This window comes from Myiozetetes cayanensis, unplaced genomic scaffold, assembly GCF_022539395.1.
Source record: "Myiozetetes cayanensis isolate MyiCay16 unplaced genomic scaffold, myiCay2020 scf23, whole genome shotgun sequence".
NCBI classification, from domain to species: Eukaryota; Metazoa; Chordata; class Aves; order Passeriformes; family Tyrannidae; genus Myiozetetes; species Myiozetetes cayanensis.
Window position 1 is genome coordinate 730,541 of NW_026087445.1, and position 479,527 is coordinate 1,210,067.

General features: G+C 52.4%; 15 protein-coding genes and 2 non-coding genes across 28 annotated transcripts; 12 read left to right on the top strand and 5 right to left on the bottom strand.

Moving 5' to 3' along the window:
- The first annotated feature begins 40,522 nt into the window (after positions 1 to 40,522).
- On the top strand, positions 40,523 to 40,595 carry TRNAT-AGU (transfer RNA threonine (anticodon AGU)). Its single transcript has one exon. It is a non-coding gene; the product is annotated as a tRNA-Thr (tRNA).
- Positions 40,596 to 121,068: 80,473 nt separating this feature from the next.
- Positions 121,069 to 181,737, bottom strand: RGS3 (regulator of G protein signaling 3). 4 transcript variants are annotated; one of them, XM_050320037.1, is made up of 16 exons: positions 181,639 to 181,737; positions 178,548 to 178,629; positions 177,750 to 177,855; positions 177,177 to 177,516; positions 176,428 to 176,467; positions 171,683 to 171,870; positions 170,034 to 170,117; positions 162,924 to 163,035; positions 157,203 to 157,243; positions 146,112 to 146,234; positions 130,682 to 131,332; positions 127,708 to 127,781; positions 124,226 to 124,327; positions 123,183 to 123,244; positions 122,379 to 122,545; positions 121,069 to 122,289 (listed from the first exon to the last, which is right to left on the bottom strand). In XM_050320037.1, the coding sequence occupies exons 1-16, from the start codon at positions 181,690 to 181,692 to the stop codon at positions 122,104 to 122,106; spliced, it is 2,412 nt and encodes an 803-aa protein (XP_050175994.1). In that variant the 5' UTR covers positions 181,693 to 181,737; the 3' UTR covers positions 121,069 to 122,103. The 4 variants fall into 4 exon arrangements, with proteins under 4 accessions (XP_050175994.1, XP_050175995.1, XP_050175997.1 ...); XM_050320038.1 differs by lacking the exons at positions 171,683 to 171,870; positions 176,428 to 176,467; positions 177,177 to 177,516; ... (1 more) ...; positions 178,548 to 178,629; positions 181,639 to 181,737 and adding an exon at positions 170,281 to 170,292; XM_050320040.1 differs by lacking the exons at positions 127,708 to 127,781; positions 130,682 to 131,332; positions 146,112 to 146,234; ... (7 more) ...; positions 178,548 to 178,629; positions 181,639 to 181,737 and adding an exon at positions 126,472 to 126,728.
- Positions 181,738 to 209,782: 28,045 nt separating this feature from the next.
- Positions 209,783 to 213,777, top strand: POLE3 (DNA polymerase epsilon 3, accessory subunit). The gene is made up of 5 exons (XM_050320167.1): positions 209,783 to 209,802; positions 209,895 to 209,970; positions 210,640 to 210,725; positions 211,387 to 211,505; positions 211,987 to 213,777. Exons 2-5 carry the CDS (start codon positions 209,905 to 209,907, stop codon positions 212,145 to 212,147), a joined length of 432 nt encoding a protein of 143 aa, XP_050176124.1. The 5' UTR covers positions 209,783 to 209,802; positions 209,895 to 209,904; the 3' UTR covers positions 212,148 to 213,777.
- Positions 213,778 to 215,049: 1,272 nt separating this feature from the next.
- Positions 215,050 to 223,466, top strand: ALAD (aminolevulinate dehydratase). The gene is made up of 12 exons (XM_050320107.1): positions 215,050 to 215,133; positions 218,462 to 218,606; positions 218,764 to 218,814; positions 219,469 to 219,565; positions 219,908 to 220,043; positions 220,467 to 220,550; positions 221,385 to 221,473; positions 221,659 to 221,714; positions 222,357 to 222,444; positions 222,942 to 223,028; positions 223,139 to 223,268; positions 223,347 to 223,466. The coding sequence occupies exons 1-12, from the start codon at positions 215,091 to 215,093 to the stop codon at positions 223,421 to 223,423; spliced, it is 1,083 nt and encodes a 360-aa protein (XP_050176064.1). The 5' UTR covers positions 215,050 to 215,090; the 3' UTR covers positions 223,424 to 223,466.
- Positions 223,467 to 224,004: 538 nt separating this feature from the next.
- Positions 224,005 to 224,893, top strand: HDHD3 (haloacid dehalogenase like hydrolase domain containing 3). The gene has a single exon (XM_050320110.1). It carries the CDS (start codon positions 224,010 to 224,012, stop codon positions 224,724 to 224,726), a length of 717 nt encoding a protein of 238 aa, XP_050176067.1. The 5' UTR covers positions 224,005 to 224,009; the 3' UTR covers positions 224,727 to 224,893.
- Positions 224,894 to 226,053: 1,160 nt separating this feature from the next.
- Positions 226,054 to 235,516, bottom strand: BSPRY (B-box and SPRY domain containing). Its single transcript, XM_050320109.1, has 6 exons — positions 235,433 to 235,516; positions 234,488 to 234,586; positions 233,336 to 233,566; positions 231,914 to 231,939; positions 230,758 to 230,882; positions 226,054 to 226,790 (listed from the first exon to the last, which is right to left on the bottom strand). The coding sequence occupies exons 1-6, from the start codon at positions 235,463 to 235,465 to the stop codon at positions 226,264 to 226,266; spliced, it is 1,041 nt and encodes a 346-aa protein (XP_050176066.1). The 5' UTR covers positions 235,466 to 235,516; the 3' UTR covers positions 226,054 to 226,263.
- A 2,358-nt stretch (positions 235,517 to 237,874) lies between these two features.
- WDR31 (WD repeat domain 31) lies at positions 237,875 to 243,279 on the top strand. The gene is made up of 8 exons (XM_050320292.1): positions 237,875 to 237,948; positions 238,684 to 238,813; positions 239,218 to 239,292; positions 240,186 to 240,330; positions 240,414 to 240,514; positions 241,402 to 241,469; positions 241,908 to 242,034; positions 243,028 to 243,279. Exons 1-8 carry the CDS (start codon positions 237,902 to 237,904, stop codon positions 243,277 to 243,279), a joined length of 945 nt encoding a protein of 314 aa, XP_050176249.1. The 5' UTR covers positions 237,875 to 237,901.
- Positions 243,280 to 245,738: 2,459 nt separating this feature from the next.
- On the bottom strand, positions 245,739 to 255,082 carry PRPF4 (pre-mRNA processing factor 4). Its single transcript, XM_050319797.1, has 14 exons — positions 254,922 to 255,082; positions 254,125 to 254,302; positions 253,173 to 253,359; positions 252,567 to 252,654; positions 251,781 to 251,860; positions 251,425 to 251,518; positions 250,480 to 250,574; positions 250,133 to 250,191; positions 249,384 to 249,507; positions 248,201 to 248,290; positions 247,532 to 247,654; positions 247,108 to 247,215; positions 246,901 to 247,019; positions 245,739 to 246,766 (listed from the first exon to the last, which is right to left on the bottom strand). Exons 1-14 carry the CDS (start codon positions 254,970 to 254,972, stop codon positions 246,573 to 246,575), a joined length of 1,590 nt encoding a protein of 529 aa, XP_050175754.1. The 5' UTR covers positions 254,973 to 255,082; the 3' UTR covers positions 245,739 to 246,572.
- A 520-nt stretch (positions 255,083 to 255,602) lies between these two features.
- Positions 255,603 to 256,165, top strand: CDC26 (cell division cycle 26). The gene is made up of 2 exons (XM_050319831.1): positions 255,603 to 255,765; positions 255,835 to 256,165. The coding sequence occupies exons 1-2, from the start codon at positions 255,685 to 255,687 to the stop codon at positions 256,009 to 256,011; spliced, it is 258 nt and encodes an 85-aa protein (XP_050175788.1). The 5' UTR covers positions 255,603 to 255,684; the 3' UTR covers positions 256,012 to 256,165.
- Positions 256,166 to 257,207: 1,042 nt separating this feature from the next.
- Positions 257,208 to 282,658, bottom strand: SLC31A1 (solute carrier family 31 member 1). Of its 6 annotated transcripts, none has more exons than XM_050319822.1 (5): positions 282,612 to 282,658; positions 264,484 to 264,642; positions 262,231 to 262,303; positions 261,687 to 261,855; positions 257,208 to 261,106 (listed from the first exon to the last, which is right to left on the bottom strand). In XM_050319822.1, exons 2-5 carry the CDS (start codon positions 264,601 to 264,603, stop codon positions 260,905 to 260,907), a joined length of 564 nt encoding a protein of 187 aa, XP_050175779.1. In that variant the 5' UTR covers positions 264,604 to 264,642; positions 282,612 to 282,658; the 3' UTR covers positions 257,208 to 260,904. The 6 variants fall into 6 exon arrangements, with proteins under 6 accessions (XP_050175779.1, XP_050175775.1, XP_050175776.1 ...); XM_050319818.1 differs by lacking the exon at positions 282,612 to 282,658 and adding an exon at positions 281,934 to 282,209; XM_050319819.1 differs by lacking the exon at positions 282,612 to 282,658 and adding an exon at positions 277,258 to 277,619.
- A 398-nt stretch (positions 282,659 to 283,056) lies between these two features.
- On the top strand, positions 283,057 to 308,609 carry FKBP15 (FKBP prolyl isomerase family member 15). Of its 3 annotated transcripts, none has more exons than XM_050319771.1 (30): positions 283,057 to 283,191; positions 284,492 to 284,601; positions 284,901 to 284,979; positions 285,549 to 285,618; positions 286,599 to 286,673; positions 287,781 to 287,879; positions 288,296 to 288,445; positions 289,171 to 289,239; positions 290,343 to 290,486; positions 290,927 to 291,072; positions 292,080 to 292,128; positions 292,845 to 292,964; positions 293,198 to 293,297; positions 294,019 to 294,122; positions 294,780 to 294,873; positions 295,546 to 295,655; positions 296,009 to 296,119; positions 296,654 to 296,748; positions 297,348 to 297,450; positions 299,223 to 299,255; positions 300,765 to 300,936; positions 301,935 to 302,071; positions 302,319 to 302,474; positions 302,910 to 303,062; positions 303,383 to 303,475; positions 303,909 to 304,019; positions 304,826 to 304,933; positions 305,137 to 305,861; positions 306,260 to 306,350; positions 307,014 to 308,609. In XM_050319771.1, the coding sequence occupies exons 1-30, from the start codon at positions 283,139 to 283,141 to the stop codon at positions 307,086 to 307,088; spliced, it is 3,735 nt and encodes a 1,244-aa protein (XP_050175728.1). In that variant the 5' UTR covers positions 283,057 to 283,138; the 3' UTR covers positions 307,089 to 308,609. The 3 variants fall into 3 exon arrangements, with proteins under 3 accessions (XP_050175728.1, XP_050175729.1, XP_050175730.1); XM_050319772.1 differs by having other exon boundaries at positions 284,904 to 284,979; XM_050319773.1 differs by lacking the exon at positions 299,223 to 299,255.
- A 6,364-nt stretch (positions 308,610 to 314,973) lies between these two features.
- RPL12 (ribosomal protein L12) lies at positions 314,974 to 318,098 on the top strand. Its single transcript, XM_050319825.1, has 7 exons — positions 314,974 to 315,100; positions 315,189 to 315,262; positions 315,826 to 315,924; positions 316,652 to 316,733; positions 317,285 to 317,371; positions 317,808 to 317,920; positions 318,004 to 318,098. The coding sequence occupies exons 1-7, from the start codon at positions 315,064 to 315,066 to the stop codon at positions 318,007 to 318,009; spliced, it is 498 nt and encodes a 165-aa protein (XP_050175782.1). The 5' UTR covers positions 314,974 to 315,063; the 3' UTR covers positions 318,010 to 318,098.
- LOC126642582 (small nucleolar RNA SNORA65) lies at positions 316,366 to 316,493 on the top strand. The gene has a single exon (XR_007629480.1). It is a non-coding gene; the product is annotated as a small nucleolar RNA SNORA65 (small nucleolar RNA).
- Positions 318,099 to 322,949: 4,851 nt separating the features above from the next.
- ZMYND19 (zinc finger MYND-type containing 19) lies at positions 322,950 to 333,690 on the top strand. The gene is made up of 6 exons (XM_050319817.1): positions 322,950 to 323,062; positions 323,446 to 323,505; positions 324,657 to 324,763; positions 329,270 to 329,410; positions 330,357 to 330,537; positions 332,177 to 333,690. Exons 1-6 carry the CDS (start codon positions 323,012 to 323,014, stop codon positions 332,318 to 332,320), a joined length of 684 nt encoding a protein of 227 aa, XP_050175774.1. The 5' UTR covers positions 322,950 to 323,011; the 3' UTR covers positions 332,321 to 333,690.
- Positions 333,691 to 337,938: 4,248 nt separating this feature from the next.
- Positions 337,939 to 346,565, top strand: DPH7 (diphthamide biosynthesis 7). 2 transcript variants are annotated; one of them, XM_050319803.1, is made up of 9 exons: positions 337,939 to 338,093; positions 338,448 to 338,587; positions 339,042 to 339,129; positions 339,844 to 339,938; positions 341,467 to 341,633; positions 342,434 to 342,506; positions 343,227 to 343,292; positions 343,448 to 343,620; positions 344,710 to 346,565. In XM_050319803.1, exons 1-9 carry the CDS (start codon positions 337,956 to 337,958, stop codon positions 345,276 to 345,278), a joined length of 1,509 nt encoding a protein of 502 aa, XP_050175760.1. In that variant the 5' UTR covers positions 337,939 to 337,955; the 3' UTR covers positions 345,279 to 346,565. The 2 variants fall into 2 exon arrangements, with proteins under 2 accessions (XP_050175760.1, XP_050175761.1); XM_050319804.1 differs by having other exon boundaries at positions 344,283 to 344,723.
- Positions 346,566 to 346,657: 92 nt separating this feature from the next.
- MRPL41 (mitochondrial ribosomal protein L41) lies at positions 346,658 to 348,127 on the bottom strand. The gene has a single exon (XM_050319828.1). It carries the CDS (start codon positions 347,867 to 347,869, stop codon positions 347,462 to 347,464), a length of 408 nt encoding a protein of 135 aa, XP_050175785.1. The 5' UTR covers positions 347,870 to 348,127; the 3' UTR covers positions 346,658 to 347,461.
- A 243-nt stretch (positions 348,128 to 348,370) lies between these two features.
- PNPLA7 (patatin like phospholipase domain containing 7) lies at positions 348,371 to 475,908 on the top strand. Its single transcript, XM_050319757.1, has 36 exons — positions 348,371 to 348,477; positions 349,426 to 349,460; positions 351,901 to 351,966; positions 352,638 to 352,725; positions 353,316 to 353,398; positions 355,919 to 356,007; positions 356,354 to 356,494; positions 357,798 to 357,957; positions 358,983 to 359,063; positions 364,069 to 364,197; positions 365,781 to 365,861; positions 367,003 to 367,147; positions 367,982 to 368,074; positions 372,593 to 372,693; positions 373,688 to 373,834; positions 378,044 to 378,121; positions 378,982 to 379,187; positions 384,938 to 385,069; positions 386,480 to 386,603; positions 400,089 to 400,202; positions 411,836 to 411,896; positions 414,426 to 414,575; positions 423,334 to 423,397; positions 424,297 to 424,465; positions 425,524 to 425,706; positions 426,680 to 426,798; positions 443,468 to 443,624; positions 451,013 to 451,129; positions 455,606 to 455,675; positions 457,662 to 457,778; positions 460,390 to 460,538; positions 461,988 to 462,140; positions 464,597 to 464,704; positions 469,436 to 469,520; positions 474,021 to 474,124; positions 475,118 to 475,908. The coding sequence occupies exons 1-36, from the start codon at positions 348,426 to 348,428 to the stop codon at positions 475,196 to 475,198; spliced, it is 4,032 nt and encodes a 1,343-aa protein (XP_050175714.1). The 5' UTR covers positions 348,371 to 348,425; the 3' UTR covers positions 475,199 to 475,908.
- The last annotated feature ends 3,619 nt before the right edge of the window (positions 475,909 to 479,527 follow it).

Consider the following 479,527-nt stretch of genomic DNA (forward strand, 5'->3'; position numbering starts at 1 on the left):
ATGTGACACCAGAGTACTTGGAAATCCTGGGAAGTTTCCAGGCAGGAAAAACTAGTTCATTTTCTTTGACATTCCAGCCTGGATTTGAACTGACAGCACTTCACAGGAGAGCAAAGCATTCAACCATCCTTCCAGCCACAGCTGCTGCAGCCGGGTCTGCAGCTCGCTCTTTATTTTGCACAGTTCAGTTCTCTGGGGGATGCTGACAAATGTTCCCATGTGCTAAAGGGGCACTTTGAGGAGTGCAGAGACCAGGGTGATGGATCTGCTCCGTGTGACTCTGTGATAAGAAGGGTTTAGGAAGAGCTCACAGGGTTGAATCGTGGTGCCCCACGAAGTGATCAAACCTTCTGCTGTTACCACTGACCTGGAACCACAGCTCAGGGTGATGGAGGTTCAGAGTAATGGGATGGGGCTGCAGGATGTTTATTGTTTGTTCTCTGTCATTGTCCCTGAGGGTTGATAGAATGTTTGGGGTTTTTTCCTAATGTTATTGTTTCAGTAAAAAGAAGAGGTTTGCTCTGACTGAATTTCAAAGTAACAGATTTCCCAGGGCACCTGACAAAGCCTAAGGAGGGTTTGGATGATCCTCTGGAGCACAGGGGGTGACTCTTGGGGATGGGCCTGTGCAGGGCCAGGAGCTGAACTCGATGATCCTTGTGGGTCCCTTCCAAACCAGCATATTCTGGGATTCTGTGTGAACCTTCCCTGGGCTGTGTCTGGCAGTGCAACCTCAGCTCACAGTTTGGGTCTGGATTGGGCCTGAGCAGTGACCACATTCCTGGTGGATTAGCCAGACCCTGTGACATGGCATTAACCTGCCTCTCTGCCAGCCTGGGACAGGCAGCAACAGGTCAGGAATCCTGCTGAGGAAAAGTTCCTTGCAAACAACCTGAGGGAAATCTGAACTCTCCCTGTGTTCTGTGAACTCTCCACGTGTTCTGTGACAACTCAGTGCTTCGTGTGGATTAAACATTTTGGTGTAAAGGTGGATGATTTGCCATCTCTGGGACAGTGTTGGAATGAACTAACCTTCTCCTGCCATGTAGAAGATTGTTATTGCTCATCTGGGATGGGTCTGGGAGCAACCTGATGGCACAGAAGCTTCTTTGTGCCAGGAGTCAGGATACGAAGGGAAAGGCATGGGATGAAGAGAGAGGAGAGCAAGGAGAGCAGGTAATACAATCACAGAACTGGTGAGGGTGGAAGGATCTCTCTGGACCAGCTCATCCAGGCACCAGAGGTAATTCCAACTCCCTTTTATCTTGCTTGGCATTATTGCTGCAATTCTGATCAGGGTGATCATCTAGACAAGGGATTTTATAGATAGAAATAGCAAAATCTGTGCTGATGATTCCTCATTGCAGCAGCCCTAAAGAGGAATCTTGTGAACCTTGGGCTAAGGGCTGAACAAAAGCAGACCACCAAGGTGGCAGCAAGGAAAAGGCAAGGATTGATAATTCACAACAGAAATGGATTGGACCAGGGTCCACCCAAAATAACCCCCCTGAAGTTCACAGCCCCTCAAGTGCAATGCACAGGTACAATCTTTATGCTACTGGCACATATCCATGGCAGAAACACTGCATTTGAGCAAGTTCTGGCTCTTCCTTGTTATTGGCTTTAATCTCTGTACATTTTCTGTGCATTTTAAACAAACACCAGGGAATTTGGTCCCAGGAGCAGTAAATGCCTTACTGCTCCTTCCCCTTGATCAGAGGGCAGCTGGGGAAGGGAAGGTTGAAACCAGGTTGGATTCAGCTTTTTGGATTTGTTAATTTGGAAGTGGCAGTTTCAGGCTCTCCCCACAGCAGGGCAGGACTGAAGGAGGAGGCTGGCTCGAATGAAGAGGAGAGGCACAGAGCTGCTCAGGGGGCAGGGCAGCAATTTCCCTTTCCTCACTCGCTAAGCCTTGGAGACAGACAGTCCTCACAGCTGTGTTGTTTTATGGCAGGCATTCTCCCCACCCCACGGGCAGCAGGGAGTCATCCTCAGTGTCCCCAGAGGATGAAATGCCACTCACTAATTGTGTCTTTTTCTTGGCACCACGTCCGTGGTTCTGCTTGCAGGCTGCACCGAACCTGCAGGAGCTCTCTCTTCCCAGCTGGCCAAAATTTCCAGTTCATTTGATGTTTCAATATTTTGTTCATGTTCTGGATTGGAACCGTTCCAGGTTGCTCAGGTTTCTCCTGTGAACTGGCAACATCACGTATTTTTTTTGTTTGTAACACCAGCAGAACAATCCTGAGACAGAACCAAACGGGGTTTGCCTGACAGGGAACGCCCTGTCACACAGGACAGCTGGATCAGAGGACACTGATTGCTTGTTCCAGGTGAATGAAGCTCCCAAAGCACCATCTCCAAGGTAACACACCTTGTCTGTGCCCCAGCACAGCTTAAACTCTGTTATCAGTGGGTTTGTTGCATCCTGAGCTGACCCTGCCATGAAAGGCACCATTTATGGGTTTTGGTCAAGTTGATGCAATTTTACAGACTCTCAGATGAGTTTCAGCCTCCCTCATGATAAGCTGAACATCTGTTGCTCATGTCAAAGGCACAGAGCAAGGTTAAAATTGAAGATGATGTCCACAAGAAAGTGCAAAGCTCTTTAGTCTCATCTGCTGGAGCCTCTGGCTGCACGAATGATCTGACACTGGGAGATGCCCTCATACCTCCTGCTTGCCCTGACGTGCTGCTGCCTACAGGAGAACAGTTTAAATCCCTATTTAGACAGGAACAGACTCAATTCAATTGGCCAGGGCTGGAAAATCTGCAGGTTTGTTGAAGGTTTGGGGGTTTATTCATCTGCAGAGTGAACATCTTCAGTCTTCAGTCCAACATGGCACTTCGCTGCAGTTTTGCTGGGGCTGTTGTGGCAAACCCATCCTCAGAAGCAGGTGGGACATCCTGACTGTGCCAGGGAAGAAAGGAGTCAGGAATTAAACATCCAGAGCATCTCCTGCCAGTACTGTCTGGTGTCTCTTGTGCAGCCTCTCCCTTGCACCCAGTGGACAACAGAGCATCTTCTCCAGCTGGGAGGTCTCACTGTCTTGTGCTGTCACTGATGGCAAACCCGAGTTCTGGGCTGCTGCCAAATCTGAGCAGAGGACTTTGCAGCAGATCATTTACACGATATTCTAGGAGTGCAGTGCTCCATCCCACTCTCTCATATCTATGGGAGGCTGATGATGCAGAGCTGCCAAATTGATTCTGTAATTTATTTCACTGTTTGTGGAGTCCCATATTGAGGAAAGAATCTACACTGTGATACTGCTGCATTCATTAAAGAATTTCATTGCAATTAGTGTTTTCCCTCTCTCTCCAAGAGCAAATCCCTCCAAAGTTCTTTTCCCCCCACAATTTCTTGTTTCTCTTCCTGAGTTTATCAGCTTATTCCAGTATGGACAAGCCTTATCCTGAATGTTCTGTGTTTTGACCTTCACTATAAAAAAGCTTGGAAAATATAAATTTTCCCTACAAAAAGCCACAGAACTGGAACAATTCAGCCACACAGCAAAATAAAAGCTGTCGGGTTAGACTGGCATGATTTGTGTTTTAGCAGTTTATTCCTCTCTGACGTTGGGGGTTCAGTTCTGGCCTCCTTCTCCTCTGTCTCCAGCAATCAGTGCTGCAGACAAGCACCCCAGGCAGGGTGGGGCTGTGGTGATAACGTGCTGGAGAGTGTTTCTACCATTGCATGAGGCTGATTCAAGATACATCTTTGCATTCCCTGCAAAGGACCCTTCAGCAAGCTGGACATCTAAAAAGGCAGAGGGGCTAATTGCATCCACCCTGCCTGGAGACAACCACACCCCCTCATTTTCCAGCAGATTGCCCAGCAGTGCTACTTTAAAAACACTTATTACTGTGGTAGTCATTTACTGTCAATGGGATATTTAAAAATGGGAATGGCTGTATGCAATAAATATTTGTTGTGTGCTTGGAAAGGAGGCAGTTGATGCATTTTTGCCCCATAAAGTCAATGAAGTATTTACAAGAACATCAGTAACCAAGGAGAAAACATTGTGCTGCATCTGCTGTGCAAGAACATTTTAAGCTCAGCAGTCTTGGGTAACTTGTACCAAAAGCCCTCAGAGAGCTGAGATCTCTGTCTTACAGATGTGCAGTTTTGATTCCTCTGGGAGTTCAAGGCAAAAAATCACGAACTCACAGAATCCCAGGCTGGTTTGGGTTGGGAGGGACCTTAAAGCTCATCTTGTTCCACCCCCTGCCACGAGCAGGGACACCTTCCACTAGCCCAGGGTGCTCAGGGGTAGTTGGGACTGGACCTTGTGTGCTGAGGGGACAGGGATGAGACCTGAGGAAACTGCAAACCAGCATCAGCCCTGGAAAGTAAAGGAAAAGGCACAGTCAGCTCCAGGTGCTGATGGAGCAGTAGGGCCAATGGCCATCCCCAGGGTTTTATGGAAAACCAGAGCATTTCAAACAGCCTTGATTTCCATCTTCTCTCTCCTCTCAGATGTGATTCCAGCTGGCATGATGGAAGCAGTGTGCTCCAGGAGGAGCCTGAGGAGCACTGTGGCCTGTGGAGACAAAGCCCAGCAATTTGGACTAAGCAGACGAAGAATTGGTGGGTGAAGGTCATCTTGGAAACTTATGAGCATTTCCTCAAGTTCCCAAGCAGATTTCACAGCTCAGTTTCTACTTTGGTTCCACTGCTCTCTCTACAGGTGAGATTACATCTGTCCAGCTGCTCAGATCGTCCTCACTGCACCCAGTGCTGCTCAACACCTGGAGAGGAGCACCCAGGAACATCATCCCATGGTAAAAGGATCCCTGATGCCAAGCAGTGGCAGAAGGTAACAGTGATATCATGACCATGGCAGCCTGGAGAGGGCAGGAGGGGAAGGTTCATGGCCAGTGCTTGAAGGTGGTGACAGCCAAAGATCCTAAAATCAGGTTTCTGTACTAAACATTTACAGTCTTTGATATCTCAAAACATCTTTGGGTTTTCTTTTCCAACACCATCAGTTCCTCTAATAAAAGATGAGCTGCAGTAGGTGCTAATGAGGAACAACATCTGAGACAGAAGTGTCCCTGTTCATGGGGGGATACCCTGTGCTAAAAGAGCAAGGGGTTGCTGACCCAGGAGACAAAGACAGAGCTGGAGTCAGTAGCTGGAACACAAAACCAGACTTAACTGAGAGATAACACTCAGTTTTCTCACTGGAAGGCACAGGAGCTGCTGGAGCAAGCCCCAGGGCAAGTGGTGGTTCCCTCTTCTCCTGATGTCCACAAGCCAGGGCTGCTCCTTGGAAAATCACCTTTGGCCAGTGACCAGCTGCTGGTGTCCCTGCTGCTGTACTTGTTCCAAACATCCTGAAGCAGAGCATGGCACCTTCCTTCCACTCCTGGCAGTGGGAACCTGCAAATGGAGCCACAGCCAACAAGTTCTGTCCCAGTTCTGACCCCACACCCCAATATTACAACAAAAGAGGTTCTACAATTCTTCTAGACCATCTAGTCCAACACAAAACCATCCTAATATGTTATCCTCATGGTGCTGTATTGTTTTTTCCCACAAATCATTCCAAAACACCCATGAGAAAAGATTGACTGTTCTACTTTTCTAAACCAGAGAAATCCAGGTTTTTTAACCTGCCTTCAGATTTCTGCTTTCCAATTTCTTATCAATTTTACTGTTCTTTCCCGGATTCTCTCTAAGATGCTGACACTCCTGCTCCAACATCTCATGATCTCAACTATACTCTGAAAGCCACCAGGTGAGTTATGAAAGAAATGGTGGTGAGAGCCAAACCTGCCTCTTATCTGGTGAAATCTGTTGGAAATACCGCCCATCTGAGAGGAAGCCAATTACAGATGGTCTTGAAAAAGGTCTTCCCAACCAGAAGTTCACTCACTTTTCTTGTTGAGAGCTTTTTATTTGGTTGAAGAAAAAGGATTAATGTCACAGGCATGGAGATTGAGGGATATTGCAAGCAGAAAAGGAGGATCTGTCCAGGGAAGTTTGGCTGCTTTTAAGCCTTGAGTTTAGTCCCTGTCAGGACAGTGGGGGGATTTGGGATGGGAATGAATCAGTGAGTGGTCATGTGGTGGGTGGGTGTGTGCTCACACTCGTGTCCTTGTGCAAAGGAGTGGGTTGGGAATACATTTCACTGTTCTGTGTCTCAGTGACCCATCAGTGCTGTCTGGGAATGTGCATCCAGGGCATAATCATGAGCCAAATACATGCCCCTCACCCCTCCTGTGCAGTGGAGGGGATTCTCCAGACAGACCTGGAGAATCATGGAATCATAAAATATCCAAGGCTGGAAGGGACCCACAAGGACCATCCAGTCCAACCTCTGGCCCTGCACAGACACCCCAACAATCCCACCCTGGCCCTGAGAGGATCATCCCAACCCTCCTGGAGCTCTGGCAGCCTTGGGGCTGTGCCCACTGCCCTGGGGAGCCTGTTCAGTGCCAACCACCCTCTGGGGGAAGAACCTTTCCCTGAGATGCACCCTGAGCCTGCCCTGACACAGCTCCAGCCATTCCCTGGGGGCTGTCCCTGCCCCCAGGAGCAGAGATTGGAGCTGTCCCTTGTGAGGAAGCTGCAGACCCTGGTGAGGTCTGACCTCAGTCTCCTCCTCTCCAGCTGAACACACCAAGTGGCTGCAGCTGCTCCCTGTATGGCCCCTTCAGACCCTTCACTATCCTCGTGCCCCTCCTTTGAATGCTCTCTGATAGCTTTATATCCTCCTTAATTTGTGGCACCCAAAACTGCCCCCAGCACTCGGGGTGAGGCCACCCCAGCCCAGAGCAGAGCGGGACAACCCCCTCCTTTGAGCAGCCAGCACCTACTGCAGCTCATCTTTGTCCAAGGAACAGATAACACTGAAGAAGAAAACCCAAAGACCAAACAAAAACTTGAGACATCAAAGCCAGAAGATCTGTGTTGTGTGTGGGGTGTCTGAGCAGGGCCTGTGCAGGAGGAACCACTCAGGGTGATGCAGAGGAGAGAACTGATGCTGGCAGTAAGAGAAGCCCCTTGTGCCCCTGCTCTGGAGCAGAGCTGTGGCACCAGCCCTGGGCACAGCAGGGAGGCACAGGAGAAAGCCTCAGGCTCCCCTGAAATGCAGAAGTGTTGTGTGATCACCATGTCTGGACACTGGGACAGCCCTTACCCGGCTGATCTAACAGGGGCACCAGTGTGGGGCTGTTTGGGGACAATTTGGCTTATAATTAACACTGTCCACGTTGGTGATGGCCCAAAACATCTCCCCCTGCATGGCAGCAGGGCTGTGCTGAGCTGGTGGTGTCCATCAGCCCTGCAGGGAGGATCCTCCAGGAGCTTTCTGGTGCATTTTGTGTAGGGGAGGGAGGAGACCATCAGTGCTCTCAGTGTGACAAGAGCCAAGGATTTCTAACGCTCAGTATTTTCATTGCCAGTGGCAGGAATCACCCTCTGGCTGTGTGTGGCCTGGAGTTGGGGTGCAAACACAACCCACCCACCCCCTGCTCCTGCTGGAGCTGCTGAGCACCTGAGTTATCCACACTTCTTCAGAAACAGGCTCAGCATCCCCTCTGAAACCAGCACCTCCCAACTCCCTCTTTGCTCTCCAAACTGATGTGCTGCCCTCTCAAAAGGAACTCCTGGACATGGGACAACCAGAGATGTGGGCACAACAGCCCCTGCCAGCTCAGGGGGTGGTGCCTGCTCTTCCCCTTCCTGCTTCCACCACACAAAATGTCCCTGCTCATTGTGGCTCTGAGATTTTTCTGGCCATCAAGAAGCTCTTGGATGAATCCAGAGGCAGCTGTGTCAGACTGGATGAAGGCAACACCTCTGAAGGGGTTAAACGAAATCTTTATTAATAGAAATTAAATGAAATTAAATCTCAAGGAACTCGGTTGCTCCCTGGGTCTGGTGCTCTGTATTCCTCCTCGCAGTCGAGCAAATAAGAACAATTCAGCTCCTTGAATGCATGGAAATGTGCCAGCAAATGGCATAAGAATATCAGAGTGCATTAAAATCAAAATAAGTAAACATCAGAATGAGTTAAAATCCAAGTGAGTTATTGCTAATGGCTTTCAACCTTCAGTTTAGTTTTTCTTTAAAAATAACTGTAAATGCAGAAGCTTTACAGGAAACTAAGTGAATATGAAACTAATCCCCTGAGATTGGCTTCAAATTTCAGCTCAATCAATCTCTTTTCTCTTTTTGTGCGAAATAAAGGAAAAGGAGTAAGAAACAGTGGATATTCTATGTATGATTTTTTTCCCCCATGAAGATAAAAATCCTAAGGGTGGATGCAACTTGAGAGAATTTTGTTTAATACCAAAGCATCCAGTAAACAGACTGAGGCATTTCAAAAACTGGGTGGGTTTAATTTTTGTTTCATTTGAGCAGTAAAATATTTTGAGCTTTAATGGGATTTTTTCCTTTGAATGACTCAGGACTTGTGATACAAAATCCTCCTTACCCAGTCCTACACCCACCCTGTGTGAGAGCCACTGGTGTGGTGGAGATGGACTGAGAACAACAGGAAGAGGGCTCTGGATGAATTTCCAGGGAAATTTGCTGGTTTTGACCCCAAACAGCACTGACCAACACAACTGACTGGCCCCAGGAATCTTTCAGCTTAAAATACTGATGATTTTGGGATCCTGATTGGCTAAAGAGATTTATACTCTTAGATAGCAGCTCTTAATAGGTATTTCTGAGCAAATATCTACAACTTGAATGCACGAGCAGGTGCAAAGTAGTTTACAAATGTAGGTACTTCTGAAATGTTTTTCTTGATGCCTGTTGGGTATGGAATGATTTAAAGCCACACCATCCGACCACTCCAGAGCACACTTTTTAAACCATGACAAAATATGGGACTGAACCAGACTGAAAGTCACTACAAACTGATGGGGGTGAGCCCTTCCCAGACACTCCTGGTTTGGAAATGACTCTGCTGAGCCACACACAGCTCTGCCCCTGGAATTCATCCTCCTGGGCACACCCTCCAAACACAGGGGATGCTGGAAAACAGTGATGGGACAAGGAGTGATGGGGTCGGAGTGAAAGGGGGGAGATTTAGGTTAGATATTAGGAAGAAATTCCTCCCTGGGAGGGTGGGCAGGCCCTGGCACAGGTTGCCCAGAGCAGCTGTGGCTGCCCCATCCCTGGAAGTGTCCAAGGCCAGGTTGGACAGGGCTTGGAGCAACCTGGGCTGGTGGAAGGTGTCCCTGCCCATGGCAGGGGGTGGGACTGGATGATCTTTATGGTCCTTCCAACCCAAATCAGTCTGGGGTTCTGTGATTCTGAATAAAATGATGATGATCCTTGTGAAAAAAAAAAAAAAAAAAGACTTTGCAAACAAGTGAGTTTTTATTTCAGTTCCAAGTGGAAGGATTTTATATTTTCATTGCAGTCCCCCTAAAGAAGTCTCTCTAAAATACATCTTCTGTACCCTAAACCAAGGAAGGTCTCCAAATGCAAAACTACCAAACTGTTTCCCCCTAAAGGAGTTAGTTTGGTTTGATTGATGAGAATTTCTTCCCTTCACTGAAAATTCCCATGCAACTCATTTTGTAACTGAATCCACATGACAATGGAAAGTCAGAAATGCTCTGATTTTTCCATCTATTTTCACCCATCCTTCTTTTGACAGGAATTCAATGCTACCCTGGAGCATCCTGAAACCAGATCCTTGGATTAATTATGAGTTGATTTTTAATCCAGATCCAAATATCACCCTAAATTTCAAGAGAGAGTTCTAAGTCTGAGTTTTCTTGTTGTTCCTCCACAACCCACTTCAGGCCAGGAATTGCTGGTTTTGTTGAAACAGAAGCTCAAGTTTATTTTAAAAGTAATTATAGGACACATAACCTCAAAACTGTCTAGAAAAATATCCCTGCTCACAGCCAGTCCAATTTCTCCAAGGGTTTTAGACTTCAGAATAAATCTAAGAATCACCATCAAAAGCAGCTCAGATATTTTTAAGATCTCGGCTTATCAAAACTGCACTTTTCTTTGAATTCTCCAGCTCTGGCTTTATATTTGGCTTGTCATGTTGGGTAACATCAGCTGCAGCAGTTTATTATTGGATGTAACACAATTTGACTGATGCAATGTGATGTGATAGGTCACAGTCTGATGTTTCATCTCAGTTATTAAAAATGGTCTGTGGAGCTGCAGCGCAGGAAAGCCCGGGCTGGAAACGAGGGATGATGGCTGGAATTAGCCTGTTCTGGGTTTATTTTTAAACCCCACAGCATAATACAGATTCCAGGCAGGTTCTGCCTCCCGTTGAACGCTGCAAGCCCAGCAGAAGGACATGACACGTTCCAGCCCACGCAGCGGCTGCAGACGGTAAATCAGGGTAAGAACACGTCCAGAACTCCCAGGGCTTCCAGCTCCCCTCTGGACACAGAGCTGAGTTACAGCTCCTGGTACCAACATCCACAAAGACTCGCTCCCTGTGTTATCCCATTGCTCCCCAAACCCTCACCTGGGGACATGGTGGGCATGCAGGTCCACAATTCCCTCCCCTCCTTCAGGAAAGGGGTACAAGGTCCACAAGCCCCTCTCCTCCATCCCTCTGGAGAAGGGTACAAGGTCCACAAGCCCCTCTCCTCCATCCCTCTGGAGAAGGGTACAAGGTCCACAAGCCCCTCTCCTCCCCTCCTTCGGGGCAGGGCTGTGTGTCAGCCCTGCTTGGGCAGGGAGGGGGTGATGAGTTGTTGTCTCCTCTCAGCAGAGCTGATCTCAGCCCCCAGCTCATCACACACAACTCCTGGCCAGGACAATGTCCTTGGTGCTGGGAGCTTTTGGCACTTGCCAGCAAAACAAAAACCACAGGGGAAAAAAAATGCTAAAAGAGGGTTTCATGCCAGAAAGTATCCCTTTATCCCACTGCACCTCCCCACCCTCCGTTTTCTTCTTCAACCTGTAATTTCCAGCTTTAAGCTGGTGCCTGTGGAAGCTGGGATTTGCCAAAGCTGGGATTTGCCAAAGATGAGATTTGCCAAAGCATTCAGAAGGTGGCCCTTTGTGCCTGGGCTTCCAGGACCGAGTCACAGGGAACCCAGGATTCCTACAGTTCCTACATAATCAAGAGGAATGGTGCTTTCCTGCTCAGACAGAGAAACTCCAGCTTTCCTTTCTCATGCAGGTGATGTTCCCTTCCCAATCCTGCACCTCTGGCTTTGTTTGAATATTTTCTCATTGAATATTTTCTTATTGAATATTTTCTCACTGCAGCACTGTAGATATGCTTTTGGTTTTTGCTCTCTGACTGACTCTGCTGGTTTAATTGGGGTTTGGTTACCATTGGTTGGCACACCCTGGCTCTTCCCTGAGCTTGGAAATATATCAAAATATATATTTTATATAGGTATATTCACCCAAATCTGGTTCTTGCCAGCACTGTACCACTGACCTTAATAGAGCCCAAGTCTTAAAAACTTAAGTTCAACTCCTCCTGTCTGATTTCTATTAATATAAATATTTAATATTTATATTAATATAAATCAGATGAGTGGAAAGTTCTAAACAAGAAGGGGGCAATTTGGGAGATGGAAAACTTCTTCAAGAATGGGAGATTTCAGGAGGGGTCCCCAGGTTGGTGTCACAACAAGGCCACTGGCACCAGCGCTCACGAGTGCCCCCAAGCTCAACAGCAAATGCCACGTTTGCCTGGAGGGAAAAATCCATCATTTTGTGTGCAATTTCTCAGGTTTTGGTCAACTTTTCTGATTTCTAAGTGAGGAAATATCTCAAAGAATTTCCTGCACACAGTCATTAGGAGAAAATCACAGCTTGGCTTTGAGAGTGTGTCCGAACGGACCCAACAATTTTCTCTAAATGCCTTCTGAGTGATTCTTTTTTTTTTTTTTAACAAGTGGGGGGAAAAAGTCACTCCAAAGGCCATCCTCAGCCCATTGCCCAGACTGTCTGCGTGCCATCCCCGTGGCTGTGCTCAGTTCTGCTCCCAGCTGGGCTTTCAAAGGCACCTAATGCGGCACTGCCAGCCCTGGCTTTTCAAAAGCGTTTAGAAAGCTCATTGCCTTCAATTCCTGGGGAATTTGGATGTTTAAACCTCTTTGAGGATCAGCCTTAGGCACCTCTGAATAGCACAACTCCATCTGAAAACAGGTATTACAGAAAGAGAAGAGCTCTCGTGTGAAGACAGACTTCAAAGGTGGGGAGTATTAAGTTTTGCAGGAGAGAAAAAGAAGGGGGACTAGGGAAGGGAATGGGAAATAATGAATGGTGTAAGGGGAAAAAGTAATTTTCTGATTCGCTATTTTCGTATTTGGAACGGCAAAGAATATTCTATGAAGTTGAATGACATGAAATTTGAAAATACTGGAAGAAAATGCAGTAAATGATCACTCAGAGGGACTCAGCATCACAATTCAGCCTCAAGGCCAGGATTTCTGCAGTGCAAGAAGTAGAAAAAGCATTTTTTCGTTGGTTTTTTTTTTCCTTTATTTGTCTTTTTCTCCAAGGAAGAAGTGAAGTCCCAAGAAATTATCTGATAGGAGGAAGTGGGGGGAAATTCTTCATTTTGCTTGGGAAATATTTAAAATTTTCTTTTGAAGAGTGGTGAACGCTGTCCCCCAGAGACCCCCACAGAACATCCACTTTATTACTGCCAAAACTGAGCCTTGGGTGAAGGAACCTCCCTCCCTCCCTCATCCCTGCACACCCCAAAGTGCCTCAGGGAAATCCCAGTGAAGCTCTGAGGGGTGACCTGAAGGTGTTTCCAGGAGCTCTGTGCATATTCTGTGCCCAAAAGTGACCCTGTCCTTGCTGGAATGTTCCAGGGTTGGCAGAGCTGGAAGCAAATGCAGTCAGAGAGCAAGAGGGAGTTCTCCATCAGGGTATTTCTAACTCCCATCGTTGTCATTCGTTGTATTTAAAAGTAAAATAAAATAAAGAAATTGAGTAAAAGTTCCCTTTCGTGCCTGAGAACGCAGAGGAGCAGTTTCCCCTTCCAGGCAGGGATGCTGGAAGGTGACCCACCCTTTGGAAAGAAGCAGGAGCTCAGCAACTTTCCCAAAAGAGGTGTTTTATCCTGACCCCTGCCCAGCAGCCACTTTAATTCCACCCCAGCCAGCACCCACCTCACCACCCACACCAGAACCACCCACCCCCCTGGGCACAGCCCTGCAAACATCTGTCCAAATCTGCTCCTTGGGAGCTCAGGGAGCAGCATCTCACTGCCCACAGCCCCTGCACCCTCATCCACCTCAAATGCTCAGCTTTTTGGGCCCCAGCCTAGCTCTGCTCTGAAGGTTTGTGCACGTTTTCTTCCCACACCTGAGCTCTGCAGTGGGGGGACATTCAGGAATTTCTCCTGAACTTCGCTCCTTGAGCTTCTTCCTGGTGTTAACCGAGTGTCTGCCTCACCAAGGGCATCCATCAGCTGTGGAAATATCCCTGGTGATGTCCACAGACTCTGGATTCATCTCCCCTAGCATTAACAGGGAAGGTGTCCATGGCCAGCCCAGGTCCATAGAGAGGTAACAGCTCCCTGGAGAAGGGTCCCCCCATCTCCAGACGAGGTTGTTCCCATCTGAGGAGGGTCCTGGGGCCATCAGGCACAGCGTCACTGATGGAGGGAGGGGATTGTCCTGCTCTGCTCTGGACTGGGGTGGCCTCACCTCGAGTGCTGGGGGCAGTTTGGGCTCCACAGAATAAGAAAGATCTGAAGCTGTTGGAGAGTGTCCAAGGGAGGGGCACAGGGATGGGGAGGGGTCTGGAGGGCACTTGGTGTGTTCATCTGAAGAGAGGAGACTGAGGTCAGACCTCATCAGGGTCTGCAGCTCCTCAGGAGGAGCTCCAATCTCTGCTCCTGCGAGCAGGGACAGCCCCCAGGGAATGGCTGGAGCTGTGTCAGGGCAGGCTCAGGGTGGATCTCAGGGAAAGGTTCTTCCACCAGAGGGTGGTTGGCACTGAACAGGCTCCCCAGGGCAGTGGGCACAGCCCCAAGGCTGCCAGAGCTCCAGGAGGGTTTGGACAACGCTCTGAGGGACAGGGTGGGATTGTTGGGGTGTCTGTGCAGGGTCAGGGGTTGATCCTTGTGGGTCCCTTCCAGCTCAGGATATTCCATGATTCCATGATCCTACAAAGTCTCTGCTCACTGCAGAGGCAGCCAGTGCTGAGCTCTGAAGAAAGAGGGGATGTGTCCAACCCTGACACTGCACGTGCCTCGCTGGGGGTTTTTGAGCCCCGTGTGCTTTGTGGGCTGAACGGATTTCTGGAAACAACAGCAAAAGAAATAATCCTGTGGCTCAGGTGAGACCCAAACTCATGGAGCTCCACCAAGGTGCCTCCAGCTCCACTGAGAGCCCCAGAGCAGCAACCTGACCCAGGAATTCCCAGGTATTCCCATGATCTCAGAATGGGGTTCACATGGCTTGTCCCAGTGCACTGGACCTTGGAAATCACTGGCTTTACATTTGGTAACCAGGAAATGGTGTCATTTAGACACCTCCTAAAAACGTGTAAAAGAAATGCCAGCGTCCCAAATTCAGCTGCTACAGAATGTTAGTACGTTTGCTACACACATTTTTCACAAGTAATAATGAGTGACAAAAATAACTGACCTACTTATAACTCCACAAATACCTGTACCTCACATTTGGAGGCAGAGAAATCAGCGTGGAGACATTTAGAACAAGTCTATTCTTGAACACCCTTTTTTAACTCTCTTTAAATTATTCCAATTTGGACAGTTTCTAATGTAATTTTTTTTTTTTTGTACACCTTGCAACTCCCTGGAGCTGTTTCTGTAGTTCCAGGCACGTCTGCACCGAGTACAAAACCCTGACGATCATTAATATTAAAAGGTTTGGCTCCCCCAGTAGAGCAGAGTCCATTCTCACCATCACACCCTGCTCAGTGGAGCCTGTGCATCTGTGTCAGCCTCAAACCGAGCCCACCCCGTCCTGTTAAAAGCTGATTTTGCCCCCCAGGTTTCTCCCAGTGATGGCAAAGTGGCCTTTGAATCCCTCCAGTGCTGAGCTGCTGCTCCATCTTGAGGACTTTGTTGGTGGCCTTCTCCATCCCATTGGGATCATCCCAGCAGATGATGGAATTGGGTGCAGGATCTCCTGTGTGACACCAAGGATCAGGTCCTGTCCTTTTAGAGCCCCACCAGGACAGGAACCAGCTCCAGTTTGGTCAGTGCAGGACACATCAAGCAGAGCAAAGCCCAAACCTGTGACACCCACCAAGCTGTGCAACACCCCGAGAACTCCTCCTCTATTACCCCTCCTGCTGCACCCTCCATCACAGCACCCTTTTACACATTTCTTCTTGGGTTTTTTTCTATCAGAAATTGGTTTAATTTTCCAACAGAAAAGCAAATATTTGTTTTTATTGGGGTTTTTGTGTTTTCTTTAGGGCAGTTTTTCCTCCTTGCTTGTGTCCTCCGTGGGTCCAGTGACAAAGAGTCCCTATTGCTGAAGATTTTTTAGGCCTTTGAACAGAATTATCCCAGACCTGCAGATTGCTCCAGACAGAGCTGAAATGCTTTAACTTTGTTATTGTTTTCTCACACAGATCAGTCCCAGCTCCCACATTAATTATCTTTGCCAGGTCCTCCCATTCTCCATCCTGCTTAAAATTCCTACCCAGCTGCAAAGCAACTGGAATAAAATACATCTGGACAGGGGGTGGATATAAAACTGATCTGCCTCAGCAAAACCTGATTTTGCTGCTCCCAAACCTGCCTGGTGGCACCAAGCAGTCAATCAACCAGCCAGGGATGCTGGCAAACCAATCCCACCCCATTCCATATGGCATGATTTGACCCACTTGGAAATAGTTCTTCCCTTAGGACAGATCTGAGCAAATCAAAGCACCTGGGGATGTTTCTATGACCAGTGTGTGGGGACTGACTTGTTGATCTTTTCCATCCCTGTCCTTGGGAATCAGCTCTTCCTGGGGCAGGTTTGGGGACACAACAGCAGAGTCCACCAGGCCTGAACACTTTAACCACAATCTCAGTAGGAATGGGCAAACCCAGCCCTCTGAACACTGATACCACTAAAACCATAAAGAGCAATATTGAGGCTTCCAGTGCTGTTCAAGGATGGTTGGAAGAGCAAAAGGTACCACCAAGACAATTCCTGAAGGAAAATAAAGGAAATTTTATTGAATGAAGGAAAATTTTCCTGAAGGAAAGTACAGGTGTTCTTTTCCTGTTTTGGTGGAATTAAACATAATAGGGAAGGGTCATTTACAGCAGTTTGGCTTGGTTCTTATGAAAAATCAGATGAGCTGTGATTTCCCAGCTGAAATTTGGGGTTTCATTCTTCTGACAAAAGCAGGAGTTACCCCTGTACACATTTTCTTCCTCAAAATCCTTCTGACAAACCTTCTGTTCTCTGACAACCTCTGCTTGAACCGACAGGATGTTGATGTTCGGGCCACAATCAGATTTTAAAGGAATATGGAGCATGCCTAGCACTGAAAGCAGACCCTTCAAAACTCACATTGTGTGTTTCAAAAATTTAAGAGCAAGATTTTTTTAATGCAATTGTGGCCGACTCTGCTCTCGAGCCCCTCCTTTCACAAGGGCTCAGCACTTGCAGCTCCAGGTGAAATAAATGTCAGGTCCTGTGTTCAAACGACATTATTGATGTGTGAACTGAATCCCAAACCATTGTTTAAACGCTGAGAGGCATTTCAGCATTTCAGATGAAAAGTCTTTTCAGATGTTGCATTTTTAAATCACAACCTGGCAGTTGCCAAATAAAAGTTTTATTGGAGGCTGGGCCATTAATATTCCTTCCCACATCAGCTTCACTTTTGCTTTTGAGGCTGGAAATGGGTTTCTCAGCTCTGGTGAACCTTCTCCAGGAAAAGCTTCCCCCCAGGAGCTCACAGAGGCTTCTTTTGGGTGCTGATGGAAGAGTCCGTTCAGACAGAGGTTTTGGGGAGCACTAAAATAATTTTAAAGACTCATTTATTAATTTCTGTTACTAATCTTACAGGAATAGATAAAGGAATTGGGCAGAAGTGAGAGGCAACTGCTTATAAACAATTAACAAGTTAATTCAGTGCCACAGGACACAGGGTGGAGTCATTGGGGTGTCCTGGGCAGGGCCAGGAGTTGGACTCGATGATCCCTGTGGGTCCCTCCCAACTCGGGGAGTTCTGTGATTCTGTGACCCAGAGCTCAGGCTTTTGTGTTTTGGCTGAACAAAACATGGGTATTTTGCTTTACAAGGGGCCTTTTAGGACAGATATTTTCAGAAAGTTTTAAAAAAACCCTCCATTATTTACAACTATTTGATCTCCATTATCTGAAAACATTCAAGCCTCATCCTTCCTCAGAGTGTCTCTGGCCTGGGATGGGAAGGAGCCTGGCACAGGGTGGGTTAGGAGCACCCTCCAGGGCTGTTTTTTGGTGGGATCCAGGGGCAGTTTGGATCACAGATCCCACTTCTCTCTTCCTGGCTCCTCAATCCCACCTTCACACGTGAAATCGCTCCAGCAAACACCAGCACAAAGAATCCAAGATGTCACCACCATCAAGCACTTCAAGCCCGGCGCTCTCTTCACAGCTCAAAGCAGGGAGACTTGCAAACATCTCATACAAGCAGGAAAAAATGAATAATATATGAAAGAAAAAGCAAAAACCGGGAAACAGTCAGAAGTCTGAGGCGTTAATTGCTGAACATTCCCCATAACAAAGTGACAGACAGGGAAAGGCTGGGATGGATGTGGCAGGGAGCACCTGACAGCAGCACCATTCCCTCCCTGAGCCCTGCCCAGGGTGACAGTCACAGTGACAGTGGCACTGTCCTGTGCCAGAGGGCACAAAATACCTCAATTGGGGGGGAGAAAATGCCACCACAGAAAATTCGCTCCCTGCAGCAGTTTTGAAACTTGAGGCTTGTTCTTCCCACAGTCAGGTCCTCCCTGGCCCTCCCCACTGCATCCCCCTTCTCTCTCCCTCCTCTTTCTCAAATGTTGCTGGGTGAGGGTCCTCCTCTGTCCCAAACTGAGAATAAACCAGACCTTTGCCATCACAGAAAGAAAATACACCAAAATTCTGAGGAGAAATCACACAGAAACTCCTGAGCTGGAAGGGACCCACAAGGACCATCCAGTCCGACTCCTGGCTCTGCACAGGACACCTCAACAATCCCACCTTGTGCCTGAAAGGATCATCCAAACCCTCCTGGAGCTCTGGCAGCCTTGGGGCTGTGCCCACTGCCCTGGGGAGCCTGTTCAGTGCCAACCACCCTCTGGGGGAAGAACCTTTCGCTGAGATCCACCCTGAGCCTGCCCTGACACAGCTCCATGGAGTCACAGAATGGTTCAGGGTCAGAGGGATCACTGGAGGTCAGCCAGTCCCACCTCCCTGCTCAGCTGGGTCCCCAGAACCACTCAGGATTGTGTCCAGATGGCTTTGGAACATCTGCAGTGATGGAGAACCCACACCCTCTCTGGGCACCTGTTCTTTGCTGTCACCTGCAGAGTAAAGAAGTTCTTCCTCATGTCCAGGTGGAGCTTTCTGGGCATCAGTTCCTGCCCATTCCTCTTGAGCCATTGCTGGGCCTGGTCCATCCTCTGCCCCCTCCCTGCAGGCACTGTGGGATTGATAAGATCAGACACTGATGAGATCAATGTACACAAAACCATTGATAAGACCATTGTGTATAATGATATATATAATGTATAAAGTCCATTATATATGATGGATAAGCCCATTTGCTCCCACAAGCCCCCACAGCCCTGTAGCCACCCCACAAGCCCTCCCCCCTCCACAGCCCAAGGGGCAGCTTTGCTGAGGTGTCTTAAGGGATGCAAGTAGCAAAAATCCTGGTATTTGGGAGCCCTTGTGATGCTCAAGACCAGACACTTGATAGAGAGTGGAATTTGCAGAGCAATTTCTGGAGATTTGGCACCTTTCCTGCTTAAAATCCATCTCCCTTCCGTGTCACGTCACCCCGAGCTCCTTCCCCGCCGCCCCTCAGCAGCAGAGCTTCCCCTCCCTGTCACTCCCTCCCGAGCTCCCCACACCCTCAGCAGCACGTTTGCCAGTTGACAGCCTTTATTTTATATTTCATTTGCCATTTGTCAGCCCTGTAACACGGATTCAAGTTCCTGTTTGATGTTTTCATGTTCTCTACAAACGCTTTCACGTCGCGGTGCTCTCACAGCACAGCCACCCCCCTCTAGTGGTCCAAAGGCAGGCAGAGCTCTGCAAAGAATTCCAGCATTTTTCAGGTGTTGAGGGTCCATCCGGTTTCCCACGGTGTGCAGGGGTGATGGGTGTGCCCGTGAAGGTGCCTGTGAAGGTGCCCACAGCTCCACGCTTTGGGTACCACCCCAGCACATCCTGCTGCTGAGACCTTTGTGGGGAGACTCTCCCACCCTGTGCCTCAAATACCCCTTGGAAAATATGGAATTAGCCAGAAGATGTCCCGAGATAAAACTGGATCGTGCCTGTTGTGCAGCTCTGAGACCACAAGGCTCGGTAAACGTGGAATAACAAACTAATCCTGCTTTGCACTCCGGCTGCAGGAATCACTCGCCTGGAAAGTTCAAGAGTGATTTGAAATGCTGTTAAGGTGGAAAAACTGAAATGAGGAGTCTATTAAAATTTCACTTTACCTTCCTCTGGTATCGCTGCCAATAAAATGTCATATCTGGGACAACACCAGCAGGGAGCAGGGGGAATTCCTGCCCTGCCTCTGCCCCTGTGCTCTGGGTGCTCCCAGAGATCATGTCCAGCACAAGACAGTGGAGGGAAGTGGTTCAGGCACAGGCACGGCTGGTTTAGCCTGTACTGGAAAATCCCTGCTCGTTGCAGAGTCTGAAATGATGTCGTTTTTTCAAAGATGTCCATGAATGAATTTTCTTCCCAGATAAGCTCATCTGTAGCTGTCTATCCCATCACAGAGCTGGTCAGGGAGGGAGGAACTTGGGGAGTCTGGACATGCTTTTAGAAGTTTTCTAGTAAGAACCCTTCGTGTGCCCAAAGGGGCTCCAGGAGAGCTGGAGAGGGACTGGGGACAAGTGCCTGGAGGGACAGGACACAGGGAATGGCTTCCCACTGCCAGAGGGCAGGGTTAGATGGGATATTGGGAAGGAATTGTTCCCTGTGAGGGTGGGCAGGCCCTGGCACAGGTTGGCCAGAGAAGCTGTGGCTGTCCCTGGATCCCTGGAAGTGTCCCAGGCCAGGCTGGATGGGGCTTGGAGCAACCTGGGCTGGCAGAAGGTGTCCCTGCTCATGGCAGTGGGGTGGGACTGGATGATCTTCAAGGTCTTTTCCAACCCAAACCAGTCTGGAATTTGATGAATGTTGGATAGTAATTGTAGATCTTCTTGTGGATCTCGTTAAACCTCCCTCCCTGCACAGCCAGAGTCAACATAAAATCCATGGAAGACTCTCAGTGAAGACACTTGCAGAGCTCAGTCTGAGAGCTGAAAGGTCTGGTGGCAAGAACACAGCAGGAAGCACCATCCTATCGGCTCCAGAGGGGAGGATCAATGGTCCTATTAATAGAAGGAGCCAGGTAATCCTGGATGGAAGTGACCACTTCCTTCATCAATTAGTCATGGATGCAGTAAGAGGTGGATGCTATTTTAGACACTGTTTTGGAAGGGGTGAAGGCTCTACAGAGGAGCTGGTTCTAGAAAATAACCTTGGGTTGTGTGATGGGGAGTTGATTGAGTTTGAATTAAAAGGAAGAGGAAAAAATCAAACAACTAAGCCCAAGTGGGGCTTTGGTTTCCAAAAGAGCAAGTTAGGAGAAACTGAAGCAAATGATTTAGTGAAGTCAGTTGGACACAGAGGCTCAGGGAGGTAAATGGGGAGATGTGGGATTTTTTTAAACCAGGGGGACAAAAACGTGGAATTTGCAACTCAGTGGAGGGGGAAGGAAATTGTAGGTAGGGAAAAATCCCATGGGACTCCAGAAATCCCAGCTTCAGGAAGGATGAGAGCAGGGAGTGGTAAGGTCTGAGGATGGAGTCTAAAACAAATTTCAAAGAAAAGATGAGAGAAGGGAAGGCAGAGAAGGGAGGGAAGGGGACCTGTGTTTATCCAAGACAGATCCAGACCCACTAAGCCAGTGCCCTTTTCCAGTTAGACCCCAGCTGCTCTGGGCAGAGGAAATGCAGATCTTGACTGCTTGGATTTCAGCAGAGTAGCTGGTACTGGGCCTCCTGGGAAATTACTATTTAAGCTGGAAAAGAGGGGGATTAGTGCAAGAATTGTAAGGGGCTGAAGACTCAGCTCAAAAAAACACACACACTGTGCTGAGAGGGCTCTGTCAGGCGTGGGGAGGGGACAGGGCCCTGTCAGGACTCAACCTTGGAGCAAATCAAACTGATCAGCTCAGTGACCTTGGCCAAGGAGGATGGAACTGCTGCTGGCTGCCACAGAACTGGAAGGTGAGGGTGATTCAGTGGAGAATCTGAAACATTTGGTGACTTTGGGGACTGGAGCAACAGAAGTGGAACGAAATTCCCGGGTAAGGCTTTAGGTCATGCATTTATGGGGCAAAATTTGGCTTCAAGCTGGGTAGAGAAATCCTGAAGTGCAGCCATGGTGGTGCCACTGTTGTGATGTGACTGAAAACTGTGAAAGGTTTGAGGCAGTGGCAGACAAAGTGTTTCCACACAGGTTTCACCTGTTAATACAAACTGTTGATCAGACCTCATCTGAAACACTGAGCACAGCTGAGGGTTTGGAAGGTGAGCAGGAACTGCAGGAAGGACTACAAAGACTCAGGAAGAGTCTCTTCTCCAGGAGAGAATGAAAAGCCCTGGGAAAGGGGTGATTGACCTTTACAAATGAAACAGCAGAGTTAACTTTAGGGGAGGAAGGGATGTCTGAAGAGCAATGAAAGCACAGAACAGAGCTCCACTGGCAGCTGTGAGCACGAGGGAGTCAGAGAGAGGGTCCTGGACAGCAGGGGTCAAGTCACCCAAGTCACCCCATTGTTTTCAAACACCTTGAAACACCAGTTAAAGGTGGTGGCTGGAGACAGTGTAAGTGGGACAAAGAGAGCTGCACCTTCTTATTCTAAACCACACTGTGAAAAGTATCTGCACCTTCTCCAAAGAGGAAAATCAAAGCTTTTTTGTAACTCAGATGTCTGACTTTGACATCCAGTTTTACCTGCTTTTGATGAATATCAAGAACTTTTGTCTCTTTGAGAAGGCATCAATCCAATCTGTGCACTGGGACTTGGACAACTGGTGCCTGTCCCGTGTCCACCCGACCCAGCACCACCAGGGTACCCAAAATGACAGTTTGGGAAGGAATTTCTCCAGTGCCCTTGCTGAGAAGGAATGAATCTGAACCCAGACTTGCTGCTGCTGGTGGATTCACCCCATTGCAACTCCTCAGTGTGTAGAAAGTGGCCACACAATTCCGAGTCAGCACGACCACAAAGAAGTCTGTGTGCTTGGTGGCAGCTTCCCTAAAAGATGTCTTTAATAAGAAGGGAGGTTTCTCCATCCTCCACAGGATGCCCCAGACCTCCTCCTGCAGGTCACCTCCTTTTCTCCCTAATTTCTCAAAAGCAGCCCCTGGGTTTGGTGTTGGCCCAGTGAAGTTCATGCAGCTCTACCACACTGACACCCCCTGCCCGTGAACACACACCTGATCAGCCACTCCCCTCCCTTCCCCAATGACATCAGCTGCCCTCTGTGTAAGGAACTTGCTATTTCTGTGCCCAGAGCTGTGTCTCTCTGGAGAACCAGCCATTATCTGCTATCACATATCCTGCATATGCTCCTTGCTCTAATTAAGCAATAATTAATGGCTCCAAAGTGCTAGGTGGAATTCCAGGTTCTCTGCACTATACAGTAACTGTCAGCTCTGATTTCTGCTTTTCAATTTCAATTGAAAAAGTTCCTGTTCCCTTTTAGTGTCCTTGTGTCTGCAGTCACTGTGCTCAGCAGAAACACGAAATAATATTAAAAAGAAATTAATAGATAGCTCTCCTTGATTTATATTTTGGCTTTTTCCCCTGTTATGAGCCCCACACCTAAACTTGACTAAGAAAATTATTTTTAGATACATTTCAGGTGACATCCCCATGCAAAGCCCTCTGCAAACACCTTCTCTCAGTCCACTGGGTCCCCTGCTCAGTCCCTGCAGCAGAATTAAGGTGGTGTCTGTGTTGCATGGAAAATATTATTTTTAATCTCCACATTGCACTTTCTGAATGGCTCCTAAAAAACAGGAGGCTTCCTACTGAGGCAATTTAGCTCAGCATTTCTGGTGCCTGTAGAGTGTGGGCTAAATTTGGTTGCAATCCTAACACTTGGTTTTTGGCAGGGACAACGTGTGAAGCCTTTAAATGAACATTCTCTCCTTGGCTGATTTTTTACATCTGTTTGGACCAGGCAGGGGGAAGGGGAGGCCCAACCACCTGACAACACCTTTAATGCTGCCCTGACACGGCTTCCACAGCAAAGCCAAGCTCTGCACTCCCCTGGGGCGTGGGAAACACTTGCCCTTTGTGTGCTGGCTGCATCCACCTCCAGGTGACTCCAGACAGGGCTGTTTCTGTACATTTTTATCCAAGTGAATCAGAAAATCTCCATCCTCGTGGGTTGGTGGGAACCCTGCAGGGGTCTGGTAAGTCCAGGTATTCCTGCAGAGCTGGTGGGCCCAAAATGTTATTTTAGAAAACTGTTTTAAGCACAGAAAACTTGCCTTTGTGGGACTCTGTTTTTACCACTTCGTGTTATCACTGTTTCTACCTCTGATTTATTGACTGGGGTAGGAAAAATGCTGTTCCCTGAATTGGAACTGTGCTGATGCCAACCCTGAGCTGATGGTGGCTCAGTCAGTCACTCAGGATGGAGTTACTGAGTCCCATTTGAGCTGGATATTGTGGATAAATCAGCACAGGCAGCCGAGGGGAGGAAACACCGAAGGGAACAGGCTGGTCAGTGGTTGTCAGTGAAAAAAACAGTTCAGTTTTCTTGTGATTTTCTTTTGGGAAACTGTGAGAGTTCACCACATTTGCCAAAACATCCCAGCGATGTCGTGGCTTTCGTGGAAATGGTGGTGAATTCCTGAAGTTCCCCAAAATTTTGGCTTTAAAGATAATTCTGACATAAAAGTTCCTTATTTGCTGTTTTCTACCTTTCATTCCCTCAAGCAGGGTGAGGGTCTTTTTGGAAAATGCACAACAGAAAACTGGAAATAAACCCTAACTGGAGCTGGAATTTGACTGTTTGTTTGCAAAGAAGTCACTGGTGTTGTTGATCACAGGGTGTAAATCACCTCAGTTCTGCCTTCTCGGGGTGTCTCTGGTCACCTGCACAGGCTCCTGCTGTGGGAAAGGCAGCTGAACTTGTGGAGAGCTGTGAGTCCATCCAGGCACAGAGATGTGGAACCACAGCTCTCCTGAGCTGGAAGGGACCTGCAAGGATGATCCAGCCCAGCTCCTGGCCCTGCACAGGACACCCCAACAATCCCACCCTGTGTCCGAGAGTGTTGTCTGAGTCAAATGGTCTGAATGACCAACAGAGCTGCTCTCATGGTCAGCTGTGAGAGTCTCCTGAAGCCAAATGTAGATGGTGCTAATCCTGCCCTTAACATCTTCACTGCCCAGTGCTGGTACTTTCTGCTTCCCACAGGAAAGGCTTGGGAGCAACGTGGGCACAAGCCCTGCTGGCTGGACCTGAGGCAGCACGAGCAGGAGGGGAAGGGGGGTGCCCATCACACCCTGAGCTGCTCCTGCACAGCTGCACTGCCTTCCATGGCTGTGGGAGCCTCTTCAGGGAGGGTCAGGCTGGGTCTCAGGGAAAGGTTCTTCCCCCAGAGGGTGGTTGGCACTGAACAGGCTCCCCAGGGCAGTGGGCACAGCCCCAAGGCTGCCAGAGCTCCAGGAGGGTTTGGACAACGCTCTGAGGGACAGGATGGGATTGTTGGGGTGTCTGTGCAGGGCCAGGAGCTGGGCTGGATGGTCCTTCCAGCTCGGGATATCCTGTGCTGGTCTCCTGTTCTGTAGGAAAACCCAAGCTGCAGGATCCAGCCCCTCCAGACCACGGGACCACCCCAGGGTGGGCAGGGCAGGGGGGGTGGTTGGGCTGTCCAACCTGCTGTGAGGGGCAACTCCAGCATGGCCAGAGCCCCCCGTGAGCTCAGTGATGGGAGCTGGGCTCAGACTCCAGAGGGGTCTGGGGGTGCAGTCCATGCACAGAATGTGCCTGCAGAGCCAACTGGCTCCTCTTCCCGAGGTTTCCAGTGCAGATCAGCCCAGAGCTGACACTCACTGTGGGTAAGGAGTTGTCTCTGCCTCATTTTGGTGTCTCCCCAGGGGCTGAGAGCTCTTGGCTGGGAGAAGGGTCGTGCACATCAACGCTTCCCTACTCCAAGCTCCATTCCCAAATGGAATGACACTGCTTCACACACAGTGGGAGCTCCTGCAGGACGTGCCAGGCACAGCCTGGTGCCTCCTCCTGCCCAATTCACAGCACTTGGTGCACTGAGAGCCTAAAAGGGGAGCAGCCAGCACCAGTTGTGCTGAGCACACAGCTCTGTTGGGTCTTTTGTCTCAGGGTTGCTCTTCTGTAGAGCGTCAGATCAAATTCTCATGGACAATTAGAATGGGGAGAATATTAACAAAGGAGAAAATTATGCATTGAACATTTTGCTTGTAAAATTCACTGAATAAATTATTCAGATTTAATGTGGAAGAATAATGGAGGAAATAATTGAATAATGAAATATCATAAAATTAATGGACTATTCTATTAATAATTTTACATCTCGGTCTAATACAATGGAATGGGGAAGAAGAAGAAAAGGAAAAAAATAATTTGGCATGTTTTGATGGAAGGAGAGCAATGGCTCTGTTTGTGACACCTCAGGTAGCACTGCCAGCACTCATGAATTTATCATGACTCCTGTGCTGCCCAGCCGAGCACTCAGAGCCCACAAGTGACTCTCCAACTTCCACCTCTGTGGTGACACCAAAAAACCCACAAATATCACCTGAATTTGGCCTGAACATCGCCCCTATCCCTACATGTCACCTTGTGAATTTTAGGGCAACTTCGTGGTCTTTCAAAGTCAACTTGCCATGAGATTTGGGATCACAAAACTCTGGAGAAGGTACCAGAGCAGCTGCTGCCCTTGGGAAGGGCAGGGACTAAAATTCCTGCAGGGTTTGGTGAACCAATGGGCAATTTGGATTATTTCCAGACATCCAAAGCTCGGGGAGATAATTCCACCTCAGGAAGACTCGTCTCAGCAAACCAAGGGTGTGAGGCTGATCACAAACTGCTCACCCCTTCCACGGCTCCTGGGCATCCACAGCCTTTTATTTTGCCCAGGAGGGTGGGGCAGGGGCTTTGTTTCCCATCCTTCACCCCAGGGCTCCCAGGGCTGGGGTGGCCCTGGCCCTGCAGGCAGTGGGAGGGCTCTGAGCCCTGCCCAGCCCCACACCCAGACACTCAGCTCATTACTTACCATAACTGATGAACCCACGGAGGGTCAGTATGTTCTTCAGCAATTAACCGAGCTCCAGAGACTGTAATTTGTCTTGTTCATGTTACAGCACCAAATGAATTTCCCTGTGTTTAATAATCATTCTAAAAAGCAGATCACAGAGCCGGGAGGGAGGGAGAGATGGTATCAATCATTTGTTTTCTAACTCTTTCAAGGAATTTCCTACTGTGTTTAATTTCTTGCTGGTAAGTCCTACATGAGCCTCGGGAAGGCGGGCACTGCTATTATTATTCATTTTTTAATCATCAGAGGAAACTATTTAGCTGCTCTAGAAAATTAACATGCTCCCAAATTCAGGAGGAGCCAGCAACTGGGAAAATGCAATTTTCATGGCCGCTGTCACATTAGTCTAAATGGTGTAATTTAGGGCAGCTTCATTTGGAGGTTTTTGAAGGGAATTCATCTAAAGCCCTTGGATCCCTGCAAACAGAATCACTTCTGGGCCATTTTGGGACTGGGCCATCATTCCACTTTGCAAATGAGGCAGAGAGAGAGGAATTGGCTTGTCCAGGCTGCTGAGGGATGCACCAGCATCCCTCATCCCAGGCTGGCACCCGAGGCAAAGGCTGCCAGGGGATGAGCACAACCCGTGCTGGTGCAGCACCTCACCTCTGCCCTGCTCCAGCTGCATAAGCAGGGAAATTAGAAATATCCACAAACAGCTCACAAACCAGAAAGCAGATTAGAATCTGCCCTGATTTAGAAGGTAAAAAAAAAAAAGGAAAAAGAAGACAAAAAAAAGAAAGAAAATTAGCATTTGCCCTGAAAACCGACTGAGCTTGAAGGAATTGTCAAGAATCAGTTTAGACAAATCATCCATATTCTGTGGGAAAAGGCTGCTTTTCCCTCCTTCCAGCTGAACTCATCTGCTGGCACAGCTCCAGGGTCAGCCTCTGTGGGGGCAGGGGAAAATAGCAGGTCCTGTGGAGGAAAAGCACCTCCCTGCCCTGGCCATGGGATTGAAAGGCTTCCCTTTCCAATAATTGAGCAATGCCCACTTCCAGCACCAACCCTTGGCATTGGCATGGCAAAGAAAACCAAGAAACCCCAAAACTAAAAGAGGGGAGATTTAAAGTTTTTTACAGTGAGGGTGGGGAGGCCCTGGCACAGCTTACCCAGAGAAGCTGAGGCTGCCCCATCCCTGGAAACATTCCAGTTCAGCCTGGACAGAGTCTCTGAGCACCCTGATCCAGTTAAAGATCATCACTACATGAGCCTCAAACATCCTTTCCAGCCCAAACTGTTCTACAGTTTTATGAAAAACTCCTGATGATGCCCTTTGGTGCCCACCCTCCCCCCTCCCTGGAGGACACAGCCCTGTGTGATGTTAACAGCCCCTGGGGAGGGTTTATACCATCCTGCAAGTATCAGTACCAGCAGAAAATAAAAATGCTCTGGAATGACTCAAACTGTTGTTCCTGAGGGCCTCTGCCCTCAGGTGGCTCCAGAGCTGGCAGAAATCCTGTCCCAGCCACATGGGATGGGGCCCTGCTGTCCTGGAGGTGCTGAACACCTGCTGCCCACGGGGAGCAGGGAATTCATTCTTTGTGTTGCTTTGCTCGTGTGTGTGGCTTTTGCTTTCCTTGTTAAACTGTCTTCACCTCAACCCACAAGTTTTCCAGCTTTTACCCTTCCCATTCCCCCCCGGTCCTGCTGGTTTGTTTGGTGTTTGGTTGCCAGCTGGGGTGACACCACCCCAGAGATACAGCCCAGGACCTCACCCCAGGACAGATCCTGAATTGCTGTCACTCTGACACCAGGGCTTGCAGGGGAGGTGGTGGGTGGAGATGACCCTGCAGCGATGACAGGGGAGCACCAGCCATCCTTTGCCTTTAGGGAAGCCTTCCCACAGGAGCTGGGCTCTTCCCAGGGGAAGTTTCTCCTTCAGGACATGATCTGGGTTCCTCCTGTGACATCCCATGGACGTGGCATGTCTTGGCATCGTGTAACTTCTCAGTGACACTGGATGGGAGACATTTCTCACCTGGTTGTCTTCCCAGACATCAACTGTGCAAATCCTGGAACAAATAAAGGAAGGACTTTTCCATAACAATGCTGAAATCCCACACCTACTGGAAAAGTATCACCATCACCTGAATTTTTAAAAAGCACTTGACAACTTTTAAAACAGCTCCTCCCTGTCCTTCTCCCCTCCTGCCGTTCCCGTGGCAAAGGCACGCCCGGCTCGGGCACTGCAGATGCCCGTGGGAAGGGCACTTTCCCTGGGGTGGGTTTGGGGGTCCTTGCTCAGGGGTGCACCGAGAGGTGCAGGGTGAGCCAGAGCCAGCTCTGGGTCCGCACTAGAGGGCACTCCTGCCATGCGAAAGCTGTGCCGGTGCTCCAGGAGGATGTTGGTTGTTTCCGAGGCTGCAGCTGCAGCAGAGCCCACGGGACATCCCCGTTCCACGCGGAGGGAGAGGGTGGCAGCGGAGAAACCCCCGAGCATCTCCCTGCCAAAATCTCCCTCTGGGTGTGCACGGGGGTGGGCAGTGCAGGTCCCACTGTCCTCGGAGGGACTGATCCCTGTGTTCAGGTGGGGCTTCAAACACGGGAGATGTTTTGTGATTTCTTGGGCTGATCAAGCTCCCAGGTCTGTCGGAGGGGTGTGGAGGGGCCAAGCAGGAGGGTTCAAAGCTGTGCCAGGCCTGTTCAGACAGAACTGAGTGGACACCCAGGTAACTTGACCCCTTGGGAAGAGTTAAGGTGACTGCTCTGAGTAAGAACCACAGAATCACAGAATGTGCTGAGGCCAAAGGGACACACAAGGGGCATCGAGGCCAACTCTGAAGTGAACGGCCCATACAGGGCACTGAACTTGTGACCTTGGCACTCACAGCACCAAATTTTAACCAACTGAACTCAAATGATCCTTCATCAGCCTTCTGGAGACCTTGGAAAGGGCCAGCAGGCACATGGGCTGACCATGATCCAGCTGATAAAGTCTACTTGGATTTCTAAAGGCTTTTCACAGAATCCTTATCAAAAGTTTGAAGGAAATTGAGAAAACAGAGGACAAAGGTCCTGGCATGGACTAGTTGCTGCTAGCAGGTGGAGGAGAAGAGGCAGAGGTGAATGGTCAGCTGTCCTGGTGGGGAGATGTCCAGCAGAGCCCACGGGCTCAGTGCTGGTATCTGGGCTGCTCCACACACTCCTGGACTGGAGAAAGCCCTGAGAGCTGAATCGCCAACATCTGCTGGGGATGAAAAGTTACTCGAGGCTGTAACAAGAAGAGCAAAATGCGACTGGTTTAGGAGGATGTTACAAAACTGTGTGAACAGGCGATGAAAGGGGACGTCGGTAAGTGCTCAGTGGCACGGCTGGTGACAAGCCCGGGGGGCTCCAGGCTCACCACCAGCACTTGGGAATGAGGCAATTCCATGAAAGTGTGTGAATGCCTCTCCCACCGGAGCCGAAATTCCCACGCTGTCTCCAGCAGGAGCCGGCACCACACGAAGCCTGTGGGCAGGAACGCCAGAGTGGCCCCCAGGGCGGGCGGCTCTTGCCACACACGCCGTGCCTGACCTCGCATTTGCTGCCAAAACCCCGCCGGGATCGGCTTCCTCGGGGCTATTTTTGTTTGCCTGTCAGGGTTTAGCTCAGAGGATGTGAAATACGTGTGGCAAATCCACTGCCCATATCACATCTCCTGCGTGAGCCTCAGACAACAACTTCCCTGTCTGCAGCCGGTTTATTTACGGAGGAGAACGATCCGTCTGGGCAGCTGCTGGATCCGCTGCTGCTGCCTGAAAACCCAGCTCTAATCACCTCTGCCCTGCCCTTTCTGTAGGGATAGAATAATAAATCCTTGTGCTGGCTCAATAAAAGAAGAAAAGAGGATCACGTTTTAGTTTCCCAAGTTTCTTCACTGCAGGGGATTTTAAGGCTGTGCTTGATCTGTTATTCCCCCACCTCTAAATCCCAGACGGTGCCCAGGCATCCTCTGGTGGGGCTGCAAACCCTCTTTGGAGCTTCTGCAGAAGTTCCTTTCAATAAACCCACCTGCAGACCTCACTGGCCATGGCTGATTTCTGCCCTTGGATGTTTGGAAACACTGGTCTCAGGAGGAGCTTTGCCCGCTCATCTGCACAGACACAGGTTGTGCTGGGCTGGCAAAACAGGCTGATAAGAGATTTAATATGAAAACCTGCTCAGAGAGCAGAGAAATAAGATTGTGTCAGCTGATGTTCCCAAGAGCTGGAGCCCATGGCTGTAAACAAACACTGCTTCTCCCTGGTATGACAGTTCTGCTATTCTGATCATTATTTTTCCACATTGAAAGCTCAGCCCCTTACGGAGATGTCAGGGTGTGGCCTCACCTCGAGTACTGGGGGCACTTTTGGGTGCCACAATTTGACAAGGATCTAAAGCTATTAGAGAGAGTCCTAAGGAGGGACATGAAGATGATGAAGGGCTTGAGGGGAAGTCATAAATGAGGAGCAGCTGAGGTCACTTGGCTCATTCAGCCTGGAAAAGAGGAGGCTGAGGTCAGACCTCATCAGGGTCTGTGGGTTCCTCCTGAGGGGCAGCTCCAACTTCTGCTCTGGGTGAGCAGTGACAGGACCCAGGGAATGGCTGGAGCTGTGCCAGGGCAGGCTCAGGGTGGATCTCAGGAAAGGTTCTTCCCCCAGAGGGTGGTTGGCACTGAACAGGCTCCCCAGGGCAGTGGGCACAGCCCCAAGGCTGCCAGAGCTCCAGGAGGGTTTGGACAACGCTCTGAGGGACAGGGTGGGATTGTTGGGGTGTCTGTGCAGGGTCAGGAGCTGGAATGATGATCCCTGTGGGTCCCTCCAGCTCAGCATATTCTGTGATTCCCTACTGAACCTCAGCTGTTCCATGCCCAGCATCTCCAAGCAAGGCCTGGCTAAACAGTGACCATGGGATCCCTGCAGTGCCATCACTTCCCCCTGCACGTGACGGGCAAACACCTCTGAGTCCGTTGTAATTGATTTAAACACCATCTGTTTCCGGGCTCCTGTGAAGAGTTATCCATTCCAGCTTAGTCCCAGGAGTGTTTGTTTTGTAGAAAGCCTGCTGTGAGCCTGGCCATTCATTCTGAAGTTCCCCTGAGCATTTGCTGAGAGCTGCACCCACAAAAAGAGACCCCAGAACCCCAGGCTGGACCCCTTGTTTTTAACCTGTGCTGGGAAACCCTCCTCACACCTGAAGCACTGCAAGGGCACGTCCCAGAGAGCAGTGTCTGCTCCTTGCCTTTTCACATGGAAAGTGAACTGGTTTTTTCCCCATAATTGAAGCCTGATGACGTTTAGCAAGACCCATTTAATTTACTGTCCTGCTTTGCTCATTAAATCCCCCGAACTGCTTTATTTACTAACATACTTCTTCTAAATTACTTTATTACTTAACTAAGTTTATTTATTTACAGCGGATGGCAGAAAAGAAAGAGCTGCTGAGAGTCACCCAAACCACAGCCTGAGTGGCAATGAAAAAGCCCTGGGTTTTGGGTGCTGCCAGCACTGTTGCATAAGTTGCTGTGTCTCTCAGAAGGACATTTCCTCAAACCTGGGGGCAGATTTTCAGAGGCCTTAATTGTCCCCAGATGTTTCTTGTCCAGAAGAGCACAAGCCAGACCCTGTGAAGCACAGACTTGAGTGGTGTGAACAGCACAGGGTGAGTGATGGAAGCTCCGGGGTGATTGTGGCAGTGTTATCTCCTAATTGAGGGATTAACAATGGATGCCCTTGGAAACCACGGAACTCTGAGCAACCAGCTAAACAAATGGAGACAAACCAAACCCTACCAATCAATCCCTACCAGCCAGTCAGATGTTTGAAGGCTTTTATCTTAAGGGTTGTGTTTTTTTAGGTTTTGTTTCTTTAATAGGATGCTCAAATCACGGAAGACTCTGAGCTGGAAGGGACCCACAAGGACCACCCAGTCCAACTCCTGGCCCTTCACAGAGACCCCAACCATCCCACCCTGTCCCTCAGAGCGTTGTCCAAACCCTCCTGGAGCTCTGGCAGCCTTGGGGCCATGGACCTGGGGAGCTTGTTCAATGCTCAGCAAAAAATGCTTGTTCAGCAAAAAATGGTGCTTTGTCTGGTGATCTCATGATGCAATTTGGGTCAAACAACCTCCTGTTGTCACATCCCACCTATTTTGTCCCTAAATTGTGCATTCCTGCTGCCCACCACGAGCTGGGGCTGAGCCCCTGCACTCCAGGCTGCACCATCAGCATTCCAATCAGACTTTTGCAGCAGACAATTTTTTAAATCACCTCCTGAAGTGGCATTAATCCTGCAGACTCACTCTGTGGAGCTGTTACAGCTGCAGCAGTTACAGCCTGGAGTGAGGCCCCTGGAAATGAAAGAGTTTGAGATCCTTATCTGCAGGCAGCTGGATGTGCATGGCATCACTCCCAACACCTCCAGTGCAGATCTCAGGGCATGTTGCACCAGCTCTGTCCCTTTACCCCGGGTGTTGCAGAGCAGCAACAGGAAGGTCACCAGTGCAAGTGGGAGACACTGGCACTGCCTTTGGCTTCACCTCTGTGGATTTTACAAGGGGGGGGACTTTTCCAGTCACAGGACCAAGAGCTTTCTGTGGTACCCAAGGACTGCTGAGCTCTTCACCCCCTTCTGGCTCTCATTTCTTCCTGGTTTAAATGTGCAGACCTTGCCAGATGCATCCAGAGGAGGTTCCACCGCTAAGCCTGCCTTCCTGCATTAGTTATTTGCATTTGTTGCATTCCTGGTGTTTACATCTTTTTTTTTCTCCAGAGCTATGAGGAGTATTTGAACTGTCAGTGGTGCTGTGCATTCCCAGCCCTTCCATCTGAGCCTGGCAGCCTGAGTTTGTGGGGAAGAGTTAAGTGAGGAGCAGGCAGTGCTGGTGCCAGGGACCAGCATGGGAGTTTCAGCACAGTCTGCTGTGTGTGATTTACACTGCTGGGTCTGATCTGTGACACAGCAAAACAACCGTGGCAATATTTGCTTATTTGCTCACTGAAATGCTGTGTTTTACAGTGCTGAGGTGGCACAGCTCAGAGAACTCCTGCTGGAGCAGTTACATCACAGTGGAAGTGTAAATCCCTATTTTTGTGCACTTCCACCTAGCAATTACTGCATTACCTGTCATATAATGCATCCTTTACCCCAAGGACAGGAAATCACTTTTATTTCTTGTTCTTATTTCTTTCTTCTTCTCATTTCCACATATCATGATTAACATGTACATCAGGATTGAGACTTCCTCAGTAAACTGCAGGTTTTTCTCCTGCAGCTCAGGAGTGCTGAGGGGCTTGACTTGGCTCAGAAATGGTTAAGCTCCTGCAGCTCAGCAGCTCATCTGTAATTAAGGGCCCTGGCTATAAAACATCCTGCTCTGGGAGGGCTCTTGTGCTGACAGGTGCTAAGGGCTCCATCAGCTGGGTTTGACAGCAGGGAATAGGGGCAGTGACTCTGCCATTCCCTCCTGGAACAGGGGGCCACCAGCCCCTCTCCAGAGTGGTGGCCCTGGGCTCGTGGCAGGGCTTGTGATGTCCATGGCAGAGCTTGGTGGCCTGTGCAGTGCAGATTTGCAGCTGGTGCACAAACCCCTTCCTGGACCATGGGATACTGAGAAATACCCATTTCTCTCTGTTTCACAAGTGTTCTTGAAAATTCTTGGAAAGGCAGCCCCACTTGTGCCCGCAGGTCTCCCCAGGCCTGCCCAGCCACACGTTGTTTTCCAAACAAGCTGGATTTGGCTCTTTGCTAATCTGAGGCAGGTCAAGGGTAAAACTCTGACCAACTTTGTGTTCTGAGGGGGACTCCAGGGAGAAATTACAGCAGCTTAAAGAGTGACAGCCACATTCCAGAAATAACTCCTGTTCCCTCAGCGCAGGGAACAAAACGGGCACCCTCAGAGCAACTTGTTTGTCCCAAACATTAGACCTTTTCCTTTTTTATCCAGGGCTGGAGGAAACTCTTACTGGCTTCCAAGAAAGCTTTACAAGGGTACTTTAAGGGAAGCCAGGCACTGTAAGGTAGTGGTTGCCACTGGGCTGCTCACAAGCACCAGCAGGTAAGGAGAGCCCAGGGGAAGTCGATCCAAACTTCAAGGTTCATTTGAAGGCCAGAAAGAACCCTGTGCCATGGAATCCTGGAGTAACTTTCTCAGTTTTCTCTTCTTTAGCTTCATCTTCCCATTGCTAGAATGGTATCAAAAAATATCCTTCAAGTTTGGCTACAAGAGCAACAGTGAAATAAGTTTTCCCTTCTTGCAGCAGATCAGATGTGCTGCTGAGATTTGTAGGCTTTCTTACAGCTCCTAGGATGCAGCTTGTGGGCTGTTGTTGGAATCATTACCAGGGTCTATTCATGTTGTTTACAGAGCCCATCACATTGTCAAGCCTTTGAGTGAGTGCTGAGGTGGTCCCTCATCACCACCAGCCCACGACTTGGATTTAAAGCTGAGCCCAGGGCACTGTCACTGTTGGCTTTGCTGGAAACATAACAATTCCTCTTGCTGGAGATAAACAGCCCTGTAAACAATGCCACCAAAGCTCCCTGTTGCTTCAGGAGGGATGTTTCCAGCTCTGGAAAATAAACATCTTGGTTTGCTGCTTTATTGCAAGAGATGCTGCCCATTGCTGAGCTTTGGCCTTTCCACAGCAGTGGGAGGTCACTGTCCTGGGACTCCCTTTATATGACTTTTGTTCAGAAAATGTTTTTGAGGATTGCTAAGATTAGCCATGATTCATGAAAATAAGGCCTAATTTGCTGTCCACAAACATTTCCACTTGGCAGCAGTTCCCCTGATCTCTGGGTAAAGGCAAAGAGCACAGTGCAAAACTCCTATTTCCCATGAAAATCAGGACTGTAGCTGTCAAGTTCTGCTTGAAAAATACTCCAGATCTCACAGGTGAAACTGGGACAACCCCAGGGCATCCTCAGGCAGTTTGGCTTGGAAAAAGCAGCCCTGCAGACAGGAGGCACCTGATGGGAGAAACGATGCATGGGAGTTTTGTTCTGGTACCCAGGAACCTGCAGTGAGCACTGGGGGTCTGTCCCTAGGTAGGTGTTGCCAAAGAGGGCAGAGGATATTTAAGTTTGCTGCAGCTAAACAGGTAAAGTTTAACTGAAGTTTAGCTAAACAGGTGAAGTCAGTCTTGGTAATTAAAGTTCAGCATGAGGGTGAGTGCAGTGCTCCACCAGCAAACATGGTGGGATTGACCAGTCTTGGGAACTGGAGAAGCCAACTACTATTGGATAAATATCTCAGTCAAATAGGGCTTGCTGGGATAAAGGCAGTAAGAAATAGGTATTTTACCCCCAGATTGTGCAACTGCACGAAGTTTCCATAACCCACCTTGCCCTTAGAGTCATCACCATCTCCAACTAAATTCCCTTTATCCCAGTTTATTCACTAAACTAAGCCCACCTGGTCAAGAGCTTTGTATCTTCTTGATAATCAAGTGTTTCTTAGAGTAGGAGCCAAACCATAGCACCTGGCTATAAACACAGCCTAGATCCAAATGGAGCATGAAAAACTAATCAGAAGATGTATTTTCATTAGCCTGAACAAGAAAATCCAGCCCTAATGCCTTCATTAACAGTCATTTCATCATGACCCTGGGCAAACTTGCTTCAGGACTTGGCACTGTATGGAAGAACTTAAGGGCAAGACGTTTCTGGTCCTTCAGATTCCACCAGCAGAAAGTTCCTTTATTATCCAGCCTGTTGGTAGCAGAGGTGGGGGCACTGTGCGGACCTAGAAAATAAATTAGCATTTAATAATTTAGCAGTTATCATTCCTTCTGGTCTTCCTCACTTTTCAGAGTGGCCTCTCCCACCAGAGGCCCTCAGGAGAGCCCTCCCAGCACCCCAGGAGACAGTTTTGCTTTGGTTCACGAGGTCTGTGTGGCTCAGGAAGGAGCTGGTGGGGGCTTCACCCCTGATCCTGCACGGCCACGATGCTGCTGGTGGAAGATTATCCCAAGTTTCCAACATGGGGAAAGCCTGGGATGCACTGACAGTACTGGGCCACATTCCACTGCATCCATGAAGGAAGATCTGCCTCCAGGTTATGGGAAGAAAGGTGTTTGCAGGAGTGTTGGGGGTGAGAATGGAACAACTGGACAGCCCCAGGCTGGGGGGCAGTGCCACCAGGGCACAGCATGAGCTCTTCTGGTGCCCACTGGGGTCAGAGGCAAAAGCACTGGGGTGGCAGTGGCAGCAGCAAAAGTCAGTAGTAAAAACTCCTGTCCAGGCCAGTGAGAGCATTGCAAGGGTCTGACATTGAGGTGAGAACATCAAAGTGTCCTGAGAGGACACACTGACAGAGAGAAATGCAGTTTGCAGAGGAGTTTCACTAAAGCAAAGCAAGGCCACAGCTTTTCCAGCCCCACCGAGCCTTTCCCATTCACCACCCTGTCACTTCCCATTACCAGAAGCATTTATTGCTCACCAAAGGGCTTCCAGCAGCAGTGCACATTGAAAGCATATTGGTTTTCAAGCCAGGGTCTGCAAACAGCCTGGATCAAACTGTTGCCCCTGTTTCCTCCTGCCAGCCCGTGCCTCTCATGGCCCAGCCATGTGTTCCCAGCCCAGCTGCTCTTGTAAACCCCACTCTGAGCACATGTTCCTGCATGGGATGTTCATTATTATTTTCAGATTTCTTTGACTGGTGTGTGTCCTCACTGCATGGCCCCAAAGGGCTCCTTTCAGCAGGATTTGTACAGAGTGGCTTGATTGGCTTCAAGCTTCTTTGTGAGTTTCCCCAGTGCCAAGCTCAGGCACTGAACCCATGCCAGGTAATTCATCATTTCTCCTTGAAAGCTACAGACAGAATCCTGCTCTTGGCTTATCAGATAAAGGCCTGAGAACTGCCTTTCAGCCCACCTAATGAGGGTTTGTGTTTTTCCACGCTCGGGAGGATGGATGGTCTTAATTTCCGCTTTCTCTCAAAGAGAGCAATTTTCTTCCACAAAAAAGACCAGGAATAATAGACACAATGTGGCTTATTCTGAGTCAGCCTTTAACCATTTGTACTTATATTTTCTCTTTGTGCATCTTCCTACTAAGGCCCTGAAACTCAGAGCTCTTTCAGCTGCTGTTGTGTGTTTTTGTCCTGCCATGAGACATTTCTGTGCCTGAGGGTTCAGTGCACAGCCATCGTCCTCTCCCAGACTTTCTGCAGGCTGGCAGAGCCTCCATAAATACTTGCCTCAAATTTGAGGTGGTCAAGGCTGGGCTTTACTATTCCAGCTCTACAGGAATTGCCTATTTGATGGGAAGAAGCCAAGGCACAAGGGACTGTGCAGGGACAGAGCTCCTGCTGTGCCTGGAAATCACCCCAGTGACAGCCCAGTGCACCAAGGTGGAGGCTCTACAGGAGGTCCCAATCAGCCTGGCACTGCCCATATTTAACAATTCTACACGAATATTCTTGGGCATGACAGGGTTTCTCATTGCCCAAGATTTGGCCAAATGGTAAACAGAAAGTTCTGTTTGATTTCTCTGCTTCTTGCTCTCTCCACATTCACCCCACATTTGTCACTGTTTCATCCCCAGCTGGGAACTCAGCCCATCAGGGTCAGCTGCTTTCCTTGAGCTGCCACGCTGAGGGCTCACCAAGGGAGGATAAAACAGAAGAGGAGGAACAAGAACCAGCTGATCCATCTGCTGGATGCTCCTTCTGCTGCCTCTGCAATGAGAATGGACTTCCCCCAGAGGGTGCTTGGCACTGAACAGGCTCCCCAGGGCAGTGGGCACAGCCCCAAGGCTGCCAGAGCTGCAGGAGGGTTTGGATGATCCTCTGGGGCACAGGGGGTGACCCTTGGGGATGGGCCTGTGCAGGGCTGAGGGTTGGACTGGATGGTCCTTGTGGGTCCCTTCCAGCTCAGCACATTCTGGGATTCTGTGAAAGAGCTCCAGTCAGGAAAAATGGATGCTGGAACTACACCTTCACACCTGACTGTACCAGGTCCCATGATTTCAACACCAAGCAGGGAATCCAGCAATACCTCATCCCATTTTCCCTGACTGGGAAAATGCTGCCTTACAGCAGAACAGTTTCCAGTTTTCCAGTTTTCCTACCTGCTGGGGCAGATACCCAGCTGTGGGTGGGCAGTGTGGTGGCTGCAGCAGCCCCTGCAGATGCACCAGGCTCAGCTCCATTGGTGACAAGCCTTTGGTTTTGCAGGAGAAGGTCTCCATGCTGCAGGACTGTGACAGGGCACAGAAGTGTCCCAGTGGGATGCTGAGCATGGAGACAGGGGAAGAAACTGTGGAATACAGCCATGAAAGCACTGGTTTATCCCCTCCCCACCACGCAGGCAGCAGCTGGAAGGTTGTGTCAGTGTGGGATGTGAACGTGGTGAACCACACCATGGTGTTCACTGCTGACACCTCTGCTGCTGCTGAAAGCCAGCCCTGATCCACACAAAGGCAGGGGCTGGAGCAGGAGGGAAGAAGCAGCAGCCTGCAGGTGCCATCAGGCTGAGTCTGTGCCTGGGGCTGCCCCGTGGGGAACAAGCCCAGCCTGCAGGGAGGGCCTGGAATCACGTCCAGGGGGAGGTTGGAAGGCACGTGGGAAGCTCAGCTGGACACCCCCTGCTCGAGCAGGGCCACACAGGAACAGGTGCCCAGGACTGTGTGGTGGGCAAAGGACCAAGTCCATCATTGTATCCCCTCTCCAAACCAGACAGACCCCACAGGCCTCAGGAGGTGCCACGGACACCTTCCAGTGTCCCACAGTGACCCAAAGCAATGGATCACATCCATCACAGTAGTCCCTCTCCACAACACAGTGATCCCACAACTTTAGGGCCCAGCAGGAAAAGCTGGGCTGAGCACCAGGAAAAGGGGGAGAAAGCAGAACCCTCCCAATGAAATAAAAATCCACCCAGTGTGTATGAAGCAGTCGCAGTGAGGACTCCCAGTGCCTGGGTAAGTCTGACTGACACAGCCTTTCCAAACATCACACGAAGTCCAGGGGCTGGGAACAGGCACAGATATACAAATCCACTCTCTGCAGTAATTACTGATGGCACCCGAGGCAGTCAGGTCCTTAAAGTTTAATGGGTGTGTCAAGAAGGGAGGAAACAGCAAAACTGCTGGGAGTGTTTCTTATGACACCTCTTTCTAAGAACCTTTGGTGAAGAAAGAAGGTGCAGGGAAGATTACCCTGAAAATTCAGACACCAAAGAGTAGCTTTGAAGTATGACAGTTCTCAGATCAGCCAAGGTGCCCAAAGCAGAGCAGGAACTCCTGAGAAAACACTGATGTGTGAAAGAGCTGAGAGGAAAAACCAAATACACAGCTGATTCCCAATGGGAAGAAATGGAATAGACTAATTTGGGTTGAAAGGGATCTTAAAGCTCATCTCATTCCACCCCCTGCCATGGGCAGGGACACCTTCCACCAGCCCAGGTTGCTCCAAGCCCTGTCCAGCCTGGCCTTGGACACTTCCAGGGATGGGGCAGCCACAGCTTCTCTGGGCAACCTGTGCCAGGGCCTGCCCACCCTCACAGCCAACAATTCCTTCCCAATATCCCATCTAACCCTGCCCTTGGCAGCAGGAAACCATTTCCCCTTGTCCTGTTCCTCCAGTAGCTTGTCCCAAGTCCCTCTCCAGCACTCCTGGAGCCCCTTTAGGCCCTGGAAGGTCACATTTAGGTCACCCTGGAGCCTTCTCTTCTCCAGGCTGAATAATTCCATTTGTCTTAGCCTTTCCTTGTGTGAGAGAGGCTCCAGCCCTCGGAGCATCTTTGTGGCCCGTATTTCTTTCCTTCTTTGATAAATTAGTGCAACAACTATGAAGAGGCCAGAGATCAGTGCTTCTTGTTTGTAAACTTCCCAAGCTGCTTGGCTGGAGAGAAGGCAGCCATCCCTCTGGGTGTCCTCACAGCAAAGGAGAGAAAATCCAGCTTTGGGCTGTCCTGGTGCGTTGGTGGTTTTGTGACTCCACTCCTTCTGTTGGTGCAGCTTGGAACGAGAACGGAAAACCCCTGGAGCAGCACATTCCACCAGTGCAGGTTCCATTTCACTGCAGAATTAAGAGACAATTATGATATGAAATGTTTGTAAGGGCTAAAGCACCCAAATTTCAGAGGCTCCATAGCTCAGGGGTTAGAGCACTGGTCTAGTAAACCAGGGGTCGTGAGTTCAAATCTCACTGGAGCCTTGTGGGTCCTGAGCCTCCTGCAAAGATCCTGCTGCTTTATCTTTGTGTTTATATCCAAAATGTTGGTGGGACCTCGTTTTTTTGGAGCATCCACCCAGCCTATGTGAAATATAAACACCCTGTAGCAAATAACAGGCAATGAGGAGCAGAGAAATCAGCAACGGTCAGAGCTGCACCCTGGAAATATCTTTAATGCAGAGCAATCGGAGATAGGAAACACCCAAAAATGGGATTTAGAGCCTTGGGAAGCCTGCAGGCTTTGTGAAGTTCATTGATGAACAAATCTGAAGTGGCTGCCAGGTATTTCCAGTCAGAGCTGGCTCATCTCTTCATACATCAGCAGCATGATCAGATTATGTCTCCAGAGCTCAGTGATGGCAGAGCTGGCTGAAAACATCATAAATATGCTTTGTGGAGGAACAGGAACCTTGTTCAACAGTAACAGTAACAACAGGGCTCTGCTGGGTGGGGGGGGATTGGAAAGTTATAATTTTTAAGATTAAAGAAATACCTAGGAATTAACATATTTTGCATCTTGAGTTCCATGAATTGCAGTCCACATTTATGAGATTTTCTGTTCTGCCTTTGCACATGTCCCTTTTTCCTGCTCATTTTCCAATAGACTTCCTATATTGAATCCACCAAAGCGATCCAAACCAGTGATGTAAAAGGTCATTTCTGATTTAGAAAAGTCCTTTCCCATCTGAAGGGAAAAAGGCTCAAAAGCCTGAAACATTTTGTCTAGTGGAGGTGGGCACTGGTGCCAGGAGGGACTTGGTGCTTTGTTCACCTTCATTCACCTACAGCTCTGCTGTCCCAAAACAGTGAGTTTTTTGGGGTTGATGTGTTTTCTCCACATGAGGAATGACCTGCAGGAATTTCTTAGCTTCCCTCTGTGTGTGCCACAGTAAGGCTAAAGAAAGAGGAGCCAGCAGGGTTCCCAGTAATCTGCAGCCCAATAAACCAGCACAAGTTACTGTTTCTGTAACCCAAGATACTGGAAAATGGACAGACGTGTTTTACCAAAAGTGAATTTGTCTCTAGACTGTTGTGGCTCTGCCTCTCCTTACCCTGTCCCTCCTTCCAGCTTATCTTTTATTTTGCTTTCACAGGAAACTGCTGAGTAAGACCCAAAAAGATTTTTGTGGTTCCATTCCCTTTTGCAATCAGGCTCCTGATTTTGGCTCAGCTGAGCCTGGGAGGGATGGATGATCCTTTGGAACATGAATGTCTCTCATCTCCTTGCAAAAGCAACAAATGCCCAGGGTATGTTTTGCTGAATTCTTCACCTGTCCCTCCTATTGATGTAAAAGCTCCTCTCCCTGTCACCCTCCTGCAGTGCAGAGCACCAAGCACTCTGATGCTGCTCCTCAAACATGGTGCAAAGATGATTTTCCCAGTGGGCCTTGGCCCTAAATCCCTTTGTATCCATCCCCCATCACCTTTTTCTCTGCTGAAAACTGGGCTTTTCAAAAATAGAGCTTGGCAAGAGGGGCAAAGAGGGCAAAGTGGTTTATATCCATTTTCTGAAGCCTTGGTAAGTGGGGGAGGAGGGAGGAAAGGCAGCTCTTCATCTTCATTGCTGCCCAGGGCAGTGGGCACAGCCCCAGAGCTGCCAGAGCTCCAGGAGGGTTTGGAGAACGCTCTGAGGGACAGGATGGGATTGTTGGGGTGTCTGTGCAGGGCCAGGAGCTGGACTGGATGGTCCTGGTGAGTCCCTTCTGTTGATTTGTGAGATGGAAATGCTCCACCTGCTTTCAGAGATCCAGGGAAGGTTGTGTAGCTGTACCAAGGCTGGTCTCCTCATGGATTTGCTCAGGGAGAACTCCTGCTCTTTAAAGTTGTGACCTGCCCCAACCCAGAACCAGACACCCTTTATTGCTTTGTTTAGGAGATTTAAAGGTGTCATCCTCTTTATCCATGAAAACTTGTTCTTCATATTTTCCTGAAAACTTCAGAAACCATTTCTGTTTTTAAAGACCATCCTGGACTCTGTGCATTTCTCTGACATCCTTTTCATTCCTGGGTCTCCTTCCAAGGCTTGCATCAAACTGGGCAGAGAAATCATTTGTTTCATTATAAACAACAGTGAACTTTGTGGCCCAGCAGGCTGGGCCATCGAGGTGCCCATGGCCATGCCCTGAACCCAAGGACCACGTGCTCAGAGCTGCATTTCTGCCTCCAGTTCACTTCTAGTGAAGGCCTCAACTAACCCAGTTCTTAAGTCATGTGGGAAACTACAAAGAATTAATTTAATCCAGGGAGGGAAAGTTTGAGCAGGAGCCAGTGAAAATGTTCCCATGTTTAAAGAAGTTTTAGACTTTTAGCAATACAATCTACACTGATGTTAAAATCTGACATGCACAAGGATCAGATGGCAGCCTTGAGCCTCAGCCCAGAGGAGAAATAGCTGATAAAATTGGGAGGACTGCAGAATTCAGAGTGGGGAAAAATCCCCTGAAGTTATTTATTTTCCACTTGTCCCATAATGAACATGCTCAATCCATTATTCCAAACAAGATATTGTGGTTGGAACAATATTTTTTTCAAAAAAACAGATCTGAAGGGTTTTGTTTGCACCCTGGAGAAGGGGTGACTGCAGCTGTCACAGGCAGCTCCAGTTTGCACCATCACCCTCCCACTGCACTTTCCTCTTGCACCAAGAGCTGCCCCTCGTTCAACCCCCACTCCCTCACAGACCTGAACTCCACACCCACAGCCAGAGAAATCCCTAAAATCCATGGACTGTGCCCAGGGATTTGGGCACTTGCTCAGCCACACTGGCTGTTTAGCTGGGAGGAAACCCCCTGCTGCTGTGCCAGTCCTTCTGCTGACACCTCTGGGAAAGCCAAACTGGCCTTTTGGGGACAATCAAACCAAAAAAAAAAGGGAAAAAATGATTCACACCGAACAACCAGTGAAAAATAAAAATAAAAACAAAAGAGAGACTGAGAAATGCTCACAGGTTCATCCCCACTATGCACTGGTCGTGGGCCAAGGGATCTCTTTCAAAGGCAAAGACAAGATTCCCTCCTCACGGGAGGACAATCTCCAGTTAAAGCTCTGCCAGGCCCAGGGAGCTCCACAGTATCCCCAGGGAGATCTGTGCACAGCCTGTGTATCATCCACCCACGTCCATGATGATTCCTCACCACCTCGGTGCAGAGTTTTTCCCAGGGAGATTGTCATCTCCCTGCATTTCAAGCACTGGAACAGGTTCCCCAGGGAAGTGGTGGAGTCACCATTCCTGGAAGTGTTCAAAGAACAGGGCACTTCGTGACATGGCACTTTGTGACGTGGTGTTGTGGCTTTGGGGTGTTTGATTAAAGGCTGATTTTGGAGAAACAGTCCTGATGTTTCTGTGGCTCTGGGAGATCACAGCAATCACCACCTGCTTCTCCTGAACCACAAGGCCTGAAAAGAGCTTTTCTATAACATCCAGTAATGCAGCAGCTTCAGTGAGACCTCCTGGCTGCCCAGAAAGGCTGAAAGCAAAGACACTGCACCAAAAGCTGACAGAACACGGTCTTGGTGCTCCCCAGGTGGGCCAGCACTGCAGGATGATGTGGCATCATCCCAGAGCCCCTGAAAATCTTGATGACCCATCACTGACTGCCCATTTCTGTGGAATATGTGAGCCTCTTGCAAGCAGAGAGCCCGGGCAGCAGGCAAAGCTCACCCCCAAGCTGGAGTCGGGCCGAGAGGCTCAGAATCCAAAGCTCCTGGCCAATCATCACCATATCCCAAATACCTGCCTGAATGTTTGGGAGGGATCACACCCTGATTCCAGGAGAAAAGCCCAACCCAGCAGTTCACATGGACAGCTGACAGCACTGGCAACACGGCTCGAAGCCACAGACTGATGGGGCAGGTTCTCAAGGCTCTTCTTTAGCATCCAGTGGGATCCACAACCACCCTGTTTGTGGAAACACTGAGTTCCCAGTGTCTTCCTGGCTGTGCTGCTGACCCTGAAAACTTCCAAATCTCTTGAGCAGGCTGGGAAAACTTGCCTTCCTAATGGCAGGAGCCTCAGGGCTTAACACTGGCACTATAACCCCCCAGCACTCAGTGAGGTACCACTGACCCACTCAGGGCAGTTGGAATACGAGGTTGCCTTCCCAGCAAACATCCTCGTTCCTGGGGGCCATTCCTCCCGGAAAGACCTGGAAAAAACCACGGGATTGTTGTAGGTACTGAAACCAAGCTGTAGAAAGCCAACCACACCCACTTTCAGCAGGGCACCCTGCCATGCAGATGGGATCTGAAGGGCAGCTCCAGGATGGGGGTGGGAGGCTGGGGGGACACAGCAGAGGAATGGAGGGTCTGCCTCGAGTGGGGAGATGGAGAGGGTTTATTGTGTTTAGTCTCACCACAGGAAAGCTAAAAGTAGACATGATTAACTCCTGTAAATACCACAGGAGTAAACAAACAGAGCGAGAAAGAACCGTTTAAACTCAATTATGTGACGAGCAGGAAGGAATGTGTGAGGCTGGAATTTAAAAATTAAAAAAGGTTAAAAAAAATATAAAAATGAGAGGAGTAATTTTTTTCAAGCAGCACAAGCAACAGGAGGAGCAAACCCCATGAGAGGTGACCAACCAGCAGGTTATGGAAGAGCTGGAGAGCACAGCTGGAGTCCAAGAGCCCAAAGCTCCTGTCCTACGTTCTGTTCATTGGTGATATCCTGGAGTCACAGAACCCCAGACTGGTTTGGGTTGGAAGGGACCTCAAAGCTCATCTCATTCCACCCCCTGCCATGGGCAGGGACACCTTCCACTACCCCAGGTTGCTCCAAGCCCCCTCCAACCTGGCCTTGGACAGCCCAGGTGTGACCCTGTCCAGGCTCAGAGCACCCTGTGCTGTGAATCCCTGTGTGTATCTGGGTGTATTTTTAACAGTCCTTAAAGTAACTTGTTCCTACAAATGCTCCTGAAAATGACTTCAGGCCTGTTTTCTCCTGGAAGAGAAAAGCTGGAGAGCTTGTGACGCACCTGTTGGTTGCCTCACCTCCCCCTGCCTGCTCATTCCCTGTGCAGGGAGCCTACTTAGAGAGCTCCCTTGTTCTAATAATGGTCACCTATTTATAGCCTTTTATAATTTGTTTCATGACAAAGAGATTCTGCAAGATGGTCCTTGATTCTTGCGAGTTTGTAATGATTTTTTTCCCTTCCTGCGTTATTGAAAGTAGCTTTTGTGCTCAGAAAAATGCCCTGTAATAAAGGCTATGTCATGTGCTCAGGGTAAATGATAGGGACTTTAATAGGCTTCTGATGAAAGCTTAAAATTTCTCTTTGTTTGCCTTCAGTTCTTTTCAATCTTCTGGGTCAGATGAGCCTGGCTTAGCCTGAGACTTCCAAGAGCAGCCAAGAGGGAAATGCTCTCAGTGCTGTTCAGCCTTGCTCAGGCCCTCGGCCACGAGGCTCTGGTGGTGGCACGTTGCAAACAGCAGAAGGGCAAAGTCTGGAGGTGGCACTGACTGGGCTTAATCTGCTCCATCCATAACTGTCCCTCACCAGATATGACAATTTAATTATTTCTGCTGGGCCAGCTATTAAATATTGTTGGCACTGAAACAACTGGCCTGATGAAATGCTCTTTCCCCCCACAGATCTCTGCACCATCACAGCCACCACTCCACTCCTCTTGCCACTGTGGACTGCAGTGCACAACGGCATCATTTTCACTCCAGAAGACCCTCTCCAAGTTTTCTCCATTTTCTGCAATATTTTTAACCTAAAGAAGAGTTTTTCTGTCCAAGCATCTCCAGATGAGGTGCTGGTGACCTGTCCTACATGCAGTGCTGCTGGGGGAAGGTCAAAGCAGAGGAAGAAGTCTTTCCCTCCGCTGTCTGCGTGTCAAGGCTCAGAGTTAACACAGCCCCCTGTCTTTGTAGGGCAAACAGGACAGGGAGAGGGGGGCCCTGAAGCCACAGCCTGACCCTGCATTCTGCCAAAGCCAGCAGGGCCTCACTGAGACATGGGCTGTGGTATTCCTTTAGTCAAGGCTCAGGTTCACACCAATGGGTTCTTCTCTCCTCACCTGGTCCCAGCTGGGCCTGGAGTTTCTTCACAGTTGAGGCTTTCACCAACTCTGATGGGCTGCAGCTTTGTTAACCAGTAGAATCACAGATCTCTCCGAGCTGGAAGAGACCCACAAGAACCATCCAGTCCAACTCCTGGCCCTGCACAGACACCCCAACAATCCCACCCTGTCCCTCAGAGCGTTGTCCAAACCCTCCTGCAGCTCTGGCAGCCTTGGGGCTGTGCCCACTGCCCTGGGGAGCCTGTTCAGTGCCAACCACCCTCTGGGGGAAGAACCTTTCCTGAGATCCACCCTGAGCCTGCCCTGACACAGCTCCAGCCATTCCCTGGGGGCTGTCCCTTGTGAGGAAGCTGCAGACCCCGGTGAGGTCTGTCCTCAGTCTTCTCTTCTCCAGCTGAACAAACCCAGTAACCTCAGCCACTCCTCAAGACCCTTCACCATCTTCGAGCTCCTCCTGGAACGCTCCCTAATGGCTTTAAATCTTACACTGTGGTGCCCCAAACTGCCCCCAGGACTCATGCTGCCTCTACCTGGGCAGTCCATGGCCCTGCACCACCTCTGCCTTTCCCCTTTCCTCATTCCCCAGCCTTCACCTTTCGCCCCTTTGCTTGCACCCCCCATTTCTGACACTCCCAGATGCTGACCCTGCATCTCCACAAGCCCTTCCAGCTGCCAGCTGGGACCTCCCCGGGCATCCCAGCAGCATGGAAAGTGCCATGCCAGCCCGTGAAAGGTGCCCAGGTCATACTGGGGGTGGGATGTGCCTGGGACCACCAGGAGGCATCAGTCCTCCACCAGTCCTCCACCAAGGGCGGGCAGGTGGTGGGAAAGCCCTGCCTGGCTGCTCAGCCCCACAATCCTCATCCCGGTTTGGCTCCAGGAGGGACAGAGCCTCAACACCAGCACCCAGCTCGGAGCCTGGGAAGTCTGGCAGGGTGATCTGGCCTGGCCTGTGATAGATCAGCCCTCGGGCTCCCTCTTACCATGAGAGGGCAGCAGCCGGACCTGCTGCAGGAGTTCCTGCCTGTGGAGCTTCCAGCAAAGACGCACCAGGCTCCCTGGAAAACACTCGGCAAACCTACAGGGGATTCTTTTGCTTCCAGTCCAAGAGTCAGGCAGACGATGGGTCCAAACTAAACCCTCCCCACAGCTTTCCCTCACAGTTGGGCTGTTTGCTCCTGCCTGAGCCCAGTTGCACAGAAGGATCTGGAATTGCCAGGAAGTTCTCCCAGTTCCGCTCAGGACGGAGGTGAATTGGGCTTTGTTTTGTTTTCTCAGCTGTCACAACCAAAGTGTTTCAGGAATTCGTGGGGACTGGGGAGGGATCACGAGTCTGAGGCCCCAGGGGGGCCTTTGGATTTCCCCCTCAACCCCAGCTGTGACTGCCCAGTTCATCACCAGTAACAAACCTCAGGAAGGCTGGGGAGCCTGGAGTTGCCTTCCTTTCTCGGCTGAGCCTGAACTTTCCTTTCCCAGAAGGCAGAGCTGCTGAAGGTGTGTGTCTGCTGTTATTTTACCTCATGTCTCTCCTTCCCCCTCCCCAGCAGTGGGGGCAGCAGGATCCAGTTTGCAGGGACACAGCACAGGCTGCGGTGCAGGGAAGGCTCTCACAGCCCCGAGCACAAACAAGCCCCTCTCTGGATTTGGAAAGCAAAGAGCCATTTCAGCAGACACTGCACATCACATGGATGCCCATCTGAGGGCTTCCAGGGGGTGGCACATTCCCTTTTCGGAGAAAAACACGTTCTAGGAGTGACTCTCTTTGTGTTTGTAGAGGTAATTTTCCTGGAAACCATTCAGGAACTTCCTGACTCAAACACAATTGGCTGTGGCCCTGCAGCTGCATCGATGCTGCTGGAAAGCAGCACGATTATATTGCTACTGACACCAGCTCATGTCCTTCTCAAGGCTGAGAGCAGAAGTCCAGCCTATACCAACAGCTTGTGAATGTGAGGCATTGAGGAATCAAAGGATCGGTCTCAAGGAGTTCATTTTCTGCCATGAAATTCATCGACTGAGCATAAACAAAAGAGGGTGAATATCCCCAAAGAGCACAGAATGAACCCTTTCAGTTGGTTTCATTGGCAATGCACTTTTTTTTTTCCACAATAACTGGTTGTCTCAGTTGATTTTGGAAGGAGCAGTCAGAACTGAAACAAAGCTGTTGGGCTTCTCTGAGTGGGAACTGAAATGTTAGATTCTCTGCTGACTTGTGCTGGCCCCATAGTCAAATGTGATATTCCCCTTGGCTTTGCAAAGTGTTAATGAAGTCCAGAGACGACCTCAGCTCTTGTTTTATATTTCATGGAGCATTAATGGCAAATCCAGCCCCTGGCCCAGCACAGCAGATGTCTCAGACGGCCCAAAAGCGACCTTGGCTCCTTTTCAAGCCCTTTCAGAGCCTCAGGGCAGAGCCTCAGCTGGGTCCCACAGCACAACCTGAGACTCTGCAGCCATTGCCCTCAGCTGGAGATCTGCTCTGAGTGCAGACATTGTATATTTGGTACCCCAAGGTAAATTTTATCCTCATTACAGCCCTGAGTCCAGTCCTGGACCTAGTGCAGGGCCTGGATGTTGCCCAGAATCTCTTCTGCAGTGGAATCATTCCTGATCCAAGTCACACCTTCTTCTGTGCCCCACAGGCCCATCTGTTTAGATTTAGATTTGACTCATTTAGATTTGCTGTTGTACCTCCAAGCCTGTAGTCGAGTGGGAAGATATTCCCATGGGAATCAGGCACATTCCTCCTGTCTTGCTGGACACTCTCTTTTGCCTTTTCACAGGCTTTGGGACAAGGTTGTGCCTTTTCTCAAGGTGAGGAGAGTGAGGATTGAAATTATACATTCTGAGAGCAACCCCTGGTTTATGTCCTTTCCTTCTGAGCCAACTAATTTAAGCTCCACTCTGTACTACAGCTTCTATTTTCTCCTGCACCATCACCCTCCTCTGAGGCTCCCAACCATTTATTTTCATCAGAGTTTCAGAAATAGAGAATTAATCAAACACTGAGGTGGTGACTCATACTGGAAATTGCTGCTTTTACACATTCCCCACCTGGAGTACAAACAAGATCTCCTTGAGAATTCACGGGGGAAGGTGTTGGTGGCAAATGCAAAGAGCATGATAATTTACTGTGTTAAACTTCAGGCACAAATATTCATCTAACTGTTGGGAAATCAAAGTCAGGGGCACAGTTTTGGGTGCCCAAAACTATATCATTTTTTGGGGGGGAGAGACCTAAACTATATGTTTAGGTCAAGAAACAGGTTATTCCTCCCCTGGAAAGGTGTGGGTCACATCAGAAACAGAGGGGGGTTTGGCAGGAGAGACCCTGAGCAGTGAGTGAGCCAGGCAGGACCCAAGGACAGATGCTGGCAGTGGGTTTAGAGGTGAATCTGCACCAAACAGCAAGTCCAGCCTTGGGGTTGACTCAGCTTGAGCATCAAATGGAGAGGGGAAAAGATTTATGAGCAATACATAAAAAAGCAGCTGTCAAAGAACTCTGCAGTGCCTGTAGGGTTTTTCTCTTCATTTTCTTGGTATGTGACTCCTCAGCACGGTGTCCTGACAGAACCAGTTCAGCTGGAAAGGTTTTGCTTTCTCTGCACACCACAGAGAGCTCAGGTATTTGGGATTTCACTCACTCACCTTCAGTTCACCTCTCGCACCACGTTCCCAGATCACAGCTGATGCTGAGCTAAAAGTGTCCAGGGCTTGCAGGGTGGACAGAGTGGGCTGTGCACCTGCCACTTCCCCACAGGCTCCCAGTACAATATCAGAATACTGGGAGCATCCCAGGGGGAAGCAAACACTGCAGGACTGTGTTCCACAACACAGGGTGAGCCCAGCATAGCTCAGCTAAGTGGGGCAAGAAAACCAAAGGCAAAAATGTCGCAGTGATCAAATCCACAGCTGCCCTGGTGGTGAACATCTGTGAGTGGCAGGAGCTCTGGGGGAGCTGCAGGTACTTTAGACAGCCACTCAAACACGGAACACACAGCACAAGTGACCCCACTGAGGTCAGCACTCAGAGAATAATCCATTCAGCCTTTCCCATCCTTGAATCCTGGAAGGGCAGCAATGGGGTGCCCCAAGAAGCTCCGTTGTCTTCAGAGAAAGACTCCAGGTACCTAATGTGTAGGTGGCTGTGAGAGAGGCATCCACGTGGAAATCCTGCCTGAGGCTGCACAGGGGGCAGTGGAAACCCAGTGGGAGCCTGGTGGGAAGAGGGAAAAGCAGCCCCAGATCTTTCCAAGATGATGATGGGCATTGCTGGCCCTGCCCCTGAGCACAGGGGAGTGAAACAATGAGAAATCCTGCAAGTTCATGGCCTCCCAGAGCAGCTCACAGGAACCTCAGCAGAGAAGTGTGAGGGGAGTGAAGAAGGGCTGCAGCAGAACCAGGAGCAGGATGCAGGAGCCCAGGGGCAGTGGGAGAGCCAGCCTGGGCTGTTGGTGAGCCAGTTGTGGAAGTCCCATTTCCTGGAATTACAGCCTGACAAGCCCTGGGGGAGCTTGTCCAGGGAGCTTCAGCTGTTCAGGTTGCTGCAGCACCTGCCCCTTTCCCCACACTGTGCTGGGCAGTCGGATGGAGGGTGTCCCAGGCCAAGAATTCCATGGCCAACAAGAAAATGCCGTTGGGCTCCCAACCCTTTCCCAAACTGCTGTGCAGCTGCAAAGGCAGAATGTGTTGAAAAGAATTCACCAGGTGTATCCTGCAGGCCTAGAGAAGGGCCAGAGCCAGGAATGGGTGGCAAGACCCGGTCACATGGAATGATGAAGCACCACTGAGGAAGCTCAGCAGGACCACGACTCAGGTGTCAGCTGAGGAGGCTTGGCCAGGAAAGGTCTGTGGAAGATTGTTGTGGAAGTTGGCTTGGAGCCCACCAGAGATCCTTCCCAAACATGGTCATTGAGTGGTGCTGTGAGTCACTGGAGCAGAGGCACCAGCAGGGAGGACCTGCCCAGTGCTGTGTTTGCAGGACAGGAACTGTGTTGCACCAGCATCCAAATGTCATGGACATACCCCAGGATTTGAGTGAACAAACAGCACTGAGCTATTACCAAATCAGCCTGAAACCACCCACATATTCCGTTTCATCTTCTCTTTCATTTAGAAACCTGTCCCTAAATACATGTTTCCTCTGGCCCAGAGTGGTGGGAGTCACTTCCACAATCCAACCTCCTCTGAACTCAGGAGCTTCTAGAGATGCTCGTGGGATCCAGCAGCATCTTCAGAAGCTCCTGCTCTTGGAGTTTGGCTGAAACTACTCCTGTCCTCTCCGTCTCTGCTTTTGTGGTCCCTATCCCCCCTGCAGCCCAGTGAGCAGCTGCCCTGGGGAGCTGCAGAAGGCACAGCTTTCCATCAGCATCGCTCCGAGCGATGGGAGCAGCGGGCGCCCAGCTCCGATTGCAGCAGCAGATCCTTCCCCACCGGGGCTGTCAGCACCACCAGCACATTGTGCAGCAGGTGCTGGGGTGGCCTGAACGTGCCTAACAATGAAATGTGCCCAACAGCTGCAGCCAGGTCACAGGGAGGACACCTCGAGGCTCTGGGAGATCCCAAAACACAGATCGGTGACAAACAAGATTAGTGTCAGTTGACATCTCAGCTGGTGTTTTGGGTGCCCATAAAACCTGCTTTGTTCCCTGCACTTGGGGCCCAGCCCTGCCCCTCACTGCAGTGCTGGGCTCCCTGATCCATCCATCCCAGTACATGGATCAGCCTCTCCAGGCAAGAGGGGAGGTGGAGCAATGTTTGTCCATCCACCTCCAGCTCAGCCTCCCTTGTAAGACCTCATGCCCTGGCCATGCCCGGGCACAACCAGCTGCTCCAGGCTGTGCTTCCACCTCCCTGGAAAGCCTCAGTGGGATTATCCCTGTTGGTATCACTGGGAGGGAACTTCTCCTGTGACTTCACTGCCTTTGGGTTTGCAGGAGAACATCTCCATGCTGCAGGACTGGGACAGGACACAAAGGGTGAGAAGTGTCCCTCAGTGGGAGCTGAGGATGGAGCCAGGAGGAGGAAGAAGCTGTGGATACAACTATGAAAATCTTGGCCCTGAATAGCCCCTTCCCCCCCATCCAGGCAGCAGCTGGAAGGTCATGTCCAACCTGGCCTTGGACACTTCCAGGGATCCAGAGGCAGCCACAGCTTCTCTGGGCAACCTGTGCCAGGGCCTCCCCACCCTCACAGAGAGGAATTCCTTCCCAATATCCCATCTAACCCTGCCCTCTGGCAGTGGGAAACCATTCCCCTTGTCCTGTTCCTCCATCCCTTGTCCCCAGTCCCTCTCCAGCTCTCCTGGAGCCACTTTAGGTCCCAGAAGGTGCTTTATGGTCTCCTCAGAGCCTTTCCTTCTCCAGGTTGAACACCCCCGAGTCTCTCAGCCTTTCCTGATAGCAGAGCTGCTCCATCCCTCCAATCTCTTCCTGTCCTTCTCTGGACTTGCTCCAACAGGTCCATGTCCTTCCTGTGCTGGGGGTCCCAGAGCTGGACACTCCAGGTCCTGCAGGGAAAGGGGAGAGCTTTGAGCAATTCCAGGAGAGAGAAGGAAGCACAAGAAGAGCAAAAGGACTTGGACCAGCTTTTCCTAGTTAGACCCATTTGTCACAGAAGCACCAGAAGTGCTCGAAGCTGGAAAGCTTCAACATGCAAAAGCTGTTGCCAAGGCTTATGTTTTCAGGAAATGTTTGAACTTTGGCTCCAGAAGTCACAAAATTACATAAGATTCCTCATTTTTGCTAAATGAAAATATTTTCATAAAAGAGAAAGAACCTTTCACAGAAAACACAATATAAACAGGAACCTGAAAACACAGAAATGGGAAGGCAGAGAAAAGCCCAAGATCTGTTCTCTGAAGAGATGACACTCTATTAAAGCCAGATTTGTGTTCTGGGTAGATGGATTATGGTTTTCAATCATGTCATGGTTGGCACAGTGGATCCTGTCACCCCTGGTAGCTGCATACTTCAATTTTAAAGTTCAGTCTTCCTAACAAAGAGATTTTTCCTCAGTTTCTTCTCTTTTTCTTCCCAGCAGATATTTGTATCTTTAAAAAACCCCAGTTTGAGAAGTGTCCCTCCATCCCACAGCTGTGCAGGCGTTGGGATCTCTGAATATGCTGATTCTCCCTCCTCTGAACAGGCTCCCCAGGGCAGTGGGCACAGCCCCAAGGCTGCCAGAGTTCCAGGAGGGTTTGGATGATCCTCTGGGGCACAGGGGGTGACCCTTGGGGATGGGTCTGTTCAGGGCTGAGGGTCGGACTCGATGGTCCTTGTGGGTCCTTTCCAAAACTCAGCCTGTTCTGGGATTCTGGGATTTCCTTTGTAGCATCTCTTTTCTCCCCTGGGCAGCCCAGCCTGTCCTCACCTGCAGCAGTGTGTGAACATTGTCCCTCCCCAGCTCTGCCTGCACAAATCTCTGGGAGAGGAGGCTGGACAGCAGGGAATGACAGAGTCTGCTCAGGGTGACAGAAGAGCCCCAGCCCCTCACCCCATCCTGCCTTGGCTGCCACAAACTCCAACCCTGCTTGAGGGATGTGGCAAACATCCCTGGAAGTGTCCAAAGCCAGGATGGACAGGGCTTGGAGCCACCTGGGATGGTGGAAGGTGTCCCTGCCCATGGCAGGGGGTGGAATGGTCTTTAAGGTCCCTTCCAACCCAAACCAGTCTGTGATATTTTGATTCTATGATCACTGCACTAAATACAACCCCACAGTGCCTGGGGGGGACTATTCTATATCCTCCCTTCTTCTGAGGAATGAGAGCAAGCCAAAGAAATTATACCTGCAGCTAAAAAAATTATTTCAACTAATTGTAGAATGTCATCTTTTTTTCCTCTCACAGAAATCAGGTCACCAGCAAATGACAGTTCCATTTTTTTCTCTTTGCTGTCTTTCACATCTCAAGCTGCTCCCATTGTCGGGGAGAGCAGCAGGACCCACCAACCACTAACCCAGCCCAGCTCCTGGGCCTTCACTGCAAACATCCACATCCCCAGGCTGTGGGGGCTGGCAGGAGAGGGGGAAAGGGGTGTTTTGTCTGTCAAACCATGGCATGGTGCACATTAATGCAGGGAAAAGGCCACAAGTACAGCCCCAGTGAGGTGTTGAGGTTGGTGATCTCTGTGGTATTTGTAGCTCGTGCTCAGATTGCAGTTCAGTAAACTGAGAGCCAGGGAGGCTCTGAAGGATGGATGTAATTTATCTCCTTCAAATCTGACAGAAAATCAGCATTAAAAATGGCATTTCACTGCTCCTGCCTGGCCCCCAGCTCTGCCACCCCACTGAGAGCCCCCCTCACCCGTGGGTGAGCCAGGGGAGGGAGGGACACGTGTCAGGGACCCTTCCTGGCCAAGGCAGGAGCTCTGCTGGTGGATTTGGGCAGGTCCCTGTGCAGAGCTCAGCCAAGACCCACCATTTACCACAACAGGGGCTCTGAACCCTCAAGCAGCCACAGCTGCAGGAGCAGAAAAAGCTCCAGATCCAGATTCCTTTTGCCTACCAAGGATATTTCTGCCTCCAGCTCCAGCACTGGCCTCCTCCACGTGCCTCCAGGAGAGCTCCCATCCACCTCCCTTCCCTGGCACGAGGTGGGCACAGTTCAGACCTCAAAGCCAAAGCCTCAAACGCCTCCACATCTTTTCCTTGTCCGTGAGCAAACATCCAACTGGAAAAAAAACCTTTCTCCTTTGTTATTTTCCATTGATTTAGTGAACTGTAGATCAGGATGAGGGTTTACAGTTGATCTGGGTTAGGAAAAAGATGAGTTTAGTACTGAGTTTGAATTAGAAATGGGTTATTTTAAAGGTTAAAATGCACAATTAGGTTTTTCTTTGTGTCTGCAGGTTTAGATAAGTTTTAGGGTTTAGGGGGATGATTAAACTCAAAGACTTGGGTTTTAAGTTTCAAGAGATAATTGCCTTTGGGTTGGAATTGAATTTGAAATAATTTGAAGGATTAGGGTGGTATTAAGGTTAGATATGATTAACCACTGCATTATAGTAGATTACTGTTAAATACAATCTCAGGCTGATTTAGGAGTTCAGTTTGAATCTAATTATAATTAGAACTATTATTTGGCATAAACACTGTGATTGCTGATCAGGGGAGATATGAGAATTTGCATCAGGGTCTTATAGTCTGCAGCCACATTTCCAGTTGGTGCCCCTGTTTTGGTTCTTCCCATGAGGGTGGGAGATCTCAGCTCCTCTGACAGCTCTTGCCATTTGGTTTGTGGCACAGGATCATCCAAATCCACCTGTTCATGCAGAGGGATCTGCTCCTTCACCTGTTTGGCAGGAGTATCCTGAGCTGGATGCTCCTTGCCCAGGGGATACCAATCCCAGGGGTAGGACACAACCAGACAGGAGAAGGACCAGATGATCTCCTTGGTTTCCAGCCCAACTCCACACCAAGGGTATGGACTACTTTCTGTCTCTCATGGGCAACACTCCTCAGAGGGTCCCCAGTCAGGGGACATTCTCCTACCACATTTAAGGGATTTCTTGTGGAAATCAAGTGAGATCCCCAAGACAAATAAAATCACAGAATCACAGAACATGTTGAGTTTTGGAAGGGACCCACAAGGATCATTGAGTCCAGCTCCTGGCCCTGCACAGGCCCATCCCCAAGGGTCACCCCCTGTGCCCCAGAGGATCATCCAAACCCTCCTGCAGCTCTGGCAGCCTTGGGGCTGTGCCCACTGCCCTGGGGAGCCTGTTCAGTGCCAACCACCCTCTGGGGGAAGAACCTTTCCCTGAGATCCACTCTGAGCCTGCCCTGACACAGCTCCAGCCATTCCCTGGGGGCTGTCCCTGGTGCCCCCAGAGCAGAGCTCAGTCCTGCCCCTCCTCTGCCCCTGCCCAGGCAGTTGGAACTGCACTGAGCTCTCCCCTCAGTCTCCTCTGCTCCAGCTGAACACACCAAGTGCCCTCAGTGTCCTCACACGGCTCCAAATCAAGGCCCTTCCCCATCCTCGTTGCCTCCTTTGGACACTCTCCAATGGCTTCAGATCTTCCTCAAATTGTGTCCCCCCAGCCTGCCCCAACATTGCAGGGGAAGCCGCTCAGGGCAGAGCAGAGCGGGACAAGTCCCTCCCTGGACCGGCCGGCGATGCTGGGCCTGGTGCCCCCCAGGACAGGGTGGGCCCTCCTGGCTGCCAGGGCACTGCTGACTCAGGGCCAACTGGCCACACACCACCACTCCCAGGGACCTCTCTGGCTCTGCTTTCCAGCCTCTCCTTCCCCACTCTGTTTGTCCATTGGGGGTTGCCCCATCCCTGGGGCAGAATCCAGCACTTCCCCGTGTTGAACTTCTGAGGGTTGGTGATTGCCCAGGCCTGTCATTTGTCTGGGTCTCTCTGCAGGGCCTCCCTGATTTCCAGGGACTCAACAGCTCCTCCCAGTTTTGGGTCATCTGCAGACTTGCTGAGTGTCCTTTCCAACTTTATACACATCTAAATTCACGGCTTAAACCCAGCAGTTTCTGGTCATTCCTGCAGAGAAACCCCAGAAATCCCTGGTGCCACCAGGTCAGGAGCAGTTTGGAGCTGTGCTGGATGGGAGGCTGCAAATGCAGGTGCTGCTTTGGTTGCAGTCCATGTTTTTATTTCATGAGGCACATGGAGGATAAACTAAGAGTGGTTTTGTTTAGAACACAGTGACACTTTCCCAGGTTTCCAGCCATTCAAAGCAACTCAGGGGAAACATCTGATCATTTAAATCTATTTTCCATTCTGAGCCTGAGCCTTTATGAATAAAACCAACGACTGTTGTTTAGAAATAACTCCCTTCCACATATAACTATAACTTTTCTGGGCAAAAAAAAAACCCTCTTGATGTTTAGTCAGTGCTGTTTTATTCAGTTGCAGTAAAAGCAGGGAAGAGAAGACTCAGTAGGCTGTTTATTACCATGGATGTTATTTTTTGTACTTTACAGGATGCATTTTCTGTCAGAATTTGTAAAATATTAATCAAACAAACAGAAAACAGTACCGAAACTACAACTTGAAATGAAGATGATTTCACAGCAACACTAAATCCATAATGGCACATTCCCCATCTTTTTTCTGTCAACTATGCCACCTAAATGCTTCATTTACAGCAGGTTTGCTTTTGTTTTGGTATCTCTTGACATTTTATTGTCTCGGTTTCATTGAAATGAGAACAAAGGAGAGAAACTCTCTGTGAATAACAATGTTAAGAAGCAATTAGCCAGTAGAAATCAAAATACACGATCATGCCATTAAAGTGTGTGACAATTCACGTGCAGGAGAGGGAAGAGCTGCACTTCAGGAGACGGTTAAACCAGTGTGTTCCATACACTGCCTGGCACACTGCTGGCACAGACTGGTCCTTTGGCACAGGGAAATGGGAGGTGGGAAGTTGGTTCTCTTGCACATCATTGCCCTGTATGTCCCCACCCAGGCTGTTTGTCCCAGGGCTGAGTCCATCTGTCCACCCTTGTGGGGTTGGTTTCCACCAGAAATCAGAGCCAGGGCTCTCACACCCCCATAGCAAAGGTCTCCATCCCTACAGGAGACACCTGAGTCTAATGGAGACCCTCCTGTGGGCAAGTGGAATCCTCTCTCCTGTTCTGGACACAGCAGGGGTGAGGTACCTGTGGACACCAGATCCTGCCTCCTCAGCAGGGGAGTTCCTGGTGTGTCTTGGGAGCTGCAACCCCAGGAGGAGCCTCAGTGACAGAAGAGTTCCCACAGCCCTGGAGGTGTTTGAGCAGAGATTGGATGTGGCATCAGTGCCATGGGCTGGGTGACAAGGTGGGGCTGGGTCACAGGTTGGACTCGATGATCTCAGAGGTCTTTTCCAGCCTCACTGATTTTGTGATTCCATGGCCAAGATTTCAATGTTCCCTCTTCAGATATTTTTTCTCTTTTCCATATAAATGTGACATTGTCACAGCAAATCACAGACAACATTCTGAGTTCTGGTGAAGAACTCCCAAAGCTTTGCTGAGTGCTGAAGGCACCCCTGCCTTCAGGTCTTGCCTGTTTGGGGTATCTGTTGTGCTTCTGGGTCTGCAAGGATTTCCTGTCTTCAATATATAAAGCAGCACTTCCTCATTAAGGTTTTCAAGGTCCTCTTTCATTCTTCCTCCAATATCTGCAAAAAGAGCCCCAGCAACCACTGGATCTTACATTTTTCAGGGAGAAGTAGATCTGTATTGACATTACAGGCTATATTTGAGCTGCAGTAAAAACTGTAGCTGGTTTGACAAATGCTTTTTATAGATTAAAAATGCTTGTGGACTAAAGATGTAATTATGTGGTCTTCAGGAAATTTTGGTAAATCATTGTACCAAAGCAATGGCTACATGTTTCCTTCCTGCTTCAGACCAATTTTACTCAGCTGGAGCTCCTGCCCTGGCTCCTGCTCATTTCTGGGTTTTAGTCTTGCACAGAACAGTTGCACTTCATCCAGCCCCTGCACTTCCTATTTCAGGATCAGCTCTAAAGAGCTGCAAAAGCAGCCAAATTTCACTTATTTTGGGTGGTTGAATGGAGACCTTAAGTCCTCATGATGGGATTTTCAGGACCCTCAGTGTGGAAAATCCAATTTCTTTGTGGGCCCTACCCCAGCACTGCTTTCCAGTGAACTTCCTGAAGGGAGGGCACGGGATAAAGGAGGCAGGATGGTGGGAGATGCTTTAAAATCACCTGAAGGGTTTGTTCTTTCTCTTGCTGGACCAGCATGGATCTCAAGTGGCTTGTATCAAAACCTGCTTGAAGCCTTTTTAACATTAGGAAGTGTCCAATATAAGGAAGATACAAATAAAATTCACATATAGATGTGTTTTCCTTTATCAGTTTAGACTTGAGGGTCCATCCCAAAGAGCCCTGTGCTTCAGGGGGGACCAAACACACAGATGTGACCTCAGCAAAACCACTTTTACAGCCCATCAGGCAACTGCCAGTGCAGCGTCACCACCGCTCTTCTGCTCAGCATTTCATTCCCAGTTCCTGTTCTGTGTGAAGAAATAAATATATATATTTATAGAGGCAGAAAAGGAGTGAAATGGCATAAAACCACAGCCTGAGAGGCAGCAGGGGCAGGATGGGGAGGAACATCTGGGATGGGATGGGATGGGATGGGATGGGATGGGATGGGATGGGATGGGATGGGATGGGATGGGATGGGATGGGATGGGATCAGATGGACCAAAAACTCCTGGAGAGAAAGGGAGTCAAGTCCCAGAAAGGGAGAAAAGTCCCAGAAACTGTGGGAAAGGAGGGAAGAGGGTTGGGTAGAGGCAAACCAAGCAGAAACGAGGGATGGACAGACCTGAGCCTGCCCTAAACCCCCCAGGGAGCTGCAGTTTGGGCAGGAGCTTCACTCTGGCAGATCTGGCCTGAGTGATCTAATGGGTGTTTTCCAGCTGAGCCTTTGAGGCTCCACAGAACCACTGGAGTCACTTTACGTAATCCCTGGGAACCAGAGACATTCCAGAAATAGTTTTCCAAAAGAAAAATACTGAGTTAATGCAACTCTTCCTTAAAGCAGTGATGAAGCCGGGGGAGAATTTTCACAGCAGCGCCAGGGGGAGCACAGTTAATGTCAGACTGGGTTGGTGCCACACCAAGTTTTTTTCTGGGTCTATTTATACTCTTTAACTCAAAGTGGAATCCGTTCCTGAGGGGGGCAAGGCAAGAACATGTTTATTTTATGCAAAAAGGAATCTTTTTTTTTTTTTTTTTTTACATTGCAAAAACAGTTCACTGGAACAGGATGGGATCATTCCTGCCACTTTTTCTTGGTAGCCTTTAACATTTGATCCAGTCCCTTCAGTGGTGAGAGATGTGCAGGACAGTGGGTCTGAGGGAGAGGGAGAGGTGACTTGTACCCTGTGATCCTGATATTCCCATCAGTTCCTGCCGGAGAGTTCAGATCCAGAGTGAAAAGCCATCGTTTTTCCATCACAGATGAACCCACACTGAGAACTACAGGATCCCCACAACTGCTTTCTTGATCTAAGGCCCTCTGGCTTTGAGAACTTGCTTGCACACCACTAGTCAGCAGCTTTTTGGGGAGGAAACCTGCTTTGCACACAGCCAGTCCAAGATTTTGACATCAGTGTGAGAATTTGTGGAGGAGCAGGTCATGCCTTGTCCCAGCACAGGACGTGGAGTGGTGTCTGTAAAGTCACCAGAGCCTGCACAGAGAAAGGAAGGGTGAGGAAGAGGGGGTGTGGTGGGACAGATGGGCTGGGAGGATGTCCCAATCTCCAGGACAGGATGTCCTGGGGACACCCAGACCAGGCCAGCAGCACTCTGTGTTTGCTGCAGGGTCTCTGTGAGAGGGCAGGGATATGAACTTGTGGGCTGGGGTCTCTTCCAGGTGTCTTCTCCAGTCTCCTCATGTAGCACCTTCCCACTGCAGCTCCTGGGACACGTCCCCAGGTCCCAGGCGAGGTGTGCTACCCCCAGGCTGGAGGGGGAGACCAACCAAGGGGGCTGCACTGGCCAACTCACAGACCAGGGAACCAAATCCTCCCTCCCACGTCTGAATGGAGACTCCATCCAAAGAGATGAGGAGGGACTGGACATCAGGAGAAATTTCTTCACAAAAAGGGTCGTTAAGCATTGGAATGAGCTGCTCAGGGAGGTGGTGGAGTCACCAACCCTGGAAGTATTCAAGGAGCAAGTGTTTGGGGCACTCAGTGCCACAGTCTAGTTGACAAGGTGGTGGTTGCTCCAATGTTGGGCTTGATGATCCCAGAGGTCTTTTACAACCAAAATCACTCTTTGGCCTGGTTGACCCTTTTCTGCCTTTTACACTGGACAGAAACTGCTCCTCTGCCTCTATGGCCCAACAAGAGCATGTGGAGAGTTAAGTGTGGGAGGAAAATAAATAACATCCTGGAGATGAGGGAATGGGCTGTTTGGCTCAGTTCCAACTGGCCAGGACTTCTTATCCCAGGAGAGGTGTCCCCAAACTCTGTGCCCTCCATTCTCCCTCACTCTCCTCTAACAGACTTTCTTCTCAGTCAGTCTCAGAGGGCTCCTGGAAATTTTTAGAGGAGACTTTTCCCCAGGCTTCTCTTGAAGGGGAAACAGGCCAATTCTGAAATAAAGGTGACCTGGGTGGGAAATCAGCGTGGGCTCCTGGTAGAAGACAAGGGCTGGCATTTGTCCAGCGTTGGTCTCTGAGCTGCTCTGCCAGGATCGAAAATGCACTGGCCAGGTGTGAGGAGTCATGGATAAAATATTGTAAGAGCAGGAAAATACAGAGTGGCCTTTGCTGCAGTAACCTCACAGTGTCTCAAGGTCAGTGCTGCCCATCACAGGTCCTGCTGCTCATCTCCCAGGTGGGGCACCTGGCCCAGGAAGGCAAGTCAAGGAAGGAAAACTAAGGGTTTCACCTTCCAGGCACATAAAATCACAGAATCACAGAATGGTTTGGGTTGGAATGGACCTTAAAGCTCATCCAGTCCCACCCCCTGCCATGGGCAGGGACACCTTCCACCAGCCCAGGCTGCTCCAAGCCCTGTCTAACCTGGCCTTGGACACTTCCAGGGATGGGGCAGCCACAGCTTCTCTGGGCAACCTGTGCCAGGGCCTGCCCACCCTCACAGGGAAGAATTATTTCTCAATATCAAATCTAAACTTACTTTCTGTACCTGCCAGGCTCAGCTCTGTCCTGAAGTCCTGAGCAGGACAGAGATGTTTCCTATCACTTCTGGAGGACCAGTAGCAGCATGGATGCAGGTAGGAAGTCTACCAGGGTGGGAGAAGCCTGATAATAAAGTGGGTAGAAGGAAAGTGGGAACAGCATGTGACCCTCAGGGTCAGGACCAGGTGAAGAAGGTGAAGATTTTTGGTTTCAGTTTCTGATCGGGATGTTCCTGAATTGCTTGGGCCAGAAAGAGGATGAACCAAGAAAGGATCATTCTGATCTTGAATTTTTTTTTTCTTTTTCTTGTTCCCTAAGCCTGGGCCATGGGTAATTCTGAGGCAGGGAACCAGCCTAGAAAAGGAAGTGTCTGCTGTTGCTTTGACTCAAAGCTGTCATGGGACTTTCCACCATGGGAAAGGGTCAGCACTGCTCTGGGAGCAGGGGACAGGAAGGAGCACTGCAAAGGGTCTCCCTTGCAGGTGGTACCTGGAAACTCCCTGCTTGTGTTCTGATGTCCCAGAGCTGCTACAGCAGCTGGGGCTGCCTGGCCTCCCAGCCAGCCCCAGGGAGCTTAGGAGGCCCAGGCTTTGCTGTCAGTGGTGGTGCAGGCACAGTGGCAGCTCAGAAATGTGTCACACTGGTGACCTTTGGGGCTCCAGTGTCCATCATCCCATCCTGCTCCCCCAGACACCACAGGGACCGGGGGCAGCTTCCCAGCAGCACAGAACGGATCCCCAGTGACCTCAGAGTGCTGGGTGGAGCTCAGGCCTCCTGTGTGCTCTGCCAGGGCCTGGGAGAGCTCCTCTGCCAATGAAGCACCATGAGCTGTGGACAGCCCAGCTGGAAGGAGTCAGTTTTACACCCTGCTGGAAGTTCCCACTGCTGGGATGCCGAGATCACTTCCAGCTGCCAGGAACAGCCTCGGGCAGGGCAGCTCCCCCTGGGTCAGCGTTTGTGCTGGGCTGCAGGAACCAAACACCACCCTGAGCACCCCAAGAGCTCTGCACCTCTGCCAGGGGCACCACCACATAGGAAGATCTGAAGCCATTGGAGAGTGTCCAAAGGAGGCAACGAGGATGGGGAAGGGCCTTGATTTGGAGCCGTGTGAGGACACTGAGGGCACTTGGTGTGTTCAGCTGGAGCAGAGGAGACTGAGGGGAGAGCTCACTGCAGTTCCAACTGCCTGGGCAGGGGCAGAGGAGGGGCAGGACTGAGCTCTGCTCTGGGGGGACCAGGGACAGCCCCCAGGGAATGGCTGGAGCTGTGTCAGGGCAGGCTCAGGGTGGATCTCAGGGAAAGGTTCTTCCCCCAGAGGGTGGTTGGCACTGAACAGGCTCCCCAGGGCAGTGGGCACAGCCCCAAGGCTGCCAGAGCTGCAGGAGGGTTTGGATGATCCTCTGGGGCACAGGGGGTGACCCTTGGGGATGGGCCTGTGCAGGGCCAGGAGTTGGACTGGATGGTCCTTGTGGGTCCCTTCCAACTCAGCACATTCTGGGATTCTGGGAGATGCCAAGATCACTCCCTGATGCCAGGAGCAGCCTTGGGCAGGGCAACTCCCTCTGGGTCAGTGTTAGTGTTGCTTTCCTAAGGGATTCAGGAACCAAACAACACCACACTGAGCACCCCAAGAGCTCTGCACCTCTGCCAGGGGCATCCACCCAAAGTCATTCAACATCTTGAGCTTTGCTTTGTGGCTGAGCCCTCAAATGGCAAAAAAATCACCAAGGAGGAAAATAAAATACGGATTAAAATTCCCTCTGTGACTCAGCCTTCCACCACCTTTGATAAACAGGGCTCTGGACTCACAAGAACAGAGGGGGAATCTGGCTCTGACCTCACCGAGGGGTGTGAGGTCCTAGTTAATTCCCAATACCTGAATGTAGAGCTCCAAGCATTTTCTTACTCCCTGACCTAAAAATACCAAAAAATTGAACTATCAAGGCAGTGTTTTCAATATTCTTACCTCAAAACATTTTGCCAATGGTTTGCCATTTTCATACTCCCAAAAATGGAGTGAGGGCCCTAGACATGAGTGCTGAACACGGGGGCATGTCAGGCCCTCGGTCCTGGTAATAAATGACCAAGCTCAGCACTGGACAGGATGCCTTGCCATGCATTAAAAACATTTATTCCTCTGCAAAGCTGGGTGTGCATTTCATGCCTGGCTGCAGCGGTGATAACGTGGCTCCATCTCTGCCCATCAGCACAGCTGGAGCCTGTGGGGTGTAAATACCTGTGGGGTGTAAATACCTGCTCAAAGGAACATCTGCGACAGCCACAGCAAAACATCGCTCTGGTAAACAGCAGCAGGAGGGGAAGCTCGTGGGATTGGGGGGATTGGGGGCAAAATACTGGGAGCCAAAAAGAATTAAGGGATTTAAAGGGAAGGGGAAGGGTCAAGAGGGGTTAAGGTTGGGCACTTTCAAGCGGGGGAGACGCCACCTCTGAAGGGTCAGGTAGAATAAGGGCAGATAGAATGTTTTAACTGCAGTTGGAAGCTGTGACCCAGCTGCCATGGCTGAAACGTGGTGGGATGGATGCCAGGACTGGAGTGGAGTTATTGATGGCTGTTCAGGGGGGCCAGGCAAGACAGGAGTGTTGGAGGGGTTGCCATGGACATCAAGAGATAGACAGACTGAGAGGAATAGCCAGAGCTTATGGCAACAAAGGGAACCTGGTAGTCGGTGTCTACTACAGGTCATCCGACCACGAGGAGCCCACTGACAAAGCCTTCTTGCTCCAGCTCAGGGGACATCACCTTGACAGGCTTTTGTTCTGCTGGGGGACCCCAACCACCCTGGCACCTGCTGGAAAAGTAGCACAGGGAGCACTGTGTGCTACTGGGGCAACCCAGGAGACTCCTGGAGGGCTTGGAGGATAAATTCCTAAGCCAGGGAACAGACAGCCCTATCTGAGGGGATACTGGGTCAGGACAACCCCCAGGATCAATCCAGGCTGGGGATGAGCAGATGGAGCAGCCCTGGGGGAAGGATTTGGAGGGGCTGGTGGGGGAGAAGCTGGACATGGCTCAGCCCACAAACCCCCCATGACCTGGGCTGATCCCCCAGCGTGGGCTGCAGGGCAGGGGGGGATCCTGCCCCTCTTCCCCCTCAGGTGAGACCCCCCTCCAGAGCTGCCCCAGCCCTGGGGACGGCACAGAATCAGAGAATGTGCTGAGTTAGAAGGGACTCACAAGAATCATCCAAGTCCAGCTCCTGGCCCTGCACAGGCACCCCAACAATCCCACCCTGTCCCTCAGAGCGTTGCCCAAACCCTCCTGGAGCTCTGGCAGCCTTGGGGCTGTGCCCACTGCCCTGGGGAGCCTGTTCAGTGCCAACCACCCTCTGGGGGAAGAACCTTTCCCTGAGATCCACCCTGAGCCTGCCCTGACACAGCTCCAGCCATTCCCTGGGGGCTGTCCCTGCTCATGAGATAAAGAGGAAGGACCTGGAGCTGCTGGAGTGAGTTCGGAGGAAGCCCCGGAGCTGCTCCAAGGGCTGGAGCCCCTCTGCTCTGGAGCCAGGCTGGGAGAGCTGGGGGGGTTCACCTGGAGAAGAGAAGCTCCAGAGAGACCTGAGAGCCCCTTGCAGGGCCTAAAGGGGCTCCAGGAAGGATAAGGACAGTTTTTAGCAGGGCCTGTTCTGACAGAACAAGAGGTGATGGTTTGAAACTGAAATAGGGTTGATTCAGACTGGGTATAAATTTTTTATGAGGATGGTGAAACACAGGCACAGGTTGCCCAGAGAGGCTGTGGCTACCCCATCCCTGGAAACATTGCAGACCAGGTTGGACAAGGCTCTGAGCAAACCGGTCCAGCTGAAGATGTCCCTGCTCAGTGCAGGGGCTTGGACTCGATGGGCTTTAAAAGTCCCTTCCAGCCCAAATCAATCTCTGATTCTGTGATTCACTGAGATGTCGACATCTCCTTTCCAACAAGGAATGAGTTTCTATTTGTTCTCCTTCATAAGTTTATTTGCAAAGAAATTATCTCATATATTGATCAAATTCCTGACTCTGACACTGGAGGTTTAGTAATCTCCAGTTTTCTGTATCTGTAATTTCATCAGTTAAGAAGTTTGTTTAATATATAGGTCAGCACCTTGCTCAAGCCCACAGCCACAGAAAGCACCTTCTTTGGAAATGTCTGGAAAAACAGTCTGGAGAATCCCTGGCCTGGATGGCAGCCCCACTGCCCCGGGGCCAGGCAGTGTCACCAGCGGAATCTTGGGATCAGCACTTCGCATTTCACTTGCTGTAAACACTTGGATTTAGGGAAACTCAGAGTAAATACTGGCTTTAACTTTCCACTGGTCAATATTTACTTATTGTGTCAATAAAACCTGATGTTCATTTTAGCAGAAGCCGGGACTCGTTGGAACAACACGGATTGTCCTCCCAAACAGGCAGGAGGCAGAGCAGGAACAGCTGTGCTGCCTCAACACCTGGGCTGGCAAAGCAGAGATGGTCATTTGTAGGGATGACTCTCCAAAAAACACCCTGACCTTGAGCTTTGGGCACAGGTGAGCGAAACTCCAGGACCTTGTCACTGCTGGAAAACAAACTGTGCTGTGGGGAAGGCTCCTCTGGCAGCTGCTGCAGACCCAGGGTGGTTCACAAATTCACAGCCTATTCTGAGCTGGAAGGGACCCACAAGGATCATCTGCAGCTTAGAAAGGTAAAGGTGGCCTTTGGTGCCCTTGTGAGGGGAACCCCCCTTCCCAGGATCGCTTGATGGACACACTCTTGGTGTCTCCTTGTGCTGCCCAGGGCTGTGATCTGGTGCCACTGTCAGCCCCCAGTGCCCCCCTGATGTCCAGGTGCTACCACAGAACAGATGGCTTGGAGGAGCTGCTGGAGCTTCCCAGCCCTACATCCTGCTCAGAGCAGAGTCCCTCTCTCGGGCTCCAGGAAAGGTCAGCGTGGGTTTGTCCTGCCCCAGCCTGAGGATCCACCCCCTGTGCCGTGGGTTTGTCCTGCCCCAGCCTGAGGATCCACCCCCTGTGCCGTGTGGGTGGCACTGATGGACACACTCGGTACCCCCATGTGGAGCCAACCCGGGCAGGGACCTGTTCCCACTCCTGCCACCCATCCTGCTGCCCCTGGCTCAGCTCCTGAGCAGCTCACCCAGCACCAGAGGCAGGTCAGGGGGATGGGAGAGGCCCAGGGCAGCCCCAGTACAGACCAGTTTACAGGTCTGCACCAGTTTATCCTCAGTTTTGGGTTGTATTAACATGCTTAAAAAGGACAGTAACAGAGAGAAGTCTGCAAAAGGTGCATTGATGCCCAGATTTGTGCCAACACATTTAGAGGAATAGTGCCCTAAATCTGGAGGGCTGAGCTCACAAATCCCTTCAAAACCACAGAGAGGCTGCAGAGGGACAGCACACAAATCCAAAGACATTTCCAGAATGTGTCTTAATCCGTGTTTGTGGCAGGTGCAGCAACAACTGGGCTCCCAGTGGGGGTGAGACAGTGGTTTCAGGGGCCAGCACATGAGTCCCTGTGCAGACACAAACACCCTTTCTGACCCCATGCCCAGCACTGCCTCTCCAGTCACTGTGAAATGCCCGAATTCAGGATCAAATTTGTCCCTAAGATGCCTCCTTGGGCAAGAACATTGCTCACATAACCCAAGGGTAGTTGATTTTCCAGTAGATGGAAGAACTTGACTCAAAACCTCCTTTATGAAGCCAGCAGCCTGTGCTGAAGCCTTGTAAACCAACCCAGTCCTTGCTATGTCTACTACTAATAATTTTTCTTAAGGAGGCTTGTCACAGGCTCCAGCAGGGGCTGCAGCCTCCAACTGTGTTATTGGGATATTTAATCCGTTCCTGGAAGGAGCAGAGCCCAGAAAGCAGCACACAGAGACGGGAGGCTGGACTTGTGCCAGTGCCAGAGGACTGAGAGCTCCACTAACCACTTGATTTGCTCCCTCGGGAGCAGGGGTGGCTCTGGGAGAAGCATCCACTGCTGCTCCAAGGAAAAGGAGCTCTGCACTCCAGGCCTTGAGCAGCAACAAGCAGGGTTGCAGCTAAATCTGGGGGAACACCAGCTCCAACTGCATGGGAAATCCTGGGAAGATGAAACACACTGTGCTGGGTGAGGCAGCTGGATACTCCTGAGGGAAGGGCCAAAGTGGGATGAATTGCTTCCCTCCCAGCATGAAGCTGGAGCTGTTTCTGATCCCTGGTTTCTGGCTGGAGACTCCTCAGGCTCTGCACTTCACTTTGGGTCCAGGGACCTGCTTGGCTCAAGGCTGCAAGCCCTGGTCACCCATTAACCCACCACACCACTCGTCTGATCCCAACTTTTGTGCCTTTATCTGATTCTTTGCTCTCTTCCCCTCATCTCCCTGGTACCACAGCGCTTTCGAACATCACTTCAAAATGGTTACAAATGTGCTGGGCCATTTCTAGGACGTTCAGTCCCTCCCTCCAGAGGATCCTGAGGGGTGTTTGGTGTCCTCCTGTTCTTTGGGGTCTCCAGCTTGGCTGCAGCCAGAGGGTCTTCCCCAGGAAGAGCCCTGTGCATGTTGCCCTGGAGGGGATGTTGAGGTTGGACACGTGTGATGATTCTTCTGACACATGGGATAGTTGTGAAGGGTTTCTCATGTCCCCCAGGGGTTATTCCCAGCCTCCAGCTCTCCCCAGGCTTGCAAGGGTGGGCACAAACACCCCCTTTGTGCTCCCAGGGTTCCGAGCTTGGCTCTGGGCTCCTGTCCCTGCTCAAGCCCCTCTGCCCTGCAGTGAGGAGCACAGGGGGGGACTGGGACCCTCCTGTCCTGCACAAGAGGCTTCCCAGGGTGTGCAGTGACTGCAACCCTGTAAATCATCAGGGTGGGGGGCCCTGGCAGGGAAGGTTTGCTCTGACCCTTTGGGGAAGCACTTGCTCAGTCCTGTTGATCGTTTCTGCTGCATCCAGCCATCTCCAGGAGCTGCTTCCCTCCCATCAACACCACAGCTCATCCTGATCCCCCCACGTAGCTTAGAAACCATCCCTGTGCTGTTGCTTGAAAACAAAGGACAAAATCGGTCCCATTAAAGTTAAATGCAGCTGGGACTGCAATAAAAGTGCTCCCACAGTGAGGGGGGTGGGGAAAGTGAGGGGGGGAAAGTCCCAAAGAAAGCTGAAGACTCACAGCTGGGAAACACATGGGCAGCTGAGGGGACTGAGCCAGAGAGATCAAAGCAAGGCCCTGGACATGCTGATGGTGCTGGGGGGTGACAGAGGCTGAAATGCAGGTGCTGAATATCAAGGAGCCACATCCCAGCCCAGACACAGGGGTGGCTGTGATGAGGGCTGCACTGGCTGCCTCCAGATGTGCCCCTGGAGTTACTCAGCTGCCCAAAATGCTGGCTCTCACCAGTTTGGCTGGGCTGTTCTGGCCAGAAGCTCGTGTGGTGGAGGTGGCAGCACCACTGCTGGTGTAATACCCACGTGAGAAAGCAGAACCTGGGCTGTAGAGCACGAAGCTGAATTGTAAATTGAAGCTCAGGCAACATCAGTGATAATCTTCTTCTGCTCTGAAGAGTATGGGCAGCACGAGCTGGAGAGGGAGGGACACAAATGTTGATGGGGGGGTTTATTTCTTTTGGAAGTGAATTCCTGTGATCTCCAGCTGAGCATGCCAGACCTGTGAGTCATGGTGACTCCTTGGAGTGAGCAGCAAAGGCACTGAGTGTCCTGCTCTCTTTGCACTCTGTTCAGCACCCATGAGACAGGGCAAGAGCAGAGCAGACCCCGTTCTCTGCGATGCACCCGTCCCTGGGGTGGCAGCTCTCCCTTACAAAGACGAGCTGATCCCTGGATTCATTTCTCTTTTTCACGTGTTGGGCCATTTCATTCACACAATAAGGAAACCTACACCAGGTGTGGCTGATGAAAAGCACAATGAGCTGCCATTTACAGCTCTGAAAGGCCCAGAACGTGCTCCCGTGCCGTGGCCATCGGTCACCTGTGGGTCAGCCTGGTGGTGCTGCCTCCTCCAGCCCATCCACTCCAGGCCTTTATCCCAGGGCCACAGCACAGCACCTGGGCTGTCCCTGCATCCCACAGGATGAAGTGGGATGAGGCAGCCAGAGGAGCCACAGCAGAGTCACAGCAGGTGCAAGGTGGTGACACATGTCCAGGGGGCTCCTCTGCTGTCTGTGGGCAGAGGATGGGGCAGATCTGAGGGCACTTGGTGTGTTCAGCTGGAGCAGAGGAGACTGAGGGGAGACCTCCGTGCAGTTCCAACTGCCTGGGCAGGGGCAGAGGAGGGGCAGGACTGAGCTCTGCTCTGGGGGGACCAGGGACAGCCCCCAGGGAATGGCTGGAGCTGTGTCAGGGCAGGCTCAGGGTGGATCTCAGGGAAAGGTTCTTCCCCCAGAGGGTGGTTGGCACTGAACAGGCTCCCCAGGGCAGTGGGCACAGCCCCAAGGCTGCCAGAGCTCCAGGAGGGTTTGGATGATCCTCTGGGGCACAGGGGGTGACCCTTGGGGATGGGCCTGTGCAGGGCCAGGGGTTGGACTCGATGATCCTTGTGGGTCCCTTCCAGCTCAGCATGTTCTGGGATCCTGTGAGACCTTGTGCTGCTGGCAGAGCTGTTTTAATGGGAGCAGTGGCATTGACTGGACTGCCCTCTGCAGACCTGCTGAGTCTTGGACCCCTGCACAGGTCCAGCACGTTCAGGGAGCTTGGAAGGGATCCAGCACCGAGTCAGCCTGTCCAGAGATGTCATCTCCTAATCAGCCACATCGACTCTGAGATGTTTGGGCACATTCCCAAAGGCTGAACCTGCTAATTGTGCCTGGCTTGTAGGAAGCTTTGGGCTTTTTCTAGGGTTTTGGACATCTGTCTGATTGTGATGGCTCAGAGAATGGTTCCCATTTGAAGCTGTGGGATTGCAGGAAGCTGCAGGAAGCAGATGGATTTAACTGACAAATTGAAGCTCACTGAGTTTTCGTTTAATTAACTTTTAATTGGCAAATTTGGGACTCACACATTTTTAGTGTAATTAGCTGCCTAAATTAGCCTTTAACAGAGGTTTAAATTTAGAAGCAGGCTTTTTATACCCCGTGTCTGGGTCTGTACTGTATCCATGCTGTGATTCCTTTTAAGCCAATTGCTTTAACTCCATCACGTGAAAGGATAAGGAGATTTGAAAGCTGCTCCAAGAACCTGAAGCAGGAAAAATCAGGGCCACAATCCCACAAGGATTAGCCCTGGTCTCCCTCTCTGCACGTGCTTTCTGGTCACTTTGCACCAGCAGCTATGTAGGATGAAAGGAAGCTCAGAAAATAAAGGATGATGTGAACAGTCCCTGCCCCACGGAGCAGACTGGGGCAGGCTGACAAGATTCCAGGCTGCACAAGGGGCACACGGCCTGTGGAAGTCACTGCTGCAGGTTTGCAGAGCTGACAGGTCCTTCCCCCTCGAGAAAGGACAGTGAAGCAGGAGCTGGTACAGGGGAGGTGCCTCCGAGTGCAGCTTTTTCTTGGTATTGTGGTGAAAGCCAAAGGTATCGAGAGATTCTGATGAGGGGGAAAGTTCAGCTGGTTCATCCTCAGAGGTTTGTCTGGGGAAGGGTAGCAGGACTTCCTAATTCCTCCACCTCTCTGAGCTCATTTCTCAGTGTTTCACAGCGCTGACAACACACCTTGGCCCCTTCTGACCAAAACTCAAGGGAAGGTTTCTCCCCATCTGCCCTTTGAAACCTGTGGAGAGGAACAATCTCCACAGAGAGGGGAAGGGAGGGGAGGGGATCACTCACACTGTGTTTGGTGGAGAGGGGTAAGAAGAGAGGGTAAGGAAGGAGAGGGGTAAGGAGAGAGCTTCAGGCCACCTGGAAAGGTTGCCCTTGGATGTGTTCTCCAAGGAGCTGTGGGCTACTGAGCCCCTGGGGAAAAAATACCTCCATAAATTGGGATGGATTGGGGTCAAAGGATGAGCCACACGAAAGAAAGAGTTCCCAGCAGTGGGGTAAACAAAGGGCTTTAAAGAAGTCCGAGCCAAAGAGAGAATCCTTCAATTTTCTGCAGTTGAAAGCAGCAGAAAACTCAGCACAAGGTATCCAAAGCTGATGACACAGCCGTGATTTGCTCCTCTTTCCAAGGCTGCATCTACTTATTATCTTAGGGATAAATTCCCAAGCAGGGTAGGCAGATCCATATTGGTCTTAATCCGCCAGATTAAGGGCAGCAGAGAGCACAGAGCAGCACAGCAAGAGCGAGGGCTGGAAAATGCAAATCTGCTTATTCCTCAGCACGAATAAACTCCCCATTTTTCTTCTCTTTGCTAAGTTCTTTGCAGACAGAACAAAACTCTGCTGTGCAGAAATGACCTTATCCCAAACAGGACAAGAAAGGCATTGTCAGGTCTCTCCTCTTTCCTGGTAAAAGGGGTTGAAAAGTATTTTAAGAACAGCAGAAAGAATGGAAATGTGGGTGAGTGGAAATCCGAGCGGACTGGGAAACAATAGCATGGATTAGGTCATTCCCAGCGAGGAGAGGGGGAAAATGTCAGGGATTCGAGTGGTCTGGACCCTGATTTCCTCCTGTTTTGAGCAGATGAGGACCAAGCTCTCAGTGCCCACGTAGTCCTGGGGTAAATGAGCTGGAGGGGAAGTGAGAGCACCCCAACACTGCCCCTGTGCTCACAGGGGGGCTTTTTGGCTGGCTGGTTCCTCCTGGAGCACATCCATGGCAGGTGGCACGAGCCAGCAGAGCCCTGATGGCCTGGAGATGCAGCCAGGCCTCTTCCCACTTGGTGGGAATCTTTGGGGGCCTTAACACATCCCCCCCTTCCATTAATGATTCACCTTTAATTATTACACATCCAATTACTGCACATTTGCCTGCAATTCTCTGGTAATCCACCCCCAGCTCTCACTCCAAGATTGAGGTCCATGGCTGACAGACAGGGAGCAACTGGCCGGAAAACTCCCACACAAAGCCTTTGCCAGGGAAAAAAAACCCTGGATTTACACAAAATTCAAAACCCCCAATTCTGGGAAGAGCTCTGATTTCTGCAGAAACGCCGAAAAATTTGGGAGGGGAAGATATTTCTCCACTGTCATTTTCCTCAGAAATTTCTACAGGTGTTTCTGGAATCTTCCAAACAGCTTTTTTTGGGGGGTTATGGGTCAGAATTTCTCCATCTGAGTGGCCCTGGGGGTGCCAAAATTGCAAAGCAGAGAGATGAGCTTCATCCCACGGGGACAGGGGATCCCTGAGTGCTGCACCCTTTTCCCCATGCATGGAAATTGAGGTTTATTCTCTCCCTGGCTCATTCCCAGGCAGATTTTGGTCAAGACCAACCAGCCCAAGGTGCCTCCACCCTGCTTATTTTGGGGCAGCACAAGCTCTCCTGCTCGTGCTTCATCCTCTTGCTGGAGCCTTTGCTGTCTGGTTATTCTCAACCCGATATTCGAGAGTTCAGCTGCGCTTTGGAGCTGCAGGAAGGCAAATTTAGGACTCAGCAGAGCCAGATGGGCAGCTTTTAGTGTGAATGGAAAACCTTTGCCATGCAGGAGATGAGAAACAACCCCCCCTGCCAGCCCTGCAGGGCAGCGATTTATGGGGCAGAGGGGAGGAGCAGGGCTGGCACACCGGGGAAATCCCCCCTGTCCAGAAGGCAGGAGCAGCTCCAGCTGTTTGCAGGGAACCTCTGCACCTGGGCAGCCTCATAAACCTGTCACAAACCTGTCACAAACCCAGCAGCCGCCACCTGCCCCCTCAGCAGGGCGGCTCTTGGCACATCCTACCCTGGAGAAGGGGGGCAATGTGCCCAGGAGGTGTTAAAACAAGGCCACGTTTCACACACGGATCACACCCCGAGCCTTTCAGTGAGTCAGCAGCAAAGCCCCAGGGGATGTTTCCTGAGACCTCGAAAAGGGAATAAACTGGCAGGTTAAAATGCTCTGTTTATCGCAGCGAGGAGGAGACTCCCCTGCTCCCCACGGCCTTCCAGATAAATTAGAGGCCCATCTGTTGTGCTTGGTTCCAAGAAATTAATTACTTCCAAGGGTGACGGGTTTTTACAAGAAAGTAATTACCGAGCTAATAATAAAGGCAAAGGTTTGGGCCTCCAATGAGAACAAATTGCTGTGACTCTGGGCCTGCAGCTGAGTGTCCTGAGACTCCCTGGGGGCTCCAGGAGAGGGATGCAGATCATAAATAACTGTGACACTGTGACAGTGCTAAAAAGCTCCCAGCAAAGGGCTCCCAGTGTGTGTTGGCACCAAGAGACACCCCCTGTGCCTTGGGCTGATCCCTCAGCCTGGGCAGGGCAGGGGGGGATTCTGACCTGAGAGCCCCTTCCAGGGCCTAAAGGGGCTCCAGGAGAGCTGGAGAGGGACTGGGGACAAGGGATGGAGGGACAGGACAAGGGGAATGGCTTCCCACTGCCAGAGGGCAGGGAGAGATGGGATATTGGGAAGGAATTGTTTCCTGTGAGGGTGGGCAGGCCCTGGCACAGGTTACCCAGAGAAGCTGTGGCTGCCCCATCCCTGGAAGTGTCCAAGGCCAGGCTGGACAGGGCTTGGAGCATCCTGGGCTAGTGGAAGGTGTCCCTGCCCATGGCAGGGGTGGAAGGAGTCAATCATTAGGGTTGCTTCCATCCCAACCATCCTGTGATCCTATGACTCCATGAAAAATTGCTGCTGCAGATCCAGGAAGAATGTGCTGATCTAGCAATAAAACAAAAGGAAACCAAACTGACTTCAAGGGGAAGAAGGACAGGCTTAAAAGCTCTTGTGCAGCACATATTTACAGCAATATAGGGACCCCGGGGACAGGGAAAAGGACCTCCCACTCTGCTTTCCAGGAAAGTATGCTGGGAAGTATAACCTTCCTTAGAGGGAACAAGATTTATCAGGAAATTTCCCAGGAAACCGTGCAAGTGAACCCTCCATCCCACAATGCATCCCCTTCCCGCTGATGTGTCCACGTGGCTTTGCCTGGTGCTGCTGCAGCTGCTTTGTAGCAGCAGGGCAAGAACCAGGAGAGAGTTCTGAAGTGTCTAGATAATATTCCTGCCACTTCTAAAAATAGCCAGTGCTATGGAGACAACTCCAGCTCCACACAATGGATTCTGTGCTGGCTGCAGCGTTCCTGCTCGGCTGCGTCACTGGGAGGGACACAGGGCCATTCATCTGCAGGCCAAGGACTTTTTTCCCACATAGCTGATGGCCAAGAAAGTGATGAATCAGGGCTTTGGGCTGATTTATCTCTTGCAGTCTCTCCTCAACTGGGTTTTCTATTTCTAGCACCCACTGTCATTCAGGAAAATGTTGTAGGTATCGACAGCAGCCGTGACTCACCCTCTGGCTCTCCCAGCCCTCAGGAACAGCTTTCACTATGATTTTGGCAAACTGGCTTGAAATAAAGGGCTGGCTGGGACCAGCACCATGGTTGTGGAGAAGGAAAATGCCTGATATCTTATGAGTCAGCCCAAAACGCTGTGGCCTGGCTTGTGTTGTCATTATTAACACGTCTGTTTAGTTGGAGTCATTTTAATAAATTGATGATGATAGTTTTGACTGTTAATAGTCCCATTACCTGTCCATGCTCCCCATCCTCCAGGGAGTGTCTTCCCTTTATTTGGCAAGGCTGAGTGAGGCACAGACCTCCAGAAGCAAAATGTCCTTTGAGGAGGAGCCAGTGTTTCACATCACACATGTTCTTTCTTTCCCGAGGTGTTATCCCTGTCTCTGGCCCATCTGTGTTAGGGAGGCTGATGGTGGGGTTTGGGAGAGTCACCAAACAGGCCAGAGAAACCCAGAACAGCAGATGGAAGGAATCCCTCCAGATCCACAATGGGGGGAAACCACAGGGTCAGAAAGTAGAGTTGGGTGTTTGCTCCAGTTCACCCTCTGCCAGAACATCCTCAGGGCCTGCAAAGGTGCTCCTGAATTCAGGGCTGTAGATCAACCCCTGCCCATGTCCCCAGGGACAAGTCCCTCAGCTCTGCTCATGTCACCAGTTGTCTTTATTAGGAGGTGCCTTATAAAGGACATCTCAAAGGTTGGTACCCAGAAATCCACTCCCAAGTCAGGCTCTTTCACCCACAAATCCATCCACTCAAGCATATGGGATCAGAAATGATCCCTGAAGGTGTTCTGCTGCTGTGTGATGACCTGCTGCTCCTGACCTTGTGGACTAAAAACAACCCATTTTCCCTTGGCCTTCATCACACGCCCAAATTTAGACTGGAGAGAGAAGATTGGCTGCAGAAGATGGTCCCACATCCCAGGACAGGTTTCTTGCTGTCTCTGGGAAGATTCAAGCACTGAGGAAAACAGACATAAATATCTCCTTGTGCAGCTGATCTTCAACAAAGTGCTTGAGCCAGGAAACTCCTCATGGACAGATCCTGGGGAAAAAAAGCCAAATTCATCCTGGATCAGCTCCCAGTTTACAGAGCCAGAAAACTGCAGCAAGGCAGAGATCATCCCCTTCTGTGCTGGACACCTTCAGGGATCCTTTCTGATCCCACCTTCTCTGTGGCCACGCTCAGGCAGCCTTGCCCAGAGCCTGCCTGGATCCACCACTGGGGCTGACCAGGGGCTGGGGCTCCAAACCACACCCTGGGAGCTGCTGAATGGAGAATGAGGTCCAGCTCTGGGCCAGAGGGGCCAGGCACAGGGGCAGGCTCTGACAAGGGATGGTCCCAAGATACCTGTGCCTGGTCCTCCCCCTCCAGTCCCACCTGCACCCTGCAGGAGCACTGGGGCACGTGCCAAAGTGTGGGCTCACAGGGCGTGAGGGACGTGGGGGCTGGAACACCTCTGGGAGCAGGGGCTGAGCCCCCTCCTGCCCTGCAGAGAAGACATTTCCCCTGCTTCTCCTCCTTCTTCTTCCTCCTCCTCTTCCTCCTCTTCCTCTTCTTCCTCCTCTTCCTCTTCTTCCTCCTCATCTTCTTCCTCATCATCTTCTTCCTCATCATCATCTTCTTCCTCCTCTTCCTCCTCTTCTTCCTCCTCTTCTTCTTCTTCCTCCTCTTCTTCCCCCTCTTCCTCTTCTTCCCCCTCTTCTTCCTCCTCATCCTCTTCCTCTTCTTCCTCCTCATCCTCTTCCTCTTCTTCCTCCTCATCTTCTTCTTCCTCCTCTTCCTCCTCACCTTCTTCCTCCTCATCTTCTTCTTCCTCCTCTTCCTCTTCTTCCTCCTCTTCTTCTTCTTCCTCTTCTTCTTCCTCTTCTTCTTCTTCCTCCTCTTCTTCCTCCTCTTCCTCCCATTCTTCTTCCTCTTCTTCCTCTTCTTCCTCCTCTTCTTCTTCTTCCTCCTCTTCTTCTTCCTCTTCCTCCTCTTCATCCTCTTCCTCTTCTTCCTCTTCATCCTCTTCCTCTTCTTCCTCCTCCTCATCTTCTTCCTCCTCTTCCTCCTCTTCTTCTTCTTCCTCCTCTTCTTCTTCCTCTTCTTCTTCCTCTTCTTCTTCTTCCTCCTCTTCTTCCCATTCTTCTTCCTCTTCTTCTTCTTCCTCCTCTTCTTCTTCCTCTTCTTCTTCCTTCTTCTTCCTCTTCTTCTTCTTCCTCCTCTTCCTCTTCTTCCTCTTCTTCCTCCTCTTCTTCTTCTTCCTCCTCTTCTTCCCCCTCTTCCTCTTCTTCCTTCTCTTCTTCCTCCTCATCCTCTTCCTCTTCTTCCTCCTCATCCTCTTCCTCTTCTTCCTCCTCATCTTCTTCCTCCTCTTCTTCCTCTTCTTCCTCCTCTTCCTCTTCTTCCTCCTCTTCCTCCTCACCTTCTTCCTCCTCTTCCTCTTCCTCTTCTTCCTCTTCTTCTTCCTCTTCTTCTTCTTCCTCCTCTTCTTCCTCCTCTTCCTCCTTCTTCCTCCTCTTCTTCTTCTTCCTCCTCTTCTTCTTCTTCCTCCTCTTCTTCCTCCTCTTCCTCCCATTCTTCTTCCTCTTCTTCCTCCTCTCCCTCCTCATCTTCCTCCTCCTCATCTTCTTCCTCCTCTTCCTCCTCTTCTTCCTCTTCTTCTTCTTCTTCCTCTTCTTCTTCCTCTTCTTCTTCTTCCTCCTCTTCTTCCTCCTCTTCCTCCTCTTCTTCTTCCTCTTCTTCCTCCTCATCTTCTTCTTCCTCCTCTTCCTCTTCTTCCTCCTCTTCCTCCTCACCTTCTTCCTCCTCTTCCTCTTCTTCCTCTTCTTCCTCCTCATCTTCCTCCTCCTCATTTTCTTCCTCCTCTTCCTCCCATTCTTCTTCCTCTTCTTCCTCCTCTTCCTCCCATTCTTCTTCCTCTTCTTCTTCTTCCTCCTCTTCTTCTTCCTCTTCTTCCTCCTCTTCTTCCTCCTCTTCCTCCCATTCTTCTTCCTCTTCTTCCTCTTCTTCCTCCTCTTCTTCTTCTTCCTCCTCTTCTTCCTCCTCTTCCTCCCATTCTTCTTCCTCTTCTTCCTCCTCTTCTTCTTCTTCCTCCTCTTCTTCCTCTTCTTCCTCCTCTTCCTCTTCTTCCTCCTCTTCTTCTTCTTCCTCCTCTTCCTCCCACTCTTCTTCCTCTTCTTCCTCCTCTTCTTCTTCTTCCTCCTCTTCTTCTTCTTCCTCCTCTTCTTCTTCCTCTTCTTCTTCCTCCTCTTCTTCTTCTTCCTCCTCTTCCTCTTCCTCTTCCTCCTCTTCTTCCTCCTCTTCCTCTTCTTCCTCCTCCTCTTCCTCCTCTTCTTCCTCCTCTCCCTCCTCCTCTCCTCCTCCCTCCCCCTGTCCCTGCCCAGGCTGTGTCACCTCCTGCCTTTGCTGCTCTGCAGACTCAGGGCAGCCCTTCAGCGCCTCCATCGTGGGGAACATCCCTGCCCAAGGGGACGAGGCCCTGGCTGAGGCTCTGGCAGTGCAGGCACGACACCCCCAGCCCAAAGCAGCTGGAAATGACCCAGGGCTGTCAATTGAGGTGTGCAGGAAACCTTTCCTGCAGCTCTGGCGATCCTCGTGCTCTCCTTTCCTGCAGTTTGCAGCCAGGGATGTCACCCTGAGCATGGAAAACAGCCAGAGGGGTGAACCTTGGGAATGCTGGCCCAAATCTCTCAAATCTTCCCACCTGGAGGCTCAGGTGGATGAAATTCCTCAGCAGGAATGCAACAACAGCCACAGCAGAGCTCAGTGCGAGGCTGTTCAGACAGGCAGGGGCGTTTCATTTCACATCCAGCTGATCTCACTCACTCTCAAATACCCACAGACCCACCAGCACCAGGACACAGGTGTCCCCTTGGGCTGCCCAGGAGCCCCCAGAGTGAGGACAAGAGACACCAAGAAGGCCTTGGGACATCTCTTCTGGCAGCCACATGACGATTTTGGGTGCCCCTCCTACCCCTTAGGAGTGGCTTGTGAGAATTGGGTCTCCATCCTGTCCCCCCTCAGTGGCAGGAGGTGACATTGCTGATTTATTCACAGCCCTTTCCATCCCTGTCTGGCTGTGCTGTTGCTCCAATGCTGAGAATAAATTGGCTGAGCAAGAGGGAAGGAGAAGCTGGGGGTGGTTATCAACCCATCATGTTCAAGCACTCAGGTAATGTCCAACCTCTTGGCATTCCCAGCTCTCCTCTGGTGCCCTCAGCACACCCTCCCTCGCAGGGAACGAACCAACAGGCAGAGAAATCCAGGAGAACCAGCCATGGAGAGGGCTGGGAGGCAGAGCCAAGGGCCAGGAAGGATCAGGGAGCTCCTGCCAGCCCAGAAAAAGCCTCCAGGAGAGGATCTGAAGAACCAGCTGGCACTGAGAAGAGTCATGGGCATGGGAGAGCCTGTGGAGCAGAAGGGATTCAGAGGCAGGGAACAGGCAGCCTGATGGCTTTCAGAGCAGCCACGAGTGTTGGTGTGGTTGGGAAAGCAGCTTTGGAAGCAGGAATTCCCTGCTCTCCCACGGCCCTCTCCAGCCCCAGGGTTGCCTTGGGGGCCACGTGCCAAGAGCAGGGGTCATGCCCTGAGCAAGGGGGATGGATGGACTGGGCCCAGCAGGGCCTGGCACTGGGGAAGAGGCCGAGGCTCAGAGCTGGCACCTGACCCACTGACCCTGCCCACTTCCCTTGGGCTCACTGCTCATGCCAGGGGGCACTGGCCAGCTGGAAAACAGCCTCCTCCTGCCCTGACCCAGGGCCACGGGGCAGCCCACAGGAGTCCCTGTGGCTTAGGAAGTCGTTCCAGTGGTGTTGGGTGGCTGTGGATGCCCCAGGAGGGGAATCCCACCAGCCTCCCCTGCTGCAGGGTCAAGCTTTGCCCTCGATGCTGATGAAAGGATAGAGGCTGTCCTGGGAACTGGGTGCGTGTCAGAGGCAGTGGCTGCAGCCCTGTGTGTGGAGAACAGCAGCAGGAAAGTGGGAGGTCTTTCTGTGGGGGCAGCCAGAGGGTGGGTTTGGAGGGCACAGCTGGGATTTCTCCATGGAAATGCCTCTTCCTGTTTCTTTCAGGTTTGCCCTGGGAGATGTAATTTTGTGCCCTCGGCCAATAACTAATGAGACAGCACAAAACCAGCAGAACAAAACAAACAACAATTCAAAGCAGGGAAGCACTGCTGGCTTGGGTGATTATTTGTTCATCTGGTGGAAGCAAAGGAGCGAGGTCCCAGCAGCAGACAATCTGCCTGGGCTGAAAACAAACAACATTCTCCCACTCAAAGCAGATTGAGTTGTGGTATCACCTCCAGAGACCGCCCTGGCAGAAGAGCTGCTGTGCAAACCTGTGCAGCACTGCTGGGATCCTGGGGGAGCTGCTGTCCCAGGGGCATCAAGGCTTCATCCCCCCAGGGCTTTGTGCCCACCCTGACCCATGGCAGGTGCCCAGGGGCCGTCCAGCACTGCAGGTCTGACCTCCCACAGCTCCTCCAGCCTCTGCCCCACTGCTGTTCTGGAGACCTGCTCACAGAGGGCATGGAGTGGGCTCAGGGGTCGCTCCCTACCCTTTGGCCATTCCTGCCTGTGCAGTTGGATGGTGCCTTCCCAGGTCTCTTAAGCCAGCCAGGAATGTTGCTGGCACAGGAAGGGGCTGCCAGTGTGGCCATGTGTGTAAAGCCCACGGGAGGATCTGGAACTGTTTCTGCTGCATCGCTGCAGGAAAGGGCACATTAAGGTAAAAACCAGTAGTGAACCAGGATTTGGGATCAACATACAATGCAAATGGACTTTTCAGGAGTAAAGAGTGTGAGGGAGCACAGCTCAGACCTGCAGAGACCCTTCTGAGAGGGTCACCCAGAACAAAGGTGATCCACGTGCAGTGAGGCCGTTTCTTCCTTTGAGATCTGGGAAGAAGCAGAATGACAGATGTCCTTGGAGATGCTCTGCCTGGAGCTTGCTGTCCTCCCCCAATGGGATTAAGCCAGCAGAAAATCACCCACAAGTGTCCACCATGGTGCCTTTAAGGCCAATGCCCAGCCCATGAGCTCTTAAACCCTTGTCCAGTCCTGCTCTTACAGGGGAAATGTTCCCCTGACACAGGGAAATGGAAGAAGACAAAGAACTCCTGCCAGTTTTCATCGGGGCAGGAAAAAAAGAGGACCCAGCAGCCACCCTGCTGTCACACAGCATCCCCTCCAGCACTCAGCTGCTCACAACAGGTCACCAGGTGGGAGCAGGAGGGATGGAGCAGCTCCCCACAAGGATGGGACGTGGCTGGTGTTGCTCCCGTGGTGCTGTGGGGAAGGGATGGCTGGAGGAGGACGTTTAGGGGCAGTGTTCTGGTGGAAGGACTTGTAAGAAACTGGGACACACCTTAATAGACTTTTCAAGGAGATTTTGGGAACAGCTTGACTTTCAACTTCCTTTTTAAAAATAAGAAGTGGCCTACATAGGACTGAGCAAAAAATGATGCAAGTATCCCATGGTAATGTATAGAGCAGCAGGGAAGTCCAGAATAGCATCAGAGAGGGATTTGTGCCCTCAGCAGAGAGTCAGTGGAGACCATCTACAGAGGAGAAACTGCAGCTCCTGTGGAAAGTCAGAGTTGGGACACTGGGAAAGGAAAGACTTTTGCCATCTTGGGGACCATGTGGGGATCAAAGCTTGGTTTTCCTTGGGCTGGGACCATTCAAGAAGGTAAATATGGGCAGAGCAGGTGAGTTGGTCACTGCAGAGCCCATCCAGTGATGGGGACTTGCTGCTGAGGTTGCTGAACATTCTCACAGGGACCTTGGGGCTGCTCAAGTCGGGGGGTGACCAAAAGATGCTGAAAAAAATTTCAGAGCCAGTGCTTCACCAAAAGTCAAAATATCCTGTCCAGTGTATTTGTTATTCCCATTACTTTCATCATGGTATATGGAACATGGTTTGTGCTTGTCTAGTAGGAATTTGTCTCAAGGACTCAGCACCCTTGGATGGCCTCCCTGCCTCTCATTTGGGAAATCATGAACCCCTGCAGAAGTGCCCTGGTTTGTGTAAGTGTGGTCCTGAAGCCCACTGACAGGGACAGAACTGGGTGCCACACTTCCAGAGTCATGGATTTGGGTGCTATTCCTTTTAGTCTGGCCCAGCTCCACCTTGGTCAGCACCTCTGGGTGTCCACCAGCTGGATGGGCACAGAGTCCCTGGCAGGGGGCTGAAAATCAGGTTCAAGAGGCTGAATACACATGGCTTGGAAAGCCCAAGGAGGATTTTTTGATCACCCCTTCCCAGGGGAGGGAAGGGAGGATGAGGATGACGAGAAAGCCAAAGGAGGAGCACGAGCATCTCCACTGACAAGCTCAGGGGTTCAGCCACTCCTCAGGCCTGGCCTGGGTCAGAGCTCAGTCCTGACTGGTGCTGGCTGGGGGCTCAGGGTGGCTGTGCTGGGAACTGGGGAACTCAACCAGGATGGAGGTGCCAGCCCACGAGGATGGGCTGTGCCCAGGGACACCCAGGAAGGGACACAGTCACCCACACACACCTCTGCTGGTATTTGGAGATGCCCTGGGGACTCCCTCCTGTGGGGCTGTGCTGGATCCTCCTGCCCTGTGCAGATGCCTCAGGTTCCCTGCAGCACCAGTCACCTGGTTTAGGCCCTGGATGCCCCAGGTCAGAGCCCCTCAGCCAGCTCAGAAAGCAGCAGTGCCCAGCTCTGCAGGGACACTGGAGGGCCAAGGGTCACACCTGGCTCACAGCTGAGAGGGGCTGAAATTCTGGCTCCACTGGAAGCTGAACAGCATTCCCAGTGGATTTCATGGGGCTCTGTGACTCCCCCCAGCTCACAGATGGTGCTCCCAGAGCTTTGGCTGCAGCACCTTTGCCCACTGGCATCAATCCCAGGGGGATCCCCAGAGCCCAGGTCAGAGCTGCTCCCAGCAGAGGTACCAGGCACCATTCCCAAACCAGCTCCTGGGAGACCTGGGCCGTGTCCAAAAGGTGTTGCAGTCCTGGCTATGCCAGGTCCAGCTGTCAGAGCTGGGAGAGCCAGCACAGATCAACTCCCAAAACCTCCTGCAGCCCCTTGGACCTCCTCACCCCCAGGGAACCAACCAAAGGGGCATTTTTTTAACCCAGCTGCTGTATTTGTGATGCTCTCAGCTTTGGGAGGGTCCTGGCTCAAGGACAGGCAAGGAATACACTCCAGGAGACAGACTTGGTTCAACAGAACCCCCTCCTGCCTCGTGCCTCTCGTAAAATCCACCTGGAAAAATAATGCTGGAGCTGTGCTGACAGATGACTAACTCTTCCTGCTGCAGCACTTTGCCCCTTCCCTTTCCACGTGTGTGCCTTGGAAACCAAACACAGAGAGGCCCTTGAGGTGGCCAAAGAAAACAGCTCTCTCTGGGCAAAGGGCTCTGCCTAAAATATAGAAATAAATATATAAACCCACCTATGGACAAATTATCAAGAGGCACAAATACAACCCCTGCCGTGGGCCAGACCTTTCCAGTTGTCTCTTTCCAGCTCTTTTTGTGCTGTCAGATGTTATTGGTGCTGCCAGGTTGATTTACAGCAGCTCTTTGTGCACTGTGGTCCCCACTGCAGGCTGGGGTGGGGTTGGCTCCGATGGGGGACCACGGGATGGTGGTGACCCTTCTTCCTCTGGGTGCAAACCCAGCAGAGGGAGTCCCAAAACTCCTCTTAGGAAAAGAAAAATAATAATTATGATACAAGACTTTTTTTTTTTTTTTTTAAATCACCATGTAGGTGTGATTTCTTTGCTCAACAAATGTTTAAGGAGACTTTCTGAGGCCACGGGGAGGAGCAGCCGCTGCCTGCAAAACGCATCGGAGCCTTCTGGCTCTCCCATTAAGGAACGGGGCGGATATTTTGGGAAACGTTTCGCCTGGAGAGGCAGGAAGGGAGGAGTCAGGATGGAAACGCGGGGCTGGAATCTCCGCTGACACAAAGCAGCATCGGAGGCAGTGGGGTGGAGCCCCAAAAAATCCCTCAGCAGAAGAGTCACCCCTGGGAGGCCAGAGGTCTGCGAGGGGCACCAGGAATGTGGGTCTGGATGAGGTCCTGTGGGATGGGACCGAGCAGGAAGGATGACTCTGGAATGAGACTCCTGTGACCTTCCCGAGCTGGAATGTGAGAGATTTACTGAGCAAACGCTTTTCCAGCAGTGCCTGGAAGGCCCAGAGCAGCTTCTACACAGTTCTGGGGGAATCTGTGAGAGCACAGCAGGAGTTCCAAGGGTCCTCGGAGATGGGGGATAGAAGAAAACTCTTCAGAATGACTTTTTTTCTCAGAAAACCTCTGGGTTTTTTAACTCTGAGCTTACCATGGAAAGGATGTGCTCTTGAAACCAAGCACCCCCAAACTGAAAATGCTTTTGTTGAAAAGATTATCTCAAGAGCAAAGCCTGTCACAGCACAGTGGGGACACGGAGTGTGACCCCCCCATCTCCCTGTCCTCTCCAGCTCCATGTGTGCCCCCACAGGGCTCTGAGCCAGGGAAAAGCCCCAAGGACAGGAATTCTGAATGAAACGTAAGGGTTTTGGTACAGGAAAAAATCAGTCTCTAAATGTTTTGTCAACAACTTCTGTTTCTTAGGGAGTGTCAGAGGCTCAGGGTTTGAAACACCCCAGAGAAGAACTTCAGCTACTCAGGGCCCAAACAGCTACTGTTGAATCACAGAATCACACACAGCTTTGGGCTGGAAGAGACTTTAAAGATCATCTTGTTCCACCCCCTGCCATGGGCAGGGACACCTTCCACCATCCCCAGGTTGTTCCAAGCCCCATCCAACCTGGCCTTGGACACTTCCAGGGATCCAGGGGCAGCCACAGCTGCTCTGGGCAACCTGTGCCAGGGCCTGCCCACCCTCACAGGGAGGAATTCCTTCCCAGCATCCCATCTAACCCTGCCCTCTGGCAATTTGAAGCCATTCCCTGTTTCCTGTCCTGTCCATCCCTTGTCCTAAGTCCCTCTCCAGCTCTCCTGGAGCTCCTTTAGGCACAGAAGGGGCTCTGAGGTTTCTCTGGAGGTTTCTCTCCTCCAGGTGAACCCCCCCAGCTCTCCCAGCCCGATTCCAGAGCAGAGGAAAATACCTGGGCTCCAGGACAAGCCCAGCCTGGCCAACAGAACAGCAACTGAAGCTGCCACAGCCCTGACCCTTTTACCCAGCCCGTGCTTTGGGCAGAGCAGGGGGAGAGCAGGACACCACCAAAGGCTGCCCCAAACACGGGCTGGGAACCTGCACCTGGCCAGGTGATGATCTCAGACATACAACATGATCTGGGCCGTGACTGGCTACAAGAGCCATTTTCAATTTACAAATTAAGGTCTTGAAAATGGCCTTGCATTTTCCCTGGTGGTGGACAAAGGACTGCACGAGGTGGAGCACAGGCAGTGGGAACAGACAAAAGGCTCTTCCCAGGATGAGCAGTGGCAATTTCTCAAATGCTCCTAGCTCCACTGTCAAGTGTAAAAGGGATTTATAGAAACAATTCTAGTGCAATTTTTAAGAAGAAAAGCTCTTCAAACTCCCCTTTGTTGCTAAGAAATGGTAAAACATTAAAATAAGCAACTGACCACTGCAGAAGACACAGATGTGCATCACAGTGCTGTTCATCACCCCTCCTGGAGGAGCTCAACTGGGCAGCCAATTAAATACAGTTGTTTTCCATGGCAAAAATGATCCTTTGTGGCAGGACAAAAGCTCCATGCATCACCAATTATATACAAACTACTCTTGGGTTAGCTCTTAAAGGCAACCCACCTACATCCTAAGGACCTCGCTGCCACCGTCCAAGCTCGCTTGGCCCTGGCAGATGAACCTTAGGATTAAAGGGTGGGCTCAGTTCCGCGCACACTGTGTCTCACCTAAAAAATCCAATGCGCAGGCTGGAAGGTGTAAAGACCTTCCCCGGATCTTCGCTCGCGAAGACTGGCCATTATTATTTTATTATTATTTATTATTACTCTTGGGAGTAGACTTGGCTAAAATGTTCCTGCTTTTCTTTGAGGTGGCTTATATCTCAAACCATCAGGGCTTTCAAAGCATTTAATCTGGGTCATTACAGCTGAACTAAGAGGGAAATAATCTGTTGTCTAATTATTTTCGAGGAAGAAACAGCACTAGGAATATTTGAAAATGGGGAAAATGCTTCGACCGTATGGTTTGGATTCTGGTGATGATTCATCATTTGCCACCCAAATTTTAATTTTCAAACCCAGAAATTAAAGGAGAGGGGGGAAAAAAAGGTGGAACATTTGCTTCTAAGTTCTCAACTCACATATGCAAACCAGCAAAATGTGGTGTAAATTCACTGTGTGACCTTCAGTGTCGAGCAACAGAAGTTTCTGAATTCCTTCCCCTAGCAAAGGGCTTAAGAATTGCAGAGGATTTGGGACTTTTTTCACGTTAAACACAAAGCCATGCTGAGGCAGCCCATTGTAAAAGGGCCCTCTCTCCCTGAGGGAGTTATCCCGGGGTGTTCAGCAGGAACAGCTCAGCTGAAGGCTTTATGTGCTCTAATACAATACAGATGGCAGGGGAGAGGGAAAGTGCTTGGTGTGCAAGGGCTGAAGGTTTGCAGTGCTCCTTTTAAAATGCAGAATAATACTTTAAAAATGAGACTGCATCAATCTTTCCAGGCCAGAATTTATCACATGCATCCACCGAAGCATAAATTGCAGCCAAGGACTGACAACAAATTTCTTGGCCGTAAATGCCGACCTTCTCTGAAAGAAAAGAAACAACAGTGCAGAGCAGGATCAGCACAAAAGGGGTTCACTTGCCTGGGTGTGTTGAATTTCAGACACCTGACTTCACAGTGATTTCAGCAAATGACATTCACTTAACCTGATTCAATCATTTGCTCTGAAATACTTGCTGACTGCTCATCATAAACATCATAAAAGCACTGAAATTTTAGAGAGGGCTTGCTGTGGATTTCTGTGTATCACAGTGAGCAGGCACATGTTTTAGGGGTCTTGGATTATTAAATAGTCTGATTATGCACTGTGAGTCTCTGTCACCCCAAAGCTCATGGATCTGCTGTGGCTGTCATGGATGTCTCCATGAGTGCCATGGATAAGCAGGTCTGGACAGGCTGCAACAACCTGATAAAAACCAGTACTGCTGAAGGACAGGTCTCAAATCAACATCATTTGTCCATATAAAGTGATTTATGAATTGATAAAGAAAAACAAATACAAGATGAATGGAAGCCACATTGTCTTTCTGCTATGAATTTTTCCAAAAAGGCATCAGGAAAAGGTTCTTCCCCCAGAGGGTGGTTGGCACTGAACAGGCTCCCCAGGGCAGTGGGCACAGCACCAAGGCTGCCAGAGCTCCAGGAGTGTTTGGACAACAGGGTGGGACTGTTGGGGTGTCTGTGCAGGGCCAGGGGTTGGACTGATGGTCCTGGTGGTCTGTTATTCCCTAATGTACATGAGGACTCTAAAGATGCCCAAAGGACCCTTCCAGGCACCTCCTCCCCGAGGTGCCCACTGCAGTTGTTCATTAAACAAACCCAGCACCTCAGACTCCTTTTTCAACCCCAGATGATTTCGCAGAGGGAGCAGCAACCCAAGTGGGGCAGGGGGGACCTCAGTGCCCTGACCAGAAACAGCCGAGGCATGTGGGGGGCATGAGCTGGAGACCCCCTGGGCTGCCCTGCAGAAAATGGACCTGAATTTGAGATTGCCAATATGCTCCACCCCAAGTTACACGAACTGTCCCCTCTGCACTCCCCGGGGTCAAAGCTCTGGCAGTGCCACTGAGGAGCCTCAGACAGGGAGCCGAGCCTGCAGCTGCCTCCGCTCTGCGTGGTGGCCCCGAGCAGGTCCGTGGGGAGCTGCGAGGTGAGAGCCCCACCCGAGCCGTTCCCGCTGGGTGGGGGTGTCCCCCTGCCTGGCTCTTGTTTCAGGACCGAGTGGCACAAATCAGACACAAAGGCTGCTGCAGAGCTGCAGTGCAGAGGGCCCTTTCCTCCTGTTTGCTGGGTAATTTAATAACAGCCTGGGCTGGAAGGGAGCCAGGCACGGTGGAGCGAGGCAGTCTCCCTTCTTCGGTTTATTAATGTGTTTCTTGATCCCACTGAGTTCTTCCCAAGGAAAAAAAGCTTCCCTCCCGTGGGCCAGCGTGGGGCAAACATATTGGACCTGCAGGTTTCCTTTGGCTGTGCTCAGCCTGGTGCCTGGGCTCCTTGGCCCTGTGCCACCAAGCACCAGCTGGCCCCGAGCCCACCAGCAGGACGTGCAGCTCTGGCCCCTCTGCCTTTAGGGAGGGAATCAAGAACTACCTAAATAAAGGAAATGTTAATGGGTTAGAAGGGCTTTAATGGGTTATTTTGCTTTGCTTTCTATTTTGGTGGTGGGTTTTTTTGTTTCCTTTTGGTGGAGAAAAGAAGGACACAGCATCCTGGAGCCATCAGCTCCTGTGTGCTCAGACCTCACCTCATTAGAGCTGGGGAACAGAAATAATAACTTCAGTGCCTTGTAGGGAGGATGTGTGGAATCAGTTAAAAATCACAGGGAAATAAACTTTATTTTAATCCTTTGCCCAAGTTCCTTCAGTTAGGTAAACACCAGGTACCCTGTACTCAAAATTATATTCCTGCAGTGTCAGGCCAAACAGTGATGTCCATGACATCAATCCCTGGGCAGCAGTTGTCCAGGAATCTCTGGTCCACATCATGCAGCAGATGTAACCTTTGTACAAGGGACAGTGTTTGGTGCTCGTATCCTCCAGCTATTTCTGGAAGTGAATGCAATAATCTTCCACTCGGATATGACTGTTTCCAGCATAAACAAATCCAGGCCAGCTTTGGACCATAGATCTACTGTCTGGAAATATCATCATGGAGGATGTTTACTTGACTTTTTCCAAATTTTTTTTGTCCTTTGCTTTGTTTTCAGTCTAACTCCATTTTTTTCTGCACACTCTTCCCAACCGAAATGTCTTTCCCCTCCTGTTTCAGCGTCTCTTTCTTCAGAAATTGGGGAGCAGCCATCCTGCTTCACTGGAACCCGTTTCCATCTGGGACATGACATTCTTCCAAGTTGCCATAAAGTCAAAGTGTGTGTTCTATATACAGCAAGCAGCCTGGAGAGCGTGTGTTGCCTTTGGCACAGGCAGCCACACGTTACAGTCACTGCCACAGGACCCACGGATGGCCCTCCTGGAAACCCTTCCTGAAACCTCTTTGCACACGAGCAGCAGAGCCTGGTTGACCTTTCATGGCTTTGGTGACATTTCTCCTCCATGCAGCTGGACTCTGTGGACTGGATTTCACACTGTCCTGGCAGCCTCCCAGTGCTGACGTGGGATCGGTGGGAGCGTCAGCACGTTGGCCTTTGGACATCACTGACAGCCCTGAGAATGGGCAGGGACAGACCCACCAGTCTGACTGCAAACATCTCCCATGGGGACCTCTCCACTTGACCATCTGACCTCCTGTTACAGACGGTGGGGAGGACACCAGCACTGTGCTGTAAATTGATTGCAGGAGTGGGTGGCACTGGGTGAGATAATGCCCTCTGTGCCTGAGTGTTGATGGCTCTTAAAAAACCCAGAAGTGCTTACAGCTCTGAAGGAGCTCTTGCTCAAGACTGGATGTTGCTGGATCTGGTTGAGTCCATTTTGAGGGAGAGAGTTTATAATTACAGGAGAAGAGGAGTGTATTGTCCAGATGGACTGGTTTATTCCTGGCTGGATGGGTCCTGTGGAGATCTGTGGGACATTGGACTCCTTTCCTGGCCACGCTGCTGGAGCAGCCTGGGGAACCACCACATCTGTGTGGAACCATCAGCAGCCCCCAGGCCCGTGAAGAAGGTCAGTGCAGGGCCCATGCACCAGCTGGGCATCACATCCAGGCGGTGCATGACCTTCTGTCACCCTGTTACCAGTAGCTTTTCACTGAAAAGCCACTGGGATGAAACCTTCCAGGCAGGAATGGATCAGGTAAACCCACAGACACTGCTGGAAGGAGCGATGGTGGAGGTGGGTCCCAGCTGCCACTTCCCAACACCCAGCCCTCAAAACCAAGGCAGACTGTGAAGATGATATGAAACAGCACTAGGGGAGGTTTATGTTGGAGATTGGGGGAAAATTCTTCATAAAAAGGGTTGTCTACCCTGGCACAGCAGCCCGGGGCAGTGGTGGGGTCACCAGCCATGGAGGGGGTTAAAAACCATGTGAATGTGGCGCTTGGTGACATGAATTAGTGGTGGCCTTGGCACAGTTGATTATCTTAGAGGGCTTTTCCAGCCTAAATGATTCTAAGGGTGCCATCAGCCACCGAGACAAATCCTCAGCTTAGCAAGGCTCCAGTGCTGACTCCTGTTCCACAGACACCTGAGCCACCACCCCTCTTCCCCTAAAAAGCAACCTTCCAAGAAGCCTCCTCCAGACCTGTGTGTGTTCAGCTCTGCTCTCACCCAGGATAACCCTGCAGGGCTGAAGCAGCACAGGAGGGAACGCGTTGCTTCGGCGTTGCCCTCCCAGCCCGGCGTCACGGCAGCGGATCTGGGTATTTTTGTCCTGCTTCCTCTGAGATATTTTTAGCCACTCAAGTGACTTGTGGCAGTTCCCCGAGGCCAGAGTGATTCATCTGGTTTGGAGAGGGGTTGTGCTGGATTGCTCCTTGGGAAAGGGAGCGTCATCCCCCTGAAATCTGCTTTCAAAGGCGTGAGGACTGTGAAAAATGGAGCAGTATTTCCACAGTGAGGTTTTTGGCTGTGGCTAAACTGGAGCTGTTGAATTTTCTGATTATTATATCATGGCAGGGGAGGGATCAATTTTTTCTGATGTTGCTGAAAGCCAGTGATTAATATCCCAGGCAATGTGCAGTACAAGGCTGAACCATGGAAACTCCCCCTCTCCTCAGTCAGCAGCAGCTTTTAACCCTGCCCTGGGCACCATCTGACATTTTTGTCTTGCCTGCCCTCCCTGCAGCCCCTTCTCCATCAGTGCACATCAGTCCTCCTCCTCCTCCAGACCCCCCACCCGTGTATCTCGGGCATGTCAGTACCAAGGAAGGACTTACTGAGACTTTTTCAAGCTCTGCTTTGCAGACAAGTGGGCTTTTGTAGCATTTGTGAAGTTAAGCAGCCCCAGGGAGGTGGGGAACAGGACAGCTTTCCTGATCCTCCAGATCTGGTTGCCCCTTCCCACAGGCACCCCTGAAGATCTTCTTCAAGAATTGCTTCCCTCTTGACTGACAAAAAGCAGAGTAAGGAACTTCAAATTAATCCACAGGGAGAGGAGATGAGGTGGATTGAGAAAATAAAGGTTCTTCTTCAAGTCTTTCTCTCTCCTTTACTTAGGAAAGGGCCACATTCCAGGTGGCCTCCCACTGAGCCCCTGTGAAATGAGCTGAATGTGGGTTTGGAAGAGTGCTTTGATGTTTTTCTGCTGTGTGGTGGAAAGTCAGGAGAGAAGGTTGCTGCCCAGCATGTCCTGGGAAGGGCAGTAGTTGTCCAGCCTGTCCAGCAGCTCATTTTCAGAGAGCAACCTATGGACAGTGAGGAATGGGAAGATCAAGGAGAGCAGAAGCAGCACAAACAGCAACCAGAGAACCATCACCAGTCTGAGCAGAGCAGAGTCAGGAGTGCTGCTGACAACTGCTGTGTGAGCACCGCAGGAAGAGGGAAGGAATTAGGGGCCTCCTGGCAGGAAAGACCTACAGAAGGTAGAAAAGATCCTGAGACAGAGAGGGCAAGGGAAGACAAGCCTTGATCAAAGCTGTCTGGCTGCCAGGAGGCTCTGAAAGGCCTGTCTCTGGGATGCTCCTCGGGGCTGAGGCACAAGCCAGACTTCCAGCCTCAGTTCTCACTTCCCCTGGTCATGTGGGTCCTGCTGGACTCCAGACATCCCTCAGCAGCAGAGCCTGTGGCCAGATAATGCCTGGCTGCTCTGTGTGTGCGTTGTTCGAGGTTGTAAGGGCAGTTTTGATCCTCCATGAGGTATTTTTGCCGTGGACAGGAGCCAGTGAGATCATGTGCTCAGAATCAATTACCACCTTCTGCCGTCAGCGGCCTGGGCACAGCACACAGGCTCCAGGAGTTATTTACAGCAAACCAGCCAAGCCCTTTGGCAAAGCAGCTGGTGGATGCCAATGCCAAAGGCAAGTGCTGAGTCTGGGATCTTTCTCCCCATGACCAGAACTGCCACAAAAAGAGTTTCTTCAAGCCTTGCCTTGCCTGGGGCTCAACCCTGCAGAGAAGAGAAGAGAAGAGGCAGGTCTACAGTGTCAACAGATGCTTGGTGTTCTCCATGGTGAGCACAGAATCATAGAACCATGGAATATCCTGGGTTGGAAGGGACCTACAAGGATCATTGAAGTCCTGGAGTTGTTAGAGCACAGGACACCCCAGCAATCCCACCCTATCCCTGAGACTGTTGTCCAAATGCTCCTTGAGCTCTGGGTGCTGTGCCCACTGCCCTGGGGAGCCTGTTCAGTGCCAACCACCCTCTGGGGGAAGAAGCTTTTCCTGAGATGCACCCTGAGCCTGCCCTGACACAGCTCCAGCCATTCCCTGGGGGCTGTCCCTGCTCACAAAGAGCAGAGATTGGAGCTGCCCCCTGTAAGGAAGCTGCAGACCCTGGTGAGGTCTGACCTCAGTCTCCTCCAGGATGAACAATCCAGGTGACCTCAGCTGCTCCTTGTATGGATGCCCCCCCTTGTAGACGTGGTTGTCCCCCAGGAGCACCAGGAAGCTGCTCCCCAGCTTTACTGCAGAGGCTGTTCCTCATGGATCACAACCTCATAGAAAACTTCATTTTTCAAGTGCAGCTAAGCCAGCCTGGGCTGAGGAGCCTGCCCACCACTGGTGAAACAGCAGGACTAGAGAGTGAACCAACCCCCTCCTGAAACTCTCCTCCAGGTTCAGGTGGAGCCACAAAGTGAGAAAGGGAGCGTGTGGGAAAGTGAGGCTCGGGATAAAACCTCACCATGGAACAGTCAGGTTGCTCTGGGAGAAAGTTTCCCACTGGAGAGCGTGGTCACACTGGAACCAAAACTTTCCTTGGGAGCAGGTCAGAATGAAGTGACTGATTGCTGGTTTCTCATTTGTGGCACAGCAGCTTCGTGCTGAGTTTGTAGGCTGTGCATTTCAGGGGTTTAAATGAATGGTTTAACAATAATAGCATCCCAAGTGCACAGTAATGCAGCATTTTAAATGTGATGCTCTGGGGGTAGGTTAAATAGACTTATGATTGCACTGATGTTTATGTTTGGATGCTAACAGAACAAAATAACCTGGTGTTACTGAATGGAAATCTGTCATCGAATCTGTTCTGGGGTAAATGCCAACATTTTGGATTCTCCTTTGGATTTAGAATTTCACTCAGCCATAGAATAGAATAGCCCAGTTGGAAGGGACCTACAACCATCACCATCAAACTACTTGAGCACCTCAGGCCTGACCCAAATTTGAAGCCTGTTGTTCAGGGCATTGTCCAAACCCCTCTGGAGCACTGACAGGCCTGGAAGGTCACCTCTCTGGGGACCCCCTTCCAGCCTTTGATCACCTTCTCACTAAAGAAATATTCCCTCTTGTCAAGTCTGAACCTCCTTTGATGCAGCTTTTCTGCACACAGACAAACCCAGTGTCCTCTGCTGCTCCTCCCAGGACACCTTCAGCCCTTGGTGGCCCTGCCCTGCACGTGTCCAAGGGCATCAGCATCCTTTGGACGTGGTGGAGCCCAGCACTGCCCACAGTGCTCATGGGGAGGCTGCATCAGCACCAAACCCAGAGGGATAATCAATCACTTCTTTCCAGTTAAAACCATTGCAGGTTACATCACATCTTGGCCTGAGAAACAGAGGCTGGGAACACAAGTGTCAGCCCCAGCCTGGAGCAGGGCAGCACCTCTGAACTTTGTGACGTTTGGAACGCAACGAGAAACCCAAACCACGGCCCAAACTGCTGGAATATATTGCAGAAAGAATGAAGAGTAAGAGTCAGTAAATCAGAGAGTCACAGAATATCCTGGGTTGGGAGGGACTCCCAAGGAGTCCAACTCCTGGTCCTGCACAGGACACCCCAACAATCCCAGCCTGTCCCTGAGACTGTTGTTCAAACACTGGGCTGGCAGGGTGTGATTGAAAATAATATCAACAACAGCAATAATAACAACAGTGAAAACAACAACAGCTATTATTATTATTATTATTATTATTATTTGATCTTGGTGTTATCATTATTATTATACCTTTTTTTTTTTTTTGGCTCCTGTTTTTTATCAACAGTTACAATTTCTGGTCAGGTTCAACTTCTTCCCTCTTTTCCCAACTCCCAGACCTCAGAGCAACCCCTGTGCCTCTGCTTTAGTGACTTAATTTAGAATTTTAACAATTTGCCATCTGTCTTTCCTTCCCAGGTACCTCTTTCTCCTTCATCTTGGCCTCCAGCTGATCTCAGCAGAGGAAGAGGCTGAAACTAAAGCTGTGGAAAAAAGACAGAAATCACACCCAGGAAGTCCAGGTGAGAGACCTGCTGGGGAGCAAAGCAGCGTAAAAACCTGGATTTATGGATTGGAAGGAAGTGCCACCAGCAGCCTGGGACATCACTGTAATAAATACTACACCAAGTACTGATTAAACTCCCAGGCAGGGCCTGACCTGAGCTCCTGGATCAAGCTGTGAGTTTAGAAAGCACCAAGCAGGACTCCTTTCAGCTCCCAGCCCAGCACTCCACATGAGGGATGGGCCTCTTTTCATCTACAGCTTGCTGCCCAGATTTTTGAGGAAATAACCCCCCAGAGAGCAGGGGTTGAATTTGGAGTCCTGGTGTGTCCCTGCTGCTCTGATGCACCTTCCTTGGTGCTCTAATGTCATAACTTGCTTGGGTGTTTATTATGTGAGCTTTATCAGCAGCTTTAGACTTGTTCTGGGCCTGTCACTGGGGAGGAAATAAGACAAAAGTGCCCATTTTGGTACAGAAATCAGAGTCAGGGGCTCTGTGTGAGGGAAATCATAGAATCATGGGATGGTTTGGGTTGGAAAGGACCTTAAAGATCATCCAGTCCCACCCCCTGCCATGGGCAGGGACACCTTCCAGTAGCACAGGCTGCTCCAAGCCCCACCCAGCCTGGCCTTGTTCATGGTTTGTAATGATATAAAGTTTGAGAAAAACAAAGTGCTGCTGTTGAAGTACACAAACATTTAGTATCTGTGCATCAAACCCACCATAGAATTATACTTATTCATTTTCAAAAGAAATAGAAAAGGTTCCCACATCAAAAGCAGTAACAAGTTGGAGCCATGGTAGGAAATACACTGTGGATGCCTCGTTAGCACCATGAATAACTGTGTAATTACACAAAAATTACAAGCAGTTTCACTGAGAGAGACTGAGTACTCACATCAAGAGGAAATGGTTTTGATTTCATAATTCCTCTTCTAGATGTTTTCCAGATTTCATGGCATTATGGTTTTCATTTTGGTTTAATTGGCAGAGCAGCAGTAAATGAAAGGAGACAAAAGGGGCTTTTGTTGTGTATTAAAAGTTGTATTCTGGGAAACTCAGCTCTGAGCAATGTCCAGAGACATTTAGGGCTGAGCAAACCTGGATCCAAAATACCCTGACAGGGAGGGCAGGTTTCTGTCCCACAAACACAGGCTGGGAGAGCTGGGGGAGTTCACCTGGAGAAGGGAAGGCTCCAAGGAGACCTGAGAGCCCCTTGCAGGGCCTAAAGTGAGCTCCAGGAGAGCTGGAGAGGGACTGGGGACAAGGGATGGAGGGACAGGACAAAGGGAATGGCTTCCCACTGCCAGAGGGCAGGGTTAGATGGGATATTGGGAAGGAATTGTTGGCTGTGAGGGTGGGGAGGCCCTGGCACAGGTTGCCCAGAGAAGCTGTGGCAGCCCCTGGATCCCTGCAAGTGTCCAAGGCCAGGTTGGACAGGGCTGGGAGCAACCTGGGCGAATGGAACATATCCCTGCCCACGGCAGGGGATGGAACTGGGTGGTCTTTAAGGTCCCTCCAACCCCAAATAGTCAGGGATTCTATTCCATGGTTCCATGCCATGGCAGTCTGAGGCCTGGCACTGCAGTGCCAGCTGACAGAGGACAGGACAAGGGGGTGAGAAGTGCCATCCCTGAGCTGTGCCAGATGCTCTGGGACAAGAGACACGTGGGGTTTATCTGCAGAGCATTTCCCAAACCTCGTGCCCAGCACGGGGACTCACTTAAACCCCTTCCTGTGAGCTCAGCCCTCACAGGCACTGCCTTTGTTACCCTGCTGAGGCACCACTGGAGTGCTTTTATCTTTATGCTTTTATAATCCTGCCTTATTGCATCCAGAGCCCGAGTGCAGAGCTCTGTTTGTCATTACAGTGCTCACATTTGGTGCCTCACGATCTACAACATTCACAGCCTTTTCTGGGGATAACAGGGTTGAAGTTTTATGGATATTTCAGTACCTGGGGGAATCCTTGGCACTCCTGCCTTGCCTTGCTTCATGCCTCTATTTTTATGGGGAGGAGGCAGCCCCAGTGTGAGGACAAACCCTTGCATGGCAGCCAGAGCTGGATCTCTCCTCAGAGGGGAAGTTGTTTGCTTCGTGATGGCACAGAAAGACTTGTCCTCACGACACATGGGGTCCACAAAGGAAGTGTGAATGAATGGGCAGAAGCATATCCCTGCTGGAATTGCCTCCCTGCTCCCAAAATAAAGGTGCCAAGTGTTGGAAGTATTGGAAATCCTTAAGGGATGGAATGACTCACTGTCATTCCCAGGTGGGAAGTTACCATTAACATAAGCCACGTTGATGGTGCAAGCAAATATCAATTTTCAAGAGTCAGATAGGAGCAACACATCATACTGTTCACAAATGGCATAAAGAGAGATAGAAAGGAAAGGAAATCAGGCTTGGGACTGCAAAGATGAGCCGAAGGCTTCTCTCATTCTCTGCTATCCACTGGCAAAGCCCCCTGTGAGTCTCAGCTCTCAAGCTCTCAGTCCCTGGGCAGAACCCAGGGTTGAGAACACTCCTTTGCCTTTACAGAACTTCCCCTCTCTGAGAGGAGTCTGAAGGAAGACCCAGGAGCCACCTGCCCATTTCCCCAAGGGGTTCCCTCTATTAACTAGCAGATGTTCCAGCACTGCTCCCACCTCCACTCTCTGGCCACCAGCTGCCCCTGTGCTTCACTGGACACATCTATGAGCTGATTGGAAATGTCCCTCCCCTCCTGAGTGACCACATTCCTGCTGCTCCACCTCAGACCCCTCCCCACTTTGCTCCCCCTTCACCTTTCACAGAAATCTCATTCACTCAGCAGTGACACTTTGGACACTCTTGCAAATGTGACTGATCCAGGTGGCTTCTACGACGCTGCCCTGAGACGAGCTGTGACAGCCATCACCCCCTGGAGACACTGGGGGCAGAGCCCCTGGCCCCTAACCCACCCTTGGGGGCTGGTGGGACACCAGCTGACGTGTCACTGCAGAGCAGTGATGCTTGTCTCCCTATCCCACACTCGAGTGCCCTGGAGCTCCCAGGGACACGTTAACCCCCTGGGAGTCTGTGGGACCAGAAATGCAGTGTAACAAGTTCCAAACTCCTTTCCAACCCAAAGGGAGCATCCACCACCACCCCCCTCTGCAGTAAATTCCCCAGGCTGAGGAATGTACCGTGGTGAGTGATGAAATATTTCCTCTCCTTTGTTTGAAGCTTTTTGCAAATTCATTCCAGGAAATCCCTTCCTCTCCTGTCTGAGGCAGGAGGACCCCGAGGGACCAAGCAGCAGTGCTGGAACTCTAGAGACTGACCCACCTGGATTACAACCTCTCCAGCTTTCCCTGTGTCAAACCAGGGACTCCTCAGCTGGAGAACATCTAGACCAGCAACCTGAGGTGAGAGTCAGGTGCTGTTTCAGACACATAAATGTAGCTAAAGCACCCATGGCCCATCCCAGGGCTCCTGCAGATCTGATCAGCAGGTGGAAGTCAGGTAGGAGCACCCAGGTCACTCTGCAGGCACTGCATGCCAGTGTTTCTGTGCCTGAGCCCTGTGCTAAGCCCTGTCTTTAGGGCCACAAGCCTGGGCAACCTGGCCTAGAAATCCTCAAGCCTGGGAGCTGCAGGAGGGGCAGGTGATGGTCATTTGGATCCCAGACAAGACCTTGTCCTGTAGGGGTGTTCCACCCTCACATGGGAAGCCGTGCCCAAGCTCTCAGGTGCAGGATGATTGATCTCCAGAGCCTGTATCCTCACCCAGCATGGGATGAGCTCTTTCCTCTCTGCAGGGGTGGCCTCTTGCCAGGCCCTCAGCGGGAGGAGCTGTCACTCTGCTCCCCCAAGGACAGAGCAAGGCTATTTTTTCCCTTTTTTCCCTATCTCAGACTTATTTCCCACCTGGTATTTTGCATTTCTCTGCTCAGCTTCCTCCTCAGCCGGGGAGGAAGGTCAGCCAGCACGGAGAGAGCTGAGGGAGAGGGAGCAGAGACATCCCAGGGTGAGGCAGGCTGGTACAAGGGCACAGACATCCCCAGCTGAAGGCAGAGCACAGGAAGTGCAGGTGGTTCTTGTCCTCATGGCCATGGGTCACCTCACACGGGCCAGGAGGTTGCTCTGCACAGGATGACCATCAGGACTGACCCAGGAGCCTCCAGGCAAGGCCCCAGTGAAAATCAGAGCCCCAGAGAGGGGGACTAAGTCAGGCTTCCCCCAGCTCCACCCGGCACCCTGAGGGGGCACTGGAGCCAGAACCAGGAGAAAAGCAGCACTGGGGAGTGGCACAGGAGCACCTGAGTCACCAGCCAGCTCTCTGATGGGAAACATCTGCTCTTCCAGGAGTGAGTGGCCACAGGACCTTGGGGCTGCAATCCCATCCCCCAAGGGCTCAGCCCCCTCACTCCATCAGCCACTTTCCTGAAAGCCATTGCCCTTTCAGGAGGAAAACAAGGAAACCCTCCCTTCCCTCCTGAGCCAGCCTGGCAGCTTTGAGGCCACCAGGATTATTTCTGTGAATTGGACTGGGAGGGTCGGATTTGGGTCGAGCTGGAACTTGAACAGTGGTGTGCTGGGACCTGCTGAGCCAGGACAGCACAAGGACAGCATCTCTTTGTCTGCCGGAGCATTGCTGGAATCAAAGGATGTTTACCCAGCTTGTGGGGGATCACTTGATTGGAAGTTGCATCCCCAGAGCTCCAGTCATGCTTGTCTGGCTGCCAGCCCTCCCCACCTCCTCCAGAGCCCTGACCACATCTAAGGCTCTCAGAATAGCACAGGACTAAGCAGATGCCAGCAGATAACAATTCAGGCCCTGCTTGAATCCTGGTTGCTCACTCTTGTTCCTCCAGCCACTGTGGGAGAGCCCAGCTTTCACTGGGGCTGACACACAGGCATCACGTGGAAGGAGGTCACCACTGCAGGAACTGTCCCCAAACAGCTCATGGCAGCAGCAGCTTCACCAGCACGTGGAAAATGCTTGGAGAAGTTGGACAACACAGCTGGAGACTTTCCTGAAAGTTGGTCTTGCCTGAGCCTCACCAGAGAGTCTGGGGTCTGCCTGTTCCTCCAGAAGGGTGTCAAGCCTTCTGTCAAGTCAGACAACTTGACCATGACTCCCTGCAGCCCAAAAAAATCCCACTGTCCCATTTTGGGCATGTAAATACATAAAAAAAAATGGTTTAATCAACCTGTCTGGCTGCCTTGCTCATTCCAAGGTGCACCCTTTCCCAGGAAACACCCAGGAAGGCAGCTCTGGACACCAGCACTCTCTGAGATTCACGAGGAGGAGGCTGGTTCTGCAGATATTTGTGTGTCCTTCCAACTGCAGCAATCGGCTGCCAGAGCAGTCAAAGTGAGCTGGAAAGCTCCACATAGCAGGGTAAATTGAGCTGCATGTCAGGCACTTGAGGCATCTACAAGACTATGGTTTGCACTTTAACAGCCTCTTTCATCTGCAGAGCTCAGAGCTCTTGAAGATGTTTATAAATAAGCCACATCTCTCCAGAGGAGACTTTATTCCTCTTTTAACACAGGCCAACTGCACAGGAAAGAGCTGAGCAACTCAGCAGAGATCTGAGTCTGATGCTGGGAGCAGAGATCCCATCTCCTGCTGCTCTGGCTCCTCCAGCAAAGAGCCAGTTCCCTGCAACATCTTGATGCCAGACCCAGCACTGACAAAAAGGGCATCTCCAGAGGACTTTTAACAGGAGCCTGGTCCCAGAGCTGCTGTTCCTCACCACTAAACACATTTATCAGATGTCCTCAATTTGTGTTCCTGCATGAACCATTCCCAGTGAGCCACCCTCCCTGGTGAAGCACTGAACACAAACCCACAGCATATCCTAAAATCTCCAGATAGGCAGGGCAAGCCAGCACAGGGATTTTGTCTGCCCTGAACGTGGCTGCTCTTGCTTCCCAAAACTCAGTCTGCTTCAACAGAAGGGCCAGAAAATCACTTTTAGCTGTCCCAGTGTTTAAGGGCATGAGAAGTGTGGGAGCAGAACAGCCCCCCAGGGAAGGCAGTGGGGTAGATGGTCCTGGCCCCCATCAGTCTTTTCCTGGATGTTGTCCCTGTGCCACCCACAGCTGGAGGTCCTGGTGTGTGGCCAGTTGGCCCTGAGTCAGCAGTGCCCTGGCAGCCAGGAGGGCCCACCCTGTCCTGGGGGGCACCAGGCCCAGCATCGCCGGCCGGGCCAGGGAGGGGCTTGTCCTGCTCTGCTCTGCCCTGGGCGGCCTCCCCTGCAATGTTGGGGCAGGCTGGGGGGACACAATTTGAGGAAGATCTGAAGCCATTGGAGAGTGTCCAAAGGAGGCAAAGAGGATGGGGAAGGGCCTTGATTTGAAGGCGTGTGAGGACACTGAGGGCACTTGGTGTGTTCAGCTGGAGCAGAGGAGACTGAGGGGAGAGCTCCTTGCAGTTCCAACTGCCTGGGCAGGGGCAGAGGAGGGGCAGGACTGAGCTCTGCTCTGGGGGACCAGGGACAGCCCCCAGGGAATGGCTGGAGCTGTGTCAGGGCAGGCTCAGGGTGGATCTCAGGGAAAGGTTCTTCCCCCAGAGGGTGGTTGGCACTGAACAGGCTCCCCAGGGCAGTGGGCACAGCCCCAAGGCTGCCAGAGCTCCAGGAGGGTTTGGATGATCCTCTGGGGCACAGGGGGTGACCCTTGGGGATTGGCCTGTGCAGGGCTGAGGGTTGGACTCGATAATCCTTGTGGGTCCCTCCCAGCTCAGCATATTCTGGGATTCTCTTAGTGCAGAGCCCGAATCTCCCCAGATCTCACCCCAGGGCACTCCTGCAGGGCTCACACCAGGCAGGTCCTGCTGCCCTGAGGGAAGTTTGCAGCTGCCATCACAAGGTGGTGCAGAAGGGCTCAGGGAAGCAGAGGGTCTGTCCTCTCAGTCCATGGGAACTGGGCTGGAATCACAGAGCAGGTCCCAGGTCACAGGGAGTTGCAGAGCCAGGGGGTCACCCCTCTGTCACAGTGTCACCATGGCTGGCACTGTACCCTCAGCTCCTACACTTGGCCCCAGATACAAGTCCCTGGCACGCTGTGTGACACTAGATGGCACTTCCAGTGCCCTGTGCCAGCTCCCTGACACCCTGCTCCCTGCTGCACTGCAGGCAGGAACAGGAGAGCTCAGGGGACTGCAAATTGCAGGTCTCCAGAACAGACACAGAATGATTGAACTGTTTATGTGGAGAAACCCTCTAAAACCATTGAGTCCAGTGCTCTCCCAGCACTGCCAACACCACCACTAAGCCATGTCCCCAAGTGCCACATCCACACATCTGCTGAACGCTTCCAGGGATGGTGACTCCACTACTGCCATCCAGAGCCTATTTTAATGCCTGACAACCCTTTCCATTAAGACTTTTTCCCCAATATCCAGTCTAAACCTCCCTGGCACAAGCTGAGGCTGTTACCTCTCCTCCTGTCCCTTGATCCCCCCTTGGCTCTCCCCTCCTGTCAAGGAGTTGCAAAGAGTGAGAAGGTCCCCCCTGAGCCTCCTTTTCTCCAGGCTGAGCCCCCTCATCTCCTTCAGCTGCTCCTCACAAGACTGGCGTGGTGGGACACTTGGTTCAGAGGGGAAACAAGAAAGCCCTGCCAGGTCCCCCCAGCCAGGTCCAGGGTGCCTCCTGCTCCTGCAGCACTGGTGGGACAGCAGAGGGGCTCAGAAGTCTCCAAAAAACCACTGTGCCCTCAGCATCAGGCCTGGGAATTGGGCCCTTCCTGCATTTTGGGTCCTTTGGCCTCCCACCACAGATTGCTCCAAGCCATCCCAAGGGACAAGTGTCCAGACAGGGGTGAAGGGAGCGAGGTTTGGCCAAGCCAGGGCAGAGCTGCAGAGGTCTGGTGGACCCCGTGAACTGGTCAGCCATTCCCAGTCTGTGGGGTATACTGTACTGGGAGAACTGGTTCTGTGACTACAGGCAGGGGCCAGCGTGGAATGGCTGAGACCCTCCAGTGCAGGGAGACCCCTGCAGACCCTCAGGCCATCAGCAGCAGTGCCAGGGTGGGGAAGAGACCCAGAGGGGTCTCGTAGAGCAGCCCCCCAGGCCTGCTGTGGGATGGGTGGGCTCCCATCCATGCCTGTCCCAGCTGGATCGGGAAGGCAGCACCGGTGGAGAGGAACAGACCTCGGGACAGAGAGGAAACTCAGCCTCCTGTCCCAGCAGCCTTTCCTGCCCTTCCCAGAATAGCCCTGTTGTTCTGCAGCCCCTGGTCTCCCATCAGCTCCCTCTCTGCAGCCTCCTCAGTGTGGGGGATCAATGGGCCGATTGTTCCCCCTTCGCCCCGAATGAAGGGGGATTTTGTTTATTACAAAGTCATGCTGTTAATAAGGAGCTTCTCACAGCCAAAAATAACTAAGGCCACGATTGTTTCCTCCCTGCTTCCTTATCTGCTCTGGAGGACTCACAAGGAGAGCTGCAGCCGGAGCAGATGCAGCTCCCTGCTAAAAATACCCCTTGGAGCCGGAGCAGGGACACGTCACAGGAGCAGCAAAGGGCATGAGCGAAGCACTCAGACATGCAGGGCCACAGACCACACCGGGAGAGGGGCTCCAGATGTTTGCTGAGGGTGCCAGGACGCCGGTGGGGTGGCTGTGGAGAAAAGCTCCCCTTGCCCCCTTGGCTCTGGGGGGCTGGACAGCACATTCAGCAGCCCTGAGTGGGGGATTCCAAAGGTTTTCCTTGAGAACACCCCCGTGGGCAGAGAGCAGGTATTGACAGGCACCACAGGGAGCCTCCAAAAGGGGCTGGGACCAGCACAGGGTGTTTTGTGGTCTCTGGGGTGGGGGGGTCTCCTCTTTCAGGCTCTGTGCAGATGGAGAGGACACCCCAAGGAATCCAAGCCCTGTGGCTGCATCAGCCACTCCAGTTTGGTCGTCTCTCCCAGAGCCCTCAGACAAAAAGTTTGTGTCTTCCAAATAACCCCGATGCTTTTTGTGCTGCTGGGATGCAGGGTGGGAACTTGGAGGCCTAAAGGCCACGCAGGACACCCACAGTCACCCTTGATGTGCCCACCTCCTCCACCCATCACAGCACCCCAACCTCGGGGACCTCTCTGCTCCCCAGAGACTCCCAGCATGGCGTCCAGCACTTCCTGCAAATAATGCACACAACTGAGGCCTCTCATCACCCTGTGAACCACTGCCCCCTTCTCCCAGCTGTTCCTTTACTTTATTTCATTGTCTATAATTTAAGGCCTCTGAGCTGCTCCAAACTGCAGCACTGGAGGGCAGAGGTTGCCCAGGACACGGTGCTGGTGATGCTCTGCCCAGGTCCATCCCCTAGAAAGGCAAGACTTGAAATCTGTGACCCCAAGTGTGACCTGTGGTCTGCTGGGGAGTCTCCATTGGGGTCTCCTGGCAGGGAAAGGGTCTCACTGGGGTGAAGGATCCTTGGGCCCCACAGCAGCTCCCATGGCAGCAGCACATCAGAGCCACCCTCGGCCCCTCTGGGCATCCCTGACTGCAGACACAGCTCCTTGGTCCTGCCCCTCTTTCCCCAGCTGGGATTTTCCTGCAGGAGCCGTGATGGGTCGGGGTGGGGGACCCTCCATTCCAGCACACGGCACCTCTGGAAACACTTTGGGGTTGCTTTTCCAAGAGCCTGATTTTTGCTTTCTGGCCCAAACACTCCACTCATTTTTTTCTGCAGCAACGAAGATAAACGTCAATAAATCTTCTGCAGTCATTTCCCAGGGCCAAGAGTGACCTCAGCCCTGAAGCATTTCAGTGTCCTGCAGTCTGTGCTACACCCTGAGCCCCCGATCCAGCAAACCTACCCAGCTCTGCAGCCTCAGACACACAAGTACCTCCTTCAAGGAGGTGCACAGCCCCTCTGAACTCAATGACACCTCTGTGCTCAAGTGTTTGGCTGGATCAGCTCCTAAACAAGCAGCCTGTGTGCAGCACAAACCCCTGCCAGTGCCAAGACCCCCTCGCAGCCCCCACAGTGCCACTCCTGGGGACTCAGGTGTTGTGCTGCATCCTGCTCCTCACAGCTCCCACCAGCCAGCACAGAGCAGTCACCCCAGTCTCTGGAGCCCTTGGGGACCTCCTGTTGTGCAGGTCAAGGCACAGCTGGTCTCCTTTTGCCTCTTTAACAACGACTTTGAAGACAGGGGGTGGGGGCGTTGGTGACTCCCTGTCCTCTTCTGACTAAGTTGCCACCAAGTGGCCAGTCCTCTGGAGATGCAAAGACCTTTTGCAGCTGGATGGGCAGGTACAAATGGGTGGAAGCCACACTTCCCAGGGGGCTGGACAGTTATCAGCAGGGGGATTTTTCCAGCAGCTTTCCATGATACCACAGCACAGTGGGCCATGCATGACCCCACATCATACTACTGTCCCTGCCAGCTCTGGCTTCTCCCCTCTGCATCTTGCAGCAGGAAGGGTTTTCCCTGACATCCAGCCCAGGCAACTCCTGCCACTCAACATGTGAATTGTCCTGCCCTGGGGCCATTGCCCTGCCCTGCCCAAAATCCAACAGAGAGCACTGAGCAGGCAGCAGAGTCAGCACAAGGGCACCTCTGAGGCTGCTGCTTTAAGGAACAAGTAATCAAGTCATTTTGCTGGACTGAGGCAAATCACACCAGCACTGATGGGAGGCTGGAGCTGGATCTGGAGTCGTGGCTCTGCAGCAGATGGCAGGCAGCCAGCAACCCCCCCATTGCTCACCCTGCTCGGGGGAGCAGGCTTGTCCCCCTTCTGGACAGGCAAACATCAGATTTGTTCACAAGGTTTGGTGGGAAGAGGCTGTTCTTCTGCAGTTTCCAGGTTCTCATCAAGCCCAAAGCCAGTAAATATTGCTCTGCTCCAGGCACACAGGAGCCAATCTTTGCTGGCCAGGGTGGGTGACCCCAACCCTGGAGCTACTGGAGCAGCAGCCCCTTCCCCTGGCAGAGGGACAGTGTGTGTGCTTCACTCAGCAGTTTTACATCCTGAATGCCCTTCCTTCCCTCTGCTTTCCCTGGGTGAGCAGGACCTGCAGAGTGCTTAAACTGCAAGGAGGGAGCCCGTTCCCTGCTGTGATCTGCAGGGTCTGCAGTGCCACAGCCTTTTTTCCCGTCCTAATTTCAGCGCGTTCACAGCAGAAGTGTGGGGTGGTTCTTGCTGAACAACTTGACCTTGCGTAGTACCCACGAAAACAGACTGTTTCAAACCATCCTGGGAAGGCTCTGGCAGAGTTCTTATCAGAAAATGAGGTTAGAAATTCCTCAGCACCCAGAGCTGGTGCCAGGCCGTGGCTCTTATCTTCCACAGTTTCTGCAGAAGGGAACATCCAGTGTGTTCAGGAGAAACACAGAATTAATTGTCCTGGAGCTGGGATGGAGCCCAAAGAAATTGAGGGTAATTTTCTTTTCCATGTTCTGAGTTTCTGATGTTCAAAGTGTTTCATTTTTCCTTTGCAGTTGTTCTGCTCCAGTTCAAATGCAGGTTCACAACATACCCAAGGACCTCTCTGAAATGGAGCTACTGGAAAATTTGCACCTTGTGAAGGAAGGGGAAGGAAACCTGAAAAATCCTCATCTGAAAGTGATGTGAACATGTTCATTCCTTCCCAGGGCCCTCAGAGGATCTATTCTGTTCCACAGAATCATGGAATCATACACTGGTTTGGGCTGGGAGGGACCTTAAAGACAATCTCATCCCACCCCCTACCATGGGCAGAGACACCTTCCACTAGCCCAGGTTGCTCCAAGCCCCATCCAACCTGGCCTTGGACACTTCCAGAAGCAGCCAGAGCTTCTCTGGGCAACCTGTGCCAGGGCCTCCCCACCCTCACAGCCAACAATTCCTTCCCAATATCCCATCTAACCCTGCCCTCTGGCAGTGAGAAGCCATTCCCCCTTGTTCTGCCCCTCCATCCCTTGTCCCCAGTCCCTCTCCAGCTCTCCTGGAGCCCCTTTAGGCCCTGCAAGGGGCTCTCAGGTCTCCCTGGATCCTTCTCTTCTCCAGGTGAACTCCCCCAGCTCTCCCAGCCTGGCTCCAGAGCAGAGGGGCTCCAACCCTGGGAGCATCTCTGGGTCCTCCTCTGGACTCTCTCCAGCAGCTCCACATCCCGCTGATGTTGGGGCTTCCAGAACTGGGGACAGGTGGAGTCTCACCTGAGTGCAGCAAGGAGCACCCCCCTGCACCCCTCACAGCAAATCCCATTTTCAGCAGATGCAGCTGAAGACGACTTTGCCACCAGGACCGCTGCTCCTCCAAAGCCAGCACGAAGGGTGACCCCATCCCAGAGACCCAACCTGCCCAAGCCACCTATTTCTCTGGAGCAGCCCCAGCGAGGTGGGATGGGGCAGGATGGGCAGCTCAGCCCTCCTGCTCCTGCCCACAGCCCTGACACACCCAGACTGTGCCACAGCCGGGCACCCACGAGGTGCAGGAGCAGGGCCAGCCCAGCTCCCACAGTCTGAGCCTCAGCAGCTGCTGGCATGTGCTTTGAGTCATTTCCATACTGGTGGATCTGAAGCAGCAGAGGAATGGGGATGTTCCTCCCTGCAGACACGGGGCCAGGCTTTATTTGGTGCCTGCATGTGCACAGTGGCATGTGCTGCTTGCAAACTCCTTTGGAAAACTGCTGGGAGTCAGGCAACTACAGGGAATTTTCCCACAAGGTCTCAGCCACAAACAGGACTGTTTCCAGCCCTCTCCCCTGCATGTGCTGGGTGAACATCAGAGGCTGCCCTGCAGCCCTGGCCTGGCCTCCTGCCCAAGTGTGACTCTCATTCCATGCCCAGCTGGAGCCTCACTGCAAAGCCCAAGGTTATTTCTTTTGGGAAGTGCTGCAAAGGAGCCTGAGGATCCCAAGAAAGGGTTGAAAAGGGAACCCAAAACCTGGTGAGGGTCAGATGGCATGTCACCCGTGGGCAGCAGCAGCAGCTCTGCTGGGGGCAGTGTCTCAGCTTGGCCATGCAGTGTCACGGAATCACCGAGGATGGAAAAGACCTCTGAGGCCATCGAGTCCCACCTGCCACCAATCAACCTTGTCAGCTGGACCATGGAAATAAGTGCCATGTCCACTTGTTTCTTGAACACCTCGAATACCTCCAGGGATGGGGACTCCACCAGTGCCCAGGGCAGACCCTTCCAATGTTTAATCACCTTTTCTGTGAAGAAATTCCTCCTGATGTCCAACCTGACCCTCCCCTGGCACAGCTTGAGGATGTTTCCTCTTGTCCTGTTCCTTGTTCCTTGGGAGCAGAGCCTGACCCCCCCTGGCTCCCCCCTCCTGCCAGGGAGTTGCAGAGCCAGAAGGTCCCCCCCTGAGCCTCCTTTTCTCCAGGCTGAGCCCCCCCAGCTCCCTCAGCTGCTCCTCATAGGATGTACCCTCCAGTCCCTTTGGTCTCTGCAACCAGCACTGTCCCACTGCTCTGTGTCTGGCTTAGTTACCTGGAGTTCAATCTTTTACTGTAAATTCATTTTCCAGAGCCTGGTCCAAGCCTTGAGGCCATCAGGGAACCCCATCCAAGGGCCATTTGTTGGCTCCCCACCGGGTCCCACCCCCCTGCAGGGTCCCTGAGAGCAGAGCCCCGTGCTCTGCAGGTACAGCCTGCCTGGGAACAGCTGTTGGACAGATGTGCTGCAGACAGGCAGAGGCTCCTCAGTTGCTTTGGTAACATCCAAACACAAACCTCACCTCCAAAGGCCTTGAGACCTGCCATCAGCAGGATACAGGGATACAATGTGATGAAGTCTCCTCCCTGCAGAAACCCCCTGGAAGCACCAGCCTGGCTCAGGCTCCCAGCAAACAAAAAGCCAAGAAACGGAGCAGGCTGAGGGAACAGCCCCAGGACATGTCCAGGGGCTGCAGTAGAGGTGTGAGAGAGGACAGAGGCAGCAGCACCACCAGCAGCAAGAGGAGGGTGGAAGAGAGCAGGTGGTCAGAGCAGGTTGTCACCAGAGACGGGCTCAGGTCTCACTGGGGCCACTGGGTCTCAGTGGGAATTGCTCTGGAGCCACATCTGCACAGCCAACAGCACTGCCACGTCCTGCTGCTGCCCCGCTGTTGGGAGAGGCATCTTTGGGATCACACCACCTGTGCACCCCAGAGCAGCTGCATCTTCTGCAGACTCCTCAGAGCAGTCCAGAGCAGGTCCAAGATGAGGGCCCTGCAGTCCCCAGTGCTGCCTCCCACCACCCTGCTGGCTCAGAGGGCACAGTCACCCCTGCCTGGAGTGGCCCTTGGTCCCTTTCAGCAGCTCCTGCAGCACAGGACCATGGAGGAGGGCATGTAGGACATCCCCCTGCCTGGAGCTGGGCCAGCACTTCCCATGGAGCTGCACACAAGCTGCTGGAAGTGCCTGGAGAAGGGACCAGAGCTGACCCCTCCCTGCTCCAGCCATGAGGCTGCCTCAGACCCTCCATGATTTCAGCTGCCAAAGCCTCATCCCTTTTCTTCCAGCTGAAGGGCTGTTCTGGGCATGGTCCACAAAGCCTCCTGAATCCCTGGAGGATCTGGTCTCCCAAATCCTGGTCAGAAGAGGAGGGAGGACATGCTGACACCAGCAAACCCTGGCTCAGGATGGACCCACCAGGATGCTGTGTCCTCATGCAGCCTGTCAGCCACTCCAGGAACTGGGAATCACTCCAGACCTCTGACCTTGGTGTCAGCCCCAGGACCACCTTCCTGCCAGGATCTCCCCAGTTTACAGCCTGTTGTTTTCAGGAGAAACAGCACCCAGTCAGTGCTTTCCATTGAAGGGGGGTCAGGATTTGGCCTCCAACAGGAGCCTTGGGAGCAACCTGGGAGCCCTGGCCAGAGCCTTGCAGGGACCACGGTGTTGGTCTGGCCGTGGGTTTGCTGAAGGTCGAGCTCAAGGGGCTCTTCTGTGTCCTGTCCCAGCCCTGGTCATGTGGCAGAGCCAGGGCAACAGAGCCTCCTGGAGCTGAATCACCAAATCCTTGTGAACATGGGCATGCCCTGCCACTGGTGACCCATCCCACAGTGTCTCCAGACAGGGCCTGGTGGGGCTGCCCCTCCCTGCCCCTCCCATCCTGGGTGATAGCAGATACACCTCGTGCTCATGCTGACCTGGCCTTTGGGCCACCTTTGGAGGAACCTGCTGCAGGACACGGTCCAAGGACAGGGAGGGTTGGGGCATGTCGAGTGGTGTCACCCTCCATCGTGTCTGGGAGGAGCCTCACCGGCTGGGACAGGAGTGTGGGAGCATCCCAGCAGGTTCAGCCCTTTGCCCTCCCACATTCCTGTCTGGTGCCCCATCCCTGGTGTTTTCTCCACCCCCACAGCAGCCCCACGTGGAGTAGAAGTGATCCTGGACAGAAATGAGAGTGTGTGAAATGAAGGCTGGAGACAAACTGGGAGGCAGGAGAGGCACAGGCACAGAAAGGACTGAGACAGAAACTGGGGAGAGCTCTAAGAAACACTCTGCAAGTGTCTGGATCCAGTCCCAAACCAGAGACTGCTCCCAGGAGGACCACGACTGCTTCAGAAGGGCCAGGGGGAAGGGGAGCCCTGTCCTTGTGCCAGCTGGGCTTGCATGGGTGACAGAGCCACCCAGTGCCCTCCTCCCTGTGCTCACCTTCAGAAGGGAGCAGCTCTGCTGAGAACAGTCATCCCTGCTCTCCCCAGAGCTGGATTTTCTACCCTTTCTGTTGAGAAATGCCACTCCAAGAAGTGACATGATCAGAAGCTGCTCCTGCAGGTCCACAATGAGCCCTTGAGCTCACCCCAGGAGCAGCTCCAGCCCTTGGCCATGCACCCTGTTCTCCCCCAGACCTTGGATGGAGGAGGAGACGTGGGTGACCTGCACAAAACCTGCTTGTGGAGAACATGTCTGAAGCCTCAGCACTGGCCATGATGAGACCTCTGGGTTTGGGTGACACAGCCTTGAGAACTTCCAAACTCATCACACCAGTGCACCAGGAAAGAGCCACCCCTCCAGGGCAAGGTGTGAAGAGCCTGGTGTGCCCATGGAGCAGGATGGTGACACACATCTCAACACCCCCCCAGGGGCTGTCTCTGGCTTTCACCTCCCTCAGGAATCAACACCCACGGTGCCAGCACATCACATCACATACCTTGGTGGCCTGAGGCAAAGCCACGTCCCTCCATGCCACCTCCCAGCTCTTTTGGGAGTTCTCCCTGCATTCAGAGCAGGTATTTCCTGATTTCCTGATCCTCAGGATGGGCCCCAGCCACCTGGGGGAGCAGAAAGTGGTGGAAAAGGTGACCTTTAAACCCTCAAAATAAAATGGAGCCAATCCCTGCAGAAGACTCAGAGATTTGGTGCTCCGAGGAGATGCGATGGGATGGGATGGGATGGGATGGGATGGGATGGGATGGGATGGGATGGGATGGGATAAAGAGGGGCTGTGGGAGCTGGAAGGAGCCATGTGGTGAAGGCACCATCTCCCTGGGAATGATGTCAGCCTGGCCCAACCCCAGCTCCAGCTCCCAGCACTGTGACAGAGGCCAGCTCTGGTTGCAAAAGCCCTGGCAGGGCTCAGTCCTTCCCTGGGAAATCAGAGCCATGCCCTGGAGCCCTGAGGCTCCAATACAGGGCATCCTCCCCAGGGACTCGGCCACAGGATGGTCTCCATCTGCTTTTTAGGAGGATTTCTGTAGTTTCCTGAGAAAAGAGCCTAAAATACCCCCCTGTAAGCATAGCTGTGCCTGTGGAAGAGGAGGAAGCAGAGCCACCCCCCAAGGACAGGGTCAGGACATGAGCCCTGCTCAGGGTTTGGGGGTCCCACACGGACAGGTCAGGGGCTGGGCTGGGAGCAGAGCTCCTGCCACTGTGGGACAAGGCCACAGTGCCACCTCCTTTGCCCACCAGGGTGGCCCATGTCCCCTCCCCGGGGGTGGGTGGATGTCCCCTGAGCTTCCAGGTCCCCTCTTAGGGGAGACAGCAGGAAAAGGTTCAGGAAAAGGGATTTTTAAACAACAACAAACAGCTATTTGAGGCATTTCAACCAGATGAACAAGTGCTGGGGCTGTTCGTTTGCCTGGCCTGGGATGTGCAGACCTTCAGCACTCCCAGAAAATTAATCTGGGAATCTCTGGCTGAACCCAGGGCTGTATTCCCTGTGCTGAATGTGGTAGGATGGAATGGAGCCCAGGAAATACCCCACCCCTGGGACGTGTAAGGAGGCTCAGGCACTGCTGACCCCGCAGCTGAAGAGGTAAATGTTGCTGGGATACACCAACAAACCTGCCCAGCCAGCCCTGCCATCCTGTGCTGGCCTGGATTTATGCCACCCTGGGAAGAGACACATCTCAGGGTGGCCCCTCACACAGGCAGTGGGGATTTGAAGCCCACAGGAACCGCCAGGGCGAGGATTTGTCACCCTGCTCAGGGGTCTGTGGCACCTCAGGGGGGCTGGAGGGGGACACAGGGACGGCTGATTCTCCAGGGCTTTATTTCCATGAACAACTGCAGTTATTTTAGGAGCTCAGCACAATGGGGAGGGCGTTTGCAGGGGCCAGTCTGATCCAGGAAAAGAAAAGTAGTCATGTTTTTCTTTAAGAAAAATACAACAACACTGGAGCTTGATTGGAAAAAGACCGGTTTTTGTTTTGCTGGTAGGTTTTTTTTTCCCCTTAGTTGGCGTTGCTCTGACACTCTGGAGCATTTTAAGGTTTTTCCAGAAAATGCAGAGCCTCAGCCCTGCCAGGAGCAGTTAATGGGTTGCCAGGACTAAAAGTGGCAAAAGCACCAAAGGTTTCCAAAAGCCACAGCTGGAAATAACCGAGTGCAGCACCACAGGAAGGCACAGGGCAGCCAGTGGGGCTCCACAATCCCTGCTCCCACCCGGGGCTTTCCAGCACTGTCTCCTTGCCTGACATTTCCTGATGGCTCTGTGCAGCCATGGAATGGTGGGGAACAGCAAGATGTTCTTGGAGCAGAGCAAAAGGGGTGTCTGACAGCAGAGGGCTTAAATTTGGGATGCTTGGGGGGAAGTGATGGGGTGGAATCACAGAATCACAGAATGGTTGGAGTTGGGAGGGTCCTTATCTCATCTCACCCCCTGCCATGGGCAGGGACACCTTCCACCAGCCCAGGATGCTCCAAGCCCCGTCCAGCCTGGCCTTGGACACTTCCAGGGCTGGGGCAGCCACAGCTGCTCTGGGCAGCCTGTGCCAGGGCCTCCCCACTCTCACAGGGGAGAACAATTTCTCCCCAGTATCCCACCTAACCCCACTCCCTGCCAGTTTGAAGCCATTCCACCTTTTCCTACATGGACATTGTCCTCAGACCAGGACCCAAGCACTTGTTTTTCCTGAGTCCCACCTGTAATTTGGCCATGATGCTTTGAAGACAAACTTGTGCAGGTTCAAAACTTGCCCAGCAGTGTCCCCAGCCAGCCCAGATGTGTGTGCAGATGCCAAGCCCTGTGGGGAGGCCCTGGCAGCTGTGCCAGCAGGAGAAGTCCCCACATCTCACACAGCAAGGTCCGGATTCACCAGCTCTTACTTTTATCATAAGCAGATTGGAGCAGAGCTGCAGGAGAAGGTGGGCAGGAGCAACAGAGTGCAGGGCAGGGTGAGGGGGACCAGGGAGGAAGAAGGGAAGGAGGGATGCCAGGCACTGTATGGCAGCCAGCCCTGTCCCCTCCCCTGGGTGCCACTGCTCCTGCAGCATCTCTGCCAGGGAGGTTTGGTTTGGAGCCTCCAGTCACTGCACGGGCTGAGCCCAGGTGGGAGGAGACCCTTGCAGAGACCCTCAACCAGAGGAATACAGCACAGAGCAGAGAGGGTGTCAAGCCCAGGCAGTACGACCCACATTCAATGATTTTAAAGGTCCCACTTGAGTCCAGCTCTGAAGTGAATGGCCCATACAGGGACCAAACCCACAACCTTGGTGTTGTTGGCCCCAGGCTCTGACCACCTGAGCTCATCTCAGGGTCGTGGAGCACGTGGGGGAGACACAACCTGCCCAATTCTGTCTTTACCCAGCAAGCAGGAGCTTCAGCCATTCCCAGAAACGGGGATGATGGACAGAGCAAGAGGATGGACCCAGAGAACAGCCCGAGCAAGTGGGGTCTTTAAAACTAGAACCTGGGAAGCCTCTCCAGTGCCTGACCCCTCTGCAGATCCCAGGCTGGCTGGCAGGCAGCACAGTTGCCTCCACAAACGTGTTCAGCCACAAGCTCAAGAAGAAAAGTATCTTCCCAGCTTCCTCAGGAGGCTTTGCCTCTCCAGAACCAGGAGAACTCGACGTTCTTGTCTTGATCTGTGAGGACAGAGTGGCACAACGAGGGTCTCCTCTCCCTGCAGAGGTGTTTTTGGGGAAGAGAGGACATGAGTCCCCTGGGGGTCTGTCCCTGCAGGTCACAGGGGGCTCTGGCTGAGCAGCTCAGCCCCTGAGCTGAGTTCAGTGGCTCAGAGCACAGTGCTAACAACACCAAGGCTGTGGGTTCAAGCCCTTTAGGGGCCAGTCACTCAAGGGCTGGGCTCAGTGATCCTTGTGGGTCCCGTCCAACTTGGAATCTTCTGTGAAATCTGTGAAAGGTGGAGCCCTGAATGGTCCAGAGGATGGAGTGGGCCTGAGTGAGGAGCCAGCAAGGGCTGCCACATTTCCCAGCACACTTTCATCCCTCTAAAACACCCCCCTGCAGATGGACCAGTGCCCTTGAAGCCCTTTTGTACCAGCAGGTCCAGGCTGAGACCACTCTGGATCTTCACACAGTGGCCCTGAAGCTGCTCCCTGAGGTTCCTCATTGTGCAGGAGAGGAAGGACAGGGAGGGATTGTCCCCTGTGAGATTGGGCTGGGGCTGGAGGTCCCAAAACTGCCCACAGGGACACGGAACATTGTCCTGCCTGCTGAGAACAGCCTGGCTGGACCCTCAGCCGGGGGAAGAGCAGGCAGAGAGGTGGTGGGAACTCCAGGGAAATAACTGCCCTGACACTTGGACACCTGGCAGCAGATGAGTGCAGGCACAGCCGCTGAGGACTCAGTCCCTGGGCTGTAATGAAGCTGCAGTAATGAGTGTGTCCATAATTATCATCTAATTAACGTTGTGCCAGTGCTTCAGGAACTACGATTTTATGGCTCAGCCATAAAAGTTGACACTATTTAAAACACGATTTGCAAGGGCTCCCATCCCACTTCCTTCCTCTCTATTTATTATAGAGAAGGGAAGACTGGCTGTATCAACTTATCAGACTTCCTACTTCTAACAACACTTTGGCTCCCTGAATGATCATCCAGTTAATTAACTCAATTGTTTGCATACAAATGACATAAAAATCGCATACAAATTAAATAAAAAACATTAGGCAAGACCTGCAAGAGCCGTTCAGTGTCCCCATCCCAGATCTGAGCCCTGCACAGTTAGCAGTGCTGCTCAGGTGTTGGGTGTTGTAGGACCAAAAAGAAAAAAATTTTCAAAAATTAATTCTGGAAAACACAGTAATCTGGAGATAAAATTGTTTAGTTTATCATTTAGGGAGATAAGCTTGTGTGACCTGGGGTCAGGGCAGCTGGAGACAGCAGAGATGCCACCCTGAGCTGCATGTTGCCATCCCACAGCCCAGCCCAGTTCAGTTTTTGGCTCTTAGCTCCCACCTTTTACCCAGAATCAAACAGGCTCTGGATGGTCAAAGGGCAAAGGGAAGGAGCTCTCCCCTCAGTCCAGCACTGACACGATGGGCACGTCCTCAAGCCATGGAACTGAATTTGTTCCTTGTAGGAAAACACAGGATTCATCTTCACATGAGGACTTTGGCCTCCTGCACCTCTGTCCCCCATCTCCTGTGGGCTCAGTGCCTGAGTCCTGGGGGACCTTCTCCATGTCCACCTGCAAAGCACGGGACAGGCTCCTCAGGGTGCCAGGGTGCACCCCTGGGGTGTCTGCCCCAACCCTCCCTCACACCAGCAACATTGTCAGCACTGGGGCAGCTCAGCTGTGACTTTGGTCAAGTCTTGACCACTTCCAACTCACTTCTTCTGTGGGGCCTGTTTTTCTACTTACCATAAAAACATCCTTCCTGCTGTCCAAGCTGAAGGTCTGTAAGTTGTCACACACTGTGGCTTGTGTCCCTCAGTTTGCCACTTGGTGCTACCAAGCAAGGTTTGGCTCCATCACCTTTCCAGCTGCCCTTCCCAAAGCTGCAGGATGCTGTTTAGACCCCATCCCTCTCCATCCCTCCGCACAGGTTCTGTGTCCAAGGTCCATGAGACCCTCACCAACCACTGCAGGACCCCCTCTGACCTCTCTTGAGCTGGCTGGAGGGAACAGGGCACAAAATCACGCACAAACATCCCGTGTCAAGCACAGGAGGCACCTCAAAGAGCAGAGCACTGTTTGTTCTGAGGATCAGCTTTCGCCACGTGAGCCCCGAGCTGCTGATTTGCCCTGGGCCAGGAGGTTTGCCTGGTGCCCTGTGACCCGTCACTGCTGTCCCCAGTCCCAGGAGGTTTCTCCCGCTTGTCTTTGTCTAGAAACACTGTGATCACACTGGAGAGAACAGGGTTGCTCCACAGATGAGCTGACGCACGGACCGGGTGGAACTTTCCATGAGAAACACGTGTGTCCTGAAATAATTGCCCCATTAGTTCAGGAAGGGACAAGAAATTACTTGCAAATGGCTGCTGTGCAAACACCCCGTGTGCAGCCCCCACCTGCTCCTTGCTTGGCTCTTCTTCCTCTTCCCCACCTTCCCCTTCCTTACTCTCTGACAAGGGATGAAGGCAAGGAAAACGGGGGGTCTGGATCTTTCCAAGGTGAGAATCCATCCCTACACATCTCGGGAGTATCCGGGGGGGTGGGGGTTGCTGCCAGTGGGTCACTCTGCGGAGTCAGCTCCCCCTCATCCCCTCCCTGTGTCCCAGCCCTGCAGGGCTGCTCAGCAACAAAGGACGGGATTTTTCAGTGTCTTTTGTCCAGCTCCCCCCGGCCCCGGGGCTGGCCCGCAGTCGGCATTATTGCTCCTTCCTTCCCCGGCTCCGGGGAACGTGTGAGCTGGAGGAGCTGAGTAAAAATGACCTAATGTGGAGAGGAATCAGAAAATGAGCAATAACAATGCTTCCCGAGTGAGTGAGCAGCACCCAGGGGACTCCTGCGCTTCCTGTCCTGGCCCCGGCCCAGCCGAGCTGGTTTTATGTCCTTGACAGGCGGCCTCTGAGTCTGACTGGGTTTATTTTTACTTCAGGAGCGTTTTAGTTTCTCTGTCTTTGCTGGTTGTTCAGGAGTGACATTGCTGATGGCAGTGCAGAGGTTGGTGGCACTTGTCCTCACAGCCTCAATCCAAGGATGTACCAGGAGAGAATCACCTTCTGGAGTTCCCCTGGGCAGGATGACAACCCTTGGCACTGCCGAGCTGGGTATCCCCCTCACCTGCCCCATCCAGCTCTTCTGAGGGTCACCAGGGTCACCATCTGGAAGGACAGGAGTCCTCAAACCCATCTCTGCACCCTCAGGTCCTTATCAAACCCGGGGGAAGCCAAAGTCCCCAAACAAACCCGACCAACGCCGACCTCCATCCCCGCCGGGCAGACGACTGGGTGTTCCTGTGGCCGGTCTCCAGGCAGCTCCTGAGCATCTCAGCCACCCAAATGAGAGCTCAGAGTGCTCCTGATAAGCCTTGGTGGCTCTGAGAGGGGTGAAGGAACTCTCGGGTCAGCTGTTTCCCCGAGCAGGGGAATTCTTGTGTCGGCAGTTTCAGTATCTGCCTGCCGAGCTATGTTTAGTCTATGGCTATAAAGTAGCCTTGTTGCTATTCTGAGAATATTTGTCTAGTCAGGGGTCCAGGGAATTATTTTGCTCAGCAGACAGTTATGTTTATTTGGGTAAGTTCATACTCCAGGATGGGTGCCTTGGAAAAGCCCAGGAAAGACTCTGCACTGCTGAGGTGTCTCAGGGCACAGTGCACACCTGTCAAAAAGGTAAAATTCCATTTCTGCAGACATAAAAAGTTTGCCTTTTTATTTCTTTATGGTCATGGCTTCCAGCCAGCTCTGCAATGAAGCCATGCAGATTCTGCAAACGCTCACCTGCCCAGCCAGGCCTCACAGCACAACCCCAGCATGGGATGCCCATGCTCTTCATTGCCTTCTCCCAATAAATCTTCCCCCAAGAGGTTCTCAACAGCTTGAGCTGGATTTTCATGTAGCTGCTATTTTCAGAACTTCATTTGCTCTTGCAAGTCACAGGTGACCCCTGCACCCCCCTCTGGCTGCTGCATTAGGAAGCTGATGAAATACTGAGCTGAGGGACACCTGAAGGGTCAAAACCATCTCCTGGGAAAGGTAAGAATTTTACCAGCCTCCCCAAGGGCTTTTGGTTCATCCCAACCTCCTCATCCCTGAGGGTGTGAGGAAACCGGGATGTTAAAACCTCAGGATGTTTTTCCCAGGAGTCTTAACCTTTTTCACATACAGGATCAGGTCATTTTTTTGAACCTATCAAGGCATTCAGCCCTTTCTGGTGATTAGTCCCATTTTCCCACGCAAATCCTCTCCCTGGGGTGCTTTGCCTTGAACTGGGTGAGCTTTGTCCCAGGAATGACCCGTGCTGGGGTGGACTCTGCCCTGTTTGCACACAACAAACACAGCGAGTTGTGACTACTTGCAACTCAGCAACCGCTCATTTTTAGCCCCAAGATAAATCCTTTTTATCTGCTGAGATAAGAGCCCCCTATTTTGGAAGGCACTGGTTTCCACATTGGGAAATTGCCTTTGGCCACACTGGGAAATGGCAGCAATGGCCCAGAGGCAGCTGCCTGCACACCCCTGAGCCTTGGGATGAGCCCAGGGTGGGCTGTCACCCTGCCACTGTCACCTTGGTGCCACCCACCACCTTCATGGCTTGGGTGGCTTTGGCTGCAGGTAATGACCACTTCTCCATCCCCAGGGTCATCCCCAACCAGGTGACCCCCCCATGATTTCAGCATTGCTGCCCTGGGAATATCCCTCCAGCTGTCAGCAGTTCTGCTTGGGTGGAGGTTGTGCCTCGAGTTAGGAGTTAGGAATACCAGGAATTAGGAATACCAGGAATTAGGAATACCTGATTCCCATTTCCATTGCTCAGGCTTGTGGCACTGGCATTGACAAGTCAATATTTTCTTCTCTCTGCATGATTGGATTTTGGCCTGGACATCTTGTTTTGTGCTAAATAAGGACATTTCTGTCCTCCTTCTGTTTGTGTTGTAAACTCAAGTGTCCCTGTAGCAGCTTCCTGTCCCCTAATCCCCTGCACTAATTGCACCAGTTGCTGCTCAGGCAGTGGGGCTGCATCTCCATCCCAGCCAGTGCCCCTCAGAACAAACTCCCTCCATGAACTCTCTTCCCCCATCCAGTTCCCATCCAGTTGCTCCACATTCCCCACACCCTTCGCTCTGAGGCCCAAAGTCTTGGAGCAGCTGGCACAGCTCCTCTGCTGCAGCACAGAGGGGACAAAGCTGTGCTTCGGTGTCACCACGAGGTCCATGATGAGACCTGTCCTGCTGCACAGGGCACTGGCCATCCCAGGAAAACGTGGGACGAGCACGTGGCATTTGCAGCTCTCAGCCCAGCCCTGCCTTTCCCCTGGAATCGCGTGGCTCCCCGCACGTGGGGATGGGGATGGTGTTTGCCCAGTGATTCATCACCCCGGCAGGTCGGCAATAAATTCTCTTACACCAATAACCCACCTCCTGCCACTCACCCAGGGCTATTTCCATCTGCTCCAGGGAGTCACCCCATGTCCCCAGGGCTCCTCCTCTCACACACACCGGTGCCTCTGTCCCCTGCAGGGATCAAAGTCGAGCGCCAGATTCCTGCCCCAAATGTCCCAGGGCAGCTCCAGCCCTGCCTGCCTGGGCTGGGATAATTCCCATGGGCAAGGCAGGTTGTAGGCTCGAAACACAGCGTGGTTTTGGGGTTGGGATGCTCCTGGGAATCACCAGCACCACAGGACTCAGCACTCAGGGCAGAGGGAAGGCAGTGGCAGGTACTGAGCTGCCCAGTCCCCCCAGAGCCCCCTGAGCCCAGTCCCCCTGTGGCTGCCCCTGGGAGCCTGGGGACATGGAGTGGGGGACCAACAAAGGAACTCTGCAAGTTTCCTAACACTGATGGCTTGGGATGGAGTGAAGGGAGATCAGGGGAACATGGGAGATTGAGAAAGAAAATCTGTGATGACTCCACATCTGAAGGGAAACCCTCGGAGCTGGGATGGAGAGGAGATGAAGGCTCTCAGCAATGCCAGGAGAAAGAGGAGGGTCTGGCTTGCAGGAGGCAGCTGGGAGGGTGCACCCACCCTCTGGGTCTCAGCAGCTCCAGGCTCAGTGATTGGGTCACACTGGACTCGAGCCTGGGGTGCCAAAAGCAACTCCAGGAGAGCCACCCAGGCATCCCACCAACCCTGCTGCCTCCAGCCAAAGCCTCAGCACTGCCTCAGATCCCCCACCTGACCATCAGCTGCTGACTGTTTAAAGGGGGGAAACACAGACAGTTCCCCAGAAGAGATGGTACCTGCTGGGCAGAGCTGATACCCAGGTGGCATTGCTGGGGCAGCCCGGGCATCTCCAGCAGCACCTCTGGGCAGCCACCCCACAGCTCAGCACAGCCCTGTGGCACCAGAAGCACATTCCTGAGTGATCACAAGCAGGTGAGTGGTACAGGACATTGGTGTTCTACCAAACACACCAGGGACAGCCTTTAAAAACCATTTGCATCCCACACCAGAGCTGCTGGGCTGCTGCCCTTGCTGGGGAGGAGCAGCCCTGCCAAGCCATGCACAGACCTGGAAAAGCACTGCTGGGCTTTTTGTTGCTGCTTTTGGTGTGTCCCCAGGGGGACCCAGAGCTACAGGAGGTCACTTGTGCGTCTGGGCATTCCCGTGGTCAGAGGTTCCTGCCCTGCCGTGTTCAAATAGCGACCACAGCCCTTGGGAACAGTCTCATTTTGGGCAAAACTCTGTTCCTACACCCAGGCCTGGCCTCAGGAGCATCTGGCAGCTGGTCCATCATAAAAAAAACAGCTCAGAAATTCATGGAACCATTCTTTTTAAAGAATTCCCTTCTTTAGCCATGCAGTAATAGGAGTTTAGGCTCCTGGTTGAAGCGAGGGCTCCACCAGTGCTGACAAACATGCCACAAAGAAAAAGCAGCTACAAGAAATTATATTCTCCTTTTATTTACCTATGACCATGACAATGTATTTTTAATTTTTTTTTTCTAGCTGCAGAGATGCTTTTGCACTGTAAACTGGGAGGCAGGCAGTCCACCCCGCTCTGCCAGGGCCAGCAGGAACCCCCCCTGCTTCCCAAAACACAGTATTGTTATCCAGAGTCAGGAGAGGCGTCTGCTTTTCTCCATCACCAAACCCTCCATCGTCAGGGCATGATATATACACCAGGCTCCCCCAGCGGCCTGCTGCCAGGGAATGGTCTGTCAGGTAAAACCTGCTACTTACAAAATGTACACACCCAAAAAAAAAAAAAAAAAAAAAAAAAGAAAAAAAAAAAGGCATCCACTCCGCCGGAGAACTCGGCCGCGACACACACGAATATTGCACTTGTCATCCGGGAACGGGAAGGGACAGGGGGGTTTCCTGTCACACAGGAACGTCCAGCTAGAGGAGGTCAATAAATAAACCGGGGTGGGGGCGGGAGGGGGTGGTTTGCACACCCCCAGCGCTCTCGCTGCTCGAGGAGGCGCCGGGGCAGCCGGGGGGCACCGCGGCACGGGGAAGCACAGCAGCACCCTGGGGCTGGGCCGGGTCACCAGGCTTTGATCCGGGGGATGGGGTGGTCGTGGCGGTGCTGTCGTCCCCTTGCTGGAGCCCTGCTCAAAACTCCTCCTCGGCAGTTCGGGGTCCCTCGCCGCCCTCCAGGACCGCTCCCAGCCGGGGCACTGCTTCCCAGTAGCCTTGGGGGAGCTCCCCTCCATGCCAAAATCCACGCCGGAGTCACCCCGAAGGCGTCGTACCCACGATGGAGCAGTACCAGACTGCTTGGTGTGTCGGTCCCCCTGGCCCCAGGCTCGGTGCCTTCAGCTGCCCCACGTCCGTCGCTGCAGGAATTATGGCTTGGGGGCACGAGCGGCAGCAGGAAATCACGCTCCCACCGGCTCCCAGGAAGGCCTCCACTGCCCAATTCCATGTAAACACACAGCTCCCAGCCTGCCCCGAGACAGTCCTTGGGTCTACAGCGGGGAGCTGGCTTTCTTCTGGTTAATTATGTCCAGGTACAAGTCAGAGCGCAGGAAGCGGGGGTACGAGTCCTTCTCCATGAGCCCGTAAATCCTCTTCTGCGCCAGGTCGAAGCAGCTGCGGGTGATGTTCTGCAGGTTCTCCTTGGTGTGCTCCCGGGTGTAGGAGTCCAGGTTGACCTGTGGGCAGAGAGACCAGGGCTGATGAGCAGCTCCCAGGCAGGGAGAGCAGCCCTGGAGCAGCCCTGTGCGCGGGAGCCAGCACTCACCTCCTTGCAGGACTGGATGGCGATGTACTCGGCAAAGATCTTCTTGGCCTTGGAGACCATCTTGGACTGGGATTTGATCTTCTTGAACTCCTCACAGGCCAGCCAGAACTCCAGGTTCTCCTCGCTGAACTCGGTGCGCAGGAAGGCCCTGAAGGCAGCGAGCCCGTCTGTGGGGACAGGGACACGTCTCTACTCACGGCTCACAGGCAGGGAATGGCCCCACAAGACCCTCAGCCCAGCAACCCTGCAATGCTGCAGCCCAAACCACCTCCCCACGCTGTGCCCTAAAAACCCCCTTGTGCAAACAGGCAGCGATGGCTTTGCCAGGCCAGCACAGCAACACAACCCATCCGTGCACTGAATCCACATCCCCAGCATGCACGGAGAGCCAAGAGGGAGGCTGGGCTGGAGTGGGGACAGCAATGGGGACAGGACCCCCTGGCCATCCCTATGGGCTGGGAGCAGCACATGACCATGATTTGGGGTGCCCCAGCTGTGACACGTGAGAAGGGGATGTCTAAAGCAGCTCCTGTTCCACAGTCCCACTGCACAGACATGGATCACTTCCTCCCCAAATTGAGGGGCTGCAGCCCTGACCTGTTCCCCTTGGCCCCTGTCACCAATTCCCTCCCCGGGCCAGGCAGGAGCAGAAGGGGTGCAGACAAGGGACAGCCTGATTTCTCTTCATGGTCTCTCCCCAAACACCGGAAAGGATTAACAGAGGAAATCCCAGCTTTATCCATGCACGTGTCTGGATATTCCTCTGGCAGTAAACACAAGTGGAAGAGGTGGACATACACTTACATTTGTGCAGCAGCAGCTTCTCCAGGGAGTCTCCCCACTTGAGTGCTTCCTCAGGAGTGGGCCTGCAGGAGAGGGACGGCGCGTTGGCAAAGCAAAGCAGCGAGAGCCACTCTCACTGCCTGCTAAACCTTTCCAGTGGCTAAAACCAGGCTGTGTGCCCAGCAGGGCTGCTCCTAGCTCCCAAATCAGCCTCCTGCTCAACGTTTCCAGTGCACAAAGCCATGCTGTGTGCCCCAGTGGGGCTGGCCCCAGCTCCCACATCGGCACTGGCACCGCCAGGGCTCTGCACCGGGCAGCACCACAGCAGCTCTGCCAGACAGAAACCCCTGCCTTTAGACTGGCAGGAAGAAAATCAGACACAAGGAGGTCTGTGCAGGCAGCTGTGCCACTTGGGGTGTCTGAGCAAGAGCTGGAAAAGTTGCGGGTGATGCCCAGGAGCTGCAGGAAAGTGGGATTTCAGCTGCCTGTTCAAGCAGCCGGAGAAGCTGCCAGGAGCAAGAGTAGGGAGGGCTCGTCTCCAGCTGCTGGAGCATCTCCAGAGCAAAGTGGTTTTTCAAACCATCCTCCAGCTGGTTAAAGTTCCATGTACAGGCACTGGGAGATTGCTGCCACCAGGTACATTTCCAACACAAGCTGCTGCTGTACCACTGCCCGGGCAGCACCTCCCACCCACCTGGGGGCATTTTCAGCCAAAAAGTACTTTTAATGCTCCTCCAGATACAAAAACTGTTTGTCCACAGCTTCCCCAAATGGGGTGAACCCAGCCTGCCAGGAGGTGAGGAGCTCCTAACTGCAGCTTGTCCCCAAGCCCCTATGGCCCCAATCCCCATGGCCCCTGATCCCCACAAAGCCCCATCCCCATGGCTCCCAGTCCCCATGGCAGCTGATCCCTGATCCCCATGGTCTCCGATTCCCACAACTCCTGATCCCCACGGCCCCTGATCCCTGATGCCCATGGTCTCTGATCCCCACAGCCCCTGATCCCCTATACCTATGTTCTCCAAGCCCCACGACCCCCGACTCCCCCCTCTCGCAGCACCTACTTGAGGGATTTGAGCACTTTGTCCAGCTTGCCGGAGGGGTTGGCTCCGGGGGACTCGTTCCTCCGCCGAAAAATCCCCAGCCGGTTCTTCATGTCCTTGGCTCTAGAGAGAAGAGCAACTCTTAGCAGGCGGCCGAGGGGTCGGGGGGAAGGTGGGACACCCAGCACCCCAGCGGGGACCCTCCGGCAGCCTCTGCCCGCTCTCCCGGCGCCCTCCACCTACTCCTTCATGGTGTGCCGGCGCTGCAGGCTGCCGTTGTGGGGTCTCTGCACCGCCAGCAGCATCTCGGCGTGGAACTCGAGCGGCTGGGGCTTGGAGAGGTCTCGGAAGAAGGGCATGTCTGGAGGGGCAGCCCCCGCGCGGAGCCGCGATCGCCAGCGCGGAAAGGGGAGGGCTCTGCCCCGCGGCTTTAAATGCGGCGTGGGGCGGGGGGGAGCGGGGGCCGTGCCGGCCCCGCCGCTGCTCCGGGCGGCTCTGCCGTTGCTGGGGAAACTTGAGGAAAGGTGGAAAAAAAAATCAGCGCCGAGGAGGGCGGATAGTGGGGCCTTTTCAAGAGACGGCGGGGGAAAAATAATCGCGGCGAGGATTTACGAGGGCTATTTATAGAGCGCAGGAATCCCGGGAAGGCAGCGGGGCCGGCGATGGGGCGGAGCGGGATGAGGAGCAGAGCGGGGACAGCAGCGCTGCCCTGTGTCTCCCCTGCGTGGACAGGGCTGGGCACCCACTGGTGCTCACGTCTCCGGTGCCGGCCCGGGACGGGGCGGTTGGGACTGGCAGCGAATGGCACCGAGGGGCGTTGGGGCAAAGACACCCCACGCTGGCCCTGCTCAGGTCCCCGCTCCGCTGTCCCCGGACGGACGGACTGATGTGCACCCGGGCACGGGGCTCGGGGTGCCCCCGGGAAACTGCACAAAGCAGGGCAAAGATTTTTGGCAAGTGCCATGGGAAAATGAGACCCCCTCAACCCAGCCCGGCCCTGCGAGGGCTGCCCGGGCCAAGGCAGGGGACGGGAGGTGCAGGAGGTGGCGGGGAGGACGCGCGGACCGTGCTGTCCCCTCGTGGTACAGCCCGCGCACGACACCCCGGCACAGGGGCAGGGACACCCAGGGTGGCCTGGGATGCTCATCCTGCACCACCAAGGCCACCAGGGTGGATGGGGCCCCGGGGTGGCATGGCCAGGCCACCCCTGCCACCTCCCACGGGTTGCACAGCAGTGGGTGTGCAAGGATGTTCAAGAGGAGCCACCTCTGCCTGGCCAGGCCATCCCAGGGTGAGGGACGTGAGAGGCACAGGAGGGATTCAACACAAGGGTGCAACCCAGACACCAAGTGATACTCTCCAGACCCACAGCTCTCTCCGGTCCTGGGAGGGTAAAATACAGTGATCCACAGGGAAAAAAAAGAGCTGCAGCAACCACAGAGATCGGTCCCTCAAGTGCTGAGCACCCTGAGCCACGGAAGGATTGTAGAGGGCAATAACTCCCCCAAACCCCGGTGCCATCCACGCCCTCGGGAGGGACACGTGCAGTTTTGCTGCCTGCACACCACCAGGGCTGTGGTTCCAGCAGGACACACACCCCACTGCTGCCAGCTGCCAGGCACCAGCTCAGCACTAACGTGGGAAAAGCGGATCCAAACACAGAGCCTCACGCTCCAAACACCATCTGCCTCCCATTACCGCGCTGCCAGCACTGCCGGCAGCCCAGGACCAGCCACCACACCGGGACAAGCCGTCCCACACACCCTCCAGCAACAATTTTAGCAGTGTTCCCAGTTTAGCAGGGCAGCAGCTCGGCGCCCGGCAGGGCTGGCAGAGCACTGAACAGCCCTTGTGTGTGTGGCACACGTGGGTCACCTCCACCCGCAGAGCCCTGGGCACAGCGCCAGCTGGCCACACACCGGGCTTTGGGGCTCGCAGGTGATCGTGGCTCGTGGGTGGATTTTCCAGCGAGCACCTCCTAAGGAAGTTCCCTGACTTACACGTGCTGCTCCTCTTGCAAATAAAGAGCAAGTGGCACCAACCCAGGCTGGGACACACACAGCCCACGGCTGCATCCTGACTGCAGGATAAATGCCCCAGTAAAAATAATTCCATAAAAAGTTGCTGGTTTCACCCTGGAGTTGCCTCCATAAAGTGACCTGCCCCTGCACCCGAACACGACCACAAGGTCATGCATCACCCTGCCCTGCTGCAAACCATGCCCCGCACAGCACACCACCCTTCCTCGCGGGATGCTGCAGTCCTACCTTTCCAGGTATTTCTCGGAAAAGTCCACCATGGCGTGGTACATGGGGCCGGCAGCGCTGCCGGGGCCGGGAGGGGAGGGGAGTGCCGAGCCCCGGCAGTGGCACCATAAATACCCCCTCGGGCGGCTGGCACAGCCAATAGCCGGCTGTGCGATGGCAAGAGGCTCCCCAGAGCATCCACTGCCGGCTCAAGGTGAGGAGAAAACCCTCCGTGCAACCGCCCCTGACCCCGCTAAGCCGGGGGGGCTGAGCCTCCCCCCGCCAGCCCCATTCCCCCGGCGCTGCAGGGACACGCGGACAGGGGGACGGCCCTGCCGCAGGGATTCGGTTTAATTTCCAGTACTGGGGGGGGGAATAATAAAAGGGGCTAAAAATAGGCGGCTGCGGCGAGGGACACGCGGGACAACAGTGCCGCTCGCTGGCGGGAGGCACAGCCGGCCCGGGCGTCGAGCTGCGTGCACGGCCCCTGTGCTCGACCCCCTCGCACCCCCTGAGCCACTCACACCACGTGCAGCTCCTCCACCTGCCCGCAAACGCGTGTCCCAGGGCACAGGACCCACCGAGGGGCCCCTGTGGCCGTGACACCCCGATCTGGAGCCCAAAACCAGAGGCGGCGCGTTCCCAAACATCCTCACTCAGCCTCCCCCCTCGGCTGCAGCTGTGCTCACGGGAAGCAAAGGCCACGGCTGCCTCGTCCTTGCCCAGAGCCACTTTCTGGCAGCCCAAAGCCTTACCAGGAGAGGTGGAGGGGCTGCCAGCGTGCCTCAGTGGTCCCCGTGCTCGCCGCTCCCACCACGCTGGCCGCGATGTGCCGCAAGGTTTGCAGCCTGACCCACAGTGGGAAACCCCCCCACTCCACCTCCCCATTCCTCCTCCCGGCACGGGGCCAGCGGGAAGGAGGCCCCCAGCTCAGATTTCACCATTTGCATGTCCTCTCCCTGAACCCGGGATGCTGTTTTCCCCCAGGCCACCAGCAAGAGCCGGTGTCTTCCCCCGTCAGAGCCCTGCGAATGGGGGGTGCTCCCACATGGACTGTGCAATGTTCCAAACACCCCACCAACCATCCTCCCTGAAAACCACTCCCTGTCTGAAGTGAGCTCCTTTTTGTCCAGAAAAGTTTGGGGGAACAAGACAGGGGGACCCTAAAGGCTGCAGGGACCAGCAAGGCTCAGAAGAGGTGTCTGACCCCACAAACAGCCCTGGTATACCCTGACACCACCCCAGTGTGACACTTACAGGCTCCTGCTCCGTTTCTTGCGGGAGGTCTCGTCCCCTTCATCACAGCTGCACTCGGGGTCGGCTCCACTCAGCTGGGGGGGAACAGAGAAACTGTGTCATCACACCAGCACTACCCACAGTGTCACTCTGTGTCACCAGCCAGCAGGGCCAGCATCCCCCGTGGTCCCCGCAGCCACACGTTCCAGACCCATGGCATCCACAGGGCTCCTTTCCATGGCAATGCAACAGGACCAGCTCCTCTCTGCTCTGGCATGGGAACCTGCCTGCCCCCACCCCTCCTGTGCCACCTTCAGTCCACGGTGTTCCTGGAGCACCCGAGGAGATGCCACGGCTGGTGGCCCAGGTACCCTCCAGGTTCAAGATGCTGACAGTGGTACCTCCTGTGGGGAGGACACCCACATCCCCACTCCTGATGCTCCTATTCCTGCTATCTTGAGTGGGCACAGGGATCCCTCCACAGCCCACAGAGCTCCCCCCAGAACCAAGCTGAGCATCCAAAACCAATCAAGAGCTCCCCCGAAGTCCCCAAGCAGGAAGAAATCAGAACAGTTCAGCCATAATTGAATCATATCATTGCTGTTTTTGAGGTCGAGGAGCAGCCAGAGGGCTCCACTCCCTGACCACCACTCTAGGGCAGCCTGGGCAAACCAAGGGGACCTGGGATGTGCCACAAGCTCAGGGCAGCACCAGCGCAGTCACAGAGCCTGGAGCTGGGGGTTGAGCCCTGGGATCATCACAGCTCGGGGGCTTTAGCAATCGTTCCATTACAGAACGAGACTGGAAGATGCTCACAGCCGGCCCTGTATCCAGCCCCACCCCACACCCAGCTCATCCCCGCGCTCCCGGGGGCTGCCAGGCGCTTTCCAGGATCATCTCCCGGCGGCCGGGCCGTGGGAACCCTCTGCAGAGCCCCGCAGCGCCGGGCCCGGGGCTTCTGACACTTCCTTCCATTCTGCGCCCGGGTTTCCGGAGTTTATCGGCCCCGAACAATGCGGCCCTCGCCGAGCACCTTCCCCGGGCACATCGGCCAGGGCTGGCCGGGGCCACTCGCAGCCGGGGCCGCTTCCTGCCATTGTCCGCACAGCCTCGGGGACAAAAGGCAGCGGCGGAGCTCGCCCGGGGAGTCCCAGCGCTCCCGGCCACAATGCCCTCCCAAAACAACCCCCTCCCAGCCCGGCCGCGGGGAGCAGCGGAGCGGGGAGGCACAGCGGGCACCGCGGCATTAAAAGGGGACACCAAACGAGCCCCCCTGAAACGCTCCCAGGCGGGAAAACAACCACGAGCCCTGATGGATGCGGTGGCCCTGGCACAAAGTGCTTGGCAGCTGAGCGGGGATCCATACGGGAATCGTACACCAGTGTCCTGCTTCGCGAACCTCGGAGGTTTCATCAGGCTATTCAAAGGCACAGCCCAACAAAAGTCGCTTCAAAGTGTAGGCAGGAGGGTGGCAGTGGCCCAAAATCCCATGCATGTGGTGGCCCAGGACCATGCCCAGCTCCCCTGACCACTGTGGACCCTCTGCAAGCAGCCAGAGCAGGTGATGGGAGCAGGTAGCCCATGGGATCAGACGGAGGGATCAGGCAGTGGGAGCAGGCAGGGGTGCCCCAGGAGGGCACATGGGCAGTGGCTTAAGGCTCCAGGCAGCCCGAGCTGCTGCAGGGCTGGAAGCAGGAGCTCCAGGAGGTGCAGCCACCACACTGCCCTCACCACCAGCGTGGGCTCCCTGCTCCAAAAATCCCAGTCTCATCTGCACCAGAGCAGTTCAGTCCTGGAGGAGCTCCGTTTATCCACCCGGATCAGCCCAAGAAGTGCAGCTGGAGCCCCCGGGGCAGGAGTGGGGTCCATTTTCATTGTCCCCCGGCAGTGTCACACAGCCCACCCGGCCCCGGGAGCGCTGGAGCAGCGGCAGAGCTGCAGGCCCGGGGCTGCACACACAGGGGCACTGTGAGCCCTCCTTCCAGGGACTGTCACAGCAGCACCAACGGGACACGGTCAGCACTGACACTGCCACCACCTCCCTCTGCGTCTGCGACAGGCAGTGAGGGTGTCCCTGACACAAAGGTGGCCTTTCTTGATCGGGGGGGAGAAGGGGATGGGTTTGAACCCCCCAGCCCACAGTTGTTGGCATCAGCCTCCAAGAGGGCTTGGGCTACCTTCAAGCACAGCAGCACCATATGAGTGCTCTGTCAGCCTGGGAAGGGCTCTCACCAGCTGGAAGGGGACTCTGAGCACAAAAAGTGCTCCAGGAAACAGCATCAGAGGTGGCTTCTCATGCAGCAAGAGCTTTGCAGGAAGAGGGTTAAGAACACCCTGAGTTTAACCCCATCATGGGGTGTGACATGGTCCTGAGTTGGGCAATGAGATCCTGAGCTGGGCACCAGCCCCACACCCTGCTCTGCCCTGCTGAGCCCACACCAGCTCTGCTCTAGGGGGCACAGGGAGCATCCCAGACCAGTCTAGAGCTCCCTCAGCACAGCCTCAGCTGCTCCTCCTGCATGGTGGGGTCAGACATCACTGTGACCACAACTATTTTCTGAGATGGGCTCCTCAAAGCCATGCAAGGGGCTGGTGGGGCAGAGACCCACACTGCTCCTGCCATCCCCTGCACACTGAGGAACACTTTTGTCACCAGAGGCTCTCTGGAGCCCAGCTTTTCCCTGTCCTCACTGCTGCTGTGAGCAGCTCTTTGCAAGCACAGGCACCCAAGTGCACCTCTGCCTCCACCAGTCTCAGTGGGAGTGGCTTCCCAGGACAAGGGACCCTGGACACACCAGTGGGAGATGCCACCCACAGCCCCAGGACACTGGCTCTGGGTGACATCCCCGGGGTGAAATCCCCCATCTCCCAGAGCCCTGAGAGTGGCAGGGCCCTTCCTGACCCCTCAGGGTGGCCACAGAGTGATGGGCCACATGCCAGGATACCTCCATCCCAGGAGTGTGTCCCCCACAGCCACATGGAGCAGCTCACATACCTTCCTTTGGCCCGAAAACAGCAGCGTGAGTTGGTGGATGGAGCCGCCGTTCTTGACGAGCTCTTTCTTGAGGGTCCTGGGGGAGGGCAGTGCCCAGCGGGCCGTGGAGCCCTGGCTGTCGGAGCAGTTGAGGGTGGTGTCGGAGGTGAAGCAGTGCCCCTTGGCCTCCTGCAGCAGGCTGCCCTCGCTGTGGGTGCGGCGCCGCAGGGAGCCCTGCACGCTCAGCGTGTACCCGGCCTGGCCGCCCGACGTTTCGATCATGCTGCTGCGCTTCACCTCGCTCCTCTCCAGGTACTGCTCGTCACTGTCCTCCTCCTCCTCCTCCTCATCCTCCTCGTCCTCATCGTCCTCCTCGTCGTCCTCGTCCTCCCCGTCCATGGTGCTGCCCAGCACGCCGGCCGCGCTCTGGCTGAAGGTGCTGTCGAGGCGCAGCTCCGGGATGACGAAGGCTGGCAGGGAGCTGGGCTGCTCCTCTCCCTTTGCAGTGGCCACTGGCTGCTTTTCCACCAGGAGAGGACCCTGGGTGGCTCCCAGGACATCCCAGGGCTTGGCCAGAGCCGGTGCCTCAGCAGCCGGAGGAGCATCACCCACTGTTGCCTTCCCGTCCTCCGAGTGCATCTGCCCTGGCTTCTCCGTGTCTGTCTCCAGCATCTGCCCAGAGGAGAAGACAGGAAAGGGTGAAGGCAGCAGCACCCCAAATCTCTCTGGCCACCTGCCTGGGCAGCCTTTCTGCTCCTGACACCCCAGCTCTGAGGCTGGCACCAGTTTGTACAACCCCAACAGTGCTCCGGCAGGGTGGGATGGCAATGCTCCCATGTCCCCAGGTTACTCTGGCCTCAGCTGCTCCTGATCCCTGGAGCACTGAGTTCCCCCACCTGGCAGGAGTGGGATGGGGCCACCCAGCTCCCCCCTGCAGCAGCCAGCAGCACTGGTGGGTTTGGAGCCCAACAGTGCAGCCAAGCTCAGCTCCAGCCACATCATCCTCACCCTGACGGCTCCTCGTCTCCTGGGAGCTGCTGGAAGGGCTCAGCCCTGCAGGGATCTTCCCCAAGGGTGGCAGAGAAATCCAGGAGCTCTGTCCAGAAGCTCCAGCCCCTCCTGCACCATGTCATTAAATGCTGAAGGGAAGGGCTGGACTCTGCCCACCTCTGGATTGCCCAAGCTCAGCCCAGCCACGGCTGTGGGGGCTCCCCTGCAAAAACCACAGCCACTCCTGTCAGCTTGAAAACCTTAAGGATGTTTTTTCCAGCTTTTCTCTGCTGCTGTGAAAGGCCTGAGTGAGCCCTGCCCTTTCAAAGGGAAAAACCAGGAGTAGCTGAAGGGAAAAACCTCCAAGAATTTTTTTTTTGTGAGCATGGGGAGCCTGCAATGAGCCCTCCCCTGCCAGAGCGGGGTCCTGGGGGACTTTTCCATCTAAGCTGAAGGGGCAAAAACAGCTCAGCAAGGAAAAAAAAGACCAAAGGAGAGAGAAATCCTGCCTTTGGGAAGCAATTCTCATCCACACAGATCCTGTAGGGATGGGGCAGGGGCTGTTCCACAGGAACACGCCCAAGTAACAATTCACCCAGAAAAGAAGTCCCTGTATCCCCAGCTGGGATCCAAGCCTTTTCACCAGCCTGATGGCAACCAGAAAACTGGAGTTAGCAAAGCCTCACCCTCTGCATAAATTGACTTCAGCTTCAAAAAGAGCAGCAGCCCCAGGAATCAACCCATCCAGCCTCACCTCCCATTGGGAAGAGGAGGCAGAGGTTGTGTCCCTGTTGAAGGTCCCACCTTGTGACAGCAGAGCCCTGAGAGCCATCCCCTGGGGCAGAACGGGGTGTGGGGATGATAACCCATCTCTGGCTGTCCCCAGGCAGCTGTGTGCAGGTGCTGGGCTGCTGTTGGGCTGTGCCACCCCCAGGGAACACCCTGGAGGTGTGTGAGCCCCACTCTGCACACAGGGGACAGCACAGAGACCACGGGCACCCGGCAGCACCCACAGGCACCTGCATGGGCTCAGGGGTCATAGAGCCAGCCAGGTTCCCAGAAAGGTGCTGGAGTTCAGTGCCACAGCACACAGAGGAGCTCCCACATGTCCACCTGTGCCTTGTCCCTTTTTGTCACACCCACAGTGTCCCCACAGTGACACCTGTAGCACAGACAGCTGTCCCCCTCCAGCCTGACTCCTCCCAGGCAGAGATTCAGCATCACCTGAACTCCCCCAGTGAGTCTGAAGACAAACTCAGAGACCATCATGTCCTTGGCCCATATATGACACCCACCCATCCATGAAAAGCTGGGTTTGGTGGGAGGCACAGAGCAGATGCTGCACTGACCTTGGGGCTGGTTCACTGCCCCCACAGTAATTCCCTGTGAAAAGGGAATGTTTCCAGACTTGTCAGGCAAGGATGCTATTTGCACCAGCATGTGCTACAATGATGCTGTTTATGTTTTATTTGTTTGCAATCACTGTCATCATTATTTCATGAAATAATTAGAGGAAAAACCCACACAGCCCTCAAGACCCTCCCCACAAAATTCTCCCCCTCCAACAGCTGCCTATCTGTCCAGTCCTTCTGCTTTGTATTGCTGGGTGCCCACATCAGATAAGGGCCTAGAAGGAAATGAACAGCTCCTTTGAAATGAGAGACATTTGGGGATTAAATTAAATCCCTGCACTAATTCAATCAGAGACTCTGCTGCTCTTCTCTGCCATGGAGGGGATGAGCAGGAGCCTCACCACCGAGAGAGGGCTGGTTCCATCTCTGAGAGGGCTGTGAAATCCTGTCTGCACTGGGAGGGCCATGGCTGAGCTCTGCTCAGCATCACCCAGTGTGGGGCAGAGACAGGGGAGGAAGCACCAGTGATGCCATCCCAGCCAGCCAACCAACCTGGGCCAGGCTGGAGGCACCAGGGACTTCATCAGCACAAAGCCAAGGGCCACCTTGCTGCCCAAAGCTGATTTGGGACACTGAGGACAGGACTGTGACCAGGTTTCATAGGAGCACTGACTGGTTTGGGTTGGAAGGAAAATTTAAGGTCATCCAGTTCCACCCCCTGGATGGGCAGGGACACCTCCCACTAGCCCAGGTTACTCCAATTCCTGTCCAACCTGGCCTTGGACACTTCCAGGGATGGGGCAGCCACAGCTGCTCTGGGCAACCTGTGCCAGGGCCTCCCCACCCTCACAAGGAACAATTCCTTCCCAATATCCCATCTAACCCTGCACTCTGGCATTGGGAAGCCATTCCCCCTTGTCCTGTCCCTCCAGGCTCTTGTCCCCAGTCCCTCTCCAGCTCTCCTGGAGCCCCTTTAGGTCCTGGAAGGGGCTCCAAGGTCTCCCCAGAGCCTTTGAGCAGCTTTTCCAGCACTGGAAGGGGTTGGTTCTCACCATCGTTGTGGCTGAGGGGCTGCTGGAGGAGGCAGCAGGAGGAGGCTGTGCTGGTGCTGTCTGAGCAGGGAGGTGCTGTCCTTCCACCTCACCATCCAAAACACCTCATGCTGTCCCTGCAGCGGCAGCAGGAGCTCAGGAGCCAGCAGCCAGCATCTGGGTTTCTCCATTCTCAGTGCCTTGGGCTCGCTGCTCTCAACACCTGGGCGCCCCTGCCCTCAGTGTGCAGCTTTCCCTGCTCTCAGGGATCTGGGTCTCCCTGCACCCAACATGTTGGTCTTCCCGTTGGCAGCCTCTGGGTTTCCCTCTCTGGAGCTGGGCAGGCCCAGGGGCTTTACATCCTCCCTGGAGGGTCTCACACTTCACTGTTTCAGTTTCTGAGTGGCCAAGGCAGAATGTCCCGGGAAGGGGAAGAGAAAGCAGAAGAAAGAGCTGCCTGCAGGCCCCAGGATAGCTCTCTGGGGTGATCTTAGGGAAAGAGGACGATAAGTCTGAGACCAGAGCAACAGCAATAGAGTCCCTAATACTGATCCCCCCACTGAACAAGCCTCGACCCACCCCTTGAAAAGCCAACAGTGCCCTGCCTGCTCCAGCATCCTGAAATCCTGCACCTATAACCCACTTCCTGGGCTCCCTTTGCCTTCAAGAGTCACTCACTAACACAAAAATTCAAGTTTTTTCAAGTTTTTTTCACGTTTTCTTGAAACCAAGCCAGGTGAGAAGTACTGCAAACCCTCTGCTCCTTGGTCTGCAATTCAAGCAGGGGTTTTTTGAGCTGCTCACAACTAGGAGGTTTTAGTTCTCCAGCAGAGCAAATTTCAACCACCAGATGTGGGTTTATCAGCATAGCCTCAACTTCTCCAGCATTTTTTTAAATACTGTGGCCTTCCTGGTGGTCCCACAGCTGGGATTTCCAGCTGGGAAAACACCAGCCATGGAGACAGCCCAGCTGCCAGCTCTCACACTGCCACAAGGACCATGACATGTGGCATTCCCTTAAATCCCCAGCTTGGGGGAGGTCAGGGATTTTTTTTTTTTTTTTTTTTTGAGGCTCTCAGCTTCTAATTTCAAAGCCTGTGCTCTTCACAGTCACAGAGCCACGGTGGCTCAAGCAATGCCTGGACAGAGGGGTGTTGAATTCAGCCTTTCCTGGCTCCTGATGGGAATGTGCAGGTTTTCTCTTTCTCTTGTGGTAATGCAGAGGATGAGGAGGTGAAACACATCTCAGAGAGCTGCCCTGCACCCAGGTACCTCCTCAGCCAAAACCAGGGATTGGGAAAAGCAGAGAAGTCCCTGCAGGTGATGTTGGACATGGATGTGAGCAGGAGAGCAAAGGACATGGGGCTCCAACTGCACTCTCACCCTGTGGAGGGTGAATGGATCTCCCAGGATATCCTGGAAGAGCTGATCTCATGGGCTGTCCCCAGACCATGGCAGCCTCATCCCCTGTGTGTCCCATGCAAGAACCTCTCCAGCCCCTCTTCAACGCTCTTCAATCTACCCTTGCTCAAAGCTGCCTCACCTGCCCCCAAAAGCATTAAACTCCATGGGAACGAGACCAACTCCCTCTCCAGGGGTATTTTGGGAGAAATGCAGAAGCTTTGCTGCTGGCAGTGGGTTCCCTGTGCTGGAGGGAGCATCCCTCCCTCCCCATGGCAGATGAATTGCAGGGAAACAGCACCTACATCCCCCAGGGAAACATCAACCTTTCCAAAGTAGGAAGGAAAATATCACAATTACAATATTACAATTCCAGGTCTTAGCATGGGACAAACTGTGCCCGGATCCATCAGATCAGAAACTTCTAACTGTGAAACGCTCCCCAGCCGGTGATGGTGAGCACCTCAGGATTTGAAAAGTGACCACTGAGAACCAGGGAAGGTCATGGCTACAGGAAACAGCATCTAATACACGGCACGGGGCTGAGGGGCAGAAAACAAAGCCAGAAACACAAAGCGGAACTACCAAAACTTGAGAAAATCTTCAGGGGAGTAATTTTGAAAGTGCTCCCGAGGAGCATCCCGAGCAGCTCTGCTCCTCGCCCTCCTGAGCCACGGTGGCTCTGTGGGGCCAGGGAGAGTCCAGGGCTCACTGCACAGCCCCTGCCTCATTACTGCATCGATGAATAATTGATAAGAACAATTAGTGTAACAGCAAAAGCAGCGCGGGTGGAGAAACCCAAACAGCAGGACCTGACAGTGCCTGGGGCAGGGCAGCCGGGGGGATGTGCGGCTCCGAAGGGACACCACCCCACGAACCCTGGGCTTGAGCTGCCTCAGAGCCCTCCCCGCGGGGGGAATGATCCCGTGCCAGCAGCCCTGCACTAACCCCATTCCACCCGTCCATGCCCAGCGGGTCGCCGTGCACGGGGTCTGCCCGGGGCATCGCCCACCCCCGGCGCTGCTCTGAGCCCCTCCCGGAGCCGCTCCCTCCCCGAAACAGTGGGAAGCAGGAGCCGACGCTTAAGCGAGGGCAGCAGCCCGGCCCGGATGAGGGGAGGGAGCCCCGTCTGCAGCTGAACCTTGCACTCCGCGTTTCAGTGTGAGCCCCCGCTGAGGGTCTCAGCCAACAGCCCGGGCCGGCCCTCCCCACGCCCTGCACCGCAGCCGAGTCACCAGAGCCCTGAGACAGCACCGGCTGCCGGCCCCGAACCACAGCTGGCCCAGCGGTCCCAGCTCCAAACTCCAACCTGTCCCCTGCCCGTGCCCTCCATCCCCGGCGAGGCTCCGAGCACACGGCTCCGATCTCAGGGGGAAGGGCTGGATTTGCTGGTTGGTCCCCAGTGCCAGTGCACACAGGGTATCCAGAGGGCTGTAAAAGTCCCAGAGCAGAAAGCCCACCTTGCCGGCACATTGCAGTCCTGGATCCCACAGCAAGAGCCAGGCGATGCCAACGGCACAGCCCAAATTTGAACAGGAACCTCAAAAAGTCCCTGTCGCTACAAAGGCACTTTCGCTACCCCAAGATGCTCGTTCCCCACCCTTCAAGCCCAGCCTGGCAGCAAATGAACAGCCACAGGTTCCCCGGGAGAGAGCAGGGACCAGCCCAGCCCAGGGGGAACAGCGCAAGGAGCGGAGCAGATGCCTTGGATCTACAAGGACATCAGCGCTGCCGACGCCGCTTCCTCGACCCGTGCGCAGATCCTGCCCGGCAAAGGATCCAGCCCTCGGGCTGCAGCCTCTGAAAGCAAAACCTACCAAATGCAGGCTCTCATGGCATCCCAGCAGCGCGGGCCAAGCGAGCAGCAGCTCCCCGCGGCAGCCCCGGCCCCGCCATGTGCCCGCAGCGCCGGCTCGGTGGATGCTGGCGCAGCGCTGGCTCTGCCCCCGCCGTTATTGATGTCCGTGTCAAGCAGCAGCTGAAGCCGCCCCAGCCTCTCCCAGACGCGACTCCCTCGTGCCCCTCGTGCTATTTACGGCTCTGCCAGCACTCCCTGGAGGTAACTATTACCTGCTGATAGCAGTGGACGGTTGCTCTGCCTCGGGGAAGAGCCATACATCAGCCTGAGAGCTGTCACAGCTCCTCTGTTCCTGCCCTGTGCCCCCGAGCGACACCGAGCACGGCCCGGGCCCGGTGCTTCTGCTAAATGAAACTCTGCTGCAAGTTTGCAGGTGGTTTTGTTTCTTTTTTTTTTTTTCCAAACTGATTTCTGTAGCAAAGGGACAGCTCTGAAGCAGGAGATGCTCTGCAGCCAGGGCTCTTTGCCCCCTGCACCACAAGCCCTGTGAGCAGCTCGGCCCTGACGGGCAGGGACAGGGATGATAAATGGGCAGGATGGTGTATGGTCTCCATCCAGGGGACAGCCCACGCCTGACCATCTGCCCCTCCTCTTCTCCCACAAGGGTCAGTGCCCCCATACACACCAGGCTGGGGACCCAACTGCCTTCCCTGGGCATTTCTCCTCCTGGGATTACACTTTATTGACCAAGGCAGGCAAGTTGTCCAGATGGCTACAGGGAGAGAGCACAGCGAGTGTGTGTGCACAGTCAGGTGTGTGCACAGCCACTCTCACAGAGGAGCTGGTGGTTATCAGCACCACAGCCACCGTTCAGTGATGGGTCGTCACTGCCACAGACTGTGCTCGGCCCTCCTCCAGCAGGGACTTCAGGCACACACATATCCCCCTGCTCCCAGCCAGCTGCAGCCTCCTGAATGCTCCTGGGATGGAGCAGAGGAAATGTGCCTCCTTTTCCTCACAGCTACAGTGGCACGGGAAATGTAGAAGCTCCTTCACCTGCAGTCACTGGACACAGAGCTGAGCTCAGCTATACGATGTCACCATGGACAGCAGAGACATGACGTGGCCACCCCAGGGCTGTGCTCAGCATCTATCCTGCCTGCACTGGTGAAGGGAGCTGGGCCTGCTGGGGTTTGTGCCTGATCCCTCCCTGAGGCCACCTGGCTGGCTGCAGGTCTGTGGGACACGGGATGTCACCCAGCTGTCCCTGAGACTCAGAGCACCCCCAGCCTGGGGATTCCTGATCCCTCTCAGTCAGGAGTGAAGCAGCCACCACCCAAACCTGCCCAGAGCCACCACACCCTGTCCATCATGGTGACACAGCTCCCAAGCTGGGCACCAGTTCCCTCCTGCAGCCTCATCGACCCGGGCACCCTGCGGCGCAGGGCAAGCGCGGTGGGACTGGAGCTGGTGAGATGATGTCTGGGCCATAAATATCCCTGGCAGTAAAAAAGCAGAGGGGTGGGGAAGGGGAAGGAAGCAGCAGATCCTGCCTCAGCATCCTTTCCCTGCCGTGGTGTCTCGGTGCTGCTCAGCAGAGGAACCTCCACAGTACAGTCAGCAGGGGCAGAGCATTGTCCCCTGGGCAGGGTGAGGGAGGTGACAGATGGAGCATGAGATGATGCATCCAGCCACTGCAGAGCCATTGGGAAGGACTCATTCCAACACCCCAACACCACTTACACAGGACCACGAGGTTGGGGGTGGAAGCTGTTCCTGCTGCCAGCAGAGAACGCTGGAAGGAAACATCCACCAAAGGAGGGAACCTGGCAGAGCAGCTCTGCTGCAACTGGCTCCAACAGGGCCTTGGCCGGAGCCAAATGGCACCAAAACCAGTACTGGGGGCTCCAAAGCCACACAGAGCCCTCCTGCAATGGTGCTGGCAAGCCTTGCCCTGCTGCTCCATAAGGAAGGTGCTCATTGCAGGACAGGACACCAAGACTCCCAGAGGGCCCAGAGGATGCCCTGGGGGCAGGAGGAATCTGTGCCTTCCAGTCCCACACCACTCTGGCCATCACCACCCAAAGCCCCCTGGCATTTTGAATAGATCCTTTGACTTTGCAAAGATATCAGGGTTTGAGTAACTTTTGCAAGGAGTAACTTGCACTTTGCACCCCAGTCTGCCCAAGCACCCGCTCACAGCCCCCACCGGGCTGGGAGGGAAGAGCAGGGGCAGCTCCCCGAAAGGCGAGTTGTTGGGCAGGGGAGAGGAGTGCTCAGCCAGCAGCACTGCGCCAAAGCACTTCCAGTACCTTCATTAAATCACAGCAGCACTGGCTCAAAGCACTTAGTCTGTGCTTTGACCACCCCGTGCAAATGATCTCACGCGGCTCAGCCCCATCGGCTGCCGGCGCCGCTCCTGCCGGCGCTCCCGCTCTCCCCAGCCCTTCTGGGGATTCACAGACCCAGACCTTCCAGGGTTTCAAAACGCCTCTGGCCACGACGGGAGTGTTGGCTGCTGCTCGTGTCCCCGCTGACCCCCCGAGCCCTCCCGCTCAGGCAGGGTGCGGGATCGCTGGAGCCACTGGCTGCAGCTGGGAGAACATCTCCCGGAGAAACAGGAGCCGGTGTTTGCCGCCGGGGAGGGGTCCGCTCTCCTAATGGCTTCGGAGCCCAGCTAAGCAAACGAACAAACGAAGCGGGAGCTGTGGCTCTCGGGTGGCCCATCTGCTCCCCACCCCCCTCAGCCCCGGCACACACTCGGCTGCCTCAGGGACCGTGAGCCAGCGGCTCTGGGGCCCAGGGAGTGGCTCCCCCGGGCTGGGAGCCCCCAGCACCTCCGTGCCACCAGGGCCAGCACCCAGAGCTGGCAGGGCAGGACAGGGAGAGCAAAGGAGCCAGGGTTTGATGACGGGGAGATGGTCAGCAAGGCAGTACCACACCCCAGCATCCCAGCCCAGCATCCCATCCAGCCCCACAGGAGTGGCCAGGCACATCCCAGCCCCCTGGGGCTTGGGGCCGTGTCCTTGTGCTGAGGGCTGGAAGCAACTGATGTGCAACTGTTCAGCCTGGAGAAGAGAAGAGAAGGCTCTGGGGAGACCTCAGAGCCCCTTCCAGTACATAGAGGGGCTCCAAGAGAGCTGGAGTGACAGGACAAGGGGGAATGGCTTTAAGCTGAAGGAAGGCAGATTTAGATCAGATGCTAGGAAGGAATTCTTGGCTGTGAGGGTGGGGAGGCCCTGGCACAGGTTGCCCAGAGCAGCTGGTGGCTGCCCCATCCCTGGAAGTGTCCAAGGCCAGGTTGGACAGGGCTTGGAGCAAGCTCGGATAAGTGGAAGGTGTCTCTGCCCAGGAAGGGAGGATCTTTAAGATCCATTCTGACCCAAATCAGTTTGGGATTCTATGCAAGGAGGGAATGACGATGTGGAAGATCAGCCCCGGGACCCCTCAGTCCTGGGGGTCACCTGCACTGTGGGGCATGAAGAGGCTACTGCAGAGGGAGGGTCCTTACATTCACAAAGGACAGATGGGCTTTGAAGCCTCACAGGGAGCTGTAACACCACCCCATCCCTCCCAGCCTTCTATGCCCCGGTAGCATGTGGGGTTTGTTCACATGAAAGAGGGCTACAGATAGAACAGCAAGAATATGGCTCAGGCTGGATGGATTGATCTGGGGTACCTCAACCTGCATCTGCTTCTGCCATGTTTGCAGCTGCTTCACACCCACTGCTACCTCTTCAACTCCTGTCCCTGCTGAATTAAAGTCAGCACATTGTCCTTGCCTGGGCCTGCCAGGTGAGATCCATGTGCCAACAGTGCATCGACGTTGCCCCCACAGATTGTGCAGGGATCTCTGGCAGGGACAGTTTCCTCCAGGTATTTCAGTGGACAGAGCTGAGCTGGAGTCTGACTCACAGAGGAAGAGCATCTCTGGTCCCACAGCCTCCCAAATTCATGGCATTACTGGAGCAGCCTTTGGCTGTCCTTGGTGCTGAGTTTTTCCAGCCCAGAGCAAGAGCTGGGCTGTGTTTTGGTTTATTGTTGTGACCTGGCTTTAAGTCTTACCAGTTCATGCTTTAACTCTTATTGGGGCAGAATCAACCTCCAGGTTTTCTCCCCCATTTGAGCACCCTGACAGCACAAACGAGGTGCTGGGACAGGACAGAGGGCTGGTTGGCCCTCCAGGTGCTGCTGTGACATGCCCAGCCCTGCCCAGCCTCTGGTGTTGGCACCATGGAAGGAAAGCAGGCTCTGGTGAAGATCCAGGTTTCCTGCACCTTTGGCCATCTGCAGCAGGTGAACAAGACCCCCTGGAGCAGAGCTGGCACAGACAGGGCAGCAGGTTCCCAGCCCCAAATGGAAAGACTTCGAGCCAAAAATAAACTAGGAGGGTACAAAATCCTCCCCTCCTTCCCTGTCAAACAGCCAGTCAATCACACACTGACTACACTGAGCTGAGTGGAGCACTCAGAGAGGACATTCACCCCACCTGTCCCCAGCCTTGTCACCAGCACCTTATCACACGTGCTTGTCATGGCCACCCCGATGCCAGTAGCCCCTGCTGTGCCAGCTCAAGTGTGTGCACGGCCACCATGCAAAGGAAGGTCTGGGAGATGCCCCAGTGTGTGGAAAATGGGTGTTACTGGGGCAGGGAGGTGCCAGGGAACAGGGACTGCAGAGGGACACGGGTGCAGAGTGGGCTGGGGCACATTGGGGTGCTCAGGGTGAGGAAGAGGAGGCAGGGCATGGGACAGGAGAGGGGTCACCCCCACGGGACAGTCCCCACGGTGCAGGTGCCCGGGGGGCACGGCCGCCCCTCCCTCCCCTCCCGCCGGCCCTGCTTTCAATCACCCCTCGATTACACACTGTTTGCTTTTGCTGACAGCTCATTTACTCGCACTTGTCAAGCACGTTGTAAATAGTGAGAGAAACAGCCCTGCCCTTCCTGAGCAGAGGAACGGCCAGGAAGGGGCCGGCCGGTCCCCCCCGGCCGCGCATCCCACCGGCGGCTCATTCCCAGCACCGGAGCCAGCGCTGCCAGGAAGGGCCGGGGCGCAGGGTCGGTCCACGCCTGCTCACACCGTCAGCAGCCACGGGAGAGGGACGGCAGCCGGGCTCTGGAAAGTGCTGAGCATCCACCACCTCCCTCGGGAAACAAGGGGGAAGCACCCGTCCTGGACTCCCAAAGTCCACACCACCGAGTGTCCGTAATTATTTAGCTTAAGGATAATCTGCATCTCTCAGACACAGCCAGCCATCATCTCCGAGGTAATCTCAGGTCACGGAGTCAGAAGGAAGAGTAATCAGCCGTTCTGAGTGTGGAAGACACAAAGAAACAAGCAGTGAGAATCAGATGGTGGCAGCAGCTCCGTTGCATGCAGGGGGTTGTGCCGCTAAACCTTTCCCTGGTAGCCAAACCAGCTGGAGCAGCTCCAGCCCCTGCCCTGCAGTTTGCCCTCTCCTCAGTCACGTTAATGCAATCTGGGCTAGCACCAGGCCCGGTGCAGCGGTGGAGGGTGAACCAGACAGTCATTACCCGGCCCGCGGAGGCCGCCTCCCTAACTCAGTTAATGCATAAAGCTGCTCTGCCATAATCACATTGCCGTGGCTGTGGTTCCTCACAGCCCCAGCCCAGCTCCAGGCTCCACACATGCCCGTTTGGGAACGCTGCTTGCCAAGCTGTGTCACTCTGGGGATGTGTTTTCCAGCTGCTTGCTCAGCACAGGCACAGGGAGCAGCATCCTGGGGCAGACGTGGACCTGAGGGGGAGAGGGGGGAAGGCTCTGCCAGTGGATAAAATATCCACAGAACAGCTTCTGGGACCTGCTGTCGCTGACAGGATGGGGCTGCAGCTCAGGGAAATTCACTCAAGTCTTACAGTGGTATCAGAGAAGCCACTGGAACCCCACTTCCACCACATGCCCTGGACACCAGGGATAGAGAGCCAGACCACGCTGACAGCCTCAGTTATCCCCAGAGCTCCTCTGCACTGACTCTGGCAGGAAAAGCTCACTGGGAGCACATCTGCACCATCACAGCTGTATCCCTCATGTCTTTCTTCTCCATCTCCAGAGGTGGATGCTATGTGCACCATGTGCTCGTGCCTCCCAGAAACCGGCAGCTCTGCTCCAAAACCAGCTGCTCTGAAAGCAGCAGTGCCAGCACAGACCCCATGCAGGGATCATCCTCCAGGCTTGACACCATCCTCCCAGGAGACGCTGCCAGAGGCCCTGACAGCTCTGCAGAGCCATGTCCCTGAGCCACAGGGACCTTCCTGTGCTGCCCTACCCAGGCAGGGCTCAGGGGGGAATCGAAAAACGAGAGGTACCATCCCAAAGCCCAGAACTGATGTGATTTCTGAGCAGGTTGAAGCGAGAGCTGTTCCCAGCTCACACACTGGTGTAGCAGCCACAGGGGCTCCTGAGGAGCTGCTGTCTGCTCAGACAATGTCCCTTTCTCTGGTTCCAGTGCACAGCTGGCACATGGCACATCTCTGCCTGGCACAGGGGCTGTGCCAGCCCTTCGCTCACATGGCACAGCAGAGCCCTCATCCCCTCGGCCGCAGTGAGATGAGCTGCCCCTTGCTGAGCTGGAGCAGTTTGGAAGGCTTTGAAAATCAGATTCCTATCAAGGCTGATGTTTCCAGCTTAATTTGTCTGTTCACAGAGCACAGACACTGAGTTTTTCCCCAAATAGCCCCAGTATCAAATGACTTGTAAGGAGACTAATGGATCGGGTCTCCCTTTGCAAAAAGCAACAGATTATCCTAATTCCTGCCTCCCGCTGCACTGGCACTCCCTGAGCAGTTTGCCCCGACAAACCAGCTGTGGTGCAGCCTGGTCACAGCCCCAGCTGCAGCTCACCCATGTCAGGCTCCTGCCCTGATTGCCCACCCTGCTCTGACAACCTTTACTGTCCCCTCAGGAGCTGCAGCCCCATGCAGGGCTGTCCTGCCTTCCCCACACTGCTCCTTCCTGCATTTCACATCAGGTTGGCTTTACAATTGCATCCTGGGCACTTTACAGCTTGCTGGGATGGGATTTGGTGCTATGAACTCAGTGAAGTGCCTGGTGGTTGCTCTCACGCTCCTTTTCTCCCTCCTGGCCATGGATGCCCCCAGTGGGATTTCCATCAGCTTTGGTAAGTTAAGATAAAACCCCTTTGTCACAACATTGAAGGGCCCACACTGGCTCTCCATGGCACCCAAGGAACACCCTCTTGGCTACTGAGGCACAGAAAAGCCTGGAGAAGGTTTGTGATGTCTTCTAGAGTATTTTTTCACCTGTCCAGGCTCCCACGACTCAGGGAGCAGACACTCCAGGGCTTTGCTGTGAGACACAACCCCACACCCTGCCACGAACAGAGTCTGGGATGGGGAGGGCAAACAGCACCGTCACCCCAAAGCCCAAACAGTCCCAGAACACCTGTCATGATGGAGAGCCAGCAGGATGCCCCTTTTAGGGTCTCTTTAAGATGCTCAGGTTGGGACATGTCCCTGCACATCATCCCCAGCCCGTGGCTGGATCACACACAGCAGAGCACAGAGCCAGGCCAAGGCCCCCAGAGCAGCCCCATCACACGGTCCCCCCCATGCCAAGCCAGCAGGGCCCCCGTGCCTGGGCACAGTGCTGTGCCAACAGGATGCACCACAGCAAAAGAGGAGCCGTGGCAGGCGGTGAATCAGCCCCGGGGCCGTCAGCGGTGCGGGAGTTTGGTTGGTAACGCTGCTGTTCTCAGGCTCCGGGAGCTGTTGCTATTTTAGTCCTCCTGAAACGTGCAAGAAAAGGAATCCAGAGGCTCTGTCTCCTGCGGAGATGTTTGTGCTGACCCAGTTTGGAGGCTGCAGAGCAGAAGCCACGTCACCCTGCCCCCGGCTCCTGCTGTGCCCGCGGGTACCGAGCGAGTCACCTCCCGAGTCACCTCCCGAGTCACCTCCCGAGTCACCTCCCGAGTCACCTCCTCGGAGCCACCCAGCCCACTCTGCACCCACACCAGGATGTGGGGCAGGGGCTGCTCCTCCACCACACACCAGCCAAGGCAGGGATCCGGGGGTTTTACCCCCATCTGCCTCACCCAGAGCTCTTCAAACACTCAGCACAGGGTGTTTCTCTTCTGCCAGAGCAACGGGTCACTCACCAACCATCCAAACCCGACCCCCAGGGGATGAGAGTAATCAGCAGAGGTTGCCACTGTCCCAGAGAGCAGCCTCAGCCCCAAAGCCAGGCAGACAGGGGTGTTAAGGACACCCACACAGGGCAGGCGTGCCTGACAGTGCTTCAAACCCCTCCAACACACATTTCTCTGTCAGAGCTGCTGAGCCAGCGCTCTCGGGCTGGGCTGGAGCTCTTCAGTGCGGGAGAAGTGCTGGGGCTGCCTCACTAGGTACGAAAAACAGCACCCACCAAACGACCTCTGTGCTTTGGGGTCACCTGTGGGGTCCAGATCAAACGCCTGAGCCCATCCGAGGACACAGAGGGGCAAATCCCTGCACTGCCACTCCCATGACCTCGGCCTTTAATCAGGGCCCAGAGATCACAGTTTGAGCCTCTCCCTCTGCTCCCAGTGGTGCCCCAGAGCCGAGCTGAGGGGGAAGGCTGGACACTGGGCTGCAGGAGCTCAGCTGTCCAAACACAGATGCAGGGAGGTGTCAGCCCAGCCCAGCCCCAGCCAGAGGATGCAAATGCAGTAACTGCTCCCCCGAGCAGGGCAGGAAGCTGCAGTCACGGCAGTGCCTGATCACAAACTCACTCCTCACCTGGCAGACAAACAGGCTGCAGCAGTGCCCACCTGGCTGGAGCACCAGCAGAGCAAAGCCCCCGCGCAGGCCGAGCCCCCGACGCTCCGCGCAGGGTTCTCCGGCTCCCGCCTGGCTCCCTTACCTTGTTCTCCGTAGGAGCCGATGCCGGATGTTGCTGCTTGGTGATGTTCTCAGCCAGACACCAGCAGATCCTCTTCTTCTGCTCCTGGGAGTAAGCCTCCAAACTTAATAAGCACTCCGACTTCTGACGTAAAGGAAACACAGGCAGGGAGAAGGTCATTAGCCGTGTGTCGCAGGCCCGGCTGTGTTTGCAAACTCCTCGCTCCCCACACGCCACAGCAGAAGAGAGCAAGTCTAACAGGAGAGCTCCCACCGTGTCCTGAGCTCAGGACAGAGAGAGCAAAGCAGAGGGAAATCAGCTCCCAGTGGCATCTCCTCCAGAGAGAGGGAGAAGGGCTGAGTGGTGCGGGGGAGCTGAGCCTGCCTTCAGAGCAGGAGTGCAGAGGTACAGCACGGGCAGAGCCCCAGCAGCTCTGCTCCCTGGGCCACCTGAGTGGAAACGGGTCTATTAAGCTAATTTAGAGGGTGGAAATTGCTCTTTGCCGTATGCAAACATAAACGAGGCACCGGAGCATGAACTGATGAGAACAAGAGCCTGCGGGCTGGGTGGGGCAGGGAGGAAAGACCGAGCTCAGGGAAGCTCCAGAGCAGCCTCCCCATCCTGCTCCTCACTTAGTGCACACTCTGGGGTGGATTTGGGGATGAAGTTCTAGTCACACACTCTCTGTGAGCAAGGAAGGAATGAAGAGAAACGATGGGAAGTCATCCCAGCTGAGCCCACCTTCTCTTGTGCCACCGCCCCTTCCCTGCATGTGTCCTTTTTTGATATGGACTTGTTCCTCTTGGACAGGTTTTCTTTGGGCCAAATCTCACTCATTTAAGGAACTTTCTGACCAAGTTCTCTCAGCAACCATCTCCCAACCCTCAAACTGCCTATCTCTCACGCTAAAGATTAAGCATTAGTAACATCTGCTGCCTGTTGGGATTTTGCAGGTTTTGCTTTAGAAAGGGTCCAGAAATGCCCAAGGCTGGATCATCTCCTTCTGTGACCAGATGGGAAAAGAAAAAAAAAAAAAATACAAAAGCAGGACTTCAGGACAGACTGCAAAGAAAGAAAAAAGTGTCTTTCACTAAGAGGCATGAAAAAGGCCTTTCCTTTCCCCCTAGAATTTCCTTCCAGAAGGGCAGGTCCCCAATAGCCTGTTTTTTCCCAGAAAGGTCAGAGAGAACCTGCAGCTTTGTGACTCCAGAGACACAACACAGCCAAAAGGGGAAATGCTCTTTAGTCACACCATTTAAAGCACTGTTTGCATTGGATGTGAATTCATTCACGTTTAATCCAAAATCCCTTCTGAAGTGGTAAATAAACCAAGCTCCCACGCCACCTCCAGGGAAAGGGATCTCTGGTTTGGTCCTTTGCCCCTCCAAGGAGACTTCCATGAGAGACAAGGTTGGAGCTTTCTTAGGTCTGGACCTCACCACATCAATTCCTACAGCAGAAACAGGCCTAAACACTGAAAATGCATGAAAATTCCTGAGCACATGCAGAATGAAGAGAGGTTTGGGATTCAGGGACACAGGGTGGTGGGGCTCCCCCTCACCCCCCAGATCCCGGGGGGGAATGATGCTCTGAGCATCCTTGGAGAGTCATGGGGCTCTTTGCCATCCCAGATGTCCCAGTCTCTCCCACTCCCATGCCAGCAGTTCCCCAGGCTGCACCACTGTGCCACCCACTCATCCCTAGGAAGGTTCTCAGTTGTTCCCACTTTCAGAGGGTGGGTACTGGGATGGAAATCCAGGCTGGCATCTCATGGCACTTGGGGCCAGAAGTGAAAGGAGGCAAGAGCTGAGCAGAGCCTCAAATCCATCAGTGCAGCTGCAAGGAGAGCAGTGCCCACATTGATGCTGCAACCACCACACATTCCCAGCCCTCCAGAGCTCCTGTGATTCCCCTGGAGCGAGGCTGAGAGCAATTCCAAGGACATCTCATATCCCCTTGCTGGTGACAGACGGCAGCTCACCTCCCCCTGCCCTGCAGCCCCTCTCTGATTCAATTACAGTCCATCTCTTTGATTGAATTTACATCCAGCCATGCTCAGCTCCTGCTGGCTGTTGAGAGCAAAGTGCCCCTTTCCCTCCCTTCCTCCACCTCAGCCATTTGCAGACTCCCTGCCCCAGCCACCTGGGAAAACTCCAGCCAGGAGAGGAGATTGCCCCCTGTGCCAAAAGTCAGAGAAAGGCAACTACCCCAATGTGTGTCCTGGGAATGGTGTGCAAGGCTGAGGGGGGACATGACCAGCCAAAATTACATTTCTCCAAGCTGGATATATTTTGCCATCATTTTTGTGTAGTGAGATCCCAGCCCTTGATTCCCTCACAGTGACATTGAACTCTCCAACACGCATTTCCAGAGGGAAGAGCTCTGCTTCTCCCTCTTCCACAGAATCCTACAATGTTAAGGAGTTGAAAGGAACCTTTAAGATCATCTAGTCCCAACACTCCCTGCCAGGGACCTCTCCCACTAGGCCAGGTTGTTCAAGGCCTTGTCCAACACTGCCAGGGTTGGGGCATCCACAGACTCCCTGGGCAACCTGTGCCAGGGCCTCACCACCCTCACAGTAAAAAATGTCCCCCTAACATCTGACCTAAATTTGCCCCCTTTCAACCTGTACTCCTTGTCCCATCACTACAGCTGTGGTTTTGCAGTACATCCACCAGCCTGCTCCCCCCAGAAAATGTGCTGGGGACAGTGGCAACCCAGCCCCCAGGGGCTGAGCACCCCCAGCTGCCTCCAAAGCCCAGGTTCCTGCTAGCAAAGTCGTCTGGGATGCAGCCAGATGAAGGCCTGGGATATGGGATGAAGCTTCTGTCCACACTGGGAGCTGGGGCAGGGAGGGGGGTGAGCAGGGGCTGTGCCAGGCCCTGCACATGCTGGGAACTGGCCTCCCCACCATTGTTTTCATTCAGGGAGGCTGCCCCGGCCCTGCCAATATTTACAAAGAGAAAACAGGGTTTAATCTCACGGTGCTGGGAAAGGAGGATGCAGATGGCGTGAAGGGGAGTTTGCCACCAGATACAGCAGCGACTGAAGTGGCTGCCAGTGGCTCTGTGCCCGCCTGCCCTCCCCCAGGGCTGGGAAAAACATGTTATTGCAGGTGCTGTGTGAGCCCACACTCTGCTCTGGGGCACCCACAGCGCTCTGCTGTGGGAGAGCAGGGGGAAAACAGAGCGTGGACTGCAGGGAAAGGCCCACACTGGGCAACACCAGCCCCAAACAGGCCCTGTTACAGGCAGGGAGCAGCTGCAGGAAGAGGTTCCTTTTGCTCCCTGGGAACAGCTCACACTCTGCAGATGCCCCCCCAGCCCCTGGTTACCCCAGCAGGCACCACCCAAGGAGGGTCTGTTGGCTCAGCAGCCCATAGAGCAGCTGAGGAGCCCCCAGAGAACAGCACCACATCCCCAAACTCTGCACACTGAGACCCCACACTGCAAACATGGCTCTCCTGGGGCTCTGCATGACACTGCAAAGCTAAAAGGTCATAATGACAATGACACAGACTCAGCCTGACACCTCCAGTGCCCTGAGCTGGTGCCCAGCAGAGCCCAGGGCTGTTCTCTCACCGCTGTCTCCCTGGCTGTGCCAGCAGACACGTTCCTGGGGTGGCCATGGTCATGGAATCACACACTGGTTGGGGCTGGAAGGGACCTTAAAGCTCATCCAGTTCCACCTCCTGCCATGGGCTGGGACACCTTCCATGGAACCACCGTCCAACCTGGCCTTGGACACTTCCAGGGATGGGGCAGCCACAGCTTCTCTGGGCAAGCTCTGTCCTGGGGTAGATGTTCCCCTCAGAGATGAGGGGATGCACTTCTGCTCCTTGCCCCGGGCTCCTGTGCCCCTCAGGTTTAGGGCAGGGTGTTTTGGGGACAGGGCTCCCAGCCCAGCCCTGCCAGGCCCTGGCCTCGAACATTCCGAGTGCTGGTCCGGGGCCAATCCCAGCAGAGATCCCAGAGGGGAAGTACCTCGGAAATGGGCTCCAGACTACAATGGCTTTAAATCACAGAGCAAACCTTCCACCAGCCCTGGGAATATCCTGTGCACAAAACAGGGCAACTGCTGCCTGGTTACTTCGTGCCCCACGAGCAAGGTCTGATGAGAAAGTTCAGTTTTCTTCCGTGCCAGGGAGGTGGGAGGGACCACGGCTCTTCCTGTGGTCTTTGGACTGCTTGGCACACTGGTGGTGCCCAAAGAACAAACACTGGCAGCCACAGCAGGGTACCCACTGAAATCTGGGATGACCAGAAGGTGACAGGATGGCAGGAGTGCTGCAGCAGATGATGTGCAGGGAGCTGCAGGGCAGGGCACAGCAATCCCTGCATGGCTCATCCCTGTGGGGCTTGTTTTGGGGAGCACTGTGTGATGGCACAGCCTGGAGGGTGCCCAGAGAAGCTGTGGCTGCCCCATCCCTGAATGTCCAAGGCCAGGTTGGATGGGGCTTGGAGCAACCTGGGCTGGTGGAAGGTGTCCCTGCCCATGGCAGGAGTGGGACTGGATGAGCTTTAAGGTCCCTCCAACCCCAACCAGCCTGTGATCTGTGCTAAACCTCCAGGAGGAAAAGCCCTCCTGAAGAGCCTTTTCCACTCACTTTGGAGCAGCCAGTGAGGACACAGGGCTTGGTCTGTTTTCACAGGCCAGCAGGCTGTGGTTAAGTGGCTCATCAGATAACAGCCTTCCCAGGAATTCCCCAACCCTGAGACAAGCCAGGCACTGAGTTAGTGCTGAAAACACCACTCTGGCAAACAGAGAGCAGGTGTAGCACCTTCCTGCTCTGCAAACACCCTTCCCCCTCAGGGAAGCTGAGCAGCCCCAGTGGCATCAACACCAAGCTTATCCACCCTCTGCCAACACAGCCCCAGAGCTTTCCACTCCTCTATCCCAGCACAGCCCCCTGGACAGCGAGCTCCAGCCTGTGCAGACAGTCCCAGCACCCTCTGAAATCACCCCATGGTGCCTGGGCCTTTTAAAATCTCTGCAGGACTGCAACTGCACCATAATCAACTCCTCTTTCTGCCAGCATCTGGGAAATGTGACCCCAGAAATAAAGCTGGGGGGAAAAAAGAACACATTTTTTGGTTATCTCAAAACTCAGCTTCAGGCTGAGCTGTGTAAAGATGCACAAACCCAGGGTAATCTGCACGTGGGTTCATGTCACTACATCCTTCAGAAGGACTTTTCCAAATGTTGGCAGACTTGGTCTAAGGTTGTCCCTCTGCACCTGCAGTTTGGACTTGTCAGCATCCCACAGAGAAATCCAGGGGCTGGGAGGTGCTCCCCTTTGGAGGGAGGACAAGGGAAACCCCCATTCAGGAAAGGGTTAAGCTGCTGCTGTGTGAGATGCCAGAGGGATTCAGGGTGAGTGTCCAGCTCTCACGTGAGCTGCATGACTCAAGGCTTGGGGAACCTCTCCAGCATCCCAGAAATGAGCCACGGAGGAAGCAAAGGAAATGGCAGAGAGCAGGAAAGGATTTTTCATCTGCTAACATCTCCTGGTCAGCACCAGCAGAGTGGCTCGAGGAGAGGGAGTCCCTCTTCCCACTGGCCAGGACTGGGAACAGGAAAAGCAAGGCAGAGGAATACACTTCATGTTCCCTCACTGTGCTTCATATTCATGTCAGGAAACTGGTCATCTGGATTGTCCCCACTTGAAGTCCTGTGAGTGATCCCAACCCTTCCAGCCTTGTCTGCAGTGCCCACTCCCTCCAGCCCAGGGAATCCTTCACTCTGCTGCACTGGAAGCCCATCAGACAAATTACAGGCACAAATCTGACAAACACCATCTCTTTTCCTATCACAAATCAGAGTAAATCGAGGTACAATTCCACCAGAGCACACAGCCCATTTCCCACACAAAGGGTCATCTCCTCTCCCTTCTCCCTTTTCCCTTCCTACAGTTCCTTACCAAACAGCTTCACCTCAGCTGTTCACTCAGTCATGTAGGTTTGATGTCAGCCCCTGCCCAGCCCTTTTGCCATTTACCCTCTCACTGAACCATCTGCCTAAGTGCCCTCTAGATCTGCCAAGACACTGCCCAAAAAAGCTCCTGGTGACATGTCCATAACAGCCAACTTCAAAATCACCCAGGCGTGTAATCCCTGCCACGTCCCAGCCTGTCCCTGAGCCTTGACATCCTCTGTGCCATCAGGAAATCACTTTTCCAGCATTCAGATCTGCTGGATGGAGACAGGAACCTGGGTTCTCCCTGCTCTTTCCCTTTGGGACAATGCCACGTCCCAAAGGGCATTAAATCACAGATTCCCAGATTATGCTGAGTTGGAAGAGACCCACAAGAATCATCAAGTCCAGCCGTGCACAGGCCCATCCCCAAGTGCCCCAGGGGATCATCCAAACCCTCCTGGAGCTCTGGCAGCCTTGGGGCTGTGCCCACTGCCCTGGGGAGCCTGTTCAGTGCCAACCACCCTCTGGGGGAAGAACCTTTCCCTGAGATCCACCCTGAGCCTGCCCTGACAAAACTGAGCATTCCCTTGCCAGCAGCAGGACACAGGCCAAGGGTGGGAACAGGAACAGTGTCCACAGGGGACCTGTGCACCTGTGGGTGCAGGGATGTGCCCACACAGAGCCAGGGCACAGAGGATTAGGCTGCCCAGAGAAGCTGTGGCTGCCCCAGCCCTGGAAGTGTCCAAGGCCAGGTTGGACAGGGCTTGGAGCAACCTGGGCTAGTGGAAGGTGTCCCTGCCCATGGCAGGGGGTGGCACTGGATGAGCTTTAAGGTCCCTCCCAACCCAAACCAGTCTGGGATTCTGTGACCTGGGCAAAGGGGGACAGTGGCATTTCTCTGACAGAGGCTCTCCCTGGGCAGTAAAGGTGGGCATCTCCAGGGCAAAACAAGCTCCAGCACAGATTCACAGCATCAATTTGCTCATCACAGCAGCACAAGGAGTTGCTACTGGAAAGATTTTCTTTCTTCCCAGTGTCTGCAGATGAAAACTTCCAGAGAAAAAAGATCAAATCTGCAAGTGCTTTTCAAAGGAAAAACTTGCTGAGCTGTTTGATTTGAAGTCAATTTGGTCTGAATATGTTGGGTTTGAATCAAACACATCTAACAATGCAATAAACCACTGATGTGCAGTTTCCTCTCAGCAGGGTATTTCCGGAGCAGGGAAGGGTGTGAATACAGCCCTGGACCACGTTCAGGGCTCCACACTGGTCCCTCTGAGGCTGCTCCTTCCCACCAGGCAGCAAATGTTCTTCTGACAGGTTTTACACATGTCACCCCAGGAGGGGGGTGTGCCCTGCAGGGAATGGCACTGGGGAGGTCGGGGAAAAATGGGGCCAAACCCCCACACTCCAGGTCCTCTGGGGTGAGGAATGTGGGTCCACACTGGATCACAGAATCCCAGACTGGTTTGGCTGTGAGGGACCTTGAAGCTCATCTCATTCCATCCCCTGCCAAGGAACACCTCCCACTATCTCAGGTTGCTCCAAGCCCCGTCCAGCCTGGCCTTGGACACTTCCAAGGCTGGGGCAGCCACAGCTTCTCTGGGCAACCTCCTCCAGTGGCACTCAATTCCAGAGCTCAAATCAGTGCAAAGCTCTTGCAGACAGGCTTTGCTCAACAGAAACACACACACTGTGCTATTTGGGTTTAAAATCCTGAAAGGGATGATGCCCTAGGCCAGGTCTGAACACAGTGGCAGGAATTTTGCACACATCAGTTGGCAAATAGAAAAGTTAGAGAAGATGTAATGGCCATAAACTAAAACACAAGGAGTTCCACCTCAACATGAGGAAGAACTTCTTTCCATGGAGGGTGGCAGAGCATTGGAACAGCTGCCTGATCCTGAGATCAAAATGTACCACCTTCACTTCCAAAATCTTGTGTATGTGCTGGGACTACCAGAGCTGCCACACGACCACCAGAAGGAACAAATTCACCAAACGGGCCAGCTCAGAGGAGAACCTTCCTCTACTTCTGCATTCTTTCCAACACCAACCTGTATTTGGCCCAGAACCAGGGCCACTTGCACTCAGGATCTCCAAACACTGCAATCCACACCTTGAAGAGCCTGTAAAACAAACACCCCTTGTGCTGGAACCCACACCAGGCTCAGTGTTAGCTCTGTGCCTGCAAATAACCACACTGTGCAGGGTTTAAACTCTGTGCAGTGATTTATTGCACACAGTCAGACAGGATGACTACCAGAGGCTTTTCTGTGACACTCCCCCAAGGTTGAAATCTTCTCTCTTGTTTAAAATAAATTAAGCAACTCCCAGACATGGGGACGTGCTTTCATTTTGGATCACGTCACAGGCAAATGCAAATGTGTGACCTCATGGGTCAGAACATTACTCAGGAACCCTCAAGATGAGCAGCAGCAGGAGGCTGCAGCTCCAGGCTTCAGCAGACAGCTCTCCCCTCAGCAAAGGCAGTGTCAGCCCAGCCCCCGGGCTCCCTCTGAGCTCACAGCAGCACTAAACACATTAGTGCTCATTGCAGATGATTTGTGGGCAAGAAACAGCAGCACAGGAGCTTCCAGCATCCCCCAGCCCTGTCACAGCAGCACAAGGGATGTGTCTGCCCAGGAGTTCAGATCACACTGAGCACCGATGCCCCAGAGCCCCCACCCCCAGCCAGGGGGAGTAGCTGCAAGGGCTGAGCCAGCAGAAGGCTCCTGGCAGGTCCAGAGCTGCTGGTAAGGCCAGGCAAGGAGCATGTGCTGCAGGGAGCAGGGCAGGAGCAGGCCAGGAGGGGGACAGAGCCCTCAGGGAGACACGGGACCAAACAGCCACATCAGCACGTGCACCCTAACCCTTCCCTTGGGCATCCTTATCCCTCCTTATCCTTTCTTATCCATCCTTCCCCTTCCTAGCTGCCACAAGCACCCCCAGGGTGGGCAGCAGGACTCAGCTGCAGGGCACTGCTGCCCCACAGCTCTGGGACCCTGAAGGTGCCAGAGTGTGCCAGTGCCACCCCCCATCCTGCCAGGGGTGCCCTCCTGACCCCCCTGCACCCCAACTCCCAGCAGCCTGAGGATGTCCCCAAAGCAGAGCCAGCCCCTCTCCATGGGAATCCACCCCTGCAGGCCATGCCTCAAACCCAGCCCACTGCAAAAATAACCTTCACACCCCAAACCCACACTCCCACCAGCCCAGCCAGGCACCCAAAATCCCCCTCAATGCTCCTGTGAGCAGCCATCCTGCAGGAATGTCTTTGAGGGGACCATCCCACAGGCATCCCTCAACAGCATCCCATCGTTTCAGAAGAGCCTGTCTCTGTTCACCCAGGGTCTAACCCCACCAAGGGCAGTCCCCTGAGCCACACAACCCCTGTGCTGCAGAACTGAGAGGTTGCTGCTCTCCTGCTCCAGCCACCACCTACAGCTGGACTTTCACTGTCCCCTTCACCCTGAAGCCAGATGTGCTGATCTCCCTGGCTCAGTGCAGCCTCAAGGCAACCCCGTGGGGGCTGGCAGGGAAGGGATGGCACAGGGAACATCCTGCTTGGCAAGGTGTCATCCCTGAGCCAGGGGCTGTCCCAGTGTCACCTGAGAGCCTGGGCTGGCACAGCACAGGGGGGAACACCCACGAGGCACAGCTGCTGGTCACTGTGGGTCAGGGAGATCCCACTCCACCTGTGACCTGCTCCAAAACACCCTGGGAAACAGGAGGAACAAGAGGGGATTTGCAGAATCCCATCAGTATGGTCAGTCCAGACCTACTGTCCTCTGAGGAGGAGCATGCAGGTAGGAAAGCAAATATTTCCCATTTTCTACCCAACTCCTGCACTCCAACCACAATGGATGTCAGGAATCTCCATCACCACAGCTCTTACAGCCAATTAGGCCCCTCAGAAGAAAGCCCAGCACTTCATTACACCCTGACAAAGACAGCTCCTTCACCTCTCAAGAGCTCATGAAACACAGCCAGCTCTCTTGCAGCCCCTTCTCCTGAGGGGCCCAGAGCTCCTAAATGAAATCTCAGGCTCTGGATGCATTTTTCCTGAGAAAATGCCCGAGTGCCTCATCCCCAACCTGAGTCACAGCCCAGGATTAGCTGGGAGGGAGCCCAGGCCAGGCTGACGTCACACCGGGACACACACCGAGCAAAACCCCAGGAGCAGCTCAGCCCCTGCCCCAGGGAGGGACGGGGGAGACGAGGAAGGAACAAGAGGAAACGTAAGAGGGAACTCGTCAGCCGGCCGTGCCCTGGCCCCGCTCCAGCCACTCAAGGTGAGCAACTTCCACTCGCAGCATTTGCACCCAACTTCCACAATAGCTCATTATTCTGTGCTGCTGCTGAGCAATGTTTGCCTTTCTCCTGTGTGCCCTGGGGAACCTTTCCCAGATCCAACGTTTCCCCTCTGAAAATGCAAGGCCTTGAAAGCAGGAACACGGCAAAGTCACTTGAAAAGGAAAAAAACCCACAGTGTTTGATGATTAGGGAGGTCCAGTCAGTGTGAACCAATTTTGCAGTTTTTCCCTGGCTGCCTCACGGCACAAACAGGGCTGTGCCAGTGTCTGAGTGACCCCAAACCTGGTTCACAGAATCACAGAATATTCTGAGTTGGAAGAGACCCACAAGGATCATCAAGTCCAACTCTTAAGTGAGTGGCCCTGTGGGCACCAAACCCACAACCCTGGTGTTCTTAGAACCATGCCCTGACCAGCTGAGCTTTCCTCAGGTCAGAGCATTTAGCCACACGTGGGTTTAGAGCTATAATTCTGTCTTTTAGACTGAGCTTCCTTATTGTATTTGAGGCCTTCAAACCTGGGTGCTTGAAGACAAGAAAAGCAAGATGCCTTCAAAAATAAAGACAAGGAAAACTTGCCCCTAGGTGAAAGAACCCCAAAACAAAAGTGAGATGCCCCAAGGAAGATCCACAGGGGGAAGGGGAAAAGAAGCCTGTCCCAGTGCTGCCCAGCCTCCTCATTCACACACTCCTTTTAGCAGCTTCTTACTCATATATCCCGGCCACAGCCATTACATTTCTTTCCCAGAACTCTGGCAAATCAATTAAAAAGGAAGTTAAAATCAGCCTGTTCGGTGCTCCTTGCCCCAGCAGAAGGGAGCAGAGCTGGCCTTACATGTTCAGCTCCCAACTACAAAGTTCAGGTGGAAAACAGCACCACTCACCTCTGCAAGGTAAAGGAGGCAGAACTTCCGATCTTCTGAACCTGGAACGAAGGAAAAGCAGGATCAGAATGAAGCTGCAGCTGCATTTCTGCCAGTGGAGCCACTGGCTGAGGAACTGGCTGAGGGACAGCACTGAATGGATGTTTGTTGTTGTGCCCCTGCAGTACCAGGCTGTGAGCTGGGTGATGTCTGTGGCATCTGCCGGGGCGGGCCCGGCCGTGGAATCCTGCATGGGCTCACTGCGCTGTCATGGATTCTCCTTTGGGATCATCCCTCTGGAAAAGGGGTTGTTTCCTTCAGAGGCCAAGTGCTGGCTCTCCTGCCCAACCTGCCCTGGCACATGCAGCCTGTGGCACCTTCCCCGGGGTGTGGAGGTCCTGCAGTGCCACCCTGGGCGCCAAGGATGGGTTTTTCTCACCTCACCTCTGTGGGCACTTTGCTCCCAGAGAAGCTCCTCTCCCCACATCCTTGCTCATTCCCAGCTTCTTGCCCCACACCCTTGGGTGGCCCTGGTTGTCCTCCTGTCTGTCCCAGCCTCCATCGTACCAGTGGCTGGGGACAGTGACTCTCCAAGGACGTGGAGCCGAATCCCAGGGCAATGGGAAGTGGCTGACATGGGCAGAGGGAAGAGCTCATCCTGCTCCACTGGGCTGAGGGCAAAGCCCCCAAGCTCCCACAGAGTGGGAGACCTGGCCAAGGAACCTGCCCTTCCACAGTTTTGGGAAAGGAGACGGTGCTGCAGACAATGCAATGACCAACACTGATCCACACCTTGCCAAATCATGGAGCAGCCCAGTGCAGCTCCTCACTTGCTGCCAGCTGTCCCAGGGGATGGGTTATACTGCAGCTGCTCCACCAGGCTGGTTCCTGCAGATCTGACCTTCCCTGTACCCAACAAAAAGGCATCCCTGAAGATCTGCCCCGGCCTCTGTGTGTGCCCAGCCCTGAGGGGAGCAGCTCCTGGCACACCTCAGTCTCATAGGAGGACACAAAGCTGCAGCAGGACAGGCTCACCTGAGCTCCAAACCAGGACAGCCCATCTCCAGGAGCTGGTTTGCTCCTTCACACCACTCTGCCCTGCACCAGCTCTGCCCTTGGCAGCACCACAGGCCTGCAGCTTTCCTAATGCCCTTAACGAGCTCATTACCTGTGCCATGAGATCAGAGCTGCAGCCTGGGCACGGCTGCAGATCCCACTGAAAGCAGTGTCAGCACAAGCTCTGCTTCATTTCAGCAGCCTGAGCTGTGCTCAGTGGGAAGAGGCTCTGCACAGTGCTGGAAACACCCTGTCCCCCAGAGGAAAGCAATTCTGCTGCTGCAGCAGGCAAATGGCAAGATAAGAGCTGTAACCCACTGAGGGACTCAGATGCCTCTTGAGTCACCCCATGGGCAATGAGAAACCCATGAAGAAGTGGTCTGGAGCCCTTTGCTGGGTGTCTCTTCCACCTGCCCTTTGGAGGGCTGCAGGTTTGTCTCCACTGCCAGCTTCACTTCTAAAGCACAGTGCAGGAGATGGGCTGGAAAATCACCAAGGAGACACCAGGACACTGTGTCACAGCAGCTGCTGCAGCCCAGCACCATGAGGAACCCCTGTGTGTTCCCAAAACTTTCCCTGTGCTCCCCTGGCCAAGCTGAGGGTCAGGGAAGCAGCCTGGCCCCAGGGCTGCCCCTCCAAATCTCCACTTCCAGAAGGAGAGCCGTGCTGGACCCTTGAAGAGCACGTGGTGAACGGGCCTGGCTGGGAGCCCATGGCTCACCTCTGCACCACAGAACACCATTCACTGTTCCCCTCTTCCATAAATCCCAGCAGGACCATCAGGGAACATTTTCCTTGCTGAGCCCAAGTCTCTGATGGGAGCCATGGGAGGATTTGGAGGCAGGATTCAACCAGGTGCTGGCACACCACGAGTCCACCGTCCCCTGCTGCTGCTCCTCCTTCCCCAGGGGTCAGCAGTACAACACCCAGCTCCTCAGCCAGGCTCTGCTCCTCCCTGCACCACGACCAAAGCTCTCCAGGGTGCCTTGCAAGGCAGATTACAGAAGACCAGCACATCCCAGCCATGTTCCCTCAGGAGCTTGAGCTGTATCTTCCTGGGTGATGTGAGGAACAAGTCATCCTCAGTGAAGAAAGGTGACAGTGGGGTGTAACAGCCCAGGGAACAACCCTGGGCTCCTGTTGATTCCTTCTGGTTCTGACAAGGTCCAGACCCATCAGAATTAAGTTCCCTTCCAAATTCCACTCCACTGAGCTACGAATCTTGGCACAACCTCCACAGCCAGCAGCTCCTGTTCCCTGTCCCTCCAAGATTTGCTGCTGCCCATGGCCAAGCAGCCCAGTGCCTACAGGACACACACAGCAGGGAGCCACTCTAGGCCAAGGAATGCCCTAATACCCATTTTCTCCCAGTAACTGCCTTTAGGCAGCACAAAGGGAGGTCAGAGACTGCCCAGCCCAGCAGCTGGGCTGGAGCCAGGGCCGAGCCCTGGCAAGGCACGAGGGGAGACTGGAGGGTGATGGCAGAGCCAGGAAGGGCAGACCGGGGGCAGATTCCACCAAAACCAGGTTTGCCAGGATTCCTTCCACAGGAGGGAATTCTTTCCACATTTTCAAACCTCCAGGAGGGTCAGGCTGGAGCACCAGAGCCTGATGTGCCCTGGAGCCATGGGATGAACACCGAGACCATGAAAGACATGGAGAGAGGCACAACCTCACACCACAGAGGCAGCAGATGCTCCCCACATCTTTGTGACAGCAGCACAGCACACACTGTCAGCCAAATTCAGGGGAAAACTAAAAGGAAGAAAGCAGGATTTAAAAAACTCACTTGAGGATATTTCCTTCTCTTCCTGCTGTGCTGTGCTGGGGACTGGCTTGGCTTCCAGAGCAACGTGAACTGTCCCTGTGCCAGGGCGTGCTCAGCACCCAGGGGAGAGTGTGAGCTCTGTGGGGACACGTCCCCCTCTCAGCTAAGCCTCATCCTGCACACCCACGCTGACTTACACAGCTCCAGCACCGCCCTGGCTCTGCCACTTCCCTGTGCAGCCCGTGGAAAACACCCAGGATTCAGGTGGTGTGTGTCTGGTGCCAGGTCCAAAGGAAGGGAGCAGAGGGAAGGTGGTGGTGCTGCTCCTTTGCCCAGGGTGAGGGCAGACACCCTGACCCCCAGATCCTCACATCTGCTCAGGGCAGGGTGCTGGGAGGGCACAGAGGGCACACATACAGCTGGCTGCCAAGAGGGGACCGGCTTGTCCCCCACTGTGACACAGGTCCCTGGGGAAGTGTGGCAGGGTGCAAGCCATGGGTGCTTTCCAGCCCCCCTGGGCCAGCCAGGAGAAGCTGTGGCAGGACAGAAGGCCCATAAACCACCCTCTTGGCCTGTCTTGGAGCTGCAAGACACAGCAGGTTGGGATGCCAAGGACAGCGAAGCAGCACATGAGAAGTCCTCGTCTGCAGGATCCTGGGTGGAGATGGGGGTGCTCAGCCAGCTGCAAACAGGAACACGCCTCTCTGTCCCAAAGCCCAGCACGCCCACCCAGGGGGAGCAGGATCCCAGCGTGGAAATTCCCACAGTGTCTAGTGAGGAAGCCAGGCCTGTCTCCCTGGGAACCTTGGCTGCAGCAGGGCTCATCAGCAGCTTCTAAGGCAGGAAGACAGCGCATTGTGAAGCAGATCAGGCTGATTTGCTCTCGCCCAGCGCAGGGACAGGAAACAGCACAATGGTCCTGAGTGTACCGGAGATGTCCCGATTGTTGTGCTCAGCAATAGCCTGTTCCTATTCCTGCATCGTTCCCTCCGTCAGCAGGGCAGGGAAAAGCCCTGCCAGAAGGGACACACATCTTCTTGCTCTTTGAAGCAGCCCTGCCCAAAGCACCAGGGCTTGAGCTGCCTGAACAGCAGCTGTGCTGGGTTCCTGGTGCATGGGGGGCCATTCGGTGTTGTAGGGACCTCCATCCCCTTTGGAGGGGCTTGAGAGGCTGTTCCAGACGTGATCCAGCCAAGTTATTGTCACAGCAAGGAAACCAGTGCCACAAAACTGCTCCCAAAATCCAGTGTGCCTGAGCTGAGCTGCAAACAGAGCGTGGTGTGCAGAGCCAGGAGCAGCACCAGGGAAAGCTGATTTCTCCAAGCAGGTGGACAAGAGCAGAGTTATTCCCCAGCCTGTGGGAGCAGCCAGGCCCAGCACACACAGGGAGCAGGCACTGACCACAAGCACTTCAACAAGGAACAGTTTCTTTTGTCCCTTTCTTAGCAATCAGCAGGGCTGAGAGCACACTCAGCAAACCCCAGGGGAGCCTCGATGGCTTTTCTCAATGGCTCCCACCGTGGTGCCCCATCTCCCTCACTGTGTTCCTGCTCCCACCAAGTAGGTCAGGGAATTCATCTGGAAGCAGAAGCATTGTTGGAAATGGGAAATAACAAGCGAGAGGCAGCCTGTGGTGTCCAGCACTGAGGCTCAGAACAACGTGGGGCACGTGGAGAGACGCAGCTCAGCCACAGAGCTCGTGGCTCAGATGGGAAAAGGCTTGGGAAGTGGCAAAATTCATCCACAAAATGATCCCTTTGGAGAAGCAACCCAGATCTGGATGAATCCTTTCTGGTCAGGGCCACAGGACTGCACAAAGACATTGGCTCATCAGTTCCAGAGTAATTCAGGTTGGAAGGGGCCTCTGGTGGGCTCTGGAGTCCAACCCCCTGCTCAAAGCCCCCAGACCAGGGCACTCAGGGCTGTGTCCAGTTGAATCCTGAACATCTCCAGGGATGGAGATCCCACAACCTCTTCTGGGCAGCTCAGCATCTGACCAACCTCATCACAGGAAACTTTTCCTTAAATCAAATCCCAATTTCCCACATGGGGTCCCAGTCCAGGACCACCCACTGCCAGGGCTGGAGGAGGAGCTGGGGCACCAGGGAACTGTACACAAAACAAGCCCATACCCAAAAAGCAACCACACCAGAAAAGGAACAAGGTGAGAATGGGCCCAGGGCCAAGAAGTGTCTCCACTGCAGCAAATAGGATGTGGTAGAGCAATTCACTCTTCCTCTTTTGACCCCGAGTAGCTAAAGGGCATCTCTTGTACACTTCAACTTGAAATAACCCATTTTGAGGCACTCCCTGCCCTAGAAGCCCTCTCCAAGGTCTTGGTAGGGCTAGGAGAGGTGGAGAGAGCCAGGGCAAGGTCCCCAGCCCCGGCCTGAGGGCAGGGTTTGCTCTTTCCACCCCAGTGGGGTTGCAGAGGGATGGATGCAGAGGGGAAACTGTGGGTGGCTGAAGCGAGAAGTAGCAAAGTAAAGGTCAGCAGGGCTTGGCCAGTCACCCTTGGAGCCAATCTCTGAACTCCCTCGAGGCACCACAGGGGAAACCTCAAATCTTCACTTCCCTTTCCCAGCCTCGGCCGGTCCCCGCTGCAGACAGTGTGACACCAGCAAGGGGAACAGCCCCCCAGCCCCAAATCCTGAGACATGCACCCAGAAAGCCCTGGAAAGGGGGGCTCCCTGAGTGCCCCTGAGGTGTCCCAGGAGATGGAGCTCCCAGGGATGCAGGGATGGGAAGGGTGATGCTGGCCCTGCACCCCTGGAAGGGTGGTCTGGGAGCACCAGTTGGATGGCACACACTGGGAGCAGCGGGACAGAGGGGTGCTCTCCTGCTGCTGGCCAGAAACCTTTACAGCTGGCAGCCAGAACATTTCCCAGCTGCCTCCAATCGCTGCTGCAGGCACTCACCCTCCTGGAGCTTGACACTCTGCAGGTACAGGGGGTTCCTCAGCACGTTGCAGCGCCCGGGCTCGTCCTCCTTGGTGAAGAGCAGCAGGTCCGAGTACACAAACAGGGTCACCTGGAAGCACAAGAGCAGCAGGGAAGCAGCTGTAAGGAATCCATCTCTGGGCACTGAGACAGTGTCCTGGAAGTGTCCTCCACCCTAGGGAGACGCTCCAGCCACAGCAGGCAGCCCAGGCACCCCTTCCCAAGGGGCTGATTTCTGCTAATTTCTCCCAGCCAGCTCCAGATGAGGCTCCTCTCCACTTACTGGGGCTTGTGGAGTCCTGTGACAGGAGGGATAAACCTGCCAGACAGTTTAACTCCACACAAACACACCCTCTGTGCTGCCTTGTGTCACTTCCCATTTGCATAAGTTATAAATCAGAGCAGGAGGAGGGAATTGTTGCTGACTGATCCCAGCACGTTGGAGAAGCTGCAGCCTAAAAGCAGATCTGGTCACCCTGAGCACACTCACGAGGGAGCTCCTCGCTGTTCTCTGTGAGAAAATACAGTTTGGCTTTTCCAACAGCAGGAGCCACGAGAGCAGCTGCAGGGAACAAACCTGACACCTCTGAACCACGTGTGGGTGGACAGGAAACACTGACCCAAGTGTCTGCCCAGTGCTGTGCCCCAGCAGTGTCTCAGGAGCTGGGAGCTCCTCCAGAGCAGTGGGAAAGGTGAATTTAGTTCTGCTCTGGCTCTTGCCTTTGGTCCCCAGTTCAATCAGTACAGATTAATGTGATCTTTAAAATCAGAACAAGCTTCTGCACTGTACTGGAGACCCTTGAGCCAGGAGCCTCCCAGGGGTGAGCAGCTGGGTGCATTCACTGGGCCACAGCCAAGGTGACAGCCTGTCCTGCCTTCCAGCAGGAGCTGGGGGCACAGAAACCTCCCAAGATCAGGGAATCACAGAGTATCCTGAGCTGGAAGAGACCCACAAGGACCATCCTGGCCAACCCCTGGCCCTGCACAGACACCCCAACAATCCCACCCTGTCCCTCAGAGCGTTGTCCAAACCCTCCTGGAGCTCTGGCAGCCTTGGGGCTGTGCCCACTGCCCTGGGGAGCCTGTTCAGTGCCAAGCACCCTCTGGGGGAAGAACCTTTCCCTGAGATCCACCCTGAGCCTGCCCTGACCTGTCCCTGTCCCCAGCAATGCCAGGCAGTGGTGCAGTCTGGCAGTGGGCACAGTGCCTGGCATACTGGGTGCCAGACCTGCAGGCTGCCCAACCACACTCAGCACTCACCCAGCACAGGACACCTTGGGGTGTGCTCCCCAAAACCTCCCTCAGCACAGGAAAGCTGCTTTGCAACACCCACCTCCAGCAGGGACGGCTCTGTGGCCTTTCAGCCCCCCTTTTGCAAAAGCAAACAACAGCCAGGGGGTGTCCCAGGGGCCGTGGGGAGGGGACCCTGCCCCAGACAGGGCCTGCTCACTGCTCACAGGGACAGCTTGTCCCCGTGCCCAGCAGCTGATGGACACACGTCCTGAGGGGGGCAGGCTGGGTGACACTCATCAATCACATGGTGCTGAGTCTCATGGCAGGGCAGCAGCTCCTGGCTCCAAATCCAAAACCAAGCCCTTGCCACAAGATTTCTCCTTGCAGCACAAATTCGTTTTTGTGGGATTCTCAATAAGCACAAAGCTACTGGTGGAGCTTTAACTGACAATGGAACCAGGGAGGGGCTCTTCTTCCTTGTGTTATTTGGAAAATCCCTCTCTCTGCTCTCTGATCTCTGCTGGCCCAGTGCCCACAGCCACCCTCTCCATTCCTTCTGGCCTCGTTATTCATACAAGGAATAACCAAGCACAAACTGCACCAGAAGCTTCATCCCATGCCCACCTTGTGCCAAAAGGTGACTTTTCTGGGACGTGGTCTGGCGCCACCACTGCTTCCTCAACCCCAAAAAGAGATGTGCAGGGATTTTGAGAACAGCAACCCAAAGTGGAGGAGATAAAAGCATGACCAGCAAGTGGTCACACTGGAAATGGAGGAAAAACTTTAGATCTACTACCTGTGGAAGTTTATAGGGTAGGAAAAAAGATTAGGATCAGCAGGAAAAAGGAAATCACTTCAAAACCAAGCAGGTTTCAATAGAGAATCTTGGAAACAGAATTACATGAAAAGGATTTACAGGTAACACTGGGGTTTTATGGGTAGATGGGATGGACTGAATTCAGGGTGTAGAAGATAAAAGCACACCCAGTGTGGGTTATGTGAGAGGATCTCTGAGATGCTGCTTCCAGGAAGACACTTGGCCTTAGAGCAGCTCCACACAAAAGGGGTGGTGGAGGTCACCTGAGCGCTGAGCACAGGGAAACTCAACTCATGGGTGGCCATGGGGCAGCAGGGACAAGGGGGGAGTCACGTGGAGCTCTGCCCTGGGTTGCCACCACTCTGCTGACAAGCTGTGACCTGTCTCTAACAACCCTGGGCAAACAGACCCGGTATCTACCCCGAAAAATCACAGGGCTCGTAAAAGCGAAGAGCAAACAAACAAGAAACATGTCTGAGTTCACCCAGGCAAGACACAGAACCCACCAGAGCTGCTCCTTGGAGAGGCAGAATAGCTTTGTGTATTTCCCAAAACTAATTTCCTGCCCCAAAAACCAGAAATCCAACAGCTGAGAGGATGGAAGGACTCTCTGAGGATCAATGGACACCCCTGTGCTCTTGCTGGAGTGACCAAGGCCACATGGGGATTGTCACACACCTTCAGGGGGATGTCAACAGATTTCACAGGGAGGAAAAAAATATCCACAAAGGCTGACCCTGCTGTCTCCACACTGTTCATCTGGGTGTGCTCTGCCCCACAGCAAACAGCAAAGCCTCTGCTGCTGAGAGATCCGACCAACTGCAGCACAGAACGGGCAAAGCCCTGTGACAGCATAAAGGGACACCTTTAAAGTGTTTCCTGAAGGAATCCAAGAGCAGCTGAAAGCCAGGAGGGAAGGCAGGAGCAGTGGGCTAGTGTGGCTCCCAAGGGGAGAACAGGAGACAACGCTGGGGATGGGCATGACCTGTCCCTTTGCTCCTGGATTTTTCCTTCTGGATGTATCCATATTAAATGCACCTTCTCCAAGACTTATAGAATCACAGGGTATCCTGAGTTGGAAGAGACACACAAAGATCACTGAGCCCAACTCCTGGCCCTGCACAGACACCCCAACAGTCCCACTCTGTCCCTGAGAGGATCATCCAAACCTTCTGGAGCTCTGGCAGCCTTGGTGCTGTGCCCACTGCCCTGGGGAGCCTGTTCAGTGCCAACTACCCTCTGGGGGAAGAACTTCTCAACAGCCTCTTAGCCCACACTGCATTTATTTACCCTCTTTTGTTGCCTCACACATTATTTTTTTCTCCCAAGATTATCACCGTGGAACTCACACCCTCAGGAAGGAGCTGAAATGCTCAGTCAGGCTTTGAGGAAGACAAACCACCACACTTGCCAAGAGGAGCTCCATGGTGAAGGCTTTAGCTGTCAACATTGACCCTCACCCTGCCTTTTCTGGAGCAAATATTCCTCTGTCATGGACATCAGGGGTGAGCAGGCTCTGAAAACCTTAATGGGTCACACACCAGCCCTGAGACACTGAGCAAGCAGTGGCTGTGCAGGTGGGGAAATGGTGTGAAAATGAGGAAGAGGGGGATATTAAATGGTAGTGAAGAAGGGACAGAGCAAGTGGGACCAGTGTGGTGGAGGGAGCAGGTAAAGGCAGGTTTGTGGTATTCTCACCCAAATTAAAGTGTCTAAAAAAGGCTGAAAATGAGCTTGAAACACCTGTGCCAGGGAGTAGGGTTTGGCCACACTCAGTCACCCACCAAACCAGGGAGCTGGAGATCCTGGCCCAGCACAGGAGAGCTGGAAACTTGCAGTGCAGCACTTGGGAAGAGAGAGAGAGAGAGAGGTAGGAAAGCCTCCTGCTCTGCAGAGAAGAGCATCACCCTGGGCATGCTGGTCCTTGTCCTCCAGGCTCTGCAGAGCTGGGAGCTCCAGAGCAGAAGGGAGGCCCATCCTGACCTGCAGACCCTGTCAGGAGGGCAGAGAGGAGAGCTGAGGAGGGTATGAGCATGACCCACACTGTGCCAGTGCTTCAGGGCTTTGGAAAGGTTCCTCCAGGTCCATTAGAGGTGGATCACCGAGGCCAAAGCCCACGCTGGACACCTCGTGTGCCACCGTCGGCACCGCGCTGGTTCCTCTGGCACTCCACGGGCTGGAGGGATTTCAGGAGACCATAAAAGCGGGAATTGCAACAAAGTCTAGACAGGATGTGATTAAGGCCTGAATAAGGATTGCCCCAGAGGTAAGGTCAGGGAAAGGACAGATCCTGGCAAGCCTCCAGAGAGATAGGTTGAGTCCTTCAGGAGATGGGAGAGCGCTCGCTCGGTGACAAGGATGCAGTGCCTGGTGTGGAAGCTGCCACAGGGAGAAGAGTCTGGCTTTTGGGGAAAAGAAGAAAGAAGCAGGACCTCCATCTCTGCACCCAGACCGTCCTCTCTTGAGCCACTCAGCCAAAGCAGATTAACAACAAACAGAGAGCAGTCCTGCAAACCACGGGAGCAGCGCTCCAGCTTGAGAGAGCCTGGGTGGGAAGAGCAGTGGGAAAATGGAAAACTACGTGGGGCAAAGAAGACAAGGACTGATTGGAAACAAGACAGCCTGTCCAGGCAGCAGAGAAGGCTGGAGGGGGAAAGAATTCGAGTTCAGCAAAGAGAGAAGTCAGAGCCCTTTTGCACCAGGGGAAGCTCCATTGAGTCCAGGCCATTGGAGGTCTTGCTGGCTCCAGAAGTTCAGGTTCTGCTCTGCTGCAGGAGGGGAGTCTGGATATCCAGAGGGACCTGCACTGATTCCTCAAACCTCCACCAAGCCTGCCATGGCCCTGCCACACACTCAGACACCAGAGAGCCCTTCCCAAGGGACATGGCTGATGTCCCAGGAGCTGCTCCGCTGGCAGCTCCCAGCCAGGGCTCGGCACCATGGGCTGTTTCCATCCACCACGGCTGTTTTTCCACTCTGCTTACTCACCCCCTCCTGCCCTGCCCCTCTGCCAGGCTCACCCAGACACCACAGCCCTGAGGCACCATCCTTCCCAAATGCTGTCTCACATTCCTGGCCAGCACCCTGCCCTTTCCTGGCACCAGCTCCAGTGGGAAATCCTCTTCCAGCCTCCCGCTCATCCCGAGGGCATCGTAAGCAAACAGAGCCCTTTCCCTGAGACCTTTTCCTTCTGATCCTGCCCACAGCCAGGTCTCTGAGGTGGAGACAGAGCAGCACCTCTCCTCCAAATACTCTTATCCTGGGGTTTTCCATCACCCACGTGCTCCACCCCAGCTGCAAGCAGCGTTAATTATCCATAATTATCCCAACTTTTGGCTGCTACTGAGACGTCTGACCGGAAAGGAAGCACCTCTAAACTACCCAGGAGAAGCTCCCTGACTTCAGCTGCCCACTGTATTCCCAAGCCATCCAGCACAGCTGTGCCACACAACCAGGTGTCTGCCTGGTTTGCATTCCTGCCTGTGCCCAGAAGGCCCTGAGCAGCACAGGGCAGCAGGACAGAAGGTGTTCACAAGTTACTGCCAAGTTTTCTAATCAATCTTGTAATTTTTCTCGTGCTTTGATGTACTTTCATGTACTTCTTGAGAGGGAAAACAAAGTGATTCAGCTCAAAGCAAGGGATGAATTACACATTGAAAGCCATAGAGAGAGAGAGGAGTCACTGAACACAGTCCTGGGCTGGTTTGAACTGGCCAGTGATGGGAGGTGGCTCTGGGGTTCTGCTGTTGGCCACCCACAAGGTGTTACCCAGAAACTAAGATTAGTGAAGTAAAACTTCCTTTACAGACCTGTGCAGATGACACATTGTTCACTGCAACAAAATTCAACCCAAAATCACTCTGAACAGTGGGGAAATTCTCTGAAATGACCCCAAAAGAAACTAGTGAGCAATGCATGGGTGGGCTCTGCCAGCTGCTGCCTCCTCTCTCCCAGATTCCAGGGATTTGCAGGCTTTACAGCTGGATGCAAGTGAAGCCAGACACAAATGTGATCAGCACATCCAAACTGACAGTTTGGGTGGTGAAAGTGGTCCCACCACAGGTGCAGCTCCACTGACTCCCCAGATTTCTATCAGCCCTGCAGTAACAGGGCAGGAAAGCTGGAGTAAGAAGAGAGGAATTTGGACAGGACATGTGACCTGTTTTAGGAACTAAATTTCAGAAAGCCCCTGCAGCAAGTTCTCTGTCTGGTTCTAGTGCTGGGTTGTGGATTCTCCTTCCCTAGAGATGTTCCAAAGCCATCTGGATCCAATCCTGAGTGACTGTTCCAGGGGATCCTGTCTGAGCAGGAAGGTGGGACTGGATGACCTCCAGTGGTCCCTTCCAGCCTGAACAATTCTGTCCTTTGATTCTCTAAGCTGGTACAAAATATCCCTCAGCTCCCTCCTCCTGAGTCTGCTGGGCTGGCACTGACATGTATTTGTCACATGCAGTTTCCTCTCTGGGAGCCCAGAGGAAGACAAGAACAAAAGTTGATTTCTAGTACATACAGAGTTTTGATATTTATTTAGTTTATCCCACAATAAACCAGCTACAAGTTTTTTCAAGTATCATATTAATATAATTGCTGCACAATTAGATATTTCCCTTCTCAGTGTAATGAGATGTCCCTTCCAGTCCCTTCTCAAAGTCATTTCCAGTGCCCAAAGGGGCTCCAGGAGAGCTGAGGAGGGATTTTGGACAAGGGATGGAGGGCAGGACAAGGGGGAATGGCTTCCCACTGCCAGAGGGCAGGAATAGATGGGATATTGGGAAGGAATTCTCCCCTGTGAGGGTGGGCAGGCCCTGGCACAGGTTGCCCAGAGAAGCTGTGGCTGCCCCATCCCTGGAAGTATCCAAGGCCAGGTTGGACAGGTCTTGGAGCAACCTGGGCTGGTGGAAGGTGTCCCTGCCCATGGGTAAGACTGGATGAGCTTTAAGATCCCTTCCAACCCAAACCACTGTGATTCTGTGATTAATCTCCTACATCAGACTGCAGGAGAGCAGGTTTAGGAAGCTCAGACAGCACAAAAACCTTACCTGTGTAGTCCTGTTCCTGCTCTCGTGAAGAAGCAGCTCCTCCGACAGAAGCAGAGTCCGGGCTGGGTTGCAAAGATCGAGGGGCTGTGTTTGAGAGTTGAAAAAAAAGAAAAGAAAATGAAAGGAACAGTCAGACCTTCCACTGACAGCGTGGTTTGCCAGAATAACTTTCCACCCACCAACCCCACTTTGTCTTCACTTCAAGCTGTAACTCATTCAGGGAGAAGCCACCCCACACTGAGCTCACAGGGACACGCAGTCTGCAGTCCAGCTACACGGGAAAACAAAGCCTTCCACTCACACCCACGTCAGCCCCAGCTGCAAAATGACAACCAGCCCTTGCCTCTGTGCAGGGACTGCTCTGCAAGGCACGGGGTGCTTACAGGGGTTTTTCAGCAGGAAACACAACCACAGTGGTGGCACAGCAGGTTCTCACGTCCCTCAGACACGAGCAGTTGTGATCTTAGGGATTGTTCTTGCAGTGAATTAAAGCAACTTTAAGAATTCCTGTCCCATCTCACTCCACGCTCAGCTCCCCATCCACCACCTTCTCTGTGGAATGGTAGAGAAAGGGACCAGGTTCAGGTGTCCTGGGGACACAACAAACCTGGCCCAACCAGCCCAGGACCACCCTCAGGAGCAGCACAGCCAGTGGGAACAGGAGGGGACCTGCACAGGGCCTGAAGTGTGAGACAGTGCCAAGCAAAATGGAAGTGGCTCCTGAAGTGGCAGAAACACCCCAGTCTGCATCCAAGACAAGTTTTGGGAGCAAGGAGCAGGCAGAAGTGCCAGCTGTGTTCCTACCAAAGGCAAACCACGCCCAGCCCAGGCTGGTGCACACGCTGGTGCCAAGGTGCCGCTGGGAGGATGGAGGTGGGCACACCCCTGCCCCAGCACCAGCCCCACACTGCCCCAGGCAGCCCCCTGGCTCAGGCTGCAGTGACAGGAAACACAGCCCATGGTTTCAGCCCAGAGCAAGTCAGCAGTGTGAGCTGAGGGGACAGTGCCACTGCTGCTCCCAGGGCAGGATGGAGCCCTGGCAGCTCAGAGATCTGGGATCCATCAGCAGCATATTAAAACATAGGGATTAGATGAGTTTTCTTGGGGTTCTGGCCATACAAAGGACAAATTGGAGGGAATACAGAGGGAGTTACAGCTGCTATCTCCAAATTCAGGGCTGTTTTCTTAAAACAGCCCATGGAACAGGGAAGCAGAAAATTCCCCGTCAAACCACTACTGCTCTGGATCCTTGTCCGTGATTTTAGTGCTGGTCACCAGCTAAACTAAAACCCCTTCATTTGCACACTGACAGCACAAAGGACCCTTGGGAAGGAACCACATTGATCTGCAATCACAGAGGTGGTTGCTGAAGCTCAGAAGCTGGGGTGCCTTCTGACTGGAGCAAGCACTGAGGACTAGATTTGAAAGCTGAAAGGGAAAAGAAATTCAACAGAGAATCACTTGGGCAGGACACAATTCCCTTTGAGACAGCCCCCAGCACTGAGCTGAGCACAGGCAGCTCCACAGCAGGGCTGAGCACGACAGGGATCCCTGCACTCAGGGAAGAGACTGCTGGAAAGAGATCCCACCTGCCCTGCTGGGCACGGATCCCCTCAGGTCTGCAACACCTCACTTCCAGCTGCACTCACCTGCACAAAGATGGGGAACACCAGCACTTTGGGGGCCAGGGTGACGTAGGTGCCGTAGGAGTGTGGGATGTGGGGCCTCACTATGGTGCAGTTCTGGTAGTTCCCGTGGCTCTTCATGGACTGCACAGTCTTCATCAGCCTGGATTTCCTCCCAGACCCCGTGTGGGATTTCCCTTTAGGAGCATTCCCTGGGTGGACAGAGGAGGCAGAGAGAAGCTCAGAATGAGGAGGGAGCTCCTGCATCGCTCTGCCCACTGCCAGCTCAGGGTCTGCTCTCAAACACAAGTTTGAACAGATATTTTTGAATCACAGGAGCACCAAAGAGCTTCCCACCACTGGGGAATATCTGCCTGCACCACTGAACTATGACCCTCCTTTTTAGGGAGAGGAAAACTATCCATGGTGGGGAAAAAAAGAAGAAAAACTCTGGAAATTTAAATATTAGAACATTTTTATCCACACAAGCCTTGACTGCTCTGGATTCTGGGCATGGGAGTTGGCAAAGTGCAGGAATGTCATGACATAGGGCACTGGCTGGTGGGTTCATCACAAGGTACTGAGATTGGAGGTGTCAGGGAAAGGATTATAAACACATTCATGCCCATGGGATCAGTCCATGCCTTTCCAAACTGCTCCCAGGGATGTGGTGGCTATTCAGACATGGGGTGTATTTATAAAGGATGACCTCACTGTGCATGAGGCTGTCACACCATCCCCTGTTCTGCAGCATCACATTTTGGTGCTGGAAACAGTCCAAGCAGCCTGACTGGTGTTTCACTCTGTCCCTCTTCCCTGCCCAGAGCTGTTCTCCTCCCTGAAAGCAGGGATTACACAGATTTCCTCTGCAGTCCCACCTCAGCTGGTCCAGCAGAGCTGTGACCTTTCCCAGCAAGGCAACATCAGCTTCCACAGCTGCCAGTCTGCATCACTAGAGGCCAGGAGACACAAGGTGGAATGGCAAACCAGGCCCAGAATCTTTAAAGGAATTGATAATGCTGTGATTAAATTATCCACAAATGTTTTTGTTCCCTGCTTGCTGCTGCAGGGCTGAGTCCCTCCATCCCCCACTGCAATTGCTGCTCTGTGGGATTCCCAAGCCCTTTCTCCAGTCCAGAGGAGTGGAATGCTTTGGAATACATCCAGCAGGCTCCCATCAACTTTTTTGTGAGACCCCACCTGCAGAGCTGCCTCCAGCTCTGGGGATCCCAACACAGGAAGGATGTGAAGCTGCTGGAACAAATCCTGAGGAGGCCACAAAGGTGCTCCCAGGGCTGGAGCCCCTCTGCTCTGGAGCCAGGCTGGGACAGCTGGGGGGTCCACTGGAGAAGAGAAGGACCCAGGGAGACCTGAGAGCCCCTTGCAGGGCCTAAAGGGGCTCCAGGAGAGCTGGAGAGGGACTGGGGACAAGGGATGGAGGGACAGGACACAGGGAATGGCTTCTCACTGCCAGAAGGCAGGTTTAGATGGGATAGTGGGAAGGAGTTCTCCCCTGTGAGGGTGGGCAGGCCCTGGCACAGGTTGCCCAGAGAAGCTGTGGCTGCCACTGGATCCCTGGAAGTGTCCAAGGCCAGGCTGGACAGGGCTTGGAGCATCCTGGGCTAGTGGAAGGTGTCCCTGCCCATGGCAGGGGGTGGGACTGGATGATCTTCAGGGTCTTTTCCAACCCAAACCAGCCTGGGATTCTATGATGATTTTGTCAGGACAGCTCTGGGACATGGGGAGCTCTGGAGCTGCTTTGCCTGGACTGAACCTCCCCTTTTCCCAGCACCAGCAGGATGAGGTGACAGTGGCAGTCCTGGGAGCTGGCCCTGAGCACCCAGAGGCTTTTTGGGGTGATCTGCTGTGCCAAGGACATCTTTGTGTGTCCTCCTCCCCAAATCCATCCCACTGAGCCAGGATGAGGCCAAAACACGGGATCAGAAGCAGTAAGGAGCTGCCAAGCTGCTGCCAGTGGCATTGCTCTGCTCTCAGGTGTCCTGTGGAATATTTCCCATTATTGGCTTTAATCCCTCAGGCCCAGGGGCATCAGCTTTCTCTGGTGACCCCAAATACAGTTTTGGCCATCCCTGATGTCCCTGGGCCCACAGTGCACACCTCTACTGCCACACAAGGACCTCCATCACCACAGCAGCAGGACTTACCCTGCTGTGGAGAGAAAACAGGACAGGTCTGTGTTCTCCCAGAGCCCTTAACCCCAGACCATGTCCTGCTGGGCACCAGAAACCTGTGCTCTGTCCTAAAACTCACAGACAACACCTCCAACAGGAACTGGGTATCTCTCTAACCAAAAATTCATGTCTTCATCAAGAGAAGCCCCACTGACAAATCAAAATCAAAATATTTCCTCCCTTCCTCCCTCCTGAAGCTAATGAACTGAGCCAGCTCAGGTCCTGCAGGCAGCCCCCTCCACTTGGATTTAACACATCCAGGTGAGAAGCTGGAGCTCCTCCCCCACAGGGGGGGACATCCACAGGGATGTCTCAGGAACAGGTATGAGCAGCTCCTGCAGCTCCCTCTCCCAGCAGAGACCCCCCAACATCCATCCATCCATCCATCCATCCATCCATCCATCCATCCATCCATCCATCCATCCATCCCTCCCTCCATCCATCCATCCATCCATCCATCCATCCATCCATCCATCCATCCATCCATCCATCCCTCCATCCATCCATCCCTCCATCCATCCATCCATCCATCCCTCCATCCATCCATCCATCCATCCATCCCTCCATCCATCCATCCATCCATCCATCCCTCCATCCATCCATCCCTCCATCCCATCCCTCCATCCCTCCATCCCTCCCATCCATCCATCCCTCCATCCCTCCATCCATCCCATCCATCCATCCATCCATCCATCCATCCCTCCATCCATCCATCCATCCATCCATCCATCCCTCCATCCATCCCTCCATCCATCCATCCATCCATCCATCCATCCATCCATCCCTCCATCCATCCCTCCATCCATCCCTCCCTCCCTCCCTGCAGCCAGCCAGGAGCTCCTGCTCCCACCACAGCAGGTTCCTGCCCTTTTCTGGGATACCCAGAACCTTCCCAAGCAGAAATGAGCCAAAACATTCCTGAACATGGCTCAGGGTTGATAAGGTCTCGTCCAAAGCAAATAAATGAGCCTGCCCACCATTACATATTCCATTAAGTATTAGGAAATAGTGCATTTTCTCTCAGATAAAGGCAGCAGAGCCAGCCAGCACTGGAGGGAGGGGGGCAAGCCAGCCTGGCTGTTTACTGCTGGCTTTAGCAGCTGCCTTTGCAGGGGTGGCCCTGGTGACCTAAAAGGTTGTTTCCACCTCTAAGTGCATTAATCCTGACATTTTCCCTTTTCCCTTTTTCGTGGTTGCACTGCCAGATAAAATCAAAGCACGAGTGACAGCTCAACACAGGGCAGATACAATCTGTCTGGGCTGTTCAGGACCTGCTTTTCCTCTTGTCCCTAAATCACCTCACTTTATCAGAGGAATTCATCACCTGAACAAGCCCTGGTTTTGCACCCAGCCTGCCCCAAGTGTCACCTCCTGCCACTGGAGCTGCCACATTTCAGCCCTGCCCAGGTTAACTAATCCCTTCCTCCCTCTGAAGACATAACATTAAATAGCTAAAAACAATACATAAAAAGTCCAAAAATTCTCATGGGAAGAAGCCCAAGTCTTTCAGATTACACCCCCCTGTAAGAACAAGGCCCCACAGTCCAGCTCATCTTTTCACAGGATCCACAAACAGCAGGAAGGAGCTGCCATTATCCATGGAACAAAACATGCCCTGCAGCTGAGTGTGGAAAACTCTCCTGGCTGCGGAGCTGCAGGGCTGGGAGCACCCAGGGCACACCCACACTGCTCCCTGCTGCCCCTCAGCACCCCCACACTCTGCTTTCTACACACACCCCCTCCAGGGCAGCACAAACTCTTCCAGCTGTGCCCCTGCTGAGGGACAGACGCTCCTGCCAGATCCCAACGGGCAGCTCAGCTCTTGCATGGACATGCAGCTCATCCCAACAGGCCAGGGTGCAAGCACAGCCTCCCAAAACCCCCAAATCAGGGAGGTGACAACAGGTATTTCCACAGGGACCTGGATTCCTGCAGTGCCCAGCCCTGCCACACTCCCAGCCCACTCTTCCCACACCTGGAGCTCCAGGAAGACCCAGCATACCTGTTACAGGTATGTTTTATGCTATGAATTTATGGGTTTTTTGAGGGTTTTTTGAGGAGAGCTGGTCCAGAGATTGCCAGAGACCATACCCAGGGCATGAGCATTCCCCAAATCTGGCCAAACAACCTGCTCTCCTGCTTGTGCCAGTCTGAGTCAGAGCCACCCTCACTCCCTCAGGACTGAAGGGAACCTCATAGCAGGGATTAACACCCCCCCCCTCCCCAAAAAGGCACCATGAACGAGAAGGGAAACACGTCATGGATGGCCCACAGACACATGTGGGGAACCACAGTTGTTTGCACTTTCAAACTTCATGCTTTCATCCTGCCCCTGTTGGAAAGTCCCCACCACCAGCCCTCTCTGAGCTCCCACACACCTTCTCACCACGAGGTTCTCCCCTCTGGGCTCAGGGAGGGAAGATGACCCCACCCAAAAGCCCCAGGCTGTCCTAAAATGTGTCCTAAAAACGTGAGGGACCCCATTGCAGGGCTAAGGGCAAGGATCTGACAGTGCCAGAAAGACCTGTTCATCCACTGGGTGCTCTGAGCAGCATTCCCAGCACATGGACAACTTACCCCCAGTGCTGTTGTCCTCTTGATAGACAGGCCTCAGCAGCTGTAAGACACAACCCAGACAGGACACAGTCACCTGCAGCAGGACTGAAGGAGAATTACAACAACCAGCTGCAAATTTTAACATGCCAAACCCAGCCAAGCCAAAGCCCTTCAGAGAGGGCAAAATCATTTTTGACCCATTGCCAGCAGAAAATGAGATTTTCACTGTGGTCTGTGCAGCAGAAACACTCCCATATCCTTCCCATACCCCAGGAGTGAGCCCTGAGAGGAGATAGCAGCCTACATGGAATCATGGAATATGCTGAGCTGGAAGGGACCCACAAGGATCATCGAGTCCAACCCTCAGCCCTGCACAGGCCCATCCCCAAGGGTCACCCCCTGTGCCCCAGAGGATCATCCAAACCCTCCTGGAGCTCTGGCAGCCTTGGGGCTGTGCCCACTGCCCTGGGGAGCCTGTTCAGTGCCAACCACCCTCTGGGGGAAGAACCTTTCGCTGAGATCCACCCTGAGCCTGCCCTGACACAGCTCCAGCCATTCCCTGGGGACTGTCCCTGCTCAGAGATCGGAGCTGCCCCTCTCTGGTTCTGCCTTCCCAGTGGGAAATGTTTCAGGAAAACAGTGAAAGCTCCACCAAGGGACACAGGAGTGGCTTGTAAAGCTGTCCCTTGCCCTTGCAAACACTCAGAGATGACACTGGCAGGACCAAAGCGGGGCCCAGAGCGCCCCCAGCCCCCCCACTGCAGCCCTACCTGGCTGCCCGGGTTCAGGGGCGTCAGGATGATGTAGTTCTGGTCGGCGGCCGAGGGCACCCGGGACAGGGCTGGCAGGGTGTTCTGGCCCCTCTTGCCCAGCTCAGTGTACCTGTCCCAGCCGTTGAGCAGCAGCCCCTCGCTGCTGTCGTACAGGACGTGGCAGCTGCGGCGCTGCTCGGCCGGGCCGGGCCCCGCGCTGTTCTTCTCCCGCTTGTGCGGGGGGCACTGCAGGTCGTAGGCGGACTTGCAGGAGGACCTGCGGATCATCCCCTCGTGGCCTGCCTTCACCTGCGGGACCAGCCTCCACACCAGCAGGATGATCTCGCTGGGACAGTTCCTGCAAGAGATGGGGCAGAGGGGAGCGAGGCGCCCGCGTCACTCAGCCAGTCCTTCCTCCCTGTGCCTCCAACCCTGGCCTGCACTCCCCAGCCCCTGCGTCCTTTCCTCTGCTCCAGGGGATCCTTTCCCAGTGTCCTGCACCCCTCAGAGCCTTCCCCTTCCCGTAACCACTCAAAGCTCCTGCGCTGAGCTCTCCCAGAGCCCTGCGCTGGTGTTTGGGTGAACACTCACCGGATTTCGTGCGCCAGCTCCACACACTTCCAGTGCTCCACAGGCTGCTCGTTCAGCTGCAGCACCGTGTCCAGCTGCTGCAGACCTGCCTTCTCTGCTGGGCCACCTGGGAGAGACACACAAAGGCCAGTCACCTGCTGGACAGCGAGCTGAGTTGGAGGGGGAGAAGCCCTGGGGCTTGGAGACATCTCACAGCTGGTACCACTCGCTCCTCCAAAGCCAATCTGTTGCTCCAACACCCACACCTGGAAATGAAGTGGGGCCAGGTAACCTGGAGCTTCACCTTCCAGCATCACACACACACAGAGCACCAGGATAGAGCCACAAATGCTCTCCCAGAGCTATTGCAGGAACTTCCCCTGTTTCCTGGGGTGCAGTGGGGAGCACCACGGTACAGTGGAGACACCAAGTCCATCCCACAGATCCACAGCAAGAGGATCTACTCCAGCAGCTCAGGGCTCCCATAGTCCTGCTCCTTCTGTGTCCTACCTGACCTGATCCCAACCCAGACGCTTTCTACAGGTCTCCAAACCAGCTGGACAGTTTTGAGGGTGGAGAGGAAAGGGAACAAAATCTCTGCAAATTACTGCAAAACCCTGTCAGAATAATGACAGTGTTAGCCCAGTGGCCTCTGAGCTCTTTAGAGGCACCAGGGAATTCATCAAGTGAAGTTTCTGGGAGGGAACCAGAGTCCTGCAAGGCATAGGAGCTTCAGAATCACCACATGCTCCAGGAAGCAAAGAAGGAGTGGAGTCATTCAGTCAAACCAAGAGGGACAAACATGGTCCGATCTCTTACCAGAGTCCACGGCCTGCACACGGACTGGGGAGTCACAGCAGATGGTGAAACCAAAGCCATCACTCCCTCGAGGGATCGTGATCTGCAGGGAGACAGCAGAGCCTGGTCAGTGGGAGAGCAACCCCCCCATCACCCTCACCCACTCTGCCCCAGAGCCTCTGGGGACACAGGAACACAGCACTGCCACAGAGTGAGGAAGATCTGAAGCCATTGGAGAGTGTCCAAAGGAGGCAACGAGGATGGGGAAGGGCCTTGATTTGAAGCCGTGTGAGGACACTGAGGGCACTTGGTGTGTTCAGCTGGAGCAGAGGAGACTGAGGGGAGAGCTCCGTGCAGTTCCAACTGCCTGGGCAGGGGCAGAGGAGGGGCAGGACTGAGCTCTGCTCTGGGGGGACCAGGGACAGCCCCCAGGGAATGGCTGGAGCTGTGTCAGGGCAGGCTCAGGGTGGATCTCAGCAAAAGGTTCTTCCCCCAGAGGGTGGTTGGCACTGAACAGGCTCCCCAGGGCAGTGGGCACAGCCCCAAGGCTGCCAGAGCTGCAGGAGGGTTTGAATGATCCTCTGGAGCACAGGGGGTGACCCTTGGGGATGGGCCTGTGCAGGGCTGAGGGTTGGACTCGATGATCCTTGTGGGTCCCTCTCAACTCAGCATATTCTGGGATTCTGTGATTTTGAGAAGGAACAGTCACAGGGAAGGGCTGTCACTACCTGACCCTCACAAACAATGGGTCTCTCCCTGCTGCAGCCAAAGGGAGGCAGAAAAGGTGCTAAAAAGCAACACCAAATCCAGCCGAGGATCTCTGGAATGCCACAAAAGGAGTGTTTGTTAAGCACACACACAAGTCTCTGCTCCCAACTCTTGCAAGTGTAAGGAAAGGTCTTACAAGCCATTAGGAAGGAAAACCTGGCAACATGGCTCTGATTTCTAACACAACTCCTGTAAGCAAGTTACTTGAACATTTCATTTCCTGTTGGATAACACAGAACGAGCAGCTCTCCTCTGCTCCGGAGGACACTGTGAGGCTCAGCAAGCTCCTGTCCTCCAGGCATCTGTGCTGGCCCAGGCTGTGTGCATCACCCTCTCCCTGGGCTGAGTGTGTTTTCCCTTGCTGAGTTTGGAGAGGCTGGATGCTGTGTTGATTTAGGCTCATTTCTCCCCCTGATTCAAGGAGCATCGAGCTTATTAATGAAATGATACTTATTTTTTGACGTTGGCTTCCAGCAGCAGCTCAGCATGACAGATCCTGTAAATACCTGATTAGCCCCCAAGACATTAGTCAAGATGCTTGTTTTACTGACAGAGAAAAGAAAATTAAAAATCCAACCTCTGACCTGTATTATTTTGAGAACAAACAGTCAGAGAGAAGAGGAATTCAGCAGAAGCTGCCAAGGAGGAGATCTGGTCCCTTGCTCCTTTACAAATGCAGAGAGCTTTCATTTCCCTGCACCTTGTCCCTGCTTGGCATAAAATCAGGTTTCAAAAGAGAAACTGCCTTTCCCTGGCAAGATTAAAACGTAGGTGCAGTCCCACCACGCTGAGTCCTTTGCTCTCTGCAGTTTGTTGGATCCTCAGAGAGGTGGCTCTGCACCTTCAAACCAAGCTCAGTCCAACAAGGACTGATCCCTCTGAGTCCCTTCCAGCTCAGGATATTCTGCATTCTGTGATTCCACCTCCAGTGCCAAGCACAGGGGATCTGAGCTCCTGCAGCACCTCAGGAGCCAGCCCAGCATCTCTCCCACCACGGAGACTCCATGGGCACTTCCCAGCCCAGGGCTTCGAGGTCTCCCACTCCTTCTCCCTGAGCTGGCTGGCTCTTGTCCCCCACCAGCAGAGACCCCTTCCCTGTGCCACTAAAGAGCAGCTTCTCCCTGCTGGTTCCTTCTCCTCAGTTCCCACCTCCATGGCCATCACAGGCAGATGATTTTTTGCCCATTTTTCTGCTGTGCACAGAACTAAAGAACTCTGGCACGAGATGGGAGGTGGGTAGGTGGGCAGGTGGGGAGAGACTCCAGCACCACAGAGGCTCGTTGTACCCAAATTTTGTCAAAAAATGCAGAAGAAATTATCAAAATAGAGCCTTGAGAGGGTCTAAGACACAAAGCAGACTCAGTTGCCATTAATACCAGCATGGAACGGTCACTACAGCCCCGGCAAGAATTGGGCAGTTTGGGTTAAACTGCTGCTTTTGAAATCCCCAGCATTCACTGTTTGGGTTAAACTGCTGCTTTTGAAATCCCCAGCATTCACTGCTTCCCACAGCAGCTTTAGCTTAACCTGAAAGGTGAGCACAGGAGTGCAGGGAGAAGCTGAACCTGAGCCGGGAATCCCGACCCAGAGCACAGAGGAGAAACCTGTTTGAAAGTGCAGGAGATTGGGAAATGCACGTGGAAAACCAACAGCTGGCATTGCACACCAGGCAAGAGAGGACTGCAACCCAGCTTCCACAGAGCACAGCAAGCTGCTCCTCAGAAAGCAAGTTGCTGTTGGCTCCCAAATACACTAAGACAATTCAAAAAGAGACAGTAGCAGCCTGCTGTGCCTGCCTTGCCCCTGATGAGGGGGAAATTAAGACAACACCTCGCAACTCAATTCTGTTACTGTCCCCATGCATAGTGAATGCATTTTTATATTTAAATAAAATGTATTCATATCCGAGTTAGGTATTTTAATATTATTTTATATATAAATAAAATATATTCGTATTAGATTATGTATTTTGATACATACGTGCATATAGACATATATATGTGTATGTATTTATGTATATGTATATATATGTATATGTATATATATATAAATATCCCTTTATCCCCATCTCTCCACTGCAGCAACAGGCAGAGATCAGCCACAGCCACCCATCTGAAGATGCTTTCCTTATATTCCCAATGTCATAATTTGGGAATTATACCAATATGCAATTATATCTACATATATATTTATATTAAACATTCGTACTAAATATAATCACATATTTAAATATATAAATTCTAACGGTAGCGAGAAGCAGCACACCCAGAGCCCAGCACTGGCAGGAGAAGCCCCCGACACTCCTGCAAGGCTCCCAGCCCCACACTGCCCCAGGGGCACAGACCTGCCTGTATCTGCGCTCCGAGCACACCTTGCACAGTCCATTGACGCGGTTCATGGCTGGACACCCCGAGCCCGCCGCTAGCCCATGAAAATCCACTGGCCCCGCAGCAGCCACGATCCCGAGCTGCTCGTGTCGCACGAGTGCGGAGCGAGCCCCAGTCACGCTGGCATGACCGCCCATGGGAACCCAGCTCCGCAGAAGAATGGCAGGAAGCCACCTTTCACCTCCCCGGCCCCTGCCTGGGCCGTGTGCCGCGCCACGATAAGCCAGAGGCTTCCTGAAAGCCCTCGCTGACAAGGAAGGGAGAGAGTTTTATATTAAAATTCCTGTCAACTCTTTAGTATTCCCTAGCCCCCGCTCTGTTGATGTGGCTTTTGTTCCCGTGGCATTCTCCGGCCGCACGGAGCACTTTGTTATTGCAGCGCTCTCACAAACACTCGGAGGATGTGTGAGCGGCGTTTCACAGGCACCGGCTGTGGGAGCTTCACTCCATTAAAGAGGCAACTCACACTCATCAAAAAATAAGAGGTTTGGGTTTGTTTTCGGTGTTTTTTTTTTTTTTAAAAAGAAAGAGCAGAGTTTGTTTTTGAAAGCGCAGCCCCAGAGGATACACACATGTCCCAGTGGCTTTGTGCTCCTACAGTCACAGAGGGGGAGCAGAGAGGTCAACTGAACTGCACTCCTGGTGTAATTTGGGAATTAAAGAGCGAGAGAAACTCTCAGCAGAGCCAGCAGCAGGGCACACAGCAGGGCTCACAGCCCTTAACTCTGCATGACAGAGTTAGGCACAACTCCTTGGAGATGGGGTTCCAATTCCTTGAAGATGAGGTTCTGGTGGAGAATAAAAACACCTTCCACGCTCCTACCCGGGGATGGAAAATGGAGAAAAGGCTCGAGGGAACCCAAACCCTGGGTTCCTTCACACTGCAGATGGGGTGGCAGGGACAGGGGAGTGTGGATGGAGCTCAGAAGCCCCAGCATTCCCAGGGGACTCCTAGCATGGAGCCATCGGAGGCACTGCCCGGGCTGCTCCAGGAGCATTGTCCCAGCACTGCCTGGCTGGAGCTGGAGCTGGAGCTGGAAGGAGGATCAGCCTTCCTTCCCAGCCACCACCTTTCAAGTCCGTGGCGACTGCCGGAGAGGAAGGGAGGAGAGGGGCGCTGGCTTTGTTTGTCCTGCTCGGTCCTGCGCCCTCAAACAAATAACTGCAAATGCAGCTGAGGGAAGCTCAGAGCGGAATCCGGCCCAGATAAATCACGGGGCCGCCCGAGCCCCATTTCCGAGGCAAACCATGTGTTTGTGTTCCAGTTTCCCATCCTTGCCTTTCCTATAAATCACCGAGGCTCCACCACGGGCCTTTCCCTTCCCAGAGCACACGGCCCTGGAAGGAGGAGCAGAGGAGCAGACGCGCCCAGAGACACGGAGCCGGCCAGGGATGATGCCGTGGGCAGGCAGCCTGCCAGCCCTGTCCCACTGCTCCCAGGGGGCTCTCTGTGTGGGAATATACTGGAAAAACTGGTCCCTGGAGCAACAGGCAGTGTGGGGGTTGTTAACTCCATCACCCTCGTCCACAACTGGTGCTGGATCAGAATAACAAGTTCCCTGTAACAGCCACGGTGTGACAGGGAGCTGACAGAGCTCACCCGGGCATACCCTCACTAACACACTGTCCCTTGGCTCCTTTGGAACCCCTCCATGCAGGTACCTGACCCCATGTCTTCACAGTCCTGTCATACCCACCTTCAGCTGCTTCAGGGTCACAGCATCCTGGCTCTCCTCAGCTGCACTCTGACTTCCCAGGACCGGCTCTGAAACAAAAAATCAAAGATTAAAAAAACCGGGAAAGACCTTATCAGTGTGGTGGCACATATCTCCTGACAATCCCTGTCCTTCCACACTGCATCTACACACCACATGGGCACATCCCCTCCAGGCAGCAGCTCCAGGGTGGTTGCCCACCTGGGACAGGCACTGCTGTCCCACCCTGCCCTGGAGCACAGCAAGACCGAGGCAGGAGAAGAACCTCCCCATCATCCTGCACAGAGAGCCCAGGAGCAAAAGAGAGCCCAGCCACAGCACTCAGCCCCAGAGCTGAGTCAGGAGTCAGCCTGGGGAAAGGCCAAGCAAGAGGGAAAGGCATGGCTGGAGTGCTGGGATCCCCACAGAGCCCCAGGTGAGCAGGAGGGAGGTTGAAGTGCAAAGCAGAGCCTGCTGAGCCAGCCAAGGTCTCAGCCACACCAGTTTTTGGGATCCCAGTGCCCGGTGAGCACCACAGGGTGAGCAGTGCCCGTGGGGGCACAGGGTGCAGGGGGGCTGGGGATGCTCCACACCAGCACAGGGTCAGGCACAAGGCTCTGACTCCTCTTCCAAGCCTTGCCAACACTCCCTGGGACATTCCCGTGGGGAGACACACCTGTGCTCTGCTTCAGCCGCCTCATGGCCACCTTCAGGTGCTTGGTCCTGCCCAGGTCCTCCCCGAGGAGGAAGTACCAGCCACTGATCTCCTGGGGGAGGGAAGAAGCTGTGGAGGCAGGGGCAGATTTCACCCCCATTTCACTCAGCCCACACCCCCAGAGGGTCCCAGTGCAGGAGCTGCCCCAGGAGCACTCACAGCACACAGAGGTTCTGTTCTCACACACACACGCACACAGCCCAGAGTCCTTCTCCTAGGACACAGCAACAGCTAAAATCCCAACCTCCCTGCAAGGAGGGATCAAGCATCGCTGAAGCAACAAGCTTCCAGCTTTTTTAGAGGGGGACAAAGTGCAGAAAAGCAGCTGGTGTCCAGTAAAACTGTCCCTCTGGTGCCTGCAGCAGCCAGCAGTGTCACAGGGAGGACACAGCTCCAGCCATGTCCCCACAGGAGGGTGCCCACACCAGCCCTCAGCTGTGCCAGGTGCTCTGCAGGGGGATCCCTTTGCCCCTGGCCCACCCCTGTGGCCAAGAGGACAGGGCTGACCCCGGTGATCCCTCACCCCTCTTCCAGGGAGCTGCCACTGCCTCCCACTGCTCCAGGGGGACCAACCCCAGGAGTCAGACAGGGTTACAAGAAGGTCCCAGGGGAAGGGGCCCAGTTTAAAATGAGCATTTTAAATCCACAACAAGGAAACTGAGCAAAGGGGGGGTGAGGGGGGATATCCAGCAGCATCATGCAGCACCCAGGGGACAGGGCCAGCCCATCTCAGCCCTGCTGAGGTCCCAGGAGCACCACGTGCCCCCAGCAGCCTCCTCCCACCCTGTGAGAGCTGTGTGTGGGTGCTCTCACAGGGACACTCCACCTGCTCTGTGTGCAGGGACACTGCACTCCCTGCCCAAATCTGAGAGGGAAGGGACATCTCGGGGTGGGGGGACAATTATGATCAGAGCAGAAACCCATGCTGGGGGGAGCTGGAGATCAGAGCTGTTCTGCCTCATTATCTTCACTGCCATAAGAAAGCTGCACCTCACTTGCCCACATTTCAAAAGGGGGCCATGCTCGAGTTGCCTCTCAGCCTCTCCTCAGGTCACTGCCACCAGCAGCTCCTTTGTAGCTCCTTCATAGCTCCTGCTATGAAGAGAATTTCCACACCCCAGGTGTGGAAATCTAAAAAACCAAAAGCATTTGGACAATGCTCTGAGGGACAGGGTGGGATTCTTGGGCTGTCCTGATCAGGGCCAGGAGTTGGATTTGGATGGTCCTTGAGGGTCCCTTCCAGCTCAGGATGTTCTGTGATTTTGTGAGCTCAGGGGATGTATTAACACTTCCACGAAACCCCTCCAGCTTGCTGAGATATTCTGCTGTCCAGAGGAATGACCAGGGCTGTCCAGGCACAGAATCCCTGCCGGGATGAAACATTCCCACGTTTTGTGGGTCGCTGGGAGCCGTTTCCCTGCAGGCTGCCCTGGGAAGGCAAATCTGCCGTGACAGCTGTACTCCCAAACACAGCCAGGCTGGGGCAGCAGCACTGTGACCAAACCCGCAGGGACAGGGATTCCTCCAGGAACAGCCAAAACCTCCGAGTCTGCCCTCTGCCCACTGCTGGTGAGCACAGGGAACCGGCAAATTCCTCCTTGGAGGAATCCCAGAATGTGCTGAGCTGGAAGGGACCCACAAGGATCATCCAGCCCAACCCTCAGCCCTGCACAGGATCATTCCCAAGAGTCGCCCCCTGTGCCCCAGAGGATCATCCAAACCCTCCTGGAGCTCTGGCAGCCTTGGGGCTGTGCCCACTGCCCTGGGGAGCCTGTTCAGTGCCAACCACCCTCTGGGGGAATGAACCACATGTCAGATGTGACCCAGGCCAGGCTGACAAATGCTGGTCCCAGATGCCCCAGGCAGCCCTGCTGGATGCTGGGCAGGCAGCACGTGTTGGGGTCACCTCTCTGCACCCCCAGTTCTGCTCTGTGTCCCTGCAGAAGGGAGTGGCAGTCCCCTGTCCCAGGATCCCTCCCCCCATCCCTGCTTCCACCAACAATCATTCAACAATTGCATTCAAGCAATCACACCAACACCAGTCCCACAGAGGCCATCCATGCTGGGAATGGGACCAGGAAACTCCCTGAGCACCTTCTCCCATGGATGGAAGAACCCTGCTTCTGCTCCAGGGATGCACTGGATCCACCCACTGACCCCAGAGAGCCAGGCCCCAGCCCCACAGATGACATTCCAGCAGGGAGGTACCTTGTCCAGGGACAGGAGGGACTTCACACCAAAGCTCATGCAGCCAATCAGTTCACTCTGCCTGTGGGAGAGCCAGGGACCATCAGCACACACTTGTTGAAGCACCAGATCCCCCCTTGCATCCCTTCTCACAAACAGCCCTGCCCATGCCAGGAGCCTGGCAGTGCCCAGGACGTGCCCCCAGCTCCATCCTTTGGGCAAGCCTGGTGTGCCCACATCAATCAGCTGCAGCAGGGCGAGGAGAGCCACAGCACCCTGGTCACCTCCAGCCTGCCTGGTGCTGGCAGGAGCTGGGCTGAGGGGGCAGGTGGCACAGCCTGCGAGGTGCCAGCCCCCCTGTGCTGGGCTTTCCTCTCCCTGCATTGCCCCAGAGGGAGGGAAGGTCCCAGCCAGGGCCAAGCTCCAGCTCCCCTTGGCTTTGGCCAGCAGTGCAGGCACGAGTGGCTGCGGGGGTTTGAAATGCTGGCCCAGCCAGTGGCTACCAAGCAGCAGCAATGGCAACAGAGTGACAAGGGCAGGGTTTGCTCTCTGCCAGCTCAGCAGCACCAGCTGCCCATGAGCCTGACCCTGGCCAGGGTGTCCCTGGCTCACCCCCTTCGTGCAGGGCACCCTGAGAGCAGGGCCAGCCCTCCAGGCCCAGGGCACTGGAGGAGCTCAGGTTGGGTGGCAGAGCAGATGGCAGGTTCTCTGCCACAGCAGCCCCATCTGAGAGAGATCACACAGCAGCTGGCAGCCCCTTACCTGGAATTTCTCTCTCTGTTCCAGACTGTGACCAGGAGACGCTTCTGCTCATCCTCCTCCTGCACTGGGCTGTAACAGGCAGAGGGGACAGTCCCTGAGCACAGACCTTCCCCAGGAGCACCCAGCAAGGGCTGCCTTTACAGCCAGACACCCCTCAGCCTCCTCAGGGACAGTTCTGCTCCTCCAGTCTCTGCACAGGACTGCAGCACCACCCCAAACAGCAACCTCCTCCAACAGCCACTGCTGCACTAATTCACTCACCCCTGACAGACAGTGCAAAGGGATGTGATCCCTCTGGGCAGGCACTGGAGACACCACTCAAGTGGTTTAAGGGGAAAAATAATCTTGCAGGAAGACACATCCAACACCAACAGGTAAATGGAAGGGACAAGCCACAGTTCGTGCTCTGAAACACCCACCCTGTGCCAAATTAAACACTGCATGTGGGTCAGAGGTCTGGCACAGCCAGCAGTGGCCAGCTCTACCAAAACACTGTCATGCAGCTCCTTTCCCATGCAGAGACATGCTGGAGTTTAAGGAAATCTTTTACCTTCCTCTCTCATACTGGTGCCCCCACTACTGCAGGTGCAAGGTCTAGCAAATGGAGCCCAACTCCTGCCCAGCAAGACAGTCCGGCCATGCTGTGTGCTGACAGCTCTGCGAGCCTCCACACAGCTCTGCCCACAAGTTCAAGGCATTTCAGCTACAAAACCCAGCAGAATAATGTCTGTCACTCCTCATCTCAGCAGCAGAGCCGCCCATGCGTGAGGAGTGGAGCACAATGCGAAAGCAAACACGGGGTCTTGGCACGGAGAGGGAGCCCCGGGACAGCAGCCCCGTGGGTCCCCAGGGCTCAGAGTGAGCACAGTGCTGCGGCACGGGGAGAGCTCCCCCTGCCCTGCCATACTCACAAAACAAAGTGCTCCTGGAAGACGGGATTTTTGCTGTCTGGCACCGTCTTCGTCTTTTGCCTGCACTTCCAGTCAGCATCTGGCACGATGGACATCTTCAGGAGGAAAACAGGCAGCGTGTTAGCACCCCAAAAGCCAGCACTGGCATCAGCTGCCAGCTCTGCTGCTGCCGTGGCAGGAGATTGGCACGGCCACTTCCACGGATGGCTGAGCCTCAGAGATCCAGCCGAGCCGGTGCTAACGGGTGGTTTGGATCCCTTCACCCTTATGCCTGTCAAGTAATTGTGTTACACAACTGCTCAGGGCAGGGGAGGGAAGGGAAAGAGCAGAAAAATCAAGGATTGCTGCACACAAGGGTTGCTGGCTGGTCTCTGACTTGCGCCCCCTCTCAGGGTTGATGTTTCCTCCACTGAGCACTTTGGGTGGGAGCCTGCCAAGGTGACCTCTGAGAGAGCCCAGAGCCACACTGTGCTGGCCAAACGTTTATCCCCACCAGTCCCTGGGGACCCACTGGGATGTTCTTGCAGTGAATGGCTGACACAGCCATCAGCAGGGTCCTGTCCTCCACTTCTCTACTCCAGACAGACAAAACCCATGAACCACCCAGAGCTGGGCAAGAGCCCAGCCACCCCCTGCAAGCTGGGGGTGCTCATCCAGAGCAGGACAGAGGGGGAAAGGGAAGGGACAAACAGCCCAGAGCATGCACAAAGCTCCCAGAGCAGAGCCCCAGGAGGACCCACCTTCACGTAGGAGTCACACGCACGGCACTCGCTTCCCATCAGACCTTTGGCTTCCATGACTGGAGAGGAAATGAAATGGTCACATCCCAGAGCAGCAGGGAAGGCATCTTCACACTGCACAGCCCTCTGCTCCACAGGGTGCTCCCTCCTTGGGGGGCCAAACCTTCCTCCCACCCAGCAGCCCCCCCAGCTCCCCTCCCTCGCTGGGCACCCCCAGGCAGGGGAAGAGGTTATTGCATTTTTGCTTTTGCTTTTAACACACCCCTGCTATAAATACAAGCACCTGAGGGCGAGGGCAGCAGCAGATGCAGTTCAGCATCAGGATGGCAAATTGCATTCCCTCTGCCTGACTTCCCCCAGCTCTGGGCTCCCACCCTGGAGCCAAATGTGTCATCAAGTTAAATATCAGCAGCCTCATCCTGACACAGCCCCGGCTGCACAGGGACCCCTCGGCTGCCTGGGGGCAGCAGATGGGCAGCAGGGTCTGAATGGCACAGGATGAGCTGTCGGAATGAGGCCAAGCTCCCTCCTAATGAGCCCAAGCAGTGACTTTGCCTCTGTCACAGGTTGGGCTCCTAACAAACACAGCCAGCCCGACAGAAACCCCAGTGCACCAGGGGAAAGGGGTTCTGCAAGACCCTCTGGGGCTTCAGGAAGTAGTTTTGCAGGGTTCCTCCAGGACAGGTTGCACCAAGGGCTTCCTCCTCCAGCCAGACCTGCTGTTAAAGATGCTGGGGTGCAGAATCAAGAGGATGGGTCACCCCACACCCCCCAGCCTCCTCCTGCCTGCACTGAGTATCCTGAGCATCCACCCCATGCAGCCCGAGATCCTGAGGCTCCTTTGCCCCTTTGCTGGACCATTTCCCTCTTCCCAGACCCTCTTTTGGAGTCAGCATCAGAACAGGACAGTGACTCTCACCCAGCTCGTGCTAGGACTGCTTTACCCCAAATCCCTGGTGGATTTGGAGTGGGATTTGGGGTAAAGCCTGTGCCAGACCCTTAGACCCACAAACAGCTTGGAGGGAGTGGGGAAAACCAAAAAATAACCAAAAATAAATAATCCCAACACATTTTCATGCAGTTGCTCCTTTACAAACGTGCCTGCACAGCCAGAAAGGGCAGCAGGCACAGGGGCTAAACCAGGCCAGGCCCTGCAGCCTCACCAAGCTCAGACCATCCCTGTCCCCTTTTTATCCCATCCAGGAAGGAAAGAAGCTGAAATGTAAGGTGGGATATTGCTCAAGAGAATTCCTTTTCCATCCCTTCCTTCCCTTCCACGAAGGTCTCTGGGATGGGGGGGGACTTTCCCCCCCATCCAAAGCATGGCCATCCCCAAGGGCACTGGGATCTCCAGGGAGCCCAAAGCCAGCCAGCAATGGGCCTGTTCTGTTCTCAGGGAGGGAATTTTTACTCTGAACATTTCAAACTCTTGGCTTTTTTTCCTTCATTCTTTAACCACGACCTTGAAGACCTCATTTTCCAAATGATATTTGCCTTTTTTATCTTCCTATGGAGTTAGAGAAAAACAATTGATACACGTGGGTGCAAAACACAGCGTTCACCCCGAAATGAAGGTCTCCAGAAATTTCGGTTCAGCCTCTGCATCAAACAGCTCCCAGTTGTGCCACTGCACACAGAGCTGTCCCCAGCAGCTGCCAGGGAGCTCCAAAGAGCTTGAAGAAAGGCCATGGAAGTGCTGTCCTCATCACCAGCCCACCCTGGCTCTGGGATGCTCCCAGGGGGGTACTCACCGTGCAGCACCAGCGTCCGGCCCCGCACCTCGACGGACAACTTCAGCTGGCCTGGGGGACAGAGCAGAGGGTGAAGGAGGCAGAGCTCACCCACCCCACTGCCCCAGGGCTCACACAGGGCCAAACACATCCTGCTTCCAGGGAGCCAAGGGGAAACATCCCACTTCATGGAGGTTTGGGTTGGATCTCAGAAAGGTTCTTCCCCCAGAGGGTGGTTGGCACTAAACAGTCTCCCCAGGGCAGTGGGCACAGCCCCAAGGCTGCCAGAGCTCCAGGAGGGTTTGGACAATAGGGTGGGATTGTTGGGGTGTCTGGGCAGGACCAGGAGTTGGAGTGGATGATCCCTGTGGGTCCCTTCCAGCTCAGGGTATTCTGTAATTCTGTGATCTATGGCTCCAGATGCAAAACCATTCCAAGGAATATTTTCTCAGGAATGTTTCTCAGGAATATTTGCACAGTAAGCTCTGATGGCAGGAGGCACAAGCCCATGGCAGGGGAAATGGCAGCACCAAGGTGGCACAGTGGCTGTGGGATGAGTTGGCCCTGGTTTAACAAAGGGATGCAGCTCAAATCCCGCCCCCAGCTCAGATCCAGCTCCCCCTTTGCCTCTCCCTGAGCTTCTGTGCAGGCAGGGGCTGTCACCCCTCCAGAAGGTGACAGTGGGTCAAGATGTAGATGGCCTGGACAAAGGACAAAGATAGTGGAGGCCACAAAAATTATGAGGGGCCTGGAGCATCTCTCTTATGCATATAAGTATCTCATTAATACATGAGTATCTCAAAGGGGGGATCAGGAGGGTGGTGCCAGGCTCTGTTCAGTGGTGCCCAGTGACAGGACAAGGAGTAATGGCCATAAACTAAAACACAAGTTACACCTAAATATGAGGAAGAACTTCTTACCACAGATGGTGGCAGAGCACTGGAACAGCTGCCCAGGGAGGGTGTGGAGTCTCCCTCTCTGGAGAAATCCCAAACTCACCTGGATGTGTTCCTGTGTCACTGCTGGGAGTGACCCTGCCTTGGCAGGGGGGTTGGACTGGATGATCCCCAGAGGTCTCTTCCAACCCAAACTACTCTGTGATTCTGTGAACTGGTGCCTCTGGAGGCAGGAATACGCTGGCACAGGGTCAGCCTGGGCCATGGCACTGACTGGGATTCATCCATCTGCTGTTGCAAGACCTTGCTCTGTGCACATCCCCTCCCTGCCCTGTGTCCTATCCCCAGGGGATGTTGGGGGGAATGGGAAAGCCTTGAACACCCCTTCACTGACTGTCACATCCAGCAGCAGCTCGTTATCCCTGGACTATGGAGAGGAGAAGATGCAGGGACAAGGACCACTGGCAGCACAGGCACAGCCCCAGGAATCACAGCACGGCCAGAGCTCCCACACTGCAGCCTCCTCATGTCCTGGGCATCCCAGACAGCAGGGGCTGCTGAGCAGACAGGCAGTCTCCTAAAACCAGGGGTCAATACTTGCTCTAATCTGGGATTAAACAAGAATGGTTTCAGTCATGTGTTTTGTCACTGAATAACTGTCAGGTGGCCAGCAGGGCCAGAGCTGCCAACCCCCAGGGAAGGGCGATGCCCCAGCACCCTGCAGGCCCTCTGTGCACACCCACAGGGCTGGGACTGAGCACAGCCTGACTCCCAGGGATGCAGCACCTCCTGGAAGTGCCTGGCCCCTGAACAACTGCACTGAGAGCTTTTGATGGAGGAGGTGATGCTAAGGGACAGCCTAGAGGAGCCCCGTGAATAAACGTGGCTTTGGAGCAGGTCTGGATGGAGCTCCCCCTTGCTCCCAGTGCCCTGGCTCCCCCACAGCCATCCCCAAAGCCAGGGAGCTGGATGTGCCTGCCTGGGCTCTCTGGATCCTTCTGCCCAGATGGGCTGGCACAGCAGGCAGAGCTCACCACAGCACTGGGCACACCCTCGTGGGTGCTGCAGAGCCCATGGCATGAGACAGCAGCCCAGCAGCCACCAGTGCTACCCAGCAGTGCCTTTTAAACTGCCTGAGGGGAGAGAGAAAGGGAGGCCTTGGAGAAGAGAGAGGGTGTGGGAGGGATGGAGCCAGAGAAGTTCCACAGGGAGCAGACCTGAGTAACCCAGCTCAGCCCGAGCATCCTCCCAGGGAACTGCTCTTGGTGTGGACTCTGCAGGCAGATCCCACCTCTGCTCCTGAGCTTGTCCACCTGGGACAGGGTCAGCTGAAATCCAGAAGGCCAGGCAGGCCTCTGAACCCAAAATCCCCTCTGCAGGGTGCCAGGGCAAGATGGGAGGATTATTTCTAATGAAAGAGAGAAGGAAGGAGCAGCCCAAACACGTCTTTGCAGTATCACACCTGCAAACAGAGTGTCCACACCCACAGGGGGACACACACACTGCTCACAGACCCACAGAGGGACACACACACTGCTCACACACCCACAGGGACACACACACTGCTCACACACCCACAGAGGGACACACACTGCTCACAGACCCACAGAGGGACACACACACTGCTCACACACCCACAGGGGGACACACACTGCTCACACACCCACAGGGGGACACACACACTGCTCACAGACCCACAGGGACACACACACACTGCTCACACACCCCACAGAGGGACACACCCACTGCTCACACACCCACAGGGGACACACACACACTGCTCACAGATCCACAGGGGGACACACACTGCTCACACACCACAGGGACACACACACTGCTCACAGACCCACAGGGACACACACACTGCTCACACACCACAGGGACACACACACTGCTCACACACCCACAGAGGGACACAAACACTGCTCACACACCACAGGGACACACACACTGCTCACACACCCACAGGGGGACACACACACTGCTCACACATTCACAGAGGGACACACACACTGCTCACACACCCACAGGGGGACACAAACACTGCTCACACACCCACAGGGGGACACACACACTGCTCACACACCCACAGGGGGACACACACACTGCTCACACACCCACAGAGGGACACAAACACTGCTCACACACCCACAGAGGGACACAAACACTGCTCACACACCCACAGAGGGACACAAACACTGCTCACACACCACAGGGACACACACACTGCTCACACACCACACAGAGGGACACAAACACTGCTCACACACCACACAGAGGGACACACACACTGCTCACACACCCATAGGGACACACACACTGCTCACACACCACAGGGACACACACACTGCTCACACACCCACAGGGACACACACACTGCTCACACACCCACAGGGGGACACACACTGCTCACACACCCACAGGGGGACACACACACTGCTCACACACCACAGGGACACACACACTGCTCACACACCCACAGGGACACACACACTGCTCACACACCCACAGGGACACACACACTGCTCACACACCCACAGGGACACACACACACTGCTCACACACCACAGGGACACACACACTGCTCACACACCCACAGGGGGACACACACACTGCTCACACACCCACAGGGACACACACACACTGCTCACACACACGAGGGACACACACACTGCTCACACACCACAGGGGACACACACACTGCTCACACACCACAGGGACACACACACTGCTCACACACCCACAGGGGGACACACACACTGCTCACACACCCACAGGGGGACACACACACTGCTCACACACCCACAGGGACACACACACTGCTCACACACCCACAGGGACACACACACTGCTCACACACCCACAGGGGGACACACACACTGCTCACACACCCACAGGGGACACACACTGCTCACACACCCACAGAGGGACACACACACTGCTCACACACCCACAGGGGGACACACACACTGCTCACAGCCCCCTCTGATGCAGAGCTGAGAACAAAATCCAGCTCTTCCACAGCTCCAAATCCAATGTGCAGTTCCCACTGCCTTTGGGAATGCCTGTGCCAGGTCACTGAGCTCCCACCTCTTATCTGGAGCTGCAGTTGGTGATTTCCAGCACTGCCTGGGCCTGTCTGCCAGCAACTGATTGCCAGCATGGAAAAGCCAGCGGGTCCCAGCCCCTGGGCAGGAGGTCAGTGCCAGGAGAGCCCAGGTGTGAGCCCCTGCTGAGCCAGGGCACAGGTCCCAGCATGGCACTGCTGCTCTGCCAGCCTGCTCACACTCATACCCTCGCTCTCCCAGGCACTGGCAACTCTGCATCAGCCCAAAAATGCCCCTGGAGAATCCAGAGACTGAAAGCATCAGTAGCACAACACGTCATTTAGAGCAAAATATCCCAGAACAGTCCAAAGCTCCACTTAGTCCAAAGCAAAGTATCCCATTTTTATTTCTGTTCCAGTTTACAAAACACTACAACCAAAACAAGTGTCTAAACATAATTTACAGGCATCTAAACATCTTTCAAGTTAAAACCCAACATCTCATCTTGCCAAAGATGTACCCAAAGGGCTCAGGCTTTCTGGGGGGAGAGGGGGGATATCTGATGGGATTGTTTAACCTGAAACAATCCAGAAGACTCATTTTTCACCAAAAAAAAAAAAAAAAAAAAAAAAGAAAAAAAAAGATGCCAAACCTCTCAGCAGCTCACGTGTGTCTGTGTGTGCAGGAACACGTGGAAATCAGTGTCTGTGTGCAATTCTACATGTGCAGGGGGAGAAAGGGAGACAAGAGCCAGGTGGGGTGAGCCAGGACAGCTCCACTGCTGGTTTACAGCAGTGAGAATGCTGTGCCCCAGTTTCCTGCTGCCACCCCAGCCTTTGGGCACGAGGCTGGAACCCCTCTGCTATCTCCAGATCTCTGGGGCTGTGGGAACCCTCTCCCAGCCCCACTGTGGGCACGGAACAGCCTTTGCAACACGAGAGCAAAGTGCCCCCGTGCAGCCAAGTGTGACGAGGGCTCAGCCAGGAATGAATGGCCCTGGGAGGAGAAGGGAAGCTTTTGTGCTGGGTGATTCAGGGGGGGAGGAAGGTCTTCCACCCTGGCCTGGGGATGGCTGGGGCTGCCCAGCTCCTGGGGGAGTGTGTGGGGCCAAGCTTTGCACAGCGAGGGGTGGGGTCACACCAGACCCTGGCCCTGGCACACCGTGTGTGTCACTGCTGCTTCTGCCCCAGGGACAGTGCCCAGGGCTGTGGCACGGGCTGCACCAGCACCAAAGAGAGGAGGGGGGGAGAAAAGGGGCAGTTCTGCCTTCTTCAGGCAAAACTGGCCCTATTAGAAGGGTTTGGGAGTGTTGGTGGGAAAGGTCTCTCCTGTGTGTGAGGAACTGAGGACATTGCCCTCTTAATGCCTTTGCTCCCCAGTGTCTCCAAAGCACATGGAGGGACAAATCCCACACCCCAGCAGGCCCCAGCCAGCCTGTCAGACACCAAAGGGCTCCAGCCTGCCCTGGCCAGGGAAACACTCACTGGAATGGCTTTGCAGCAATTCCAGTGCTTGCACAGGGCTGGGATCAGGGGGGAGCTGCTGTCGGAGGAGCCGACCCAGCCTGAGCTGGTGGAAGGGATTTGCTGTCCCAAGGTCTGTGCTTGGACAGACCTGTTGGACTTTCTCAGTTGTGCAGAGCAGTAACATCCCTCCAGAGCTGGGTGGGCAGGAACACGACCCCTGCCACAGCAAGTTTTGGGCTGCATTCCCACCTCGATCCAAGAGGGTCAGAGAAACCTTTTCCCCGGGGTTCTTCTCTTTTGATACATCCCTAACTTGAACTGAGGGAAACAGCTTCAGCAGAGAGGCCCTGACACAGCTTGTCCAGGTCCCTCATGTTCAATGAAGGTCAATATGGATTAAAATAGTGCAGAGAAGAGCAGAGGGAGAACCCACAGGCAGCTCCTGGGTGAACATCCCATCACAGAGAGCAGGGCTCAGCTGGTCTGCAGCACAGAGAGCACCCAGGCCCTGTCCATCTGCACCCCACAGGGCCAGGAGAGGTAATTCTAGCTGAGGAACAAAGCTGGCACAAGGAAAAGAGGGAAAAAAGTGGGTATGAACAAGCACAAGATGGTAATCAAACAGGTTCCCACCCATGAGAGAAGTTTGCCAGGCTGAGGGAGGAGACACATGAATGTTCTTTGGGAGCAGACCCAGCAGGCAGGAAAACCTGTTCCTTACTGATGGTCTCTGACAAAGGGAAAATTTGGGTTGCTGCTCCTGAAATGCTTTTCTGCTTTATTGTAGGAAAAATGCAGGGTTGGCCCTGGCTGGGACAGCCAAGGCCCATTGTTGGGAATTCCCACCAGAGGACAGCAGTGCCAGGTCCTGCCTGGGCAGGGGCACAAGGCAGAGCACCCTGAGATCACCACCCACAACCTCAGGCTCTGGTACCAGCCCTCTGGAAGACCCTCTCCTGGTCACCACATGAGGAAAGCAGAGCTGGCCCTGTCCTGCCATGGCTCTGCTGCTCAGAGCACACCCTGCTCCTGTCACCAGTGCTGCTCAGCCCACGAGGGGAACTGCGGCTGCAGAGATGATGCTTGGCCTGGACTTGGTTACACAGCCAAGAGGCACCAGAGAACCCACATCATTTGGCATAAGTCCTATAAGGATTTCAGCTTCCAGGCAGTCCTCAGAAGTTTGACACTTTCAAGACAAAACAGGGAAGGGGCATCAGCCCTGGGAAGGGACAGCAGCCCTGGGAAGGGGCAGCAGCCCTGGGAAGGAGCAGCAGCTCTGGGAAGGGACAGCAGCCCTGGGAAGGAGACAGCAGCTCTGGGAAGGGACAGCAGCCCTGGGAAGGGGCAGCAGCCCTGGGAAGGGACAGCAGCCCTCAGAAGGAGCTCACTCCATGGCTGCCTGCTCTGCTCACCAGAACAAGAAGCAGCTTTGAAATAAAACTCTTGCTTAAAAAGCAGCACCCAGAAAGGGTCACTCTGAGTGAGGCCCAGCCATCCCACCCCACAAATGGCCAAAACTCCAAATTCACCTGACGGGCTCAGACCCAAACCCTCACCAGGCCAGCAGAGCTCAGCCACCTCTGCCCACGGGGCTTCTTCAAGAGCATCCTGCAACCCTGAGACAGCCACGGAAAGACCCTCAGGGAGCAAAGAAGGAAAGTGGGGCTCTGCCCATCCAGGGGGCAGAACGACCTGGGCATTGGGCACCCACAGGATGCCCGGTGGCCGCACGGTGGCCGAGGGCGCTCCCCGGTTTGCCAGCTCGGTGGAGCCGCGTGTTATTCCAGCTCAGCGAGGCAGAAGCGACCAAGCTGCTGCTCAGTGCCGAAAACACCTTCGGGGAGCGGCTCCCCAGCCCCTTCCCACCGGGAAAGGGGGCCGGGGCTTTGGCCACAGCTCCGGGCTTTGGCCGTGCCCTGTCCCAGCTCCCTGTGCTGCACCAGCCGCGGCCACAGCCCCGTCCCCCGGGCTCCCAAATCCAGGCGCTCCGCACTCACCGAACGTGCTGAGGAGGAAGGAGCTTCCCCGGGGATCATCCCTGCGGGAGCAGAGCGAGACCCTGCGGACACTGCCGGGCTCCATGGCTGGATGATCAGCCGGCAATCGCAGCCGTCCCTGGCCGGCCGGGCGGTGATAGCAGCGGGGCAGGGCCGGGTTTCCATGGGACGCGCGTGCAGCCGTTGGAATGGCACCGCTCCCATTGGCCCCGCCGATTTGAACCGGGAGCGCACCTGCGGGAACACGCGGGGCCGGTCCCCGCCGCCCGGGATGCGGCCGGACCCGAGAGCCTGCGGGTGCCGCGGGGATGAGCTCCTGGGAACAGGGCAAAACCTGCAGCACCTTCCCTCCCGCCAGGCTGTGAGCGATCCCCGGGACTGTTCGTGCCACCGGCTTTGCCAGCGCGCTCAGCTGCTCAGGGAACGATCCCGCTGGAGCAACGCGGGACGGGAGCGTTTGGGGAAATTGGGGGAAATCGAGGAAATTACTGCAGGCAGAGGAAGGGTGCAGGAGAACTGGGGGTGAGCCGGGAAAGGGAAGGCTGGCAGAGCGTGGGTAACCTGCCTGGCTCTCATATCACAGAATACACCGAGTTGGAAGGACCCACAAGGATCATCGAGTCCAACTCCTGGCCCTGCACAAGCCCATCCCCCCGAATCACACCCTGTGCCTGAGAGTATGACCCAAACAAGGGAAGAGCCATGCAGCCCCCCCCAGGTCACTCTGCAAGACCCCAGAGCAGCTCCTTCCATCACCCAGGAGCTGGCAATGCACCCACCAGCTCTGGGGGCTGCACCACAGCTCACAGGAGGCACCCAGAGCTGAGCATCAGCCCTGGAGAGTGTTGAGGAATGATGGAGATGGTTTCTTGGGGGGAAAAAAAAACAACTCCCCAAAGGCTGGGCTGTCCCAGAACTTTCTGAGATGAAAAAGGATGAGATTTCCCACAGAGCCCGGGATGGTGGACACACCCCCCTCACACTCCACACCCTCCTGGCCAGGGCTGAGCCCCGCCTGGCCCGCAGCCCCTCTCACAGCACAGCACAGCACTTACCTTTGCCTTTCACTCTCGCATGGCTGATCCTCCTCCTGCCCCCTGATGGTGCCCTCGGGGCCCGCAGGGAGGGTTGTCCAGCCCCACACGGCCCCTTCCTCAGGGCTGGCAGATCCTCCAGCTCCTGCAGTGGGGGCCTCTGCCCTGTCCCTGCCAGAGAAAAGAGGAGCTGAGAGCAGGACACGGCAGGACAGGGAGCTGGGACACGGGGGACATCACAGGCTCTGCAGGACCCTGGGGTTTACCTGCCACAAGGGAATGCCTGCACCTTGCCCCAGCCTCCCCCAGAGCACGCCACACTGCCAGGGCTCCTGCACCCACCCTCCCCTGGCCAGCTCTGCACACAGATCCATGTTCAGAGCGAGTCACCCCTGGCACACGTCCCAGCTGCAGCCTTGGCCACGGCCCCTCACATCCCACACACCCAGAGCAGCCCAAAGGCTCCACTCAGCACTGGTTTATGAGATTGGAAACAGATGCACAGTCCCAAAAGGGCTTCAGTAATCTGTGAGCAGCTCTCAGGACACTCGAGACACTGCCCTGCCACCCCTGGGTGTTCAGGACAGTCTTAGAATGACAGAAGGGGCTGGGGTGGAAGAGACCTAAATAATCATCTTAGTTCCATCCCACTTCCACTATCCCAGGTTGCTCCAAGCCCTGTCCAACCTGGCCTTGGACACTTGCAGGGATGGGGCAGCCACAGCTTCTCTGGGCAACCTGTGCCAGGGCCTGCCCACCCTCACAGCCAACAATTCCTTCCCAATATCCCATCTAACCCTGCCCTCTGGCAGTGGGAAGCCATTCCCTGTGTCCTGTCCCTCCATCCCTTGTCCCCAGATCCTCCCCAGCTCTCCTGGAGCCTCTTTAGGCCCTGGAAGGGGCTCTCAGGTCTCCCTGGATCCTTCTCTTCTCCAGGTGAACCGCCCCAGCTCTCCCAGCCTGGCTCCAGAGCAGAGGGGCTCCAGCTCTGGGACCATCTCTGTGGCCTCCTCTGGACTCTCTCCAGCTTCAGATCCTTCTGTTGGTGGCCCCAAAGCTGGGCACAGTCTTGCAAAACTCTGGCCAAGACCCAGCTCCCAGCCCACAGCCTGAGGCTCAGAGCAGCAGGGAGGCTCCACACAAGGAAGAACTGGATGGTTTCCTCATGTCCAGCTCCCTGTGAAGGCACACCAGCCCCAGCCTGTCCCTCCTCACCCACAGCCAGCAAACCACCAGCCAGAAACCTGCCACAGGATCTGATGCTGACAGAGACAAAAGGGCACAGATCCAGAACTGGGAGCCTTGATGGAGAGATCTCCCAGCAAACAGCAGAGAACAGAGGAACCAGCACTGCCCAGTAACTCTGCAGGGTCAGAAACATCTGCCCAGGTTTGCTCCAGAGAGATGGGCAGGTCAGGATTAGTGCAGCACAAGAGTCTTGCATTGCCCTTACACAGACCCAGCTCTGGGGTGACAGATTAACTCCCCTGAAGGGCAGAGCAGTGTCCCCCACCCCAGGATGGACCCACACCACACCCAAAGAAGCTGTGAAACCAAAAGAGCCTGACCTGGGATTTTGGTGCCAGCCTGAGCACTCCAGAGCCAGGATGTGCCCCTCAGCCCTGTGCCATGGCAGGGTGTTCCAGGATGGACAGATGGACAGCACCCCCCACACCCTGCCCAGTGCCCCCAGGTACCCCCAAAACATCCCCAGCTCGACCTTCACAGCCCCCAGCCAGAGGGGCCTGGCACAGAGGCAGCAGCTTGGAAAGGCTGTTTGCTCCCTAGAAAAGCTGCCCTCTCCCCCAAAGTCTGGCTGATTCTGGCAGGGCACTGCATGTTCAGCTGGATTTACACTGGCAAAACTGCCTGAAACTGCAGGAAAAGCAACAGGAGGGACAGAGGGAGCAAGGGAGGGAGGGAGGGAAGGAGGAATGTCCACTGGACAGCCCAATCCATCACTGCCACAGACACCTATTGTGGCACTGCCATAAATCCCAGCCCCTCTGGGCACCAGGGGAGACAAAGAACGACCCAGCAGCCTCCAACGGGCTCCAGACAAAGAGCACAGCCCTGTTTGGGCTGCCTGCCCTGGCAGGGCTCGACCCTAGCCTTGACACCCTGCAGAGGCCTTGGGAAGGCACCCAGCCAAGCAGGCAGCCAAAACCACTCACTGTTTGGTGCCTCTGGAGATGTCTGGAGCCAGGGAAGGCCAGGCAGGGCTTTCTGCTGCCAGGTCCCACACAAAGCTCCTTCCCCACGGTGGCAAGGGGCCAGGTGCCCCCTTCTCCCTCCTTCCCACGCCACAGCAGCCAGGCACCAGCCGGGCTGTGAGCTGGACAATGTGCAGGGGGGCAGAAAATCCCAGAGCTGAGTCCACTCAGGCTGTGAGAGTCACCCCTGTGCTCCAGGGAGCACCCAGATCCACCCCCAGGGATGCTGTTCCCAAGGGAAGAGGCACCAGGGTGAGGGCTGTGGGCACAGCTGAGCTGCCCTCCTGCTGCTCAGCCCTCTGGCAGCAATGCCCAGAGCTCCCCAGCACTCCCTCCAGCCACAGGGATGCAGAGCTGGGGCAGGGAGTGGACCCCTGACAAAGATGTGATTTATTCTTTAATTGCTGCCTGTTTGCTCAGCACTGCAGTGGCCTTTGCTGCCCTAATCAAAATGCAGAGGATGCACCAGCAGTGCAGGACCTGTCAACGAGCAGAAACATCTGTGAGACAGCAGAGCCACAGCACCAGCAGCTCCCCCAGCCTCTGCTCTCCCAGCAGCTGCAGCTCATCTGTCTTTTCTCACCCCACTGCTGGACTGGAGTCCAGGGGAAGCTGGGTCCCTGTTTCCCAGCCAGGCTGACGGTGCCAGAGCTGTGGGAGGGGAGCAGAAGATGCAGCCTGGTGACACTGCTCCAAACCCTGCAAGCTGGAGCCACCACCTCAACTCTTCTGTCTGCCTGATGGCCCCTCCAGCTCCCAGTGCTGCCCTGCAGGCTCTGGAATCCTTCAGGACCAGTAATCCATGGGAATGCCAGTGCTGTTGGCTCCTGCCTCTCCCAACAGGGACTCGAAGCAGCAAGCTCAGGGTCAGGTCTGGTGGAATGTGGCGGGCACAGGAGGGCAAAGGCTGCTCCAGTATCTCTGCCCATACAAGTATTTGGCTTCCCACATCTGGCACAGCTGCTTTGTAGCTCCCTGAGGTGGGGGTTAATGCAGCCAACCAAACCCAGAAGCACAAGGAGGGGAACACAGAGCCCCCAGAGAAGGAACAGGTCCTTTGCCAGCAGCCAGGAGCACATCCCTGCACCACACTCAGGCTGTCCAGCCAGGAGATGACCTGCCCAAGCACACAGCCCATGCCACAGCATTCCACAGCTCCCTGTCCCAAGGAGATATCTGCACCCTGGCCTTTAGAAACACCTCCCCATGGCCTGCTCTGTGCTCTCCCTGTGGGCACGGGCACAGCCAGGGGGCAGGTCTGGCTCTGCCCAGCAGCAAAGCCTTCAGCTCCAGCACAGCTCTGCAACATCAGAGCTCCTCCAAACTGAGCTGAAACTGGAGCTGCCACATCTGCTGACAGGTAAGAGAGCCCTGAACACAGAGCTGGGTGGGGATGAACCCCCTCATCCCACCCTGGACTGCCTGGGGTCAGAGTCTGTGCTGCTGTCACCTCCTGGACAGTAGGGTTGAAGAGAGGCTCTGCCACTGTCCCCAACATCCATCTGTCCCTTGCCACTGTCATGCCTGAGCTCCACAGACACAGGTAAATTGATGTCAGAGCACTGACCTGGACGAGCAGGAGCCAGCAGACAGGTGGGGTGGCCCTGCCCAGGGACACAGAGGTCACTCCTCAGGCCCTTCAAAACGTTCCTCCCCTCGGGATGATCAAAACCTCCCCTTCATCTGAAGAGCTGAATCCATTTGCTGACATTCCCAGTGGTCCCCACCAAAAGTAAAGCTTTTCCCCAGTAAATTTACTCGACCCTAAAAAAACCCACCCCAGTCTGGGGTTGCCTGTGCAGGGACCAGCACAGCTCAGCCCACAGGACAGGCACCTGGAGCAGCCCTGCTGAGGGAACAGCAAACCATCCCCTCTGCAATCCCAGCTCTCCTGAACCTCTGGAATGTGAGCAGAGCGTGTACCTGCCCAGCCTGGCCACGTCCTGCTCTCCTGTCCCACCCAGCACCTCGACAGCAGCAGGACCGTGGTTTGTGTCGATCCCCTCTGGCCCTGCCAAACCCGCAGCCCTCCCCAGCACACACGGAGTGCTCAGAGGTGTCACACGCCCTCCCGTCTCCAAGGAGCTCCCCAGGCTCACACAAAGCCTCTCCTCTCCGTGTCTTTATTGTAAAAGGCTTTTAAGAGACAGGCAGGACAGTAACCAATGCACTGTCCCCCTCACTAGAGCAGGCAGACTCACGGCTGGGGGGAAGGAGTCCTCGGGGACAGGGCTTTCAAAATAATAATAATAATAATGTATAAATTATAGCAAAGAGTCTCTGTGGGACTCCCAGGCCATGGGAGTCTCCCCCCACAATCATCTCCCAGAGGGTTTGAGGCTCGCTGGCTGCAGAAATCACTCCTAACACTCAAACCCAGCAGATTCAACCCGCTCCACCCTGCAGCACGAGGAACAGGGAGAGAGCCAGGATAAACGTTATCCCACATGGATCCAGGCACCTCCAACCCCCCTCAGCGGGAATGGGGGAGATACAGACCCTCATCTCCTCCTCCAGGTGCCAGGATCTGGCTCCCTGGTGATAACCAGGCACCTGCAGAGTCATCCCCCACCCTCCCCTCCCCCGGGAGACCGAGCAGTGCTGCAAACTGAGCAGAGAATCCACCTGAGCACTCACGTGTGAGCCCTGGCTCTCCCAGCTGCTCCATGGCTCCAGCAGGGGCAGGATCCTCTCCAAGCACCAGCCTCCTGTGCCCAGGCTCTGATTTAGCTGCCACGAGCCTTTGACTGTGGCACCACCGTAAAGGAGGGGGGAAAAAATAAACCAAAACCGGTGTATAAACGTCCCAAGGGAGTAGAGATCCAACGTGGGAAGTCACAAATTAAATTGTAAGCTGGGAAGAGATGGTGGCCCCGTCCTGCCCTGGCTCCCAACAGCAAAGAATCAACTCCTCCTAACTTCCCTCCTCGCATTCCAACCCCTGGGACTGACCTTAACCTGCAGTTTTGTTCAAGTCTCCAGCAAACTGCCCATTCAGCTGGTTGGCCTGGGAGTTAATGACTTTCTTTTAAAATTTAACACAGTTCTCCATCACAAATTTCAGTCTGCCAGCACTGGGATCTGCCTTTGGCTGGATATTCAAATCCAAGCACGTGCCTGGGCAGTTATTCCAGGCAAAAGGGTAACGAACACACACAGAAAACCCACGAGGTTGAAGCTGCCTTAGAAACCAAAGAAACTAAATCAGACTGGGAAAAATTATCTGGCTTTCCAAATGGTAAGAGGATTGGAAGAAAGAGGGTTTGGGCTATTTCTGGGCAATCCTGAGGGCAGATTTCTGGGATTAGCACAGTCTGCCATATAGGGCAGGCACACAAACCACAGCACTCTCCCAGCAGTGGCATTGCTGCAGCCCCCTCTTCCCCAGGGTCCAGCTGAGGTGCTCCTGTCTCTGACAGCACCTCAAGCTCAGCTGAACCATTCCCTGGAAAACACCAGTGAGGAACCCAACAAAACTGCAGACTGGCTGATAACCAAATCCTTTTTCCAATCTGGGACCCAAGGAAGGTTTCTCCTCCTGACAGGGTATCTTTAGAAACACCACACCTTCTCTGCTCTCATCCCACGGTCTGAGCGTCCTGTTGGATCTGCCAGATCTGCCAGACAGCCCTGGTGGCCCCAGCAGCACCCTCAGCGTGGTCTTTGCTGTTGCAGCTCTGTTGGCATCTGCTGTCCAGGCAGATGCACTCGGGACTCCACATTCCTGGAAAACTGCCCCTCTCCCAGCCCGGAGAGAACGTTGCACTGGGGGTTAAATGAGTCCTGACCCAACACTAACAAACACCTCATGGGCTGCTCCTGCCCTCTGCCCTCTGCCCAAAGCCACCCATCCCCTTCCACAGTGTCCCCACAGCCAGCACAGGATCCCAACAGGGCCCCCAGGACAGCACAGCTGCTTTGGTGACACATCAGAGCCTGAGCCATGTCCAGAGTCTCACAAGAACTTTGCATCTCCAAAGGACTTGACACTTTGCAGCCGTAGTTTTGGGTAACAAACCTCTTTGGGTGATCCCTTTTTCCAAATCTCTCTGCCCCTTCCCCACAAAATTAACGGTCTGAACGTGCAAAGGGGCCACCCCACAGTGATTCTTGGGCTCTGCACTGGTGAGGCAGCGCTGTCAGAACTCAGGATGGCCCTGGCCTGAAGCACAGTGAGTGTTCCCAGGGCAGGCAGAGGCTCTGGGACAAACCCTGTGAGAGCAGGGGCTGGGACAGCTCCCCAGGAATCTGGGCTGCTCCCCAGGAATGCAGAGCACAGACCAGCCTGAGTGCACAAGGAATTGTTCCTGTGCCCATCCTTTGGCAGGCCAAGCTTGCTGAACTCTGAAAACAGTTCACCTTGTCCCTCACCCTTTCCATTCTAAGGCTAAACTGTGGCTGAAACCAGAGCAGCTACAACAATGGTGTGGTTTGTGTTAGAGCTACTCCCCAAACTCCATGTCTCTCCCCGAGAGCAGCAGAGAAGGTGGGAGAGCCAGAAGCTCTTTTATTTCCATGCAGATTTTCACCTGTCTTGAACACCCAGGGGTTAATTTGGAAGAGGGATCCCTTAGCAGCCCAGTGATGCTTCCTGGGCACTCCAGAAACACCCTGTACAGAACAGCTCCTGCAGGGCCTGGCAATCCATGGGTTATCCATCCAGGGACTGGGGACTCCCCATCCCTGGAAGTGTCCAAGGCCAGGTTGGACAGGTCTTGGAGCAACCTGGGCTAGTGGAAGGTGTCCCTGTCCATGGCAGGGGGTGGGAATGGATGAGTTTTAAGGTCCCTTCCAACCCAAACCATTCTGTGATCCTGTGATTCTCTGATTCAGCACAGGCTAATTCACCTTCAGAAGGCTGAGACACTGAGCCCAGAGCATTAATGTGGCACCATAAACCCATAAACTACTTTTTATTTCTTTTTTTGTCCTCCTTTTCTCCTTTGGCCTTGTCTAGCCTGCAGGCTAACAGTAGGCTGGGCACCCACCTCACTTGGGATCAGTCCCCAAACACCCCAAAATCCCCCCAGCTCAAGGCTTTGCCCTTGGTTTTGCATTTCCTTAAGGCAGTGGGACTTTTTCGGGCCATTTAACACATGCCTGCCTTACACCTTTTTAAAGAGCTGATTAAAAGCACAGCTAATTACAGCAGTACATAAATTCATGGCACCACTCTTCTCCCTGTGCTCTGAAGCCCTGATGACACTGGTGAAGAGCAGCCCTGTGAGACATTCCAGGTCTCTTAGAGGGTGTCTGATCCGAGCATCCAGTCCTGCTGCAGCATTTTGACAAATGCTGATTATTAATCCATTGCTGATTTATTTTAATGCAATAAAAATAATACAATAATCAAGCCGGGTCTTTAGTGACACTTCCCATAAAAGAGATCGGTTTCAACACAGCAAAAGGTCTCTTGGGAACGATGCTTTGGCCTTAGAATGCTCAAATGGATCAAGGTAATTAAGTTAAAACAGCTTAAGAAGTTATTGACTGTCACCTGAGCTGAACTCTGCGCTCAGTGTGGAGCTGCAGCAAAGAGCTGAGCTGCTGCATCAGGTAACTGAGACCATTTACCTGGATCCTGCTTCCCAGGGCTCCACCCAGGCTCTGGCACTCCCAGTCAGCCCCTTTAGCTCACTGATTTCACAGAAAATTAACCATTCCTGGCACTGGCACAGCAGAGATTCAGCCAGGGCTTATGATGGGGGAGAGAGAGAGAGATCAAATGCCAAAATCACAGAATCCCAGATGGGTTTGGGTTGGAAAGGACCTTAAGAATCATCTCATTCCACTCCCTGCCACGGGCAGGGACACCTTCCACTTACCCCAGTTTGCTCCAAGCCCTGTCCAGCCTGGCCTGGGACACTTCCAGGGATCCAGGGGCAGCCACAGCTGCTCTGGGCACCCTGTGCCAGGGTCTCATCCACCCTCACAGGGAGGAATTCCTTCCTGACTAAATCTACTCTCCCTCAGTTTAAAGCCATTCCCCTTGTCCTGGGGCACAACAGAAAGGGGTAAATGTCCCTTTTTCTTGGCAGAGATCTCCTTTGCCTTCTGGTGAAACCTCCCTCTGAGGCTGCACCAAGTTATGAAATCAAATATACCAAGGTTCTCCTACACTTTTATGCTCAGGTTGAGCTAATTGAGTTGAAAGCTGCATCTGAAAAGGGAGCTGCCTCCTTTTTCTCCCCATAGCTCCATGATCCTGACTCCCCCCTTTAGCCCAGGCAGGGGAGCAGGCACACAGAGTCTCTCAGGTTTAGAAGGGACCCACAAGGATCATCAAGTCCAACCTCCTGCTCCTTGCAGGACTACAAAAGAAAAAAAATTATATGACTAATTGCATCCTCCAGATGTTTCTGGAGCTCTGGCAGGCTTGGTGCCACGAGCACTTCCCCTGGGAAGCTGTTCCAGTGACCCACCACTTTCCCAGTGAGGGATCTTTCCAAGAATATTTAAGAGTATAAGAATATTCAGGAACATTTAAGAAAATAAAAGCAGACCCACTGGGTGAGGCAAAGCTCAGTGTCCTGTTTCCTGTCAGAAAGTGATGCCTGGGGGAGAACACAAGAATAGAGGAGGCAAAAGGGACATTTTCCCCAAATAGCTGCCCAGCCCCAAACCATTTTCAATGGAAGGACTTTCCACTACAGTTGGATCAAATTTTCTGTACATTTTGCAGCCACAGAAGGAGTTGGATCCCATTTGGGTGGTGCCACACCATTAGCCCAGCCTTACTGGGGCCCCTTTAAGCCACTTCTGTGGATTAACTTGAATTCTGGATCAATTAGCAGAGCCCAGCCTGATCACTGCACATATTGCTTCACCCTGATTCCATTACCCACAATCAGGAAGGCTCTCCCATCCCTCCAAGCTGAAAACACTCACTTTTCCCAACGTTATTAAAGAGCAGGAGGTTCATCTGTCCAGGTGAGAGAATGCCTGACCCCGCTGCAGAGTTCAGGCCTGGACAGCAGAACTGAAGCACAGAGCAAACAGGAACAAGATCCATGGCCCCCCAAACCCGAATGAGCACCGGGGAAGGTGACCCAGAGGTTACCCTGCAGCTTCCCTGTGCACAGCACTTCCCAAAGGCAGTAACAAAGTTAAGAGTTAATGCAATAGTCGGCCCACGCAGCTGGAAATAGCTCCTGACCTGGAACATGGGATTTGTCAAGTGCCTTTCTCGGGTCGCACACGGGAGAGTCCACTCCATCAGCAGAATCTCAGGCTGGAATTTTTTTTGACAGTTAGAACTGCTGAATTAATATATATGGTTAAAAAAAAGCAGGCCAGGAAGGTATTTTGAGAGTGAAAAGTGCTGTATTTGGAGGCCTTTGTCAGAGATGATGTAACCTTGGAGGGCCTGAGGAAGAGAAGTGTGTGAGTGACACCTGCATGGGACACCTACATCCACTGGGAACTGGGCTCTGCCTGGCTTGTCTTTAGGGAAAGGAAAACCAGAATGATTCCAGACATTAGCTCTAAGTTAGAGGACTGATGCACTTTAAAATTTATAAATTATAATGACCAAAAAAAGCTTATTTCCTATTCAAAATGATGATGTCAAGTGTATCAAAATAGTATGTTTTCCATTAAAAAAAACCCAAACCATGCACAATCTCCCAGACAAATTTAAACTGGCAAATGCAATCCCCTGTACCACCATCCCATACCAGTCTGGGATGTGTCCCTGTGTCCCTGCCTTCAGCCTTGTGGACACTGGGTCTCTTGCTGCTGGTTACACCACTGAGAGCCAACAGGGCATGCCCTGAGCTCTGCCCTGTCCCTCTGACTCACCCTCAGCCATATCTGGCTCTGCACAGCACGGGGGGTGGATCTGTTCAGCATTAAGGAGGGGGAAGAGGTGTGAAGTGACTCACAGGGTTAGGAACTCACTGAATGCCTTTCAGGCTCAGGAGCTCCCAGATCCTTGTCCCATCGGCTTTCCCTCCCCAGGTTCTCCCTCTCTGTCCTTGCTCCTACTCCCAGCCCCAACAGTGCCCACAAACTCCCAGTCACTGCAGTGTAGCACCACCTACAGCTGCCCCTACATCTACAGCTGTCCCCAACCTTACACCTGTCCCTACACCTGCAGCTGCCCCATCACAGGCACTACACTTGCCCCTATGGCTATACCTGCCCTTATCCTTGCCCTTATCCCTAGCTATCCCTATCCCCTGTCCCTACAGCTACACCTGTCCCTATATCTAGAGCCATACCTGCCCCTCCCCTTATCCCCTATTCCTTCCTTCCCCTTATCCCCTATCTCTATTCCCTTTCCCTTCCCCTGCCCCTAAGCCTGTCCCTATCCCTGCCCCTATCCCCATCCCTTACTCTTTCCCTTTCCCTTGCCCCTATCCCTGCCCCTACCTCTCTCCCTGCCGCTCCTGGCCTATTCCCTGCCCCTATCCCTGCTCCTATCCCTATCCCTGCCATCCCCATCCCTGCTTCCACCCCCATCCCCATCCCTGCTATCCCCATCTCTATCCCTGCCATCTCCATCCCTGCTTCCATCGCCATCCGTATCCCTATCCCCGTCCCTGTCCTCATCCTTGTCCTCATCCTTATCCCTTATCCCCTATCCTTATCCCTGCCCCTATCCGTTATCCCCCATCCCTTCCCTATCCCTGCCGTCCCCGTCTCCCGCCATTCCCGGTTCCCGGGGCGGGGCGGGTGTCGCGGTGCGCGCCGGGAGCGGGCGGGGCGGCGGAGCGCGGGCTGCGGTGCGGCCGGGCCGGGATCCGGGACCCCCCAACCCCGCCGGGACCCCCCAACCCCGCCGGGACCCGCCCCTGACCCCCCGGTTTCCTTGCAGGAGGCGCAGGATGGCGGAGCGGCCGGAGGACCTGAACCTGCCCAACGCCGTCATCACCCGCATCATCAAGGAGGCGGTGGGTGCCGGGCCCGCGGCGGGAGGAGCGGGGCACGGGGGGCTGCGGCCCTTGGAGACCCTCGGACACCGCAGTGAGCCCGGTCCCTGTCCCCGTTCAGTGTCCCGAGCCCCTCCCAGCTGTGCTGGCACTGTCCCCTCTGGGATGCCGGGGGGACACCCGGGCTCGGTCCGGGCTGCGCTGTCCCAAGGGATGCTCCAAGGCCGAGCTCAGCGGCAAGGCAGGTCCTGCAGCGGGACTGTCAGAACCCCCCGAAAGCTCACAGCAAACCCCCGTGTCCGTGTAAAAAATCTACAATAATTCCCGGTGGTTAATATAATTAATTGGGTGTGGAGCTGTGAGACGTTGCTGGGTGGATGTGGGTCTGGCAGGGGGTTGGGGTGTGACAGGAGATGGAAGTCACTGGATGAGTTACCCCGGGAATAGCGGCCAGACCCCCCAGCCCAGGAGTCCCTCGGCTTCTGCTCGGGGCACTGAGGGGACACAGTCACTGCAGGTGGCTTTCAGCTGCATCAGAGCTGTGACAGCACCCCAGAGCTCCCTCAGCGCTGGGAACCTCCGAGTTCCCTGTTCCAGGCCTTCTGAATGCCTTAACAGAACTGACACATGAATTAGGCGAGTTTAAGTCATCTTTAGCAGCTGCTGATAAAAGCTGAATTTGTTTTCCAGCTTCCTGATGGAGTCAACATTTCCAAAGAAGCCCGGAGCGCGATATCCCGAGCAGCAAGTGTGTTTGTGCTGTATGCAACGTCCTGGTAAGGACTGGGTGCAGCTGGCTGATAATTCACCTCTCTGCTGGCCTGGAGGCTCTTTCCCTGTGTTTGTTTCTGTATTGTCTATCAATCAGTCCTGCCAGGCTGCAGCAGGTGGGTTTGAACTGCCTGTAACAACCCATGGGAAGGCAGCTGGGCTGGGGACACAGAGATGTCCCAAAAAGAGGGGTCCCAAACTGCCATTAACCTTAGAACAAGGCTGCACATTCTTCCTGGCAAAGGCAGGAGCACTTGGCTCACTTTTTAGTATCACTATGTTAGGGCAAGTGAGAGCCAACCTGGAGCTGCCTCAGAGGGCACAGTCAGGTTTTTGGGGTGTCCAGGCAGTCACTTCTCTGGTGTCAAAGACTCACAGGGCTGTGGGGAACTGGCACAGCCAGCATTCAGGCTTTCTCCTTCCCTCTGCTTGTAGAAAAGGTCTGTGCAAGCAGAAAACTAATGTGGGAAAGCACAGACAGCCAGTGTAAACAGGAAAGTGTCTCAAACCTCCATTAGAAGGAGATAAAAAAACCTCTAAATGTTTAGGAGATGGCTTTTATGTTTTTTTTAAGTTGTTTGTGACTTTTAATAGACAAGGCTGAGTTGATGACAGTTCCCAACTGCCTCTCTTTTACTTCTTGGTTTTGCCTTGTTTTTTTCCCAGTGCAAATAACTTTGCCATGAAGGGGAAGAGGAAAACGCTGAATGCTGGTGATGTGCTCTCTGCCATGGAGGAGATGGAGTTCCAGAGGTTCATGGTCCCTCTGAAGGAATCCCTGGAAGGTACAGGCCTTTGTTTGTGTCAAGGGAGTCTGATTAGCACCGAGTCGTGTTTTCCTCGAACGCTGGACAAGCAACACTTACTTGCCTGTCTTGTCTCTCTTCTCTTTGCCCAGCATCCTACACTGCAGTTTGCCTGGGGAGTAACTAATGTGCACCTTAACGGGACTGGGATAACATTATTGCACAACTGATGAGGATTGAGCAAGTCTCATCTGCCCTCACTCCCCTATTATGTTTATCTAAGGAAAGCCGTAGGTGCTGCCCGTAAATGTGAACTCCTGCGTCCTTTTCAGCATTTTTCTGCTGAAATTTAACCTGCTTTCCTATGGAGCTGCTCAGCACAGCTCAGCTCGTAGGGTGAGTTGCTGCTCTGGGCTCGCTGCCCCCCTGGTGAGCCGGGAGAGCAGGGGGTGTTGGAGCTCAGCCGCTGCCCTGCCCGTGCCAGGGAAGCGCTGATCCCTCACTGCTCCCTCTCCTTCAGTTTACAGGAGGGAGCAGAAGGGGAAGAAGGAAGCCAGGAAGGACAAAGACAAGAAGGCAGACTCAGAGGAGCAGGATAAAAGCCGAGAGGAAGACAATGATGACGATGATGAAAGGATGGAGGAGGAAGAGCAGAACGACGAGGAGGAGGTGGACAACTGAGCTGGCCGAGAGGGGCCGGGCTGTGTGCAGAGGGATATAAACACTGTAAATCAACCTTGCTGTGTCCTGTTTCCATTAGAGCTTTGTGCTGGCCCTCTGCAGCCTGTCCCTTTGGGGCTTTAATTTGGACATAAAGGACTTGTGCTGAAGCTTTTCCCTTGGCAGGGCAGCTCCTCCTGTGCCTGGGGGGCTTGGCCCCCTCCCTCCTCTGGGCAGACCTTTGGTGCTGGGTTGGCTCTGAAATAGAGGATAAAAGAGCTGGCAAGGTGCTCAGTGCAGAAGCTGAGAGAGAGAGGACATGAGAACTCCTGAACCTCAGGGGCTGAATCCAGCAGACCATTAACCCTCTGGGGTGTAGAACCCAGGTGATGATGTCAGGAGGCTTGGAAGCTGGACATTTTAGCTTTGATCCAAGGGATTCATTTTTTTTTTGCCTGTGTTTCCTCACATCCTGGCTGTGCCTTCTCTCCCTGCTGTGCTGACAGTGCCTCTGTCCTTCAGCCTGAGCAGCACTACAGGCTGGCCATCCAGGGGCCATGAGTCCACTCACTGATCACCCAAACCACCCTCAATCCAAACGCTTCACAGCCCTGGAAATGTAAAGTGAACACTGAAAGTGTCTTTAGAGCCCTGAGAGATTAAATTAATTTAAAATCTGAAGCAAAATGAAGGGTTAAAATGAGCTCCAGGGGTACAAACAGGTGGCTTTGAGCAGTGCTGGGTGTGTGGCCCTGGGGGTCTGGTGGTGTCACCTGTCCCTCCTCTGAGGAGCTGCAGCTCCTGCAGCAAGTTTAAATGTGGCAGAACAGAGTGGTGGATTGTGGTGCCTTGGTTTTGTTTTTGTTTTTTAATTTTCCCAATTGGAATGGACTAATTCCATCCAAGACCCCTCTGTAGCCTTTGCTGGTCATTCCAGGGACATGGATACCTCCTGGAGCAGTGGGCAGGATGTGCCCACCCAGGAGGCTCAACCTCAGGCCTCTGCTTTCAAAAAAAAAGGCTCCTGCAGGAAAAGAAGGTTGAAATAAGCTGTTTGTATCCCCTTGTGCCAGTGCAGGTTTGTGCTTTTCCACTTGGACTGTTAGTTTTGATGCCTTGCCTTTCTCTCTCTGAGGAAGTACCTAGAGAGGAAGCTCCTTTGGGGGGAAAACGCTTTATTTGACTTTTGGGAGACTAATACATCTAATATTTGAACTTCACAGATGGGGTGAAGGAAACCTGAGGAAAGTTTTTTAGGTGCATTTAAGTAGAACCCACGAGTTTTGCTGACGTGCAGTTTTAAAATAGCACTTGTGGGGACTCATAGATCCTTTCCACCAAAAAAAAAAAAAAAACCCTGCTGCAGAGCCACCCACAAGAGCCAACCCTGCCTTCCTGCTTTTCTGGCACGCTGGATTTTCACACACACACACACACACAAGGCCAGCTCCTGAAAAAAAGAACTGAATCAACACAGATTTTCTGCTGTCCTGCAGTCAGCACATGGAAAGCCTGAACGTCTTCCCAACATCTCTGATAAACACCTGCCTTCCAGCTCTTTTTCTTCCTTTATTTTCTCTTCAGTACATATCTGGTGTGCATATTCTGGAAGGGAATGATGCCTAAATAAAAGCCAGATTTTGGGTTTGTTTTTTTGTAGAAGCAGAGTCTCGTGTTTCGGGCGGTTATAAAATGAGCAGGTTGGGGTTGCGTAAGTGGGAACGGAGGGAGCGGCCAAGGCAGGAGCAAACACCCTGGAAATGGTTCCTGGAGCAGCTGATGGCAGGAGGAGGAGGAGGGGAGGATGAAGGCTGTGGGAAGAGCAAAGGGAATTAAGACTGGCAAGAAGGGGGAGATTTCCAGGTCTCAGAGAAGCGAAGTCAGGGTGCTGGTGTTTGTATTGCTGGGGGAACTTGAACTCAGCCCTGCCCCAGGGAGAGGCTCCAGGCTGGGGGCACAGACAGATCCAGGGGCTGGATCCAGGGTTTCTGCCCTGCAGCAGGCCAGGGAATGCTGCTGTGGCACAGGGGCTGCAGGATCTCCCCAAATAAACCCGCTCCCAGCATCTCCCCTGCACTGGAGGCCGAGGCAGTGGCACTGCAGCTGAGCCTGCAGTGGGGCTGTGGCTTCCCTGGGCCTGGCAGGCCCCCAGCCCCCACAAAGCCCTGCTCCAGGCTTCTGCAGCCCCCCAAAACCCTGCTCCCTGCTACCACCCAGCCATGCTCCTCGCTCACACAGCACCCCAAACCCTGCTTTCTGATCCTCAGCACCCCAGTACCCTGCTCTGGCCCTGCCAGAGCCCCCAAAACTGGCTCCAAGTCCTCCCACAGCATCCTAAAACTGGACTGCATGTCACCCCAGCACCCCAAAGCTCTGCTCTAGCCTCCCTCAGAACCCCAAAACCAGGCTCTACTTCCTCCCTGCAGCACTCCAAAACTGGACAGCACGACCCACCACCCCAAAGTCCTGCTCCACACCCCTGCAGCACCCCAAAGCTGTGCTCCAGCCTCCCCCAGCACCCCAAAAACCTGGGCCCAGGTGCTCCCACAACACCCCAAAACTGCACTACATGGTCCTCCAGCACCCCAAAGCCCTGCTCCACGCCTCCCCCAAACCCCAACAGAGGTTCCACGTCCCTCCACAGCACCCCGAAACTGGACTGCACGACCCTCCACCACCCCAAAACCCGGCTCCACGCCGCTGCAGCACCCCAAACGTGACTCCAGGTCCCCCCACAACACCCTAAAACAGGATCACACGGTCACCCAGCCCTTTCTGGGTGCCTTCCCCAGCTGCCTTCTGCCCCCCCTATCCCCGCCCCAGCCCCCTACGCCCCCCAAAAACCCCTCCTCCTCCTCCTCCCTCCCGCCCTTTTCCCGCGCTGCGCCGCGCGAGACTTCCCGCCACCACGCCCCCGAGTGGGCGGGGCTACCCTAATGAGGGGCGTGGCTATGCAAATCGGCAATGCTGGGGAACGCAGCCGCGGCCAGAGCGGACAGGGCGGGCGGTGAGTGCGGGACCGGGAATGGGATCGGGATCGGGGACTGGCACCGGCACCGGAGCTGGGGCTGCCCCCAGGCCGGGATGGCCTCAAGGACGGGGCCCGGCCGGGCAAGGAGGCAGCGCTTGGGTCAGGCAGGAAAGGCAGCCGCAGGTAACGCGGCAAGGACAGCCCTGGGGTTGCCAGGTTTTGCTCGGTTTTTGCCCGGTTTTGCTCGGTTTTTGCCCACATTTGCTCGCTTTTTGCCCGGTAGCCGTGGCAACGGCGGGGCAAGCACGGAGCAGCGTGTGATGCTCCGAGCTGGCAGCGGTGCTGAGCTCCCCTCCGTGCTGGGATGTGATTACAGACCCCTGAGCGCCCCCCTGCCCATCCTGCAGCAGGAAACCTGCTGGAAGGGCTTGACCTTCTTTAGTGACTCTTAATTAACCTGTTTCGTCTTGGCCTTTGCTACTGACTCTTAATTAACGCTGCAACAGCTTGACCTTTGTTAGTGGCTGTTCATTAACCCCCAGCTCCGTTGGGTCGCTTTCCTAGAACACCCCAGTCTGTCCCTTCTCCCGCCGGCGGTTTTGGGAGTTTGCGTATCCCTGGGATTTATCTAAATAGTTGTGTGGCAAAGGATGAGGCCACGTGCGCTTCTGTGTCCTAAAAACATCTTCCTCGGGCCTCTTGTTGGCACTGAACAAACCCCCCCGCTTCGGGGGGGCGTCGGGGGCTGGAGCAGCGCCGGGTCCGGCTTTAATGGGAGCAGGGTCAGGCCTGGCTTCAGCCCGTCCCCGAGGTTTGGTTGGTCGGTGGCGGGGCCAGGTTGTCCCCGGGCAGCTCGTTCTCTTCCTTCTGGTGCAGCCCGGGCTGGGCAAAGGGGTGGGTGCGGGTGCTGCGGGTTGGGGCTGCTCCCGGTGTGCTGGGGCAAAGGTGAACGCAGGGCTGTCCTTAACCTCCTGCTGGAGCTGCAGGGCTGTCCTTAACGCCCTCCCGGAGCTGCTCTAGTGTGCACGGAGCAAATGGCTTTAGACAGACAGATTCGGGGCTCGAAGGCGGGAGAAAGGCAGGTGTGCTGTGCCGGGAGCCCTGCGGGATGTGGGGGAACAGCCCCAGGCCGGGGTGAGCGTGTGGAGCAGTGTCCCTTGAGTGCCCACTCCTGCCCGTGCCCGTGGGGCAGGCTGGTCCCAGCAGTGCCACCCCAGTGCCCTGCCCCGGCAGCAGCTTCTCCTGCTCGTGGGGCTGCTGAGCAGGACCCAGCTCAGGCTCAGCCCCACCAGGGCCCACCCGTCCCTGCTCTTATCTCCTCCCTGCCATCCCACCACGTGCCCATCCCCTCCTTGCCCGGAGAGGGCAGTTTCTGGAGCTGTGGCCTCTATCTGTCCCATACAGTCAGGTGCCTCTGGTCCCACCCGGCCCCCCTCCCCTTTGCTCCCCCCGGGATTAACTGTTCGGAGCATTTTTCGGATTCTCGAGGTGGGGTTTGTTCACTGAGCCCTTTGTTTGCCGTGGCTCCCCGGAGCCAGGCACCGTGGGGAGCTGCCAGCTCCGCTTCACCCGAGGGCTGTCCCCTTCCCTGGAGCGAGGACTGGCAGGGCAGCTTTCCAAGGGCTAAAAATGACCTGCCAAGGGATGCCATGGCGCTGCCAGCGTGCCTGTCAGCTGCCCTGCGTCCCCCACAAGCACCACCTGGGTTTTTTATCCAGTGGTTTCATCCGTGTAACCAAGAGGGGCCTTTCCCCATCCCCAGAAGTGATTCCTCAGGGTATGAGAGGCTCAATTCCAGCCCTGGGCAATGCAGTGCCCCCTGTTCCAAGTGCCCTGGGCACTGGGAGGGGCTGACACAGACTGAGTTTGGCTCAGTAGTAGAATATCTGAAGGGTATTGAGTGTGTAAAATAGGTGAACACCTCACATTAAAGGTTTTCCCCAAGAAAAAAATGAGCCATCTCCTGCACAGCTCCGTTGCTGCCTGGTGTTGTGGGTGCCCTGGACTCTGTCCCAGGATGCTCTGAGCTGTGCCTGAGCTGTGCCTGTTCTCCAGAGAGCCAAGTACAGGCAGGGGGTCAGTGAGGTTCATTGCCTGGGGAATCCCTCCTGGAATGGGACTGGAGACCATGGAGCTGCTCCCCTGAAATGAGTCCCATCCTCCTGCCACTCTGTCTCCCTAAGGAAGACCTGCCCTGCCCAGGGGCAGTCACAGGACTCCACTTGCTCTTTCAGAGCCCATCTCAGCTCTCCCCCTGCCCAACCTCCCAAAAATCCCACGCTCTCCAGTAGGGCCTCTGCTTTGTCTCCCAGGGCACCCCAGCCCCTCAGCACAGGGGGTTTGGGGGATGTGGCCCTGTGTGTGAGTCCTCCAAGCTGCTCTGCACAAACAGCCTGTTGTTGGGACTGTGCTTTCCAGGGCTGTGCAGCTGCTCCCTCTATGCTGCAGCCAAAGAAATGCCTCGTCCCAGGAGAGCCGCCTTCCCACGGCCCCTTCCATCACACCCACCAGCAAACATATGTGAGAATTTAATGCTCATGGGCACGTAAATCTTAGTGGTCTGATCACAGAATTATTACTGATCTGTTGGAGAAGAAGAAAATATTGCTGCAGAAGAACCTTCAGCGACAACAGAGCTAACGATTGATTTATGTGTGTTCAGTACCTGCTCTTTGTTACCTCGGAAATCAGTTTTGCCCAAGTCCCCAGTTTTCTTTACCCAGCAGTAAGTGGCCACTGGAGTTGTGTGACTGGGGGGTTTAGAGCCCTGGTGTCCTCAGGATGATCCTGCCCCTCTCTCATGCAGTGCCCCTACTCTTCTGTAACTGCCCTCACACTGTGGCCATAAATATGTTGTGCCTCATGGAATGGTTTGGGTTGGAAGGGACATGAAAGATCACTGAGTTCCAGCACAGAGCAGCTCTGTACTCCTCTGCATACAAAGCTTTATCACAGAGTTACTCAGCACTGAGGAAGAGTAAATTGAGTGAACAATGACCCTCTGGGTGCTCAGGCAGAGGAGCCTCTGGAGGGTGAAGGTGGTCCTGCTGTGGGAGGACCCAGTGGCTGCAACTGGGGGGGATCCTTCACAGAACTGAGGGGGTTCCTTCACAAAACTGGGGAGTTTCCTACACAGAACTGGGGGGTTTTGCAGGGAGGAGTCTCTGTCAGCCCTGTTTATGGGAAGGGCTGTTCAGTGAGTGCTGAGGGGGGTCCTGCAGCACCCACCAGGCACAGGGCAGTGCCCATGGGAGGTGGGATGGAGCTGGAGGGGCTGCAGGGGACCGAGACAGGGACAGTCCTGGATCTCAGCCCCCTCCTCAGCAGTTTACCAGGACCCTGCCGGGTTCTTTTGGTGTTGCAGAGCCTCCCTGCCCAGCCTCCAGCAGAGCCACCATGCAGGCAGACTCTGTCCTCCACAGCGGGTACTTCCACCCCGTGCTGCGCTCCTGGCAGTGCTCGGCCGCCACCTTCGACGCCTCCAACCTCATCTACCCCATCTTTGTGACGTGAGTGAGTCCTGGCTCTCGGGGTCAGGTGCAGGGTGACTGGCTGGGTCCATCCCAGGAGCTCCTCAGTAGGTTCAGAGTCCCTGTACTCAAGCCTGGGAGAGGGGCTTCCTTCTCACACCGAGTCCTCACATCTCTGTCCCCTCCACCCCCGCAGTGACAGCCCTGATGCCGTGGAGCCCATCCCCAGCCTCCCTGGACAAGCCAGGTACGAATCCAGCCCCACTGAGCCGCGTGCTGGTCGCTGCTGGGATTTATGGCGTGAGATGAGCATGAGCCAGGGGCGATGCTTGCAACCCTCTGCTCCCTGCCCTGGGGGTTCCTTGGCATCAGGCAGGGCAGGGACATTCCAAGGGAGGGGAGGGAATCACGCTGGGAAGGCTGGAGAAGCAGCAGTACTGGGAGGGCAGCACCAGGGGCTCAGGCTGTCCCAGAGCACTCACACGTTGTGTGGGTTGGAAGCAAATGGGGTTTCCAGCAGCAGCCACAAAACCTGTGCAAGGATATGGGCTGTGCTCCTGCTCTGGATCCTGCTGGACTGGCAGCTCCTGTCTCCATCTGCTGCCACATTAGCAGGGCTCTGCTCAGAGAGGCCCAGGGGGGTGGGCTGGATCTGCAACAGGGAGGCCGAGATAAGGAATCCAAGGGCAGGGCACGCTTCTCCTTTCAGAGCAGTGTCCATGCTGGGCCCCAGATAAGGGCCCAGATTGTTCCTCCCAGTGTTCAGGCAACACCTCCCCTGTACCTGCAGCTGCTGCCTGGTGATGCTGGATTGCTCCCAGGCCAGCATCCCAGGCACAGGCAGCTCTTCCCAGGAGCAGGTGTGGGTGCCTGGCAGCTCCCTTCCCTTTGCCCTGCTCAGGTATGGAGTGAACAAGCTCAGCGAGATGCTGCAGCCCCTCGTCCAAGACGGCCTCAAGTGTGTGCTCATCTTCGGGGTGCCCAGCAAGGTCCACAAGGTCAGTGCCTGGTGGTGAGGGGGGCTTAGGGCAGCCACAGAGCTGTGGGAGAGCAGTGTGGGGCTGATCACAGGGTCTCTGGCTGAACTTACAGCCCACTCAGCAGAGCACATGGGGATGGGAGACTGCAGTGACACCCAAAAAAGCCCCCAGAGCTCTGCAGGTGGCCCCAGGACCTGCACTCACTGCCCAGAAGTGCTTCTCCATCACCGTTTTCCCTCAGTGGTGGTTACACCATCCTGCCTTAGAGGGTCCCACAGCCCAGGAGATGTTTCCTGGGCAGAGCTGCTGCCACAGAGGGAAGTGTGGGCTGTGTGTGCTGAGGTGTTTGTGTCCCTACAGGATGAGAGAGGCTCTGCTGCCGATGCCGAGGGCACTCCTGCCATCATGGCCATCAGGAGGATCCGCTACACCTTCCCAGAGCTGCTCATTGCCTGTGATGTTTGCTTGTGCCCTTACACCTCGCACGGGCACTGCGGTGAGCACGGCCCGTGGGCCTGGCCTGCACTCCTGGTGTTTTCCTGGCTCTGGGAGTCTCCAGGATTTGCCATTTTCTGCTGAGGGGCCCTGTGTGCTGGTGGGGCCTGGCCAGCTCCTGCCCCTAGACCTGGCTTCCCATTCCTGGTGTAGAAAGCTGGGAGGCCTCTCCTGGGTTTTGACAGTAGGGTGGGAGGCACGGGTGGTTCAGGCCCTCACTGTGGCCATCTGAGTCTGTGTGAGCCCCATCTCTGTCTTCCCTTCCCTGGAGCACTCACAGCCTGGAGGACTCCTTACCCAGCTCCCTGAACACATTCCTCACTGCCACTCTGGGCATCTCCACAGCTTGTCCCCAGGGCCACACTCCCCTGGGGACTGAGCACCTGCTGGCCCTGCCCTGGGGTAAGCCCGGGTTTGTCTCCAGGTATCCTGCGGGAGGACGGCACCATCCAGAACGAGCTCAGCTGCCAGCGGCTGGCAGAGGTGGCGCTGGCCTACGCCAAAGCAGGTGGGAGCCCCGGGCAGTGACACCCCAGCTGCACTCTGCTTGCCCCTCTCTCACTTCACACACACAGTCAGTGAGGTTGGAAAAGAGCTCTGAGACCATCGAGTGCAACCCCAACCCCACCTTGTCACCCAGCCCATGGCACTGATGCCACATCCAGGCTCTGCTCAAACCCCTCCAGGCACGGGGACTCCACCCCCTCCCTGGGCAGCCCATTCCAATGGCTGAGCCCTCTCTCTGCAAAGAACTTCTTCCCAATGGCCAACCCAAACCTCCCCTGGGGCAGCTCAAGGCTGGGCCCTCTTGTCCTGCTGCTGGTTCCTGGGAGCAGAGCCCGACCCCCCCCGGCTCCCCCTCCTGTCAGGGGGTTGCAGAGAGTGAGAAGGTCCCCCCTGAGCCTCCTCCTGTCCAGGCTGAGGCCCCCCCAGCTCCCTCAGCTGCTCCTCCCAGCACTTGTGCTCCAGACCCTTCCCCAGCCTCGTTGCCCTTCTCTGGACCTGCTGCAGCCCCTCCATGTCCTTCCTGAGCTGAGGGGCCAGAACTGGGCACAGCACTCGAGGTGTGGCCTCCCCAGTGCCCAGCACAGGGGCAGAATCACTGCCCTGCTCCTGCTCTGAGCAGACCCAAAAGCATCCTGGGCCTGGCTCTAACTGGGACTGCTCCCCTGCCCTCCCTGCGCTGGTCCCGGCAGTGCTGCCAGCACTGGAACCTTTTGGCAGAGCCAAAACTTCTGGTGTTTCCCTGCACCCCTGTCCCTCCCTGCACCCCTGTCCTTCCCTGCACCCCTGTCCCTCCCTGCACCCCTGTCCCTCCCTGCACCCCTGTCCTTCCCTGCAGGCTGCCACATCGTGGCCCCCTCGGACATGATGGACGGGCGCATTGGGGCCATAAAGCAGGCGCTGATCTCCAACGACCTGGGCAACAAGGTGAGCTGGGCACCTGAGTGTGCCCGGGGCAGGAGCCACTGCCAGGGGAGCTGCAGCACTGCAGGAGTGTCCATGGGAACAGCAGGTGCCAGGCCTCTGGGAGGGGAGGATAAAACAGCCGTGGGAGGGAATCTCTGGATGTGGCTCCGAGCTCCAGGCCCTCACGGCCCCGCTCTGCTCCACAGGTCTCGGTGATGAGCTACAGTGCCAAGTTTGCTTCCTGCTTCTATGGACCCTTCAGGTGGGTCTGTCCCTCTGCCAGGTGTGCCCAGCCCGTGCCAGGCTGGCTGGGAGTTTGTTCCCAGATAGTTGTTTGGGAAGGGAGCTTGGCCAGAGCCTGGGCTGCAGGTGGGGCCACACTGGTCACTCAGCAGCACCTTCCTCCTACTCCTCTGTGCAAAAAGGAGACAATTGTACTTTGTCCAAGTGATCTTCCATCCTTTACCTCTTCACCTGCTCCTCTACAGTGCTGCTGGCAAGGCAGGCAGAGAGGGAGCTGCCTGACACGTCCAGGAACAGGGAGGGAGCCACAGGAGTCAGTGTTATCGCAAAGGGTGGCTACAGGGACAAGCTTCAGCTTAGTCAGCTGTTGGACCTTGTCCCAAGAACAGCCTGACCCTGGCAGGGTGTCCCTGAGGAACCTGCCTTGGAAAAGAGTCTGACACGATTTTACCCAGACTCTGGGCACGGGGAAGGCCGTGGGTGTTGAAACAGCTCTCAGGGCCAGCCTGGGCCTGCAGGACCTCCCAGAGCCATCCTGGGGTGCTGAGGTGGCTCAGAGTGCCCCATTTTCCTGACTCATCTGGCCTCCCGTTCCTAAAGCTGTACGAGGTGGGAGGCACAGGGGTCCTCACCCCCTGCCCCCTGCCCTGCTCCTCTCCAGGGACGCCGCGCTCTCCAAACCCGCCTTCGGTGACCGGAGGTGTTACCAACTGCCCCCCGGCGCCCGGGGCCTGGCCGAGCGCGCCGTGGTGAGTGCGGGGGGCACGGGGGCTGGACACCCCCACTGGGGCACATGTGGGGTTGTGGCTGTGGGGCCGGACACCCTCAGTGGGGCACATGTGGGGTTGTGGCTGTGGGGCCGGACACCCTCAGTGGGACCCAGGTGATCATCCCAGGGCTTGGGGAGAGCGAGAGAGTCAAAAGGGGGTGGGAGGCAAACCAGCCTAAAGGGTCTTCCCTTTCCATGAGATAACAAAACATGAGGTCCATCAGCCTGCCAGAGCTGGTGCCAGTGTGTGCTCGAGGACTGGGCAGTGGGAGCTGCAGAGCTGGTGCCCCTGTGCTGGGGCATCAGGTCCAGGGACACGCAGCCACCCGCACTGCCCAGGCACTGTGTGTGTGAGGGGAGTGCCAGCCCACAGTTGGGCTCCTGTGGCCAGGAGGGGCTCAGCAACCATCCTGGAAGCCAACCCGGGCCTCGCTGCAAACTCTTTCCTTGTCCCCCGTGTGCCGTGTTCCCGTGCAGGACCGGGACGTGCGGGAGGGAGCGGACATGCTGATGGTGAAGCCGGGGATGCCCTACCTGGACCTCGTGCGGGATGTCAAGGCCCGGGTGAGCTCCTGCCTGGCAGGGAGGGCACGGGGGGGCTGTGGCTGTGTGTCTGATGTGCGGGGCTGTGCGGGGCCGGCACGGCACACGCGGGGCTGACCGTGTTCCCGCAGCACCCCACGCACCCGCTGGCCGTGTACCACGTCTCGGGGGAGTTCGCTATGCTGTGGCACGGGGCGCAGGCGGGAGCCTTCGCGCTGGAGGCGGCGGTGCGGGAGGCGATGACGGCCTTCAGGCGGGCAGGTGAGGCTGCGACCCCCGTGCCCCCCGCGCGTTCCCCGCGTGTGCCCGGGCCGGCTGCAGCCTCTCGTCTCTCCGCAGGGGCCGACATCATCATCACCTACTTCGCGCCGCAGCTGCTGCGCTGGCTGCGGGAGGAGGCGGCGGGACGGGCCTGAGCGCGGGGCTGGGGCGGAGAGGGGAGAGCGCCGGGATGGGCGGGAGCGCCGGGATGGGCGGGAATTCCGGGATGGGCGGGATTTCCGGGGGGCGGTGCAGGTGGGCTCCGGCACCGCGAGTACTCCCGGCCCTCGGAGCCCGGTGAGCCCCGGGCCCGCCCCGCACCCCCCGGGGGACACCAGGACCCCGCACCCGCCTTCCACGGGGACACCTCGTTCACCGACCCCGGGCCCAGCCCCGCGTGTGCCCCTCACACCCACCCGCATACCCCCGCTGCGGTGCCTGCTGTGCCCCGTCCCCCCAGCCCCGGTGCCCCCGCCCGCCCCGGCTGCAGCGCCCGCGGGGTTAGTGTCGCTGCCCGGCCTGGAGGACTTTGCCCCTGGCGCTCGCAGCAGGGCTTTGCCTCCCTGCCGTGTCCGTGCGGACCCCAGCGGGGCCCTGAGCCCCCCTCGAGGGACACTGACCCCGGGACTGAGGCGGACGGAGGGCAGGGGTGCCCGCACCCCTCCGATGTGACCGGCACTGACTCGCCCTCAGAGCGCCTGGCTCTCACCTGTGTCCCTGGCTGCCCTTGTCCCCGAGGCCATGCTCCGGCTGCGCCTGCTGACCTGGGATGTGAAGGACACTCTGCTGCGGCTGCGGCGGCCCGTGGGGCAGAGCTACGCGGCCGAGGCGCGGGCGCAGGGGCTGCGGGTGCAGCCCGAGGCTCTGGGACGGGCGTTCCGGGAGGCCTACGGGGCCCAGAGCCGCCGCTTCCCCAACTACGGCCGGGGGCAGGGGCTCAGCTCCCGGCAGTGGTGGGTGGACGTGGTCAAGCAGGCCTTCGTGCTCTCGGGGGTGCAGGACGGCGCAGCCCTGACGGCGCTGGCCGAGAAGCTGTACCGTGACTACTGCAGCTCCCACAACTGGGAGGTGCTGCCGGGGGCCGAGGAGACCCTGAACCGGTGCCGCCAGCGCGGCTTCCGCATGGGCGTCGTGTCCAACTTCGACAACCGGCTGGAAAACATCCTCTCTCAGTGCAGCCTGCGGCACCACTTCGAGTTCGTGCTCACCTCCGAGGCCGCGGGGGTCGCCAAGCCCGACGCGAGGATCTTCGAGGAGGCCCTGCGGCTCGGGGGCGTCCCCCCGGAGCAGGCGGCCCACGTCGGGGATGATTACACGCGGGATTACCGGGCAGCCCGCGCCGTGGGCATGCACAGCTTCCTGCTCCGCACGGCCGGCCAGGGCCCGGAGCCCGAGGTGCCCCCCGAGCACGTCCTGCCCACCCTCAGCCACCTCCTGGCCCGGATCGAGAAGGGATAGCTGCGGTTTGGAGGAGCCCAGCGCTGCTGTCGGGTGCTGAACCGGTCCTGGTGGGGTTTCCCTGTTGCCAGGGGGACAGGGAACAGCAGCGAGCGGATCGAGCACAGGGAGCAGCGCTGCCTTCGGAGCAGGAGGGATGTTCCTGCAATAAAACATATCTGACAGCCGGTGGTGCTGCTGCTTTGTTTCACGGCTCTAAAAACCTCCAGAAGGGGGGGTGTCAGTAGTGCTGTCTTCCCCTAACGGGGCTGGGAGTGGGTCACGCTCCAGAGGCTCGTTCTGGCGGGTGAGAGGGAGGGAGACACTGAGGTTTATCCCTTCTCAGTCACCCTGGGGAGAGGGTCGAGAATCCCCCAGTGCAAGTGCTGGTTCAGTCCCAGGGAAGGTCTTCCCATCCTAGGGAAGATCTCCTCAAAGGGAGCACTTGGGACACCCCTGCACAGGCCCTGCATGCCTCAGTGTACCCCAGCTTTGCATCCCCTTCTTCCCAACAGCAGTGGCCAGGAGGTGGCTCCTGGTCTCTGTAGACTGAACAGTCTCAAGTTGGGCAACTTCACTTAACAAATTGCCAATTAACAAACTTCACTGATCTGGGTAGTGAGAAATAAAGATGACCATTTTAAACTCCTTTCCTGCCCGTGCTCCCTGGCTCAACTCCAGGCCAACACCTGTCCTTCCTCCCTGCCCTCCATCAGCTCCCTGTGTCTGCACCACGTTACACTCAACCCCCACTCCCTTTGGTGACACTCAGGTTTGGTTTCTTTCTGCTGCTCTTTGCTTGCTCCCCTGCTTGGACAGGAGCCACAGCCTCCAGCATGGGACAACTCCCTGCACTGCCCAGCTCTGCAGAGGGACAGCTCCCCCAAAAAGTGTGTGTCCAGCTGTGTCCCAGTCAGACAATCACAAAATAATTTAGGTTGGAAAGACCTTTAGGACCAAGTCCAACCATTCCTCCAGCACTGCCCAGGCCACCACTTACTCATGTCCCCAAGTGCCACATCCACACGTCTTTTAAGCCCCTCCAAGGCTGGTGACTCCACCACTGCCCTGGGCAGCTGTGCCAATGCCTGACCACGCTTTCAGTGAAGAAATTTTCCCTTAATACCCAGCCTGAACCTTCTGAGAGTATTTTGATGCTGTTTCCTCTTGTCCTGTCACTTGTTACCTGGGAGAAGAGACCAACCCCCACCTGGCTCCACCCTCCTGTCAGGGACTTGTAGAGCTGTTCTTTCCCTTTCCTTTCGTGTGCCTTCTCCCTGCCATTTCTCCATACACACCACTTACTGTTTGGCCCATTTTTCACAGCAGAAATTAAACAATCCACCCAAGAGCAGTTGGCCCAGCCAGGCATTCCCTGACCCCTCATCCCAGCACAGCAGACACAGGAGGAGAGGAGAGCTGCTGTAAAACACGTGAAGAACAGCTGTAGTGTGAAGGCAGGTGTTGTCTGAACACTGGACACAGCCCACAGCCCTGCCAGGGCTCCTTTCCCTCCAGGGCACAGTGCAGAGCTCTCCCAGTCACGCTCAGGCCCTGCTCACTGGAGCAGTGAGATGCTCTGGTGTGCCACAGCAAACACGGGGTAGACGGGCTCAGTGAAGGTCTCCCTGTGGGAGAAGAGGATGGTGCAGGAGTCGGGGTCGTAGAAAAGCACCTCTCCCGCCCCAAAGTCAACCAGCACCCCGATCTGGGCCGGGGCCTTGATGAGCTCCACGGGCTGGGGCTGCCCCGCATGCAGGAACCGGAATTCCCGGTCGTAGCGCGAGAACACCCAGGAGACGGCGTTGAATCCCAGGCGGCCCTCGTTGGCAGAGCCCTTCCTGGGCACGGAGCTGTAGCAAACCCCCAGCTTGTAGGCACAGCTCTGCTCCACGCCCACCTTCCAGGCACACAGCCCCGAGTGGAACGCTGCAGTGGCCAAGGCGTTGGGCCAGTGGTCAAACCGCTCAGGGCAGTCCAAGTCCGCCTTGGCTTTCTTGGGGCTGAAGGTCAGCGTTCTCTTGTCTTCCGACAGGCTGAGGTGGGGGCTGAGCGTTCTCTCATCGATGTGAATCTCCTGTGAGCCTGCAAGAGAAGCCACACTGTGAGCACAGAGTTGGTAGCCCTCACCTGAAACACACACATGAAGCAGTTATGGCCATCAGAAACACAACCACAACCACTCTCTGCTCACACATCACTGCTGGGGACACGTCTGCTCCCAGGGGTGCCAGCACAGCCCTTCCCGCAGCTTCTTCTCTCAGCCAGGGCCAGAACGAGGCAGAGACTCATCTAAGCCCAGACTCCCCACACATCTCTCCACCCTTGCACCTGAAGCCCTGCAGAGTCAAAGATGCTGCTCATCTTACTCTGCCTCTGGCCCGACTTCCCACAAAACAGAACTCAGCAGGTTCAGCTCACCCTGCTTTTGGGAGAGATCCAAACCTCTGTTCCTGTCCCTTCCCATCCCCGTGGTGGGTGAGCAGGGCCTGGCTGCTCCTCCCCCAGCCAGGGTGAGCCAAGAGCCTGGCAAGGACAGGGCTGTGAGCAGAAAACCTGCAAAGCCAGTAAAACAGGAACGGGGAGGGATGGAGAGGGCTGGGCAGGGAAATCTCTTTCCTGCTACAAAGCCCCAGTTGCTAATCAACCCACCCTGAGGTGCTGGGAGCAGTGGGGGGAGGTGGCACCAGGCTCAGAGATGAGCAAGGCCCTGGCTCAGTCTGGTTCTGCTGAGAAGTCTGGGGCTGCTCAGCTGCACAAACCCAGCCCAGGGTGAGCCAGGCTGGCTGGAGGATCCTGCACCACTTCAGGACCACAGAATCATGGGATCATTAATGCTGGAAAAGACCTCTAAGATCATGGTGCCCTGCCCTGGCTGCACAGCCCTCCCTGAGACCCCTCAGTGGTCTCTGCAGACCCTGAGTGAGCACTGAGTAACTGCACGAGTGGGTCCCTCCATCCCTAAATTTGTGAAGCAGAGATAAGGCTGATGTCCAGCTGACTCACCTGCTCCCAGTTCCTGCCAGGGGGTGCCCCTGCTTGCCCTGCCTTCCCCCACCCTCACTTCATTCATTTTAGGTCTTAAACTGCCAGGGAAGCAAGGCTGGAGCAGGTGAGTCAGTCACTGTCCCAGCCCTGCCACCAGCTCTACCCTGGAATGCCCAACCATGCCCTGCTCAGCACCCAGCACCGGGCAGGATGAGGCCCTAAGAAACCAAAGCTGCCCCCTGAGCAGGGTCATCCCAGGCCCAGCCTGCTCCAGGGCCCAGGTCAGCATCCCTGTGACAGGGAGCAGACCCAGCAGCAGCTCGGGCTGCACCTGCCCAGGTGCTCCCTGACAGATGCACCGAGGCTGAATTATCCCTTTGCAGGGAAATGCCACACACATTTCCATGTTGGGAGGGAGTTATTGCAGGCAATAAGAGTGAGCCCAAGGAGGAGCTGAAGCCACATCCCCTGCAGCTGGAGCTGCCAGCCTCATCCCCTTGATTTATTTCCCTGAGCAGCAGCCAAACCCCAGCTGTGCCCTCTGTCACTCGGTGGCTGTGGCAGCCCACGCTGTCCCTGTGCAGGGTGGCTTTCCAGGAAGCCAAAAGCTGCTCTGACTTCATAGAAAAGGGAGCAGTACCAGAATTTGTCTTCCTCTGACAGAAGGAGGGCACTAAACCTCGTACTGTGCACACACACCTAACCTAGGGCTGCGTTCCAGTGCTCCAGGGATCATCCACGCAGGGAAACACCACCCCAGAGACACCCACAGTGGTGGAATTCCAGGGGGGCATCTGAGGGAGGGGGAGCACTGGCAAGGTGACAGCAGAGCAATTCAGATCAGCACATTTTCCCACACACACAAGTGTTTTGCAATGATTAAATCTGCCCTCCAGATTCTCCCATATATTCTGATTAATGAACTCATCTCACCCCCAAACCTGTTTTCTCTGTGTGCTGTGCCCATCAGGGTGGCCTTGGGAAATGAGGGATGGCAGCTTAAGATGGTTAACAGCTCTGGTAAGCACATACATGTTGGCTGCAGCACATTTGACTGCTTTTAAAAATCCAAGTTCCCATGAACCCAGATTCCTCCCAAAACTGTGCCAGGAGATTTACATCATCTCTTGGTATAAGGAAAAAGCTGCCAACTTCACATGTAAGTGATACAGAAGCCTGGATGCCAAGTGAAGACATCAAAGGAATCGTGTTTATTTCTGAGAGGGAAATGGAGGCTCTTTTTCCTGCTGCTTTCCAAGTTTTTGAGAGGTTTGAAGCAAGCTGTCAAGGCTGGGAATTTTGTGTTTTCAAGCAAACAAACAAGACAGCCAACTGCTCAACTACCTTTGGGAGAAGGGAGCACGAAGTGACACATAACATTACTGTGTCTCAACAAGCTCAGGCCACTGCAGTTAATATTAAATCTCTAAGCTTTGGTCCTGGGTGGACTGAGGAGATCCACAAGGATACAGCAGGAATCCTCAGCATGCAATAATGACACATTAAATGTAACCACACACTCCAAAAACACCCCAAAGAGAATGAAATTGCTGTGTAATAAGTGCACCAACACACCCACTGCAACCACTGGATGCCTTAGAGCCATTACATTTCACAAGGATGGGAGAGGAAGCCTTAAAAAAACCCATGTCACAACAAAGAGAATTAGGGAAAGGTTTCTTCCTTGACTTTTATGGCTCAGAACATCAGCCAAGAACCTGCTCAACTGATTCTTCCTGGAAGAATTTCTTCATGGAAAGAGTGGTCAGGCACTGGAAGGGGCTGCCCAGGGAGGTGTCTAAGGAAGGACTGGATGTGACACTCAGTGCTCTGGGCTGGGGGACAAGGTGGGGATTGACCAAAGGCTGGACTCGATGATCTTGGAGGGCTTTTCCAGCCTCAGTGATTCTGTGTGACTGGGACACTGTCAGTGCCCAACTGGAATAGAATCCCAGACTGGATTGGGCTGGAAGGGACCTTAAAGATCACTCAGTCCCAACCCCCTGCCATGGGCAGGGACACCTTCCATGACTGCCAGCATTCAAAGACTGAAAACAGGGAAATTAATCACAAAGGGGGAAGGACATCAGAGTTTGCAGCAGAAGAAACAGGTGATGTGGTGCTGGGTAGCATAGATTCTCAAGCAGAAGTCAAAACTACAGGAGCAAAGAAAAGGCCAAAGCAGAGACCTTGGAGAGGGGCCTGGAAACAGGGAAAAACTGGAAACAGCTCACCAGCAAAGTTAATACAAAACCTTTGAGAAAATCACCCTAGGGATTGTTCACAAGGCAACCTGTAAAGGACGTTGCCACCTCTGAGATGCTTTTTGAAATGCTCCAGTGATGGCCTGAAAGTCAGGGTAAAAGCAAACATTTCACAACCAGCCCCCCAAGCACAGCACAGCCAGGACAAAACTGGCTCTCCCTGCTCAACACAGCCAACACCAACCTGCTAAACCCGTACCCAGAGCCTGTCACTGGCCTGGCAAACGCCTCCAGTGCAGCCCCAGCTGTACAGAAAGAGCTGAGCCAGAGCACAAACTCTTCTAAAAACCACCAGCTCATGCACAGCCACAATCTCAGCCTGTGAGGAGAAAGCTGCTGCATCTCCTCACTGCTCACTCCACTGCTCAGAGCATCTCACAGACACCCCACAGGTGAACTCACCCTCTTTTAAAATGCCCAGCAACCCAGTGCTGAACGTGGTGAAGAGGGATTTCTGTGACAGAGATTCCCCAGCAGAATCAGCTTCACTGCAGTCACCAAGCCACCCAGGAAACGGCAAAAGAAGCCACGTGAGCTTAAGCCACAGAGCTGATAAAACACAGAGTCTTTTCAAACTCCAGCTCTGCTCTGAGCCACAACCTGCTTGGAGCCCCCATTGCACCCCCAAAACCTCCCCCAGCTGCTGCTGCTGCTCCCCTGGCTGGGGGGTTCCAGGAAACCCCCAGAGGCTGGGAGAGCAGAGGGGCAGGACAGGGCACCAGGAGGTTTTTACACAACATGAGGGTGTTTCTTGGGGCATAACATGAATGAGGAATCCCCAGAGCACGTGAAACACTGACCTGTGAGGCAGCAGAGCACAGCAGAGGCCCACAGTCGGTGCAGGAGTGGACTCTGAACACACGTCTGATTAAAGTTTAACTTCAGGGACTCCTGTGGCTCCAAGATTCCCTCAGCCACCTCTGTCCTAGCAAAGCAAAACAAGAGCAATTTCAAAATACAAAGCTTTGTTGTGCTGGGAGGTGTTTATAAAGATCCCTTAGGAGGTATGGCCGAGGTTAAAGAGGAGCTCTGGCTGCAGAGTGACCACAGCGGGGGTTTCTGAGCCAGCTCTCGCCCTGAGCGATACTTTAAGTGATACTTTCGGTTGGCTTTGCTTACAGTCCCTTGTGAAAGGACTGCAGTGTTGTAAAACACATCCCAGCAGCCTGAATCCACAGCTCCTCACTCAGCAGACACAGGGTAAATAAATGTGTCTGAGAGCGGCCATCAAGGTACAAAGGGAGCCCAGTGAACAGCGGGAAGACTCAGATTTCCCTCTTTGTAACAGTTGGAGCCCAGGGGGTGTGGCAGGAGCCAGGTTTCACCCAGCACTGCAAGGCACGGAGGGTTTGCTGGTTCCTGTGGCCTGCAGCACCCACACAGCTCGTGGTTGTGAGGAAAGGCTGTGGCACATTCTGTACTCTCTGCAGGCACAAATACCCCACCAGCCCTCTGGGCAGCACGGGGCCAGCACCCCCAAAGGAGCCACGGAGACAAAGGGATGTGAAAACACAGCCCCCGAGGTGCCTCTTCAGGGAGGGGCAGCCCAGTGTCACCCATGGGGCTGCTGGGGACACTGTTGGGACACTGCCAGCCACCCCAGCACGGAGCACACCAGCTTCCCACCAGGACCACCCCACCTCCTGCCAACAGCCGGGACAGGCCTGTTCCAACCCCCAGTGAGCCCTGGGGATGTTCTAAGGAGCTGGAGAGTTCTCCTGTAAACAAGGGCCGCTGTTCTGGCACTGCACATGGAGCATCTGCAGGGGCCAGGCTGCTCCGGAGCAGAGACAAGAGTGGCATCTCTGCGCTGTGTCCTTGTCCCCAGCAGAAGCAGCACGAGGGAGGACAGAGGTGTCCAGGGTGCCTGAGCCACGGCACTGCACAGGAGCTGCAGGCAGGCAGGTGAGCCTGCAGCAGGGGCAGGGAAAGGAGCAGGAGCAGCCACGCACTGACCTCTCGAAGATCTCTCGTTCTGCGCGCTGGGGACAAGGAAAGAAAGAGTCACCAGAGCTGAAATGCCCACGGGTGAAATCCCAAACACAGGCTGAGGCACAGCAGTGTTCTGCTTCCTGAGCCAGAGAAACCACCCCTCACCCCAACACCAACCCTGGGGAGCGTCCAACATCCATTTTCCTGAGCTGCAGCACTTCCCACTCCCCAGCTCAGAAAATGAGTGGGAATGGCCGAGGGCAATACATCCTCTACATCCAGTTGGGGCACTGCCTGCTGCCCTCCCTCTGCTCCCACTCCACTAGGGAATGTTGCAGGAACAGCCTGTGCTTCCAGCAAACAACTCCAGGGCTTTTAGCAAGGGGGTGGTGACAGAGGAACTAAGCCAAGGGTCAGGTAACCTCATAGTTGGTCCCACTTATTTCTGTTCCTGCTTGTCACGGGGCATTCTCCAGATACAGTAAAGTGGTAGGAGAATATCTGATCCCTGCTCAAATCCGAGCTGCAGGCAAGCTGCAGGCCTGTGGCATGGCACCAGCGGATTCCTGATAGACACAAGTACCAACACCAGCAATCTAAGGTCCTAATTCCCCTTACACCATGTGGAAAAGGGTCTGGCTGTTCTCTGGCACAGGCAGCTGATGGGTCCTGCTCTCCAGCCTCTGCTCTCCATGGTGCAGCCACAGCCCAGCTGAGCTGCTGGGGCAGGACAGACACTGCTTTTCCTACCAAAGGAACATCTGCCCTCTCCCTATGGGATCGGGTCTGTTTTCCAAGCAGAGTTGCTGCCCTCTTTCTCACTGACTCCCATGTGGGAAGCAGAGGCTGAGCATGGTGGTGGGAGGCCATCCTGCTCCCTTCCAAAATGAGAGGAATGGCTTGGGTAAACCCAGACAATTCAACAACCAGAGAAGGAACTGAGGGAGGGGAAGCACAGGCTGCTTCTGCACAGCAAATATCCCAAATACAGCTGTGCCAGACGACAGGGGGGACTTTCCAGAAGAGATGCAGGTGCTCCCAAATCAGTTTTGATTCAAACTACACACAATAGTAGACAACTGGTGGCACAATGAACTGCTGTAAGAGCAGCTCTCAGCCCACAGCTGTCCTGGCTGTCTGGCCTAAGGGCAGCTGCAAGCCAAGAGCTTGGACACCTGAGCCTGGGTGGTTCTGGACCTCACTGCAAGCCAGAGCAGGATCAGGCAGAGCAGATGCTCTGGGAACCACTGAGAAACCATAGGGGTTTATCAGGTCCAGGCCAAGGAGGTTCCCTGAGCTAGACCTGCAGATGCAGGTCCTGTCCAGCCCTGCCTCCTCGCTGTCAGCACAGCAGTTGCTGAACACCACATTTAAGTCCCATGGTAAGAGGTCCAGGTGACCTCTGGGCTGACCGACCTCCCCCCCAGAGCATGGAGCAGTACTGACCAGCAGGCCCTGGTCATCCAGGTTGGTGATCATGTCCACCAGGTAGGTCCGGAGGGCTCCCAGCTTGTGCAGAGCCTCTGTCCAGTGCACCTGCTGGGTCAGGATGCTCTGGTGTGCCCTCTCCTCCTCGGCATGCACCTTCTCCAGCAGCCGCTGCTCCTCGTTCTCGCAGGCCTTGCCCACGAAGAGCAGCCTCTGGATCACCAGCTCCCGCGCCGCGCTGGCCGCGCTCTGCCGGAGCGGGGACAGGAGCAACATCAGCCTGCCTGCAGCCCCAGCTGCTCCTGCCAGCTCTCTGTGGGCTCAGCCATCAACACTACTCTGCTAACTGAGCCCAGGCCACAGCAAATGTCGTGATGCAAGTGGGACAATCAGTCCCAAACCCACCTACAGCCTCCTGGCCTAACTGTGACAACCTGTGAGGGACCAGAGTTCTGTCCCTGGAGCTGGGACTGCTCAGCCTGGAAAAGAAAGGGCTCTGGGAAAACCTTAGAGCCCCTTCCAGTGCCTAAAGAGGCTCCAAGAGAGCAGGAGAGGGGTTTTGGACAAGGGTCTGGAGGGACAGGACAAGGGGGCCCACTGCCAGAGGGCAGGGATAGATGGGATACTGGGAAGGAGTTCTCCCCTGTGAGGATGGGCAGGCCCTGGCACAGGTTGCCCAGGGAAGCTGTGGCTGCCCCTGGATAACTGGAAGTGTCCAAGGCCAGGTTGGACAGGGCTTGGAGCAACCTGGGCTAGTGGAAGGTGTCCCTGTCCATGGCAGGGGGTGGGAACAAGATGGTCTTTAAAGCCTTTCCAACCCAAACCACTCAGTGATTTTATGATTCTATAACTGTCCTTTGCCCTCATCCTCAGTGACAGCAAGGAACAAATAAAACCAGGAATTGCTAAGACACTGGTCCTAGTGGAATGTTTAAATGCTGTACACTGACACCAAGAAATGTACTGTCCTTGTACATTTTTTAGGCAGGTGAGGCAGCAATCACAGGCACACCCTAGAACTCCACTTCCACAGCTGTGGGGTGGGACAATCCCCGCACACTGATGAGCCCCATCTCCAATGGGAACGGTGAGCACACAGGGCCAGCTGTGCCAGGAGAGGGGCAGGGACCCACCAGGACAGCCTGGTCCTTGGCAGGGGCAGGGACTCACCAGGACAGCCTGGTCCTTGGCAGGCAGCACCTCGTCCACGTGCCGGGCGATGGCCGCGCTCTGCAGCTGGATCTGCTCACACCGGTCCACGAGCTTGTCCTGGGACACGGAACAGCAGGTGATGGACACGGGCCTGGACAGGGCCACAGCACCCCGAGCCCCCCATCAGCCTGACCCCACAAGGCCCCACAGCTGTCAGGGTCCTTCTGCACCACCCCACAGTGAGCCCCTTCCCCACAGGGGACCCCCTACACAGCCCCACAGAGAGCCTTCCCCTCCCATGGCCTCACATCCCATCAGGGTCCCCCACACCTGCCCAAGGACCCCCAGGCATCCCCATACTCTGTCTGGGACCCAACACTCCACCAGGGACCCCAGGCACCCACACCCCGCCAAGGACCCCCAGGGTCCCACATCCCCTCCACATCCCACATCCTACCAGTCCCGTCTGGGACCCCCACACTCCATCAGGGGTCCCCGCAGCCCCACACCCCGCCAGGGCCCCAAAATCCCCCCTAGGACTCCCACGGCTCACCAAGGATCCCCAGGGTCTCACTCCCTCCAGGGACACTCACACTCCCCCACGGACCCACACCCCGTCCAGGACCCCCACACCCCCCAGAGATCCCCAGGATCCCACAAACTCCCCAGGACCCCACACCCCTGCAGGGACCCCTGCGGCCCCACTCCCCCCAGGGGACGCCTCCACTCCCTCACGGACCCACGGCCGGGACCCCCAGAACCTCCCAGGGACTCCCACTTTCCCCTCAGGAACCCTCACGCCCCGCCGGAACTCCCCAGTCCCACACGCGGCCCCTCTCCCCGCCCCGCCCGGCCCGGGGCTCCCCTCAGCGCCGGCGAGCCCCGGGCCGGGATCGGGGCCGGGATCGGGGTCAGGGTCAGGGTCGGGGTCGGGGTTAGGTCGGGCCGGGTCCCCCCACTCACCCGCAGCCGCTCCGGCCCGCCCCGCCGGGCCATGCTGTGCCCGCACCTGCCGCGGGGGCGGCGGCCCCGCCCGGCCGGCTCGGCTCGGCCCCGCCCCGGGCGGGACTCGGCGGGACCGGCCCCGGGAGGGACACGGCGGGACCGGCCCCGGGAGGGACAGCGGGACCGGCCCCGGGAGGGACAGCGGGACGGGGCTGCTCCGGACACGGTGAGTGCGCCGAGGGGCCCCGGGCTGGGCCGGGGGGCTGCCCCAGCCACAGGGACACGGATTGTTCCCGAACCCTTCCCAGGAGCTGTGCCCGCCTTGCCCCTGTCAGGCTGCCCCATATCGCATCTGTGGGGCCGCCCCAGCGCAGGGACCCGGGATGCCCCCATGGACCCCTACAGGGCCACTCCCATCACAGGGAGCCAGGATGACCCCACTGACTGCCCAGGGGGTCACCCCCATCCATAGGGAGCTGGAATGCCCCACTGACCATCCCACAGGTCACCCCATCACCAGGAACCCGGGATACCCCTCTTAACACCCCACAGGGCCACCCCCATCCCTAGGGACCTGTGATGACCCCACAGGGCCACCTCCATCACAGGGACCGGGGATGGCCCCATTGACACCCCACAAGGCCACCCCCATCCATAGGGACTCAGGATACCTCCAGTGATTCCCCACAGGGCCACCCCTATCCATAGGGACCCAGGATGTCCCCACTGACCCCCACAGGGCCACTCCATCCCTAGGGACCCAGGAGGCCCCCAGTGATCCCCCGTGGGGACACTCCCAGCACAGGGACCTGCAGCGCTGCCACAGGGTCACCCCCAGCTCTAGGGGCCAGGATGTCATCCCATCCTCCACAAAGATGGTCAAACACCCTCCTCGAAGGGTGATAAGGATGTGGGAAGCTCTGCTGGGGTCCCCCTGCCCACTGCTGTGGCTGTTGTCATTCCCTATCCCATGGTAAGGATTTCCTGGCAGAGCTTGGACAGGTGGAGGCAGTAGTATGGGTTATTTTTTGAAAGCAATTTAGTAAAAAATGCATTTGATTTCTGTCAAGTGATATATTTAAGGCAGAAGGGAAAATAAGGAGATCCTCTAGCGTGAAAATCAGTCTGCTGGAGGTGACACTTTGTGTCCACTTGCTGCTGGATCCCTGTGTTATTAGAGCTTTGTGATGGAGCAGGTGGATGATAAACATGTTAGGATGCAGATAACAAAACCTTGGATGAAAATCCTGCCTGATGTTCACTCAGCATTCAGAAGATGCTCTTTCTTGCAGTGGGGAAGAGGCAGGAGAGCACAGTGAGACACAGGACAGAGTTCCTCCTTCCCTGCAGCCTCGTGGAGCCACCAGCAGCTTCTCTGCATCCTCCCTTGGAGCTCTTGTGCAGGTAGGGACTGCACTAACCACTGGAGTGGGGAAACTAACTAGGAAACAGGAACATCATAGTTAAAAATCAGAATTTCTGTCTTGGCTTTTCCCAGAATCTTGTTTTGCAGGAGAAACAACATCCAGACTTCTCCCATGTCAAAGAAAAATCGTGTTCCTAATGTGCTGAAACAATCAGGGTCTGATTGAAAGGAGTAAATTGCCAAATTGTCAGGGCCCCTCAGCCGTGAGATTGATCATTCCTCACATCTTTGGGACATGCAAACTCATGGACAGAGCAGGTGGCGATTAACTGGGTATTACTAATTGCTAATCACAAGGGCTGTCAGGGTAAAATTAGAAAGGGGATTGTTTTGTAGAAACCCAGCCCCTCTTGCTCAGTGCTTCCAGGATTTGGTTCTCCAGTTTCTGTGGGCAGGGCCTTCCAGCAGGTTTTTTTCATTGCTGGAAAAGGTGTGGGGTGTTTTTTCCTGGATTTTATTAGTGAAGTACTACAGCCCCAGAAGATGGGAATGCCAACATACACATAGTGCTGGGCAAATCCAATTAGTGTGCCTTGAGCTAAGCAGCAGCCAGTTATTGTCTGTGACAATTCACTGTCACTGAGACTGGTTTGTGCTCAGTCTGTGACCTGTGAGGACATGAGGGAGAGATGCTGAGCCCTGCTCTGCCAGAGGCTCCTCACCTGGATCTGTGGGAGTCCAGACCAGGTAATGGAGTAAGAGGAAAGTGTAAAGCACTAGAACAATGACAGGCAGCAGCTCCATCTCTGGTGTGGCCTCACCAAGCCTGGGTGTTTTTAAGCTCAGCATGAGGTTCCAAAACCTCCCCCTGCTGCTGACTCTGCTCTAAGCCAAAGGTTTGGCTCAGGACCTCCTGATGTCCCCTCCTCTGAGGCTTTGCTGTCATTCTAAGTGAGGTTGGGATGTAAATAATGTGTTACCAGCACCTTACCCTGTGTGTGTAACAGGCAGAACCCCCCCTGGATCCCTGATGATGCTGTGTCCCCTCTCCCACAGGTGCCTGTGGTGCCTGAGGTGCTGATGTGACACCCCATGGTGGGGACCCTGCCCGTTGGAGGGCTATGGGGAAGCTGCAGAGTAAACTCAGCTCCCACACCATCACATACAGGTAAAGCAGCGCTGGGTGATCCTGTCTTGTCAATGAACCAGGTGTGAGAGTGAGCAGAGAACACAAGTGGCCGGAGAACAGAGCAAGCACGTGGTTTCAGTTTCATTACTGAGTGTATGAATCGGGTTTTCACTTTTAACCCTCACTCCAAAAGTCTGCTCAGCTTCCTCGGGGGGCTGAAATCCCAAGTGTCACTCACAGGAGTGGCCATGCCCTGTGATGGCTGAGGCAGAACTCTGAAGGGGAACAGCTCCAGGAGTGGCTCTTTGGCCCAAATATCCAAACTGCTTCGCTGGCTCTTCAGAGACTGTCATTGCTTTTGTTGGCAAGATGAGATAATTCAGTGTCTGGCAGCAAGGGGAGGGATCTCAGCCTGGAGAGCAGCTGAGAGCATGGAGTGACACTGGGAGACTCACCCCGTGTGGCCAGGGAGGTGTCACAGCAAAGAGTCTGACCCATGTGAGTGACAGTGGGGGCTGATGGGATCAAAATCTCCCTTATTCTTTGCACTAGCACAGAGTGAGCAAACATACAAGTATTTGGCAGCTCGAGGGGTGGGGTAGGTCTGCTCCATCTCACCTGCTTTGCTCACAGCCTCTCTCAGGCTGTCCAAGGCAGGTGCTGCCACATCAGATGATGTCAGCAGTGCCATCTCCCAGACCTGGTGTCACGGGAATGGCACCCTGGCCTTGTGTCCCCCGCCCTGCAGCTGCCCCCTGTCTGTCCGTGCCGCAGGGCCGAGGGCTCCGTGGGACAGGCGGGATCCGTCGGCGCCTCTCGGCAGCACAGCCCCGCTCACACCGACGCCGTCTCCTCTGTGGCTGCCCTCAAACCAGACCTGTGTGTGTCAGGGGGCAGGGATAAGGTGAGGTACTCCTTGCCATGGTCCATGGACAGGAAAATAAATCAACAGGTTCAGAAATAAGGTTTAAATGTGAGCTTTGAACATTTCCCTGAAGTGTTCAGCTCTTCTGTGAACATTCTGTGAGAGTGTCAGTCCCTGGATTTAGAAAGAAAAGATGAGCTCGGAGTGAGGGCACACACTGAAGCACATGGAATCGAATTTTGTAACCTTTCCTGAGCTCAGATCACGTCAAGTGGTCTCACCCAGGTTTGGAATCACCAGCCCTTATGTTACCTGGCTCTAAAGGCAGCTGGACCCGCTGCAGGAGCTCAAAACCAGAGGAACCTGCTCCCTCCCCTGTGGGCTGTGCACAGTGTGAGAGCCTGCCTGCCCTGTGCCCTGCTGACCTGTCCTGCTCCCTGCAGAGTGTGGCTGTGTGCAGCTGGAGATCCGGGGCCGCCCTGCGCCGCTTCGTCGGGCACGAGCGCGAGGTCACCAAGGTGAGAGCGCCGGGGTCTCCTGCCAGCATTCCTGGGGAGTCAGGAATCATGGAGCACTGGTTTGGGCATCACACAGGGCTCCCTTTGCTCCACTAGAAAGAGGGACCAGAGTGTCCCCGGTATCTAACTGGGGCCAGTCAGACTTGATGACCTTAAAGGTCTTTTCCAACCTCGACAATTCAGGGTTCCCTGATCAGAACACATTAAGCCTTTCCCAGGGTCCCAAATGATACTTTGCTGTCCAGGGAAGCATCAATAAGAGGTGAATCCAGACTAAACAGGGCTGCAGGAGGTCTGGACATAGGCTTGTCTTCCCCTCCAGGAGACTGTGTAGCAAAGGCTCAGGATGAATTTGAGGTCAAGTTTTTGATTTGGAGACACCATTCACTTTTCTTTGGGTCTCATTCTGCTGGACTGGTTGTTATTCCACAGCCAGCCAATCCTGGGAACAGCAGGGCTTTAATTTCCCTTCTGGGATTGCGATGACAAAGCCCAGCACTCCCCTTGGAGAGCAGATATGCAGGGGTGTGTACCTGTGTGTGGGGTGTGGCCAGTGCACCCTGACCAGGGACAGCCCTGGGGGGTCCCCTGGGTTGTGGTACTGGAGGGACATTCACCTCAGTGCTCAGGGCAGCCAAGCACTGGGCTCATTTGGGTTTGTAAGGAAGCTTTTCCTATAAACTGAATGGTTTCTAAGACCGAGATCTGAGAGCCCCCACCCTCCATCCCACCCCCTGGCTCTGGAGGACGAGGGACAGAGTTTGGAGGTCAGGTTCTCCCCAGGCACATTCCTGCATGTTTTGGGCTGTGACAGGACAGCAGTGCTGTGTTGTCCCTGAGCAGAGCTGGGCTGGCTGGGAGGATAACCAGCTTGTCCCTGTTGTTCTTGGCAGGTCACCTCTGCCCTGGACTCCAGCAGAGTCTTCAGCGCGTCCCGGGACAAGACAGTGATGATGTGGGAGCTTCACGGGGCGTCAGGGCCCAGCCAGCACTTCCCAGGACATGAGCTGGTTGTGACTGGGCTGGCTGTGAGCCCAGGTGAGGGACAGCACAGCCCCAGTCCCCAGGGACAGACTGCCAACGCTTCTTGGCTTGGTTTTGGTGTTCCCTTGTGGTTGCAGATGCCTCCCAGCTGTGCACGGGCTCTCGAGACAACAGCGTGTGCAAGTGGGACACAGAGACTGGGGAGTGTCTGGGCAGGGCCACCATCTCCAGGAATCTGGTAGGAGCTGCTGCTTCCTCCACATCCCATCCTGGCACCTCACTGCCCACGTGGTTCTTTCACACACGAGGCTGTGGAGGGGGAATTTGCTGTGAGCTTGGTGCCAAAGGCAGCCCTGCAGGCCCTGCCCAGGCTGCCTTGACAACAGGCCCAGAAGCACAAAGGTACCAGGAGACGTGGCAGTTTATTAATGCTGAGCTGCCAGGAAGCACACAGAACCATGGAATCACTGAGGCTGGAAAAGCCCCCTAAGATCAGAGTCCCACCATTCCCCCAGCACTGCCAAGGCCACCCCTAACCCATGTCCCCAAGTGGCACATCTACACGTTTTTTAAATCCTTACAGGGATGGGGACTCCACCAGTGCCACGGGCAGCTGTGCCAGTGCCTGACCACCCTTTCTGTGAATAAATTTTCCCCAATATCCAAACTAAAGCTCCCCTGGCACAACTTTCCTCTCCTCCTGTCCCTTGTTCCCTGGGAGCAGAGCCCGACCCCTCCCGGCTCCCCGCTCCTGTCAGGGAGTTGCAGAGCCAGAAGGTCCCCCCTGAGCCTCCTTTTCTCCAGGCTGAGCCCCCCCAGCTCCCTCACTGTGCATTCCCTCCTGTAGCAGCCCAGCAGTGGAGCTGGTGTGGGTGCCCGTGGTATCCCTGTTCCCAGGGCTCTGTGTCCTGGTGAGCTGCTGGCACCTCCCTGCCTGAAACACCCCCAGTAACCCCACAGGGCCTGGGCCCAGGAGGGGAGCAGGAAACACCTTCATCCAACACTTCCAGCTCCCAACCCAGCACGAGGAGGGAGAGGGTGGGAGCTCAGTGGCTGTGCATCCACAGCAGACACAGCCTGGGCTGCACACAGAGGTGGCTCCTGCTCATCCTTCCCTGTCCACAGGTCACACACCTGTGCTGGGTTCCTGGGGAGCCTTATGTCATCCAGACCTCGGAGGATAAAACAACCAGGTGAGTCCTACGTGTGGCCACGGAGAAGGGAGTGACAGCCTGGGGCAGGGGGGTTTGGGGAAGATGCCAGCGCACAAGGAGGCTGTTCTTTGGTGGTTGTCATGACCAGCTGCTGGTGTGGCCAGAAGCCACTTCCCAGCTCACCTGGACCTTGGAGCGCAGTGCCAGGGGAGGACAGCCAGGGACACAGGGGCTGTGAGCAGCACGGGGTGGTGACTGCAGGGAAAGAGGAGACTTTGTGGAACAGAAAGCTCAGCTCAGCTGCTCTGGCTGGAGAGTGATCCGGGATGGATGAGAGCAGGGGTGGATTCGGCAGGCAGGAGGGGGCTGCCCCAGGAGGGGTGGCAGAAGGGCAGAGCGGGAGGGCACAGGGTGGAGGGGGAAACCCTTCGTGAGATGATGCCTCAGAGTGCCCTTCCCCTGCCCTGTTCCCTGCAGGATCTGGGACAGCCGGGAGCTGCAGGTGGCACACACGTTCCCAGCCAAGCAGCACATCCAGACGTGCTGTGACGTGAGCCAGGACGGGCGGTACTGCCTGAGCAGCAGCCAGGGGGGAGAGGCCACCGTGAGTGTGCTCAGCTCCTGCTCCTTCCTCCAGTGCCCCTGGGGCACAGCAGAGAGCAGCAGATCAGTGCTCCAGGGATCTGAGTGCTCCCACTGCACTGGATTTGTGCTGGTGTCAACCAGAGCTTAGTGCCTTCCTGCCTTGGCCTTTGGGAAGTTCTGCTCAGGGAATGTCAGAATATCGTCCTGAGTAAAGCACTGGGATTTTCCCCATCCTTGGAGGTGTTCAAGGCCAGGCTGGGTGAGGCTTGGAGCAACCTGGTCTAGTGGAAGGTGTCCCTGCCCGTGGCAGGGGGATGGAACTAGATGATTTTTAATGTCCCTCCCAACCCATTATTCTGTGGTGCTGCTGAGCAATGTTTACCTCTCTCCTGTGTGCCCCTGGGGATCTTTCCCAGATCCACGTTTCCCCCTCTGAAAATACAAGGCCTTGAAAGCAGGAACATGGTAAAGTCACTTGAAAAGGAAAAAAACCCCACAGTGTTCGATGATTAGGGAGGTCCAGTCAGTGTGAACCAATTTTGCAGTTTTTCCCTGGCTGCCTCACGACACAAACAGGGCTGTGCCAGTGTCTGAGTGACCCCAAACCTGGTTAGAGCCTTTAGCCACACATGGGCATTCTGTGTCTCCTAAACTGAGCTTAGAACTGAGCTTAGGATTGGCAGCTTCTCAGCCCTGTGTGTGAGGATCAAGGGGATGAGACTATCCCATCCCACCCCATCCCATCCCAGAGAGAGCAGGGCTGAGGATGGGACTGGGCTGGAGCCTCATTACCTGTCTGCAGCTCTGTGGGCAGGTGCTCAAATAGTCAGAAATCCCTTGGGATTTGGCATTCCCCAGGACTGTGAGCAGGAGCAGGGACAAAGGCAGTGGGCACTGAGGATTGGCAAGGAGCAATTCCCCCAGCCTGCTCTTCCCTCCTGTGTGTGAATCGCTCCCTGCCGGCCCCGGGCAGTGTCAGACCCGGCCCTGAGCTCTGCCTCTTCCCTCGCAGCTGTGGGACCTGCGGCAGACCCGGGGCCGGGTGTGCGAGTACAGGGGGCATTTCCAGACCACCACCTCGTGTGTTTTCCTGCCCCGGGGCCCAGCCCTCGCCCCCAGCGTGGCCACATCCTCCAGCGACAGCACAGTGAAGGTCTGGCACCGGGACACGGCAGGTAGGGGGGGCTCCTGCTGGGAGAACAAAACTTGTGTTTGTGCTTCCTTGTGCCTGTCTCCTGGTGGCGATGGGCGGGAGGAAGCCTGAAATCTCTGGAATTTACTCCGTTCCAGCTGCACGGCAGGGTGGAGACATCCCCTAGAGCAAACTCCGGGCTTCTGCTTGCCCTGCAGAGGAGGAGGTGGGTTGGGTGCATGTCAGAGGTGACAGGTGTCCTTCCTAAGCGAAGAGCAAGAATTATGAGATGGCTTTTAAAGATACAGCCAAGCTCAGCAATGAACAAATGATTAAAAAAAAAAAAACAAAACCCAGAGCATTTCAGAGATCCAGGTGAAGGAATGGTTGTGCTGGAGGACAGAGGGCTGCTCAGCCACTGCCCTCACTCTGGTTGCCCTCGTGAAGGGGAGTGGTGGGGTTAAAGCTGGTGCTGAGGGCTGAGCCCTCCCCTGAGCTGCACAAAGGCTGTTTACCTGCCAGCCCTGCCATAGCAGCAGGCTCTTGGTAACCCTTGTGCAGCAGCAGAGACCTCTTGGGAAACTGTTCAGGTTCAGAGCCCTGCATGGTATGCAGTCCAAGGCACCAGCATTAGACACTCCCCAGGGTTAAGCCCCTCTCCAAGTGCACTTATTTAAGATGGGTTGAAAATAGAAACCTGAGCATCTCCCACAGAGAAACCTGCTGTTTCACATCCCTGTTCATTTGCCCTTGTGCCTGAGCATGCCAAGGTGCAGCTTCGTGACTTCCCAGCTGGGTGACTCCACAGTGGGCAGCTGGGATCCAGCTGCTCTTGGAAGGGTGCAGGTCACCACAGGGCAGCTCTTTGCAGGTCTGTGCCAGGGGCAGCTCTGTTGACAGCTCAACATGGGGCTGTGTCTGCACAAACTCTGCCTCAGGGGGCTTTAATAACACACAGGAGGTGCTGGATATTGTCGATCTGATTTCCCTTTTTGGCTGCTCATCAAAACTGTGTGAGTGTAACACAGCCTTTAGGAAAACATATTCTGGGCTGGACGAAATTTGGGAGAAAAAGGCGTGTTGGGAATGGCTCCAGGCAAGCCCTGCAGCTCTGCCCGGGGGGTCTGTCTGTCCATCCAGCCCTGCTTCCTCCCCGGGGAAGGGGCAGAGCCTGACCCCGGGCTGGATCCCCGTCAGCCCCTCAGTGCCCAGATCAATGCTCAGATCCCTGCGGGCTGGACAGGGGGTGGGTCTCTCTTCCAGAGGGCACATCCCTTGGGATGGGAGGATGCGGGAGAGCGCGGGGAGCAGCTCAGGAGGGCAGAGCCGGGAGGTCGGTGTGGCGCTGCCTCATCTCCGTGTCCCCTCCGTTCCGTCCCCAGCCTGCCTGGCCACGCTGTCGCTGGAGGGCTCCGGCCCGCTGGCCTCGCTGGCCGCCTGTGACAGCTCCACGCTGCTCTGCGCCAGCGCCAACTCCGGCATCCACGTGCTGCGGGTGGGCGGCGGCGCCGAGCCGGCCCTGCGGGAGCTGGCGGCGTTCTGAGCCACCCCCCCTGCCACTCGCTGTACCCAGAGGGGATGGGACCCCCAGAGCCCCCCGACCGCGGGCACCAGGGATCCTGTGCCGGGGCAGGGGGGTTTCCTGGGGGCTTTGTGGGGAGCTGTCCAGGAGCAAAGCCAAACCCGGGGTGCATCCAGGCGTTTTCCTTACAAACCCTCCCTGCAGCGCGGGACGGGGCAGAGGGAGCAGACAAGCTGTGAGGAGCCACACTGGAGCACTTTAACTGGTGTCCAGGCTTGGACCAGAGGAGACTGTGATTAAATATTCTTCTGTGTTACTTGCTGGCCTCTTGTCCCCTGGTATTTTCCCTGGGAGGCACCAAGAGCTGGCACTGTGGTGCCTGAAGGGAGGAGAAAGCCCTCAACACCCTCAACACTCTGCTTGAAGAAAAGTAACTTAGGAGGGAGGTTGGGGTTTGGTTTTTTCCTTAAGACACCAATCTTCAACTGCACTGAGAGTGTTGGGAACAGAACTGTGCTCACCTTCCCACGGAACAAGGACAGCTGCTCTCCAGCTGAAAACAGGGAGAAGAATCATCTTCTCTTTTCTCTTGAAGGTTTTCATAGAACCACAGAATATCCTGAACTGGAGAGACCCACCAGGACCAGCCAGTCCAACCCCTGGCCCTGCACAGACATCCCAACAATCCCACCCTGGCCACTCAGAGCGTCGTCCAAACCCTCCTGGAGCTCTGGCAGCCTTGGGGCTGTGCCCACTGCCCTGGGGAGCCTGTTCAGTGCCAACCACCCTCTGGGGGAAGAACCTTTCCCTGAGATCCACCCTGAGCCTGCCCTGGCACAGCTCCAGCCATTCCCTGGGGGCTGTCCCTGCTCACAGAGATCGGAGCTGCCCCTCCTGAGGAACCTGCAGACCCCTGAGGTCTCCCCTCAGCCTCCCCTTCTCCAGGCTGCACGAACCCAGTGTCCTCACCTCTCCTCAGCTGTTTTTGACAACAGCAGACAGGAACCAAACTGTGTTTTGTGAAATTCCTGTCATTTCTCCATTCCTTAGTCAGACCCAGAGCCCAGGATGCTTATCCAAAATGTGTTTTGATTTTTCCAGGACAAAACATTTGCAAAACCTCAATTTAAAGAACAAACAAGAAGTAGGAAAGCTCCTCAGAGGGTAAGGTAGGACAAGACAATCCTACACTGAATGACCTTTGTATCACCTCAGGTGAGACACAGCAGAACTGGAACAGGAGATGCCCACAGGGATTTGCAACACCCAGTCCATGGGACAGCCCAAGGAGTGGGACACGAGGTGGTACAAGGGAAAGAAAAACCTCCCCGGCCTTGGGGGACATTTTGCACTCATATCCTGTGAGTGAATCCAAGGGGGATGCAGATCTCCATCCAGAGCCCCTCCTGCTGAGGCAGGGGAAGGGGGGCACCACCTCCCCCTCTGACAGCTCCTCTGTCTGCCCCCAAATGCAAACCCAGTCTGCAGTCAGACTCTGCCAAAGCCTCAGGAAACAGGAAGGTCAGAAGGGCAGGAACAGAGGCTGCACCTCCAACCCTGAGGTGCTCTGTGGGGACTGCAAGTGTTTAACACAGGCTGGAGGACACCTGGGAGCCTGGCTTGGGAGGGAAGGTGGAAGAACATGGATCATCTCCAAATTACAGCAGGGAGTGGTGTCTGCAGTATAAACCCAGTCCTAAAAGTGGTAAAACATCAGCCAAGAGCTGACTCCAACCAAGCCCTGGCCAACAGTGGTGCTTCAAACACACCTGACCCCCAGAGCAGCCGTGACTGCAGCTGCTGGGCTGGACACATGTCGGAACTGCTGATTCCTGGGGGGATTTTTAATATAAAAAAAACCAATTGCAAACCATTAACCCAGTTCATAACCAGCCCTTCTGAGCTACTCAGCTGTCCACAGCTTGAAGGTTCTGTCGTAGGAGCAGGTGGCAATGAGCTGCCCGTCCAGGGAGATGTCCAGGCCCATCACCTTCCCCTCGTGCCCTGCCAGCGTCTTCAGAGGGGACCAGCCCGGGTGGGTCCAGATCTTGGCCGTGTTGTCGTAGGCGCCCGTGAGCAGGAAGTTCCCGTGGTTGGCTGCAGGGGAGGAGGGAAGGGGTTTCAGATAAAAACATGGCAAAGCTCAGCTCGCCAGCACGGGCCCTTCTTGCCCTGCAGGCGTGGCTGGAGCTGCTCTGGAGGGGCAGGGATCAGGAACACCGGGCACTCACGTTCGAACCTGACGCCGGTGACCAGGTTCTGGTGGGCAGGGATGGTGTAGATGCACTTCCTCTGCCGCAGGTCCCACACCTTGCAGGTGTTGTCACCGCTGCCCGTGGCCACGTGGTACCTGCCCAGGGAGGGGAGGAAGGGCAGTTTTTGGGGAGGGGGTTTTGCACCCGGAGCTCCCACGTAAACCTCACCAGCTCCTTCCTTACCCGTTTGGGGAGAAGTTAATCCCGTAGATCTCCTTCAGGTGACCTTCCAGGAACATGATGCAGCGCCCCGTGCGCAGGTCCCACACCCGGCCAAAGGCATCCAGGCCACTGGAATCACAGTCACAGGCTGGCTTGGGTTGGGAGGGAGCTTAAAGATCATCTCATTCTACTCCCCTGCCGTGGGCAGGGACACCTGCCACAATCCCAGGTTGCTCCAAGCCCCGTCCAGCCTGGCCTTGGACACTTCCAGAGATGGGAATTCCATCCCAGCCCCTCACCACCCTCACAGGGAAGAATTTCTCCATGATATCCCACCTAACCCTGCCCTCTGGCAGTGGGAAGCCATTCCTCCAGCAGAAACCTCTGGTCAGCACCAACCCCTTGGGAACACGTCCCAGCCAGCCCCAATGCCAGGCCAACCCACCCGGTGCCAGCGAGGGAGCCATCGGTGTGGAAGGCGATGTCATAGACCCCCTTGCTGTGCCCCTCCTGGTGCAGGATCTCCTCCTGGGCCTCCAGGTCCCACAGGCGCCACGAGTGGTCGTAGCTGCAGAAACGAGGCAGTTGTCAGATAAACCAGGGAGTCATTCGGGTTGGAAAAGCCCTCCAAGATCATCAAGTCCAACCATTCCCCCAGCGCTGCTGTGTTCACCACTAACCCATGTCCCCAGCTGCCACATCTCCATGGTTTTGGAGCACTTCCAGTGGTGACTCCCCCACTGCCCTGGGCAATTCGTGCCAGGGCTGGACAACCCTTTCCCTGAAGAAATTGTCCCCAATATCCAACCTAAACCTCCCTGGCACAACTCGAGGCTGTTCCCTCTGGACTCCATGTATGTCCAAGGAGAATAAAGGATATTTCACTAACTCTGGGGGCATTTGATTTCCAGCTGGGCACCAAGAGTGTCTCACACAGGGGCAGGGAAAGGAACCCGTGACCTGCTGTTACTGACACCAGCACAAGCCCAGCTGTGGTCAGGAATGGCCGAGCCCTGCCCGTGCCAGGCTCTGCTGTGGGCAAGCCCTGGCACCACTGGGCCACCAGAGGGGCAGCCCATGGTCATGCTGGAAGCAAATCCCCAGGAGTCCGTACCAGGTGGTGCCCAGGAACCTCCCCGACGGGTGCCACATCACACGGGCCACTCTCATGCTGTGTCCTTCGATGTCTGCCATGGGCTCATCACTGAAACACACAACAACCCCTGGGGCACTGGCCACGGGTGCCAGGCCTTTCAAACACACTGTGAGGCAGCAAAAGGTCTGCTGATCAAATCAAATCAAACCAGACATGAACATCAGAGGCGTAAAAACTCTGTATCTGCCTTTGGGTCCCGCTCCTAAAGCTCTGAGTGGAACCCCTTATCCACTCCTGTTGGTTATAAAGCTCTCCTGGGATGATGATGGTGATTATTATTCCTGAAAATTAACAATCCCCTTGTCAATAGCACTTTGGAAGTGCAGAAACAAACCACAGACTACCTGAACTGCTGGGAGTTTGCTGAGAACACACAGAACATCCCAAACTGCAGCAAATCCTGCTGCTCTGAGGGACTGCAGGGAGTGAACATTTATCCTCCCAGAATGAGGGGCAGCAGGTCAGGAGCCTTCAGCAGATGACCCAAACAGCAGTCAACTTTCTTTCCACTGGTTAATTAAGAGATGTGGGCATATGAGGCCAATGACCCCGTGCCTCTTTGCACAGGGCACTTTTGCTGTTAGAAAAGGCGACTTTCAGCCAAGGATTAACAACTGGGAATGTGGGAGCTGCCTGCCCTTCCTGGGTGCTCTGCAGGTGATGCTGGGGCTCAGTACCTCCACCAGTCTCCTCCTCAAAGCCTGAGAGAGATGCTGCCCATCTGCCAGGACTATCTGTGCAGGGACAACCTCTGCTCTTGAGCACAGGCTGAGGTTTTTGTGCCTGGCTGCGTGTTTGGTCGGTCCCTCTCCGAATCCTGGTGCTCTCCAATCACTCCAAAGTTCATTTCTTAATATCCTGAATGAAAGGTCAGAATGAAACCATCCCCAAGCCTTCCATCCATCCCCCCACAGCAGTTCACCAAGGCCCAGCAGCAATTCTGACTCCACTCCTTTCAATCTCCCTCGCCCTGACTCCCTAAGCAGTGTGATCTCTCTTCCCAGGGAGGAGGGTGGCACATACTGAGGCACTGGGATAGCTACAAGAAGAGGTCACATTTGCAGGAGGATGGTCAGTGTCTGATGTTTAGGAACACAGACAAACCCCAGGCACAGCTGTGCCTGTCTGGAATGGTTCTGACCTCTCCAGGTTCCAGAGTTTGACAGAGCCATCAGCAGCACACGAGGCCAGGCTGACGTCCTTCTTGTCCAGGGACACGGTGGCTTTGGGGTGGAACACGACTGCTCCCACGTTGGTGCTGTGTCCTGAAGGCAAAGGGAAACCCAAATTCAGAATCTGCCCCGTGACCTTGGCCAGTTCTTCAGAAAAGCAGCATTTCCTTGCTACTGAGGAGTTGGGAGCCAGCAAACACTTTCCCGTGTCCTCAGGGCCCTGAAACCCCCAGTCACACCTGCCCTGCCAGCAGCTAAACTGCACTCCCAGGAGCCCCATGCCAGAGGATAAAACACTGGGGTTTGTAACGCTCCAAGGGCAGTGAAAATCCAACATATGAATCAGGAGATTTGTGCTCACGTTTGTATTTAGCCCAAGTTGTGGCCACTGCCCAAAGGACCTCACTGCTGTCAAGTGACCTGCCCAAAACTGCTGGTGTTCATAACTCAGAACATCAAACCCAGGTTTTGAAACCAAACAAGAGACTGTTCAGCATCAGAAGCAGCAAACTCAGGGCTGAGGTCTGAGCTAAAGGCCAGATCTCCCTCCTGATTATCTGACACACTCCCAGGCTCCCAAGCCCCAGTGATGCTCTCAGTAGGAAAGAAATCTGCCAAAATCAGATATTTTGAGTCACAAAGTGATTCAGGTGTGGGAGCTCAGTCCAAGGAGGAACAAAAGCACCAAGCCAAGAGCCCCAGTGAGGGCTGCTCGTACCTCGCAAGGTGTGAACCAGGTTGCAGTCGGGCACAGACCAGAGCTTGCACAGCCCACTCCTGTGGAACACAAGGAAGGGATGTCAGGGAACAGACCAAACAGAGCTGCAAAGCCACCCCGAGGGTTCTGCAGTGACTGAAACAGAAACACACTTTGGGCAACCAGCACAGAAACCAGCAGGCTCGGACTGAAATCTCTGCTCAGCTCTGAAACAAAGTGACAAGAGCTCAGAAGAGGAAATGAAAACATTTCTGGACTCTCACGATTCCCAAGCCTCCAAGAACATCCCTGTCCTTCCCTGCTGTGCTCACCCAGCCCCTAAAGCAGTGCTGCCACACAGATCTCACCAGCAGGCCGTGGCCAGGAGCTTGGAGTTGGGGCTGAAGTGGCAGTAGGACAGCGGGCGATCGTCCCCGATCTGGCTGCAGAAGTTATTGAGGGACTGTAAGAATACAAATACAGCAATCAGTGACTGGAGCACAGCCAGCCCAGAGCAAGGCCCAGCCAAAGCCAGAGGTGATGGAGCCAAACGTGTGCAGGAGGAGGCAGAGGCCCCTGGAAAGTCACTGTCCAAGGGAGGAGCCTGCCTCGGAGCCACCGCAGCTCCAGGTGGGGGGGCCAGGGCCAGCCTGGCCTGGGGAGCCAGCACGGCCTGGGGGCTCAGCACAGCCCCCCAGGGCCACCCACGGTACCTGTCCCCACAGCCCCTGTCCCCACAGCCCCACAGCTCTGCAGCTGCAGCCCTGACACAGAACTGCCTGGAGTTTGGCCTCTTTCCACAGCTCGTCCAAGAAATCCAACCAGACAGATGGACAGGCAGTGCAGGGCACGGAGGGGAGAAGCAAATCCTCTGGCAGCTGATGGCTCTGGAGTAAACAGGATTAGGGGGCAGCACACGCTGTGCCTGAGCCTCTGCTTGGTTAAGCCGGGAATCTGGCTTAGTGTGCTCGGAAAGGGCACCCGGGAGCCATCCCGAGCTGGGTGTGATCTCCAGGGTCTTATGTCCCTTCCCAGCCAGCCAAACCCAGCCAAAGCCAGGAGGACATTCCTTTAGCTTCACAGCCATGTGGCAAGGCAAGGCAGGGATGTCTCTGATCCCTCTGCCACGCACAGGGACAAAATCCATCTCCCTGGATCAGAGTGCCGGAGTCAGAGCGTGCTTCACAGGGAGAGGGGAACGCGGAGCCTCCCGACAGTTCAGAGCCCAGGGTGCACCTGGGACAGCACCTGGGGCAGCTCAAGCCCTGCTGAGCTCTCTGGAGGATCACAGCAGGGGGGCAGTGCCGACCTACCCGCAGGGATTTGTGCAGCTCCTGCCTCTGGGATGTTCTGGTGGCCTCGGGGATCTCCTTGAGCAGCCGGGCCTCCTCCAGCCGCTTCGCTGCCCTGGCAACAGCAGGGGGAGGGATGAGCCCCTTCCCTGCATCCCCCCTTCCCTGCCCTGCAAACAGGCCTGCCCTCCTCCTCCTCCCCCAAACTGGGCTAATGCTGGATCAGTCCCTGAGAGTTCAAGCTCTGGGCTCTCTGGAGTTATTTCCCAGTGTGTGCTCCCCGCTCCTTGGCTTTCCTGTGCTACCCACAGTGGGATCAGCACCTGGAGCTGACAGATGGTTGCATCTCCCTCCTCATGTGTGCAGTTCCCTCTCACCTGGGCAGGGAGTAGTTTGCCAGCCACAGCCTGGCTGTTTTCAGGCTCCGTGGGCCCTCGTGGTACCAGGTTTGCTGATACTGTAAAAACAGGAATAAAAGGGATGGCAAAGCTCCTCCACTCATTCCCCTCAGCTGCCTCCTCACAGCACCTGCTCCCAAACCCTGCTGGCCTCTTTTTAAGGCCATAAAGCATCAGCACAAGCCCCAGAAAAAGGGATTAAGAGAGATAAACCACGGTCTCTGCCTGATGGATCCGATCTTGACACGCTGCCACTTCAGTCAGGAACATTCCAGCTGAGCACTTGGCTGGGCTGGATTTACTGACACATAACTCCTGTTTTACACATCACCCAGTACAGAGAGAGCCCAGAGCTGCAGAAATTATTTCTTAAAGCACAGCTCACAAATAATAAGGAAAAAATGGACTCAGAAGACAGACAGAGGCAAAAACAGATGCAGCAATAGGAACATATTTTTTTCCTCCCAAGTGTGAAGACAACCAAGAATAAAGAACTTGCTATGGTGAGTGAAAGCCCAAACAGCTGCTCTCCTGGTTTGCACACTGAGTGCAGCTCAGAACTTGGCCTGTGAGTACAAACCACACTTGGTTCTCCTCACTGAGAGCAAACATTGCCACGGGTCTGCTAAAAGGGAGAGCACAGGAAAAGCCTGAAGGGATGACATGAGAATCCACACACTGACCAAAACCAGGAGGCCTGGATCTACCAGAGACCTGGATATACTGTCTCTCCCTCAGCTCTGAGAGGACAGGAGACCCCCTCACCTCTTCTTTGGACTTTTTTGACCTGTCATCATCCTTCCTGGTCTTCTTTAACGCGTCTGTGCCAACCACTGAGAGGATGTTTCTCAACCTGGGAAGCAACACATGAAGTTGGATTTAGTCAGTGATTCCTCAGCTCACCTGACAAATCATCAGTGAGACCTTCCTTCTGCCTTGGGGTTCTCAGAACACAGTAACACTGGTTTGGGTTGGGAGGCATCTTAAAGCTCATCCCATTCACCCCCTGCCACAGAGCAGGGACACCTTCCACCAGCCCAGGTTGCTCCAAGCCTCGTCCAGCCTGGCCTTGGACACTTCCAGGGATGGGGCAGCCACAGCTTCTCTGGGCAACCTGTGCCAGGGCCTGCCCACCCTCACAGGGAAGGATTCCTTCCCAATATCCCATCTAACCCTGCCCTCTGGCAGTGGGAAGCCATTCCCCCTGTGCTGTCCAAAGTCCCTCTCCAGCTCTCTTGGAGCCCCTTCAGGCACTGCAAGGGGTCTCCCTGGAGCCCTCTCCTCCCCAGGATGAGCACCCCAGGCTCTCCCAGGAAAACACCAGGAATGGAGCAGCCATGGAATGCACCCTGCCCCCAGCAGACACAGCACCTCTCCCTGCGCTCTGCAGGCCCCTCCCCAAAGAGGGTGATGGGCTCCCCCAGGGCCCTCAGGCAGGCCTTGACCTCGGCGTCGTCCGTGGACACGTTGATCTGCCGCGCGCGCTTCCGCCGCTCGAACTCCGCCAGCACCTCGGCCTGCCGCTCGCTCAGGTGGTCCTCCAGGTCAAACACCTCCCCTGGCACGGAGGAAACGCTGCTGGGCACGGGGGGGGCACCGGGGGGACACCAGGGAGGCACCAGGGATCAGGGGAGACACCAGGGAGCCATCAGGGAGCACATGGGGGGAACACCAGGAAGCACAAGGAGACACCAGGGAGCAGGAGGAAAACATCAGGGATCAGGGGGACACCAGGGATCACAGGGAGACACCAGGGGGACACCAGGGAGGCACCAGGGATCAGGGGAGACACCAGGGAGCCATCAGGGAGCACATGGGGGACACCAGGGAGAACAGGGAGGCACCAGGAAGCACAAGGAGACACCAGGGAGCATGTGGAAAACATCAGGGATCAGGGGAGACACCAAGAAGCACAAGGGAGCCATCAGAGAGCACAGGGAGACACCAGGGATCACAGGGAGACACAGGGGAATGCAGGATCACAGAACCACAGGATCACAGAGTCACTGGATCACAGGGTCACAGATGTTTCACGCTGGAAGGGCCCCCTGGAGCCCACGCAGCCCGAACCCCCCCTGCCCAGGCAGGGTCACCCCCAGGAGGTGACACAGGATCACACCCAGGTGGGTTTGGGATGTCTCCAGAGAGGGAGGGACACTCCACACCTCCCTGGGCAGCTGTTCCAGGGCTCTGCCACGTGGGGAGGTCCAAGGTGCCCGTCCTGTCCCTGCTCTGAGATGGTGCCCAGACCGACAGGAGGGATAACAACAGGCATTTGGAAGCCTCATGCAGGGAATAAAACAAAGGGTGTTTCCATCCTCACCACTGCTGATGTTGATGTTCCCAGCCTCCAGGGCAGCCTTCATGCCCTCCTTGCCCAGCAGCCCCGTCTCCCCCTTGGCCAGTCTCTCCCTCTCCTTCTCCTCCAGGCTCCCATAGAAGATCGGGGCTCTCTTGGCAGGGGGGGCATCGCTCTCCTCGGCTGGCTTGGCCTTGGGAGGCTGCAGGGACAGAACAGTGTGGGGACAAAGAGACAGCGAACAGCCTGGCTGTGCCAGGGAAAACGGGATGTGAGACATGGAGGGGCCCTGGAATGGGGTTTCATGGAATTCCACACTGGGTTGGGCTGAGAGGGAACTTGGAGTTCATCTCATTCCAGCCCTGCCAGGAGCAGGGACACCTCCCACTCGACCAGGTGGCTCCAACACGGCCCTGGACACTTCCAGGGATGGAGCAGCCACCGGACAGGGAGGTTTCTTATGTCCCGAGGGCAAAGGTATAATGCCACGTTAAACTGCATCCACCAGGCTGTGCCGTGCCCTCGGCTTTAAGGCTCTGCGGGATTTATTTTTTTGGAAAAAGTTTTAGAACACGAGGCTTCCCCTCCTCCCGCTGAGCCCGAGCTCCTGGAAGGTGAGTGAAGGTGAGCAGTGCCGGGTTCCTTTCCCCGCCGAGGGGCGGCACAACCCCCCGGGAAACAGTAAAGGATTCGGGAAAACACGCGGGAAAACAAACACGCGAGCGCTCCGGCCCCGGCCTTTTGAACGGCCCCGGCAACTCCGCGAACCCCGCGCGGGCCCTCCCGCGGAGCCGCCGCCACACGCGGGGAACAACACCCACCTCGGGGGGCCGGGCCCCGGCGCGCGCCGCCGGTGCCCGCGTGGCGGCCATGGCGGGAACGGGACCGGGAACGGCAGCGGGAAAAGAACGGGAAAAGAACGGGAATGGGACGGGAATGGGACGGGAATGGGACGGGAATGGGACGGGACGCGCTCGGCGTCCAGCACCTCACGGGCACTTCCGGGTCGCGCGGTGCCCGCCGGGAGGTGTGGCGGGGAGAGCAGAGCGCGGGGCACGCCGGGAGGAGCATTGCCCGCTAAGGGCGGGACGCGCGGGGCATGCCGGGAGGAGCATTGCCCGCTAAGGGCGGGGCGCGCGGGGCACGCCGGGAGGTGCGGCGGGGCGGGACAGCACGCGCGGGGCACGCCGGGAGGAGCGGCCGGGAGAGCAGAGCGCGGGGCACGCCGGGAGGAGCATTGCCCGCTAAGGGCGGGGCGCGCGGGGCATGCCGGGAGGGGTGGCGGGAGTGAGTGCAGAGAGCGGGACGCGCGGGGCACGCCGGGAGGAGCATTGCCCGCTAAGGGCGGGGCGCGCGGGGCATGCCGGGAGGGGTGGCGGGAGCGAGTGCAGAGAGCGGGACGCGCGGGGCACGCCGGGAGGAACATTGCCCGCTAAGGGCGGGGCGCGCGGGGCACGCCGGGAGGTGCGGCGGGGCGGGCGGGACGCGCGGGGCACGCCGGGAGGAGCGGCGGGAGCGCTGAGGGCGGGAGCGCTCGGGCCGGTCCCGGTGCCGCTGTCGCCGGTCGCGGGGTCGCCGGTCGCGATGCTCCGTCGGAAGCCGACGCGGCTGGAGCTGAAGCTGGACGACATCGAGGAGTTCGAGAGCGTGCGGAAGGAGCTGGAGGTGCGCGGGGCCGGGCGCGGCGCTGCCCGGGCTCGGCCCCCCCGGCGCTGACCGGCCCGTTCCCCGCAGGGCCGCAGGAAGCAGCGCGACGAGGCCGAGGCGGCGGCGGGCGGGGAGGAGGCGGCGGCGCTGGCGCTGGGCACGGAGCACAAGAGCCGCGAGCAGCTCATCAACGAGCGCATCGGCTACAAACCGCAGCCCAAGGCCGGCGGGCGCGCCGCGCACTTCGGCACCTTCGAGTTCTGAGCGCCCCGCCCGCAGCGGCCTCGCTCTCTCCATTTTCGGTTGCCTTACTTAAAATTTTTAAGTCCGGTTAACACACCCATGAACGCCCCTCTTGGCCCGGTGTTTTGTTTTAAATAAACACGTCCTTTTTTATTAAAAGAAAAAAAAAAGTCATCATAACAAGCGCACGGTTGTTAAATCGTGTTAATTGTGAGACACCGCTGGAAATGGGAACACCTGGAGGTAAAACCCTGCGGGAGGATCCTCGGGGATCGGGTGATGTGCTGATGCCAAAGCAGCCCCTGGGATGTTGCGTGGGAATCTCCAGGCCTGCCCACCGAGGGGAGGGTCCTGGGAAGTGTCTGATGGGTGTTTTGGGATGAAGGCAGCGATGCCACAGCTCTGGGTGCTCAGGCTCTGCTTCCAGGTGCTGCTCTGCCCTCTCCTGAGCAGCCAGGAAAGAACCCCCTGTGTGTGTTGAACATGTCCCAGAGCTGCTTCCCAGTCCGTGTCACAGCTGGGCCCTGAGCAGGGAATGGCTGCACACCTGGATGTGTGCACTGGGCACGTGGATATGATGGAAAAATATCCCATGTTTTCTGACTAAGCAGTTTTTCCTTTACAGTTCCTCATTTCACCTCGGTGTCACCTCAGCTGCCCTGGTTTGTCACCCTGGGAATGGAGCCCCAGGGGCTGTTGCTGCTTGGATCAAAGGTCACCAAGTATTTCCTTATGGACGGTGTCATGCAAAGCCCAAAGGGAGGGTGATTTCTTCCAGCACATCCCTGGATTTGCCCCCATCAGTGCCTGGGCTCTGGAAGGTGACACTGTGGGCAGAGCCCCACAGAGGAGGGGTCTGGCACAGAGCGAGGGGACCTGAAGGAACCAACTTACAAAATCTGAGCAGATGGTGGCGTTTAGGAAACTCTGCTCCCTGCAGCCCTGGGACCTGCACCAGCACTCCCACAGGGAATTTGGGAGCTGTTTTCTACCATCTTCCAGCACAGCTCCAGTTCTGGTCTTTCAGTGTCCCAGGCTTTCGGTGTCCCTGGATTTTAGTTACACTCAGGCTTCACGTGTTGTAGGTGCCCCACATGTACAGAACTGGTGGCCCAGAGGACTCTGCTCCTCATTCCCCTCCCCTGAACAGGGACACTGGGCCCTGCTGCTCCCTCTGAGTGGGGCACTGAGGATTGTCTCCAAAACACACCCCTCAGCACAGTAAAATGCAGTCTAGTTTATTGGTTAATTATATACAGGGAATTCTTGATATTCACAGTAACATCAGACGAGTTACCTCACAAAGAGCGAGAGCAAAACCAGAACTGACAGTCCACTGTAAACAAAACTAGAAATCCTGCTGGGTTTGGTGGGACTGGCTCCAGACAAACTCAGAAGGCACTGAAAGAAAAACAACAAAAGCCAGCTGAGGGACACAGCTGGATACTCTGTGCTCCCTCCAGGATGATAATCCAGAGGCACAGCATGGAGACCAAACATCAGGGACACAACAGGCACGAGGCATCACAGCCCAAGGAGGACATCACAGCCCAAGGTGGTCCGTGTGTGTCAACAGGAATTTCCTGTCCTCAAGTCATAACCATTAGAGCCCTCAGCTCGCTCTGTTACAGGACAACCTTGACTTCAGGCAGCACAGGGGCTGGGGCTGCCCCAGAGCAGAGCCCACCCCTAGGGAGGTCAAGCTTTGCTCAGGCTCTGCCAAAGCACAGGGCTGGGAACACACAGCCAGGGGGATCTGGTGGGAAGGGTGAGGCTGGGACACAGGGAGGTGGCTCCTCTGGATTGCCACCCTGACCTAAGGAAAGCGCAGCCCAAGCAGGCAGGGACACGGACTGGGCATGGCCCTTCCCCAGCTGTGCCTTGGGCAGTGAGCCCCTGAGCAGGGAGGGCACAGCCACTTCCCCCCACACCTTCCCGGGGCATCCCGGGCTCCCAGAGCTCCAGACAGGCTGTGGGAGGCACTGGGAGACTCCTGCCCAGGTGAGCACTGTCACTGAGGTCAGTGACAGGAGATTTTTTATTTTAGCTCTTTAGGCACAAAAAGCTGTTAACTCAGCTCCTTTTAATCTCTATTTGCACTGCCCAGAGAAAGCAGGATGTCTAAATGAACAGCTGGCATCAACCCAGGAGGGCTGGCTTTAGGAGGTGCAATTGCAGTGCTGGCAGCAGCAGTCATGGATTTCCTTCCCAAGAGGGTGGAGAGGGTGAGTTCTGTGCTCAGGGAGCAGCACCAGCACCAAGGAGCCCCCAGGAGCAGGGATGGCTTTGCCCTGTAAGGCTTCCTAAGATAAAAATTTAAATTCAGCCTCTGTGCTGCCTGAACTTAAAGGAGTAACAGGGAGGTGAGGGCTCTGATGGTTAGGAGATTGAGGACATGCAATTCTTGTGTCAACAGACATGCAGGATGTCTGGGGGTGATGTCAGAGCAGACAAAGCTGTGTCCTCTCTGGGGCGAGCAGGGGCAGGAGAGGAGCCCCGGAGGGCAGAGGTTCTCATCTAGGGGGAAACAATTCCAAGGGCACAGGTGCTACACATAGAACGAGGCAGGAAAGCAAACAAGAACCAAATTTACACTGGAAGAGCCACAGCCTGATCTCCAAGTCATCCACCTCTGCTCAATCAGAGAATTCAAGTCAGGTCACTTGGACACAGGAGAGGTGGGGAAAGGTGACAGGCCAAGCAGGTTCTGGTTCAGAGAAAGACACAGCAAGAGGTATATGAAGTAATTATTGTCACCACACAAAGCCACTCCTGGCTATTCCCTGTGCTCAGCCATCCTGTAACGGCACCAACTCCAGCTCCTTCCAGAGAAACCGATGGGAACAGTGCTGGAATCGCTGGCCCTGAGCTCCTTCAGGGGTTGAGCCCACAGTGCAAACCTTCCACATCATCACCCACATCTCCAGCATTTAACAGCTCCAGTTTTCCCTGACCAACACCTGGATTTCCTCTCAGCTCTCTCAGGGATGGGAAGGGGCAGTTTTTCCAGTCCCATGGAGAGCCACGATTGCTGGGAGAGCAGAGACGTCCCTGTGACAGGAGCAGAGAGGGAGCACCAGTGGGTTTGCAGCCTCTCAGTGACACAACTCCCTTCAAAGGCCAGGCTGGGGAAGCATTTTTCCTGTCTCTCACCAGGAGGTGGCCAGAACTTTTCCATGAGAACTTTGCCTCTTTCACCCAGAAACCAGGAACCTAAGCCTGCTTTTAACTCAGCTCCTTTTATTCTCTATTTGCACTGCCCAGAGAAAACAGGATGTCCAAATAAACATCTGACATCAACCCAGGAGGGCTGACTTTAGGAGGTGCAATTCCAGTGCTGGCAGCAGCAGTCATGGATTTCCTTCCCAAAAGGGTGGGCTCTGCTCAGGGATGGCCTTGCCCTGAAAGGCTCCTGGGCTAAAAAGCCATTCCAAGGATCCCTTTTCCTCACACAGCTCCTGCCAACGATCACCAGCAGCATCTCCAGAGTTAAAAATGCTCCTGTGTCACCCCAGAGGGATTCCCAGTTCTCATGGCACACACACCAGTCCTGCTCTGAAAGTGGTGCCTGTTCTCAGTGCCCTTCTCAAATTCCAAATGTTTTCCCTTTCAGCCAGTTATGGGCACAAACTGGGCATCCTGGGGAGGGTGAAGACTCCAGCTTTGCACCACATTCCCTACACCAACCAGCAGCTTGATATCCAAGTGCTGACCCACAGCTGACCCCCAAAGCCTGCCCTGGGCTGCCTCTGCCCCTCTCATAGCCCGTCCTGCCTGTGAGATGTGCAGAGCTCCCAGCACGGGCACAGTGGGATTGGTAAGACAGGAGGAGTCATCCAGCTCAGGAATACTTTTAACCAGCCCAAGCTGCTCCAAACTGCACCTGAGAAGAGACTGAAGGCTGCTGTAGTCCTGTTTCCCTTCTCTTTCCCAAATCTCTCCTTTAAAAGAACATGGCTGTTTAACCCCTTCAGCTCCATCCAGGAATTCCCTCTCCAGACATTTTAACTTTAGTGTCATGAAATTGTTACTCAGCTCTTGCCTCATTTACAGAACTAGTTTTAATAACCCCAAAGTCTAGCTCTGGATCCATCCTGGTGCAGTTCCACATGAAGTACCTGCAGGTTCAATGGTTTATTTAGAAATTTTTTTGCCCTGTAAATACACAGCTTGTCCTGCGTCCGCTCCGTGTGTTTCCATGATTGGGAAGGGAAGGCAGCCAAACTCCAGTGTTCTCCCTGGAGGCTGAGTAAAGCTGCTGGATACATCAGATTGACAACACTCATCATCCTCTGGTGAGCCTGGAGGGCAGGTCCATCCACTCCCTGCAGCACACGGGTCACATCCTCGGGTCAAAGTCCTCCCTTGCCAGGACACACCTGAGTGTCTGATGTGCAGCACCAAATCTTCCTCAGAGGCTGAGTCCTTCTGCAGCAGAAGGTGTCATTGGCCCCAGAAGCCACAATGCCAGGGTGATCCCTCCCCTGGCATTATGTACACATTGAAAAAAAAAAAATTAAAACAGCCATTCACACAGATAGAGCTCTATGGGCAACTTTGAGCTTTTCCTGCTGTTCATCAAACCCTCACTGATGAGTGTTTACAATTTCAAACCAAAACGGTTTTGTTTTCTTTTTTAAAAGAGTAATTTCTACATTTCTGTCAGCCAACTAATCTCAATCACAGCATAATCTAAGAATAAAGCAAATCCTGGCCAAGAATGGCTGCCAGGGACTCTCAGGAGTCAGGGGGAGCAGCACAGCCCAGCTCCTCACATCCCTGCGCCCCAGCCAGGAACCTGCGGTGGGTTTTCCTTATCGTGATTCTCTTGCAGCTCAGGAATGATCCAGTCCTTGGGATGGCTGCGCTTCCAGGGAGCAGGGGGGTGGAGAGGCCTCTGGGCAGCACCCAGTGTTAATGGCAGTGCTCTGTGATATCCACCACGACTGCCTTTTTCCAGCTGAAGAAGAAGTAGCCGGTGCCAGCTCCCGCTGCCACGGCGATGCAGAGGTACCCGTTGTAGGTCATGAAGATCAGCATGAGGAAGTAGCTGACCACCACCTGGATGATGTGCAGCACAGTCTGCAGGAGGTGGGGGAAGCTCAGCATCTGCTGTCTGGGAACACAAACCCAAAGGACAATCAGCAAACATGGAGACAGCTGGGAAATGCACATCCCCAAGGAAAAGCTCGGCTCTGAGGCTGCCGGGGCAGCACGGAGGGCATGGGATGGCACAGAAGGTCACAACAGTCTGGACAGGGACTCCTGCACGAACCTGGAGCTGGGGTTTTCCCCACAGAGCTGCCTGCTGGCAAAGCAAGTGTGGAACTTGCTGGGAGGACTCAACTTTCAACGAGAAACAGACTTTGTCAAGCTTATTTTACCCCCCACTCAATAAGCAGAAGGGCTCCTGTTCTGCACAGTAGCTTTGACTACCTGTACCACAGAAGTTTTAAGTATTTCTTGTCAGGATCACTGCCTGTAACACCCAAACTCTGTTCCTGGGAACTCCCCAGGTGTGTTCATCACAAAACCCCCAAGCTCATCTGGCTCCCTGCTGCTCCTTTCCCCCTTCTGTGCCCCATCCTCAAGGGTGGCCAAGCCCAGTGTCCTCCAGTGTCCCAACACTGCAGCAAGTTCCTTCTGTCCCAGTTCCACCTGGAGGGATTTGCTTTAGAGTGCAGTGAAACCCTTACCCAACAGTTTTGTGTGTCTCCATCAGGATGGTGCCGTTGGGGCCTGGCACTGGCATGGAGTTGTAGCGGATGCTCACTTGGGATTTACGGAGCAGACACTCCCGGGCAATCTTAAGGCCTTCATAAAACATGGCCAGGAAGAAGACAGCCACAAAAGCACCAGCCATCTCTGACAAGAGAGGAAACATCATTGTCTCTGTGCAACAAAACCTGTCACCAGGGTCACTGGGGGGTTGAACAACCACGCTGGGCTGTGCGGGTCCCATCCGGGCACCGTGTGCATGCACAGGTGGGAAATGGGAATTCCATCCACACACTAACTGGAGTTTCACCCAGTAAGTGAAACCAGCAATCACTTTTGCTAATAAGACCAAATTCTTGAATTATATGAACATCTCCCTTTCGCCCCACAGATGCCGTTTAAACCAGACTCAACACAGCACATCTCTGCATTCTTGGCATAAATAACAATTCCTGAAACATTAATCCTTAAACACCAACTGCACACGTTTTTGCTTGGACTGGACAAGACAGTGTTACTAACCTCCAGGAGAATTGATTGTAAGTCCAGAAAACAGCAATGGCACATTCTCATAGCTGAAGTGGAAAGTCATGGCCTGCCCAAAACACAAAGAACACCAAGGTGAGCCTGAGCAGCTCATCCCAGATGGAGCTCAGAGCAAGAGGCAGCAACAGGGGTTGTACCACAGCAGGAACTCAGATCAGTTCAGCTGGTCACCACACAGACATGAAGAAAATCTCCAGTAAATCAGTGTAGCACCCACAAAGGGACAGAGCTGCAGGTCCCAGTTCCAGCGAGCAGCCCTGACCAGAAGGCACTGTCCCTCCACGGTACCTCTTACAGGTAGGTGCCTCCTCTTGCTTTTGGAGCTCCTTTTCTCCTCAGCACCAGGAGTACCAGGGATTGGGGATGTCTCCATGGAGCTCACCCTTTCCTCCTCATCCTCTCAGGGGTTGGGGTACAGGGCACTTTCCCTTCCCCACCGTGACCCCTTTGAGCTCACACAGGTGAGGGTTGTACAGCTGAGTCCTCTGGTCCCTGTGCCAGCAGAGCTGCTTCCCTATGGAGTTCCTAATATCCCATGGGAAACAGAGGCCTAAACACAGGTGCCACGAGGTGTATCAGATGTAAAGCAGGACCACAACTTCCCCTGGGAGAAAAGAAGGGCTCCTGAGGCTGCACAGTGGGTGCTGTGGGGAGATACCAGTGATCCCCTGGCCAGCTGGAGGTGACATGAACTTCCCATCCAGGTAAATACAGGGCAGTTTGGCATGTCCTGGCCACAGCTGCACACAGTGTTTTCTCATGGAAAGTACTGACCAAGCAACAGGAACTGCTGTTTGAACTCTCCTTAATTAAGGTTATTTGCTGAAGCTCAGAATTAATGATTCATCTCAGCATCTGTGAGGATCAGCAGACACTCATTACCCCCAGAGCAGAAATCACTGTGAAACAGCTTTCTGAGAGCACTTTCATCTCTCCAATGGACTTAACATTTTTACATTTAAAACAAAAGCCACACAAACCAAAGAACTGCAGCTGAACCAGAGCCTGTTACTTGGAGCCAGTGAGGAATGGGAAGACACACCTCAAATGTGCTCAGCCTGTTAAATAAGATGCTGTGCCTAGGCACTGCCTTCCCTGACAGATTTATGTGCCACATTAATGTAAAATCTTGTGTAATTACTCACAGTTTTCATCTGCAGGGCAAGGCAGGATCCTGTAGCTATCCCCTGAACACCTGACACTTGTAAAGTAATGACATTTATATGGAAAATAATGGCCCAGAGGATACCAATACTAAGATGTGGGATTACAGGAAGAGCTTTACAAGGACAGCAGTGGCAGTGTTGGACTCTGAGTTGGACACTGAGGGGAAGCTGTTCCAGTCCTCTCTCCTGCTGTGGTGGTTGCAATATAAGCAGAAGTAGCAATTCTTGATTCCCTCCTCGGCACAGAGCTGGCAAACTCCAGCTGAAGGTCTGTAAAACCTCCTCCTGAGAACCCTCTCATGTGAAATGGGAATGCATACTCTCTGCCCTCCTTCTGAAATTTAACCCTAAACAGACATGTTTGAATAATCTAAAACTCACTCCAACAGTATTTGGAAAAGGGAGAGAAAGCTGACAGAGTTCCTAGAACTGGTTACACACAACAGATCCTACGGCCATTTCCATGGAAACCCTGGGCAGGATCTCCACAAAGCCCCAGTGGTGCCAGAACGCACAAGCCTGGACCTGCTGGAATCCAAATCAGCTGGAGCAGCAGGATCCAGGACCTCAGTGCCAACATGGCAAAGAGCCCTGGCAGCACTTTGCTCCCCAAAGTGAGCTCCAAGGTTCAGGAGGGAAAGGGCACAGAGCTGGTGGGGGCAGGTCAGCACAGCCCCTCACCCTGCTGAGCTGCCTGGGGCTCTCCCTGACAGCCTGCAGAGCTCCATCCCTCTGTTCCTGGCAGGAAAATGCTCACTCTGCACTCCTGCCTTTAGCTGGCTGCAGAGCACACCCCAGCCTGGCTGCTAGAAAAGTTTTTGCAAGGAAAAAAAACCATTTTGCCAAAGGACCTCCAGCCCTGAAATCCATCTCACGTTTCACATCCCCTCACGCCTCACCCCAGGAGAGCCCCAGTGGGGTCTGGGTTTTACCTGGGTGGATTCCTGCCTTCCAAAGCTCAGTTTAACCTCCAGTTCTTAAGAGCACAGCCTCTAAGATGACAAGTTACCCTGAAGCACAGACAAGGGAAAGCTCTCTGGTTAGTGCTGACCTCCCCACTCACCATTGCCATCATGTCAGATCCGTGGCCGTGTCCCGAGGGGGCTGTGGAGTGGAGGTGCTCAGGAGGATGAGTGGCTGCCAACATGGAGCTGTTCCTGTGGTGCTCGTGAGACATCTCCATGGCAGGGAGGTTCAGGAAGGCACATAGAAAAGTGGGAGCCTGGAAAACAAAAACAGAAGAGCTCTGCTAAAAAAAAAAAATGTGGTTTCTCTACTGCTACTCCAAGAGCCACTGAGAGCTTCTGCCTCTGGAAAACTCCTGGAGCATCCTCATGGTCCTGCTCTGACTGCAGGGAGCACAGAGCAGGACAGTTTAAAGGAGGTGTGTCCCCCTGAGCTTGACATCACTGTATTGCTGCACCATCCTCCACACTCCTGCCAGAAAGGGAGTTAATCTGGTTGAGGTGGCACATGGACGAACGAGGGCTCACTATAAAGGAACATTTCTTATCTGTAAGAGGTAAAAAACAAAGTCTCTTCTCAATTGCAGTCATGCAGGAGGCAAAAACATCTCAGCCCCCACTTTAAATTGCATATACTAAAGGATCAGATTACGAGATTTCTCTTAATTGACAGTTATGCATTTTCCTGGGGACATGTTTAACACAGCAATTGTGTTAGGGGGTACAAGACCTACTGCCAGGCAAAGGTCTGCAACAGCCACAGGCGACCCAATTTCATTTCCATGAGCTTCACATTGCCACATCTCCCCTCTAATCACATTAACACAGTGAGAGAAACACTCAAAAGGCTGCCAGTCCAAATCTCTAATCTGGTTACTACAAATCAGGGGTGTCTGGACACACCAAGTGAAAGACAAAACCCCCCTCCTGGGCTGGATGTTGGACGTGGCTCCTGCACTGCCTGGGTTGGGACCTGGACAATTCCTGGTGGGAAATGGAAATCACCAGGTAGAAACAGCAACAAGACAGAAAACAAGCTGGGAACACCAGTCAGTCCTGGAAGGACAGGATCTGTCAGACTGGACCCTGCCTGGAATACTCTGGACCCTCCCACTCCAGTCCAGCACTGAAGTAAAACCAAGTGCAATAAAAACCAAAGAACAGACGCTCTACCAAATGAAAGTTAAAAAAATAATGAGAGGAGACATCCTTCCCTCCAGATAAACCATCAGGAGAGTTTACAAGTGCAGTTTTTCAGGTTTTTAAGCCAAAAGGTGACATGGTGTTTGAACAGGTAGGTATGGCTGTGCTGAGATTGGAGAGAGGAAATAAAACCCTGGGAGAGCTTCCTAAACTGAAAATAGCAAATAAAACCCCACATGGCAACCAGCTGTGGAGGAGCTGGTTCAGTTTGTAACTTGGGGATCCTAAAAGGCTTTAAATGAAAGGGAACAGTGAGAGAAATTCAAGATTTGGGGAAGACAAGGAAAAAAAGATAAGTCAGCAGTGCTGGGGATGAACTCCTGAGAGGGAAGGAATGCACTGAAATTAAATAATGCAGGTAAGCACCTGTAAGCAAGAACAGGAACACACAGCTCAGGTATGTCCTGTGTCTCTGCAGCTGAGGTTTGTAGCCCATCCCTTATTGCATTAGGTAACTCACAATAATCCCCTGAAAAGTAACTTAGAATTAATGGCACTGGATAAAGCAGAATGAATTCCCTGCCCATATTTCTGCTAAGATTTTTTAGCTCACTTCACCCCTATTTGTGCTTAAATATTGAGGCCAGAGAAATGTCCACAGGGAGGAAAAAAAAGAGAGAGGCCAATGGAAGCAGCAGCTCAGCTGACACAGAAGAGCATCCCCTGGGGACACCTGTGGAGCAAACGGTGTGACTTCCACATGGCACAGCTTTGAACATCATCCTGGTCCAGAGCTGAAAGGTTCAGGCTCTAGAACTGCAGCCCCAAAATACAAAGCCTTGGGAAAGGAACTCTCTGCCAAGACACACAAACTTCAAATTGTCTTTTGCATCAGGGAAGGAAGAACAGCCTGAGTGCTTCAGCCCCGGGGATCAAAGGTGATTGTGCCGTGAGAGGAAGAACAAACGTCACGTAAGAACTTCCCCTCCCCGGCCAAAATCTCACAGGACCAGAGAACCATGGAATATCCTGAGCTGGAAGGGACCCACAGGAATCATCCAGCCCAGCTCCTGGCCCTGCACAGACACCCCAACAATCCCACCCTGTCCCTCAGAGTGTTGCCCAAACCCTCCTGGAGCTCTGGCAGCCTTGGGGCTGTGCCCACTGCCCTGGGGAGCCTGTTCAGTGCCAACCACCCTCTGGGGGAAGAACCTTTCCCTGAGATCCACCCTGAGCCTGCCCTGACACAGCTCCAGCCATTCCCTCAGGTCCCAGAAGCAGAGATCAGGGCTGCCCCTGTGTCTCCTCCCTCATCTCCTCTCACTTGACTGACCCCCTGCTTTTGCTTTGGGTACAACATCCTCACAGTGACTCCTGACCAATGATCAGTTATCCAACTCAGGATTCCACACTCCTGCCAAACTCCACAGGTTCCAGTGCACTCCACAGAAGCCCTGGCTGCTCCCCAGATGAAAAACTGCCTTAATGGCTGGGTTGTGTCCAACCTGTCACTATTTTCCTTCTCACTAATCATCATTTCTCTGCAGAAACAGAGAAACAGCGGATGTTTTCAGGATATTTGCTTTGTAGGAACAAAGAACAAGGTCAGGTATTCAGAAGGGGCTGCAGTGGCTGGGCAGGTCTTGGTACAGCTCACAAAGAGCTTGGCCCTCACCTGGGCAGCTCTTTCCCACCCTGCTCCCTCAGTGTGCAGCACCAAACCCAACCCCTGCTGCAGTGACCCAGCACTGAGGGACATTTTATGATATCCTAAAAGATGGGGGATTAATAGTGGAAGAGGAAATAACCTTGTCTGAGCCACTTCAGCTGTGTTTTGTGTCACTAAAGGCAACCAACACATGGATGAATCTCTGTTTAAAAATAAATCAGTTCCAGGGGACAATCAGTCTCTGATTTACAACTTAGGAGTTCTCTACCTGTGTCTTGGAGTAAAAACAACATCCAGGGCAGCAACAGGTTAATGGGAGTGTAACATTTCAAGCTGCAAATCTCTGTTTGGTTTGCACAGGCTCCTAAGAGACGATTGACAGATGTGGGGCTGAAGCAGGTGCTGGTTTTAACAAAGCTGGCTCCATACCTGAAGGGAAAAAACCCCCACATACAAGGTTCTATTATTGTAAATTCTTTAAATAGGTTTAGCCTTGTACAAGCCCAGCCCTTCAGCAGGTATTTCTGTCTGAATGGGTGACTTGATCCCTGGCTGCTGCCTGTTCCCTGTGTTTGCACAGGGAGGAAGAGGCATTGGGGTGGATCCCTGAGCATGCCCTGGAGGGGGGATCTGCCCCAGCCTGTGGCTGCATCAGGCTCAGGTATTCCAGAGGGCCTGCACACCTGGAGGGCACAGACCCCATGGTTCACCTGTCACAAGGGTCACACACACTGATTTTTTGTATTCCACACTAACCTACTGCCTAAGAAAACAAACAGGGTGGAACAGGAGGGAGGAATGAGGAAATCCTCTCCAAGGCTCACTTCTCTCCCTCTCAGTGCTGTTACCCCAGGTCAGAGGAACCACAGCCCCCATTTCACAACCCCTCACATTTTTAAGGAAAACAGCAAGACTTGGAGCTACACACAGGGCTTTTCTTCCCTTAAGCCATCACCCTGGAGCAGGACTGAGCTCAGGCAGGCCCTGCTCTCACAGCTTTGTGTCCCACCCCTGCAGTGCCACCTCGGCAGCTCTGCAGACCGGGCTGGTTCAGGGAGAGCTGCAGCAGGAGCAGGATCTGACAACAGCAAACTGTCAGCACCAGGACTTGCTTTCACCCTCCACCAACATTTAACCAGTGCTGCCACACCTCACACATACAAGGAAGCCACACTCACCACCCCAGGGCACAGGGAAGGGGAGGGCAGGTAGGATATGCCAGGTACAGGGCAGGTAAATGAGCTGGAGATTTGCCAAACCCAGAGCAGTTTTCTCAAGCAGGTCTCAGCCACAACATCCCTACCATTCCACATAACCTCCACCACAGCTTCCCAATCTACTGCTTCTGCTGTGTTCATCCAGAATCCTGCAACTTCCCAGCAAAACAGAGTTTTCCCTGCGGCAAATGCCCAAGGAAGTTACAGCTGGACATGCAGAAACAGGACAGGCTATGGGAAGGACCTGCCAAGCTCCCAGAAAGCACTTTAGAAATCAGCTTGGTCTGAAACACGGTGTGCAAACAAAGCTTCCTAAAGTCACATCTGAAGGGAATGAAGCCCCTTTCCAAATCAGAAGTGTTAACAAGGGAGCCTTAAATTAAATCAACGCCCATTACAGCAGCAACTCCTCCCTTCAGGACAGTGCCTCATCTTCCCCATGCCAATTCTGAAAACACCAGCAATAAAACCAATTCCACTGGCTATGCCCAAAAGGCCCAGAGCCTTATAAACCACCTCCCCAGTGTCCTTTACACCAGTTATTTGTCCCACAGAGAGGGTGGTGCTGCAGTGGCCAGCACACAGTGGCACGAGCCCACCAGCCCTGCCAACAGGACAGGCTCCTGCACGGAACCCTCCCCACTCCCCTCAGCACAGAGAGAGGGATTCCTACCCAGGGTCTCCCCACCAACACTTCTGGGAGCAAGAACAGGGTCAGGAAGTCCCTCTGTCCTCCTGCAGGTGTGAGAAAGACCTGGTAATATCTGCTAAGAATTACAATGAAAGTTTCCAAGAGAAAGCCAAGGGAAAAAGATTAAAACCAGCAAGTTGGAAAGGCAGAGCTCTCTTGCTTGCACACCAGGCTCGGCTCAGCGCTGTGGGACACGAAGGAATGCTGCACACAAAGCACAGGAGTAATGGAAAAGGCAACCCAGAGTCCCCAGTGCTCTACTTACAGGCTGTCTGAGCTCCGCTGGCTCCCAGCTCGTGGTCCCCAGCCCAGTCAGTGCCTTTATTTTTGTAGCAGTGCTGTAAATGGAGTGGGAGGGAAGCAGAGCCTGCAGACACTGCAGCTCTGTTCACCAGCTCTGCCCTGGGCTCCTCTGAATGCTCGGGCCACTCATCAGGAGACTGCTTTGAGTTTATTCAGTTTCCTGGCAAACCCCACCACTTTAACCACTTCCTTTCCAAAGGGGTGGACTGGTGAGTCCTCCAGGATCTCTGGAGCTGCTTAAAGGCACAGCTGAGGGACAGACCAATTGTGCCTGTTCGTGCTTTAGGAGCATCCAGCAACAGCAGCCAGGGCAGAACTGCACAGGCTATACAGACACACCTTACAGATCCAGGGAGCAAGTATTGAATCCCTCAGCAACACAGCAGAACATGTGTTACAGACACACACACTGCTGTTCTCCAGCGTCCAAATTCCCCTTGGAACTCTCCCAGGCAGCTCCAGCAACCCCAGGCTGGCACCCAGACACAGGGAGGGACTGTGCTGTGCCCAGCAGCCCTAATTGCACACCTCTGTTCTTCCCTTGCACAACTCCTGAAGAAGGAGCTCTCAGTGCTATTTTAAGAATTGGAGGTCACAGCAGAACTGTGGCTTGCTCTGGTACTGCCTCACCACCTCAGAGACACAACCTAAAGCCTTTCCCAGGAGTTTAAGGCTTCCTAAAAGCTCAACACACCAGAAGGGGTTTGGATAAAGAGAGAGAAAGAGAAGGGCATGGCCTGGGAGCAGAGCCCCAGGACATGCTGAGGCTCAGGCTGTCAGGCTGCAGTTCTGATTTCCTGGGCTTTGTCCTTGACCATGGAAGCTTGAAAATCCATTCAGGCCAGATCAGCAGAGCCAAACAGGAAACTCTGTGTGACAGAGGGCACATTCTCCCTCTCCACCTGTAGGTGGGAGGGATACAGCTGAGCTGTTCACCCCAACGGGTTTCAGGAGCTTCTGGAGGAGGATGACAGGAACTCTGGAGGAGTGGAGTTCAGGGAGTGGAGCAAAATAAGAGCTCAGCAGGGTTGCAGACAACATCTTGTGTTCAGCTCCAAAAGGGGACAATGCCTGGGCAGGCTGGGACGTGCCAAGGTGGAATCAGTGAGCAGGGCCATCAGCAGGGAGAGGCAGCCAAGGGAGCACATGGAGCTCAGCTGGAATGCACGAGCCAGGAGGAGCAAGGGGCTCTCAGAAATGACATCCAGGACTGCCCACGCTGCAGGAGGGGAGGAGGAGGAGGATCACACAGGAGATCTGCTCCTCTGTCATCACCTCCACTGAGGATCCCAACTGGAACCACTACAGCACAGTCCTGGATGCTGAGGGTGATGACTGAGAACACGGCACACCAAAACCACTCCACTGACACAGCAAAAACTCCAAACAACGGCCCAGTTCCAGACTACGGATTCCAGTTGGGATGGTGGCTCACACAACCTTCCTGGAGCTGCACAACATTATTTGGCACCCTGATGCAGTTATATACATTAATCAACTTTTAATTAAAATGAAGACTAAAAGGAGTTGATGAAATATCAGTGTATGTTCAACCCTCGAGGTCCTGTCCCTTGCTTTGAACCGAAGCACCCCTGAGCTGCACAACCAAGGCAAAGCTGGTCACACTCGCTTTGCACCATCCCCATGACGTGAGGAGGGGCCAGAGCTCTTCCTCTCAGCGTGGCTACAATAATGTCCCTTTGATGGAGTTTATTTTCATAGTAAACTTGTCTGGTCACCTTCTGTTAAGAGGCCCTGCTTGGTCTGCTTCCCTAAAAGGGGACGGTCATTCCTAATCTCCCAACTTCTGCAGGCTCCTCAGGAAACCTCTAAATCTTTGAACAAATAAAAGAAAAATAATCCAGGACAGGCTGTTCTTTACAGGACAATGCACTGGACTTCATTAGGTGCAGCACACACCATGTCTCACTAATGGGCCCAGTGGAGTGAAAGGCAGCTGAAAACAGGCCTGCAGAGCAGCAAACCTCAGCCTCTAAGCCTGATAACATCAGAGGAAAGGCTGAGAAATGCTGGCAAGAGGTGGCAAAATACTGGGGAGCTGGTCAGGCTGGGCAGCAAACAGCCTCCTGTGCAGTCAAGTGTTTCCCTCAACACACTGGAACTGCAGGAGGTGGAACTGCAATGAGAGAAGGAACTCCTGGGAATCAAAACTGAGGGGTCCCTGCCAGCCCTTCCTGGCTGTAGCCTCATTTCTGCTGGAGAAGTCTGATCCAGCCCAGGTTCAAGCTTTGCACTGAGATCCAGCTGTGATCCTCTACCTGATGTCTCACAAAGGGTCCCTAACTCCATCAAGCAGTTACATCTGGCAGTTAGACCAGGTTAATTCTTGAAGGTCCCTTCAAACTTCTAGTCCTATATCCTATTCCAATCCACAACAGCCTCTTGCTGCCCACCTCTCACCCTCAGCAGCACAGGTCAGGGCACCCCCCACTGACCACATCGCCTTCAGCAAGGGGTGACAGAGCAAATCTGTCATGCCCTGGGTTGTTCCTCTCCCTCACAAATCCCAGGTCAGCAATGCAGGGATGTTGCTAGGCACACATCTGTCACAAAGCCTGGCTCAAGGGAGGTATTTTTGGGTGGCAGACAGATGCTGAAGGCTGTCGTGAGGCTGAGGACACTTATCCACACAAAGCACCCTTATCCACACAAAGGACAACCAGGCAGGACACAGCAAAATGGTTTTGGAGAACCAGATGTCAAGAGTGCCACGGACTGAAGTGTTCAGCAATAACCTGTTCCCTTCCTGACAAAACAACCTGCATGAGCCCAAATTAACCCGAAGTCCCCAGTGGGACACTTTCAAAGGATCTGAGCACATTCCACCCGTGGCTGTCTTGGACAAGCCCAGCCAAGGACTATAATAAGCTGAGCAAATCCAAAGTGCAGCCCAGGGAACAAAGCCCAGCTCTCCTGGCCTGGAGCTGCCCCCCTACTGACCAGAAGCAGAGGGCCAGGAACAGACATTTCAGACACAAGGTGTTGTTTTTACTGCTACCAAACACCAATAAACACAGTGTTCATGCAGGGCAGATGCTCCATCAGCAGACAGAACTCCAGTGGTGCCCAATTAAAGGTGATTGGCATCTCTTCCACAGGGCAGAGTTTGCCTGCTCGTCTCTTGAGTGGCACAAAACTTCCTCCTTTTCCAGCTCCAGGGGAACAGCCCCCAGCTCCAGCCAGATCCTCCCACTGCACACACAGCAAGGACACACCCCTGTGGCACTGGGGGCCAAAGCCAGAGCAGATCTGTTCTGCACCCTCAACTCCTGCCCTCAGGAGTGACTTGCCTTGCTCAAGCCTCCCAGGGGCACAGTTTCTTCCATTCTGTACATGGACAGTATTTCCTACCCTGTTCTCAACCAACAGCCTTTTGGAGCCTCTATTTTCCCCGTGCTGTTCATTGTTCCCCTTTCACTCCAGGTGCATCCCCCTTTCTGGCACACAGAGAAGTTTCTGGAAAGTGGCAGAGTTGAGGCACCTCAGGACATGCCAGCCCTGAGGAGTGGCTGCCATTCCCACAGCTCCCAGAGCAGAGGAGATGCAGCACCAAAGCTGACTCAGGCACCCACCTGCAGACAGCAGCAGAGCTTTAGAGATGCCAGAACTGACACAGGAGGCCACGTCACAATTTCTTTAGGAAACATCCAGGCTACAAGGCTCCTGCCAAAGCATGGCAGACACCAGAATTCGTAAGGAATCAGCATGAATTCAGAGCTGGTGCTGACAAGATTCCATCAAAGGCCACTCCCAGGAGGCATCTCCAGAAGAACCTCCTCAGCACTCCCTGGGCATGTCAGAGGTCAGGATCAGCCCAGCTCTGCAGACTGGCCACGCCATCAGAGCTTCACCTCCCTTCCTCACAGCGTCCAGGGCAAGCCAGAGGAGCACAGTGACATATCCAGGTCACAGAATCCCCAGGATTCAGCCTGAAGGTGCCTCCTTCCCCCCACCCAGGAAGGGAAGAGGCAGAGATAAGGCAGGATGGCTCAGATCCCAGCGGTGTGAGAGGAAGGGGTGGGTGCAGCCCGGAATCACCGGGAACCTCCTGCTAAAAACCCTCAGCACTCACCTGGGAGCTGAGGACAGCTGGGGACCCTGAGCAGTGAGGAGATGCAGGACAGCAGTGGGAAGGGGAGACAGAAAAGCAGGGCCACGTGACCCAGATTTCCAAGATTACACAACTCCTGAATAAACAGACATTTCCTTACGGTCTGTGGTGGTTTGTGCACAGATGTTACACAACCAGACACAGGAATGGTGACCAGGGAGATGAGATCCACGTGGCCAGAGAGCTGAAACCACCCTGCTGCCTCAGGGCAGGCTGGGAACAAGAGGGAAGGAGTCCTGAGCCTTATGATACTCTTCAAAAACTTGATAATCTAAAAAAAAAAAATTAATTAGTATTTGGAACTGTATCCTGCAAGATTAGACAACTTCTGCTTCCTTAGAAAAGCCAGGTCTAGTGAAAAATTTATCTTCCTATTCTATATGTCCTAATCAAGAACATCTTCTAACCTAACAGAGCTTTTTTAAATGAAGGGAAAATTTATATCTTAAAATGAAAAAAACTACCTTTTGCATACAAATTTCTTCATTGTGCTCACTAATTCAGCATCCAGATCCCTGGAGGTTCAACACCTCCTGCATCATTGATTTGGATGAAATTGTCTCCCACAAAAAGGGTCTGTCCAGAGGGTAAGGACATGGATTATTGTTTGTGAGCATTCAGTGGCCACATGCAGAAACATTCCATCTGCCAGGAATGATATGTCAGGATGTGAGAAGGGAACTTGCCAGTTAATTCCTGATCAACCCCTGCTCTGTGGTTTGCTGAGGTGGGAAGGTCACACACCAGGCTATGCAGTGTAAACAGCTCTGCCCAGATTGATTTTATAAGGTGCCTTCTGGCCCCACGCTCTGTAAAACTGTAAAACCATCTCAGCAGACACAAAATGAAACCCAGAGTCAACAAGTGCATTCCCAAGTCAGCAAGCCCGAGTTTCCTCAGTGGAAAAATGACTCAATGTGCCCTTGAAGTGCTGGCCTTTAATACAGGTGTAGCATTACTGATGTTATCTCCCAACAGCACAAATACCTTTGTCTCATGCAGATAAAACTAATTCTGAGGGTAATAAAGTGGATGGCAGTGGTTTATTACAGGCTTCATAAAAGGGAGCCCAACATCCAGCAACAGGTGATTCAGCAGACTCACAGATTCCCAGATTTTACCCTACGTGCCCATTTTCACACAGCTCATTTTCCCTCTCTGGCTGTTTTCCAACATCAGAACCAGACTAAGCCCAAAAAAGGCAACACTTGTACAAATTCTGAACTGGCTTTGAGATGTTTTGAGAACCTGGACAAGAAGAAAACCAGCCCCCAGAACTCCTCGTTCATCTTCCACACATATGAGATGTGCTGGTTGAAGCAATTCACACTGGTTTTTCTGTGTCCAGATCGGCCACACACTCATTCCCTTCCACCACATGGGACAGCTTCCCTGATTAACAATCCCAGGAGCACACTCCACTGCTTTCCTTTCACAGGTAAGTAGTTGTTTGTCTCTAATTGCTCCTCAGAAGGTGTCCCTGTGCAGACACAGCGTTTTAAGGTGGCCACTGAGCCATTCCCCTCCCCTGGAGCTGTCACTTCCAGCTTGTGCCAGGTTGATGTCACATCCTTATAGGAACAGACTGGGAGTTCCAGCATGCCAGGGTCACCTTTGGGGGGCAGCCTTTGACTAAAGACCTAAGAGTTCACAAGATTGACTTCTACAAAAGTATTTAAACCTTTTCTGCTTGCATTTAAGTTCATTTTCCATCACCATCCATGAATGGCTGCCCAGGGAGGGGGTGGAGTCATCACCCTCCCTGGAGGTGTTTAAGGACAGGCTGGATGTGGCATCAGTGCCATGGTCTGGGTGACAAGGGGGTTGGGTCAAAGGTTGATCTCAGGGGTCTTTTCCAACCTGGTTGATTCTGGGATTCTGTCCCTCAACACAAAACCTTGTTCTGCCACAGCCAAGAAGCAAATTCTTTTGTGCTTCCAAGCACCTGTTGTTTTGAGAAACCCAAAGCTGCTTCTGGGCAAAAATGCTAGGTAGAACTGGGGCCACCAGCAGCAAAAATTCATTCCCCTGGGTTTTTAATTAAGCCCAGGAAGCTGATCTCTGTTGTGGCAGATGGTTAAGACCAAACTAAACATCACCAGAGGCACCTTCCTGCTCTTGCCCCGTGATCCTGGCAAAGAGCAGGAGGATGGAACATGACATATAAACAGCTTCCAGGTAGTAACACAAATACTTGCAAGGGAGCACAAATCCATAGCCCCAGTCCATGGAACAGAGCAGCTCCACATTCCCCTTTGGGAAATGCAACTGAATTACTGAAAATATTATTGAATACGGAATCCCTGAAAATACAATCTCCAAGGCAGAAGATCTGGGATATCAAAAAGAGGAAAGGAGCAATCAAATCAAGCCATTTTCTGGGAAGGAGCTTGTCTATGGACACTCTACTGCCAGGACCACCTCTAGGGCGTGGAAAGTGGAACAAAAAGCCATCAGCAACTTTCTTACAGGTGACAAAAAAAACACTCTGGGAAAAAGCTTTGAATGCTGCCTTTTCCATCAAGCTTTCAAACCCTTGGGCTGCCACAGAGCTGCTAATCCAAAGCAGAAATGATTCAGAGCTAAAAAATGCTCAGTACTTACTATTCCAGAGCGGGGTTTTCCATCTACTGACTCCAGGAGAACAGTCTTTTCCAGGCAGACGAGGAGCCTGACAGAGCAAAGTTTCTCAACCCTCAGATAATGCTGACAAGCACAACCACCCTTATCTGTATCAAAGGCTAATCATTAACTCCTGCTAGGATTGGGCTGGGACCAGAACAAGTACTGGGATGCTCACACGGACATCCATGGAACAGCAGAAGCAACCCCTGAGTCTCCCTCACGAGATCTCTGCAAAAATGCAGACAGATTTTAGAACACCCCGACCAGGTTAAATGTGTTGCAGTGATTACTTCCCAAGACATTCACCAAAAGACATTTCAAACATTAATTTCTCTGCCAGAGAAATGAGTGGTTTGCTTGCCTTTGGCTATTTTGACAAGGCAAGCTTAGCTGATTTTAGTATTAAAGTATTTAGTCTACAAACAGAGAGAGAGCAGGTGTAGATGAGATATTAGGAAGAAATTGTTCCCTGTGAGGGTGGGGAGGCCCTGGCACAGGGTACCCAGAGAAACTGTGGCTGCCCCATCCCTGGAAGTGTCCAAGGCCAGGTTGGATTTGGGATTGGAGCAACCTGGGCTAGTGGAAGGTGTCCCTGCCCCTGGCAGGGGGTGGGACTGGATGAGCTTTAATGTCCCTTCCAACCCAACCCAGTCTGGGATTCTATGATTTTATCCACCCCACAATGAAGAAATGTGACATTTTCAAAGCTATTGGCCTGGTTTTAGGAGCTTTAGGTCCTAAATTGGGCAGAAAGTCTTCAGCACTGTGTACAAGGCAAATGCTGTTGGGGTGTCCAGCTCTGCAACCTCTCTGCTTGGAAAGCTGGAGTGAACAATTCCTATGGAAAAAAAACATGACAAAGGAGAAAAAGGGCAAGAACAGCTGAGCTGTGCCTGCAGCACAAGGGGCCCTCGTGGGGAGGGGCTGTGGTTTCAAAGGAGATTAAAAGCAAGAGTTACACAGAAAGGGATCAACCCACAAGCAGTGCCCACGATCCTGCCGGGATGTCCTGGAGGGCTTCACTGGAGGAATTCAGAAAATTAAGGGAAGTTATGCTGCTGCCAAAAGGGTTTTTTAACTACTGGGTCTTACCAAAGAAACAAAACAGTCAGGATAAAGTGTATTAGGCTCTACCATCCATCCAGCAGGTCATCCTACACCTGTGTGAAAAGAGCAGCACAAAAATGGCTTTACAATTCCAGCCAAGGCTGCAGCAGGAACGTGAGGGCAGCTGTGAAGTTTCAGAACTATCTTTCTTTTCAGTTGTTCAGGTTTCAGTCTGACAGTACTTGTAACACACCCCTCCATACTTCAGTCTGACCTCACACCACCTTACCCATTCCAGCTCAGCACGTCCTCATGAGATAATGCCTTATCTCAAGTTAATGAAGGGCATCAAAGCCAGTGGTAACTTGATTGGTGTAAACTCTCCTGGCAGAGGAGCCAGGGATCCTGGCTCAGTGTCTTACCTAAGCCACCAGACCAGGAGCTCAGACAAACACTGAGTCGTGTTGCACTTCCATGGTATCCCAAGGCTGGGTGTGTTCCTCGGGAGCTTGTGCTTCCCCTTCCCTTATCACTTTGATGTCCCAGGGCTGATTCACCCACTGGAAGTGCACGGGGTACTCGCTGCCCTCCCACAGAGCCACGTGCCAGCAGCACTGTGGGATGTCCACCCCACTTCCCGAGGGATGGGGACAGTGACCTGGCATGGCCTGGCTGCTGGGAGCACAGCTTTGACTCTGCTCCACATTTCCTGGTGTTTCTCCTTCCCAAGTAAAACAGGCAAGGTTGAAAATGCAGCCAAGCTGTGCCAGGGAGCTGCTGGGCCTCTTTAGCACAACACCTTTGGAGCAGGAAACGCTCACAGAATCTCAGAGTAGGATGAGTTGGAAGGGACACACAAGGATCACCGAGCCCAACCCTCAGCCCTGCACAGGCCCATCCCCAAGAGTCACACCCTGTGCCCCAGAGGATCCTACTGGGATCCCTGGCTCCACATGGAGGAACCCAGCCAGGGAAGGAAATCAGCCCAGGAGCAGGCTGGGTCACAGAGAGCATGTCCCTAAGGAGGCTGGAGCCATGTGCCTTCCAAACAGCTGCTTTTCCACGCTGCCAGGAGCAGGCCAGCCCATCAGCTCACAGCAGTAGCTCAGCAAACACACTGCACCTTGGAGGTGGCCTCCAAGCACTTCTTAATCCTACAAAGCCAAGGCAAATTAAATTATCCCTAACATTAAAAAAAAAAAAAAGCCTGAAAGTGTATTTACCACAGGCACTCTTTCCCCCAACAGATGCAATAAGTGCTTAGATAAGAAAAACAGTCAAGCCTGTCAGGGTTTCTCTTCCCCACTTTAGCCAAAAGATCAGCTAAATATATCCCAAAGCTCATATTCCAAGCTGATGTACCTTCATTAGAGGCAGGAGATTGAATCCATGATAACTAATGAGCATGTGTGGGCAGAGAAGGTTTGTGAATGTGGAGTGGCTCCCAGGAAGTTTCAGGAGAGCTTTGGGCAATCACTGGTAGTTCCATGCCAGAACACCCGGATTCTGTTCCCAGTTTGCTCCCAGTTTCTCAGGCTTGGTACCAGGAATTGCTGAGCACCCAGTGAGAACAGAGATGCTCAATCACCCACAGCATTCTGAGCTCTGCCCCAGAGCTACCGTGGTCTGCCCTATTAATTTAGATAAATATTAGATGATACACTAGATTATATTCTTACATAACTTTTGAAACAGATGATAAATGACTTTCACATCTGAGATACAACAATTGTGGGATTTCATAATATTACATATGTGGAGAGGGAAAGAGCAAGAAGTTCTGGCTGCAATCACAGTTGTTCAAGTGCCACTGGAAATCAGCTGGACCCTTGTAGATAAAACTGGTAACACAGAGAAGAAGAGATATTGGGAAGATGACATCAAAAACTGTAGAAACAAAACAAGGAGGACAAAACAGAGGTATTTCATCACAGCTTCCCACTGCTTCTGAACCAGGGAAGTCTAATTCCAGGACCAACAAATGAAAGACTTTAGAAAGTGCAGCAGAATAGGAGTTTAATTTGTTTACAGTAAGTAGTCCTATTATTCTCTGCATTAGCAGATTCCAGCTTTCAGCTGGGAAAAAAAAAAGGTTAATGAAAAAATCATTGGTCCCATGTCCCCTGGGACCTAATTGGGAACATTTCCAGAAAATTAGATTGAAACAAAAGGCAATGGAGCAGATTAACTAAGATTGGATTTCCCTGAGGAAAACAACATAAACTAGATTGAGTCTTTTTCATCCTCCCCTTTAAAAAACCTGCCAGGACTCCCAGTGATTTCCTGGCAGGCTCCTGGAGAAGTTCATGCTGGCAAAGTGCTTCAGCTCAACTTCACAGAATTGTGCTGCAGGCCCTGACAACTCTGGGGTGACCTTCAGCCCAGGGCAGAGGAGCAGGCAGGGCTGCAGAGCAGTCTCCTCTTGGACAGAGGGGTCTTCACAGCAAACAAACCAAATAGCAGAGGAGAAAATACCACATTTTAGTTCAAAGAACAAAAAGTTCTGTCTTCTCTCTTGCCCTAATGCCTGCTTGGAAAACAAACCAGCTGAAGGGATGCTCCTCAGGGCCCTGCTCAAAACTCGCCCTGTGAACACGGCAGATCTTGTCTCTGTGATATAAAACTGGAAAAGAATATTCTCCACACCCTCCCTTGTCAGGTATTAAGCTTTTGTTCAGGGAAGGAGTGTCTCACTAATGCAAAACTTGAAGCTACATTGCAAAGGGATACGGGAGAGAAAAATCCTCCCAAACCTCTTTCCCAAAACCAAAAAAACCACAAGCCTTGTCCTTGTACCAGTGTAAGTCTGAGTCAGTGCAAACATGCAAAAGTGACTTCATTTGATTGAATTCCTCCTCTCTGCTGGCAGAAATTATTCTAATTCCCAGCCTAATTAACAAGCTGCTGTAGATTAGAAATCTGATATGAAATGAAAACCAAGCAGCAAATCTCAGTAGGGAACAGTGGTACAAAACTTCTCCTTCTCAACACAAAGTTGTGTGGGATCCTGAAAGTCCTGCCAGCTTTAGTATTTTCAATACTTTTTTTCTTTGGTGGGGGAGGGAGTAGAAGAAGCCAAAATTTTTTGGGTTTGTAGCAAAAAAGCATCACTTTAATTTGGCACTGTACAGCAGAGCAGTGACATCTTCACCAACAAATCCTCAGTCACAAAATCACACCGCATTTTACCAGTAACATTTGCACGTCATTCCCAGGGCCCCCTTTTTTAATGAAGGACGGGAATAAAGCACCATGGAGTCCAAAGGCTGATGAAAGCCTGGGGGAACATTACACCATAAATTACATGATTTAGGATCATTAAGCTGAGCGCTGACTTACCCTCTAAGATCCCATTCTGTTCCTCATGAGAAACCCTGCAAAAGCTTTGCTGACCTCAGGCTCAAGCAGAGGCAAGTTAAGATCAAACGGGTCCAAAGTCAACTTAATAAACACTTGTGAGGAGCTTTTCATCCACCTGAGCACAAAAAGCAGGAGCATTAAGCACTCTGGAGCTTGGGGTTCAAGCACAAACAGGAACTGTCGGTCTGTGCCTGGGAACTGTGGGGAGCCACGAGCCCTCTGCAAAGTCAAAGATGAGGACTCTGAACAAAGCTTAAATTAAAAAAGGAAAAGTGGCTAAGAGAGGGTTAGAGGTGCTGTTTGCTAAGTGCTGCAGAATGTGCTGCTACAGCCTCCTCCCCTCTGCACTGGCACTGAAACTGGGCAGTGCTGAACCCCAGTTAAAAAAAAAAAGGCAATATATTCAGGTGTAACAGGGCTAGAGATGGTGGGGGGTCTGGAGGGGCCATGGGAGGATCAGTTGGTTTGTTTCAGCCTGGAGGAGACTGAGAGGAGACTCACTGGGGTTTGCAGCTTCTTCACGAGGGGCAGCATCATCTCTGCTCTGGGTGAGCAGGGACAGCCCCCAGGGAATGGCTGGAGCTGTGTCAGGGCAGGCTCAGGGTGGATCTCAGGGAAAGGTTCTTCCCCCAGAGGGTGGTTGGCACTGAACAGGCTCCCCAGGGCAGTGGGCACAGCCCCAAGGCTGCCAGAGCTCCAGGAGGGTTTGGACAACGCTCTGAGGGACAGGGTGAGGCCAGGGGTTGGACTGGATGGTCCTTGTGGGTCCCTTCCAGCTCAGGATATTTTCTGATACCTGTACCTAAAAAACCTAAATCCCAGTGCCACACCAGGCCTTGGCCACATCCAGTGTTTAAAAAAAAAATTATCTTAACACCAACCTGACAGAAATACGGAAGCCAAAGCAACAAACTGTCTCTTCATCAAAGGAACACAGGGACAACATCCATTGGAAGTTCATGTCCACCTGCCCTACCAAGGTCGGTAAAATCTGCTCCCACCAGGAATTTACATCAAATTATTCTACAACTATTGAGTGTCTGTGTTGGTTTATGTCTTTTTCTTTAACAGAAACCAGGTTTTGACCCCTTCCAAGTTTCATTCTAAACTAATCACATATTCTGCAACACAAAAGCTATTTAATACTCCCCCTCACCTTCTCCCCTTAGAAGTGAACCCACTGATATCCCCATCGTGCTGTATTTATTTATTCCCGCTGCTAAAAAACCCCAGATTACTGCAAACACAGCACTACAACAGACCTGGCACCTTCCTGCTCAGACTCAAACATCCTGTAAGTAACTATTAGCACAAATTTCCAACCAGTGCCAGCAAATATCCAAGGCCGGGAAGTTATTCACCCCCTCACCGCCGTGTTCACCTCCCCTGCCTTCAGTTCCTCTGCGTTTCGACACCATTTCCAGCCCAGGTGGTGAAATTTAAACCAGCGGGTCCCACAAAGGAGGAAGAAATACCAGGTTTTCAAAAAGGAGAAAAAACCAACACAAACCAAACGCACAAACAGGCACTTTTCCCAAGGTAGGAGGTCAAGGTGGAAAACAGCTCAAAGCACTCAGATTTGAGGGCACCGCACTGATGATGCCCCCGGGCAAAGCACAGGCAGGAGAACCGAACGTGGTGCCCCCGACCTTCCCCTCGAGTGTCCCGCGGGCCGCAGGGCCCACCAGAGCCGCCAGAGCCGTGAGGGCCCTTTCGGGAGGGTCGCGGCTCCCTCACGGCCCGGCCGCCACCCCGGGCACCGCGGAGCCGTCCCGGGGGCCTCTCCCGCACCCCACCGGGGTCCCGCCGCACCCCACCGGGGTCTCCCCGCACCCCACCGGGGTCTCCCCGCACCCCACCGGGGTCCCCGCACCCACCGGGGTCTCCCGCACCCCACCGGGGTCCTCCCGCACCCCACCGGGGTCTCCCCGCACCCCTTTCCCCTCAGGACCCCCCCGGTGCCCCCTCAGGTCCCGCGTGCCCCGCTCTGAGGGGATGGGAGGGCACGAGACATCCCCGTGCCCACACACGTCACTCACCGCGCGACCGCCACGAGCCCGCAGCGCCTCCGCCCCGCCCACCGGCACAAGCCCCGCCCCCCGAGGGATCGACTCCGCCCCCTCAAGGCGCGTCCCCCGGTTCCGCTAAGCCCCGCCCCTCCGAGGGGGTCTCGCTAAGCCCCGCCTTCCCCACGTGTCTGTCAAGCGACGTATCGGGAAGCTCCGCCCCCTCCGGCTCGCCCGGTAAGCCCCGCCCTCATGACGTCACCGATCAGCTCCACCCGTCCATCAATGGATAACATAAGCCCCGCCCCGATAAGCCCGTCCCTCTTTACTAAGCCACGCCTATTTCTGTCAAGCCCCGCCCCCTTCCCCGCCCCCGGTCAGTTGCGGTCCTGCGAGGCGCGCTTTTTAAGCCCCGCCCACTTCCCCCTGCTCTCTAAGCCCCGCCCTTCGTGACGTGTCCCCAAGCCCCGCCCCTCCCGCCGGGCCGGTCCCGCCGGGCCGTGAAGCGCCTCCCGTTCCCATTCCCGCTCCCGTTCCCATTCCCGCTCCCGGTCCCGGCGATGTTCGGGCCGGCAGAGGAGGACGACGCGGATTTCCTGTCCCCGGCCAGCGGGTGAGCGCCGGGGGAGGTTGCGGCGGTACCCCTGCCCTGGCCGGTCAGGCCGCGGCCCGGGGAGGGAGGGAGGGCCGTGTCCGTGAGGGGCGGGCCCGCGGCCTGCGGGGCCCGGGGCCGGCACTGCCCTGCCGGGACGGGGCTCAGCCCGGCTGTGCCCGGCCCCGCTGTGCCGGGAGAGCCCGCGGAGGGGTCAGTGCGGCCCCCTTGGTGTGCCCCGCGCAGGGGGGACCGAGAGCCCCCCGGGGGACCCCGCAGTGCCCGGGGAGCCCCTCCCGGCGCGGGAGGTGCGGCCGCCCGGGGGTCGCTGCCGGCACCGGGAGAGGAATCGGCGTTTTCGCTTCCCTGAGGGGTCGGTGGCAGGTCCCGAAAGTGCCGATTTGGGGCTGGTTTCAGTTTCTGCTGGTGTCGCACCCATGTGTGGCACATCCAGGTTTTATTCTACCCTGTGACTTGTTGCCACTTCCAAGATTCCTCGCAGTTGTAATTCCGGCTCTGCCCACTCCTCACCCCTTTCCTCGAGCTTATGTTCAACGGCTCCTATAAACTAATCCTCTTTCTTTAGCAAATTTAGTTACTTTTTTAAACAGGTCCTGTAAATTGCTGCAGGTGCACTGACAGTGGTGGTGCCCTTTGAATTATTCCCTTATCCCATGATACCAAGAGCCAGTTGAGCTTAGCGGGTCTTAAATCTGTAAAACTGCGAACAACATCTCTTGAAGGAACAACCTCCAGCATTAAACCCTCTGCCCTCAGCTGGGAGAGCTTCTGCCATTTTAAAGCTTGATGGGAGAACGTGTGTCCTGGACATTTAAAGAAGAAAACTTCAAGAGGTGGCTTCTCTGAACACTTTGTTCATTATCAACTGGTTTATGTGAGGCTGGTTCTAGTCATTGCTGCAGACCAACTCCATTTTTTGTGTAGTTTCAGTCCTTTTTACCTTCAGTTTCTTTTGAGGAAATGAAACACAATTGTGCCACTTCCCCAACTCCTCATCTACAAGTTCTGCTTATTCCAAATTAAGTGGCTAATTAGCATAGAGCAACTTAACCTGCAGTTAATTTATTTCTGAAGTGAGGTAAACACTTTGTATTTGATAGAACTTATAATTAAGGGTGTTCATTATCCATAAAGTCAGTGTTAAATCACGGAATGTTCTGAGTTGGGAGGGACCCACAGGGATCAAATCCAGCTCTTAAGTGAATGGCCCATATGGGGATCAAACCCCCAACCTTGGTGTTCTTGGCACTGTGTTCTAACCAACTAAATAAGATTTAAATGATTTTATTTCTCTCTCTAGTGCCAGGTTGGCCTCTCTCTTTGGTCTGGATCAAACAGTCTCAGGCCAGGGCAATGAATTCTTCCAGTTCACTGCCCCAAAGCAGCCCAAGAAGGGTCAGACAATGGCTGGTGAGTAACTGGGCTGGAATGTGGGGAACAAACTCAGCTGGATGTGTATGTGGGGAGAAGGAGGGCCTTGACAAGAGCAGCAATGCAAATAATTCACCGAGTTTTCCTGAATTATGTTATCCTTTAGTACCCTCCCACACCCGGCTTCCCTCGGGTGAGCGAAATTCAGACCACGAGTCTTTGTTTTTGTTAATGTTCTCCTGGAGTTTCTCCCAGGGAGGGGGTGGGTGGAACACGTCGTGGGGTTGTCCCAGCCCAGCTGTGTGCCACTGACAGCCATTCCTGGTGTTTGTTCCCAGCAGGTCAGCCCCAGAAGGCTCCGGTGGCCCCGGCAGCCCCGGCGGTGTTGGTGGCCACCGCGGTCCTCGCCTACCGATAGTGAGTGTCCCGTGGGACTGGGGGAGTCTGTGCCTCTGGAGCTCCCTGGTCACACAGGGGAGATAGTTTTGCATGAGGGGGAGGAGACTGTTGCTTACAGATGTGTCTGTGTGTGGTAGAAGGGCTACAGGTCCAAGTTTCTGCTCGGGAGGAGTTGCAGTTGCTGCAGCTCTGGGTGAGATAAAGAGCGAGGGCTGGATGTGGCTGTTGCTGGGCTGATAATTGCACTGCTTCAGGCAGCTCTGGCAGAGGCTTGTGTCTCAGGCATTCCAGAACTGAGGCATGAGCAGAGGGGCAGCAGCAAAATTCTCTGCCTGTTTGCTGCCATCATGTAAAAACTCATCTGCCCTGGGTCTGGGAGAAGAGCAGCTTTCAACTCAAACTCCATAATGTTCTGTATTCTGTGGGCAGGCAGGAGTGTCTCCCAGCTGAGCAAGGCTGCCTGACGTTTTAGGCCTGAGGAAAGGGACCTGAAGTCTAAAAGAATTCAAGAATTAAAACTCAGCAACAGTAAAGAGAAATCTGAGGCAGGGGCAGCTCTGCAGCTGAATGTCTCCCTTGTCTTCCAGTACAAACGGGCAGTACTTGAAGCAGGGCAAGTATGGAGCAGCTGTAGTGGGGAACCACGCTGCCAAAGAGGTGAGAAACACTTCCCTCTCTGACATGGTAGTGTTTGCTGGTGTATTTCTCTGAGCTCTCCAGGATGTCTTTGCTGCTGGTGTTGAGGTCTCAGTTCCCCTGTTGCCTTCCTGCCCCCTGGGTTTTCTTGTGTCCCACCCATTCACCTGGGTGACACCTTTCCTGCAGGCCATGAGTTTGTGAGATCTCTTACAACTTGTGCCTGAAGTACTTTGAAATGTGTCAGGCACCTTTTCCAATCTGAAGGAAGTGATTTTGGTATTTATTCAGGATGTCTTTGACAACTGGATCACAAATCTGTGCACGTGGAAATCAACATAAAGGAGAATTTTGTCCACTACTGCAGAAAAGCTTTGCTTAAGTTTTGTATCAAAATTCTCTCTCCTTCTGGTGTATCAAAAATATCTCTCCTTCCCAAGTGTTCTTCTGAGAACATGACACTGAGGTGCCCAAAAAATTGGTGTGTTTAAAAGGGACTTTGAAAACTCTCATCTGTCCTTGCTGTTGGGATCTGGCATGTTTCATATCCCCCAATTCCTAATTCATGCTGTCTGCCTACGTTGCTTCTCCTTTGGGGATGGTTGGACTCCATGATCCTAGAGGTCTTTTCCAAGCTAAGTGATTCCATGGCTATTTTATGCCATGTATGGTGGGTAGTATGTATGGAAGGGTTAAAGCACCATCTTTTTGAAAACTGTGAAAAATGTGGAGTTAGTTAGAGCATCTTTTTTATTGCAAAATAATGAGTTTGAATTGCAGCTCAATAAAAACCCCTTGAAAATAAGGCAGATTTAATAGGTGTTACAAAACTGTCTTAAGTATTTTTGCTGTGAAAAATGCTGCTGCAAGGTCCTATTTATCTGACAAATAAATACTGAGCCTCAGGCCCCGGGGCTTGACAAAGCGCTTTGGAATTGAAAATGTTTTGAGTTTCTGCTTCTTTGTTCTTTTTTCCTTGCCCAACTCCTTGTGGAATCCAGTACAGGATCCTCCTCTACATCAGTCAGCAGCAACAGATCACAGCTGCCAGGATCCACCCAGGCTTTGTCCTCACGGTAAGCTCTGGGTTAGGAAAGTGCTCAGGGATAGGAATCTATTCTCAGCAAACACTGAAATTCTTGCTTAAGCCTTGGTTTGTAACCTTTGAGATCAAACATCTGACTGACACAGCAGGAGGTGTCACAGGGACTGTTCTCCTCCTCGGGCATTGCACAAGAGGCTGTTCCATCTGCCTCTTCCAGAGCACCTCCTCAGTACATTCCACAACCAAGGGCATCACCTGTAGGAGGTAAATTATTACCTCTGATCACACAGGAGGTGTTCTGGGGGTTGCAGCCCTGTAGTGGATACAAACAGAACAAAATTCCTCTTGCTAAGAATTAATAGATAAGAGGCTGAGAAGGATGCGAGTGAGTAAGCAGAAGGAAATGACAGCAGGGAAATGTTTTCTCTCAAAAAACCTGACACTCAGCATTTTCCTGCTCTTGAGAACAGTCTGGAGCAGTGTAAGCCCTAAAATGGGATCTCTCAGGAAGTTGTTTTCTGCCAGTTTTACAGAAAATTGATGTGTTGGTTTGCTGTTCTTAGCTTGTCATCAGATGACACAAAATTTCTTGGTTTGATAAATGGAAATTTCACTCTGAAATAGTGAATAGAATTTCAGTCCCAGTTTGTGACCAGGTTTTTAGTTTGTGGCCTTGCTTTCTAGTTTTATAAGCACATTTTTAAAGGATTGATGGGTTATGTATTCAGCTTCTGGTGATGTGGATTTTTAGAAGTAAGGAAAGAGTGACTTCTCCAGTTGATTGATTCTGGAAGTCTAAAAATAATATCTATGAAAAATAGATACATTTAAATATACACTATGAACTGAGCTTCAGAGAAGCTTGTGAAAGATTCCCCATGTCATAAAGGCTGCAGCATCTCTGAAGAACTTTATATTTGCTCAAGTATTTGAGTTATAATAATTCTTCCACAATAATAAGCACATAAGTAGAAGCTAATTTGTGCATTCAGAACTTGGGCAGTAGAACAGCAGGGTTCTTCCTCTGACTCTGCTTAATTTCAGCAGCTCTTATTTTAAGCTGCTTTAGGATGTGGATTTTATTAGTTTGGTTGAATGACATTTAGTGTGTTCATGGGACTGATTTCCTTCCCCACAGGTCCAACCCAACAATTACAGCACCTTCTATGATGATCAGAGGCAAAACTGGTCCATCATGTTTGAATCTGAAAAGGCAGCAATGGATTTCAGCAAACAGGTAACTGCTCCCTCTGGGCCAGGGAGAATCTGCTGGACTGTTTAGAAAAAATGGGCAAATCAAGGTGTATCTCTGAGAGCACCTTTATGGCTGGAAGATTCTGTGTCAGTTTTTTCACTGGAGTTCAGCTCTGAGTGTCTTCCTAAGCAGATGTGTGAGGAACCTGCCTGGGGTTTATTAATTAAAACAGGCAGGGAGCCTGTTAGTTCTGATGGGATTTTTGATCAAGCCTCTCAAGTACTGTAAGACCAATTTTCTGTAGAGCAGGGGGTATTTAATCAGCAAAATTCAGCACAAGGAAACATGGAATGCCTTGTGAGTGCACTTCTAACCTGGGCTTGATCAGTACAGTAAGGAAGACATCAAACTGTTAATGAGTGGGACTTGCCTCTGGTTTAATGGCTTTCCTTCTGCAGGTGTGCATTGCCAAATGCAACAGCTCCCCAGTGCTTGAGTCAGTCCTCTACCAGGATCTCCTGCTTGGAGAAGGGCAGGGAGTAGAAGCAGGAGACTCTCTGGAAGTTGCCTACACGGGTTGGCTGTTCCAGAACAACGGGCTGGGACAGGTAAAGACATTTCTGCTACCTCCTGATATACTGAGTGTGACAGTCCCTAGGAGGAACCTGCACCTCCAGCATGGTGTTGGTGTTAAAGGTGTATTTTGGTCTTTTATGGCACTGTAAGTGAGGTCATATGTGTTACCTATAGAATAATAAAGAGATTCTGGCATATCAGGAGAAATTTCCTCACTGAAAGGGTTGCCAAGCCTTGGCACAGCCTGCCCAGGGCAGTGGTGGAGTCCCCATCCCTGGGAGTGTTCAAAAACCATCTGGATGTGGTGCTTAGAGACGTGGGCTAGTGGTGAACGTGGCAGTGCTGGGGGAATGGTTGGACTTGATAATCTTAGAGGGCTTTCCCAGCCTTAATGGTGCTGTGATACCATTACTGCTCAGGAGGAGGTGATTGAAATGCTCTTAACTTCCATAGGCACTCTCACACCGTGAATATTTAATGCTGGGTAGTGTTTTACTTGACCCAGGCCTGTCCTAAAGCAGGTCTAAAGTCTGAGTCTGCAGCTATCAATTCCCTTCATGAAACTGCACTTCAGGAAATGGACTAAAAGGTGTAGCCAAGCTCTGTCTTTAGGCTGAGAATTAACTTTGAAAGCAGTGGGATGGGAAATAACATGCAAGCAGAGATTCTGGGAGTTTGGGGAATGTGTAAAGTAGCATTCAGGACCTTGAAACAGTTGGGAAATCCGTGTATTTTGTGTTCTTGTTCAACTCTGCAGGTGTTTGACTCCAACGTTAACAAAGACAAGCTACTGCGGCTGAAGCTGGGATCTGGAAAGGTCATCAAGGTACAGCTTCTGGCACTTTCATTGATTGAAAACTCAGAGCTGGGAATCACTGAAGATCATGTTCAGGATTCATATTTGCTATTTCAGCTTCATTTATTAGAAAACACTCTGTTGCATTGGCTCACTCAAATTTTTTCTTCTTAATTTGCCCAATTCAGCCCAGTCTCCTTTTCACCACCAGTGTTAGACAGAAGTTGCCCTGTTTGGTAAAAAGGAAGCTTCCTGTTTTGAAGACCTGAAGGTTTTTTGTCTTTATTTTGCTGGAAGTCACTTAAACCATTTCCTTGTTCTCAGGGAACCCTATTCCTAAAGGAAGATTTCTATTTGAGAGTAGAACTTTGGATCCTTCCCTGCTCGTTGTGCCTCGGAAGCAGAGCATCAGATACACCCTGGAGGAGGGCAGGGGAGGGTGGAGATGCATGACAAGTTTTAGGCTGGTCTAGTACAAGGCAGTTCTGCTGCTGCCAGTGGTTTCACCCTCCCAGTCAGATCATGAGGGGTTGACTCTGTGATCATTTTTCAGTCCAGGGGGTGTGATACTCCCTTATATTATTCCACAAACCCAGGGTTTGAATCAGAGGTGCTTTGTTCAGGTCACTTCCATTACCTGAGTAATTCATATATGACCTGTTACAAGTTGTCCTTTATTGAAGACATGTTTATTTATTTTGTTTTAACCTGTTTCTTATTAATGTTGCCTGGGTGTCAGAGCCATCCTGTCCAGTGCAGTTTGCATTGCTCTGACTTCCACATCCCCCTCACTGCAACTGATTTCTCCTGGGTGCTTTGCAAATCCAGCCAGAGCAAGTCAGATCTCAGTGATGTGGAGTCCAGTTCTTTCCCAGAATGCTGAGAGAGGTTACCACTCTCTGGTGGATCTGCATCTTTATTCTTAAGTTAATGTTGGAGTTTATAACTGGCTGTTATGATTTGTGGTAAGACAAAGGTTTAGTCCTGCAGACTGAAGAGAAATAGGATTTTACAACTCCATGTTTTGGAATTCTCTATAACTGCTGCCTGAAGTTGTCTTTATGGGGGTAATTAAACTAATGTTACTGATCCAGTTGTTGCTCTCTCTTCTGTTGTGTCTCTGAAAACCAAAGGGCTGGGAAGAAGGAATGATGGGGATGAAGAAAGGAGGGCGAAGGTACCTCATCATTCCCCCGGCGTGGGCCTACGGGGCTCAGGGAGTGGCTGGTCGTGTCCCTCCAGACTCTACCCTGGTGTTTGAGGTGGAGGTCAAGAGGGTGAGTGTCTCCTTCCAGGGTCTGTTTTACATCTCCTCTGTGGCTCTTGGGTGTCTGCAAGGTGGGAACCTGCTGTTGGCTCAGAAACTGTTATAAACCAAACACCTCGGGAAGATGGGTATCTTTAATTAAAGAACAAACAAACCAACCCAAAACAGAACCCTAAACCCAGAAAATCCCTCCAGGCTGTTCACTAAGACACGTCTGCTGTAACTGTCCTGGGATCTTTCAGTTGTCTCATTTGTGAGTCACTTGGGAAAACAAAATACTCCTGGAGGAATGACAGGATGTGAAGACTCAGCTTCTCCAGCTCTGAATCAGTTGTCTGCTTTTTCTTGGGGTGCATGAGCTCAACAGGGAGTAAGATCACAAAATCTTTCTGAAAATCTTTCCAGGAACCAAAGAAAACCATATTTTCTGCTACATGCTTTTTTTATAAGGTGAAGCTGGCAAAGGAATGCTCTGCTTCAGATGGACTGAGTGTGAGTTCAAGGGATTCTCCTGCACCTTCTCCAGTTCCCAGCTCGGATGGCTTCTCTGCAGACACTGGTTTGTTGCCTCCCTCCACGATCCCTCCAAAGCCTGGGTAAGAAGCAGCACAGTTAAAACAACTTGTGGTATTAAAGATGGCAGTGCCCATAAAAACGTGCCACAAAGCTGCACTAACACATCATTTGGGTCCTCTCTGTGCCCACCCAGTGGCCTCAGTGTGGCAGAGCTCCTGGCTAACAGGACTTGGGGAAATTTGCTGCTGGAGTGCTGATTTCAGATTTAAAGCAACTGAGATGGGCTTCAATGAAGGAAGTCATTCCTCCACAGCTTTGCTGAGATCTGGTGTGACTAATCTGTGGGTGCTGCTAGAACAGCTGTCTCATCTCAGCTGGCAGCACAGACATCAGTTTGGACCTTCTCACTCTACAACTGCCAAAAAAGAGGGTGTAGCCAGGTGGGGTTGGGCTCTTCTCCCAGGTAACGAGCAACTGGGCAAGAGGAGACTGCCTCAAGTTGTGCCAGGGGAGGTTTATATCAGATATTAGGAAAACTTTTTTCTCTAAAAGGGTGGTCAGGCATTGGCACAGCTGCCCAGGGATCACTATCCCTGGAGGTGTTCAGAAAATGGAGATGTGGCACTTGGGGACATGGGTTAGTGCTGAATGCTGGGTTAATGGTTGGACTTGACCTTAGAGGTCTTTTCCAACCTTAACAATTCTGTGATCTGTTTCTTATATTAAATGAGTCACTCACTCTTTTCAGGGAGTCCAAATAAGTGCTCCTCTTGTTGCCACAAGTAGTTTGGTTTTGGACTTGGTTAAAACTGTTTGTGCCAGAATGTGGCTGTTACAGCAATCAACAAAATCATCTTTCTGTAATCAGCTGTTCCACAGCCATGAGACTTGCCCACAGTCATGTCCTGAACATATCTACAGATATTGTTGCAAAGAATCTCCCAGGAGTGTAGGCTAAATGAAGTGCTCAAGATATAAGGAAATGTCAAATACATCTTCCCCTTGGAAAACCAGTATTTCTAAATCCAGAATGCTGAATTTCCCCTGGGATGTCTCCAGTATGAACACACCCCTGTTTGCTTTGCAGGGAGCCAGCTGTCCGGGCCAAGTCCAACTCCATCAGTGAGCAGCTCGCAGTAAGTGCTGGCTTTGCCTAATTAATTAGAAGCCTTAAGTAGGGAAGCTCGTTTGGTTTCAGCTTAGCTTTGGGTATTGCTTAAGACAAAGTGAGCATCATGCAAGCGAGACATGGAATGTTCCCCTTGCTGAGAGCAGGTTAATGCCTTGTTTTTGAAGGGATTGATGGCTGGACTTGATTAATGGTTGGACTCGACCTTAGAGGTCATCTCCAACCTTAGTGATTCTGTGATTAGCAGGACCTGAGAACCTCAGGGCCAGTTTCTCCTCTTAAATGCAAAGTGTCTTTGACTGTGTGGATGTTCACAAGGCTACTCGTCCTTTGGGATGAATGGACAAGTTTTAAATGGGTAACAAAGAGTAACTGGGACATTCAGGATGAGTTTGTATCGCTCCATGAGAAGACTTTGTGTCTGTGCCTCAGGATAGGGAAAGCTTCCTGAATTCACACATTTTCTTCTTGTTGCTGTGTTTTGTGCAGGGATAAACTTTTCTATATTGTGACAGCAGTATCATCCCAGAAGGAGAGTATATAAAGCAAGCCAGATTAATGAATTCATGGTGCTATCCTGCATGCTTGAAAAGCAGTTCTTCACATCACTGAAAGAATGAAAGAGCCAAAATTAATAAATCAGAAATTTACAAGTGTGTAATCCTGACAGATGTGTCTGTAATACCTGAAAAACCTGAGAGTAGCTGTAAATGTTTCTTTCAGAACCCAGATGTAGCAAAGGCAAAGCTGATTTCTCGGATGGCCAAAATGGGACAGCCCATGCTGCCCTTCCTCACTGGGACAGCAGGGGGTCAGCTGGACTCCAGTGACTCAGAAATAGAGGTACATCACCAGCCACAGCAGTGGCACTTTTTCAATGCTTCCCCTACAGTGGGTGTTGCTTAAAGTGGAATCTGTAGCAGTGGCTCTCCTGTGGTCCTGGGAAAGTCTGCTCTGGTTCTGTGGCCAAAAGGTTCCACTTGGTAGTTCTCTTGCGTTGATTGGGTAAGACCTTCTTGGGCTCAGACTGTTTGCCTGTTCTTTAGCATCTGTTGTGACGTGCAGAATGTTTTTAGGATCCAAATACACTGAGAGGGACAGCCCAGCCAGTGGCTCCATCTGCCATGAGACCTTCCCAGCCAGCTCAAGCAGTGCTGCCCACGGTGTCCACACAAGGTAACGTGCTGGGGCTGCTGTGGGGACATTCCACTTGCAGGCTGCAGGAACAGAGGATTCCTTCCAGGAGTTTATAGCTGGCTTCTAATAAGGCTTGCTGATGTTCAGCTCCATAGGGACCCTTATCCATGAAGCACAAGACTGAATCCTTGGAGTGTTTCCTCATGTTCCCACATTCCTGCTTGAGGGAGAGCAACCACCACGTGTGAGCTGCTCTGTCCCCGTGTGTGCTGGGGGGCACTGAGACTTCTAAGTGGGCTGTTACAAATCCTCTCCCATTGAACAGCAGTTTTTTTTTTAGAAATGATGGAAATCAGAGTGAAGGGAGCAGAGAACTGGCTCTGCAGCAGGGCTTGACTCGTCTTCCCATGAGGGAATAGTCATGTCAGCTGCTGGTCAGCTGAGCAGTGTCCAGAGTCAGCCTGAATAACATCTTGTGTCAACAAACTTCAGAGCTACCTTTGTTTGAGTGAAAAGGGGTTGTCTAAATGTAGCTAGCAGTGGGATTTCTGTGAAAGGTTATTCTTTTCTTGACCTTTTATCACTTGCTTGACTGGATTTAATTTTCACAAGGCTGCAGACAGGCTTGTGTTAAATTTTGTCTTTTGAATTTTTATTTAATTTTTTTGTTTGTTTGTTGTGGATTTTTTTTTTCCATTTCACAGTGGGTGAGTTGACTAATTTCTAGGTACTTATCCTGAATTTCTCTCTTCCTTTGCAGTACCTCAAGCATCTGGTGCTGCACCCTCAGTATCTTCTGCTGCTTTAATTCCTGCAACGATCCAGCCCCATTCAGCTCTGCCTGGAGGAGCACAGGGCTTTCAGGTAACCAACATGAAATCAAGGAGAACATTGACACTTCTGTCCTTTCTCCCAAGTCTTACTGTCTTCTCCACTGCTGGGAGCAAGGACTTCATAGCAGCACGTAAGGACGAGAATTCCAGGCTATTTCCAGGGACTCAGGTGTCCATCACATGCCTCTTAGAATTTAATCAAAAAGAGCTGAATTCCTCTTTACTGATGGCTTCTTAAAGTTGAACCGAGGATTAACCAAGCTTTGTTTAATATCTGGTTTTGTAGTGGACACAATAAAACCTTCCCAGTACTTGAGCAATGAGCAGTAAAGTTGTGTTGCACTTTTTGAGCCTTGTGTTCAAATCAGCATAACTTCAGAGTGAGGTGTTCACAGGCTCATCTTTGACTCTCACAAGTGGAGAATGCCATGCTTTTCTTAAATCTGAGTGAAGAGGGTAACTTTTTAAGCTGTGCTAACTTCAGCACATATCTAAGCCTTGAAAGAAGAGTGACTGTTATTTTTCCTTTACTGTGACTGCTGTGTAATTTGACTTTCCAGCTCCTTAGTTCTTTGGGTTTTATTTTCCAAACATCATCCTTACTCTTGGGCTTAAAATGTGAGGATGGGGGGAAATACCAAAACACCAATACACCCACAATCCTAACCTATTGAACTTCTTCTGCAAGGCATATCCAGGGATGGCATTTGCTTACCCCCAAACTGCTGCATCTGCTTCTCAGCTCCAGCCCGTGGGTCAGATGTATCCTGCCCCTTACCAAGGTATGTTTTAAAAAATATCTCCTTCTCAGAGGGCTGCAACACCTGCAGTTAACTGTTTGTAGTGATGGTTTAGTAGCAGATTTAGTAACTGTACATGTACATATTCATCCTGTCTTTAATGCTGTGCTGTTTCACAAATGCTTATTTTTTAATACCAAATAGAGGCAAAAGTTTCCCCAGTAAATATCCATCTTTTTCTTACCTTAAGGAACTGGGTGCAGTGTGAAAGGGGATGGAACTTTTAGGTGCCTACAGCCAGGGAAAGAATTACTAAAAAGCACAACATAGGGAAGGACTAAAGGCATTTAAAGAACCGTTTAAGTAATCCCAGTTGGTGAAGTCTTGGGCTGAGCTTTTTTGGAGCATGATTTTTTTTTTCAGTTCAGTTTTTGGGAGCCAGCTTCCATTCCTGTTGTTTGACTGTGCCTCTACTTTTATAGTGTGTCTGGGGGGCTTTGCTCTTGTTGACCTGAGTGCTGTCACCTGGCTCAAGAATTTCCTGTGCTCACCAACCTGCCCGTTGGTGTTATTTGGGAAATACCTGCAATTTTAGTTTTCCAAATACCACGTCCTTTTTATTTCTGGGAAGAGAGTGGCTGTCCTGTGTGGCAGGCTTCAAACTGTGAAGCATTTTCCCCTTGTGACTGTAGATCTCTCTCCTTTCCCTGCAAGCTCCTGGGGATGTTACTTCCTTTTTGATGACAGAAGCTCGGCAGCACAACACTGAAATCAGACTGGCTGTGAGCAAAGTCGTGGATAAAATGGATCACCTGGCTGCCAAGGTGTGTATGGCTCTGAAGTGACATTATTGTTGTGCTCTCCAGATTAGTCTGAGGAGGTGGCTCTGTTTAAATGCCTGCATTAAGTTTGTAGGTGATACACTAATTAAAATTCCAACCTGATCATGCCTTGAAGTGGTAGCAGTTCAACTGCTATGAGCAAGCAAAGGCTTGGGGAAAGGTGCTGGCTCTTACTGTCTTATATGATTTATTGTCTGGGGAGATCCCCTGCCCCTCAGGAATGTCACAGTTGATTCAGTAGCCTTACCCTGCAGAGGAACAGTGAAATGCCTCTTTGCACATGTCTGACTCTTCCCTACACCCATTCTAAGCTTAAGAACGTCCTGTCCCTGCAGGTGGAGGAGCTGAAGAAACAAAGCAGTGCCAACAGCTCCCTGCTGCCTGGCATCTCCTCTGTCACCATGGAAGCCTCCATGATCATGAGCAACATCCAGCGCATCATCCAGGTGAGCGTGGCCGGCCTGGCCTGGCTAATTCCATCAGGAACTGGATCCCACTGTTATTCCTAATGGGAGCAGCCATAGTGGCTTGGCCCAAATGTCCATCCACCCATGTGATCTACTTTTGCACGTCCAAAACCAGTGAGAGGCACACAAATGATTTCCACCCCTCTGCTCCTCAGCAGTTTGGGGTTTGGGGGCTTTCTGAGCCAGAGCTGTTCATATTTAATAGCAAAAGTTCACATGAGGGAAGTTCAGCCTCTTCTCAAACCGTCCTGGCCTTGACCCCCAGCATCCTGCAGAGCGGTGTCACAGCTGAAGTACCAACATTGCAACAACCCTCTACTTGTGGTTTTCACTACTTAGTGAAAAATCCTGCCCTGTGCCGGGATTGCTGCTCAGCACAGCACGGAGCCTTCCTGGGCTGTCCCCCCGAAGGGAATGAGCCTCAGCACTGCCCTGCATCTCTACAGAACAAAGGTTTAGGAGCTGCTGCAAGGAAGTCTTTAAGGTGAACGTTCACGCTGGGCTGTTCTTTAGGAGAATGAGAGGCTGAAGCAGGAGATCTTTGAGAAGAGCAGTCGGATTGAGGAGCAGAATGAGAAGATCAGCGAGTTGATTGAGCGCAATCAGAGGTAAGGGAGGGAGAGGGAGCAGCCTCTCTGCATTTGCACACTCTCTAACTTACACTGGGTTGGCCATAACTGAGAGGTGTTCTTTAGGATAAAGCCATATTCTGGTATTTTTAATTTTTTTTTAAGGTATTAGAACTGGGGGGTCCCCCTCCCCCTTCTCTGCAGGACCTGTCTCCAAAGCTGAGATTTACAGTAAATGTGGGTGTGTAAAAGGGGGAGAAAAACTCTCCTGCTGTCTTTGAGGACACTTGCCCTGCTTCTGGGTGTTGCTTGACTTTTGCTGGCTTTTTAGTAAGGTGGAAGGAATTGTAGGGAATGTGGTGACCCTGGCTGAGTTGAGCTGATATCAAGTTATCAAAACTCTTGACTGTGTGATAGGAACATTATACACTTACCCCAGCTGATAAATTCTGTGCCAGGCACACCCATTCCACCCCTCTGAGACCAGACTCTTAGTGCAGGACATCATGCAAAATGGCCTGGGACTTGTTTGAAAGCACAGAAGTTCTGTTTTCCTCATGACATCACCTTTCTGAATGAACCTTTTGCTCCAAGTCGTGTATTTACAGAAATGCTCATGGAGTCTCCCCTGTTCACAGGTATGTGGAGCAAAGTAACCTGCTGATGGAGCAGAGGAACCACTCACTGCAGACAACAAACGAGAACACACAGGCAAGAGTGTTGCATGCAGAGCAGGAGAAGGTAATGGTGACACGAGCAGCCAGGAAAGGGGGTGGTTGTGGCACTAAAACATGCTGGAGCCTTCTTAGCCAAGGATTAAGCTACTTGTCTTCTAAGATAACTGTAGTTCTCAACTTTTGTTTTGAGAAAAAAATTGAGTATTTTGTTGGCTTTCATGACAAAAGCAGCACATATATAACTGGATATAACTGAAGGTCTTTATGCTGTCATAACTTTATTGTTAAGTAATTTACCTGTGCCTGATTTATTGTTAACTGTGCAGCTGTATGGCCAATGTGTTGAGGAGTTGTGTGTGACAGGGCTTTGGCGTTCAAAATACTTCATTTATTTAGTTGCAGAGAGAGTTTTTTATTCCTTCTGTTTAATTGCTTAACTATTCCCTCTGTTTAAACAGAGTGAATGTAGCTTTAAGAAAAATTTATTTCCTACCGGAGTTTCTTCACTGCAGTTTTGCACTTTTTGTAATACTAATCAAGAGATGTTTTGTTTCTACCAATAACACATTGTGGTTTTGTGAAAGGGACTGCTGGGAAACAGCTTTTAAACCAGCTAAATGCACTTGTGCATGGCTGCATATCCTGCATACCTACCTAGGCCAGCCTAGCCCGGGTGGGCTCTGGGCTCTGTCCCTGCATGGTGCCTGCTCTGCTTGCTCAAGCACTGGCTTTTTAAACTGCACCAAGTGCTGCCCTGAGCTCCCCTGCTGAGCTGTGCATCCCCCAGTTCAAATGTGAGCTGGCAAGTGCTTGCTGTGCATGAGAGCCATGACTTGGTGCACCTCAAAATGGCCCAAACTGCAGCTTTGCAGAGCGTGGTGATGAGCAGAGCAGGGGATGGCTGGTCATGGTGTGAGCAGACAGGGAAGGGGGGCTGGTTTTCCACCCAGAGCCCAGGCTGCATACCCATAATGTGTGGGGAGTGTGAGAGATTCTAACCAGGAATAAGTCAGATTGAAATAATAAATTCAATTCCTTTCTCTCAGTGAGGACAGCATCCAGCTTGCACAATAAGTATCTTGGGGAGGAATCATCTTTTGGAAGTATGAGAGATGATCTTCAGGAATCTTTTGGGCCTCATCTTCAGTAGGACCCCCCCCCTTTGATTCAGCAGTCACTGCCTGGGTGATAATGTTACACAGACAGACTTCAGGCCATACCAGCAAAGCCATGACTTGCACTGGGAGAAGATTTCCCTTTGTTCTCTGAGAGTATTGACTGTAAATCTGAAGGCTGGTATTCCTTCCTCTTCCTTTTGTCTGACCCAGCTTGCCCTGTGACTGCAGCCCGTGAGCTCTCTAGGGACAGTCAGAACCAGGGAGGAGAGTTCTAAGCTATTTTATCTATTCTTCCTTACAAATAGGGACCCCCACTTGTTTGGTGGCACAGGCCAGGCAGCTGTACCAGAGGTGCTGTTTTGGGGTTACAGATCTTTGGCCCTAGCAGAGCACACCACAGCTTTAGGGGAAGGCTTTGTGTACCAAAAGTAACACCCCAGCTCTTCATTGCTGGGGAGGGGTCCCATGCAGGACTGTCCCACCCCTGTGCTGTGCAGCATTCCTGGAAGATGACCTTTAGTGCTGTTCTTTTTACATCAGGCTTCACTACCTTTGTCTGCCTAAGCTTTTACAGGTCTTGGAGTAATTTAAAGGCTTCTCTGGCATGCCTTGGGCTCCTGTTGTATGAAGCATTTTGCTTTTCTGCTGATGAATGCCTCTGCCTTTCCAGTTGTGTTCTTAACCCTTCCTGTTTCCTGTCACTGCTTTCTCTTCCCAGCACATGCTGCCGGTGGATCGGGGCTGGGACCAGGTGAGGCAGTGTCTGCTGACTGTGGAGGTGACAGATGGTTGTGCCCCAGGCAGTGCCAGCCCAGCTTCCTCTCGAACCAGCTACAAACTGATTGGCATGACAAGAATTGGCCCAGACCTTGAATTAGCACCGATTTCCACTTGCAAAAGGGCTTTATATAACGGGCAGTGTAGCCCCACTGCCCCCTCTGTTTTGGGGAGCCCTTTCCAAGAATTCTGTCACATTGCTGCTGGTTCCACCTCCCCATGGGAGAAACAGGATATGATCAGATCACTGTCAGAGCAGGTACAGGACACACAGGATTCTTGGTACCTGAGAGCTGGAGCTGAGCTAGCATGGACACTGCAGAAACTACATCTAGTGACACTTCCTGCCGTAGGATTTCCCATTTGTGTTTGCTTTATTTGCCTTTAAAAGCAAAGGCAAGTGTTACAATAACCTTTCCATGTGTTTTAACTGTGCCACGGGTTTGGTTTTAGCATGCCAGGAGTTACTCTGGCAGTGAGACACTTATGGGGACATAAGAGGACAGCAGATCTGGTTTTAGCCAGTCTCTGAAATGCTGCCTCCTCTCTAAAATGAATGCTGTGGTATCCCAGCCCTCAGGGTCAGCACACAGTCATCCTCACCAGAGGTGGAACAGTTTTGCTCACAGCTCTTCTCTGCCAGAAGGTGTTGGTCTTGGTCTGAAGGGAATTCTCTTAGGGGGATAAAGCAGAGAGAAAACCCGGTTGTCCTGAACTTAGCAGGAAGAAGGAGGTGAAAGCCTGCTGGGCATCTCAAAGGCACAGATGTGGAAGCTGTTTAGGTGCTCCCTGTGCAAGTTCTGTCTTTGCAGAGCATCCTGAATTTCGTGTGTCGTGCAATGAGATTGGGAATGTGACTTTGTGTCTTTGTCTTGATGCTTTGAGCCTTTCCTGATGTTGTTTGCAAGTGGTCTAACAAGCTGTACTAGTGCCTGGCTTTCTGTGAGTCACTGAACTCAGCAATACTGGATCTAAACAGGTCAACAAAGGACTGAAATCTCTGCTCTGAAATGTTGGCCTTGCCCATGTGGGCAGCTCGAGGTGTGCTCTGGGGGCAAGGTGCTCTTTTGGCTGGGACAAGCCTGTGTTTTATGTGGCTCTTCAGGGATTTGTAAGCTCATGGAGGATAATTAGATATTGGAGCCCAGGCTTTGGTGTTGTCATAGCCTGAAAACTCTGAGCAGAGCCACCAGGCACTGGTACTTGGCTTGAAAACACTTGAGCTTTCCAGGAAAGCTCACTGAGTTGAATTAACATGGTGACGAGGTTCTTGGTGGCCTCGTGCAACTTTCTAGTCAGTCTGGGCAGGTTACAGCCAAACAACTCACAGTAACATGGCAAAAAAAGTTACCTCTGCCTCTTCAATGTGGAGATGTGTTCCCTGATAAAGCCTCCAGCACCTTATCAGCTCCTCCTGGGAGAACAGTTCCTCCTCATGCATCCTCCTTCCCTTCCCTTTTCCCTGCTCCTCTTTGCACTGCAGGCCAAAGTTGCAGAGGAGCTGGCAGCTGCCACAGCCCAGGTGTCCCAGCTGCAGCTGGAGCTCACAGCCCACCAGAAGCAGGAGATGGCCCTGAGGAAGCAGCTCTCCGCGGCCGTGCAGGAGGCCGAGCGGCACGAGGCGCAGCTCAACAAGCTGCAGGCGCAGGTGGCAGGTAGGAATGCTCCTGCCTGTCCCCCAGGAGCTCTTCCTGTCCCTTTTCTTCTTTTTTAAGTCCTAGGTTTTCCTTTTTTTTTTTTTTTTTTCTGGGGTATCTACTCCTGCTTTCCCCGGGATCAGTCATAGGGTGTGGATGCGCTGACACGTCTGGAGGGTGTGGGCATCCTTGTGGCCACTGAAAGTGGGCAAATCATCCTCTCTCAGAGGGAATGCCTTTTGTACAACAATCTCGTGGTGTTTCTGTCCAACATCTTAGAGAGCACCCAGAGATGAGGGGGTGGAAAGTTAAAAGCTGAGGGGTTCATCCCCCTGTGCTGGGCACGGGTGGGGCCCCACCTCAAATCATGGGTTTGGTTCTGGGTCCCTCACAACAAGACAGACATTGAGGGGCTGGAGCATGTTCAGAGAAGAGAATGGAGCTGGGAAAGGCTCTGGAACAGCAGGAGCAGCTGAGAGCAACTGGGGGGGCTCAGCCTGGAGAAAAGGAGGCTCAGGGGGAACCTTCTTGCTTTCTACAACTCCCTGACAGGAGGGGGGAGCCGGGGGCATCGGGTTCTGCTCCCAGGGAACAGGGACAGGAGGAGAGGAACAGCCTCAGGCTGCACCAGGGGAGGTTTAGGTTGGAAATCAAGGAAAATTTCTTCACAGAAATGGTTGTTAAGCACTGGAATGGGCTGCTCAGGACAGTGGTGGAGTCCCCATCCCTGGAAGCATTCAAAAAGCATGTGGATGTGGCTCTTGGGGCCATGGGTTAGTGCTGAACCTGGTGGTGATTCTGGATTGCCAGTTGCACTTCATAATCTCAGAGGCCTCTTTCAACCTTAACAATTCATGATCCTGTGGGAAGCATTGCCATTTCACAGGAGCTCTTGGTGAATTCAGTCCCCACTGCAGGCACCAGCAGAGCTGTTGACTTCACTGTGCAGGAGACACTGTTCCTGCCCATCAGCCCCTGACTGTCTGTAGCACTGAAACCCCTGCCTGGTTTTGCAGAGCTCCAGGAAGCCTCTGAGGACACTCAGAGCAGATTCAAAGCTGAGAAGCAGAGCCGGAAGCAGCTGGACATGAAGATCACGGCGCTGGAGGAGGAGCTGATGGACCTGAAAGTGGAGAAGGAGACCCTGGAAAGGGTATGGCCAGTGCCAGCACCAGAGATGGAGGTTTCAGTTGTTTGCTGAAAGTTAACCCAACACTCTTGCTTTTAAATATGCAAGTTAAGCAAATCTTGACTCATCTGCAGGCAAAGATCCCTGTGCTGGTGGATCCTTGGTGCTGATTTACTGTGAGAAGGTTCCCTGCTCTGAGAATTTCTTGCTGCTCGAGGAAGAGAAGCTTTTTTGGTGCAGTCTGGCCTATTCTGTGTGTTCTGTATTGCAGAATCTTGCAGAGAGGAAGAAGAAATCCCTGTCAGAGAGAGCTCAGGCCGAGGAGGAGATGGAAGAAATACGCAGGTCGTACCAGCAGGAGCTGGACAAGCTGCGGCAGCTGCTGAAAAAGGCCCGGACTTCGACTGACCAGGCAGCAGCAGAGCAGGTGAGGGGCCAGGGGAGTTCTGCTCCAAGTCTGGAAGGCCTGTAGGAACCTACAGGCAGGAAATAGTTATGAAAGTGCTCAGGTAGTGGAAGAATGAAAGCGTTACCTGCTTGGATTTAGGGGTTAGTGTCAAACAGAGGAATGGAGAAAGCCCAGGTTGAGTTTGTAGTAGAGAGAAGAATACAGGACTGCTGAGAAGTGAAAGGCTGCTTAGAAATATGCCAGGAGATGTAAAATGTGAGCCAGACCTTGTGCCCAGCCTGAGGGGTGGTGGCTGGATCAGGGAGGTGTGGGCAGGAGCAGCTGCAGGGCTGCGCTCTGTGGGTGTCCCAGCCCAGGGCAGATGTCCAGCCCCAAGCTGCCACCACTTGTGCAAATACAGATGGTGTGTGTGTGTGTGTGTGTCCCTAATGATCTCTCTCACTCGATGGGCAGCTGTCACTCATCCAGGCAGAGCTGGAATCCCAGTGGGAAGCCAAATGTGAGCGTGCCCTGGCCTCGGCCAAGGAGCAGCATGCCCGGCAGTACCAGGAGGTGTGTGAGCAGAGGGACTCCCTGCAGCAGCAGCTGGCCCAGCTGGAAGAGAAGGTAAAGGGCTACTCTTTATTGCTGAAATGGAATGCCAAATAGCCAATAACTGTAAAGAACATCCTCTCCCACCTAATTGTGGCTTGACTTTTTAATTTGTGGTGGTTCTGGAGCTTGGTGTCGGCCGTGGGACGTGTCTGTGCGTGCGGTTCCGTGGGTTGGTGGGCTCATGAAGGAGAGAGAGCCAAGCTGAAGCAACAGCTACAATCTCTCCTGCTTACCTGCACTGTCCTGAGTGGTTGTTTCTGAGCAGAAGCTGCTGTGGAGTGGGTGACCCTGCAAGGGGCTGTAACTGCTGGGCTCTGGTTCTTGTGTTTCAGCTCACGGCTCTAAAACACTCGAAAAAAGCAGAGGAGCAAAAATTGTCAGAGGTTCAGCAACGTTTAGAGGAACTGGAGCCTATCCAAGAGAAGGTAAAGGGAATAACAGAGCAGCTGGGTGGGAACTGGAGCTCAGGGATCACTAGGCTGAGTCTACCTGTGTCCAGCAGAACAAGGATGTGAGTTCCAGAGTTTGAGAGGGAAGGGATAATGTCACTTGGCCTGCAGCAAACCAGAGGAGATCCAATGATGAGGCCAGCCCTTGCTTCACTGGGATCTCAGGAATGCTGCACCCATTCCTGGTGTTACTTGAGGAGCTGATGACACAGTTGTGGCTCTCCAAGGGTCTGGCTGGCTTGAGTGGCCTTGTTTTGATGCTGTTGCTTTCAGCCGGTTCTATCAAAGCCCTGCTTAAAACTCCACTGAGGTTTTACCTCAGTAAAAATCCCTCCAGATCCCCCATCCCTGGTGAGGCTCGTGGTGGAGGTGCCTGTGGAGCTGCTCTGACTGTGGTTTCCCTTGGCAGTTCTCAGCCCTGCAGGCAGATGCTGTGGTGCTGAAGGCTCGCTATGAAGAACGGATCCGAGCCCTGGAGAGGGATCAGGAGGGATCCTCACCTGCAGACTTCACAGAAGAAGTGAGCTGGACCCTCCAGTATTTCTCCTTACTAAGCAAATCTGTTTACCTTGAGTTATTCTCTTTGAGCTGATATAAGGAAAAATACTGGGTTTTTTCCACAGAGCGCCGTGTTTTTAGTAGGCAAGTCCACAGAGGAGGAAAGGATGAGATCTTGTCTTAGAATCAGTCATAGAATGGTTTGGGTTGGAAGGGACCTTAAAGACCATCTCATTCCACCCCCTGCCATGGGCATGGACATCTTCCACTAGCCCAGGTTGCTCCAAGCCCCGTCCAACCTGGCCTTGGACACTTGCAGGGATGGAGCAGCCACAGCTTCTCTGGGCAACCTGTGCCAGGGCCTGCCCACCCTCACAGCCAACAGTTCCTTCCCAATATCCCATCTAACCCTGCCCTCTGGCAGTGGGAACCTATTCTCCCGTGTCCTGTCACTCCATGCCCTTATAAGTAGTCTCTCTCCATCTTCCTGCTGCCCACTTTGTTGCTTGATTTTTTTTTTTTGGTTGAGACTTAAGATTTGAGGTTTAGATTTAAAAATTGAAATAATAATAAGAACTAAGTGCCAGTCTGCCTTGGGTTTGTGCAGCCTGCCTCAGTTTGGAGGGATGGGTTTGGTGTGTATAGAGTGGTTCTGAATTAAGATGGTCTGATGTGTCTGAATTATGGAGATTGAAACATGGATTCTCTAAAAAACTACATGTGTGTTTGGATTTCTTGTTCCTTCACCTGGAGAAGGGTCTGATGTTGAGTCCAGTGCTCCACATGATAATGAATCACATCTTTGTTCCCTGTCTTGCTCTTTTCCAGGTCAAGAAGATCATGAACAGTGTGTTTCAGTCCCTTCGGGGTGAATTTGAGCTGGAAGAGACCTACAGTGGCAGGACAGTGCTGGGGGTTGTCATGAACACTATCAAGGTACCACAGTCATGGGAGACACGAGGTGATTGGTGTGGGAGAACAGTTCTTGGGCTGAAGACTCAGATCTTTGTTGTGAGTCTGAAATAATTGGGCAGCAGAATTTGTTGTGGGTGCCAAAGCAGCCCAGGAGTAGGAGTGATGCAGGAACTGATGGTTTGTGTTCAGGGTATAACCCACATTCTCTCTGCTCCATTTTACAGACTGTGACACTGCAGCTGCTCAACAGGCAGCAGGAGAAACCAGATCATGACAGTGAAAAGGAGGAATCTGGAACAGTGAGACAGGAGGGGTCACCTGGAGCAAAGACTGACCACCAGGAGTCTGTGCAGAATAGCCCAGCACGGAGTGTTGCATTCCCAGCTGATCCTGGGGAAGCAGCCACAGGCCCCAGGGTGTCTGAGCAGGAAGGCAAGACTGCTCCTCACTCTGCCAGGCCTGGAACTCCTGAGGAGGAGCAGGAGACGTGGAGCAATGGGGTGGCAGAGGAGGAGAAGGTCCAGGGGGAACATCTCTCTCCCACAGCCAAATCCCACCTGGATCCCGAGAAAGGACCTGGACATGCAGGACAGCCAATTCCTGAGGAGGAGCACAGGCAGGAGAGCAATCCCAGTGGGAAAGCTGAGCCCGAGCACAGTCCCTCCAGAGTGTCTTTGCAGGCAGAAGTTGCAGAACCTTCTGTTCCAGAAGCCAAGCCGGCAGTGGATGTGGCAGCCGTGGAGCAGAAGGCAGAGGAGGCTGTGGGAGGTTTGGAGCCTCCTCCCTTAAATGGGGAGGAAGGGAGTGGCTCAGAGCCACGGGATGGAGCTGGCCCTGAGAAGGAACAACCTCCCTCAGTGTCCAGCACAGCAGAGCTGGGCTCAGCTGTCACCAGAGAAGCCCCAGGACAGCAGGAACTGGGCTCCAGCCCCAGGCAAGGAGATTCCAGGTAAGGTGTGATGCTGGGATTCCACAGTGCCCCTGTCCTGGCACAGCTGTGCCACTGTTGCAGGGCAGTGTGGGTGGGGGGCCTGCAGCACCCTCAGGGTGCTGGCACTGGATGGCACAGGCCAGGAACTGGCACAGACCAGGCTGCCAGGGCACGCTCCACTGGGAACAGCCCTGTGTGTGGTGGAGCCAGTGGAGAACATTCCCAGGGGAGCACAAGGGCACTCTGCAGTTCCTGTACAACCTGATACTGGAAGCTGCCAGCTCCCAGTGTCACCCTGCACTGGGGAACAGTTTGTGCCTTAAAAGTTTCCCTGTGTGACAAAGCTTTGCCATCATTCTGTAACACAACCTGTAAAACCTCTGGGAGTGAGCTGTTCATTCTTTATCTCCTTGCAGCCTCTTCGAGGATGACAACTTCTTTGAGACAGCATCTCCTAAACCACTGAAGCCTCAAGTTCCCTCTGAAGAGGAGGATGAGGAGGAAGTGGTATGTATTTGGGCCTTTCCAGCCCTGGTTCAGGCACTGACCTGTAGCTTGGCTGTAGGATCCTCCCCACTGCAGTGGAGGGCCTGGTTGGCTGCTGCTGAAGCTCAGAGCTTCCCATCCATTTCCTGTGTAAATCATGAGTATCTGGGGTTGGTGATGGAGCTGGGAGGGGGTTCCCTTGGCTGGGAGAGTGATGACAGACTTCTGCTGGCATGAAGTCAGGGGACTTGCCAGGTTAGTGGAAGGGTTTTAATGTCTGACCCCTCTCTGATCCCTGTTAGCCTGTAAGCAGCTCCTGGAGTCACAGAATCCTTAAGGTTGGAAAAGCTCTTTAAGATGATCAAGTCCAGCTGTCAGTGTAGCACCATTCACCATTAAACCTTGTCCCCAGGTGCCACATCCCCACACTTTTGGAGCACTCCAGGGAAGGTGACTCCACCACTGCCCTGAGCAATCTGTTCCAATGCTTCACATCCCTTTCCCTGAAGGATTTTTTCCCAATATCTAATCTAATTGTTAAGACATGGTGTGAGACATAAAAAAAACTGGTAATGAGGCTTCTCATTCCCAGCTCCTTAAAGCTGATGGAGCAATTTGGGCACTGGTTGTGAAACACCAGGAGGCTGAAGAGACTGACCAGTTCCCCTCTGGTTTGCCTTTCAGAGCATGAAGGGGCGTCCCCCTCCTGCACCCCTGTTTGGGGACGATGATGATGATGATCTGGACTGGCTGGGATGAAGGTCTGGCTGGGATGTCTCCTCTGGGCGTGGCCTCTTCCTGTGCACTGAGCACCTGGCGCGTGGGACACTTGGGAATGAGCAGGGCCTTCCCTGCAGTCCTGCAGACTGAGGGGGCTGGGAGCAGTGGCTCTTGTTGCACTCGTGGGCACTCTCAGCCCCGGTGCTCTGAGCTGCCAAACACGCAGGGGTTGGAGTGCAGGAGCCATCCTCTTGCTGTGCCCCTCCCTGAGCCCTGGATTCACGAACCTCAGACTCTCTGCAAACAGGAACTTGGTGAAGTGCTTTGGCAGGACCCTGAAGGGGCAACAGCCTGTTAAAAAATCGGACTAAAATCTCCTTTTCTTCCCTGGTGAAGATCTCCTTGGAACACTTCTTAGTCCTCAGGGTGGTTCCAAGATTCCCTGCACCCTCTCACCACTGGGTATGAGCCATGTGCTGTTGGAGATGAGACCCTAGACAGGGGTTTTTCCTGTGAGCCACTGGCTCTGCACAAGCAGCTGGGGGACCCCGGGGGCTGAGGTGGTTCAGGTGGGCCCTGGGGCAGAGCTGTGGCACAGGTGGTGCTGGGCCAGGGCCCTGGGAGTGGTGCTGACCCTCAGGGCTCTGTTAGACCAGCACCTGGTGGTGGCTGAAGGAGCCCAACCTGTGTGTTGAGAAGGACCCCCAGGGCTCACAGAGACCTCCCAGCCAGCTCCTCTCCTCTGACCAGAGCTGAGGGCATTTTTGCTGGGCTGTTTCCCTGGCAGTGGGAGCAGCAGCACAGTCCCTGCAGGCAGCCCAGCCCCTCTCCTGTGCCTTTGGCTCTGCTGCTGTTCAAGTGTGACCATCACAGCACCAATTAAACCACAGGGATGGTGGAACACAAGCTGTAACCACCCACCCCAGGCTGTGCTGGGCAGGTGGGGGTTGGGGTGTAACCCCTGGGTCTGAGGGGGCCAAGAGGGGAAAGGAGCGAGGTCAGAGCTGGGCAAACAGCCTGGGGCTCTCACAGCACTTTCACTCTACGCTCATTGGCACTAACACAACCTAAACTAGCAGCCCTTGGGGTCTTTAAAACAAGTAACTCCCTTCACTTAATAAAACGAAACAGCTTGAACTAAATCTACTGCAATTTAGTTTCTACAACTGCCTCTAATCACCTCTGACTGGAACTACATTTGGGTCCTCCCAAAGGTGATTTCTTGGGAGGAGAACACCCAAAAGAGCACTGGGTGTTCCTGTTGGGGTGTGTGGCTGGTGCCTGTCCCTGCCCAACACCCTCAGTGCCACAACTTGCCAAATGCAGCTGAAATTTGGGCGGAGACCACCCTGGTGCCAGGTACCTGAGCTGGGGCTTCCTGGGAGCCCCTCCAGGAGTTAGTGCTGCCCCTGATGGTGTTTGAAACCTGCATTTTCCATGCACTGTCCCAGGGGAGGTCATTGCTCATAACTAACAAGTTCCACTTCATGTTCCCCGTTACAGACAACCTGAGGGATTCGCATTTCACTTCTTGGAGAATAAAGTGCAATTAAACCTGTATTTTTTTTGCTTGCATGGGCTTTACTTTAGTCTGGCTTCATCTCTCACTTGGAAAGTGACTTAAATATCAGGAATAATCTGGTCTAGGAATCTTCTGGTCCTGTTCTTGCTGTTGAGCCCCTTGTGCTGAAGGACCCTGAATGTCCCTTGTGCTGTGACTGTGGCTCCTCAGGCTCTCACCTTGGCCAGTGTCGGTGTGAGAAGCTGAAGAGCTGTGGTGGTCACAGGGGTCACTCACCTGGCTCTCCTCAGGCTTTAGGGAAGGGGGACTTTGGGAATCTCACAGGGGTTGGCAGCAGCTCAGGCTTCCCCTCAAGCTGTTCTGGAGCTGCCTGAAGGTGCAGCCCTGGGCAGGGATGGGGGTCCTGGAGCTGAGATTTGTCCCTCTCACAGCAGGTAACACAACCCCTTCCCCACCCTGCCACCTCCCTCTGCCTCGGCCTGGAGCTCCCAGTCTCAGGATCTGAATTAACCATGTTTGTTCCCCTGTGTGCACCTGCCTTGGGTGCAGGATGGGTGGGGGTGAGGGAGCTCCTGGAGCCAGCAGGCTCTGCGAGGGGTGGACATGCCAGGGCCAAGGAGGGGATGCTGCTGTCACTGGGGCTGTGAAGGGGACAATTCTGATCCTGGGTGCTGAGTTCTGGTGACAGAGGGAGGGACCTCGCTGAGGATGTGCCCACGGGGGAGTTGTGAGGGGAAGGTGGGGAAGAGGAGCCCCTTCTCCACTCGTGGCCCTGGTGCTCAGCCCTGCCCTGCCCGTGCTGGATTCACAGAAACAACGGGACACGGTGCTGGGCCCACGTCTGGCTTTAATGGCTGAGTCTCTGCTGCTCATTCCAGTTCCCTCGTCCCTCTGCAGGCTCTGTCCCCACAGGAAAGTTGCCTGGGAACAGTTTCACCCCCAGGGAAGCGCTGCAGGACCCTTCCCGTTCCCTCTCACCGCGTTCCCGGTGCCTGCTGGACTGAGGTGCAGCCAGGGGGGATTTTCCACGGGGAAGCGAGCGCGGCCCCCGCTGTGACTCCCGCCGAGCCGCTGCCGTGGGGGCCGGAGGGGCCGGGAATGTCAGGAATGGAACACGAGCACGGCCAGACCCCGGGGGAAGGAGAGAGCTGCAGTAAGTTAATTTTTAAAGAGTCTGATGCCCCGGGGCTCGTGTGCGGGGCAGCCGAGCGTCCTGCGGGCCCCGAGCGGCCGGGCTGGATCCGGGGGGTGCCGAGCCCCGGCCGGGCCGTGTATCCCGAGGTATCCCCGGGCTGAGCCGCTGTGTCCATCATTGGGGCTGCGTGGGGCGGGATGGGAGCCCCCGCCTCCGCCATCCGGACCTACTTGAGGAAGACGAGCAGGAAGAAGGTGGAGACGATGAGCACGAGGATGGCGGCGGCGAAGCCGAGCCGCAGGTTCTCCATGGAGGCGAGCGGGGGCTGCGAGTCCAGCAGGACCCCCCGGCCCAGCAGCCCCAGCACGAAGGCGCCCGGGGCCTCGGAGCCGCGGCGGGGCCCGCAGGGGGACACGGAGCCGCTCACGGCGAAGACGGGGCCGTGGGACGGGCACATCACCTCCACGGCCACGGGCCGCCCCGAGCCTCGCCCGGAGCCTGGCGGGGCACCGCCGCCTTCCTCCCCATCCTCCTCCTCCTCCCCGCCAGGGGTCCCCGAGGCCGGCGGGGCCCCGGGGGTCCCCTCGGGCAGCAGCGTCACCATCCTGCAGAAGGGGCAGCTGACGAAGGCCACGGTGGCGGCGCGGCAGACCAGCCTGCACAGGCAGCGCTGGCACAGCGAGTGCCGGCACGGCAGCTCCTGGGGGCCCCCCCCGGCACCCCAGTACGCCTCGTAGCAGATCCCGCACTCCCTGGCGGCCTCCGGCCCCGCTGCCATGGCTCTGAGGGCACACGGGGAACAGGGGCACGGCCGTGTCCTTTTGAAGGCGGGGGCGGGCGGTGGCCGTGCCCAGGGTGGGGTGAGGGGGCGAGAACCCCCCCACGCTCTCCAGCCCAGCCCCGGGGGCCCGGCGGGCACTGGAGCGGCACAGCGGGAACGCTCCTCCTCCACTGCCCCCAACCCCGCTGGTCTCTGCCTTTTCCCATTTCCAAATCCATTGTATTCTTCACGTTCCCCAAGCACCATTTCTGTCATTGTTGTTTTGCCGCAGGACGGGGTCAGCCGTGGGCACCACAGCCCCGTCTCGCACCCATTTCACACCCCCCTGGGGCAGGGGGTGACCCCGGAGAGCGATCGGCACGGCCCCCTCGGGCTCCAGAGCCCTCCGAGGGCAGGGGATGGTTGTGCTGAGCACAGGGGGCTGCACAGCTGGGGCTGGATGGGGGCAAAGCGTGAGGATGCTTTTTTAAAAATTTTTTATTATTATTTTTCTACAACCTCTAAAAACGCCCGAGCACCTTCTGGGGTGACACGGGGCATCCTGGCTCGGCGGTGCCCAGGCTCCCGCGGGATGCTCCAGTTGCTCTGTTCCCATCCATGGCTGATCCCCCTGCGTGGGGCTGGGGACTCGTGGTGGCCCTTTGGGAACGAAGGGCAGCCCGGGCACTGCCGACGCGCCGGGAAGTGCTGGCACTGGCAGCTATTTACGGGCGGGCGGCGAACCTTGTCCTGAGCTCCTGTCACTCATTATCACCCCCAGCACGGCCCCGGGGCACGAAGGCGGTCACCGGAGGGGGCGGAGGGGGCGGTGGGAAGCGAGGGTGGCGTTGCTGCCGAGCAGGTCTGGATTCTCCTCCCCCTCCATCCCGACTCGTGGGACTCCCCGTGCGGTCCCTGAGTGGGACACAGGGGGGTTCCCTGCGGGGATGGGGCTCTGCAGAGGGTGTCTGGGACCCACCACCCTCCCGCTGCCTCGCCGTGTCTCATTCCCGGGCCAGCCTGACTCCTTCCCCCTCCTGGATCCCGGGGGATGCTGAGCACCCCTCTGCCCACCCATGGCCAGGTGAGGGGGACATGAGGAGGGATGCGGGTGGGTGATCCCCTCCTAAACATCTCCTGCCCTCATTCGAGCACCCCTCCTGCCCCCCAAGCACCAGCTGCTCCCAGTGTGTCCCCAGGACATTTCCAGCCCACGGGGCTTGGCCAGGGCCACGCAGCTCCAGCCCTGCTGCTGTGGAAAGTCCCCAGGACAGCACTCAACACCCAGTGCTGGGCACTGCCCACCCACCACCTCCACCAGGCCACACACGTGAGGTGACTCCAGCACAGGGTCCAGTGTCTCCCAGTGCCTGGACATCCCCGGGGCATCTCTGCAATGAGAAAGTCCCTTGGAGAAGTCCAAGATCCTCCAGCTCCTCCCAGTCTGACAGAGACGACGAGGAGGAGGAGGTGACACCTAGACAGCCGAGCACGTGGCAGCTCCTCCCCTGTTCCACAGCCCCTGGAGTTCAGCCATCCCCCCCTCCAGAAGGAAAAAGGCAGCAAACACCCATCAGCAGAGACCAGCTGCAGTTTAATGGCTGCGCTGGGGGAAGGGCTGAGGTGGGACCGGAATCATAGCAGCATTTTTATACTTCAGGGTCCGGAGCCCACGCACAGATGGGGATTGGTGCTATTGATGGTGATGGGGAACTCCCCACACCCCCGTGCACAAAGGAAATGTGAATCTGTGCTGGGAGCAGCCCCAGCTCCCCCAGGATTGGTGCTGTCAGGTGACAGAGACACTTTCTGCTCCAACGTGATTTTTGGATGAGGCCTCCCTGGGCCCCTCTGGCCAGAGCAGGTCCCTCAGTCCTGGGGCTGTTCCAGACTCTCCCCTCCCACAGGAACTAAGGGTCAGGGAGCTGTGGCTGCAGCCCCAGGCACGCTCCTGGGGGTCTCCAGAGCAAGTGGGAGCAAACTGCAGGGCTCTTATGGGTGAACTCAGGTGAGGATGGAGAGTTGTCTCTCATCTCCTGGGCAGTCTGTGCACAGTTCATGGGCTTCCAGCAGAGACCGGTTGCTGGGTGACTAAAAATATCCAAGCTCTTAAGATTATCCACCAAATCCTGACTTGAGACTTCTCTGCTAGTGTCTGATGAGGAGAGGGAAGATTCTGGAGCACCGTGTCAGAAACCAGCAACCCACCTTCCTGCATCATGCACTGCTACCTTCCCACCTTCCTGCATCATGCACTGCTACCTTCCCACCTTCCTGCATCATGCACTGCTACCTTCCCACCTTCCTGCATCATCCTCTGCTACCTTCCCACCTTCCTGCATCATGCACTGCTACCTTCCCACCTTCCTGCATCAGCCAGTGCTACCTTCCCACCTTCCTGCATCAGCCAGTGCTACTTTTTCTCCACCAGCTCTTGCTCTTCCCCCCAACTGTAGCACTGCACCTTCTGCAGAACAGAGCTCACAAACAGGCTGAGAACGGGAAAGAAAAGGGGAACCTGTGGCCCAAGGAGCAGTTCTGATGTGCTGGGTGGAGGTGCAGTGGCCTCGTGCAAACAGCAGCCCTGCCAAGTACACAGCCCAAAAGAAATCCCGGTTGGAATTGCAGATCACCCCTCAGAGCCAGTGCAGGTCTGTCCTCTAGTGACAGCTCCCCAGTGCTTCACACACCAGTGCTGAGCTGACTGACTGAACAATGGCAATGCCACCTCCTCCAGGAATCTACAGCCTGCTTTGTCACTCCCTCCTTCAGAGCTGGAGACAGCACTGCCCAACCCTCCATTCCAGAGCTCTCAGCAACACCAGAGCCCTTCATGTCCTGCAGACCCTGCTCTGTGCTCCCAGCACTTTGCTCTTCCTCAGAGCATCTCCCATGTGCTTGTCACCCACCCAGTGCTTCTCCAGAGGAACCAGCTCTTCCACAGAACCACAGAGCTGTTAAGGTTGGAAGTGACCCTTAAGATCCTCAGGTCCAACCCTCAGCATCACCACCACGTCCACCACTAATCCATGTCCTCAAGTGCTGCATCCACATGGTTTTTGAACCTCTCCAGGGGTGGTGACTCCACCACTGCCCTGCACAGCCTGTGCCAATGCTTGACAAGCTTTTCCATGGAAAAAAAGTTCCAAATATCCAATCTAAACTTCCCCTGGCACAGCTGGAGGCCATTCCCTCTCCTCCTGTCCCTGTTCCCTGGGAGCAGAGCCCGACCCCCCGCTTCCCCCTCCTGTCAGGGAGTTGTAGAGAGTGAGGTCCCCCTGAGCCTCCTTTTCTCCAGGCTGAGCCCCCCCAGCTCCCTCAGCTGCTTCTCTTCCTTATCTTGGGAGTTCTGCCACAGGTCCCTGTGGGCTGTAAATCCTGCATTCTCTGTGCCCACTGTCACTGGCACATCCTTCTCCCCAGGCTTTCACCTCCCCCTGGCTCTGAGATCACTGAAGCATCTCCAGGCCCAAAATTCAACAAGGCAACTCTACCAACAAGTAACTTGCATTTCTAACACCTGGACATCACTTGGAGCTCGACAAGCTGCCGTTCCACGAATCAAATCTCCCTTCTGGTTGATTGGGATTGAAAGCTACAAAGACCAAACACCAAAGAACAGCCTTTCTCAAGAAAATTTTTATGTATTCCACATTTTGCAACGATGAGGGTGCCAGAACTGCCCCCGGGATTGGAGGTGGGGCCCTGCCCAGCACAGGGGACAGTCCCTGCCCTGGCCCTGCTGCCACAGCACGGCTGGTACGATCCAGGGCCATTGGCCCCCCTGCCCACCTGGGCACACGTGGCTCACGTTCAGGAGCTGCCAACCAGCACCCCCAGGGCCTTTCCCACTGGGCAGATCTCCAGCCACTCCTCCCCAGGAGCCTTGTGAGGGATTGCTGTGACCCAAGTGCAGGATCCGGCACTCGGCCTTATTGACCTCAGACTGTTGGTCTTGGCCCATTTATCTACCTATAAATCATCTATCTATCTATCCATCTATCTATCTATCCATCTATCTATCTATCTATCTATCTATCTATCTATCTATCTATCTATCCATCCATCTAATCTGTTGATGTCTCTATGTATCTTTATCCATATGTCTATATATATCTCTATGCATAGCTCTATTTCTATTACACCTCTATCTCTATATCTCTCTCTCTCTATATACCTATGTTTCTGTCTCTATATTTATATATCTTAATATCTCCATCTAAAACCTATATTTATATCTATTTATATCTATCTGTCTAGTTTTACATCTCTATATCTCTCTATATCTCTCTAGATCCATATCTATTTATCTCTCTATTTCTGTCTATTTACATCTCTCTCTATCTCCGTCCCCACCTCCCCACATCTCTATTTTTATCTATTTCCCTTTCTATATTTATAATTTATATTTATTTCTTTAGATCCATCCCGCGCCGTACAAATCCCAGCTCTCGCGAGATCTCGGCACTTGCCCATGCTCTCCTGACCTCTCGCGAGATCTCGGCGGGTATATATTCGGCCCGCGCCCCTCACGCCGCCTTTCGCCGCCCCTCCAGGCTCGTGTTCGGATCGCGCTCCATCCGCCCCGCCCACCGCCATGCCGCCCAAATTCGACCCCAACGAGATCAAAGTCGGTACGAGCCGGGCGGGGGGGGCTCGGGAGGGGCGGTCGGGGCGGTGGCGGGGCCCGCGGGCGCGGCTGACGCGGCGCTGTCCCCGCAGTGTATCTGCGCTGCACCGGAGGGGAGGTCGGAGCCACCTCCGCGCTCGCCCCCAAGATCGGGCCCCTGGGGCTGGTACGTACCGGGGACGGGGGACCGAGGGGCCGGGAGGGAACGGTGGGAAGCGTGTCCAGAGGGGATAAGCGTGTTCCTGGGAGAGGGAAGCGTGTTCTGGGGGGATAAACCTGTCCTGGCGGGGGTTGGGAGGGGAGAAGAGGGAAGAAGAAAAGTGGCCGTGGGGGGAGAGGGAGATGAATCCCCGCGGGTGGAGGGGCTGGGAGGCGTGTCCAGGAGGGACCTAAGTGTGTTCCCAGGAGAGGGAGTGGGATAGAGGCCTAGGAAACGTGTCCAGGAGGGAAATTAGTGTGTTCCCGGGAAAGGAGGTGGGAAGGGTGTCTAGAGGGGAAATCAGTGTGGTCCCGGGGAGGGGAGTGGGGTGGGGCTTGGGAAACGTGCATGGGGGGGGATATAAGTGTTCCCGGGAGGGGGGGAGGGAAGCGTGTCCCGGGAAGTGCTGGGGGCGGTGCTGGATAAAGAGGGTGTTGAGCGACCTCACAGCACAGCGGAGCAGCCGGGACAGCCCTGGGGCTCTCGGGGTTGAGCAGAGCTCTGTGTGACCGCCCCGTGTCGCCCCTCAGTCCCCCAAGAAGGTGGGTGATGACATCGCCAAGGCCACGGGCGACTGGAAGGGGCTGCGGATCACGGTGAAGCTCACGATCCAGAACAGGCAAGCGCAGGTACCGCAACGCCAGCGGAGGGGCTGCGTGTGCGGCGGGCGTGGAGCCCCCGGGCACCCCCTGCTCCTGCCACCGCCCCAAATCCCGGCAGGGTCCACTCAGCCCTTCATCCTTCCGAGGTGGATAAAATGAGTGCCACACAGGGGTGTGTGGGGGTCTTCTGGGAAGACCTTAAAACGTGGGTGGGGTGTGTGTGTGGATTCTGGGGCTTGCCAGGCTCCTATCCATGGCAAGAGACCCTCATGTGCCAAAGCTCAGGTTTTATCCTGCTGTTACCTTCTTCTCATGCTTCCTAAACAGATAAATTGTTCCTTCAGCAGAACCAGCAAAAGAAAAACTTATTTCAGGCACCATAAAAATAAATAAAACTCATAGAATGGAAAGTAAATAATTGGGATGTGTGGGAGATAAAATGGAAACAACTAACTAACCCAGTAGCCACCTGCCACCGTGCCTGTCCTGATCTCTGTGGCTGGCACATTCCAGTGGTGAGCTGAGAGGAAGCCCCAGGCAGGAAGCAGTTCTCCCCTGGGTGTGGGGAGGCCTGTGCCGAAAACCTGGGAACAGGTGCCTGCATCCCAGGAAATGTGGTGTATGAGGGAACTAACCCAACCCACACTGCTCTGGCAGTTGGTTTTGCTGAGCTAAATGAATGCTTGGTTGGTTATTTTCGTTGGTGTTGCAATTCTGTGCAGAATGGGGGGGGAATTAATCTCTTTCCATTTAGATAGAGGTTGTTCCTTCTGCCTCTGCTCTGATTATCAAAGCTCTGAAGGAGCCCCCTCGTGACAGGAAGAAGCAGAAGAACAGTAAGTGCTCCCTGGCTCTGGTTCTGAATGTTTTGGGGGTAAAAGTACCTTCCTCTGGGGTTAGTCAGTGTAAACTGGCAAACTGGTGCCACAGGGCTGGATCCTGAGCAGCCAGGATTCTGGTTTTCAGAAAATCCCAGACTGGTCTGGGTTGGGAGGGACCTTAAAGCCCATCCAGTTCCACCCCTTGCCATGGGCAGGGACACCTTCCACTAGCCCAGGTTGCTCCAAGCCCTGTTCAACCTGGCCTTGGACACTTCCAGGGATCCAGGGACAGCCACAGCTTCTCTGGGCACAGACAGGGTAAAACAGGTACCTGTACCTGTCCTGTGTGTGTCCTGTGTGTCCTGGTACAGCCAGAGGGGAGGTGGCAGAAAATGCCAACTTAGGAAAGAGTTGTGGGTAACTTTGTGTCACAGCCTGGGAGCAGGAGCGCTGATGGCAGCCCCACTGGAGCGGGGAGCTGCCAGCATTCCATGGGGTCAGGGCACTGGGAGTGGTTGCTGGCAGTGCCTGTGCCCAGGTGTCCTCACTGCTCTGTCCCCTCACAGTCAAGCACAGCGGGAGCGTCACCTTCGACGAGATCGTGAACATCGCGCGGCAGATGCGCCACAGGTCCCTGGCTCGGGAGCTCTCGGGTGAGTCCTGGGGTTGGGAGACAGGGAGAGCTCCCTCTGCCTGCTCCGTGTTCTGCTCCAGTCCTGGGAGGGCCCATAGCTGAGTGTGCTGCACCACAGGACAGCCTGTGCTGGCTGGGAGCCCCAGTGCAGGGGGGGACAGGCACAGGTAACACTCCTGATGCATTTCCTGGGAAACCAGGACAGGACAGCTGGATAAGTGACCTGCTGTGTCCTGGATGAGCTCCAACCTGCAAACCCCCAGAGGGAGGGACAGCTGTGGGGGGTGAGGAGTTCTCTGTGTTACAGATTCTGAGTAGGAAGGGACCTTTAAGCTCGTCTCTTTCCACCCCCTGCCATGGGCAGGGACACCTTCCACTAGCCCAGGGTGTTCCAAGTAAGTTCCTCAGGTGTTCCCCTGTGCTAAAGTACTGACAAGCTGTGTGTTCTGCTGCAGGGACCATCAAGGAGATCCTGGGCACTGCCCAGTCCGTGGGCTGCAGCATCGATGGCAGACACCCCCACGACATCATCGACGACATCAACAGCGGTGCCATCGAGTGCCCGGCTGTAAGTGCCCAGCTCTGTTTGCTGTGTCAGATTTAATTGCTTAAATGACTCCACTAACGAGCTGTGTTTGCTTCTTCCAACAGAGCTAAGACTGCAGAAAAGGAAGTTGCCCCATGAAGGCTCCTTCAGTTTTTTGTAGCACTTTAAATGCTTAATAAAAGACACAGTTGTCTGCAAACGGTGGTGCTGGTCCAGTTTGTCTCTATCTCATGCTGTGAATGGCTGGAGCTGTGCTGGGAGGCTCAGGTTGGATCTCAGGGAAAGGTTCTTCCCCCAGAGGGTGGTTGGCACTGAACAGGCTCCCCAGGGCAGTGGGCACAGCCCCAAGGCTGCCAGAGCTCCAGGAGGGTTTGGATGATCCTCTGGGGCACAGGCTGGGATTGTTGGGGTGTCTGTACAGGGCCAGGGGTTGGACTGGGTGATCCTTGTGAGTCCCAACTTGGGAGATTCTTTGAACCCTGTGCTGGGGTAGCTGCACGTGCTTGTGGGGTGGAAGGGCTTGGACAGAAATGAATCCAAGGAATGGATGTGCAGTCAGCATTCCCAGGGAGCACTGGAGCCAGGAGAGCAGCTCTGTGTGCCCAGCAATCCCTCCCTTCCCCTCCAGGTCGGTATTACCAGGAGGAGCCTCTGGCCCAGGTGCTGGTGGGGAGGGTTCTGCTGGAGCAGGATGGATTTTTTTGCTCAAATTTGTCCCTTCCTTGAAGCAGAGGAAGTTCTGGGTTATTTTCCTGGTGACCAGGACAAGAACAGACACTTGAATTCTTGAGTTGGATTTATTTTATGGTTTCTTGCATCCTGAGAGGTGTGAGGGGAATCCTGTGCTGTAAAGGGCCCAGTTCCTTGACTGGTGATGCTGGGGGAGCAGTCCAGCCCTGCAGCCCCTCTCTGAGCCATTTAAGTGTTTCCCACACATTCTGTAAATAAGAAATGGCCCCTAAACGCTGGCTGAGCCCCAGATCTGGTGTTGAGCAGTGAATATTCTGGATTTTCATGCCAGCTCAGCCTGCTCTGAGGAGCTGCTGCTCGTGGATCAGAGGAGTTTGTCCCATCAATAACACCTTCCTGGAGGAAAGGCTCTATCCCTGCTGGAGGGAGAACAGCTGGCAGAGAAGTGTCTGTGCCCATCCTGGAGGGATTGGGATGGAAGTGTGGCTGTTGAGAAGCACAGTGAGCAAATATCAGAAGGTTTAGCCTCACTAAAAATGCACTGTTTTGGCAGAACTCTTAAGGAGATGTAAATTCTGTCTGGGGATCTGGTCCCAGGAGGAACCTCAGTTTGCCTGGAGCACACTGACCCGTTAAACATCTGGGAATGTTCCTGGGTATTCCAAGCTTGGTGCTGAAAATCGTTGTGATCTCTGGTGTTTGACACTTGACTCTCACAGCTGAGAGCTCGGGATGTTACTGGGGGTGGGCAGAACCAAAGATCCTGGGGAAATGGTGCTCTGTTCCCTCCAGAGGCTGGATTTTCCCTTGGAGCAGCACATGGATGATGTGCTCCTCCACGCTGGGAAAAGCTCTGCTGCATGTGAAGTGAAATGATCCTGAAATAAGTGCTTTAGCTGGCACTGGGATATTGTAACAGCCCCATCACCAGCTGCTCATGATTGCAGTTCCCTTCAGCCCTAACAGGGAAAAAACCAGCAATGAATCCTAATTTAGGTCCATTTTTGCACCGCAGAAAGGGATGAAATTCTTCCCAATAGGCTGAGCTGTGTGTGCCTTGGTCTCAGGAAAACGTTCTGCAGGGTCTTTTCCTCCCCTGCAAAGTGGTGACAGCACTTCAGCAACATTTTCCTGCCAGTGTCTCTTCAGTTTTGTAAATCACTCAGTTATTCCTACAGGGAATTTACAGCCCCAGAGGAAAATGTCCTGGCTGGAGCAGGACTTTAAAAGGGGTGTGTGTTGCAGGAGGAGGAAACAAAATAGTTCTGCCACCACTTGCAGGAGAGAGGGTGGTACCTGCACTGTCTGGGCTGCTCAAATGTCTCTCCTGGGGTCTGGATTATTGCCCAGGATCTGCAGGAAGGGGCTGGGGCAGGGGGGAATTGGCTGCTGTGCCAGACACAGCCAGTGCTGAGTGAGCTGGAGCCTCTGTGGAGAGGAAAGTCCCGATGGGAATTCCATCCCAGTGGCTGTTCCTGAAGGATGTCCAGCTGATGGGGTGTGTTTGGGTGTTCCAGGCACTGCAGTTCCTCAGCAGCTGTTGGTGGAGCAGAACTGGTTTGGTGGAACTGAACCTTTGTGTTCCTGAACACGAGGAAGGGCTTTCCTGGTGAGCAAGCACTGGAGCAGGTGCTGAGAGGGGCTGTGGAGTGTCTGTCCCTGCAGATATTCCAACCCATCTGGAGAGAATCCCGAGGGAACGCTGCAGGGACCCCTATGGAGCAGGGAGGTGGGACTGGGTGGCCTCCAGTGGTCCCTTTACCCTGAACCATTCTGTGGGTCTGTGTTTCCTCCAGTTTAATCAGGAACACAACCTGGGCTGTGTCTCGTGCTGCTTGTGAAGCATCAAACACAGGTTGTGTTGCCAGTGAGACCTTCAGAAATCACATTTGCACGTGATTTAACAGCAAACTGCTGCTCTCACAGGGCCAACTCCCTGCCTGCTCTGCTGCTGGCAGTGAAACAGGTCAAACATCACAAAGGTGGCTCCTGGGAAGGGGGAATTCTCCTCCCTGTCCTCGCCAGATCCAAAGAGCAGGTCAGGGGCAAGGCCAGCCAAAAGGAGCTGTGAATCCCACCCGTTTCCCACCACGGTCCTGCTGTGTGGAACATTCACAGGAGCACCAGCACTGAGCTCCCAGGGAGTTGCCAGGACCTCCGGAGCGAGGCCAGGCTGGCAGCTCCCGGGGGACCCAGCTGGAGGGGGGTGTGGGTGGGGGAGTTTGGGCTGCCTGGTGCCTTTATGGTTCTGAGGAGATCCACCTGTGTCCTTTTCTCCTGATGAAATGTGGGTCCCTGCCCTGGTGACTTGAGGGCCCCAGAGCCTCAAGTCTGGTTGTAGTGAAAGGGGGAAAGGTGAGAGCAAAACAAAATCATTTTTATCGAACCCAGCAGCTCTGGAAACACGAATTGTACAGGACATCCCAGTGCTTGGAGCAGGGAGCTGGACCTTCCTCATCCCTAAAAAAGTGACCAAAGCCTGACCTGGGTGTTCCCAGACATGGGGCTCCCTGCAGAACCCACAAGTTTAAGGATCTGTCTGTCCTTCCACAGCTCTGCCTGTGGTCCAGGCCTGTGCTGGCCTCTCATTCCCTGCCTGTCCCCAGCTCTGGGTGCAGCAGCACCAGGTTTTTTGCAGCCTCAGCTGATGGAGTGTGAAAGTTGGAGAGTTTGGGGTTTTTTTGTGCTTTCATCTGCTTTTCCCCCAGCTCTTTGTAGGGCCTTTTTGTGAGACAGCCGTGGAATAAAAGAGAAGCACAGCTGAAATCCCAGCCAGCAGCTTTCATGGCATGCTGAGGGAGCAGCTGGAGCTGTGTCAGGGCAGGGTCAGGGTGGATCTCAGGAAAAGCTTCTTCCCCAGAGGGGGTTGGCACTGAACAGGCTGCCCAGGGAGTGGTGGAGTCCCCACCCTGGAGGTGTCCAAGGAAGGACTGGATGTGGCACTCGGTGCTCTGGGCTGGGCACCAGGTGGACTCGGTGGTCCCAGAGGTCTTTTCCAGCCTCAGTGATTCTGTGAGGGGAGAGCCCAGGTTTGTGCTCATTCTGTGGGGCAGCACTTGCAGAATCAGCTGCTCCCTAAACCTTGGCGGTCAGTGAGCAATGATGGGCTGCTCCAAACAGCTTCCTGTGCCTGATTTCCCTGGTTCATCATCGCAGCCTCGAGGCAAACCCCCCTCCCGTGGGGCTGCTGCAGCACAGGATGATTCAGAAAAGCGGGATTCATCCTTGGATTTAACATTTGACTCATTTAGATGCTCCCAGGGTTTAATTAACCCACCCTCCTTGCTCACATTTTTCAGGAGAGAAAATCTCTGCACCAGAGATTTGTAACTTTGTTTTGTCGTCGGTCACAAGGAGATCATGGAAATCATGGAATCCCAGCTTAGCTTGGATTGGATGGGACCCCAAAGCTCATCTCATTCCGCCCTGTGCCACGGGCAGGGACACCTTCCACTTGGACAAGTTGCTCCAAGCCCCGTCCGAGCTGGCCTCGGACACTTCCAGGGTTGGGGCAGCAGTCACGATGTGCCCTCAGTGCCCCCGCACTGCCCCCAGTGCCCCCGCACTCCTCCCGCCCGCCCCGCCCGCGGGGGCACCGCCCGCGGCGTGTGCGGGATCGCCCCGGGCTGCGGCTCGGCCCTTCCATCGCCTCTGGACAAGGCTCTGAGGGACAGGGCGGGATTGTTGCGGTGTCTGAGCAGGGCCAGGAGTTGGACTGGATGGTCCCTGGGGGTCCCTCCAGCCCGGGACATGCCACGATTCCATGATCCCGCACCGAGCTCCGGCCGGGCCGCGGCTCCCGCGCACGGCACCGGGGGCGTGTCCGTGTGCCCGCACTGGTGCCGGCCCGCCCGGCTCCACGCGGCGGGGAGCGCCCGCACCACGTGCGCCGAGCACCGCGCCTGGGCTTCCCCGGCCCGCAGGCGCCTCCGGTCCTGGATTTCCCGGTCTGACCGGGGGTGTCCCTGTCCCCGGGGGTGTCCCTGTCCCGGGGGTGTCCCTGTCCCGGGGGTGTCCCTGTCCCGGGGGTTCCCGGTGTGTGTGTGGGGTTCCCGGTCCGTCCCCATCCCTGCGGGGGGGGAGGGTGCGGCCCCTTTAAACGCGGCCCCGCCCCCTCTGCCGGCGGCACGCGGCTTCCCGCGAACGTGACGTCACCTCTCGCGCCTCCCGCTCCCGCGCCCGCGCGCGGCCCCTCCGCCGCCCCACGTGACCCGCCCCGCGGCGCGCCGCGCGCCCATTGGCCGCCGCGGGGGTGACGCGGGGTCGCCATTGGCCGGCGTGCGGGGGGTGGGCGGAACCTCGGTCTCCTATTGGCGGGCGGCCGCGGGAGGGCGGAGCGGCGGCGGCCCCGCCCCCCGGGAGTGCGCGAGGCGGCGGCGCGTGGCAGCGGCTCGGGGCGCGCGGGCCCGGCCCGGCCCCGCCATGACCGACTTCAAACTCGGCATCGTCCGGCTCGGCCGGGTGGCCGGCAAGGTGCGGGGACAGCGCCGGGGGGCGGCGGGACAGCAGGGGAGGGCAGGGCTGGGCCTCGCCGGGGGCTACCGGGCCCGGCCGGGCGGTGCCGGCGCTGTGTCGGGCCGGGTCGGGGCCGGACGGGCCGGGCCGGGCTGTGCCCTGCGCTACCGGGGCCGTATCGGGCCGTACTGGGCTGTGCCGGGGCCGTGTCGGGCTGCACCGTGCGGAACCCGGGCCGGACCGGACCGTGCCGGGGCTGTACCGGGGCCGGACCGTGCTGTGCCGGGGCCGTATCGAGCCGTGCCGGGGCTGTACCGGGGCCATTCGGGCCGTGCCGGGGCTGTGTCGGGGCCGTGCCGGGGCCGCGCGGTGCCGCTGACGGCGCTCCCGGTGTGTTTCAGACCAAGTACACGCTGATCGACGAGCAGGACATCCCGCTGGTGGAGAGCTACTCCTTCGAGGTGAGCGAGGGCCCCGCCCCGGCATTCCCCGGGTGTTACAACCCAACCCAACCCACCCCACCCCCTGCCCGGGGCAGCCCCGGACACCCCCGGGCTGTGGGTTTGGGGTTTTCCTTCCCTGTTTGAATCCAGCTGCCCCTGGAAGTGCCGTGCCTGTAACCTCCCTGGTTTAGGGGAAAAAGCCACCAATTTTAAACGACTAAAGTACCAACGTGGAGGTTTTCAAGCAGGGAAAGTTCTGGGGTTTGGTAGTTTATTTTTCTTGAGTATTGGTTTAAAACATCTATTTCTTTATTTATTTGTTATGTGTTTTTTTTTTTCTTTTCAATTTACTATCTGTGTGCTTTGGGAGATCTGATCATTTGCCCGCCCTTACTTGGTTTGGCAAACTTTGAAATTGTTCACTCTGAATATTTTGGGTGTGGGAAACTTCAATTGTAACTGGTTATGGGACCAGAAAACAGCGTTTTCTCTTAACATCCACTGGAAAAGGGTGAGTGGATTCTACCAAGGCTTTCAAAGAAAAAGGGAATGATTAAAAAATCTTCTCTAACTGGGGTGGTTTTGGAGGAGGGACCATCTTTTACTGAGTTCCTCAGTGCAGGGAGTGCTTTGGGGCTGCTCTGAGGAGTTGTAGGAGTTGTGACCACCCTGTTTGCCCCTTCCTCCTCTCTGGTGGCCGCTGTGTCACTGATAGTGGTGACACACTGGGAGTGTCCAGTGTTGGTGAAGTCCTTGCTGAGCACTGGTACCAACCCCATGTTGTGGAGGGGAGAAAAAAAGGACAGGCCCCCATTTCTCTGTCCCCCACAAGGAGGTGGGTGCAGGGCCACGCTGGAAACAAAGCCCTGGTGGCTCTGCAGGGACTCAGGTGGAGCCTGGATGCCATCAAAGATTCCAGTGTGGATCCCCACGTGGATCCCACGGGCTCAGAACTGGATTGCTGCTGTTCTGTGTCCAGCAAAGATCCAGATCCTGCCGTGCTCAGCCCCTCCCTGCCCTGTCCCGGCTCCATCACCCACAATTCCAGCTGGGATTCCCCCCGGCCGAGTGACCTGTGGGACACAAGCGCTGAGTGTTGGGTCCTTGCCATCCCCTGTGCTCTGCTCCAGTGCTGGATGATGATCTCACGGGCTCTCCCTCCTCCCTAGGCTCGCATGGAGGTGGATGCTGATGGAAATGGTGCTAAAATATTCGCTTATGCTTTCGACAAGAACCGTGGAAGGGGCTCCGGGCGCCTCCTGCACGAGCTGCTCTGGTGGGTACCGGGGAGAGGAAAACTGCCAGGGGTCCCTGCCCCCAACCTGGGGGGGTTGTTCCTCTGCCTGTGGTGCTTTAGGTCCTCTCAGCAGGTTGGAAACCCACAGATCTGTTAGGATTTGGTTTGCACTGAGCCCTCCCCCAGCACAGCCTGTGAAGCATCCCAGGCAGGGAGAGCAGTGAGAGGTGAGTGTGGGTCCTGTAGAACTGGGTAAATCTGAGAAATGCTGCTCACACTGCAGCTGTGAGGGGGAGGAGGGGATGGCTCCCCCTGACAGGTGAACACAAACACACTGAGGGTTTGTTGTTGTTTTTTTTTTCCCAGTGGGAATTGGCAGAGCCCTGGAATGAGGGACCTTCTGATGAGGTCCCTTTGGGGTGTTTTGTGTGGCTTTCTGCAAAGCTGCCCAAAGTGATGCTGCTGCTGCTGGCTCTTATCTTATTTTCCATATTCTACAAATCATTGCTTGGAATCCCTCGTGGCTGCACATGAATTTCAGGGGCCAACTTCCTCCCCAAGAGCTACCATGTTGCTCTTTCTAGTTAGGAGTTTGGCAGATTCTCTCTGCTAAAGAGAACTGTTACTTCTTTTAACCCTCCTTTTTTTTTTTTTTTTTTTGATAAATTAAGCATATTTTCTGGTCACTTCCACAAACTATCTTAGCAGTCACGGTGCTCAGAATGTGGCTGTGCTTGCTTTATCACTGCACGTTACCTTTTTATCCCCCAAACCAGGCTTGGAGGGAGACAGGAAGGATATCAGACTATTATTATTATTATTATTTACAATCTGCTCATTAAATATGGATTTTAACCTACATCTGTTAATGTTTAATCTTGTTGGGTGAGGTGATGAAGGTGGCTGCAGCATGTGGAGTAAATCACTGGCAGCCACTGCTGTGAACCTCACACACTAACAATGGTGAGAAGCACCTTAAAATTCTTCAGGCTGATGGTTGAAGGCTGTGCAGGTGGTGACAGCCCAGCTGTTTGCTCGTGGCACAGCCCAGTCGTTGCCTCTCCTGCTTTGTTTTACTCGAATTGGGAAATAATTCAGATGTCTTCAGTTAGGAAATTCAAATTGTGTCACTCGAGCATGTGCTGGGCTTAAAAACGAGGGGTTGGGTGTGATGGGGATTTTGGGGGCTCAGCTGCCAGGCAAGTGCAGCTGCACTTCTGAAGCTGCAAAGCCAAATTCTGCTGGAAAATACAAAACATTCCAGCTGTTTCTGTAGGTTCAGTTTGGTCCCTCGGATCTTTAATCACAGCCCAAGGTCCTGCAGGGCACTGGTTTTGTGTGCAATTCCTGCCCCTCCTGGACAGGTCAGCGTCACCCACGTGCTCTGAGCACAGAGCTGAGCTGGGCAGGGGTGGCAGGTGCTTCTTTGGTGAGGAGGAGCAGTGCTGGAGGGTTTGGAGCCTGTGAAGGGCAGGAGAGCTGGGCAGTTCCAGGCACTGCACTTCCCAGTGCCAGCCTTTATCCTGGGGCAACTGGAAAGCAAAGGACATGAATTACTCACATACAGGTGTGTGATTTAATTGTTCTCTGCACATTTGGACCCCCAAAAATCTGGAAAACCAACCCACCTGTGTGCCTGTGGTTTCAGATCAGCGAGCAGCAAGTGTTAGATGCAAATAAAGCAGAATTTTGAATTTTTTAATTAATTTTTTTAAAATTTATTAAGCAAATGTCTTTGTTCATGTCATGGGGCCCTTGGGACAGAAAACTGGAGTGCAGCTGTGACAGGGACATTTTCCCTGAGCCCTCCTGCCCTCTGCAGAGGGACCAAATGGGAACCAAGAGCTGAACAATCCCCCCGTGTGCTGCAGTCATTCTTACAGGAGGAACTTCCTGAGAGTTCTTGGGCCTCTCTGGTGCTTTGCTGTGTTTTCCACACGGATTTTTGGCTCCCCCAGAGCAGGGTTTGGTGTCCCTGGCTGGGGAGCTGCAGGAATCTGCCATCCTTTGTTCCCTGTGCAGCACCCCCAGCCCGCTGTGCTCTGCTGGGTGCAGGGATGTTCCCTGGGGAACAGCAGCATCAGGAGATTAGTCATAAGTGTATCACCAACTGCATGTTCAACAAGACATCTCAGACCTGATTTCTGGGGTTTTTTTTTTTTTTTGGTGTTTTTTTTTTTTTTTTTAGAGCACTTACCATCCTGCTGCCTGAAACCTGCTCTGTGCTGGTTCCTGTGACTGGAGTGGCTGTGTCTGTTCTGAGCTGCTGCAGTGCCAAAACAACAGGGTCCACTTGATCCCCTGGAAAGTCCTGGTGGAAGTGTTTTCCCTGGCATCTTGCAGGAGCTCAGGGAGCATCCTGGATTTGGCACTGCTGGTCCTGGTACCTCAGCCCAGGGGTGTGTTGACACTCAGTGCTCACCAGCAACCTCCACGTCCCCGTTGACCTTTTTGTCACTTGGGGTGATGGAAGAGCTGACAGTGATGGAGCTGAGTGTGGTGTCAGACCAGGAGGGGAAGAGGGGCTCACTGTGGGAGGGGGTTTGGTCAGGATTTGCTCCTGGGGGGTTGTGGGTGAGGGCTGGGCTGTGTAGGAGCAGGGTAGGTCTGTGCCACTCTGCTGTGAATTCCCGGTGTCAGGGACAATCTGATCCTCTCTTTTCCCCCAACATTTCTAAACTCTCATTATCTAATCCATTTAAAAATTATTCCTTAACTTGGTCTTGGACTCCCCTTCCTTTTTCCCCTGCACAGTTTGCTGTTCCTCTTCTGTCTCCTCTGGGACTCCTTGTTCATGTTTATCCCATCCCTGCAGTTGGCACCTTGTCCCAGGCTCAGTCTGAGCACCTGAACTCCTTCCCTGTGTCCATATCTGGCTGGTGCTCACCCTCACTTTACCTCCTGCCACCTGTAGCCCTCAGGATTCCTGATTCCCTTTGCCAGGCCTTTCACTGGCCTTCAGCAACTCAAAAGGAGCTTTTCCTGCCATGGCTTCCCACTACCAGGGGTCAGGGTTAGGTGGGATATTGGGAGGAAATTCCTCCCTGTGAGGGGGTGAAGCCCTGGAATGGATTTCCCAGAGGATTCCCTGTCCCTGGAAGTGTCCAAGGCCAGCCTGGACAAGGCTTGGAGCAACCTGGGCTAGTGGAAGGTGTCTCTGCCCATGGCAGGAGAGTGGAGTTAGGTAAATTTTAAGGTGCCTTCCAACCCAAACCAGGCTGTTACTGTGATTCCTCCTCCAGGGCATTTCAGCAGAGTTCTTTCCATAATTTGTTTGCTTTTAGGTGTGTGGTTTCTGTGTTTTTTTTTCCCCAAAAAGAAGGGTTTTAGTCATTTTACCTTCAAAGGGAAGAGCTGTCCCTGGAGGCCCAGGAGGCTCCAGGCTCTGTCCTTGTGCAGGTTTGTCCTTTCAGGAATTGCCCTGTGGGAGCTGGAGCTCAGGCTCTCTGTAGGTGCTGCTTGTAGCCTACAAAAATCCTACATTTTTCGTTGTCAGTCACACTGAAATGAGTTTCCCTGTTCTGCTGGGTAACAATGAGCTCTGTGAAGGGGGGAAAAGTGGAAATTTTTTAACTTGGGCAAATATCTCTAAAATTGAATGATTTTTTTTAACTGAAATGTTCAGGAAGGGCTGAGCAGGACTCAGTGCCCAGGCTGGGCTTGGGTGCAGCTGGGAGAAGCTGTTGGAAGGGTCTCCTGGGAGAAGGAGCTGGATAACCCTTCGTCCTTGTTCTCCCTGGGCTGGGAAGTTCCTCATGGCACAGCAAACATATGGAGACTCAGCTTCTGTCCAGGCCTTACCTTTCAGGTGGGATGGGGATTCCACTTGAGGAAACTTGTCCAGGCATGAGGGTGTTTGAGATGAAACACAGAAAGGAGAGAGGAGAAGGTGGAATGGGAAATGGAAACTCTTAGAAGGCAGTAGGGAGGACTCAGCATGCAGCCATCTCCTGGCTAATAGTCCTGCTGTGGGTTTTGGGCAAGCTTCAGGTGTCTCTTGGTCAATTCTGGAGTCATTTCAGACCTTCAGTGTGTTACACACAATTGGAGTCTACAGAGCATTTGCATACACAGTGAAACCTCTGTCCTGTTGCTTGTTAATGACATTTCTTCATAAATAATGAGCTCTGTGACTCCACACCAGTGCCAGGCTTGCACAAATGTGTCTGATAGAGTTTCCTGTTAAAATAATACACCAGTATTGGCACCTCTCAAGTCTGCTCTGTGGAACTTGGTAATCCCATGGATCTCTTGCAAGTTGGAGTGTCTGGAACTGAGCAATATCTTTCCAATTACATTATACCATGAGTGGCTCTTACTCAGCTCTTTTACAGTGGAAATAACCTGCTGCCACAAGCCCTTTTCTCCTGGGAGGGGCTCTGAAGGAGCCCCTGGAGAGCCTGTGGGCAGCCCAAGGTGTCCTGGGCCTGTGTTGGTGACAGTGGGTCAAAATGCGGCATTGCCTTGGAATGGGTGTGATCTTTTACATTTTGGCTGTGGAGCCTTGTTCACTGCTCATCCTCCAGCTGGTTTTGTGTCCTGCAGGGAGAGGCACCGGGGAGGGATTGCTCCTGGATTTCAGGTGGTGCATCTGAACTCAGTGACCGTGGACAACCGCCTGGACAATCTGCGCCTCGTGCCCTGGGGGTGGAAGCCCAAGGCTGAAGAAATCTCTAGCAAACAAAGGTGGGTCAAAGTCTGCCAGGGGGTTGCCCTCATAAAAGATGAAAATATCTTAAATTGTCTCCTTCCTTTAGTGGTTTTTGTCTTGGCAGAGCCTTTTTGATTTGACCTTTGAGTCCTTGCAGATCCCTCTGTGTTTGGTGATGTGTCCGTGCTCACTGTTCCTGCTGTGCAGGACCATCCCACCCCGTGGTGTTATCCCAGGGTCCTGCAGTGCCAGGATCTGTCAGAGCAGTGAACAGGAGGCCTGGGTTCCCTCCCACCCCACATCTCACTGCCCTGTGCCTCTCGTGCTCGGGCACTGGAATTCCAGCACAGCCTGTAGCGAGCCAGGAGCTGCAAGATGCTTCTGCTTGGAATTGTGACTTGGGGTTGAGCTGAGTCAAAGTGAGTTCCTGGGCTCAGCTCCCATCACCTTTCACCAGCAGGTTGTGGGAGCTTCCACATCCCCTATTTCCCTGAGGTTACTCAGCACATCAGGCTCTTAACCAGATCCATCCTGACATGAATCGATGGTGTGACGCAGTGGGAGACCCACAGGCTCCACATCACCCTCTTCTCCTGAAACACTTGCAGCACCCAAAAGATCAGGGTGTTCAGAGCTTATTAAGCTGATTTTGAGAAGATGTAGTGAATTACAAATGCTCTGAATGATTCTGGGAGTGCCAGAAACAGACTTCAAGGCAGAAATGATTCTGACTTGATGTAAATAATTCTGCACAGAAATAATTTTGCTTGATGCAAATGTTTCTTGGTTGATAATTTTAAACTCCTGGATTTTACACTTAGGCTAAAATACCCCTAAAAACACCCAATATATGATCAGTAGGTGTAGTCTGAGGCTAAATACAATGTTAACTCTACTTCCTTCATTAATCAATTTGGAATCCATTTCCCTTTGTGCTTATTATGAATTCATGTTCCAAATTTGTGCTCTTTTTCTTCCCAGGGAACAAAGTCTGTATTGGCTGGCAATCCAACAGCTCCCGACAGACCCTATAGAGGAGCAGTTTCCTGTCCTGAATGTAACCAGATACTACAACGCTAACGGGGATGTGGTGGAGGAGGAGGAGAACTCCTGCACTTACTATGAATGTCACTACCCCCCATGCACAATGATTGAAAAACAGGTGTGTCCAGAGAGCTGGGAGGGAGCAAGCAAAGCCTTTGTGTCCAGGGATTTATTTGTTCCTTAAAATGCAAGGGTTGGCTTGTGCTGAAGGCACTAATTGTCTTGAACTCAGGTTTTCTTTGGCCTGAACCTTTAGCCCGTGATGATTTTCACTTGGAGAGAATGGAGGTGTGAATTGGAGCAGTGAGTGTTGTTGGGAGGAATGGGGGTTCTGCAGAGTGGACAAAAAGCCAGGTGGAAGCTTTTCCCTGGGGAGCAGAGCTGGACTGAGTGAGCAGCTGTGTGAGACAGCAGGAAGTGGTGTAAGAGGTTTTGGGCAATAGTGGAATCAAAAAATAACCTGGTTAACCTTTCCTGAGCAGAGGGGGATTTGGGTGGCCTTTACTCAGGTGAGAACAGGGAGGAAAGTGAGTTCTGGTGTTTTGCTGTAGGTAGATAAAGCAAAATACAGTCAGAGAATGAGCTGTCCAGGGGCTGAGCCTCTGTCACAAGGATGTCCTTATGTATAAAAAAGGGCCTTTCTTGTGGCAGCAAATGCTGAGTGGGCTCCAATCACTGTGTTCCACTTTCTGCTTTGGGGAGGGGACTGTTTGCAAAAACCATCTTAAATTCCCTGTGTTAGAAAAAGTGGGAGCTCTGCCTTTGATTTGGGTGTGAGAACAGAAGCTCCCTGGGTAACTCTGGCATGACCGAGCTCGTGCAGCCCTCCTAAAGATTTCTGAATTGAAGGTGTTTGTGGTTGGAAACTCAGGCTGACAAAAGAGCAGCGTTGTGAGAACAAGAGTGAAGTGCTCCAAGGTTTTGTCTGCTAAGCCCATTCTACAAGAGCAGCTGTAAAACCAACCAAGAGCAATCGCTTCAAAACCTCCTGATTCTGTGGCAGTCATGGGGGATGTTTGTGTTTCATGGAATCACCCACTGGTTTGGGTGGGAAGGGAGCTTAAAGATCATCTCCTTCCCTCCCAGCTGAAGAGCACATGAAAGGGAGAGTAGTTCCAAAAGCCAGCCCTCAGTTTGGAATGGCAAGGGGCTGAGCTGGCTGAGTGCAGCAATGGATCCAAAGATTCCTTTCCAGCTCCAAAGCCAGTCACCAACATAAGCCTGAGTGCATAACTAATTCCTGGTTAACCCAAGTTCTGGGAAGGTTGTTTTAAATACTGGCTTCAGTGGGTGAATTTCTTAATCAGCATCCCAGACTGGTTTGGGTTGGAAGGGACCTGAAAGATCATCTCATTCCACCCCCTGCCATGGGCAGGGACACCTTCCACTAGCCCAGGTTGCTCCAAGCCTTGTCCAGGCTGGCCTTGGACACTTCCAGGGATCCAGGGGCAGCCACAGCTTCTCTGGGCAACCTGTGCCAGGGCCTCCTCCCCTCACAGGGAAGGATTTCTTCCCAGTATCCCATCTCACCCTGCCCTGCTTCAGCTTAAAGCCAATTCCCCCTTGTCCTGTCACCTGTTTGTGACCAGCGTGAAAGACCTGGTCGTGAACCTCCTTGGGAGCGATGGCAGGGTTCTCCTTGGGAATGCTGTTGGGATGATTCTCCTTGGGAATGCTGTCGGGGTTCTCCTTGGGGATGCTGTGGGGTTTCCCCTGGCCCTGAGCAGCCTCTCTAACCGTGTCCTGTGCTCCTGCAGCTGCGGGAGTTCAACATCTGCGGGCGCTGCCAGGTTGCGCGGTACTGCGGCTCGCAGTGCCAGCAGAAGGACTGGCCTGCCCACAAGAAGCACTGTCGGGAGAAGAAAAGGACCTTCCAGCAGGAGCTCGGCCCGGAGCGGTGACCGGGTGGCAGAGGCCTCTCAGCAGCAGGATTCCTCCCCAGAGGCATTGGGCTCTTGCTTTTGCACAGTGTGACAGACTGCTTATCCAAGCCAGAGGCACTGAAGACAAACCCTGTGATGCTTGAGCAGAATGGCTGACTGGACTAAGCCAGCTCTGACTGGTGCTGTGGAAAGGGATTGGCTCTGCCCTTCCAGTATTATATATTCTCAAGCAAAAAGACTACTGTGGAGGCTCCAGGCAGGAAGCTTCTCGTTATTTATATGTTAATACGTTTGTAAACTCATGTACAGTTTTTGTTAGGAATTCTTGATAGCACTCATTAACTGTAATGTTCAGAGGAGAACATGTTGTTGGCCTAAAAGTTTAAAAAAAGGAAAAAAAAAAAAGAAAAAAAGTCATGTAGCAAAAGCTTTTTCCTCCCATGTGGCAGAAGTGTCTGTGGCAGTGCCAAGGCCGGCGGGCAGACCCGGCGTCAGCACTTACTGTGGAGAACTCTGCATGGAAGTTCTATTGGAAAAAAAAAAAAGAAACAAACAAAAAAAAGAGCAAAGTAAAGGTTGGAATGAATCCTTGTCTGCTCTCTGGCTTTCTCCCGTTCCCTTCCAGCTGCTTGCAGAGCACAGGCACCCCTGGACGCTGGAATTCCCTGCGGGGTGGGAAGCGGTGCCCCAGGAGCTGGCGTGGGGTGTAGGGACCATCTGGGATGTGTGTTCGGGCAGCTGCAGCCTCAGAGGGGGTGCTGGAGATGAGCCTTGGAGCAGCCAGGATTTGGAAAGCTCCAGCAGCTTTCTGTCCCAAACCCCTTGCACATGGAGGAGCTGGAGGGAAGCTCAGGCAGCAGCTGTGTGTGGATGTGGTGTCCTTGTGGCTTCCCTGGCAGCACAGCAAATACTCCTCTCGTGCAGAGATGTTTCAGTGAACTATTTAATAATCTGAGTTATTTATTAATTTTTTTTAAGAGTTGTCATCAATCCAAGAATCGCTTTTTGATTTTTTTTTTGAGGATTTCCCTTGCAGAGCACATGCCCGTTTTTGTTTTCATGACTTACCTGAAAGTTTTTTTCTTTTTCATTTTTGCCTTAGAAATATAAGGACCATCAACTGAATTTCCTGAAGAACTAAATGGGTAATTTAGTGCCAGCTGTTAGTCTTGCTTCACAGTAGAAGAATGTGAGCTGCTGAGTGTTAATGCAGAGCCTTTCTTGGAGTGCTTGGTGAAAGTTTTTTTGTGAAAACCGTTTAGGATTTCCATTTTTCAATCAGGATTCACTTTGCCACTTCATGTTGCAGTGTTGGTCTTGCTTGTATTCAGTTTGTTAGAAAATTGAACTGCTGTGGACTTCCAATATTACATTCTGTTTCTAATATCTGCACAGGAAGTTCTGAATTATTAACATTTGGGTGGGTTTTCATCCTTTGGCTTTAAACTTCTTAGGAAATAACAAAGAACTTTTGAAACTTCCTGCTGGAAGTTCACTTTCAGGCACTTGGTCAAGTTGCCACTCTTAAATCATGGTTGTACTGTAATTTTTCTGCTCAGGAAGCCTAAAATGCCCTTCAGTATGAAGAAGTCAGGCAGGACCTACTAAAATTTTCCTGTAATGGGTGATTTTTTTTTGCTTTTTTTTTTAAGGAAACATTCAATTATTTGCTTTAAATGAACTGTTTTGATGAATATACAATGGGACACAAGGATTTTTTTTTATAAGAGGCAATCCATTGAAAAGGGCAGAAGTATTGCCTTTTTTTTTTTTTTTTTTCCTTGCCTGTTTTAAAGGCTGCTATTTGTCCTGCCAATTTGCCATTTTATTACCAGGCAGCACGTTCAGCAAAATGAAGTGCAGTCTTTAAACACTTTGAGCAGGGAAAAGTTAGTGCTGATGTTTGAGATGTTGCTGCAGTGAGGACAAGGACGGGGGACAGAGCAAGGCTTGGTGGGCAGTGGGGAAAGGAGGGAATGAAGGAAGGGATGGGACTCAAAGGGTTGGACTCAAAAAATCTTCAGGATGGTGGACCTTGGGGAATCCTGATCCCAGGACTGTGGGAGGAAAGGGGTTGGGAGGGTGGGGTGAGGCTGGTGGGGAGGGAAGATGGCCCTGGTGGTCAGAGGGCTGTGAACAACCCAAAGGAAAGAAAGAAGTTGCCCAAACACGGTGCAAAGGGAAATAACGCAGGTTCTGACCTCAGTCAGTGATGTTTGACTCCACACTGTCCTTGTGCCAGAGCAGGGAAGTGGCCACAGGGATTTTGACTCTTGAAAAGGACCTGGGGACTGCAATAAGGACAGCAGGTCCCTGATGGGAGTGGGAAGGTGTGTGATCAGTGTGCCGCGAAACGCTGGGAGACACGAGCAAGGATGATGCTTCAAGTCTCGATTTATTGATTCTTTAGTACTGCTTATATACGTTACAATCAATACTTGTAAAGTTCTGATTGGTCCATGCTACATGTTTACTACATAATCATTGGTTATACAGAACAAAGAAACTTACTATTATTGGCTAAAATCTTTGGCAATAGCATAACTTGAAACAGGATACGCAACAGAATCTACTACATTTTTTAAAGTCATAAATGTCAGTTTCTAGACATAAGCATCCTTAAAGTAAAGCAGGCCTTTCCTGTTTTTCTTTCTTCTTATCGCCAGGCCAGTTTCATCTTCTTACCTTGTACTTTTCCATCCGTTATCGATATCAGTTGCAGACGTATCTGCAGCTTCATGACCTCGGTCATGCAGCCATTCTCAAGCAAGACTCTCCACACGATTTGGTGGTGCACACATTGCAGAATACATGGAAGAAACATTAAAATTAGTAAGATTATATGAACAATAATGATGCCATGCTTAATAAGGTCAAAAAGCCAGCCAGAAATACCTAAAGAAGACAGTCAATGATCAAACCAACTAGTAGCAACACTAATATCATTAAATGTGTCACGTAGCTGTTTAATCTGAGCATGTTCGAGGCTTTCCCTTTTTAAAGGCCACTGCTTAACCCAAACAGGATGATCAGATTTCCACATTAAGCGGATTGGGAAAGCCCAAGCAGCGGCTAATACCCCAAAGGGTGATCACTGGTAAGGACCCATTGTAATTGTGATAAAATATCACGTCCTATAAGGCATTGAGCAGTAGGTGGCAGCAGAACAACAGAAAAAACCGCTCGAGTTGTTTTGTTGTTAATAGTCACAGTCAAGAGAGGCGTGCGTTTGCCAACAGAAATTCCTCCAACTCCTGTAATTGTGGCATTAGAAGCGAACAGAGGCCAATCTTTCGGCCAAAAGTCAGGAGAGATAATGCTACTGTCTGCACCCGTGTCTAATAAAGCGATTAAGGGGTGTTGGGTTTGTTCATATGAAATAACAATTTTCATTTTTGGTCGGTCTTGTAAATCTAAGGTTAGTAATACATTGTCTCCACTGGAACCAAATCCCTTATGTCTCTCGGGTTTTCCTCTGTGATTTAATTTAAGTGAAACTGGTGAAGTTAAAAGGAGCAGCTGAGAGACTTAAATGCTTGTGGGGGTTGTGGAGATGGGCATAGAGGGGCCAGGAGCAAAGCTACAGCAGAACAGCACTGAGGGGACAAAAAGAGGTTGGTGTGGTTAAACAGCAACTTCTTACTCAAGAGTAAGAAGAAATCCTTTAAAATTGAGCATGTGTTCAAATGAAAAAGAGGGAAATAAGACTCGGCAGGTAAAATGTGGAAAAAGAGGAAAAAAAAAAAACCCAACAAAATAATGCAAAGAAAAATGGAATACAGAGAGCATTCAAGTCATAAAACTTGCATGTGTAGTTCTGGAAACATCAGGGGCACTGCTGGAGTGAGATGTGATGCACAGTAAAGGCTGGGGCTGACCGGAGGATAAAAAGTCATGGGAAGGAAATCCAGTGAATCGTTTGCATCTGTGTTCCCTGTGAGAGAGCTGGGGGAGTTCACACAGGAATACTTCCATATGGAGAACTGCACGGGGAGTCTGTTCAGAACAGAAGTGCTTTGGGGAGAGATTAAAGTTCAGCTGAAATGAGCAGCAACAAGTTGCCAGGACCAGCCGGTGCCACCTACGGCTCCTCCGGAGCCGTAGGTGGCACCGGCTGGTCCTGGCAACTTGGGGTGAATCAGCCGAGCTCCCAGCTGGGCTGGTGACCTGTCCCTTGGTAAAATGTCACAGCAAGTGGCACAGCAGCTCCTGGAAGGGGTTTCAAACCCCAGCCACCTGCACTTAGCAAATTCATAGGTGTGATGTAGCACCCATGGCTGAATATTGGGGTGGGTTTTGTACGGGGAGGTCGTGCTTCGAAGCTCTGCTGGAATAGTTTCAGTGGTGTGAATGTGCAGGGAGAAGGGGATTTGGTTATTACTAGTCTGCTTGAGCTTCCAAACTGCACTTAATCCTGACTTTGCTCAAGGCACTTGAGGAAAAAAACCTGCTGATGGAAAAGGGGGAGTGACTTATGGACAAACAACTGTTTAGAAGATGGGAAAGGAATAGTTGAAGGGAGGGTTTCTTTAGTGGAGGGAAGTAAACAACTGGATGTCCAATATATTAAAAAATAATTGGGAAAAGGAGTGAGGAAGGTGAGAACATCTACTGAGGAAGCTATTCAGTGTAATAATATAATAAAGGCTGAGTGAAGAATTGCAGAAGGATGTTATGAGACAGACTGGCAGATGAAATTCAACAATAAATGTAGTGTTGGTTATGGGGAAACACTAAAAGGCAAGGCCTTGGCTCTTTTCACTCAGCAATGACACCTCTGGGTTGTGAAACACAGTCCTGCAGGAATTTCTGCCTGGGGAGCAGCAGCAATCCAGGCTCCAGGGGAGGACGGGGGAGCAGAGCCCAGCACGGGGGTGTGAATTGCTCGGTGTGCTGCAGCCCGACCTCTCCTCCCTCTGGGAGAGGACTGAGGGGAAAGAAGAAAGGGAAAAGGCTCAGGGCAGGGGTGGGAGATCCCTCCGTGCTCCGGAACAGCTGCCAGGGCACAGCGATGTGTCTGCTCTGAAGAGAGGCGAGGGCCAGGGGTCTGGGGAAGGCCTCTGAGATGCACAGGGAGGATGCCGAGGTTGGTGCTGGTTCTCTCTCGTGAGCAGCTGCCGGGTTGAGAACAGCGCACCCGCACCGGCGGGGGCTTGAGCTACATCCCCTTCCCTGGGGGAGGGAGCTGGCACAAAACCAGGAGGGATCTCGGGCTGTGCCCACGGACCCGGCCAGGCTGGGCGGTATCCCCGCGGGCAAGGGGCGCTCTGAGGAGGATGGGGTGGCTCTGAAGGGAAGGGGCGGCTCTGAGGGCAAGGGGCGCTCTGAGAGGAACGGGCGCTCCGAGGGGAAGGGGAGGCTCTGAGAGGGAAGGCGCGCTCTGAGGGGAAGGGGCGCTCCAAGGGGAAAGGGAGGCTCTGAGGGGAAGGGGCGGCTCTAAAGGGAAGGGGCGCTCCAAGGGGAAAGGGCGGCTCTGAGGGGAAGGGGCGGCTCCGAGGGGAAGGGGCGCTCTAAAGGGAAGGGGCGCTCTGAGGGTAACAGGCCCTCCAAGGGGAAGGGGCGGCTCTGAGGGGCAGCCCCGCCCCGGGCCCGCCCTGACCGGGAAGCAGACGGGCGGTGCCGCCCCGGAGGTGCCGCCCCCGCCGGGCCCGCCATGGCCGCGCCGTGCCGGACGCGCACGCTGCAGGTGGTGGACACGGAGTTCAGCGCGGACGCGGTGGAGTGGTGCCCGGTGGAGGGCTGGCACAGCATCCTGGCCTGCGGCACCTACCACCTGCGCCCGCCCGCAGAGGTGAGCCCGGCACCGCCCCGGGATGAGCCCCATCCCCGGCCCTGTCCGCCCGGCCCTGCTCCGGGGTGAGCTCCTGTCCCTGACCGGCCCCGGTCCCGGCCGGTTCTCGCGGCCCGCTCCTAACCCTGGTCCCGGTCCCGGTGCTGCCGGTCCCCGCGCCCGGTCAGTGCCTTGTCCCGCTGGGGTGGCTCGAGGTGGGGCTGAGTGGGCCCCTCCGGCCCCGAGAGGGCTGTGTGGCTTTTATCCCTCAAGGGATAAAGTGAGAGCCTCAGCCCAACTCCCGCTCGCCGCTCCTCGCGGGTGGGGAGGCAGGAACGGCTAATCCCGCCCTGTTCTTCCCGGTGTTTGGCACAGAGCGATTCCCGAGGCAGCTCTAATGGGGCCTGTGACCGTACCGGGCGTCTCTACCTGTACCACTACAACGAGGAGCAGCCCTACATCCCACTGACCGAAATCCAGCGCATCGACACGGCCGCCGTCCTGGACATCAAATGGTAATGCTGGGTGGGCCAGGGCTGGTGCCATCCTGGACATCAGGTGCACAGCAGGGGCTCCAAGGGAATCTCTCTCGGCTCTTAGCGTGGCAGCAGCTGTAATATTTTACCACCCAAATGGTTCCTGACTTCCTGGAGGGAAATACTCTCTCGTTTGTTCCAGTGAGCAAAGACTGGCTCGTTTCTGTGTTGCACTTTCTGCTCATTTGTCGAGCAGCTGGCCAGTGACTTTGTACCTCATTTATTTATATAATGACATGTAGTACATCTCCCTTACATCTAATCCCCTCCACACAGGTTTGGGGCAACACGAGGAGACTTAGATTTTCTTAACATGAGATCTTTCTGGTCATGTAACCTTCTCCGTGTGCATCTTGGAATAAATGTTACGACTCTGCTCTCCTCCTAAAATACAAGAACTATGGACATTCATCACTTTAATTTGGTCTTTTAGGTGCCATGTTCCTGTTGCAGAACATCCCATGGTTGGCATTGCAAACTCCACGGGTGCCGTGGAGTTTTGCCACCTGACTGGAAGCGAGGTGGGTGGCTGCAACGCCTGCTGCTGCTGTAGCTGGTTTTAACCCACACTTGGTACATTCCTGTATTCATTAGCAGTGTGCAGAGGGTTGCAGGAAAGCTGGATGGTTTCCATGGCTTTCTCAGCCTGCTTAGCTTTTCAAACACTTTGTTTTGTCTTCTGATGTTTGTCATAAATTCTATGAACTTGCTCACGGCACCAGAGAGTCTGGCTGGGCTCTACCCACCTGCACAGTGGGAGATGAGAGGCAGGAGGGGAGCAGGAGCAAACCCTGGAAATGTCACTTGAGAACAAGGATGGATTAACTGGTAAAGAGCAGGAGATACAAAGCTGTTAGAAGCCAGGAGGAATGTTGGAGTGGGGTTTCTTTTGTGGTGAGCACGGAGTGATAAGAAGCATTCCCACAGAGCACAGAAAGCAGAAGCCAGTCTGTAAGGGAATTCCAGTTAGGTTGTCATTTTTCCTGCACTTCATCGCTCCCTGAGAGGAAGCAGAGTTTAGTGGTGGTTTGGGGGAAGATGGGCAGCAGAAGGGTGGGATCCTGTGTGTGCATTTCTGCCCCTCAGCTGGTAATGGGTGATTGTCCAGTGCTGTGGGACCCTCATGCTCACCAGTCTCTGGAAAACAGAGGATAAGCAGTGGGAATTAGCAGTACACCTGTTGTTACAGACCTGCTGTCTTCCCAGCCTGAACCCATTCCTTTTGTTTCCAGTAGAAGAACAGCTGCATGTTGGAGCCACGCTTCAGGGTGGATCTCGGCGCACAGCGACTGGCCCTGTCCTTGGACTGGTCCACGGGACGGGAGCAGTGGTGAGGAGGGGAGGGAAGGCTGGGTCAGTGTGTGTGAGACAACTTCCAGGAGAAGCTGAGGACTTGGAGGAATGAATCTTTAGTGGGTTTGACTTTCTCCATGCCAGTGTCCCTGGTCCTGCTCTAGAAGTTGCTGTTTCCCGAGCAAGGGTAACAAAGGAACACAAACATGTCCTGTGGCCACTGTAACAAGAGCAGAGGCTAAAACAGCAACAAATGTGAGGTTGTGCTCTGGGGAATGGCAGCAGGTGAGCCAGGGACTGTCTTCTGTTGCCTTTGCTAAAAGGAAAGACCAGAATGGGATGCAGATGGATCCACTCGTTTCAACTCTGCTTTTGGAACAGCTGAAATTTCAGTGTGAAGTTCTGCTTAAGAACTGCTACTAATAGCACATGTGGGAAGTTTAAACGTGTGAGAAACAGGAGAGAATTGTTTTGGAAGTGGGTCCTTCTTCTCAAACATTCACACATGAGATTTCAGAAATGGCATCACTGCATGAAATACCCTGACTTAGCTGTACCTTGAAAGAGGGGAGGTAAAGGTGTTGTGTAAGTGAAAACAGAGAGTGGCACCTTTGGTGCAAAGCTGGAAAGTGAGGGGATCAGGCAGTCATTGCTAAATGCTCTAGGGTAAATACTTAGTAGGTTTTGCTAATTAAAGCTGTTTCTGTGCATGTTGTTTAATGAATAAGTAGAATTCCCAGCTAGACTTTGTCCTTCCTTAACATTCCTCTTTGTCTCTGTCCTTCTTGATAAATGATTATTGCAGTGATGTGAAGTGCCTTTAAAGCCTGTCACTGTTGTCACTGGAGAGATCAATACTTTCTCCTAGAAACCAATAATTTCTCTGTAGAAAGGGGGTAACCCTGTATCTCTCATGTGGAAATCTGGGAGATTCAGTGTGTAACTAACATTCCATGTAGAACTGGAAAGAAGCCCTGAGCCACCAGGGCAGTACTTGCAGTTGCAGGCAATCAAACAAAAGGGACTTAGTTCATGTCAGGAAATGTCAGAAAATCTGTGCACTGGGAATTGCAGAGCTTTTGCACTGCTCCAAGGTCACTGTGTCCAGAAACTGCAACTGTACTGTGGCACAGGAAGAGAGCAGGAAAGGTCAGGATCAGCCAGTGCTTCGATAGCAGGGGAGTAAAACATTTCTTTGTACTCCAGAAGAGGGGAGAGACCCTGAAAGGTCCTTGCCAGTCTGATTTGGAGGAAAAAAAATTCGCTCTTCACGTGGAATTTGTTTCTTGATGTAATGTCAAGCACGTGAGAAGTCCAGTTATGCATCTCAGAGAAGGACAGAGCCAAGGGTGGTTCCTTCCCTCCCATGGGTGTGAGTGGTGGCTCCCCGTGAGATCAGGGAGTGGTGGTCACTGGGGCAGGTGATTTTAGGGTGGGATGGGCTGAAGCTGAAAAGAATGGTATGAATGTGTCATTCCTGCCACCGTGCTGCCAGCTCCTGTCAGTGTTCAGCTGAATCAACCACGATTCAGTAATTCCTGATGTTTTCCCTGTATCCCCTGTAGTGGATGTCCTTTGAGAGTGATCAGCAGTGATTCAGAGGGGAAGCTGAACCTTTTCTCCATAGATGAATCTGCTCCTTCTGTGCATGTCCTGAGCCAGTGGGAAGCTCACAAATTTGAGGCCTGGATTGCTGCTTTCAATTACTGGGACACCGATATCGTGTACTCAGGTCTGTGTGGGCTGGGAATCTTCTTTGGGAGTGTTGGGCAGGGGGCATCTTGTTTAGGGGTGTGTGTTCCTTGGGATTTTACCTTCCAGGGTTGGGTGTGCTTTCATCACACCTCTTGAAAAAGTGGAGCCTCCACTGGGGTAAAAGGCTTCTTGATGGTGGGGAGTAGTTGGAGTTAATTAGGAGAAGCTGTACCCTGTAAACTGTATTTTGGGTGGCTCTTGGCAAAAGAGATTATATTCTTTGCAGTGTGCAAAAGAGACAGAGAGCTTTTTGAGTCCAGTCCTTTTGACTTTTTTTTTTTTCTTAACAAAGTGAGGGTATTGTTAATGCAAGTGTTTTCTGTGGTGATGGGTATTGTGAACCTCAGTGTGATGTTTGGTGTGTCTGTTAAAATTTAAGAGACCCCAGGGCTGGAAAGCATCAGCTCTGTATCACTGAGCTGGAAGGGACCCACAAGGACCATCCAGACCAACCCCTGGCCCTGCACAGACACCCCAACAATCCCCTCCTGTCCCTCAGAGCGTTGTCCAAACCCTCCTGGAGCTCTGGCAGCCTTGGGGCTGTGCCCACTGCCCTGGGGAGCCTGTTCAGTGCCAAGCACCCTCTGGGGAAGAACCTTTCCCTGAGATCCACCCTGACCCTGCCCTGACACAGCTCCAGCCATTCCCTGGGGGCTGTCCCAGGGAGCACAGGCTGGAGCTGCCCCTGATGAGGAAGCTGCAGACTGAATTCTTTGCCTCTGTGCTCTGTGCTGTCACTGGCTGGTGCTGGGGGTCACAGTGTTTTGTCCCTGGCAGGAGGGGATGACAGCCTGCTGAAGGGCTGGGACACCAGGTGCAGTCCAGAGGCTCCAGTGTTCACCAGCAGGAGGTGAGTGCCACTGTGCCCCTTCCCAAGCCAAATCCAGAGATGTGCAGTGCCAGCGAGTCCTGGTTCTTCCTGCCTTGGGAAATGCAGGCATCTGTTAGGTTTTTTTCCATCATGACAACTTGAGGTTGAAACTTCCTTCTCCATGTCCTTCAACATAAGGACTTCCACAGATGAAGGTGGTGGTAGCTTCTTTCTAAGAGAAGGATCCTAATTTACTCTTATTTTGGGTTTTTTTCTGTGTTAAATTTGGATATCTTGTTATGGATTTTTTTTTTTAGAAAATACTTATTTGAAGTGATCCCTTTTCTTTCTCTTTTCCCGTCTTTTAAAATATGATTTTAGCAATACACACAACTATCCAGTGAAACTTTGTATGTAAACTTAAAATTCACTGGGGACTGCTGCCATGGAATTGTTAATGTTGGGAGTAAAGACTCCTGGGAATGCAGTTGTGTTGCTGAAATTCTTAGGGGCTCTGAACAGCAATTTATGGTGTAAATATTACTAGAAAATACTTGTCCTGGGAGACTGTGAGAGGGAAAGTTTTGCCCTGGGAAGGCAGTTGGACTGTGTAGATGGAACTCTGCTCGGGTGGCTCACTGGACTGAAAGCTGAGCTCACTTTACTGTCCTTTCTGAGACACCTTGATGCAGTAATCCTTAAAACTCCAGAGAGAATCCCTTCTCAAGCTCTGCACTGCTGTCTGTCCCTCTCCTGCAGACATTCCATGGGTGTGTGCAGCATTCAGTGCAGTCCCCACCGGGAGAACCTCCTGGCCACGGGCAGGTAAGTCCCTTCCAGCTGCTCCTCCCTGGTGTGACCAACCTCCTGTGTTACTTGAACACGCTGCTGCCTCTCCAGAAGTTCCCTGGGATCTGTCCTAACTTTCCTCTGTGCTTGCTGCCCCACCTCCTCTGTGTTGCTGTTCGTGGTGTCTCCAGCTACGACGAGCACGTGCTGCTGTGGGACAGCAGGAACATGAAGCAGCCCCTGGCTGACACCCACGTGGAAGGAGGGGTGTGGAGGCTGAAGTGGCACCCCACGCGTGATTTCGTGCTGCTGGCAGCCTGCATGCAGAGTGGGTTCAAGATCCTGGACTGCCGTGGGAGCCTGGGTGAGTGTGCAGGGAGCAGAGACACTGCTGGGCTGCCCTGCTACTGTCCTGTCCTGCCTCCAGCTTCATGGGGGAACTCCAGCTCCAACTTTCTGGAAGCATCTAGGTGATATCCATAGACTTGTTCCAGCTTGAGGTAACTCCTCCAGCTTTCCCAGCTCTGTCCTCACTGTAGGCCTGCTGGGTTGTGCAAAGGTCCTGCCACTGTTCTGTGTAAATCCCTCATAACTCCTTTTCCCGGGTTGGTTTTGGTGAGATGAGCTCAGCTGGTCAGAGCATGGTGCCATTAACACCAAGGTTTGATCCCTGTAGGGGCCATTCACTTCAGAGTTGGACTTGATGATCCTCGTGGGTCCATTCAACTCAGAGTATTCCGTGGTTCTGTGATTACCTGGTGACACAACCATTTCAGTTTGGTGCTTTCCTGTCAGCAGGAGTCACTGCCCTGCTGGGGAACTGGTTACTGCCTCAGGGGGAGGTGCTGAGCAGCCTGGTTAATCCAGAATAACGTGAATAAGCCCTTTGTGTGAATCAGGAGGTATTTCCCTGATGAAAAGGCTCTTTGCATTCACATTACCAATGCAGTCTTACAGCCTTCTTGGGTTTCTTCAGAGCTTGGGCAGCTTAGGAAGTGAGGATAACATTTCTCCTGTACAGGGAAGGCAGGAACCTGATGTCCAGTTACTGTCAGTTAAATGCTGAAGGCTCATGGGAAGAACATCTGCAATGAATTAATAACCAGGACGTGGCCTGGAGATCTCCCAGGTGTGTTGCTGGCTCAGTGGAGACCGTGGAGATCAGTCCTGTCTGTCTGGAGCCTTTGTGGGTATTTTGGATAATGAGGCTCCTAAAGCTCATGCATATTAACCCCTCTTCTGCTACTGGCTCAGGGACAATTAAAGCCTTTGAGAGGTGGCTGAGAAATGGTCAGTACCTCCTTCCTCCTGGAACGCTTCACCTCGTGGTGAAGAAGGCAACAATCAGAGAACTCTTCCTGTGGGGCACAGCCAGTGCTGGGATGGCTGCTGAGCAGCCCCAACCCACAACTGGATTTCTGCTCATTTCATGGCTTTATTTTCTCTTTTAAAGCGGAGAACACGGAGGAGTGTGTCATCCTGTCATCCTACGTCCTGCACAACTCCCTGGCCTACGGGGCTGACTGGTCCAGGCTGTGTCCCAGGGATTCCCTGCCTGCAGCACAGGACCCTGCTGCCACATGCCAGCCTTTGGAGGAGCTCCCGGGAGCAGAGGAAGGAGACAAGAGGCTGAATTTGCAGGTCCAAAACCTGAAGATAATTTACGAGTCTCCTACAGCCACTTTTGATGTGATCCTGGATGAGGAGAGCGAGGGCCCTGCCGGAGCAGGGGCGGCTCCCAGGCTGGCTGGGGATCCTGGCCCGGGCAGGGGCTCTGCTTTAAAGGGCAGTTTAGACCTGGCTGGGGGCCCAGATCCCGGCTCAGCCAGGGGCTCTGAGTCCAGAGCCAGGAGCTCCAATGGGACTGGCCTGGACAGCCCCAAAGAGACGAGCATCGTGGCCACTTGTTCCTTCTACGACAACATCCTCCATGTCTGGAGGTGGGAGATGAGCCTGGGCACCACTCCTGATGTGCCAAGTCCTGGATCTCCATCCAGAAGAACAGCTGAAAGTCTGCATTGACCACTCCCAAGCAGAGGGGGCAGGAAAACCCCTGAACTGAGAGTGACAGCTGAACTTAACGCCCTGCCTAACTCCTGTTGGGCCTTCCCAGTTTTATTGCTGAACTTGGCAGTCCTTCAAGGCCCACACTGATGGAATTCCTGGTGTTTTATTTTCAGCACAGGGGAAAGCCTTTGCTTAGAGGCCTGTGGTTAAGCACAGACAGCTTTATTTAGTTTTCCCCTTAATGTCCTGGTTCCAAGGGGGACGGCCCTCCTCTCACAGGCTTTGAACCTCAGGTTTGGGTCCTTTCAAGGCTGGTTTGCATTTCACGTTGCTCTGTTCAGCCTGTTCTCCTCCTTCCATCACAAACCAGACTGTGCTGCTGTGAGCAGACCCAGCATGTGATCAGAAGGTTCCCTGAATGTCTTGTAAAAGCCCCTGAGCAGAGGTTGATGTGCAAACCAGACCCTTGAGAAGAGCTCAGGCAGGCCAGGCACAGTGCAGCATAGTTCAGATGGAAGTGTTGTGGGGAGCAGGGCCTTTCCCGGGAGGATCCTGCTGCACCTCCCTCATTTCCCATCGCTCCTGCCCTGATGACAGTTCCCCTCACCCCTCCCAGGTGAGCACAGCCTGGTTTAGATAAACCCTGGAGTGACCTGCCCTCCTTTAGTGCCACTCAGCCACCCCCACAGCCTCTTGTATCCAGCTCATGTTTTCTGCTCTCCACATTTAGGGCCAAAGTCAAGACCTTTCACTTTTTTTAAAGGTGAACAGCTTTAACATCAAAACCTCCACAGAGTTTAAGTGGCGTTTCCTGACATCTTTTTGAGTTCAAAATATGTACAGAAACCAAAACCTGAGCAGCATTGCCCAAACTACCTCCAGGAATGGCTGCAGGATCTCTCATGGTTGCTCCATCAGCTTTCTTTTCTCACTGTGAAGTATCAGCAAAACACCCTTTCTGGAGCATTTGATCTGTCCCTAGAAACAGAGAACCAGCTTAAACTAGGTAAGGAACTCTTAGCTTGGGTGGTTTGTCTCTGAATGTCCTGAGGGATGAGTTGTCTGGGGGGAAAGAAACACCAGCAACAGGTCTCTGTGTAACAGTGCTGCATCCAAGTGACACACAGATGAGAACCTTGACTGCTCTGAGACCCTGCTCAGGGTGAGTGTGCATTTTAGACAACACTGAGCACTGTTACATGAAGATTCATATTAGTGCTGCAAACGAGAGCTTTTCTTATTAAAAAAAAAACCAAAACATGCTATTTTTGAATGTTTCTAAAATAAAGCCACTACAAGTGATTTTATTTTTCTTGGTTGTTTTGAGGTTTAAACATCAGAGGAACTTGGCTAAGGCTCCGAGGGCACTCGGTGAATGTTCTTTGGGAGTCAGAGCGGACGAACCAGTTTCCTGGGAACACCGAGGGTGTGTCCTTGTAGCTCTGTTTTAAAGCTTGTAACGCCTTTTATTGCCCTGTGAGAGGGAGAGGGAACAGCCCGAGGGCAGCAAAGCTGCAGTGCTGTCACTGGGACCAGACTGAGACTGGTTTAGGCTTTAGGCCAGCCCTTGCTTTGCTCAGAGAAATGAGGAGGCTCCAGTTACAATCTGCCTTCACATGGAAAGAAAGTCTCTGCAAGGAAGGGCTGAGGTGTTGCACCCAGAGCTGAAGGCAGAAAACCACCACTCGTGTGTAACTCACTCTGATGAGCTTCACAGGAAGTGAGAAATGCAGAGTTTAACTGGAGTTAGGAAAGCTGTGCCTTCCCCTCCCCCCGCTGTGGGTGATCCTGCACTCGCTCATGTGGGGATTTGGGCTGCAGGACTCAGATCTGGGAGCCAGAGCAGCACCAACCCCTCCTGGCCTCCCCAGCCCCGAAAACGGGGGGGTTTGCAGACACCTCCTTCAGGACTCGGACTGGGTGCTCAGAACACGCACTGAATGTGCTTCCCTTCTCCCAGAGCGCGTTTTCATCCTTAATTCAACTCTAAACTTTGCAGTACTTTGTGTTTAGAAACTCACAGGCAGGGCCGTGCTCTCCAGGCACAACTGCGCGGAATGAACGGCCAATTCCCCCCAGGATTTAAATCACACACTGCAGAGGGACGAGGTGGAAGGACTCGCTTTAATGTCCGGCGCCAGAGCCTGTCCCGCGAGTGCCGGTCGTGCCTCGGCCCCGCCGCGGGCGCTGCTCGTTCCCTACCGCGCGTAGTTCTTGGGGAAGAGCTGGAAGAGCTTCCCCTCCTGCGTGGGCTCGAAGCCGTACTTCTCCAGATTGCCGGGCTCGAACGTGCCGTCCTTCACGTCCTTCTCGATGCGCGGAGCCACCAGCTGGTCGAAGAGCTGCTTGGCCGTGGCGGGCGGCTCGGAGCCCTCGGGGGCGCGGTACGACACGTAGGGCCGCAGCTTGAAGTCCGTCAGGTCGGGCACGACGAACTCCGGCACCATCTCCTTGACGAGGAGGAACTTCTTGCTGCTGGTGAGCACGCCCAGCTTCTTGGCGCCGCGGCCCTTGTTGAAGGTCCGCGGGCCGCGCTTGCTGGTGAAGGGAGACAGGCGGTCGGCGCCGCGCACCAGCCCGCGGGCCAGCTGCGACAGCAGCCCCATGGCGGGGATCGAGGGCTCAGCGGAGACGGAGCCGGTCACTGAGAGCGAGGCCGCTCCCTCAGCGGAGCCAGAGCTTCTCCCTGAGGGCAGTGCGGGCTCCACGGGCCGGTCTCTCCTCAGCAGGGCCGGTCCCCGAGGGCAGTGCGGGCTCCCCGGGCCGATCCCTCCTCAGCAGGGCCAGTCCCCGAGGGCTCCCCGGGCCGCTCTCTCCTCAGCAGGGCCAGTCCCCCGAGGGCTCCCCGGGCCGCTCTCTCCTCTCTCCCCTCACGACCCGGAGCAGCCCTCCCGCCTCCCCACCCCGCAACACCGCCCGCTCCCATTGGCCGACGCACACCAGCCAATCCGCAGCGCCGATGCTCCCCCGCGAGATCCCACCCAATCATCGGCGAGCATCCCGCGGGAGGGGCGTGGCTTGGCGCGGCCGGGGCTTTCCCGCCAATGGGTGCAGGGGGTGGGCGGGTCCCGGCGCGGGGGCGCCCCCTGGCGGCGGCGGGCGGGGAGTGCGCCCCGCGCCCTTCGGCCCCGGCCCGGGATCGGCACCGGGAAAGGGATCGGGATGGGAACGGGAACGGGAACGGGAACGGCGGCGGGAGCGGGGGCAGCTGCAGGTGAGAGCGTGCCGGGGTGGCGGGGCTCGGCGGGGAGCGGCGGCGGGCCCGGGCCTTGCGGGCGGGGCGGCCCCGCAGTGCCCCGGCGGGAGGGGGTTGTTGTTGCCCGCCCGGGTCCCGAGGTGTGACCGGGCGAGACGGGACACGGCACGGGAGGGCGAGCCGGGGGTGTTCCGGGGCTGCCCAGGAGGGTAACCCGGCACTGACCCGGAGCATGACCCGGGGTGGTGACCCGGGTCCGGCCGGGGAGTGACCGGGACGGTGACCCGGGAATGGCCAGGGGGTGACCAGGAGAGTGACCCGAGTCCGGCCGGAGCTGACCGGGAGGGTGACCCGAGGCTGACCAGGAGGATGGCCTGGGTCGGGCCGGGGCTGTCCAGGAGGATAACCCGGGGCTGTCCCGGGGGATGACCCGGGTCCGGCCGGGGGGTTACCGGGAGGGTGACCCAGGGCTGACCAGGAGGGTGACCCGGGTCTGGCCGGGGGGTCACCAGGACGGTGACCCGGGGCTGACCCGAGCTGACCAGGAGGGTTACCCCGGCTGACCCGGAGGGTGCCCCGGTGCTGCCCGGCCCCGCAGCCCGGCCCTGCCGCGATCCCCTCTCCCGGTGTGGGTGTCCCCCGGGCAGTGCCATCCCCGTGTTCCCTTTTCCTTGGAGCACGGGTGCCCAGAGGCGGCTCTGGCTGTGCCACGGGGCTGTGAGCACCCGCGATTGTCCCGTGTGTGAATTCCCGTGGCTGTGGAGGAGTTCCTTTAGGAGACACAACCCTGTCCCCCAGCACTCCACTGCTGGGTTTTGTTGCTCGGCACAAAGGGATGGTGAAGTTAAAAAGTTATTTTTCCCCTTGTGTTCTTGTATTGTTCAAGAATTTGGATCAGAGAGTGTCATCACCTCTTAACTCAATCTTCTCTTTTTGGTTTTACTTTTGCTCCTGCTGTGCCTCCAGACATGGCTGAAGATGACAACGGCACCAGCCTTCAGGTACTTTGCTTCGCTCTTGGTTTTGGGCATATTTATTTCCCTGGGAGTGTTGTTAGGTGCTGTACCTAATTTGATAACATTTGGACAATGCCTTTAGGTGCTTTGACTTTGAAGGGAACCTTTCTTTCCAAGAGTTTTATCTTTCCAAGAGCTTTACCCTTTCAAACTTTTTAGGACTGGTCCCATTTTAGTGCACGTGTGCTTTTTATTATTTTCAAAATTTTTTTGATTTCTTGCAAGCCATTCACACTCTGCTTTGTGTTCTAAACCGTTTGCACAATTATATGGTTTAAATAACTTTTGTTTTGTATGGTTTTAGCCTAAGGAAGGGAGAATTGCAGGATTCTGGCAGCCTGCTCTCCTTGCATTTATTCTTAACCATAAATTGGAAACTCGTGGTCCAGCAAGGCATGTGTGTGGTGCTTTTCACAGCCAGGAGAAAGAAAATAGTTCTATTCTTTTCTGGTTTAGTTCTCAGAACTGAAAAACACACACAACCTACTCCTGAGCTCTTCAGAGTGTTTTGTGAAACTCCAGTCCCTGTAGTCAAAACAAGGCATGTGACCCTGGGTGCTTCAGAGCAGGGAGGAAATCTGATGTTTTGGGCAGTCCCAGTTTGAAGGCCTTGCTTTCAGTGCTGATAAGCTTTTCCCACCCCTCCCAGGACGGGGAATGTCTCGGTGTTTGCCTTGGACTGCAGGGAGGTGTTGTTGGACTCCCAGCAGAGCTGAGTGTTGGTGCCTGGACTCTGGATGGGTGTGAGGCTGCTTGTTGGTGCTGATCGCTGTGAAGTCTCTGCTTCTTAAGGAAACTGCAACACTGAGAAGCAGAGAAAAGCTCTTTATCCAAATCCAGCCTCTAAGCAGGTCTTTGCTCCATTTTTTGGTGCAATGAGGGATTTTTTCAGGGTTATCCCACTGGTGTTTTTTTGGGTCTGAGAATTGTTTGGGGCTGTGTGAGGCACCTGTGAAGTCCTTGGATTTGGGTGGTGGCCCCAGCCCTCCTCAGAGAGGAGCTGCCCATGACCTCACACCTGCCCCAGGTGCTGTCATGGCCCAGGAATTGCTGACATTCCCAGGTGTCTCCACAGCTCAGCCTTGGCTGCTTCGCTTCCTCTGCTTTTCCAGCAGGATTGGCAGGGCTGGAAAAGATCCTCCCCCCAGGTCTGGGTGGGGGAATATCATGTTTTCACCGGTGAAAACCTTGCAAGAAACCTCTCTCAGTGTTTCTTGGAGCTCTGAATTTCTTCTTTCCCTCGTCGAGGCCCGAGGGTTCCCTCCAGGCACGGCGGGGTTTTGTTCTTTGGCTCTTGGGTTTGTTTCTCCTCCTCCTGGAGCAGCACTGAGAGTGTCAGTTGGCAACTACTATTTTGGATGTTATTTGAGATCCTACAGGCCTGGAGAGCAGCGGAGCTGTCCATGTCCCTCACACTGTCAAGGGGAAATACATTCAGTGACCACAGTGGGTTTACACCAAGCACTCTCTGTGTCACCAGGTGTTGCATCTGTTGCTACCACGTATTCAGCTTTTTATTTTTTTTTTTCAAATTCTTGTGACTTTGTACTACAATCCCATGGATAACAGTCTGATAAGAATAGTGATACCGTTAGTTTGGCTCATGCTGGGAAGATAAACTGTCCATGTGCTGTGTTAAAGGAACCTGAGAGGCCCAAGTGAGCGCAGTGAGAGGTGAGTGGTCAGGCAGGAGTTTCATTTCTGCTGCAGAACTGGAATTATGAGAGAGACCAGTTTGGTGACTCGGTGTGCACTTCATTTTTCTCTTGGTGGCAAAGCTAAACCCAGATGTCACCCAGGTCTGGAACCAGGGACAGGAATTGTTACCAGAACTGTGTGTAGTGCTTAATTCAAGGGCTTGGCAGGTTCAGGACTTGCAGGGGGACACATCTTGTGCTGGGTTTGTTCACTACTTGTTTGTAGTATTTTTTTTTGCCTTTCCCCCCAACTTCTCCACAGTTTTAAAGTGGCATTTGTGAGGTTCTTTTAACAACCAGGTTTTATTCCTGAGAAGCAGTGGTGGGCACAGGTCCCAGGGCAGCCACCTGAGGTCAGGGCTTTTGGCCCTGTGCATCATTTGCTTTTTATGATGACTTTAACCTGCTGGTTTATGGCTTGTTTTCTCAGTCTCATAAAGTCTTTTACATTCCATTCTCGTCCTTGTTTCTCTGAATAACTTAAAACCACCAAAAAAAGTTGTCACCCGGTTTAGGACCGTTTAGAATGTGTTGAACTCAACTCAAAACTCCCCTAATAGCCCCTCTCCACTGAATGTTTGTGTTTGCAAAGTCAAAGAAAGACGTGGAAAAAACACAATCGAGTTGTGTTTTAAGGTATGTGACAGACCAGGCACTGAGATGTTTTTTTTTATGGAGGCTTTTTTGCCAGCTGTGGGAAACTAATTTCACCTTCCTTTTGGTGCCAGGCTGTGAGCCCAGGAGATGCAACCCCCATGCTGCAGTTTGTGGAGGACAGGATCCACACCACTATGGTAAAGTGTGGCTGCAGGTTGGCTGTGCATCCAGAGTGTGCAGCTTCTCCTGAATCATCAGCAGTTGTCACCAAAGTCTGAGTGTTTGTTTCTTTGCTGTCACTGGGCCCGAGGCAGGAATTAATCCCTGCTGTTTAGAATCATGGAATGGTTTGGGTTGGAAGGGACCTTAAAGCTCATCCAGTCCCACCCCCTGCCATGGGCAGGGACACCTTCCACCAGCCCAGGTTGCTCCCAGCCCAGTCCAGCCTGACCTTGGACACTTCCAGGGCTGGGGCAGCCACAACTTCTCTGGGAATTCCATCCCAACTCCTCCCCACCCTCACAGGGAAGGATTCCTTCCCAATACCCCATCTAACCCTGCCCTCCTTCAGCTGAAGGCCATTTCCCCTTGTCCTGTCACTCTAGGGCCTTGTCCATCTCCTGTACATTGAGCTGATCAGCTCATAGATCTTTGGGAAGAAAAATGTGGAATATTTTGCATGTGAGCCACTGATAGATCTTAAATTTCTTGCACATTTGATGCTTGAATTAAAAACCAAGTATTCATGAGCGTGCTTGATTTTCAGAACATCTTACTGAGCTGACTGTTCACCAGCCCTCCAAAAAGTACATGGTAATTTATAAAGTTGAAAAGTATTAACTTCTTTCCCCCTAAATTTCCCTCCCAGCTGACTGGAATTGCAATTGGAGCTGCAGTGGCACTGCTGTTCATTGCAGTTGTTGTGTTTGTTGTGTACAGAAGAGTGAGACAATCCAGTAAGTATCTGATAATTAAGTAAGTTTTAAAAGCAGTTTTCCCAGCTATCTGGAGTATTTTTGTAATAATCTGTGGTAGTTGTTTGCTGTGAAGGGGCGGCTCTTGCAGGAAGACAGCATTAAAAGGATGAAGAGCTCTTGTTGATTCACTTACTGAGGACTGAACCCAGAATCCAAAACCGTCACGTGAGGGATGCTGGAGGTTTTTATTTCTCCAGTGTGTGATTGGGATCAGCCTTAGAACCAGCTGTAAATTATGCAAATGATTTCAGCCCTGCTGTGATTTCACTGTTACAGTAATGAGAAATGGTTGAATTAGAGGTTTCCTTTGTGAGATTAAAATTGCTTAATCCTTGTGTCTGTTTAAAGAGCCCTTTATCTCCCCTGGTGCTGAGGCAGAACCCCAAACCAGCTCTGGCTTGGCTGGTCACACCTGGGTACTGAGGTGTCCTGAGCTGGTTTAAACTCCCAGTGCTGACCATGAGAGGTGCCAGCTGAGCAGGCAGGAGCCAGGGCAGCAAAACTGGCAGCCTGTGCTGGGGTGTTTTCCCTCAGCAGGTGGTTTCTGACGGGATGCTTCTCTGTTGCAGAACAACTGCAGCCCCACGTGCCTCAGTACAGGTTCCGCAAGAGGGACAAAGTGATGTTCTACGGGAGGAAGATCATGAGGAAGGTGAGAGGATCTGGCACAGGGGGAGGGAAGGGAGGTTGAAATCCACTCTGGGAGGTGTAGACTTTGCAATAACAGGCCTTCAACCTGTAAAATTTCACTGGGATTTCATGGATGTTTCAGAACCCCTGGAGTGCTTCCTGAGTTGCTGGTGGAGCAGCAGGAGCTTCTCCTTCTGGCCAAACTTTATCTCTTTCAAGAGTATTTGCAGCCAGTGAGGGTAGTAATAAATCACTGAATATCTGAACTCCTATATGGAGATGATGATTGTTTAAATATAATGGAATCACAGAGTAGTTTGGGTTGGAAGGGACCTTAAAGCCTATCCAGTCTCACCTCCTGCCGTGGGCAGGGACACTTTCCACTAGCCCAGGTTGCTCCAAGCCCAGTCCAACCTGGCCTTGGACACTTCCAGGGATGGGGCAACCACAGCTTCTCTGGGAATTCCATCCCAACTCCTCACCACCCTCACGGGGAAGGATTTCTTCCAAATATCCCATCTAAATCCACTGTCTTTCAGTTTAAAGCCATTCTTCCTTGTCCTGTCAATATCTTATATATATCTATATATCTTATATAGATATATATATAGATATATGTAAGATATATATATATCACATATATATATGAGATATATGTATCTCTCATGTAAGTATATATATTTATATATATATATTTATATATGTATGTGGTCCTACTGATAACCCCTGACTTTGGAAAGCTGCCTCTTCCTCAGGTGGTTCTTTTCAGAGCCCCAAATGTTTGTTGCTTATTTCTAATCCTCTGTTCAGTGAAGGCTAGTGGGTACAGATGGCAGGAGAAGAGCCAAGGCTGTTTAATTCTGACTGGGGTACGTTCTCCATGCCCTCTGTCCTGGAGAGCCAGAACTCCTGGGAAGCTGCCAGGCCAGGATGGGACTGGCCCCTTTTTGGGGGCTGTGCCCTGTGCCATGATCTGCTGAGTCCAGGAGAGCCCTCACAGTGCCAGGGCACTGAAAAGCTGCATCTCTAGAAGAAGAAGGTCCAGGAGAGGAACCTTGGGTTGCCAGTCCTTGGGTGTTGGGGAGCATTTCCTCCTGAGAGCTGCCCTGGCCTCCTGCCTCGTTCGCTTGGTTGAGGTGAATTCGAGTACCTGGACTTTAATTAGACCCTGTGCTGGTTTAATATTCACTCTGGAGCTCTGTCTCACTGTGGAGGAGGTGGTTACTCCCTGAACCCTCCATTGCAGGTCAGCCTTTATGTGGAACTTGGCCACAAAAGCCCTCAGTGGAGGGAAATTGTGCGTGTGCAACTTCATGGTTTTAATATTCCTCATAGTGTTAAATGTGCAACCTCATGGTTTTAATGTTCTTTAACACAGCTGTTTATGTGGAAGTCACATAAGTAAAGAATGCTTAGAATCCCACGTGGGAAAATTGTTTCAGTTTTTTTGTTTGTTTTTGGTTTTGTTTTTGTTTGTTTGTTTGTTTTGTTTTTTTTTTTTTAGTTTTGGGATTTTAGACCTCACTTTTTACCTTTATTCCTGAATAAGGCAGAGACTATTACACACTGACTGCTGTGGTTTGTAATGCGGGGATTTTTGATAACTTGTCAAGGTTTTACTTAAAAAAAACCCTTCCAAACTAATTAAAGATTTATTTTGTGACAGAGAAGTTTTACAGAGATTCAACTCTTAGAGAAACAAATGAAGAACTGGGAATGTTTTGGAAGTAACTAAGGAGGGTTTTTTTGGTGTAGCAGTTGTTGTCTTTCTCCAGAGGGTGGCACTTGGGAACTGGGAAAAGCAGGGAAAAGTCTTGGTTTGTCACCAGCCCAGACATGAACGTGGCCCTGGTCAGTTCAGTGCCTGTTCAGTGCCAACCACCCTCTGGGGGAAGAAGCTTTTCCCAATATCCAAACTAAAGCTCCCTGGCACAGCTCCAGCCATTCCCTGGGTGCTGTCCCTGCTCACAGGGAGAAGAGATCAGTGCCTTACTCGTGTTCTTGAGTGTTCCTGAGTGAGAGCCACAGCTAAAGGGTTTTTCCCCCCTACCATCCATTACCACTGCAGCAGTTGCTTAGAAAATCAAAATATCCTTTGCTTGCTTTATAGAGAGGAAGTGATCCTGAAGTAGATGTTGTTCCAATCCTCTGAGGTCTTACAGGAGTGTTTTATGCTGTCCATGTTCTGATGTGGCCTCAGGGCAGGCTCAGGGTGGATCTCAGGGAAAGGTTCTTCCCCCAGAGGGTGGTTGGCACTGAACAGGCTCCCCAGGGCAGTGGGCACAGCCCCAAGGCTGCCAGAGCTCCAGGAGGGTTTGGGTGATCCTCTGGGGCACAGGGGGTGACCCTTGGGGATGGGCCTGTGCAGGGCTGAGGGTGGGACTGGACGATCCTTGTGGGTCCCTTCCAGCTCAGCACATTCTGTGGTTCTGAATGGCTGGTGGATGGGTTGGAACCTCTGCAGAGTTGGAACTATTAGGTTGGTTTTTCTGGTTTGTTCTGGGGTTTAGTAACTGTTTTTATTTTCCTTCTCCCCTCCCAGGTTACAACTCTTCCCAACTCCCTGGTTGGGAACACGGTGCCTCGCCAGAGGATGCGCAAACGGGCTAAAGTTTTATCTCTGGCCAAAAGGTACTGGGGCTTTTGGGAAAAGGGAAAAATTATGCTGTGGAGGATGGGTTTGGAGTCTTTATTTGTGGCCCAGTCCTTAGCAGAGCACTTTTCCAGAGCTCCTGGCTTTTCCCAGTCCTGTCAGCTGAGGATCAGCTGGGCAGTTTGCTGAACTGGGGGTGGTTTGTGCAGCACTGGCTGGTCTGGTTGAAGAAAGGCAGGAGGGTGGAAGGTTTAGCTAATTGATGATGTGTAACTTGGGATGGTGAGTGGTTGGTATTCCCCATATACTTATCCAGTATTTACTATATAATTAAGACAAATGAGGGGATGTCCTGAGCTCCCTGACTCATGTTTTCCTTTGCAGGATTCTACGTATTAAGAAGGAATGTCCAACTCTGCAGAGGAAAGAGCCTCCTCCCTCTTTGCTGGAGGCAGATCTGACTGAATTTGATGTGAAGAATTCCCATTTGCCATCAGAAGTCCTGTACATGCTTAAAAATGTCAGGTAATGCTAAATGGGAAGAGGAGTTTGGAGTTTGGATGTGAATATTTGGCAGGTTGTATCAAGTCTCAGCCTTTATGGCTTCAGGGTCAGAATCTTGAAGGAGTTGACTGAAATTCATCTGAGCATGAGGACAGAATAAAGGACTTCGAATTTTCTAGAAATGTTAAGAAAATAATGGAGTTTGTTTTAAAAATAAAAAATGAGAAGGGGGAATAAAGGGATGTAGATTAGTAGCCTTAATTTGGGGATAGTGATAATGAAGGTGTTCTAATGTGAACAGATGTAGTGCATTTTAAAACTTCTCTTTAGGCTCCATCAGACAATTTTTTGCTACAGGAAAGCATCATAATTGGTAAATGTTAATTGGATACCATATTGACAGCTCTCTAAGCTGCAGAATCTTTTACTTCTCTGGCTGAAAAGGTTGCAAATCAAATGAAAGTCAAGTTAATCCCCAGGGCTCTTGGGCAGATTAAGAAGAAGGGTTGGTCTTTGTGCCCCTTCAGCAAGAGGTTAAATTTGCTGACACAGCTGAGAGTTTCAGATCATCCAATCTGTGATTTTGGTTTTATTTGTGGATGTCCATTTTTCCTCCCAGATATGATAGAATTCAGTCCTGAAGGTCACACATTCTCCAATAAAAGTGCTGTTTAAGGCATCTAAACTCGCTGCTGTGGAATTATGATCTCCTGTGACTAATTGATGTTGCAGTGGAATTTGATGGATTAATCCTGATAAATGTGAGCTGATGGAGCTCTGTAACAGAGTGATCAGCTTTGAGATCTGTGTTTCTGTCTGCCTGGTAGTGACTGGCTATTTTCAGTACTGGAGGAGTCCAGGTGCACGTTACCTGCAGGAGATGGAATATTCCAAATTTAAAGTGCGTGCAGATGACAGGAATTGTTTTCAATATTTCTGCCATGTCCTGGTTCCACAGACAGGGCAGCTGCACTAAAAGGGAGAGTTCCATGGGCTAACTTTTCTCCTGCAGTGTGTGAATCCTGCAGGGCTTTGCATTCCTTCCCCTTCTGAAGCCGTGCTGGTGTTTGCTGGAAGAAGGCTGGCTGCACTTCCTGCTGAGCCTGCTGGCATTCCTTGGAGTTCTCCTCCCAAGGAACCCCAATATTTACAGCCTCAGTGTTTCACAGTGCTCTTGCTCCTCTATTTTGGGGAGCTCTGCTCCTTCTTCCCCGCAGCAGCCGCTCGGGGCTTCCTCTGCAATTCATGCACTGCTAATTTAGGAAGGATTTTCCAAGGGCACTGGTGACTTTTTGGGTTTCCCTCTGCATTTTCTTTGCTGCAGGGTCCTTGGGCACTTTGAGAAGCCTCTGTTCCTGGAGCTGTGCAAGCACATGTTCTTTGTGCAGCTGCACGAGGGCGAGTACATCTTCCGTCCCGGGCAGCTGGACAACAGCATCTACGTGGTGCAGGATGGCAAGCTGGAAGTTTGCATCCAAGAAAGTGTAAGAATCAACTGCTCTGCAGTTTTTGAGATAAATCTGTTGGCATAGCCCATAGGCTGGCGTGAATCAGTGAGCATTGATTAGACTTAGGCCTGTGAATCACAGTGATTTGTAAGGGATCACTCCCGGCTCTTGGGGGCCGTGGTATTTATAAATATAAATATAAAGATCAAGGTTTGTAACTCTGGTCACTCGTGTCTCAGATGAGAGGAAAGGACACAGTGCTGCTGGGGCACGTGGAAATATCCTCCCACATGAGTTGCAGAGTTACTGAGGGAGGACAGGGTGCAAGGTGGGCTTGGAAACATTCACTTTTGGGATGGTCATTGTAGAAAGTGGGCGGGCAGAGAGAGCAGGAGACACCAAGCTCACTTCAGAATATTCTAATGGGGGTTACTGGGTTTTAACTGGGAGGTGGAAGAGTCAGATTCACTTTTGGGTAGACAAGGAAAAGAAATGATGGTTTGTTTCATGGGTGAGTCTTAAAATGTTGAGTGCCAGCCCTTGTGATCCTTTCTGCCAAGTTTGATTTTTAATGTTTTTCTTCTTCCTGACTGAACACTGAGTTTAGCTTTAGGTTGTGAACAGGTTTCCAATGGCTGAAAATGCAGGGGACTCATGTTTGGAAATGATACCAAATTTGATGATTTCTGTATATTTTTACACTTTGCTGTTCTTGACGTGAACCCCCTTGATAAAGGAGGCTCCTTCTGCCTCAGAGTGAAGGCAGCTTTTGTTTTGTTGGTGGTTACAAAGCAAAGACAAGCAGGTCCAGCTCCCCCCAGACAAAACTGGCTTTTAGTTTCTTTAAATTTATCCCCTTTTAGAATGGTGGTTTGAAAGCCTGTGGTTGGAATTACCACCTTTCCACCGGAGCAGAGACAAAAACAAGCATCCAAGTCCCAACGGGGAACCTGGAATGGGAGCTGCCCAGAGCATGTGGGAGGATGGGAGCTTTCTGAAACGCTCCCAATTTGCCAAAATGCAGTTGTGAGCCTGCAGTAATGGTGTGTCTGTGCCTGCAGGATGGAACAGAAGTGGTGGTGAAGGAGGTGCTGGCAGGAGACAGTGTCCACAGCCTTCTCAGCATCCTCGATGTCATCACGGTGAGTTCTGGAAGCTGCAGGGTTCCTGCAGTGCTGCTGCATGGCAGAGCCTGGCAGGGGGAGCAGGAGTTGAATATTCCTGGGAAGGACTCAGAATGCAAAATGGTTTTTTGATTAACTCTTCTGCTCCTCCCAGGCCTTCCCGGGTGTGAAGTGAGCTCTGGGGTGTGTAAGGTGGCGGTGGAACTCTGGCTGTTCCTGCTCAGCAGTAGGATTTGGATTATTCCTTTATGTCTGGAAGTCTGAGACAGGGTTTGATTTGCTCAAGGGCACAACTCAAGTCAGGGGCAGGACCAGACTGGGTCCAGAATTCCAGGCTTTTCCACTGTTTCACAGAATCCCAGAATATGCTGAGTTGGAAGGGACACACAAGGACCATCGAGTCCAACCCTCAGCCCTGCACAGGCCCATCCCCAAGGGTCACACCCTGGGCCTGAGAGTTTGATTTGTTGCTTACTGAATTCATTTTTATTTAATCTAATGGAAATAAATCTGACAGGTGCCATTACTGTGATTGTGCTGTGAAAGCAGTGGATGGGTTGATTGATTTTCCTCCATCAGTGGTGCTGGTGACCAGCTGAGGGTTGTGCTCTTTGGCAGGGGACAGGATGAGCTGAATGTTTTGTGGGGGTCATATTTGATGTGCAGATTGGTGGATTTTGTTTCAGTTGGAATTACACTGAGGGTTTTGCTGAGATCATCCCAGCACAGCTCTTTAGGAATACCTGAATGGAAGGTGTTGAATTCCCCATCTTTGATAATACTCAAGCACCAAATGTGCTTTCTTTTGAAGGATTTTAGTAGTTAAGAGGATGAAGATAATCTAATCAGTATTAATGTTTGGCCTTGTATCATATTTCTGTTGTGCTTGGCTGTCTCTGTTCATCAGAAGGTGCCATTAAGTAGTTTAAGGATTGTCTAAAGTGTTCTTTGCCACTTTTAAGTGCAAACATGCATCTATATATCTGTATTTAGAGTTCCCATAAAACCTATCGACAGGGATACAATTTTTTAAGCTTGGTCACACTGCCTTCTGTAGAAAGTAATGGCATTTGAATAATTTGGACTGTACAAGTCCAGTTCTTGCTGTCATATTCATATGAATATATTTCTAAATTCATATTAGTACCTCTCTCCTTGTTACTTCCACCACTAAGTTTTCTTAATGACAATATTCTAAAGAGCAGGGCCATCATATAGGAACATTAATACTAGTCATCTTCTTGCTTTATAAAGAAATATAGGAAAAGAAATCCTTCTTGTATAACAGTGTTTTCTGGCTTTGTTGTTTGTTTTTTTTTTTAAGAGTGTTGCCATTCATTTTTTGTTGTGGTGGGATTTTTTTTGTTTTTTAATTCTCATTCTATGATATCTTTTTCTCTTTCTCATTAGTTATACCACTGGTAAATAAAAAAAATAAAAATGATTGAAAGTGTGTTGAACAGAGTTAGCAGCATGGAGGAGAACATGGAATGAAAAAACCTTGCAGTTTTGGTTTTTTTTGCTAAACTTGTTCTCATTTATTTTTACAACTCTTTTGTTCCTCATTTCCCAGCTTTGTGGGAAATAAAACTGCCTGGTTTATTTCTGTTTTTCCTCTTCCTTATGTCCCTTGCTGACTTTGGGTATGGGAGAAGGATGAAAATGGGCAAGGAGTGAGGAATTTGTCATTCCAAATCAATGCATTAGAACTTCCTGCAGATACCATAACCTTGCACCCACCCCAAGGCTGTGACATGAAGAAAGGGTGTATTCAGAGAGCATTTCAGTTGCCTCATCTAAATTTGTGATTCTTTTGACTGATTTTGTAGCACATGATGTCAGGCTGGGCCCTCACTTAGCTGAGAGGTTTGTGAGAAAGTTGAGGTTGCTGCAAGAGCTCTTGTTGTTGGACCTAAAAGAAAGGTCACCCAAGAGGCACTTTTCTAATTTACTCTTTCAGTTTTAAAGTTGAAAAGTCCCTTTAGATCTGCTAAATACAAAGGTACCAGCTGTGACTTGAGACTTCACTCATTCTGAGAACAGATCAATGCTGATTTCTCCAAGCTTGGAGGAGAAGCTGGAAGCTTTTGAATCCAAGCAGGTGCTTGGAATATATATATATATATATATATATATACCTTTCCTGGTATTGTGGAACAATTCTGAGGTGCAGTCAATCTGACTCTGAACTGATACTGCCCCAAACGTTCAAGAAGTCTCTGAGCTGAGCATTGTTGATGTCCATGAGGTGTTTTCAGCAGCTGAGAGCTCGTGTGTGCAGTCAGAACTTTTCCCTGGACAGGGAATGTTCCTCCTGGGTTAAATGGGACCAGCAGAGATGGCTTGTGGTGCTGATTTCTGGAGCTTTGGGGCTGACTCTTCTTTTGTCCTCTTTATGGAGCTGGTGTTAGGAAAACTGGGAGCAGGAATGAAAAAGAAGAGGCTGTGTGGAATATTGATCAACTGGCAGTGACTGAGGGGGGTGTGAAAGCCAGGATTAAAAGAAACTGAAAAAAACCACTTGGATAAAGGTGAGCCTGCAGGGCTCAGGTCTGTTTAAGTGGCACTGGACAAGATAGATGAGGTTATAAAGAAGAGATTGATTGCTGCAAGAGCTTTGGGTGCAGCAGTGTTGGTGCAGGGAGGAGGGTGTCAGGTGGGAGGGGAGGAAGACAAATCCCAGGCAATGGAAAGAGGGAGAATATGCCAGATTTTTGGGTACAGAAAGGAGGGAGTACCACTGCAGGTGGCAGAATGTAAAGCACCTGTATCTCTTGTAGCATATTTCTCAACCAAATTCATTTGGATTTGGCCATTAGCTGTCATTTGGATTTGGCTGCTGCCTGTAGGTGACATCTCACAGTTCTTGGAACAAGTAAATAGTTACCTGCCCTGAGAACAAAAAGTTCTCTTGAAAAAACCCCGTTTCACTCCTGATTATAACTTAACTGTTCCTGTCATCTCAGTGTGGGATTGCAGAGTAGTATAATTTAAACCTGGTATTCTCCCTGTGCTGCTGATTATTTTGCATCTGAGAGAACTGACAATTACAGAACATTTCCTCCTCGAGCTCCTCTCACAGCTTTTAGCATGTTCCAAACCCATTAGTTGTGGTGTTGGCCCTTTCAGAGCAGAGCTGCTCTCATGCAGGGATATGAAAAAGGCAAAATTATATGCTGAAAACCTGGAGGAATGGGCTGTTCTTGGGAGGAAAAGGCCGCTGCATCATTATCCATTATTATCCCCAGACTGGTTTTCTGACACTCTCAGGACTGGCCTCTCCTCTCACAAGCACAAGAAAAACCCAAACACTTTACTGGGCAGACTGGAGACCACATTACTGCATAAACAGGGCTTATTTGGCTCTGGGGAATCACTGTTGTGGAAGACTATTAAACCTGGTGCTTATTCTTGTCCAGCAATTAAAGATTTACCAGATTTCCTTACTTTTCACTCCATATTTGATGTAGAGATTGGTAGGAAATACAATTGGTGGCAAATTCAGTGATCTATGCACTTAAACCAGACTATCTACATTTTCTATTGCATTTAAGTATAGGAATTCCAAATTAATTCTTTATCTGAAGGCAGACTTTAAACTGGCTTGTAAAAGAGGGTTGTTGCCTTTATTTTTGTTAATTATGATTAATTTCTTTACCTAATGAAAAGAAACTTGAGAAAACTGAGGGCACTGGCAGCTTTGCCCTGTAGGTCAAAGAGATGTTTAAAATTTCCAATCCCTCAGGAACCTGAAAAATCAAAGCTATTAATATCATGCCCAGATTGTATAAAAAGGTCAGCCGAAGTTTCTGTAATTAAGAAATTGGTTCCAATTAATTTAATTTAATTTTAGAACCTCCTTCATGGTGCCTTGCAGACCAGCAGACAGAGCTGCAGCTTTGTTTTCCAGAGTGACTGTCGTGGTGCAGAAAGTCTCTCGTTTGGCTTTGCTGGGTTCTTCAGGCAGGAATTCCTTCCCAGTTATTGTGTGGAGTTGTCTGGTGCCCTGGAAGACCTGGGAGTTGTTTTCTTTATAATCAGCATTTAATGTCTGTGTGTTTAGTGCTTGGGAAAACTTCTTTGCTGCTGTTCAGGAGGGGGAAAGTTGTGAGGTGGCTGTTAAAGCAGAAACTCCATTTCTTCCTTTGCTCCTTCTCTGTGCTGTAAAAAGGCTCATTTTATCATAGAAATATTGGGTATTTGATGTATTAATTAATTAATGAGTTATAGATGTTATTTCCAGCATTACATTTTAGAAGGGGTGTTGTCTGGAGGTTTTTTGTCCAAGTGTTTGGCAATAGATTTTTGTTTAAAATCTCTTGTGATTCAAGGGGAAAAATCCTGAACCAGAGGCTTACCTTCCAGGCTAAAAAAAAAAAAAATCTCTCTATTCTGCCCACTTGCGGTTTTATTTTTCATTGGTTTGTTAATTCTCAATCTGTTCTTAGAGCAAGATGTTCCAGACCCACTTTGTCTTAAGTAAAGAGAAGCTGTTTGGCTTTGTCACATGGAATATTTCATAGATATATATAAAGATATATATATGTATCTTGAAACACAAGAAGTCTGCCTGGTTTTTCTCTCAGTCCATTATGTATGTGATTACTGTACAGTTTTGTTGTATTTTGTACTGATTTTGTGAGTCTGGGGTTGTTTTTGCAGCAAATATAGCTTGGCTGTCAGTACAAATAATAAAATCAACAAAGCCTCTGTTCTCTTCAGCTGGAATTTGAAATGCTTCTGGAGCCTGGCTCTGTCTGTAACGACTGTGACAGAGCTGACAGACCCTGAACCTGATCCATCTCCTTGTAGCTCTTATTTCTCTGCCTCTGTTTAATTCTGATGGAGCTGCTGGCCTGAGCTGGCTCTCATTACTCCACCCGTGGGTCATGGAGCACGAGCTGAAGCCTTTCTGTGGTCAGGTCATGTCTGCCAAACATACAGAGCAGCAAAGCAGGAATTTGGGAAGGTTGGGGTTGGAGAATCGGGGGGTTAATCTTGTGTCTCTGGAACTTTCCATCAGGGCCACCCTGCTCCGTACAAAACTGTCTCAGCCCGAGCAGCCACTCCATCCACCATTCTGAGACTTCCAGCAAGTGCCTTCCAGGATGTGTTCCAAAAATACCCTGAAACTCTGGTGAGAGTGGTGCAGGTAGGTAGAAGCGAGGGGGAAGGGGGAATCACTCTTATTCTGAAGTTACAAGGAAGACATTCAGAGGCTCAGCAGGTTCATCGTCCTTTGGCAGGCAGGGAACTGCTCAGTGCAGCTTCTTCTCAAGATTTGGAATATCATAGAATCATAGAACAGATTGGGTTGGAAAAGACCTCCAAGATCATCAAGTCCAACCCCTGATCCAACTCTAATTACTATATCATGGCACTAAGGGCCATGTCCAATCTCTTTTTAAAAACTTCCAGGGATGGTGAATCCACCACCTCTCTGGGCAGGCCATTCCAATGCCTGATCACCCTCTCTGTAAAGAATTTCTTCCTAACATCTAACCTAAACCTCCCCTGGCAGAGCTTGAGCCCATGTCCCCTTGTCCTGTTGTTGGTTGCCTGGGATATCCTGCTATTCCTCTGGTTGTTAAAGCCCTAGACTTAATAATTCCAGCATTATCACATACAGGAAGAAATAATTTATGTATATGTATCTCCATTAATTGAATTTCTGCCTGTGGTAGCCTCTTTAATCAGCCTGACCTGCACTGTCAGGTCCTTGGGGAGAAGGTGCTGGCGTGGGCTCTGCATCTTGGTGAGCACCAACAGTGCTTTAGAATGGCTTAGAATCATGAACAGGCATTCACATGGTCTGAAATAGGACTGTTGGACCCTTAGAAGCTGTTTGGTGAGGGGTGATGCTTTGGAAAATTCACAAAACTCAGATGGATGTGTGAATTTTCCACTTCAGAAGTGTCTGGCAGCACCCGAGGAAAGAGTTGTGCTTTGGGTTAGCTTAAAATTCACCTTCCCCTGCTTTGCAGGAGCTCAGAGTGCTCTCAGGTGAGCACTGAAGTTTAGCTTGTCCCTCCTGCAGGTGGGAGGTGCTGCAAGGATCAGGAATTAGGGAATCCAGTTTGCCTCATCCCTCAGGTGTAACAGCCAAAGTGTGCAGTGTCTGATGAGTCACTCTGGGCTGTCCTTTTGTTTTACTATCACTGCTAAATCTTTTTGTCCTTGCAAAGTGTTCTGGTATCTGGGTGATTTATGAGTGACACCTGAACCTCCTGGTTGAGGAGAACAGATCATTAACACCAACTTAATTTACTCTGGGAGAGCTGGTGCAAAAGGGAGGATGGCTTAGGAGTGGGAATTGTCTGGCAGGGCAGAGGAAGGTCGGGTGGCACTGCTGTTCTGGGTTAGGTTTGAGTGCTTGTGGAGCAGTGGCTCAGGTTCTGAATGGGGAAAGATGGATTAATTTCTTTAATGAGAGGGGAAAATCAGAAGCAAAAACTTTTATTTCGAGGGACCTCTATTATTGGTGTTTACAGAAAGCAAAAAGCATTTGGTGTTTGGGAGTGAGGCTTTGGATTCTTGTGCCATCAAATGATTGTGAAGTCATTGTAAATCACTTGACTCTGTCTCAGTTTATCAACTGCTGAAAAGGAATTTCATCTTGGGGTACAGTCTGTGTTTTATAAAGAGCTTTCAGGTGCTGTGGTACATGATTGTATCTAAATGCCAGAACAAGTGTGGGAGAATGCTAAATCCCTTCCTGGTGCTTCTCCTTTGCAGATCATCATGGTGAGGCTGCAGAGGGTGACATTCCTGGCACTGCACAACTACCTGGGTCTGACCACCGAGCTCTTCAGCTGTGTGAGTCTGGGGGCTGTCCCTCAGCTCTGACAGGGCACAGGGAGGTTCTCCTTCTTCCAGAAGGTCATAAAAAGCAAATGCTACCTCTTAAATTCCTAATGGCAGTACTTGAGGAGTGAGGTACTTGTACAACCAGCCCATAAAACCCAGCCCACGCCTGGGGAATTGTTGGGGAAGCTTCCACGTCCGAAGTGCATCGCTCCAAAGTGATGGATGTGCTCTGCTCTCTGCTCCAGCAGTCCTGACGTTTGTTAATGGCTCCTGGTCACCTCCACCTCTAGCAGTGTGAGAAAATGCTGTCCCTGTGGTGGCAGAGGGTCAGGCTCTGCCCGAACAAGTTGCATTTCTTTGGAAAGGAGGCCGTGCAGCAGTGGGGGAAGATGCTGGGAAATTCTTCTGACTTCAGCAAAACAGTGCTTGATCCCTTTAGCCATGATTAGTGCTTAGTCTTGTACCAGGTAGTGCTCAGTGCCTGTAGCAGTGATTAACATGTACCAGCAGATGTTCTGAGAACAAAGACTTTGTTGGAGCAAAGACAGTGAGAAAAGTACAATGTGGTTTGACCACATAGTTGAGATACTTTCAGGAAATATCTTTAGGATATCTGGGACCACAGAAGGAAAGTTTGGGGAATGGGGTGTTCCCCAAGTGACAGAGACCCTCAAAACACCCCTACTCATATCCAGAGAAGTTCACAGAAGTAGTTAGCATATGTGTATGTGTCCTGGAGATGTAATGGATGTGTAGTGATTATGTATTCATTTCACATCTATAATCTGGTCTGTTTGGTTGCTGGGTGTGCATTTGAGGAGGAGAGATCCCCCATGCACCCAGTGCTGTAAATAATGTCTGATATAATTTAAAATAATGGCTTTTTAACCCAACAAACTGGTTGGAGAGATTATTTTCCCTTTTTTTGTGACAAGGCCAGGGAATACCTAAACAAAGGGGCCAGTTTTGAGTGCCCAGCCCCTGATGGGATGGATGAGGGAGCTGGTGGATCCCATGACAAGTCACCCCTGGTGGTCTTTGATTGATCACCACAAGTGGGAGCAGACCCTGAGGGTCAGAGCAGGCTGCAGGCCTGTGGGACAGGAGTGAGTGTGTGGTTTACCTTTCTTTCTCCCCTTGCTCCCTGCAGCAGAGCCAGGCCATCCCACTGGTGTCCGTGACCAGTGTCACAGCTGGAGGAAGCACCAGCAAAGCAGGGAAAAGACCAGTGTCCAGTGCATTGGAGGAGGATCGTGGGGAGAAGTTTGAAAGATCTGGGGAAGGACTGGAAATGGGTAATGGTTCTGGAAACCCGGAGCAGCTTTTGTGACCTTCTTTAATTGTCGTGCTAATCACACAATCCCAGAACGGTTTGGGTTGGGAGGGCCCTTAAAGCCCATCCCTTCCCACCCCCTGCCATGGGCAGGGACACCTTCCACTGGTCCAGGTGGTTCCAACCCCAAATCCAACCTGGCTTTGGACACTTCAGAGATCCAGGGGCAGCCACAGCTTCTCTGGGCAACCTGTGCCAGGGCCTCCCCACCCTCCCAGGGAAGAATTCCTTCCCAATAGTCCATCTAACCCTGCCCTCCTTCAGCTTAAAGCCGTTCCCCCTTGTCCTATTGGTTTGATTGACCATTGATATCACTGCTATTGATCAGAGGATTTTTATTTTATTAATTAGCAATTGCCTTAGATGAATTTCAGTTTTGAAGCCTTTGAATGGCCCTTAGCTCCAAAGGGAAATTAGTACTGTCTTGTTAATTATATTGAGGGATGAGGGGGAGGAGGGAAAAAGTGACTCCTACTTTTAAATGCATAGGAGGAGCTGGGAAAATTGTGCACTCTAGATACCAGCAGAAAAATTGCTGGATATGTGTCTTATCAGGCTAAAATGTCAGTACTGAAGGTAAACCCAGGAAAACAGAGTTGAATTTTGCCTCTGCACCTGGAAAAAACCACCCCTTAATTAAATGAAAACCGGAAAACAGGTTTAAACAATGTTTAACATTAATGTTTCAAAACTTTTAACACAGTGGGTAGTGAGAGGTTCTTGCTGGCAGTGAAACTTATTTTATTTGAGGTTGCCTTGCTTTTACATTTGTGTAATTTTTGTCTCTAAATTCCAGATATGCTGAAGGTTTCTGGTGCAGAAAACTCAGAGCATATTTTCAGGAGAAGCCTTTCATCACCTCCCTATGCAGGGTCTGCAGAGGCTTCTAGTAAGTAGTGCTTGGCAAAATTGTGGGGAATGTATAATTTATCTAATCATTTGGGGGGAAACCACATGATCTCTGGAGTGCTGGGGTAGACAATCTTCCTGTTTATGGTAGATAATCATCTTGCAGACTTGTTTATGGTAGATAATCATTTTGCAGTAGTGCTGCTTCCTAACTCATTTTTCAGAAATTTATTTAGTGAGTAACAAGTGGACTATTATCCAAGAGAGCATTCCCTTGCTGTCATTATTAACAATGGGGAACATGCAGTAATTTGGCTACCAAGGCCTGCAAATGAAGAGCTTTATTAATTGGTATAACTGAAACAAAGTGAGTTATGATGATATGCCATCATCTTTCATACCAAAGATGACACACGATTCTTGCTTGGCTGATTGTCCCAAAAAGCACATTACACATGGCTTTGCTGCTTTTAGGGGAATTTTTTTTTTTTTTTGAGTGGATAATAAAGGTGATTGATCACTGGAGGCTGTGAGGAGACGTTTATGAGGCAGAGCTGGTTTGATGCTGCAGTATCAGTATTTAGGGCAATTTCAGTCATCTCCACTGTAGGCATCTTCCTCTGGGCCAGGTGTTTAGGACAGCTTTGTGTTCCAAGGTGTGGAAACTGGACCTGTGGGAATCCCAGATCTGTCTGTGTGAGCTGAGTGCCAGACTGACCCTTGGGAGGGAGTTGGGAGGTCATGCTTGGATACTGTTAACAGAGAACACATAAAAGGTTTCATCAGGGCAATAAAGGTGCCCTGGGTGCTTTGGAAGATACTTTTGTTGCTCACCTTGGCTATTAAATGGCTTAAAAGATAAGAACATTTCGTGAGGGGTTAAAGAGTCTGGAGACAAGGAGAAAGGAGGGGCACAGGCTGGGGGAGCAAACAGTGCTGAGGGCTCTGCCCAGGGCAGGGTTTGTGTCAATTGTTGCTATCCCATTAGGCTGGGGGTGTGCAGAAAGGAGAGGAAGGAGGAGTTCCTTAATTTTTAGCACTGGAGGCCTGATTTGTTTCCTCTTCAGTTCCTGCTGGGCAAATGTAGAGGGTCCCACTTGGATTTTTCCATAGCTTCCATGTCCAGAGGGATGGATGTGATGGAGAAAGTAGGATTTTTGGCTACTGGTCAGTACCTCATCTTTTTGAACCAGGGAAAAAAAATCCCCTGACTTGAAAGGGGGCTTGGCTTGATTTTCCTGTGTGTGAGGTTGTTTTGCACTATGCAATAAATAACATACAGCAGACTTGATTCAGTGGTGAATTAGGTAATGCCCTGCACACAGGGCAGTTCAGTGAGCTCTGCCTGTGCAGCCCTGTGACTCTTGTGAGGGACAGTCCTTGCATGTTCTTTGGAGCTGGATCCCTGCAATCCTCTCCGTGGATATGTCCATTTGTCCTTCCTTTCTCCTGTTGGGTGTCCAAGAGTTGTGTCAATGTACACTGACCTTAGCAGAGGGAGAAAATTAATTTTTACTGACAGAAGGAGCATATCTAATTGGATAATTATGATTTGCCTCAGTTAACAGAGCTGATTTCTGCTCCCTGCACCGAGGGTACTGTTTAGTTTGCACAGAAAGTGTGGTGATGTCTGTAATGAAAAGATCAAGATCTTGCTTCAGATTCCAATCCACTGCCTTACAGTGTGTTCAGGCTCCATGGAATATCGATTATGTTTATTACTGACTCAGAGAGGAGAGAACTGCCTGTATTAGAATAATGCAGGTGCTGTTATCTCAGCATCTCCCTGATCTGCTTGGCTCATTAGAATTAACAAAAAACTGCTAAAAATTCCTTTGGGGGAAAACACTTTTGCCTCAGTTGCTCCTGGGCTTGGGGTCTAATTTGTTCTTCTGGTTTTTGTGCAGTCCTCTAACTTGAAGCATGGCAGTTGTGTAGATGAGGGAATAGGATCCTGCCAACTCAGGCTACTCTGCTTTGTAAGGGTGCTAACCCTTTGTGGAGAAAGATGGAATTAATTCATGTGAAGCATCTGCTGGACAGAGGGAATTAGAAGAAGGAAGTAAATCAGCAAGGCCGTTTATATGATAAATTCGCCCATTTACTGTTCCTGGAAGTGTGTCTTCCAGCTTTTATTTTAAGGTTAAATAGTTCTTTTATTGGTTTGTTTGTTGTTTTTTGTTTCTCAAGAGCTGAGAGAAGCTGCTCTTCCCCTCCAAGCCCAAAGCCCTGGGGGAGTGAGGGCCCACCCACCACGGGCAGGGCAGGTAGATCAGTGAGTGAGTGCTTGGCAGGGAAGAGGCTCTGGAATGCTGCCAGGTGCCTTTGTTTTTGCAGTGACTTCCATCCCAGCAGTGTGTGGGATACCAGCAGGCACATGTTCCTCACACAGGATCACATTCCACTCCTGTTTCCCACTGCCTTCTGTTCCTTTGACTCAACAGTTGCAGCTGAAGCTCGTTCTGCCGGATCCTTTCCCACTCCCGTTTGAGCAGCAAGACAGTTTAATTAATCACTGTGTGGGCAGCTCATCTCTACGACTGAGATGAAGATTCTGCTTTGAATAGAAGTCTAGTAGACATAAGCTTTCATTCTTAGAATGCCTCCTCGTCCTCCTCTCCCTGGGTTTTTAACGTGCACAGGATGCTCTCCGTGCCCACGTGCCCATTATGGGATTATTTGGGTTTTACTTGAGAGGTGTGTGTTTAGATTGGAAAGGCACTTGGTGTGTTGGGGCTCAGCAATTGCTGATGCTGGCATTTGGGGGTCAAGGTGACTGACAGGGAGGCAGATCAGCCCATAGGGAGCTGCTAGTTCTGCTGCCCCAGCTTTTTTGTTTATAGCTGATTTAGGGTCTTTAACGCCACAGTGAAATGAAATTCAGTTAATAAAATCAACAGCTGTTTTGCTAGTTTATTTGTTTGTTTGGTTTTTTTTTCTGATTTTATGGCTTGTAAGTTCTGCTGATAACAATCTTTGGGTCAGCTTGTTTGGTTCCTTGTTTGGAGGCTGATCATTAAAGGATGTTGTTACGACCCTAGTGGCACATGTGGATTTCCTACATGCAAAGATTGGTTCACATTTGCACATCACAGAATTGTTAAGGCTGGAAAAAACCCCTCCAAGCTCACCAAGTCCAACCATGTTCACCACTCACCCATGTCCTCAAGTGCCACCTCCACACGGTTTTTGATCACTCCCAGGGATTGTGACTCCACCACTGCCCTGGGCAGCTGTGCCAGTGCTTTACAACCTTTCCCTGGAAAGATTTTTCCTGATATCTAATCTAAACTTCCCCTGGCACAACTGGAGGCCGTTTCCTCAAGATGGCATGGAAGAGTACTCTGAGCTAGGGGGAGGTAGGAGTCAAACCCCTACAGAAATAAAAGATTTATGGTTTTAAAATTAAATTTATAGACAGCTCTTCGTGGAGGGGTGATATTTTCACATGACCATATATCACAAGTTTGTAAATAAAAGGCAGCTCCATGTTTCCAGAAGCCAACTTCCCAAAGCTCTGGGCAACACTCGAGTGTGTGTGTGCAGAGAGGGGGAGATTGGGAAGGAAAATAAAAATTTGAGCCCTCTCAGAATTCATTAGGTAACAAAAATTACCAGTCAGGAAAGACAATTGGTTTTCCTAAAGGCCCAGCCTACTGCTGAGCAGCAATTTGTATTTATAAAAACAAAAGTATAAGAACAATGACAGAAGAGAAAAGGCATAAGGGAGAAAATAGTCTTATTTTGGAAATATATTGAGTATGGAAATATGATGGAAATTATTATAGGTTTATTTGCTGACGGAAATTGCAATTTCTGAATGACTCTTAAACTCATCTGTAAATCCTCAGACTGATGTGGGGGAATCCTGCTCAAGGTATTTAATTAAATAAGAGTTTCCTCATTATGTTTGGATTATTGATTAGCTCGGAGAAGTTCCTGGAAGGTGGATGAGACAGCCAAGGAGCTAATGCAATTAAGCTGTATTAAATTGGGAAATAAGGAATACAGGCTGTAGTGACTTCAAATTCATGAATCAAATAAATTCCCTGGAAGGGAATTTCTTATGGAACTCTCAGCACCACAGTTTGGACAAGTTGTAGAAAGGAGAAATGCTTTATATATAGAGACTTTTAACAAAGTTGCTGATCATAATATTCTTCCCTGTGAAAGTTCTTGCAATTTATTGGGTACAGAAGAATTTCTTTTCTTTGCTGGATAAAAGGTTAATGAGAATCATTTCCTGAAAACAACAAGGAAATTCTGTTTGGTGGATTTGCCTCTTCCTGAAAGTCATCAGATGTGAATGGCTCTGTTTGGTCTACCCCAAAATGATGATTGTACTCTGTAAAATAATGGGTGTGGGAATTTTGGACGTGATCTACGAGTGAGTTCAGATGACAAGATGCAAAGTTCCCATCAGATCCGGGTCAAAGGGAATCAATGAGAATATGAAGACGCCTCTTGCTAAAGTTGCTCCACTCTGAGTGTTTTCTGCTGTTTCTGAGGAACTGTAATAAAGGAGGTGCTTAACCCAAGATTTCCACCTTGTTTTCAGGTAATTCCAGCGGTGCCAAGTCTGACATGGACATGGCCTACGAGAGGGCCCGGGTTCACCTGGTCCCAGAGGACGCTGCTGGCAGCCCCGGGACGGCCAAGGTGGGTCTGCCTGATCCTCTGGGAGTCCAGCCTGTCCCTTGCCTTCTACATCATTATTCTTGGAGTGATTCCAGTGTTGTCTTCCTTTGAAACACTGCCCTTGCAACTCTGCAGGGGTTGGGATGTTTGGTCTTCCACAGTCAGACTGGTTTGGGTTGGAAGGGACCTTAAAGCTCGTCTGGTTCCACCCCCTGCCATGGGTAGGGACACCTTCTGCTAGCCCAGGTTGCTCCAATCCCAAATCCAACCTGGCCTTGAATGTTTTTTTTATATTATTTTTTAACTTATAGTTGTTTCAGTAGATTTTGGTGACTGTTAAAGCTTTTTAGTGCAGATCTTGAAACTCTGTGGAGCTTCCCTTGGCCAGCAGTGTGAAAACATCACTGCAGCTTCTTGATTTTAGGTGTTGCCTTCACCTCACTCCTGAAATGCATCATTTGGAAAGGTGGATTTGTCAGAACATGCTTTTTTTGTGATTGGTACTTTGCAGCAAGGAATTAAAAACTCATATCAGCCTGTGAACTTCCTGGAGGTTTCCAGTCGCTGTTTATAAACCTGTTTTTCTTTTTTGAGGTCTGATTTTTACAAATGCTGACCTGGAAGTCAAGAGCACAAAAATGCCCTTGAATTACGAAGCTGCAGACTAAACATTGAAGTGAAATTGTTGCTCGCTGTGACCTTGACAGACGTTTTTTCTTCTCCTCCATCTTTGTGTTGGTGAAGTTTTAGTTCCATCAAGCTGCCCTGTTTCTGAAAAGTCTCTTATTCTTCCCTTTCACAAGCTGTGATGAGTAACTTTGTTTGACTCGAGCGTCAGAAGAAAACACAGGGATAATGAAGTTAGCAAGCTGTTGCTTTTTTGGAAACCTAGATTTCTTTTATGCAGACCACCACTTGTGGTGGGTAGAGAACACTTGATGTGGCACATTTTGGCTGGGTGAGTGCCAGTTATAACTTTTAAATGATCCTTATTGTGTGTTTCTGCTCTTTGCAGTCCATCCTGAAGAAGACTGTGACGGTGACAGAGACTCCTTCAGCAGTTTTCCATTACAGTGCTGTGCAGGACTCCTGTAACACCAAACATGTTGATGCCGTGGTTGAAGCAGCAAAGAAGGACCTCTCAACCCTGATGAAGCTCGATGTAAGTCATTGCAGGGAGAACTGGCTTTGTTTTCGCTTTTCGTCTCACTCTGCCCGGAACTAAAAAGTAAATTGTCTCCCCAGTACTGTAGAGGAGCTGAATGTTTTATTCAATAGTTGCTGAAGTTATTAGAAGGGCTGAAGTAAATTTGAATTATTCTGCCACTTGAACAGACCACGCTGGAATGCAGTGCATGAATCTTCTCTCACTGTGTGCAGATTTAGCCCTGTGAGCAGCAAATGTGCAATTTCTGCCACCTTCTAATTCTGTGCTCTCACATACAGAGTGTGAAGAAGTTATGTAAAGGCATTCAGGTGATTGCTGAATCCATTAATGCTCTTGGCACAGCATCCAAGTGCTTGTTTGGGTTTTGGAGTGGAGTCTCTGTGCTTGGCAGTGGCACTGGGAGCATTTCCCAGCTGGGTCCTGTGCCTGGTGACCTCCCAGTCACCCCTGAGCTCAGCCCCTGCTGAGCCCCTTCGTGTTGGAAGAAGGGATGAAAGCGATTGTTTCCATCATTCCTGTGATTCCAGCTGCATTCCATTATGGAGCTGTAGCTGTTCATGCAGATGATCAGACAATTTGGGAAAACTGTGCGTGTGTCTCAGTCAGTCACAGCCATCCCTGGTTTGTCCCAGCCTGTCCTGCAGTAACTCTGCTGGTGCTGCCAGGGGCTGGGCACAGCTGCTGCACCCCCTCCTCTGCTTCCAGACCTGTCACCAAACTGCACTTGGTAGGACTCTAAAAGGTTTTACTTTTGGATTTTGACATTCCCTCCCGATTTCCAAATGATTCCCCCTGTGATTTCAAAATCCCTGTCAGGGCTCTCAGCTCCCCTTGGGAGGCTCGAGGCTCCCCATGGTCTGATCTAAGGTCTGTCTGCAGGAGACTCGCCTGTCTTATGGTAATTTTCAGGCATTTATATCCTCATGAAAGGCTACAGACTTATCTTAGAAGAAATCTTTGTTACAGATGGAGTGAACTAGGACTAGGTACCTTCATCTGTTCTGCTCAGCTTCCTGTTCTGGATAGAACTATCAGATAATGAGCAGAAATCCCGAGATCACTGAAGTGATTACGGCACTTATTTTTTTTTTTTTTTTAAGGTCTAGAATAAATTTCTCAGTAATTAACAAGTAGCAGTTTAGAGATGAAGTTAATTGCAACAGTATCCTTGAAATGCAGCACCTAATAGGCAGTGTTTGTAAGGTGGAGATCTAACTAACAATGAAACAAGGTAGGATTTTCAAACTTTGGGATTACAGCAAGTTAGTTTTTCTCAAGCAAATTAGAATCTGATGGGATGTTGTCAAATACCAGGGATCTCATTGAAAGTTTAATTTTTTTTCCAGACAGGATAGTAAAAGTTCTTTTACAGGCAGTGGAAGAGAAGTCTTGCTGTGTGCAAAATATTTGTGTTCAACACTGCTTACATAAAAGATGAAAATGAATTCTGTAAGCTGGCCTGGTAAAAAATGAGATCTTTTATTTCTCAGCTGGCTGGAAGCATTTTAAATTGTCATTTTGCAGAGCAGCCAACCAGAGTGAATCAAATAAAGATGTTTTGGTGACAGATGGTGGTAGGTTTGGGGGTATTTTGGTTGTTGGGTTATTTTCATGATACTTTGAGAGGGGATAACTGACTGTAGGAGAGAGGCATGGTTGTTTTGAATGGCCTTCAGGTATCTGACTTCAGAATTAAAATTTTCTTTTTTTTTTTTCTTTTGTTTTAAATAACTTTAATTCCTTGGATCTGTCATGAATGGTTTTCAATGTCATACAATTTTTACATGGTTTAAGCTTTGTCTGCAGTTCTGATATGACATTAAGCAGCATTGCAGGGCATCTCTTCTGTGTGAGATATAAGGGAATTTCCTTTGCCAAATAAGTTATTTGTCCCAGTTAATTACTAGGTTTGCTTATTGTTTATAAGTGGTTTGTATTTTCACTTTTGCATCATAAGCCCTCCTGGTTTGTTATCCAAAAATAACACTTGTTATATTTGTTACTGTAATTTATACTGTTACCTGATTTGTGAAGTTTCCTGCTGCAACCATTTGTTACAGTAATGCAAAGAAAGGCACTTGCTGGGAAATGGAGTTTGTTGTTTTCCTAAAAGCTGGTGGCTGGAGGAGGCAGGAGGGGACCAGTGCAGAGTAACTTCCACCAACCCTGTGCAGTGCTGAATTTGGGCTTGCTGGGCTCACCCATTCAAGAGAGAGGGACTGCACAGGATGGATCTTGTTTGTCAGCTCTTTTATTGCTTAATGGGGTGGTAATGGCAGAGAAAAGAGCATATCAAGGTCTACTTGGAGGTCAGTGAGGCTCTTCTCATGCCTGAGGCAGAATCAAATATTGCTAAGTCATTTCTGGCAGGTTTTTGGCTCAGCTGTACTTAAAGATCTCCAGTGATGAGGCTTCACAGTTCACTGTGCAATCTATTCCAACACTTCAGTAGTCTTAGACACGAAGAACATCTTTGCAATAATTTTTGTTAGACCCAGTGCAGTCCCAAAATCCTGTTGGTAAGTAGAGCTCATGAGGGAGCTCGTATTCCCTTCCTGAGGGGTGCTCTCAGAGTTACAACTTTGTCTTTAAGAATAGGTAATACTGTACAACCATAAATACATAAACAGAGGAAAAAAAAATTATAGAAATTAGTTGAGTTGCTGTTGCTGAACTGAAATATTTTGACAGGTGCTTGTCAGGTTCTCTGCACTGGGTATGTTCCCATGAAACAGATGGGCTTCAATAAAACTATCTTTTGATGAAAATATGTTCTTTTTATCAGCAGTAGGTGTGAAGAATAATTGTGATTATTTCACTTGCTCTATTTTCTTTCAACCCAAAAATCCAAACCTGGCAGAACAATTACGAGTGTGGAGTGTTTACATCTCTGCTCCGCTGGTTTCCTGCTGCAATGAGGTTAATGACTGTGGGCAGGTTCTGCTCTGCTCTTGGGCTGAGTTGGTTCTTCCTGTGAGTGCAGCTCTTTCTGCCTCTGTGGCCAAGCCCTGTGCACAGGTAAATACACAGAGAAGCTGAGGGAGCCAGGACTGCCCTGTCAGGCTTCAGCAGAACACAAGAATCCACAACTGAGCCTTGTTTTCTGCCCAAGCCCCTTCAGGTGGTGATATCAGGTAAAATGCTGAACTTCTGAAGATTTATAAGAAGGCTGGAGAGGGACTTTGGACAAGGGCAGGGTTAGATATTAGGAAGAAATTATAAGCATGGTGAGGCCCTGGCACAGGTTGCCCAGAGAAGCTGTGGCTGCCCCATCCCTGGGAGTGTCCAAGGCCAGGTTGGATTTGGGGTTGGAGCAACCTGGGATAGTGGAAGGTGTCCCTGCCCATGGCAGGGGGGGTGGAACCAGATGAGCTTTAAGGTCCCTTCCAACCCAAACCAGCCTGGGATTCTGATAAAGAAGTTCACCTTCCCTAAACCTGGATTAACTGGGAATTACTTATGCACTCAGGTGCCACTTATGGTGGTGACTGGCTTTGGAGCTGGAAGGGAATCCTTGGATCCAGTGCTGTGCTCAGCCAGCTCAGCTCAGCTCCTTGCCATTCCAAGGGGATGGGATTGAGTCCAAACTGAGGGTGGCCTTTGGAATAACTCTCTGTCCCATGTGCTCTTCAGTTGGGAGGGAAATTCCAGCTCTTTTGTGCAACCCATGTGTGCCCGAACACAGGAATTCACGACCTTGAGGAAGCTTTTGTTCCACAGTGTGTGAAAATCTGCTCCACACATACAGCACAGCTGAGCTGTGTGTTCAGGGAAAGGCTGGGATAAAGCAAGGGTTGCATCTTCTTGTCCAGTTCCTCCATGATTTACAAAGTCTCCTCTAGTTTCACCTTCCTGTTGGAAGTAACTTCATATTTTGTGATTTTCATGCCAGTTGATACAGGTCTCTTCATTACAGATCCTTAAAAGAGTCTGAGGGAAAAACTGACAAATAGAAAATCCTTAACAATCCAAGTTTGATCAACTGAAATGGATCAAACCTTTTTCTTCTGGAAGAAATTTCTCTTGGGTAGAGGAATACAAAAATAAGTGCCATGTTTTAAAGAGAATCAAACGCTTATAACGCTGTCTTTAGTAACTTAAGTAGTTATTCTTATTTGCTTCATTTGGATGCTTCCTCACATTCTTGGATCTTCACCTGTGCACAGAGCAGTAAATTGTGCCTCCCACCCCCTCTTTCTCCAGAATCCCGCGCTGTTGAACGGCAAAGTGACGCTGCATCAGGTCACTGCTGGCACCGTGCTGTCGAGGCAGGGGGACCAGGTGAGTCAGCACCACCTGAACCTGCATCTGCCCGGGTTTCTGCCCTCCTCCGTGAAGTATTTATACACATTGGTGGTGATAAATTAAAAATTCCCACCCGACCCCTCCCAAGCCGTCACTTCTCGAGGTGGAGCAGCCCCAGCTCTCAGCCTTCCTACACGCTCCTTCCCACAGGGCCAGAGTGGGAATGAGGTGTCTGTGTGCTGTCAGCACTGATGCACCTCATGAGAAGGGGTGCAATATCCCACCTGTCCTTCCCCAGGAGCTGTGGAGACTGGGAAGCCTTTTCTCATGCCCTGCACCGAGGGCTTTTGGGGATGTCACTCAGCTGCAGTAAAGTATTTCTGCCCCCCACAGCCCCCAATGTCAATCCAGTGTTGCTTGTTTGTAGCAAAGTGTATTTAGGGTATAACCAGCTTTATTTATAATAACACTGTGTAAATAAAGAAGTTTATGCAAAGCAGATGAGAGGCAGCTTCAGTTCCAGCACTGCTGGGTTCTGCTCTGCTGACCTCTGTTGCCCCTCATCCTGCTGCTGTGGCTCCCCATTATCTCCTCCACTCCCAATCCTGTTGTTATGCCTTGAGATCTTTCAGATGCAGCCTTCATTTTTCATAACCACCCGAAGAGAAACACATTTTTCAATATTGTGGCTGCTTAATTTTAAATATTCATGACCAGCTTTTAATAATTCACTATCGTGTCTTATTTTATCACCTAATTGTTCAAAAAGCCATAGGGAGCTTTCTGAAAAAAACAGATCGGTCGTGATAGTGCTGTCAATGTGATAATTGCTTTTAAAATCTTGTGGGGATTTTATTGAGCTCTTTTTTTTTTTTTTTTGTTTCCATTTGCTGCAGGATGTTAATGTTTGCTTTGTGGTCTCGGGGATGCTCCATGTGTACCAGAGGAAGATTGACTCTGAGGAGGACACTTGTCTCTTCATAACCCACCCTGGGGAGCTCGTGGGCCAGCTCGCCGTCCTCACTGGGGAGCCACTGATCTTCACCATCAAGGCCAACAGAGACTGCAGCTTCCTGTCCATTTCCAAGTCCCATTTCTATGAGTGAGTTCTGCCATTAAAACATGTCTTGATTTTTTTTTTTTTTAAATTTTTTTATGTCCCTTTTGAACGAAGGAGCAGGGCAGTGACTGCCCCCCTGTGCTGAGCACTGGTGAGGCCAAACCTCAAATCCTGGGGGCAGTTCTGGGCTCCTCATGACAGGAGAGACATTGAGGGGCTGGAGCGTGTCCAGGGAAGGGAATGGAGCTGGGAAGGGGCTGGAGCAGCAGGAGGGGCTGAGGGAGCTGGGGGGGCTCAGCCTGGAGAAAAGGAGGCTCAGGGGGAACCTTCTGGCTCTGCAACTCCCTGACAGGAGGGGGGAGCTGGGGAGGGTCGGGCTCTGCTCCCAGGGAACAGGGACAGGAGGAGAGGGAATGGCCTCAAGTTGCACCAGGGAAGGTTTAGGTTGCATATTAGGGAAAATTTCTTCATGGAATGGGTAGTTGGGCACTGGCATGGGCTGCCCAGGGCAGGGGTGGAGTCCCCATCCCTGGAAGCGTTCAAAAATGTGTAGATGTGGCACTTTGTGATATGATTTACTGGGCATGGAGGTATTCAGTGAAAGGTTGGACTGGATGATCCTGGAGGTCTTTTCCAACCTGGATGATTCCATGACTCTGAACGTGTGTGGGGGGTAGTGCTGCTACAGCACATCCCACAGCAAACCACACAGCTTACAGGAGGGGTTTATCCATCTGTCAGGTGGCTTTATCTCCAGCAGGAGGAGAACATGGGAGTATTAAACGGTGACATCTCCTTTGTTGAAGGTCTACAGAGCACTTAACCCATTAGGGTGGGAATTATGACTCAGGATTCATATACTTCACAATCCAAGTAAGAGGGTCTGGCCAAAGCCTGGGCTTTGCTGGGTTAAGTGCTGCTTTGTCAGGCCATTTCTCTTGGATTCGTTATTTCTTTTTGCTGGAAAACTTTCCCAGTTCTATTTCCTAACACAGCCCAGGCTGTTGGGTGTGTTATGAGTGATTGGTCTGGGTGTAATTGTGGGGTGTCAATGCTCTCTAATAGAATAGATCAACCAGGAATGCCCCAGTGCAAGACAGGTTCCTTCCTGGACCTTGGAAGCAGCACATAACTTTGGGTTTCAATGCTTAAAGAGGGGTATAGGTATTTCTTAATTAAAAACTCAATATGATGACTGTGGTTAGCCTTGTTGCCAATAATAATGATTAAAGCCCTTGATTTATTCCACGTTCTTATTGTTTAGAGTTACTATTATTTCACACACGCAATTTGTCCTAAATACCTTATTTCCTTTCCTAAACTTCTTTTTCAGCTTCTGCTGGAATGTGCCATCATTCCTGAGTTATATGTAGGACTTTTTGGGGTGGTTGTTCTTTCTAGGCCACTGTTATGTTGTATATTCCTACATACTTCTCGCTTCTTAAATAATTCTGGTTGTTTGTATTCCTAATCAACTCTTCCCCAGAATCTTACTGTGGGATTTTGGTTTTCCCACCTCAGGCAAGAGGCTGTTACTGTGGAATGAACGTGCTGTGCTCAGCATGTGCTTGGAGCTGCGTTTTTCCCAGTCTGTGGGGTGGATGTCAACTCTGTGGCCTAATTTCTGATGGATGCTTCCCACTTGTGCCATTCCATGCAATATCAGCCTATTCTTCTAAATGTCTGCTTTTTCTGTCTGTCTCTTGCTGCTGTTGTTTTCCTACTTGTTCCTGACTTGAAATTTCATTATTTTGTCCCAGCCAAGTGGGCAGATTCCACCTTTTCCATCCTCTGTTTCTTTGTTTGTTTTGATAGTGCAGGGCTGGGTTATTTCTCTCCTTTGCTGAAGCTCATTTTCCTGAGTTTTCTCTCACAAGAACGGAGAGAGAATGTTTATTCCATCTTTTTGCTTCTGTTAACCCCTCACCACTCAGTGCTCAAGACCCCATTAGAGCATCACCTCTGCATCATTTCTGGGGTCTTTACAAATCTTTTTTTTTTCTTTTTCCTCCTTTCAAGTCTGTTACCTGTTCTCTGCATTTTACAAGCTCTTTGATATTCCAGTGTTTCATCTTCACAATTTGTCCTGAACCCCAGATACTTTATGGCACTTCTGACTCCTGTGCCCATATTTAGGTGTCGTTGGAGAAAGGCTTTGAAAAGCATCGTGTTGGTTCATTTTGGCTTTGAACTCTCTGGGAAAGAAACACTTGTTGATAAAACTGGATAGAAGTTTTATTTTCCACTTTTATGCCAGGTTCTGTGCTCGTAGCCCCACAGTGTTTGGCTTTCTCCTTTGCTTGGAATCTCACAGGAGTTATTTTTTATTATTTGTTTATATTTACCTTAAGTTACAGATTAGAAGAAATTTGCCAAGAATCTCCATTATTCTCCAGAATTCCATTCTCCCTTTCCTATTACATATTTCCTTTCTCGCTGTCTGGGAGCACTTTGTGCTTTTCCTCAGTAATTAATGACAGGGTGAAGCAGAAAGCACATGGTCAATAGTTGCCATCAGGCAAAGAGCTCGGTAATGGAGGGAGCACCGGGTGTAGAATTGCACGTTGGATGTTGGACAACAGATTAAATCCTTTCTACTGGCACTTGGGGGACACTTTTCCGTGGTGCTGCCGTGACTGGATAACTGTCTGTGCTGCAGAGTGTGAGTAGAGCCCTGATCCTGAGCACTTGCCAGAGGAGCAGGAGCGCTTTGATTTTTGTTTGGCCCTGCCAGCCGAGCTGAGTATCAGATGGCAGCCACAGGCACAGTTCTATCTGCAGAAGTGTCCCAGGCCTTCACAGAAACTGCTTCAGCCCTTTCACTGCTGTTTTTGGTGAGCTTTCTAATAAGGAATCCTCAGGGTCCCTTCAGAAGCAAGTTGCTGTTGTGCAGAGCTTTGGATTTTGATTGTCTCGGTGCCAGCCATGTGCCAAGCAGAAGAGCACAGATGCCCACGTGAGAGGAAGGAAACCTGGCTGATAATGAGGGAAAAAAATGTGCTTTCCTCTTCTCCTGCATAAGGGTGGGTTTTACCTTCTGTCCTGATTCTCTTGTAGAGAACTGAGGGAGATGACAGAGAGCTCCAGGTGGAAATAAAAGCAGCCTGTTAGTAGTTTACATCTTGAATGCATTAAGTATTAAGATACATATCCTGAGGGAGGGAAAGAGTAAATGGTTTTTTATTGATGACAGCAGACAGCCTGTGTGGGAGGAGACTTTGAGGGCTAAATAAGCAAGTGGAGTAAAACCAATGAGCTAAACCATTCAGGAGCTTTTAGGGGCTTTATTTAACTTTTGAACCAGCTGAAAAGGGGGGATAGGGCTGAGTGTTTTCCGTGTATCTGTAGGTATCTCAGGCAGGAGATGGTTGGAAGGCATGGAAAAATCAGGGCAAGAGAAGAGGGTCAGGAGAGGAAAGCTGTCCTGCTTTTGGGTAATGCTGTTTGCTGGCTGGATTTTCAAGAGTGCCAACTGTAAGAGGTGGTGTTCAGTTTAATTTACCTCGAGTGTGAGGAGCTCAATATGGAACAGGGATCTGTACCTGAGGATCTCTGCCTCTCACTTTCAGGGAGTTTGGCTGAAGAAATTGCAGGCTTCGTTCCTGTGAAAAGTAATAATTGGAGGCCCAGGGGGAGGAGAGCAGGTCCATGAAAGCTCCCTGTGTGCTGCACTGACCCACAGCCCCTGCCAGCTGCAGCAAAGGGACTGATGAAGGAGACACCTGATGTTTTAGAAACCACAGGGCAGCTTCTGTGCCACACCCGGGCAGTGCAGAGCTCCTGGTGAGTCTGCTTTTGCTATCACAGTCTTGGATTAGGGAGCTCTGCTTGGACTTTCTCTGATCCTGCCAGGTTCCAGTGGTCCACAAGGAACTGCAATCAGTCCAGTTCCTTGGTTTTAGGGTGTGAGATTAAATCTGAAGCTGGCATGATTTGTGCTCAGTGAGAACTCCCTCCTGAGGGTCTCCTCAGGAGGTTTTGTTGTGGCAGCCTGGCATCTTCCTGGTGAGAGGAACACAGATGCAGAAAACTTCCCAAAATAACCTCATGAGGTTCAACAAGGCCAAGTGCTGGTGCTGCCCCTGGGTCAGGGCAGCCCCGGGATCAATCCAGGCTGGGGATGAGCAGATGGAGCAGCCCTGGGGGAAGGACTTGGAGGGGCTGGTGGGGGAGAGGCTGGACATGACCCAGCCCACAAACCCCCGTGCCCTGGGCTGATCCCTCAGCGTGGGCAGCAGGGTGGGGGGATTCTGCCCCTCTGCCCCCTCAGGTGAGACCCCCCTGCAGAGCTGCCCCAGCCCTGGGAACAGCACAACAAGGACAGGGAGCTGCTGGAGAGAGGCCAGAGGAGGCACCAAGAGGATCAGAGGGCTGGAGCAGCTCTGCTGGGAGGAAAAGCTGGGAGAATTTTGATTGTTCAGCCTGGAGAAGAGAAGCTTTGGGGTGACCTGATTGAGGCCTTCCAGTGCCTGAAGGAGCCGACAGGAAAGATGGAGAGAGATTATTGACAGTGGCCTGGAGGGAGAGGACAAGGGGGAATGGCTTCCCACTGCCAGAGGGCAGGGTTAGATGGGATGCTGGGGAGAAATCCTTCCCTATGAGGGTGGGCAGGCCCTGGCACAGGTTGCCCAGAGAAGCTGTGGCTGCCCCATCCCTGGAAGTGTCCAAGGTCAGGTTGGACAGGGCTTGGAGCAACCTGGGCCAGTGGAAGGTGTCCCTGCCCATGGCAGAGGGTGAAGTGAGATGATCCTTGGCCCTTCCAACCCAGGCCATTCTGTGATTGTGTGATTTATCATTTTTCCTCCTTTTGTTTCTGTCCATGAGGGGTTTCACAGAGCTCCCTCATCTCTCTGTGTGCAATTCGTGCAGACACCTCCTTCTTTGTGAATCATCCCATCTCTTGTGAAATAGCTATTTTTTAGTGATCTGTCATCAACTGCTCTTGATGCTGTGCAGGAACAGGGAAGACAAGTAGCCCTAAACAGGTAGAAGAACAACCTGACCTCTGTGTGTGATCCTGTGGAATGATTCAGGAGGAATTGCAGTGCTCGCTCACAGTGACAGGATGCAGTGATCTTTAGTCTAAAAAGAACGAGAAATAAGACTTTCCTGAGCAGTTCCCAGGTGTCTGTGAGAGTGATTTCCCTTGGGCCTCACAGTCAGTGTGAAGTTTGCACTTATCCTGGCAGAACCTTCTCAAAGTTTTTCAGTTTGAGGAAAGTATTGAATTACATGATATCTTTATTACTAGAGACTTTTAGGCATGACTCAAAAGATTCAGTGTGAAGATCAGGAGTTTTATTAGAAGGTGTTTCAGTTCTTTGTGGTCTTTGCAACAGGGAAAAGGGAACATTTGAAATTCAGAGCAGGTCTTCTATTTTTAAGAGCATCAGACTTGGCATATAAAGAGATTCTGCTCTGATATCTGGGGGGAACTCTGAGCACGTGTGAGAGACTGAGAGGTGCAGGAGGGCAGGGAGGGATCATCTTGGGGACAGTATGAACATCTCCCTGAGTCATGAGAGACCTGGGTGAAGGGGAGATGAGGAGGGTGGCTGATAGACAAGAGCTCCCATAACTCCATGCCTCCCACTGCACTGGGAGAAGGGAATTGGGCCGGACAGCAGTCAAAGAATCCCTGCTGTGATGGCAGTAGTGAAGTTGTGCCTGTGGGTAATTTTGGAATTGCTGCCAGTGTGACTGCCCAGCTGCACTGGGGTGTTGTGCCTGTGTGCACCTGTTCCTGTTTTGGGGAAGCACTGGAATGACCCTTTCCTTTCTGTTCCCTCCAGGATCATGCGGGAGCAGCCCAGTGTGGTCCTTGGGGTGGCCCACACGGTTGTGAAGAGAATGTCCCCCTTTGTCAGGCAAATTGACTTTGCCCTGGACTGGATGGAGGTGGAGGCTGGACGAGCTGTTTACAGGTGAGATGTGGATGAATTGTACGTTTGAAGTTTTCCTGGTTAATGAGCTGTGCTCCCTTGGTGATGTCTAGAATGAGAAACCCATTGGACTATGTTTATCAACCATTCCATCAGGTGTTATCTGCCTATTTTAAGATCATTTTCTTTCTGCAGTACGTTCAGCATTGCTTCAGTCTCTTGTCTCCAGGTGTTACTAAATTATTTCATACTATTCCTCATCCTTTCTGTTGTCTTGGCAAGCTTTTAAAGTGACATAACTGATTAAGACACAGACAGTTGTAAGAGCATGAACATCTATTGCACAAGGAGTTTTTCAGCCTTTCTAAAATAAACAGCAAAACTCAAAGGTAATTCAGTTAGGCTTATTCTGTAGTAAATTGAAAACAGGAAATTTGTGTTTAAGGAGCAAAAGTTACCTTGGGAAAACGTAGTTTTATGGATCTGTACTAGGACGCAATTGAGCTGTTACGTGGTAGCTGCAGTGGTGGGAGAATAACAGTCTAATTTAGTCCTTGATCTGTGTAATTGTAATTTTTATTATTGTACCTGCAGCAGCAAGGCTAATGGAAGTTTTGGATTACTCTGTGCATCAAAGCATTCACAGCTGTCAATATCTTGTTAAAACCTTTCAGAATTCCTTCCTTAGTTCTAACTCCACCACCAGAAGTGTGGCATTCCATCTGTGTGCTGGCAATCAGCGTTCCAAACACAGCCCCTAATCGTGCCAGCTCAGGATAGCAAAAGCTCCCTGGTGTGTGCACCGAAAGGAATCCAAATCTGGAGCCACTTGGGAGTTTTCTCTTTGACCTGCACAATTTCTCTGCACATCCACACTGGCCTTGCAGTGGGAACAAGCTCCTGTGCAACCAGCAGTGTTGTCCCCCCATGTGTATCCTGGTCATCCACTTCCAGACCTGTCATGGTATCACAGAATGGTTTGGGGTGGAAAGGTCCTTAAGGATTATCCAGATCCAACCCCCTGACACCTTCCACCAGCCCAGGTTGCTCCAAGCCCCATCCAGCCTGGCCTGGGACACTCCCAGGGATGGGGCAGCCACAGCTTCTCTGGGCACCCTGTGCCAGGGCCTGCCCACCCTCACAGGGAACAATTTATTCCCAATATCCAATCTAAACCTACTCTGTTTGAGTTTAAAGCCATTCTCCTTTGCCTTGTCCTCAAGCAGTTGTGCACAGCCTGCACATTTAAACATTAAACATTAAACATATTTCCAGGTCACCTTTTAACAGATGCCTGTTCCGCTTCTTGTTTGCTTATTAATTTTCAGTTTCAGTTAAACCCTGTCCTGTGTCCTCTGAACCAGGCAGGGAAAATCAACTTATTCAGAGGCTCCAGGTGCGTTTGCTGAGCGGAGATGCTTCACTAATCCTGGTTATTGATCCCTTCTGCAGGCAGGGGGACAAGTCTGACTGCACGTACATCGTGTTGAACGGGCGCCTTCGCTCCGTCATACGGATGGAAGATGGGAAAAAGCACCTGACTGGGGAATACGGCCGAGGGGACTTGATTGGAGTGGTAAGAGGGAGGGTCACAACTGAACTGCTCAGCTAGGAAATTGGTATTGACTCCACACTCGACAAACACGGCCCTGCTCTGATCTGCTGTTCATCTTATTAAGGGCTTCCACAAACTCAAAAGGTGGAAAATCCCTTCTACCTGGGAACTTTACGTAATAATTAATGGATGCAGATATTGGACTTGGTTTGAAAAGGAAGAGAAAACAAAAAAAGAGGTCATAACCAAACCAGTAGGCCACGTGGACCCCACAGGCCACATGTGCCCTATATGTCCCATAGGCTCCCTAGGCCCTATAAGCCACCAAAGTCCCACCTATGGGCCCCAAACACCTCACAGACCTCCTAAGCCCCCGAGGCCCCAGAGTCCAGACTGGCCACATCCTTCCCATGGGCTTCAGAGAACGTCCCATGTGCCCCATAGGCTTCAAACTCCTCATAAGCCCCACAGACCCCAGGGCGCTGCCCAAGGCTCTTCTGTGCTCTGGGTTATTTTCTCTCGCAGTGAAAGGTGTGCAGCCTGTGAGAACAGGTCAGGGAGAGCTGCAGGAGTGTGCTCTAAATGGGGATTTGGATAAATGTAGTGCCACAGGAAAATTCAGGCTGGCTGAGCCCCCCTGGAAGCGTCTGGTCCAACCTCCTCAGGGTTGGCAGAGCTGACTTCAGAGCTTAGTCAGGTTTTTCAGGGAGTGTGTAATTATTATAGTTATTAAAGCAACTGTTGATTTCAAAACTGTGGTATTTATCCACACTGAATTCTCTATGTTCATTTTTTTGTTTCTCAGACCTAGTTAAGAACAGAAATAGGAGTCTGACATCACAAATATGTGTGGCTTGTTTGATTGTTATATTTAAAATTAGAAGGTTTCTGAAGTTCTGAGATTGTTGTTCAGGCCTTTTTTTTTTGCCTTTTGAGTTGAAAACCAAATACTGAATATGTATCTGTCTATAGCCAGAATTAGCATAGCTCTGAAGCCAGAAAACACAAGAATTGGGATTAGTTCTGTGGTGAGAACTTCTTTTCTGTAGAAACGAAGGGGAAGGAGGAATCCAAGGTTGTTTCACTTTAGAGAGCTGATCCAAGACTGCTGATTGCAGAAGGAGATGGTTTTGAAAGTGGCAGCATCCAGCAGTTGAGTGTTTCCCACTGGTGTAAGAGGTTCTCCTTCCCTCTTTCCCTGCTCATGGCCTGTGTCTGTGATATAAGACTCTCTCTGTGGCAGGAAAACACCATCAGCAGGGGGCACCTGCTTGTCTCTGGTGGCAGGTGGGTCCCAGAACAGTGTCTGTATCATAAAATGTTTGTGGCAAAGGTCTGGGATACTGAGGGACTGGGAACTGACCTAATATCTGACTTTTCGTGAGAGAAGTAAAAGCTTTTATTGCGAGGAGGGTGAAGGTTTTGTAGCTGTTCACTGTGTGTTCACAGCTCGTTTTCACCTGTGTAATAAGTTAAAATAAATTGCCTGTCATTGGGAAGGGACTGTAGAGAGAACATGAGGCAGTTCTGGTGATGGTCCCACCAGAAGACAGGGGTGGGTTGGGCTGGTGGTTGCACAATATTTGTGGAGTTCTCTGTGGACAGTGTTTAAGGATCTCTTCCCAAGCCGCTCTGGCTGAGGGGTTAGGTTGGCTTGGGATCGTATTTGGAGGAGCAGGTCCATTCTGGAACGCTTCAGGAACACTCACAAATTTTATTTATTTTTTACTTTCTTTGGGATATCTCATTAAAGGTGAAATGACATGGTGTGACAGGAACAAAAGCTGTGATCGTTTGTGACTAATCATGCTGGTATGAGGCCTTTTAGTGTGGGAACAGGGGTTTGTCAGTTTTGGCACAATACAGGCATTTTCCTGCTCCTTCCCCTGCTTTTCCTTTGCCCCGGTGATCTGCAGCTTCACTGTCAAGCTCCTGGAGTTTTGCAGAGCAAAAGGTCAAAAACAGAGCTGTTCTACTTTCTGGAGGTGTTTTTGAGTGACAGTGGAGCATACAGGGTGGGCAGGCCCTGGCACAGGGTGCCCAGAGAAGCTGTGGCTGCCCCAGCCCTGGGAGTGTCCGAGGCCAGGTTGCAGCAGCCTGGGATAGTGGAAGGTGTTCCAGTCTGGGATTCCATGACATGGTCTGAACTTCACCTCCCTGTGCAAGGACTGCTGCCGGATTTGGCATAAATTCCCCACTGGCCCAACTGTTTATCTGCTGAGGAAGGAGGAGGTGGATTTGGTGGATGGACTGGGATGTGTTTGCTGTTGTAACGTGCCGTGTTTGCTGCTGAGTCCCTGGACACAGAAATACCCTTTCAGTTTGTGTCTGCACCATAAGTCACTTGTTTGGATCCATGTTGTGACATGAATCATATTGAAGACTTTTGTGGACGGCGTCATCTCCTTCCTTCCCACAGCTCCAGCCCCACTGACTCACGGTGCCATTTGTTGAACGAGCCTCAGTGCTCCGGCTGCCTTTGGAAAACATGGGGGAGGACGTGAGGAGACTGCCAGGATTGATGCAGCCATCCTTTGCACAGGGCATTAGGAAAATGGTATTTTTCGTTTTCAAAAAAGATGTGTTTATCCCCTTCTGCAGAATCTGCTATAAACCTTTAAAAACCTGCTGTAGGGCTGGTTTGGGTTGGTTTTTTTTCCCCCCCCTCTGAGATTAACATAATTGGAGGGTTCCAGGTGCTGGCAGGGAATGAAATCAGCAGTTGCTGTTGGTAATTGGTACTTTGGTCAACTTTGGCTTGTTCCTCCCTGAACCCCTGCAAGACCTTCCCATGTCATCCGTAATTGTGGGCACTGCCAACAGACAAGAGTCTCCTGGTTGATTTTTGGTTTGTGTGCTCTGTACTGTTGTTTCCCTCCTTTGTGTCAGAAGGTTTCAAATGCCACGTGGCATTTGCATAAGGGAAGAGGCTGTGCCGTTTCTTTGGGAAGCAAAGCCCTGAGAGGTGAAGGCTTTCAGACGAGGTGTGATTTTCCAGCACTGTGCCTGCACTCCCGGGCCTAAACCTGGGGCTCCACTGGTTTTGTTCCTTGTTCTGACTCAGTGGCATCTGTTCCTGAGGTCTGTTGGTTCAGGGGGGGAGGAACAGATCAGAGACCGAGGTTTGCATTCCCTGTGAAGTTCCTGGGAGAGCTGATGGGGATGAGAACAGTTATGTTGGGGGAAGAGGATCCTGACTCCCTGGGAGCATTTTTGGACGAATGGCCCTGTTGATGGTTGACTCCACTCACTCTGTCGTCCAGTCAAGCAAAAACTTGATTGAAAAACCTCCAAGTAATTTTGAAATGACAGTGATGAATCTGTTCAATAGTTCCCTCCCTGCTTTAATACAGTTGACAGAAGTCCTGCTTTCTAGAGACTATGATCTGACCCCTTTTGGGGGGGAATCTTTTAATTTGGTGGTGTTGTTGCTACAGATGCGCTTGTGGAAAAATGTGGAAATGTGAATTTTATGAAACCATTCTGGGTTTCTCTTCTAGTTCAATTCTGCCATGCCCAGGTGACCCCAGAGGAGTTCAGAGAAGCCCACTGTGTGTTGATAAAGTGAAAGGGCTTCTCTTCACTAAGTTACTTGTTCAAAATGCTTCTCTTAGTCTTTCTTTTCTGGGTGTTGCTGCTTTATTTCTGATCTCGGTTAACTGCTGGAAATTGTAGTTTTTACCCTTGCTCTCTTGATCTCATTTGTTGTCTGAGGAGGAGGAGGATTCCTTTTCATTCATTTATTTTTTTATTCCTGTTGACAGGAGGTGAACAGGCCCAGGCTCTGACACTCAGTGTTGCCCCTGGCACTGCTGCTGACACTGGGGAGTTATTCAGTGGTTTGTAGGTTCTTACATCACAGGGTCACAACTCCAGGCCTCTGTTGAGGTGGGTGTTGTTTTGCTTTTAGCCTTGTTGGAAGGACAGCAGTGGGTGAGGAGAAGGGAGCAAACCCAACAGAGCCATAATAATCTCCTGCTGGATTAGAGTTATTTGTACACCTCAAATACCTGCAGGTGATGGAGCCTTCTGTGCAATGAGCTTTTTATGCAAGCCAGTGCTTTGTCCAAATCGAGTTCTGGGGAGTGGCTGTGCTGTTGGTGGGATGACTCAATGCCAGGCAGTTCTCAGGGGCCTCAGCAAGAGCTCTGAACTCCCAGGATTTTCCAAGCTGGGCTCTTGGGTGCTGTGGAGCTGGGCTGGCTGGTAACCCCCTCCCTGTCTGCAGTGTCTGACCAGAAACCACTCAGCTTTCGAAAATACCTGCTGAGGGGGGGGAAATTGCAGTGATGGTTTGATTAATTCAAGATACTTCCTGATTCTCTTTAATAACCAGAATGTCCCTCTTATTAGTAGAACTATACCCAGTCACTTTTGGGTAATGAAGTAGCAAAATAAGAGCAGAAAGGCCTTTGTTCACTGACACTTTCTTGTAGCACAGGGCAGCAGGAGTGATAAAGTGCAGAAAAGGAGCCCTCAGCTGCCAGTGCAGCTCACACTGGTCCTGCTGGAGAGGAAATCGTGCTTAACATTCTAGAAATAACAGATATTTAAAATATTTTCAGATGTTAAGCTGCTCATCCAATTAAGACAGCTAAATGTCCACAGCTTTTTTTCTCTCTAAAAAGCTGAAACCCAAGAAGAATCTGTAAATGGCTTATGATGATTTCCTTAGGGGGTTGGAACACTGTCCTTTTGAAATGTAGCACTGTTAGAAATCTTTAATTGCTGAGTAATCCTCAAAGGAATCACACAAAGGAAAGTATCAGGATTACACTTGTCAGGCTTTTGTTCTTTATCAGTATTAATGTTATCAGGCAGCCCCAAAGCTGAATGTCACTGCACCCTCCACATTAAGGCTGCTTTGCTTTTGCCTTTTTTGATCTTTTTTTTTTTTTTTTTTGCCAATTACTTGCATTTTTGTAACTTAGTCAAGCCATGTCTACTTCATTTGCTAAAGCTGTAAGTTATTGCAAAACTGTTTCAGGTGAATTCAGGGTGGTGTCACCTCAGGCTCCCTGTGCACAGCCCAGAGCTCTGGGTTCAGGAACAGAGCTGGGAGACATGGCCCTGGAAGGGGAGGGTTTCTTTTCATCTTTCACCTTCTTGGTAACACATTACTAAAAATTATTTCCCTAGCAGCGTCTCAGGTGTGAAATTGTAATTAAAACAACCAACAAAAACAAAGCCCAAAACGTCCAAACCACCCAGTGAAACTCCTGATCAACCAAAACCCAACCCAAACCACAAACAGCCCCGAAGGGGAGGCAGGGGAAGGCCAGAGGAAGGAGTGAATTCACATTTACACAGCTGGATTAGTGTAAGACTGGGATGAGAAGCTCAGTGTCCTGATTTCCAAACCCATTGTGAGAGTGGTTTTGGCTGAATTTAAACCACTGAGCTGAGCCATCCAAATGGACCTTGGTTTCCTACCAGCATCTTCACTGAGTGAAGTTACTGACTTCTATCTACTTCTCAGATTCTTTACAATAATTTATTCTTTTACCCACAACAGTTCCTCTTTTATCTTTATTTGCCTCAAGTTCTAAACAGCTGATGAGACTGCTCATAACTCCAAATTGTTGTGGAACAGTTCAGTGTTCTCATCTCTGGCTGGGAAAACCACAGCACAGCTTTGACAGGATCTGGCATTAAATTATCTGGTGTTCATGTTGTGTGGGTAAATCATTTGGCTTTGTAGCTGCCTCAGATAGCACTGCAGAGTGCTTTATCTCCTTGGCCACATTCTTTGTAGAGGGTATTAGGAACTTTGATGACAGATAGTGATAGAAATTGTGACCTGCTGGGTTTCAGGCAGGTGATTTCATGCACTGGACTATCACTCCTTAAGATATTTTGTGCCTCCCTCCTGCTTCCAGCTGAACTCCCTTGTTATAACATGTGCTGGTGGCCAGATAGCAACTAATTCTTGATGCACCTGATCCCTGACAGGGACAATTTTTTACTTCCCTTGCCTCTTCCTCCTTCCTCCTTCCCATTTTGAGGAATGCCTGCATGGAACTAGGCTGGCTGGGGAGCAGCAAGGGTTAGGAGTGCTTCCCCTCTGACCTTGGCAAAGGCACAAGGCAGTTGACAGCAAAAGAGGTTTCTTTTCCCTTGGTAGTAACTGCTCTTTTTTTTTTTTTTTTTTTTCAAGCATTAATAAATAAAAGCCAGAGAGGGAGAAGTGTGATCCTTGTCATCCTCATCAGAATGCCTGGAGTGCAGTGAGTCCAGAGAAGGGAATGGAGCTGGGAAAGGCTCTGGAGCAGCAGGAGCAGCTGAGGGAGCTGGGGGGGCTCAGCCTGGAGAAAAGGAGGCTCAGGGGGGACCTTCTGGCTCTGCAACTCCCTGACAGGAGGGGGGAGCCGGGGAGGGTCAGGCTCTGCACTTCCAGATCCTCTTCAAACCCCAGGGTAACCGTGATGGCTCTGGTGGGTGTTTTGTGTGTGCACCTCAGGTGACTTCTGACATGGCTTTTGGTGGTGTTTTGGCTCTAATGTCGGATTAGGAGAGCAAAACATGCATGGAACTGCCCTCTTTTCTACAGCCATATGGAAATACAAGGAGTGACACTTAAATGCAGGAGGTCAGACTGTTATCAGTTCCCTTCCCTGCTTTAATCTTTCTCTTCCTTGTCCCTTAATGACGTTCACTGCTGCAACAGGAGTGTCATTGCACTGCTACAAAGTGCAGGCTCAGTCCTTTTGGGAGTACCTGTAGCAGGACTCCATCTGCCTTAATTACAAAGGGCAGCAAGCTCAGCCTTCTTTAATTTGACGTGTATTTTAGATGGCACTTGCACAGAAGCACATATAGATACACAAAGTACGACTTACGTGTGTGAATGTGTGTCTGTAAGTCTTTCATGAGTTTTTAATATATATATATATATCTATAAAGAAATGAGAGGGAGGTTTGGATCCTTCTCTGCACACAGCAGAAGGGCTGGGTGTCCTCAGTCACGGGGTTAGCTTGGCACAGGAAGGATTGCAGGAGGTGGTTGTTAGAACAACTTTGAAGAGTACATGGTGTACTGAGTTCATCTGCTGGCACTGCTCCCACAAATAGCATCGATTTGCAGCTTGTCTGGTTGTTCTTCCCACTCATTCATTGCTTCCAGCAGTGTCTCCTCCTTTGTCCTTTCCTGATACAAACAAGTTGGTGTTTTGGGTCCTTCCTCGTGGCCGGAGGAGACACCGATGAGAGGAGCATCCTGTGCTGCTCCGGGTGCCAAAGGGGGGTCTGAGGGCAGCGTGTTTAAACCTGGGAAAAACAGTGTTGCCCCTTGTGTTTGGTTGCCCTCCCTGTAACACTGATGATGTTACATCACTGTGTTCAGTTGCAGCAGCAGCTCCTGCCCTTGTCTGGCAAAGGCTCTGCTGTGAGAACGCGTGGCCGTTCTGTGTCTGCTCCTCCAGGGCAGGTGTTGTTGGCCCTTGAGGTACAGGTGTGTCACCTGTGCAGCTGATGTGTCACCTGCCCCTTCTCTTGAGCCTCCTGAACCATCAGCAGATGTCAGTGTTGATGTTTCTTCTCCCCATCCCTCCACTGGTGCACCTGCACATGCTGTCACCCCTGGGTGTCCCTCTGTGCTGGTCCTTCCAGGGTGGACGTTGTGTGAGGAGGGAGTGAGGAGGCACTTTTGGCAGGTGGAGCTCTGAGCCCACTGTCTTTTCAGAGGTGGGTGGGTGTCTGTGCACCCCCAGTGACACCCAGTCGTGCTGGGGAGGGTCTGCCCCCAGTGCTGCCCCTGCACAGGACAGTCCATGCCCCCTCCATAGATGCTGGAAGCATCTGCTGGAAGCTGAGCTTGTGCTGAAGAGAAGAAAATACAAGTGTCAGGCTAATTACCAACCAGTGACTGTGGCTGTCATGAAGGAGGATTTGGAAAGTTAAGAGTTTAAGCTAAATAATTTTAAATAATTTAACAATCCTTGGGGTTCTACCTGCTTCCAGAGTCATCTTGTCACTGATGCTTTCACTGGTGTCAGCACAAGGGCCAGAATGAGAGTTACCTTGGTGAGGAACAATTGCTGCTTTTTGTGAGCTGGCAGCAAGGAAAAATTGATATGAGAGGAGGAAACATGATGTGTGAGAGGATGACAGATCCTTGGTTGGAATAGAAGCCACAATGAAGAGAGGCTGAAGGCAGTGTACTGCAGAATGGATGGGGATGCACAGGAAGAGCCCTGGGTGTAAATGTGCCCCTGGCTGAGGTCAGGGAGAACAGAGCTGTGACTGCAAACGTGGCCCTCTTGACTTGTGCTGCTCATTCAGACCAGACGTGTCTTCCTGTGCGCTGGACAGGACTGAAAACTCTCTTGGAGAGGGATAATCTGCACAGGAAACTATTTGGAGAGTATTTGCATTTTACTGGTAAAGGAGTTACCCATCAGTTTGTTAAAGGGAGGCTGAATTTGCACCAAGAAGCGAGGTTTTTGTGCCAGCAGATCTGGTCTGAGCCCTCCATGAGGTCTCAGAGGTGCTGGAGGCTGAGCAGGAGAAGGGGCTGTGTTTCACTGAGGCTGTGCACACAAAGGCAAATATTCAAAGTGTTTGTTGAATGTAGCTCAGAAAGGAGTTTTGAGTAATTAGACCAACTCGCAGAATGTGCCACTTGCCGGTTTTTACTTTCCAACTGTAACTTGGAAAGCTGTAAGAACTGTCAGGAATGAGTGTTGGAAATGAAGTCAAAGGAGGTCATGAGAATATAAATTGCTTTTCCCCCTCCCTTTAGAGGATTTACAGTAACACTTTTTCTTTGGGAAGAACTCGTAAGCCAGGATTGTGAATCATGTGCCTTGTACAGGATGGAGGCAGCAAACCTGGTTTTGTCACTGTTTAATACTGATCTAAGAGAAGGTGTGAGAATCATGGAATCCCAGACTGGTTTGGGTGGGAAGGGACCTTAAAGCTCATCCAGTTCCACCCCCTGCCATGGGCAAGGACACCTTCCACTAGCCCAGGTTGCTCAAAACCCAGCCTGTCAGAATTAATTGAAACAGTGCAAACAGCAGAGGTCTGTTTGTAGAGGTTTTCTGGGGGAAATTGTTCTGTGCTCCCTGATTCAAACTATTCCAACATTTGGGACATTGCTTCTGTGCAATTCCCTCGAATTGGAGGGAATGGAAGCCAGGGCAGTGATGGATGACAGATTCCTGAGGGTGGGATGGAGGCAGAGAGAGGGTCTTGCTGCCTCTGTGACTGTGGGGCCAAAGGCTCAGCCTTGGAGATGACGGAGCAGGGAATGGAACACGGAGCGTTTGTGTCGGGCTGCTGAAACAGAGCCCAGCAGGGTGGCAGGGGGATGGATTTCCAGTGGAAACAGCACTGTGATGGAGACCTGCTGAGTTTTATAACTCAAACAGCAGTGGGTAACAAGGTGGCAGAGGGAGAACAGGCAGGGCAGGGGGAGCAGGAGGGGTGGTGGGCCCAGCACTCAGCACTGGGTGAGGGAGGGAGGAGGAACAGCGGGAAGGGAAGCCCCGAAATGGGCAGTGAGGTGGAACGAGTTGAAGGCTTGTACCTGAGGAGGGGGAACGGAGGTTAAATGAGAAGAACAGAGAAGTACAACTGCCTGGAGCAAAAGTGATCCTGTTGGCTTGAGTTTGAGAAGAAGTGGGAGAGAGTCACTGCTCCTCTTTGCACGGAGCAAACGCTGTGGCTGCGTTCGGGCTGGCAGGGAGGAGTGTTGTTAATGGTAGTCTGGGAAGGAGCTCAAAAGAGAGCTCAAAAGAGGTGATTATGAAACCAAATATATAAATAAATGCTCTCCCTAGTCAGGTTAGATAAGATCTGGAAGATAATGGTGCTGTTTCTTCAGACATTTGTTTATTACTGTTGTTGTGGAGGTGGTTTTGTGGTGTTTGCTGCAGCTGTGGTGGGTGATCAGAATGTTAAATTGCTCTTTTTATGATCCGGGAAATAATTTTATGGGGGTTGAGCTTCTGATCACAAGTGGATTTTATTCCTATTAAAGTTCAAGCCAGATCTCTGAGTGTTGTACTATTTACAAAGCTGGAAAAACAAGAAAACTTGCTCACTGGGCAGAGGAGCCCAAGGATTTGAATGTGGCTTTAAGACTGAAATGATTTTAAATAGTCATGTTGCATGAAACTTCTTTTTTTTCCCTAAGCAAGAATAAAAGACTCTGAATAGTTGACACCTCAAATGGGATATTAAGAATAAATACAAGGTAGAAAAGTATCATTTTCAGAGGGAGAACTGTGAGTCAATGTTAAAATGGTTTTGATCTCCAAAAAAGGTGAGAACAGTCAAAGACCAATTGGATTTGGCAGATTCCCATGTGCAGGAAATGTAAAACCAGTGCAAAGAAGGCTCTAAACCACAGGGTGTGAAGAGGGCAGAATGCAGTGAAGGTTGAGAATAATCCTACAGATGGTCCAAATGGCACATGAGAGCCCTTGGATTTCCAGGGAAGAGGAAGTATTTTATTGAGCATGGAATCCTGGAATGGTTTGGGTTGGAAGGGACCTTAAAGCTCATCCCAAATACCCCCCTGCCATGGGCAGGGACACCTTCCACCAGCCCAGGTTGCTCCAAGCCCCATCCAACTTGGCCCTGGACACTTCCAGGGAGCCACAAACTCTCTGGGATAATTATTAAATAGATAATTGGGATAATTAATAAATTCAGAGATTGGGAGCTGAGATGATAACAATAAAGAGGAAAGCACAGTCTGAATTTCTTACAAGTGCCTGGGACCCAGATATTTTCCATGCTGGAATATTGGGGTGTATTTAAATAAAAATATCAAAGACTCACATAGTACCTCTGTATAAGAATAGTACAAGATCCACTTTCTGTAATTACTTGGGAATGGCATCCAGCAAATTCCCAGCAATTGCAGGGGTCCAGAGCATGGGTGGTGCTGCAAATGCCACTTCCTTTGGAGCTTGGAGTGGCTCTGTGGGAAGGAGGTTTGGAAAAGGTCTCTGTGTGGCCTCTGCTCTGTCGAAAAGACAAAGTTACAGTTTGGAGGATAAAAACCCTTCCCCCAGGGCTGTGCTTAAGGTTAAACTTTGATTCCCTCTTCTCCAAATTTACAAATTTCATCTTTTCTGAAGGGCCTGGGAGCCCCTTGGAGCACAGTTAATTTTATGCACTCATCTATCACAGAAATTGTGGCGAAGGACGTCGGGCACTTTGAGTGTTTTTCTTGCCTGGTACAAATTAAACTCGCTCAGGTGGTGCCTGGCTGGGAGGAAAGGTTTTATTTTCACAGCTGAAACTCTTAACCTGCTTTCAGGAGCAGGAAGGTAAATTACAGAGCCAAAAAACTGCGGTAAAAAGCTGGTAATAGGGGAGAGAGATGAAACAGAAGATCTTCTACAACCCTTTGGGGAACCTGAAGGGGGTTTGTTTCTCCATAAATGTCTGTACAAAGATGATTTTTTTTTTCCCCCTCTTCTATATAATTAGTTTAAAATGTGATGACATAACAAAACATCCCTGGCACCTGAGCCAGAAAACAAAGGCTGGGGCTTGCAAAAAACGAGGTGCTTTAAATGTGCAGTTTTCCATGCAGAGCAGTTGGTAGTGGAGAAATTCAACTTCATATTGGCAGGTTCATCTCAGCTTTCTGGACTAATGGCAAGCTTTTGAGCTCTAGATGTTCTGGTTGGCTGGATTGTCCATTTTGAGCCTTCCAGAAAGGCACTTGGGGTGGAAGTGGGGTCACAGAGTTGTGTGTTTGAAACTGGGTTTGTGCTGGGAACAGCAGAGAAAACCTGGGCACCTGCCCAGCTCAGCCCTTGCACAAGGTCTGATTACATTATTATATTACTATTACATTATTATATTATTTTATTGTTATGTTATTATACACAGTGTTCATTTTGTATGGCTGAGCCCTTAGTTCTGTAAGGAATTAATTGCTTGTGTAGCAATTTGCTGCCAACATAAGCTTGGGAGGAAATTCTGAAAAAAAAACCCAAACCAAAACCAACCAAATCAATCAAAGAAATAAAACCACCAACCCCCCCCAACCCCTAAACAACCTTTAAACAGCTTTAAGCTGATAAATTATTTGTCTTTTTTGTACTGGAAAATTAAAAATGCAAAGTCATGTTGACTTGGATTCGAAGTGCCTGTGAATTGTAGTTGGGGAGGGATTTTTCTGTTTGTGTTTTAACCTTAGTAATTACAGCTACTACAGTGACAACCATTTATTTTTTGAAATGGCTGATCTATGGATTTTAAGCCCAATAAACATTGCCTGCTGCCACAGCTCCCCAAACAGAGCACCAGGCTGTTCCTAAGCAATTAAATGTTGTAGCTCAGGCCTGAGCTCCCAGTGACTCCATCTCTCCTGGCAGGAAAACTCATGAGCCATGGGAAGATATTTCCCCAGGGAATTGGATTTCTGCATTTCCAACCAACACAGGAGGCAGTGGCAGGTCTGGGGCTCTGGGAGGGGGATTTGAGGAGCAGCTGAATTTTGCTTTTTGAACCCAAGTTTTCCCCATAAAGGAGAGCATTCTGTTATTAATTCTCATTGTGTCACCATCTTATTCAAACTTCTGCTCTCTATAAAATAAATGTTTCTAGGGGAGATAGGTGGGCAGTGGGCAGGTAGCACTGGAGATGCACAAAACCTGTCTGGACACAGTCTGTGACTGCTCCAGGAGCTTGAGCAGGGAGCTGGGACTGGATGGTCTCCAGTGGTTCCTTCCAGCCTGAACCATTCTGGGATCCCTGTTGACACATCCCAGGTGCACATGTATGTGTAAGAAAATAAAAACTAATGGAAAAGCAACACTCACTTCTGGCCAAAATGTGCTGATTTGCCCCTAGAATGCCAGACTGGTTTGGGTTGGAAGGAACCTTAAATCTCACCTCATTCCAACTCATGGCAGGGACACCTTCCACTGGCCCAGGTTGCTCTGAGCCCTGTCCAGTCTGGTCTCACCCCTCTGTTTAATTTTTAGGAAGTGTTGATTATTTCAAGGTTGTTGGAATTCAGCTTCCAGGGGGAAAATGGAGGTATTTCATCAGGGTGGTGCTGAGGCAAGAGTGAGCAGCAGAGAAGCGGGCTGTTCCTGGCTCTTGGATGGCTTCATCACCATCCCCACTGGTGGGTGAGGAGCTCTCAGCCTTGCTGTGGTGCTGAGCTCACTCTGTGCCTCTGGTGGCTGTTCTGGCAGGTGTTAAAGCAGCTCATCCGCTCCCTCTGGAGACGCTGCCAGAGCTCACACCAAACTTTCCCTTGTAACAACATCCCTCTGGGGCTGGGGGTTCTGGATCTGTGGAGAACCTGCAGCTGTCCCATGGCAGAGGGCTCTCCTGGGAGCTTTGGGGTGAATTTGCCCGGGGCAGGTCGTGGTGCCTCCCTGAGACCCCTGTGGGGCGAACGGGGCTCTGTGTGCGAGCAGAGCGAACGGTTCCTGGGCATGGTTCGGTCTCCTCACGCTGCCATTTGATTTCTGCAGCCTGCTGTGAGTTGTTAGTGCTGTTGGTAATGCTTTGGCTGTGCCCTTGCAGGTGGAGGCCCTGACCCACCAGCCCAGAGCCACCACGGTGCACGCCGTCCGGGATTCTGAGCTGGCCAAGCTGCCGGAGGGAGCCCTGATATCCATCAAACGCAAATTCCCCCAGGTAAGAGAATTAAAAGCGTTATTCTGTCTGTCTCAGAGATGTCTGAGAGGCTCAAACTCCCCCTTAGCACCGAGTCCTCTGGGTTTGCTGCCTGACTGATGCGTGCTGAGCAAACGCTGCGTTCTCCTCGGCTGCCGGAGCGGAGCCAGCCCAGACTCCCACCAGCTTTTCCTGCTCTGTCTCCTGATCAACTGGAGCAGCTTTTATTGCAGGGCTGGCTTGGCTCTCTGGAAGAACTTCTGCTTAAATGCAGGATGTGCACGTTTAGCAGAATGGAAATCACTCAGTGCTGCTGAGAGGAAATGGAAGTTTGACTTCTGCAATCGCTTTAAATTATTGTTGCTCGTTCATCCTCTCCTCTGGGGCTCCAGGTCAGCACTTGTTTCTGCGTACCTTTATTCCCAGAGCTTTGATATTTGGGGGTTGGTTTCCCTCTTCCTGCCATTTTTAGGCTGTCAGTCCTCATTCTGCAGCTGCCAGAGCTGTCTGTGTCCTAAAGACTGTGATTGCTCCCTTTGAATCCATCAGCTCATCCATCTCCTTTAATTCATTTGACATTATACCTCTCCCCTGCAAATCTGGAGACTGACGGACTTGAAATTTAATTCTTTGGTCCTTAAGTGCATCAGGGACATTAAACTAAGCACTAAATCATTGCACTGGCCTTAGAGGCAATTCTTTAATGCTGTTACTTCAAATTATTTCGGATTTTTCTTCCTACTGTCTTTAAGACATAGAGTATTTTACTAGATTTCATAAAAAAACCCCCCACCACCCTACAAAAATAACAAACCTAATTAAAATACTTGCATTCTTTTGCTTTTCTAGGACCTATAATAACTTTTAAAATTATTTTTAACTGTATAATATAAAGCCTGCATTCATGCATTTTCAGGTTACCAAAAGCGTGGGGTTTTGTCTGTGTTATTGCCAGGATAATTTCACCATTTTGAGTTGCATCAGGTGTTCAGGAGTTATGTCAATGAAAAATAATTTTCCTGGTTTCCCTGCAAGAATCATTTTTGCTTCAGTGTTCCTGAGCTTCTCTTGGGGGTTGTTAAGGCAGTTCTGGTCCCTGGAGTTCACCTGAACAGTCCCCTCAGTCCATTCCTCTCTGTTTAATGTCAGAGATTTCCTGCCCAGCTGGTGAACTGGGAACTGGTTTGGTTGGAAGGGACATTAAACCTCATCGTATTCCACCCCTGCAGGGACACCTTCCACTAGCCCAGGTTGCTCCAAGCCCTGTCCAACCTGGCCCAAACACTGAGCAGTGCCTTGAAGGCTGCTCTGCACAAAGGTTGGGTTCTAATTCTGCCTTTTTATCTGGGGCAGGAATTTATTTCGGTGTCTCTCTTCTCTCTCTCTTCCCCCTTCCCATTCTGCCAGCTGGCAGAGTTGTTTTCCCCTCAAGAGTGGATCTCTGTGGAGCTGTGAATCTCTTTGCTTTGCAGTTCAAGTTGAGCTTGAGTGTTACATTTATAGTACAAATCAAAACATTTATTTGTAAGAGAATTCAAATGTCTCCCCGTGTCTAAAGAACACAGCCTCGAATTCCTGACCTTTTTCAGGATGGAATTAGTTTTTCTCTAGACTTGCATATAGGGTGGCTAATTAGTTGCAATGAAACAAATGCTAAAATAGATATTTTAAGGAAATGTGCTGCAAAAAAGGTTGTTAGAGAAACACATTCGTGCTGCTGTTTGAGGTCTCCAAATTCTAAGTAGATGTTAAACTGGTACAAAAAATGTGAGAACTTAGATTTTTTTTTTTTTCCTATGGGGTTATTTTAGAACCAGCACTAGAAATAGAAAGAGGAGCATAAGATAGACTGTATGTAGGTGATTTGTGCAGTTAATGCCTTCAGACTGACTTAAGAACTTGAAATACAATGTTTTTATAAGATTTCAGAGTCCTTGTGCCTTGGTTTGGGGTGGAAGGGACCTTAAAGCTCATCTCATTCCACAACAGGTTAGAAAGTTTGGAGGTCAGCAGAACATACAGAGTCAACTTTTAAAGGGTTTTACTGGAGAGAAGTGTTTGAGCTGGAAACTCCTGAATTGCACCCAGGGGACAGGGGCTGGGTGGCTGCTCCTGAGAAAAAAAGAACCCAGGCACTGGAGAATCAAAAGCTGCCCATGCCAGCACAGTGTCAGGCAGGTGCAAAAAAATAACCTGTGCTAATGAAAGGCTTTTTGGAGGGAAGAAACCCTGACATTCTCCCTGATGCTGGAAAAGCTCCAGCCTGTGGCAGCACCTTTGAAGGCAGAGCAAAGGAGGGGTCTTGGAGGACAAAAAGGCAGCTGAGTGCTGGGTGGAAATACTGCCCTAGAAAGACAAAAAAAGCCTGTGAAAGGTTAGGGGAAGATGTGGTAGCTATTTTCAGATGTGGAAAGTTGTCTCCTGCTAGAAAGGGCAGAAGCAGCTCATGATACTGGAACGGAGCAGCTGGGACTGAACTGAAAGGGCAGCAGTTGGGTGGTGAGAAAAAGCTGATTCTGCTCCCTAGAAAGACTAAAAGATGGTTACTTGTTTTTATAACCTCTCTTAAAATGATCATTGAAGTGATGCTTAGTGCAGAGCAGAAGGATGGGCCAAATGAATTCTCTCTGTCCTGTTTTCACAGCTGTTATTCTGGTGGAGGGATTTATACACAGGTTTATGATGTTGTTTTCCCCATTCAACCAGAAGTAATAAAGTAATGAAGGGATAGCAGGTGGAATAGTTCTGAAATAACTGACTGGGTAGCAGGAGCTGGCTGGTGATTCAGCACTGTGGTGGAGGATTTCCTTCCTGGTCCTCTGCAGAGGAGGAAACCATCTTTTAGGGAGAAAAAAAGCCAGTCTGCCTCTATGAAACCCCTGCTCCTCCAGTGCCTGGGGAGGGTCAGTTATGAGTCTCACCTGGTGGATAATGGTCAAATATTGGTGTTGTCCTCTGAGTCCCTCTTAGAGGAATGCCACACCAGGGATAACTGGGCTTTTTTGTGATCCTCTTGGCAGATCCTACAGAGCCTGAATGGTGTGTAAATGAACAGCCAAGAACTGGGCAGTTCCTGGGCTTGAGTTCCCGTTTCAGTTACCCTGTTTTTTGTCAAGGTGAAGAACCCTTTTAATTCTAGGATTTGGTGGATGCACATCATCCTGCAGCCTTTTCCCCAGCCATGCTGTGTTTGTAGGTGATCCAGAAAGGGTTCCAACCCTGGAATGCATTGTAAGAAAATATTACCTGATGGGTAAGAAAACTGTAGGACGTGGGTGGTGCTGGCCAATAACAACAGTGTGAAATGAGGGAAGTCATGCTCTGTTAGTCCAGGCAGTGATTCCAGTTCCTTGAGCTGCGATGGACAATCTGGAAAAATGGCAGGGCTGAACCTTGGGGAAGCTCCATGTGCTTGTCCTCTGTTTTGTCTCCCCTCCTGACCAGCTGCTTTGGTCCTGGGAGAGACAGAATTCTGCTCTGCTGGGACCTTCCATGGGACCCCCTGGAGCCCAGGTTATTCCGAGGGCTGAAGCAGATGGGCGAGGATGGGGAGTCTGATCTCAGGTACAAATAACAGCCAAAATTCCAGAGTGTGTGCCCAGAAATGACAGATGTTGACTTCCAGATCCTGCTCAGTCTGCACAAGTCAAATCTCCATCGTTTGGCTTCTCAGGGAAGCGTCTCCACCTTGATTCGCTCCGGACGTGGCATCCTGGACATTCCCAATGGGAGTGGCCCGTGGTGCCAAACTTCTCCTTCGTTTTCTCAGCCCTGGAGCCCAGAGCTCTCCAGCACAGCCCTCAGGGCACTCTGCCAGCCCCAGCATTTGCTCTCCGACAGCCTCCGCGTCGCTCCCGGTGCCGCTCGAAGCTTTCCAGCCTTGCAGGAGCGAAAGGAAATTGATTCTTTCTATTTTCATCCCTGCCTTCGGTTCTGGAAAGTAGGACAGGGAAGCAGCTCACGATTCCTGGCACTGCAAAGCAGCGTCGAGGCAGCAGCGAGAGCTCAGAGCCTGTGAACAGATCACAGAGATGTTCTAACGTCGCTGCAGAGCTGGGATCGCATTTCCTAGATTAGCTTCGCCTCTCCCGAGCCGAGAGGGAGTTTTTAGAATTCTAACTTGAAATTTAGAACCTGCTGGAGCTGATGGAAATTGTGCTGAGAAATTGCTTGGGAGCTGTGGGGGCTGAACTGTGAGACAACCTTGGCATGCTGAAAAATAGCAAGAGGGTTTTTTTTTTTTTTTTTTCCTGCATCTTTCTTTTAATTCTCTAAGTTTGCCCCTGGGGTTTAAATATATTCAGAGCCCATCATCCGTCTCCAGCTGGAGTTCTGCTGTCTTTATAGGTGTATTTTAACCAGAGCCCTTCTGAAGTGGCTGGAGCCTTCCCCAGGGTTCTCTGCCTTAGAAAGTGAGCTCAGCAATGTGCCCTCTTTTCGAAACGCTCCCCTCAGGCAGCGGGAATATCGTGTGTGCGTCATCACTTGAGCTCGATGTGGCCCAGTGGAACAGGTCAGGAGGGGCTGTGCTTCTGGATTCTTCTGCAGTTGTTCTCGTGGGCCATTAAAAGAAGTGTTCCTTGACTGCAGGAGAAGTGGAGGTGAACAGGAGGGAAGGAAGGTGTTCATGGAAGCACCGTGGTCAGCCAGGGTAGGCAGGCAGGAGGGAGTCCTTAATCAGAGCAGCGATGCCTCAGTGACGTTTTTCTTCCAGGCTCGATTGATCCCAAGCCTTAGAAGCTCAAAGAGCCTCAGGATAAAGCTGCAGTTCCCCTGTGTGCTTTAGCAGCGTTTGTAGAGGTGCCAGGCATTGCTGGGAGGGAGCATTTAGGATTTGCTTTGTCACGGCGCTGATCAAACCCCAGGAAGTTTCTGCTGGAGACCCCTTGCTAAGCTCCTGATTCCAGGACAAGCCAGGGTTTATCTGATCTGGGGTTTCAATAACAACCTGGTTTTATTCAAGCTGAGGATCTAATTCACTTCTCCTCCTCCCTTGTCCCTTAATAAAAGCCCTTAAGAAAGCTGGTGGAGAATAATCTCTGCTCCTGGAAAGCACTTCCCCAGAAATGAACCTGCTGCTCTGTGGATCTGTGTGGGTAAAATGGCTGATGGCACTATTCTACCTCAACTGCTTTTCCTTTGTAGAACAGCAAACCCTGGGCAGCCCTGTTTTCCATGCCAGCTCACTCACAGTGGGTCTCTGGGTGGCACAAAGCTCTTTTATGTGTCCTTTAACTTGATCCCATCTGGGTGTGAAGGTCTGGAACACCCTGCTGTGAAGGCACCAGTAAATTGTTATTTAACATGTTTAATTTCTTCTCTCTTGTGAGCAGGGACAGCCCCCAGGGAACGGCTGGAGCTGTGTCAGGGCAGGCTCAGGGTGGATCTCAGGGAAAGGTTCTTCCCCCAGAGGGTGGTTGGCACTGAACAGGCTCCCCAGGGCAGTGGGCACAGCCCCAAGGCTGCCAGAGCTCCAGGAGGGTTTGGACAACGCTCTGAGGGACAGGGTGGGATTGTTGGGGTGTCTGTGCAGGGCCAGGAGCTGGACTGGATGGTCCTTGTGGGTCCCTCCAATTTAGGAGGTTCTATGATACAGTGTCCTGTAATTCTAATCTAAGGGAGCCCTCCTGGGTGACTGAAGTTTTAGAAGCTTAACTAGAAAGTATCTTATTTTTAGACTTCAGTATCACTGGAGAGAGTCCACAACTCACCTGCAGGGCACCTCGTTTGCTGGGAGAGCCTGGGGGTGCTGGGTGGAGGGACCAGGGAGCAGAAGCACGTTCAGGTTTGTAGGGCTGTACCTGCTGGTTGTGCAGGACTGACACTACCACGTCAGGTTTGTTCCTCGCTTCCTTCAGCCAAGGCTGCTCTCCTGGCCCAGGAACCTGCAGGAAGATGAGGCTGACAGGGATGGGACTGTCCTTCCTGGGGCCTGGCCCTTTGCTTCCGTGCACAGCAGCTTTGATTTAAAATCAAAAAGCTGAACCCTCCTGCAGGGTGATGAGGTGAGGAATGTATCTTTTAGGTTTTGATTTAGTTCTTTTGTGTGTTGTGTTGTTATATATGTTTCTTCTGTTGTAACTGAAAGGGATTTGTACTGCACAGTCCTTTACATCAGTTAGGATTTGTTGCTGTGAGTTTGGGATATTGGTGTCGATTTTGTGAAGTTTTTCTCTGATCTACAATTGTGGAATCCCAGAATGTGTTGAGTTGGAGGGAACTTTAAAGCTCATCTCCTTCCACCCCCTGCCATGGGCAGGGACACCTTCCACTAGCCCAGGGTGCTCCAACCTGGCCTTGGACACTTCCAGGGATCCAGGGGCAGCCACAGCTCCTCTGGGCAACCTGTGCCAGGGCCTGCCCACCCTCAGAGGGAAGGATTCTTTCCCAGTATCCCATCTAACCCTGTCCTCTGGCAGTTTGAAGCCATTGCCCTTGTCCTGTCCCTCCATCCCTTGTCCCAGGTCCCTCTCCATCTTTCTTATAGGCTCCCTTCAGGTACTAAATTTCTCCAAATCCAAAGTTATCTAAGATGGGAACAAGCTTTGTTTGGAACAGTTGTTATCCATCAGCAGATGGTCAATTTGTCAGGCAGTCCTTACTATTCACAGAACAAAGTAATTATCCATAGGAAAGTATTTTACAACTGAATTCTCATGAAAATCACTTTTCAAAAGGGCTCGTTATAAAACAACTCTTGAGTTTCACAGTGGAATAGGAACAAAGGCTTTAACCAGAACCCAGCCTTGGAAGATTAGCAGGGCTGGGTAATAGTTTGAAATATTGAAGTGGATGATAGGAAATACAGCACTGCAGAGTGGCTGGAACCTCTTGGTGTGGGAATTACAGTGGCTGTGGAAGCCCCAGACCCGAGGGGGATGGAGCAATCAGCTCTGTGCTGGCACCATCAGCGGGTGATGTGGAGCTGAAATCCTGCCTGGCCTTGTAGCTGAGTGAGTTTGTTTTGCAGCTGGAATTAATCCTCCCTAAAGTAACCCCACACAGTCCCTTGGGATGTGGTGTTTAGTCCTTCCCTGCCATGAGTGCAGAGGCTGCAGGTCTGTTCAGTAATTTAACATTAGTTAAGCAGAGGGGAAATTAATGGTTTCCCAGAGCCTGCTCTGTGGCAGCTGCAGGAACAGACTGTCACCTTCAATAGGAGGGAGCTGGGGGGGCTTTGGGGGGGTGAGAGAGCCTGAGTGGGTCTTACTGGGATGGAGCTGATTGAGAAGCAGCCAGGAAAACAACATGTTTCTGGGTAGATGAGGTGGAGAGTGGTAAGCCGGGTCAGAAAGGTGAAATCGTGATGAGGAAAGTGCTCTCCAACACCATTTGAGAAGCAGAAAAACGCTTTGTCCTGTTGTGCCCTGCACAAAAGTGTTCTGGGAGTTAATCTGGAAAGGGGAGCAGGTGGCAGGAGGAGGAGGAATGGTTTCTTGCCCTTGCAAAATGTGTGTCTCAACATCCTGCTCTGGGCCAGGGGGATGCATCTGCAGTTGCAGGGGTGTCCAGGAGAGCAGGAGGGGTTTGGGGGCTTTTGGGGCACAGAACTGCTGTGCTGGAGCCCCAAGAAGCTTTTGAGATGGAGATATTTTAGACCTGTAAGGTCAGGTTTCTTCCTTCTGGCCTGAAAATTCTTTTGCATAAGCTCAGGAGAGTGGGATTTTGTCTGCTTTGGGGGTATTTTTGACAGTTCACTCAGGCATCTTCCCAACCCAGGCTCCAGAGTCCTGACTCGCCCCAAGAGCCCCTACAGGGAATATTTAGGTGCTGGCAAAGCCCTGTGACCTTCCTGAGTCCCTTCCCAGCTTGAGCCCGGAGCAGTGGGTGGGAAGGTGAGTTCCTGGCCCCAAGGACAGGTGAACCTCAGTTTTAGGGCTCTGTGCACACCTGGCCTGACAGCAGAAGTGCCTGATTGATGGCTCCACTGCTCGTTATCGGTCGCAGTGATTAACTCTGATTAACTGATGCTCTCACTGCTGGGGCACCTCCTAATCACAAGGAAGGACTAATTCAACTTTCTCCCAAACTAAACCACTCTCAGCTCTATCCATAGCATGAGGGGTCCAAAACTTGCATTCACTTTGCAGGCAATTAATGATCCTTTCCTAATTTAGAAACCTCCCGGTGTTCTTCCCTAAGTCTGGGCTCCATCTCTCTGCCTTCTTGCAGTGCAGATTTCTCCTCAAACCTTAAATTTAAACCACCTGATCCTGTGCCAACAGGAGGTGTGTTTGCAGGGCTGGTGGTTGGTGCTAGAAGAGACTGTAAAATCCAGGATGTGCCGCAGGGATGAGCGCAGCAGACGCTTCCGACTGGGAAGGCTGTGCAGCCCTGGGTGACGGTGACACCGTGGAAATGGGATAATTATGCCACCAGAACTCCTGCCTTCCCCCTCTGCCCAAACCCTCACTGCCAATTCCCAGAGCTCCCATAGGATCATTGCACTGTTAAGGCTGGAAGAGCCCTCCAGGATCGAGTCCAACCACCAACCCAGCACCAGCACGTTCACCACTAACCCATGTCCTCAGGGGCCACATCCACATGATTTTTGAACACTTCCAGGGATGGTGGCTCCACCACTGCCCTGGGCAGCCTGTGCCAGTGCCTTCTTTCAGGGAAGAAATGTTTCCTAATATCCAACCTGAACCTCCCTTGGTGCACCTTGAAGCTGTTTGCTCTTGTCCTGCCCCTTTTTACCTGGGAGAAGAGACTGCCCCACCTTGATTATTCTGTGAAATGCAGCTGAACAGGCAGGGTGGGGAGAAGTGGCTGGGCTGAATCACAGCCCAGGTATCTGCACTGGCCTCATCCTGCTACCTGCCCTTCTCCTGCCTCTGTCTCCTCCAGGCACACTTGGAATAACTCTTCCCCTTCAATCCTTCTCTCCTAACCCACGGGCTGATCCCTGCCTGCTTCCTCCTCCTCCTCCTCCCTGGCCAAGCTAACCCAGCCCCCTCCACACAATCCCAGGTCCCTTGGCTTCCTTGTCGTCATCATCCAGCTGTGCTGCTCCTTCTCCTGCCCTTCTGCTGTGTGGAGGGGGGGAGAATAAAGGTGCTTGGGAGCCTGAAGTATGATTTTTCCCCGTGGGTTTGCAGCTCTCCCCAGCTGCCCTGGATTTGGCAGCCCTGCACGGGGAGGGCTGGGGGCCAGTCCTGGAAGGTGGGGTCTCTTGTCAATGAGGGGATGTGATTTACACTGACTTGTCCCTCAGGTGGATGGACAAGCCTCTTTGAAAGGAAAACACTGGTTTTTTGTGACAGGATGTCTGGTGTCTGTGGTATAAAACCCCATGGAAATTGCAGGCCAGTTCTTAGCTCCGATCCCAAACTGATGTTCCTGCGACGTTGCCATGACTGCGACAGTGACTCATCCCATTATGGTTTGCAGCTTTCTTGTTGTACAAAGTCACCAGGGAAATAATTTTCCCTATCTATACATCCCAAGGCTGTAAGGTTTGCTCCAGCAAACAAGACAAATAATATTTCCCGGTAATAGGAGCAGCCAACTGGAAAATGAGACCAATAGGTTCTATTCTTAGTTCCATCATTAACCTTGGACATATTTTGTAACTTAGCTGGAGCTCTCCTTAGCTGCCTGTAAAGCTGAAAAAGTTATAAATACAGGGGATGGTTTTAGTAAGTAATTAAAATTCTGACGCTGAAGTGTAAAATGTTCACAGCACCTCCCGAAACTGCTGAGGGAAGGTCCTGCTGTGCAGGTGAATGCACGTGAGCTGGGTGCAGGGAGTGTGTTTGGGGCAGGTCATGTCCCTTGGGCAGGACAATCAGTCTCATTTCATGAAGGATTCCCTCTTTCCCTCCCTGCTCCCCACAGCTGGGGCAGTTTTCCGTAGCTCCGTTTGGTGAATCCCAGAACCACAGATGTCACAGTGCTAACGAGTGCTGTGGTTGGGTGATTGTCAGCTGCTGTTACATTTTGGAGAGATGGAAGTGCTTCAGATCCTGTCTGAGAGTCCAGGATGAGGAAGAAGGAGGCTGAGAGCTCCTCTGCCATCAGGAGCCACCATCACTCCGACGTCACTCGGTGGTGGCAGCGCGTTGAGCTCTTGGTGCAGCTGGTGTGGACACTGTGTGTCTGCTGCTGGGGCAAGTCAGAGGGGCCTTAAAGAACTTTAAATTGGGTCACCGAAGGGATTGTTGATGTGGCACCTCCAGGAGCTTGCAGTTATGGGACAGAACGGGCACAGGTTGCCCAGAGAAGCTGTGGATGCCCCATCCTTGAACACATTCAAGGCCAGGTTGGACGGGGCTCTGAGCAACCTGATCCAGGTGGAGATGTCTCTGCTCATTGTGAAGGGGTTGGACAAGATGGGCTTTAAAGGTCCCTTCATCCTAAACATCCTCTGAAATTCCCAAAATAACCTTGTTTAGCTCTTACTCCGTGTTCACCCTCTGCTGTAAGGCTCCTGTTTGCTCTTCTTCCTTAGTGAAGAGACACTTAAAATATATTGGTGCTTCATCTCCAGAGTTTCACAGGTCAGGGCACTTTATTGCCTCAGATTCTATTTTTTAAAGCAGGTCATATAAATGATTCTGATGGACATGCTGACCCATCTCTCTGCAAGATGCCTCCTGAAGTGCCTGTTCCTGTGGGAACAGTGTGTCAGTCGGTGTCCAGGATCCCAGGTTCCATGTGCTTGTTTCTCTTGTTAAGAATTTGGGGAAATTTTGTTCTGATAGTTGTTTTGGGTTTTTTTTTATGTCCTCCTGAGTTATACTGACCTTGAATTATTTGTCTGGGGGAGAGTATCTAATAACTATTAATTCTTAATACATTTAAATAACTCCCTTCCTCATTTGGTGGAACATCTGTGTGGAACTTTCAGAATAAATGTTGCATTTCCAAGCCTGTCAGTTCTTGCTATTGCAATGATTACTCTTCTGCTACCCCACTTGTCAGGAATTATTGATTGTTCAGCTTGGAGAGAGGCTTGACAGTTGGGAGATACACTTGGCTATTGGAATATTGGTTTTTATTGATGTAAGTCCTGTTGGAAAAACAGCTGGGAAAACATCTGTCCCTTCGAAGGTACCAGGCAAACATAATTTGAGGAGGAAAACAATTTCTTAGGCAGTTTGTTCTGATTCTGCAGATGTTTAGGGAGTGTGTTTGTGGCTTTTTATCAAGATGTTTTAAATTGTTTACTGTGAACCATTCACTTGGGATCAGATGGAACCTGGTGGGGGGTCTGTTGGAGCACGGGCTTGAACCTTTTGGAATTTTTAGCTCCTGCAAAAGGTGTAGGGGCACAACAACCACTGAGCAGTGAGAGGGACTGAGAGGTGCAGGTGCCCTGCAGAGAGAAATGAGGAGAACCTGAAATGCAATTGGACATGTTCCCCCAAATAATCAGATTTTCTTCCTTTAAACGTTGCCTTTTGTGGGGTTGTTTTGTTTTCTTCTTTTTCCAAATTAAAGTAAAATAGGGTAAAAGAAATCAAGACAAATGATCAGTCCCTGGCTGTTCCAGCCAGGAAAGAAGTTTTGGCTCTGAACCCTTGTCTCTGGGAGGTTCAGCTCCAGAGAGCATCTTGAAGTTTGGAAGTCTGGGGGTGTTGGATGCTCTGTTCCAGTACATCCTGCCTGAATGTTTGTTTGGTTTTGTTTTCTCTCTCTCCCATCGCCAGGTTGTGACTCGACTTATTCACTTGCTGGGAGAGAAGATCCTTGGCAGTTTGCAGCAGGGAGGTAAGAGTCATTCCTGGACTACTTGGGCTTCCTTGGAGCCAGACTTACATTCCTAAATCTGGAAACAGCACATACTTGGAAAGAGAATTTGTCATTAAATTTTGGCCTGGAGAAGAGAAGGCTCCAGGGGGAACTCAGAGCCCCTTCCAGAGCCTAAATGGGCTCCAGGAGAGCTGGAGAGGGACTGGGGACAAGGGATGGAGGGACAGGACAAGGGGGAATGGCTTCTCACTGCCAGAGGGCAGGGTTAGGTGGGAAATTGGGGAGAAATCCTTCCCTGGGAGGGTGGGGAGGCCCTGGCACAGGGTGCCCAGAGAAGCTGTGGCTGCCCCATCCCTGGGAGTGTCCAAGGCCAGGTTGGAGCACCCTGGGCTGGTGGAAGGTGTCCCTGCCCATGGCAGGAGGTGGAACTGGGTGATCTTTAAGGTCCCTTCCAACCCAAACCATCCTGTGATCCATAATAGCTTTTGGCACCAGTGGATGGGGATTTTATTATGTGTACACATTTTTTTTTTGGCAGATTGTGGTTAACTAAGTGTGGGAAAGGAGTGATTTGCAGTTGAGATAGAAAAGTGCTGCTGCCTGTGTGCAGTGAAATTTCCTTGGAACTTCTTGCAATAGGAATGCAAAGGGAACATTGGAAATAGCAGCTTTAGTGGGCTGGAATCAGAGAGCTGTGCTCAGTGGCATCTGCAGAGAGACTGACTTAATATGCCTGTATTTGCATTATTTTAATGAATTGTCTGGGAGGAAAGGGTCTGCCATGGGTTGGTTCTGAAGCTTTGTGTTTGTGGCAGCACCAACTCCAAGTCTATTTACTGATTGAAGGGAGTAGGAGGAAATTTTCCCAATTTGCTTCAGCAGCTTTTAAAAGAAGAGACACATGTTGACTGCTGAGGGCGTTGTGGGGTTCTCTTTGCTGCTGGGGATTGTTTGGGTTTTCTTTGGCTGTGGGGGTTTAATGACTTTTGTTATTTTATTGCTTTTGTTGTTTGGTTTTGTTTTGGTTTGGTTTTTTTGTAATATTCCAAGGAGGCTGAAAGTGGAGTCACCGACTCTCCTGTTTCGGAGCAGTTTTGAGGAGGGAATCTCAAACTCTGCCCCTTCTTCACATGGTCAGCTCTCTGGGCACAATCAGCTGTGTGCAAATGCCTGCTGATAACTGTGCTTAAACCTCAGTGGCCTTGGGCAGAGTCTGCACTGTTTGGGAAATTGGGCAAAAATAGGGGAGGAAAATTATTGACAGTTCCAGGAGTTCAGAGATTCACCACTGAAGATCTGAGGAGGGAAGGGCTGATGGAGATGAAGGGGTTGAGCTGTGATGTGTAGCTTGTTTGAACCTACAAATATCTCCTTGAAGATCACCAAAAAGAGCTGGAAAAGCTGTTTGATGTTCTGTGCAGAGCTGTTTGAGAAGGCTTGAAATGAATAACTCCATTGCTGAATATACTTGAAAAAAAAAGTTTATCTGATTTTTTTTGTGTGTGTCCTGCAGTGCACTGTCGCTCTGGCAGAGAGCCTTTGAATGGCTTTTCACAGGGTATATCAAGTATTTCCATAGGCCCAGCTCAAGAATTCATCTTAATGGTACATCTTGGGCCTTTGGTGGGTGAAATGAGATAAGCAGGACGTGAAATCCCAGCTTGGATGTCAGAATTTATTGTGTACTTGGAGCTGAGTTGACAGGCATTACCAGCAGAGTGAGAGTGTCTGAGAAGGCTCAGTTAAGGAGGAAAGAAAGAGTGTGAGAATAAAACCAGTTTGTAGAACATCTCCATCATTTTTCTGCTCTGAGCTATCTGGGAAGATCTTGATCTTTGTAGCACTCATTGCACACTTCTGCCAAAAACTGCTTTACTCTGCCCAGATCTCTGTCCTTATTCATCCTACCAAGTTATACTGGAGATACTTCCCAGTTATTCTGCAGCTACTTCAGAGCTTCCATATTTCAGTTTAATGCTCCCAAGTCCATATGTATAAAGCTCTGTAAAAGAAATAAAACCAGGTGGAGATACACATCCTCTATAGGAACTTCAGTGGAAACAGGTATTTGTTTCCTTTCTCAAGAATACCATAAAAATAAATAAATGGTGATTTTTGGATTCTTTTAATTCTTTCAACAGATTTTGGGGTTTCTGTTAGTTAAACTAATTCTTCTTGTGGCCTAAATCAGAGCCTGTTGCAAAGATGTGGCTGTTCAAAGAGATTCAGTTGTGTTTTTTATCTTTATCCTCCCAGGTCAGGTAAATGCACATTGCATTTACCCTGTTCCTGGCATCCAGATATTCTTAACATTTGTGAGGAGGAGTTAGGCAGTGTTATGTCAGCAGCCAAACATGATGGAAATTGATCTTTCTCCTCTTACAATGAAATATGTGGGAACTCTCCTGGGGAGGATGTCCCGTTTCTCTGGGCTCGGGCAGTTCGGTGGCGCTTCCTTTCCTGCCCAAAGGTGACATTTTGTTCTTCACAGCCAGCCTTGTGGCTCTCTGGGCTGACTGATGGCAAGTGCTCTCTCCTTCCCAACAGGTCACCCTCTTGGATTACACAGCTCCAGCAGCAAGTGGGATGCTGGGAATCCTGCCAGCAACCTGTCCACGGTGGCGATCATGCCGGTGTCCGAGGAGGTGCCGCTGACGGCCTTCACCCTGGAGCTCAAACACGCCCTCAGTGCTGTGGGTGAGTGTTTGTGTTCCCATCCTGCTCCATCACACGGGAGGGAAATCCTGCTTGTCTTTTTAGAGAGGTACAGCCTGTCAGGAGCCACAGGTGGGTTCCTGCTGCTCTAGAGGGGTGGCAGTACATAAAATGATTAGAAGTTCTGGAGAGATCCCATTGCAGCTTCCCAGTGCCTTAAGGGGGATTATAAAAAGGAGGGAGGAGGACTTTTTATACAGGCAGATCGTGACAGGACTAGGGGGAATGGCTTCCCACTGCCAGAGGGCAGGTTTTGATGGGATATTGGGAAGGAATTCCTCGCTGTGAGGGTGGGGGGTTCCTGGCACAGGTTGCCCAGGGAAGCTGTGGCTGCTCCATCCCTGGAAGTGTCCAAGGCCAGGTTGGATGGAGCATCCTGAGTAGTAAGTGGTGTCTCTGCCTGTGGCAGGTGTGTTGGATTAGATGATCTGTAAGGTCCCTTCCAACCCAAAGCGTTCTGTGTTCAGGATCAGCCTGTTTCATGACTTCTTGCTTCTCTGTTCCCATCCCTAACGTGCATTCAATCTCAGTGGAAAACTTTGTGGTCTTAATGACTCAGAAATTCTCTCCAGCCTGTCTGGCCCCACTCCTTGGCTGTGCCCTCAGCACTCCCAAGGCTGCAGGGACTCCAGGACACACCTCCCAACCCAGGGCACTTCCCACAGTACACCTGAGAGTCTCATTCTCTCTCCAGCTCAGTGTGAGAGTCTTCCAGGCCCCCACAGCTGTAAAGGTTCCCCCAGCAAAGGGTTTCTTACCCAGTTTTCTCCTGTGGAGGTAACACAGTGAGTGGTAAGCATAAGACTTGATGGAAGAGGTTTGTGGAAGAGATCCAGATTGGCACTGGAAGTCCCAAGTTTAGTCTGAAATCATTCTCGTTTGCTGCCAGCTTGTTTGTCTGTCTCATGCTCACAAATCCATGTATTCAGCTCACAGTTGAGTCATTAATTGCTTTACCCATCGATGAAGCCGCTTGTGCAAGTTCCAGTTGCTCACAAAACCATGTATTTAATTCAGAATTCAGTTTGCACTTATTAATAACGGTTTGACATTGCCTGAACACCCTCTTCTCATCCTCATACACTGTCCCAGATCTCTTGAGTGAATCTCCCACAGTCCTTTAATGAATTGTTAGTTTGCTCTCTCGTGGCTTATGATTTTTAAAAGTACATGTGAGGTGATGCTTGAGATGCAACCGCTTGCACTTGTTGGTTATTTCCATTTTGGCCTTGGTGGTGTCTGGAGCTGGCACTTGTTATTCTGCTTAAAAACCTTCTGGGTGAGCAGGCCCAGGAGGAAGCTGCTGGTGTTTGAACTCTTTAACCTTCTGAAATCTGAATTTGTGTGCAACTTCTGGCAGAGGGTTCCTCTTCTTCTGACATGGCAGAAAAATGTTGTCTCCACTGGAGAGCCCAGCTCTCTGCCGGAGCTGTGTTGCTAACGGGGACTCCTTAGGGATCGTGGCCAGCTTGTTTTGATGTGTGACAGCACGAGGAGCCTGTAAATAAAACAAACAGAAACCTGAGTGGGTATTCAGAGTGAAAACACCCGCGTGGGCTGTGCCAGAGGGGGTTTGGTGGGGCTGCTGGGCCTTTCCTCCTTCACCCTCCTGTCCTTTCCTTCTCCCTGGCAGCTCTGGGGATGCTGGGCACCCTTGGCACCCGCAGTTCCTGGCAAAGCAGAGCAGACGGTGCAGTGGGAAGAGGGAAGTGTTGTGGGAAAACATAGCTGGGTGTGTGTGTCCCCACCCCACTGACAGCCCCGGCCCCATCGCCGCACCCATGGGTCAGAGGGGACAGCTCTGGGCAGTGTGCGGGGGCTCTGCAGCTGCTGCTCTCTGCTCTTATTCATATGCTTAGATTATTTTTTTTCTCTTTTCCCCCCTCTTTTCCCCCCTCTTTTCCCCCCTCTTTTCCTCCCCCTTTTCCTCCCCTTTTCCTCCCTTTTCCTCCCTTTCCTCCCCTTTTCCTCCCCTTTTCCCCCTCTTTTCCCCCTCTTTCCCCTTCCCGTTTCCTCCCTTTCTGCCCTTTTCCCCCTTTTCCCCCTTTTCCCCCTTTTCCCCCCTTTTTTCCCCCTTTTCCCCCTTTTTCCCCCTTTTTCCCCCTTTTTTTCCCCTTTTCCCCCCTTTTCCCCCTTTTTCCCCCTTTTTTCCCCCTTTTCCCCCCTTTTCCCCCTTTTCCCCTCTTTTCCCCTCTTTCCCCCTCTTTCCCCCTCTTTCCCCCTCTTTCCCCCTCTTTCCCCCTCTTTCCCCTCTTCCCCCTCTTTCCCCCTCTTTCCCCCTCTTTCCCTCTTTCCCCCTCTTTTCCCCCCTCTTTCCCCCCTCTTTTCCCCTCTTTTCCCCCTCTTTCCCCCCTCTTTCCCCCTCTTTCCCCCTCTCTTTTCCCCCTTCCCCCATTTCCTCCTTTCTTGCCCTTTTCCCCCCCTTTTTCCCCCTTTTTCCCCCTTTTTTCCCCCCTTTTTCCCCCTTTTCCCCCCTTTTCCGCCTTTTCCCCCCCTTTCCCCCCTTTTTCCCCCCTTTTCTCCCCTTTTTCCCCCCTTTCCCTTTTTCCCCCTTTTTCCCCCTTTTTCCCCCCCTTTTCCCCCCTTTCCCCCTTTTCCCCCCCTCTTTTCCCCTCTCTCTTTTCCCCTCTCTCTTTTCCCCTCTCTCTTTTCCTCTCTCTCTTTTCCTCTCCTTGTTTTCTCCTTGTTTTCTCTCCTTTTTTTTTTAAGATTTGCATTTTCTCCTGGGTGTAAATTGTTTGGGTGTTCCTTCTCAGCACCTGATGAAGGACTGTGTGCAGATGGTGCTTTGCTGTGAGGGATTTAGAATGTTTTCTCCTGATCTCTTGCATCAAAAAATGAACTGAAGAACGAAGTGAGATTTTGATTTGTTTTCAGGTTCTCTTGGTTTTCACCTGCACATTTGACATGGGGGGGAATTGTTACCCAGAGCAGCTGTGGCTGCCCCATCCCTGGAAGTGCCCAAGGCCAGGTTGGACAGGACTTGGAGCAAGCTGGGCTGGTGGAAGGTGTCCCTGCCCATGGCACGGGGTTGGGACTGGATGAGCTTTAAGGTCCCTTCCACCCCAAAGCGTCTGGGATTCCATGATTCCATGTGGTGTGGTGGAGCTTCGTGCTGCTGCCACCTGAGCACTTACCTGAGCTTCCAGCTGGGCTAATTAGCAGGTGGGGTTGGGTGTGAACTGTGATTAGACCTGCCCTGCATTTATGGAAGGGAGAGGTGTTACTTGATGTGCTTGAGAAGCTTAATTGAAAAATCTCGTCCTGAGGAGGTCTCACTGTACTGGATTTGAAGATAAGGGGGTTCACTATGTAGATTTGCTGCTATTTTGCATTTATTTATTTGGGTTTATTTTTTGGTTTTAACCAACTGGGGTTTTTTTAATTGTAAATTCTAATCAGATGTTGCTATTTAACACTTGACTTAACATTTGATCCATATTTACCATATAATTTCATTGCTCTGGGCTTCAAATATGTTCCAGAGCAGTGGAGGGCAGCCTTAGCATGTGGGGGGGAAAGCAGCTGGTTTTAGCTTTCTTTTGCAACTTAATATGTTATTTTAGAAAATTCCTTCCTCCTCCTGTTAATATGAACTTAGCTGAACATTGCAGTGGTGCCTTGAATTCTCCTGCTCCGAGCTGGAGACAAGAGGAAAGAAGGAATTAGGAGGATGGAGGCAGGAACACTGAGGTGGTGGCAGGAATCATCCTGAGCTTTCAGCTGCTGCAGCTCTGGGAAGGATCCTGCCCTTGGGATACAGGCTGGCCCTCATCCCTGGGAGCTGGTGGGAATGCAGGCTGGGTTGTGACTGAACAGTTAGGGGATGGTTTTCCTCTTCCTTTTCCTGGAACTGGCATGTGAAGGCTGTTGGCAGCACTTGGAGTTAGAGCTGGTTGCTGGTTAATCTATTTAACAAACAGGATTTTTGGATGGGATTTTCTTTTTTTTTGGTAATTTTTAGCCACTTCTGTCTTATTAAAGGGATATAAAAATACTGACAGATAGAAGATCTCAGTCTGATAGTGAATATTTACTATCTACAAGACCTGGAGAAAAATATTCAGAGTCTTCTCCAGCTCTTGTAGAAAACCAGTTTTGCCTGTAACAAGGCAGGACTAAGTGGGTTTGCTGCTTAATTCTATTGGGTGGGTTTAATTACATTTTTTTTTCGAATTTCTTTTTTTTTGGTTTTGTTTTAAAGTGGTTTGATTTGTAATGGGAACAGCTCAGGTGAGCAGCCTGCTCTCTCCAGCATGGGCTTTCTGTGCCCCAGGACACCCTGGCCAGGTGTGCTTGTGCTCTGCAAACAGGGAGCACCAAGGGGTGGGAACACCCCCAGCTTTTTCTCCAGCCCATCTGTGCTGGTCTCCCTGACATTTGGTGTTCCTGTGATTTATGATAATTCAGATATTGTCTCCAGGCAGTGTGACTGTGTTCCAGTTAAATGCCCAGTGTTCATGATGTCTGTTTTTATTAGGAATGTTTCTTCCTCTGAATCCTGGTGGAGCTGAGAGCATCTTTTGATAAGAAGTTTTTCTGCAGCATTCAGATTTTTCAGAAGTATTTGCCTAACTATTTTTTTTTGTTGTTCTTTTACTGAGACCAGCTCAAAGACACCACATGGCTGGGTGAATTCTGGTTCTATGTGGGAGCCCTCTGATCTCACAGAATTTCAAACTGAAGTACAGAGGGATTCAAATCCAACATATGTGTCTCTCTCCTTCCTTTCTGCCCTTTAAATTTAAAGCTTTCTTTTCAGTTCTAAAAATGTGTGGTGTAGAGGAGAGCTCCCTGAAATATCTTTATTAATAATTTATTTGAGTTTTTAATTTTAGTTCTGCCTGAATTTCCTTTCTTTACACACAGATTAGATTTAAATGTGAAATGTTCACTGTGGTTCCTGGACCCTGGCACAGTTTGGTATTTTTAGTGGGTTAGATCTTCTGCCATCCAACTCATTTATCAGTTCAGTCTCTTTGACACATAATTTTGTAGACTTTTATAGGCCAGAGGTAAATTTTCTTTTGATGGAGTCCAGGCAAATAAGTTTGCTCTGCTAAAAGGTTTCCACGATGCATTTTGTGCTGGCTGTGTCTTTTGGTGTATGTTTTCCAGGCAAGGTGCATTTCTGAGCCTCAAAATCATCCCTTGCCTTCTGGGCATCTGATTTTTCCAGGCAACTTCTGGATTGTGTTTTATTAGACTAAGAACTAGGACACCTGTGTTCCAACTCCTGCATATCTTATTATGTTATATTTATGTTATATCAACAATATATATCAATATATTATATTTATATTATTTATAAATATATTTATATTTATTTATATAATTTATATTGTATATATTTATGTTATTTATATATAAAATATATTTATATTATATATATCAATATATTATATCAACTATATATATAAATTAATGTTATATCATCAAAAAAAAAGACCAAAGTGAGTTCCTTTGCTCATCCTTGGAAAGAAAGGAAGGGTTTTATGTCTCTCACATGGTGCTTGTCCCTCACTGGGGCAGGAGTCTGGGAGCTTTGCCACAGCCCTTCCCTTCAATGCCCTTTGTTCTTGGAAGAGAAAATCAACCAGACCTCTGGCATTTCCCAGCTTTTCTTTCCCCTCGCTTCTCTTTCATGGAAATTGTAGTTCTGTACTGAAGAGCAGATGGCTCTGGAGCACGGATTTAGGTGCTCCAGGAGGTTTCCCCTTGAATTGTGACCCTCTGAGCTGCTGCCATGGAATTCTCTCATGGAATGAAGCACATAAAGGCTGGGGTTCACAAGCCCAGTGAGCTCCTCAGTGAAACAAAAATCCCCCCTGGCTATCGAAAGTCACCGCCCCGGGCTTGAGAATTCCATGAGCTGCAGATGGCTGGAGGCTGGGAGGATGGCTCTGAGTTTTCCTTGCTCTAATACTCCTCCTCCCCAGCAATCTGCTCTGGCTGCTGTCAGAGAGACACTCCTGGGCTCAGATAAATATTTCATGTTACCTCATTTCACCTCTCGTGCGCTCTCCTCTTGGAGCCTCACCCTGTGCCTGGTCCTGCTGAAGGAGCACATTCCCTGAGGGATGCAGGGCTGTGTCCCTGGTGCCAGCTGTGAGCTGCCCACGGGGCTGATGCCAGGTGTGGGTAAAGCATCACTGGGTGATGCAGCACAGATGCCTCTTTGAGGGGTGTGGACTTGAATCATCGTGGAATCCTGGAATGGTTCGGGTTGGAAGGGACCTTAAAGCTCATCCAGTGCCACCCCTGCCATGGGCAGGGACACCTTCCACCAGCCCAGGTTGCTCCCAGCCCCATCCAGCCTGGCCTTGGGCACTTCCAGGGATTAGAATGATATATCCTTTTTTTTTTTATTTTGTTGCTCTCAGCAGTTGAGTTTCAAGAACACTTTTGGTCGTTCTGTTTTCTGAGCTCGCATGTGTTGGTGTTCTTGAGTTAATGGAGGGTTATTTAATGATCAATTAATTGGGAGCCTGGGAGAAACTGGGAGTGTAGAGCAGATGGTTGGTATTTCTGAGACAAAACAGAGTTGGTTCTGTTGGAAGCATCACCATGTTCTGTGCTGGGCACAATAAAGGTCTGGGAATCTTTGTCCTGTGCCACCAGTGTGTGGAAGGATGGGATGGGATGGGGTGCTGGGCAGGCTCCTCCTGAGCTGGCACAGCCAGGATCTGTCTGGGCACCCTAGTTTGTGTCCTGTTCTGTGAACTGCTGCTTTCCCAAGTCAAAAGGGAGGGGAGTGAATGTGATTTCCAAGCACAGACCTCTCCAGGGCTCTTGTGGTGCTTGATGGGCACGGGTTGTCCCCAGCCAAGGTCCCGTGGCTGAAGTTGCCATCACCTTTGACTGGGACAAAGATTCACCCCAGCCCTACAAACTCTGCCTCTCACCTTGTGTGAGAGGTGTTCTGGCTGCAGGTCACGGGGGTTTAATGGTGTCCCCTGGGTTTAATGGTGTCCCCTTAGGGCCTGGACTCTGATGCATCACCAGTGTGGCACACTCCACATTCCAGTGCTGATGCTGCTGGATCTCAGTGCCTGGGGGCAGGCAGGGAACAGGCCAAGGCAGAGGTGGAGCACGGCTGGGCTGTTCCCTCCTTGGTGTTAGTCTCTCCTACTTGACATTTTTATTGTATTTCTCAGCTCATTTGGGCATTCCTGGCTGTTTGTCTTTGCCTGCTAAACTTCCACCAGCGTCAGAGAGCTTTGTAAGTCACATATCCTGGAAGAATATTTGCTCTACATACCATTTCTGTTTTGCTGAGGATCTGGCACATTAGTAAACACTGATGATAACTCTGCTCTTGGATGCTTTCAGAGCTGACCTGCCCTCTCTCCCTTGCTGGCTTTGTCACCTGCAGTGCCATCACTATTTCTTCTCTCTTCTCCCATTACGCCATTCAAAGCTGTGCTGGACCTGCTGTTTGTCAGGTGAATGGTAAATCAGCTCAGAGAATCTCCCAGTGTTAAAAATAAGGTGATAAACCCCCTCACCAGGCACTGGGGCTGTTCCCTGCAGTTGGACAGGTCAGGGAGCAGCAGAGGGAGGAGGGGAGGGCAAGTTAAACCAGGCCTGCTCTGGAAGTGCTGCTGAGCTCATTCCCTCCTTGCTTTCATAGGAACCAGCTTCCAGAACCTTTATTGAAGGATGAGAAAGTTAAATTCTATCCTTAAAGCATCCTAATTTTTGTGCTTTGTCACCAGCTATTACCTTTTATCTTTTGGTCTCTGCTTATGGGATATTTTTGTCCATTTTTGTTCGCTCTAAGTGTAACAAAGAGCAAACGTCATCCGGGTGTTCGAAAATGCAAGATGGAAAATCATATTTGTGAGGTTTTTCAAGTCTAACACTGAAATCTGTTAAAGCAGAGTGAAGCCTTTGCAGGAATAATCAAGCACTGGGGGTTGAGTTGGCCCTGAAGGTCAGGTTGGCCAGTTCCAATCTGCACTTGTGGGTTTTGCTTTCTGAACATGTTAGTGTGAAACTGTGACCTTTTCCCGTGTTGTTCGTCCACGGTTCCCTGGTTTTTACTGAACACATCATAACCTTGCCTTGAGAGCCCTCACATAATGAAGTGTTTTGCTATTTGGTACAGGAATTGCAGTTCTTTTCTTAATGAAACAATGAAGGATTGCACAATGAAAACATGAGTACAAAGCAGCTGCTCTGTCATGTTTTGTAAATGTGACTTTCTCTCTTAATAAGAGACAGGTAATGTTTTCTTTAGGTGTGCAGTTATTCCCTCAAGTTTTCTTTTCTTTGCTTTCTTCTGTATTCAGCTGCAGTCACTCTGCAGCCTCCACCACATATGGCACAAATTGCTGCTGCTGAAATAACAGAATTGCTAATAAGAAAGTTAAACTCAAGTGGATGGAAGAAGCTTTCTGTGCAACAAAGTTCAGCTCAGATCTGAAGCTGTTGCCAGATGTGTGTGTGCCTGTTTCTGTAGTGGAGTTCAGCTGTGTCCTACAGGTCTGGGAGTATTTTGGGTGAGGGTTCCTGGTGGTGTGTTGAGTTGAAAGAGACCTTAAAGATCATCTCATTTCACCCCTGCCATGGGCAGGGTACACCTTCCACCAGCCCAGGTTGCTCCAAGCCCCGTCCAACCTGGCCCTGGGCACTTCCAGGGGTGGGGCAGCCACAGCTTCTCTGGGCAGTTTTCTCCACACAGTTTGTCAGGAGCTCAATGACAAATGTTCACTGATGAAAATCCTTGTCCCTCCAGGTCCTGCCCTGCTGCTCACCAGTGACAACATCAAACAGAGACTGGGTTCTGCTGCGCTCGACAGGTACCTGCCCTCGTTGTTACTGGGGGAAAGTGCAGAAGGACTCTCTACTGGTCTCAAATACAGAGAGTTTGGGAATAAAACCCTGTGCTCTGACATGCATTGGGCTTTCTCATCCAAGTGTTGGAGACAATTAATGGCATGAAGCTGTGTCAGGGCAGGCTCAGGTTGGATCTCAGGGAAAGGTTCTTCCCCCAGAGGGTGGTTGGCACTGAACAGGCTCCCCAGGGCAGTGGGCACAGCCCCAAGGCTGCCAGAGCTCCAGGAGGGTTTGAACAATCGCTCTGAGGGACAGGGTGGGATTGTTGAGGTGTCTGTTCAGGGCCAGGAGCTGGACTGGATGATTCTTGTGGGTCCCTTCCAGTTCAGGGTATTCTGTGATTCTATGAACAATGTTTGAAAAGTATTTGGTTCAAACATGTGTGGGGTTTTTTTCCATAGTCACTTTATCACTTGTGAAATTGGAAAAGCTGAATTGCTCCAAGTGGTCACTGTGTGCTCATTCTTAGGGATGCCATGGAAGCTTTAGTGAAGTGAGGCATCACTGCATCCTCCTGCCTTGGTGTATGTGTGTAATTGTATAAATACTGCAGAAACAGAGCCAGCAGGAGCCTGGAGATGGGAGCAGATAAGATCCTTAGACTGGCTGAGCAAGAGGGCAGGTCTCTGCCCTTCAGATTTTCACAGAATCCCAGAATGTGCTGAGTTGGAAGGGACACACAAGGATCATCCAGTCCAACCCTCAGCCCTGCACAGGCCCATCCCCAAGGGTCACCCCTGTGCCCCAGAGGATCATCCAAACCCTCCTGGAGCTCTGCCAGGGTTGGTAAGACATGTAAGATTCCTCTCTTCTCTCAGGAGTGGTGACCTAACCCCATTTGTGTTGTCCTGCTCTGTCCCAGTCTCCATGAGTACAGGCTGACCAGCTGGCTGGGCCAGCAGGAGGACATCCACCGCATCGTGCTGTACCAGGCCGACAGCTCCCTGACCCCCTGGACCCAGCGCTGCATCCGCCAGGCCGACTGCATCCTCATCGTGGGGCTGGGAGACCAGGAGCCCACCGTGGGAGAGGTGGGCAACACCCCTCTCTGCACCCCTGGCAGCCCAGCTCAAAGAGTGCTGCCCCACACTCACCAGTTTGCCCGGGTTTTAATGCCCATCAGAGGGTAAATACTGGAATATTCCTGGGAAATGCGTGCTAGGAATGGGAAAAGACTTGCATGAGAAGCCCCTGAAAGGTCAAGTTTTATGGAGGAGTGTTTCCAGCAAAGTTCTTTTCCTCTGAAGAGTCATTTTGGCCAATGGTAAATCAAAAGTAAATTGATTTGAAGCTTTGAGTTTCTGCCCAGAATTTCTTTGCAGGGTCTCCATGCAGAGAGAGAGAAATTCTTTTCTGCCTGGATGAAATTCATGGTGTGCGCCTAGGAAAAAGTAGATCTAAATTGCAGTGTGTGAATAATTTAATCTATTTTATTACAGCTTTTAAGCTGTAATTTTTTTTCCTTTACTATCTATTTTTATTATTTTTATGTTTTATTACCCAAGTTTGACCAGGCACATAAATTCGGCGAGAAATTTGAAAATCCCAAGTGGGGTTTTTTTTTAGGGTTGCGAAGTGCTGAGTCTGACTCCACAGAGCCTGGACAGGCCCCACGTGAAGCCTTCATGTGCATCCCTCCGTGCTGGTTCTTTGTGCCTGGGTGTGGGAGGCAGGAAGCACAGGCACAGCAGCTGCCAGCAGTTGCCTAAAACAACAAAAAAGTCAAAATCAGACATACAAGGAGGAAAAAAGTGGGGAAGGGAAAGAAGAAAACACGCTGAACGTTTGTAGGCTTGGGTAGGGCTTGGGAAGCATCTCACGGTGCACGAGGAGTGTGTGTCTGCACGTGCATTTCATGGCCTGCTTTGGGTCCAAAGCATTTAGGCTTGAATCTTTGAGTGCCAGAAGTCTAAAATCAGACAAATCAGTTGTCTGAATCCATCATGTTTGGGGGTTCTTAGTGTGCAGAGCTGTCTGTGGGTTCAGGTGGGAATGGGGATGGGGGGGGGTGTGTCTCATACCTGTTACCCTGATACTGAAGCAGTCAGTTCCTGACCCCCCACTCCTCTGTGTCCATAACCTGCTGTAGTTGGAGAGGATGCTGGAGAACACTGCAGTGAGAGCCCAGAAGCAGCTCATCCTGCTCCATAAGGAGGATGGGCCCCTCCCTTCCCGAACTGTGGAATGGCTCAACATGCGGAGCTGGTGCTCTGCTCACCTCCACCTCCACTGCCCACGCAGAGTCTTCTCCAAAAGGAGTCTGCCCAAGCTGGTAAGAGATTCCTGATTTGGTGGCTGGTCCCTTGCTGTCCCTCACTTCACCTGCAGTCCATGTATGGAAAGGGATCTGGGATGATGATGCTCCAGGATGTCCTGATGTGCAATGAGCTCTTACACAGACAGTGTTCTCTTTAGGTCTGTTTGGCCTCAGTTTAACGTAGCAAACAGGGGTAAGGGGCCCATGGTTTCTTTATGGATGCATAGTTGGCTTTTTGATATCCTGAAAGCAGTAAATGCTATCTCAGAGTCACATTGAAAGGTCTGTATGTGCCACAGAGTCCTTTCTGTTGGAAGGATCCCTGTGCTTGCCAGAGCCATGCCAAAAGTAAGGCAGAGGTAGCCTGGGGTGCTTCCCAGCAGCTTCAAATCTTTGTCAAGAAAGAAACAGCTACAAAGGAAATAACTCCCAGCAGCTGTGGAAGACCAAGAGGTGTATCTGATCACGAGAACTGTTTGGGTAGTTCATTGACCCTCTGTTCCCTTGAAGAACAGATACCCACTTGGAACAGAATCACATACAGGCTCAGGCTGGAAGGGACCACACTGGCTCATCCAGTGCCACCTCCCTGCTCAAGCAGGGTCCCCTGCAGCAGTCACCCAGGATAGTGCCCAGATGGTTCTGGAATATCCCCAGTGAGGATCCACCCCCTCTCTGGTCTCTGTTCAGTCACTGCACAGTGAAGAAGTTCTTCCTCATGTCCAGGTGGAACTTCCTGGGCATCAGCTCTTCCTGTTCCTCTTGTGCCATTGCTGGGCCCCCCCAGCAGAGCCTGCTCCATCCTCTGCCCCCTCCCTGCAGGCACTGATGGACAGGGATGGGGTCCCTCCTCAGTCTTCTCTTCCCGAGGCTGAACAGCCCCAGCTCCCCCAGCTTTCCCTCACAGGAGAGGTGCTCCAGTTCCCTCATCTGCAGCACCTTTTACCAGGATGTTGTTGGCTGAGTCTCCTCTGCCTCTCCTCTGCAGATAGAGATGTACGAGCGGGTGTTCCAGAAGCCACCGGACCGTCACTCCGACTTCTCCCGCCTGGCCCGCGTCCTGACCGGGAACGCCATCGCGCTGGTGCTTGGGGGTGGAGGGGCCAGGTAGGTGACTCATCTTGGGCTGGGTGGGGCTTGGAGCAACTTGGTCTAGTGCAAGGTGTCCCTGCCCATGGGAGGGGGGTGGAACTGGGTGGCCTTTAAGGTCCCTTCCAACCCAGAGCAGTCGGTGCTGGTGCGTTGCTGCCAGACCCGAGAGCTGCACTGGCACTGGGCTGTGACACATCCCTCAGGGTAACGGGCATCCTGCTCTGCAAACAACGTTTGAGGGTGAAACTTAATGTGCTGGGGGTTTGTGCTCGGTTTCTGCAGAAGGAACAGGAGTGTTTGTGACCTCCTGAGACCCCTCATAAGTTGGGTTTAATACCAGGAGGTGACCAGGGCACTGAACATGATGCTTCTTTCTGTTGGCCTACAATGTGGATTTTTTCCTCTATGGATTCTTATATTAGAAAATGGCTCACAATGTTTCAAAGGTCCCCAAAGCTCTTCGAAGTTGGAGCAGTAAGAGGAATTATTTCCTCTAATGGAGAATGTTCTCGTCTGTATAATCCCCCAAGCCCTCAGGTACCCACACTTGGACAGCCTTACCTTGCAGAAAGAGTGTGTTTTTGCAGGCACAAGGACAAGGTGTGTGCTGAACACTCCATTAGAATTCCACCTGAATCCCCAGTGAGCTTTAGAAATAAATTATTGCTGGCATTTTCCTTTGGAATCTCTTTTTACTTTGAGGGTTTTATGTCGAGACAGAATTGAGCCGCCCTTTGTCTTCGTTGTCTCCATCACTGCGTGCTTGAAGCCCTGCTTTAAAAGAGTGCTTTGAAATGCAGCTCTCAAAAATAAAATCCAGAACTTGCACACAGTCTGTCTGTTTAAGTCCACGGAAATATCACGTTTCTGTCTTGGGGCCAGCACGTGCTTTGGGGGAACGTGGAGTTTGGAGCTCCTTTGTGGCAGCTTGTCCTGATTAGTCACTTGGTGCTGAGGCAGCCACTGTTTGGCTGGTTCCTTGAGTGCCTGCACAGGTGCCTTCTTCCTGCTCCCTTTCAGTGCCTCACCTGAGCTGATTTCAGGATTTCGTTTCCGAGGCAGGCTCTGCCCTGTGGAGACACAAAGGAGCCTCTGTTTAATCTGAGCTTCTCAGGAGGCTTCTCATCAACTGATAGAAAGCACTTATGGCTTATTCTTTGTTACCAGCTGATATCTCTGCCTCTCCCCGAGCCTGTGTCATGCTGAATACCTGCACTCCTGTACTGCTGGCAGCACATCCGTGCTCGTTCCCTTCCTTCCTTCCTTCTGTAAACACAGCTGTAATTTTTGCCAAACCATTTACTTCTTTTGTTCTGCTACTTGATTTACAAGCTCCCACCTGCGGGTGTGCAGGATCCCAGGTAAGGAAGAGCAGGATCACTGAGCCTGTGTTGGTCCTGTGTTGTCCCTCTCTGCAAAGCTGCTGCTGTGTTGGCATTGGGGGCTCTGGTTGCCCATCACCCCTTCAGCAACGTGACATGTGCCATCGATCTGCTCATTTCTGCAGCTGTGCAACGTGAGGGGCTTGGAGAGGATGAAATGGCAGAGTGGATAAATAAGATGTTTCTTCTTTGAAGCTCTGTGGCCTGAAGTGCTTGTTCAGGGGGTTCAGGCTGGCACATGGGTGGTGTGAGCGTTGTGTTTTCCATGCAAAGGCACAGAATGCTGTTTTTGTCGTTGAATCATCATCTAAATTGTGGTTAGATAAAAGATCTGAGTTTCTTAAAAGATTGTTTCCAAAGTGAGAATAGTGGGGAAAGGACAAAATTACTCTGAACTCTGTAAAATCTGCCTTTGGAAGGGCAAAGTGAGTTCTTAGAGTCCCCATTTCTATCAACAAGAGAACTTCAAGAGATTAGGCAACAGGTACTTAAAATCATCCTGTGATTAAAGCCTGTTCCAACTAAAAGCATCTTCATGGGTTGCTGCACAGACTGTTCATAGTCAGTGTGGCCTTTGGATAATTATTACATGGAGTAACCTCCCACCTTGTTCTCAGAGCATGAGTCATGCTGGCCACACCACCAGAGAGAGGCAGTACTGACAGGGGCTGGCTGGTGGGGATTTGTTCAAGGAATTGTGTTCTGGGACTCCAGTGATCTCAATTATTTCGTTGTTATTTTGGGAATGTTTGTCTGGCTTCCCAGTGACAGTTGGGCTGGGGGGTTTTACCAACAGCAGCTTCCCAGTAATTATCGTTGTGGTTTGTCATGACAAAAGGCTCAGAGGAACTAAAGGTTTCCTTTCTCTTGTGAGGATAAAAATAAAACAACTTGAAGTGATACAGTTCAAAAATTACAGTGTTTTGCTTTTGTTAAGCACTAACTTAATTTCAGTTAGAAGCATCGTGGAGTTTGAGGGAAGGAAAGGGGATTTGTGTTTAGAAAAATAATATCTTTGGAAAGTAGTTTTAAAAATAATGACGCATCAAGCCCTGCAACAAAGGCAGAAACCCTCCCATAAATAATTGCCCTGACCTTTAGCCCTCCCACACAACAGCCCACTTTGCTTTGCTGTGGTTGTCTGAGCTAAAAAACTAACTTCTGGAAACTAAAATTTATAGGAAGTAAATAATTAGTACAGAAGTATCTGGGAATCCCTCGGGCTTTGGGGAAAAAATAAAATTGGGTTGTGCTGTTTCAGAACCACAGAATGTCCTGAGCTGAGAGGGACCCACAAGGATCATGGCCCTGCACAGGACAGCCCAGAAATACCCCCTATTTCAGCAAAACTGGGATCACAAGCTTTGTTGTTGATGAAAAGGCCATTATTCCAGAACTGAATGTGGTGCCTATTCCATGTAGGAATAACGGGACAATCCAAAGCACTGGAGCTGCCCCAGGCTGGGTGTTTGTAGGAGGCTGTGTTTGCATAAAGCACATGAGACAAGTCCATGGTGTGCTCGAGATGTGCTTATTGAGAAGGGAAGGGCTGTTGGGATAAGGAATTACTTCTCTTTTTTGATGCACTGTCTCCACTAACAGTCAGCTGTTCATGCTGGGAAGGATTTCAAGTGCTGCCAGAGGCCTTTACCAACCCATACCTGCCATGCCTTCCCTTCCCTTCTCTCCCCTGCCCTTTCCTTCAGGCAGAGCATTTAAAACCTTCCCCGAGGAGCTGCTGTTGAAGGATGTTTGTAAATAATTTCATCAGGGCATCTTTTCATTTCTCCTTTTTTCCCTTTAGCCTTCTCCCCAAACTCATTATCTCACCTCAGCACTCGATATGTCAAGCAGTTGGTTTTTTTCCACACAGCTTTCTTGCTGACACTACGGATGTGGCTCAGACCTTTTCATTTTGGGCAGTTGGCCTGTCTCAGCAACTTGTTCTTTCTGCTCTTTGTTCTTTGTTTCCAGCTCTGGCCCTCTGAAGAGGGAGGATAAAAGCAGCTGTGGAGATCTCTGTGTCTGATGGACACTCTTGTTGCCCTGTCTGTGCTCCTGCAGCCTGTGCCACGTGCAGGGGGCTCACACTCCAGGCTTTTAGAGAAGGGCCAGCTCCCACCTCATTTACAGGCTGCTGCTGAGCCTGACTTGGGTCTCTGTGCTCCTTAAAGCCTGGCTTTATTTTCCCACTCAATGGCTTTACCCAGTGATGAAAAGGCTGCAAGAGATCTGCAGATCTTGGTTGTTCTGCTCTCAGGAGACCACATTTACCCCCTGCACTCTGTGTTTGCTCCAAGAGCCCTGAGTGCACAGGGAATAAACCAGGGAGGCTTTACTGGTGCTGTGTCTGAGATGTTTGGCTGCAGCTCCAGCTCATTCAGGCGACTTGGGGTAAAAACCTGCTTATCAGTCTTGCCTTCTCTGCCACCAGACAGACACTGATCTGTTCTTCCAGAAGGCACAAAGAGAGAATTTGGTTGTGCTGTGTCTGCACTGGGACAAAGCCTTGCAGCTTCTGAGCAATCCCTGGCGTAGTCAGGTTGGGAAGAACTGCCCTCTGTGCCTGGAAGGGACCAAGGGCTGCCAGATCAGGCTGTCCTGTGCAGCACGTTGGGAGCTTTCCCAGCTGTGCCCTTTGTGTCCCCGAGCAATCCTGGTGGAGAAGAAGCGATGGAAAGCTCCCAACATGACATCAAGGGAAACTTGAAACAGGCCTTTTGAGAGGCTTTTAGAAGCTCATGTTCCTTTTCTGAGTGTTGGTGCTCTGAGCATGCAGGTCTGGCCGGGAGGTGGAGGAGCTCCTGCACTCAAACCAACTCTCTGGTGCTTCCCTGCTCTGTCTTGCTAAAGAAGGAATTGAGTTTGGGGATTGATAACCTGCTCTGTCCCTGTAAAACACTTTAAGGCAAGTGAGTGCTGTGCTGTGAGATATTCTATCCCTCCTCCAGGGTCTTTGCAGGTTGTCTGGGGAGCTCCTGGCTGCCTTTAGCAGGCACAGGGACGTGTTGCTGCTGCTCACGGCCGGTGACGCAGCGTTTTAATTACACCCCCAGCAATTAAGTGGTATCAGAGCTGGCATGATGCAGAAGCTGGATTTGCAGTATGCTCATGTGAGGAGTCAGGAAAGATCAGTAAAGATGCTGGTAAGTTTTGGGGGTCGATTTTTGGTTTTCTGTTTGGTTTGTTATTTTAACTTGGAGAGGAGCCTTAAAACACAAAAAGCCCTTGATGGTCCCATCCTGGCTGGGAGCAGCTCTTTCTTAATTGTGTCCTTTTCTCATGATAATTGAACAGATGAGGTTTGGTGGTTATCCTGTCACCGAGCTGCTCAGTGCTTTCTAATTAATTGCATTTTTCCATCTTAACTCCGAGAAACTTTCCCTTCTGCACCGACACAGGGCAGGCCTTCGGTGTTTGGTGAGAAGGTCACTGCAGGCAACAGAAATTCCTCTTTCACCTCATATGAAATTCTCATCAGCTTTTTTTTCCTGAGAGAAGCCATGAAGTCACTGTGTTCTTTCCCTTGCTCGAATTCGTTAAGGAAAAGGTTGCCAAGCTGCCCAAATTAATGAACATTTAAATACTCGGCAGCACAACGTGGTAATAATGCAACAGTGGGACTTACTGGGGCAACGTGCTGCAAGGAAGGGATGGTAGAAAGAACACCTCTGCTTTTGGGGGCTGTTTTTACTTCTACAAATACCGAGGTCAAATGGCAGCATGGGAAGGTCTGGTTTCCAGAGGAGCTCTGGGAGCTGAGATCCCTTCTGGACTGTCATCTTTTGCTCCGTGATCCACAGAAGCAGAGAGGAGCACAGGGAAAGAAAATAGGGAGGACTGCACAGAAAATGTCTTAAGCTTAGTGGATCTTCTAGGGCCTGATAAAAGTGACAGCTTCTGGGTCAGGACTAAGGTTTGGCCCCCCTGGGGTGGAGGGTGCAGTGGTGGGGTTGACATCCCATAGCCCAGCTTTCAGCGTGCAGTGCAACACCTGAGGAATAAAAAGCTGCAATTTGAGGTGGAAACGCTCCTCCAATGACAAAGTGCTGTCCTTGGGGTGGACAGTTTGCTCCCATGGTTCAGAGAGCTCACTCTCCAGGCTGTAGCTGCAAAGTGAGCAGAGCAGAGCAGGTGAGAGCAGTGTGGTGGTTGTGAAACCCTGGTGGTTCAGTCTCGGGCAGTAACTGAATCTCCTGGGGAGACTGAGTGAAGTTTTATGGTGCAGGTGCTTCAGACTCAGTTCCAGCAGTTAAGGAAGATTAATTTTTATTCCTTAACTGTGACAGGTAACTAATGACAGGAGGCTTTTTACCCTGTCAGTGGGAGAACTGTGTGAGTGGACTTTGTCTTTAAACTGCTACTGTGGAGCTGCAGGACCTGCAGTGGAGATGGTGGGTTCCATAAGGTCATAATTGGAAGATCAATCACTGGACCTCAAATACAGGGTGGGACCTGGAAATGTGAGGGGGGAGTTGCTTTTTTAAACCATTAAACGTGACCACAAGCACCCACACCTTGTGCTGGCAGGAGAGTGTGGGGACAGAGGGCAGGAATGCGCTGCCTGAATTCAGGAGGTGCCTCCAGGGGCAGCCTCGGAAAACACTGCCAGGAAGAACAGAGCAGTGCCATTCCCTCTGGGCATCCTAAACATCCTCAATATAGAGATTACAGAAGGGATGAAAGGAAACCCCGTGGGAATTTCCTGGCCTCTTGATGTTCCTCACATGTTGGAACACAGTAAATGTTTTTCAGCTCCTTTGCCGGGTTCAGAACTTCCCCTACTCAGACTCAGTCCATGGTCACCCCAGGGCCTGAGGGATATATATATATAAAATAATGTTTCTCCATGCTTCCATTCCCATCTAGACCCTATACAACCTATTTCCCCTTTTTCTTTTCCCACCTGTCTGTCAGTCTTTCTCTTTTCCCTTTCTAACACATCCAAGCCCTAAGATTTCTCAGTTTCTTTGCCCCCTTTTTTCTCCACTCTCATACCTACTTGTCTTCTTTACATCTGCTCTTTATTTCCTTTCTCAGTCTTTGCTTTCAAGCCCTCTCTCAAAGGAATTATTACAAAAAAGAAGGCAGTTTGCCAACTGCTTCTGCCATACCAGAGGTGTCCCTGTGTGTCAATAGAAGTGCACTTGGCTTTGAAATCATTCCAGATCATGCAGTGAGCTTCAGGACTGCATCATGCCTGCAAATTGATTATTGATTTCAGTGGTTTTTTTCAGTGGCTTATAATGGGGTACAGATATCTGTTTTGTTTGTCTCACAGGGCTTTAAACTCAGGGTGAACAGAGGGCTGAGAGCTTGAAATGGGTAAAAATTAGATCCTGATTTTTTTTTTTAAAGTGTTCAAAAAACACAGTCTGAGAAAACGCTTGTTCTGAAGGAAATTATGAAACAAAATCCTTGCTAAAACCCTTGTTCTTCATTCTGACCTTGGCAAGGAGACTTCTGGAAGAGCAACACCAGCCTCTCTGAGGAGCTCAGGGTGCCACGAGTCACTGGCAGCTGTGGAGGGTGAAATACCTGGAGAGAGGAAGGGGCAGGCAGGATTGAACTTCACTGGGATTCAGCTCCTGATGTCACATGAACTTGAGGAAAAGGCTCAAACTTCTGTAACTGTGTCCTCCTTGTGTAAACCAAAGTGTTTGGCAGCTGGGCAGGTCACCCTTTAGGGATTGCTCTGAAGCACCTGGGTAGAAGAGAAGGATAAACCTTTACCAGGAGGAGTTGTTTGGGGTTTTAAGAGGGTACTGTCATCTCCAAATGTAAATGGATTTGTGCTCCCATCTCATGGGTTGGATGTGTCTGGGGCATTTGCTTGGAACCTGCCATGCAGTTAATCTGATGAAGTGAATTCTTTCTCCCAGCACGCAGAGGAGTGTCCAGGCTGCTGCTAACCCTGTTAGTGCTGTCTGGGTGCAGTGGCAAGACATGGCCAAGGTTTTTTGCAAGGGCTGCTGAGATTTTAGGGTATCTTTGCCTGTTCTGGGCAGGAGGGACCCCCCCACAAGCAAACCCTGCACTCCCCAGCTGGCTCTGGGCAGTGCCAGCTCCGAGGTGTCCTCCCATCCTGCAGAGATGCTGCAGGAGAGGGCTCTGATGGAACCCAGCAGGTTCCTGACCTGCCCTGATGGACTGGGAGGGGTGTTTGTGTTCCTGGTGTCAGGGGAAGGTCGGTGGCTGGATGTGGGGATGTGTGACCTGGCAGAGCTGCTGTGGGTCCAGCCCTGTCCTGGGGGAGGTTGTGTGGGGTGCTGGGCTCTGCCTGGGCTCTGCCCAAGATCCCTGTCTCCAGCCTGTGTCTGGCAGTCCTGGATGGAGCCAGTCTGGCTCAGATTGGGTCCTTCTGCACTCAGTTGACACCATTTCCCAGTTCCTCCCTAGGTGAGACAAGAGCAAGGATCTTTTGCTGTTCCTGTCTCTTTGTTCTCTCCTCCTGGTGCAGTCAGGCAGCATCCATGAAATTCCTGTTCCATTTCCAAGTGCTTGCTGAAGGTACTGAGCTGGCACATCAGGGCTCTGCTTTCCTCTTCATGTAGCAAGACAGGTCTTGAAGAATATGTGCTGCTAAAAGGATCTCATTCCTCATCCCCACAGTGCTGGAAAGTTCCAGGAAATGAAACTGAAACATGAAAAGAACTTGAAAAATGCTTCTTCCTTTATTTTAAATGGAAAAATAAAGCTTGCTGTGCAGCATCTGCAGCCTGTCAATGCCCAGTAACAGCTGATGAAGCAGGATTTCCGCAGTAGGGAAGTATCAAAATGACACAAAAGGGGCTGAATCTGCTTTGTGTCATGGAAAAAAACCACCCCTGAATACTTGAAATAACCTTCCTCCAATTCCCATTCTTCAAAGTAATCCCTTTGTACACCAGGCCAGTCTTGTCTCTTGACTTGGGAAAGGCAGAGAGTTGGCAGCTCTGAGGTTAATCCTCGTGGCCTTTGCAGCCTCCAGCCCTCCCTCTCCATCATGTGCAGCCTGTGCTGGGCTGGGAGCATTTCCGAGGAGGGGGAGCTGTTTGGTGACCTTTATTATGGTTTTGTGTGTGCAGATAAGTCTTTGTGTCTCAGTGCACAGTGGAGGGGGATTTTTCTGTGTGACACCCCGTTTTGAAGCTCAGATTGGTGGCTTCAGAGGCTGTAATTGCTCCTGTAGGTGCTTGGAGAAGTGACCTGTGCCTGGTGTGTCTGTGCTCCTGTCACGGGTAGAGCATCCCTTGCCACGTGCAGATAAAGCAGATGGAAAGCTGAATGCCAGAGTCAGCCATGCACTCAGGCTCCTGGGTTCCCCATGTCTATCAAAAAGCAGATTTCAGGGCAATATTCAGAAGGTAAAATAGCAGAGAAGCATCAAAACTCTTTATCCTGAAGATGAAAATACACCTTTGACTTGGTGTTTTGCTGCTTTTTTTGCGGAGGCTGAAGGAGAAAGGTTAGGAAGGTGGGATCTTCCTTGGAAAAAATGATGATAACTGGATGCTTGGATACCTAATCTGAATGATAACTTATGTTTGGACACCTACTTTGAATCTTATCCAGGTCAGCCCTAGAGCACATTGTTCAAACAAACTCCTAAAAATAAATCAGTGAGTTCTGAGCATTTGTTGCTGCTGAGCAAACCTCCTGAGACACGGCTGGGAGCTCCTGGGAGGGCTCCAGGCTCTCTCTTTGCAGATGCTGGGGGAGAGGCTGCAGCCTGATTGCTCCTGAGAGGCTCTGCTTCGGTCCCTGGAGGGATGAACCGTCCCGTGCGCTCGAGGGCTCGCGCGCCTCGCTCGTGTTTTGCTGCCCTCCAAAGTTTCTTCTCCTGCAGGTGAGCTGTGCTGAGGGCAGAGTGGGTCTGTGGCTGCTGCCAGCCCTGAGTGCTGATTGCTCAGCCAGTTGTGTAACAGTTGGGTCATCCCATGCACAGAAAAGCCACGTTCGTATGGCCTGGCACCCACCTAATGCTTAATGATCTGGTTTTTCTTCTTCCCATCTGCAGCACCGGTGTAATTGCTCATTTGCTCCCATCTGCCACGGAGGTTGAAGGTTATTCTGGCTTCTATTGAACCCTGCAAGAAGCAGGAGCTTGGGAGTCACCTCCTTCGAAGTTATGACTTAAAAAAAAGCCCTAAAAATTAATTGCAGGTGGTTTATTTGGACTCTCCTGCCCTGATCTCAAGCCTTCAACCCACCAAACTCATCTATTCACAGCAGTTCTTGGATAAACAGATGAAATTACAAACAAGGTGGTGGAGTTGTGGGGAAGCTCTTGTTGCTGGTTCTGCACTTCAGTTTTTATCAGCTGAAAAAACATGTGCTGTGCTCCCTGGTGGAGGGAACACTTTCCATGGAGCAATTGCAGTGCTCTGTTGGCAAGCCCGTGTGCTTTCAGGACTGTGGTTCTTGCACTGCTGAGATTTTTGGGGAATCTCTGTCCAGCCCTGCCTGGGCAGTGAGCATTCCTGTTAAGAAACAGGAGATTGGAGAAGTTCTAAGGAAATCCACAGTTACATTCCCCGGAGTGCTTTGATCTTATTTCTGCAGCTTCCAGACGTTGTGCTCAAAATGGGCTCGTGCAAGGCTTTTCATAAATCAGTCTCAAAGGGGTGGGGAAAGGAGGATATATTTGTTTTCCACAGAAATTATCTTTCTTTGCAGATAACTGAATCCTTTCTTGGCTCGGAGTAAGAGAGAGGATTTTGTGTGGCATCCCCAAGTGGGTGCAGTTTGTCATTCAGCCCCTTCCCTCCTCCTGTGCCCCTCCCAGAGCGTGGCAGCTGGGATCAAAAAAAACAAAAACCCTGGTGCATTTTCTGTAATTTTACTTCATTTTGTGTTGTTTTTTTTCCTCCCTTCCAATGCCTTCACTCCTGGGCTGATAGACCTGGAAGGACTGAGCAAGTTTTGCTCATTTATTTCTGTGTCAGGCACAAATCTCTTTGTTTAAAGCTTGTTCTAAGGTTAGTGTTTAAAGCAGAAACAAGATCAAGGCCATAAAAGGACATTGTATTTGGATTTTCCTGCAGGAAGGTGGTTTCACTGGGGCTGTGATAAATAGGAGATGCTTTTCCTGCTGAATGTGCCTGCCTGGCACGGGGTCAGTGTGTGATGCCTACAGCATGGCAAGGCCAAAGGGAAATGGCTTTAGGAGGTGGTGGGAATGTGAGGGCAAAGCTAAGTGGGAGGATGGAATGAGACTGTTGTTAATGGAGGGGGAGACAGGAAGGACTCAGGCCTCTGGATCAATAGCTGTGGGCAGTGGAAGAGAGAAAGCTTTTTCCCAGCTTCCCAGGAAAGATCCTGCTGGTAAATGGATGTTAGGATGAGAACCCATTAATGTGGGATTATTCACACTGTTTAGCTTAGAAATGGTGCTTAGTTAATCAGCCAATTAACGTTGTCAAGACTGGGAGCTTCCTTGTAAGTGCAGGTGTGGTTCTGCAGCAGCAGAAATGCAGGGCTCTGGTTTCTGTTCTCCTTTGGGGCTGGCAGGTAATCACTGCAATTATTGTGGCAAATTTGTGATGCTGGGAAGTTTTGTGGTCAGGAAATCTGGGAAACGGTGTTATTGGGAAGACACAACCAGGATTAGGTTTCCAAGTGATGTTTGCACGTCTTGATGCAGCTGCAAAAGTGTGAGGGTGCCAGTTGGAGATGATAGTCCAGGTGCAACTTGTAGCAGACTTGCTACCGAGGAGCTCAGTGCCAGGATCAGCCACAGAACACACCAAAAAATGCTGCTGCTTATGTAAAGACGAGGTTTCTTCTCATCTCACCTCTCCTGATGCCACTCCCCATAGCCCTTCATACAAATAATATCCAGCTTCTCCTTTCCCCAGTGCAACGAGCACCTGCACCAACGCTCTGAGGAGCATCTCCAACCAGCACCCACAGCGTGTGAATCAGATGGTGGTTCTGTAGTGGTTGTAGCTGTCCCTGTTACTCTGAGACCTGCATACTCAGTCACCAGCCCCAGTGCTGGGATCCCGGTCTGGGAAGTGCCAGTGAGCCCGTGTGCCTGACCTGCTGGTTTTTGGGATGTGCTGGTAATGCCAAGGGCTGGAAGCTCAGTCACCTTCAGTTTTCCTGGTGTTTTCAAAGCAGAACTGGGGCAATGGTTGCCCAATACACCACTTTTGCACATCTCTGAAATGGACATAGGATGTACATATTCATGCACAGAATTATAGGATTGTTAAGGTTGGAAAAGACCTCCAAGATCATCGAGTCCAACTGTTCCCAGCACTGCCCAGGCCACCACTAACCCATGTCCCCAGGTGCCACATCCACATGTCTTTTAAATCCCTTCAGGGATGGTGATTCCACCACTGCCCTGGGCAGCTGTGCCAGTGCCTGACCACTTTTCCCAGTGAAGAAATTTTCCCTGATGTCCAACCTGAGCCTCCCCTGGCACAGCTGGAGGCCATTCCTTCTCCTCCTGTCCCTGTTCCCTGGGAGCAGAGCCCGACCCCCCCCCAGCTCCCCGCTCCTGTCAGGGAGTTGCAGAGCCAGAAGGTCCCCCCTGAGCCTCCTTTTCTCCAGGCTGAGCCCCCCCAGCTCCCTCAGCCCCTCCTGCTGCTCCAGCCCCTTCTCCAGCTCCGTTCCCTGCACACGCTCCAGCCCCTCAATGTCCTTCTTGTCATGATGGACCCAAAACAGACCCCAGGACTGAGGTGCCTCAGCACTGCCCAGCCCAGGGCACTTTCCATTCAGGTTTGTTGGGCTCTGGTGGAGCTTAATAAAGTCCCCTCGACGATTCCTCCATTTTTCCCCCTTCCTTGCCAGGTAACTCCAAAAAGAAGGAGGGGCAGGAAGCTTTGTGTCCACTCCAGGCAGGCTTTGGTAGGAGACACAGCAGAGCTCTGCAGCAACCATGACCTTAATCCTTTTCTAACCAAAGGAAATGGCATCTCTTCAGAGCGTTCAGGAGCTCTCCTTCATCCTGCTGAGTCAATTAGGAGGAGAGATGGGTGCTGGTGAGGCTGAATGCCTGAGCTGGATTTTCCTACCTTTCTGAAGCTGAAGTGGACTCTGGAAGGGGTTGAGCTGCAGCCCTGCTGCTCCCTCACTCTGAAAAATGAGTGTTCCCAGGGTCGTGGTTATCCTGTCTAACTCTGCCAGTCAACATCCTATGGATGTGTTAAACATGGCTGTGGGACAAATAGTGGTGCACAGGCTCTGGTTTTGTACTGATGGTGTTTTCCCCTGCCCTGAGCAGGGAGGACAGCCTGCATTCCTGCTGGCAGGCACTTTAATCTGGAGTGCCCTGTGCATTTGCTCCCTCCTTCCCGAGCCTGAGCCGGATCTAATCCCAGCTCTGCAGGCACGTGCAGAGCTGACACATGCACGTCTGGCAGGAGGATTTTTCTTTTATCAGTTGTGCTCTGGCCCTCCTGCGTTGCAGTCACATGCCAGAGGCACTTCCCCAGCAGATGAAAGCAGGGGCTCATTTCAGGAGCAGGAATTTTGCTGCAAGTCCTTCTGCTGGGCTCTCTCTGTGTGTGCTGGGCTAGGGAAGGACATCTCCAACCCCATAACTCCCCTCCCTGCTTCCCTGGTCTTTTCTTTGTGTCCATTAGCAGTAATGAAGGAATGGTGCTTGGAATTTAGCAAGTACAGCTCTGCTTTGGGAGGCTTTGGAAGTGTGCTGAGCACAAGTTGGAGGGCAGTGCAGTGAGCAGCTCCTGGGGCAGCTGATGCCCAGAGCAGCCCATGCCTTGCCTTGCTCAGGGTCAGGCTGAGGCAGTGGCAGGGTGAGAACAGAGTCTGGCTCTGATTTCCAGCTCCTCCTCACCCTGGTTGGTGGCAGTTCTGCTCTCTCTGCAAAGGGCACTGATGGATCAGTCCTGGGGAGTGCTACACAGTGGGAAAGAGTTTCTGTTAATGTATAGACTGCACTCCTTGGGCAAATCTTTGGGTTCTGGTGCAAATGATCAGGGACCGTCTTGTGGGTCGTGTCCTCAGTGCCAGGAGTCCTTGGCACTGTCCTGGGACAGGCTTTAATCCTGGCAGGGGAGATGCTCCATCCAGCTGCACCTCCAGGCAGCGCTGAGGTGAAGGACAGCTGTGTCTATGCCCTCTCTGGGGTGCTCCTTCCTCCAATCTAACAGGACTCTCCTGTCCTCCTTTCATCTGGAGGGAGTGACATTCAGCTCCATGTCATCCAGGTAACTGGAGGTTTTCCCTGTCCCTTCCTGGCACTGCTGTGTGTGTTCAGCACTGGCACGAGGGATCTCCCTTTGTGCTCCTCTTGTACTTTCACGTTGCCCTGAGCCAGGACAAGTCCCCTGTGAGATGGGGCCTGGTATTACAAGGAGTGCACGATCCTTGTTGGTTTTTTTTTCTTCCCTGGTACTCTGGCTGTTAACACAGATCTCGCTCCTGGCTTCAGTTTGTTTTCCTCCTGGGTTGCAGCCTTGGGAGCTGCCCAGTCCAGCTCCCTGGGATGCTCCAGCCTCTGGCAGGGAGCGGGATGTGTGTCCCTGGAATGGCACTCGGCTCCTTGGCAGCCTGCCCGTGTTTGTGGAGCCGGGAGCTGCGGAGAGGTGGCCAAGAGAGAACCAACCGTGGGGAGCTGTTGAGAAGTTTTCATGTTGCTGGGGGAATGATGGCCTCAAGCTGTAGGGAGGAGGGGGAAAAAGCTCATTTATATCTTTCAGGAGGCCGGGTGGTGCATGGAGAAATGGGGGGATTCTGGCATGTTTGCCTTTCTTCAGGATTTCGTTTGCACAAACACGTTCCCCTCACAAACGCTCCTGCTCAGGGTGCTGGAGCTGGAACAATCAGCTTTGTGGTTGTGTGTAAATGAAACATAATTTAGTCTGGCAGCTTATTGGAGGTCCCTTTACAAGCAGGAGAAGTCCTCTGATTCCCCATCCTGCAGGTGGGTGCTTTGGGATCGATGTGTCCGCCGGAGATCTGGGGCTGTCACACGTTTAGCTGGATGTTGGCAGGGACTCTGTGGGTGCACAGCATGGAGGGGCTGGCTTGCCAATGCCAGGAATAATGATCTTTTTGTTATGCATTCAGAGGCATCATGCAGCAAAGTAGGAACAAACCCAGAGCGATCACATCAAATCCCTGTTACTTTATGGACGTGTGAATGAGGAGAACCAGTTAAAGGGAGAGAATCCAGTCTGGAGCTGGTCCTGGCCAGTTCAAAATTCTCCTCCAGGCAGGAAATACCTGAAGGTATTTAATCTGTCCTAAAAACCCCAGATGATGTAGGCTGTCCAGGGAGCAGGTTGGTCTGTTCCTTGATGGAACACCGGGGCTGAGGCAGCGGGAATCGCCAGGCAAGAGCAGCAGAGTGCAAAAATAGCTGCACTCTGGAAGCCTAAAAACAATGGCAGGATGGAAACATAATTCTGTTAACTCAGGGCATCTGATAAGAACAAGCAGTAGGAGAAGAGGGGAAGGAGAATTTGGAGAGGGAAGGGAAATGAGCCGTTTTCTGCTCGTGGATTTCAGCAGCTCGGGCCTGTCGTTGAAGTCATTTACACCAGGATAACCACAAACCTGTCCCAGAGCGTTTCAGCAGCTGGAGGGGATTTATTTGGATGGAAAGAATGTGTTCAGCATAACTTGGCCAAATGACACCTATGGAGGACTTGGCAGCTGTCAGCAAGTATTTATAGGATGTAAACAGCAAGGGGGGAAGGAGGATGGAAATAGAGCGAGCCAGGGACAGAAAAATGGGATGAAAACGGGAAAAGGAAGGTTTTTACTGCTCCATGGCTTAGACTGCACAACATCCAGCCAGGTGGGGTGAACTAATCCAAATGCTTTGTGCTCTTTGGACAAAGCATTTGAAAGCAGAGGCTGTAATTTTGGGCTGCTCTGAAGGCAGTCGATCTCTGCTGCCAGTTCCTCTGTTTCTGTGATGGTTCTGGGACTGGGATCCCTCTTCCATTAGGGGTCAGAAAATCAGATTTGATCAGGTGTTTATAGGATCAGATCAAATGTTCCACCTCTGCTCTCTCATTTCTGATGGGGGGATAGCAGTGATTGTTTCAGAAAGGAGCACTTGCAGCAATTAGCAGCTTCTGAGCCTCCTGAACACCAGCTTGCACCTCCCATTTGTCATGTTTAGCAGTCACTGACAGCCTGCACCTTTGATTCATCCTTTCCACATTTAAATCGATTTGTGATTTGACCTCTTCAGCATGTGGTAACAGTGGTTTCCCCAATTTGTGCTTTACATACACCTGTCTGTGAATTCTTTCCTTTGCATTAAAATCTCTGCCTGGTGATATCATTGCTGGCCCTGCATGCCTCCCATCAGTCAGGGTCCTCTCTAGTCAGTGATTTGAGTTTAGTTTGTTCTTATGTGAAGTCTTTCCCATATCCTGGTCATCTTTTGTGCTTCTCTTTGTCATTTTCTAGCTCTGCTCCTTCATTTTTGGGTGAGAAGTCTGAGCTTTCTCGCAGTTTTCCAAATGCTGGTCCATCCTGGATGTATGTTCTTATGTTTTCTGTTTTATTCTGGCCCTTTTGATTTGCCACTTGAATTTGCACTGAACAGTAGGTTAATGTTTTCCAGAGAATATTCCCAGTGGTTCCCAAATCTGTGGGAGCAGAGCTGGATTAAGGGCTTGTTGCTTTAGGGGCATTGCTGCTTCTGTTTTCCTCTTGTCCCATCAGCACCGAGGGTCATCTGTTGTTTATCACTTGATTCCATCATTGCTCTGAGTTGCTTCTGCACTTTTTGCAATGAAGGAATGCATTAACTCTCCTGAAGGATTTTGTATCATCCTCAGTCATTGCCTCCTCATCTGCCCCTCTCCTGGGTCTGTGCGCAGAGTAAACATCAGCACTCTCATGGCTCTTCATCTCTTCTTGCTCTGTTTTCACCTTCAAGTTGGTTATTAATCCATGCAGTGCCCCCTTCCCATGATCCCAGGCTGGCTGAGTTTCTGAGAAGAGCCACTGGAAAAGAAATTCATGGAAAGAGCTCTGAAATCCAGCCATTCCTGGCTGCACTGGGAGGATCTCAGTAGGTTTTGCTCACTCAAAGCTACATTGATTTTCCCCTCTCCTGTCCTGGCTTGATTCTTTCTTGGCTGTTTCATCTCACTGCCTTTCACACCCAAGCCAGGCTGTGTGGTTGTGTTCCCTCAGATCCTCAAGGAGCCTGTTTGAAGATTCCTGCATTCACAGTGTTTGTTCCTGGCACTGTTTGGGGAGGGATTGGCAGCTCAGCTGGCACCAGCTCCGGTTCCTTAGAGGAACCATCCGTGTCTTGAATCCTTTCAGTGGCTGCTTGTCTGATAATGGCTTTGTCCTTTCCTCCCTTGGCACAGGGGCTGCTCCCAGGTGGGTGTCATCAGGGCACTGATTGAGGCTGGAATCCCCGTGGACATGATCGGAGGGACGTCCATCGGCGCCTTCATGAGCGCCCTGTACGCCGAGGAGCGCAGCTACAACCAGATGAGGATCAAAGCCCGCCAGTGGGCCATGGTGAGCGCTGGGGATGGTGCAGTGAGAGCCCAGCACGGCCCTGGCAGCACCCAGGGAAGGTGAACCCACCTGCATGCTGTGTCTGTGCCACAGAACGGGCCCTGGGGAAGCTGCTCCCTCTGCCCGCCCGCCCGAGCTGTGCACACACCCCACCCACACTGCCAGCACAGGGATGTTGTTTCAGTGTGTTCACCTGTGTTTAGCTTTGTTTTACCTTCTCTTTTTGTGTGCTGGAACCTGTTTCCTTTCCAACTCTCAACGGATGTGTTTCTCTCTTGTGTGATTCTCTCTCTCTCACATGCTGTCAGTTGTCAGTGGAACTGAGGGACAGAGGTAATCCTTCTCCAAACTAACTACAAACCTGTCACTCCTGCTCCTGCCTGCACTTCACAGTGGTGGGGCTCTGGGCCAGGAGAAATTCTAAGCTTTCCAACATTTAATACAAACAAAAACTTGTTTTCATAGTTAACCCAAGTTTTGGGAAGGTTGTTTTAAATGGTGACTTCAGTGGGTGAGTTTATCTATCATGGAATCCCAGACTGGTTTGGGTGGGAAGGGACCTTAAAGCTCATCTTGTTCCAACCCCCTGCCATGGGCAGGGACACCTTCCACCAGCCCAGGCTGCTCCAAACCCCGTCCAACCTGGCCTTGGGCACTTCCAGGGATGGGGCAGCCACAGCTGCTCTGGGAATCCTGTGCCAGGGCCTGCCCACCCTCACAGGGAACAATTTCTTCCTAATATCTAATGTAAATTCCCCCTCTTTCAATCTGTGCCCATCACTCCTTGTCCTATCACTGCAGTCCCTGACAAAGAGCTCCTCCCTGGCTTCCAACTTACCTTGCAGGCTGGATAATCTGGGGTATTAAAATGCAGATTGAGGCCCTGCCCTGTTTGTGCTGTCCTGGTGGGCAGAGCACTGTGGGGCCCTGTCAGTGTTTGCAGGAACAGTGTGGATTTTGTGCTTTTTATTTAAGAACTGCCTGTGCCTGGCTGGGTTGGGAAGCACCCAAAACATAAACTGTTTATGATCCAGAGCAGTTTGCTGGAACCACAAAGCTGGAGGAGGCTCAAGATTAAGCACATTAAAACCAACTGCCCTGAGTTGTTTCAGACCCCCCTTTTAACCTTGCCCTCTGTTTCCCCCGTTGGTCACCACCAGGTGCTTACAGGGCAGCACCTGAGCAGGGTGAGTGTGTGGTGGTTCCTCCCTGCTCTGTTTTTCCAGCCCCAGCCCTCCATGGCTCACTGCCCTCTCTCCCAGCTCTAGGCTACAGCCATGGAATTTTCCTCTTTTCCAGAGTATTCCTCTCCTGTTTATCACCTTGTCAGATCTCCTGTGCAGGAGGTGAGGCAGAGCTGTTTCCTGGCCATTCCAGGGCTGTGCTCCCATCCCAGCCAGCTTCATTTCCAGCACTGCAGCTCTGGAGCCTGCCAGCCTGAGCTGGAGTCACACTCACTTTGACCAGGAGTAGTTGCAGATGAAATGAAGGCATTTAATCTGTTGATAACTTTTGACCACAAGTTGCAGAGCTCAGAGAACGTTTCACAAAGGAAAAGGGCAAGTTTTTCCCAGCCCTGGGCTGCTTGAAATCTGCAAATAAGTAGCAGGAGGAGAGGTTGATGGCCTCTGTTAGAGCAAACATTTCATCTTATTAATCAAGAATGGGTTTTTCTGATGTCTTTCATGAGTGTTCTGATCGATCCACATCCAACCCAGAAACTGTTCGAGGGTTGGGGAATGACAAAAGCAAAGCCTGCTCTATTTGGGGCCCTCCCCACTGGTAACAGCAGTGTCCAGAGAATGTAAGTTAGAGAGAGCCATGAAACCCTCTCTCCAGGATCACAGTAAATGTTCAGAGTGGTTTGGGGGACTGTAAATCTTTCTATCAGTGGCTGCTCTGAGTTACTGTCTCTTGTGTTGCAGCAGCTGAGCAAGGGCAGGGGCTCCTTTCCCTGAGCCCCAGCGCTGTGGGGAGCAGCAGGGAGTGTGCTGGGGGTTCAGGGAGTGTGCTGAGGGTTCTTGGGGGATCCACCCAAAGGGCTGAGTGTGAGAGAGGTGACAAATCCATCAGATGACCCCCAAATTCCCCGTGTCCCAAAGCTGCAGGGGCATTCCTGCTGTTCCCCAGAGCAGCATCACAGCCAGGCAGGACTGCTGTGGGGGTGGTGGCTGTGCAGGAGATGCTCTGGGAGCTCCTTTGTTCAGCCAACGTGGTGCAGAAAGGCCTGAGCATTCCCTGCTCCAGAACCTGCTGATGCTGCTCCTCTGGAGCTGTCAGCTCGTGCTGGGGAAGGTGATTGCTGAGAGCTCCTTGGGCAGGTTCTTACAGCCTGGCCTTTTCAGCCTGGGGGCAGTTTGGAAATGTCTTCATTGGCATGGATAAGTTAACTCTAATCTTTTTTTTATTTATCTCTTAAATCCATCAAACTAAACGCTGGGTTTATCCTGCAGTTATTTCTGGGTTTGGTATTTTTAGATACTGGCATATCTCTGGTTTTACACTTGGGGCTGGGAGAAGGGGTGTTTTTAATGGGATGTGTTTTCTGGACCAAATGAAGCAGCGAAGAAATAAATTACTCTTTTGTCACAATACAGAGGGATATGAAAATTCCAAGTCAGACTAGTTACTATTTATTGCTTCTGTGTATCTTCTGAACCTCAATTTAACCAGCAAAGCAAACAAGCCAAAGCTTTCATGTTTGCAGATTGTTGGGTTTTTTAATTGGAGAATTAATACTTCAAAGTATAAATATTTCACAAAGAGTGGAATATTCTACTGGGGAAGGGAATGTGGTTATAGGAGTGTGCAGCTAAGAGGCTTTCCAAAATGGGGACGAGGGGTGGCTGGCTGGGATGATGGGTGGGTCAGTTGATGTCTGCCACTGTCTGTGGTGGCACCGACAGCTCCAACAGACGTGGGGGTTCTGAGGCTGCAGCCCTGAGGTTCTGCCTCTGACATTGCTCTAGGATGTGCACACTGGGAGATACTGTGGTTTAATGAGCTGATCTGGCCAGAAATGAGTCTTTTTGGGTTTTATTTCCATATCCTGGTACTTCCCATCCATCTCTGTGAGCTCCATGAGGCAGCTGGGCTGGCCCAGGGCATGGGGTGGGGGCAGAACCAGCAGCCTCAGCTGGGTCAGATCAATCTGCTGTCAGACTGGATCCTGATACCCCTCATGGAGTCACAGAACCATTGGAAAGGACCTTTAAGATCGTTAAGTCCACTCACCACTGCCAAGGCCACCACTACACCCTGCCCCCAAGTGCCACCTCCAGGGATGGGGACTCCACCACTGCCCTGGGCAGCTGTGCCAGGCCTGGACAACCCTTTCCATGAAGAAATTCCTCCTGATGCCCAACCTGACCCTCCCCTGGCACAGCCTGAGGCCGTTTCCTCTCCTCCTGTCCCTTGTTCCCTGGGAGCAGAGCCCGACCCCCCTCTCTGCAGAGAGCCAGAAGGTCCCCCCTGAGCCTCCTTTTCTCCAGGCTGAGCCCCCCCAGCCCCCTCCCTCTGTTGTTTAGAGGAACAAGCTGTTCCCTGCCATCCTGGGTGATGCCCACACCCACAGCCCCGGTGCAGGTCAGGGATGGATTGGGAAGGGGCAGGAGCAGGGTGGGGCTCAGGAGCAGGGCTGGGGGGAGGGTGGGACACCCACAAAGGTTCCCTTTACCGAGGAGGATCATTGGTAGGTGCAGTGTTTCGTAAATCACTTCTCATCCCACGCTCTGATTTTGTTCCCGTGCCAGAGTTTATGGAGAACAACAACAACAACAGCTCCAAGCCCTGCAAACAAACACAGGAGCTGAGCAGGGAAGCGTTCCCAGACTGGATGGGCACACAGAACTGGTGCCAGGCCCTGGGTGAAGGGGTGTTGGGTGCTGGGCAGCGCTGGGGCAGGCACAGCAGGAGCTGGGAACAGGAGCTAAAGCAGCTTTAACACACCCAGTAAATCCAGAATAACTCAGGGGTTCGTTACGGGTCGGGTGTTAATGAACAGGCAGGTGTTGTCTCTTCACTGGGGCTGATGAGCTGCAGAGCCCCTGCTCTGGGTGCCCTGCAGTGCTGGGGCTCCAGGACAGTGTCCCCCTGCCAGGGGGCACAGCAGAGCTTTGGGACTTCTGGGTTGCACCTTTCAAACTCCATCAAGCACTCGGCAAGTTGGATTCCCCAGGCTGCTCTGCTCCCAGCAATTAGAGCAGGGCAGATTGCTTTTCCCTTGGCTCAGCCAGCTGGAGCCTTCCCTCTGCACAGGGAATTCTGCATTTCAGATGATTAACCACACAAGACAAAAGTGCTGGGTGTGTTTTGTTAAATCTTTATTTTATTTATTTATTTATTTATTTATTTTTATTAAGAGCTGTAAGAAAAATCTTCTTTTACGTAGTGGTCTGGTTCGTATTTACCATCTCAGTTGTGTTTTATTTGGGGTGCTGAGGTTAACCCTAAATCAGAACTGGAATTGGGGAAATTCAGGTAAAAGGTAGCCTGCAAAATCCCAACGTGTCCATTGCTTTGTAGTGCCCAGTTGAGGCCCCAAACCATCCTATTCTGACCCTGCAGTGATCACATCACTGATGATCATGCAGAGGAGATGTTAATGAATATTAACCCTATTTAACAGAATGGCTAAATCTGATTTAAACATACCCCTACCTCCTTATCTGTTTCTCACCTTTACCTGACTCGAGGGTGTTTATGCTGTCTTGGATTCATTCTAATTTTATTAAACTCTTAGATTTCTTAATAGTTTACCTTTAAATCTGAACTTCCATGATCTGTAATTCCAGCCTTCAGGATAAATCTATCCCTGTAGTGCTGTTTACCTGAAACCATGGCCCTGAGTTATGTTTTTATTTTGTCTTTGACGTTTTTCTGTGTGAATTCCTTTTGCTTTTATCATTAAAACCTTAGACATGAATGCTGAGGAGGCACTAAAGGAAAATCTGGCTGGTCCCTGGAGTAATTTAAAAAAAAATATTGGATCTGTTTTAAATTTTTGGCCTTGCAACAAGTTTTCCCATACCTTTGCTTTTTGTTATATGCTCAGGAACACTAAAAATCACAGGATTATCTTGGGTTTTGACATCAGTTTACCACAATTTCCCATCAAAACCCAAAACAACCAGAGATGAAAATTCCTCTTGTCCCTCATCCCATGTGTTTGCAGTGTGAGCAGGACCTTGTCCCTTCCTTGCTGAAGTTGCTTTAAACCCCAGGGTCACTTTAATAAAAGATTTTAGGATTGAAGGTCTGTTTTAAAAGAAAGAAAGCTCATCTTGCAGCAGGGCTGTAGAAAAAAAAATTATGAGAATTTAATGAAAAATTAAGAAGAAAAACTCTCCCCTGTGAGGGTGGGGAGGCCCTGGCACAGGATTCCCAGAGAAGCTGTGGCTGCCCCATCCCTGGAAGTGTCCAAGGCCAGGTTGGACAGGGCTTGGAGCAGCCTGGGCTGGTGGGAGGTGTCCCTGCCCATGGCCCTTGAGCTCTTGGTAGGAAGTGGAGCAAGAACCAGAAGGCTCCATCTGCCTTTCCAGAGGGTGATCTTTATCTTGGTTTAACTGGGAATGGGAGGTGGGAGCAGCTATTCTTGGAAGGCTGAGGGAGGTTGTTGGCCATCAGCACCTCCCAGCTATGAGGAATGAGAATATTAAGGAATAGAAGTTAATTAGAAGTATTTTGTTCATGGACAAGCTCGCTGTGGGCATCACTTGCAGGGGAAATGTAGAGGCTCAGCATCAGAAATATCATTTGCTGCAAGGAAAGCGGTTGGTGCTGAGTGGGAGAGGTTTTTCTTCAGTATTAAATAAAGGGCTTTTTGGAAATGCCTCTTCCCCTGATCTAATCATTGTGACCACTGTCAGAGACCTAAGCCCTATTTTAAGTACAGAACTAATTCCATTTCACTCTAAGCTGTGGGCAGCATGTCTGTACTCACCCCATCAACCCCAAAATGAAGATGTGAATGAAGCTGACTGTTCATAATTGGGTTTGTGCTCAGGCTTTTACATTCTCCCACATTTCCTGTTCATAGACTTGTTTTCAAGGACCTTTTTTTTATACCTGGGCATGTATTCTCTGGGCAGATCCCTTATCTATATTTAAAAGCAGCTGATCCTGCTGCTCTTTAAATCACTGTTAGAGCAAAGCCAAGGCCAGATGTTGCTCACAGCTGCTTTAACAGCAGGTTTGAGGCTGTTCCATGTTCTGTGCCTGCTCTCTGTGAAGTTGTTTGTTAAATTATAGAGAACATGTAGAGAGAGAAGGTGCTCCATCCTCCAGTAGAAATATTCCACCCCATTTAATGGGGAAGGGATTAATTGGGTTTTTTGGTCATCTATTCCATTTTAACAGTGGTGCAATATATAAAGCAGCGAATTTTGTTAGGATTTATTAGGATTTGACACCAATCTCCTGGTTATGGACAAATACAATGGCCATAATGCCATAAAGGTCAGGGATTTTCGTCCCTTTATCTAATAGGTTAGTGCACAGGTGTATTAATGCTGTTGAAATGGGGAAAAAAAAAGAACCCCATGAAAGCTTTAATTCCAATAGATGAGTGTTTAAAAGAGGCACAATGCCTGGTGTGTGCTGTGAGAGGGCTCTGTAAAAAAATACCTCAAGAATCCTGCTGGGGTTTGGTTTCTCTGGCTCGTGCAGGGATATTGGAGCAATTTCTGAATGCTGAGCCCATAACACACATAACCAAATAACTCAGCTTGGAATGGCAGATTATCAGCCCTGATCCATGGAGAGTGTTTAAAGCTCTGTGACATGTTGCAGTCCCAGGGAATCCCAGGCACAGTTTTCAAGGTGCTTCAACACCGAGGCTTTCAAAGCTTTAAAACTGGGAGAAAAATTAGGTGTGACCCCCCCCAAAGGAGAGGAGATGGACTAAGGGCTGAATTCCTCTAGTGTGGATTTATTGTTTCCTTCCCACACTGCTGAGCCATCAGAAAGGATGGTGAAGAGGGAGATAACTCATCATATCCTTTTGTTATTTAACAAATCACAGAGGATGAAGCTGCACCGTCCATGTGCATGTGCAGAGGCTGAGCTGCTGCTCTGTGGGATGGGCTGGTTTTGGGGCACAGGGGGAGCAGTGCAGTGCATGTTTTCCCAGCTTTGTTGCAGACTGGCTGCAGAGGTTGCTGCTGCTTTTGGTTTTCCATTCCTTTGCCATACAAGATGCTCCTGATTGTGGTTTTTGCAGGTATTTCTGTCCCCTCTGCACCTCCTGCACTCACTTGTGACGCTTTGGGCATGTCGACCCTAAACTCTGGAATGTGATGGCTCTGGAATTGCAGCCATTAATGCTCACATTCATATGGATTCTGGCCTATATTTACCTCTGAAATACCTTTTTTTGTTTTGATTTTTAGGTTATGAACTCGGTGTTTAAGACTATCTTAGACCTGACCTATCCAATAACCTCTATGTTTTCTGGAGCAGCTTTTAACAACAGCATCAACAACATCTTCAAAGATAAGCAGATAGAGGTAGGTGCATCTTCACCTCATGGTTAGGGAATGATGTCACTGTGTTCTGTTGGAGCAGAAATAGCTTTTTTCCCCATGCTAATAAGGAATCTGGGGCTGTGGGATGACTAAAAATATGGTGGAAGTGTGAATGTGATGTCACATGGCTATAGGAAGGAGCCTGTCCTCTCTTTTTGGTGGAGTTAGAAAACACAAGTTGTAGGTTATTTGTAGCCACTTCTGTTTGACAAAGGGATCCCATTGTCTGAGAGCACAAGTGACACTCGTGACACTTGCAGGAGAAGTGCTGAGACTGTTCCATCACTATTTTTCTGCAAATCAGGTCTTCAGAGACCTTCAGGGCACACCACAGAGGGGCTTGAATTGGGTAGCAACAGGTTGGGCTTTTTTTCAGGTTTATTTTTGAAGCTGGAGTGAGTTTTTCTGAGCAGCCTGCTGAGAACTGCAGTAATGGCAGAGCGTGTTGTGTCCTGGTTTGCACTTGGTGACCTTTTTGCAGTTGCTGGGTGTTGAATGGTCCACCTGAGCCAAGAGCCACCTTGGGAACCCCACCTGTCCTTTGTCCCTCAGCAGCAGCAGCAGATTGTAAAGCACATTATCCATGTCAGTCTTCCTGGATCACCCAGCTTAGGGAGTGTTTGGGTAGCCTTGCAGTCTTACCTCATTTTCCATTTTAACCGAATTATTCCTGTGTTTGGAATCCTTGTGATGAAAGGTTATGTAGCAAATCAACACTGTATAGAGACTTTAAATATATTTATTAAAAATAATCCAAAACATTCCCTGCTTACGTGGAAGTATGAAAGTAAGTGATTAATCATCACATGGCTTAAAATAGCAGTTTGTTGTGCAGAGGGGATGGTGCTGGAAACAAACAGGTTTGGGAGCGATAAGTCCTGCAGAGACTGGGATTATTTTTGTGGTGTGGTTTGAGCAGACCCAAAATCATGTGGGTCCCTTCCTGCAGTGCTCCAGCTCCTATCTTTGGTGCAGCAGAGCCTGGTGGAAAACATGTGATTGTCCAGGGACTGCCCAGCTCCCCTGCACTTGTTTTGCCGTGGATTCCTGGCCTCAGGCAGAGCCCCCAGAGCTCCACGTCCCCTCTGGGCTCCCTTGGAGTGAGTTGGGGTGGGGCAGGGCAGGGGGGATAACACTGAGCAGAGCACTGAGGAGAGAGGGACAACCTGGAAGAAAATCTCCTCTGAGCTCAGGTGTCCCTGCTCTGTGGAATCATGGAATTGTTTAGGTTGGAAAAGCCCTCCAGGGTGGAGTCCCAACCGTTCCCCCTGCACTGCCAAGGCCACCACTCAGCCATAACCCCAAGTGTCGCATCTGCTCATGTTTGAGCATTTCCAGGGATGATGATTCCACCACAGCCTGTTCCAGTGCCTGACCACCCTTTCCATGAAGAAGTTTTTCCCACTATCCAACCTAAACCTCCCCTGGCACAGCTGAAGGCCATTTCTATCTATCACTGCTCGGGTTCCAGCAGTCAGTTCATTGGACTTCCCTTTTAAGATGCAGCAGGTTCCTTCCTTAGGAATTTTAACAGCTGTAATTGGATGTTCTGTTCTACCCTTGCAGTCACAGCAAGGTTTTATCCAAGAGAACACCAGTTCTCTGTGGGACATCCAACAGCATCACCTTTGTTTGTCTGTGCTGGGTATCACCAGCAAAACCCCTCGTGCCCGAGGGTTTCCTCACATGGGAGCTTCCCTCAGATAAATAAGGGCAAATGTTGTCTAACTCAGCCAGGAAAAGGCAGTTATTCCTTCTTTGCAATTCCCAACACCAGCAGCACAGAATAACCAGCCCTGGCACAGGGCAGAAGGAACTGGGAGCTGTCCAAGGGTAAAGGGTGACTGAGGAATTCACAGGAGCTGGACTAGGAAACGTGAAGCCTTGAGCAAGTGTTTTGTCAAAGCGCTATTTAAAGCAGCCAAACTGCAGACATCCACCTTTTCTCACGAGTTGCAGTGGGTTTGGGTGGGTAGCAATGATTTCCAACTGGAAATAGGTGTTAATAATGTAAGAGTTAATCACAGCCTCACAAGCAGAGGGTGTGTTTGGAGCCTTACCCACAACTGCTCCTTCCCGGGAGGATCCACAGGGATTGCAGCAGCACCTGGGAACTTCCTACCCAGGGGGCTGGCTGGGTGCTGACCCTCTGTCTAGAAAGGTTTCAAATGAAGAAGCTCTGGGCTGGATCCTCCTCTTTGCTGCCCGTGAGGTGACACACACAGGTCCCCCTCCCTCTCCTGCACTGGAGCCAGGAGCAGAAACGCTGACGTCGAGCTGTTATTTCTGACACTGAAAGGGAGGTTTCCATTTTCTCCTGAATTTGCCACCCCTTGCAATGTGGGTGTCTCTCGATTCCCAGCAGTGCTGCTTGTGGGGGAGCCCTGGTGACACCAACCCCGTCACTGCTGCAGCAGCTTCCAGGCACGGGTGCTCCCCAAGCAGCCTCTGCACGGCCCTCAGAGGGCACCTGGAAACCCAGGACAGGGCACTTGGGCACAGAAACCAAGGACAAGGTGCTTGAAAGAAATTTCTCAAGAAATACAGTTATTTTCCTCTGAAATTATCCATCCCTTTGGGAGAACACCAGGCTCTGGAATTTTTACTCCCCATGCCAGAATTTTTATCCTCATGCGAAAATGCTGTTGTCAGCTGGGGGTTACTGTGTGAGGAACCAGACAAGATTTTATTAAGTCCTGTTTCAGACCTGATTAATGCTCTGTTCCAAAACCAGTGGAAGGATCCCTGAGCATTGCAGTCTTTATTACTGCTGGTAGGGCTTGGGTTCATTTCCTTTGGGCAGGTGTTTGAAAGGACGTGTCAGAGAGGCTTCTTTTCCCATTCCCCTCTTTTTACTTACACTGGCAACAAGTGGTTGATACACTGGGATCTGCAGTTACCAGAATATCTTCAGCATGGAGAGGCATCTTAATACTCCCATAGTCACACTTTACTCATCCTCCTTCCTCTGGCATTTCCACCAGCTGGGTTGTGATACTGGTGCAGCATCTGTGAGTCCTCCCTGGCCTCACCATCTTTGCAGAGCTACTGAAGAGATTAAACTCTCTAGAAAAAAACCTGCTTCGTGGCACTGCAGAATTTCAGATTGAGCATCACAGAAACTCACAGCAGGGGTTGCAGCCTGACCAGTGAGGGAGAGCTTCCAGCTCCTGTTGGCACTGGAGTCCAAACCCAGTTTAACTGGAGCTTAAGACCCATCAAGGCTGTGCTACAGAAGGCCCAGACATGAACAAAGGCCAGCTGGGAGAGCAGGTTTTCCTCTTCAGTCTTGTTTCAGCTTTGCTGATTGACAGAGCAGCATCAGCTGTTCCCTGGGATAAGCTCAGTTTACTCAGCCAAGTCCTGCTCCTTCCCCTTGGCAGCTACCGTTTCACCGGACACCATGGAGACGTTCCAAAACTTCCCTGACTCCACAAACCCCTGAGCAGGGAGGGGAGATCACCATTCCATTGGCTTTTTCCAGGATGGGAGTGCAGACCTGGCTGAAGGAATGAGCCAGGAGCAGGGCTGGCTGCTTTGCTCCAGCCTTGCTGAATAAATTTGCACAAAGCACTTGGCTTGGCCGCTCTTTTGGTATCATCTCACTCTCCTTCTTCTGTTCCACACTGTGTTACCCTGCAGGATCTCAGTCAGCTTCTGGGATCTTCCTGGAGATGTTCCTTGCAGGATCCTTTGTTCCTGTAGCCAGTGCTCCAGAGTTGGTTGGTGTTGCCAGCTTTGGGTCTGCGTTTCCTGCTGAAATGACCCCTGGCCCCACCACCGGGAGGTTCAGATTGTTCAGTCCCGAGGCCATAAATCATTTCCTTGCCCTCTTTGCCTTGGGCTGCCCAGTAGTTGCACACTGATCCATGGAGAACATGGTTATGGGAGACTTGCTGGGAACAGGGGACAAACAGTGGAAGGAGTTGGTTGCAATGCAGGGGCCACACTGGTGAGGTCAAGTGCCATGTCCCCAGGGGAGGCCAAAAGCAGCAGGTGTTGTGACCTAGATAAGAAGCAAACATCTGAAAGGTGAGTCTTCCCCTCACCTTGTCCTCCAGCACCAAACAGCCTCAGGATCCCTCTGGGTGAGAGTAGGGCCATCAAACCCCCACCCTTCCTGAAAGGAAAACAAAGGCCTCACACAGAAGGTGACCTCTGGTTTGAGTGAGGAGGTCTCTGTGTGCTGGACAGTCTGCTGGAACAAGGAGTTTTTCTAGTAAAAAAAAAAAGAGGAAATAAGGATTTTTGTCTGCCTTGGTTCTGAATGAAATGTTTGCATAAGAAACAAATGTGTGAGCTCAGACTCAGGGCTGAGGGCTGTTCCTCCATCCATGCAGGTGTTTGCAGCTCTGTCTGCTGAGATCCAGAGGTTGTTGCTTTGGTTTGTGTCAGGCAGGGGGGGTAGGTAAGTGCAGGGTTTCAGATTTAGTAAATTTGGGGCCTCCTCTGTTGCAGGATCTGTGGATTCCTTACTTCACCATCACCACTGACATCACTGCCTCAGCCATGAGGGTCCACAGGGATGGTGAGTGTGCACTGGACCTTCTCCAGGTCTTAAATCGTGATGTGAGGCTTCAGGGTCACCCCTTATTCCTGGAATTTTGTTTTTCCTTTTGTTTTTCCCTCCTCTGTTATTTGCTGAGCACCAAACTGGGGTTGTACACAGGTAACAGCAAGGAAGAGAGCTGTGGGGAAGGCATTAACCAAGAGGCTGAATTCACTGTTTAGGGAGAAAATGTGCCCATCGACACCAGGCTGTTTCCTTAGATCATCCCATGAAGGGCAGGTGTTTTAGCCACAAATCAGACCTAATGCACTCAAAACCTTTTAAGATTCAAATTCCACATTACAAAAAAAAAAAAGGCTGTTTTCCCAAAGAACAGATTTCTGTGCCTGAAGCAGAGGCTGGGTTAGGTTCTCATTTGTGGCCGTCCTTTTTATTTCTCTGGAGGAAAACTGATGTACTTCAGTGAGTGAACAGGGAGAAATATCCGAGCTGCTGACCTGGTGACATCCCTGTGGGACACTGGCTTTGGCTTTTGTCTATTTGGGGTGGCAGGGCAGTGACTCAGACTCACTGAAGGCAGCACAGCCCTCCAGGTGCCCCAGATATTCCCTTGGGGAGCTGAAGCCTTTGCTGCCACATCTCTGATGTTCTGTCCTTGGAGCTGGCAGGGGTAGGATGTGCATTCCTGCTGTTCAGGAGCAGGAAGCCCCTGAAGGACATGGGGCTTTGATCAGGGGCAACCAGGGCAGCTAAAACAAGCAGAAGAAAAGGATTAAATCCCTTTAGAGGCTTTGTATTCCCAGTCCACAGCAGGTTAAGCAAATCGAGGTCAAGAAAGTCACTCCATCCAGCTGCTTGTCCCTGTGGAAGTTTAATATAAGGAGAGAAATCACCTGGAGAATCTTTATGGCCATCTCCAGAATTCACTGAAGGGAAAGGAATCAAGTTCCCAGCTGCCTCCATTTCCCATCTTGGTTTGCTCTGTGAGGTGTAACACTAAAAGTCAGCATTTTTCTTAGGTGGAAGTTCCAACTCAACTAAAACTATTCGTACCAAACCCCAAATCTGCCAGTGTCAACCTGTGCTAACAGTAGGAGTGCTGGGGTTATAATTAGAAACAGAACTGTGATCTGTTTGAAAAAGAAAAAAAATCAGTTCCCAGTTTGCTGGGAAGAGTTGCTGTTTGAAGCAGCAGGCAGTTAATTACTGAGCACTGAGCCAACACTGCAAGGCTCACTTACTCTTGATATTTTAAAGATTCACTTCTCAGACAAGACCCCTTGGAAATGCAGTGTCTTCCCAATTCAGCTGATGCAAATGTTAAGGGAAGAATCAGTGTTTAAGAGCCTTAAAGTAGAATGTTTTAGAGGAAACAGATGCAATCAATTTCTACTTGATTAAACCTTGTTTCTGCCAGCTTAAAGGATTATAACTTCGTTCCTCACAGCACCAACAGAAGTGGTCCAAGAGGAGAGATGATCCCCACCAAGCACTTGCAGTGGTTTCACATTTGCTTGTTACAGGGGAGGGAAGACAGAATTTTGGGGCTTTTACAGCGTGTATTTTTCATGTTCAGGTCCTGCTAGAAGTCAGTGGATCTCTGTAGAACTCCATGGCTTTAGCTGCACTTGTTCTGTGTGTCCCCCTGTCCCCAGGAGGAGCCTTTTCCTTCCCTCATCAGCCTGAGCCCCACAGAGCCCTGAAGATGATTCCTGCAGTCAGGCATATGCTGAGCTCTCCTAGAAGGCAGTAAATGTGAGGCATGGGCTGAAAACTCTGCCTTCTGAGGCTTTTACCCCATGGTGTGTTTGCATAATCTTGGTGTTTTCCTAGCCAGGATTTCGATATAGGAAATAACAAACTGCTTTAATAAGTTCCTCGCAGTGTTCTGAGGAAAGCCTGGGTCTCCTGATTGTTTTAATGAGCGCCCAAACCTCCCCCGTTGTGGCAGTAATTAATGCTGGGTCGTTAATGGTGGTTCCACCCCTCCCTGTCCCCCTGCAGGCTCCCTGTGGAGATATGTCCGGGCCAGCATGTCCCTCTCGGGGTACATGCCCCCCCTCTGTGACCCCAAGGATGGCCATCTCCTCATGGATGGAGGCTACATCAACAACCTGCCAGGTAGGAGCACAGCTCAGCTGGGAAGAGGTTCCCAGGAGGGCCCATCAAACAGCCTGCAGACCTTGGACCTTTCTTTATTTTTCATTTTTTTCCCCAAAAAAGGAAATATGGAGAAGTCTCACAGACCTTTAACCTCATGCTCCATAACCTGCAGTCCTTGCTCTCACTTTCCTGGGTGTTTCCTTTCTTGTGGCTTTATTAACACTTATCTTTTTGTTATGAAGTATTTCCTAGCAGCCCTATTCTGAACAGGCAATTCCCAGCCAATTTTTGAATTATTTCAGTGCTTGCTGAAAGAAGAGAATCAAACCACAAACACACAGTCTGTCTTGGAGTTTCTCTTCAAAAAAATATTGGTTAATTAAGGAATAATTCTGAGAAAGCCAGAGCATTGTTGTTCAGGTGTCACCCAGAGCACGTGGCAGGGGGGCAATCACGGGGTGGTCACAGGAGGGATGTGGAGTGTGGGGTGCTCTGAGGCCTGAACCCAAAAAGGATGCCAGGGTGTGAATGTGCTGGTGTGTGTTTGGGATGTGTTTCGTGCCAGGTTGTCATCACAGTCAGGCAGCACCCAGGGGTGGGTGGCTCAGGAAGGTGGCAGAGCTGTGTGGTGTCACTGCAGTTTGTGGCTGTGCCTGGGCACAGATAGAGAGGGAGGAATCTCAGTCAGAGACTCCCAGACAAACCCAGGCTATATTTTTCCATCAAGGGCTATATTTGCCTAAAAAAACCCAACAAAAAACCCACAGAAATGGAAATGACACGAAATAGATGCCCCCAAACCAGCATCTGACATTCTGTTTGTGTCTGTAAGCAGAGGTGTGAATTGCAAACCAAAGCAGCTTTTCCACCTCCACAGCTGGAGAGGGCAAAGAGCAAACACCCAGGTGACACTGGGGGGGAAAAGCACACAATAGACTGAACGAGCCCAGGAATGTAAATCCAAGTTACAGAACAGATCAGGTTTAAAGAAGGGTCTAAATAAAGCATCTAAATTGGCTCTTCAAAGCTGTAGTTTTCCTACGCAGAACTATTCTGGAAACTGCAACTATCTTGGACTCTGGGGGTGTGGAAGAAATATAAATTCATTTTGTGAGGTTCATGTCCTTCTCTTCCCTCCCTCAGCACTTCCCTAAATCCTCGCCCGTATCCAATGACTACAACCAGTCTTTTCACTGACCTTGAAGTAGGAAGTGTTGCCTCATTTCTCTCCCACTTTGAAATGTGAGCCTTTCCCTTGGATGCCACAGCCTTTCTTAGACTGGCATCCTCCCAGCCTCTCCTCCTGGCAGGTCCCTGGGCTGCTCCTTCCCTTTGTCACCCTCTGAGGGTTGACCTGGCACTGCTGACTCCCCTCTGCGAGGCCACTGCCACTTGTTCTCCCTGCACTGCCCCCCAGGTCTTTTGTTCTCATGAGAATGAGGCAGAATTAGTGAGGGTTTAATGAGCTCTTTCCCACACCTTAATGTGGTGTAAGTGGACTCGTGCTGTGTGTCCCACCTCCGGTCTCCTGCTCCCTCTGGACAGTTTGGCTGCTGCTTCACGTTGGTTCTGGTGACAGCAGGGCCACTAATCCAGGCCAGAACGTACTCTGAATGATTTCACCAGCAGTTCAGCACTGGGAACTCACCCTAAGGTCATGCAGGGGCCTGGTCAGGATGCTGGGATCGCTCCCATGGAATGGAGTGGGTGGGTTGGGAATCTCCCTGAGGGGGAATGGTCTCATCACAGTTGCTGCAAGTCATAGAATCACAGAATGTGCTGAGCTGGAAGGGACTCATCAGGATCAATGAGCCCAACTCCTGGCCCTGCACATGTTTATATGGAACCACAGAGTCACCTGGGTTAGAAAAGTCCTCCAGGATCAGCGAGTCCGACCCCAGCACTGCCAAGGCCACCACTAACCCATGTCCCCAAGTGCCACATCCACAAGTCTTTTAAATCCCTCCAGGGATGGGGACTCCACCACTTCTGTCTCGGGCTGTTTGGAGACACTCGTGGTTGGTGCAATATCAGGTTATACATTTGAGCCATGTACAGATATATCTACAGATATATTTATATAAGAGCAGCAGCAGGGCTGGCAGCAGTGGCTCTGACACCTCCTCAGGTTGTATATTTGTGCCATTTACATACATATATATATAGATATTTATATGTCTCACAGAGTATGCTGAGTTGGAAGGGACCCACAAGGACCATCCAGTCCAACTCCTGGCCCTGCACAGGCCCATCCCCAAGGGTCACACCCTGTACCCCAGAGGATCATCCAAACCCTCCTGCAGCTCTGGCAGCCTTGGGGCTGTGCCCACTGCCCTGGGGAGCCAGGGCACAGCTCCAGCCGTTCCCTGGGGGCTGTCCCTGGTCCCCCCAGAGCAGAGCTCAGTCCTGCCCCTCCTCTGCCCCTGCCCAGGCAGTTGGAACTGCAATGAGCTCTCCCCTCAGTCTCCTCTGCTCCAGCTGAACACACCAAGCACCCTCAGCAGCAGCAGGGCTGGCAGGGGTGGCTCTGCCACCCCTCAGGTTGTGTCCTGGAGCCACAGACATACCTGTCTGTGTATCCATGCCCACGAGGGCAGCAGCACTGGCTCTGACAACCCCTGTCCCCCAGCTGACGTGGCCAGGTCCATGGGAGCCAAGGTGGTGATCGCCATCGACGTGGGCAGCCGCGACGAGACCGACCTGACCAACTACGGCGACTGCCTGTCCGGGTGGTGGCTGCTCTGGAAGAGGTGGAACCCACTGGCTGAGAAAGTCAAGGTACTGTGGAAGCTCCCCCTTGTTCCTTCAGGGTGACACATCGTCATCTCTTTGGTTTTGAGCTCTCCTTCCTGGATGGAGAGAGCTGGGCAGTGACACCAAAGGGCGTGGGAAGGGGTAGAGCCCCGGGCTGGGAAGGGGCTGGGAGAACTGTTAGAGCAAAGAGACCTTTCCTTAGAGGTGCATAGTTATGATAAAGTCAGAATTTATTAATTTTGTCAGTAAAAGTAGTAAAATTGTCCAGTTCAGTGTTTCTCTCCTCTATGTTTCTGAACTGCTTGTTTAGGGAGATTTTAGCAGTAGGCAGTAATTAAGTACAACTGATAAACGTGGGGCTGCAGAGCATGAGTTTATCATTATTATGTATCTCTTGTTACATGTGGTTAGGCCAGCTCTGTGCCTTAGTCTGCATTTCCTACATTACTTGGCTCAGCAGCTTCCCCCAAGGGAATATTGTTTTCTTTTTCCATCCCAACTGCATTCCCCAGTTGGAACCAGAACTAAGGTACTTGCTTGTGCTTCCCAAAGTTGGAGAAAGTGCTGCAAACTGTGGGTACTGCTCTGCAACCTGAAGTTTTCCTCTGTGATAACTCACTCCCCTGAGAAGGTTTGGCCTCCCTGTTGGAGCTGGGGTGGGTGTGCAGTGCCCTGGGCCTTGGCAGAGGTGACCCTGCTGCTCCCAGTGTTTGGTGGTGGAAAATGGAAGGCTCTGACCCTTCTCAGTCGAGCCCAGTGAGACATCCCAGCTGCCCAAATGGCAGTTGGCACCCATGGAAACATGAGATTCCTTCTGAACACCAGGAAACACCTCTTTTACTGGTAGTGGTGAAAACAGTGGCCATCCAGAGAAATTGGGGAGTGTCCACCTGTGGGGGTGGTCAAAACTCAGCTGGACATGGTCTTGGACACCCTGCCCCAGCTGCTCCTGCCTGAGCAGGAGGGTTGGACTGGATCACCCCTGTTCACCTCAGCCATTCTACAAAACCTCTGCCCTGCCACTGGAGGGGTCAGAGAGTCATGGAATCACAGAATGGTTTGGGTTGGAAGGGACCTTAGAGATCATCTTGTTCCACCCCCTGCCATGGGCAGGGACACCTTCCACTAGCCCAGGTTGGTCCAACCCAGCCTTGGACACTTGCAGGGCTGGGGCATCACTGATTCCTGCCTTGAAGCACCACTGTGCCCCTCTCACCCCAGCACAGATCTCCCTCTCAAGCTACATCTGTATCCTGGAGTGAAAGAACTCAGTTCAACCTTGAACTGCAGAAAGGTGTCTGAAGGCAATTCCCTTTGTGCTCCTGATAATGGAGACTCGCTGTCTGCTGCCCACAGTGCCCAGGAAACAGATGGAGGTGCTGATGTGTGAATTCCTCGGTGTGATAACCCGCTCTGTCTGTGCTGGGGGCACAGTCCGTGTTCCTCAGTCCCTCATGAGTGGTGTGTGTGCAGGTGCTGAACATGGCCGAGATCCAGACGCGCCTGGCGTACGTGTGCTGCGTCAGGCAGCTGGAGATGGTGAAGAACAGCGACTACTGCGAGTACATCCGGCCCCCCATCGACCGCTACGGCACCCTGGACTTCGGCAAGTTCGACGAGATCTGTGTGAGTGCCCCCACCCCGTGTCCCCTGCTCCACACAGACCCGCTGGCTCCTGCTGCTGATTACTGCCAGGGCTTGGCATGGAGTGAATAATTGACACTAAATGATGCAGAATGATAGCCGGGCCGGGAGATTGGATTAGCGGCAGAAATCGAGTTTGCAGTTCTTGATTCCGTAACGACCCATGAAGGGATCGGTTGCCTCGCTCTGTTTTGTGGCATTCCCACTCAGCTGCTTGGGAAAAGCTCTTGGGTGTCTGAGCCTGGGGGTTTTCCAAGCTGCTCTGGACTCTTGGGGTTTGTCTCCCCTTGTTGTCGCGAGGAGGATTTGCAGAAGTCTGGTGGGGAGGCCGTGAACCCCAGAAACGGAGGGAAGTGTGAAAATACCTGGCTCTGTTAAACTTTTCAACACTTCTGCTAATAAAACATCATCCACAATGCCTCTGCACCCCACAGAGGGTCAGGACAGGGCACCAGTGGCAGTGGTTGTGGTAAATAAGGTGCTACCGGGCTGGGCAGTGCTGGGATGGGGTTTGTTGAAGTGTCAGAACCCAGGGTGGGCAGAGCTGACTCCAGGTGTGCAGGGAGTCATCTTGGTGACATAATCCAACATTCCCAACAGAAATGTCCCTGCCCAAGGGGGAGCAGTGGTTCTGGCTCAGTGTGGAAGTGATTTTACTGCCTCTTCCCATTCTTTACCTTCTTTAACCATGCAGGCATCTTCCACCTCCAGGCGTTTCTGCAGAGCTTTGCTCTTCTCCCGGGCTGCAAACCCACCACTTCTTCTTTAAGTCAATCTCCTTTATTGCTTAGTGAGAAGCTGGGATGTTCCTTAGGCTGCAGATTGATTTTTCTGGGTTATAAACACTGATCAAGCCCAGGAACACAGCAGCAGGCTCACATTTGGGAGAGTCCTTAGGACACACAGCAGCTGTTCCAAACCACCAGCTGATTTCCCCACTACAAATATTTTCTCTAGGCTATTTGGTGTCTCTTGGCTCCTGGGCAAACACTGCTGGCTGCCAATGGCTCTAAGGCTTTGCTGGTAAATAATGTTCTTTGCTCTGGAGTGCCCTGGCTGATCTGAAAGCCCTGACAGACAGGTCTGGTAGTTCATCACAGGAACAGATCGTGAGCTGTCACATCTCTGTTCTGTCTAATGGGGTGTTGTTAAAGAGATGTAAAGACACCAGGCAAATGTAGTCAGTGGGATAAAACTTGGAAAAGTGCAGTTACTCAAATATGTCACTGTCTGTGAGCCAGTTCTTGGCACCAGACACTGCAGGGATGGAGGGGCAGCACCCTCCTGGCTCCTGGAGGTAAATAACTTCTGTCCACAAGGGAACTTTGAACTGTGCTGACCTTAAAGGAAGGGGCAATCCAGGCACTCGTTTTTCCTTATGGGCTGGGAAATAGGAGGAGTTTTAATTTCAGCTGTGTGCCTGGATTTTACAGAAAACAGAAATGGGCACCGAGGAATTAAATCCCCTCTTCTTGTCAAACCCCTCTCCTGTGTCAGCCCCAAGCTCAGCTCCTCGTGGTTATTTTGGATCAGCCTGACCCGGAGCTGTCAGGTCCTTTTTCTCCTGAGTAATCACCCCCACTCTGGGCTGGGAAGCTGGGATGGATTATAGGGGGTGAATTCCACCCTGAGTGCCACTCATGCTTTGGACCCTCATCCAAAAACCAGAGGAGAGACAACACCAGCTCAGCCAGGGCCGCTTCCCACACAAGGGTTAGTGCTGCTGCCAGGAGTTGGGATCCAGGGCTCCCAAAAGCTGCTGCTCTGTCCTTCCCATTTGATTTTTCAACACCATTTCTACTGCTTTTTGAGAAAAAGAGTGAAACTTGCAGTAATGGGTCTGTTCCTTCCAGTTGTTTCCATGCTGATGGCAGTGCCATGTTATTATTCCGAGCACAAATTATCCTTTTACATGAGAGGAACGTGGAGTGTGTGGGTTTGGGGGTGTCCACGTGCCATCATTTCTGCTCCAGCGTGTTCAATGCTGTCTGGCTTAACTTATTTCAAGAGATTTTGGAACCAGGGCTCTATGGGAGCTTTTCTTTGCAGGGAATTTTTTTTCCTTGGCTCTTCTCGAGCCTGTATATGGGTTGTTACCTTCTTCCAAAGAAAGAGCCAAGACTGGAGGGGCACGTTCAGTATCCTGAGCTCTGCTTTCTGTGGCATTATTCAGTGCTGTCAAAACAGTGCATCAGGTGGCACTTTTCACTGGATACTGAAGTTGGTGTTTGGAATTAAAGCAGCACTTTGTTTCCTACATTATTCCCCCAGTTTTAGGCTGGAGAGTTTATGTAGCTGAGGCTGCAAGGCAGCAGAAGTCATCCTGGCTTTGGGCTAGAGCTCTGGATTCCCTCCTATTTGCAGATGATAACATATAATGTGTTGGTTTTTTTTTTTAGTTTATTAATTACTTTTTCTCTCTTGACTCTTTTTTCCAGGAAGTGGGATATCAGCACGGGAAAACCGTGTTTAATGTCTGGTGCAGGAGTGGAGTCCTTGACAAGATGCTAAAGGACAGGCAAGAGATCTGCAAGTCCAAAACTGATGTAAGTGCTCAGTGAAAGGCAGTATCTGCAAGAGCTGCTTGGCTCTTGGTGCAAAGCTCTATTAGTGAAAGCTGTATTTTGGGCAAGCAGAGGTGGGATCAGCCCTTCAGAATTGTCTTTCCTTGAACCACCCCCTGGATGAACAAGGTCCTGCACCTCCCTGCAGATCCCAGGACGTGGTCTGTGGGTTCAGGTGAGGGTCACACCGGTACCCATGTGCACCTGGACTCCCTCCCTGAGCAACACTGGGCAGCCAAAGTAACCTTTTGAGAGTTATTTTTCATTTATTCTTTAATAATTGCCACAAGCTCGAGGTGGTACCTGGACACTGTTCTTGCTGCTAGAAACTTGTGTGCCAGGGATGTGTCTCTCTCCCAGAGGATGTGAATCAGGATGGCTGGCACTGATCTCAGCCACTGCTGGTTTTTCAGGATGTGACTCAAATAATTCTCGGGTGCTTTCAGAAAACTTGATTTAAACCCTCGCTGGAGATGTGGTTTCAGCCAGGAGTTAAAATCCCTGCAGGGATGCAGGGCATTCTTGATTTGTTGCTTTTCTTCCTCACTCCTCTGCTCCAAAGGCATTTTGGGGAGCCCTCACTGAGGCTCCAGGAGGCCTGTGGAGCTGTGGAGGTGCCAGGTGGTGACACACACCTCGTCCTGCCCAGTTCGACTCTTCCAAGCAGTAAATTCCTGGTGATGGTAAATCCACAGGCTGTGTGGTGTTGCTGTGTGGCTGTAGATGTCTGCTCACATCTTGGTTTAATGCTTAAGGGCTGAGTGGGTTCACAGCAGCCTGACTGGGCTGGGGAAGTTCCAGTTGCTTTTAAGAAACAGTTATCACTTTTTTGAGGAATTGGGTAATATATTATAATATATGGGCTCACTCTCCTTCCTCTCCTTTGAATCCCTCTGATTTGAAAGCCAAGTGCTACAAAGACTTCATGTTTTACTCAGTAATTCTTCTTTATTGTCTTTTAGAGAGGGAGGGAAGCGAGCAGTAATATTTTAAGTGATGGCCCAAATGAATCATAACCGTAGTGAGCCTCTCTGAGAAAAGTCAGTTGAGGTGAACAGTGACAGGGAGGATTTGCAGCTCTCCAGAGGTGGGTGTAGAGCACTTTGGCTGGGAGGGAGGTGGGGAGAGGAAGGGCAGGGATGGACATGGGCCCGGAGATGAGGGGGGGATGACGCCCACAGTGGTGCCCTCAGAGCCCGCCGTGCCAGCAGAGGGGGGAGCTGGGGCTGTTGAGTCACTGAGGGAGTGGGGATGGCTCTGCTGGGAGGAGATGAGAGGTGCCCTCAGCTCTGGTGGTGTGAGGGGAGCCGGGGGAACTCTCACTGGTGACTCCCCAGCGTGGGGTGAATCCTGCCCGAGCTGCCTGGCAGGGTGAATGGATCTGGGAGGGGCACTCAGGGACTGAGCTTGGGGGAATGTGTCTGGTGATCCACATGGCCTGAGGAGCCCCCAAACCCCTCAGCTTGGGATTTCTTACTTGGGAAGATGAATTCCCAAACCAGGAGAGAAGAGAAGCTGGATGAGGAGGTGCATTCGTGTGAGCTGCAGAAGAGGAGCCCCCATCTGCCTCTGACACCTCATGATCAGATGTGATGGGCTGGTGCTGGGTTTGTGTATTAATTAAGGAGAAGTCAAGGCAGGGAGGATCGTGCATGTCCCAGAAATGGTTGTGTCCTGCTTCAGCCTCACTCTTATCACCAAACTCAAACATATTCACTGCTGTAACAAACCCCTCTTGTAAAGAAGACTGCTTTTAAAATTGCCCTTCAGATGGGCTGCAGTGACCGAGGGGGATATTTCGGCTGAACCGCGGTGTCGGAGCTGTGCAGGCAGCAGCAGGGTGACCATTTAGCACATCCACCCTGGGTTCTGTGGCACTTCACTACCCTGGAGATCAGATATGTCACGTCCTCGTTGCAGACACAGCCTGACACTGCACTCCAGAATGAGGCAGCAAGTGCTGAGTGCTGAGGAGTGTGGAAATAACAGGGCTGGGAGAGTGACCCCCCAAACCACCCGGGTTATGGGGCAGGAACTGGGACTCCACTCCAGGCTGTGCTCCCAAGGACCCCAGGGGATCATCTGCTTGTCCTCAAAGTCCTGTAAAAGTCAAGATTTTTGCACCTGACTTTGGTTCCCATAGATTTATTTCTGCAAAGTAACAAGTAATGCAGCTCCCGCCGGGCTGTTTGTCTCGCTTTTCTTAGTCCATTAGAGTCACTTAAGTCCTTTAGCTCTGTTATCTTCCAGGGATAACAGCTGATATTTTTAACTTGCCTTTGATTAGTGAAGGTTTTGATGCTTTATGTGTTTTAGCTCTTCATCTATTTCTGGAGTGTTCAACGTCTGAGAGCTGAGTGCAGTTCCTTATTGTCTTGTTTCCGCATCATGAGCGTCGAATTTTTAGTTAAAAATCCAGATATTTAATCATTTAGATACTTCTCCTTTGCTTTGATCATTCAACCCCTGTTTATCTTGCCTCCAAAACGCAAATACCGCAGACATAAACAACGGGAACCTTATATAAACCTCACTTTGAGCAGCCCTTACTCTCCCCCAGCACAGAATATTGCAGCACCGTTAATTGGATCTCCTTGGGGAAGTTTTGTCTACTGAGGTGTTATTCATAGGGAAAGCTAAATATAATCCAGTAGACTACAATAGTAACTGTCTATCTCCTCTAATTTATTTCCTAAGGATTGTGCCAAAGAGCATCCTTTCCTCCTTGGAAGAAAAAGAAATATCAGAAAGGTTTGAGAGTAGATTTTGGGTGGATCTGAGGCACTCCTTTGCTTTGTGCTATCTGATGGGAGGATGGTTTTGTCCTTAAAAGTAGTGAGAGGAAGCACTTAAACATTCAATTCCTGTTGGTAAAGCATCAGATGACTGTGGGAAGGCACCTGGTTCCCACAAGTGGTTTCCCAGTCCTAGTGCTGAGGCTTTGGGTGCAGCTGCCTCCCCAAGTGTCCTCTGACAGGCCGACCTTGGGACCATCTGCGGGTCAGTGATGGTGACAGATGCTCCCGTGGGTTTGGCCACACTTCATTCCTGTCAGTCCTCACCACAGGAGCTGGTGGGGGTTTTCCTGAGGCACCTTCTGGTGATGTTCCTACAGGATTTTGTTCAGCTGTTCATAAAGTGCCCTGGACTTTTGTCCCATCCAAAGCCAGTCCCTGCCTGCTCCCAGGGACTGCCCAAATGCTCTGTGCAACCACCTTGTCCCCTTGGATTTTAGAGTCCAGGGGTGGCCTCGGACATCTCTGGGTCTGTGTGGTGGCCAGAGGGTGCCCCTGTCCCTCACTTCCAGATCATTTAGTCATATGGCACAGACTGAAGACGTAGGAGCTTTTCTCTCCTGTCCTGGGAAGGAGCCTTCTGCAAATGCTGCCCTGGGACCATTCAGGTTGGATGTTCAAAATGAGCCTGGGCTGACTCACCCTTCTGGCTGTTCCTTAACGGCCCCACTGAGCTCCCCAAGCTCTCTGTGTCTGGAAGAGTGTCCTGAGCTGCTGCTGTTCCATTTTTCATTCCCTGTGGGTTTTTCTCTGCCCAGCGTTGCTGTTTGTCCTGGATCCACACGGTGCTGGAGCTGCTCTGAATGACATCAAAAGTCAGTGGGGGATGAAAGGTCAACTAAGAGAGTTCTGCTGCAGCAGAATGGGCTGCTGCTGTGACCCCACAGGGGTTGAGTGATTCATAGGACTGGTGCTCTTACCAGAAGAGCAAAGAATTGTTCAGAAAACCCTGTGTTAGGAAACTGCTCTGCCTGGAAGCACGGGGGCAGGTCTGGGTGTTTGGAAGGATGAATTCCCCGTTCCTTCTGCCAGCTCCTCCCCATCCCTTTCCTCTGGTGGTGTACTCATTAAAATCACTGGGTTTAAAAAAGGGGAGACTTGTTCAGGTGTCCACTGAGGAGTAGGTGGGGCCACTCATTGCATACAAGAAAAACAAAACAGTTCTTAAAGTCCAAAATTTCTCTCAGAGGAGAGACTGGAGCAGGGACTTCTCGAAACAGAGAACACTCAGCCCACTGCTTGGGTGAGACAGAGTGAAAACAGAAAGGGCTTATTGGAAAGAGGAATTACAGTGGGAAATGTGTCTCTCTGCATGTACCTCAGGCTCTTGCTGCAGCACCTCCAGCTCTGTGTCTTACTGGGGTCCCCAGGGGGGTCCTGGTGACCCCAGTGCCCAGCTGTCCATGCAGCCTTCGTGGCATCACCCCAGCTGAGGGCTGGACCATGTGTGTGTCCCACCTGGGCTCTGGGGCTCCTTCTCCCAGGGGAAAGCAAAACCCCCCTGGGGGCTGCCCTTGGCCCAGACAGTCCTTATAAAGTGACAGTGATGCAGGACAAACAAGGGGTGTGAACATCATCTGTCATGGGGCCCAGACCCTCTGGTTCTTGTCTCTGGGATCTATTCTACAGTTTGCTGTAAATTTTTAATGAGGCTTCTTGTTGCATGGGTGGAACAGGAGCCATTAGAGCGTGTCCCACTGTTGGCACTTGAGAATCCCATCTCCACCACCAGCCCTGCATCAGGAGAGCTGTTCTGAGGATTTCTCACTGATGAGTAATGGTTTCTGAGGGGGCAGCTGTAGAGAATTTATGTGTCTGGAGCTTTGTCTGTTCAATGTCATTTTTGTACAGTCCTGAGTTGTTTGGATTTTGTTGGGTACCTTTGTTAACACACCCAGAACTTGTCCCTGTGTTTCAGAACGTGACCTGTCCCACCACCTCCTTCACGGACCTGGCAGAGATCGTGTCCCGCATCGAGCCCGTGAAAGCCCCTGTGGCTGACGGTGAGTGGGGGGATCTGCTGGTGCTGGGGAAGTGTTGGGAAGGGCAGGGAGGAGGGATGGATGGCTGCTGACTCCTCCTGACTGCTTTCACCTCCCCGTGCTCTGAGCTGGGACAGTGACACTGGCTGACAGTGCCAGTGCCTGCTGGGCACTGCTAGCCCTGCTGGGCTGTCCCTGCTGGGCACTGCTGGCCCTGGTGGGCTGTCCCTGCTTCCCTCAGAGCCCCTCCTGCAGCTGTGCCCAGGCCAGACCCTCCGTGTCCCCCTCCCACCGCCTCCCCTGGGAGAGGCTGGCAGTGGGATGTGGGATGTCCCTCCATGGGAAGATGTCAGCTGTCAGCCCGTTACTGGTGTGCTCCAGCCTGGCTTCCTGGTGGGAGTAATCCCTGCTCAGGACTCATCTGAGTGAGATAACATGTGTAGCAACTCATGCAGGGACAACCTTCCATCCCCCTTGGGCTGGGCCTGTCCTTGCCATGGCTTTGCCCTTCAGTCCGTGCCCCTTGGAGGTGAGAGAAGGCTGAGTTAAAGCCCTGCCTGAGTTAAAGCCCTGCCTGAGTTAAAGCCCTGCCTGAAGGATGTTTTCCCTGCTGTCATGAGTAGGATCAGGAGTGACTCACTGGCTCCATTGCTTTTTGTGTGCTCCTGTTATGGGAAGAACTAATGAGGAGCAGGTAACAGCTGCTGCATCAGGCAGTGCCCGGTGCCAGCCCTGCCCTGCAGAGCAGCTCCCTGTCTGGGCCATAACTGCAGCTCCTGTAGCCAAAAGGAGCAGAGCTTTGCAGGCCTGAAACCCCTGAGTGTGTCACCAGGGCTGGAGCTCTTTCTGAACAGTCTCTTCCCCTCCTCCTGATTCTCGTTCCTGCAGAGGGAAAGCTAAAGTTAGCAGTGCTCCCATCTGTGACTGTTTGTAGAGATGTCCCTGTGGTAATTTGAAATGCTAATTACAATCATATGCCTTATGAAGAAAATATTAATCAAATGTGGTTGAAGCAGACATCGTGAATAAGAGTGAAGAGATCATGGAACGTGGTTATTTAAGGCTCAGGCACTGAGACCTGCTAAGATTTAACCAGATTTAACCAGTGCACTGGGACAGATCCTCCTGCTTTAGACAGTTCCTGATTATTCCCCACATTAGGACATCCTGCTTTCTGCTGGGCACGAGGGGAGCAAAGGGATGTGTCTCAGAAGGCAGATGGGGCACATTTTGGGCTGAGGAGGGGCTGCCAGGGTGGGGTGGGCAGGTGCCACATGTTCCACATGGATGCTGGAATCCCTTGGCTGTGGAGAGCCCAGAGGAGGGAGAGGGTGGCGGGAGAGTCGTTCACGTGTCACGAAGGATCCTTTGTGCTCACACGGTGGGTGGCTCCCGTTTTTGGGTGGCAGAGGCTGTAGTGACGTTCCCCTGCACACACAGTGCCTCCAGCATGGCACTGCTTTGCCCAGGAGGTCCCTGGAGCCACGGGGGAAGCAGGTGGGGGGTGACACCTCCCTGGCTGTGTGTCTGCTCAGGGTGGTGCTGGGGAAGGTGCTCTGACAGCTGGTGGCCCACGGGGGGACAGGGGGCTGTGAAACTGCCCTGTCAGAGCAGGGGAAAGCTTTGTTCTGCTTGGAAATCCCTTCCTGAGGGCGGGCTCAGGCTCTGCCTGTTCTGACAGCAACGCTGCAAGTGCCAGGCTGGGGGGAGGAACTGTGGCAACAACTTGTTCTAAAGAAATCAAAGAGAAAGGCTCATGATCTGGTGGATGGTGAAGGGTCAGCACAGAGGGTGAGAGCCCTGGAGGGGCAGGAGCTGTGTTGTCTTTGTGGGGAGAGGGCAGTGGAGTTTGTTCTTCACTCTTGAACAAACTGAGAGCAATGACTAAAACCTTCTAAAAATTAAAGAAAGGGAGCCTGTCCCCCAAGCAGGGCTGAGCAGAGGGACCCAAGTACCCGACAGCCAGGGCACAGGTGTCTGTAGCACAACAGAAGCTCCTTTCACAGCTGAGCCACTGCAGTGTTTGTGCCCCTGTTCCTGTTTCCATCGCTCCCCCAGCTCTAATTGTGTTTCTCACAGCCCTGGCTGTGGCCAGGGCAGCACAGGTGCCATCCGCAAGGGTGTCTCTGTCACATCCCTGGTCACACTCCCACCTGGGAGGGGTTGCTGGGGCCCAGGGCTGGCTGAAGGACATCAAGCACTTGTAGCATTTGGGGAAAAGGATTTATGAAAGAGAAATATTAATGGTGGTGTCAAATGCCTGGGTTTGCAATGCAGCTGAAGCAGGAGACATCCCCAAACCTCTGCAGGGACACAGTTATCAGGCACTAGTGGACCTGAGGCTGTGCTGAGCTCCCAGGTTCCTGATTTACATCCAGGGTTTACAGAGCCCCTCCAGCCCCACAGCCCCGTTTGCCTTCAGCTTGGGGGTTGCCTGCAGAAATGATGCCCATGTGAAAGCAATGCCACCAGCTACAGAGGCACAAAGCAGCTCTCTGGGTGTGGAAACGTGCCCTTCCTGCATGGAATATGCTCCCCCTGCTCAGGGCAGGCTCAGGAACCTTTCCATGGTGGAACCCTCTTGGCTGGCTGGATTTTGAGCTCTTTGGGTGTCGGTGAGTTGAGCGGAGCAGCAAGGCCTCAGTCCTGCTTGTGCTTCTGGGAGCTTTTGTAGCACCCAGGAGTGGTCACTGGGAGCCTCAGCCTCAAGGAAGGTGATGTCTGGGGACAGCAGGGCCACCTCCTGTGCTCCTTTCCCCCTCCAGCACCCAGAGCTGCTTCCTGAAGAGTGTGAGAAGGGACACCCCTCTCTGTATCTGTAGAAAGACCTGTTAAATGCTGAGTAGTGCTGGGGAATCAAGGAGCCTGGTTTGGATGGCAGTCGGATTTATCAGAGGCATAAACTCCAAGCTCCTGTTTGTGGTGTCTGTTGCTGTTCACACCCCCCTTTCTCTGGGGTGTTTTATCAAAGATTATCATTAGTGGTTTTCATAGAAACTAACAGCGATTCTCTGATCCACAGTAAAAAAAAAGACATTAAAAATAAAATACAAAAGACCAAATGCCTTTAATCCCAACGTTGTAGCAGTTGGTTGTAGTTACCATGTTGGGAGAAGAGGCTGTGGAACAGACTGTGCTGTTGTCTTCAGCGTGGAGCAGATGCTATTGACAGCTCCCAGGAGAAATACTTAATCAAGGATCCGGTTTAAACATGAGCCACTCTCCTCACCAGTGGGCTGGATCCCAGGTGTTGCTTCAGCAGCTCAGAGCACACTGGAATTAACTCTGGGAAGGGGTGGAAGCGCTGGTGCCACACGGACCTGATTTCAGCCGTAACGTTAAAGTGTCATTTCCGTGCCTTGACTCCCTTTCTGAAGAACTGGGGGCCAGAGGAGGAAGGTGCTGCCTGCCACAGGTTGTGCCTCACTGCCCACATGTTTTGTGGTGTCAGCTGTGGTGGGACAGGCTCTGCAGGGGCTGCTGGTTTGTTGGGGGGTGGACCTGGAGCCACCGATGGGCCCCAGCCCAGCACGTTGGTTGAGTGTTGAGTTGCTGTGGGGAGTCAGCCCTGGCAGAACCACAGCCTGCTTGGGGTTGGGAGGGACCTTAGAGCTCATCTCACTCCCACCCCTGCCACGGGCAGGGACACCTTCCACCAGCCCAGGCTGCTCCAAGCCCCGTCCAACCTGGCCTTGGACACTTCCAGGGATGGGGCAGCCACAGCTTCTCTGGGCACCCTGTGCCAGGGCCTCCCCACCCTCACAGCCAGGAATTCTTTCCCAATATCCCATCTAACCCTGCCCTCCTTCATCTTAAGGCCATTCCCCCTTGTCCTGTCACTCCATGCCCCTGTTGGGTCCTGCTCCTGCTGCCTGTTTGATGGACCCTCCAGGTGATCTCCAGGTGCTGGGAGAGGCACTGGCTCTGCACTGATGTGTCTCCTTCCTTGGAAGTGGCTTGGTGGCGTGTCCTGCTGCTGTGCACAGGTCCTGAGCTTCCTAAGTTATGTTAATCTGCTGGAGGAAGGGAGTGTAAATGTTACTGTCCCCTGAGACTGTGAGACACGTAATTATTCTGCACCAAGAAGAGCAGCCTGGGACCCCTGATAGCAGCGAGGGTGTGTCCAGGGGAGTTTGGATTGGCAGCTCAAAGGCTTCTGAAGGTGTTCCCCGGGTCTGGTGGGACTGAGGGGTGGGACAGCAGCTGAGCTGGGAAGGGCATTCACCAGGGAATTCACTCCCCACTGCCAGTGTTTGTGTCCCTCAGGCTGGGCAGAGGTGCCCTCCAGAATGACAAGGACCATGTGCTGCCCTTGCTGAGGGTTCCTTCGATTCTGGAGGGCTCTGGGACACCAATTCACACAGAGGACATGGTTTATTTTTGTGGCTGGAGAGCTGAGCTCTGTGTTTGAGCAGTCCCAGCTCACTGAGTGCCCCGGTGCTCAGTGGAGGCAATGGTTCCTCTCCCACTTTTCTCTGCCTGCCAGTTAAACCCAGTTCTTTTTCCCTCCCCTCTCTTTAGATGAGTCAGACTACCAGACTGAGTACGAGGAAGAAATCCTGGACAACCAGAAGGATGATTATCTGGATTTCATAAGCAACCAGGCTGAAGAAGACTCCGACTCGGTACGAAGTGCCCTGGAAACAGGGAGTGCCTGCTCATTGCTGAGCCCTGGGTGAACAGTGTGAGCTGGAGGTGTTGGGAAGGATGCTGGGAGAGACACCTGGGAGGGGCTGGCTGAGCAGGACTGTGCAGAGATGAGTTTGGTTGTTGTTGGTGCAGACACTGAGTGGCAGGTGCTCACCCTGCTCGGGCCAGGGGTGCCACAGCGGTGCTGCCTGTGGCAAAACCTGCTCACAGTTAAATCTGCAGCTCAGTGGGTTTGCTCTTGAGGTGGGTCAGGGCTGGAGAGGCTGAGGGAGGGGAGCTGAAGGGAGGACCTGCCAGCTGCCTGGAGCTGCCTGAGGGTGGGTATGGAGAAGGTCGTGCAAGAAGCAGAGATGCCCAGCAAAAAGCCAAGAGGTGACAGGAACAACCTGTGCTAAAGGAAACCCTCTCTGGCTTTGGGAAATCCTGCCCTGTACACACAGCTGAGACCCACCCAGGGCTGTGCAGGGAGAAGGTGGAAAATCCATCCTTGTAGGTACTGGAAACGCTAATTGATGCCCTGAGGAAGCAGCTCCAGCCCCAGAGTGAGCCCTGCCTGGAGCAGACAGTTGGACTGTACCCTCCAGGGGTCCCTTCCAGCCAAAGTGGTTTGGTTCTGTGGGACAGCAGGTCCATCCCGAGGCAAACCTGCACTGTGAGAGCGGGTGTGACCCCAGCCTGAGCAGCAGAGCTCAGCCAGGTCACGTCCCTGCTGCTCTGACTGTGGCCAGAGGGGTTGAAAGGTGAAGCTGCCTGCCCTGTTGGGCACAAACAGCTTCTCAGTGGGAGCACATGGATGGTTTGGGAAGGTACCCATGGGAGGGTGTAAAAAGGCTCCAGTGTTCTGAGGGAGGAGCTGGAATGATGGGTTTGTTTGCTGGGCTTATCCCAGCTGGTGGAGGGGAAGAGGACGGATTTTATCCATCTCAGAGAGGATGCTGAAGGATTAATTTGTGCTTTCTTCCCCTCAGGATGAGGACATGCAGCTGAGGAAGCGCAGGACTGTGCCCAGCACGGAGGGCCAGGCGAGCAGCACGGGAGAGCCGGGATAGAGCGCGGGAGAGTCCGACCTCGCCGGCTCAGAGCGACACCCCCCCTCCTGACAGCAGCCCTATTTATTTATTTAATACTTCACAAAACCAAACCAAGGCCTACATGGAATGAAGCAAGAGCTCAACCTTCCCCAGCCAGGGCCGGGCTGGCAGCTGCCAGCACAAAGCACAGCCCGTGCCATGCCCGGATCCCTCTGGAGCTCTGGGAGGGGCGGCTGCCCTGGGCATCTCCTTCCTACAGGTGCCAGGAGCGGGTTTATTGATCCCTGAGGCTGGTGGGGGGTGAAGGGGCAGTTTAAAAAGCTGCCTTGATTTTTTGGCTGCTGTGTTTTAGCCGCTGTTTTGACTGTGGAGGCCCCGGGAAGGCCGGGGTGTTCCCCCCTCGGGGTGCTGAGAGGGCCCCCAGGCAGCAGCACTGGAGGCAGGGAGGGGTTTTTGTTGCTTTCTTTTCAAATCAGGTAACTCTGTAATTAACTCCTCAGTGACTTCCAGCCACGTTCTTGTGGGCAGTGCTCTGACAGGAGCAAATCTGAATGTATTCCACTTGAAATCTAAACCTAAGAAATGATTGTGAGGGGTGGCCGTGGAGCTGCATCCTCGAGTCACCAGCAGAACATTTCCTGACGGATCATGGAGCTGACACTTACTGGGCAACTCTGGGATCACCACTTGGCTGTATTTGCCCTGTGAAATAAAGTTATTTTGCTGGATTGAGATGTCTGTGTGGTTCTTTGTCTTGGGTCCTAAATGAGAAAGTTGTCAGCAAGAAAGAGCCCAACTTTGCTGGTATCAAAGAAACACGTGCAGTTTTCAGTCAGGCTTGCAAAGAAAGGTGCAGGGTTTCCAGTTCCTCACCCCAGGCAGGAGTCACTCCAGGTATTGTCAAGCACTGGAAAGAAATCTCCAGTGCTCTATCCCCGGGGCTGGAGCAGTTGGTGGGATTTGGACCCTGTTCAGACATCCCCTGGTGCTTGCTCTGCCTGTCTCACATCTGTCGTTGCCAGTAGCTGCACTTGGCTGGATATCCAAGCTGATTCCTGCTTTATGTAAACTCCTGCTCAGCACAAGCTCTAGGTGCTGTTGCCTTGAAGGGATTTGTCATCCAACCAGAGCACTGAAGGCGCTCCTCAAAGCTGCCTCCTTCCCTGGGCTCTCTGATGTCAGCGTGAGCTGCCGGCGATGCCTCCAGGCATGACCAGGGCTGGGCAGCACCCTGAGACCAGAAACGTTGTCTGGTGGCACCACCAAGGACTGTGGTGGTTGTAAATGCTGAGAATTGTGACCTATTCTCTGCATTTAACCTTCTTCCCTGGCACAGCCTTCTCCCTCTCTACCCACCCTTCATGTTTTCCTCTGTCAGAATCCCAGATTGGTTTGGTTTGGAAAGGACCTTAAAGCTTATCCAGTGCCACCCCCTGCCATGGGGAGGGACACCTTCCACCAGCCCAGGTTGCTCCAAGCCCTGTCCAGCCTGGACTTGAACACTTCCAGGGGTGGAGCATGTCCATGAATGTGCCCAGGGAGCAGTTCCTCTCAAACAAAATGGTATTTCCAAGTGTCAGAGCCCCAGGTGAGTGTTTTGTTCCCAGGGGGACTCCAGCCCCCTCCTCAGTGAGACCACCCAACCTGGCTGCACCTCTGGCTGGCCCCTGGCCCATCCAGAAGCAATGGAAGCAGTTGGAAAGCTTCCCTGCAAGGATCATCCAGATCTCTGATGCAGATTTTGGTTGCACAGAGTATGTTGCAGTTGCTGGAGGCTGTTCCCTGCTATTGCAAAGAATTAATTCTCACAAAGAAAACTTAAAAGTGGCTTTAGAAGCGGAGGTAGAACAGCCAGGGGCTTTTGTGGAGGCCCAGGCTGCCTGTGGAGCTGGAGAGATTGAATTTCTGCTGAGGCTGCTTACAGGGAGGAGGTGCTGAGCTGGGGCCAGGCCTGGGAGGGAGTGCAGGTGAGGGAGTGCAGGTGAGTGCCCACCTTCCAGCAAAGCCTGCTTGGCTTCAGAGCTGCTCTGGGCAAACACCTCGTGCAGCAGCAGCAGCACAGTCCAGAGCTTTGTTTTCTGACAAAACCACATGCCAGGCCCTTCAATGTCTGTATTTAGAGGTGGTTACAGTCCAAGAACCTTTCCCTGGGAAATGGTGAATAGGGCTGGAGCCCAGACTAACCCCAGAGATCACTGAGCTCCTCACTGAGCCCATCCTGGGCCATCTGCCTCCTGAGGATACAGTTAAAACAAAAGTGCCTTCAGCAGAGGTTGAATCAAACCTGCTGGTGATGGACAGACTGTCACACACCCCTGCTGTGACAAAGTGGCCGATCCAGAGTGTTCCCTGTGCCCGACTGCCCAGGGCATCCCCCAGCCCGGGGCAGGATGGGCTCCCCCAGCTTATGGTCCAGAAGGACGAGGAGTCTGCCAGCCTGAACCCAGCTGCTCTTGCTCCAGGAGAGCTCCTCCCCTGTCTTCAAACAGGTCGTTCATTTCCAGCTGTGTAGTTTAACTCCAAACCTCCTGGCAGCCAGGGGTGCTCCTGGAGCCTGGGTGGGAGCTGCTGGGCTCCTTGAAGGAGCAGCAGAAAACAGACAAGTACTGGGCTCCTGGGTGTGCTAATTAGAGCCTCTCCATTTGCATTATGCCCTGTGCCACAGGGAAATGGCACTTAGTTGAGATGTATGAAGACAGAAGACAAAGCTCTGATGTGAGACTGAAAGTCTCCTCTGAATAATGGATCACGTCTTTCCTCTGAGCTGAGCCCTGGACATCAAACCAATCTGTTCTTCCATGCCCAGGAATGTAAAACAGTAACAGTCCAAATCTAAAAGCCAAATAGTTTTATCCCCTTGCTTTGCTGCTGGCTGTGTCCTGGCCAGGCAAGGCAGCATCCCAGGAGGGGTCAGCCCCGTGCTGCTCCTACACCCTGGGGCACCCAAGGGATCATCTCTGCAGTTCCACATCTGGAGGTTTTAATCAGTCCCTGCCTGCTTGGACACCAGCCCTGTGCTAAGGAGTGGGTGGTGTCCCTTCTTTGTCCCCAGGCTCTGCAGTGAGGGTCCCATTGTGGCTTTGCTGGAAACACAGTGAGAGGAGGGGGGTTGGAAGAGCCCAGTCCCAGCTCTCCCAGCCCAGGTCACCATCCTGCCAGGCCAGGGGCTGGTTTGGCTGGACCCACCCCTGCAGGTTCTTCAGGGTGTGTGGCATCCCCAAACAGCTGAAGTGTGACCAGGGGCTGGATGAATTTGGCTTTGCTGGAGGAGACAAAAGGTTTCAGCACAGGTGAGGAGGACATGGAGCTTGTTCCCAACACAAGCCTGATGCCAGGCAATGCCAACCCTGAGGCAGCAGGATCAGAGCGATGTCCTGGGGCGCTGTGGCCATGAGCAGTAGCTGCAGTGGGAATGTTCCCCTCAGAGCTATTGCTGACACATCTGGTGGTTGCCCATTACTGGGGGTAAAGCCTCGACTGAGCTTTCAGAAACACATCCCAGATGGATTTGCAGCAGATGAATCCACCCCTCATGCTGCTGTGGGGCCTGGGCTGAGCCCCCCAAGCAGCTGGTGTGGGCAGTGGGGTGAGAAACACCCAGGGCACAGCCTGTGCTGCCCGAGGGATCTGCCCTGGGGAGGATTTGGGAACGAGGCCCCCACTGGAGAAGGGATGCTGTGGAGGAGGGAGGGTGTCTGGGGGAAGATTGTTTGCAGGACTCCAGCTCCGGCCTGGAGAGGGGACACATAGCCTGGCTCTCCTGGAGCTGGTGGCAGTGACAGTCCTGTCCCCATGGGCAGCACCTCAGGTGACCTTCTGCAAACAGCTCAGTGCAATTAACAGCTCACTGAGTTGCTGCTGCTCTGACCCCCCTTTGTCCCAGTGGCCTTAATTTGGGGTTTGGTATAAAAAGCGCTGAAAGGAGCTGGCAGAACATCCACAATTGCACCTGCATCCCACTCCTGGGAGCTGCTTTGGGAAACAGGGATAGAGCACAACTGCCTTGGGGGCACTGGGAATGAAAGCTGGGAATGCTGGTGTGTCCAGCTTCCTGCAGCCTGGGACATCCATGCTGGGCAAGTCAGCACTGCCAGATCCTCTCCCTCACTGACATTGAGGCTTTTGGGGAAACGGGGGCACCAGCAAAAAAAAACCAAACAAAAAACCAATAAAAGCCTGTTGTTTAAAAGAAAAAAGTAAAATCAAAACCAAAGCCATATCAACTCACCCATCCTGGCTTTAGAAGAGAATACATCATAAATCTAAATCATTGTGGGCCAGGGTTGTTCCTGGAGGTCCCTTGCAGGAGGCAGGAGCAGCCTGAGCAGCATTCTGGGTGGTGGGGAG

Bases quoted from the DNA above. Each gene is read 5' to 3' on its own strand.
- PRPF4 (XM_050319797.1), bottom strand. From the start codon at position 254,972: ATGGCCGCCACGCGGGCACCGGCGGCGCGCGCCGGGGCCCGGCCCCCC. The intron at 252,655-253,172 runs GTGCTGTGTCTG...GTTGCTTCCCAG, and splicing joins CCTGCAGAGCGCAGGGAGAG to GTTGAGAAACATCCTCTCAG. The intron at 249,508-250,132 runs GTACGAGCAGCC...CTTTGCCTTCAG, and splicing joins CCTGGTTCACACCTTGCGAG to GACACAGCACCAACGTGGGA.
- SLC31A1 (XM_050319818.1), bottom strand. From the start codon at position 281,990: ATGGTGTCGAAACGCAGAGGAACTGAAGGCAGGGGAGGTGAACACGGC. The intron at 262,304-264,483 runs GTGAGTGGGGAG...TGTTTTGGGCAG, and splicing joins GATCTGACATGATGGCAATG to GCCATGACTTTCCACTTCAG. The intron at 261,856-262,230 runs GTTAGTAACACT...CTCTCTTGTCAG, and splicing joins TACAATCAATTCTCCTGGAG to AGATGGCTGGTGCTTTTGTG.
- BSPRY (XM_050320109.1), bottom strand. From the start codon at position 235,465: ATGGCCCGGCGGGGCGGGCCGGAGCGGCTGCGG. The intron at 231,940-233,335 runs GTCAGTACTGCT...CCTTGTCCCCAG, and splicing joins TGGATGACCAGGGCCTGCTG to CGCGCAGAACGAGAGATCTT. The intron at 226,791-230,757 runs GTCAGTGTTTCA...CTTCTCTTGCAG, and splicing joins TGTGCTCTGCTGCCTCACAG to GCTCACAGGAGATTCACATC.
- DPH7 (XM_050319803.1), top strand. From the start codon at position 337,956: ATGGCCGCGCCGTGCCGGACGCGCACGCTGCAGGTGGTGGACACGGAG. The intron at 342,507-343,226 runs GTGAGTGCCACT...CCTCTCCTGCAG, and splicing joins CCAGTGTTCACCAGCAGGAG to ACATTCCATGGGTGTGTGCA. The intron at 343,293-343,447 runs GTAAGTCCCTTC...TGGTGTCTCCAG, and splicing joins AACCTCCTGGCCACGGGCAG to CTACGACGAGCACGTGCTGC.
- PNPLA7 (XM_050319757.1), top strand. From the start codon at position 348,426: ATGGGAACGGGAACGGGAACGGGAACGGCGGCGGGAGCGGGGGCAGCT. The intron at 356,495-357,797 runs GTAATGCTAAAT...TCTTTGCTGCAG, and splicing joins TACATGCTTAAAAATGTCAG to GGTCCTTGGGCACTTTGAGA. The intron at 400,203-411,835 runs GTAAGAGAATTA...TCCCATCGCCAG, and splicing joins TCAAACGCAAATTCCCCCAG to GTTGTGACTCGACTTATTCA.
- ALAD (XM_050320107.1), top strand. From the start codon at position 215,091: ATGCTGGGGAACGCAGCCGCGGCCAGAGCGGACAGGGCGGGCG. The intron at 218,607-218,763 runs GTGAGTGAGTCC...CCACCCCCGCAG, and splicing joins ATCTACCCCATCTTTGTGAC to TGACAGCCCTGATGCCGTGG. The intron at 220,551-221,384 runs GTGGGAGCCCCG...CCTTCCCTGCAG, and splicing joins GCTGGCCTACGCCAAAGCAG to GCTGCCACATCGTGGCCCCC.
- RPL12 (XM_050319825.1), top strand. From the start codon at position 315,064: ATGCCGCCCAAATTCGACCCCAACGAGATCAAAGTCG. The intron at 315,101-315,188 runs GTACGAGCCGGG...CTGTCCCCGCAG, and splicing joins CCCCAACGAGATCAAAGTCG to TGTATCTGCGCTGCACCGGA. The intron at 317,372-317,807 runs GTGAGTCCTGGG...GTTCTGCTGCAG, and splicing joins CCTGGCTCGGGAGCTCTCGG to GGACCATCAAGGAGATCCTG.
- WDR31 (XM_050320292.1), top strand. From the start codon at position 237,902: ATGGGGAAGCTGCAGAGTAAACTCAGCTCCCACACCATCACATACAG. The intron at 238,814-239,217 runs GTGAGGTACTCC...TGCTCCCTGCAG, and splicing joins TGTCAGGGGGCAGGGATAAG to AGTGTGGCTGTGTGCAGCTG. The intron at 240,331-240,413 runs GTGAGGGACAGC...TTGTGGTTGCAG, and splicing joins TGGGCTGGCTGTGAGCCCAG to ATGCCTCCCAGCTGTGCACG.
- POLE3 (XM_050320167.1), top strand. From the start codon at position 209,905: ATGGCGGAGCGGCCGGAGGACCTGAACCTGCCCAACGCCGTCATCACC. The intron at 209,971-210,639 runs GTGGGTGCCGGG...TTTGTTTTCCAG, and splicing joins CCCGCATCATCAAGGAGGCG to CTTCCTGATGGAGTCAACAT. The intron at 210,726-211,386 runs GTAAGGACTGGG...TTTTTTTCCCAG, and splicing joins GTGCTGTATGCAACGTCCTG to TGCAAATAACTTTGCCATGA.
- FKBP15 (XM_050319771.1), top strand. From the start codon at position 283,139: ATGTTCGGGCCGGCAGAGGAGGACGACGCGGATTTCCTGTCCCCGGCC. The intron at 296,120-296,653 runs GTGAGCGTGGCC...GCTGTTCTTTAG, and splicing joins ACATCCAGCGCATCATCCAG to GAGAATGAGAGGCTGAAGCA. The intron at 300,937-301,934 runs GTAGGAATGCTC...CTGGTTTTGCAG, and splicing joins GCTGCAGGCGCAGGTGGCAG to AGCTCCAGGAAGCCTCTGAG.
- ZMYND19 (XM_050319817.1), top strand. From the start codon at position 323,012: ATGACCGACTTCAAACTCGGCATCGTCCGGCTCGGCCGGGTGGCCGGC. The intron at 323,506-324,656 runs GTGAGCGAGGGC...CCTCCTCCCTAG, and splicing joins TGGAGAGCTACTCCTTCGAG to GCTCGCATGGAGGTGGATGC. The intron at 324,764-329,269 runs GTGGGTACCGGG...TGTGTCCTGCAG, and splicing joins CTCCTGCACGAGCTGCTCTG to GGAGAGGCACCGGGGAGGGA.
- CDC26 (XM_050319831.1), top strand. From the start codon at position 255,685: ATGCTCCGTCGGAAGCCGACGCGGCTGGAGCTGAAGCTGGACGACATC. The intron at 255,766-255,834 runs GTGCGCGGGGCC...CGTTCCCCGCAG, and splicing joins GCGTGCGGAAGGAGCTGGAG to GGCCGCAGGAAGCAGCGCGA.
- RGS3 (XM_050320037.1), bottom strand. From the start codon at position 181,692: ATGAACCGCGTCAATGGACTGTGCAAGGTGTGCTCGGAGCGCAGATAC. The intron at 177,517-177,749 runs GTGAGTGTTCAC...CATCTCTTGCAG, and splicing joins GAGCTGGCGCACGAAATCCG to GAACTGTCCCAGCGAGATCA. The intron at 163,036-170,033 runs GTAAGGTTTTTG...TTGTGCTTCCAG, and splicing joins GCAGGAACAGGACTACACAG to GTGACCCTGTTTGTGTACTC.
- HDHD3 (XM_050320110.1), top strand. From the start codon at position 224,010: ATGCTCCGGCTGCGCCTGCTGACCTGGGATGTGAAGGACACTCTGCTG.
- MRPL41 (XM_050319828.1), bottom strand. From the start codon at position 347,869: ATGGGGCTGCTGTCGCAGCTGGCCCGCGGGCTGGTGCGCGGCGCCGAC.